The sequence below is a fragment of the Phalacrocorax aristotelis genome, chromosome 3 (genome assembly GCF_949628215.1).
Source record: "Phalacrocorax aristotelis chromosome 3, bGulAri2.1, whole genome shotgun sequence".
Lineage (NCBI taxonomy): Eukaryota > Metazoa > Chordata > Aves > Suliformes > Phalacrocoracidae > Phalacrocorax > Phalacrocorax aristotelis.
Genome location: NC_134278.1, coordinates 112,038,533 through 112,615,248, shown reverse-complemented (window position 1 = coordinate 112,615,248; position 576,716 = coordinate 112,038,533). Strand labels below are relative to the sequence as shown.

Sequence of the window (576,716 nt, the reverse complement as noted above, 5' to 3'; positions counted from 1 at the left end):
GGCAGGAGAAGGAAGAAAATGCCAGATCCTCTCCACACCCACTTGGAGTTTACCAGAAATAGGAAGCGCTGCATTGGGCCTGACCAAGGCTCTACTTAGCTTGTTACCTGTTGGATGCATAGAGGAAGAAGCATAAGAAACCGTGTGTGTGTATGCATATATGTGTGCATATATACACACCCACATCTATGTCAGACTATCCTCAGAGGTGCACAGTGGTAGGAGAGAGGCAACAGTCACAACCTGCAGGCAGAAAAATTCCAATTAGATATTAGGAAAAATTCTTCCCAAAAAGGGTGAGGCAGCATCAAAACAGGTGCCCAGTGAGGCTGTGGGATCTCCACGCCTGGAGGGGCTCAACACTCACCTGGACAAGGGCCCAAGCAATCTGACCTAAATTGGCCTGTCTTTCTGGGGGTTAAATATGATCATCTCCAGAGGTCTTTTCCAGCCTGAATTATTCTAATAAATATGTATGGCTATACATACACATACATATTTTTAAAATATATGAGGAGATATATGTATGTATGTGGCACGGTCCCTTTTCGTATTCTGTATGGAAAAGGGTGACTTAACCTGTTGCACTGTTGGCTAGTCTTTTCAGTGAAAAGAGAGAAGAGCTTTTGGACATGATCTTCCAGGCACGCTTGCTCAGTGGTGTTGCTCATGCAAATTTCAGTGAAGAGACCATTCCTCCTGAACTGAGTAGGGTTCATGGCATAAGCTATTCTCATGAAACTGTTTGCAAAATCTGACTTAGAACTATAATTTAAAGTCAAAGTAGAGAAAGCATGCTACAAAACAGATTTCTGTGACCAGCTAAGCTGCTGGATTTTTCTTTTTTGAGTCTAAGTGCTTGCCAACAGATGAGGATGGTTGTTGTGGAACTGTAAGGTCAGATATTGGGGAAAATTATGACCTTTCTTCTGTAAGGAAAGATAGTGTGAAAAGAGCACTGTGTGTGAGGGCTGTTGTCTCTTAAACTCTGGTTTTAGTTTTTGCTTTAGATGCTATTACCTTTTGCACAGAAACTTAGTTTATTTCTACATTCCCTTCAGCCTGAAGCGATTTATAGCTCTTGTTCTTCCCCTTGTGAGTGGGTGGGAAGCTCTTATTTCAGAATCCTTTAAATAACCAGACTCAATTTCACCCTCATAAATTTGATCTTCAACACACACCCCCTACTAAATAAGCAAATATTTTTCCTAAAACCAGTTTGGCTTATTCCTAGGTTGACCTTTTGTCAACAAAACATGAAGATATTATCGTGATTGGAAACACTTCTCTCAGGCCCATAAACCAGGCAAACAAAAAGGGGAGAGGGGAGGGGGAAAAGGCTGGGGCTTAAAAACCTCATTTTGGAAATGTCAGCTGGGCAACCAACAGCATGAATCATAAAAAAAAACATGAAAGAGGCAGAAAAACAATGTGTGAACGGTTATTGCAGTGAAAGAGCTGGTAATGTATTGTATACATAACAGATCTGTCCATTAAGCTGGAAAACAACATTTCATTTAGTCCCATGACACAACCAGGGGTTTTCCATGCAGCAGGCTGGATTAAGATGGCATGGCCTCCTCAGGTGAGCCAGAGGAAGACACCAGGATGCCTTGCAGAGGTCCTCAGCTCATGCAGCACCCCAAATGGCTTACACTGGCTTTGCCAGGAGGGATGCCAGGGACGCAATGGGCCCCTCCTCTAACCCAGCTGTGGCTGCTAGCCTGGTAGGCAATCTTCACATGCTGCAGGCAAGGGAGCAACCTCTCCAAGGCACTTGTCACCTTTCTTTACCAGTAACATTAAAGGTAAGGGTTGTTTGCTCTTCATTCCCCTGAAAGGAATTATCCTGGCCAGGGATGCCAGTCCTGCTGCCTCCTCCACAAGTTCTCCAGAGGTTCTCCAGACTTCTCCAGCTTCTGCTGGTCCCAGAGGTCTGAGAACATGGGTTTGACCCATGCAGTGGCAGGATGCTCCAAAGCGGCCAAGTACAGTTGGCAGGCACAAGCTGGTCTCTGTTTTATCTCTCCCAGTCCAAACCCAGCCAGGTGTCAAGTGAGGTGAGTGGTTAGGCAGAGTCTGTTCAAACAAGCTGCTTCATAAACCTGAGTAAAGATCTCTCCAGAAGTTGAGAAACACTGTTCCCATGGCAGTTTTAGTGTCAATGAGAGAAAAGGCCTGAGGTAAGAGCAGGAGAAATGGTTCAGTAAATGCCAGAGTGGCAAAATTCCTGCTAGGGAAAGCTTGTTACTTGTCATACTGGTCTTCAGTAGTAGCGGGAAGGGATAACCTATCTCCATGACCTCTTTTGGATGTGCTCTTTCCCAGCTGATTTAAACCCCTCTCATCACATCAGCACTGCTGAGTCAAGAGACAGCATAGACTGCCAAGTAAATGGTGTTGGGGAACCAGGGAGGACATTACCCTCCCAAAAAAGAAGTCCCTTTTCAAGGGAGGCGGTCGGATGCCGATAGAGCTTTTCCTCACCAACTGCTGACACACCAACCTTCTGGATCAACACGCAGCTGTTGATCCCTCCTTTTCCCTATGATACTGACTAGTCTGAGTAAACCAAACAAGAAGGCTTGGTGAAGAGGAGAGTCCAGCCCCGGCTATGACCTCCTGGAGCAGTCTGGGTGTCATATTTGTTCCAGGAACCATCCTCTCCTGACCTTTGCTTGTGACTTGTCCCCTCCCTTCTAGTGGCACGTGCTTGCTCTGAAATACACACACACACAAGGCATCGTCAGCCAGAGCACAGCAAATGAAGGAGAAGAACGTGCTGAAGTCCATTACAGAGTCAGGTTAGGTCTGCTTCACTGGCAGAAGTTGCTCACTTGTAGCAGAGCGTCACAAGGAGTAGGCTGCTGGAGAGCTGCGAGGGCAGGCAGGCTGGTGGCTGTTTGAACTGACCTCTCACACAGCTACCCTGTCCTGTTCCCACCTTTTCTTCCTTGCCTTAGACAAGCTGCATCCTGGTCTAGCCCCTGTGCATCACCACCAGTGCTGCCATCAACTCCAAAATGACATAGGAGAGTTGGTGGAAGAACCAAATGGTGAGTGTACAATGCTGCACTAGAGGGTCAAGATGTCACAGAAAATATACCCAGGATCAGGCACAGGGCAGACAACGGCCATTATCTGCCATGGTCGGTGGAGTGACAGGGGTCTGTCTCTGTTTTGGTGTTTGTGTTACAGCTTGGCATGTTTTTACTGGATGTCTCCCTGCCATTACGGAAGATAGAGAGGAGGGGGAGATGAAAACACAGTTCTTAACAGATTTACAGAAAGGCTGAAGCTGTAAATCAAAATCTTCAATACATTTCATCTCCTTCCCTTTTTGTATTTAGCAAGAAAACAAATGCATACACAGGAAATAAGGAACAGATGCGCAAGCGCATCTTGGGACAAATAAATTAACAGGCAAGTAAGCAGGCAGGCGAGAGCAGCAGTAAAGGGTAATTAGACCACACAGGCACCATCAACATGGGGCTGCATCTCCAAATATTGCCAACAGCCAAGAGGGTCACAGCAAAGTACTTTTCCATTTTTGCCCATGATGGTTCCAGGACAGGACTTTGGCTATGAATACCTGATGTTTTTATGACTGGATGGGTTGTGATGCTCCCCAAGAATAAAAAATCACTGATGAACATGGGAGAGAACATCCCAGTTCCCTCCTTTTGGGGCAAATGCCCTCTTTCCACAGCAACTAAACAAACCAGACAGAACCTAGGGCAGGGGTTGGAAAGCCACCATATCCTGTAGCTGCTCTTGGGTTTGACTGTGGCCAGCACCTTTCGTCTCCCATCCTGTATGCAGAAAGATGGGATGTTTTCTCTACTGCATCTAGTGAGGTTGAGATATTCTTCCCTTATCCCCAGTGCTCCATAAATCCTTACCCAGCAGTGTCCCAAGGCACCAGCCTGCAATGCTGGGCAGAACACAATCCTGCAGTACACACAGAAATGCAGTACAGCCTCGATGAACTCTTCAGAGGACAACAGCAGCCCTTAGGCGCTGTAGGGCCTTAGATGGCAGGAACAGGGTTTGGCTCTGAGCACCTGTATCACCTCAGGACCATATGCCTACCATGCTCCCACCTTGTTCTCCTAGTTTCTCCCTTGTATGCATTAGACCAGCATCTCTGTATGTGTTTTACTCAAAGGTCTGCCCAGCCTTTTCTGAATAAAGTGAAGGCATCACATGGCACAGTCACCACACTGATTTGTGCTTAGGTCCAAGTGAAAATTAAGTTCAGCTTTGAGTGTCTGTTTACTCTTTTTCATTCCCCCCAGTTTTGATTGTGTGCATGAGACTGTGAACACAGGAAGGTTATGGTTTGTATTGTATTTTGCACCATTCACTGAACACCTTCAGGTGCCTTGAGAACTGCATGGACTGCAGGCTGGCAAGTACTGTGCTGCATGAAAGGAGATGACTGCCCTTCCCTAAGGACACCTGAGGTGCTACAGCCGTCAGAAAAAACAGCAACACAAACACAACAGTACTTGCATGGCACTTCTGTGCCCAGCTGTTGGAAAGGCAGCCCTGCTTATCAGGTACTGTGGGAAAGCTGATCCTTTCAGGTCCCATCACAGCTCCCAAGATATCCTCACTGCTCCACTGTAGGGCCATGCCCACCCCTCCATACACAGCCCCACAGCCTTCCAGGCAGCAGCAAGGCAGCTTCCCTCCAGCCACGCTTGAGGACTGAGATGGCATTTCCTTATCCAGGTCCATTTGCAAAGTTTCCTCAAGGTGGTGTTTCACCGGGGCTTTTGCCCAAGGCCTGGGAGGTCCCTGCTTCTGCTCCCCACTGCCCTCCATAGTGCCCCTGGGGATGCAGGGAGGCTGGACAGCAATGGCCTGAGCCCAGTGAATCAGAGAACTGGCAAAAATACTAATGTCATCCCTGTGAGCAGCCCACCTTCCACTGCAGAAAGGGAGGGAGGTATGCTCTTCCTGCCTCCCTTGCTCCAGATAACTGCACTCACTTTTCAGCTAAACCAAAGCATTTGGTTAATATCTAAGTTAATTCCTTTGTTCCCCAGATAGGGCAAAGGTCACGCACTTGGAATAAAAGAGCTGCGCAAGTCCTCTCTTCCAAGTTACAGATGACACAAGCATGCTCTTTCGTTCTTTTACCCCTTCCCTCCAACCACAACACACATTGTTCCTCCTCTGCCTCTTTTATCTGTCATCTATCTCCCCTGGACCTTGCTTTTGAAGTCATAGCTGCATTGTCTTTTCTCCTGATCCCCCCTCCTCTCCTCTTTTGCTGTACATTGCACAGATCACTCAACTGTGCAACTGGCAGGAACTGGGCTTCATTAGGTCTCTTTAGTTATCATACTCTTCCATTAGCTGCCCAGAGACATGCTGGAAGCATGATGCAGGCTGTCCTTCAGTAGTCAAGTGCTTTGGTGGGTGTTGGCATGAAGGTTTTTGCAAGCCACTGTCAACAGTAGTCTGAAAAGTAAGTAGCACCAAATGCTGGCCATCTTAAGCACCGTGTGGAGTGCAGGCAGGAGGGAGGTGGTACTTTCCATTTTCAGAATGGCATTTTGCTCCATGCCCTCCAGCCTTTTGCTGGAGGAAATATTTATTTTTTCCTCCATGTCTTAAGATCAAAAGGAGTATTGCCCCTTCCAGCCAAACTGCCCATCTTAATGCATATGCATGTGGTTTCACAAGTCATTTCCCCCACAAAAACAACTGTTGAAGTTTTTCGCCACAGGGTGGAGGATTCCCTGAGCAACCAGCTCTGTTGAGTTTTGGTCTTTAATCACAGGACAAAGTTAACAGAAGGGACCTGCTGGGCTATATCTAGTCCTTTGCTATCACAGGCAACTAGGTTATAAAATCTGTTGCAGAGACTTGTCCTTAGCTCTGTGGAGCTATTCTGGGGAATGTTTGGTTAGCAAGAGTAATATTTATGTTAAACATGAACCAGAATCAAACCTCAAGCGCAGGTTCATTGATTGGGCTCAGTCCCTGAGCCCAATCCCAATTACATGAAATGTCTAAAACTTCAAGTCTGCATTTCACGCTCTGTCTTCCATGACTCTGTGCCACCAACCAGGTTACCTTGGTATTCTGCAGCATAGAAATAGCACACCTGCATTCAGCTGAAAGACCCTGCCCAGGACTCCCATGTATCACCCACTGAGTGGGTCCCCAAGTACATGGCAGGCTATGGAAATGTTTCTAGAAACCACTTGGGGTCTTGCTGAGAAGCAGCCACCTCTGAACACATTGCAGCACTCACTGAATGGCTTCCAACAATGTGAGAGCTTCATTTCTGAGACTCCTAAGGAAATTGCATCCAGTTGTCATTGCAAAAATTTAAGGCATGCACAATGTAATTATTCCCACTGGGAACCACCAAAAACAACAAGGGTGGCACCCCATTGCTGTGAAGAAAAAAAAAAATTGTAGAGTATCTACTGCTGTGTGTGGCCAGGACTTTGATGTCCCATCTCCTCTGAGCACAGCTCCCCCTCTGCCAGCCTCCCAGGCCCTTCGGGTGCTACAGGACTGTACGGACCAGGCTGGAGGGAGAGGCGAGAAGCAGCCACAAGCTATGTGGCTGCCTGGTGTGGGAGCACAGACTGATAAAGGTTTGGAAGTTCAAAATTTGATTTCCAGCATGCTATCAGCAAATTGCTTAGATCCAGGTAGGCATTTAGGTACTGAATTATCCTCAACTTAGCTGGGAGTTTGATGTCTAAATACTCTGGAGGGTCTGTCTGTAAAATGAGGAGAGTAGCACCTCAAATTTTCACAGAGGTCTTGGGAGGAGACTGAAACACCAGCTGGTGAGGTACGTTTCACTTGCAGACACAGAACGGTATGTTTTAGGGGCATTTCCCTGCTTTTTCAAAAGCTCCCGAGCCAGGACCCCAGCAGCAGGCTCAGTGCCACTATGCTGCTGCTGCCCTGCCACCAGAGGACTTCCTGTCAACATCCACAAGCCACAAGGCTTCCTACTCAGGCAGCTCGCTGTTTTTGCAGAAGTCCTGCCACAATTAGCCAAAAACAGCCATCACTGGGCTGTCAGGCTGGAAAGGCCAGGGAAATCACTCATCTATAACCTGTCCCAGACTTTCCCACCACCCTCTGGACTCTGTAAAACATCTTCTGGTGTCACCAGCATTTGAAAAGACCTGGGAAGCAACATCTGGATCAGATCTAGTCTTCATTAATGTGTAAAATGTCCTTTTTCTCTAACCAAGGTCTTCTCCTCCCAAGGTACAAAGTAAAACATAGCAAAGAACTCTGGGGGAGGTTGGGCCTGGAAGTGGCTCAAAAGACCCTAATCTCATTCTTCTGTGTATGTTTTTGCTTTGTGTAGTCTTTTGTGTATGCTTTTGCTCCAGATGTCAACAGCAGAAGAGAGCAGCTGGGCTGTGGGTGACAGAGCAGTCAGAGAGGCGGTAGGGCTGACCAGGCGGGGTGAGCATCCCATGCAAAGGTGGCATCGCCCTCCCTCTCCCCCATGGCAGTACCTAGGCCTCACTGGCATTTGCAAGGCTATACCCAGTGCTGACTCTGTCAGTATGAAAGGCCACCCGGCCCCCAGCTGTTAAGAGGAGCTACATCTCATCTGATGTCCCATGAGGATGACAGCTCAAGTGAAACCACTGGATGGGTCTGACTGATGGTTGGATCTGGACATCATGGGCATGGCACAGTCTGGCCAGCTGCCAAAGTGCAGGAAGCGTCCCACTGCTTATCAGTTGTACAGTGAAATGGCCAGAGTCCACATTGATTAATCTCCAGCATCAGCTCTAGATTTTAGTAGTTGTTTTGATCTGTGTGTCAAATAATACCAGTGCCTTAAACTGAAAGTACATTTGGAGAAGGTTTAACAGCAATTAAACTCATATGTATCTCTCACATGGGAGCTCAGCTTCAGTGAATATGGTTTCAATATTGAAGTGGTATTTTGTTTACATGCCTTAATTATGGTATTAAAATCTATACACAAACCTCACTGGAGACAATGATCTTTAAATATATAGCAGTCTTTGCAACTGAGAACAGGATGCAAAGGTAAAAGGTGACAAGATGGATGTGGTGTGAGCACCCATAAGATTACCCAACACCACAAGCACAGCTGAGCAGGGTCCCTGGCATCTGGCAAGACACATACAGCTTCCAGCTCTTCAGCTGAAAACTACTAGATGGCTAGCTGAAATCCCTGAAAGATGACTAGCAGGAGACCAGTTTGGGATGCTCTGTCACCCAACAAAGTCACAGCATGGCTGTAAGCATGTAAGCATGTAAGCATGGTTGTAAGCTTCACACAGATAGGGCTCACATTTAGCCTGAAGATGATGCTCCCTCCAAGCAACAGGATGTAGGTTCCCAAAATATAAGCCCTTTAAAATTGCCTAGGGTTGCCAGAAAGGGCTCAGAGTTGCACAGGGGAATTTATCTTGTGGAGTAAAGCTTTTTGTAGAACTAGAGAGAATTTCAGAGGACTGACAAAGACCGTATGATTCAACATCAATTGCCATAAATCAAGCACATGTGGCTCAGTACCAGTTCTGGTTCAAAAGCCTTCAGCACCTCACTTTCTGTCTCTGGATTTGTATATCTCTCACCTCATGGCTGTCTTCTCCACCTGCAGTATGAGCATTTGGAGAAAGAAGCTCTGTCAATACTGAATGCTTGACCCAGAGATTTTGCCTAGCAAGTCATAGCCAGCACCCCAGTGAGTGCATAGCCAGCACATTTTGACTAGGAGATAATCAGTCAGATGTTGTGAAAAGAAGTATCTTGAGATCTTATGTTTTCCTTCAGTTCTGAATGTGGACACCTTGCCCCATTCCAGGGAAAATCAGATCACTAAGGCATGAACAAACTTCTGTTTTTCCATTGGAACTGGTGGAAAGAGTTCAATGCAGGCAAGTAAAGGTGAAAAGAAGTCATATTTTCATACTTTTAATCTCTCCACATGACATCCCATGGTTTTCCCTGCCATGCCTATCGTCACCCAGCCACGCTACAGAAAGGAGTATTGGAGAGTGCCCAGTTGGGGTGTCCTCCTCCAGCCTCAGCCCAGGGGTTTGGTGGGGAAGGTCACTGTACAAGGCCTAAGAGAAGGGTGAAGCTCTGGGCAAATCCACTGCATGGATCCAGGCAGAGACTCCCCCCAGCAGTGCGGGTGCATGTTGTGCCTGCCCATGGGCACCATCACAGCTGGCGCCTGGGCTCATCCTGCCAGGGACACATCAGCCTCACCATGCCAGTCAGCTGGACACCACTGCTCAGGCTCTGGGATGTGTTGCACTACCAGCTGTGCAGGATCCAAATGACTGCTCCTCTCTTTAATATCTGTGGCCACAAAGGAGAGTTAATTTATTTGTCATCTGTTGAATCGATGACTTTCCCCCAAGCAGAGGAGTTGTGGGGAGAGAAACAGTCAGGGGCTGAGATTAAACGGTACTTCCAGTAATAAAAGCAAAGCAGATTTGCCTATACTGAGTTTTCCTTTCTGAGAGCCATGCCTGGATAATCTCAGTTTTTACCTAAGAGATAGCAGAGCTGTCAGGACATACTCCATGTGGCCACACAAGAAAACACAGACATGACCTCTTGGCTCTTAGGAACGACTGTAAGGAGGGGGGAAGCACTAGCAGGGGAAAAGAAAACAACGAAACCCAAATTCATACAGCAAACAAATGTAAAAGCTCCTATTTTTACTCAGTAATTTACATGCCTGGCCCCTTCTCTATTTCTTCTATTTTTAATCAACACCAAATATCGCTGAACTGTGCTGAGACAATAAATCTGGGCCCCTTTGAAGACCTTGGGCAGCAGTGCAACAATACACTTTATAAACTAAACATTTTAGAGATTCATCTTCCCTTTGATCTGCAGCATGGTACCTCCACTGCATACGTATGCACACACCGACGCACATACACATCCTGCTGAACCCAACACGCTGCAGTCAGCCTATTGTTCCCCTTTCACTGGCGATGGACATCAGAGAGGTCATAGCTGGACATAATCTTCACTTGTTAGGATGGCTGATGAGGAGCATGGGAAGTGCCCTCCTCACAGGCTGTGCCTGCCTCTTGCCCCTCTCACTGGTGTCTTCCCCAAAGCCTGCATGGACATGGTTTGGTCCCATGCACCCTCCGTACCCCCTCGCAGAGATATGGTTGAGGCTTTGGCTCTTCCCAGCTCCTTACTGACCCCAGCATTGATAAAGGTGGTTTAACAGCTGGGTAGGAAAGCTACTGCACAATCTGCCCACTCCCAAGACACTTGCACAGTCACATGTTTGCATGTGTGAGATCAAGTTTAATTCTGTTCAGTGTGTTGTACAAAAAGTAACTGTGGAGCTGCTCCCTTTTAACCCCTCTGCTGCTGCCAGGCTGGTGAGTGCACCCTCATTGATATGCTGCTGCCTGTGAGGGGTACAGGCAGCTGCCTGTGTGCAAAGCAGGACTGAGGGCATGGGGGCTGGCAGCAGGTCTGAACCCCAGCACCCGGTGGGGTTGGCACACCCCATCCCTGTGGAATGCTGGGGATGGCAAAGGCCCTTTGCCTTCGGTGAGATGGTGAGTGTTGTTACAGCATGATGGGCAGGATGTCCCTGGTGAGCTGCCATATCCAAATGTGTTGTCCTCACAGCCACCTCTGCAAAGGGGTTGCCTTCACAGTGTCCTGTTGCATGTGGAGGGGACTCCCCGCACTGCCTCCAGTCACCCCGCTAGCTGGAGACAGAGAAGGAGCTGACTTGGAAGCTCTTCTGGTACGTCTTCACCCAGGCCCTGCTCACCTGGGCACATATCTCCTTCCTGCTCCTCAGCCTGAAGCTGGGGCAGAGAGAAGGGGTTAGTGGGACCCCAGCACTGAGTTTCTGAGAGGCTTGGAGAGGATCAGGATTGGACCCACTGCAGCAAGACACGGGGTTTGGCAGGTTCTAGAGGGGTGTCGTGGTTTAGCCCCAGTCCGCAACCAAGCACCACACAGCCACTCGCTCACTCCCTCCTGGTGGGATGGGGGAGAGAATCAGAAGAGTAGAAGTGAGGCAACTCATGGGTTGAGATAAAGACGCAATATACATCCTCACAGAGACTCACATGTGAGCAAAGCCTTTTTAGTAAAAGAACACCATAACAGATTGACCACTTCAAAACTGGTAAACAGTAGAATTTAAGGTCACAGTGGATGAATTAATTGTTCAATAGTAGGGGCAGGAAGTGGTTGTAAGCAATTTTAGGGTTTGTTTATTTTTAAAGCACAGTGAGAGAAAAGGAAAGAAACTTTATTGCATGATATGTTTCTCATATCCCCAGGGACCATCAGCGGGGTCACGTCCATGAGATCTACTATGCAGACTTCAGCCCCTGGACTAGCAGAGTAAGTGAGAGCAATAGCTATTTGTCATCCTTTGTGTAAGACTGCTCTGGACACTGCCTGTGGGTTTCACAGACAATTGTTGACAGTGAAAAGATAATGAGGCATCGATCACTTTGCCACTCTACTAGCTGTACATCTGAGTCCATGTGCCTCCCACAGCCATCGAGCTGAAGGGATGCAAAGAATTTATGAACTGCATGTTACTCACTGGCGCATCACCCACCTGCTTCCCAAATGCAGCTCCCCTGGGCCACCAATATGGCTGTAGATTAGCAAGCAAGCATGACCACTAAGCACAACAATTTGGGGCAATAAATAAAAAAAATCCACAGCTCAAAGAAAAAGAGTGAAATCTGGTGTGAAAGGAATGCGTGGCCCATGCTCAAATGTCCTGGTCATGGTGATGTGAAGTACCCATTTCAATCAGAGCAGTCTCCAGGAGTCAATATTCATAGAGCCCTGCAGCAGTAGGTTAGTGTGATCAATCCCACTGAGCTAGAAGAGAAGACATGTCTGGTGACATTCTGGCCTCTCTTCTGAGGACTTTCAACCAAGAGGTGACCTAGATTGAACCTCCTTCACTTACATGAACTGAGAGGATCACAGTAGGAGCAAGGAGGTCCTTGAGCATACTGCCTAAGCTGCACTTGCTGTGTGATGTGTATGTTGGGGATTGAAGCATGGTGTTAAATCTTGGGGAACAGACAGAAGGTCACTGCCTCTCATTCTTACTCATTTTCTTCATAAACCAGCCTCATGCTACCCTACCATTCTGCAAGCAACAATTCAAACTCCAGAATACCAGCTTCTACTGAAGGTGAAGGGTTCAGCTCTCATGCCCATAGGAAAGAACATGCAAAGTGTGAGATTAGGTTAATTAAAGCAATGTTGTCTTCCTGAGTCTGAAGAGAGCCTGAAACAACAGCTCTGAGAGGTGGAAAAGCCTTTATTCCACTTAAGCTCCTAATTCTGGGACAACAATTGATTTAAGCATCACTGTATGACTTACCAGCATTGTAGCAGAAATATCCAGCTTAGATGGCCATGGCAGGTCTTAAATAATCTCCTACATGTTCCCTGCTGCCGTATCACCTTTTGTTCAACTGCCTGCTCAATTAACTTTTGCTCAGTAACAAGATCTTCAGTTTCTTCCCTGCAATTTTTAATGGAGATACAGTTTGCCAGTGCATCAATCTGGTTGTGTCAAAATATGGACCCAGCCAAACGGATGTAGGGGGCCAGGGAGGACAGAAAGGGAAGGATGCCCCAAACCTTGTTCCAAAACCAGGATGCTTTTTGGGCTCATTCCTGCCACCTGTGCCCAAAATGGCTGGGTTGTCACCAGCAGTTTTCCCCTCACTTACTTGCTGCCTGGGGAAGAGCTGCACCAGGTACATACAGTCATGGGGCCAGAGGAGCAGGGCAATAGCTGCAGCTTATTGAATCAACAGTGTCCTCCAACCCCTGCCCTCCAAAAAGCAAAGAAAGGACAAAACCCAATTGTCTGACACAAATTAATTTCCTGGAAAGACTGCAGAGTGAGTTAAAAGCACATGCAAGTGCACACACGCAGAGCCCAAACCCTGAAACCTGACCCGGTGCAAGCTGTGGCAAATAAGCCTGACACAGGAAGATCTGGAAAGCTCCTGTCCCCACAGGAGATGGATGTAAACCGTGCTGCCCCTTGTTGGTTTGAGTCGGCGAGCAGAGGGAAGTGCGGGTGTTTGGACAGACGCAGGCCTGTATCACAGGCAGAAGGCCTGAGCAAAACGCTGTGTCCCCCACTGCCCATTATGGGTCTCCCCATAATAATTTCCATGCTCCTTTTAGCCTTTTTAAAAGGGCTTGCTCTCCAGCTGCTTCTCAGGTCCCCCTCACGCTAGCCCTGCCCTGGTGTAACACAGTAGATGTCAGTGAGGACACCCCTGATTTGCCATGGCATTAGCAAAAAGTGATTCAGGCCCTAGCTTGCCCTCTGATCCTTTGAAGAGGAGCTATGGACAGAAAAGTCTTAAAGAAATACGTTTCAGATTCTTCCATCTTGCTTTCAGGGCCCAAACACTGAATTTTCCAGCCCAGGTGTGGCCCAGTAGTGAACTACCCCTGAGAAACTGCAGAGAGATTCCAAACTGTGACCTAGGTCTTTTAACCATCAGTACTGTCAAAGCCAAGCTTCAGGCAATTCTCCCAACTAAAATCAGAAGATCTTTCTTAAAATGTGAGAGTTTTTTTATAGGGTTGAATTCTTTGTTTTGCTTTCTTGCTTTGAAGGCTACATGCAAGCTTTCCTCTCCCCTTAGGAGCCCTGTTGTCACTTCTTTTAGGATGTGAGAGATGAGAGCCACATGTAATCACAGCACTCCAAGAGCTGGAGCTTCAAGACTATTCAAAGAGTAAACCCCGAGGCTACGAAAGGGGGGTTTGTCTCTGGTGTCTCAGGTCACATACTGGGGGTGGATGTACAGTGCCCAGGAGTGGCTGGGGATGGCCAGTGTTTTCCCCCAAACAGTTAGTTCTGCTTTCAGACAGTTCATGTGGAGAATAACTATGGGACTAAACACTGGCTACATCCTCTGTGCAGCACAGAATTTATGGGGATGTCACTTTTGACCCTCCCTGCTCAGTTTTTCCCCCAGATGCCACCCTAGGACACTAAGCCGTTGCACAGTGGTGACTGGATGTTGCACAGCAAGGGTGTGAGGCCCATGAGCAAACAGCAGATGTTGAAGTATGGTGAGCTGCTTCCGCCACTGGAGACATTTAAGGGTGTTCCCAGGTCCTGGCTGTCACACTCTCTGTTCAGGATCAGAGGAGCTTAGAAATCAGGACTGGAAAAGACCTCAGGAGGTTGTTCAGTCAAACACCAGTCCCAAGGCAGTATTAGCTACCCCTACACAGCTTCTGACATGTGTTTGTCCAACCTCTTCTTTAAGACACCTCCATTAATGGATTTCCACTACTCCCTTATGGGATACATTAGCAGGGATGACCTAGAACACGCTTGACAGCTTGGGCAGGGAAGACAGAAAGTAAACATTGGAGTGACTTTACTTTCGAGGCTGAGAGAAGAGAAGAAAGTCAAACAGAAGTAAGGAGAAGGATGGGAAAGCTGAGAAGAGCAGCAAAATTCTGCAAATATTTTGATTTGTGTCTCCTTCCAACCACCAAGAGCTACACAAAGCCCACTCCTCCTCTCATCACATATGGAGGCCCAAGAGGCTTCCAGATGGTCTACAAATGAAGAGTCAGAGACATGTCAGCACGCCACGAGGTCACATCACCCCTGGGAGGTGATGCGTGAGCGTGTGACTGTAAAACCCCAGTCTTTGTCACAACCCAGCGCTGACCCCAGGAGTAAAATCGGGTTGAGGAAGACAGTCACTGGCATGTGGCATGGCTCCCTCCCGTTAAAACAGTCTTTTCAGGTTGTCAGATGTTGGTGGTGCCAATGCCAGGGCCTCAATGCCGCAGCAGCTCTCTAGCAGTTGGTTTGTTTCAGTCCAAATTTTCCAAGCAGTTACAACCCTGTAATAGTGGAGCAACTCTGCTCAGTACACTTCAACATTACCACTGCTGTTGATCTTAGCCTATTATTTATCCATCTTCCCAGCCATAAATTTCCTTCCTGGACTCCGTGACTTGCTTTCTAACCGCGCTCTTTGCGCTGAGACTGCAAAGCCCTGGGGATGAGACCTTTGCCTCTGCGCTTTCTATTTAGGGATATGCAGCTTTATGACACTAACAAAGAGTAACTTCCCAGATGACTTTGCAGCCAGCACAGAAGTTTTTCGAAATGCTATTTTTTGGCTACTTAGAAGGTCACTGATAAGAGCAGGGATAAATCTGAAGCCTGAGCTGCTACCTCATGGGTAGGAGGAGATCCTGGTAGCTTGCTTGCAAATACACCTACAACAAACCATGAAGTCTTTCCTGTTCTCCCCAATGGATCAGCATGAAAGTCCACCCCAGAGTCTCATTACTTGGCCTCTGCTCCCCAAGTTTAAAGCCTTGAAGGAGGTGAGTAGCCCCACTGTATTATCACCAGAGGCTCAGCTGCCTGCACAGACATTTGCACCAAGCTTTGGGAGCTCAGGCAAGACAAGGGTTTGCACTGGACGCGTGAACGTCTGTCTCTCAGAGAGGCCCAGACCTCACCAGGCTCCTGCTTCATGCCAATGACCTCAGAAGGCATCTGATGGCAGCACGGGCCAGCATCAGTTGGCTGACGCTCCAGTCCTCCTCCCGAAGTCTCCCTACCAGCCCTCTTGCTCTCGATCTCTGTGAGCAGTCTGCTGTGGGTCTCTTTTCATTGGGGTGAGTAAATTTAAACAATGCTTTCCATCCCTGCCTGCCTTAGCTCAGAGGGGTCCCTTGAGGAGTGTGCCATGAAAGGAGAGACACATCTGGGCTGGATTACAGGGTGGTGCAGTGGCTTTTATAGCTACAGATTCCTGCATATGTTTCTGAGCAGGACGTATATACTCATACATCAAAATGCAGAGAGCCCCCAGGGTTGAGGGCCCTCATTTATATGAGTCGTTCTTGGTTGCCCCCTCTTTGGAGGGCTCAGCTACAGACACGTTGGCAGGCTGGGGTTGGTGGGAGTTGATGCTTTTTGCTGCTGATAACCAGATCTCCCACTGGGCATGGGGAATTGCTTTCTTTTGAGAACAGAGGTCAAAGAGAGGGAGTCATTTGTGCCATTGAGAAGTGGGTGTAACACCATGATTTACTGGCATATTACAGCCACATAGGCACTGACTTCGCATGGATAAGGACAACTGTGAAGAAAACAAGGGAGGAGGCAATGAGACTCAGAGTAAACCCATAGAGATCAATAACATTACATCAGATTTACGCTGGTTAGTAAACCAAAGGTTGTGGTCTGCTTTCCACAATATTGGTTTATCGCAGCTGCAGATTTTACACCACAGTCACTGAAACCAGGATCTGTCCCCTGAGGTTTTAGAAATAAGCTCTTTCTCTCAAAAAATCTCTTCTTTAGCTATCTGTGGGTAGAGAAAAAGAGACAATGATGTGTGGATGGAAAAGCAAGAAAAAAGAACTAAATTAAAATTAAAACACAGCAAGGCTCCAAAGAATTTACAGATGTCTCTCCTCTCTTTCCCCCCCGCTTCTCCGTGGTCAGCTGTAAATATTTATCTGGCAGGCTGCAGTGAAAGGCATGGCCCAAAACACTTAATCACAATTTCAGCATGGCTGCCCTCCAGAGCACCCCAAACTTGGGGGTTTTTCCTGCAGCTTTGTTAGAGGAAGGTACCTTGCTTACACAGGCAAACAAGCACTTTCAAAAGCGATTCATTACATCCCAAACATGTGCTGCTCAATGCTTTTTTTTTCTTCTTTTTAGGATTTTCTTCTTGCTAAACCAGCTGATTTTCTTTTTTAACCCTGAGTGAGGAAGATGAACAAGCCCTGCCACCCCACCAACAGCAGCCTGGTGCTGATCGCCAGACAGAAGTGGTGAAAGGGGAAATGCGAAGTTGGACTGGATCAGTCAGGAGCTTTGGGAAATCTTTCTCAGAAGCAGAGGTGTCATTATATTTCTATAATTCAACCCAAAGTGTTTCACAAGTGTTGATGAGACACAACCCCATCACCCCGGCGAGAGTGGCTGCCTCTGGAGTGGAACCTGGCAGCTCTGATGGGCTGCTTGGCTCCACTTGGCAGAAATCTGGGACAAGTGAAAGCACTGCCAGAGGCTGGCAATTGTAGGGGCTTCGGTTTTGAGGACCCCCAGCAAGAAACACCATTGGCTCAGGGGTTCCTGCACAGCAATAGGCTGCCCATGAAATCAGGAGCAAATCCCATGGGACGAGGGATTTGCAAGCCTCGCTCCTTGATTTTCAGCCCAGCAGTGAGTCTGGCCTTCTGACTCTGATCTCCCCACAAGGCCATTAGGAAGATTTCCCCATCTTCAGTTGCACTGTCCCTGCCCACACACGGCAAACCAATCTTTAGGGCTCTAAACCCTGTATATTTATACTTCTCTGTGCTGCTACTCATGTTTGTTCCGGCTATGACAAAGGACTGCTGCAGAAATTTCCTTTCTGGTTGTTCCCTAGATGGACACCATGTCCTCCCAACCCCTCACACCCCCCAACCACACCACACAGCCAACAGCCAAAGCTGAGGATTACTACACTTAGGGTCATGTTCAGAAACAAAGTCAAAACACTTCCAGCAATTGCACTTAGCGTGGTTCCATTTGCCAAGAGCAGCTGCCTCCTCCTATGGTTGTGGTTAAGGGAATGCATTTTGTGTTTAAAGGGGAAAAAAATGAACAGCTTCCTCTGAACCTCTCTGCAAACACTTGCACGTCTGGGCAGTGGGATGCAACCCAGGCAAAGAAGATGGGGACTAGCTTGGCCACATTCCCCTAGGTGAAAGACCAGCTGGACCTCCCTGGCTGGTGGTGTTTTGAGGCACTGGTGGAGGGTACGGATCATTGCCTTCAGCTAGCACCAACATGACATGCAGGCTGCTCCTATTTCATCCCATCCAAACTATTCCTCCTTTTTTTCTTTTAATTTCTTCCTACTCCTCCCTCTCCATTCAAATCCAGGGTGGTATCTAGGGCCCATAAATACCCAGCAAAACGTGGCTGCTGACTTCCCTCAAAGGAGATGTTGTGCCGAGCCTCTCCAGAGGGCTCACTCTCTGCTTTGATATGAAGGAGCTGGGAGAGAAGAAAGGGAGGACAGGACCATAACACACAAAGCTGTGGCCCCTGTGAGACTACCCTCAAGGCCTCCCCTAGGTTTGCTCCAGTCCCACAGCAGCTCAGAGGCTGGAGTATGTAAAGAGGCAGCCAACGTTCACTTTGTGTCCCAGCTTCCAGCCTCTCCAACCAAAGCATGGCAGAGCCTTCCACGGGAGAGAAACAGATCTCCAACCAACAGCTCTGTTGCTACTTCACCATAATGATTATTGCCTCAGTCTCCAGCTCAAACTTGAATTAATTTTGTTTTTACAGTTCTTTGCAATTTTCTGCAGGGAGTGGCATACTTTGGCAAAGCAGAGCCATGAATGACATCACATTCTCTTATTGGTCTTCATTGCACTGCAATTGCCTTGCTGCTTATTGCCAAGTAGTTGGTTCACCACCTGATTATTTATCAGTCTGCCTTTATGCCTTCCTGGACAATGAGATTCGAGATTTGCTTCTCTTTTTCCCTCTTTGCCAACACTGCCAGTGGAAACAATGCTTTGTTGGCACATCTGCAAGTGTGCAGAGTTCCTTGAAAAGGCAAGTCCACTTTGCAATGAGCTCATTTAGAGCAGGTGACCAGTAACCACACAGGCAAATTAGTCTGAGGCTAATCTATTATCATATCAGTGGCCTCTGCAATTTTTAACAGACTTCCAGGGCCTAGAGAGCTGTTGAAGCCCCCTCCCTGTAAAATGTAAATATATGAGAATCTCAGCTTCCTTCAAAAAATAAACCACCCTGTAACTACCTTCTCTGCAGTAATTATTGTGGCCTTGCAATTGCAATGCAAAGGGAAGCTGAAAATGTGGCCCAGCTGTATTTGAAAGTTTTAAAAACCAAAATAGTGAATAAGTTATCGGACTCCAACCTGCACAGTTTTAATCTCCTACTTTTTAAGCCAGTGCTGTGAGATTTGGGGCCTTACCCAAGAATTTGAAATCTGGGGGGGCTGATAATACTGTAAGAGTTAATCGTGTGCACTGACTGATTACAGCGTAATTACCTGGGGGCTGTAGTAAGCTCCGTGAACAGCATCTCCTCTTAAGGCAGGCTTTTCCAAAAGGCTCTGTTTGCTTTGACCAAAATGGGCTGCTGGCCTTTTATTGCATGTAGGGCACTGTACCTTGAGTGATTTCCAGGCTCTCTAGTTCTGCCACCCTCTGAGTCCACCCCAGTGTCTGCCCAGCATCGCACCCCAAAATCCCTGAAAATGCCAGGCCCACCTTCTCCCCTTGTAATATAATAAATGGCAGCACTCAGGGGCATGCGGGGGAAAGCTGCTTTTATGGCAGGGTGCCCAGTGCCTGGGAAGAGCCAGGGTGAAGGTGAGGGAATGTTTTTCATTATTGTCCCACTGGTACAACTGTGACAGCCTGGGTAGAGTCAGGCACCACCTTTGGAGCAGAGCTGGCACTTTTTGTGCCCTTGCAGCTAGGACCCCACTCACACCCCATGGGGTTAATGTGCTGTTGAGTTTACCCAGCTGTAATTCCCATCATCTGTTCCATAGTCATTCCCCATGTCCCACCAGCAGGCACTCAGGGTAGCTGGCTCATCCATCAGTCCCCAGTCATTCAGGGCAGCCAGTTACTGCTGCCTTCATACCACTGAGGCAGGCCATGGTGGGGATGGGGAGAGCATGGGCAGGGGAGAAATATTTTTTATACTGCGACTGCCACCGAGCTGACAGCAGCCTGCCAGAGCTGGGTTTTCCCACGGTCCCTTCACCTTCCCATCAACGCCAGGGGTGAGGTGCCAGTTTGGCCCCCGGCTGCTGGCCAGCTCTCAAGGGGTGGGGAGGCGGAATGGGCTGCCCAGGCCCAGCTGGAGCTTCTCTGACCCAGACATCAAGCGCAATGTCATTTTGGCGATGCACTTTGTCCTCCTGCTTTGTGAGCCAAGAGTTTATAAACCCACAGGGAGAAGCACCTCCTCTTCCTCCCAGCACCGACAGCCCTGCTTTCAGCTGCAGGCACTACTTTGCTGCGTGCCTCTGAGCTGCAGATGGGTCTCTGCTGCTTGCTCTTCCCTTTTGTCTTATTAAAAAAAGAAAAAAGGAAAAAAGGAAAGGGAAATCAAGAGGTTCTTTGCTGTTTGCTTTTCCTCTCCATTAACTGATTATACAGTGGGAACAGCAGTTTGTCACCCTGGCCAGTGCCACCCTCCTGTCCTTCCTTTTTTGCCCTAGACTTAGCAAAGCGGCTGCTCTAGACAAGTCTCTGAGGAGCAGGAGGCTCATGTCACCTGCAGACATCACAGGACCTGCCTGCCTGGGGGCTGCTCCACATGCTTTGTACACCATCTTCAAGGGACATCCCGGGTTCAAAGCCAAGTCAGCTCAGGCACGTCCCCATCTGCCCAGCATTTGTCTCAGGGTCTTTCTGCCCTTCAGAGACCCAGGGCAAGTCTGCACTGACAGCTGTGGTGGGACTTTTGGACACAGAGAGCATCAAGGCGATGGATGGGACCCGTCCCTCTGTCCCCACTGTGGGCACTGCTGTGTGTCCCCAACAGCCTGGCCCAGCCATGCTCATTATATGAAAGTGTGACTAGAGCTACACCCTTTGTATTTCCAGTCTTGCTCTTCCTGGCCCAAGCCGAGGAAGTCCAGATTATTTACCACATACAGAGGGAGGGAACGGACTGTTTCAAAGATCAAGAGACTTTTCACTTTTTCAGAGGGAATAAATACTATCCTGCTCTTTTGCAGAACATAAACTGTCCGGCTGTGCCAGCACCGAAAGAAAATGCATTGTTCTTTCATGTTATAGAGGAACATCAAGGCCAGGCCAGCAACACGCTCTTCACAGGAGGCAAAGCCATCAGCCAGAGGCAGTGCTGGCATTTGCAAAGCATGATGGGGACTTCCAACCTGTACAAGTCTTAAAAGATTAATTTCTGTTGTCTATTACAAAGGGTTAAAGCTTTGCCAGGCAGCTGCAAGATGCCATAGGAAGGTGAGATGAGGAGCTACCCAGTCTGTGGTACCCAGTCTCTTGCAATTACAAGCAACCACAGAGCAGGTGGCCCCAGCTGAGAAGACCAAAGTCTACGGCACATGGCCAGAGAATTTCCTTGCATCCTGCAATGAGCCCAAGAGCCTTGCTCAGCCTCGCCTCCACAGACCAGCAGCATCACTCATACAGCAAAGGCCTGGTTGTGCAAGAAGCCCTTGACAGCATCCCCAGCTCAGCACCAGGAGGTGCCTTTTGTGGGCCACCCCAAAAGCGCTGGGTCCCCTTGATTAGCCGAGATGAGAGGAGCTGGATGGAGCAGCTCTTGCTCCCACCCGGCCTGTGTTCCCAGGTTTGCTCTCAATCATGAGAGGGACTGGAGGGGTGTGGAGGGACTTTCGTGTCTCACCCTGCACATGCTGAACAGGGCTGCAGTCCATGCTCACATAGCTCAACCAGGTGCTGGCAAAGCCCTCTAAGTGTCCCACCTCCTTGCTCTGCTGAAGAACAGCAATAACACATTTTGCCACATGGCTGAAGCTCCTTGAAGGAGTGATGCAAAGTGTGAAGCCTGTCTAAATATCCTGTTCATGGTCACGCACTCAGCACTGCCTGTGGGCAGAGACAGAGATTGGATTCCCATGACCCATGAATCATAGGGCATGTTTTCCTTTTAACCGGAGCTTCAGATGATCCCAGTTACTTGGGATTACTTTGGGTGGTTCTTCACTCTGTAGTATCCAGGGTAGTGCAGACATTTTGGCCACTCGCTTCCCTTTCCATTTCAGCCACAGCTGTAAAGCCCAAGTTGGTCCTGGGTGGAAACTCAGCCTGAAGAAGTCAGCCTGGGATCTCCCAGGCTTGGCCCCCTGAACCCCACATGCAGCCAGCACCAAGACTCCTCAGAAAAAATTCCTTTCAGACATCAGGAAAAACATCATTTCCTTTCCAGCCGTTCAAGAGCCTCGCTGCCACATGCAGCCCACAGGCAGCCGCAGGCAGCATGGGACAGCATCCTCTGAAGGAAAGCGATGCTCCTGGGGTAGGCAAGTGATGCAAGTCCCACCAAGCACCCGCTGCTGGTGCTCTGCAGGTACCTCATGTCAAGGCATGCGCCCGAGGTTCTCTGCAGCATGGGGAGGAGTGGTGCCTCAGCATTGCCCAGGCAGGGGAGTTGCTTGGTGACAAGCAGGAGATGGCAAGGAAATATAAGACAGAGCCGAGGCTCTGGGCAAAACCCATGCACAGTGTTAGGCAGAGGTTGGCTGACACATTGCTGTGCCTGAGCTGCTGGCCAAGCTGCCCCACAGCCAAGCCTGGACGGTCAGAACCTCCCTATCCCTGGCACCAAGGGAATCTTTGAGTTGGGAAATTTGGTAGCAAATACCTCGTTTACGGACAAGCAACCCTGGGCGTTAAGGAACTGCACCCTGCACCTCAGAGAGAAGATGCTCCTTGCAGTGAGACCATCAAGACAGACTTTGGAGATGCAGGGCAAAGTCTTTGCGCAACCAACAGTTTCTCTGAAGACCTAAATGACTTGCCTACTCTGCTCTGTGTTTCAGCTCCAAAGTGAGGATCTTTCCTCTCTGCAGTACCACTGCAGTTCAAAAAGAGCAGGAAAATTCAGTGGTTTGGTGTGCACAAAAAGTAAAATCCTATTTACCTCAGATATTGCACTGTCTCCCGGAGGCAATCACAAGGCTACGGTTTGCAGAGCACCACAGTAATGAAAGCTGCAGAACTACCACTGGAGATAGAAAGGTTTGGAGATTTAATATGAACCATACATGCTGCTCAGTTTTCTGAGTAATCCAGCTTCTGCATGTCCTCACTGCATTACAGAAATGAGGAATTGTCTCCTCTTTTCTTGGCTTCGCTATGGGGAGTGAATCTCCCCCGAGACTGTAATTGCTTCAAATGCTCTCTGCTCTATTTATATTTGATTTTACCCAGTGGTTTCAAGCAATTCTGATCCTGAATGACTGTTGATCTAGGGCTGTACTCTGGCTCACATCTGCTTTGAAAGAGTTGTGTGCGGGTCTGTTTGAATAACATTACACAGGGCAGAGAGGACTTGGCTCTTCAATTAAAGGCTTTATAATGAGCCAGTCAATAGTGTTTTTCTTCACAGACAGAGCCATGTGACCACAATGGTTTTCATATCTGTGGACACAATTTCAGACTAATGTGTATCTTTCCACTATCTTTGTGTCGGGTCATTGCCTTAACCGCTTTCTGCCTCAGTTTCCCCCTCACAAACTGGCCATAGCTCCCCTGGCTTGGGCCAGGGTGCAGCTGAAACCTTGATAGCCTGCCAAGCCCTACCTAAAAAGGGATCTTTCCTTCCCTGCCTGATGAAAAATACCTGCAGCAGGCATGACTGCTGGCAGCCCTGGCACCCAGAGGTCAGCAGAGAGGGGCAGCATTGCTTGCTGCTTCTGGGCAGAGCAGAGGGGGGAACATTTGTACCTTCCTCTGAGCACATGGAAACCCACTTCTTGGTCAGGTCAAAGCGATGCCTTCTCTCTCTGCTGCTGCAAGGACAGAGACACAGCTTGGTCTGCCTGGTGGTGGTGGGGAGGAGGGGCAGGGAGAGCATGTAAAGCAGACAGATGGCTACACAGCCAGCTCAGTTATTACCGGAATAAATTGGGTAAATCATAGGCTAAGCAGTTGCTCTCCCTGCGGTAGAAGAGGATCTGACACCATGATTGAAAATTAGCAGCATCTCAGAGGCAATCATGGCTGGGAAGCTTGCTGTGCTGGGAAGCTCCATTGCACTTGGACTGTGTTATTACTGCACTTTAAACCACAAGAACAAAATGTTTGGGACATGCTAATGACACCAGGAGAAACCGAAGCATTTTGATTTGGTAGTAATTGTTGTAATTATTTTCTACCAGAGCAGACACGAATATAATATAATGGGTCTGATTATTTATCAGCATTCAACACAAGAAAGAAAACAATGCTGGTAAATAGCAGAGGGTTTATTTTGGGGAACTGTTTAAAGCCAGGAAAGGACAAAACATCTCTCTTCAAAACAGGGCCTGTGGAGGCTCTGCACTGAAGATCTGACAAAGGCTTTCAGGATTCAAAAGAGCTGTATATGATTGAGGTTTTGCCCTGCTGCATTTGGCTTGGCTGCACTGCCTAAGGCCAGGTTTGCTGAGCAGCCTTCCATTGGGCAAGCCCCTTGCCAATGTCTTGCCAAATGTCACCCGCTGGCAATGAAACTGCTCAGCGTGGAAGACTCTGGCTACCCTTTTCAGAAAAATGTGGCAAAGATGCTTCAACCACTTCCAGGAGTGGCACATAATTTTGTCTGCATTAAAACTTCCTTGCTGTTAAGACTGAAGTCTGAAACAAGATGGCCAAGACAGGAAAAGAGGATGAGAAATTTGTGACGGAAAAGAAATCGCACCAAGACCCCAGTGCCAAATCCTCTGGGCTGGCTCAGGGCAGGGCCTCAGAGCAACCTGAAATCTGGAGAGAGGATGAAGAAACAGGGGAGGCCTGGAAAAAGACATGGTCAGGTGGAGGAGAGGCATTCACAGAGGCCAGGGAAAAGAGGAGTAGGTCCAGGAGGACAAACAGGAGAGCTGTGGGCACACAAGGACAGGTCTCATTCCAACAATACAGGGCACCACCATCCCTCAGTGGGGAGCAAACACCTGTGAGACCCACTGGTGTGGCATGCCAGCATGCTTCAAGGCCGTGCTACACCGAGGACAGATGCTGGTTAGCCCATCTTGGGGTGTCTGCAGGACGTGCCAGGGTGAGGAAAGCAGAGCTCCCAGGGGACCCTTTGGTAGAAAGCAACTTTCCTCCTGCTGTGGATGGTGATCACTTTCCTTGTCAAAGGGGCTTTGTTTTCTCCGTTGGTCTCCCTACTCGGCACCCTGCTCTCATGGCACTTTCGGTTCCTCCACTCATCTGACCTTGGAGCTACTATGTTGTGAACGTATCAGATGGGAACATGCAATCAATGCTGGCCAACCCACTAACAGACCGAGCTATTATTACAGCAGGCACTGATGTGAGCAGCCACAAAAAGGAAAACAGATTTTCGGGCTCCTCATGTGTCCAGAGCTATCTGCACATCCTGTCCCGGGTTAACTGAAAACATGTGGTCAAGTCCTGCCAGGCTGGCGTGCAGCTACAGCCAGAGTTAGCTCTCAAAGCATCTACATCTTATATTTCCTCACCCCTTTCCTTGAATAAGCCCACTAAAATCTAGCTCAGGAAATGGTGAGATACCAACATGCTTAAATGTCCTCCTCGCCACTGATGTTACTTTTGCAGAGCCTTGCTGTTTCAGCTGTATCCTCCTTGGCTTGCTCACTCTCATGCGAGGGTTACCAATTGCTGGAGGACACATCTCCTTGCTTTCCTAACTCATTCCTACACCCCAAAAGCATATTACATATATAATATACATATTGCAAGCCTGAGACACTGCTCAAAACAAATCCACTTTGTTCCTGTGGCACACGGACACCGGCCCGCCACCTGATACAGACCCGACCCGCAAAGAAGGGGGTGCTTCAGAAACCTGAGACTGAGCTGGGCCCTTGCAACCAGCCTCTGCACACAGTGACCATGGATGGTTCAGGCTCAGCCTGGCTGTGGTGAGGGACATAACAGATGCCTGGCAGCTCCAGTGACCAGGGGTCCTCCTAGCAGGGCCCCAGGACCTACACACTGAGAGCAAACGGGATCTGTAGGATGCCATTTGCAGTCATGCAGATAGATCAGCGAACAGCCCAGGTTTCAAGCTATTCCCTTGTCACGGTTTAACCCGGCAGGCAGCTAAACACCGCACAGCCATTTGCTCACTCCCCGCCCCTTGCAGTGGGATGGGGGAGAGAATCAGAAAAAAGGTAACACTCGTGCGTTGAGAAAAAGACAACTTAATACGACAGAAAATGAAAGGAAAATAATAATAATGATAAAAGAAAATACAAAACAATTGATGCACAATGCAATTGCTCACCACCCGCTGATCAATGCCCAGCCAGTCCTGAGAAGCGGCCGTCTGCCCCCCCCAGCCAACTTCCCCCAGTTTTTTGTTCAGCATGACATCATATGGTGTGGAATATCCCTTTGGTCAGTTGGGTCAGCTGTCCTGGCTGTGGCCCCTCCCACCTTCCTGCGTACCCCCAGCCTACTCACTGCCAGGGCAGCATGAGAAGCTGAAAAGTCCTTGACTTAGTGTAAGCACTGCTCAGCAGCAACTAAAACATCAGTGTGTTATCAACATTATTCTCATACTAAATCCAAAACACAGCACTGTACCAGCTACTAGGAAGAAAATTAACTCTATCCCAGCCAAAACCAGGACATCCCTGATGCTGGCAGCTCAGTAGATGCACCAGGTCATCCCCAACCTTACCATCAAAGACCTGAGGGCCAAGTCACCACGGAGGCCTTGTATCACCTTCTGGGAAGGCCATGGGGGTTTTGCCCCAAGCTTCCATGGAGTGGGATTAGGCTTTATCCAGGCCATTTGTTATCAACCCATTTTGTCTGAGAAAACAAAATATGGTTAAACTGTTTTTCTTACGAACAAGAAGAGTGCACTGTGTAAGGAATCAGAGTGACTGTGTTTGTCTGGAGCCACTAGCCCGTCTTGAACCCTGGCAGGAGCGGAGTCTGCCCCAGAAGAGGCTGAGACGGGGCTGGCATACAGCAACCTACCCCAGAAAACCCTCCCACTTCACCACCTTCCTCAGCCGGAGGTGGCATTGTGCATGCAGTGTTTCCTGGGGAGTATTTTTCTTCATCTTTCTTTCTTTTCAAGTCTGGAGCCATGTAACTATTGAGCAGCCGCAGCATCCTGTGGCACAAGGTTCCCCAGCGCAACCCTGTGCTCCGTACAGATCTGTCTTCGATAGTTTGCTTTTAACTTGCCACCTGCTACTTTTATTTGATGTCCCTGAAGTTCTTGTCTGAGAAGGAACAGTGTACAATCACTATTTTGTAATGAGGTCACTTTTTTTTTGAGTCACTGTTGTCCAGGTGCCTGCTTCTCTTTAATTCAATGGTGAAAGCTCCCAAGTGCCTCAGGGACATAGATCAGGCATTTGCAATATTTTCTTCACTTTTCCTAAGCATTACTGGCACGATGCATTGCAAAAGCCTGCCAGTTGTTACCACAAATGGCTGAGACTGCAGAAACAGCAAATACTTACCACCCTTGCCTTGGCATATGTAACCTGTTTGTACATCCTCCATGCATCGCTGTCTGCAGACACCTGCAAACACAGCCACATTCATGCCCCTCCCCAGCACAAGCTCTTCTGCCTATGCCCCAGATGTGCATCCACCAGCATCCATCCTGCCAGGCCCATGCTTGCTTGCATGCATGCCCGTTGCCATTACTCTTCCAAGACTTCCTTCCACTTAAAATATAACATGCCATAAATATAAATGCCACAACCATATAAATGCTGCCGTAAATGCACTCTCTGTCTACACGCCCACACTGTATCACCACATACCCCATCCAACCCTAACCTGATACACACCCCTGAATGCGTTCTTCCACCTCATGTCTTGCCACAACATGCTATGCAGCTTCAGAAAGAGCAAGGGAAAGCACTAAGTTGTTTGAAGAAGATGGTCTGTCCGGCTGGAGGTCCTGCTTCTCAGTTGTTTCTGTTTCAGTGGCCTCCATCTAGCCTGGGGCGAGAACCCTGGCCCTAGCAGCGCCACTGAGTTTGCTCATCTTCCTAGTCAATACGGGAGGTAGGCAGATAGGTCAACACTCAGCACACAGTTGGGAACGGGGTGGTAGGTGTGTTTTCTGAGCATCATCGTGCTTTGTAGCACACAGATGCTGAGTGTGCCACAGGTGGCCTTCATATTGAGCCCTGTCAAACAATGGCCTGGGGGGTGCAGGGCACCCCACTTGTGGGTGACTGTAAGAGGACTGAGATTACTGCACAAATGAAACACACAGAGATGTAAATATATATATCATGTGTGTACATGATATATATACATGTACATAAGTAAATGTTTGGACAACACAAGAAGAGCCGATCTTGCGCGCTGGCTGCAAAGGGACTCACTGAGTCTCAGGCTGCACATTTAACAACCCACTTGGCCACTGCTGTGAGCTTGGTTCCCCTCTGTTATTTTTATAAGGCCACAGCACTAACCTAATTAATTTACTTTAATTGGAGAACAGTATTAGCCTAAACCGTCCCACTTAAATCACAGAGAAGCCATAGCCAAGCTCTTCAAACAGCCGCCGGTCCCCATTCACCCTCCCACAGATGGTTAACACAGCTGAGTTCAGCGTGCCTTGGCACAACAGTCCTCCTCTCTTTGTTTTCTGCTCTGAAGGGAAACACCTGCATGTCTCCAAGCGAGACCAGCTCAGAGCAGAGAACCCAAACCTGCTGGGAGGACTCACTCTGGAGCAGGGAGCTCCAGCAAACCAGAGGTCCTGAGGGACCTGCACCAAGCTGACCACGCTTGCAAAGTGCTTCACTCACACCCCAGCCAGTGCCCCTGCCCACTCCAGCAGTGGAGGGAGTGTTTGCACAAGGTGTTTTGCAAGCCACAGAGGTGAACAGCCCCACACTGATGCATGCCAGAGGTAGCAATGGGGCACAGCGGCTACAGCAAGGAGCAGCCTTCAGAAGACCACAGCTTAGCTCCTCTTTCCCTCATTTCTGCTGACAGCTTCCTCAGTGGTCTTTGGCAAACCCTTCCCCCATGCCGAGGTCTGGCATCCAAATGAGGCTGACATCCTCAGCTTCCTTTGTCAGCTGCACTGCTAACTACACCTGGAGAGTACCCCATAAGAGCTTCGCAAATACCACTAATCTGTTTTCTTTTAGCTTCAGAGTTGTTGCCGTATCAAGGCTTATCATCAAATTTAACCACAAAAGCCACGCTGTTTTGTTGCTAACTCGGAGGCCCAGCTTGCAGGGAGAGGTGAGGGGTGGGCACAATTGAACTTAACCCAAACACATGCCAGGGGCCCAGACTGCAGCCCTGGGGGCAGCAGAAGCAGCTCTATGCCCCAGCTTGCCCTGGCCGATTAGCTGACTGCATGCTGCAAAGCTTGATGCCAGCTTTCTGCTGTTCGGCCTGCTGTACTCCAGCTTCAGCGTGACAGGTGTCTGTACCTACAGCCTGGCTGATACAGGGACAGCACGTTTCTCCCTATGCATTTACGTACTTATAAACAAGCCTGCCCTGGCAGAAGCCTACAGATGATCAGGGCTTGCAGAGCCATAGGAGCCACTGTGGTTTTGAACAGCATATAGGGCCCCAAAGGTGGGTGAGCCAAACCACCAGTCTGTTCTGGAAGAAATAGCATAAAGAAAGGCAACTCTGTACAGGAGGTACAAGAGCAAAGGGCTTGGGGGAGCCAGCAAGTCCACCTTACAACCCCTGGAAAACAGGCCAAGGCCAATTAACAATGAGCTGTAGCTGACAGAGAGGGAAGGATTTCAAGATAAGAGATGGCAGGAAGCCTAGAGGAGATTCAGAGCTTGGAAGGGAGAGCAGAAATGGCCTCCTGGGAATGGGTCTAAGTAGGGCTGTTAAGGGAATTTAAGCTGGTATCTCTCAGGGGGCCTTGGAAAAGGGGCAACAGGTAGCCTTATGAGGTGGTGGTTAAGATACAGAGCTAGGATAGTGGGGGATAGACAAGAATTAGCTCAAGGAGATAGCAAGGGGTGTGGAACATACAGTACAAGTCCCTGAGATGGGGCTTTTAGAGCAAGATCCAGAGAATGGAGTGATCTAACATTACACTACTGAGGAGAGTCAAGCATGAGTGCTCTGGATGTAAGTAAAAGGGTTGCTGAAAAACTTGGGATAGATGTGTAAGACTTACTGAGGCTAAAATTATGAGCCAAAGACCAGCTGTGTGGTCACCCACCCTTCTGTTTTGGGGGATGGAGACCTCCAGCCAGGACATGTTCAACCCCCAAGCAAGAGGCAGGTCACTCAAAAGCTAAAGCACCTTCTTGGTGATGGGGAACACCAGTGAGCACCAATATAGCATATCAGACCTAGCCTCAAAAGGAGCAGCTGCAGAGGAAGCTCCTCTTATATGCAAAGAACCTGGCATTCATTTCAGAAAAAGCCCTTGCTAGTTTGTTTTCAAATTCATTCTCTTGCAGACATGGCTTGAGAATTGGGAGTGCTTGGGCCTGGCAGCGTTGTGTCAGATCTCACTCTGCTCCATCCCTTCCTATGCCCCTGCCCACAAATACCCAGAAGCTGACAAATGCGCGAGACGCATCAGAGGTGTGAACAGAGCAGCTGTTACACTTTTTCATTGTTGTTTTTTTTTATTTTTCCTTCTGATTGAAAAAGAAAAGAGAGAAAAGTTACAAAAGTACTAAAAGGCAACGATATTGGCAGGACATCCCTGTTCCCTGCTCCCACCCAGGGGAAGGGAGCCTGCTGTACCCGCAGGCTGGCAGAAACATGTCTGGGGCCAAGCACCTCAGCAGCTCTCGCTGAGCAAAGCCTGGGGGTGTGGGGCCATGTGGGGGCAGCTACCCCAGCCATCTGCACAGGAAATGGGCCTCTTCAGACAGGTACCAGGCTATGGCTGTCCCTTCTCCTGAGCACATGGGTTTGGTCTGAAGGGGTAATGCTTCCCATCCTGCACTGGTCAGCTTGATCTGGTAGCATTTAAAAAAGATGAGGTGTGTACCATTGAGACAAGATTAAGTGGAGTCTCTACAGGGGCGGGAGGAATCAACAGAGGATTTGGTCTCTGTTGGAAGAGGGGACTTTCAGGGAACCACAATGCTGTGCCAGAGGCACCTCACCAGCAAACCCAAGCAATCCCTTGGAGGCAGTGCTGGTGCAGCTGTGACTGTCTGGAGCCAAAGAACAGGCAGAACTGGGGCAGCATCAGGACAGATGTCCCCTCACCACCTTGCCCAGCTGCTGTGCCTGCCTGTGTGAGAAAAGGTTGGGGAAGGAGGAGAGCGGGGTGGGGGATGCAGGTCCCAAGGTGTAGAGAGCCTTTGGGGTTTTCCCAAGGGTCCCAGTGAAGGGTCCAGAAAGCACCAGTGAACACTGGTTCACTGTGTGGCCTCCTACTGGCAACTGGACTAACCCTTGGTCTCATCCAAAGAGTGGCATCAAAGACCTGCACACTGGAGCAGATTTAAAAACAAAAATTATTTTATGTTACTCACAGTTGCTCCTCTTGATCCAGACAAGACATTAACTACTTGCTCCCCCTTGCACCCAGCCAGCTACAGGTTCAAGGCAGGGAGCACCAAGACAAAGAGGTTATTCTCTCCACCGGGTGCAGCAAGGGGAAATGCCTTGCTCCTCTTCCTCACCAAGAGAGGTGAGAGCTTGTCCCATTAGCTGTTGCATTGTAGCACAACACGCACACACATACTTCAAAGCCAGATCCCAGTCAAACTCCAGTGGTAGCAAGGCCTAGCATGGTCCTAACTGTCTTAAAGACTGTCTATGGAAAAATGCCCCACAGTTTCACCCAAACTCCCCTCCTGTTGGTGGAAGAAACAAAACAGAGACCTCTTTCTCCCACTCCATGCTACATCTGGGAATACTTGTTCCACTGGTACAAGGGGATCTACAAGAATTTAATGGCCAGCATAACAGGGGAGAGGAAAGCTGCTGAAGACATTAGATTTGGTTGAGTTTGGTGATGCCAGTTACCTTCAGCATCACATTAGGGCAGCAGGGTACTGGGACAATGCTGTGGAGATATGCTGCGTATCCCAGAACACAGCCTCAGCAGAGAGAAAACCCAACAGCACAGTGTCACACCCCACTCCAAGGTATTCTCTCTGATGATGCTGAGAGGACTGAGGGTGGGCACTGTGTTTCCTTGGACAGCTGAACACAGACACTCTGATTTAGAATTTTATTCTAACCCCTGATCTACAACCCTTTTCAACCCCACTTTAGATATCACTGAGTTGTGGGCAGACCAGCTAGCACATGCAGCTAGATTTGCCAGTTACGGCCTCCCAACTCCCTCTCCTAGGGTCTTCCACTCAAGAGAGCTTGAAGTGAATGCAATTTTAACAGTGTCAGAGAGGGACCTTCTTGCTTTGCAGGCAGCCCTGTATAGCCTCTGTCTCCAATCCTGAGCTCACTTCTGAGTGGAATATGGGTCAGGTAGGTCTATAGCAAAGCATTGTAGACCTAGGTAGCCTTGGGAAACTGACTGGACTTTGTTTCACACCCTGTTCACTTATCCTGGCTGCCATGTAGGCCTTACTAGCCCCTGAACCCTTCAGGGATATCTTCAGCTACCGCCATCCCTGTGTTTAATACTGCCTTGGTGGCTGCCCTTGCAGTTTGTGGACCTGACTTGTTTGTTTTGCCCTGAAAGACAAAAATCTCTCCTTTTTCCACTATTCAGATATGGCATTTGTATGAAAACAGGTACTGCTGCAAAGCTGTACGTTTCCTACTGCCAGAAAGGCTGTACTGCATTGTCATTGTCCCCTTCTTCCCCCACCCATCCCCTTGAGCATTGCCACCTCCCCTTCTCCCTGCCAGTCAGGTGGTTGGTTGATATTTCCTGAGGTTTCTGGAGAAACTCCTTCAGTAGGCACATGACGGTTCTTCCACTGGAGCTATCGGGCTCAGCGGCTTCAAGGTGCTGAGGGAACGGAAGGCAAAGGTGGATGGATCATACACAAAGTGGGGTGGTGGGCGGCCTCCATTGATGCTCTGCAGGGGAATAAAAAGAAGGATGAAGTCAGCGTCATACAAGCTGCCAACAGTGAAGTTCTTGCCTCAAGTGCTTTGTCACATCCCTGCCTGGTACAATTACACCTCCTTGAATGGGTGGTCATGCATGTACTTGCAGCAAATGGCACTAACATAGGCAGTGAAGCGCATTGCTTGCTCCCCTGCTCCTACCCCTCAAGAGAAATGCATGTGCTCCTCCCACACTCCCCAAGACTGAGGTCCCTGGGGTCCACATGACCAGGACCCATGGCACCTGTAGCCACTAAGTGAAACAGGATATCCATGACACAGAGTCCCAGAGTCAGAACAGCATTGCTGCCAGAAGGTATCACATGGAAAAGCTAAATTCAGATTCATTTGGCCTTGAAGGAGGATCAACTACACTTTTAGAGCAGGGAGGTAAACCAGGTCACCCCTGAAGACTCATACTTCAGTCCTGTTTTTCAACAGCTCTCCAGTAAGGATTTATAAATCACCCTTTCTTAATCTATAAAGCTCCAGACACACTGAAACTCTCCTGAGTTTTTGCTCCAGGCTCCACAGTTCAATGAGGAATGGCTGGGAGATGCTTGGAGCAAAGGATCCCATCTGAAGGCCTTACAGCCTAGTTTGTACCACAGCCACCAAAGACTATTCTCGCCCCTTTATGCTCCCAATGTTCAGAGCATGGTCAGAGCAGATTCAGAGTAAAGAGGCCATAAATACCTGTGCACTCCATGCACTGTGTGACAGGACAGAAATGCTCTTCTCCACTAGGCTGTGCTGGGACCAGTGGAACCCAGAGGAATTCCAGTGCCAAAGAAATTATTCCACTCGGTTAAATAGGAAGTGTTTTCCATTCACCTCTCAGGAACTTTGCTTTGTTTCTTTCCTTAAGCAAGCAGAAGCACCAGTGCGGCAGCTGCTCCATAGACACTCTTTGGCCAGGAAAGGAGGTCTCACTGCTCTACGGGCCAGCAGAGTATTTGATCATGCTCCTGCAGAGTTCATTCCATAGGGAGAGGTATGAGCTACCAAGTACCACATGCTAGAGAGTTCAACAGCTCAGAAACTCATGCAGATGTCACCCCCCCTCACCTCACTCCCTTCACTGCTGGGAAGGGCTTTACCATTGTTTTCATGGAGGTTGGAAAGAGCCCAGTGAGAAGACATCTGGCCTGGGCTCTGGTGTTATGTGCCTCCCTGCTGCCCCTCCTAGGCCTTTCCTACCAAGACCCATGGTTTCCCTTGCTCAGTCTGCACTAAGGGACTGTTCTTCAAAGAATTAGGATTTTTAGGAACAATTACCAACTCTGCTGTCTCCTCTATGACAGAGGTTCATTTCAGCACTTCAAAGTGAAGTCTGTCAGACAGACTGTGTGCAACCACACACGAGCATGGCATGCTGATGTTTTGATGCTACCTACCTCTATACTGGCTGGGTTTTAACTTGTCTCCACAGGACAAGCACATGCAACTCTTCTTAAAAAGCTGCTCAAATGGCCAGGCTTATACAAATAGTCACATCAAATTAGAAAGCACTATGGAAGTGTCCAAGCCAGGCCCTGGGTGCTACAGTCATTGCAGCAGGATCTGGAAGCCTCAACCTCCAGGATGTCAGTCACAGCTTGGACCCATGGGGCAGCCTTCATGTCAGAAAGGGCCTCTTTAAAAGCCAGCATGGGCAGCATGTTCCTGCCTAGTTGTACCTCCTCTGCAAATTAAGATGGGCACTTGAAAATGGAAAATGCCAACATGGTGCTTGGCATCAGCTGTACCTGGAGTTTCAGCCAGCAAATCATGCCCTGCTACATCCCCCTGACACCTTGGCCAGCAGCATAAGAAGCAAGAGAGGCAGATTTCAGCGCCTTTACTCAATAGCCACCTGCTGTGGGGTTATATATGGTGTGTGCTCTGGCAAGCCTCGGAGCTGCAGGGTAACATAGCAACCCCTATTCAAATCTAAGGGGCAGAATAAATCAGCACATTTGTCCTTCTCCAGAGTAGAAGAGGTCCCCTGCCAGTGCCAAGAGGGAGCAGGAACAAAGAACCTGGCAGTCCCCTCCATTTTGAAATGCCAGACAGGATTAGGGAAGGCAGCTGAATCAGTTCTCTTCTGGCTGACAGCAGATGGAAAAAAGGCTGTGGAAAGATGGGTCCAGAGGACAGACCAAAGTCATCCACAAAACTCACCAGGCATTGGGTAGGAAGGGACCCCGGGGTTTCTCTCTGGGCTTTCTTCTGGGTCCAATGTGCAGGGCAGAGTGCCCTCCCAGGGCACCACAAGGGAGATGGACACAGAACAAGGGCTGAGGCGAAAGACAGGGATGTGAGGAGACACAGGAAGATAGAGATTCATGGGTGGTCGGGCAGCTGCACATAAGGCTCAAACCACACCCAGTCTGCCTCTTCATCATAACACCTCTCAAGCGGCCACAAGATGATGGCTGGCTTTCAGTAGCACAGCCACCACAACAGCAGGCGAGGGCAGGGTGAGAAGGGTCCTGTGTCCGACAGTAGGCAGAAACAGGAGAGGAAGTAATGCAACTGCCCTCATTCACAGCAACACCCTGACCAATCTGCAGTCATTTATCACCCTGAGCACTATAGGTCTGTCTTGCACCTACTCCATGATTGACAGGGCAGCATCTCTGCCAGGGACCCCGCTGGAGGAAAGAAAGAGCACCAGCACCAAAGCACTCCACTCTCTTCCTGCAGAAAAGCATGTTTTCTTTGGAGCTCATATTCTGCTTTAGGGATGACCAGGCCTGATCTGGCTTAGTCCACAACACCATTTGGGATCACAGCATGTGGTTGTCTGGCTCTGATGAGTAGAACAAGGCAAAGCTCTGTAGATGTGTTCCCAGAAAGAAGACAGATAGGGCCGGCTGCCAGGGAGGGGAACACGTTCTTCCCATCCTATTGCTTGGGCCAGCTGCCTCCCTGTAGTCTGGGCAAGTGTCCTAGCCAGCCTGCCCTTCCCCGTGGGCACCCAGCATGCCCGGGACATCACTTTGACTACAGAAGGCTGTTAGAGTTGCTGCTACTACAGCAGGGCCCCAGAAAACTTGCCACAAACCTTCCTGACAGTCCCTGCTGAGCAACCCCAGGCCAGCTCCTGCAGAGCCTCCTCAGAACACAAACAATCCATGCTTGACATTAAAGGCCAGTGTGTTCACTCTAATGGCATTTGGGCAGCTGGGTAACTCACACAAAATGGAGCCTAATATGGGCCCTGCGCTAATGGCAATCATTAACTACAGCCCTCAATTTATTAAGCAATGTATTTACACAGCTGGAGAACGGCCTGAGATACAAGCACTCGGCTGCAGGCAGGAGGGCACACACTCGGATGCACACTCTGTCACACACCCATGCTCACCTGCACTCACATGCCTCAGATTCTCCTCAGCAAATACGCCCTTCCCTGGTCACTTGTCCATGTCTCCTGACCTCATCCTGACTTGGAAATCACAAGGAGAGCTGTTCCCATTCATACAAATCTTGTCCACTCATGTTGTATCTCAAACCAAGCAGGGCCCAAACTCCACCAGCACCCAAGGGACAGTCCAAGGGAACACAGGTCATCGCTTCCTCATACAAGTGCCCAGAGCACAAGGTAGTTTCAGTACCTCCAGGCACCCATGCTGCCTCATTGCACACCTCATTTGATTTAGATGAACTCGTAAGAGAGTTAGCTTGTGTTAATACATGTTTCAAGCAACTATGCACAGACGGCCTCAGTCACACACGCTTGTCAACATGCACCCACACACTTCTTCCCTCATCTACACATGCTTTCATATACACTCTTGCAAACCTGTACTCTGGTCACCAATTGCACTGTCACCATTAAATACAGGTGGTAAATAAGCAACCAGGCTTGAAACATATCTGAAACACATTAACAAAGAAGCACACCTAAAAACGGTACAGATGGCAACTGGGTCGAGGTGCCTCAAAAACAACCACTGAGATTAAACACCACAGAAGAAATGCAGGATTTCAGTCATATTAGCCCTCAGAAAATAAAAATGGGCAACTGCTCCATAAATCCAACTATAACATATTTGTACATTTCAGCAAGTAAAAAGTACCTAGGAAGAAGATAAACAGGTAAAGGATAAATCTACTAATACAAACCCACACTCCTCCCAGAAACTCATCTCTTACCCCTATGAAGTCTGGGAAAATATCCCAAATGCAGATTGTGAAATAACTTAATATTGAACTCATGATTCCACAGAAGTACTGTTCTCTTTGGACAAAGCAAAGGCAAGGACAGCTCCAAGCATGCTTTCAAGCTGTAGGAATGACAATCCCCACAGGAAGGGGGAAAATGAATTTACTTAACACAACAATGTGTTAGAAGGGAGTGGTGTGCTAAGGGTGATACGAAACTAAGCCCTGCTTAATACTCTTTGGTCCTCTTTCCTAAGAGCTCTACTATCCTGGCGAGACTCAAAATCAGATCAGCCTATGCACTCTGCCAACCCATCCACTATTCAGGGCCAATCCAGCACATGAGTCCCTTCTTTCCTACCCTAGTGGCTGGGAAACACTGCCGAGCTCTATTGAAAGGATGCTGCCTTCCAGCGGTAGATGCCTCTCAGTGGTGGGTGAATGATCCCTTTGCAGTCTGTAGGCTCACTTGTTAAAAGCCCCTTGGGGTGAAAGGCACCATGCAATTGCAAGTTATAAAGTCACATCCAATTCTCACCACTACCCTGCGTGGAAAGGAATAAACTCCCAGAAGGACCTTGGCAAAGACGGACTCCCGCCTCCAATGCTGCCTGTTCATGAGACAGCTGCCTTGCCCAGGGGTGGACAGAGCCAGAGGCAGTACTGATATTCAGGCAGGGCACAGAGACAGTAAAGGCTGTCTGATACCACGGTGGAGCAGTTACAGGTACACTGCTTTTAATTCCACTTTGCCCTTGTTCCTCTCACCCTTGTCACCAGTTCCGTTTCTAACCACCTGGCACTTCAACTTTGATGTGTGGAACCATCAGCTGTGAGCAAGGGAAGGAGACCCCCAGGCCTGTTCCTAGCTATATCTGTAATTCTGGACACAGTCCTGACCAAGCCAGTTCCCATCATCTATGCCTCAGTTTCTCCAGCTGCATGGTGTTTAGTTGCCAAGTGGGGCTGAACCACAACAAATACATAAACCACAGTCAGGCAGCCAGGATGAACTAATTAACATCTAGGTGTTTCGACCTTCTGATGAGAGGTGATTTCCTTTCAATTACAGTCTTGCTTCAGGCAGTTTTCAAGAAATAGTCGCTGACAAGCAGGACCAGCTCCTCCAGTGGAGCAGCAATTCACATTTAACTGCTGCTTCATTAACTCCAGTGGGGCCTCTGACAATTTATTCCAGTCACAGACCTGGAGCAGCTCAAAGAATAACTTTTCAAAGGCAAACCACCTTCCCTCCTGAAAGTTCATATGCAGGTTCATATGCAGTTTAGTTTCAGGGGATAGCTACAAAATACACCATGGTAGAACTTCATTTTAAGACTACTACTTTCCCTTCTTTTCCAAGAAAAAAAAAAAATCAACTCCAAAGACTGTTCTGACAAGGAAGAACAAGACTTTACAGTTGCCCTGTTTTTCTGTGTTCTCCATTACCTTCCGTAACAGGCTGAAAGGCCTGTCTTCCTCCGACAACGTCAGGCTCCCTAACACCTACTTCCTTCTGTGCAACCAAATTGCAAAGACCAGTTCAATGGTTTATGAACACATCACTGTTCCTCTTAGAAAAAAAAATTTAAAAAAAAATCTAGCATTTGCAAATGTGTGTACAGAGCTGTCAGATGGCAACTACCAGACTTAGAGAAGTGCCACCACACAGACAACACTGAACTTTTTTGGAAGGTACTTCAAAAGGCCTAGCAGATGCTTGCTGGTTACTTGCCCAAAAGCAGAAATAGGCCTGTTTCAGACATGGGTCCTTGCTGGCACCAGTGTAATAAGCCTTTCTTCTCCTCTCTCTCACATCTTTGAGAAAGCTGACTGCAAGCTTTGATTTTGCCTGCCTAACAATCTGAAGGAAGGAGGCTCCACAACAAAGAGGGACAGGTGGGTCATTCAGAGGGACAGGTTGTCAGTGCTCCCTGGCCAACTTGGGGAACTCACTGCTCCAGGGTCCCAGTGAAGATCATGCTCTGAAAGCCACACATCTCTTAAAAGTAAATGAACCCACATCCCCCTACTAGTGAGCTGCATCTCATCCCCACTTTCTCTCCCTCTGATACAAAACGGCCTGTGCTTCCCTGCACATAACTGCAGCAGCTCCTGCACACACCCCAGGGTCTGTGTTTGCCTGAGCAGGAGGAGGAACAGGCACGAGAGGAGCTCCAAGCAAGCACAGGCACCGGCAAGGCACAATCTGCCCCTAAATCTCCCATCTACATCCTAGTACAGTCCTCAGCAGTTTTGGGCTGTATACACATGACACTACCTTGTCCTCTCCTTCCTCCCCACCCTCCCCTTTCGAGCCCTCCCCACACGGCAGGAACATCCTCCCTGCCTCCAGATGGATCACAGCTGGCAGTCCTCACAGTTCTCCTCCCTTTGGTAAGGAACCCCAGATACCATGCTTCTCACAGAGCTGGCGCGTGGTGGACACTTGGTCATGTACAGCTTCAAGTTTGCGTGAGAGGCCAGGGCAACCCAATTCCCTCCAGCCAGGCAAGCTGGCACAGAGGAGCACGCTGCTTTCAACTTAAAGGGAACTCAAATTAAAACTGCAAAGTGAGTATTAATTACACTGGCATGAGCAGGCTGCGAACGCATGCTGACGCAGTGCGCTTGCCTCTGGACAAACCGCCCCAGCTGTGGAAGCCAAGTGCTGGAAGTGGGTGTATTATGGGAGAGGTGTGTGGGAACAGAGGATCACAGCTCTGGGGACTCGAAGAGGGAATGGGTGCCACATTCCCACAGCCACACAAAGGGGACCAGGGAACAACTGAGGTGGGCCTGGATGCAGTGGTGAGAGATGTACCTGACCTGCCATCTTGGACTTGAAGCTCTGCCAAAGAACAGTGGCAGAGCTGCTGTGACCCTCTGCCATCCCCTACACCCCTCTGTCTCCCTGCTCCATCATCCAGGTGTGACCCAAAAGTCACCAAATCTGTCCTACTCTGTGGAACATACCTTGCCACTTCCCAGCCCCTTGAACCACAGTACCACCCGCCACAGCCACCACCAACACACAGGGCTGTCCGAGGAGCAGCTGGTCACTGGGCTGCACCTCAAGTCCTAACTTCCTTTCTATCCCTCCTCCTCCCAACCCCCCATTCTTAGACCAGACCCACAACCCATATCAGACCACAAAACAAGGACAGCGCTGAAAATAGGATGTCAGCCTCCTGACTCACCAGCCACTCGCTACTTTCATGCTGCTGTCTGAGTTTACAGAGCTCTTGGTTATTCCACAACACCTATTCTGCAAGCACTTAAATGATATAACAGGTGCAAGGGCATATGTGGCAGGAATTTATGAAAAGCAGACAACAATAAAAATTTTCTTTAAGCAAGCAGAAGAGAAAGACATGACCGTCCCTCTTCTGGCTGCTATGGACAGGCTGAAGGCTGGTTAGCCTTTGCCATGAAATCCAATAAAACGATGCTAAATAAAACAGTGTCTGGAGCCAGGTATTTGGGATAGTTTTTAACAGAGGCATTAGCAATTTGGCTACACTGTATCCCTCCCCACACTGATGAAACTCTGGACAAACTCTTTTGTCAAGAATTATTCAGACTGAGAGCTAGGGTTCTCCAGGACCAGCTATCACTGTACAGACACCTTCAGCAGGCAGCTTGGTGGGTAGGTTGCGAGGAACATGGGAGCAGATGGTTTCCCCAGTAAGCAAACAGATATTCATGCTCTCACTTAACAGAGGACGTCCTGTGTTTTGCTCAGCAGAGATGTGCCCATTAACAGGAGGCAAGAGCCCACCAAGGGAACTGGAGTGCTAAAATCTCCTCTGCCCACCAAGTAACCCAAGGATACAATTGGCCAGGGAGATGAGTCTCTCTTGTTGCTTCTTAAGGGCAGGTTCAGGTTTAGGCACTCAGTCACATACTACAGACAAGCAGGATGGTTTGACAAATTTAGCAGACTGCAGTTTGGGATCTCTGCTGCCTGAGATGTCAGAGCTGTTTAGACTACATGATATGGTACAAATAAGGACACAGCTCAAGGAATGCTATTTGAAGATCAAAGCCCAGATTTCAGTTCTCCTCACACTGCCTCTCTTCAGGCAAGTCACATTCTCTTCAGAGTGAGTTAAACTGAGAAACCAGCAATTGCAATCGTGATATTTATCTGCCTCTGGGATGCTATATTTAGCAATGCTTGCAAAGTACCTTGGGAGTCTGTGATGGAAGGGGCAACATATATGTGTGTGTACATATATATATAGATGTATGTATACACAGAGTCCCCTGATTATTTTTTAGAAATTTTTACTTCTGGCTGTACAGCCAGAACCAGAGGTTTGCACCAATAGTGCTCTGTTGCCTAATATGCCTCGCATTTGTGACTAGCTCAGGCATCTGCCAGGAAGTCTCAAGCCAGCATATCTCTTGCTCAGCTCCAAGCTGAAAAGGTCCCTTGTTTTAAGAGAAGAAAACCTAGCATGTTTCTGTACTGGCCTTTTAGGATGCAGATGCAAGAGATAAGAGACAGGGAAGTCATTCCAGGGATCTGGCCCCTGTCCAAGCAGAAGGCGTTCTCAACATTGATAAGATCAAGGCAACAGCACAAGAGGTTTATGTTCCGATTTAAAATTCTTATTTTATTTTTACATAGCAGAAAACATGTCTCTGATCAGCCAGGTTATCAGATTGGCCTTGAAATCCTCACTCCCTCTCTGCCTGCCCCAACAAATGCTCAAGATACAACTAGCAAGCCCCTACTTCTACCCACCTACCACTGCTGAGATAAACCCAGCTCCACTAATCCCATTCAGAGACTGCATGTAGGAGTTTGTGAACCAGGACTAGATGACAGGCTTGTTACCCTCATTCCAAGAGACTCTGGAGAACTGAAGACTTACAGTATTATAGAAACACTCTGGAAGATGGGTCTCTACATTCAGAGCTGGCTACAGCTGACCAAGCCTGGTCCAGGGCAAAGGCAGCTACAGCCTGCGTGCACACGCTCATACAGTCATCCTCCTTCCAGCCCTAAAGAAGTGTCTCCACACAACACCCAAGTGTACCACACAACATGGTCTGGATGCTCTGGTGCATGCACCCCTCTCACTCACACCTACCACCTTGCTTCCGCCTATAGACATCACACAGGCTGATACTTCAGGGAACCAGTGACCAGGTCTGCACATACACATTGCCCACCTCACTGTGTAACACCCATGTAGGCCCACATTTATCCCTCACCTTGCACTGACATTCGCTACATTACATGTATCTATTATATACAGATCCATACTTCATACACACAGCCACCTCCAGTTTACCTCTGCTCGCCTGCCCACAGCAGCCAATTTTCCTGTTCTGTTATCCTCCACTGGGGGGGATAACAGAAGGGAGGTTTTTTTAAATATTTTTTCTTCACTGACCTCTCAGTGCTGCTATTCCTGAAAACATTTCAAACACGACAAAGCTGCTGCACATTTGGGAAATTTATTAATCTCTCCACCTTAATCTGTCTAGGTTCTTAGACTTGTCACATCACTGCCCCATTATCCTGCTTAAGAAGAACTGCTGAGCAAGTGGAAAGGTTGTAACACCACTTGAGCTGGCCTGCAGGAAGCTAAAGCAGAGTGAACAGTGACAAGGTGACACGTTAATGTTAAAACAGCATGTGGAAAAGCAAAACCAAGCCTAGATCACCTGCTTGATAAAGACTCCCAAGGACCATGAACACTTTCAAGGGTTGAAGCTGTGTTTCATTGCCAGAGGGCAAAGGCACTGCCCCTCCATCTCACCTTCCCATGGAGACACTTCCAGCAGAAGGAGTAAGAGCATAGCTGGGATGATGCATAAGAGCGCATCACCTTGCATCCTGACAAAGCCCCAAGATGTCAATGCAACCAAAATATCAGTCAGGAGGAGAGTATTTTTAAAAGCATGCATTATCTCACAACCACATAAGACATTGTCCTCAGCAAGAACAAGATGAAAATGCTTCACTGATGTTATTAGCAGGTCACTGCCATCATCATCCTCACACAGGAGAGAGTAAGTATAATCCTTCCTCCTTCAAGCTATTCAACAGCAGAAGTGGTAGGAGAAAGCAGGGATCCTTGCTTCAAACTCCTGGCATAAATCATTAGGTAGCCTGCCTGCTCCTCAGATCAGTTCACTCACAGCATCTCCATCCAGCTGTATGCTGCCTGGATGCCACTGCCCACCTCAGTTCAGAAGGAGACTACATGATTTTCACCTATGCTGAAACAGGAGCACTTATGCATAAGGGCTTCTCAGGGCTACAGCAACTCAAGCAAACTGGTTCACATGGTGATGTTTCCTGTTCAGACACACGGACAGTACCCTGGTTCCTCCTGTAACACCTCATCAACCCATTTGCTACGAGAAATCTGTCTTCATTTTTTCCACCCACACGACAAGGGCAAAGTCCCAACACTGAACCTGTGCCACCAGACCCTCAGCAACAGAGAGGTAAGCCTCTCACCTTGCCCCCTGCTATCATCCTTTGTAAAAGGTCACATTCAGCAGGGCTTCAGAATAGTGCTCCCAAGTGAATTAAGGTCCCTGGTGTGCTCTGACTCCATTACTAAGCGCTGGGCAAGAGCCAGAAATCACAGAATGGTTGAGGTTGGCAGGCACCTCTACAGATAGTCTAGCTCAACCCCCCTCAGAGCAGGGTCAAGCAAGAGCACATTGACCAAGGCCATGTCCTGGCATGCTTTGAATACTTCCGTGGATGGAAACTTCAGTTTCTCCAGGCAACCTGAGTTTGCTGCATTTTAACTTGTACCCGTTACCTCCTGTCCTGCTGCTGGGCAACGCTGGGAAGGAAGCCTGTGCCAGGCATGTCTTACTGGCTAGACTGAGGTTTCCTTTTATATGATGAGAGCACAGCATCATCCTTCAGAGGTATCAACTTCTCTCAGCTGCTTCCACAGCTGAGGCACCTCAGCAAGGTATTCTGCCAGAGACCTGCTGCATCCTTTCTAAGCTGAGTACACAAAAGTGGGCACTCACAATCACCTGAAAAATGGAAGTAAAAATGCTCCTGTACTTAACAGCTGTCTCCACAATAGACCAACAAAAGACTCTGAAGTATCATATGCTATTGTCATGGAAACCACACGAGCACCTCCAGTAGAGATGCACTGTCCCAGCTCAGCAAGGCTGGCCAGAGAATCATGGATTCTGTACCATCTGTCAGAAGGGCGTGCCCTCAGTTTCTGCTGTTTATTTTAGTGTGAGCTGACAAGGGCTCAGTAGAGAGTAAAGGGATAATTCTGCCCCTCGGATTCTCCAGGGGCACAAGAGTAAGGCACAATAATGAGCGGAAGATGTCAGGGGAAACCACCCCACCAAGGTGTCACTGAAACCCCAGGGACAAGGGGACTGCCACCAAGCAGCACTGGAAATAGTTGTAGTCCAGGGACACCTGGGGAGGGGAACCACCACAAAACAGTCAAAGCACATGGGGCAGGGATAAAGGAAGGTGATAAACAAGTTACACTAAAACATTGTAGCAGGATTAGACTGTTGGTAGGTCTGAAGGACAGGCACAGTCTGGGGAGAACTCACAGGGCACAGGAGGAGACAGCTCCACTGAAAACAATCCAGGCAGGAGCACAAGCAAAATACATAACAGATCAGGATTAATTGTGCAGTCAGAAGTATCAGGTTATTGTGGCGCTGCTGGAAGACAGGACTGAAGTGCTCTGGCAGAAGGCATACGAGGAGTTGGGAGAAATACCATCCAGCTCTGCATAAGGTTCTAGCTAACTGTACTTGCTCCCCCTCCTTCAGATAAATCACCCAACGGCATGCCCATAAACATTCACACTTCTGGGTACACAAAAGCTTCAGTCCCATTTCCTGCTGGGCAAGGTGTAAACCCTGAAGGATCCTGGCAGGCATACATCCCTCTTACAAGGCATCACTATTGGCTATAATTCATGCAGTGAAAATAGTAGTTTTTTGACATCTGTTTTCTTCACCCTGACTAGGTTTTGCCTCTGTATCGCAAGCATGTGGATAATCATATGGGGCTCAGTGGACTGAGGCACTTGTTTTGGCTGCAAAGGGCAAGGTCACACACACATCCCCCAGAGCACCATACAGCACTGACTGAAAGAAAGCTAAGGTACCTACGAAGGAGACAGGCTGCTCAAGAGTCAGGATGGCGTACTAGCGACAGCCTCAGAGGTGTGGGCAGCACAAACTAGAAGCCCGAGAGTTGAGCAAAGCTAGCCCTGCTAGGCTTGTGTGTGCTCGAGAACAGGAGACGCTCAGACACTGCAGTGTCGTCCCAGCTGCAAAGCCATCCAAGCAATCTAGTTCTCCTCTGCCATCATCCGGTCCCACATCCCATACAGTTCTACACACGTCAGTGCACCATGCAGGTATAGTTCATTTTCTGCAGCTACCTACCAGTACTTCTCAACCCTGCCAAACACCACTTGTTACCTCAGATCAGCACTTCACTTGGCCAAGAAGGATGCAAGTGACAGCCTGTAGGACAGCTATGCACAACTGCATGAGCTCATAGCAGGGGATGTAAACTTTCAGTTCAAGGAAGCTTTGAACCCATAGTCTCCAAAATGGAAAAGCTGATGTATTATTAGCCTCGTCAGCACCTAACCTAAATTACAACTACAGTCTATACTCCAGATTAGCAACTTGTTATGCAGCCACAGGAAACCTCCAGAAATAATCTTCTGGGTGTAGATATTCAAAGAGAATCACCACATTTAGATATGTGGAAAGATGAAGGAACAGCACCAGAAAAGGGCAACTTACACGAATTTTAATAACTCTAGTCTTCGCTCCACAATTCTTCTTGAGCAGCATCTTCTGAAAGAGAAGTAGAATCCAGGGATTAGTAGCAGTAGCATGAGGGAACAGAGAGAGGGAGGTTGTAGGGATTCTCTTTTCATCAACATTTAATTAGCAAACAAGATAGACAGTTAAGTGAGATAGGAAAGACTAAGAATTACCAGAGGTAGTCATCAAGTAACCAACCTAATCTGAGACTGTCTCGCCTAACCTGCACAGAGTCCTTTGGCAGTGGCTGATATCATGGGTTTCGAAAGAAAGTACAAGAAATTCCACAGAGAAAGAGAAAACAACTGACTAAAACAGTTTGTTTCTTCCTATTTTCTGTCAATGAGTGGTTAGACTCTGTCCTGAAGCAGGTAAATTTATCTTTCTTTTATGAAAAAAACCCAGTCTATTTAATGTAAATGTGGATGTTCCCACTATTTACCCGTTATTTTCATTTATAAGTTTATTTATTTAGAATGTTAAAACAAGGTAAAAAGCACCTGCCCACAGTCCTAAATCCCTTTGTCAAATACTGTAAGAGCCATTAAAGTTGTCATAACATATGAACAGCACAATTTAGCAAACAATATACTTAAAACAGCGATTACTCTGTAACTACAGAAATAAACAGGCAAGTTGCAGCTCTCTCCCAGTTCTGAGGCAGCACTTTGAAAGTTGGCAAGTAAATAAAATCATTCTTTCCCCTAAAAATTTTAAAAAACCACTCAGTGACAAAACAAGGCTTAAAGAGAGAACAATTTTTCTGTTAAAAAATACTTCAACTACATTTTTCGTAGTGAAAAACTTGGTTGTGGAAGCATGTCAGGAAGAAACTTCTCTATCAGCTCTTGAAAGAATAGCTTTTCCTGTCTCCTTACTGTTTTCTACCCTTTTCCAGTTGGAAAACTGTGTGAAGTGTGGGAAAACACTCCCCCCTGCTTTAACAAAATAACTGAAGTGTTTTTCAGATTAAATTCTTAACACAGAAGACCTGTGGAAAGACATCCCACCTTTTTACCAATATGGACAGTAAATAGTGAAGACCTTTCTACTTCTTTTGTTTGTAGTTTTCCCACTTTTTTCCAGCAGAAGATAAAAACAAGACGGTTAAGGGAGCCTTGGAAACTCAAAATGCTTAAAAAACCCCTAAAGTATATAAACAGCCCCCAAAACATCAGAAGAAAAAACTCCCAAACTGAAAACAATGCTCAGGTGAAAGTATATATTTTTCCAGTAGAAAGTACTGCTGGGGGCATGGTGGGGAGAAGTCCCACTCCTCTATCACCTTCTATCATTCCACATCCCACAAGCATGTCTCTGCAGTGCCAATCCACACAGCTGCCCAAAGCTTGGAGAGGGGGTTGGAGGCCCACCCACCCACCATTTCTAAGTGCACCAGTCTCTTGGACCTAAAACCCAGCCCTCAGCACACTTACAGCCCACGTACATGCCTGGAAAAGAGACGGGCACTGCAGCAAGTCTTGAAATTTGTACGTGGGTAGTTCCAGGCCTGAGGAAGGTCCATTTCACTGTCCAAGCATGCACGGGGGAGAGGAGAGGTGCTGCAAGGATTTTGAGCTTTTTCTCTTAATCTTTTTGCAGGTGAATCCTAATGCTGCCTTTGTTATTCAAAAGGACTCCACAGGAGCCATGCCTGATGCCTCTGCCCCCAGGTCTGACCTGGCAGCACAGGCTGCTTGTCAGCACAGCACCAAGGTTTCGAGCCTAAAAGGTCTCAAGAGGTTTTTGCACAAAGGTAGAAGCAGACAAAGGAAACAGCTGAGCTGAACCAACCTGAGCCTGTGCTGTCCAACTAAGCAAGTAATTCTTCGGGAATTCCTATAAAACAACGTGGGGCTCTGTTCCCAGCCAGGCTGCAAGGCGGTTATTGTAAGGCTGCTTTTTACTGTGAGGTTACTGCCTTTAAGAGACCACCACCACCACACAGTAAAAAAGACTAAGAAACCCCAGGGGTGCATGGAACGGCAAAGTTGTGAGGTCTTGCAAAGTTTTGGTCTCTCCGTTAGCTTTTCTTCTAGACTGCTGTGAAATGTTGGCTGGTGGGGGTAAGGAAGGGTAAGCTAGATATCCCATCAGTGGGCTTGTGGCTTGAGCTAAAATGTGCTAGACAAAGTAGGGTTGAGCAATGAAAGTGAGAATCAGGACTCCAGATTTTGAGCCCCATCCGTTCAGGGAAGAGCGCTGTCACAGCGGAACATACCCTGCCGCATCCCATTTGACTACAATCTGCGTGACTTTGGGGGAGACTCTCAGCTTCTCCAGGCTGCTATAAAGCTGAGCTTTACAGTGGTACTTGGCTGAACACCCAAAGACAGAGCAAGGCTGTAACACCATGGGATCCTCTGCTGAACGGGAGAAGTATCTTTAAACACAACTCTGTCAGCCAGGGAACAAGTACAATACCTTCCAGTACAGCCCAGCATGTCCAATGCCTAGCAAGGTCCCATCCACAGATCTCCCATGACTCTGTTGGGGTGCAACAGAAGACATTATTTCCCAACTACAAATTAATAGAGGCAGCAAGACCTTAGGTTTACGCATCCTGGCCTTCTATTAAAGCACATAGGGAGGAACAACAGAGACAGCAATTACAAGAAGACAACAAAGACTGACTGAAAAGTTCAAACTAGCTTGTGGGTGGATGGACAACCAGCCAGACTCTACCAAGAGGAATTCAAGTGCTCAGCTGTATCCCAAATCCTACGCTTCTGGCAGAACACAGAGGTGCTTTTAGCAATGCTCTTGTGATAAGCTTTAATCTTATGAGGACCTTACCACTATTTGAACTATTGCTATGGTTCAAAGAGGTTGCATTGTTCAGCAAGAGCAGGATGCTCTACAAAACAGTTTTATTTAGTTAATAGTGATTCCTGATGTGCCTCTTGGTGGACTTAGTAAGCTGAAAACATGATGTCCCCTCATCTGCAGGCTGTGAAACTGAAGTACAAACCTCAGAAGAGGAAGCTCTTTGGAACTGCTGGGTTTTCCTACTTCCACTTAGACTGAAAGTGCAGCAAGACCACTTGTGCTGCACTCTTCCAGCTTCACTGCAAGGATCCAAGATCATCATAAGAAACAAAACAGAGGGAGGGAACGAGAGAACAAGCCAGCCACATGATCCTGCAGCTGAGAATGCATAAATAGAACAACATTTGATAACTGGCCTTCTATTTAATCAAATTGCTTCCACCTCACTTGCAACCACAGGTTCTCTGCACCCAGCACAATTAAGCCATGCTTTACAATAAAAATAAGTCAAGCATCTTTGTGTGGTTTTCCATCCCTCAGTTTTCCTTCTCCTTGCCAAACCTGAGTGCAGACTTTCATACGGAGAAGCTAAAATGCAGTGCTGCCTAGCAACGGCCAGGGACTTTCCACAGCAGCCTCTCCTCATCCTCCCTCTGGAGACCTCCACGTCACAAGCCAGCCACGAGATGCAGCAACGCATTAACTCCTATTTACATAGATACAAGACAGAGCTGAAATAACATTTATTTGGCTACAAGACTCAAAGTAGCCTAAAGCCAGGGGGAGTGGCCTATAAGAAAGGTGACATGTTAAGTTTAGTAACCCCAGGATTATTCCTAACTACTAGCCCAATCTGGAAGTGCAGTTTTATTTCCTTGAGTTATTTTTTGGGAGCTATGACAAGAGCAGAGATTTGCCAAAGGTCATGGAGAACATTAGTAGCAGAGCTGAGAATTAGCCATAGGGTTTGGTTTCTGAGACTCTTCCACCTGCAGAAAAGGAAATAGAAGAAAAAGAGGCAGCATCTGTGCTTAGCCTCCCTATTTCAATTAAAAAGTCCCTCCTGTTGGTCTCTGACAGAACTGTTGGCATCAGAGCTGAAACCTACAGCTTGGGAGTACTATTATTTGCACAAAGGAAAACTTTATCTTATGATCTACTGTGGCTTCTACTTAGGAGGACATGACTAAGGAGATGTGGAAAGTCTTTTTGAAGGCACAAGAGTTACGTCTAACTGTAAAAACAAGGCTGAATTGGAACATTAAAACTCCCAGGTTAAACTCCCAGGAAAGAGCAGAATTAGTTCAGCCTAAGAACCATCCCACCAATTTCACCTTCTGTTATACAAATACTCCCTGTACATAATCCAGTGATTCTCTCCATCCTGGACCTGGATTCACAAGAAAGTTGCAGGGGCTAGAAATGATCAGAAACGATCACTTAAAGGGTTACATATTTACTGAATGACATGCAGTAATGAACCCCTGAACTGGCACACGCAGCTTTGCTGCACATCACTGCCACATTAAAATACCACACTAAGAGCAGAGATGAACCATCACCCCTGCTTCTCTCAGAGCACAGCTCTCTAGTCCAGCCTTGCTTCAGGAGACATCTCCGACTAAACAGTACTGGCTCCAAGTCCTCTAACACAGGCTTGAACAGTTCTGAACTAACCCAGACAGTAAATGGTACACATATGTATTTGCTTATACATACAAGCTACTGTATCCAGAATTATTGTAATCAAACTGCATTGTCCAGACGATTGTAATATATATTAACAAACAAAATATAGGTATTCTTAATGGAGGGTCATTCTAGGAATAGTGAAGTCCTCAAGAAAGATTAATTTATGTCCACTAATGCAGTTGGAAAAATAAGTATTTAACACTCTGGCAATGAACAGTTTAAAGGCAGGCATCACAGCTTAAGTTTCAAATATTTAAGAGTTTGTTCAAACCCTTAAATCAGTGCACAATGCAAAATATCAGCTTGTATATTAACAAACAACTTTCATCTTACATCTGCTTTTTATATGCACATTTGTTTTCAGAATGGTTTCATTTTCACTACCTCCACAGGACAAAGCAACAGCTCTTTTGTCTACTGGTGGTTTTTTTTAAAGTATTATATTATTTATTTTATTTTACTATCTAATTGTAGTTTTAAACTTAAGGGCCTGTCTAGATTTGGCTGCAGTTTAACCACTACCATTGTTTTCAAATCAGTTTAGTCTATTTCATGCAAGACAGCACAGGAACTCTCAGTTCAACTCATCATTTAAGTTACAATAAATCAGCACACTTCATCAAATGCTACATGCTGATATCAATCAGCTTGTTACAACTCAAGAATTTTGCAGGAATTTTCAGTTGTTCAGTGAAAAAGATTACAAAATTTTAAGGCTCTGTATTCAGTAACTGTGCGGTAAATTGACTCAGAGACCAGACTTTTAGAAGACCATCAAGCAGGTCAGAAGTCTGCCTGCCATTAGTTTTGCTGAGGACTCTCGACAGAAGGGCTGGTGCACTTTAACTGAAAGTATGGACATATCTGTCACTTGTTGACATCTTAAAGCTCTTGACAGGATACAAAGCTTTAAGCAGACGTAGTTTTAAGAAAAAGTCTCCTCAGCTCCAAAACTCATTTTCCTTCCATGCTGTTAACTCTACCAGCCAGTTTCCCAGTTGTCCAGAGTTTTCCAGGAACAAGGCAGACCAAGCTTGAAGAGACTTATGATGTTTTGTTTGTTCAGAAAAAAAGAACCAAATGAAGAAACATTACAATGTGAGAAGAAACTGGACTCTAAATCATAGCAGAAGGCTGACGTGAAGGGAGAAACCATGCCCAGTGATGCGATGGCCATAAAGAGAAAAAAATGACAGCAAGGAAGTGAAGAAGCTCCGCGGCCCAATGAAGCAGAGTGGAAGGGGCCTTAACAGGATGCTTCTTGTGACAGGGAGGTGAAGCAGACACCAGTGCAGAAGCAACACCAATGTGTGAGCTCCAGCCCAACACCACTCCTGGTGCATGTACTGAATGGCTGGGGGAACACAGCCCCACAGCTCCTCTGTCCTGGGAAGAGATTTGAGAGCAAGGAGCCTGCCTGACCTCCTTCCCTACAAGCCCCCAGAGCCAGATTTGGGCCAGGAGGAGCAGCCTTCCCCACCAGCCAGCTGCCAAACAAAGCCTGCCCCCTGCCCCACCCTGCTCAGGCAGGGAGAGCCTGCAGAGGGTTAAGGCACAGGGCAGGGGAGCAGCTGCAGCGCAGTGGGCAGATGAGGTCAGGGCACTGCACAAAGTGGCTATTGTGCAGTACGCTGCGGCTGCAGGCTTCTGCTTGACCGAGTCCCACCTCTGTCCCACGGCGTGGCACGGGGCAGACAGCCCAGGGGGCCGCAGGGGCAGGAGGCCCACAGCTGCTGGCCACCAGAGAGCAGGGAGACATGCATTCAGGCAAACCAGCAGCAGCCTCATGTTACCGACCAAGTGGGGGATTTCAGCAGGGCCCTTTTTACAGCACAGGCTGAATTAAAAAGGAAGGGATCAGCTGCCCCCAAAAGCCAGGGATAAAAACCCCACAGGGCCCCAGGCAGTGCTCAGCAGTGAGGCTGAAGCTTTCGGTGCCTCCCCAGCCCAACAGCTCCAGGCTAAAACACAATTGCCCAGTGCCCTCTGCTTTTGCAAACATCTCCCACCCAGGCAAGGGGTGCTCTGTGTCCACGCAGCAGGGCATGGGGTTGATGGGCCATGGCTCCTGTCCTTTCACCAACACAGTGATGGGTACTGTGCAAGGGGCAAAGCCGGGTCCTGCCCTCCTGATGGGTTTAGGAGGTTAACAAGCAAAAAACACCACAAACAAAAACACCACACTTTTAAAGCTATTCTGTAGGTTGATTTTGGACTGGGTTTTTAAATTCCTTGGCACTGAGCAGTGCTGCTAGGGCATGGGCATCACCTTAGTCTGCAGTACAAAAACTGTAAGGAAAAAGAGTAGGTCTCAGTCTCCTCCTCACTGCTGTAAAGCTGAAGCAACTCCAGCTGACCTTATGCCCCCAGCCAGGCTCAGGCTCTCAGGCACACATTACTTTAATCAGCAGAGAAACAAGGGAGCCAGCCCTTCCCAAACACCTGAGACTACTCTGCATTTGCCTTGCTCCACGCCACCCTCAGCCAGGGATGCCCCCACTGTCTGGGGCCAGGGGTGTGAGGCCACTATGTGGCACATCCATGTGCCAGCCACAGATACAGGCTCCCTGAGCACACCCTGCAGCACAGCACCAGAAGGGCTGTATTTCAGTCACAGCCTTAAAAGTCACAATTATCATCTGACACAGTCTGCAGACTGCTCCACCGGAAGTTAAACAGTCTCACAGTACTTTAAAATACAGGCTAATTCAAGTGGTTTGGCTAACAGACCCCTACTACAAAAACAAACCCCAGCATCTGAAGACTGTAAGCTGTGGTGATACTGTGGAATATCCTGAAAAGCCTCTGAACTCTTACAGTGATTTTATTCTATATTCAGTTGAATTCATCGTTAATACTTTTTGTTGTCCTCAATCTGTCTGAAACCCCTGCAAAATACCAACACATTTGGTCTCTCAACACTGTCATAAAAGGTCTCCCATCTCTGTCAGGCAGGGAAGCCCCAGTTTTCCAGGCAGCATCTATGCCAGCAAGAGCCATGAATCCACAGCCTGTTTAATGTGAACACTGACCACTTAGCACCTCTGAACAGGGCAGCAGAGGAAATGCCGATTCCTAAGTGATCACTGAGAATAAATTCAAATTAAGAAACAGACATGGCCTTACAAAAAAGTATACTGCAGGGAATTGCCTGGGATCACACGCTCCAATGGTGGACCATGAAAACCACAACAAAAGTTCTGTGGTCACCAAAATCCCCTCTAACATGTCATTAGTCACCTCATTTTGTGTGCACCTGGGAGAGGCTCAGCTGTCACTGCTGAAGAGAAACAGGTGGGAGCCTACAACAAACAAAATGGCCCTGAACTACAGGTGAGTTACCTGACAGAGTAAGTCAATCCCACAAGTGACTGCTCTCTAAACAAGCACAAGCCAGTTGCATCTCAATCCAGAAGGTGATCACTGCAGAGTGGCACCAGGCTGGTGTGCCTGGCTGATACCTGCTACAACAGTGGGAGCCAGCAAGCATCTGAATTCCCACTACTCTGGAGGCTCAGAGAGCAGACAAAATTATTCAAATTACAGGCTGCTTTTTGAAGTCCTCCCCAGGTATCGCACTAGAGCCACAGCTAATGCAGACACAGCTACCTACTTACACAGTTATGGTCTAAGCAGACTCCCTGCCTCTCTATAGGTGACTGATTTTCTACTGCTCTTCTGTCATCTTTGTCGTCTCCAGATATGCTCTGGACCTGTACAGAAGCCCCAACCCTCTAGGCACAGATGAAACAGACTAGATTTGCCCTGGCACTTTTACCACTAGCCCTTTGATTTGAATTTGGGGATGGAGGAAATGAACACTCTGTAAGGAGCATCTCTGGCTCAGCAGCCACTTCCCCTGCTGGTCTGGCAGAGTCTGAGTCTGCTGATCTGCAGGGTACATCAGATGGTTCATCTATTCACTCCTCGCCAGCCCCAAATCTCTTGCTGAGTTTTCTTTGAGGTCTGGAAAAAATGCAAAGCTCCATTTGCGCAGGAAACAGACCTGACCAAAAACTCCAGCACCTGTGGAGGAACAAAAATATAAAGAAGGGGCAGGATTCATTAATTCCCTATCACTCATCTGCACATGTCAAAGCTACAAAAGTTCAAATGCTGCTCTTGCCCCTCCTGCTCACTAGAGCCTGGGAAGGGAGGAGGGGTGTGAAGGGACAGGGGGGTCTAGTTTCACAGCTGGCAGGCATGGTAGCAGCTCCTGAGAAAAAGCTTACAAGGCTTTTAATTCACGGTTGCCAACGTGACTGTTTCCTCCCTTCATTCCTGGCCTTGGCTCCAAAGCTGTCCACAGGGAACATCCAGTCTAGTCTAACATATCATCTGATATCTCTATAGTTTGTCTCACTTCTGCAGTCCCAGCTTGCAACTGTTAAATGAAGCCTTGGCTTGGACATGACTCCAAAGCCCTCTCTCCCCATGGACTTTTGCCATAGGCAGAGCTAGGGCAGAAGGCACGCTGCCTCCTGCAGCTTTATCCTGTTCCTGTCAGCTCTGCTGCTGCAGCACATGGGAGATGGCAGTGCTGGGGGCTTGAAACAAGCATCCCCAGATGCTTCCACCATTTGCTGTTTAAATGTGGTCCCTAAGCACACCAAGAAGGGGTTAAGATGTTAGCACAAGTCAAGCAATAGAGTTTCCTCTAAGCAGAGAGACAGAGGGCTCTGAAAGTCACACAGCTGTATACCCTGGGAAAGAAGAAAAAACATTAAAATCGGTGAAAGCTACAGACTCTTGTCAGCTGTGATGTTACAGGGACACAGAGGAGAAAATCCACTGATGGCTGCTCCAAACCCAGAGGACACAGGCACTACCAGAGTGTGCGCCAGATTACCTTTACACCATTCTCAGCTAATTAAAAAAAAAACTACAAGAGACTCCCAAAGGCTCTGTGCAAGCCACAGGGCCTCATGTGTACCAGCCAGACAGCAAACAGCCTAGGCATCCGGGATACCAGATTTCCCAAAGAGTACACAGTTGCACAGGTTCATCCCGGCAGAGGAAATGATAGCTGTATGCATGGAAGGCAAAAGAAAAAAGCTCGAAGTTGTTTCAAGTCTAGATTTTAAGTCAGTTTCTTCACATTTTTAGAGCTAACATTAATGTTTTAGATGATGATATCAAGTGTTTAAGGTTAAAGGTATAAATTCTTGGCCCTGAATGCCTGTTTGTCAGCCCAAAAACCTGCCCTAGATACAGTTAGCACAAGGGACTTCTCAGGAGGTCTAAAAACTGTACTGTATCTAATCCACCACAGAATGTGCCCAATGGAGATCAGTGGGCTTGTCTGGGGAGAACCTGAAATCAGCAGATTCTTAGCCAGAGGGTTGGTCTTAGTGGAGCTTCTCAAATGTAGGGCAACATGGGGAATACTCATTGCACTAAATCAGGAAAGGATTTTTCAGTGGCCAGGAAAGCAGGCATGACCTATTCTTCACAATGGAAACCTCAAAAGATGACTCTGAATCACCTCTCACCCTCTCTCCAGCTGAGTGCAAAGGTTGTTACCCCATGGGAACCCTTGCCTTGGGTTCAGCCAGTACCACTGGGAGCACTCACAAAGGCAACTTTAGGCAGAAAACACACAAGATCACATCTTCAGATGAGAACCTGGATTTGTGGACTGTGGAGAAACTTTGAAAATGCCAAATGCAGACTGCGTAAACAGCTCTGGGAAGCCAAAACAAGCCCATCACACACACACAAACAAATATCCAGAGCCATGGGGCTTGCATGGGCTCGAGAGTCTGAACACAGGGCACAGAGCCCTACTCCGTCTCCTCCCAAGACACACACGTACATATCATGTCTGCACAGCCCTGCAGCATATTTCAGCATCATCTCCTTTCACATGACTGTGCCTGTTTGTGAAATCCCATTTGTTTCCATGAGCACATGAAAATAATTTTACATAAACAAGTACTATATTAGAAATTAGTTTTAATCATCTTCTGACCTGTAAAAAGATCATTTTTGTCTTCAAATAGACATCCATGACGTGGGAATAGTAGAACATTAATAACCACAGACAGAAATTATGACATTCAAGGGGAGATCATGCTTGACCAACCTGATAGTGTTCTATGATGGCCTGACTGGCTGGGTCGACGAAGGGAGAGCAGTGGATGTTGTCTGTCTTGACTTCAGTAAGGCATTCAACACTGTCTCCCATAACCTCCTCACAGGCAAGCTAAGGAAGTGTGGGTTGGATGAGTGGACAGTGAGGTGGACAGAGAACTGGCTCAACAACAGAACTCAGAGGGTCATGATCAATGGAGCAGAGTCTGGATGGAGGCCTGTCACTAGTGGTGTTCCCCAGGGGTCTGTGCTGGGTCCAGTCCTGTTCAACATATTCATTGATGACCTGGATGATGGGATAGAGTGTAACCTCAGCAAGTTCACTGATGATACCAAGCTTGGAGGAGAGGCTGATACACCAGAAGGCTGTGCTGCCATCCAACAAGACCTGGACAGGCTGGAGAGCTGGGCCAAGGGGAACCTCATGAAATTCAACAAGAGCAAGTGCAAGGTCCTGCACCTGAGAGGAACAACCCCATGTACCAGTACAGGCTGGGGGCTGAACTACTGGAAACCAGCTCTGTTGAGAAGGACCTGGGAGTGCTGGTGGACAAGTTGACCATGAGCCAGCAATGTGCCCTTGTGGCCAAGGCAGCCAATGGTATCCTGGGGTGCATTAGAAGGAGTGTGGCCAGCAGATCAAGAGAGGTTGTCCTCCCCCTCTACTCTGCCCTGGTGACACCACATTTGGAGTACTGTGTCCAGTTTTGGGCCCCCCAGTTTAAGAAGGACACAGAACTACTCGAGCAAGTCCAGCAGAGAGCTTCCAAGATAATCAGGGACTGGAGCATCTCCCTTACAAGGAAAGACTGAGAGTCTTGGGTTTGTTTAGCCTGGAGAGGAGAAGGCTGAAGGGGACCTCATCATTGCCTATAAATATCTAAAGGGTGGGTGTCAGGATGATGGGACTAGGCTCTTTTCAGTAGTGCCCAATGACAGGACAAGGGGCAATGGGCTCAAACTGGAACACAGGAAGTTCCACCTCAATATGAGAATAAACTTCTTTCCTGTGAGGGTGACAGAGCAGTGGAACAGGCTGCCCAGTGATGTTGTGGAGTCTCCTTCCCTGGAGACATTCAACACCCACCTGGACATGTTCCTGTGCCCCCTGCTCAAGCAGGGGGGTTGGACAAGATTATCTCCAGAGGTCCCTTCCAACCCCTACAATTCTGTGATAACCCAACTGTTCCCACATTCCCCACCCTACCACCTATTTGTCCCCCTGCTCCCCCACTCCGCTGAACTTCACATACATATTAGTGACTAGGAAACATGCTTGAGTGGCTGGCTAGCTAATAGGATAAAAGCCTCTTACTCCAGGGAGCTAATCCATTTACACAGCATGTAACTAGCCACTGTGCTGGGAGGATGTTCTTCCAAGCCCACACGCAGCAGTGCCTGCCCACACCTGCCCCGCGGCACAATGCTACACAGCACATGGGGCCTGGGGCGGTGTTTGTGGGTTGAAGCTCAGAACTTATGATGGGGTTTGACCTACCAACTTTGAAAGGGCTGGCCTAGGCCTGTACCCATGTGAATTGCTTGTGAGGATTTCAGAGCTAGTATCCCCCACCTGGTGCTTTGTCCTTCCTCTTAAGTGGGTATCTGGTTCCCTTCAACACTGGTGGTTAGCACTCGTGATTCTGATACCGTTTTTCATCCCCCTTGTCACATCCTCATGGTTGTGCATGGTGCGAGATGGCACAGAAGCTGGTCCAGGGAAGCCTCCTGGACGTGAGAACAAATACAACCAGTTTGGCAAACAGTGCTTTTCCCTGGACTGAGCAATGCACTGAGCTTCAGCATCTCTACTTGCCCATGGGTGCCACCACAGGACATTACTCCCGCCAACTTTTTGAACTTCCCCTATGCAAGAGCAGTGATGTGCCAGCTCAGAGCCAGAGGCAGGCCACAACCCTTCTAAACAGGTGTCAGCAGGCCATAGCAACCCTTAGAGCTGTGCACATAGAATTAGTTGGAGAACTGCTGACCTCACGTATGCTACTCCGTTATCTGTATCAAGATCCGCTTTCCAACTAGTCAGAAATAAACCTTTAACTCAATAGCTTGTAAGATCATATCAGAGCCTGTATAACACATGCCAGTGCTCATAATACACGCATCAGTTTTAACACAGAAATAATTTGTTTCCTTTTTTCAGTTCAGGATTTTGGCCCATCTCATGCTTACAGAATGGTCACGTCCTAGGATCAAGAGGTGGCTCATTCACCTACCAGACTGGAGAAGGGCAAAAGTTCAGATCATCTCATTAAAAGAAGAAAGAGCAGAGTACAAAGACCTGAAGAATGTCTCAAGGCCAAGTTCATTAAGATCCTCTGTGCAGAGACAGGTTGATAATAAAAGCAAAAATTTATACTACACTTATATAAATAGTTTTGAGGGTGTTTGAGTGATGTGGATGGTTGCATGTGGAAAGCAAATGAACCAGTGTCTCAGCTCAGTACAGTTTTATAGAGTGGACCAAGTAACATAGGCAAGTCACACAGTTGCAGCAGTAGCTACTGCTGCTTTTTACTCTTAACTCCACCAGCAGCTACATACATCATGAGATAGCAACCTGATTTCTTCAGTGTCTGTGGTTTACATTTCACTTATCTCTAGGGTCTTTCCATAGGCTGTTTAGCATAACTGCCCATAGTAAAAGAGTCTGCAAAATTCAGATGGAAAGAATTAGCACATCAAAAATGCCTTTCACACTTCTTGTAGCAGTCATACTTGAAAAGAACATTAGGTATATGATGAAAGAAAAGTACAAGAGTGCTAAAAAGATGTCACACTAGAAGTCTTTCTGCTCAAAAAAACCACTTTCCAAGATCACCACTTCCACTGCTCATTATTACATTCTTTTAACACTTAGAAAGTAACAGAGATGGCCATGTTATTCAGAGGATGACAGGAAATTATATTAAGTTGAAAACAAGTTAAGAGCTTGATTTGATAGCACATCAAATTCAGAACTACAGTGAAAAAACACATATCATGAACTCACTGTGCTCTTTCAATCAGAGCTCTGAACAAAGCATCACAGCTTGTTTCAAGACTTGTGTTAAGGTACACTCATCATACAGTCTTACCTAGCCGGGTACACCACGTTCTTATGTGAGGCTTGTCTTTCCTGCACATATAGAAAACAATAGCAGTAACAGATTTCCCGAACAAACTCAGGGCATTCCTTGACCTATGGTGGCTTCCCCAACTGCAAGCAACATCGCCTGTAACATAACAAGAAATGGGTTTACAGCAGTAACAAAAACAGTCATCTGACTGGCTCCATTTTAAGGATATTTCTACTTATACTAGAAACTGCAGAGATCCACTAGCTTTGCAATTTGGAAAATTATTTGTTAAACTGGTCCTTGTTTCTTAATGGCATTATGCCCACATACCATCACACCAAAGCCTACAGGAGTGTCTGACGAGCCTCTGAAGGGATACGCAAGATGTGGAGACTTTAGGAACTCCCTAGGTAGGCAAAAGACTTATTGTAAGCATGCTCATTTTTGACAGCATAGATAAGACTGCAAAGTAACTTGCAAAGCAATTCAGGGTTTCATCTTTTGTATAACTGCTCAACCAATTTTTTCCATAATCAAATGCATGAAGGTGAAATTATAGCTTGAAAGGATATGCCAGGATTTTAAGACACATGCACATTTAGAATTAAAAATATATTTTGCCCTAGCTTAGACATGACCACAGACTTCTCATTTACATTAGGTTCCTAACACTCTAGAGGATCCTCAGTTTTGCAAATTCATTCCTATGGAAATTGCTTTGCATGAGCAAGCGACATCCAACAGGAGATTGAAAAGATTATTTCCAATGAGGAAAACCAGCAAACTCTGTAGGGTTTCTCTTAAGTATCTTCATTTGTGCTTTTCTTCAATTTACCTGTGGCCCCCAAGCCACCTATGCTTTTGAAACATTTAATTTAGAAAAAAATGTAATTATGTTTTTAGGTTGGAGAAGGAAGGCTCATCTGAATTTTCGGTCATCATCTCCTCAAAACCAATTGCAAACCAACAAGTGTGTATCTAGGAACACAGCTCTAGAGAAGTGCAGGGAGTATTAGAAGTGAATCCACTCTGGTTTAGCTCCATTTCCATGAGAAGTAGATGCCTCTATTGAGTGCCTCCTGTGAGATGAGCTGCGGACTAATGCTCAAAACTCCCACTGACATCAACAGGCTGAAAGAAAGCGCAAGCAGAGCCCAGCAGTGCAGTTCTCATGTAAGCCAACAATGGAGAGGCTATTCAGAGCTAAGGCAGAAAATCAGAGCTAAACCCCAGCCCATATCAAGGACAGCTGAGTTGACAGTCACACTGGTTATTCCACCATACCAAAGCTTGTCTCAAAGACTATTTCCTGGAGTGTTTACCCTAGTCACGGGCTTGGCCTTAAAAGCTCAGCCAGCTTCTGCCCATTGAACAGTAATGGCTGCTGCATTTTTAAGTCTCAGATGAGCTCTGGGACAAGTTGCTTGCTTTCAGTCTGTGGTGGTTAAAACTGGAGCATGAAAGCCCAGCATTAATAGTTAATCTGCACCATCACATGACCTTTGTGTTTCCAAACCCACACTACCACTTCCCTCCTTTCTCACTTACAGGCACTGCCCTGCAGGGAGACCACAGGGTGTAAAGCACACCTGTGTCACCCCTCAAACACAGTCCCAAGCCATGCTGGATGAGGAAGGTGTCCTACTTCAGAGATATGGGGTTATGCAATGCCAGAAGAAAATAAAGGGAAAAACAAGCTCTTGCTTTTCATTCCTTAATACCATTGTGAGGTGCTTCGAACAAGTCTCTTAACATCTCATTTATTAAGCAGTAGTAGTCCCTCTTGTCTTGTGGGTGCTGATTTCTAATAAACTGATTGCTTGTGTTAAGTGCTTAAGCTGGTAATTCAACACTTAGTGGTGCTGGCAGGTAGGAGCAAAAGAAAAAGCCTAACCTCTCTCTTCCACTCATTTCAGTTTCTTAATCTATATAATAAAGTCAGAAAAGCAAGCAGAAAACTGCCACCAATACCACACACTCTGGACTACATGAGGAATAACGACCTTGGTTCCAAAAAGCCATTTACCCTCTCCAGTCTCCTCAAGCTCACCTCACTGATCCTCTAAAATAGTAAACTGTATGAATTTCTGCTTTTCAGGGGTTGCTTCCACAACCAAAAGATGCAACTTTTCATGCCTGAAGAGAGATCCATTCACCCGCAGACCAAATATAACATGGGTAGTGACAGCATATGGTGAAGCTGCCTGCAAACTCCTTTTCTCCCCAGGCAACGATGTGATATTTGTATCACAATGAGCCACATGCTGAGGGAGGAGTTCGAAGGGAGATTTATCTGGCCAACTCAACAACCACATTGGGACCCAACCCAGGCAGCCCTTCTAGCCCAGACACACCAAGGCTGGGGGCAGTTAGGACAATCCAGCCCTATTCCAGAGGACAGCACTGTAGAGAAGGTTCTGCCTTCACTTCCAAGCAACATCTACTAACTGGTCTTGCTGGAAAGTATAAACAGGTTGCAGAAAAACTTATTAATCTGCCAGGCCCTCGAGGCTACTTGGGTTGAATTCAGGGAGTGGGAAAGAGAACTTGCCAGCATTATCCTTCTGCACCATACTGTGTCAAAACAAGGAACAAAACATCCTTTGGAAAACCTTCTTAAAAAAGGACCCGCAACAGCCAACGCACAAGGGACAGAACAGGGATATACCACAGGATGGCTTCTGTCAGGTATCCAGCCCAGCACTCACTCTGTGACTGCCATTCACCCAACTTCAAATCAGATTTTAACCAGTTGCATTGTCACTGCAGTTAGGATCTCTAGGTTTTGCAGAATGATGGTTTTTGTGGCCTGCTGGCAGCCCACCATAAACCACTGCCAGTAGATATGGGAAACTGGGCTTTTCCTACTACTAGTTCAGTAGGAATTATTCTCTATGGTGCTTTGAGAAAAAAATGCTGAAGAGGTCAAGACCCCAACCTTGTCCATTCACATGCAGAGATTCTGCCAGCCACTTCCAGGTGGGAACACCTTTTGGTTTTTGGGTTTTTGTTTTTTTTTTTAAAAAATTTGCTCCCTCTAGGCCTGCCTGCCTACCTACCCACTCCTCAGTCACACCAAGAGTTCAAGCCTCACACAGTATCACCAGCATCACTCAGGACTTCTTCCTAAGGCACATCGCAAGGACACTTGTCAGTGGTGCCCATATGCCCATTTGATCTCCTCTCTCTGGTCTGCAGCCAAAGAATCCGCTTTAGTCTTAATACCTTCTTACCAAGGCTTTAGAGCTTAGAGAAAAAAGACAGACAGCAGGGTTGGGAAGGTAGCCAGCAAGCCTGCCAATCTAAGTGATAAGCCATTGGCTTTAACCTCAGACTCATAATTTACTGCCACTAGTGCCAGGTGCTATTATTGTCCCTTTGGGAATCTTAATACAAGAAAATTACTCTCTCTAGCCCTGTTTCCACCCATTTTTATCCTCCTCTTCCCCTTCCTATTCCACAGATCTTCCCTGCTTTCAACACATACTCTCCCAGACTTTAGCCAAATCTAATTTCCTTCCCTTACCCTCCTTTTCCTTAAACAGGCTCTCTGGTACACTCCAGATCACCCCGACCAACTTTATCTCCACTCTCTCATGAGCCAAAGCAGCACTTCAAGGAACCAAGTTTCAGATTTTTCAGCAAATGTTCTAGCTACTGGCTCACATTTAGAGACAGTCAAGATGGCACTTAGGTCCCATCATAGTCCAAATAGCTATATTCACCCAACATGCAAGCTCCCATCAAGGGATTAAGGGAGAAGAGCAGAAGCGTTTGGCCCCACAAATGTACAAGCCAACACAGTCTGTGCCAGGGCTGACACAATGGTGTAAGAGGTCCAAGGAAAGATGTGTGATTGGGATGGAAGTCCGCTAGCAGGACACCTGAAAGTCAAACATAGTATCAACAGATGTCATGGTGCAGGACAGACGTGCCACACAGAACTAGGAGCAGACTTGCACATGAATTAATTCTGTATTTCAACAACATACAGAAAACATAAAACCTCATAGAGAAGCTGTTTCTGTGTTCGCTGGATGAGTGGACAGCAAGGTGAACTGAAAAACTGGGTGAATGGCTGAGCTCAGAGAGTTGGAATCAATGGCACAAAGTCTAGTTGGATGCCAGTCATTAGTGATGTACCCCAGGGGTCAATACTAGATTCAGTCCTATTCAACATCTTCATTAGTGACCTGGATGATGGGGCAGAGTGTACCCCCAGCAAGTCTGCTGATGAGACAAATATAGGAGGAGTGGCTGATACACCAGAGGGTTGTGCTACTATCTAAGAGACTTTGACAAGCTGGAGAAATGGGCTGACAGGATCATCATGAAGTTCAAGGGGAAGTACAAAGTCCTGTACCTGGGGAGGAACAACCCCTTGCACAAGTACATGCTGGGGGCCACCCAGCTGGAAAGCAGCTTTGCAGAAAAGTATCTGGGGGTCCTGGTGGACACCAGATTGAACATAAGCCAACAACGTGCCATTGCTGTGAAGGTGAATGGTATCCTTGGCTGCATTAGGAGGCATGTTGCAAGTAGGTCAAGGGAGGTGATCCTTCCTCTCTGCTCTGCACTGGTGAGGCCACACCTGGAGTACTATGTCCAGTTCTGGGATCCCCAGTACAAGAGACACATGGAGCTACTGGAGCATGTCCAACAGAGGTCCACAAAGATGATTAAGGCACTGGAACCAGGTGCTTTTCAGTGGTGCCCGGTGCCAGACCAGAGGCAATGGGCACAAACAGACACAGGAGGAGGTTCCCTCTGAACATCAGGAAACACTTCTACTGTGAGGGCGACTGAGCACTGGCACAAGTTACCCAGGAAGGTTGCGGGGTCTCCACCCTTAGAGATGTTAAAAAGCCATCTGGACATGGTCCTAGGCCACTGACTGTAGGTGGTCCTGCTTGAGCAGAGGGGTTGGACAAGCTAGACTCCAGAGGTCCTTTGCAACCTCAGCCATTAGAATGCTCTAACTTCTGTCATGCTGATTGATGCTGAAAGCTTAGGAATAGGACTAGGTTATCCTACCTGCCTGCCTTGCCCTTGGCATTTACAAGCTGGCACCACGGCAGCAGGTGGGCCTTACCACCAGTGAAGTGACAACGTAGTCAACTCACTTGCCTCCTTCAAGAAATAATTCATTAGCCTTTCTAGGAAACAGCTAGGCCAAGTTCCACATGGGTTACTGCTCTTATTCTCTGATTCATCCAGCCTTGGCAGCACACAGGCACTTCCATTACAGCATGTTTTTGCATGGGTTAGATAACCATTCAGGGAACACCTAGGGGACACAGAGAAAGAGACAAATATCTGCTGCCTAGCAGTGTCATAATCATCTCCTCAGGGCAGGGTGGGGTTTCTCATGCCTTCCCTCACTATAGAGGGTCTGTCTCTCTTACCTCTCCCAGACCTAGGTGTTCTCAAAAGGCACCCTTCCTTCCCACCCTCCCTCTCTCTGCCACTGTCAGACTACAAATACCTTAACCAGCAAGCCAGACATCAGCTGGGTAGCACTGAGCCAAAGAGTCTTTGTAACAGAGACCAAACCAGAAGAGAACATCTCCTCAGCTCCTTCAAAGACACAAGGAATGAGACACCTCTACCATGCCCCATTGCCCACTCATGTGGTACATGTCCAGAGAGTCCCAGAGCCTCCTGCCACAGAACCACATCCTTGCAGGCAAGTAGACCAGACAATCTAATCAATCTTTTCAACCCCAGACTTTCTCATGCTAGGATTGCCTTGCAGCAGTCAGGCATAGCATTTTTTTGCTGGCTACTTCAGTGCCAAATGCTGGCAGGGGTGAGATAGACAGGGGCTTCTGTGCTGGAAGAACAGCTGTTGTAGAATGTTTCTGCGGGTGAAAAATAAAAGCAAAATTGCAGGAGGTTACCAGAAGCAAGATTTCTCAGTCTGTAATGGCGCAATTGATTTCTGCAACAGTTTCCTTATATTGCTTCAAGCAGCACTCTGCTGCACCCGGGGACAAAGAACTGCTACAGCCCAATTTTTCACACCTGGGAGAGAAGTTCTGGCACTGGGTCCCTTCAGAAATGGTGTAAGCTGTTACCCTCAGCACAGGCCCCTGAACTCCACTCAGTCACTCTGGAGAGCAAGGCCCAGGGCAGAGACAGCGATGAAATTACCACCAGCAACAGCAGTGGGTTTTCCAGCACCCCCTCAGCAGAGAGGCAAGCTTACACGGGCAAACAGATGATAACAATTTTCAGGAACTGACAGGGCTTGGGTTCAAATGGGAGGCTGAGAGGTGAAAAGACTCACAAGCTCACACGTTCTCTGTCTGGAAGCTATTTGTCAAGTCCCGGAGAGTCAGGCAAGGGCAAAGCCCAGCTGTGCTAAGGAAATGGAAGTCTCACCCTGGAGTCATTAGCAGCCCAAAGCCCAGACCCCAGCATACCAAGGGTCACACACTGGTCCTTGGTCACGTGTGGTAAGCACTGTCCTGGAGCATCTATGCAGCCAGTATCAGCCTGAAGAAAGCATTCAGTGCCAGTCACCCTACCTGGCCCAATCCAACCAAAATGCCAGTATTCAGTTATTCAGCAGAATACTCTCACACAGGATGTGTTTTTTCCTCTTCTGTGCTGGCCTTTTTCATCTGAGGATCTCAAAGCATTTTAAATCGTGCATGAAGCCTCCATAAGACAATGGAAGTTTGATATTATCTACTCATACATGCAGGCAAACCATGGCAGAAGGGTTTCACAACTTGCCGAAAACTACATAGTGACTTCGTAGTCTAACAGGATATACAGCCATGTACACAAACTGTGTCTTGTACTTTAAAGCAATGCTTTCCTTACCAGCCAGCTACCCACATATAAAACAGAGTAATTTGGATTTCTCATGCTGTCAACCAAAAGCTGCTCTCTTCCATGAGAGATCTTTTATGATCTCTCTTCCTGCAAATGCTGCACTCCGACTTGCCAAGCTGCTAAAAGTAGATTTCGAGGGAGCTCTAGCCAGTCCCGCTAAACTGTACCGAGATGAAGTAAGGGGTCCATCCTCCTATCTGTTTTCACAATGTGCCCAGACCAGTTATTCTAATTCCCTGGGAATGAGCTCAGGAGCTCCAAGGAATCTTTGTGACTCGCTTGACTTCCTTACCCCTTAGCCAACCCTTGTGTCCCCTGATGCCTTCACCTCAAGCCAAAAGATGCCCCTGTTCTCCTTGACCTCATGCTCTCAGCATTGCCAAAAAAGTCAGACCTGCTGAGGTTAGCAGGGCAACAGCAGCCTGTCTTTCTAGGACATGCACAGCCTTCATTAAATAGCAAGGGGCTGGCAGCAGGGCCTGCGTGTAATGAGGTTTTTGTCCAAGGACCATGATCAAGGGGCGGCTGGGAGAGGGCATTCACTGCAGCAACACAGGTGTCTGCACGAGCCAGGGTGTTTCTGCCCAATTAGGGGAAAGAAAGGAAGAAGTCTTCTGAGCTAATTTTCTAGTCCTTTGGAGGAGTGAAAAGCACGTATTGAATTCCCCTTGCTCAGCTTCAATAGGGAAGAGGCTGGGTAGCCAGCTGACCAGCCAGCCAGGGTGGGAAATACACCCACTAACTGTCCTAACTCATGGCTGGGGAACAAAAGGGCAGAATCACACTGTCCCATGAAGCTGGAAAGGCATGGTCTGGCACCTAACTAGAACGTGACTTTTTAAACCTGCTCCTGTGCAGCCTTTCCTTGCTGAGGGAGGCTGAACTGAAAAGCCCAGATAACAGAGATTTCCATTTATCCACAGGCCATGGAGCTAGGAGCACAGCAATTCTCTAACCCCTTAAAAGCACTCAGGCTTCCCCCAACCCACTTGCCTCTCCCAGATCTGCTCCCCTTCCTTATCAAAAGGCACCAAATCACTGGAACACGGGAAGGCATTTAGATACCACATGCCACTAATCCATGGCCTTCCTGCAAAAGCTACCTTGTCTGTTCAACCCTCAGAATAACTTAAGCCACCCTTCAACCCTCAGAATAACTTAAGCCACCCTTCAACCCTCAGAATAACTTAAGCCACCCTTCAACCCTCAGAATAACTTAAGCCACCCTTCAACCCTCAGAATAACTTAAGCCACCCCACACCACAACTCTGGACCAATTTGCCATCACCATCCAACATAAACTGGATATGATGCAAACACAAAGCACTTAGCAACTTTTCACCCACCCTTGAGTAACCCATACCACATCATACACCCAAAAGTATCTTCTTGTCTCAGAACACATTTGCTTCTGGCACAAATTAATCTTGCCTGATATTCTTTGTCATCTGTCAGCTTCATAGAGACATAGGAATGGGAAGTAAGGCTCAGGGACAAGAGTGAAAACCACATCTGCTGCTCAGAAAAGCTTCCATCTGATCAAGCTTTTCAGCTGTATTCTCACGGACAAGAACATGATAGTAAGGATAAGAATCGCGAAGCAAGAATAACTTGATGTTCAGAGCCCAGATGAAACCTTAGAGTAGCCAGTTTAATATTACTCCTCATTTGCATTGTTTACCTGACTAAAAACTACATGATGCTAAGTGCTGCCCAGACAGTTAATAAGAGGCATTTTTGTTGGAGAATGAAAACAAATCAAGAAACATCCTGGTCTCATTTTATAGGTGAGGAGTGGAGGTACTGAATGAGACTTGCCCAGCTTCACACAAGGATTTTTTGACAGAGCTCAAAACAAAACCCACATTTTGGATTACTGTTGTAAAAAAATGAGATTGCTGATTTTAGCTAAGCTGCTGGCATTTGGATTCCCATCAGACAACTGGATCTACAACACTATTGTTATTTCTGTCATTATTTTTGTAGCACAAAACAAGTACAGGTAGCAAGCAAAGCCATGCAGTGAACAAGACTTCCTCGATCAAGCAAGAAGTCATCATAAAGCTTCAAGATGCTACTGGTTGAAAATTAACCAATTAAAGCTATAAAAATAATACAAAAGACCAAACAGTGTTACAATATTCAGGCTGCAGGTTTCCCACCCCACAAAGTACACTTTTAAATTAAAACCACTAGATGAATATCCTTTCTTTATAACAGGGAATCCACAACCTAGAAATGTTGATGACATATACACTAAAAGTGTTATTTAAAAAATACATTCTTACCTCCACTCCAGATTTCAACTTTTTTTTGCAAAAATCTTTGCCAAAATTAATGCAGAATTGTAAAAAGCAGACAGACCAGAAAGCAAAACATTCTCACAAGGTTTCCCAGAAAAAAACACAACAGTTTGGAAAGGTTATTTAGATTAGCCTCTAACCTTCATGAACATAGTCCCAACCACACTGCTGAAGGGAACTTAAGCCAGAGCAGGTAGACACTATGCCTGGGATCCAAATAGGAAAAAGCATCTAGGCCAAAAGGAAAATTTCTCCATTTAGTGACATGCACTCTGGAAAAAAAGGCTGGGCACAGGCTTACCAGCTTTTTTTCCCTCCCCTTGTTAGGATGTGAGACTAATTACAGTCTGTCAGTACCAGTGGAAGATTTAGGTGATCTGAAATGCAAGACAGGGCTTTTTGAATGTTCTGTGAACAGAAACTTGGTGAGAAGGGTAAAGAGGGGGTGAGGAAAACTGTACTGAAACCACAAGTCTCTGCATTATGTATTCATGGGACATATGCTGCCAGCAGGACTGAGAACAAACAGCAATGTAATGGGGAAATGGAGGGGTCTCACTTTTATAGATCTTGGAAAATAAATATAGTCCTTTCTTTTAGTCGGTCCATCTTGTAGGCTTAAAGGGGGTGGTTGTTAGTGAGGTTAAAGCTAGTACATCCAACCAGCCAGAGGCACTGAAATTATTCCCTAATGAGAGGAAATTCAGAACTGAAAATAACTGTCTTTAACTTACTGCAATTTACCAGGGTCAGCACATGTCTGCAGATAGTCTTTCAAACTGACACTACACCAGTGCAAGAAGAAAAACAAATAATGAAGAGTGAGCTGAAATACTGACTCTACAGCAATGCCTTCTGAAAGAGCAGCACCGGATGGGCACTGCACAGGGCAGCCCACCCCACCAGTACCAGGCACGCCCCGCGTCCCAACCTCTGTCGAGATGAGGCAAACTCCCAGGATTTAGAGACCTCAATCCCAGGACCCTACAAAAATCCTACAAAATCAAGAGTAACTGCATCTAGAGCAAACAGTAAGCAGTCTGCATTTGTGCAGTGTTAAGAAGATAAAAAGCACTGTTTTACATTGCTGTAAAACTCCTAGGAGGCATAAAGACACCTGGTCCAAGGAGGTCAGCTAGTGTGGAAATACCTATTATCAAGTCTACAACCACTGTCATCACAAAGGTATTTCTTTACATACCCTTAAGCACTTAATTTATTTTGGAGTAAATGGTATGGGTCAGCTCATGGCAGCAGGGGTAACTTGACAAAAGTTAATTCCAGTCATTTTGTTCCTGTATCACACAATGACATGAACAGCATGGGTGCTGCCTTCCTAATAGGCGTAGCAAGAGAATAGCCCAACTGTAGCAAAAGCTACTCCAGTAGCAGCGACTTTACCTCTCAAGAGAGGTATCTACACTTAGGCCTAGTTTATCCTAGACAGACAGCAGAAGTACCAATTTTGCCTCTGCACACATGATCACAAGAAACAACACTGACTTTACTGAACCCTGCCTCAATAACCCTTTTCCATCTTTGCTTCCAACACCATTCCTCAAGTGATGCTGTTTTCCTCATACAAAGTTCTGCCTTACCTGCTGCATTTTTTCCAGGTCAAGGCTGGGCCTGCTGACCTTATCCCCATATCCTTGTCGATGTCTCTTACAAGGCATGACTTGCTCAAGGCCCGTCCCAACACTCGTGAAGATTAGAGGTCTGGAGGCTGGGCTCCGCACCAGGGGCTGGAGTCTCTTGGGAGGGGAGGCACTGAACAGCACAGGGCTTGGGCTGGCATGCAGGCCATCAGCCTGCTCTGCCACAGGGCGGAAGGACATAGCGCACAAGTTCTTCACTTCTTCGTCACTGGAGGAGGTGTTGTTGCTGTCACTGCAGCAGGCAAGCCTGCTGACCTGGGACCACTTTCGCTTCTCAGCGGCAAACTCTCGGTTGATGCGCTCCAGCTCTTCTTCCGAGCTGTGGCGGTCAAGGCTGGCATGGAAGAGGGCCCGAACCTTGCAGCATTGGTTCTCCTGGTTCTGGAGCTGGTTGGTGGCCAGAGGGGTCAGGGTACAGTTCCGTCTTCTCTCTGGTGGGAGGAGGAGATAGAGGAGTGGCAAAGCAGATCTGCATCCTATGCCCTAATAAACTATGCCTGCCTACTCCTGACCTTTTTTTACCTCCTCCAAAGTAAACTTCTAAGCTGTTTTCTGCATGTTTCTTCCCAGAATAAACACTGCCCCTCCCCCCAGATGAATGCTTTGGAAGTTTCCAGAACTTTGTTTAGACCAGACTGCTAGACAACCCCTTGCAAACTGTCACCTGGAAGTCTAGCTGCAGAGCAAGAACACAGACCTGCCATCCACCTTTTCCTCTGAGGGTAGAGGAGACATGATCTTGCAAGTGTGTTGTCAGGCACTTACCTCTAGCTAGAAATGTTAAATTCTAGTGGCCAGTTCTCAAGGCAGAGGAGGTAAGTTAGATTACTCTAAGCAGCACTGCTGTGGCTCAAAAATAGACATCTGGTTTCTGGAGGTAAAAGTCCTCTTTCTATTACAAGGCTTGACATGCAATAAAGCCTGCCTGCAGCCAAAAGCTGGGAACACTACCTGTTCTGCCGAGCTCTTTCCATGTTAAGCATGTGGAGCAGGGATTTGAGTTTTGACAGGACATGTCCTGTGGGTCAGGAATTTAACTTCTGCTTTTGCAAAAGAATCCATTTGGATTTGTCTAAATTACAGTAAAACACAGGGCATACACAAATGGCAGAGACTTAGCATAACTGAAGAGATTCATTTAACTACAGCTTTCACCTACAGCTCTACGCCACTTCATACCGGGGTCCAAAACCAACAGCAGGACACCTGTCTCTCTTCTACGAAAGACCAAGAATAGGGCTGCCCAATACCAACAGTAGTGGAGGAAAGAAGTGAACTAATCAGACAAGTAAGTCCAGGGGAATGAGGAAAGGGATGGTCAAAACTGGAAATGATAGAGGAAGAAACCTAGAACATCAATGATGCAGGTGCACAAGCATAGAATAGAGGATAAGTTTTTAGTCCCAGCTCTGCTTCTGGCCCAATTGCAGACCTTCTCTGATCCATGTCTGCAGCGTTGGGGCCTTAACACATGGTTAACAGTGTCTCTCTCTGCTAAAAAAGAGTGAAAGTGCAGCATCTGATAACACCAGCTTCTCCCTGTGAGGTCCCAAAGACTTCAAGGTGACTGACTTAATGTATCTGGTTATGGTACACTGGGGACAGAGGCACTTCCAAGAACACAAGTGAAAAGCAAAATAAACTTCAACTGTAGCATCCCAGGACACTCCTATCTCATCTCTTTACCTCTGTCGATCTGAGCAAGTTCCTGGTTCTCTCCCTCAGAGTCATCGCTGTCCTCATCACTTGGGGGGTAGGAGATCTAGGGGGCAAGGACAAAGAAAAGGCTTCATTGTGAACACTGAACATTGCCCTGCTGCTGCCCAAGCCACTTCCCTCCCACTCCCATATACAGCAGGCATCCACCCCCAACTAACCACATACCTGGCCATGGCACCTCCTTGTATACACATCCTCATCTCCCAGCCTCAAACTCCCATCATATCCTCTGACTTGTAGCAAGACAAAACACACAGCCTACCACTATTTCCACCTTACTGCACCACTAACTCTTTCCCAAGCACAACGAACATACCCTGCCCTTAGCTCCCCAGACACGCAGCTTATAACCATCATGGCCTACCACATCCACATCACGTGGACAACTGAATCTCCAAAACCCACTGCTGAAATAAAGACACATCCTGTCAACAGCACTATCATCTTGCAAGGCACCCACAAATGGAAGTGGCATGTTAACTTTAGCTGCCCTATGTATGTACCCTCACTTCCCCCTTGAAGGCACACACACAAGCCACCAAAGAACAGACACATCTTGTTCTTCAACAGGACAACTCTGAAGAATGTAACAGAAATAAAAGAAACAGGATTTCACAGAAATGCAAACAATAACATAATGCTGTCCCTGCCAACAGAGTCTTACAGGACCACTGAACACCCTTAAATGCTCCAAGAGTAATGACATTTCACATATTTTGCCTATCAGGAATATTCAGGAACATTTGCTCTGGGTCAGCCAGTGGACTTGACCAAACCACTTGTATACCCAAATACTCACTTACAAAGCATGTTCTAACACTGAACAAACTTGGTAGTTGCCTCTTGAGAAGGGTTGAGAGATCTGAACCCAAGCTTTTGTAGGTCACAGATCCCACTGCTGCTGAGTTTCCTACTTAGAGGAAACCCAGCTACCTTGTTCCAAAAGTGACTTTTGTTCTGCTGCATAAAGCATACCTCGAAGTTATTAGATCAAACCTCTGAGCTATGCAGCTCAGTATGTCTCTCTGATGATGGCCAAAACCAAATGGAATGCTTAAAACCAGACCAAAACAAAAAACCTTTACAATAGATAGTTCTGGAGTAACATCATCTCTGTAAGATGAGTTTTAGTATTCCTTACACATTTTTAATCCAGAACAACAATAAGCATTCCCATCATTCTTGGCCAAGTCTCACAAGTTACTTGCCCACAACAGTATCAGGTGGCAATAGGTTTCAAAAGGCTACATGCTGTGTTTCCATTTTAGGTGTCTAATGTTCCATTTATAGAAGGCGAGGCAGCATGCAACCATTACACTGATATGGACCCATTTAGCCTCCACCACTGTTCCTAGGGAAGCATCGTCCTTGGAGTGTTTCAGCCTCCCAGAGGCCCAAAAGAACAACTACACTTAACTAGGTGCCCATGAAGGCACATACAGCTGATACAGAGACGTAACAGGAATAATGGAGAAATTCTGACTCTGACAGCTATTAAGTCAACCCACTTATTTTGCGACTGTCTTCCGGGGGGGGGGGGGGGGGGGGCGGTGTTCCTCCCCCAAAAGCCTGTTGCCACCTTTCTTCTCTACTTTCTAAAGCTTCCTTTTGCCCTTCTACATTTACATTGCCCTTTAAAGAACTCAAAATTTTCCTTCCTTGCTAGTCTTCAAATTACTTTCCCAACTGTCAAATGATGAATGGGGAAAGTGAAACAGATTTATCCCCATTTCTGATATCCTTGAAGTAATCATAGGGGGTTGTTTTTCCACCACAACTACAGTTTGCTTGTATGCATTCACATGCATGAGTCATTTAATAAAGGCAGCTGGCACTGAGGAACACTGCCAAATTAACAGACTTCTAGTTGTCCCCAGAACAGGTATAATACCTTGTTTGTGCCATGCTAGTTCATAGAGGGGACAGCTGACACTGAGATGCCATTGTGCTTGCTACTGTACAGACAATGGTCCTGTCTTTGTTACAAAAGCTAAGGCTCCAATTCTAACTAACTTGAGAGGTACTGACCTTAGTTTGCAGCTCATTCCCACATTAAAAACCCTTTCTTTGGACATGGCAGGGCTTTCAGCAAGGTTTAACAGCTGTAAGGGAAACCTATCAACTCCAGTTTTTGTACTGTGTAAGTGTCAATACATGACATGGCACTGCTTCCAAAAAAGAGGCAATGACACATAGCACAGGCAGGTCAAAGAGCTACTGCAGTGTCACTGGCTTGAAATGATTAAAATAGGGGTTGGATTTGAGTCAATGATTGACATTTTGAAGGTCTTTGTGTCTGCTGGTCCTGGGCTTCCAGGATATTCACTCCTCCCCATAGAAGTACAATTTTGCTAGCCTCTTGTCTCGTATGGATAACTCCTCCCCTGAGCCCTCCCCAGTCCCACAGGGAGTCCAAGACTAATCCCCTGTGAGTTGCCTTGAACACTTCTCTAGAGGCTTTGTTCAGAGCACCTGCAAGCGAAGAGAAACCTCTTTCAAACAAGAGGATACGGAGTCTGGGATATACTATGGGACCAAATCTACAAAGAAATTAAACTGGTAGGACAATACAAAAGGCTTTATGAAAAAATGGGTCTCTCAGTCTTGCTAATGATGCTTCTGATGACAGCCATGGAAAAGTAAGCATCCACTCTTCTAGAATTAACTATTATTTTTATGAGCAACATATCAAGTGTTTTTCAGAAATAAGGCAATTAGACACCTATTGAGCCACTCCTCCTGACACCCATCTTTTCTTCTGGAAAAACACACCAGTAGCACATTTCTCCCACCATTCAGGCTTGGTTTCTCCCATTACTCGCACTGCTTTATTATATCCTTGTTCTAGATAATACCCTCAGAAATTAGAATATTTCATAACATACATCACAAGCTAACCATAAAAAAAGCTTTAAAATCCAGCAGTTGTGCATTTTATGCATCAATGAATTAAACAGATTATAGGACTCAGAAGTTACATTGCCTCTGATATCCCATGACCTTCGCTGTCTTTCAGAAGTCCTTTCATCTCTGAATTTGTGTGGGTTACATACTCGCATATACCCTCCTGCTTGGTCTTCACATCTTTCAGAGACATTGTTTTCCCCCTATTTGCCATTTAGCAAGGTCTTCTATTTTAGTATTGTTACATTCTCTTTTTATTAGTAAGTCCTTCCACAAATTATATCCTGTTGTGGGAACTGAAGTCTCCCAAGCTCCTATGTATGAGAACCTAGCTCCCTTGTTCCCTAACAGAGCACCATCATTCATAGCAGACTAAACCTTAATCTTGCAGAGTTCAAATTTTCCACATGAAACTCCTTGCCATAATATACCACACAGGCAAAGATTAATGGAAATTTGAAAAAAGGACTATCTGTGTATATGGATAACAAGAATTTCTAGAAACTGTAAAGATACAGAAAATCAAAGACTAATGCTCTTACTAGTTGGAGATAAATACTCTCTCCCTTGACTCTTCTGAGGCTTTAACAGTAACAGTGTCCACTCTTCAAAATAATTCCATTAAACACAGCAGTACTGCATTCAGGCCTCCAGCCTCCCTTGCACAGTCCCTGCCTTATATTAGCCACAGATTTACTTTTTGTCTGAGGAAGCACAGCCTTGTTTGCCTCACAAATTCAGAACTGTGGCACTGAGATAACAGAAAATTCAATCTCCATGTCAAAGATCCCACTAGGTCATGGCTTTATTCACAGCATACGAATCACAGAACTGTTTAGATTAGAAGACACTTCTTTGTATCACCTAGTCCAAGTCCCTGTTCAAACTGAGTCAACTAAAATAGGTTTCCCAGGACTGTGCTCAGTACTCTCTGTACCTTAATGTGCAAAATTAAAGATAATAAAATCTCCAATTCACATATATGTGTGAATGTTTACAAGCCATGGCACAAAACAAGCCAGAAAACAAAAAACGGGTGCCCATCCAACCTCCAGTCTTCAGGAAATGCATGAGGTCTGAATTGCAGACAGCAGCCTCCTGTTCATGAGTATCTCAGTCTTACACCTGGGACCTCCAGCTCTGACACCAGACATGCCTTCTGTCCGGCTAAGGAAGGGCACCCACTGTGCCAGATGGAAACATGGACAAACTTCCCCATGTGCTTGATCTTTGCATCAATCTCCAGTAAGGGAGATGTATTTTTGTTGAATAATCAGATAGTATTTAAGAAGAACAGTGTAAAGCTTGTAACTTTGAGGGAGATTTAACACTAAAGACAAACTAGCAGATATAATAAAAAGCTAGAGACAAAAAAAAGCATTTGTCTTTCTCTTCACACTGCTGCTTGTCAATGGAGTAATGACAACTAGCTGTAGCCAGAATTGACCAGGTCCTAAAAGGGCCAGTCACCCTTAGAGTCTAAAGCCCTGAAATACAGACAACTAAAAAACCACCCTCTTAAAACAAAGTTCCTCTTGCTCTTTGCTTACAGAGGAGAAATTGACCTGCTATCATATGTTCAAAAGTAACTATATTAAGAACTATCTGGGAACTTACGAAAGAGAAGGGAATCTCACATCTAAGGCAGAACAAATCTTTCCCAACAGACTTCACTTAAGAGTTGTATTGTCCAAAAACACTGAAACACCAATGGGGTGGTTTCATGCAGTGGAGGATGTGTGCATGAGAAGCAGACAAGACAAAGAAAACTGACCACAGGCAACCCCTCATTCTCTGCTTGAATCAAGAATCTATGCAGGCTAGAGGGCACCATTCCCAGTATTCCTCTGGCAGATGGAGGGAGTTTACCTCCAGGGAGGTGGCTTCCCCAGCAGAGGCCAATGCTGCCTGCGCTACCACATATATGACTGTTTGTGACACAGGCTCATTCACTTGAGCCCTGGGACTCCAGTAAAGCCCCTTCTATGTGCCCTGGAAAGAGACTTGGCTGAGATGGTCTCACTGGTTCCTGGAACAAAAACAGAAAGGGATGAACAGCTCACCAATGACTACTGATATCTCTGCTATAAGGAACTGATTTCTGTTTCTTCAGACTGAAGAAATGAAACCAGTGCTCACTTACCTCCTCCCTGCCTTGCTGCCTACAGAGCAGCTGCTAGAGACATGGGCATCCTACAGCACAGGGCTCTGCTGCTGGCTCTTATCCTTCCAACTGTTCGGCTTTAGTGAAAACATTTTACTACATTTCCCCACTGTTATTTTTCCAGGTCAACAATTGCTGCAGTTGCTATGGGACACTGCCTGCTCTTGGTTGAGGGAGGTGCCATCCTCCCAGTTATAAGAAACTCTGAATTAGAAAGAATGGGAAAACAAAGGAGATTATGAGACTCTGAACAGCAGTTTTGAGCCATGGAACATGAGGAAGAAGGGAGGAGTGAGTCAAACAGACCTTCAAATTAACATCTAACTCCTCTCCCAAGCTCTCCTTTAAATTCTATTTTAGATATATTCAGCATTACAGGGACAATCGATGCCGGTAAAACAGGCTGTAATGCTTGCTCTCTCCCCAGGAAAAGCAGCAGAGTTAGATATTAGAGGAAAGGTTCAGTTCAGTCTTCAAACACCCACAAGTAAGATACGACTGCCTAGACTAGATCTGGGTTTTACAGCTGCAGTCCTTCAACAGCTAAACTTCCAGCCAGAACAGTCCTAGTTTGGAAAAGCTTTGTAAAGTCTTTTTTCATTGTTGTTAACATTATTATTTTCCTTTTTAATTTTCGTAATAGCTCTGCCTCCAAACTGCTTTCCCCATTTCCTTGCAAATGGCTACAATTCAAACCCAGGGTTCATAACCCTTGAACACTGTCCTGCTTGACAGAGCAGCTGTCTGGCTGAGTCAGTGAAAACTGTGATGGGCCAGTGGGACACAGCACTCCTCAAGGCCCTTGTTTTCCAGGCCTGCCCCGTGCTAAAGATGGCAAAATTCCTTTTTTTTCTTTGTAGGAATGCTGCACATTTAGTCAGACACATCATCTTCTGCATGGGTCTAGAGTCTAGTTAACCATCAGTGGTTTCACAGATTTGAGGAAGGCAGAGAGTCACTCTCAGTAGCTGAGCCCACAATGCTTTAGCAGTACAGACATCATTTTTGTTGAATGCTTACCTTACACCCATACAGACAAACATGGTGACTGGCAACTCTCAGGGTGCAAGTGGTGGGAGTCATTAACCAGAGAATACAGAAACTGAGCTTCTGTTCTGAGGAACAATGACTGAACTTGGTTTCCAGAAGGGTGGGCTTAAGTTGGGTTACCTAGATCTTAAGAGAGGAAAACACTAGGCTTGCACAAAACAGCAAGGGCATTAGCGGTGGGTGGGTGCAAGGAGGCACATGTGTGGTCCTCTTATTGTTTTAAATCCTTTCCCTCATCCTTCTGTAATACCACAAAATATACATTTATGTTTTTAACATACTGTTTGCACAGCAAGATTATGTTTATCTACTCTCTACAGCCCCTGGAAAGAAGTTACTACTGTGGCCAAACTTGACTAGGGCTACAAGGATGACAGGGCACTGCTCTAGGCTTGGGGATCCTCCTTTGCAAGTGGAGTGAACCAGAGGGCTCTACGCAGAGACAAGTGCAGTGGGGCTGGGTTCAGCACTGGCAAGGGACACAGACACTAGTCAAAATATGGTTCATTCCAAACCCTCAGAGCACAACTGGACTCTCTGCACTCTTATCTGCCCCACATCAGTTCTCTTGCAGCAGAGTCTGCATCAAACCTCCTTTTCTAAGTCTCCCCCTGCTCTTCCCAGGTCTGACATGATTTTGTAGGGGAAGGCTAAAGGTAAAAACACTAGGGGCTTTTGTAAAATAAACTGGCAAGTCCCAATGCTTCACCATTGCTCCAGAAGAGTATGTTATACAGTACCAATCAGCCTATGGTGCACGAACACATTGACTCCATAGTCACCAGAAACAGGAGACATCTGATGTTCTCAGGTCACAGGGGACTGAATGCAGCTGATGCCTACAATTGAGCTCCACTGGTTTACATCAGGTAGGGATCAGGTCTTATACACAGGTAACAGGTGAGCCACAGCAATAGCCTTTTCCATTGGCTCCTATCCACCATGAATCTGTTCTCAAAAGCTCTAAGCATATATCATTAGAAGAGCAAAACCAAGATCATCCTTTCAAATTCCACTCAAGATAAACCTCCAAAAGGCAGTACTTGCAAAGAGACTAGAAGAGACTCAGTTCTACCCAGAGACCAATAGCAGAGGCACCCACATATATGCACACGCTCCTCCCACCAGCCATCAAACTTGTGTGACAGAGGACACAAAAAGAATGCTATCAACTAAAAAATTAGACTTTGAAAAGCCTCCTAGGCAGAAAACACCCAGGCTCTGGTCCTTAGCACCCAAAATACTCTTAGAGAACTCCATTCAGTTTAATTATCCTCAGAGCCACTATGAGAACCAGAATATCTTTTTATAAACATAGCTGCAGTCATGCTTGGCAGCATGATTTAACAGGTCCTGATGTTCAAAATTACAGATAGAACAAAGTCACTACAGCCTTCACTCAGCAGGTGGATGGGCTCTGGTAACAAGGGTGTTACCGCTGAAGTAAAACCTTTAATCCTCCAATTTCCACCTTGCCTTCCCAGACCACTATGTTTTAGGAAATAACACTCCTTCTGCCGAACAGAAGCCAGGGGAATGCCACAGCTCCATGCTGTGATACACATCATCCTTTCTGGTAGCAAGATTTTTTACAAAATTCCCAAGCTACTCCTATGTTGTTAGCTTAAGAGACTGGTTAAGGTTTATAGCTCTTACTGTAGCGACAGAAGCCATACACTCCTCCAACTCCACTTCCACCTGCAAGTGAAGCTTCCAGTGTGCCACACCCCAGTCCCCAGCAAACCTCCTACTCTCCTCCCACCACTCAGTTTCTGCTCAGTACAAATACCCTGCACAGCCTGGCCTCAGCCAGCAGTCACAGCATGTGATGGAGCCACGCAAGTTTCTCAACAGCTCTGTTACTCTACTCATAGGTTTGCTGATGTGATAAAGAGTTATGGCTAATTCTTATCCAGGTGTCAAGGATTCCCTTGGAAGACTAGCATTCACCTGTTAACTTTCTTATCCTATGCAGGGAGATAGCACTTTACATACATAGTTCAGAAGGGAATTAGCAAAGCAAAGTGGTAAAGTGTCAGGGAACACCCATGAGAAAGAAGCAGCAACCTACAAAATGGTTGTGCTGCAGAGACCCCTTTGCAAAGGAGATCAACTCCTCTCAGGGCTCCATGCTGTGAGCTGCAGCATTCCCCTGGCTCACACCCTGCAGGAGCAGTGTTACTCAGCACGGCTGACACCACAAAGCACAACAGTCCAGAAAGACAAGGAGGAGCCTGAAGGATTAAAGACCTTCATTACAGGGGGCCTCATCCACCCTGCATTAAAATACAGTGACTTAGCTCCATCTGTAATTTACAGCCCATTTGCTGCTGAACCTCTTTTCATAACACAGTCAGATTAAAAGCAGCACTATTTATCACAGGCTGACAGCCCTCTCAGACATAAGGGGAAGACAGTACAAGGGACACCTAGAACTGGAGGGACACCTATAGCATAGCTAATCTTATCTGTAATGCATGCACTGATAGAGGGGAGGATGGGAGATGGCTGCTCACACCAGTGCCAACTGTTACTGCTTAGGCCACAGGGGTTTAAATACATTCCTCCCAACTCACACCCCCAACCCCAGTGGCCTAGCTCAGTTATTACATTGCTGTGATGAAAAGAGGTCCCTTTGTACAGGCCAGCTTCTCTGACAGTTTACAGCAACTCCCCAGCATTGCACAGGTCCCCTCTACCAGGAAAGTACAGCTGACAGAAGCTGGCATAAACAACGCATCTGGTAACAGTTTTTCCATTCCCTCCTCAAAAGACCCAGAGAGGGCAACTGCCATTGCCCTGAGATACTTCATTAGCTGAGAAGCTGCCTGTGTTGGGAAACCTCACTCAACACTCACCTCTGCTCAGCCATGAAGAACTACATTAGCCAGATTTGCAAACACAAGGAACAATGCCTTACAGTCAGGCTGGAAAATGCATTTGGAGCACATGAGACATTTCAGGCTTCTCCTCCTCTAAACCTTAACCCTTCTGAGTGTAAGCTGACATAAGCTGTTTCATCTTTATGGATTTACACCAACCTTATTCATGCAGCAACACAGTAATATAGGATAATCCTTCAAGAGCAGATCTTTGATCCATCTAGTCAGGCACCTTTAAAGTAAGAGTTAGGACCATGTGAAAACTTGCAATGGCTCTCACTAAACCAGATCCTTCCCTGGTAGGCAGTGTGTGATCCCATGTGGATCCTAGTTGGGAGAATCTAGCCAAAGGAGTGGTCTCTTCACCCCACACATGGAGGGACTAGAGATGAGTGGCACAAAGACAGAATTGGAATGTTTACGCTCTCCTTCAATATATAAGCCAGAAAGCAGGAAATTAAATTAGTAAGATGCAGGTTCTAAACAAACAACAGATGATCCTTCAGCAACACACAGTTAAGGTGTGAAACTTTTGGCCACAGGACATTCTGGATGCAAAGAACCTACACAGATTTGGTGGGGGAAGTGGACAGGTTTAGGTAAAAGTCCACTGTGCTACTAATGCACAGACAGCAGTTCTGTCTCAAGAAGCCTGTGAGACCAAAGTATGTGCTGTTCTTAGTCTTCTCTGGGTGCCCACCTCTGGCACCTGCAGGAGATAGGATACCAAGTGAAACAGACTATAGGTCTAGCACAGGACGAGTGCTCTTAAGCCCCATTCATGGAAGCATACCACAGCACGTGCATTTACTTTCAAAGACAACGCAAGGGAACACACAGAACAAAACCCGACAGTGTTCTTGCAGATCCAGCTCACCTCACTCACCACAGATAGCTACTGACAGAGTGTCCAAGCATCATATACTAAATCAGCACCCCCACATACCACTTGAGGTGAAAGACAGGGGAAAAGTTGCATTGCACTGCAGCCCTCTGCAAAATACCACAGAGAGTTTTCCCAAGAATGGCTTGTTCTGTCCAAGGCAGAATAAAGAGTTTGCTATGAACAAAAATGTATACATTGAAGCTGCTGATTTTTTTAAGGTTCTAGATTATGTCACTTCATATGCTCTACATCAAATACCACTGTTTTCTCCTGTTAATTAGCCTTTGGCCAAAGAACTTTTATTTCTTTGGAATAACCAACTCCTAGGAATTAAGAAAAATTTTAAAAAGAAACCCACACACAGAAACAGCCTGGCTGCAGACAACTGTCTGGAACAACCACTTGGCTTTGTGTGTAATAACTGGGTGACAGGATATGGAAGGATTATTTTATATTTTCCCATCTTACATCCAGCCACACTCTCAGCAAACTGGAGGATCTAGCTGCCTGTCTGGCACCTCTCCTCAAGATGGGAAATTCCCCATTCAACCAAAGGAAATTTTCTTCTCATCTTATGCCCATATAGAGCTTGGCAGATTGTGGCCTCCAATGCTAAGAAGGACATTAGTTAAATAAAACATAGCATGCATCATGGAAACAACGTGACCCCATTAGGGAGGAGAAAGATGAGACAGATTTCTGAATGAGTGTGACAGGATAGGATCTTTATGCCATCAGCAACTTGAATTCTGCGATCTCCTTGAAATAAGTGGCTCAAAATCAGGTTCATAGCCCAGTCAAATCAGTTAATCAGCTACCCAAAGCCAATCAATAGTTTGTTCCCTAGAAGTGTCAGAAATCATGGTCTGTCTACTCTTATTGTGGACCTTAATGAATATTGAGGTATTTAGGAGGACTTTATCTAGATACCTCCTGTCCTTTCATAAATATAAATTCAGATAAGGACCATCTACCCTGCAGTCAGACAAGAAACCCATCCCTGAAATGGGAGACATGACTTAATAAAAAAACCTCTTCAGTCCACTTAGGCTCAGGCACTGTTTTCCTCTTTTCCTCCAAAGATGTTTCCAGCCCTGAACTCTTACGTCTTCTCATATGGGCTGATGCTGGAACAAGGGTTGGAAGGTGATCCCAGGCAAAGCAGTAAAGGGCTTTTCTCAGGTGTGTTTGCTGGTTACAACAAGCCAACCCAGTCATATCAGTCCCACATGATGACAGCTCATTTGAAGAAGGTGATCTGTAGCCTCACAGTCTACCAAGCCTGAGGGACACCTCCACAGGTTTCACCACACCTCCCTGCTGACAACACTCATTTAGAAGGTGCATGCCAGAGGGGCACAAGCATCGACCTCCATTCCCAGCACCACAGCTTAAGCCTTGGGAAGCTGAGGGGGCTCTGCAGCAGGACTTTATTTCTACAGTGAGCCTGGATGCTGGGCTGGGCTGGCTGGCTAAGAGTGCTGGGAGAGGAGAGGGCTAGAAACAGACTGGTCCACACCAGCTACTTGCAAAGCTAACAGTCACTGATCATCACTCACAGAGTCTTCTTTGGGCTTGTAGACCCTGCCACCCCCAAATGATATTCTGCCATGCTAACCCAGAACAACTAAGACAACCCAGGATTTGGATTATTGCACATGCAGTTGTTTGGAAGGTTTGCACCAAAGCTGCCACAAGATACTTTCTTATATCCAGGCCCACCAGGAAGTTTCCATTAGCATCCACAGTATTTCACCCTTCATGAAGTTATCAAGACTGGACTAGAGAGGCAACCATATGAACTCTTCACATGATGCACCCACACAAGGTTACTCTGTTGTAGCATCCCCATGCTTGCTGTCTCAAAGAGAGAACGGCAGAAGTTCACCTGGCCAAGCGCTTGGTGTGCTGCAGTAATAACAGAGGAGGAAGAGAGACTACTCACCATGTAAGATGCGCTCCCTCTGCCTCAGCCAGCTCCCAAGATGTCCCAGCCTCAAAATACCTGTCCTACAACTGAACAATTCAGACTGATGTATATACTCAGGTATGCATGGAGGCCAGGTCAATGTCCAAACAGACCAGCTCACAGCAGGGAGGTGGTTATAATGGGTCTCAAAAGCAAGAAGCACATAGCAAGAGCGGGGAGAAAAATGCCCAGAGGCACCCTGCGCTGTCCATCCCCCAGCAGTGACCAAGCTGGTCCAGAAGAAGCCAGACTTCTTTGAAGTGTATCTCATCTATGCGGTGTGTTCCCACAGCTTGGGCAGGCCTGTGCCCAGATTGGTATGGAGACAGCTCTGCATAGGTCACATTGGGCCATATGTCCTTTACATCAACTTTCAGGCCTGGGTCACAGGAGAGTTCATACTGCACAGGGAATGCTTTCTGTGCAGATAAAGGTCACAACTAATTGGCTTTTCTCTAAATCCTTGCCTGAGTGTTCATGCTGAGCGGTTGTGGGTGGTGCTGGTGCCTATTCAAAAACAGCTTAGCCGGCTGACTCTGCTGGTCAACAGTGGCAAGAGGACAAACAGGGTCTGCCCATGGCCGCATACAACAGTTACTGCTGCAGAACAGCCCTGAGTGCACACATACCTGTGATGCTGGTTGCTAGGAGGAGTTGGGTCACCCAGCAACCCAAATCCCACTGTACAGGAGAACAGGGGCTACAGATAAATGCATGGGAGTAGGAGGGGTTGGCGCTGCCTCATTGTGGGTAGGAGTGTATTTCTCACTGAAAAGGGAATACAGCCTTTGGTTCCCATACTGAGGCATCCCAACAGCACTTCTGTGACCCCAGGCATGCTCCAGGAATAGCCAAAGAAGCTGGCCATGCTGGGACACCACAGCAGAGTGTGCCCAGCCCACCCACCACTCCACAGGGATGTCCTAAGCAGATGTAAGCCTTGCTTTTTACTTTAAATAAAAGGTGAACCCACTGTTTTGCAAGATCCGTAATTAAATAATGACGACCTGGGTCTGCTTTCTATTTTCACTTCTAATATAAGCTATTTTCCTGCTCAGAAAACTTTTAGCATCCCAAACAGTGCAACATAAATTCAAGACCAGTATCATGGTGCATGACACCAAGAAATGAAGTAGAACTGCACTGTCCAGCAAGCAACATGGATTAATCTGCTTTCACTGAAATGCAAAAGTTAAATACATACTATTACATTTTCCAGAATTAAATTTTTCATTCAAATAAAAATACAGAATTGTGAAATACAAGGAAAAGTAACAAGATGTCTTTGTGACACTGGGGGGTGGTTTGTTTGTTGTTTTTTTAAATCTAGCCCATATTTTCATATCAGTCATAAGCAAGGCTAGCTGAGAGGATGTCTCACTGAACTACCCCAACGTCAATGAAGTTCCCGTTATGCTGTATTTGCATACAAATGTCTGAAGTCCCACTCTCTGGAATTAACAAGAGATTATTGGTGCTGGATGACTGCACAGGAAAGATGACAACCCTTGAATATTCAGATCTTAGAAGCCCAGTAGAAAAAATTGCAAACCTATTATTTTACAACACCTCAGGCAGAAATCTCAAAAACTTAAGGTTTCCGAGTGGCTGGAACTGCCTGTCCTATTCTTTGTCTTGGTTAAGTATCTGTCACAGCATTTCTAACCCACTAACATAATTTTAGTCCAAATTACCACAAATCTAGCTTTAGGTGTATTCATAGATACTCCAATAGCCAAAATTGTACTTACAAACTTCCATTTATGCAAGTGCTTGTCCCCCTCCTGAGTAAGATTAAGACAAACCAGAAGCATCTAATGTTATCAGGTGTTAACAGGAAGAAAAGCAAAGCTTCGATGCAAAAAGAGTCCTCCAGTCCTAGAGGAGTGAACCTGTTTGGTGGTATGTGCTGAAAAACCCATGAAGGAGAGAAAACTTTCATACACGACAGGAGACAGACAAAACTAAATTTTCACTGTGCCAAGCTGTCTTTAGCCAGCCAGCCTGAAGACCAGTGGCTGATTGAGCATGTGACAAGCAGTCAACCCAAAGTAAGAAGGAAATTAAGCTGTCTTCATTCATACAAAGCATGAGCTCTTACACAGATCTTTGAAAGCGCACCCACTGTGCATCAGTAATAACGATGCTACTTCACTCATTTTTGGTCTGAGGAGAAAAAGTTTAAATTACACACTCCTGACTCTGCAGGATAACCAGCTACCGCTGGGACAGTGACTCAGAAGTCACTGCCTGTGAGCCTGAGGTTCACGTCACACAGCCAGCTGAACCCCCTTCATATAGGAAGGATCAGACTGATTCCCAGTCACTCATCAGGGCTGGCCAGCCAGACCGGAGTCTCACAGCCCACTCCAGATGCAGGTGCTAGCAGAAAATAACTGACATGACTTGCTGGTCCCCAGCACTGTGAATGCACATGTACAAGCTGCAAGGGTATGTGAAGAGAGCTGACACAGCGGCCTTGCTAGCGCCTAGCAAGCAAAGGCTAAAATTATGTAGCAGAGAAATGCAGTTCTGTCACCAGAACAGATTCACATAGGACTTCATTTTGTTGATCAACATTAAGGAAGTGACAAACATGTCTGAAGTACCTCTGCCCAGGACAAAAGGGAATATGCCAAGTACACAAGTAATTTAACTTCTGTGAATTAGAACATCAATTGCATTGCCTCCAAAGTTGGTTGTATCAACAGCAAAGTTGGAATGGAATTGCTACCCTTAAAGTGCTCAGTTTTCTTCAGCTACATGTTCTAGCCAGTTAAATTTTTAACACACCACAATCCAACTGTTTCATTCTGATAACACCTAGGGCCACTAATTAAGGGCTTAGTTTGACTGGCAATGCACAGACTTGTTCCTACCAGATGCTCCCTGCCCCAAGGAGCTTGCTTGCAAGCAAAACTTAGAAAACAGACACCTACACTTTAGCCACTACACAAATACGCAAGGGCACAAGAGTTGAAGAGGAATTTGGCAGAAGTGCATTTCTGTGAGAAATCCCTACCCCAAGTAGCAGGGATGAACAATTCATTTCATTTGTACAGAGCTCACTGAAGTGGTTGGAGAGTACTTCTAAGGGCTCAGTATCAGTACTCCATCACATAAACCCACATGCAACCCCAGGATATGCATTTTTAAAGCTCCTTGAACAATCTGACTTATCATTCAGGAAGGGCTTTTCAGGACTACCAGTCCAAAACTAAGAAAATAAAGCTGTACTAGACTAATACTGGAAAACCAATGAAAAATTCAGGCCTTGAGTTATAGGCCTCTCTCAATTTCCTTATCTGAAGCATTCCACTACAGCATGGGACAACCCCCTGTTCTCACTTTTCTCTCCTGTCCCAGAAAGTCTGCTCTGGAACAGACCCAATTGCCAGCTGTTATCAAAGATGAGCCCTAACCTGTAAAGTCAGATCTGCTTTTGGCTCTCAATGTCTAACAGCCACCCAAAAACTGGAGGTTTCTGAATCTGGCCTAATCTCTAGCAAATAACACCACACTACTGAAGCAAGAGGTAGAACAACAGGCTGAGGTACAAGGCTCCAATTCACAATCCTTTCTTGGATTTAGCTGCAGCAGCTGAAGGACTCTAAGCCAATGGGCTGGACTATGAACTGCAGCAGCTCAGTAGACACACTACCGCTGAGCCACCCCCACTACAGGGGCATGAGTGGTCCGGTGGAGAGGCAGCAAGGTCAGCACAACTGGTCTTCCAAGGCTAAGGGTTCGAATTTGAACCCCAGCACTTCACAGCCTAGCCACCCTTACCAGAAACCACTGGCAGAGCATGCTAACCAAACGACAGGTGAAATGCCAGTCAACCCCTCTCTCTTCCCATTATGGTGACTTCTGGTGACAGGGCAATAAAGGGACAGTAACTTCCTCAGCAACACCAGCACAAACCAGCAGACCTCTTGAGTCACAGAACTCTGAGCAGTCTCCGCTGTCAACTGCCTAAAGACCAACTTTAGTAGGGGAAAAAAAGAAGTCATTACATCAACACCCAAAGCTTGCATATTTCCTGGTTTCATTTACAGGAAGCAATAGCAGCCTCTCAGCTTCAAGTGGGGAAGACTAGGAAGACCTATCCTATCACAGCCACACCAAAGGAGTTCAGGACATATGGTACCAAAACAAGATCTTTACAGTGGGCAGAAATTTCATCCTGAAAAGATTACCAAAGCTTGGATGCCAATCCAAGGTTGGTCAAATCTCCCAAGCTTACAAAAATGAGCTGACAATTTATCCAAGGAACATTTCCCAGGACCTTGCCTAGTGTCAGTACTGTTGCCCGCCAGAAACACAACAGTGCCTTGCTTTCCCTTGAATTTGGGAACTTCCAACAAAGCCCATCAGGTGCAAAAGCAAGTGGGTAATGAAGGAGAAAAGCAGCTCAGCACACTGTTTTTAAAGCTCAGAAAACTCTTGACTTGGGTGGTAGATGCAGATCAGTTCTTATTCTATCCAAATTAGTTGCTTATTCTCTACTTACACTACTACAACACCTGATGTATTTTTTTTTTGCTCACACCTAACTTTTCACTAGGTTTCAATGACAGTGGACTGGATCTTTTGAACAATGCATGTACCACATATGTCAGAATATGTACAGACCTGCACAGACCAACATGAAGTTGAGAAGGCAGAACTCTGGTCTGTGCCTGGTAACCCCACATCATCTGAGGGCAGGAGAGGGAGATGGTACAGGACACTTGGCCTTGCCACAGGGCCCATGCACAGTGCAGCCATGGGAAGCTCCCTCATAGGTGCTTGTGACACCTATCCTGTGTCCACACCTGCAAGGAGATCTGGCCAGATACCTAAGACAGAGCACTGCATGCTCTGTTAAGCAATTAGGATGCTGGTACGAGGCTCAACCAAGACCCAGCAGCTGCACATGGTCCCCAAAGGCCTACAAAACGTATATAAACCCAGAGTTTGAAAGCCTGGCTTTCTGCCCATACACATGTATACCAGTCATTGTACCACTCCCCACGGCAGGCTGCAGTGCTACCTCTGATGGTCTATGCGTTAGCCTTGCAAGAAACAGTGCAAGTTTAAGTCTCACTTCCCTATTGAGCCTGAAAAAATGCAGACCACCTGTTTGCAGCCCAAAACCTTGGCACTAATATGAACAAAATGGCTGCAGATACCCACTCCTGCGGGTTTTTCTGCGTGCCTCAAAGCATCCCAAAAGCTGTATATACCCCTGAGAGCTCCTTCCAAAGATTCTCACCATTTCACAACCTGAGGCTCCAAGAGACAAACAATAAAGCTAGAGGAGGCAATCACAGCCACAAGGCCCAGAAATAGTGTTCAAAAGAAATCCCCCACTGCCTCTGCAAAGATATTCTGCACTGATTCCGTCCACCACAACCTGAAGCATTGCCCTTATTATATCTCCAGAAATAAAATCTCATTCTCCCTCTCCCAAGAACCACAGAATATGCAGTCCCTGCAGGAAAAAGCACATGGACACAGCAAACTTTGAGGAAACACCAGCACTGTTTCTAACAAAGTTGCCATCAGCGTGTCCAGTGACAGCGCAGAAGTGCAGCCACACAGCAATCCGCCTCTGTGCAACACATACAAAAGACTCCACTAGAGTCTGGTATACGGATCCCCAGCCCCCAACTTGGGCAACAAGGGCTGCTACTTTTCCCACATCTCTTCTTTGATTTGGGGCCAGGTGCTTCACTTCCCACGGTACTGATGCCGATCCAGAGTAACTCTGCTGATTTCAGGGAATATCCCTTGGTTCACAACACTTTCGCCAAACCTGGATCTGGTAATTCTTTTAAGTAACTCATCACAGCTCCATTTTTATTCCACTGCACATGGCTCAAAAATTCCTCCTTGCATTTGGCAGGAAGGGCTTAAAAATTCCTTATCCTGAATCTGTGATGCTCTTTCTTCTTTTGAACGCTAAGAAAGGATGTAAGCAGAGTTCAGAAAGCTATGGGCCAATGCAGCTAGCCTAACTGCAAACTTCAGCTCAGATTCCAGCCTTCAGGACCAGAAAGGAGAGAAATGCAAATAACAAGCTGAAAGGCATTTTAGGCAAATCATGTTTGTACAGTACCTAGCACAGGGGGGTTCTTGTCTGGTGATGACTGGGAAACTATAGACTGCACACATACAAAGGTAACTAGACAAATGCCTACGTAGCTAAATGTGAACCTCATTCAAAGTAAATACTTCTAAAGAACAGATACATCTGCCGTTATCCACCTTTCTATATTGCCTATTCAATTGTGCAGGGTGACTCTGAGAGCAAAGGAACAGGACTTTAGGAACAGAAATACAGACTAGGCCAGCTCCTACTGAGCACTCCGGCTGAGAGGAAATTGGCCCAGCATAATGAACACTGCAAGTTACTAGCTTCTCAAGGCCCTCTTATTAGTTACCTGAAGGGTAAAAAAAAAAACAACAAACCAACCGAGATAAAACCAGCTGCTCTTACCTTTAGCTGGAAAGGCTGAATTTCATTCAAAGTCTGGTTCCTGAGCTTTTTGGTGAGGATCTTCAGCATGGTACAAATCCGAGGAGCCAAGAAAGGGTTAAGCATACACACACGCACACATCTACATCTGCCGAGCTGCTGCAGCTACGCTTGGAGGAGCTCCCCTGAGCTCGCACACAGCACCCCAAGGTACACTGGGGGGGGGGGGGGGGGCAAGGCTCCGGACAGCCCGCTTCCAGCTGTGCCCCTCTCCTCCTCTACCGCATTCTGTCCTACAGGCCCCCGCAGGGGGAAGGCAAGGGAATCCCTTTCTAAAGCCTAACTCAGAAATAAACACCAAACTTCCTTCGTTTTCCAACCCCTCCCCGGTTACGGTTCAGAGTGGAGGGAGGTACCAGCTGGCAGCGTGCTGCGAGGGACAAGAAACATTGGGCGCAGAGCGCTTACTGAAGGACAGCAGAGCTCCCCAGCTGAGGCCCCAGGCTGCGCTCCCGCCGGCGGCCCCGGGCGGGCATGGCGACCCGCAGCACCCCGGGTGCACCCCCGCAGCACCGCCGGGCCCCGCACGCCGCTCCGCACCCGGCCCGCGACGGGAAACTTGTAAGAAACGGCGCGGCAGCCGCGGCGCCCATTGGCCGGGCGGGACGGGGCGGGGCGGGCTGGGGCGGGGCCTCCGCTTAAAGGGGCCTCGCCGGCGTGAGGGCTGGTGCCTGCTCCTCCGCCCCGGAGGGGGCCCCGGGGGAGGACAAGGTGCTGCCGCCGGCCTTTCGTTCCCAGATGGGTTCCCCCCGCCCCGGGCGGACTGTGCTCGACTCGTAGCGGGCTGATAACTGCGTGTGCTGCGCCCCGGCCGCCAGCGGGAGGGCAGCGGGTCGCCGTGACCCGCCGGCGCTGCCCCCCGATTCGGGGCGCGGGTCCGTGGGGAGGGCTTGCGGGGTGCCCCTGGAGCCCCTAGGAGCTTGCACAGGACCTGCAGCGGCGGTAGCAGGGAAACTCTCCACCGCCCTTCCTCACGCGAACGCAGGCGCGGGGCCCGGGTGGCACTGGCTGCCGCGGCCGCCCTCGGCAGGGACAGGGTGCTCCGTTCCCGCGGCCCGTCCTCCGGCGCCTCCCCGGCAGAGCACTGGGGAGCGCCACCGGTACTGACCGGTAGGCTGCCATCCACTTCCATCCCACGGGAAGCCACCGACGCGCTACCAGCAGAGACAACAAAGGGCTCTCGCCCACCGCCAGCCCCGCGCCAGCGATAAACGCCCCGTGTCCGGGTGAAAGGTCCTTTCTGCCCGTTACGGGTCCCTTGGGGCCAGCGGTGCCTTCTGTGCCGGCCGGCCCCCGCGACAAGGTCTAAGCGCTAAGGCGGTCTCCGCTTGTGTGCCAATTCCGGAGGAGCTCGGGCTGGTTAACTTACGGGTCCCCCGTTCTCAGCCAGCACGCCTCTAATGAGATAGGGAAAGAGCACTCGTAAAATGCTGACTGGGAAAAGAAAGAGAGCATCTTCGCTGCAGGGGAAAGGGCCCCAGTTCAGCACCGGTTAGCAAAGAGTTTTTCACGGAGTGCAACAAGCACAGAGCCTGAGCCAGAAAACAACGTTTATGCTTTCCAGACAGTGCCTTCTTAGAAGATGTTTGCAGTAGGAAACTATCTCGTCTGTTAAACCATACTTGCTCTGTGAGTTCTGCATTCACACTGGGGACTTATTTTCACCTGGCTTCCCCCAGAAACCATTTCTGATTTGGTGATTTCATACCAAATTGAAATCACCATCCAATCTTATGACTTTAACTCACCATATGTTGTTCTAGATACTTCTGGTTTCCTTACTGCATGAATACAGGAAAACAGGTGATCGTGCACATTATCAGATCGCTGGTCTAGCATCCTGCCTCCAGCAGGGGAGAGGAAAATGCCAGATGAAAGCAGAAATCCTCCATATAGATATGCAGTAATATATCTAATGTTAAAGATTATTCCCAGTCCCTAACCGATAATCAAGGTACATCCCAAAGCCTGACAACGGAGAGTCTCTTACCCTGGTGAATGTCAGTTAAGATGATTTTTTTCCTGTAAAGCCAAATTCTCCAGGCCTTTATTCATTCCTTATGCTGGTACCGGAGCTGCTGTCTTTCCTCATAATGGTCTTTAAGAAATGACCCATAAACCACAGTCAGCTTAAATGACCGGGTATGATTACTTTCCCATATTTGAGCTGTCTGGATTCAAGCGCTGGGACAACCACATGCCGTGGCCCCATTGTTTATCTCACAACAGATGAAGCTAAAAAAGCTCCCTGAAGCAGAGGAGAGCAGAACCTGCCACTCCACCTGCAGCTGAACTCACGCCGCCCTGCTAAGGCACAAAACAGCAGCAGTGACCAGGGCCTGGTGGTGGGCTTGTGCCAGGCTGCCCAACTACTCCGGGGCAGGGCTAATGACAAGCAGCAAGAGCAAGTGCTGACGAGGCTTTGTCAAGGCACTTGTGATGGGAGAGAGACTGATGATACAATTCCTTGTATGAACTGTACTTCTGCAGCCTTTGCCTACATGTGTTTCAGCAGATACCTGCAGAGCAGCTATAACCAGAACAGCCAGGAACTGTTCTGTGTATCCAACTTTGGATACACCCGGGTCCTTTTGGGGTTGATTTATACACACCTGCTCCCGGTGTTTTCTAAGACTGCGCAGCCATGGGCATGTCTGTTCCAGCAGGCTGGAGCAGAGTTTCTAGAGAAACACTCTCAAGTTCCTCCCCAGCTAACCTTGCGCCTCGCACTGGTAAAGTACCATGGCCTCTCTCTTGCTCCATAACTGCTCCACAATGCCAAAAGCAACTGATTGATAGATGACAAGCTCTCCATTGATCCACAGCATACAGCATACAGCATCTCCTTTGAATGAGGCGCAGTGACACACTGCTGCAACCAGTGACAAGCAATTTAGCAGACACCGGAGGACCTTGCACAAAGCAGAGCTGCAGCTGGCTGCTCCAACTCTTACGTGATCCCTGCCCCGAAGACGAGGCTTGACATGCCAGATGGGTTCCCAGTAGATGTCATGCTGCTGCATCTTATACTGGAAAGAAACCTTCCTGAGAGGTCTGGAGGTGTTGCTCCTCCGCACACATACAGGTTGACGAACACTACCAGGTAACTTCTATCCAAGAAGAGCAAAATATTTTCCAGGAGTAAGTAACAGTATTATTCCCAAAGGAGCAAACTAAGACAGGGGAAGGTTACTTGACTTTCTGAAGGCCACTGAGGAAAGCTGTGGAAGATCCAAGAATAGAAGTGGTAGCTCTGGCTACTAGCTGTATGCTCCCAGACTGTAATCTAGCCTGTTACTAGATCCACTGCTAGAGCTATGCAGAATTCAGTGGTTTCACTTCCCAAGCATCTCATGTGATCACTTTGCTTTGGTTTTGGTTCCTGTGGGTTTCTCACCCCTGGAGTTTTGATCTACCTACTCGGTTCAAACCAAATCCAAATCTCAAACCTAGTCAAAGAGGCCAAGTTTCCTCTGGTCACGTGATAAAAACATGAAAAATCTATTGCATAACATTTATAGTAAGCCCACACGCCTGCTTCAGCATTGCTTGAAGATCTCGTTAAATTCCTCATTGCCAAACTGGGAGCAGAAGAGAGGCAAGTGGCAAAGCTCCCCCTGCAAAACACACAGCATTGCGAAGCCAGGGAGAGGGCATGGGGCTGTGAGCTGAGCCAGGATCCTGGTTCACTTCCACAATACCCACATTCCTGCCTGCTGCTGTCATGGGGAGGACATCTCTGGAGAACCGCCTTAGCTCTTCATGTGCCACATCTTATTTTCCCTCAGAGACTTTCCTCTGTGGGAATCCTCGCCAAACAGCACAATAGGGGAGACAGGCAGGAGGGGTGAAGACAACGCAGCGAGGATTAGTTTAATGCACAGATTCCTTCTAAGCTGTGTTTTCCCTTGTGCCTGGAGGACAATCTAATACCTTCTGCAGCTTATCCTGCCCAGGGTGTACCACGGACACTGCAAGATGAAAGAACAGGAATGTGTGTGGGTACAGAAGGCCCCATTAGGCAGCCCTGGCCGAGCCTTCTCGTAAGGAAAGAGATGCTATTTTCACCCTCTGAAGTCACATGGGGATTTGCTCGGCCCACCTCACACACTGAGCTGCTCTTCTGCTTCCGTATTCTGCACACTGCCCTGTGCCATAGCAGGATCATGCTGTGTCTATGTGGATGCTGGCGTGAACATTCCCGATGTTGAAGGCAAAAAAAAATCTGCCATGGAAGAGGTTCAAGTGCCATCTATTGGGGATCTCTCCTCATTACACCGAGGGAGATGGAAGGATGAGCTGGAAAAAACCCATCGCATGACCCTAAATTGGTGCTGAGAGAGACGCTGGAGCTACAGCCAGTGCCGGGCACAGAAGGAGCATCTGTCTGCCAAGGGCAGTGCTAAAAGCAAGGCAGAAGCAGGATGAAAGCTGAGCCTAGAGCTTTCTTGGAGGGAGATGTGGGCCCAAAGCCAAATGCATCTTAAATGGTGCCACAGAACAGGGCCATCCACCGTCTCAGCCACAGTCCAATGTATGTAGATAAAAGCAGGGGAGAAGGACAGTCCACAAAAACAATAAGAATTGTTCCTAGAATGCTATGACTGATGAGAGGCAAAGGGCACCAAGCTCTATCCCCAAACCAGCCACCAACCACTTACGGCAGGTACCACAGGGCACTTCTCCCAGTGTGTGAATTGCAGAGCCTGTCAGCTCCTCCTACAGAGAGAAGGGATCATCTCTCACTTTGTCTGCCCTAACACAGGCCAACCTAAGCTGAGACCCCACCATACAAATAACAAACACCCCAGGACCCAGCTGCAGGGGTGAAGCTGCAGTGCATACAAGTGCTCTCCAAGCTCTGGCTATGTCGTCTTTATACCAGGAGCGTGCGGCAGACAGTTGGGAAACATCCAACGTGCAGTCACACTTAGCTCTTCGCTAAGGCTATAGGCACCCAGAGGTGGGAGCTGGCTACCACTGGCTACAAATTGTCCCAGGACTGAGCCAGCTGCTGCTATACAAGCACTTTGGACATTCAGGGAGTATCAGGAAGGGCTGGTGAGAGATGGCGGAGACTGACAGCTATCTGTTCTCTTTTAGATACATCTCTTTTAGGCACATCTGAGTGATGAACTACCTAGGATACGTGTTTTTGCAGGTGCAGTTTTCGACTGCCACAAAAAATGGAAAAGAAGCAGAAAAGAAATTGAAGAGAAAGCTGTTCAGAAATTACTGATCCCTGCTATTTGATAGAGAAACAATGACCATGCCAGCACAGGCCATGTGACAGCAGTAAGGAAAAGAGATGATCCTCTTAACAGCACTGCTGGGCAGCCCCATCTCTGGTATAACTCCCTGGCTGACCATTCTTTCCCTGCAAATTGCTAGGGCTGATTGGAAAGTCAGCGTGTGGCTAATACACCGAGAACCAGGGAAAGCACGATTACCTTGGCTGTTTATGCTGTGCTTCTCTAGCTGGTACTGCAGACATTCATTCCCCTGCCAGCAAGCCTGGGAGGGGCCTCACAATGCCCACTGGGTAATGGGCTGCTTGGACAGCACTCACAGAGCCAACAGTTTCCATCGGCCAGCCGGAAGCTCCAGGGTAGCAGCGCAGGATGGCTCCTCAGAAACACAAGCAAATGGAAGTGATGATTTCTGCTTTAGATGGCTTCTTCCCTCTAACCCCTGGAGAAGAGGAATCATCTAATGTGGCTAACGGATCTTGACCTTTTTTCCTTCAAATACAGTCACTGCAACTCACTTACATCTCTTTCTTTTCAAACTCCTTCACGATAACAGTCCTCAGCTGGGATTGCACAGTGATTCTGAGCCCTGCCATTTAGCTAGCCAGAAGCAGTCAGTCCAAAGATGAAAGAAACACTGAGCCTATACATCTTACCCCCAACCAACAACTCATCAGCTGCCTCAGACTTGAGGTTTTTAGGTCGAAGACAAGAAACCTCAAACTGCAGGGCTTAGAAGGGCAGCATTAGAGAGAAAGGGCCTAGGTTCCCGTGAAAGCAGGAAACTTCTGAAGCAAAAGTGCTAGGAAATGAGCACACTCAGTCTCTGCAGAGGAAGGGAGAAAATATTATTGTGGTTGCTAGTCTGATGGAGGGAAATTCCTTTCTGGAACTTCCCGGCTGTCCAGACAGCCTCTGGGCTTATCCCAAGTGTACAAAAAATACAGCTTCCAACATCAAAGAGGTTTCCCAGTTCCTTCTGTTGGGCACACCATCTAGATCTGTATTTGTGAGCAGTTTTAGTGCTTCCAAGGAAAGTGAAAAAGAGCCAGGTTAGTTTTACCGGAGAAAGAAATTCCAGGAGGAATTTCCAGGAGGTGCAAATTTGATCTTGCTGCCTTGCAGCTCATCCCTACTGTGGGCATGGTGCATGGATGAGGAGAGCAACAGCCAGGCTGCACCCATGCTGTACCCTGCTGAGCCAGGCTGGGGGACTCCTGGCCACAGTGCCTTGCTGCGAGCCTGGCCAGGCCTCTCAAACTGCCATCAGATGATCAGAAAACACCAGCCAGGCACTGGTGATGTTTCACAGAACTGCTAGGACTCTCGTCAGCCTACATGTGCCCCGTCTCCAGCTGCTGCCAGGCTCCAGTTCATCAGTGAGAAGGGAAGACAGTGCGTAAACCTGTGCTACTGAGCTGCTTTTAGCACAGCAGGGAAGGCTGGGGAGAGGAGCGCAAGTACTGCCTAAGGCCTCTGCAGGAGTGATAATGCAGCAGAATCCTCAGAGAAAAGCTTGGAGGTAAAATATACATCCCTTAACTGTTGAACTGAAAAGTGCTCTAATGACTGAGGATTTGTGGCCACAAACCAGCCAGAAGCCAACTGAAGGGGTCCAAGCATCCAGTAAAACTGTACTTTGAGGAATAGAACAAGACAACTTGTCTTCACAAGCCTCTGCCTCGAAAGCTCAGATTGCTAGACTGGCCAAGAAGGAGCAAACTTAGGAAATTTTGTAATGAGAATAAATCACAAACATGTCATTTACTCCTTGCTTTCAGAACTTTCTGAATGCACATTGCATCTGTACATCCCCCCAGCTCTTCTAGAGGCCAAGGCCAAATCCTGAAACCTTTATCAGTTTCTTACAAATAAGCACAGTTATTTTCAAGCTATCCACCAGAAATCCCAGTTGGAACAGCCCTCTAGGCAGCAAGGCTGTGTAAACAAGGATGAAAATTGCCTTGGGAGGGAGGAAATGAGTTTGGCATCAGAACCCGTGAGCTCTGCGTGCAAGCACGCTAGTACTAAAAATGGTCAAAAACGGGGGCAAGAGAAGATGGGCTAAGACAAAAGGCAGATAAAGGGTGGGGGGTGGGATATTTAATGGAAAGCTTATCATGCATCACTACCTTATGTCTCTCTGTTTCCAGGGTAAAACCTTTCAGCTAAGAGGTGCTGTCAGAACAGAAACATGATCTGGTTGATCCATGGGGACACAACAGCTGTGGCTTTCTCCTGTCCTACAAACCTTCCCTGTGCAGGGTGCTGGCTAAAAGAAACCTTGTGAAACGCCTTATAGTCTAGCTGACACTTTCTGTTGCCTGTATTATATACAGGCCGTCCCCAGAGGGCACAAGAGACCACCACTTTGCCTCTGCACCAGCTCACCCTTTCCTGCCGAGCACTGCCAGGAGAAGGGCCAGCTGTCTGGAGGGGTTCTTGTTTTCTTCCCAGCTCTGCCTCTGTGTTCTTCCTCAGTGGCTGAGGGCAGAACCGGGATTACCACATGGCAGCAACAAGCTGCTTTATGTCGACAAGCACACGCGCAGCAGGAAGTTGTGCTTTATCAGCCAAAGGTCTGGGTGTCTGACGCAGAGCCGGCCAGGTTGCTGATCCCCAGCTCTGCACGTTCCCGTGTCAGTGCTTAAGGCCAAGGACAGTGCAGAAGGCTGGAGTGAAAGCATCAGGCCTGCCTCCAAATCCCACCTTAGGATGATCTCGCCTTGTCTGAGTGCATGAGAGGTGGACACTAACTACAGTGTGGCACAAGTTCCCACCACCAGTCTCCTGGCCCTCAAAGGAGAGCAAAAGTATGGCCCGCACAACATGACTGTGTTCAGAGGAGCCAATGCAGAAACAAATTCTTTTGGTCTTAGTTTCCACACCACAGCCAGAATTCCTACAGGTATTAATGAGTAATTTTCTGGAATCTGTTTCTGAAAAAAACCTCTTTCTCAACCAGATCTACTCAGCTGTATTCTGGATCCCCTCTAGATGGGTAATGGGCCCAGATACATGACATTACATCCCACAAATTAAGCTGTTCATGCATCATGAAGGAGCATGTGTAGCAGGTGTGTGGGATTACGTAAATGGGAGACCTGCGCAGCTGTGTAGCTAATTGCAAGAAGGATAGGGCAGACAGATTCAGTCTAAAGGATCAGATGTTAATCTCATCACTCCACAGCCTTCCCCTTTTATCCCTTGTAAACCCAAAGGACAACTTCTGAAGATCCAGTCAAATTAGCTGTATATTTGGCAGACACTTATCACGCCAGCAGACAAATGGGCTTTCAATATACTTCTGCCCAGTTTCTTGCTCCTATCATCACCATACTGTATCATCATCCCAGTATCAGAGCTACCCCAACACTTATTTCCATATCAAGCGGTCTGTGTTTAGGATGGTTGGATACTCAAGTCACATATTGCGGAGTAGAGTGGCAGTCCCACCAGATCGACCAGACTTGCACAGGTAAGAAGAGACACTCATCATATCAGTGTTCATCTCAGCCCTGGCCTGTGTATTCTGATGCTAACATGATGGCTGCATTGACAGAAATGAAGCTCAAGTTACCGTAAGAGTGAGGCTAAGAGGATAACGGCCAGAAAGGGTTAGGAGAAAGAGCTATGATTAGACCAGACAGATGGGTCAGGAAAAGTATGTGACTTGGAGCACTGTAATTAGCATCTTGACCGAAGAAGTTTTGTTCCTTCATATCAACGCAGGTTGCTGCTATCAGTCAGACACCTTTCTGTGCCATTCTTCAGAGGACGCAGAAAAGCTAAAAGCTCAAGTACACTCATGTAGTGGAAACATGGTAGCACCATTCCCAAGATATGTTATACCGCAAGGATCAGTGTAACTGAGTATACTTGCAGGGGTCTTCCCTTGCAAAATCCTTGCAAAATTAGTGTGATCTTAAAATCTCCAGGTTTTACCTGAAGGCAAAGGAAGTGTTTTCTACAAAGCCTGATGAAAATTAGCCAGGCTTTGAAAAATTACCATTTCATATGGTTTTATTTTTTCCTTTTATGTTATGTGTGACTTTCTTCCGAAAAATATAAAAAATGTTAATTAAACAGAGTTCAGTGTTGTTATATGCCACTATCACGAAGGCAATGATAATAAAACTGTGTAATTACAACCCACTTTACCTTCCACAGGGTGTCTGCTATTTAGGGAAAACACTAAAGGATCATTAACACCAGAAGGCAAGGCTTTTTAGCTAAGGTGATAGAAGATCTAAAGGATCAAGGCCCATGTCCACAAAAAACACAAGGTCCCATAAAATGGATCTTGGGAGAAATCAAGTATCTAAGTCCAGGCATGCAACCCTTAAAACCCTGCCTAATCCCTTGGGCTCCTAGACTATGTCTATACCAGTAAATTAAACATGCCCAGAACTGTTCTCTGGCATGGAGGGCCCTGGCACAGGATGGCTTGCACCCATAACATTAAACCCTTTTATCCTTCAAGCAAGGCATTTGGATCCAAGTGGTTCTTGGGAATGGCCCCTGGCCCACACTAACTCCCTCAGTCACGCCTGGGAGTTGTTTGGAAGCGTGTTAACTGGCACAGGCCAAAACAATGGCAAGAATAAATTAACAGGAATCAGCTATTAACTTCATAGACAATGGAGTTGTAGTGCCCCAGGACATTGGCTAATACAGACATCACCCTAAAATCATATCATGTGCACATCTAGTATCTATATATACTTTTATACTATCTATATGTATATATTTATGTAGAATATTATGCACTTACACTGTATACTTATAGGTATCAAGTTTGGTCTGCATAGGAAGGATTTCTTGGCAAAAGCGTGGCAGATAGATGTTTGTTGCTGGTTGACTAGCCATCCGCAGTCCTTACTTTCAAGCGTCTTCGTCCCTTCCAGGTTAACCTTGATTTTCTACCTTCTCAGACACTGCAATTTTATTCTGAATACATGGCAACATTTGGGGTAATTTTCACATTCATTTTCACAACTGGATTGTGTATTTGTCCATGCTAAGAGGTGTTTATGTAGAGATTGCCTTTGCTTTTGAGATTGGCTGTGAGTCTCTCAGAGTGTTTCATGCCTATGCTGTACATGATCTGGCAGATCCCAGGAACAGTGTGAAGCCCAGGAGCACCTCATGTCCACCTTGCTGGAAAGGAGCCTGAACCACCAGCTCTCCCAGCTCCTCACAGCAAACAACACTGCAGCTCTTCAGAGCTGGAAGCCATTGCTCTGTCCTGTCTGTCTGACATCAGTCACACAGTATCACTTTGCAGAGGCAAACAGGACACACAGGCATGACAGGATTGAGACAGCAATTGTGGGCCCATTCCTGTAGCATATATAGGACCCTGAATGTGTCCCAAATTACAAAGTCACTTAGATCTCCTCTGGTAGTTATTACTGCTGGTTTTTCCCTAAAACTACTCCAGGCAAGTCATGTGGAGGCATAGGGTATTTATTTACAGGCTTAGCCTTTAGACCTCCCTTGTTTATCTGTGTATAGGATAGCATCCTCTGTCCATCCAGGCATCTTGCTTCAGCACTGGAACATGAGCAGTACTCCTACAGGAAGGAGCCTGAGCTACAGAGTCAAAATCCCATGCTGTAATAGAAGAAACCTTTCATTCATATAAACTTGTCCATATAAGTTGTGTCATGTATGTGTTCATATAAAACAATATACTGTGCATATCAGGTACAGGGGACAGCCTTTAAACAGTCTGGACAATATCTGAGTTTAGGTTATTTTTCACTGTACCAGAGGCGTCTGAATCAGCAGGAGCAAAAAATCTCTGCCTTAAGCCACGATTCTGCTTGGTGTACAAGTGCTGGGACACTTGCAGAAGCCTGTTGCTCTGTGCAGCAGATCTTCCATGCTAGTAGGGCAGTCTGAGCTCAGGCAGCCTGCTTGGCGGGACCCTGAACCTGACTTGCTTGGCCCACAAGCCATGCTGACACCTTTAAATCAGCAGAGGATATATAATGGCCACCAAGAGGGCTGGGGAACTGCATCCTGACAGCTGCAGTTAGTGCCTGATGGGTGCTGAGGGACTCGAAAAACTAAAGCCCAGGGCTTGTCTCCAAGTTGCCCATAGTTCATATGTGAGTGGGAGAGTATGTCTTCACATCTGAAGACCTGAGCCAAAAGCCAGAGCAATATATGCTGTGATTGATGCTACTGAGTCAAAAGGAAATGACCCACTCCTAGATAGCACCGCAGGAACTGCTGCAGGGATAGAGTCATATACATGCACGGTCAGGCAATGCACTCTATAACTGAAAGCATCTGCAAGACCGCTGCGCACCGGGGCCTCGGCCAAGCCATGCCCCGGGAGGGCGGAAGGGAGGCCTCAGGGAGCCGGTGGGTCAGGAAGGGGGGCGCAGCCTGCCCTGGCAGCGCCTCTCTGCCGGCCGTCGGCGGGAGGAGCCCGGCTCACCCCTTAGCCCGGGCACCGAAACGCTTTCTCCCCTCAAAAAGAAAGCCCAAAGCCCTCCAGGACGCCCGTCCCGCTCCTGCCCGGCCCAGGTCCACCAGCCCGCCCGCCCGCACGGCGGGCCCTTTCCCTCAGCCAGCGCCCGCCAGGGGGCAGCAGCGGCGCGCGCACCAACTGCCCGCCGGACCCGCGCAACGGCCCTAACGGCCGGCGGGGCGCGGCCTCCCGCCCCGGCCCCGGCCCGCCGCGGAGCCTGCTGCCTGCCGCCTGGGGCGGGGCTGTGCCCTGAGGCGGCCCGGGCATTATCACCCGGCGGCCCGCAGGGGCCTCCGGAGCCCCCCAGCCCTCACCCCCCCCCGCCCAGCACCCACATCTCCAAAGAGGGCACCTGAGGGAACAGGACCGCTGCCCATTTCAGAGCATGCAGCCACCAAAGCCACCTTAGGTGCCCTTCTCCCTTGGTGGGGAAGGTGTATCTCCAGGTTTCCTGTCACTACAGTAAGGCGGTGGCATTGAGCCTAAGGGCAGGGTGGCCTCTGCCGCCTCCTCACTCTACCCCAAGGTATCAGCCAAACACACCTGTCCCAGGTTCAGGTTTATAGTTGCCCTCATACACCTTTTTCTGAGCTTCCCTCGCTTCGGTGCAATCCCTTCTTGTAACAGTTGGGACATCGAGACCGGCTGCAAGGCTGCGTGCGCGAGTCCCTGCCAAGATTTTCCCATTGTCACAGCTCACTGAGTTCCTTCCCCTTCCTCCACCCACCAAATCCTGCTGGGTTACTGGAAACACCGCAGTCCTAATGTACCAGAGTCTTCAGGCCACCTAAGGCAGAAAGGGATCTTTCCACGAAAAGCACTTAAGACACAGACATTCCCAACTTGCAACTGCTTCTTCTCCCTTACTGAAAAGGGGTGATAACCTATTTTGACACCATAAGCTACTAGAGAGGGAAGAAAGAAAAGGGTGGAAATATAGTTAGGTGAATCTGTGTTCTCCGAGATCCAGGACACAGCTAAGCTGGCCAGCCTGGTCCATATAAAACACACTTCAGATGCTAACTCCATCACTCCTGTGGTGACCAGCCAGAAGGTGTGTGGATTGCCTAGGCAGTGTCTCCTCCTCCATCCAAACCTTAGGAAATTGGTGGGGGAGAGGAGAGAACCGACCGGGGGGGGGGGGGGGGCGGGAAACAACACAAAAACCCTGGGGAAACAATGTTGTCTAAGACTTGGAACAAGGCCATAAGAATAAAAATTTCTGTATTCAGGGTGAACTTACATTTTCCAAATCCTTGGTCACATTTCTTAATCTCTCTGCACCCCATAATTTTCCATACAGCAGCATCCTACCCACCTGTGTGGTCGCTGGAGCATTCTGAAGAAGGTCGCCATGGAGGCAGGCACTTTAATTGTATGTGTTTGAAGTGACAATTGGATCTTTTTATGATCGTGACCTGAAGAAAAATCAGACTGCCGATTACCTAGAGGTGGAGAACACTCCATTAATGAAGGCAATGAAGGCAGTAGGTCAGGACTGTGAGGTTCTTGTTCTCTTTCTTAAGGCCAGATTATTCTGTAGTTCTGCAAAAGCCAATTCGCCTCTAAAAGCCTTGGATCCCCAAACTGCAAAATGGAGGAAAATGCCTATTGCACAGGAACAATGTGAGATTTATTTAAATAAATAACACTGGCAAGGTTCTTGGAAGTTGCCAGATAAAGCAAGTCACATAAAAACAAAGTAAACATAGTCGATAGCTTTATCATGAAGGAAGTAGCAAATATTTTTGTCTTTATGACACTGAGAAATATAAGGAATGAACAGCCTCTTTTTACATTGTACCTTGCATTTGCTTGCTAAACATTTCCTGCTAGATATCTAATTTGCTACTGAACAGAACTCAGAAGGACTCACGTGTTGTTTTCCTAGCCTGTCAGACACAACCTTACAGAGAGCGAAATAGAAACAGAGGAACAACCAGAAGCTTTCGTGTACCATCAAAGATGTAGGAAAAGGAGCGAGGAAAGGTGGCAAACCACAAAGTTTGCCCAACAGAGAGGCCAAAACAGGGGAGAGGATCATCAAAAGCAGCCACAGGCATCTGAGAGGAAAGCACGAGTGAGTGGGAGGAAGACAATGCAATAATACAAAAATAAAGCCCCTGGCCCATTTGGGCATGTTCAGATTAAAGGGCAGGGGCCAGCCAGACTGACAGCTATCTTGGAGCTCTTCCCCAGGGAGCACGGCATTGGGTGTTTTCTGTATATAATAAAAGGCTTCAGGCACTTCTGTTCATGCCAACTCCCTTTATTACTTGTTCCTCAGCGAACTAGTCTTCCCCCTGCGATGGCTTTCCCCAGCAGCCTTATCTGAACCCTTAAGGCAAGTGCTGCTTGCTTCTGCCCACAACAGCAGCAAAAGACAACATCCACCACACACATGCCACCATTGCCTGTGCCACCAGACCTACCAAGACGCAAAATCTGCTGGAGCAGCTCACTAAAGACTTTTTTGGTTTGGCCTTTCTGAGGGCAAAAGTCACAGGGTTTTGGTCACATCTCAGGAACACTCTCTGCCCAGCAGACCCCCGCCCCCTCTGACCTAGTGCATGAGAAGCACTAAGCCACGCTGGCCAGCTGCATTGTACCTTCACAACCATAAGAACATGCAGCAAGCCAGCTCAGTATGGTACTGTAGTGGTGCAACTGGAAAGGCAGCTAGGAAACCTCCCTTCACTCCATAATGCCAGCATAATCCCTGACATGCTTTTTAATGGCTTTCAGTTCTTGCCCTACAATGCAGAGCCCTCTGCATCCCTGTAGCATAGCACACGCAGTGTAACACAGCCCAGCAAAACCTGGGTGTGGTGTAGGTGAACTCAAATCCTCTACCTCCATCTAAAACTTTGCTACAAGAAGTCATTCTTACAGCCCCACATCACCCCTAAGTAAATTCTGCTCCAGGCTTGGTATCCTCTATGCACTGCTGGAACATCAGGACTCTGCCTTGCCTAGGAAGACCTTTGGTTTCCTTAAGAATTTGCACTCACAGTGTAAGAGCAGGCCCTGTAGTTGCCCTTTTCTCCAGTGTATTTGTGAGGTGTGGAGAACTGGACTGGTGGAAGCCCCTGGACACCACACTCTGATGGTTGAGAGAAGTACAGCAACCCAGGAAACATGAGAAAAGCTGATACCACTTCAGGCTTTTTATTGCCTCGAGGTAGTTAGGGTGTGATCCAGCACCATCCTGCTTGAAGAATCTCCAGCCAAAGTGCACACTGATCTTTAATGAGATGCACGAGGCAGAAGGGACACAGCCTGGTGCCCCCTCAAGCTTGGCTCACCAGGTTGATGGCCGAATGCTTTTGCTCTAAAATGATGGGAAGAGTCCAAGTGTCAGACCTGTTGTTTCTCCTGGCTCAAAGATTCTCTAGGGTCCCTTTGCCTTCCTATATCTGAGGAGCTTGGCTTGACTCCATAGAGATTAAAGGTGCTGAACTGGGAGGGAGAGGAGGATCCTGCCTTTAATAAAAGGACCAGTTGCAAGTCTGGGGAAAGACTCTGTTCCATTATTAAGTTATCTCTGTTCCCTCTGGGAAGCCTTTGCCCTGAAGGAGGGGTCTGAATTCCATGTTATTCTTGAGGCAGGTAATTAAGCAGGAGGCTGGCGGAGGAAGCAATCTCTTCAATCTCTCCCTCCTGCTCCTGTCTCTATAGACTTCTTGCACCATGAAACAGAAGTCCTTACCTGTGCACAACCCCTACCTATTGCCAAGTGTTGGGAAAGCAGTGACTTCAGGAAATGTTACGAAAAGGTCACTGAACAGCTAAAATCTGACAGCATCTCCATTGCATCCAAACCACGGCAGCCACTTTGCTCTCTGCACCTCCTTCCATGACTACAATGAAAAGTGGCCAGCCCAGCAGTTAATGCTTGCAACTCATAGTAATTGAAATTGCACAGGGCCCAATTCCAACCCTGCTATTGTGCAAGTCTGGGAAAGGCACCAATTCTCCCTGTGTTCTACCCCCTGCCCCCCGAGTGAAACAAAATACCCATCAAGCAGCAGGCTGCCTTGTCTGAATGAATTAATAGCTGTAAAACCACTTGAGTTCCACACAGGTCCATCAAAGCCATTATCAGGAGTCTGACACTATCACCTGCTCCTTCAGAAGCAAGGGGCAAAAAGAGGCTACATTAGTCAACTTCAGAATGAGCTAGCCTCAGAGAGAGGTTTGACATCATACAGATACCTAACAGTAACATTTATCCATCAGGACTGGCATAAACTAGACTTGAACCAGGCAATCTGGGGTTTCATAGCCACCCTCTTAGCTCCTAAGGCTCAGAGTCTTAAAAGATTTAAGCATCTAAATAACATCATCTCCCTGAAACCTAAATACCTTTGAAGAGCAGGGCCTCAGGATTAGCCTGCTAACCAGAAGAGCCTAACTTCATGCCACTGGGAACACCAGCTCTGATGTCTCACCTGATACTTGCAAGGAGGCAATTGAGGATTGAGAACCCACCTAGTTAATTAAAGCAGCGTAGTATCTTGCTTCTTAATAGGGAGATATAATCAACATTAATCTTTTGGGTGTGCTACTAAATATCCAAAGGGGATGTTTGTTTTGCAATTTCCCTCTTCCTTAATGGCAGTTTTCCCTACCCTGCACAATCAGTCACCCTGCAATTCACAGCTATAAATATTTTGGCTTGCTTGATGGCTGTAGCATTTCACTGTCTTTTACCTCAAGCTTCAGCTCACCCTTTATCCACTGCTCCTTTGTTGCAGAGTTTCTGAGATGATCTCCTCCTGTTAAGCTATGCAGGCTGTGAGCCCTGCGTAGATTTTTCCTTAAGGTCTGGATGCCAAACTGATCCACACCAGGTACCTGAAGGAGTAGTATCAAAGGAGAGCAAGCTCCTGCCTTGGGCAACGCAGAGGAGATGCAAGCTGTTTGCTTGAACCACCAGAGACAGCAGGGATGTCCATCTCTGACTGAAGAAGATGGATTAGACTGGGAGGCAGGGCAGACTGAAGAGGGGAATGGAGAAAGAAAGGGACAGGAGGGATAGTCAGGAGAAGGGCAGGGAGAAACATAAGGCAGAGGAAAGCTCAAGCAACAGGCACTGGGGGAAAGGCAGGATGTCTAGGGAGAAATAGGGTTTGAAATAAAGGAGTGGGGTGACTGACAGATTGGGCCTGGCTTAGAGTCAGAGATGAAGGCTAGCTGAGGAGACAATGTATGTGGAAGTGTAGAGATCACGTGAAATAAGATGAAGACAGTTGTAAAACAATTGTAAAATCTAGTTACGGATACACTTAGGTTCCTTCCTGCCAAGTCATAGCTTTGGAGGCAGTTTTGGAGTTGCTATAGAGTGGGCTTTGCAAGGGCCTAAGAAAATCCAACAGCTTTTTACAATGGGGCTTGAGAAATCTCTGGCATGATGTCTGGAGAGGACACATCTAACATGACTGGAGGGGATGAAACTTTGTAACCTGGAGACTCATTCTACGCATAAGGTTTGGGAGACTTGGGGATAGTTGGTGAGCAAACAGCAGAAGAAGGTGGTGTTAGTATTTCTGGAGGGAGAAGAGCAGAAAGAATATGAACGGATTGAAGAAAAAGCAATGCTGGTACCATTGTTCCTAGCCTCTTGGGCAACCATGTGCAAGTGCCCTAGGTGAAGCTGGCTTTCTGCACGCTTTACATCTAATGCTATTTTAACTTCTAACATGTCACTAACAGAGAAAGATTTAACATGTATTTATTCAACATCACTAAAAATACTCCAAGAGTTGCGGAGGAAGGAGGATAGGGCTGATCGATGGGGGAGGGTGGGGAGGACCTGCACTTTTTTAAGGACTGAAATGTGATGGTTACAAGAGGGATTTGGAAAGGCTCCCTCCCAGGAAACCTTCTCTCAAGTGTCATGTCAAATCAGGGAGACTAGGCAGAGGCTGAGAGAGACCCTTCTCCTAAGTGCAGCCTGATGGACGGAAAGTAATTGCACTGCTATGGCATTGCCTGAACCTGGGAGGTTCTCGCTAGAAAGAAATACTGTTTCCCTGGTAATGAAGGAAAAGTTTGATCTGATTTCACTCTAGGTGAGTATGTTCAGTACAGCAAGTCCCTTTGCCACTGTTAGCATTCACTGTGTTAGCCGTGAGTGGTAAACTGGCAGGTTTTAATCTGTTTCACAAATATCTGCAGAAAGTGTGGGGCAGGACATCAGCTGAGAGCACACCTGAGCGCATCATTCTCTTCCCCCATCTTGGCCATGGTGCAAAGCCAGGCCACTGGCTCCTATCTTCGCTTCTCCCGTGTCTCTGCATGGGGAGGCTTGGATCTGCAGTGAGGGGTGGCAGACGGCCTTCTTGCCCCGGAGCTGCATGCAGCTTTGATGTGCATACTGTACAGGCTGTTCAGATCTGCAGCTACTTCCACATCGTGTGACCTGGAAGGTGGGTGACACACTGGGCAGGGAACCACAGCTCCCTGCACTCCCTTGGTAAACCTGCCCCTGCCTTCCCTGGAATAATGGAAGGAGAATACTTCCTGGGCCAGGAGTGACCGTGTTGTCCTGACTCCTCCAACCCATCTGGGCTTTTGGTCAGTAAATCATGAAGTAACAGGAGGCTTCTCTGCCCACGGTATGCAGCTCTGTCCCTATGCTTACTAATTAGAGATGGGCTGACATAAAATTCTAAAATTCAAGCCTCCATGAGCACCAAGGGAACTTGGATACAGATTAGACAGTGCTTGGATGCTTTGGTGATTGGCATCTTAGAAATTACATAGATAGTGAGAGCACAATGGAAATAGATGGGACTTTGCAGCTTTGGCTCTTCTCTGCTAGTTATAATTATTTAAGATGATGTTTCACATCACATTCAAGCTCCTGTGCAGATAGCAGAGGCAGAGAACAAGAGATCTCAGCCACCTAGGAGAGGATTATGTGGATATGACAATGTTCAAACCCACTGGGCTCTGCCACTCTGCATTATTTAAGCCCAGTAACCAAATTTAGTAACCAGCCCCTGAGGCGCTAAGAGAAAAACACAGTTTTTAGAGCTCCTTCCCTCCAGTCCCATTGGCTTCCTCCCTTAAAGGAGCCACCAGCTTTTCTCTTCCTCTCTGGGCCCCACCAGCCAGGCCTGACTGCTCACGTCGCTCCCATAGGACCAATGAAGTCCATTATTGTGCAGGTGTAACACATGACCCACGTACAAGCCATCTCACACCATGTGAGGCTGCAGGAGGCCAGTGCAGAGTTACCCGCATAGGGAGAATAAGAGCTGTTCCAGCTCCAGGCCTTCAGGCTGCAGGGCACAGAGGTTGCATCTGTGCAGTGAGGTGTGAGCCTAGGTATAACCATGTGTGCTGAGGCTGCTAACGCTCTCCGCTCTGCCTAGACCAGGCTCTCATCTTCCTGGGAGCTTTGCAGCTCCAGCCAAATAAGCGTGAATGTGCCTGCTGGTAAAGTGTGTAGACAGAAGTAATTCTGGACGTACAGACAGGCTTAAAATTGTTCTTGGGTGAAGATCTCTCCTTGCCTCCCATGCCCACCAAGTGCTGCACCTGGTGGGAGGAGGTAGGCCCAGCTCTACCTCCTGCTGGCTTTAGCCTTCCCAAAATGGCAGAGCTTTGTCACTGCTCCACAATGTCACAATGCCAAACAATGGCACTTGTTAACCAATTTCTGAAAGGATTAAGGCAAAGGGAGCCTGGGAAACTTGGCCAGACCGTCTTCACTGGCACCTCAGACTGTTGGTCATCTGGCTTGTGTTCAGTGAGCAGGTGCAATGCCATGCCACAGCAGGCCGTTTTCTCCCCAGTGAGACGGGAGTCCCCAAGTCCATGTGCATGGCCAAGCTCTCTGGAGCAATCTGTGGGAAGGAAAGGTGGAAAAGAGTGAATATTTAACCAGCACTGTGTCAAATGCAAACACATATCCACTGTGACGTTTGTCATCACAGGGCACTGATCTGGTACATACATTTGAGGCAACGCAGCTTAACGCCCCCCGCTGATTCTGACAAAGCTGGCTTGAGAGACCCAGAATTTACCTTGGCATGTGAGGAGGTAATTTCAGTGAAACCTAAACTCAGCCCCAGGGAGCCACAAAATAGTGCTGAGACCTGCTGGTACTGTAGGTGACTCCTGCCACCATGGCTATTAACTGCAAGGCGTGCCCTCTCCATGGCGGCGACCGGACGCCACAGCCTCTTAAAACTGTCTGCCGCCTCTTAGATCCCTCCTTGGCCTTCCGCCCAGAGCCCCAGAGGCAGCGAGTTGGAGACTGGTGTTTACAAATACAGCCTTTTTAAACCATGTGCGGAATGAGAAAAAGGAGCAAGCCCAGGAGGAGCAAATCTCATTGGAGCTCACTGGGACCATCTTCCTGAGCCACCTCTCTTCACCTAGATAAGCCACAGCTGAGCTGCCAGGAGAGGGAATGATGGCAGGCCAGCAGCGATGGGGCTCTTTAGGCAGTCAGGGCTCCTGCCAGATCTGCCTCACAGAAGCTGGGCCTCTCTAGTGGCAACCGTGCCAGGGAGCACATACAGCAGGGCTGATGATAAAGGCCAGTTCTGCAAGGAAAGAAAGACTTTGGGGCTGCACAGACAGTATCAGCTAGTCCACAAGCCATGAAATCTCTGCCATCTTGTGCCATTCCCAGATGCTGAACTGTGTGTATTCAGGATTGATCGGGCTTTTTAACTTCTTTGTTGGTGGTGGTTTTGCAATAGTCAGCCTGACCAAACTCAAAGATGGGTTATTTATCACATACCTCGAATGCCATGACAGATATGGCCTCTTGCACCAGTGCCCCTAAGCTACCCCTACCCCACAGGCATTTTATCTGTAAACCACAGGCTCTTTCCCGGTACTCCTATTGTTCCAGTGACCACCAGAGCTGATACCGGCATTGGCCTCTGGTGGAATGTCCCGGCAAGCAGGAGACACTTAGCATAAACTGAATTCTTCTGTGTCCCTGTGCCCAGTCAGCTCCTCCCTATACCACACAGACCCCCACCAAGGTGCTGTGAGTCTGTGCCAGCAAGCACGGCAGTAGTGGCTGTCATGGGCATCGGTCCTTGGAGAGCTGTCCTCATCCAACACGTTTCTCCCAGGACACGAAACGCCTGTAGGCTGCTGGCTGGCTCCTGCTGTGCAGCGCTGGGTGGGACACCCGAGAGTGGGGTGGTTTTCTGTGAAGGCAATTTACTTGAGTCCTTTCTGAGGTCTTGTCTTGAGGGGGAAATTCTCCAGTGTTGCTGTTGCAGGAGAAGTTACTCTGCAATAACATTTAAAATAGCTGCCCATGGGATCACAGTATGCTGGAAAAACAGTAATTTCATTCCGGTGTGATCACTCCAGTTTGTAAGCCTGGCTGTTTTCCCTCTCTCCCATCCACTGGAAGTTAGCTTGCTCAATTCAGCTGCAAGTTCTTTGCAGGCAAGGATGTGAGGGCCAAAGTTTGGCCTGCAGTAGGACAGCCGCCCAGCTCTACGGGCTGGTGTGCTCTGCTTGCTGCTTTGAAACTAAACGGCGAAGTGTGCAAATGTGCAAAGCTAGCGTTTAGCCCACTCTTGGGAAGGGACGTGACTCCTCAGCCTTCTCGAGGGACCGGCACGGAAACCAAGCTGTGAAAATAAAAATAACGGTCCTGGTGAGGCCACAGCAAAGACTTCCAGCAGCTGTGACTAACATTAAACCACTTGGCAAAGGGCTTCTCGTTCTTGCTCTCTCTGCCTCTCCCACTCTCCGGGAACCTCAGAAAGGGCATAACTGGAATCCCTGTCTGGGGAAGGGGAGGATGAAGAACATGTAGACGCCCAGCCTGGGATTTCCTACAGCTATTGCTTGTCCCAGGCAGACAATGGCCACGTGCAGCAGCTCCGAATTCAACTCACAGGAAGAGAAAGGCACAAGTTGTTTGTGTGAAATATATACACCAGGGCTGGCTGAGGGGCAGCCCAGACCTCTGTTTCCTTGGATGTGGAAGCAAGGCCTGGGGTTTTGCCAGCAGCCTGCCGCCACCCAGCCTGCTCTCTTACACTAGTGGGGGTGCGTCTGCAGCAGCAACCACCCACACAGAGGAGATTTTCAGGATGGGTTGCTTGGCAGGGAGGGAAGAGGCAAGTGGGTGTGGAAGAGGATAAACCTGTAATGTTCCTCAACTGCGGTGCAGAAACAGGCCTCAGATTTCCTCCTAGGGGTCAGACTTACCTCAGCAGAGCTCTTATCGGTGCTCAGCCGCACACTCACGCAGGGAAAGGGCCACTCCTGCCCAGTGCGCTGGGCCCTTCCTGGGACTGCAGGCTCCATTCTTCTTCTGCCCTAGACTGAGGCAGTTACAGCCTTCCTTGGGGTGACCGCTTGCAGCTGAATGCCACAGGAGGCACGTGGGTGCAGCAGAACCAGACAGACATAAGCTGTGCTCTGGCACAGGCGGATGAGGCAGTTGCCTGTGGGGGAGACTGCTTGGGGGCTAGAAATCCGCTGACTGCCTCTACACAGAAGGAGGTTTAGGAGAGAAACCCCTCATAGAGCAGTTGAGCTCTTTCCTGTCTCCTCCACGCCACAAAGCACGTGCCACTGGTGTAGTACCCTTCTCATCAGATGAGTACACCAGCCATGGCCCATCATTAGCTGCTGAAAAGCAGCCTTCCTCCCCAGCCAAACAGTCCTCTCTACAGCGCTAACCTCTCTGAGGAGTGGGGAGCAGGGGAATAGCACTTCTAAAGCAGTCTGCCCCACAAACCGTGGCCCCAATATTATTTGTGCTGAAGCCCAAAAGCAGGAAAAAGATCAGCCTTTTTGCTTTTTTTTTTCCAGGCAGTCATTAAGTAACCTCTGGGACCCGGCTGCTTACGAGATACGGAGAGAAAATTTCTAAAAGACAGCGATAAAGAGGACGTGGGTGCAGGGGGAGGAGGAAGGCGGGGACGGGGAGAGGAGGGATACGTATGTCACAGCTTACCTCAGAGCCAGAATTAGAAGCTGGGTAAAAAAAATAAAATCACAGCAGGAAATAATGTGTGGCTTAAAATAGCAACATCAAATGGGAACGAGAATGGGGAGTGGGTGGCATTTGAGGTTGCTGCTCTGTTCCTCCCTCAATGGCAGGGTGATTAATATGTCTACACTACTTGTGTTTATGTAACAAAGGGCACTAAAGGCCAAAGCTGTATTTTCACTAACACTGCAGGGGAGTCTGTGAATCTTTTCTTCCCCCCATAGTATTAAGTGGGAGGATCTGCACTTGCACTTCCTGCCCCAGAAACAAAAACCAAAAAAATTTTTTAAAATCCATGCTTCAGCACTGCACACGCAGTTACATTTCCACATCTTGGCAGGGCAGCACAGAGACCTTTAAGGCTTTGAAGGCATTCTTCTGTCTTTCATGGCTCCCCACAGAAAAAGCCTGTTCCCAGAGCACACCTGTAAACATGGTCAGGTTGTCTCTGGCTGGAGGCTGCGCTGTAATAGCAGGCAAGGTACCACTGCATGTTACTACACATTTTTGTGCTCATTCTCCGTATTTGCAGTGAATCATAGATCTCTGAGATGGGTCATGCAGTCCATTTCGTTGCCAGCGAAGGATCGTTCCCAGCCATATACATAATCCCTCACGTTTCTCTTGGGAAGATGGTGATTCAGATGGATCAGTCTTTTCTCTACACACCTCGTATCCTGAGAACCGCACTAAAGACTGGCAAGCACTCCTGTGTTTTGGAAGGGAAGGGATATTTCTCTTTGGTGCATCAAGAAATATTCATCCCACCACATCACTGTTCACTGATGATGCTGAAGTTACCTAGCAAAGTGGCCAAGGGAGGTACGGCACTTGTTTTTTAGACTGCTATGATCTCCTCTGGAATAATAAGCAGAACAGGCCTGCTCTGAACTTGCAGAGAACAGTGGGAAAGCATTCTAGGTGAGCCCTAAGGGGTACAGGAAGCTTGCGTCTCGGTTGTTCATACTCAGTACCTCCCACTCATCCGAAAGGCGGTGTGCTGCTACAGCCCACCCCTCCCAGTGTCTGGTCCCCTCAGAGAGCCAAGACAAAAGCAAAGACTTTCCTTCACCTGCACACACAGCATAAGCTGCACCCCTTCTCAGTCATTCCTCCTATCAAAATATGTGTTTGAAAATATCTGTACGTGTAAATAGCATAAGACCAAGTTTGTCTTGTGATAAAAACCTGCTGCACAGGCCTGATTCTGATATATTCTGACATCAGCAAATATCTTTGACATAAGTTGGGCCATGCTGTCAGAGGAAGGAGAATCTGGCTGAGATCTGATGCAAATCTTCCCACAGGCAGGCACAGCAGCACGATTTGTTTAAACATGGCATGCTGGTGGCTGTAGACAGAGATCACTCCCAGCAACTCCATCAACATGTATAATATCCTGCTAGTTAAATCCAGCCGTGGTAAATATCTCCACCATATTACTCCTCCAAGCAAATATAGTACCTGTATGGAAGAAAATCCTCAGAACGTTTCCTGTCTGGAGCTGAAGCTTGCCAGGGACTGAATTTCCTGTGAGGCTACAGTTGGGAATGCAAAGCAAAGAAGCTAACAAGAAAATTAGATGATACATATTTCAACCTGCTTTACACAGATCCTCTTCAGCAAGTGCATATCCCCCCTCCATGTTTAAATAAAAATTAAGCACACAGATTTTCAAGTATCAGCTGGGTTATTTTTCATTAGTAATTCTTATTTTTACCCCACTGCTTCCCTGCCTATTTTTTTCCAGCTGCAATTCTGTGACTTACACATCCTGAAAATGAAAGAGGTTGTTTTTGCCAATAGCAAAGTGCTATGCATCCTTTCAACCATCTGGAAATGGATTTTTTATTCTTCCCCTCTCCCAACCACACACGCACGTGCACACACACAACCAAGTCTTTGTCTCTTGGAATCATTTCCCGCACCAAAGCTGATGGCCATGAAAAGAATTCAATAAAAAAGTTCCACAGGCATTAAGAGGCCGAGACAGAATAAACAGGGCGGCTTCCTGGACACTTGTTCTCATCCAAACTGCCACCTCACGAGGAAGCGATGAACGCAATGGAGCGTACGCTTCAGTGGTTAGAGATTAAGAGAGGCAGTTAAGGCTCCTGTGTGTTTGCCCTGGCTCAGCTACAAATCTTCTTTGTCACTAAAAGCTAGTCACCTACCTGCTTAGTGCCTCAACACCCCCAGCTATAAATAGGGATACAGATACTTTCTAACCTCGTGTGATGATCAATGCCTTTGTGTTTATAATGTGAGCTGATCTCCAGAGATGAAGGAAGTAATCTAGAGTGAAAATTGCCATGACAGCCCTATGCTGAGACTAATAGAGTCAAGCAGTACAGTCTGGGAGCTAAAGACTAGACTTGATCATCTCTTGCCCAGAGGCAAACATTAAGCGAGCTGTGTCACCATGCTATCCAGATGACTGCAGGTCTGCAAGAGGAGACTAAGAAGAGCCAGAGCCACACTGACTGGTACAAACATGCTTACAGTGTCCAGCTGAGAATGAGTAACAGCTGCTTGCTCATCATCCTGATTTCTGTCACTACTAGTGTTTCTGAACGCTGAAGTGTCCCAATGCAGTGACTCAGGGCTGTGAGTCATGGGCTGTATGTCTCTACCACATGGAATCACTCACTTGCTCTCTCCGATGAGATTGCAGAAATCACAGATCATCTTGTGTCTCCTACAGGGGTAAGTCTTAAAAATATAGACAGATATTTACAAACACATCCAGAACAAAGTTGTAATTCTGCCTCCACTGATTCTCTGTTGGGGATTTGTATTAGAGATCAATTTCACGTACACACCCCCACCCAAAATATCTAGAAAAAAAGCAGAAGTCTTTTTTATTCCTTCTGTGGACATTTAATTCCTATATCCTCAAAACTCTATTTAACCTGGACTAAACAGGATGCAGTGCAGGTCGCATTCAACCTTTTGCCTCCCCTGCTTTTACCAGTCACATATTTGGACCTGAAATTCTGCAGCAGGGTGACACGCTTCTTTTTGGCACCAGATCTGCCTCATCCTTGTTCAGGCTTTTCAGCCCTCCTGGTAAGGAATCTTTTGATCTAGTAGCATTCTCCTAACCTCAGTGCTAGGCTGAAATTAGATGCACACAGGGCTGCAGCGGGAGCCCTCTCTGAGCTGGCTGGCAAGACCTCTGAGAAGACACCAGATACTCCCGAGGTATCATCAGGACCTGCATTGATCACAAACGACGCAGCAGAAAATCCTCCCATCTACAGACTGCAACAGCAACCAGCTGCGCGTTCAGGAGCTCACCTCCAGTTTGTATAAATTCTCTGTTGATACAGGTGCAGCTGAAATGACTGTGGCTTCCTCTTGAGATGAGGGAGCAGGGGCTCACCTCAGCACTGAGGTGCAAAGCCCTGAGTGATCTCACCGGCTGGGAACCTCCTGCGCTGCTTGCCTGTACAGCACTTAATCACTGAAGTGGAGGCCCCGCGCTGACAGGAGTGGGATTGCCGATACTCCTCTAGTGGCAGTGCAGTTTGTGTTGGCCAAAGAGTGTTTCTGTTGGCATATGCCTCTTCCCTGAATTGATTACGTCATGCCTGTTTTTGCAAATATCCCTGCAGCGAGGTGTTTTGTTGGTGTAAAGCTGTCCGAATCCTTCCCCAAAATGTGATAAGACTACGACAGCGACCTCTCTGAGCGAGCTTTCTGTGTGCCAAGTCAGGGCAAGTGCACTTACACATCTGAACTAATGCAGACAACCCCCAAGATCTGTACTAGGAGAGGAAACACAATGCTCTGAGCACAGGGACTCCCGAGTGATAGGAAGTGACTTCAGCACACCAATTCCTCTATTCCTGTAACTCTTGTGTGGGTTGGCCAATAATCCTTATCATCCTTGCTGAGAAAGGAGTGCCTTTGCTAACTGATTACATCCTCCTTTCCTTACTGTGGTCAGCCAGTTGCTGCACGCCAGAAACAGCTGGTGTGATTGATAGATAAGCACATGCCTCAATGCATTTTCCTCTGTCTGCTGTAACCACATCCATCCCTACAACCACTAAAACAGCAGTTCTAGAGAGGAGAGAAACAACACAGCACTTTTGTTACCACTACTAGTTTTCTAAAAACACTAATCCAGGAAATCTCAACTTTTCCCATATTTCCATACAAAATACTGCAGATCTCCATGAAGGAAGGCAGGACAGTCACATCCCTCCCCACCACTCCCCAACAACAGCTCAACAACCCCTGCAGACAAGGCAATTCATCTGCCAGACCAAGAAGATGCAGGACTCGAGACCCTGAGGTATCAGGACCCCGAGATACCACCTCTCAGCTAGCATCTGTGCCCTGATCTGAGGCAGGGTTGGGTCTAACAACGCAACCTGAGACTAACCAGGAAATGCGCAAGACCAGGCTCTCTTAGGCCAAGCATAAATGCATTTGGAATTTTACCCCATTTTGATTAAAGTGCTGGGCACCTTGAGTTCGGCATTTTTGGACAGCCTGGAAGCATTCTTCAAATGCAACAGCACAGTTAAGTAATAGAATGCTTCAGGGTCACCTCTACTCCAAGCACATCACCCTCTTTTAAGCAGCACATCATGACAAAAGGCATCTTGAGCCAAATTCCTCTTCAGTTTGAATCACAGGAGTGACATCAGAGATGGAGTTAGCCCAGCTTGTTAAATGACTAGAAGATGGCCAACTTTATTTTGGGGCTTGTTTTTTTTTTCTGTACTGGTTCCTGGTATCTGGTTTGTAGACACAGCCCTTCCCTTGCTGTTAGCTCACACCCTGAGGTGGGCAGGGATGTTCAAATAGCATCTTCTTTGACCTTTCTGGTACTGAGATGATTGTTGTTGCTTTTTTGGAGGCTTCTGAGGAGCTCCCACAAAAAGGAAGCCTCTGTCCCCCCATCTCCTGAACTGCATCTGCAGCATCCAACCACAGTCCCTCCGGAGGGCAGCGTGGCTCTCACAGTGATGACACCACACTCTTAATTTGTTCCAGCCTGTTTCGCACTGACATTTTAGCACTGACGTCATCAGCTGCTGAAATTTCATTGCTGCTGCTAAGAATAACAGCCCGCCTCATCCCCCACCTTACACCAAATAATTATTTATTAATACCATAGGGATCTAGGCTTATCTTTTCTGACACAAATCAGGTTCTGGTGGTTAAAAGAAGAAGCAAGAACAAAGCATCAAAGATGCTTGCGTGTTCTGTCGGCCTGGGATGAGAAAAAAAAAAAAATCAAGAGTCTATTGTTAAGTAGTACGAGTGCTATAAAAAATGTAGAGGAAAAGTTCAGACTGATTTGTTTTAAGGTTTCCTTGTCAGACAGTCTTAGGCACTGTAATTGCTTAAATAGCCTAGGCTGCAGCCTGCCCGAGAAGTCACTTACAAAGCCCCTTCCAAATTCTCCAAGGCTTTGTACCTTTGCTTATACTGGTGCAGTGTGGGTGTAAAATACTGCCAAATCAGAACTCCCCATTGACTTTGGGGCCTGAACCAAATCCCATCGATTTCTGTGGGAGGATTTCTATTAACTTGAATGGGCATTGAATCAAACCTAAATTGGCAGTGCTCTGCACCCATTTGGCATCGCGTAGTTGTCTGCATAAGGTGGAGAATCAGGTCCAAAGACACTGAGAAATGCTCTAATTAAGAGCACTGCTGAGGAGAGCAAGCTTTTCCATCGTTAAGCTGATAAACTGAATTTGTTCTATACTTTTAATAGCAAAGGGTCAGATTTTCAAAGACACTTGGTCTCAATATGAAGCTCCATGCTTAGAGGACTTCCAAGAAATGTTTAAAGGCAAATTGGGCACTGAGGAGCCTTTCAAGTCAACAGGTCCGTTAACTTATTTACCTGCTTCGAAAGCCCTAGGAGGTACTTATTTGCATTTTTGGTAGCCTTATAAATCTATTCATAAGCCACTAGCCCCCAATAACAGTTTGGGGATTTAGTCATTGTACATGTCAGCCAGGTTCCTCGTATCCCAGTAGCACCCGCGGCATTGTTCATTAGGGCTGGAGCCAAGATGACCGTTACCTGCAGCCGGCAGCCAGCTCAACCCGCTGATTCCTGACCAGCGCCTGGGCCCTCAGAAGCACACTGAGCAGCGGCCGAGAGAAAATGGCACCAGGTGTGAGAAGTGCACAAAGTATTGCCTATAGGTACCCGCCCCCTATGCCCCCTCCTCGCAGAAGGAGACCAACACCTCTGGCAGGGGCAGCGACTCATCCGCAGTCCCTCATGGTCAGGGGTGACAAAGGCCTTTAAACACCAGACATACAGAGGTCCTAGAAAAGCTATTTTCAACCGCTGGGGAAGTCAGTGGCTAGCACAGCTTCCGCTCCAGAAGCAGATCTGAACCTAGATGGACTGGCATCCGGTCAAGGAGAAAATTTTCAAAACTTCTTTGTTACCGCTTCCCCATCAACTCTGAGGTCTGCCATCATTTCCTATGCTACTGCTGACCCTCTCGGGCACCTTCCTCCACTGCTCGATATTTAGAAACTGCTGCATTCGTTATCTCCGCATGTGCCTTTACTGCAGGATAAGGGAAGTTTTAGGAGCTGGCCCTTCCGATGGATCCTTTGGTTACTTGGCTGGAGTCTTTTGCCTGGCTGTTATTCTTCATTTGGACTTAAGTGCTTGGCGTAGTCTCCTTCTGGAAAGCACGGGAGATTGATCACAAGACATGAAAGACAGACATGTCTGCTTAAAAATCCTGGAGGCCGCAAGAGAGAGAAGATGAGAGAGGCGTTTTCACACTAAGATGCCTGCCCCTGATGTGCCACAGGAAAAGAGATCCAGAAAAGGTAGAGGCTAGAGAGCAAAGAGAAAGTGAAAGTGTTGTTAAAGCCAAGCCTTGAAAATTAAGTACAGGAGCTAGGAATGTCTCCTCCGACCCCTGACAGCCAAATTCTTGTTCAGCCTGAATTGGCCAGCAAGGTCACATGCCTCTGGGCTGACAGGAGCGTACCTCTGAGCTGATGTGCTTCTCCCAGCAGACGTCAGGACCAGCTCGGCTGGAAGCCCAAGGGATTGCTGTGACCACCTGATTTCCTCAAACCTCCGTGCTAACCTCTTCCTCCCCATGACTAATTTCCCTGCACCTCCTCCCACGCTCGCCCCCAGTTCCTCACCCCAAGCATTTTTATGCACAAAAGCAACTTGCTAGATTACACCACCTGCTCCCGGGATAAGTACCAGGTAAAGAGATAGGAATGTACTGGGGGACAAAACTTCTACAAACCAAGGAAGCAAAATTCCTGCCTGGCACTGACAGGCACAGGAGCAGCTCTCCAACCTGCTCCTTCTGATAAAATCCCTGCTTCTGGGTTGAAGTTTAAAATGTGCTCTAAAAGCCACGTTTAAATTGCTAAGAAAGCTGTACACTACGAACAATAAGACCTCAGATACACTCGTGCCCGTGCTGGGGAGTCAGCGGGCTGGATGATACCAGAACTGGTGCCGTTCCAACGGGGTAAGTCATGACTTGGAGCCACGCGCTGAAAGCAAAGCCGTGCCCAACAGCGCTGCCGGGTGTGAGCGGCAACGGCGCTGCCCCACCGTGTATTTTTCACTTTCTTTTGCTGACATCTACAAAACTGCTCCCAGCTTTGGGCTGCAGCCCTGGTTCTGTCCCCTGCTAATTTTACCCTGGTGCTGCTCCACTGAGGACCAGTTCTGAGCCTCAGCTTCCCCAGGGTGAGCAAGAGGGGGGATGGGCCTACGGTTTTATTTGTTGCTTACACTGAAAAGAATCATCTAATTAAAAATCACTGGAAACCACATGCATTTGCAGAAATGGCTCCACTTCAGAGGAATCTCTCGAGGCAAATAAGTGAGTAATTTTTCAAGGGTTTAGACATTTATGAAAATAGCCTCTATAGTTACACTCGCTAGGATAAAATTACAAGTGTTTTCAATCCTCATACTTCAGGGCATAAGTTGATCCTCAGCTGGGGGCTAGGGAGGAATTTCCTCCCAGAGGATATTATTGTTCTGCAAGGTATCTCGTGGGAGATTCACATCTTCCTCCAGAGTATCTGGCATTAGCCACTGCGGGGAAAAAAAATACTAAAAAAAAAAAAACAACCCACAAAACAAAAAAGAGAGAAAAAGCTACTTCTCAACACGAGCCAGTGCTCTGGTCTCCGCTGCCCAGCCCTGCGTGTCATGTACGTGCTCTCAACGACTTTGGCAGGTGTATTTGCACCCGCTTAACGACTCGCGCAGCCCCAGCGACGGGGAGAGGCCCCGCACCCCAGCCGCCCCGCACGAGGGAGGCGTGCCCGAGCGGGAGAGCGGCAGCCGGGTGTCGGCCGGCTCCGGGGGCCGCACGAAGCCCGGTCCCGCTCCGCCGGCCCCAGCCCCGCGGCGGCGGCACAGGGGCCGTCCCGCCACCCCGGGGGCCGCCCGCGCCGGGAGCGGGGCCGGGACGGGGGCCGCCCCAGTTGCACAAGCTGTCCCGTCCGGTGTTGTAAGGGGCCCCGGGGATCCGGGAAGGGCGGCGGGCAGGGCGCGCGGCGCCCCCGCTCCTTCTGGGAAGCGCCGTGACTCACCGGCCCGGCCCGGGGGGCGCCGCCGGGGCCGCGGCCCCTTCCCGGAGCGCCTCCCGCCCCTCGGGAGCAGCCAATCAGCGGCCTGATATTTGCATACCGCGCCCGGGAGCTTCTGGGTCGGCAGCGGGGACAAAGGCACCCGCTCCCCTCCCGCCGTCGCAGCACCCTCACGGTGCGGGGCGGTCTGCGCCCCGGGAACCGGGGGGAGGGCGCATCCCTCTGGGAAAGCGGCCCTCGCCTTGACCTCAGGGCGGGAAGGCGGTGGCGGTTTATATACCGGCGCGGCGAGCCACGGGAAGTTGCCCGGATGACCCTCAGTGGTCTGGGGTGCAGGCTTCAAACCTGTAGCTGTCTAGCGACAGAGTGGTTCAATTCCACCTTTCGGGCGGCGAGTGCTGTCCTTTTGCCCCTTCTACCGACCGTCCCCGGGGCAAAAGGCGAAGGCCTGCTGCATCCATGTGACGGCGCAGGGAGACATTTTGCTTCCTCTTCACCTTACCCCACTGAACACCTTCTCGGGGGCACAAGAGGTGGTTCCCATCTACCCATAGGACTCCATCAAGCCAGAGGATGCAGTTTGGATGCATCAGCAAAACAAGTGTTTTCCCTTTCGTTGTTTATGACCATCCCCTCAGAGCGCAGCACCGGACCAATGCAACAGCGGTGTGCCAGGCGCAGCCGAAGGAAGGGAAATCTCCCAGGGGTGCCTGGGTGACAATTCAGATTTTAATTGGATTCTGCTAAGCGGATCTTTGTTAAACAGTGTCACACATCTTACAAGAACAGAAAAGAAGTAAATAACAGAAGCCATTCTCTAGATCTGCTCCATATTGATAACCCATCTCCCACCCACGCTACAACAAAGATGCTTCACTTCAGCAGTAAGCACGGGTGCTAATAATGTTGCCCGGCCCCACAAAAAGTAAAGGTTAACATGAAGCTGAGAAACATATTCTTCAAGCAGAAGGCATTTATTTTGTGATATACTATTGCAACAACTCCAGCAGATGATTTGCAGAGCCTCTCGTTATGACAAGACCCCAACCACCCCCACCGCAGGGGAGAGCAAAGATTTGGAGGGCATTTGCTTGTTGCCTCCTGGTCCCATGGGCAGAAAGGGAGATTCTGCCTGGTGAATCCCCCGGAGGAGAGCAGAAATACCAAGTGAATTATCAGGTCTCCAGTGTTCCTGGGTGCTTTTTTGGGAGGGTGCACTGCCATCCGGAGTTAAGTAGGTAAGCACCCCTGAGGATCCAAGCCGGAATGACTGTGCTTCCTTTACACCAAATGACTCACTCCAGCTGAAGGCCTGGGAGGAGAAGGGAAGGGCGCAGAGGGCCCTGACACCACTCCTGCTGGCCGCTGCTGCTGCCAGCCTGCCAAGCGCGAGAGTCAATAGGAGAGGAGCAGCCGTGGTGCCAGCAAGGCCCACCACTCCGGGAATACACTGGCCTGTTATGGGAAATCCTGGGGGGGAAAACCCTCCGCGGCTCACACAGCACATGCCAACTTTTATGGCCTTGCAGGAGATGTGCGTGAGCTCTCCCCAGCGCAGCTGGGAGTGCCCTGAGCCCCAGACAGCTATCTATCTGCTCCGTGCCGCCTCGCTTACCAGCCTGCGTCCTCTGCCCATAATGAGCTTTCTATGTGGAATTTTGCTGTGGCCTCAGAAATTGGTATCTGCACCGCATTTTGGCTGTGGGCTTTTGTTTGCATCACGGGGGGGGGGGCGGGGGGAGCAATGGAAAGCCCTTTGCCCAGTAGTGGGCAGCTGAGAACGTTAACATTTGATGTCAGTTACCAAGTAGAACATAATACAGCTCTTTCATGTGGTGTTTATAACTGAACATGCTGTTTTGTGTCAGCCTGTTTTTTTTTTTTTCTTCCAAGAAGTAGTTTTGGATTAAATTATGACAATTACATTCCTATATTCCCCCCTCCCCCCCGCCAACCCCCACCCTTCCCCTGCGTGCACACAAACACAAATGGGAATTATGTGCTTTGAGTGCGATTTGAACTATACAGCCTGGGATCTGTGCCTGGCATTGAGTTCACTTTTTTATTCCAGAACAAAAAAAGGCCACATCCACTCCGCACTCTTTCATCGCCTTAGGATAATGTAGGATGGTCAGATTGCTGGTGAGGGTGATTTGTCCCTCAGGGAGCTCATGGGGAAAACAGACTCTCAGGCCCATGAGAAAGGAGGCCAGGGAGCTCCAGCCTGGGAGGTTGTGGTAAGCAGTGTGGGGGTCTAGGTTCGTGAAATCCTGTGTGATTCCCCACCCCGAGCTGCTCACACCCCGCACCCCAGCTGGTTTGTGTACCTGGGCAGTGCCTCATCTGGTGGGTAACGCAGGCACACGGCAGGAAGCGATCACATCCCTTGGGGCTGTGCCCTCCAGGGCGGCACCTCTAGCACAAGGCTGAACCCAGAAAAACATGAGAGTTAATTAGGACAGGAGACATAACAAGGCTGCTCTTGCAGCCTTTAGCTGACACAGTAGGTGGGACAAGACCTTAGGAAACAGGCCACTCCGTATTTTGGTGCTATCTTTTAAACACTGGTTGGAGGACAACACCAGTGGGGAGGCCCATGTAGAGGATCTGCTGTAGGAGGGACATTTTGCACAATGCTATCCGTGTCTTGCATGAGTTGGCTTTGTCTGCAGTCACTTATTAGTCAGGCAAAGCTTCCAGTGTTTGAACCTGAATGTCACTTTCTTCCCTGACAAAGGGCCAAACTAAGAGAAGCCAAAGGCTTCACCACTGGTTAGAAGGCAACCCAGGGGTTATTCACAGCTGAGACGCACGAGAGCCTGGCTCCTCAGCCGAATGTAATCTGCCTCCTGTTGTTTTCCCCATGGAGTCACAGAGCGATGAGGGGGATGTGCTGGTGACAGATGGCTGACGCGACTTGCTGAGCGCACGGGTGACTGGGCTGTGACTCAGCAAGTGTTTGGTTACAAGAGATCGGGAGCATGTGCTTTTGCACCGGTAACAGTGGCCCTAGCTGGATCTCCTGGAGGACTAAGCACAGGCTGTTATCTCAAGCCTGTGACTGCCATCTTCCATGGGAGGAAAGCAGGCTCACGTGGCCTGTTAGAGCAGGTACACAAACTTCTAATTACTGTTTACGTCGGTAATGGATAATGTCGGTGTATAAATATATGACCTGCCAGTGGTGCTTAGATGTCCTACTGGCCTTTAGAAAGGAAACCATTCAACATCCTGGCCTAAAATAATTACCATCTTGCTTGGAGGGAGTAGGACACAGAAAATTTCTTTTGCAGTCAAGTCACTAGAGGGGGACAAAGACCTAGTCTGGGTTTGCATCCATCTACCAGCTCCCCCACTGCAGCTGTGGGAAACACCTTGGAGAGGCAGAAGCAGAGATGGCCCTTGTCTTCCTGAAATTTGAAGGTGCCCAAGTGCTGGGACAACTTTCTGAAGGCTGAGCAGGCAGCTGGGGATCAGCAACACGTTGAGGAAATGAAGCCACTCCTTTTCCCCCAGAAGCAAGATGGCGCATGCATGTGCATGTGTAGTTCAGCAGCCTTTATGTTGGCCCTTCCAGCATTTCCCCCAACCTAGGGCCAGCCCATCCACAGCTGGCCAGGGCTTTCAAAGGCTAAATTCCAGCCATTGCCTAGCATGAGACAGCATCACCTGGGCGGAGGATCCAGACAATCGCTTATGTCTACAGGCACATACCATTTTTCTCCTTTCTCCTCTTTTATGAATGGGGGAGAGCTGAATTCTCAGGCCTGGCTAGGTGGCAGGCGTTATTGTTGTCTCTGTGAGTTAAAGACATCACGGAAATATTGGAGGACTTGAACTCAGAGTGCCCCTATGTGCATCCCACACGTGCGCAGAGAGCTGAAGTGGATGTGGCAAGCAGCAAGGCAGTATTTGCAACTCACATATTGACCTGAAGTGCTTAAAAGCCACTACACACACTCCCCTGGCGAAATGTCGGCCGGAATGACTCATGCGAATGGATCGTGATACGCAGCCCTCAGCCCAGCCAGGCTGTGCGATGAACCAAGACACTCCCATTTCTCCCCTCCAGCATACTTCCCTGACCAAATCCAGGACTGAGCCATTTGGCTCTGACTGGAACTGGTCAGAACATGTTTTTCTTTTCTTCTCTTTTCCCCTTCTTCACCCTTTGGAAAATATTGACATTTCAGCAAAGGGCTAAAAACCCAAACCCTGAATATTTTCCATTGGAAAACGCTGGGGGAAAGGGAGGGTAATAATCCCCAAACTGCCAACAATCAAATCTCTTTTGCTTTTAAGGCTTTTGGGTTTGTAAGAGGGGGGCACATTTGGCGGACAGTGAACACTTTCTATGAAAATATCTGTTCTCTCAAAACCCATGTTTTCACTACAAAAGTGTTCCAACTGGCATCCTTTGCACTGGTGATGGTTTGGACGTTCTCTAAATCTAATTTTGGATCGACCTGTAGAAAACGTAATCAACTTTATTGGAATATAAGGCACAAATGACATTCCCACAGCACAACTGATACTCGCTTGGTATTCTCAGTATCGTGAGAATATATCCTGAATATATATATCCTCTCTTTGTCAACAGTGCTGTTCAGAAAAAAATCTCAAGCAAGTTTGGAACCTGACCTATGGAGACACCACAGTCCCAGAGCTCCAGCTGACTTGCCTCAGACCTCACAGCACATTCCTGAAGGGAATCTACCTTTCACAAGATCACATCAAAGGCTGTAAAGGAAGCAATATGTACTGAACGGTGTATTACCGTAACTACCCCTGGAGTAATTGATAGCACAGAAAAACTTACAAAGCATTTTGTGCTGATGTCTTCAGCTGATTTAAATTTCTGTCTGAATTGTAATGTAGACCTGAAACATCTGTTTCATCTTGTCTTTGCATATTATTCTGCTTTCCTGTAAGTTAAAAATAAAAAAGAAAAGGGACAGTGTGAGCATAACAGAACACACATATTTGTAGGAGATGAATTATGCCCTAAAACTTTTACTAAATGTGGCTAATAGCAGGTTAGACTTTAAAAAAGGAAAGATCTTAAAACAGGCATACACTGGTCATAAATAAATTCAGACTGCAGACTAGCAGAAGCTTTCAAAACAACAGCAGAATGGAGTTCAGAATAACCTCCAGAGAGGAACAATGGGACTAAAAAACTTTGCTGTTTGAAGACAGATCTTTATCAGTTGTGGGATATCACGACAGCAGAGAAATGGATTCCATGACCCAGAGGTCCCTTCTAATTCGTTGTGCCCCTTTCCCCATTTGTTCCCCACACTGAAGCTTCCCAGTTACTCTTTACATTGTCTCTGGTATGATTTAGCAATTGCACTGCTGCACTTAGTTCTGATTTAGTACAGATCTGTATCCCTTGTTACCTCTAGGTTTTTCTGAACTACCCACCTGTGTTTGAATTAAGTCACACCAAAGAAAGGGTATATTTGACTCCATCAAATCCCTATTTTTTATTTTCTTTTCAGTTTAGGAACATCTTCCCATCATTGTTAAAACTTACAAAGCAGTGGGTTAAAAAAGATAATGATGCAAAGTCTCAATTTTAGACCTCACCTTTGTCAGCTGGGGACAACTAAATTGCATGTTGATAAAAGGAAGAGGCACTGAATGTCTCTGATACCTTAGTGGTAAAGAACACAGGGCTCCTAAGGACCTGCATTGGTGCTGTGTGTCCTTTGTCATAATTTTTCAAGATAAGTAAGCAATTTTTCACTTATAGAACTGTACTCTTGAGTTAATAAGCTCAAAAGAACAAGAGCTTTAGCCCCTCACCTGGGAAACACAACTGCATGCAAGAAGCCACAGCAGAAACCTGAGAAATAGCCATCCAGAGTTGCAGAGCTGTAACTAGCCATTGGAAACCCATAGACACATAGCTGAGATGTAGCTGTCTGACCTGCCAAAGGCTGAGGTGTCCTTGCTCCCATCAGTACTAAAAGGGCAGATGCAGAAACAAGGAGATCCCAAATAAGAAGATAAATGGACAAATGAATCATCCAGTCACTGTGTGAAATGCAATGTCTGGGAGACCAAACAGATTAAGTCAGGGCTTGTGACTGTTAACATTCATGGAAACATGTTCCACAAATCCAGCTTCCCGAGAAAAATCAGATTCTAGCTTCCTTCTGGTAATTTAAAGAGGCAACAATCTGTTCATACGACCTTCAGATCAGGCTGGCACAGGAACTGAATCTTACAATAAAAACTGAAGAACAGCCCTTCTGGGCGAGAGCAGTGGTCCTTCCTGCCCAGCACTCTGCTCCCAACTGGGACAAGGTGAGAGATGACCCAGGTAGAGCACACAGGCCTGGACATTTCCCTCTCCGTTGGGTTTCCTCAGCATTCACCTCTGTTGGATTGGGATGTTAGATTATACACCTTACCTGTTCACTTTAGTGCCTGTTTATGGACCTGTTGTCTTCAAATTTCTCTAATCCCATTTTGAGCCTGCTGATGGCATCAGCCAATGCAGCCTGCTGGGCCAGCAGCTTCCAGAAGTCCTCTACCTAATGTAATGTAATTTCTTTAATCTGTTTTAATATCGTCTCCTACTAGTTTCACTGAGTGCTCCCTGTTCTGCTGTTGAGGGATTTGGCTACTAATGGCTCTGCATTCACCTCAGCCACCCTGATTTTGTGAACCCAGTCCTTAATCATCAGAAAAATAGCCAAGAATTGCAATATTGGGTTGCTCAGCTCACTTCCGTCCCTGTTGCTTGCTGACCTGCCCATAGTGGTTTTATGCCTGGAGCACTCTGGCTATTACCAAACTCGGAGGAGAGAAAAACGACAGCAAAGCAAATGGAGTTGAACTTCCTTCTATTGCTCTACTACCCGCGCAGCTGTTCACCGGTGACGCAATGGGTCCGTTTTGCGGTTAAGAGCTGGATGCTGACGGCCCTATCCTTCCCTTGGGGATCTGCAGTTCCCTGCCCAGCAGGGGGCTGCAAAGCAGCAAGGAGGATTTAGGGGAGGGTAGGCTGGCAGCCCCGGCGGGGGTGTCAGGGGCATCTTCCAAAGTGGCTTTAATTAATGAGCACATGTGCGGCAAGGAGAGTTACAGCATCCCACTCAAATTGTTGACTTGGAGCCGCTTCTGGAGACAGCCGTATTCTGCTCATTAGGAAAGAGCTTTTTTGCAATGCCCTTGGATTGGACGGCTCTTGGATTGCACCACGAGATCAAGTCCACGTACGGGCTGCCTGCCTTTCGGCTGCCAGCTCCAAGAGGGTTGTTTTTCTTGTCTTCTCATTCTCAAGGAGTGCTCAGCCAGATGGCCTGTTTTTGAATGCACTGTGCGTTGGTTGGATGTGTGTTTGGAGAGTCTGCCAGCTTCATGAGAAGGAAGAAAGAGCAAAAGAAAGGGAAAAAAGCGCCATTTGGTATCTATCTCTGGGACCCAGCCAGAGTTGAGGCTCTGTTTAAAGAAGGGGGGAGTCTTCAGAGAGAAACTCTAGACAAAATTGAAAGCTGGAAAAACTTTCAAGCTTGACAGACTGGGAGACTGAAGTTCTGTACAACACCCATCCACTACCTGGCTCCCTTGCAAATGTGTAGCAGAGTCCCTCAAGAGCAACAGCAAGAGCAAGTACAAGCACCAAGTACCTCACCTGTGGGCAGAGATGCGGAGAGGTGAGCCAGCCAGCCTGCCCACTGAGGCTGGGTAATGCTGCCTGTGGCTTCTGGGATTCTACTCTCAGTTCAAAAAAGCCTGAAATTACAGCATGCAGCCTGGACACATCAGCCCAGGGAACGGAGCCGCAATGGACTAGTATGAAATAACCACCACTGTGGCCCGACTCTCGAAGAAGCTAGCCTTAATTTTACTACAGGCCAATGTCATTTTCTTGCACCCCCTGATGTTTACTTCCCAGAAATGCCTTCTGTAGATTTTGGGCAGCAAGTAAATACAGACCAAACCAGAGCAATGGCTTTTTCCAGCACTCATTGGCAAATAATTTGAACCTGACAAGAAAAATCTGTTGGTGAAGGGAAGGGGGAAGTTTTGAAGTTTGGGTGGATTGTGCTTGGCTTTCTTTTCTGAACTAGATGTCGTGTTGTGGTAACAACACATTGTTCCAAGCAGCAGGAGGAGGTCTTGTTAAGCAGAGCCGGAGAAAGCCACGTTTGTAACCATCCCCGCTGGCTGACACACCACTGTGCTTACAAGCAGACTTCTCTGCTCACTTACTGAAACCATGGCACAAAGAAGATGGTTGCAGGAGCGTGTGTATCTGTGCAGGTGGGTGTGGTAACTGCAAACACCATGTCTCCACTGATTGCATCAAATTATTTTCACTGAAGCGATCAGAATTTGCAGGCCCAGAGCGGACAATGTGTCCATGGCAACACCGGCTGGGCTGTGGGTTGCAGACACTCTGCAGAGAGCTGGGCAAAGCGGGCTCTTCTCACTCCTGCTGTGGGCCACACATCTCAGGCAAAACCTGCCGGTATCTATGGCATGTCATAAGCACTTGTGGCTTCCTGACTTCCCAGGACTTCCTGACTGTCACTATGCCAGGTCCAAGAGGTACACAACGTTCACTTCACAGCAGTAGCAAGGGCAGTGTTTGCAGTCCCCAGCTTGTAAAGAGCAGGACCCTTCCCTGAACGCAGGGAGACATCATCAGTTTTGGCAAAACAGTGCCTCTGACACTGAGACCTCATGGTGCAGACGCCATCCTGGAAGGGAGGGAGGATTAGCCAGTTCAAGACAGTGACTACAACACACACCACACAAATGCATTCTTGTATGGATAGGAAGGCTGCATGATGGTAGGACCCATTCCAATAGGACACAACTTTGGTAAATAACCCTGGCATAAAAAACAGGCTGCAGTACCTACATTCACAGCTAAGATCATTACAGGAGATTTTATTTTCTGTCTGCCAGAAAATAAGGTGGGAAAATCCAACAGTAAGGTCAACCGTTCTCTCCAGGGCTTCAGAGGGCTCATTAAACCATTCAGGCAATGGCCTGATTGTCACTGAGTGCTGTGTCATGGAATTGGTAAAGGAAGGATTTCTGTCTTTAATTGCACAGAAAATTCGGGGGTCCAGGAGTCACAAGGCTGGGCTTTGCTGCAGCCCGATGAACTGCCATAGGCTAGTTACTGCACCTCTTGGCTAATGGAAATAATCATTACCACGACATTCACATGAGTACTGTTGGGAGGAGGTAGCCGCAGTTTTACAGAGGTCCTCACCACACTTCGGGTGGGAGATCAGCTAGAAACAACATCCAGCCATCCACTCACCCAAACTGCACTGGCTGTGTCAGACACCAACACCAACCTCTGTGTTTTTCACATATGGTAGTTTTCACATGCTTTAGCTGTAGTGCTGCCTGACTCCTGGACAAGTGCACCTCCAGCACACTGCCCAACATGGGGCTTCAGACATGAGCTGACAGGTCAGTCTGTCTGAAAAAAACAATTTCCTTTATGTTATCTGGCTGGGTGTCATTACATACCTAACATTGTCCAAGGAGGGGAAGCTAGAAGCATTGCCCGAACATGGGATTTTGGAAGTTCATGTACTGTAAAGAGAGGGGGAGGCTTGTCTTCTAGTACCGGTCCTGGCTGGTGGCAGAGCTGGCTCTGCCACCAGCCTTTTTACGTAATTTTTTTAGCCAGACTCAGTATCTGGACAGGTGATCTCCAACAGATGAGGGACCAGAGGTTCAGAAAGTCTCCCCTCTCCAACTGGGTAGCGGTCAGTACATACCTCATCATGGCATGGATGGTATCGTGTTGTCCATTAGGAACAACAGTCTTGAGTGTGGCTGCACCCGAGTTCAGTAGCACCCATTGAGCTCCTGCCAAGGATGGCTCCAATTTTGCAGAACAGCTCGCTTTTAGGCACCATCCTCCTTGAACAGCTCAAGGCTTTGAAGGGGTGTGAGCTCCCCAGTCCTGCTAAAAAATGGCCACACATCCCGTCTGCCTCCATGCATGGCCTCGCTCTGCACCCAGATGCTCTCAGACCATATTCTTAACTTCATTAGAAAAATAATGTTGCTAGCAAGAAGAGATTATGAGGAGCACACGCAGCTTCTATTTTGCAATTGCAGGGGAAATCTCTCTGTTTTATAATTCCAGACAACAGGAGATGAAACGACAGGCACAGGACAGAGCTGAATATCAGTAGCAGGGATGTGATGATTGAAGCTGGAGATCTGGTTTAAGTTTAAAGCCTAGATATACATAGAGTGTATGGTGCCTGAGATTTATACTGCTTATGTTGACAAGCCTATGCAGGCCAGGCATGGAGCCAATCCTGTTCTCCTGGAGTGCCTCACTCACATACATTCTCTCGGTCCATGAGCTTCCCATGGTTTTGTTGGTGGTCCATATCTCCTGTAGACCATATGTTTGACATTACTGGTGAAGGCAGAGGTTGAAAAGATTAGAACTCCTTTTGACATTAGGGGAAGGAAAAACTTTAGAGAACAACTTACAGCTAGAAGTAGCTCCATCAGCCGAATGCAGAGACACATTTGACTCATGACTGGATTTGGATGTAAGGACAAAGACGGTTGCTTTAAAAAAATCCTGGTCAAAGGTAAAATGGAAAACCATAACATGGAAAACAACAGAGCGCATGTTCAAGAAATTGAACTCTAAGATACAAATTGACTTCAGTGCCATGTTGACTGGCTTTTAGACTGCAACTGCACAGTCGTTCACAACTCTGTTTTCAAAAAGCACATGCACACACACACACACACACACAGAGGTAAATATATGTAGCTGTTATTCATACATGATTTCTTGGCAAGCATTTTACCATGACTTTAGTAAGGCTTGATGCTGTCTACCAAAGTATTCTTATATTCAAGTTAGGATGTTATGGACTGGATGGGTGGACCAGTAGAAGGTAAAAAAAACTGGTTTAGATGGTCAGGCTTGCAGAGGAGAGAATAATATGTCATACTTTACCTGGAAGCTAGTAATAAGTGTGGTACTGGAGGGGTCTGTCCTGGGGCCTGTCCAGTTTAAATGTCTTTAACAGTTGTCCGGATGAGGCAATAATGTGCTTGCTCATCAGATTTGGAGATGACATCAAAGTAGCAGGGGACAGTTGATACACTTGAGTGCAGGGCTGCCATTTAGAGGGCCCTGGACAGGCTGGAGGAATGGGCCGATAGGAACCTTATGAAATTCAGCAAGGACAAATGCAAAGTCCTGCACCTGAGAAGGAAGAGCCCCTACAGCAGTACAGGCTGGGGACTGATGGGCAGGGGAATACCTTTGCAGAAAATGATCTGGGTATCCAGCCAGAGAGCAAGCAGGATATGGGCCAGCAGTGTGCCTTGGCAGCAAAGGCAGCCAAAGGCATTCTGGGCTGTATTAACAGAGTTTGGACCCCCAATGCAAGAAAAACGTTGACACATTGGAGCAAGTTCAGCGGAGACCACCAAGATAGTTGGGGCTAGAGCCCTGTGAGGAGAGGCTGAGGGAACTGGGCTTGTTTGACCTGGAGAAGAAATGGCTTTGTAGGGGACTGTGCTGGTTTTGGCTGGGATAGAGTTGGTTTTCTTCATAGTAGCCAGCATGGGGCTGTGTTTTGTATTTGTGCTCAAAACAGTGTTGATAACACAGGGATGTTTTAGTCACTGCTGAGCAGCGCTTACACAGAGTCAAGGCCTTCTCTGCCTCTCACCCCACCCCACCAGCGAGCAGGCTGGGGGTGCACAAGAAGCTGGGAGGGGACACGGCTGGGACACCTCACCCCAACTGACCCAAGGGATATCCCACATCATATGATGTCATGCTCGGCATATAAAGCTGGGGGAAAAAGGAGGAAGCGGAGGATGTTCAAAGTGATGGCGTTTGTCTTCCCAAGTAATCGTTACGTGTGATGGAGCCCTGCTTTCCTGGAGATGGCTGAACACCTGCCTGCGGAAGGGAAGGAGTGAATTCATTCCTTGTCTTGCTTTGCTTGTGTGTGCAGCTTTTGCTTTACCTATTAAACTGTCTTTATGTCAACAATGAGTTTTCTGTCTTTTACTCTTCTGATTCTCTCCCCCAGCTTGACAGTTCCTACAAGGAGGTTATCAAGAAGATGGAACTAGGCTCTTCACCATAGTGCATGGTGGGAGGACAAGAGACAATGGACTTAAATAAAAGTGAAAGAGGTTCAGCCTGGCTATAAGGAAAAGCATTTTCATCATTAGGACAGTCAACTATTGCCCAAAGAAGCTGTGCAGGCCCCATCCTTGAAGGTTTTCAGGACCCAACTGTGGAAGCCCTGAGCAACCTGTTCTTATCTTATAGCTGACCTCCTTCTCCTTTGAACAGGAAGTTAAACTAGAGACCACCCGAAGTCCCTTCCAACCTGAACAATTCTGTGATTGTATGGTTCTAAAAGGTATTTGGGAGCCTGTGCGTTTTCCACTTAAGGAGCAGACACAATACCATGTGAGTTGATTGGCCAATAACTCTGCACGAGTAGAAACTACTCAAACAAAAGTCAATGTGAATAATTTGCAAAAAGATTTGTATGTGTAAAACAATTCATTGAAAATTTCAGACTAACAAATAGTTGAGTAAAAGTCTGTCTATCTGTTCTTTGCAGCATGAGAAGAAATGAAATTTCAGTGAATTTATTCCCCACTTACACACCAGTTTTCCTTAACGCCTAGTCACCAGTTAGTAGACTGAAAGCTCTGTTCTCTCTCATTGACGGCTGTCATCTATACATGAAAAAGAATGAGAATGCCAAATACCAAAGGCAGCTAGAAATATTTCTTTGATTATTACTATGGCATATTCCAACTGAAAACTCACATTGTTTCACTGCTGTGAATTAATTAGGCCTAGAAACACTTATGCCAGGAAGTTCAATATCATCACCACTTTTTACAGATGGGGGAAAACAAGATACAACGTTCACTCAGGCCACTCAATGAATGAGGGGCAGAACCAGAAATAAAACATGGAAATCCTGGCTCAGAGTCTCCTCTTATAATCTCTAGACAAAGCTTCTTCCCTGTAAAATTCCATCTAAGGTCTTCGTAGAATAATTAGAGCCAATTTATTTCCTCACTCGTTAACAATGAAATCTGACAGGCTTTGTAATCAGGATGCTGAAGCTCAGCTAGGGGACCAAGGCTTTTCTCCATGAGGGGAGGCCTGGAATGTCAGTCTTTAGGTGGCTTAGTAGGGGCATGGTTCCAACTGCCAGGTACTTGAATTCCTGTCCAAATCCCTGTGGCAAAGCTTCAGGAAAGAACTGGAATGTAAATGACAATGTGATCTACCACAAATGTTAGGAAAGGATTTATACAAATAGCAGCTGTTTTTGTAACTATAATGCTTTGCCCTCAGTGGCACTTAAGAAGGTTGAAAGAACATTTACCTGCCTTGGTATTAGGTTGGTTTCTCTCCTCCTTTGATTTCATTTGCCTATGAGCTGTGCAAGCAGTCTTTCAAGCAGCGATCTGACAGAGCTCTGAGACACAGGGAGGTTCATGGCAGTACTTCAGATGTGCCCCTCAATTCTGCCTTCTTCATTTCCTCAGATCCAGAGCACATAAAGTTCCTAAGGGCTTACAGCTCACTAGGGGTGACTTGCACTACCATGGTGTGTGTAGGAAGGTAATGAGTCATGGATTTCTCTACCTTCCCTACCCAGGGCAAATGGCTCACCATCCTCCTGTCATCACTTCCAAGGTTTCCTCAGAGGCCAAGAAACTGACACATGAAGAGCTCCAGAAGTGCTGACCATCCAATATTTTGAAACTAACGACTCCGAAGGTTGCTCAGCACCTCTTAACCACAGGCCATTATGTCTGAAGCTGGAGCATCCCAAACTAGGGGATGCATTTAAAAATGTGACCTACTTGCTCAGCATCACATGAAGCAGGCTCTGGCAAAGGAGGGGCAGACTCAAGGTTTCCACATTAAAAAGCCTTTACTTTTGCTGCTCTAATGTGTTTTCCTTCTGCAAAGCAATACAAGAAAGACTATTCCCACAGAGCTTCTGGGGGAATGCTGCATGCCCTCTGCCTTGCTCTCTTCAGCTTTTGGCTATATGAAAGCTTTCTGCAGAGTAGAGTTGAGGACACTGATCATCAAGTCCAGAGACCAGAAGAGGTGAGGGAGGGACTGTGGAAGCTCATCTTCCCTGGTTCTTCAGTGCCATCTGCCCTGTCTCTACCAAGTCTCCAAGCTCAGGTCCAGTAGGTGGCATGTTTGAATTGACTTTGAACATCTGGAAATAGTTTGCTATTTGCAGTCCCCTCCCTCAAAGCTCCATTTGTGGCTACACGTGGTTAACAAATCGCTTCTTCTTTGGCCCCAGATGTCTGCTAAGGCCCTTCCCTTTCCCTCTCGGGCATTTTTAGCCACCAGGACAGAGTGTGCATCGCCTCCTGCAGTGAGGCAGACTGACAGAAAACAATGGCAGGAAAGCCCTTTGTCTTAACATTTGGGGCCAAATCACCTAGGCGCTGCCTGCCCACTTCCCTTGGTCCAGCATTGTCTTGGTGACCCATGAAGCAGAAGTTCATACACACCTTCTCCCGCAGGGATGATAAGTTTGCAGACTCCCAGCTAAGGTCTGGGGAGTAGGGGAGAGAAAAGGGGGAAGAGAAAGAAGAGGGAAAGCACAGAGAAGAGCATTTGTGTCTGTCAAAGCAAAACTAAAAGGTCTGGGGAACAAAGGAGGCTGGTGCTGGCTTTGGCTTTGGCTCAAGATCAAAGCCTGGAGGTGGCTGTGGCTTTCTGAACTTCTAGCTGAAAGCAGCAGAAAGAGGCTCTTTTTTACCTTACTGATGGCAGTGAGAGCTACTTGCAAGGGTCCAAAACTGCAGACAGAGAGCGAGACCCAAGGATGTGAGCTTTGCCATCACCCTGATTTTCACTTGGAGGGGGAGAAGTTGGTGGGATTCTAGTGTCATGCAGCAGGGAAGAGTTTAGGCTGTACTACCTCTGTGGCTTCAGAGAGACCAAGAGCAAACACAACCACAACTGCCTACCTGGCTGAAGTAGGGACAGGGGAGGCTGCAGGATAGGGAATGGGCTATTTCTTCACCAAGCCATGTGTTCAGTGGAAACATGCACTGGCAAGAAAGGTGAGTTCAGCTGAAGCCTAGAACATGAAATTTACCAAGTGGCTCTCTAATGAAAAGCTAAAGGGGAAGTTCCTGTTTCATTGCAGCAAATGACAACAAAACATAGCAGCCACGGAGAAGGAGTCAGGTTAATTTGTAATTAAGAAGGGTCTTGATACTCTGCTGAGCTAAAATTTGTGTAATTGTTGAATAGACACAGTTTTCTTGTGGGCATCGAGCTCTTTCAAATGTAGATGAGCATGACTGAGGACATTGTCGCAAGAAGATAGCCTTCTATGGTGTTGAATCTTTGCCCAGAGGTCACACCAGCCTTCTGTTGGTTCACAAATACTCCAGTATGTCAATCACTTACCATGGAGCCTGGTAATTAAGCTAAATCGCTGGGATTGATAGGTTAGGAAGCACTAGATACAGTAACTAGCATCAGTTGAAGCAGCCACCTAAGAAGCTTCTTGGGGTGATAAACGTGCCCTTCTTTCAGGAGTTCCCCAGTTCAGGGGGAACTCTCAGAGTATCTCTCAGGACTTCTTGCATACCAAAGGATTCTGGCAATCTGCAGGAAACAAGCAAGAATGGCAGAACTAACCCAAGAGTGGCTGGGCTGGTTTCTATGTCCCTTTCCATCCTGAGACACAGGAACAGTTTTACATGTTAGCCTGTTGGCGTCTCACTGTGGCTCAGCTGGGATCGATGGCAGATGGCATAGTGGCTTGCCCAGAAGAAGGACTAACAACAGAGGAAAATGTCTTCTATGGCCAGTGGAGCTGTAGGAGAAGAGACCTCTGCAGCTGTTCATGTTAACAACTCACAAACAATATAACCAACCAATAGGAAGATTACTGTAAATTCATCAGGCAAATATTATTCAACCATCTGAAGAACGGCTTGACTAATGAAAAGGTTATTTGTGAATAATTCCAGAAGGATGATAACACATTGGAAAAAGTACAAAGAGATACAGGGCTGATTAGAGGACTAGAAAGCATGCCTTACAGTGAAACACTCCAGGAGCTCAATGTGCTTGAACAAAGATCAGGTGAAGGGTTGACTTGGTCACAGTCTCTCAGCACTGATATAAAAACAGAGGTTTGGTAATGGAGGGCTGTTCAAACTGGCAGACAAATAAATAAAAGAATTATAGAGAACTGAAATTGGACAAATCCTGATTAGAAAAAACCCCATGATTTTTTAGAAGTGAGAGTAATTCACCAGTTTATGTAAGGCCTCTGGTAGATTTCTCCATTTGCTAGCAATATGTAAAGAAAAAAAAAATTAGAACAAGCAATCCTGTGATTGATCCTGCAGCCTGCGCTATGCAGGAGCTCAGACTAATGATGCCACTGGCTCTTTCTCACTTTGTAATCTCTGAACCAAGGAGCAAGTTACTCAAAACTGATAGCAGAAGGTAAGGTGCCTAACACACCGATACACCATTTGTGAATGTTATTCAGCAAGGTCTACTTATGATGTTTGCAATGACTGAGGAGATCAATGGGAAGACTCCTAGTGATGACATCACCTTGAGTAAATTACTGTCTACAAGACACGCCTTCACTCCCTTTGTTCTTCAAGGAGCAAAATCCTCTTTGCAGGTGCCTTTTGCCCCTTGCCATGCCTACCTCTCTTTGCCTTCCACTGGTGAAAGGAACTTAGCACTAACTCAGGAAGGATTTGTGATTCTTAACTCACTAGTGATTGTACAGTGTTTTAGGAGCCTCATCTGGGAGATTCAGTCTATGCCTGTGCTATCCCACTCACTTATTCCCTTAGACAAATGGGGGGAGGCACTTGCCTCTTCATATCTGGCAGCTACTGCAATAAGAACTTTAAAAATAGGTTTTGGCAGAGAATATGAAAAATTTAAAGTGTCCCAACTTTAAAGGCTAGAACAGGGATTAGACAAGGCTGCTTGATCTGGTAATTCACAGGGAAATGAAAAGTTCCTTCAGTCATGACTGTGTATCTCTTGTTGAATAAAGAGTATCACTGCCTGAAACATTCCCAGTTCCATGTAGCTAAAAAAAAATATGCCACTCTTCTTGTGGCCAAATGCAAAGCCACTCTTTGATTCATGAGGTAAAGTCATTTGGGTTTGGTCTGATTAATTTCAAGACAAGAGGTTTTCATATCAGTGAACAAGGCAGTTCAGAAAATCAGTTCAGCCTCCACCCCATCAGCAGATTTCACATCTAAAATCATAACAAAAGCTGCTAGGAGGGAAATAGGCCCACTGCCCAGCTGCCTTTCTTTGCATATCTACTTGAAACCAATCTTGCAGAAAGGTCTTAGCCTCCAGACTGAACACTAGTTGGAGCTGAAATAAATAAGAATGAACAATGGTTAGGACACTCAAGAACTGACAGTCAGGTGGTTACGTGGCTGTCCTGGAAGAGAAAAGAGGGACTGGTGAACACAGAAGTCCATGAGTGTGGATTCCTTGGACAGTGGGTTTGCTTTGCTGAAGTATAATAATTCCTTGTATTTCTAGAAAGATTTTTCAAAGACCTCCAACTCTTTTATATATGGGGAGATAAAAATGTCCTTATCTCAGAGCTGCCAAGAGGTAAAGAGAAAATTAGCTGCTTGAGACCACACAGGAAGACTGCCTAATGTAAGGCACTTAACTAAAAGATCTAAACTGTAGTTCTCATGCCAACCTGCAACAAATGGAAAGAGCCATGATTTTGCCTGCTCTCTCGAGTGGTGCATTACCCGTGTTGACTATAGCAGTTGATGAGGCTTTAAGTAGCTACGGTTAGATGGGGTGAGGTTAAGACCTCAGCCCAACCAATTCATGCTTTGTTTTAGCTGAAACTCCCTCCACAAAACCCACTGAAATCAGTGGGAAACCTCTCAAGGATGCCAATAAGCTTAGAAGAAAGCCATGCAGCTGAAGATCCAGCCTTTGGTAGTTACCACTTTGTTTTGGGAATTTTAGTCCAGATTTTCAAAACAGTTCAGCTGCTGGTACCAATCCATTGCCAGGACTGTTCGTTCAGCCTGACTGGGAATGGGTGTCAGGGTGTCATTTCTTGTGGGAGAGTGAGAGGCTGGGGAGATGCAGCATTTTGCCAGTGACAGCTCTGAGCCATGCGTATGGCTCAATCGCACCTGTTTCCAAAGTGGCTGGAGCCCTGGATGCAAATGCAGTGGAAGATGGTCTCTATGTGTGTGCTATTCAGCTGCCCAGAATTTCTGGATAGCCGCAGTCATACTGGAAAATTCATAATTTTGCACAAGAACCTCAGCCACTCCTACTTAATTCCTGTTGATCAGTCAGTGAGTTACAGGCTCCTTCTGGAACAGAGACAATCTTGCAGGAAGCAATGGCAATGAACGCAGCAGAGCAGGCATCTACTCTGTCCTCTCTGTTAACCTGAGATTGCAGCAGAGTTGCAGAACGTTACACACCCTGCCCATTCTGGACTGCATCACCAATTGCAAGCTGTTCCCTTTCTCAAGAAAAAAAATCAGAATCAATCAAACAGCCTTTGCTTATTGTTGTATTTCACACTGTTTGACCTTTCTGCTCAGCAGTTCTAAGAATGAGAAAATGAAGCCAAGATTGGCAACTGGTAGATTAGCTTAGAAAGGTTAAATGATAAATTGCAGCTGACTGAATGAACCCAGGAGGCTTGAAGCAATTCTGTCTCTCTAAATCTTGGGGTTTTATTGAAAGGGGTATAGCTGCATGTGATATGAACATATGCAGTGGGAAGGCACAAATGCCCTATTTCTAAGCTTACTTCTGACTTTCATACTACCAAAGCCCTTGGATACATAATTTATTCTTTCTTCTGCACTGCCACTGCAAAGCAAACATAGCACTCACTTCACATGACGATTTTGGTGCTTATCGTGGAGTAGAGGCAATGTAGATCATCACCCATTCACAGCCGCTGCAAAAGCCTAGTTGCCCTTGCTGTCCATGTAAGCGTACTGTCTGTACAGCCTGGCCCTCAGGAAGCACCACTGACCAACCTGCTGTTGCTCTCTCTTCCACTCACACCTGAGTGTGTTTGACCAAGAGACCATGTAGCTCATTGTAAGCTGAACTCATCACTGCTGTATCTGAGCATCTCCATGCAGGGCCAAAATCAGGGCCTCCGAGGACTCACTGGCAGTAGGGCAGAATTTGGTCACAGCAGCATTTCAGGGGCATGCACCCCGGAGGATTGTCTAGGCTCTTACAGAGAGTCTGACAGCTCATGATGACAGTGATAGCTAACAGCAGGAGGTTTAAGGGGAAGAGGAAAGCAAACTGTAGAGAGACACGAGCAGGCAGTGATTTTTTAACTCTCTCAGTGAAGGAGACCTTTCAGCTCTTTGCTCTGAAAGTCTGTTCTCATATTGCTGGGAGGGACCCACGCGTAGCCCAGTCCCCGGGAAGAGCCTCCCAAGCATTTACAGCAGCTGGAGATGTAAGGTACTATTGTGGCTGAAAAATGGGCTAGGATTCTTGTCAAGGTACTAGTCACTGGTCTCAGTGTGCTGCTCTCTGAAGACAATGCAGTGCTGGGTCCTGACTGCACATAAAAAGAAGGAAAATGAAACCACCAAAAAAAATTCGTCCTTTTTTGGATAAAAATCTGAAACCTATAGACTTTGCTAGGTAAATTACGTGATGATTTTTTTTTAATTAAAAAGATAGTGAAAAAATTTTATTCTTTTCCTCACTTTTCCTTCCTCCCTTTCCACTTTTCTCCTGTGCCATCATTGAAAAAGGGGTAAGAGGAAAATTGACAATAATGCCGGGCTTCTGAAGAGAGTAAAATGTTCTTTGTAGGATAAATCTTTGAACAAAGGGCTATGAGCAGATCCACATCTTGATATTTGACACGTTGAGCTCCCCCCTCCATAGTTTCTGTGTTCTTCAGGAAAATCCATTTGCCCCTGGGGTTAAGTGCTTCAATTATTAATCTAGGTATATAATCAGGGCTGAATACAGTCACTATGTGAAGCATGACTGCTCTTTCATTATATGACTGAGAATATTCACAAAAAGGGTAGATAAGGTGTGACCTCTTCATGTTCCTGTGTAACTCTGCTCCTGATTAAATTCCCTAAAGGCGAGTTGATCAGCATGACACCTCCTGTGGGACAGGTAAGTTGGTACAGAGGGGTTTTAATCTCCCTGCTTTCCAATTATTATTTCATGAAAAATACATCAGTTATAAAACGTCTGGAATGGATCCTGAGCTACATATGGAAGTGGATTGTTTGCCAGAGCCGGATGCTACCGTAACATGTACGTCACCATGCCTTTCTCAGTTGGTGACTAGCAGTTTGCAAAGTCTGGGTGAGCATGGAGTGATTTTACCAGACATGAGTGAGATGCTATGTAAAAGCAGTCGTATGGTGTTTGAGGTTTGTCTTTGTAACTGGCTCCAGCATTCAAATACACCTCCTCCCAAGCTGTTGTTTCCTACTCTGTACATAAATCTTCCATCCACTTAGCCTGATTTTTGGTTTTTGCTATGAAAGACCTTATAGATATGAGACGTGATTGCCTAGTGAGGGCAGGCAGATAATCTCGGTTGTAGAGTTATATTTTTCAGTGTTAGTTTTCTGAGTTTGCCCTTTAAAGATATGACAGCTGTATATAAGTGGAAGTAATTTGGCCCTGGAGGGGTGAAATTCTTTTTTAAGCTCTTCATGTAATCTTAGTTTGTTATTGCAAAAAGATCTCTAACCAGGAGCAACTGGGTCCAATCTGGTGCTGAATTATAAATAACTAGAAATCCTGGGGCAGTCCTTTGCAGTGCCGGAGCGGTTGCCAGATGCAGTTGGCATCAGATGTACATCCAACTCGAAGGCGTTTGCCTGTATTTCACCCACAGGTATCGCAGACAGGAGGGCAGCTGGGGAAGGGCCCTGCCAAGTGCCCTGCCAGTGGAGGCTCACCAGTACCATCACATTGGTGCAGAGGATCAGAGGGGGTGGCACCCTACAGAACTAGCAGCGGTACAAATACAGAGTAGAAGACAGTCCCTGCCTAGGAGAGGTAAAAGGCTGCAACTGGCGACAGGGAAGTGCAGTGGTTGCCTCTGGTTGTTTAGCAGCTCAGAAAACCCTTGGAATTGATTTGGCTCTGCAGACACTTTAAAAACCAGTTTAATCCCTTTCCAGTAAACCATTCTGTATTTCTGTCAGCATGAAATGCTCTGACCACCATTTTATACACAAGCATGAGGTCACTACAGACAGTATGAGATTATGTGCACTCTTCAATGGAATCATCATGATTTCAAAATGATGTAAGAGTATTTCTGTACTGAGGAAGTGGTGAGATCTTCAGTTACCCAGAACTAGGTCATCAGAACCTAGTCCAGGGCAGGACTGGGAATATCAACTCACCAGTCTTCTCCCACTCTGCCTGGAGTATGGACTGGGTCTTGTGAACAGGGGAAATGTTTGGACAGGAATTTATCTGAGGTCAGGTGCTACGGACCAGGTCTGCATCATATTTACGTATCTGATTCTTAGGCAGCTCTGCCCCTTGGACACTTACTGAAGTTAGGCTAGAGAGCAAGGCACTCTTAAAGAGCTGGACTAGAGTTATAGGATTAGTTACCTTTAGCGAGCAACACCTAGTCCCTTACTGATCTTCACACTCGGGAAGAGCAGTTTTTCCTATAATGATGAAGTTAGAGCCCATGTTGTAAGAGTTGGGGAAAAAAAGGAAGGTGAATGGTTTTCTTGGTTCCTTTGGGTAGGATAACTTTTGGCAAAAACATGTGATTTGGTTTAGCTTTGTTTTGTGGGCAGTTCAAGAATATCTTGGTCTATCTAATGATGTCAGGAAATAGCTTGTTCTTTGTCAGACAATAAATATTTCCAGCCAGCCAGCTTGAGCTACCTTTAAATTATTTGACCTAGTAGTCTGACAGCACTGAAGAGTTCAACCTGGGCTAAAAGGTGACTGGAGTGTACATATACCTTCACTGATCAACCAATCCCTTACAACAGGCCACCTGTGAATATTGCTATAGCCCTTAACTTGTTCACTTAATGGACTGCCTCCCCTCTACAGGAGGGAGAATATTTCTTCATATCCGGCAATGCAACAGGGCAAGGCCAGATGGACAGTGCTTATGAAATAGAAAGAGGAAAGACAATGTTTTTGCAAAGGCTATGCAAAGGTCACAGCATACACATTGACGTCATCAGGACTTTCAAATTGCTTGTGTGCTTTTAAGTAAAATGGGTCTGGGGAGCCTACAGCATATGAAAAAAAGTTTAGGGAACTAGCCAGAGACAGTTATGCAAGAGCCTAAGTCTTCAAACAGATTTCTACATATACTCTTGCTGAGCCTCATTTCTAGTACTTGTTCCTTTATGATGATTCCTATTTTTCTAAGTATTCATCCCAGGTCTAGCTCAAACCTGAGCTAAGCAGACAGAAATGAATAGAACACTGCTCTGCTTAATTCTGTTTTCTTTCTATCCCATCAGGTGTAAATGAATGGCTTCAGAAGCACAAATGCATAGAAAAAAGGAGCGATGATGCATTTAGTGCTTGCAGTGGTGAAGCCCTGGGGCCTTCTCAGCCTGGGGTTCTCAGATCAAGCAGCTGTCAAAACCACAACACTGCAATTTTATGTCCCTCTCCTCTTTCTCAGCTCTCCACCCTTCATAAAATCTATCAATATTCCTACTCCAAATTCCCTAGACACACACTGTTACCAGACACAGACAGACAGACAGACATCAGTGAGGTACAGCTCATAAGCAGCTCACTAAAGAGCCTGCTGGGATGAGGGAGGGAACTGCTGTGGGTGTATTGTTCCAGTCCCATCATTTCCCAAAACAACGAATGAAATAATAACTTGTTTATAATGATGCATGACATCAAGGCAATACAACACAGCAGCACTTGAGAAACAGCTTTGAACCCTATGACTTTCCTCCAAGTGAAAAAGTCTTCTGGGAGGCCATGGGATGCAGGAAACCCTATCCTTCTTCTGATTCTCTAGAATTTTTTTTTCCCCAGAATTAAAAAATGGGCAGGACCACATCCACTTGCCACACTTGAACCTGCCTGTTTTCTTTTCCCTTAGATCTGATCACTCTGGCTTAACGCTGAAGACACCTCCCTTGCCAAGAAGCAATGGGAGTGATACACTAATTCATTCCACAGTAGTGTTTTGACATAAGAGGAACCATGTCCAGGCACTTGAGCCATTCTCCAATAAGCTATAGGAGGAAAAAATTCCATTCCCTATCTCTGTCACACCACGTTCACATTACATAATTATTATCTCCTTTTGCCTTTACCTACACTGCTTAAAAGTAGCTGGCCTTACAGGTTCACAGCTTTCTTTTTGATACACTCTTTCTTTGCCACAATACCACAGCTAAATCCCTTTGTGCTACAGGGCCACCAATCCCACCTTCCTTTTATGGTGCACTAGGTGTGCTGTATTGGTTGCATTCCATGTTTCTAAGCAATAGTGTTTCCTGACCAGTTAACCTCTTGTATTTTCCTATTTTACAGTGTAGCAAAAATTAAAGCAATCCAAAGTTTAGAGGGGAAAAAAAAAAGCCAAGACAAATGAGAACTCATCCTCTTCTCCTGAGAGAAGATCTGCTTTAGAGATGTAATCTAATGCACCTTCCATCCCATCCCCCCACCCCACCCCCCACCCCACCCCGTGGGCAGCTGCTTCTTCCAAAGAAAGGAATAATGCCTTCAGTATCAGCATGGGTGACTTATGTCTGGGGGACTAGAAAGACTCAGGACTGAGCCCTGCTGATGAATTAAGTTGCTCTGTGTACAAAACCCCATGCATGGAAGGCAAAAGCCTTGTTTTGTTGCCCCAAAAAGGGAAGAAGATTCAGAAGTTTGCTAAAAACAATCTTCGATCAGCGGTATGCATCTAGACAATGTTGCCTCTGGTGTCCCAGATAGTCCCAGCTGTTGGCATAAGTGATCACAATGACATTCATACCTTTGCATGAGACTCACCATATACATCCCATGCAAGACCAATTTTTCAGCTGCCTGCTGATGGGAAGTGAAACTCACCCAGAGAAAAGCTGTCCTTGAAGCCCACAGGATCCAAAATCCTGTGGAAAAAGTCTCAGTGGGGAGGATTAGTCGTATGATCACTTCCGGCTACTATCCAATTTTGTCTGTGTATCACTGATACCGAACGTCATTCTTTTTATCATGAGAACCCCTCGACAAACAGGACTAAAAATAAAATGCAAGAGTTCGGAGTTGGCACAAACTGTGCTACATGGACTCCAATTTGTATAGCAGGAACTATAATCACTCTGAGACGTGCCCAAGCCCTCGGGCATCCCACGGGATTTCAGTCACTTGTTTACAAGGTGTTTTGATTTGCAGCTGTTTGACTACTGTGGCATTTCAAGAGGGGGCGGTTTGAAAGGATGTTGTTACTTTGGACGTCGGGATTGGGAAATGGGTATTGAAAATTCACAGAAGAAAACAGGCGAGTGCTGTCTTTGTTCTTCTCCCCTTACATGTGAATGACGTCAGTGCTGGGGAAAGGAGCTTCAGGAACGGATCCAGAGGCCAACGCTCTGGAGGGAATAAGCAGGGAACAGGTACAGCCCTGAAAATGGAGCTGTGCCCTAACCTAGCACACCAGAGTGCCCCGTATCTGATCTGTGAGACTAAGCTCTGGAGGTAAGAAGGGAACCGTCCAAGCCCATTGCTTTTCTGGCTTTTCTAACAAGGTTGCCAGCAAACAAATCAGTATTGTGCCATGGACACCCCTAAGAACTGGGCCAAAGGCCGTCACCAGCTCATTTCAAACAGGCCAGCAGCTGAAATGGATTTGGTCACTGGCTCAAAGTATTTAGCAATTTAGACGACCCTTTCCATCATTCCTGCTCTCCTGACCTGGACAGTTCCCCTTTCAGAGCTGCATTAAGCTAATGCCCACTTTCTTCTGGGCCCTCTTGGGATAATGGATTCAGATATGCAGAAAGAATATAAAAATCCATCTTTTATCTGAGATGAGTGCTTTGCACAATAGTGCCTGTGAGTGTTTGTTTAACACTGCGGACAGCAAGAACCCTGCTAAGTTGTAACACGCTGAGAAAGGGAAAGCAAGAAGAGAGGAGAAAATAGCCTGACTCTTTTAAAACTATGTCCACCGAGCTGTGTGCATTTTTTGGCTTAGTTAGCTGTTTGCCTGTTTTTTTGTGGGAAACCAGGAAGGACACGTGGAGCTTTTCCCAGGCTTTAGAGTGTTATTCTCTTGTTTCCAGCATTGAGTTTTTGTATGCGTTGACAGTAACTCATGTGGAAAATATAGTGCCAAGAGGATATTTACCTTGCAAACATTTCATCTGCTGTCCCTCTCTCCTTTCCTGCAACTTTTTCAAGTGATGACTGACTTCAGGAGCCATACGCTCTTGAAGAAGCATCAGCCCCATCAACCTTGGACACAAGCCCCTTGCCTGCCCCGTGTGAGCCAGGAACCTGACCACACTGTCTTGGCAAGGAGCAGCCATCTCCTCACTTCCTGGAGATAAAAGAGGGCTCAGCCTATAATGTAAATAATAAAAATGGAAAGAATCAGTTAGATTATAACATGACAAATTGGTTGGTTTTCTAGCTGAAGAAAAACCCATGCCATGTTTGATTCTGAGTGACATGGGTCCGTTTGGCACCAGCAGCTTCTCCGCTGGAGACATGAGTGACTTTTCCTTAAGCAAGCACCAGAGTTTTCTAGGCTGGCATTACAGTTCATCACACTCCTTGCTTTCTCTAGGCAAACTTGAAGGAAAAATCTGCATTTGCATTGCACATGCCATCAAAGATCTCAAAGTACATGACTTGTCCAGCCCACACAGCAAATGTGTATCAAAGTCAGGGTCAGAAATCCGGACTCTCTCTCCTTTCTTCCAGCCGGGATGCCTTTCCCCCAGGGTTAGCTATGACTGCTTCCATCGGGGACATGCTACACTGTCACCATCTTGCCATATATACTAGTTTTAGACTCCCTGTTTTTCACCCATAGCTATGGAAAACTGTCTGCAGAAGAGGCTGCTAGAAAGGAAGTCGACGACTGCTGAAGTCTATTCTGATCCATGTTGTCTATATTTATGCAGCCCTTGTCACAGCAGAGCAGAGAAAATGTCAGTGGAACAGTTTTATTTTTGCCAGCAGGGAAGAGGTTTAAAGAGGCAGTATAACCTCTATTTGATGATGTGTTTGTACAAATGTTTAACTTGCTATTTCATTTAAAAATCATCTTTAATGTTGATTTATATTCCTGGCAGTGAAGTCAGGAGGTTGGCAATCCCATTCCATTTCAGTCTGTGCTCTGACTGAGGCAATAACACAGATCAAAGAGACGAAGTCTTACAGTACTCACATTTTATCATCCTGAATGTTTTCAAGTTCTCACTCTGATATTCATGGGCAGATTATGTAACTACTAGATTTATACTTCTGAAGGCCAAATAGTAAAGATTGAAACATTGTATCATTAAGAGGAAGTATTTGGAAATAATTGAATCAAAAGGAGGAACAACACATCCAGCGAACACTTGACACAAGCAATGCTGCTTTCCTTGGGACACCACCTTGCGCCACTTTTTTATAGGGTCAGCCATTTGTTTTCATGCCACAGAATATTGAATTAGCTGCAGGCTATCATACAGTCTAAGTCTTGCTTTCCACCTAAATACGTCAAGCCGGCATTTTTACTGCCTTGGTAACTGCTAAGTATTTTAGGACTTGGGATTCCTTCATTACCGATTTACCTAGCTGGCGGGAGAGGGAGGAGCAGTAAGCCACCGGCCTTCTATGAATTCTTCAGAGGGTGATAACTTGCAGCGCATTGCCTGGCTGGTCAGAGGAGCATGGGGGCTTGCCTTGGTGCCCCCCGAGCCCTCCTGCCTGGCTTTTGCAGAGTCACCCCGTCAACACCGACGGGCGCGGCTGTCGAACGCCTCGGGGGCTTTGGCGCCGCGGCGGCACGCTGTTTTTTACACAGAAGGGAGTCGAGGCAGGCGGGAGTGAGCGGAGGGGCCGGAGCTGGGGCCGACCCCAGCAGCTCAGCCTGCCGGAGCCGCCCGCCGCTCCTCGCTCCCTCCCGCTCCTCCCGGCGCCGGCGCCCGCGCCCCGCAACGACCGCCGCGCCCCGCCCGCGCGCCAGCCCCGCCCCTCCGCGCGCGCGGGGCGGGGGCGGGGACGGAGCTGGAGCGCGCCCAGCCGGGAACAGGAAGGCAAACAGCCTCGCCCCCTAACCCGCGCCCCGGAAGCGCTTCTGCCGGGCAGCCCGGAAGCGGCGGTGGCGGCGGGGGAGGGGATCGGCGGGACGGCTTAGTGGGGACTGACGTTATGTTTCTGACGGTGGCGGCTTGTGAGTGGCGCGGGGAGGGGCGAGGCAGGGGGGAGACGGCGGTGGCGGCAGGCGCGGGGGTGGCCTCGGAGGCGGGCGGCGGCGGCGACGACGACGCGACCTGCCCTTCACCTCACCTCGCCTCGTGGCGGGGCTTGCTCCTCCCGGCGTGCCCCGCGCCGCCTCGTGCGGCGGGGCGGCCGTTACGGGGCGCGAAGCCGGGGCTGCTGGTCCGCCCCCCGCCTCCGTCCCGCCCTGAGGAGAGGTAGCCCGCTGAGAGCGGTGCCGGTGAGGGGCGGCGCCCCGCCCCGAGGGGGGCGAGGCGGGGAACCCGAGGGGAGCGGGATGCGGGGACCTTCCTGAGCGTGGTCGAGAACCTTCGGCTCTTGAGTGGGAAAGTGGGAAGTAGCCGGAGAGAGCGGGGGGGGTGAGGTGAGGTGTGGAGCGTGCCCGCCGCCGTGCCTGGGCACGCTGGCGTGTGCCGGGGCGTGTGTGTCACGGGAGGCTGAGCCGGAGCTCACGGTGGCCTAAGCAAGGCTTGCACTGGCGGAACAGAGAGAGCCATTTTTTAAATTTCAGTAGGGCTTTTTTTTTTTTATTTACGCTGTAGATGACAGGACAAGGGGCAATGGGCTCAAGTTGGCACACAGGAAGTTCCACCTAAATGTGAGGAAAAAACTGCTTTATTGTGAGGGTGCCAGAGCAGTGGAACAGGCTGCCCAGGGAGGTTGTGGAGTCTCCTTCCCTGGAGACATTCAAAACCCACCTGGAGGTGTTCCGGTGTTCCTGCTCAAGCAGGGGGGTTGGACAAGATGATCTCCAGAGATTCCTTCCAACCCCCACCATCCTGTGATTCTGTGATTTAGGACTACCTTAAATTCACTGAGCTGACAGAAGAAAATAATTCTGTTTATTTCATGCCATGCGGTGGGTTGGATCGAGGGCCTAAAACCAGCCTTGTGAGACGCAAACCCTTGTGTTGGCACTATGGCAGGAATGGAGCAGGAGTGGGTGTAAATAAGTGGAGGAGAGTGGGGCTGCTCTTTTCACCAGCACTTTTGGCTCATACCTGCCCTAACTGCGCGTTCATCTAGTGAATTCACGTGTAGCATTGAAGTGTTATATTGAAAACATCTGGAGGCTGCAGCAAGTGCTGCCTGTTGTGCTGGGTGCTGTGTTTGCACAGTGGTGTGATGCAAGAAAGAGCAGGCAACTGGGAGCACGTAGTTGGAAAGACAAGTGGCCTTTTTTGTGACAGTAAATCTCTGCACAATCTGTCTGGGGCTATTGCAAAGGCCGGCAGTGGAAAACTTAATCTTTATATGTTGCATATAAAGGAAACAAGATAAAACGATAACTGTTTTTTCTTTTCTTTCTCTTCTTCATGCTGTAAAAATCCAGTGGCCAAGAGCAAATCAAAGTAAGTGATGTTTTCTTCACCAGTTTTTGATACTAGCCTGTATCTTTAAGTGACTTGACAAAACATTAGGCTTCTCTAGAATTTTTTAATACACCTGAGAGAATTGCAATCCTTGTGTCTAGCTGTGTCCTCTCTGTCCCTCTGCATGTGTGTCTTTTCACAGGTTAAGTACAGGATGGTGTGAAACCCCCCCCAGGTTCTAAAAATGCAGCAAAGGCAGGTTTTGTCCTATGGGCTGTTGTTTTGAGCTGAGCTGTAGTATCCAAAGTGCCCTGCGCAGGGAAAGCACACCTCTGTGCTTTATGATTAAAGAGAGGCTATAAATTATCCAGATAATCTTCGTTTTGTTTAGCTTTCATACTTTTTGGCTGAGGAGAGCGGGCTGAGGTACAGCATGGGTCTTTGTGTTGTTCGTGGGCTGGGCCTTGGGCAGGTGCTGTGAACCCTTCTCACAGGCAGGGTGCAGAACGCTTCCCAGTTTTAGCACATTCAAATCTTTATTTGTGAGGAGCGGATGGGGTGCAGTCAGCCCTCTGGGCATCTTGATTTGTGCTGTAGTCCAGCTCAGGAGGGATGGTAGTGGGCTCTGGAAGAAAATTAGTCAGAGTACCTTGACCAGTAAAGAAAGCTGATGTGTTTTAAGGGTTGGAAAGGAAGGAATATGTACTTCCAGCATGCCAGTAGTCTTAAGTGTGGATGCAAGGAGACAGGATCATGTGGAGAGAATGGCTTACATCCAAAATGTTATTTGTAAGAGAATTAACTAAACAAACAGGAGGGGCTAAACTGATACATTTATACGAACACATTCCTGCCTTCTGATTCTCAGAAGTTGCATTCTGTGCAAGTGTGTTACATCTGGTACTTCACAGTCTCGGCAGCTGCAGCCTTTGGTACGTTCTGTGATTTTTATATTTTTTTAAGAATCAGGCCCCAGCAGAGCCAGTACCAACCACTTTCTGGGTTTGAAGAGATTATTCTGTTACAGGATTTCTGCACAATTGTCAGGGTTTGAAATCAAGAAAGCGCTTCCCAAGGATGCGCCTGACAGGGAAGACAGCAGTTTGACATCTCAGCCTGCTACTGTTACCTGCTCGCAGAAACAAACACAGCAAAGCAGGATGTTCCCATGAGGTGAAAAAGCAGGTTTTAAAAAATGGTGTTACTACTGTTAATGTAGTGATTTCCCACCCCCAACCCCCCCCCTTTTTTTTTTTTTTTTTTTTCCCCCTAATGTTCCTCTGTTTTTTGTATAGCCCCATGTATACTTCAGGAGTGTGTTATCTCCTTATATTAGTTACCCTTCTGTGCTACCCTTGGGTTCTCTCCCTGTGTCCTGATTGCTTTCCACTGTTCTTTTCTGCCTCTGCTCCTAGTTACGTTTCTCCATTGGGCAGCAAGTCTTCTGAACAAGGTGTATCGCTCAGAAAGGGCTTGGCCTCAGATATGTGGTGCACAAGAATGCCGAACCCTGGTCATACTGATACCACCCATTCCCCCAGAAAGGGGGAACTGCAGAGAGGCTTTGAGGAAGTAGGCAAGGTGTAGGGGAAGGAGCCTGTGTGGTTACTGGTGCTGCACATCACACCTGCAGTAGCGTACAGGAGAGGACAATAACTGGGGAAGATCCCTAGGCTATGCTTGTTAGCTGGTCTGCAGGAATCCGGTGTTTGGTTTATTTTGAACTCAGTGATAAGTTAGATTGCAAAGCTGAGAAGGGAGAGCTCAAGGAAGCATGCTGGTCAGAGCTGCACAAGTGAGGAAGGATGGATGTCTCTTCAAGGTTAATTTTGACAGACCATTTTGTACTAGAAGCAGGAAAATCCAGGCAAATTAATTGAATGTCCACGTGCAGAGATGTATCCATCTCTTTATTGCAATGGAGGAGAAGGAAGTATTTATGGACTGGTTAAAGGGTTTGACCTTTCTTTTTAACCTTCAGAAGATGCCCTGTGTCTGAGAAGTTGTGCAGGTCTCTGAATAATTCCAGGGTGGGGGCTGTGGTGGTGGCTTTCTCAGTCTCTTGGCTTTCCCTGCTCCCAGGGACACCGCAGTGGCTGCCCATCTGCCCCACAAACCGAGAGCCTTCTGGGGGAAACAGGGTCCCCATGGCTGGGTTAATGTCAAGCCCTGCATCACTAGCAGGATGGATGGTGCCAAGGGGCCCTGGTTCTCCTTTTGCATGCCTCTTGTTCCATCCTATCTGCTCGGGTTCCTCTCTGCATGTGGAAGTGATAGTCTGCAACACGGTGTTATCTACAGCCTGAACATCTTTTAACTACCATCATCCTTCCTTTCTTGCCGTTATCTTTTAAGCCGTAGTGACTCAATTGTAGCTGATTTTTTTCCTGTCTGTCTGTCTGTCTGTCTTTCTCCCCCCTCACTGTTTTCTGGAGGAGCTACTTCTCTCTGGGCTTGTATTCTCTTCAGGAGTCATTTACTTAAACTTGATGCTGGAGCTTTTGGTTTGTAGTGGGCTCTTTGCCTGGGTTACAAGTTCAGCCTATAGTATTGACGCTCCCATCCAGAACATCTGTGAAGGTGAAATGAAGTACCTTACGTGATTGTGCCAAAATGTTTATGCTAAAAGCTTGTCCATTTGGCTGTGCCCTGGCAGACACGCGGTGGGTGGTTGCTGCATGCCGGTGCACTGACACAGGTGTTCCTTATGACTCTAGATATGTTCTGGTGAGGATGAAAAGTGCGGCTGAGACGGGCTACTGTTTCAACATCAGGAGGCTCCGACTGCAGGAAAAACTGGTCCTGCTGAGATATGATCCCATTGGTAAGAGCTGGGGGAAGAAGTCAGCCTGCTTTGGATAAGCTTCTCTGACTGTGTGGGGAAAAAGATTTGAATATAACAGGATTTTTTCCATCTGAGCAGAATATGTCATAACATTTCATACTCAGATGACCGTACAGTTGCTGTTCTTCATGACATTCCAGTGGGAAGTAAATGTTACCCTCATTTTACAGATTGTAGCAGTGAAACAAAGTAATGACTTGCCCGACACATCAGAATCTTTGATGACAGCTGTGCCACATGTCAGTGGCAAAGCAAAGCAACACAGGAGTTCTTTCATTCTGTTTCTTTGTGTGGTTTGCTAGTCTGTGCTACCTCCAACAAGCAGCCACCAAGTCTGCATCAATAGAAATGTTCTATTTGAGCTGCCATGGGCGCCCCAGACAATACATTTTAACCATCACTTACAAAATGGACTTTTAAAGAAATAAACATGAGTTCTTTCTGCTCCACAAATGATACCACTCTCCAGCTGACAGTTTGTGGGTTCTTTTATGCTCCTCTGGTCCTTGCAAATTTTCTCAGTGTAAGAATCTGGTTTGTTGGGGGCTTATAGAACTTGCCAGGCTGCCTTTTGCTCACCAGGCTTTTTGAAAGGTGACTAAGAGCTCAAGTTTCTGTGGGAGGAACTGCTCTGTAGTAAACATTAAAAAACTTAATTTAACGTTAAAAAGCATAATTTGGGGAAACTTAGACTTTAAACTAGAAATAGCATGGGGGAGTTAATGCCAAAAAGGCTTACTTAAATCTATAGAATAAACATATTAAGCAGCTCTTAAGTAGATAACATGCATGGCTGGTATTTATGTGGTTCCAGCTTATTTTTTCTCATTATGTTCTTGTTAGATGACTAACCTTTTCATGCTCCAATGTAGCAGTACAGGAGGTTTATGGCAGGTGAGAGAAACCACCAGAGCAGTGGTATGCTCTTATCAGAGTGCTCCCGCTGACAGAGGTTGTGGCTCTCCTCCTGAATTCCATATAGAAAGGGAATTGGAGGTCACTAGGATTATTTTCTTGAGTAAGAAGTTTAAATTACTGCATCGAAACATTGTGCAAAGTGATCCTCCAGAAGCTGCGCAGCTCGTAGGAAACGTGAAGAGTGTGGAGAGCTTGGGCTAAGTAGGGCTTCTGCCTATACAGAACATGGAGTAGGTTGTTGAAGTATGAAATTGGAAATAATTAAGAAAAAAAGCTCTGATCTTTGTAGCCTGTAGTAGAACACAAGTGAGAAATTGATGTGAGAAAGTGCTGCATGTGTGAAGAGAAGTAAATTTGAGTCTAGCTACCAGCTCACATCAGGAATATGTTAGGAAGCATTTTCACTTGGCATGCATTTTCACCTTATGTTTTGTACTTCTCAGAAACCTGGGACCTCCACAGAATGAAGCTTTTTAGTGAAGTGGTGGCAGTAGTGCCCAAGTTTCACTACCTCCTAACTGCAGCAACAGAATGTGTTACTAAGTTGCAGTATTTCTTAATGCGAAACTTCTATGTGGAAGAAGATTTTTGTTATTGTGTGGATTGCTCTTGCGTAGCTTTCAAAGGAATTCATGTAATGAAGTTGTTTTTCTGGTAACACATTGACTGTGCTTAACCTGTAGCTGAGCTGACTTTGCCGATGTCTGCACCAGGCCTTGGAGGCAGGGGCCGTCGGTGCCTCACTGAGAGATGCGCAGGACTCAGAGTTAACTTTTCAGTCACTCTGTGAGACCGACTGGATCCAGCTCATCATCTGTAGTTGTTTGGGCTCTGAAGCTGAAGAGTAGTAGAAAGCAGTAAGAACCTATTTTTGTCCCTACATTGAGCAGCTGTGACTCAGAACAGTCACACAGAGCAGCTGTTGAATGTTTTCAGCCACTCAAATCCCGATGCTTATTTTCACAGAGGTAAAATGGACCTCTTGGGAACTAAAAATTACATGTGGTAAAGTGAAAGCGCTACTAAACTCCTTCAAGAGTTGGTTAACAGCAGTGCCGTGCCAGTCACTTGCTCCACACTCATTTAGGCAGCGAAGGCAGCCAAAGGGACACAGGCTCATTGAATTGAATTTTAACACTTCGGGCTTCTTAACGGATTCTTTTTTCCCCTATAGCAAAACAACGTGTCCTCTTCACAGAGAAGAGAAAAATCCGCTCTATCTGAACAATGACTGGACTTGATTTATGCATGAGGAGAGGATGGTTTTGGGGGCGGACAGGGCAAACGCTAATTCAGAAATCCAGCAACATGGGCTGAAAAGAGAGGAAATGAACTGGGATCACCGTCTCCTGTGATTTGAAGGCCATTGTGAATAAAACAATGTAGAGAGAGAAAATTCTTCGTGTCTGGACATAGATCATCACAGTAACATTTATTTATCTTTTGAGTTATTTTTACAGTACTCAATTAAAAAAAATCAAATAGCAAATCCCATTGTCTGTGTTTTCCATTGTGAAAGAGGCTGTAATCTTCAAAGGAACTATTGTTTTATAAGGCAATAAAAATTCACATTTTCCACAGCAGGAGTTCAATGGCAGGGTTGCAAGTTTTTCTAACCTACAGGCCACAGATTCAACAGTAGTGACCGCGAGTTGGTGTCATTCCTTGGAGGGGTAGTGTTGCACCAGCTCCTTCCTAGGAAAGGAAGAAGCAATGGAAGCCTGGTGAAATAAGAGGAGCTTTGGGATAAGCTAAGACCACGGCTGGAAGGGCTATGTTATTTTCAGTCAAGTAGGCAGGTGGACTTTTCACTCCTGTATTTTTGTCAAGCATGAAGGAAGCAGATAGCGAATGTAGTTCTCTGGATGGTTTTGGAAGTTTTTCTTCTTTAATTAGCTCAGCTATGTTCAGAGCAATGGGGCTAGAACCATTTTTCAAAGTCTATCTCATTAGCCCTCCTCTCTTTCCAGTTCGAGGGCACTCCCGCAGCCTGGCAGAGCGCCCACCTCTGAGGCAGTTGGCCCAGGGCTGGCTATACAGTGCCTTGTCACCAGCCAGACGCTGGCTGTGGCGCCTGCAGTTGCAATCCCAAAGCTAAGGCTCTGCTTTGTGTCCCGCCATTGCGTGTCAGGAGTTCTGATAAAGTAAAAATGTTGCCAGGAGCCCAATACCCTCAGGTGTTCTGCTGTGAACTTCGCGTGGTTCGGTAGAGGGTGTTGTGTGGGATGGCCGCGAGCCTGACAGGTATGTGTGGGGCCAGGGAGCCCTGCTGTGTGGTGTTTGAAAGGCCCACCACTCCCACCCCATCTTACTGTTTTACAACAGGAACTAAGAGGACTCCCCATATAAGAAGCAAAGAGATTTCCTAGCCTTTCCAGTCAGCAGAGGAGAACCTCAGTGCAGTCAGAATAACAACGCTGTCTGGGATAAGATAAAATCAGTGTCTTGAGCTAGACAATGTCAATTAGAAAAGGTCCTGAGGCAAGTCCTTCCTGTAAGGATATGAAGATTGTGTCCCCGGTGCCTGGACGCTCACTGATGCGACGCAGTTAGACTTCCTGATCATTTCCTCCATGGGTAACTTGGGATAGTAAGCCAGGTAGAAGGCCAGTGCTCCCACAAAACTGTCTCCAGCTCCCTAGAATAAAATAATAAACAAGTTTACGCGTAGTCGTGCAGGGAAACAATTCAGATGCGTTTACTGGAAAGACAAAGGTTGCAGTGCTGATTGCAGGAGCCAGGAAATTGTTCAGGGCTTGAGTTCAATTCACTTTTCCATGCCTAGGAAAATCTGCCATGTTAAACTAATGCCACAATACTATCTTTGCGCCCAGCCGTTGAATCAAGGTGTATGCTATAATATGGCTTGAGCTTCAGGAAAAAGAAAGGCAAGTGTGCTGCAGTTCAGCAAGGTGCTGTTACTGCTTTTGAAACTTCTTGTTGTTGGAGCGTCCAATTTTGATTTCTCAACCCAAATGTTTCATTAAAGCTATTTTTCTCTCATTTAACTTCTGTTTTTCATAAAGGACAGTGGTAGAAGGGTCAGAGAAAAGAGGAAAAAAATAAGCAATGTGGCTTGTGGTGTCTGTAAATTCCTAGTTGCAGAATGATACATTTTGATGCCTCCAGAACTTAGCTGCTGTTCATTAAAAAGGTCCCACTAATGAAGGTCTATGCTGTGTCTATCACATAACCCGCTCCTACTCCTGGGGCACGCTGCTCCACCTGTGCTAAGGTAGCCCACGGGGGTGGAGGACAGTGACACTGGCCCGGAGCTCTGGCAGCCGCAGCTCTCCCAAGCTGCCCCTCCAAAGGCTGTGTCTCCCTGAGAGCTGCCCCAGGCTCTGCCCTCGCTAGCCCTCGGCAAGCAGCGAGTGCGCCTTACCCGCACGGGCACCCGCCCTGCCCCGGCTTGCTCTGACCCTCCAGCCCAGATACCGCTAGTTCTGCTCTGATCAGCAGGGAATGACGACTGTTTGCCTCCTGAGTGCTTTTTTAACAATAACTGTTGTTTTGCAATGTTCAGTGCTCTGTAGTGTCCCCAACAACAGGCAAAATGATTCATTTTAAGCTTGATTTGCTCATCTTCATTCCACAGTGTCCCTTACCCCTCCTCCCCCAGAACTGGCTTGATTTCTAAGGCCAGACTGATAACAATTCTTGGTACATAAAACTGGTTCTAAGGTCCCCTTTTTGTAATCATAGTCTTATATCTGTAAAAGTGTTACACTGGACACACTGGTAATATCCTATTTCATTTGAGAACCAGCATAGGGGCTCTCTCCCCTGAGGGGTTTTGCCTCTGTAGCCGTAATAAATAGGCCCCAAGAGTCATGGGACAAGAGCAAAGGGCCTGGAAAAAGTTAGTTCAGAGAGCTGAGCAAAACTTCTAACTGGAATTAAGGCTAGGAAGTAATTTTCCAGTTTTGAGTTCTAGTGATTTTCAGTGTTAAACTCCTACTTACCCTAAAATCTGCTGCTTGTAATATCATTCCAGCAAAAAAATACCATTTATGCAGAAGTCTGTTTGTAACGTTACAAGCAGCTGACAGGGCAGAGCAGCATGGCAATGGCGAGGGAACCCAAAAGGGGGTGAGCGCAGGATACAGGCGCCCACGCTATGCCTTGTCTCTCCTTGCCCAGCCCTTCCACAGCAGCTGTTTGCATTGGCGTTCCCAGTCAGGAAACTCCCAGCTTAACTCTCGCTTAGCCTGAAGTTTGGATGCTGACTCTTATTGCCTTCACAGCAGGGTACGATGTAAGAGTGTTGCCTGGCAAATTACAAGTTAATAAGCGAAGCTGTACCCCAGCACACGGCTGTAGCAGCACCTGTTTCAACAGCTCTGTATTCCTGAACACACCAGGGGCAGGTGAAGGCTTTTATCAATTTCTGTCTGGGCTTTGTCTCCCTTCTGGTTCCCACAATGGCAGGTGGAGCAGGAGCAGGTGACTGCCAGTTAAGCATTTCCAGTGTCTTTTGTCTGATGCATAATACAAAAATCTCTGGCCCATCTCAGAGTTTATAATCTAATCAGCGCATGATTAATTATTAAAGCTATTTTGGCACTGCTGAAACAGACAGAAGTAGAATTTCAGCAAGCAGATCTGTTATGCTGTAGCTCTAGCAGGAAGAACTCATCATTTTTTACATCCAATATTTCTCATACGGTGATCACTGGGTAATTGAAGTGGCCAAATGTTATTTTAATGAGGAATACTCAGAATATCTGGTGTCAGATAGCATAAACTATTAGCTGGCAGCAGCATGGAGCAGAATACTGTCTTTTTGATTGTTTTTTAATGGAGGTAACTAAATACTGCCCCAAATAATTGCTGCACTGTTCGCTATCGAAGGAAAAAAAGACTAGCCACTCATCACCCAGGTCTTGGTTTGGATGACGGTGAGATGGAGCGTAGCTCTCCCTGCAACGTTACTGTGCCTCTCCACTTGTGGGTGATGCTCTGAGGTTGTGAGACAGATAGCTGTAGATCTCCCTTTTGGCGAGGCTGAACAATGTTAAATGACTACAAAGGTGGAAAAAGGGGATGAACAGCAGACTTCCATGCAGAATGGAAAAAGGCTCCCTAGTATTTTTTTGCAAGAGAAAAGATTATGGGATGACTGGAGAGTATACAGAAGGATTTGATGCCAGTCAGCTCTTGCTGAAATCCTTACTTCCCATACATAGACTGAAGCAGTCAGTGTCTCTAAAGCTCAGCTACTACAGACCCCAAGGGTATCATAAATTCAGTTGTTGGTAAGTAAACGTTTTGCGTGGGGGGTGTTTTCACTATATCGTTATTCACAATACAGGAGCTACTACACTGAGGACAGCAGCATGCATCAGACTGATCATGTAGATACCGTGTTCAGCCTTGCTTCTGGTCTGTGCAGACATGACTGGTGAAACACGACTTAAAGAGCAATAGCAGAACTGATTCAGCTACAAGGTTAACTGCAATAAGAACTATTTTTGGCTTACAGAAACAGGCCTTCCCTCTTTGGTATTGTGGATTAAACTGCACTGGGTTTGGTAGATTCAGAAAAGGTCAGTGCAGAGCAGAAGAAGGAACAGTCTCCGAGTAAAATCAAGATTATCCAAACTCCAGATTAGCAAATATTACCTTTACATTTAGCTGTTTCAAAACCTGCTATATAAAAAAAAATATACATTGCAAAAATAATTAATTTTTAAAATGACCGGTAAGGTGCATTTCTTCTGCCCACTGACAAAATATAAACACAGAATATGTAATATTTTACATTCTTCAGCATTTTTCTTCCAGAAATCCTAATACATTGCAGACTTTGAGATAATCCTCATATCCTTGAGTGCCTGGAGACAATTTATTCCATAACTATAAAAATGTAACTTGTTTAACCTTTCTCTAAAGCAGATGATGATAGTTTGTATGAAATAAAACAAAACTGGATCAAAAAATTTGTCTGATATGGCATGGCTAGTTCTAAAATGCAAATGTTACGGGTTTGACTAAGTTTTATGGTTCTGAAGCAGTTTTAAAACCCTATTTATATTCTGTGCCACTAGTCTGGAAGGTCCTTGTTTTCCTGTGTGTCTGGAAAAGGGCATTTTTGTTTGTTACAAACCAGCACTGATTGAGATTCTGCGCCTCTAGAGAAGAGAAAACCCACGAAAACACTTCTATTTATACCTCAGCTTTTGTTAGTCCTGATTTGTCAGAAGCTGGTTCATAACTTTAGTATAACTATTTTTATACGATGCTGTCCTGCGAAGATTTTTAAGGAAAGTGCTTTGTAAGTGGAAACTATATTGTTCAACAATCTTTCCAGCAAGTAAAGCACTTTTCAATCAGTCATGCGTAGAATAATAGGATGCATTTCACTTTTACAATAAGAAGTCTTGTTCACCAAAGATATTTGGAGGCCAAAGAGGCCAAAACCCTCAGTTCACGGTGTCACAGCAGTTGCGCTGCCTTGTTCCAGGGCAACCTCTTGCTCAGCCTTCGCCCTCCCAGCCTGTCCTCTTGGGCAAGAGTAATGGCAACCACAAAAGAACAGGAGGGGGCTCTGGCTCTTGAAGCCTAATGTCGTTACTGAACCTCAGAAAACCTTCCTCGGGTGATTTTTCAAGACACAGTCCATGTGCGCTCTGTGTATTACATGGATTCATTCCGTTAAATACATTGTAAGAGCATGTTACCAAGTCCTAAAAGGAATGATGTGCTGCATAGCGGTACAAGAGAAACGTTAGGCATGCCAGCAATGAAAAATTCTTCATTTAGTGAATAAATCAAAACATCAATCCAAACGCTGTCAAAAACTGCATTATTATGTAGAATCAACGATATTGCTTGCAATGATGCTTATAGACTTCTAGGAGCGTTCACGGCAGTGCGCAAATGAATGAACCGCAAGGATTACACTGATTTAGTACAGTCTAAATCCATGGCAGCGCAGAAATGCCCAGCTCTGTGGAAGGAACTGGGCCTTGGAGAATTCCTGTTGTATTTACAGCATTCTCCATAACCGTGTGATGCCGGATTATACTAAGGATGTTATTGCTTCGCGTCACATCTGCTCGGTACCCGAACGACAAATTAGCCCTACGTAACACAAAAATATCTGTCAGCGAAGACGCTCGCTACCCGATCTTCATAAGTGGGGAAAGCCTATGTCTCCCTACAAGAACCCCTGGGCTGTGCTTTGATGAAAGGTTACTAGTGGAAACAGAGTAAAAGCTCCAGCCTTCAGGATACATTCAGACACTCTTGTGCCAAGAGGGTCTATGTCTCAGCTAAGAGATAATTTCAGCTGAAATGCTCAGGGAGTAAAATATCCCTTGGTGACAGTGGTTGAATCAGTTGTACAGCTTTTTTTTGGTCTTTATGTTTATGATTTCCTTCTCCCTGAAAGAGCCCATGTTTATCCTCTATGTGATGGAGAATGATTTATTTCTGGAAATGTTACTGGCTGGTTTTTTGACTTTTGCATTTACTTGCCCGTGCAATATTATTATTTTTTTTCATTCTTGGGGTGTTTGATATTCCCTCCGCCCCATTTTCCCTTATGTTTCACTGGAGAGATATTTTGGCAGTTTGATTTAAGGCATTCTTTAAATTACATTAACTCCACTATCTTGAAACTCTCCTGAAATTAAACTAATATGACTATCTTCAAACTACTTCCTAAGGCCAAGGCCTAACAAGGGTGACTACTCCCATGGCGTCTGGGGTTGCTGATCCTCTGTGGAAGGATTGAGGTCTTTGTAGGGCACCCCACAGATACTGGTGGGGCTCTGCACAGCTGTGCTTCTGTGCCTACAGGAGCAGACCTTTGGTCACAAACCTCTAAAACCTGACATATTTGAAAATTACAGCGGGATTTTCCACTATCACAGTTATTCCCACACCTGTGCATGGAGTTTCGAGCCAGAATAAAATGATAAAAAGTCCTTAACATGGAACTACCAAATTTTGCAACAAAAGCCAAATGAACTTCAAACAAATACCAGGCAGGGCTTGCTTTTTTAGATCTCAGTTAGGCTTTTGGTGCAGACTAGAAAGCATGGCAAAGCTAACTTGGGTTGAAGATAAAGGAGAAGTACTAGGAGAGAACACTGTGCCCCAGACTTCTAGGGTCTGGATCCACAACTGCATTACTGTGCTTAATCTGTGCTCTGGTAATTGAGTGTTTCCGCAGTCTTGTCACAAAGACAATCTAGAACATATTACCCTAAGCCAAAGGAAAATATATAGAGAGAATCCACAGTGGCGGTGCTTGCCTGTTCCTTTCTTCTTCCCCCTGCCTTCTCCAAACACACACTGACGCTGTCTGATGTGGTCTGCACACTGCAGACCAAGTCAAGGGAACTGTTCTGCTGCTGCCCCACCATATGCTCCTTCCTCCCAGCCACGTGCAGAATGGGTGTATTCAGCTGGTGTTTAAGAACGGCGGGAGGTGTAAGCTAACACATTTTAATTTGCATTCCCTGTAGGTTGACAGTGCACTCTTAATTCCAGTGATTCAGACTGCAGTTTCATAATAGTCTTAAGCCAATCCATGGTTAAGTTATTGCTCAAAGGTTCAGTCCCCACTCATGTTTTTATCCTTGTCTCATATTCCCACGCTCTCTCCTACATCAGAGCTAGCACTCGTGCAGCCAAGCAGTGAGGCAGATCAGTTCTCTGATCCGTCTGAAGACTAAGCCAGCTAACACTGACCAAGAAACATTAGTTTCCACCCAGATCAGCAAGCTGCTTTATTACCACATGATAGCTAGTCGAATGCAAAGGAGAAAAAGGTTAGAAACATTCCTTTCAGCAGCACCATGATCTTGGACCAGCTTAAGCCAACTGTGAAACCTCACCCTCGGTCAACACCAGGCAATTCATTAACTCAGTTGTGTATCCAACTCCTAATATTCTGGCTCCTCGTTCACACAGGGAAAGCTGCCTTTTCCACTCTTTCCCCTGTACCCTATGGGCTCGGACCAGAGGAACCAGGGAACGATCATGCTTACTTTCTGTATCTTTTCCAGACCCTGTTCTGGGAAGCCGTGGGAAGGAGCAATCCATGACTTTCTTGCATTTATGTTGCATCGTACTTGCATAGCCATGCATAGGGAAAACATCTTGCTCTCTTACTCAAGCTGAACAAGGGCAGCGTGTCATCTGGTCCTTCATATGTCTTCAGAACTTAGAGGTAACTAAATTACACTCACTGTAGACTATCAATTGGGAAACATCAAAACCAAAGCACACCACACAGTGCTTCCATCAGCCGTCAGGAATTTCTACCCACTTCCTGACAGATTTCCTGATGGTTCATTAACAGTGATTAATCAGCCTGACCGTTAACCCCCTGCATTCCTGAGAGATTAATCTCGATACAAGGCCTCCTGCATGCATTTTCATTCCTTTCTGAAACATCCTACTACATTAAGCTATCCACTGTTTCTAAAAAGATCAGCAACGAGCATTACAGATCCACGAATTCCCCTGAAAAGTTATCTGGTTTGTGGCGAATGTTGGAAACAAAATACACAACATTCACAACTCTGCAATTTTTAATTTGTATGTCATCTAAAAAGCACAGCTGAAAGTATCTAGAGATCTGGCAATATCACACAGTCCTGCTTCACATTTCAAAGCCCCTGTGCAACATCTGTTTTGAAGGCAGGTAACAGTGCTCTCATTTCACATGACGGGAAACGAACCCAACTTAAGATCAAGGATGTTAAGAACACCCACTTTGAGACATCTGAGGGCTAAACCCAGAGCTCCTGTTCTTGCATGGATTTTAATGGGAGTCACATGAGCTGCCCATCCTTCAAAAATGAGGCCCAGCTTGGGAACCCCAAAACTGAGGTATCCAAAATTAGTAAGTGGACCTCCATGAGTTGCCCACAGCTCTGCCAGGCTCTCAGTCAGAATCAGAACAGGAGCTTACATCTCGCTCTTTACATGAAAAATACTGCAAGGCATCTGTGAGGTGACGGCTTTCTCTCAGCACACACTGACAAAATCTGGGACGGAGATCTGGAGAGCTTCGTTCTGCCAGGTAATAATATTCCAGTGTGCCAGTCAGCACCAGGAAGAAAGTTATTCTGTGGTATAGAGTAACTCCAGAAAGCCAACAAAGTATTCACCCACAGGGAGCACTCTGTTTTCTGAATCATCGAAACAATTCAGTGTGATGATGCTCATATAAACTCCTTTCAGCTCCAGATAGCATTAACGAGAGGTGACGAATTTATTTCTTTCTTACACAATGGAGTAAGAGCACTGAACCAGGAACTCCACACGCTGTTCTGAAAACAATGGAGCCATGTTGCTGAACCTGTGAGATTCCCACCAACCACACAATTTACCACTACTGTGATTCCTATGCTACCAGAGTGATAGATAATTTGGCAAGAAATATTTCAGTTTAGGATACACTTCTGTGTAAATTTTCAGATTAAGCTTCAGTTAGCTTTTGCCTTGGTACCTGCTTCTTCCCTGGTTTCACACTTAAGCTATGATCTGTGACCTCCTTTCATTTGATCTGAAAGTTCATACCTCACAGAGAAGAATCTCAAACCCAGCAGAGGAAACCCTCCACACTTGTGTTTTTTTTTTTTTTGTTTTTGTTTTTGTTTTTTCCAGACTGCATATAGAAAACTTACAATATAAGAAACGCAGTACTGGAAAACTCTCATTACACTTCAGCTCAATACAAAACTCTCCAGTGGCACTCTTGCAAAGAACAGCACATATGCTGAGATCTGTCCACAACAGGGAAGCATGCAGACACTGCTGCTAACAGAAATAAGATGGACTTTCAGTTGAATATGCTACAGGAGCTGTATCTACCTTTCCCAAAGTGTGAACTTGCACAGAATCAGAGCTGTGGTTGAAGCTCATCCCTAAATATAGCAGCTCCTCAGAAGGTTGATTTGTACTTCTCAAACTGGTTTATCAAGCCTCAACAACATGCAGCTACTCTCCTACTCTAATCAAAAGCTTCACTCATCTCACTTCCTTGAGAAGTACTTCACTCCCTTCATTATTCATGTCACACTCATGCCAACTTGTAATTTCTTTCTAACAAAGCTCACGCTTATGTGTTAATTCACAAATTTCATATAACGAACAAATGGAACTAGAGCGGAAGCCCTGCCCAGAATACATCAGGTTATTCTGATGGTACACTGCAAATACTGGCAGTGGGTTTCCCTTCCATACAGTGAGCTCCCCAACCAGGAGAGAACAGGCCAAATTGTCACCAGCTGTGTCACCTGGTATCACACCAGGGGCTGACATGGCTGCAGGGCCCCATAATCCAACAGCCAAGTCAGAAAGGGGAAATGTCCTTGCTGGGCAATTTCACTAGCCACATGTGGTTTTTTTCTCTCAGACTGAAAATGCCAAAAGACTCTTAGTGATCCCATCTAATCTGACGAGATGCACTCAGAATGACACAACTGCCATCTCGCCTGGAATTGATCAAAAAAACATTCTTTTTTTGCACGAAAGCTCCATATGCTCGAGTGCCTCTTTCAAAACCACAGTATCTAGCCTTTGTTGGCTGGCCACTGCTCCCGCCTACCTCTGAACTACACATCCTGGAGGGAAAAAAACCCACCAAACTTCAGGAGGATTTTTTTGTCTGAGCTCACTCTAGCATTGTCCTCTTGCCAGCTCCCTGCACTCTTTTTCCTACTGAGTTTGTCTAATCTTTTTCATGAGTACTAGAGTTGTAGCTCCTCTCTCTGAGCTCAGCAAGATGTGACCTATGAGCCAGAACTGCTGCTCTGCTCTAGAGTATTGTCCTCTGCTCCCCACGCATTCTGTTGTCCTTAACCTGTGGGGCAGGTGTGCAGAAAACAGGGCTCCCACACCTCGCTCATGGTCTTCAGCAGTAGGTGAGCACCCAGGCACTGCTTCTGACAGGAAGGCATTCTCTGTGGGACTCCCTGTAAAATGGATCTTTCCAATGAACATACTGCCTGGTTAATGATTTCAGTAACAAAATCACAGACACCAGTAACGAGGCACAAGGTTCCAGAGACTTTCCTTACCTCTCCCCTGTATTTCTATATCTGTGCTTTGAAATGAATAAAAACAATACTCAGCTATTTGGGCAGCTGACAAACATTGCTGCCAGAATTTGGGAATCTGCTTTTCTACACGCACAGACACAAAACAAAACCCTGAGAAAAGTGTCAAAATCATTATGCTCAACTGCAAACTGCCCATTAAAGGCATTCCTATAGGTTACTGCCAACAGTTACCAGAAGTTAAGGGTTTACCTTCCTTCCATTTGTCTAGCTGAAGCTGTAAGATATATTCTGTCCATGGGACAGGCTGTGAAAGATTAACTCCTTTATTCTTGATAAGAAATAAAACTTCTGGCATTTTCTGTGGTTAGAATTTGCAAAAGCAAGAAGCCTGATTTCCCCACTATTCTCATTTCTCTGTTCTTGTTCTTTTGAAAATGTAATTATGCAATATCACCGACCCAACGCAAATCTTTCTGGTTTCTGTAGTGACCAAAATTACTTGGCAATGAAAACTCTCTTGGAGGAAATCAGGTCTTAGCTCAATATCAACATTACTGCAATTGGCATTTCTGGGTAACTAAGTAAGCAAGGGGCTTGGGAGCCAGGTTTGCCTTCTTTCTCACCGTAGCCAGAACTGATGTGAACAAACTGAGAATGGGCTACATTCCACAATAGCCAGGGTGATACTTGGTTCTGCAGAGACTAGCTTTAAAGAAGAAAAGGAGGCATATGACATTTGTAAGCTAACCATAAATACAAGAGGTAAAAAATGATGAGGAGTTTGGCCAAGAATATGCTGCACTATTACACATCAGATCACATTTTCAACTTCCTACGGCTCAGGCCAGAAAAAGATACTTGGGAAGGTGACACTCTGGATGTGCCAGAAGCGCCAGCTTCCAGTAGCTATTTTTAACTGCAGGAATTTAATTAGAAAGGATGGCTGCACACAGTTGGTCTTCCTTCCTTTCCATCCTTTGTGCAACTCAGATATCCCAGAGTGCTATGCACCATTGCAACTGTCTTGTGTGCATGCACTGGTGACCCAATACCTGCTCCGTACACAGGGTGAGCTACATACCAGGTCTGAACTTCCTCTTGGAGGAGACGCTGTGCTGGCTTCATCATAAAGACAAGGGGATGAGAGCAAAACAAGAAAAGGGATGTGGCACGTTCTGCTGCCATGATTTTTACTTGGGTTGCAAGCCACAGTTAGCCCAAGAGAAGCAATAAAAGGGTCGTTTCGTACTCTGCTCTCAACCTGTATAAATTATACCATTGTTTCATTTACTAAAGCGTCCCAGGAGTGAGATGGCACAAAGATAGCTTCAAGACATTTCTGAACTCAGCTTCCGTAGACCTCACCAGAATGTAAACTCAGGCCTAGATGTTGGATGCTGTATCCTTCATGTGTTCTGGCCCCGAAACAAAACATTTGAGTTGGCACATAAATGCTGCCAGCATCCCTACATTTTCTGTCCAGACTAATCAAGTGGGTTAACTTTCAAACTGGAATATTTCTCAGTATGACAGTAGTGGAGCCAAAGCACCTGTCCTCATAGCACACTTCCACAAACCCCTCACAGTCTCTTCAAGAAGCATCCAATGCAAAGCAACACTGCACTGCTATGCACTTTCTCATTTACATGGACATCTGCAATGGTGTCCAGTTCTAAAATGAGACAGCTGATATCCTGACAAAATTTTTCCTCCAGTCTTAATTCTCTTTGAAGAGAAGTACAGAGGGGAAGTTATGGTTTTATCAAGGGAAGCAGGTTCACTTGCCACTGACAAGCCAGTCCCTGTGTGCTTTTCTTCCCCATCTGCAAAACAGCGGTAAGAATAATATTGTACCTTGTGTTGTGAGTAAAGAAGTAGTAAATAATGTAAGGTACTTATCAACTGTACGTATATGTATACATGTATACGGAACAAAGTTGTAGGACGCAGTGGGACAAAATGTCATGATCTGATACTGGTGGTGTGTAGCAAAACCAAACAATTCTTGGTATCACGAAAGTAACTGAGACAGAAATTCAGTTTTACTATGAGGTTTTTGTTGCCTGGCACTCTGCAGTCTTAGAAGAGGCTTAGAAAACTAAATATTGGTTTTAATCTTCTTTTTATTCTACATCTTTGTTAAGTACCCCCTTGTAATTTAATGCAATTTGTGGCAAATGCTAATACTGCTTTGGGCCCACTTCTCCCTGTCAGCTGCATCTCTGTTAAATTATGCATTTCCATCTGGAAAGAAACTGTACAGGACTGTAGGCTCCCTTCCACTTAGAGTCAGGAATGGAGAGGGATTTAATTAGATGCTCCGTGGTTGAGAAAAGGACTAGAGCAAAGCCTGGGTGGTCTGTGGAATCTTCCACTGGAAAACAAGGCTGCAAATTATTCTGTACAAGCCTGCTTCTGTTTGCTCACTTGTTTACATTGTTTGTTCTTACAGATTAAAATAGAGAGTTACTAGGCAGATAAACAGCATTTCCTCCATGACAATGTTGTCTAGAAGTTAAGAGAGTAGCATGGGACAATATACGCCTGTGCTTCAGTTTTGGCTACATCACCCCAACTCCGTGTGTAACTTGGAACAGGACATTTTTAGCTAGTGCTTCAGAACACCTAATCACTGACAGTTTTGTTCCATTCTTCCTATCTGTAAAATGGGGATAATATAGCTTTCTGCTCTCAAAGGGGAAAAAGGGCACATCCAGCTTGCTCCAGCTCTTCTCAGCTGACTGCCAATGCACAGGGACACAGCTCTTGCAATTCCTCTTGCCACTGCATACCTGTACACCCTTAAGCCACTGACCAAGCCTTCAAAAACTGAAGTGTCTTTCAAAGGCCTGAATCAGAAGCAGAAACTTGTGATGAGCCAAGCAATTCCCATCTACACTTAACTGTGAGTCAACTCAAATGCAGTGATTTCAGTCATGTGCCCTTTCACAGTTCAGCTGAACTTCAGAACATAATAGATGCAGCTTTAAATAGATTTACAGTGCAGATTCTTGATTGCAGTGTCTGGCAGATTAACTTACTCCTCATGGTTTTTCTGTTCCAAAATTCAATGGATTCCATATTTGTAAAAGAGGGAATGCAGAAGGCTAAGTCAGAAAGTGGGCTATGACTGGAACTAAACTTATTTATTAACCTATTTTGGTTGCATGTTAAAGAAAGGAAGCTATTATGCTGTTGGTTTGCGGGATATTAATGGGAGTTCTGGGCATAATTACTCTGTGTTGGTGTGTGAATAAACCCCACTCATAGATAAGCTGCTTGCCCGATAGTAACTTTTTCTCTGTCCTTGAAAAAGAAAGGGAAGATGAAAAAAAGAAAAATTAAAAGAGAAAGAAGAAAAAGAAGAAAAAGAAGAAAAAGAAAATAAAAATAAAAAAGAAAAAGAAAAATAAGAAGAAAAAGAAAAAGAAAAAGGAAAAGAAAAAAGAAAAAGGAAAAGAAAAAAGAAAAAGAAAAAGAAAAAAGAAAAAGAAAAAGAGAAATGGAAAAGAAAAAAGGAAAAGGAAAAGGAAAAGGAAAAGGAAAAGGAAAAGGAAAAGGAAAAGGAAAAGGAAAAGGAAAAGGAAAAGGAAAAGGAAAAGGAAAAGGAAAAGAAAGAGAAAAAGAAAAAGAAAAGAAGAAAAAGAAAAGAGGAAAAAGAAAAAGAAAAAGAGGAAAAAGAAAAAGAGAAAAAAAGAAAAAGAAAAAGGAAAAGGAAAAGAAAAAGAAAAAGGAAAAGGAAAAGAAAAAGAAAAAGAAAAAGGAAAAGAAAAAGGAAAAGAAAAAGAAAAAAAGAAAAAGGAAAAGGAAAAGGAAAAGGAAAAGAAAAAAACCTTGCCCTCCATGGTCACTTTGCTCCTTCTTGATACAACCGTGGGTAGGAAAAGGTTAAACTCTCAACATTTTTCTCTTCTTAGCAAGTTAGAGAACTGTACATCAGACACATTGTCTGCCAAATGCTTCATTTACTACCAGCTGCATTTTTACTTTGTTGAGAGATAGCTGAAATAAAATCACTGTTCTTTGTGCAAACGGCATGCTAAATAATGTACGGCTACAAGATTATTAAATAGCAAAGGCATCTGATAATATTAGAGTCAACCACAAGTCCCACTTCTGCTGATGCACAGAATTTTGAGTAATTAGTCATTGCACAGAGTGTTGTATTTATATCCCCTTGAGCCTCAGACGTTAGGCCACAAAGTCAGGAGACAAAGAATTGCTGTTATTAGGAGGACTGGTTTGGATTTATTTATATTCTAAGGCTTTATTTCAGTGTCCACTTCACTCCTCTGGCTCAGGCTTCCTCCAAACCAGAAGATACAGCTAAGTCAGAGAATTTTAGTGTAAACCATATTTTTACAGACAAGACCTTTCAACTTCAAGCAGAAGAACTTCAATGAGTTTGCAAAGCCCCCAAAGAAGCACAACTGGCCTGAGGTTATATGACAAGCCTGGGAAAAAGGCCTCCCAGGTTCTGTTCTGATCTGTAACAGACTTCTCATGGTTTATATGCAATACATTAATAGCAGCTCCACTTTATGGATAGATAAATTGGGATACAGAGAAGACAAGTAACTGTCCCAAGGATTTATAGCAACTCCTTTGCAGAGCCTTGGAACTCTTACTCAGTCCTTTGCTCAAATCACTAAACCACCCCGCCCTTTTTAGACCACAATTACTGCACAGACCTGAATACTGTGACATATCTAAAATTATATAGCTATACACTTATATGAGGCTTTCTTAAAATAAAGGTTGTGTGACATCTTCAGAGTTCAGTACGAAGCTGCTCAGTGAGCACTCTACTGCTCAAAGACAGCCTTTTTAATCCTCTCCCATAGTAAAAGAGCCAGATCTAATACATCGTAATAAGAAATCAGAGGGAAACTTAATAGGATTTGAACACAAAACATCTGATGACAAATTCATATTGTAGCAATGAGCCTTCATTTTGCAGAACTGACATGAAAAATAATGGTAACATCTACGATTATGACAAATAGTACATATCATCTGTCTCAGAATGTCGTACAGAGAAGGACTATATAGAATAAATCACACACGTGTGTCAAATTTCAGGCATAACTCAGTAGATTAAATTTTGAATTTTATTATGTCTCATAAATGAGTTTCCTGTTTATAAGCATGGCACCTCAACCTGTGAGGTCCTTAGCTTTCCCCAGCAGGTCGTGCACTCTCTGTATCTGAAAAGCACAGCCAGACAGGTAAAATGCTAGTAATGTAAGAAATTATATGGGAAATTTAATGGCTGTGCTTAGAAATTCTGTGAAGTTAAACATTTAGCCGTGAGATTTAAAAGGGATACCATGGACTTGCTGTGATTACTAGGGCACCATTGTGAAAAGTGATTCCAAATTTCCATCTAAATATTGTGTGCCCAAATGTCTCCATTTGCCTTTACAGAGAATACATCCGTGCCTAAGGTAGATATGCAGACGCTTGATACACTGATCGTGAGTAGTGCTAATGCAGGATTTTTGTTCACACAACACTAGCATGTGTAAACCTAGAGGTCAAGTAGAAGCTGATGAAGAGATCTTAAGCAGAGCAACTGTACTGTGTATTTAAAAGACCAGATGGGATGGAAATTAGAAAGTCACACTAACCAATGCAAGCATGTATGGATGTTGTTCAGCATCCTGATCCAAACTGGGCTCTGGAGCAAACCTGAGGTTACAAAAACTAACCCTAAGTGCTTCCCCCCCTTAAAGTGACTTCCAAGCCGTGACTTGGAAATGAGGGCATAGCAGCTGAGTAGCTCCCATTTTACACTAATGGCCCCACAGAGGAGAGATTCTCTCTGTGCCAACCCTCCGATTCAAAGCATGAATCCTAGATGGGACACCCCACCTTCAACTGCGAGGAGCAACCACAGTAAAAGGCAAAGCCCCAAGCCCCGGGGTGCAGCCCCAGTGCCAGCACACATGTTCCAGCCTGCTGTAGCCACCAACCACCAGACTGCCCCACCTCCAGAGGAGGCCTGGCATGGACAATCCTCTGAAACCCAGACCCTGAGTAACCTGGAGCTCCAGACAGCCCAACCGCCTCCGCAAAGCCCACCTGCACAGACCAAGCCCTAGCAAGGACCCCAGCAGTATCTCAGGGGCTCAACTTAGTCCCCAGCTGCCGCTTGAAGCGCTCGGCTCTATAAGATCCCATAGTGCTTTTTTGCAAAATGGAAGGGAACTAATCTCACTGCTGGCCAAATTCCAGCTTTGAGTAATTACATTCTTCTGACAAATTTTCCTTGGCAGTTTCAATGGAATATAATTAGTAAATGTAAATAGATGTAAATAGTGCTGTAAATTACACTTTGCGTGATTGTTAGAAGCAGAGAGGGAGAGCGAGGGTGAAGGGGCAAAAAGGGCAGAGCTTCGTTCTCCACCATGGACAATGTTGTGGCCTTCTCTGTCATCAGGCTGCATATGTCTCTGCCAGGATGGTGTGTTCAGGGCTACTGCAGCAGCAGATGCCACAATCCAGGATCATTGTGTGGTTCATCACACAGATTATCCACTTCACCTCAAGTACAATTTTGACCTGACGGTGTTTGGTCATGTCCCACAGCTGTGTTCGCAAGCAGCTGCTATGTTCCACCTCAGCTGTGCTTCTGCTTCAGCAGCAGGCGAACTGCTTCACACACACATGCACGCAACTGCAAAATGTGTGTATATGATATTATTGTTTTCTGTGAAATGCTTATCAAATTTGTGAATGGTTTGTGAAACCTTCTGCTACCAACTGAAGAAGTGTCATATAAATGGAATTATATAATTATCCTTCCCAGCTATTTTAATGCAGCTTCATGTACTAGTTTCACCTGAAGTAGAAATAGCTTCTTCCAAAAATAAAGTACATAAATATATTTAACTTCAGGTAGTCAAGTAGATTTAAAAGCAACCATTTAAAGTAAGTAAAATAGATTATAATGTACACCTTTCTTATATTATCTACATATTAGTACTTTTTAATGTGTCAGATGTCTCTTACATATGTCATCTGCCTCAAATACAAATTGATATGGGTAGTGGGCTTAATCAGATCTTTCTTTCATACAGAAAGTTTGAGGATGTTTTTCAATAATTCACTTATTTTTATTTTTATGCAAAATTTGCATATAGAAAATAGCTAGCAGAAACTAGTAAAATGAAGGGAAAGTTTACTTTCCTAACAAAAGCTTGTTGCACTATTTAGCTATAACAGGAGAAACAGATGTTTCAGCTTTACAGTACCATGTCTTGCAAAACTTCCTTCTAAACGACTATTCGTGCTCTACATGTTTTGGACTGTGTATGGAGAGGTCTGCTAACAGTCATGAGAAGCGTTGCATACATTAGTAAATCCCACATTAAGATAATTAGTGCTAAAAAAAAAAATCAACAAGCCTTTTCTCCCCCCCTTTACAGTATTGATTTAGTGTGGGTGAAAAATGCCAGATTTTCAATCTTGAAGATTCATGTTCCACCACAGAGTGGGAGATGGAGCCAGCTTTTCCCGGTGTTCTGCCAATAAACTCTTAGATTAACCATCTCAAGGACTGGGAGGAAGAGCCAGGCTCTACAGTCTATCAACCCTTAGTCTCTCTGATGAACCCATGAACATGGAGAACGGGGAGCACACTACCTGGGACACGGAACTCCAATTATTAATTTCTGTGGCTGTACCTACCCAAGTATTTTCTCATAAAAAAATTTCAAAATTGCTGTGGACAACAGAAATGACCAGGAGGCAGTACTGAAGCTGCGCTACTGCAGAGAGGACTCTGGGCAGTGGTAGCAGTTACGGTAAAATTTCTACAGTGAAAGAGGCCCTTGAAGCTCATTTTGTATCTTACATGCATATCTTTTAAATGGCAAACTCTGTTTTAATACAGACTGTTTTCATAAGGGCTCTGTAACCTTTTGCAAATTCTATGATGGGTTATACACAACGTTTAAGTCTTTGTCTGGCAGTCACTTTACCTTCTGCAGATCCAAACAATGTCAATATGAATAGGGGCACATAACCAGATGTAGCTGGATTATGGCAGCTTAAAAAATTACTGCCTGGCCCCTCAAGGTGCTGAAGGCAGGGCAGTTTAAGGTAGCAACTTTTGTTTAGTATTAAATGGCATGCTATACGCATGCACATGAACAGCTCTGAATACTCTGCAGACAGGTGGCTACTTGCTAAGCCACCTTACAGCTTGAGCTGATTCCCCTGGGGAAGGATGCACTGCAAACATGCATCTGAAGAGAATAACATGTCCTGCTAGAATTTTTAGGATTTCTTTTAGTAATAGAGCTATCCAGGTTAGCTGAGGATAATATTTTGCTTAGTGTTTGGAAGGGTTGTTTTAAAACCACTTGCTTTCAGGCAAAGTGATAATCAGTCTAAGCACTTTAAGACTTCTATAATGGAAGGCCAACACATCTTTTTTCATTCAGTCTGCAAGAGTAAACTGCGCACAGCTGTTTTACTGAAAACAACCCACTGGTATTTAAGTAGATTAACAAAATTAACTGTGAAAATCCTCTGCTATGCGAAAGCCAATAACCTGTTGGCCACAAGGAGGCAGGGCAAGGATTCAGTAAACTCAAAGAAATTGCTTTTATTAAAAAAAAAAAAAGCCTTAAATTAGTTCAGTCATGAAACTCTGAACTGCTAGGCAAGATAAAAAGCACTTTTCAGCCACAGTGTGTGGTTTCAGTATTTGTTATATTCCAAGAGCAGCAAATATCTTAATATATCAAACAATAGCTGATCTGGCAGCAATTTTCTGCTTCTTTTGAAGAAGGAGATCACACATGTTTCTTCTTCATCACTTCTGTGTGACATAGAGAAAAACTCTAACAATAAGCTTTGATAGCAACAGTGGATTTACCGACTTAGAGCAAGAAGCTGTACCGCCAGGTTCACAAGGTGTTGCTCCCGAGCTAATAAATCCTGCTTCTGGCCAGCTTTGGGAGCTCTTCCTTTCACTCCCTTGCCACTTCTAATTCTGAGCTAAAAGCAGGCAGGGGCAGTTAGGTGTCTGTAGTCCCTGACCTAGCACCTTGTGCACAGTACAGTACAGTGATGCCTCCCTTAATCAGAACTTTAGGACATTCCAAAATCAGCACTAACACAAGGTCAAGATACTAAATGACAAAGGGGCAAAAGAGGAAAACAAAGCCAAAGTATCTCTGTTTCAGAGTTAAATTGGAAAGGATTAAATTTAACGTGAAACAAAGCCTTCCACAGTATCAGCACATCACAGTCCAAATCTATGGGTGATATTCTGCTTTACAAGTGACTTTACTCCTAGCTCTGCCACTGCATGCTACTGAGCTAGGTAATTTCAGTCCTGTATGCCTCCTGTTTCCTCATCTTTTAAGCAGTTGCTTTCCTTCTTTGTGAAGCAGTATGAGGTCCATGGATAAAAAACATGCGACAAGAACTAGTTATTATTAATGCAATTCAGATATGGAATGCACCAGATGGTAAAATCTCCAGGATTTTAATGAACTATTGTAACAGAACATATGTAATATGACGTTATTATAACAGGCATTTAAATGTATGGTTAGTACATACAACGTGACCTGCTCTGCTCTCAGTAACTCCACTGGAATTATTTTGGATTTATGTCAGATAATACTAGGAACACAAAATAGCCCCATATGTGCAATGTGGTAAGGTTTTCAGTAATGTTATCTTAACTATTGCCTGTCCTGTTTTTATTTTTGCTGGGGGTATTGTATTTACTGATCTATTCAGGTATGCTTTCTGCATTTAATTCTGAGCAGGAAGTAAAAAAAAAACACAACAAAGCCCTCATGTCAAAGACTAAAATGCCTCTGACCAAGTATCCCTTACCTTATCATCATAGGGTAGTCATCATGAAGCAGCAAGAACTTTTGTGGTTTTTTTCCACTATATTCTGTAAAAGTTATGTCTTTGATGCTCCTTATGCTAGACTTGATAAGCAATTCATGCTTGTGTCAGAAGAGCCAAACATTCACTTTCAGACTGTGAGGACAGTAGTATCTCCTTTCTCCCACAGCATTTGAGTTCTGGACAAGATTAATGATATAACTGGGCAAAGGTCGAAAAACAGGACTGCAGCTCAAGCCACTGGCATCACACATTACAGTCAGAGACAGGTACTGACTTCAGTAAAGGACAAACATAAAGATACTATCAGTATGTATAATAATTCTAGCAATTCTACAATACAGACTATAAAACTCAAGTGAACTAACATTTAATATATGAGAGGCTAGAAGCAAGATATCAATTTCACATCATAAATTAGCCTCTGTGCTAGTGCCCAAAGATTTGGCTGATTACTCACTGCTTTCCCTTAGTGCTTAAGCAGGCTTTTCCAAAGTAAGACAGTTAAACCACAAAAACGTACCGTAGTGTCCACAGCCCTGACCTTCCCAGCAGGAACGTGCTTTGGAATGGGTTCTTCTACTGATATCATCATGCAGCCTTCTGCTCCAAGAGTAACAATTACGAGCTTACACCCTCTTTCTAACAGCATGTGTCCCACCTTTTCAGCATCTTCAAGGTTGCCAACTGGGATGCCCGTTAAAATTTCTGCCTGGAAAATAACCCACGCAAATGAAAATCATAATCTGACAGCATTCATTTTTGGACAACAGTTGCATTTGAAAACAGTATTTAATATCTTTTTAAAATGTGTATTATAGGATGATCATGAAACCACTTCCTACGCTGATATTCAACTATGTCTTGCTCCTCGTTTGAAATCAGTGTGTACTTCAGGCACAGCAGACTAATGGAGAGCAGCTTTGGCAGAGACGAAGGAGGCAAGGGTTCTGTTCCAGCTTCTACGACTTGCCTGGCATGCGACCCTTAGTAAAAACATATTTCTCCCACCTGCCTCCGTTTCTTCATCTGTGAAATGGACACAATGACACAGCCTTGGCAAAAGCATTTTGTGGTCTGATGTGAAAAATGATACATGACAACTCGGTCACTGTTGTCAGGGAATATTTATTACTAAGTGACAGACTTTTTAAATTCTTTTTTAAATTCTCAGTGTTCAGCTAAATAAAAATCACAAGGGAAAAATCTCCTCAAGGAAAAAAATAATTGCTCAACTTTGACCACTCTGTTTACTTTAATATATATTTTTAGATAAGAATACCAAAAAGTTATCTGAAGCCCTCTTTGGGCAAAGGCCCATTACAAGATTATTATATATTTGCATTATGGCCATGTCCATAAGCCTCTGTCAAGACTGAGACTCTTCTGTGTTGCTCTGTACAAACACAGATAAACTCTTCTTCTAACGGATAGTGACCTTAAGTCAACTTTCCCAGCTGGCTCTTAAAATTAATCTCTTCCAGTTCCACACAACTAAGAGCAAAATTGCCCAAAAATCTGCAACAACGACTCCAGAATCAAGCATCCTTTTCACTGCTTCATACATTTTCTTGAGATGACATTGTTAAATGTCATGTACATTTTCTTTTTCTTTTGGCAGGGAAGAGAGCAAGAATGAAACAGGATGAAAGGGAAGAGGAAATACAGTACATTTTATCTGAAAAAGTATAGCAGGCAGTAGTGCTGCATAATACAGTATGCCTTCAGTTGTAAGTAGACAGGCATATTATATTTTGCTTTTGTTGTCTTTACTAAATCTTGTCCTGCTTGCCTGAGAAGAGGGAAGTCCTACTTTATCTTGCACTAAAAGGCTGCTGTTGGATCACAAAAAATGCAGAGTGAAGTATTTTCAGATAACTGCTTAGTAACTGGGCACAGCTTCCACACTCTTTGGGCTTATTTTCAGTGGAAAACTTACTTTCGAACCTATTCACCAGCTACACTTCCTGACTGCTGCATGGGCAGCTCAGCGTCTTGGGTAACAGCGGCTGAAAGATTTCAAACTACCTTCCTCTGCATTACTGAAACTTGAATTCAGTGCACATATTTCTTGACATAATGTACTGTAAACTACAGTGATTAAACAACCACTCCAGGAAGCACAGGCCATGTCTGTAGTAAAGAGAGGGAGGGCAGACAGCTGGGGACAGGAACTACTACAGCCATCCCAAAGTAAACCGCCCCCAGCTGTGAGTCAGCGCCCGCTGCTCGGCACTGTCATTTCCTGTGTTTCAGCCTGACCCAGGCGAGAGAAGCCACCCTTAGGCTCTGAAGGGCCAGATTATGCCAACACACTCCCTCGAGTTTATAGTATCATTAGCAGAGTACTTACTGGTTTTAATTTTCAAACTCACAGGACCAAATTCTGCAGTCCCTACTTAGACAAATGCACAAATGATTTCAAGCATTGATCTGATTGCTACAAGCAGAATCTGGTGCGGCAGGCCTTGGTGGGTAAACTTGTGCACTGCAGGGGCAAGGTGTGGTTAACATGTTCATGCAATTTAAAAGCACTTTTTTTAACCACACTGATCCCAGACAAGAATATAGTAAGCTTTAAATTATGAGAAGGCGACTAAACCTATCCAATTTTCTCTTTGGCATGGCACCATGCTGCTCAAACTTCTCTTGCAGTACTATTTAAGCAAATTAAACCTACTTCAGCTTTTAAAAGGTTATAAAAGTATTTTTAAGTAAGAAAATTTGTTTCAAAAAGTATCTCACAAAGCCTTTTGAATGTATCTTCTTGCAAGGCTTGCAAGGAGTCAATACACCAATACTGTCTTTGGAGAAACAAAGGATAGATAATAAATAGTATTAAAATAAACATATATTCTATTCTAATATTCAAGCATCTAAGGAGTCTGTGTCTCATCATGAATTTTAAGATCTCTGGAGCAGTAACTATGCATTCCTGTATTCAGAACACCTAGCACATCATGTCACACAAATAAAAATGGATTAACACGAATCCTTGAATGAAACTGGCTAACTGAATCTCCTGTGTACTTCATGATGTGCACTAATTCCAAACATTCTATGTTGCAAAGCCTCCAGGGTGAAAGTGGATTTGGTTTTGGTAGAGAAACAGTAAATCTAATTTGGGTTTATTTACCTGGTATTTGCACTTCTGTAAGCTCATGAGCAAGGTAAATGAAGTACTTAAATATAATATTCTTCCTAATGAAAGGCACGTGCTGTCTGCTTAGTTTTAACATTGTACCCCTCTTTGTGATTGCTGTGCCCAAAGTCAACAGGATTTTTTGCTTGGGTAGTGAAAGAATTGTTCCGGGACCGATATGTGAAAGGTTTTGCAGATATCTTTCTTTTCATCTTTACACTGCTTATATCAATAAACAAAATTATTTTGAACAGATAGAGTCTGTATAAAAGCAGATCTTCAACTGCTTGAAACCACTATCATGTAACTCATCTACAGCAGGATGGCAAAACTAAAAAACACTGGGACAAGCTGGAAGAACCATAAAAGCAGCAGAAGCCAGACAGATTCTGTGCCAATAATTAGAGATTGCGGTAAATGTCAACTGATGTTAAATACTGTGGTGAGTTTTTAAGTTCCTCCCTTCAGTAGAATCTTATTTAAAAAACAAACTGTGGTACAATTGAAGGAAATAACTAATGGTTATGTAAAGAAAAAATTAAATAACAATACTAAAAGCCCAATGTGGACATTTGCCATAGTACTGCACAAAAGAGCAGCAAATTAAGAATTTTATTTTTCTGCAGCTAGTCTCATAAAACTCCTCAGTTAAATGGACCTATTAAAGCAAGAGGACATTCCACAAAACTGCTGTCAGAATAAACCTGTGACAGATATTATATAATTAATCTACATACAATTTTCTTAATTTTGTTTACAAAAGTGGAAGAGAAATGTAACTGAAGCTTTTAATTTGACAGATATGAAGGTTCTTGGCCATAATCCTCACTAAACTTAGTTAACTCTCCATGCCTCTTTAGAGTGTGGAGTCTAGTCACAGTAAATTGACACAAACCAGCTCTGCTACAGAAAAAAAATGGTCCTGGTTTTTTCCCTTCTGCTCCTGTCCACATGGCCCATTCTCTAGTGCCAGCACAGCCATTTATGCATCCAGGAAATAAACTGGATTGCAAGGCAGACCTGTGTTAAAACTAACGCCACCCCCAATCCCACACCACCCCCAAAACAATTAACTTCTTTCAACAGCAGTACTAGTTTACACTGACTAAAAGTGAGAATGAAATGTTGATATGAACCTTTGCCAAGTGTTCCTAGCTGTGGTGCATTTGGGGCAGCCTATGGCTTACACAGCCGCTTTCAGAGAGATGTTCTGGATGCTCTACTTAGCAATTGCAAAATCAAGTCTGCAGCACGGTATCCAGTTTTGGGATACCTGGCACAAGACACTGACATACTACAACAAATCCAGCGGAAGGCCACCAACACAGTCAGAGGGCCAGAGACCAGGACATACAAGAGGCTGGGAGAAGTGCATTTGTTCAGCCTTAAGAACATAAACTGACGGGAAGACCCAATTCCTGTCTACAGCAGTTTAATGGGTGGGTATAGAGAAGATGGAGCCAGGCTCTTCTTGAAGGTGTAGAGGGATAGGGGCTAGAAGCAACAGGCACAAGCTGGAACATGGGAAATTCCAGTATTAGGACAAGCTTTTTCACCATGAGGGTGACGAAGCAGTGAAACAGGTGCCCAGAGGTCATGCAATCTCCATCCTCGGAGATTCAAAACTTGACTGGGCAAAGCTGTGAGCAATCTGACCTAACCTGGCCATGCTTTGCCAGGGTGCTGGACTAGAGACCTCCAGCGGTCTGTTCCCAAATTCTACGATCCTATGACCCTCAGCAACTATAAACTGGTAAAATAACAAGAAGTCTTAATTCTTTCGGGAGCAGTGCATCATTTGGACTGTTTTTTGTGCACCTAGCTCAATAACAACTTTGGAAATGCTGCCAGGTACTGCTGGAACAGAATTAATAAATAATAATAGGGAAACTGTGTCACTTTTAAGACTAACCCATCTAAAACTATACACGATAATTTAAAATATTTTTTATTTTAAATATTTAAACACAGTAAGCCAGTTGGCTACAAACTTGGCTTGTACCTTCAGAGATTTCTTTGAGAATGACAGAACAAGTACTCAATCTCATTAATTCTAACACATGTGAACAGTCCCAAAGAAGTAGTGAGACAGATTTGGCACATAAGCAATTGAAAATCAGGCCACAAGCCAAGCCAGTTCCAGTTGTTTCAAATTATAAAATTTTTACATACATACAGGCAGAAATACTTATCGTGCTGGAATAATTAAAAACTGATTGAAATTAATTGGCTTGAAGCTACTCCCTTCCCTCCCAAAAGTAACATCTTTCATTTTAGACTAAATATGGGAAATTTCATAGTTTCCAGCAACTGATAAAACAGGGTTTAGAACCAAGTTGGAATTAAAATATACTGTGAATTGCTGGCAACTTCTATGCAATGGAGCAATAGTAGCTTTCCATTACTTAAAACAGAAAAGGCAAATTCAAGAGATGTTCTGAAATATTTTAATTCTAAAGGACCTATTTTTATTTTGACTACTAGATATATCCATTTTTTTTCTTTAGAAAGACTATCCTTAGTATTAATCTCTCTATATTAATCAGCACTATCTTAAACATCCTAACCCAAGACTCCAAATACAGTTTTATAAACTTGATATTTTCTGAATCTTGTAAAAGTCAATACTGTGTCTTGATTTTGGACATATTAACAAGAATTTAAATTATTAATATTTCTTCTAAAAATTATCTAGCCTCTAGTAATAGACAATAACTCTTCAAAGGAAATATCTTAAATAGGATAGTACCTATTTTTCTGTATTGTTTTTATACATCTTGCAGCTTTATTTAACAAAATTAGCAATTAACTTATATTTAGCTGTACTGCTTTCTACCCCAAAGTATTCTGTCAGCATTAATTAAATCTTTGCTAGGCCTTTCTTATTTAGATCAGAAGTCTGATACCCATTTTACATTAGGGAGAAAGCCGTTCCCAGTTTTGCATTCAAAATAGCTTGACAAACTAAATCATTTGCTGTAACCATTTAGGAGTTTTCCGTCTCCTGAAGGGCTCTTCAGTATTCTTTGAACGGAGAAGCAGCTGTTCTTCAAAATGTTTAGGACTAAATGGAAATCGCTGATGTGCAGTATATTTTGGTTCCTAACCTGCAGGGCTATGTAACTGCATGCACACACTAAATAAGAAAAACAACACATGAACTGTATTGACATTGTGGTTGTGCCTAGAGCCATGTTGCAGCAAGGAATTGCACAAATACGTGGGAAAAAAATGGTAAGTATTCCAACAAGCTCATCTTGTATAGGGTTGTCTCTTTTTCAACATTTATAGATGACTGAAAACAACAACCCTTGGTTTTCACTAAGATGACATTGGATACATTTATTTTTCATTAGAAGAATCAAGGCAATGGAGAACTAGCACATTCCTGCACAAACCTCAGGGATTAGGCTGTGCTACATCTGGGAATTAACAAACTAGTCTCAACAAGTTTGATCTTTCTGGGAAAAGATAAAACTGAACTACAGGCTAAGCAAAGAAAGAACTGATAACCTTGCAAGATTTGTTCTGCTTTTTTTTGTTCACGAACCACATAAAAAGAAAGTAATGTCAGACATAAAAAAAATTTATTATTGCAACAAGCAAGAGTGAAAAGAACAGCTTGTGAAGAGCCTTCTAGACAAACTAATGGTAGATAATTCACTGATAGTATAATTTTGTTTGCTTCTCCCTAGCACATAAATCCATAAGAACAAGCTGTGCTGTTATACCAAATACCGTATGTGATTTCATTAAATCCTAAAGCATTTAATGAAGGATGGAGTATAAAGTGTGATGTCGTATTTGATACGCGCGTGCTTGCGACCCGACATCCCATGGCTGGCTGAAACTGTAGTTGACATTTTTAAACTTTTATTCTGTGACAAAGGCATCGCAGATCAAAACTGCTGACCTTCATGGCGGTAAATAACAGAAACTTCTGACCAGTAATAATTCAGCTAATCACAAGGACTACCACCTTTTTCTCATCTTGAACAACACAACACTCCACATAGCGTATGAGACATCTTAAGCTAAATGGCTAGTTTTCTGTTTTACGGCTAACGTAACCTTCTGTTACGAACATATCATTCACATAATATCCACAAACCACAGGATTTTATCATTTAAAGGTATTTCTTGGTAAAAAAAGAACGATAAGGACTGTTTGGTAAAATCGTGTGAGAAATATTTATAAATTTAAATGACTAAGAAAGCCAAACCAAGCCATAGAAAAAATCATAGAAAAAAATCAATAGAAAAAATCAGTGTAAATTTAATCTTGTCTTAGCATATATGTCTGTGTTAAAAAGAATGTTTTAGAAACAGTTGAACTGGATAGCTCTAAAGAGTTCATCTTTAAACTCAAGATGATTTATTAACTATTTAAAAAACTATTTAAAAGAAATAAGATAAAGCAGAAATACATTGGGTTTTTTTCTGGTAGTACCTAAAAATCCCAAATAAAAAATAAAAGATCCCCAAAAGGAGTAAGGCTGGAACATAAATAGGATTTGGGCTAGAAGGAAGTTATCTGAGACTTAGAAATACCACGTAGGAGGGGCAATGGAGCTGGAACACATCTCAGGGAGGCAGCTGTAAACACCACATTCAGTAAATTTGGCCACAGAGAAAAATAAAAATCCAAAGAACAAGAATGGTCATAGTGGCTCAGACCAGAGGTCCATATTATCCAATTGCTCTTTTTTGACTGTGACTGCTAGTAGATACTGATGGAAATAAAAAAAAGTACAAAATTATATTTTCCCCGGTATATATTCTGGAGTCTTTAGGTACTTCCTGATTTAAGAAGGTAAAGGACATGCAGATGTAGTTGGTTGAATGGATGAAGTTTAAAAAATTAGAATTATCTTTAAGATTTGTACAATGATTTTATTGCTTTTAAGTGCCACACAGAGATGTGACTGGTAACCTTTGTTTGGGTATGTAAACATTTATCTCTACACCAAACTTCTTAAGCGCATACATTACAGGGATCTGAAATTAAAGAGAGTCATGAAAGAAAACAGAAAACAGATGGCATATGAATATATAACAATTACTAAAAAACAACTTTCAAACTTGTGACATAAGAAAAACAAATGCTTCATTTTCCTCTTTTCTCAGCAAAAAGAAAGGAACAATGGCAATAGTTCATCCCTGAAAATCAATTCAGTAACAAATCAGGCACACAGAGGGGATGAAATCAAACATAATTGATTATTACAGTCATGCCAATGTAATTGATTTCATTGTAAAGTATGAAAAGGTTATTGTTAAAAGCAAAGGTATTCATGTGCCGTTCTTGTTCTCAGAATATGCTGTAGGAGTCGCACACTTGGATCCATGCTCGCATGATATGGCTGGCAGGAACTTCCACAGGTCTACCATTTCCATAAATTCAGAAGAGAGAAGCCTCCTCAACAGTAGAGAGCGTATTTCTGTGTCTGTGCATACAGTGATCCCAGCTATCTACCAATGGTAATTGCTTCTTAAAAGAAAATAGCAGAATGAATGCAAACTGTACCCCAGCTCTGCAGGAAAGGTAAATGAATGAGCAGGGATCTATTATAATTATGCACCTGTATTTCTTGTTCTCCAAATAGAATTAATTTTCTTTTCTCCATGTGGTGGTAATAATAATACACCCTGGCTCCAGCAAGCTAAACTTCTCAAAGAATGTCTCTTTCAAGACTGTCCTCTAGCAATAAAGTCTAACAAAGGGAAAACTTTAACATGTGTGTTGCAAAGAGCAATGAGAGAAAAGTCAGGAATAGACAAGTAATGAAAAACAAAGTTTGGTTTCTAACATATGGGGGATAAGTTTTTGCAAGGGAAAAAAAAAGTAACTGGTGACATTATGAAAAAAGCAAACAACGGATGACATTTACTAAATTGGTGGGAGAGTATGGGTGTTCTTAGCCCAAAATGTGCGCCGTTACACCATTTAGCCAATCCAGGGGCATAGTCCAGGCATAAGTGCGTTCTGAAAGCATGAAGAAAACACCATATGGGTGTCCTGCCAGTCCCCTGAACAAGAATAAACACTTTGCCTTAGTATTCTCTTCATCACATATAATTGAATTGTGATAGCTGTTGGACAATGTCTGAGCCACAAATGATATCACTGCCAGTTACACTAGAAACTTTGCCTTCCAGAGACCTGAGGAGATGTGGCATCTCCCACCTTGCTAGTTTGCTAAGTCCTGAATGCTTTGGAGTATCTGAACTTGGCAGACACAGGCGGAAACATCCCAGAATAAAATTCGGATGTCCATTTGGGTTACTTAGACTGACCTTTAAATGCTTGAAGACTTGTGAACTGAGAACTTCTGATATGATTTGTGATGGATTTTAACAGAAATTTCAGAAGAGGGTAACTGAGTCTTGACAGATATTGTCATCAGACAAAAAAATCCTATAAGTAAGCAGGGCCATGCTTTTCTCTTAGCTCTTCCCCCTATTTTCCACCCAAAGGTAACATGTTCATTGCAGAAATCATGTTTGTTGGAGATAACTTCAACTATAATCAAGGCATGGCTTCTACCCACTAGGTTGCTTCTCCCATGTTCCTGTTTATATAAAGAGAGGGTGAAGGGAAGGAACACAACATGCATAATGCTAATAAATAGGAAATTTAAATGAAGGCCTTATGAGATGAGCTTAATTTGTCTCTTGTGATAAAAATAATTTCCTTTGGGAGAAATAACACACTTGAATTAGCAAATAGAGAGAAAGGAGGGAAAAAAAAAAAAGGAAAACATATAGTTGAAGAGCCAGAGAAACAGATTCACCGAAAACAGATCTGACAGGAAGAGGCATTTGAAACTACTATTTACCATCAAGTGCAGCATGTGTGCATCACCTCCTGGCAAGCAAGTTTAAAACTGTCAGAAGACTATGGCTAGCGCATTCCTGCTAATCATATCAAGGGACCACAGAACAAGGACAAAGATATATTTTAATATTTACCACTCAGTGATAATATTTTAAAAGTGTCCTTTTATGGATTTGTTTTACTCATCTACTTGTAAGGAAGGCTGGACACAACTTTCCCACTGCAAACAATTAATTTAATTTTCAGTGTAATCTAAAGGTATCCTAAAATACTCCTCTTTGCTTGTTAGGTCACGGATCAAACATGTCACCTCCAAAAGTCCTATATAAGAGGAGCAGTTTTCCTGCTCCTTATACTGCATTTCTGAGAACAGAAGCTCTCTGAAATTTTACTGCTTAAGACTCCCTCTTTAACATGGCATATGACCATTACCTCAGTTTCATTGCAGCAGAAGATGTCAGAATGGGTATAAAATTGTGGGTCTAGGTCAGCAAGGGCTGGAGCTGGATTAAATAAAGTCTTTACTGAAAAAAAAAAAAAAAGAAAGAAAAAGAAAGTAAGTCTAAATCTCTAGTGTCTTTAAGATTCATAAACCATCACCTGAAACACCCCTGTGATTAATTCAAAGCCCCCAGTGTTTATTATTATCACACAAATGGATCTCAGTTTCTGTGTCCGCATTTTATAGAACTGCTAAAAGTTTTTTTTATTATATTAAAGCTCCCTTCTAATTCATGTGCAGGCACCTGTCGTGATGGGAACAGAATCAACAGAAAAATAACCAAGAAATTATTAAATTTAAAAAAAGGTGGAAAAAGCCTGTAATTTGTTTAACTGATGATGCTTCTTCCACGATTTTACTAAGTTTTACAAGAACTGATTTATTTCTAGCATTTTTTCAGTGTTGTTATCTGCCTTCTGTACATGGAGAAACAGGGGGATGGAGTAATGAAGGGCATGTCCAGACAAGGAGTTAAACGTGCTTCTGAATGTGTTACCTAACTTGTTCAAACTGCCACATTATAAAACTGTAGTGTAGACAAGACACTGTATATTTTTGACGTGCTATCTGGCAGAGCTAGACCTAAACTTAACACGTGGTAGAATATGTTAGTTAACCTAACTTTAAACTGTAGCCTAAGGCCCCGTATAACAGCAGAAAAGGTTTGTCATGAGGACAGTATAAGTGACTTACTCACTGTTAACACAGGAAATCTGCAGACTTGGTTTCTCACTTTGCCAATTTTATGATTAATACTTCTGTGTCTTAACCACAAGGCCATCATTTTTATAAAAGGCAACACACTCTTACTTTAGAAATATTCCCTATAGTAAGTGATCAAATCTTCCAACTTGCATGCCTAAATGTCCAGTCCTAAACACATATTTAGAACCAAAGCTATAGCACATAATATTCAGATACCCTGCACACTTCTGAATCCCAGTTAATGCCCTAAAAGAGAAACATGCACAGAGACTTCTGAACTCTCAGTACCGAGAACTTTAGGAGATGACCATTTTGATTAACAGTCTGAAAGTTTTAGCTTTTGACTGTACAACTTCATCATGCCTCTCTATCTGCCTCATTAAGAAGAGTATTAAAGCAACAAAGACATTTACTCAGAAGTCAGAAAATGCCACGATTAGGATTTCCAATGAAATCTTAATTTGGATCCCTTATATTATTACAATACAGTATGCATTATAATAAACCTTTTAATTATATGATCACGTACCACTGAAAAACAGCATGTGATCATATAATTAAAGACTGCAACATAATACATATGCAGAAAGGAGACAAATTAAGGTTTCACAGGCAACATTAACTCTTGCATTTCCTATTTTCTGAATTGCAGCGCTAATAGTTTTTTTTCAAGACAAATCTTTAAGGTATACTTTCCTAGGTAAAACAAACAAACAGCACATATTGGAAAGCAAACTCTTGTCATGTGGTATCATACCAACATATACATGGGTCAGGAGCTGCACTGGAAGTGTTCCAACTTGGGTTTTAAGTAATACAGACTCATCATTAGCAGGGTGTAGTACTTTACTATTAGTTTGCTCCTATATTTAATATTTGCTGAGCAGGGGGGAGATAGAAGAACCCCAAGATTCTCTTTCAGGCTGTGAAGAAGAGCATGGCTTGTGAACAGGGTAATTGGTTTGGTCCCCCTGAGGAACACCAAATTATTTTCTGCCCAAATTCTTTTTCCTTTGCCAAGATCCATTCTCCTTACCTAGCTGCCATTCTTTATGCCTCCTTGCATAGGCACTATGCAATAGTAACCTTTTTCACTTGACTTTCATCACATTGTTTCTCTTTACGCCACCTCTCCTACACTTTTCCCACTTTCAGTACCCACAGCCTACTCCCTGACACTACCCCCATACTCCAATCTCTGTTCAATAAATCCTATCCTCTGTTCCACTTTCAGTTTCTCTCTTTTTTCTTCCACTGTCACCCCCAAAATCAAGCAAATCCTTCCTAGACTTCCCTTGTCTGAACTCTACTCCCCACCATTCCCAACCACCTTTGTCTCTTCTCTATTCATATCAAGCAAGCTCCTGCTCTGCACTTCCTGGTCCTACAAGAGATCTTTAACAGTATAAAAAAAGTTGCCTAAAACCAAATTCAGGAATTACACTGAAAGTCATGTTGCCCAAATCAACAACTGCTGGTGTGGACAAATTCTCAGGGGAAGCTAGCTGGGAAGCTCTAACAATTTCTCAAGACTATGTGAAAGGTATTTTCCAAAGGCAGATAATACAGCAAAAATCAGGCAGACTTCCACATTGTTGCAAAGGCATATCTTTAAAAGTAAGTCCCTTGCTATCAAGTCTTAAGTACATTTTAAGGTAGCCAGTATCCATACTTTAAAATGGGGCAGGGTGGGAGGCATTTTTCTGTTGCTTGGTTTCTGCAGCCACTATGCTTTGGTGGAAATTTTATAAAGAATTTAACCACAGACAAAAGGCTGTTATGAAAAATTGGAGCCCAAGATTAGAAAATTAGACCTGAAAAATTGACCCTTTACTTGCAAGTGACCAGCAACCTTGACAACTGAGGCTGCTTCCAGCCCTCATTATGATACATTTTCATTCTTCACTGCAATATTAATAGGCTGGACATTATCAGCCATCTTTATAGAATCTGTCATTACAGAAGCCCAAAAACTGCTTTACAGACTTTGATATACAATAACATTTTGCCCATCAATGAAGTGGTCCCACTCCTGGAAACAGCAGCAGCTTTTTAATGGCCAACATGTGGCCATTAAAAACCTAGAATTTTCCAGATTTCCACTAAACTTTATGTCCATTTCATATAATTAGTCATCTTCCTTCCCTCCCTTCCTTTTTTTCTTTCCTTCCTCCCTCCCTCCCTTCCCAAGAGGGACCTTTAATAATCAGTGCCACAAGGAGAGGATGTCAGACCATGAGACATCCCTCTCTAGCTTACAGATCCAGGTGATATTTACTGAACAGAAGCAAAGGGCTCTTGCCTGCGCGTCCACTTTCTTTCTCCATCTTACTGTTTATTTCTTTCAGTAAGAATGAAGAAAAACAGCAAAAAAAAAAAATTGAAACAGAGGTTTGAAGCATCTGGGTATGCATCTGTTTTAAACAAAAATAGTCTAGTGCGCATCCTAACTTGCAGTACTGCATTATACATGAGGGTATTGCAGGCTAAAAGAAGGGAAATTGCATTAACAATTTACAGTTGGCTAAGGATAGATTTTTACGGTGCTACAAACTCAGCTGTTTACTTAGATTTGACTGCACATGACATTTGAACGTGTGTAGCCTACTGCTTTAAATAAGAAGCAACCAAAACTTTCCTGATATGAGAGCTGCACAATGACAGCACGGAACTATAGCTGGCCCAGAGTTAACTGCTGTCTTTTCTTGATATATTGTGCTGTCTACAGTTGCTAAATGCTTGCATGTCTGTTCTGTATATCAGGTTTGGATTTTTAATTGCCTTTACAAAAATCCTACCTTTTCTTCTGTCACAGGCTGGCATCTTGCTGTAAGGGGGTGACAAAAGTGTGAAGCAACTTTACCAAAACTATGCAGAGAGTTAGAATTAGACAAAATAAGTCATGGATATTGACTCATGATTCAACTATAGTCCAGTAACCACTAGATTAAGAAGGCTTTTATCCATTTTCATAAACCATAACGAAAAAATATAGTAAGGTCTGTTTCCCCCCGCACACATATATTTTAAGCATCCCAGGTGCTACTCAGTTAACTGAAGTTTTTGATTTTTATCTAGACACGCACGAGTCCAGTTTTGACATTTCAAACAGAAGTCAAAAAGTAATTTTTCCCCATGTACAGTTCTGTTTATGGAGTTTATGACTATTACCACCACACTTTCAGAGCCCAGCCTGGCATCTAACATAGCTGCTTAAATCAGCACAAAACACATGAACACAATGCATAAGGTTCTGCTACATCTGACATCTTCACGAGTGCCTGCATGCTAGTGATCACAACAGGTGCACAACAGACCTCAGTGCAGGAGGAGGACTGAAGAGTCAACAATCCCAACGCAGTATGATCTACTGGAGCAAGCCTGAGCCCAGCTGCAAGGAACTAGTAGTTCTGATCCCAGTTCCATCCCTGACATGCTGCGTGATTGACCATACTATGAACTGTTCCCTCCCAGTCTTATGTCCCAGATAGATGAGAACATATTTTTGATCTCATACAGATGCCTCACTGGCATCATTATATAGTGTTCAAATACAGTGGTAATTGTGCTTGAATAAATAAAAGCGCTACAGGCACTTAAACAACAAAAACACCATGTCGGTAGTGAAACCCCATCCTGTTCAAGCAAAATGTCAGCTTTTATCTATGTATATACTACACTGAAGGAACAATGGTCTACGTTTAAAAGTACAGTGCAGTAACGATTTACTAATAATATCACAGACCATGACTCTGTCTATTCAATGGCAGCATGCCAAGTCACACTTTAAATATTTTGGTTAAGAAGAAAAAGCTTTTTTTTTTTTTCTTTAAGGATCTTAACTTCTGTATAGAAAACCACAGCCATACCTACTACTATGCTGGGAGAACAAGGGCGTAAATCTGGTTTTGAGGCCATTTCATTCACTTTATTGTTTGTGGAAGTTTACTGAGTTGCATTCATTATGCTTGTTCTGCTCTATAATAATACCAGAGTCAGGCCCACAGTTCCTGACCTAACAACATTATACTGTATTTAGTCACAGCATGAAAATAGGAGGAAAGGCAGCACCAGACTTATACGGGGAGATTATAATGGAATGGGTTGATTTGCCATTCAAGGTAAACACTGCAAAATTTTAAAACTGAATTCAGTTTTCATTAGTGTAGCACAAATTTGTTGGCTATTGTTTCGTTTCTAAATAAAACCAGTGTGACAGAAACCAGAATAGACCACAGGATCTTTATTTAGAAAGCACGATAAAGAATATTTTTCATGCAACACATATGAGGGAGACAGAATGGCTTATGTTAAATTACCTCCACTGGCACGTGCCATTTTCAGAGCTTCAAGAGAAACAGCAGGGGTTATTTCTAGCTGGCAAACAACCACTTTGGCTTTACGGATGACATCAGAAGCCCTCTTCAGGTCTTCAAAACTTAAAAGCAGGTTGGCTCCTGGGACTATTACAATAGCGTTCTGTCCTAGAGAGAAGACATTCTGGTTTTTATATCAATTTTTGCAATAAATTCTGTAAAACAGTTCCTTGCTTTTCTACAATACATTTCAGATGAGGATTTCAATTTTTTTTCCAAAAATCCCCCACTAAAAATGTATGCATTACTGGCATTTTCAAATATACAAAGATTTGAGAAGATAATAAAAAAGATCAACGGACTAACGAATGCTACACTGCACAACAAATGCAATATGTATTTCTTTGGGAAAAGTCATGTATGGGCTTTCCCTAGACTCATCTTGGTGTTTTCTATGAACTCTAAAGAATCACTGTACTAGTCACAGCGGGCATGGGGGGCATACACTGATATTATGCAAATATGGTGATATTTGCATTTTCCTACAATATTCCAGTAGCACTTGGAAGAGAAAAGCATTAATGTGATTATTGAGTTCATATGCCAAAAATGCCATAAAAATTTTAATTTTCCCATCAGCTGGAAACAGAGACTATTTCAGACAGCTATGAAAATTATGCATGCTCTTTAGATTTCAGAGAAGCAGGCTTGCTCCATTTACCTGTGACATTTCAAGTTAGGGCCCCTAACCACCACGAAAACCAGAATCAGCTTGCCACCAAAGCCCAGAAAGCTAATGCCTATGTCTAAGGAAAGCTTTATCATAAGTGAGTAAAGAAGGTGGGTGACAGATTCTTCTGCACTTAAAGCTGGCCACTAGAATGGTCTAAGCAAAGCTATACATGCAGAAGCAAAGCAGTATCTCAAAGCACATCTAAGATCCTTTTCATTCTTGTAGTTTATTTTACAGTTAAGTGAGGAGGTTCATGTATGTAGGTTCCAGATATTTTGTTTTTCTTCAGACATGCAAGTTGCCTTCTTTTACTGCAGTTTCTTTCTTTCGTTCTTTCTTTTTTTAATCTCTGTTACAACACCTAGAGACCTTCAGGCATGGGTGCCTTCAAATTAAAATTTATTATTAATCACTCAGGTATTAAATTCAATAAGTCAGTTGTTCCTTGATTTACAGGCTCAGCCCGCCCCCGCTGAAGATTCCTTTAAGGATTGCCAATCATTACAGGCTACCAATTCTGTAATGAACTGAATTACTCTGTAAATAAATATTTATGTTTTTAAATACATTATTTTGTTGAATGCAACTTCAAAGCCCTTTGAATAAGAAACGTGCAAAGCTTGTCTCCCTAAATATGATCTGAAAAGAAAGCAGGACAATGGAAAGAATAATATAGTGATCTCAGAGGGAGGGGCCCAAGCTTTCCAAAGAAATTCTGCTGTCAATGGTTTGGTACAGAACAGCTGCATATGAAAAGCAAAACCTCAGCATTTAAAGCCAACGCCCTGCTTTTCAACAGACAATGATGGGCATCTCAGATAAAAAAAAAACAAAAACAAAAACCTTCCGCAACAAGTAAATGCTATCAAAGATATCTGAATCCTCTTGAGGAAACATTCAAAGGCAAACTGCACCTATTCTGCCAAGCATATATTTTGAAAGCTTATAGGGTGCAGCAGTGCAAACAGTAAAAGGCAGGAAATCAATCAGTGGAACAAAAAGATATTTAATTTTTGCCTGGACTCTGTGCTGCCTAGAATCTCAGACTCTATCCACATGTCTTGCTGCATTATCTTGCTGAACTATTTAGCTGTACTGACATGTATATTATTATTAGACTTTAGAGCTAGTGGCCCAAGGCGATAAGGAAGGCTGTTTGCTTAAATCCATATGTGCAAATTCAAGGTAGACCACGCTGCACTGGATCACAGTCAGAAGCTTTTCTTTAACTTTCTTTAAAGGTCAGAGACTTAAAGTCTGCTTTCAAACCGGCCAGAGAAATGCAGTACCTACTGCAGTTTAACAGTCCAGGCAGGCTTAACCCAAGCTTTAGAGAAAAAGCCACATTCTGTTCTTAGCTACAAATACCACACTAACTGTGAACGATAGCAGTCACCACAAACGTAGACCAGCGTGCATGAAAGCAGAATCTGGACCCATGCACTCACAGTTAATACCAGAACTTTGTATTACCAGCAACCATTTTGTTGAAAGCAATTATTTCTTGCCAGGGAAATCAGATGGGAAATCAGCACCAGGGACAACAGAGTTAAAGACAGATGGCAAGAGGGGTGGGACTCATCTTGTCCAACATTAACTAATTTTTCAAGTTTTTTTTTTAAAAAACTCTACATTCTAGAAAATTCTGAGAAAACCACTTTCTAAAAATTAGTTTTCTATGTTCCTTCAACAAGGAGGAGACACAAGTATTTTCAGAGGTTTTTTTAATCTTACATATCTTAGATATCTGTTTGAGGCGGAGATAAAACTGTTGTCTGGAAATGCCTATGAATCTCTGCTCACTCTAGGTGAAGCCTAAAGTCGTACACCTAAGTTTGAAACAGCTCAAGTGAGGTAAAGTGTTGCCCACACTAAGAACGAGAAAAATATACTTACTGCATTACAGTTAATTCTAGCATATCATTACTTAGACCAAAAATTCTCATTTTCATTTTTAAGTTTTGCAGACATCAGCTAAAACATGAATGGCCACATTCACAGTTGCTATAAGATAGGACAGCTAAATGAAGATGAAAACTTGTGCACGTTTACACCAGATGGGGATTGGGTCCAATCAATACTTAAAACAGCGTGAATGCTGCATGTATAAATACTGTCCTCAGGTGAGCTTCTAAACCTGCTACTGTCAATTCTTGCAAAGATGGGTAGCTCAGCGTAGATTTTTTACAACTGTCATTTTATAGAACCCACGAGATGAGAACTGCCAGTGGAAAAATCAAAGGCAAACCAGTAAATACCAGAGTGCAATAACCCTCACTTTTTAAAATGGGACAAAGAGCCTAAAAGCCATCAGTAGTGCTTAGAACTCACGAAAAACTCAAACAATGCAATTATACCAATGGTTACAGAGCTTCTGCATAATAATTCATAGGGAAAAAGATTGTATTTGTGACCAGAAAAGAATGTTACAAGAAAAACATTTGCTGCCAAATCACACAGTTCATAAATATGAGGGCAAGTTTTGGGTGTGTCATGGTATCACAATTTCTATGCAATTACTTGTTAGGAGCATTGAATTGTCTTGTACACAAAAACGTTTAAGTTCATGATGAATGTCAATACATAGAAATTCTGTAAAAATTCAGGTGACATTCCTTCATAACCCTGAAGATTCAAAACAAAGACTTTCTCTTTGGAAAGTATAATTCAAACAAGCTGGCGTATAGATTCTAAGTTTGCCTTGCTTATTTAGTTTTATCTAAATATATATTTTGAATGTTTTATACTCGTAGTGCTTTGGTATTGAAGGTGCACTCACTTTCAAAATAATGCCTATTCACTGTTCATGAATGATTAATAACTTTATCATAAAGTCAGCACACAACCTATCTCAAGTGAGGGTTATCTTGCAGTGTTCTATGTAGGTGAGATTTAAGTCCTAACCTGCAATACTCAAGAGTACTTTAATCATGACCTGCCAACCTCTGTTGACCCTCCCCTGAATTTTTGCTGTGAACATGGAAGTTGTCAGACTGGTTCAAACTGCTGTTCCACTCGGGCCAGCTTAATGGCGCCGTCAATGGACAGTACCAGATACAGACAAAGCTGCAATAAACTTCACAGGCAAAAAATTATCCATAAAGACTTTTTTTCTTCCCTACATGTGTATGTAAAAGTACAACACACATCATCACTTTATGGAGTTCTTGCCATTTAATAGCACACTGTTAGCAGAAGATATGCTAAGTGACAGAGCTAGTGGAAAGAAGGCAGGCTGAAAAGGGAAACAAAAGCTGGGGTTCAAAGTGGTGTGATGCACCTCAAAGAAAACGTGTTAAGAACAGCAGCTGGATGTACTAGCTTTTCTCCTTAAGAGAGAAAGTACAGATTTGAAGTGTACATGGTCCTGGTAAACTGAAGCTTGTGTTTAGTCAAAACCTACCTGAAGAGTCAGTCACATAAAAGAGAACAACTGAAAGGAACACAAAGTTCCAGAAAAAGATTTCTACGTAGATTTCTGAGACCAGCCCAGAGGGAACCTTTGCAGCATATCTGGGCTGCACGTTTTCCAGTGCATCACTATAAACTTGTTAAACATCTCTCCACCACTTTGCATTAAAGCAGGGATTTAACCTCTCTATCTTTTATTGAAACTACACTGTATTGTCCCAGATATATAATACAACTTCAAGAATATCAAATGTTCCTGATAATCTTCAAATTTGTAGTACTTTGCCAATTACAATAATGGATGAGTTATAGCTGTGCAATTCAGTAACCAATAAAAATCTTCCCAGAAATTCAGCAGCACCAGCTAGACAGACACAGGTAACATCTGGGAAAATTTACCTCAGAACCTCCTCTGACTCTGCTCTCTACAGCTTTCCTTTCCTGTGCCTTCACTCACTCATCATAGTCCACTCCTTTCACTTCAGTATCTCTCCTACTTCTGCCTGTGATATTACTCAGTTGATTGGAGTGGTATTTTTCCCAAGTATCCGTACTTGTAAAGAATTGGTAAGATGACGTGCAGGTTAGGTGTGTGAAAATACAGCAATTAAGACTTGGTGATTTAAAGAGATGATACCTATGGTTTTTATTTGTCCCCTTTTTTTAACATAAAACACCACCCCTACCCCCAACTTCAAATGCTTCCCTTTTAGGTATAATTTGAACTAGCAGAAACTGCTTTACATCAGTGCATTGAATGCTGTGGTGTTTCAGCTATGCCAGCACGACGACTGTGGTAAAACATGCATGTGTAGACAAGCCCTTTGAAAAGTGCTGTAAAACCTGTTAAGGTCAAATCAGCCAGGTTTCTACAGGAAAAAAAGTGGTGTCTCTTGCAACAGCAAAGCACATAAGTACTGCTATTTTATTGCAATTTACTCAATTCAGGCGCCAGATGGTTTTAGAGAGAAGTAACAACCAGAACCATTACCAATTCTGTGCATCTGTTTGCTTTATAGCCTAGTTCTGACCAGGTTTGCTCTTCTACTAGTTTTTAAATGAAATCTGAGGCCAGTGGTAACTTAATTTAGGATTTTTAGTTTCTGAAAGAAACAAAGTGCATGCATGACATTATGTGTTATTCGTCTCACTACATGAATCACAAGACTATCAGAGACCCTTCACACTGACACTGATACTGTGAACCTCATGGCACTGAACAGTTTCCCTTTCCTGGTGCTTGTAAATGTTTTAGATCCACAAGACAGTTTTGTTCCTTATCCTTCAGAAAAATTTATTGTGTTACAATCTTAACAGGTCATTCTCCCTTCATTCAAGTTTGGACCATATTTATTTTAGTTGGCCATGCGTATGAATTGGGAAGTAATACGACTGCTTGTACTCAACTATTCTGCACAACAAACCTAGTGCAAAACATGGTTACATATACAAACGAGTAAGGCCTGGGAGCGTGCACTGGATTCTCACTGTGCCATTTACAATGGCCAGAGTAGGGACTGTATGTGGCATAAGGAAGAAGTTCTTAAGAGCTGCTGCGGTAATTTATTTGTTGACCCAAACCAAGAGAAGGAGGTGGAAGTAAGAGGCAGGTATCCAGTTTATTCAATGTATTAGAGCTACCTTGTTTCTGAATTAGAGCTGTCATGCAAGGTTTGGATTAATCTTACTTAGAGAAAATTAAACTCACATCTCCAACTAATTTGCCTAATTTTCCTGAATGTTCCTGTGTAGACTTGCCTTTAGTCACAGTTCCTTCCCAGGTTTGCTCCTGGAGTGAATAGTCCTGTTTCCTTTCCCATTTTGAGCTGTAGCCTAATGTACTACCATCAGGTTACATAGGAGCTTTTAAGTTGATGTGTCAGCTAAACTGTGGTAAATGTTCAAATGAAGGCTCATAGATGCACCAGAAGTGAACTAATCCAATCACACTCAATTCGTCATGTTTGCATAAACATTATCAGTCCTGAGCTCTGAATTTTGATCCAGACACATGTACTTCTCCTAAGAGCTCTCAATAGCACAACTTGCTTGAGGAAAAGATAAACAGAAAGTTTTCAGAGGATAATTTAGCAATCTTGAAGAAGAATATGAAAACAAGCCAAATATTCTTTTCTTCTTCCCCTGCAATATCAGAGCAAAGGCACAGGCTAAGGAAAATTGACACAGAAAAAACAAATATGCCATTTCACTGTGCATTCATCACTGCAGATGCAACTTGGGATCAAGAATTGTGGTAATTTTACACGATCAACATAAATATTTCTACTTATGCTAAGGACAATTCCTTTTCCTGATTCAGGGCATAATGACTCAGTGTGCTAAGGAGGCAAACCCTTTCCTCACAGTAAAAGTGCTAAGTAAGTTGTGGTGGAAAAGGAGGTCTTTAACCTTCTGCTACACTGTGTGTTCTGGCCAGTGTAAAATTAGACAGCTGGCTGACTGAATTATGGCTATCACACTGCTAATCTAAGCATCTGATTCTGCTGCTTTTAGGCCCTCACCCTTCAACATTGCCTGTAATAAGAGTGCAACCAAGTGTGAATAAGATTATAAAAAACATGAAAGACGCAGAAAAAATAATTCCACAATTAACAGTGCCAAGCCAAAGGTTTCTTTTATGGCTGTAGAGGCAGAACAAAGAGGACAATTCAGAGTAGAAATATGTACCTTCGCTGTTGACAATTATTGAAGCAGTTCCAGTAGCAGCATCTGTAGTCTGACCTACAAATGCTAAGAAAGGGAAAAGTTACAGCATGCATTAGTTCAATACATTACTTTCAACCAATAGCATGTGATGCAGTTTAATTGAATTAAATCTAAAATGAACCCATAACCTCCAGCAATTTAAAAATGCTAATTACTCTTTCATGTGCAACAATGCCAGAGAAGCTAACAACAACAAAAAGTGTTAATTTACACCCACAAAACAGAAATGCAAGTCCAACATTCTTTAATTTGGCTACATCTCTGCTTTAGAGAAATCATGTTATTTATAAAGCCTTCTCAGGCACTCTACTCCTACATGGAAGTATTTCTTTTATTCATTGAAACAATAGAGTCAAGGCTGGAGAAAACGAAAATATTGAAACAACACAGCATTTAATTCTCTGTAGATTTGCATTTCAGCAATAATGTTAACATGTGCTATGAAGGCAGTGGTGAGACTAGATGTTTCCTCTTTGGATTATTATTCAGATAAATTAACTAGAAGTGAGGCTGGCAGCACTGCCTATTAAAAAGATTGTTCCATATTTGCTACTATAAGAACCTGCTTTCAGCTGTCAGCAAATTTGTGAAATATTAGACAGTGGTCTGAAACTTTCTATGACAGGTAGGGGTTCTTACGTGGAACTGTAGTAGAAAACTGTCAAAAAACTTGAGGGTTTTTTTTCCCCAAGAATTGTATTTGAGAAAAATCTACTATTTTATTTGACACAAATTATGGTGACCTTTTGTTTAAGAAGCTCTAGAGTTCTAACATTCTAGAACATGGACCTGATGCTGGGCAAAGGTTGGCTTCTTCCTCAAGATATGCCTTTTGTGGCAATTTAAAAATCTGCTTAGATTTGAACAAGGCTGAAAAAACACATCACATCACGCTCAGTTGGTTTTGCTAAAGTATTGCAGGTACTTGCCCTGGAGGTACCCTTATCTAGCTCAGTTACAAGGGTCAGAGCATAACTTTCCTTGCAATTATAGTTTCTTTTTACCATGAGCTAGGTCTCCACAATGGAATTGAAAGTAGAGAACTTGTGTCCTCTGTGCTCTGAGTGTTCTTCCTGCATGAAGAATAAGCAGCATGAGCAGCAATCTGCCCGGTTCAAATGTGGGAGGGAGTAACACATTAGTAAAGGTCTAAATGGTTTGGGCAGCATGGGTAGCTGATAGGTTGTGGAAGATAGGAAGACTGGGAAAGGAGAAAATTATAAAACAGATTGGAACTGGAAAGAAAAGGGTAAGGTGATATGTTTGGAAATAGAAGAGCAACATAAGCAAAGAAGACATATGACAACGATCCAGGATATGAAAGTTGGCAGAACTGGTACTATGGCAAGGATTTTCACCCAGTACCCAGTACCCTTATGTATAAAAACAGGGATAGTCTAGATGAGGATTAAACTGAGATGAAAAGCGAGGGACTGAAATAAAACAATCCTAAGCAAAATGGCCCATGCACATTGAATCACCCTTTCCTCCAAATCTTGGAATGCAAGTTGGGATCCCGGACCAGCCTCACCAGCAGTACATCCTGTCTTCCTCCAGGGCTGAAGAATGTAGGGGGTGACAATCTTAACACCATTCTGAGCTATTTTTTAACTCAGTCAACAGAAATTGGTACCTAAATGCTCCAACCCTTCAACTGATCTACCTAGGTATCAATGAAGTGCAAAGCGATGGAATTTCTGAAATTTTTTCCTACACTTTTCCTTTGCTGCTATAAAGACCATTTAAAAATTTATGTTAAGATTGCAAGATCAACCATTTAAATGAGAAAATATGAGACAGACTTACGGTTCCTTGTGAAATATACATTTTCATTAAGTCTCTGCATTATAATAGCTTTATTTACACGATCAAAGACTCTATTCACAAGGTATGCATGCTTTAGAGAGATTACAACTGTACACTAACAGACTGTTTTTGTGGTATCCTTGCCTGGTTTCTTGCATAAGTTGGAAGATATGCAATGAATAAACCTGTATATACATTTGTGAAATACTTACATACTATACTGATATGCAAAATAAAAAAGCCCACAAAATACTGCTATTTCTGTCTTTAAAGTAGGATTTGAATAATGCAGTAAATTAAGCTTGTGGCTGCACATTAAATAGAAAAGATAAACAGAATATTGAATTGCCACTTAGTGACTGCATTTGTCCATCCTTGTCCACCCTGAAGGAGACAAGTCATGTAGGCAAAAATGTGATCAGGTAGTAAAGCAGCACACAATAATACATTTACACAAAAGAGAGGATTAGGGTTACAAAGATAATAGAATATTGTGAATGCTTAATTTTCCCTTTTCCTGAAAGCCTTTTAACATTGATTTTTGTGTATACGTGTGTTAACAAACATTGGCTGCAGTTTCTAAAATGACTGCACGTGTCATTTCACAAAATAGAGGTGAAATGTACTGAGTTGACAAATGCATTTCCACTCTATTCCTCTCCTCCCAACATGAAATTGAGAATGAATAATCAGACTGAATTTTTCAATTTCTCACCAAGCATTACCATCACTAATGCCAGCCCGAATTACTGCATAACAGCAAGTTATCTTCAGGTGACTTGTGCTGATGTAATCACCTGAGATTTAGAGGTAATAGCATGACATTTTATTTTTAGTGGTACAACTGGTTTCCGAAGTCCCCATATTCTCACCTATATTCATTAATTCCTGCCAGCTGTGTCAAAACAGTTATTCATAGCTCTTAATGGTAAAACATATCCAATAAGGCAATAAAATAAGAAATCCTCCACTACCAAGTTTTAAAGCTTAAAAATAATCCAAAAGATTTCTTTAAAGTAAAATTTTACCTGTAGAAATACCGTTCTTCTTCAAGTTTTCAACATAATCATTGCCAAAAGAATCCGTCCCAACCTACAGAAAAGATAAAAGGATAGGTTTTCTCTACAGAAAGGTGAGAGGATAGATAAATCATCTTTAGAAAACAGAATGGTCTAACGTAATTGGAATTAACCACTTTCTGTTTTGTCTTATTAATAAACAAATAATAAACTAATAAAAAATACTAAAAATATATTAATAGTAGGAACAGTGTTCTGTAGTTTTCTCCTTCTATTACAAAACTACCCATTACTGCCATGCCGCTATATTCTTTTAAAACCACTGTGTTCCCTTGTCACTCAAGCTTTCTGGGGATTGTAAAATCTGGAAATGTACTGAATCTTGTACTCCTGGATCATAATTTATCTTTGAATTGAAAGCATTTATAGTGACTCTGGTGTCCTTCTTAATTGCAGTTCATATTTTGAATCTTCTACCTCAAGTTTCCTTGGTGGAAAAATATCAAACTGAGGTTATGGTCTAGAAAGTGACAATAAACATGGCATTGATGATTTCTATAATTGTCGGTATTAAATGTACTGTTTGCAAATTCAACATTTTTTGTTTGTTTTATCCAGCAACAGCAGACCAAGTTGAGTTAGGGCATCAAGCTATGCTCTGTTGTTTTTCTAACAGCAAGTGAAAGAGCTTGTAATTTCAGCTCCACTAGTCCTTTTAGCTGAACAGAATTCTGCTTGCTGTTTATTCAGACTAATAAACATTTATTTTTGTTACATCACACAAGGTGAACAAAGAAGATGAGGTATATGGAGAAAAAAAATAGTATTACTTGCTTAATGTCAAAATAGCTTTTAAAATATATTTTAAAAGCCAATATAGCTTTTAATTCACCAGTTTTAGCCTGTCTTCAGCATAGTGTGTGCTCCTGCTTCCAAGAGCAAGTTGTTTATCTGAGTGGTATCAAAGACTGACCAATACTGCAGCAAGCATTTTTGCAAGACAAAAAAAGCCATCTTTCCGATTAGAAGCCAAATCAAGACCCTGGTCACAGTCTAGACAACGAAGGAATTACATGAGGAGCCCTAACTAATGATCCTTCTTCTCATAAAACAGCACTAAATAGCTATGCCATATTTGAGTTACTGGAAGAACAAAGTAGCTGCCCCTATTGCCTGCTGTTAGAAATTTGTCTATTTATGAGCTCAGTCTTTTAGAAAGCTTGGAGAAGGCCCAAGTACCAGCTAGCGGTCACAATAACCAAACACTGCGATTCAGAATTCTAAAACCTAAAGTGTTACGGATGGATGAGCTTTCCCCCTGCATATTCTATTGCACAGCCATGTTTTGAAACATACTTTCATTTCCTACAACCTCTATAAGGGATTTTTCTAAAGCATTATTAGGGATGGTTCCCATCTTTTACCAAAGGAGGACAGCAATTTAGGTCAAACAGTCTAACCAGACAGAACATTCCTCTAGTACACGGAAAAAAAACCCAACAACATTTACATTGGTCACTGTGTTATTCATTGTTTGCATATTAGAATATTTCTGTATCTTTGACTACTCCCAGTTTGCCAGACAGGGTGGGTTGTCAGAAGCTGCATCTTCCGACTGCTTTAGGCTGGATGACTGCAGCCATCTGCAATTTAAACCTGAGTCGTGCTCACCTCTTCAGCCTAAAAGTTGTACTACCGGAACATGTTCTGTCTGATGGTATCACCTTCTCCCTCCCTTGCTGCTACGAAGCTTCCGCAACAAATCTAAGGATTTGCTCAGTTAATTCAGCAATGAAATATTTCATAACCATTTTCCGAAAGCTCAACTGAAACTTCCTTCAGCTCTGGGTCCTACATAACTGACAGACAGGCATCCCTTATTGTTCAACTGTCATAACAACTGAGATCAGCCATGGTTCTTTTGCTCACAGCGAGACATCTCAGCGCTGGAGGGAAGCCCTTGTAGGGGTCTCCATGGAGGTCCTTTTCCTCTGGAAACTTTTTTCCATGTTAGTTCATCAGCATCCAACCCAGTTAATTCTAGTACGTTTGCAGGGCTCATCTTTCCATTCAGGCTTTACCCTCAGGGAAGACAAAGCATTGGGCATCAGACTCCTTTTATATTAAAGGCATATTTACTGACCATGTCAAATTATATAATACTGTTTTAAATATTTTCTGCTTTTGCACAGACCCTGCTAGATGGACTGTTGGGTAAACAGAAGAATAAATGTCTTAGTCTGCTGACCACAAAACATTGTATGTGCTGAAATAGCATTTCTTCTTTCTTGAGTTCTTAACAACAGCTGTTTGTACAAGCATTATGGTCACGTGGTTTGGATATTAGAATGAGTGTAATTACATCAGTATTTTCAGTCTGGGTTTTCCCTACTTACTATCATGATTTCCATGTGGAGCTAGGGGAGCCGGCTGGCATCACAGCAGCTAAAATTCTGGCAGCTTAGAGAACCAAACTCATCTGTACCTGAAAATTAATTACAACAAACACATGTACCTCTTGACAATTGCTTGTTTAATCTATTCTATATGCCTTTTTTTTTTTTTTTTTTTTTTGAGACTGTTTACTCTTTTTCTTCTTTAGGGAATTAAACAGGTACTAAAGACAAGTATAAGACAGTAATACAAAAGGAAAAAACAATTGAAGATATCCATCATATTCTGGCCTGCATCTGAGATATAACTATGTTCTTACAGTGAAGTGAGCATTCAGGCCTACAGTACTTGAACTTAAATTTGGCTTACAGATCATCTAAAGAGAGACTACACAGCATGGTAATACAGCACTTCCTATTTCTAAGTAGGAATCAAATGCAGCTGGGGCTTAAGCAGAATTTAGTATATGCAATATTGGGCTAGTGACATCAATGTCCAGCAAGGATCATTCCAAATTGTTTGTCAGAATTAAAACAGGACTTTTCAGCACATAAAATGTCTTTCAGACCAACATCCCTCCACCATCTTAATCCAGGATGTGTAATAGATTTCTTTGGTAACAGCCACTACAAATAAGAACAAACCCAAAAGAATAGTTTGGGGAGTCTGGAGTCTCTTAAGACCACTGTGCATTTTTCAGTCCTGCAACAGGGTTATTGTATGAACATAAGCAATTAATTTATTTGCTTAGATCCTTTAGTTCCCTGACAGTAACCCTTTACATTTCTCTGAACAACTGTCGTCTTTGTCTTTTGAAGTGGCAATTATTCCATCAATACATTTTTGTACTGTACTGAGCAAATAGAGGAGGGGAGTTTAAGACTGATACTGTGATGAATAACACAGAGTAACAGCAGCCAGAGACATCCAGCCAGAATGCAGAACACTGCATTTCCACTACTCAAACTCAGTACTTGGATTTGACATTAAAATCCACAGCATTCTGTGGCATCTCTAGTCACAACTGTAAGTCATTCTAAAACTCCCTCCCAAACTCTCACCAGATAGTCACTGACTCTCTTTTGTGTTTTAAAGCTCAGAAGTATGAAGAATGCCTTGTCACTTGATCTGCCTACCTCCACTCTTGTTGAGGACATCCTCTGTCTAAATTACAGTCCTCATAAGAGGATGTCACACTCCAGCAGAATGTCCCTCTAGTATTAATACTGATTCCATTCCCTGAATTTCAGATTGTAGAAGCAATTGTTGTACCTGTATTGCATAAAAAATGTTGGGAATTATGACCAAAACATAAGCATGTACTGAGCACAGAGTGTGTGTGTAAGGGGCAATCTGGCTTTAAGAACCACTGAATACTTAAGACGACTTGTTAAAGTAAAAATAATTGAATTGTAATGATTCATTATTGCCTGACCCTTCTTAGTTTTTTCAGCAAGAAACTTTAAACTTTATACTACATCCCATTGACCTATGCAGACATAGGACCATACTGCTATGAGATGAGACTATTTTGGGAGGCTATAAAGTGCATTTTAATTTCAAAAGTAAATATTAACTTTTAAAATGAAAAAATACAAAATGCTAACATTTATAGATACTACAGTCATTGTCTGCTGTTTCTTTTCTCCAATAAATATACATCAGAAAGAAGGAAGACTAAGTTTTACTGAAATAACATAAACATGATTTTGGAAAGTAATTAGAAATTATAGTAACTGCTGAATTTTATTAGGAATGCGAATGTTTCCAGAAACATGTATGCACTGAGCAAAGGCTAGACCATTAAAAAATAAAACAAAATTCACACTTTCAGTGGAAAAAAAACCTTTAACATTTAGCAGGAAATGTTAGCAGGGAATTCACTGCCAGTTCATCTTGTACTTGAATCTGATCGTTCCTGAATGCAAAGATGATCAACTATACACAATATTATAGAAACACAAATATTGCCAATATAAAAAAAACAAACCTGTAGAACAACTAGTGATCATGACACATAGAAATGCTTACAGGTGTAACTTGGATTTATAGCTACCATTCTTTAGTCTAAATATTGGATTGGGAATCCAGTGAGGAAAGCTTCCTTGAGATGTTTCCAATACTCCTCAAAAAATCCCTGACAGACAGTGATCCAACAAATTGAGCATCCTCCCCAGCTATTGCAATAACAAAGTTGTCCACTCAAGTTGAAGTTTCATCTACAGTTAGCACAGGATAGACAATAGGGCTACAGAGAGAGATATTTTGATCCTACCTTTAGTAATGATCACTTGAAAATGAAAATATTTAATTACAAAAATGAAAGAAAAGCGTTTTAAGAACCTATCATCTACCAAGCTGAATCATCCCAATGGTCTGTGAGCCAGTCTTTAGAACTGCTGTATATCAGATGTTCCAGAAAAGTGGGCAAAAAAAATCCCAAAGCATGCAAAAGTTCTACGATTTGGACAGGAACATCTCATCCTAATCTCAGCTAATGAGATAATGATTTAAGCCTTGAAGCACAAAGTTTTACATTCCTCTCAGATTTGTTACTGGCTTGTCAGTGTCTGATTTTTAATCTCCAGAAAGTAAATTTTAGATTAACTACGGTGCCTGGCACCTGAATGTCATCAGTGAAGCCCTCATCAGTATAACAGTGGGAAAGATATAGAGGAGGGGCTAATCAAGATTACTTGAATTTTGAACATCTCAAATTCTCTCCAATTCTCTTTTCCATGGTACATCAACCTAAGTTTTGCAATCCTTCTTTATATGCAATTTCTGCCAGATTTCTAGCCAACTAGTCTTTTGTTCTGGCAGTGTTCTTAAAACAGCCTACTCCAAGCTTAAATTTATAGCTGAAATAACAAAAAGAAAAGGGAATTAGAGAGGGATTAAAAAAAAAACAAAAACAAAACAACTTTTCTGTAAGTCACCTAAAGGTTTACTGGAATTTGCATGAACTTTTAGTTCAGCTGTAATCCAAGAGCAAGTCAGTGCTTACCTTGCAGATCAGTGAGGTCTTGGCCCCAAGTCGAGCAGACTGGACACACTGGTTGGCTCCTTTCCCACCAAAACCAATGAAAAACTTATGTCCGAGGATGGTTTCTCCAGCTCTTGGCAATCGCGTAGTAAGGCTATTACAATTTAAAGCAATACTTACACACATTAGTGACTGAAAATAACAAGCACCTTCAAACTAAGAGTTACATTCTTATAATGCTAAATGGTCTAACAGCCAGCCAGTAAGACTGAAAGGCTCGAAGGACCTTTTAGTGTCCCTACTCCACATCCCACCAGTTTAAGTTTATTCCTTATATGCCACCCAGCCAAACTTCTCATTTATTACTCAAGAGAGGGATTGCATTTCTTTTGTTCGTGTTTCATGTTTCTACAGGAAAAGAAGCACTTGATCCCTGACTGGGATTCCCCAGTGCTAACTCAATACAGATAAATAGTAAATCTATAGGTCTCACTGCTCATATTGTTTTACTGTAACATTCAGCTCCAGTTTACATATTGTTAATTTAGTTTCATTACACCTAATTATACCTTCTTGAACCACCCTAGAGTAATTTTTCACTTTGTTCATGTTCACACCCCTCAAAATTGTAGATCATTATCAGAACCGTCCTCCCCTTTGCTGTCACTCAGGCGCACTGTACATACTTTTAAAAGTTTTTCTCTTACAAATCAAGCTTTACAACTTTTCAGCATTTTATTCTTTCTTGAACGCACTCCAATTACATTTACATCTTTCTGGGAATGGGTGCCCAGAACCAGATGCACTAATACAAGGGGAGACCCATCAGGAGTATATTCTGGTTTAATTTCCATTTTGGAAAAAACAAAACAAAACCGTAATTTTGTTAACCCCACCAGATGCTTTGCTATCTCCAGCAAAAGTTGAAAGGAAAAAAAGACACCACTGAGACTATGTTGAAGAATTTCTCTGAATGCAAAAGGCAAGCTTACTTTTGCTACTTCTATTAAAATACATAACACTCAAAGCTGTGTTTACAACACCACTCAGATTACCAAAATTTCTGCCTCCTCAAGCCACATATTCTAGGCACAAGTTTTAAAAATGGGATTCCGCCTATCTCTTACACTACAAACAAGTTCACAACATGTATGGAGGGAAGGCCTCCTATGATGTACTAGCTACCCGTTCAGTCAATGACAGTTAGTTCAGACAGGTTTCCAAAAGTCTGCAGGAAAGAAAGGGAGAGTGGGGAAAGGGAGTCTGAAAGAATGCAGAGGAATCTGCCATAATGAGGAACAGGTTAACTTCAGCTCTCTTTGTCAATTCATACCATTATTTTACCAATATATCTTAGAACAGCTTCAAAATTGCCAGCCCTCCAATTCAGGAAAAAGGGGACATGCTTCTGCACTAGCGTATCACTACAAAGTGCTTTTTGAAAAGGTTATGAAGAATAGATGTGTATTACTTTCTGAGTTTATGATGCAACCTGTGGGGCATATTGGTGTTTGCAAAATCTTAAGGACTTACTGACAGAGCACAGCCACAGCCTGATTTACTAAAAATTCTCAGCAAAAAGCAAGCATTTTTTTCCTACCAATTTTCAATTCCAGCATCCATCAGTCCAAAGGTTTAGGATCATTAGGAAATCAAGAAAACCAAAAATTAAACCAGTGAAGCCAAACGAGTCCTGAACTCCCAGAAATTAAGATTTTTGCTTTGAAGGAATTGTTATGGCTCTGTGCTTCATCATCAGTCACAGTTTCCAGAGAGATGCAGGTAGGGATGCGGACTCTGAGTAGGGATGCCTGCTAATAGAGCAGCCCAGATTTTAGTGTGAGGATACTGTACCCAACCAGCAGGTTTATTTTGTGTGGGTGACAACAGAACAACCCCAGAAGGCTCACAAGTACAGCTAATGGTGCTCATTTTGTTTCCAGAGAGGCAGAGCCAGGAACGGCCCATTGGGAAATGTTTAAACTATTTAAAATAAAAATATAACAGCTTTTTAGAAGTATGCTTACAGGTTCCTTATATACACCTATATGGAAAGGGTTGCTAAGTTAAAACTGTTTGTCCACAGCAGCATCTGTCAGGTTGTTTATAACAATGAGTAACTGTAAGGTTTCAGGGAACAAGGTGTAATGAGTATAGATAAATAATGTTTATTAATGGTAACATCTATATTTTATTGCTATTTCATCCTTGGAAGCCAAAGTAGTGGTGATTGTGGACCAGAGAATAAAGGCCACAGAACTCAGCTGAGGAAGCTCCTATTCAGCCAGTGCCAGGGTACTGCACACACACTTCTGAAGTTATGTGCCATTCAGTAAAGAATAGTTGTTTCACCCAGCCATGGTAAGAAATAGTAATAGCAGCTCTTGCAGAATTCCTTTCATCCACAGATCTCACTACACTTCAAAAAGCAGAACAACATTGTTATGCCTGTTTTGTGGGTGTGAAACTTAGGCAAGCTATTTTGCCTTTTTGTGCCTCAGGTCAGCCAAGAAGCCAGTGGCAAAACCAAAAATAGAGATCAGCTCAATTCACTAGCTCATACTGTCTTCTCATTTAAATTCTGCAGTATGAAAATGGTATCAATTCATTCTCCTTCCTTAGGGTGTTTTTCAGATATTATAGCTTATTCCAAACAGAATTTGTTTCCACAAAAAGCTAATATATTTTTAGACAAAGATGTACAATTGTGACATCCCAGCAGACATCTGCGAATAGCGTTGCTCTGAGTTCATATGCATTTTCAAGCAGTATGTTCAACCATACATATTCCTGTTTTAACAGTGACCAGACCATGATTTGATTATTCTCTCAGTTATGTTGGCACCAACATGCAGCTCCAATGGAAGCATCATAATTGCACTGGTGAAAGAACAGGCTTGGTGAGATGAGAATCTGGGCCTCAATGTTTCAAGCAGCATGGCATAACAACTGCCTGTGGGAATCAAACAGCTTGCTGAAGAAGGGGAGATGACCTTTGTGATTGTTTTGATGGAAAGGTACAAGGCAAAGGATTAAGTTGCAACAGTGACTTACAATTAGCCAATTTTAAAAATAGGCTAACAGACTAAGCAAGAACATGCAGCAAGTTCCTGTAGCTCACTGTCAACAAAAACCCCACCTTACTATATTTCAGGCATGATCGCCAACCCTTTCAGACCAATTCTCTACTCCAGAAGCCCATTTTTATTTTCCATATTAAACAAAATCAGAGTACTGATCTATATACAAGCCTAGAGGTTTCACTTCGACTGAAAGAGGTATTCAAGAAATTTTTTTTGCTAATGTAATGCTATTCTCTTGTCATTTAATTCTGCAACTATACTAACTTTTGATCCGCACCAGACAATTTTAATGAGCATTTCAGGCTTCTGTTATGAGCAGGCAATGATGAGTAATCTGTATGATTAAGGAACCCTATAAACTCCTGGTTTACTGACGGTGCCACAAAAAATACTCAAAATAGCCCAAAAGTGATGAAACAGCTAATGCTACTCCAAAACTAGGCTAAGTAAGTTAATTAGAAAAACTGTCACATGGGCTTTCAGAATTGTTACATAAAATGTTTTCTAAAGCCATTTACAACTTTGATGTAATTTGAAAACACTGACCTGAAAAACGTAATTTAAGCTGCTATCCAACAGACTACTCTTTGCCTACGTGACAAATTCTGCTCAGCTTTGAAAGGATAAATGGTACAAAGGATACTGAGCTCTCATGTCTTATGAACAACCAGAAACTAAACTTGAAAACCCCCAACACTTATTAGATGGGAAGTAAAATTACTATATAATGTTTTGTAAATTGTGCACCATACTACTGAATCATATTTATAGAGGAAAGTTCACACTGAATCATGCTGAAATACTTTGGACATTACAAATAAAGGAATATAATCACTCAGAATTTAAACTGAGTTTTTACAATACAACATTTAAATATAAAGCACACAGCAACACTGCCCACATTTGTTCATGGGAAATGAAGAATCTTACATCCGCTTCTGTTTCAGAGGTTTGGGATGAATAAAAGTACACACGTAAGAATTTCATCATTGCAGTAACTTCAACCCTCTCTTCCAATAAGTGCATGCCATGAGTTCCCTTAATGGCTAGAGAGGATTAACATTTGTGTTTTTAGACAGACATCCCTTTGGAAGTACGGCATTGGAAACAGAACAGAACCTTTTACCACTGTGTGAAGCACCAAATCAGAGGTGAAAGCACAACTTACTGAGTCATTAATGCCCCTTTCCCCAGTACTCTGGGTTTTCTTGAAAAGTTCCCATCTAAGCAGTGAATAGATCATATTCAGAGATAGGAAGTCTGAAGAAGGAAGGAGGGGAAAGGCAGATGTATATTAGTGGCATTTGCATAAATTAACCCTGAAATTAATCATGGTTTGCTTCCGATTCTTGACATCTAACCAGTGTCTGTCCATTGTTTTTCAACATACAGAAGTACTATAAAGATGTATTATTCCTGTTGGCTTAAGATGATGTAAAACCATGCTCTCCCCTCAGCAGCATTTTCCCACTGTTTCTCTTGCATTGCTTTTATTGCTCACAGAGCTTCCTAATTCAAAGTATTTTTGTTCCAAGGGTCATTTTAATTTGGATCAGCAAACTGGTGCAACCTACTTTACAGCAGCCCGGGTGGGCCAGAACTGGCAGGACTGAGGAGACAGTGAGCGAGGGTAGAATCAGGAGTGCCCTTTCTGGCAGCAGTACAGCCAGACTGCCCCAAGCCAGTTGAAACATTGACTTGATACTACTTGGTATGTTGAAAACACTGAATGCTATGTAACTACGGCACAGTATACTCAGCTCATTAGACATACTGAAGAAAAACATAAAGTATCAGTATGTTTCTGAGAAATTACATACGCATGAGAAAGGAAAAGAGAAAGGTATATAAACATTTTTCTCTAAAAAGGCAAAAAGAAAACAATATTCTCATTAGGCAACTCAGAGGGAAAGAGAAATTGTATGTTAGATTAGATATCACATTCTAGAAGATGACTGTAATTTACATAGAATCAAAAGAAACATTCAGATGTTATTTCTTCTGAAGAAAGGCAAAGATCATCAGGGGTATCAAAACAGTATCAGAAATACTGCATGTAAAAGTGTCTTAATAAAAAGGAATATAATGTAAAGGCCTACAATTCAGCTTTGATTCTGTTCTCTTTGAATCAGTGAACAAAACCGGCTCTTTCTCCCCTCCTGGGAATTCCCTACAATAGGGAAAATCCCTGTGAGATTAGAGTAGGTGTAACTAGCCATTGTCTAGTACAGACAACTTACTGGGCTTTCATGATTCTCAGAACTGAACAAATACAAAGGAGAGAACAGTTCTTTCCTCTAATTAGGAATATTAGTACAAGATTTTGGTGAAACAGTCTCAGACCTCTTTTGAATCTAGCTTGATGTTTTGGTTTAGCCTTGGTCTCTTTTGTCCAGTTTAAATTTTAAAGATTTGGACATGTGCTATGGCAAAGTATCCATAAAACAGAGACAAAAAGACCACAATTCTTTTCAAAATTAGATGTTCTTGACTAGTTATGCTTTCTTCCATTTTAATAATCCACTAAAACATCTTATTGGAAGGTAGAAAACATTCAGGATTTATAAAGAGCCTACCTCAAGAATTAACTACAGCTTGGTTTAAATATGGGACTATCCAGTTCTGGGTTCTTAGTCTCACTTCAGATCTATAATGGCTGAAAAAAATTGTTAAGAGACAATTAGAAATCATAGAATATCTTTATTTTTTTCTTCTCCTATGTCTCTGAAAATGGCAAGGTTTTCTTTAAAAAAATTAACTTTCTAGACAATTCAAATAATTGGTTATTGCTCGAATGTTTGATGGTCTGGGTTCTTTCTCTAGCCCACAGTAATGAACAGTGTGGAAACACTACCCAAACTTATACCAGGCAAAATAATTGATGCTTAAAGAGTAGTTCCTTTGCAGGACAGTGCTGAAGCACAGTGGCAGAGTGAGATGTAAAACCTTTACCCCATCACCCATTCAGAGTATTTTTTAAACCTGTTTGATTTTACATGATATACAGTTTGTCACAACACAACAAGTGAATGATGAATTGGTACAGAGCAGCAGGGTTTTTTTCAATCAGTTTTGCCATCAGAGAAAATATGTGTTTTATGAAACAAAAATATAGGTTTTTTTTTTAAAAAAAGACAAACTGTTTTGTAGATCTCATTACTGGATGGGTAAACAGCTGAACTGAAACAACTGGCGAAAATCTCTAGTAAGGCAGAAAATTAAGTGAACGTCTGTGACCACAGGTAGGAGGGCCACAAGAGTGATATCTTCTTATATGTGCAATCACAACCTCAATTTAAAAAGACTGAAGTTCATAACACACAGAATAAGAACAGACGTCCACAGCTTTTCAAGAACTTCAACGAACTTTTCTGTTGACCCTTTGTGCAGAAGCAAATTTTACCAAACATCTGTTTTGTATTGAAGAAAGTTTGTGGAAATTTTCAAAATTACTACTCTCTATCTGCCTCCCACATTGTTCTTCGTGGATGTCTCTCAATTACACTATTTTTGGAATTGCAGTTATATAATTATTTTCAAGGCAGTCTGATGGTGATGTTAGAATAGATTGCCTCTGCAGCATGCTGTGCTCACCCCAGACTGAAGAAGGCTGCCTACGGTACCTATGCTGAACAGAACATTATATCATGGTGAAGTACCAGGGCTAAAGCAGAAAAACCAGCCCAAAACAGAACAACCTTTGCAACCCAAGCGAAGAGTGGTCTTTATGTGCCCAAGGACAAACTAAGATAAACAAGACACATGTGAACATTAATCTTTTCTCTATCTCTTAAATAAAGGATTTATCAGACAACGATGAACAAGGTGGAAATAATATGCTTGAGTAGATAGGCCACAGGGTCCTTGCTGCTCTTGTCATGATTTTTTATATACAACGGTAAAACAACAAGGTAATCTGTGCTTCTGCTCTACTATCATGCAGAAAATAGGGCACCTACTGACACCCCCCCCCTCCAAATCTTGTTGTCAGTCTTTTCCAGGTAAAAAAGGATCCCCCTCCTCCCAAAAAAGCATTGGCATTTTGCACACAAGCATATTGTGCTTTATAAACTATGGTATCAAGAGCAACATCATAGATGTGTTCTCACTACATAGTCATCAAGATGAAGTATACTGCAGTCCAAATATTCATAATTTTCTTCATAAGTTGTTGCTCCAAAAGCTCGTACACAGGACAATAATTTTGACAAGTATGATATTTTTAATCAACTTTGTAAGTACAGTGCTTCCTACAGAATCTATATGGGCCACAAACAAGAATCATAACGAAAACAATACTTAGTTGATATATACTTACTCAATGTATCATAGATAATAAAGGTAATCAATATTTTTAAACTTAATATAAGGAGGGGAAAGGGGGAAAGGGGGAAAGAACGAGAAAGAACGAGAACAAGAGAATGAGATTTAGTTCAGCTGGAAGGGACCTACAACTGTGATCTAGTCCAACTCCCTGACCACTTCAGGGCTAAATTTGCAGTGCCTTCAAGTTTTTACATTGAAACTATCTTACCCTTGATTCACTGATAAAAAAGCTTTATCTGAAGTTCAGTCTTCTGTAAAGGCATCTACTAGAATCTTGGATTACAATAACATTAAGGCTTGTGGGGCAAAGATGAGAATGTGCAGGGTGTGGGGGGTGCCTGGGCTTTGCTGGTCAAGGTTGGCTCTTTTGTGACATCTAGGAATCTCCTCTAGGTAAGTACCTTCACCTTTTTCACCATTCAAGCTCTCTTGGAAAAGGCAGATCTCTAAAAATCAGAAAGGTGTAATTCTGTATAATCCTGACTTCTGATGCCTGCTGATGGACAACTCCTGTGTTTCCATTAACACCCAGAATTTAATAAGCAATAGGGAAAGAAAACTGAAGAAAAAATCTGTTCCTTTTTGCTGCCGCTATATGGAGTACTATGAGCTCCAGCAAAATCACCAGGTGCTTTTTCCCAACAGGTCATTTTTCACTTTGTTCTTTCGGGGCGGGGGGGTGGAAGGAAAATAAAAATAACAAAAATTGAGCAATAATAACAGGATATTCCCAATGAATAATACTAACAGGATCAGACAATCAGAAGAAGGAATATTCACTGTCATTACAGCTGAGAACATGGAAAATGCTTGTCTTTCCACATGAGTATTGAACTTAATCTGCCTTTCCTATTCCTCCTCATCCTCTATTTTCAGCTCTGACCAACATGGTTTTTTCTTTTGCTGTTTATGCTATCAAGGTTTATGCATTTTGTATAAACAGGGGTCTGAGAAAGGATAGTAAGTATACCAAGTGATGGATGGAATAAATTAGCAAAAGGAAGTTATGATTCTTTAGAAGCAAGTTATTTTTGAAAGATGAGAGGCAGGGAAAGATCAGTACAGAAAAGAAACGCACTGTAAGAATGTGATGCAGAAAGATAACAAGAAGAGGTGGAGGCAAATAAGGGGAAATCATAGATGGTTCAGGGATGACATGCCATTGATCTGGTACAGGGAAAACGGAGAAAAAATTGGACTAAAGTCAGTAATGGAAAGAAGAAATAATAAAACCCAGAAGAGAGCACACAGCTGATATATTTGGGAACATTACCACCTTCTTATTTTATAATTAGTTGTCACAAAGATCAACATGTTCTAAAAAGCTGCACCTACTTAGGCAACACACTAGTGAAAAATAATTTTGTATTTTCTGCAGGCTCAAAGTATATGATACTAGGCTTGAAAGGAACCAGGGACGTCAGCATCAAATAACTTACTGCAGCTTGATATAGGGGCTAACAACCGGAGCCACATAAAACAAGCAAACAAAAACTTACTGGTAAACTCCTATGGAAAGAACAACTCAGACAGCTCCTAGAGGCAACATCATATATATGCCTGCCCAGAGTGTTTTTACACAAATTTGTTACCATTGACTCTGTACAATTTTTATTGCAGCTTTTGATTTGTGCCAGCAGCTCTTTACTGTCAGGAGTACTAAAATTCACCCAAAGATATTTATGTCTAGAAATGCATCTAGGAAAATGGTTATTTCCATTAACAGTACAGCTAGCAAGTAATTCATTAACAAGACAGAACTATTAATCATATCATTCTGTGGCTCATAAAGGGGGAGAAAATACAATATTCTCAGTGTTGGGTGTTAAAACGTAGTGCCTAACAACTATTTATTGTGACAAATATTTTCAAAGAAGTTCCTTTAGGCAATTTCCCCTTTGACTGTAGTGAATCTTCTATGGCAAACACCTCCAGACTGAAAAGGCAAGCGACATTTCATATTAAACAGTCAAAAAGAATTTCCAATAACAACAGGGACATTAACTGAAAGAATAAAAAACCTATGGGAGTTATATGGTAAAAGAGTATTCATTGGGGCAAGAAAATATAGATACATTAATTACACAACATAATATTCAATCTGTATCACTGGGATACAGCAGAACCCAAGGAATACTCTGAAGTACTGACAATGACAATGCCCAGTGTATCACCGTTTTGCATGCTATTTACTTGGAAATGCACAGATGTCTAAGAGCCTTTACAGAAAGCAAAAGGCAACAGTTGTGCTATCTGGAAAGTGGGAAGTTACGATGTGAAGCAATAGCCATATGCTATAGTGCATTGCTGAGATATAATGACATTTTTCTGTGGCAGAAATGAACACAAACCCATTACTCCTGGCGTCAATATTGGACAATTGGTAAATAAGCTTTTATCCCAACAGCCTCTTCCTGGATTATATTGTTATCACCCCCTGACTTTTCATTTTCTTCAAACAGGTATCACTCTGGGTTTTCCAGGGACAGCTGAAGCCTCAGCAGGAATGCAGAATGATGGCAAAGCTGCACACTCAGGAGGCTGCTGTAACATCACCTGACTGTATGTTCAGTAAATACAGGCTAAGTCTGTTATGGCATTAGTAATCTCAGTCTCCAAAAACTACGTTTGATAATTCTGCCTATCTTTTGTTCCATTCCAGCCTGGTCCCGTTTCCACCAACATCAATGGGAAAAGGAATTTCTTTGTACTGTAGTTACTAACATGGTACTAATTTCAAGGAGAACCTTTTCACATCCTAGACTTTCCGTGAAGCAGGACACATGCAAGTCCTGTATGTAATCAGGGCACACAATTTTGAGATTTTTTTTCTGATGTTCTGACCCAAATTTTTTAAACAGATATTTTATGAGAGTTCAGTTCTGTGGCAAACAGAAAGACTGTGCACAGGTGTAGTGTATTTCTGTAAATAAACGACATTACCAGAAAATGGCTACAAATGTTTTTTCATCTTGCAATACCTAGACTGATTATGTTTTTTCTCTATAAACTTTTATGTAATTTCTTTTCCCTTTCTCTTCATTCTTGTTTAGAAAAGTCTACTTCCTTGGCTTAAAAATTCTTAAGTATTTGAAGGGATGAAATAAATTATGTTGTGAATCCACCACATTCATCTTGCAGTATTAGCAACTGTTCTAAAACTGGACACTACATTTTAAATAAATTTTCTTTTGCCATCACAGTGTTGAAACTGGCATCTGCTATCACCAACCCATAAGAAAGCATGTACATACTTAGGAAGGTTCAACAAAGAGATTCAGCTACTGATAGCTGGCAAATAGGGCACCCATTAAAAAGATGAAAAGACTGATAAGCACATTGTTTTACTTTTGTGGGTAGTATATAATAGCTAACTGACCTCCAAGGGGGAAAAATGCCAATCTAATGAGACTAGAAGACTGTGATACTTTAAGTCAAGCATTTAAGTAGCTCTGAATAACAAAACAATGAGTACCATGGTGTTTCAGACAACTGTTCTTTGCCAGGCGAGAGGACACAAGATAGAGTAGCTGATTTTCTTCTCCTGTTAGGAAAATATACCCCCAAAAACTTATCACCTGCTAGGATCAAAATGTTTCTGGATTCATTTACTCCATTACCCAAGTGAACTCTCTGGAGAATTAAGCAATAGTTTCCCTGCCTCATATAGACTAAACCTAAAAGCTTGGTAAACTCTTGTTTTATCTCACAAACCATAATTTTTAATTGCTAACACACATAGGAAAGGCATAATCCTCCACTGATGATATCATAGTCTACTGCCATGGAAATGACTGCAGTATCATAAACACAGGTTTAACATGACCTCACTTTCATAGGAAAGAGGGAAATTTCACTGGAATGTGAATGACATTGGGAATAAACTCACACAGACACTATACCTTGACAAAACTCTCTTACTAGTCAGTTAAAATATGGAAGATGAAGACTACAGCTAGACATGCAGCTGAATAGAAAAGGGGTTCTCCTAACCAAACACCGCATTACTGCTGAAAAGTCTTTGAACAGAGAGAACCCTCTGAACTCCTGTCAGAGTTCCACTCTGTAAGTTCACTACACCAGACAGGAGTGAAATCTCTGCCCTGACAGGCTTACAGTTTAACCACAAGAACATGAACAAAGTATGGCTATAAGAATATAGTGTAGGATCACAGAACAACATCGTAGCTGGAATGCTTCCTAGAATGAGTAAGTATTTCAGAAGTGGGAGGAAGAGAACTATACAGTCTCTTGAAGCACACAAAATAACATGAAGTCAGATGCAAATGCATAAGTACGATCTCAGTGCGGCAAGTGCTAAGTATTTTGGCATTGGCTCAGGAAAATACATATATTTAACCTTCAGCTCTGAAGTACTCTGAGAGGCGTCAAACAACTCAAGAATTGGAAGCTGAAATTTGTGTGTAAGCTTTGTGCTGCCATGAGCTGGGAATGTTGAGTACTGTGCGGAACCCCAAGTTGAGATGAGACAAGAAGCTTGAGCCCAGAACAGGGAGTGGAGAAATGTAGAAGGTGATAATGATCTCACTTAAGTAGAACCTTTCATCTTGAAGGATCTCAAAGCAATTTACAAACTTAAACAGACCAGACACTGCAGCTGGTAGGAACAGAAGCAGACAGCTGGGAACTCATTCATAGGAAGGAGGTGGCAACATGGGACTTACTGGGTGCCAGATCTTCCCAAATGCTGGTGCTGGAAGAAAATAGCAGGGCTAAACCAGAGCTTTTCCCTGAAGCTTGCCATGCAGCCATGTGAGAAAACTGCAGAAAGCAAACAGGCAGCCAGAGCTGAGAGAAGCAGAAAAAACAGCGGGGCTCTGGATAGTTGAGGAGCTGTCACTCTTAGGAGTGTAGTATCCCTGCCTTCTGCCTCAACCCCAACTCTTCACACTCTCTGCAGTAAAACCTCATGTCTTGCCTATTATTTTTGCCCTTTTTAAGACCTTCCTCGAATTTCTCTTTACCTTTTCCTATCTTTATAAAGCAGACTACCCCCTCTTCCCTCCTCCAACTCCAACATGTTTCCCAAATGCACAGTAGGAGAAGTAGTCCTGCATCTTGGTTATTGGGAAGCCAAAGCAATTCTTCAGCTGTGGCATTCATGTAGTACAGGCCCGACTGTAGTACCACAAGGGCTATTCTTTAGCTCAAAAGCACTACTAAATACATACTATTAAAACTGAACTAGATAAACAAGTCTAAAAAACAAGAGTTGTATTCGTTATTGCTGAAATGGAATTGCTTCTGGAAGGAAGGACAGTGCCTAATTACAGTACAGTAGCTTAGGACACAAAATGAAGACACCAAATAAAAAGGCAGGGAGGTTTCAATTAAATAGAACCCAGAAAGAAACACTTCTGTTTCGCTTAAGTTAAAAGACATTGTGTGACCAGTTTCACATTAATATTTCCAAAGACTTTTAAAACTACCACATTTCCATTTAGGAGGGGGAGAAAAAAGTTTTCATGGAGGAGAGCCAAAGTGTTGAGCAGGTGTTCTAGCACCACCAGTCCTTCTCAGAGAGGTCCCACAGCATCCTCTGTTGCACAAACAGTTTCTTTCAGAAAGTGACAGCTGGGATCAATGGTGCACTGTCTCTCACTTGGGGTTCATTAACTTTGGTTGCAAATGCAGCTCTTGTAATAGGTTAAAAAAATGTCGTTGGTGCCCTTGCCCTAGTTGTTTTCTGTTAATTTAAGAAACACACAACCAGACATTTTCCCTCCTTTTTCCCTCTTCAATATTTTGTCTTTTTGCATTAAAGGAACTTTGTTGGAAGCTTTTCAGGTCTGGAGAATAACACCAGATACTTTTAACACACTAAAACATTAAACTGTGTCTCACCCTGAAATAAACTATCACTCAGATTTTGCAGGGGACATACACGACAATCTCATGACAGTTTACAGCAGCAAATACCTTCTTTTGACATGAATGAGCTTGGATCAGGCCCCACATCAGATAAGCAGTGTCTGGGCCACTACAGATATTCAAAAGCTGTATATGAACAAACACAGTTTTCTTACTGAATTCCATTACTGAGGATTTAATCAACTTGATTTTTGTCCTGTTTTTCTTTTTGGACCCCCAAGATACAGCTTTCTTCCTGCCAGGCAAGAGAAAGGAAAGGGGAGTTTCTCTCAACCATTTAGGTCCTCTAGAATCAGGGCAGAACAACAAAACACTGAGCCTGCGCATCCTGCGTTTACTATACACCCAAACTTTGCTAGGTTGGAGAAGACGACAAGGGAATAGTACAGGCTCTGAAATCAAGCCCAGATTTTTCACTATTACATAAACTAAACAATTCACAGATGACACATTCTCTCATGCCTTGATGCCTTTCGCTGGATCCAAAAGATTAATTTCCTCAACTGGACTAAGCTTGTATTCCTTCACAGTTGTGCTTTCCCATGCTGCTGGCAATGGCAGATTGACTAGAATGAGGAGTGGCTGCTGCAGGGGAAGCATTACAGATAAAAACAAAAACACAAATGAAATGGATTTGAAGGATTCTAGAACACTTTTCTCTCAAAACACTTTTTGCTGCTAGGAGAAGCTGAAGAGCAGAAAAAAAAAAACATTAAACCAAGAAAAAACATTAAAACTTGGTGACTGTGCATGCATGAGAAATGGTGGAAATGAGAACACATGTGAAAGACCTAGGAACAAAGCAAAGAAGAAAAAGAAGTCAAATATGAGATTTTCTCTGCTTGCTCAAAAGAAACATAAGAAAATTCCTTTCTATATGCCCACAAAAAAACCCTCAAATTATTGTCCCAAATATTGCACTTCAAAAAAGAAAGTGCAACAGAACTTAGCTTTGGATCATAGACATTTCCAGTGAGCCATTTACTTCAGCTGACAATAACCACCACTAGAGGCTTAAGAGGAAGACGCAGAATCTCAGTAATGGAGATCCTGTTGCCATTTTGCACAAGCAGAGATTGTGCTCGGTTAGCGAAGATGATTCAGTACACCCATCAGGCTACTCTGAGATGTTGACTCCGGATGTGCATTTGTCACCACTGTCTACTCCAGGCTGGCAACATACTACTTTGTAGCTCAATGCTTTCTCTGCTGTGTCTTTCTTCTCTTGCTGGATGCTTTCAGTCCATCAGTTTACTACTTGTAATAATTATTAACAACGGTTGTTACAACAGGACCAGAAGCTCCATACAGGGAATAAAGCAATGTGAGGGAAGGAAAGGGGTCCACAGAAAACTAAGATTCCAAATTTTGAACATCCTAACAAACACAGTTTTCCAGTATTTGCACTGGGGTCTCATTCTCAAGTTAAAGTGAAACACTGTTGCTGTTGTGTCTATCCAAAGACTGTTTTTCCATCTTACATTTTGTTGTTTGTTTCTGCTGTTTTCAATTGTGATGCCAAAGTTTCTCCTGTTTATTCTAATTGTTTTAGTGTGTCTCTCATTGGTTTATATGTTTAGTCTTGTCCTGATTTAATATGAATTAAAATGCCAATACCACGACCAGTCTGCAAATATGAGTCACAACAGAACTATTTAAATAATACTATGGATGGTACCCGTCTGGTTTGATATCTAGATCATATAGAATAATGCTGGTTTTGTTTTCTACTACTATTGCCTGCTATTGCCAATGAAGTGTTGATTATGACTGTGACCACAAATATGTTTTGTTCCTGGTCCTATTAAGCCAAAAGAGTGTGGTTTACTGCATGTATGTACGTGAGGTTGTTTTGATTATACTAAATTCACTTTAGAAAACCCACACTCTGCCACTGCAGCGCTACAGGACAATGAGAAAAGAATTTCCAATGAGAACAGTGTTTCAAAAGAAAACCACTGGGCCCCTTCCATTTAAAAGAATTTTAAGGCACACTACCCTCTCTTCTGAATTTTATTTTTTCCCCAAATTACATCCGAATACTGTCTTCAACAGAAGGTCCCCATCCTTTTCCTTCTCAGCCATTACATAAGACATAGCAAATTTCAAATTGCACATTTCCATTTCACATAGAGGTTGCACTTCTTTAAATCATTAGTTTACTGTATTCAGTAAAAACATGATGTGCTAACTTTTTTTTAGTGGTGAATCTGGCTACCATATGTCCAATGGTAGCTTGAAGCTTATCTTTCTGATTTTTGGTACCTTGCCTCCACAAACCTGGGAATGTTTACCATATAACGTCTGCCTCTCTGAGCTTCTAGGTTTCCAGACAGAGGGCCAAGATTGTATTCTAAAGGGCCAACGAGGTATTTTATCAGTTTGAGTTATAACCTAGCATTGTCTAGCTCTGGCCGAGTCGTAATCAATATGATTCTCTTCTAGGAAAGATAGACTTTAGTGTTGAGTGATTAATATGTGTATCAAACACAAGGTGTCCAAAAATTTGTCTGACCTCCTTTGTGTGACTCTTGTTCCAAACTTCTTCAGTCTCCTCCAAATGGGTGATAGACAGGCATTTAAAATTATCACTACCATCCATGCCTTTTACAGGGTGAAATATCAGCACAAATGACAAACAAACACCTGATGCTCTTTCATCCCTGCTGAAACGAACCGGAGCTTTAAACCTAGAATATACAGCCCCTCTAAATCCCAGATATAAAGGCAGTCAGGAAATTCCCTCCTGGTGTCAATCCTGATTCTAATCTGGCTGTTTTTACATTTAATAAAGCTTGCTTATTGCTCCCTATTTCATAGCTTTGCTCTCCACCTAGGTGCATTCCAGTCTAGTTTAGTACTTCCCAGTAATTTTACCAAGATTTTTGTAACACAGGATACATTTACTTTACGTCTGCATGGGTACTACATGGAGAGTTCAGTCAGATTAAACTCTTGCAAGCTAAATTTGAACCCACACTCTTTCTTATTTTATTAAATGCCTGAAGTCCTGTGCTAGTAACGGAAAGAATAAGGCTGTCCCTTCTTAGTTGAAGCAAATTACCTTATTGCTAATAAAAAGCCCTTTGCTGCTCCTTAAAGTAGAGGCTAATAATGGTGAGTCAGATACATTCTTGTGATAGCGTTTGTACAATGTAAGAAACCCTCTCAGCTGACTGAAAAGTGAAATGACTTTTCTTCAACCACTTAATCTCAGTGTAACAGCATCCATGGCTACAACCCATGGTTTAATCTCTGGTTACAATATGGCCAGTTAATACAGCTTCAACTAAATTACTGAATTTTTATCATATCAAACTTGCAGCCAAAAAAATGGGAGTTTTCTTTTTTGTTTGTTTAAGTGTCAAGAAAAAGTCCAAAGCTGTGGCTGTCAGCAGTGCTTAAACTGGTAGACAATTTTTTGGTGACTTTGTTTTCCCACATTTTAGCGAGACAGAAAAAGGAACGTCTCAAGGTTAGAGCACCATGTTTTATATTTCAGTATAACGTCACAAGCATCTGATAGCTCATTCACACATAACGTCAAGATCAGTTCTACAAGATCTTACTCTGACTTACAACTATTCGTCTTGGAAAGCTGCCAGTGTGTTCTGCAGATTACATAAAGCATTAAATCTTTCTGACACAGGTTCTATTATTTAAGGGTTTTCATCGTTTCTGCAACACATGTCTATGCCTAAACTGTACTTGCTCCTCAGCATATTCTTCTAATCATGTATTCTACACTTTCTTGACCCACAGGCTTTGATATAGTTGTCTCCTGATTCAGATTGAAGAAATGTGTTCTTTACTGCAGAATTCCCAGCAGGACAACAAGCTGATGCAGTCCAGATAAATATACTTTGAAATCCTATTTTAACCAAGTCTGCATATATAGTTTAAAAACAGATGTGTTTAAAATAGTGCAAATCAAAGACCGATTTGCAAGCTTACTGGGGCTGACAAGGTCAGACAGTTTAGGTTACTATTTGCATCGTCGCCAACTCTTGCAATTTTACTTGAATTCTTCTGATATTTAGTATTCACTATAAAACCCAGGCTGCTAGAACCAAGAGCTTTCATGAAGTTTTGTACTTTAACTTTTAAAAGAAGTTTCCCAACCTCACCTATGTACAAAACCCCAAAATGACAAGACTCAAATACCTCATTCTAAAAACAAAATGCCCAGCAAATGAATAAAAAGAAATTAAGGTATTCTTTTTAAAAAAGTATTTCCTAATTTAAAAAACAGCTTTAGGGTGCAAAGGTGCTAAATTTTTGAGGGTTTTGTACTTCCACTTCTTGATCTGTTTGGATATGAACAGCTTTGGAGGCCTGTTCTCTCTCTCTTCTTCCAAAGTGTCACGCAAACTGTTGTCTGCAAGTAATCAACATATCACCTACTTTTTCATGGAACTAACTTCAGTTGCTTTACAATATTAAGTTTTCTTTCTCACTTTTCTAGTGGAAACAAGTGCTTTGAACTGAAAACGTGTTACAGTTGACCAGCTTTATTTACCCTCATAAAATCGTTTCAAACTCCTCTGCTGATAAAGAGTATCAGAGTTCACGTTTTCCCACGCAGGTTACTATGAAATGCTCCTTTTCTGGCAAGGCTAACGCCGAGCCACCTAACACAGCTGTAAACACAAAGCCAAGTCTCTCTTCTCCCTAAAGTTACAGACAACTGATCAAAGCTCCAGCAGACAACACGTTCGAACTTCTCCCCGTTCCTACAGTCTTCTTTCTAAGTATTCTTTGCAGGGCTAACGTCACCCGGGCCCAGCCGCCCCCACCGGCGGCCCTGCTCCTCGCCTCGGTTCCCTCTGCCCAGGGCCGACAGCTCCGCGCCGGGCGCCAACCCTGCTTCTCCGCTCCCAGCCCGGGGACAGGCGACACCCGCTTTCCTCGGCCCAGGCCGCGAGGGGCGGGGTGCACCCGGCCCAGCCGGCCCCTGGGAGCCGCGAGCGGCCCCTGCCCCGCCCCGGGCACCATGGCGGCCTCCGCTCCCCTCACCTCGGGGCCCCTCCGCCCAGCGAGGGCAGGGAACCGGCCCCGCGGCGGGGCCTGCGGGAGTCCCCCCGGTACTAACCTGACCAGGTCGGTCATACAGGATCCCACAACCACCACCTCAGCGGCCATGGCACCACGGGACGGGGCGGACCCAAGTCCCACAACCCGGCCAAGGCGCTGCCCCGGGCCTTGGACCGCGGACCCGGCCTTTGCGCCAGGCCCCGCCGCCGCCGCCGCGGCTTCGCCCGTTGCCACAGGCGACGGAGGGGGAAGGCGGCGGCGGCTGCCGGCCCGCAGGGGCCTTAGGCCGCAAGGGGTGCCCCTAGCGAACGCCTGCCGGCACGGCCGCCCCCTCCCCGCCGCCCCTTCGCCCCCGCCCCGCTCCGGCCGCGGCCAAGCCGCAGCCCCACGCCCGAGCGGCGAGACGACCCGTCCAGGCACTGCGGCGGCCGCCAATGTCAAGGCCGGTGAAGACCCCTCCGGCCCGGGGAGCAGCGGCGGCGGCTGTGGTGGCGGGGGGGCGGAGGCGCGCACGCCGCGCGGCGGGAGCTGGGGCGCGCACGCCGGGCGCGGGTGGACGGGACGGGCGCGTGGCCGCGGCCGTTGCTAAGCGGGTGTTCCGGCCGCCGTAGGTATGGCGGGGCCCGGGACGGGCCGGGAGGGCCGGGCGGGAGCAGCGCCCCTGCCGGCCCCGGGGTTGCGGTGCGGCAGGCGGGCGGGCTGGCTGGCTGGCTGGCTTGTGCCCCGGCCCCTGCCCTCCCCTCCGCTAGCCCCAGGGCGCCCGGGGCGAGGGGGGACCCGGCGGCGGAGGCCGCAGGCCCGGCTCGGGAGGAGCTGGCCAGGAGGTGGCGCGGGGACCGATGCGGCCCAGGGCTACGGCACCGCCCGGCCCGCTCCCGGCCGCCGCGGCGGATCGGGGCGGGGCGGCAGGGCAGGCAGCGCCCCGGGTGGCGCCGGCACGTCCCCCGTCCCGGGGAGCCGGGCCGAGGCGGGGAGCCGTGAGCTGGCAGCCGGGGCCCGGCTGGGCGGGGAGCGCGGCCTCCCGTGGCAATGCTGAGGGAACGTGGGGGTTACCGGGGCGTCGCGGGCCGCCGTGCCCGGGGCGGGGTGGCAGGCGGGGGGCGTCTTCGGGCACAGTGGGCGGGAGGCGGCGGTGGTCGTGGGTCCCCCCTTTTCCCCACCCAAAGACACACACCTGTCACCGCCACCCTCACAGTGGAAACCACCAAACCAGGCTGCGTATAGCCGAGCCGGAGGGTTGGACAGGAGAGGTTCCCTCGCACCTGGAGGCTTCCATCGCCACATTCCCCTTTGTCCTCTCGCAGCCTCACTTACTGTCCATAATGCTGTGGCCGGGGGTAGAGGAGCAGAGCGCCTGGCCTTCCCGACGCTCGCTGGTGCCCCAAGCGCTGCCCGGAGTTTTACGGTTACTGTGAAGCGTATGTTACGCTTGCCTGAAGCCATAATGATAGGCTGCTGAATCTAAAAGGATTCAGCTATTAGTTTGTTTACTTCTCTCAAATGTTTTTTTTTCTGGAGGGAAACAGGCTAGGGAGTTTTGTTTTTGTTAATTCCCTTGAGTTTGTTTGTGTTCTGTTTCCAGTACTGTGGGAAAATTTAAGCTGGGGGAAAAAATATGTACATGAAAACTGAAACTTATGAAAATGATATTGTGTTATAGTTTGTGAAGACCTTTGTTTACAAAATAAATCAGTGAGTTTAATTGATAATGACCCTTTAAGTATTGTGTAACTGGCTTCTTACGTAGAAGGTACTGTGGAACTTAAAGAAGTGATGCAATAAAACCAGGAAAAATGCCTGACAGTAATTTACATCTTGTTTTGACAAGATCTGCATATTTTATGAACAAAAAGATAAGGAATCTCATCCTGCAGGTCATTTTGGAAGGTGCATCTGTTCAGCTTTGATCACCACCATGTATCTTTTATGGCTCACAATTCTACCCTCGTAGCACAGTCCCCTTAAAATATGTCATTATCAGAACCAATTTTGAGATCTTTGTGTATACCTCTGAGATTGCTAGAAGGATAGCTTGGGTTTCAACATGTTTTTCATGGTTTAAGAAGTTCTTACCTTCATCAGTCCAGCTGCCCCTCTGCTTGAAATTACTCTTCCCTTCAGCAGAGCTGGCAGACTGAAACTCGTGCCCTGTTTTAGCCATTCTTGTGCAAAGTATCATTTTGTTTAATTTTTATTAGCCGTTCAATCTAAGCTGTTGGACTTTGCATTTAACTAGACAAGTATGGGCTTGCATTCACATCTCTCGGGTCCTCTGAGGAAGAATAAATTTGAGTAGGCAGTAATTTTTGGTAACATACAGGAGGTAGCGTCTTCAGTTGCTGTAGGTGTTTGCTAAGGAAACTTAAGTTGTTGCCCATTGTCAGTTATGGCAAATCATATGTGTAAAGAGAATATGTTATATGTTAGGACACAGATATTTAGTCTTCAGCTTCTTTGCTGCCATAAAATGTAAGAACCAGGATATTAAAGATAATTACTGTTTTTAGGAAGTCTTACTTTATTGTCTTTTTGTTTGCCTTGAAGTGCCTGGTCTTTGCTTTATTCAGATATGTTCTGAATAGGTAAGATAAATACTCTCTTCTTGAACATTGCTTCATACTATTTTGGTATGAATGACTTTTCCAAGAGCAAAGTGTGTAACTTCAACGTCACTACCAGTTACAGGGAATTATCAGTTTCTACAATATCCGTTAGTTACCAACTAATGCTTCTTAACTGAGTGTTAGAAACAACAGGAAAATTGTAACTCTTGCCTTGTGGTGTTCACACTCTTTATAGAACGCTCGTTAATAGAGCAGTTCATATAGTGTTTTGTAAGGAGGTGAATACAGTAGATATTGGTGGTTTTCAATTAAATGGATGTTTTAAAAAAATATTTTCTAATGGTCAGAGTTTAAGTATGAGCTCTTCTGCTCTGCTTGTCAGTGGCACGTTTATGTTACCTTGAGTCATTTATGGCTTTGTTTTCTAAAACTGAAGTACTGTTAATTTTCAGATAGAAATCCATGCCTAAGAATATGATCAAATATGATAAGTTAGCATTTTAATAGGTTACGTGCCCTTCTTTTCTCCCACTTCTCCTACCACAGTCTGTTGTTGTCCGCATTCTTCAGCCTTTCTGTGGTGCAGTGCGTTAAAATGTGTGCATGCTCAGTTTCTGCATTTCAGCTAACAAGCAGCATGTTCTTGAAGTGTGCTAACTTAGCGGCCTAAATGATTTAGCATAAGGTCGCGCAATTGCAAGCACTTCTGAGAAAGCTGGGCTTAAAATGTGTGTACATCAGCTTCCTGATCTGTTTTGTGAATGAAGATGCCCTTCAAAACTTACGGTGAAAGAAAAGCAGTGTTAGCCTTTAAAAGGCATTGTGCAATGCTGTAAATAGCTACCTAATGAAGTAAGGTAAGAGTAATACTAATTATGGTTACACTAGTGGTATTAGAAATTACAAATGAGAATACAGAGAGAGAATCAAACCCTTGGTTCCATCGCAATCAGTAATGTAAGTCCCATTGATTTCAGTGGAAGCAGAACAAATGTGGCTTGTCAATTATAGACTCCTAATGGAAATGCTCACAAGAAGGGCTAGGCTGTGAAGTGTCAGAATGGCCCACAATTTTATTTCTCTTTCTCATAGGGATAGGATCTTAATTAAAAGAGCCTAGTATATAAGTCTGGTTTTATGTTGACATGGAATAAACAGGCTTCACTGAATGTTGCAGAGCTAGGAGAAGAAAGATTACCTGTGTTTAGTTTTTCTTTATAAACCTGCACATACTTCAGTTACTCTACATTCCTGTCGTTTGCATGCTTAGCTTTTTTCCGTTAATGTTTGCAGAGTGCATGTGAATTTACCTCAAATAAGTAGGATTTTTTTTTATTCCTCCCCCCATCCCTGTGCAGCTCAAGACAAAAGGAAAGAGGAACATACTAAAATGTCACCTGAAGTTGCCTTGAACAGAATTTCTCCAGCACTCTCACCCTTCATTTCCAGTGTGGTCAGAAATGGAAAAGTAGGACTGGATGCTACTAATTGTTTACGGATTACAGACTTGAAATCTGGGTAAGTGAGTTCCTCAACCAAAAAGAATACTCAACCCCTCACAATTACGATGTCTTTTCAGGACCAGATTTTAGTAGGCTTGTGTGTATTTAAGCTTTTCCAATATATCTGGAGCTGACATACTAGCTAGATTATTTTTTGTTTTACTACCATTTTTTAGTTTGGGAGACTTAATTTGTCATATTGTTGGCAATAATAATCTCGTTAAAACACTTTTATCGCTGCCACTTGATAGTGCTGTTTTTCAGCAGTGAGATAGTTATAAACACATTTTCCTGTTGTTTATCACTTGCTTACTGGATCTTTTCTGTAAATTAAAAACTTGGAGATAAATTGGTGTGACCTTACCTGTAGTCATGAATATGCTAAATAAGAAAAAAAAATATTAACCTTTATCAAGGAAATCCCTCAAGATAAGTACATCAAGTGGCTGCAGGGCCAAATGTTTGAAATTGGCCAGCCTACTCCTTTTATTTTTAATTCCAGAAGGGTTCATGATGGTTTTCACATAGTAATAAAGTTTGGGATCTGCATGTACTCAAGGGACTCTGGTGTGTAACCTCTGTGAATAATACATGGGGGAAGTGAAATGCTAAAAGTAGCGTTTATTTTAGGCATTGTGCAGAGAGGGGAGACTCCCAAGGTGGCCGATAAAAGAATACTTAAGATGAGACATGTCAGAAATGCCTTTATTCTTTTTAGAGTTGGGCATCTAAAGGCATCCCCAATTCAGGTATTTGATACTGGAGTTGAGCGCCTGAAATTACTTTAGCTTAAGGTGTCTAAATCACTGCTTTTGTGCTTTGTGTGTAATTTTGAATGATAGCATAAGCCAATAGATCTTGAGAACCACCATAAACCATTGTTGTTTAAAATTTAGTTCTGCTGAAAACTGTTTTTAATATGCTTCTGTAGGCTACTTTATTACGGTTTATGGAGAGTTTGGGAGGTACTCTTCTGGTAATTACAATGCCTTCTCAAGGGGGTGGTGTGAATTCTAGGGTTAGTTTGAAAGGAACCATTCTGTCCCATTCCTGCTGTGACAGACTACAGGCTTACTTGGAGGTCTGAGGAGCTGTCACTTTGTTATTAGTGTTGTCTGGCTTCGCATTTAGGCTTGCAAATTATGTGAGACAGGCTGAACAGTTATGTATCTGCTGCCATCATTTCACGCTAGACCTTGCTTTCTCTTGAGCTAGTTTTCTAGGAAGGCTGAGGTGGGAGCTATCTTACATTTCTCCTGTTGAATCTGTGAGAAGGAAATACACAAAAAGGTAGAGAGAAAACACAAGGTGTAGTCTGGTGGTGAAGGTATCAGCTTGCCTGGAGGTAGATGAGGATTTTGCTTTCTGCCCACTGAATTCTTATGCTGCCTGCCTTTAAAATAAAGATTAAAATAATACAAAATTATGTTTTCTGGCTGACCCTTTCCAGAGGTATTTTTAATAAGTGTCTAAAGTTTTCGGCCAGTGATCTTACCGAGAAGATCTTGAATTTGCTTTGATAAATCCTGAAACTTTTCCAAGAGTTTATTCTTGAAAATAATAAAAGCTGCCCCCAATATCCCCTGTCACCCAAACCCAGCGATTCAAATTGTATAGTAACTGTGCTGAACATGGAGTCTACCACACAAGTACAGCCCCTGACAGAGGTTGTCCTGCATGCAAGTGCTAGCAATATTTTTTTTTGTTCTTGTTCTGGAACATAGAAAAGAACCTAATTCTTTGCACTGAGGCTTTTTTTATGGCTTGAGCTTATTAGGAGCTGGAGTTGGGATAATTTTGAGAATTAGATTGAAAGTTATTTTTAAGTTTTTGGTTTTTTTTTTTACAAATAAGTTTCTTAAAACCATTATTCCAAACAGGATTTATTAGCAGCTGCTTGGAATTTTTTTGAAATGTAAATGTCACATATGTGGGTTTTTTGGAAAGATTTTTGTTGTTTTACACAGCAGTGTGGAAATACAAAGTTCCCTGTGATGTAGTGCTTTATGATGTTGCTGAACAGGTAAACAGTGTAAAATTACTTAAGGTAAGATGGGTGCATCACAGAATTACAGAGAAGTCCCTTCCATAACTCAAGATCTAGTTCAGTGGCCTTTCACCTTTGATATAGGAGCCTTTGGGACTCTACAGACTGTTTTTGAGAGGCCCATGTCAGTTGATCAATAACGAAATCCCTAACCCACCATATTGTCAGTAGATTTAAAATGTTGCTGGATACTGCCTCTGAAGGAAGACTTTGTAGGGCTTGAATCCTAAAATGGATTGAAAACCATTGGTCTGCTCTCCTCCCCTATCCCCACATCATGAGATTATTCAAACCTCTGTGTACTTGCACTTTCATTAAGCTTTTTTAAAGAGAGAAATGATGATGCAGAGGAAATACTGGGCAGAGGCAAATGTAGGTGATACCCGCATGAAGAAATAGAACTATAAGGACATAGCGGTTGGACATAAACAGGAGGAAAATGAGGAGGAGGGTTGTTGAAGTAATGGGGATGAGGATTAGGACATAAGTTGCAAAGCTCCCTTTGCTTTCAGTGGGGCTGAATCAGGCTTTAAACTTAGAAAGTGAAACAGGGAGGTGAGGAAGAGGTGCTAGATTAAATGTTTGAAGTTAAATAAAAAAGCAGTTCTTGATCTCAAATGAATATGACCATTTATAAGTACTATCAGTTCAGAAACTTTGCTTTTGAATAGTGATTGTACGTTTATTGATGCAGGAAAGGTGTCCAGCTTGAGTTTATTACAGAACGCGCGCATATTATGCTTTAACTGGTGTGTTGTATGGAAGATTTTTAAGAATTAAAAAAAAGCGCAATTTTAAGATAACCTTTAACATGTTAAAATACTTAAGGTTATCATCTCAATAGCTATTACTAACTTTGAAAACAAGCATCTGGAAGCTTCTGGGTCAAGGAGAGGAGCTGCACAGCTGCTCCACTGTCACGTACCACACTGTTACTCTGATAGAAAATTAGGGGTTACTGTAGTTGCTTTGTTTCCCCGACAAAGCAGTGCTTTACAATGTTTAACAAAACAAAATGTACAAACTGAAGATCCATCCATTCTCCTTTCTTAGATTTTAGAAACTGGATCTGTGGTTAACAGGAAACAATGGTAACATATTGAATGCAGGAATGTCTCCAAGTCCTTGCTTATTCAGAACCTTGGTTTTGCCATTTTCAACTCAAAAGCGGAAGAACTTTCCCTCTTATTTCACCAGTGTGAGATCAAGTTCCAGGTTTATAGCCTCTCATGTCAGCCAATTTTGATTTGTAAATGGCAAGCATATTAAGCCTTCAGTTGTTTGAAAAGTCAATCCATATGCCGGATGGATTTAGTAAGGAACTTATTGTGCACTTGTTCTAACTTATTGCTAAGATTGACTACTTAGTTTTGTTGTGTTTTAAATGCTGTATTGAAGAGCTGATGTTAGGTTAAAAGCATGAAGTATGCTGATATGTTAATTTACTTTGCTTGCAAGTGTGGGAGGGAAATATGTCATAGTAAGGAAATCCTATTGTTTTGCAGTCTTTGAGTATGTAAATGTTTTATAATGATATGTTGCAGTTCCATAATGACTGTGTGTTTTACAAACTTATTACACAGTACAGGTCTCATCAGAGACTTACATACATTTACATCTATGAGTAGGACCTTCAGGATCAAATCCTATTAATAGGAATTATATGGCCACGGCTGATGCAGAGTGAGCAATGAAATGTGAGTACCCCTGAACTGAGGTCAGTAACGGGGCATGACAAGAAAGAAGGAAACTCTTCAGTAGAAATAGTAATAAAAAAAGTTAGATGGCCCAGCCTGTAGAGCTGTTATCTTCTTTCTTGTAAAACGGACTCTACAGTGAATAAAAATAGAACCTGAGTGTTAGGTCACATCTGAAATGTAGCACCTTTAGCAGCCTTGATCCTGGTGATAAGAAAACCCCGGCAAGCATCTCTGTTGCATTAATAAAAGATGTTCTTTTTGATGACAGAGTGGATCAAAGCATTTTAACTCTTGCGTAGGGTATTACCATGTTCTAGACCTGAAGAAAATACTGCTGCCAATTGAGTCAATGCCATATGTTGTATCATTCAGTTAATCTCCAGTGGTGTCTCTTTGAAATAATGACCCATCTTAATGAGATATTAAAATCTACTCATAATCAGCTGAATTGTGGCTAAGGCATTTTTCTTAGCTTTTATACGTATAAACATGGGAAAGATGTTGAATAGGGAAAAGTTATTATTAGGTAGATTTAGAAATACAGGACCTTTTCCAATGGGAAGGGTGTTTAATTATTGTGTAACGTAGAATCCAATTATTTAAGAGGGTGCTTCTTTTCCTATTGTGTGTTACAATAGTGAAAAAACATATCTGTGGTGGTCATTGCCTTTGAGAACTCTTTTTTTTTTTTTCCCCCTACAGCTGTTCATGAGGACCTATGCATGCTTGAGTTTCAAATTATGCTGCAAGCCTATTCTTACTCAACAAATTTTATTTTGTTTTTTAAATGACTTTGTTGTGTTGCACCAGGCAGAATTTCAAAATGAATACAGGGATTTAAAGGTGCATATATTAAGATTTTGTTTTTCTTAGATATCCACTCGTAACAAAATTTTAAATTTCGTACTTGTTTGGATATACTATACCATATTTATGAGGAGATGAATTGTGGAATTTTTATGTGACTGGTTTGTAGTATGCCGTATTACTATGTTGTTCTTTGCACCTGTTTGATTCGCTATTGATTTCTGCCTCTTTGCTTGATATTGAGCTATGTTTACAATTAGTTATGTTCCTGAAAGAAGTCTATATGAAGAGTGGTCAAAAGAATGTAGTGCTCTCTGGAGTAGATTTTAACATACAAATTTACTATCAAGCTGTAACAAGACATTTATAACTTTACTGCCCTGCTTCCTAGTGAGCAGTGATGATTTACTTTTTTGTGTTATCAAGTAGACTGCAATATGCTTTGGTATTTCCTTTTCTCTTGGGCATTTCCCTTTTTAAAGTAAATATGCATTTTGTGTGAGTATTTAATGAAATAATGTTTTTTAACTGAAATACAATTAAAATACTGTAGCGGTTATTTAAAGCTTTTGCTTGATCTTTTGCTTTTGATTAATTTAAATTGAAAGATTCTACTTCAGTTATGTGAGGAAAGTTCAAATTCCATCATTCACATTGATATTTATGGGTAGGTTTTATAACATGCATTTTGTTTATGTATGAAGCTTAATGAGTCTGACTCTTCTGAACACAATTACTAGGAAGAGGTGTTTTAAAAAATAGTTATGTGCTGAGTAAAATGTATACTTGAAAGTATGTGGCAGTTTCCAGGAGAGGTATGGTCTTACGAGTCCTTTTCTGTTATGGTGGATAAGTCTTAAACTATTACTTTTGTGCAGAGTAGGTCATTTCATTCCAGTTACTTATAACAAATACGTTTCTTCACTACAAAAAATCTTATTTCTAGTAGCTTGTTGTCACTCAAGCAAAATTTAACAGGCTGAAGCTCTGATGGAACAATGCGAGAAAGTTGTCGCTTTGGAGCAGCAACTGGAACTTCAAACAGCAATTTTTCTTGCTGGTCCAAGACGACTGACTGTCTCCAAGATTGCTCTCTCCTGCATTTGTTTCTGAATGTTGAAAAAACAAAGGCAAAATGTCCGCCTGATAAAGGTCTAACTGTAGTGCATACATTGGTAATGGTTTTGTAAATATTCTCCACAAAGTTTGGCATACGTTCTACACCAATTTTAAACAAGGTGCTTGAAGTTGTTCAGAAAAAAAAGTATGTGTTTGTCAGTTTCAAGTGCTATGAGTAAAGAAAGGGTTTTTAAAAAGGAAGGGTAGCATTAGATAACTGTGGTATCTTGGGTTCTAGTTTGAAAGACTATGTTCTCCCAAGATGCGTTCAATTTAAATACTGCACAGTATGTCTCTGGTATTTTTAGACAGGGATAGTGAGTGACTTCCTCTTGTCTGACCTTGAAAAAACTGAATATAATATCTACCAGTTTTATGCTTTAATAAAAATGAGAAGAAACTATTTGATAAGGTGTCAGCTGTTTCTTTTCTGATTTGTTTAAAGAGAGCATCACGTGATGTAGTACTAATATATATGCCAAATGCTGTTGGAAAGATGTACCTTAGCAAGGTATTTAAATCTATGTTTTGGCTATTACCTTAGCAACTCACTGAACACTTCTTGAAAGCCAGGGTTTACGTTAATATATTGTAGGTCTCTGTCCAGGACTTCCTGCTATTGTAGTAGATGTCTATCTTATTTCTTTGCATTGTGCATTACCGCAGGAGAAAAAAATTCCTGAGACTTTATTTTTTTGTGTAAAGATAGCTAAAAATCTAGTAATTGGGTGTCTGGTCCAATTTATCCTCCTTTTCCAAACCCTTGCATTACACAGATGCACCATTTGTTTAATGTAAGCTGGACAGATCTCTCTCATACCATGGATCTTGGATGCATATTATATTTCACCAGAAGCTGAGAACAACTGGCTGTTAATTTTTTATTATTCTGCTGAGTAGAGGACAATATGTTGCTGGGTATCTGGTTGGTACTTCCAGCCTTAAGTATGCAATTACACTTCATATATGCCTGACTCTCTCATATGCATATACACATACATGGTATAACATTAAATAGCTGATGTACATGTGTAATGTAGCCGAAGCAAAAGACTATGCATTTGTGTTTTAGCCTGTTTGTTGCAGTCATTGTCTGATTAGTTTAGGGGCTTTAACAGCGTAGGAGGTGATCAGAGGCTTGATCTTGATAGACTAGTATGCAACAGTGTTGAAGATCAGATTTGGCCATGATATATCACAGCCAACAGAAATCAGCGGGAATATTTCTGTAAACTACTTCACAGAATCACGGAATGGCAGGGGTTGGAAGGGGCCTCTGGAGATCATCTTGTCCAATCCCCCTGTTTGAGCAGGGACACATAGAGCAGGGGGCACAGGAACGTGTCCAGGTGGGTGTTGAATGTCTCCAGGGAAGGAGACTCCACAACCTCCCTGGGCAGCCTGTTCCACTGCTCTGTCACCCTCACAGGAAAGAAGTTTATTCTCATATTGAGGTGGAACTTCCTGTGTTCCAGCTTGAGCCCATTGCCCCTTGTCCTGTCACTGGGCACTACTGAAAAGAGCCCAGTCCCACCATCCTGACACCCACCCTTTAGATATTTATAGGTATTTATGAAATCCCCCCTCAGTCTCCTCTTCTCCAGGCTGAACAAACCCAAGTCTCTCATCCTTTCCTCATAAGGGAGATGCTCCAGCTCCCTGATCATCTTGGTAGCTCTCCGCTGGACTTGCTCGAGCAGTTCTGTGTCCTTCTTAAAGTGGGGGGCCCAAAACTGGACACAGTGCTCCAAATGTGGTCTTACCAGGGCAGAGTAGAGGGGGAGGATAACCTCTCTCAATCTGCTGGCCACACTCCTTTTAATGCATCCCAGGATACCACTGGCCTTCTTGGCCACAAGGGCACATTGTTGGTTCATGGTCACCTTGCTGTCCACCAGCACTCTCAGGTCCTTCTCAACAGAGCTGGTTTCCAGTAGTTCAGCCCCCAGCCTGTACTGGTGCATGGGGTTGTTTCTCCTCAGGTGCAGGACCTTGCACTTGCATTACTTCTGTGCGTCAGTAATAATAAAGGAAGCAAACCGCTCATTTTTGAAAACAGAATTGGTAAACTATTTTCTAACTGCACGGTCATTCTCTAACAGTGTGGGAGTCCAAAAGCTGTACAGGCCTTTTCTTATAATGTATTGATCACTATGTAAGCCTGTGTAAAAATTTTCAAAGGGAAGTTTCATTGTCATAAGAGTCTCTTGTTGGCATTTAGGATGACATCTCCATATTGCTGCCCTTTTAAATGCACCCTTATAAATGCTTTGGGATTTCTTGAACCATCAGTCATGCTGCTCTTTCTTCTGACTGATGGAGAAATGAATTTTTCTGACTGCTCGGATAACTTGAAGCAACTGTTATCAAACTAGAAGTGAGCATCCGAAAAAAATACTTAAGAGCTGTATGTATAAGTGAACTGAGTTTTGTTTGCTCTTGAAACTGGTATTTTTATTGAAGATACTGAATTCAGTCCTTGAGGTAAAGGTAAACCTCCTAAGTAATCCACAGAAAAGTAAAAGTTGATAAAAGGGAACACATTTATTTTACCTTTCCTGAGAGAAGGGAATTGGTATGTCTGAGGCAAACCACTCTGCAGTGTAGGCCACAGGTTCCTTTCTTTGTAACCTGTGGTATATGGCTGAAAGAATAAAATTAGACCACTAGGTCTGAGTATTTTTATTATTGTAAGATAAAAGAATCCCAAATGAAATTGAGTTAATCAAAGGAAATTACAGAATTCCATTATGGAAAAGAGGTAAAAACCACCCAATATAAAAACCTCTCAAGTTATGTTTTTGTAAAAACCCCCAGGTTCCTATGCATCACTGAAATAATATTTTTAAACCAAAAATGTGTTGCTCTGTTTTGGATGGTCAGTTCTTTGTTCACTAGAAAAATTTGTTTGGCTTTTGAAAGAAATGTCTCCCACTTTACATTATTTCTTCCTCTGTTTTCTACCTCCTCCTCTTCTAGAATGTTGTTTTCAATCTTTTGAGTAAAAGTTGGTTTACAGATTGTGCACTTGAGCCATGAATTTTTTGTTGTTTTGGAGGGGGGGGAACAATACAATGTTTCATGTTCTTTGTTAAGTATTCTTTTGTAATGAGAATTTTTTGAACTAGTAGATGGTTGACTATCTGTCCTGTTTTTCAGACATCTATAAATCTTAGTCATAAGCCTTAATTTAAACTCTGGAGAAGTGATACAATTTCAGGCCAACTTCAAACCATTTACAGGCAATGAAGATACTTGAGTCACTTCCTTGGAGATTTTGAGTGGTATTATATCTTTCATGTGACTTTTGATGTTTTAGTTTTAACCTGTTGCACCTAGGCAAAATTCAGTTTTATTAGATAGATGCAGGAGAGGTGTGGCATTGGCACTGGCATTAAGACAGGTCAAGGCATTTGCAGTGGGTTGGAGACACAAAGTTGTAGGAACTTCGGGTAGACTGGGCTCTCTTTTCCCTGGGATCAAAAGGTGTCTCTGCTCATGAGCAGCCTTGTCCTTGTGGGAGGTCCTACCTGTTCTTCTGTGCCTGTGAGGCTGCTAAGTGATGAGCCAGGTCTAGCTCCTACTGTGATGCTGGGAGAAAGCAGTGAACTGGATTGTGAGGGCAAGGACAAATATTTCCAGGGGAGATTTTTTAACTGTCACCAAGAGGAGGGTACATGGAACTGCTTTCTTTAGGTATAGTTAGATGTGACCATGGAGAAAGCGATGACTAATCTTATGCTTTATGATGTAGCCTTGAAAATAGTATTAGCACAATTGAGGTGGCTGTGAACTGTGGGAATTAATGTGAGAATGAGAAGTTGGAGAAAAACAGGGAAAGGTGAGAGGTTCTTTAGCCAGACTTCCTGGAGAAGATGTAACATGCAGCTGTGTGGGTCTTGTTTTCTGCAGGTGTGGTTCCACAGGGTGATCGGTTGTAATTTTGTATATGATTTTAGGATTTTCCTGTCTTTTTAGTCTGTTGCATATCTTTAATGTTGTAATTAATCTAAAATAATGCTAGAAATAGGAGAATTATTATAATAATAAATGATGTTTTCAGTTGGGTGTCATCCTTTCATAGGCTTTCTACTGTGTCTCCAGTTCTGCAGTATTTTATATGAACATACGCGGTTTGATGTTACCTTTCTGAATCTATGTGCAACTGAAAGCTATGGAGTTAATGTTCAAAATGTGGTGATCTTTGCTTGGTCTAACTTTCTTACCCAAAGAACTGAATTTGTGGTTGTCATATTAACATTAATTTCTTCTGAGAGTTTAGAAAATCAAATCATTAGAGATCCGTGACCAGAAAGCTCTAAAAATCTGCAATTAGGAGAAAACTTTAAAAGTAATGTGAACGACATACGATCACTGGACTCCTCCTAATATTGTTTAGTTGGTTTGTTAAAGGAGGAAAATACATAAACATGGGCTATGCTTTTAGTCCTTTTGTTTTTCCCGATCGCAACTCATTGCATTTTCCAATAAACTAAACAGTTCTGTGGTTTGAAACAAATTACTTATTCCAAAGTCGGAAAATAAGTTGGAAGTCTTTATGGCTACTACAGGTGGTGTTGGGAGCAATGCTAAATGTCTTATTAAAACTTACGTTTATAGTACCTTAGCTTTTGTGACTTTTTGTATAAATACGTTCTTTCTGTGAACACCGAAAGGATCTGAAACTCCAGGTGGTAGACTGTAATTTCATACTTGGTGAAGAATAGTTCTCTTTTAGAGTAATGTAAAAGCAAAAATGTTCCTTGTCTGACTTTTTTTTCCTTTCTTCAGAAATTGAATTCACATTAGTGAACAGTAGAAGTAGAACATGAGAGATTATTAGGTTCTAACTCATTACAAAGTAACATATAATCAAATGGAAGTTGTGAAAATATGAAACAGGACTTTGAATCTGACAGGAGGGGAAGGAGGTGAAGTAAATCCAAAGGATGCACCTGCCACTCCCTCATACTCCTTTCTAAAACTTTGCTAATGAATTCCAAGATTGGGGCTATAGCTGGTCTTAAAGTACACTGAAGTAGTGCCTTTTCCTTGCCTGAATGTGTGACAGAAAGGTAGTTCATGATACTGTGAATTCAGTAGTTTATTTAGCAAAACATAGTCTACTGGAGCATGCATTGTGAGTGTTATCCTACTGCAGTTTTCCTGTTTCTGTCCATTTTTCAATCCTTCATTAAAATTTCCATTTTCCATTTTTTGTTTCTATTTTTTTATTTTGAGGATTATTTCCACTATGTGTAGTTTTTAAGGTGAGCTACAGGCAATTAGCTCTATAAAAGATCTTGCTTAAAAAGGTAATCAGTTTGATTATAAAAGATGTCTCTAAAGCATATTTGTAAAGCATGTTTTGTTGAAAACTTCCCTTTGTTAGTTGTTAATTATTTTTCTTAATTTGTATCATAATTAGCTCCTTGAGACCCAATAATAATGAGCTCCCACCCTAAACTGCAGGGATTTTACAAATGGAAACTTTTGAGATAGTCTATTCTTCTGAGCTATTTTTTTCAAATATGCTTGTAAGTATATTAGATGTGGTGCTGGTTATCAGCTCTGTGTTGATATGCCTTTTTGTGGTGACCCTTTCCAGCCCATCCTACTATTGTGACTGGAAAAGAGCTGTCCTAAAATCAGCCTTCCTAGGCTAAATGAACAGGGGGAAAAAAAAGAAAATCAGTCATGTGGGGTTTGTATGTACTTCATTTGATGTAGAAGTTCTCTGAGATGTTTGGAAATATATAAGTGTGCTTCCTCTGTTTCCCCCATAGAGGCTGGGCTGAATGTCTGCCTCCAGCAGAGTCACTGTACTTTAGGAGATTAGAGGAGACCTGCCGCAAGATCAGGGGAGATGTGCAAGAGATTTGCAGTTCTAGAAGTAGGCCCAGAGCACTCCCCACCTCACATTAAGTAAAGCTACATTTTCTGTTAAGATACAGCTGCTATGTTTGTTTTACTAATAACTGTAGTAATTAGATGCTTTTGTGTAGTGTTCCTAGTGAAAGCAGGTTGCTGGCAGCTGATTTAATTTTAAATAGTTATTTGAACTTCACTTTTTAAAAATGCAAATCTGCCGGTGGGTGCAGACGGAAAGTGAGGGGTTGTTTTCATAGGGTATGTGTTCTGCCTAGCATCCCACTCCTTTCTAAAAGTTCCAATTAGTACGATGAAATTCATACAAGAAAACGTAGATGTGTACGTATAGGAAAATCAGCTCTTAAATGAAGGTTTTGTTGGGAATATAGTTGACACAGCTGGAGACACCTTGGAATTTTCCAGTTGATAACTATGGTTTGAAATGCTGTTGCTATTATGGAATATCGTTCATACTAACAGGATTCAAAAACATCATCATCATCTGTATTGCAATACCAAAAGTATTCGGAAGGCTACTTTGAAAGTAGTTGGAAGAAACCAGCTAGGATACAAATGAGTTTTATGAAAGCAGTGGGTTTTATCTAATGGAAAGTTCTTAGGAATAATTATGAATCAGTTTTCAGATTTTAATATTTTAATTAAAATATATATGTAAGATGCAATCACTCTAAATGTAACTGGATTTTTATTTCCCAAAAGCAGTGCTGTGCGTCTTTATTTTTTTTAAGTGCAAGTCCATCTCTCGCATATGTATAATACATATATTTGTCTAAAGAAGGGGAACTGAAAATTGGTCAGCTAGACTCTCTCCCATTTCAACTTTTGCCTGATTGACAGAATTTTGGTTGGATCTGTTGGTTTTCAGTGGCAGCTGCTTGGTACTCCTCTTGTGTATTTGCAGGCCTCTGGGAGCCTGTAAAGCTTTGTGCGCCGCTGCAGGGAGCTGCAGTATGATACAGGTTTTCATCATAAGTGTCAGCTCTCGAAAATGTGATTTTCACCATTTTTCTTTTCCCTGATGTTTGCAAAAACGTGTCACCTGCTGGCCTTCCTTGCACTCTCCTCCTCCTCCATCCACTTTAAATATTCTTAATGCCTCTGTAGATGACTTACCCATCTGTTCTAAATTCTGCAATTAATTCTTAATTAAATGGGAAGGAATACTGTGTCTTCAAGGAACACTGGAGCAGATTTCCATCTACAAAAATGGGAGGAAAGGAGAATCTAAAGGTATCGACAAAGGCTGTTCTATTTGAGTTAAACATTTAAGGTGTTTTTCTTAGCAAATGCTGAAGAGTTTTAGGTGGAGTTTTGAGTTTGCTGCCTCTTTTTAGTAACAAGGGATTTACCGGGCTTTGTCTCTGAAATATATTTGACTCTTGCTGACAAAACCTCCAGCCCCTAAACCCCTGATTGAATTGTGTCTTGTCGTCACTAAAATAATACTAATTTTCTTCTTTAGCCTCTTGTATTATGAAAGGAACTTGACCTCCTTTTTCCCTAACAGTGTCTTTATATGACACATACAGGAGCAATTAGGAACATATACTAGGTATATTAGAGCTGGGAAGAATTGGGAATACAGCCAGTATCAGAAGTTCCTTTGTGGTGTTGCTCTTTTTATTTATGTGTGTGTTGTTTTTAGCAGCGTTCTCCATCAGGGTATCTCTAGTTCTGTGTGAAGCTTTCTTGCCTTTTACATCAACAGCCTGGTGAATGAAAAAAGTTGTCTGTTACCTGAAAAGTAGGGATCCTCAAGAAGAGCAAGTGTAGCAGCCTAAGCATCATGAGATTAAAGACGCTTTTACATCTCTGGCTGTTTAGGTTAGGCAGTCTCAATATTAAATTCCTGAAATGATAGTGACTAAAATTCTTAGTCTAATATTTCTTTGTTATTGTACAGTAAAATTCACTGAGAATTTGTCTTCAGACAGAGAAGGTGGTAAAGTTTCTGTATGATCTAAGAAAGACTTGAATGACTAAACACATTGCATACCTTTTTTAATAAAGAAATTTGATAGCGATTAAATTTACCTGACATGAATATTGGGGCATACACCCTTACCACCAACTGAAGAAGAAGAAATAAAAAGGAGATCGTATATTTTCAGTAGAGCTATTGTACTTCTGTTGGCATTTCTGGATGTTTGATATGGACTCATATGGTTCTAAGCAGCAGATTTTTAGGAGCGGTGTGAAAAAAATGAGCCTCAAACTGGAATTTTGGGGTATAAAGAGGTGGTTTTGGGGGGCGGTGCTAGTGGTGGTGTGGTTTTTTCCGTCGTTTGGGTTTTTTTTGTGTGGGTGGTTTGTGTTTTTTTTAATTCTTTGGATAGAATAACCACTTATCTCCAGACTTTAAGGATTAAGGTGGTAAAGAGTTGAGCTCCTTTTTCATCATGACCCCTTCAGCTGGCATAGAACTTGGTTTTGGATAAGTTTTTACCGGAGCCCAAATACTTTAAAACTTTTTCTTGGGAATACTGTGAAGTGCTGGTTGTAGAAGACTAGTTGATAGGAAGACCATGTTGAAACCTAGGACTATCACAGTCCTCATTATCATCATGGCTTCAATCCTGTAAAATATAACAGTGGCTCAGAAGGAAGGGGAAAAATTTTTTTAAACTTAAACAAAACAGAAGAAGTTATAAATACAGTCAATTAGAAATACTTTGGTGTAAGAGAAAACCTGAATGTTCAGCTCAACTAGAACTGCCTTTCTAGATGCTTTTAGAATGTTCTGGGAGGTATTAATTTTGCAGAAAAATACCTTCTACTATACCTATCATTATAGGCTGATGCCTTGATCCAAGCAGCAGAACTGAGTGACTTTTCCGATTTATTTATTTATTTTTATATTCCCCCCACCTTCTTTTTTGTCTTCGGTAATCTTTCTTGTTTCCTTTTTGTGGCTGGTAAAGAATTCTGAGCACCTCTAACTAAGCATCTGGTGCTGACAGTAACTTTTTCTTTTAATAAGAACTGGTTTAGTTTATGCATGTTTTATTTACTGTGAAAGAAACCTTTTCTCAACAGGTCACAGACAATCCCAACTGCAAGATCCATCAAACACTCAACAAAGGAATGTTCTACTTTTCTCCTCCTTGGAACACATATTTTATAATGATGTAATGTATCTCAGCTCAAGTGAGCTAATAGCTGAATACAAACTCTTCTCTTTCTCAGCAGATACGGTTTCTTGTATATTTGATCCCATCTACCAGATTCCAACTATAGGGCTCCTTTGAATAGGGCAGCATGGTTTTTAAGCGATACATTCAAGCATATTCCTTTGTCACTGAAACTTATCAAGTTCTTTGATATTTTAGTAGGGAAACCATTGTAGAAGATCTTGTGGTATAGCATTAATCATTTTACAAAGACTAATTCATATCACTGCTCTGAGCATCAGAGTATTAATTATTGCTTCCATGGCTTTCCTATGAAAAATATTAACTATTTAGGGGAAGATATGCAAACCAGTGTAATATTTTTCCATCAATAAAAAGGGAGAAAACACATCTATTCATCATGACGTGGAGTCAGCTTCTGAAATTAGTTCTAAACACCAGATATTACTGTCCTATCTGTCAATTCCCTGTGAAGATAGGACAACAAATAACCTTTAAAAGACGTTGTTACAAGTCATTCCTTTTCAGCGTGACTTTTGTGTGGACCACGTTAAGTAAAAGGATCAGCAAATGTAAAATCTTCCATTTTGGAGAGGATAGAGGCCAAGCTTTTAGGTGTGGCACATTTGTAATTATGAGTGCTTCTATGTGTTAAGGAAATTCAAGCAAGAGATGATGTCCATAGCCGGGCCATTATCTGTGGCTTTCTGTTGAAATAACGTCACACATAGACTGCTAGTTTTTCCAAAGTTTTGTTCTTTTACTGTTTATACTAAAAAGTAACTGCCTCCTTTCAAATGGACGTATTTAAGATTTTTGCTTGGTTGCTCAGCCTGTTGTGGTTATTGAAGTTTTTTGCACAGCCTAGCCAGAGTAATCTGGGGGTAAAAAAAGTAAATATTGTCACTTTCCATCACTTCTAGACCAATAAAATTAAAAATATCTCTAGTGGAGTATAATAATCTAGAAAATATACTTACTATTGCTTTTAGGGATCTTTACCATTAAATTGAGCATTTATTTTAATAGTAAAGAATTTTGTACTTTCCCTAAGTATTTCCAAGTAGCCTATTGTGCTACAAGAAAAGATTGTAGGGTATTTGCAGGATCAGAAATTTTTGTGTCTATTGAAAAGCTAACAACAATGTTATTTTGATGGTATTTGAAAAATGTGCCTCAGACTGTGATCTGTGATACTTTGAAAGAAACTTCCATTAAATATTAACCGCTATTGCAGAGATATTTTGAAAGTTGCAAAGGACTTCTTTTTTGTATTGCTTTATTTTAATGCTTCTTAGAATTTGCCTTATGTGATGTAAGCTTTGGAAATGGCTTGAAAGTAGAAAATAATACTGTGATACCTATAGCTGCTAAATTCATCCATACCCTAACAACGGGTACTCCTGTTTTGCTTTTCTCACCTACTAGAAAACCCGCATCTTTGGACAAATTATATTCCCTTGTTTCTGTTGCACTGGAGCTCCAATCTTTCATATTCTCAACCTGATTTTACTCCAGCGAGGGTGGTGATGCTTACTCTTCTTGCTAAGCCCTGCCTAGATGTAATTCAAAAAGTAGTAGTCCAGACCGTTAAATCAAACCATTTTTTCAGCTCTGGTCTTGGCGTTCAGCATGCTGTGTTCACTTTCATGTTGCCATCATTGGCAGGTTTAATAAACATCATCTCTTTTCCATCATCAGTCTTTCAATGAAATGCAAAGTACTATTCTACCAGAAGAAAACCCAGTCAGCGTGTTCTTCCTGGATGAAGCAAGATGAGAAGTAATCTTTTCTGAAACTTGCTTTCCAGTCAGTTCTGCACACATCTGATAGTAGTTGTATCTAAATTATGTTTCTATAGATTGTTCTGTGTGGTGCTCTCACAAGACATTGCAACAACCTTTCTAAAGTAAAGATAGGACTTGTGTCGCTTCCCTTTTATTTGCAAGGGCAGTTATCTAATTTATGTAATGAGAACTGGAAAAAATGTAGTGTGTTCTTGTTGAATCAATGTAGGCTGTTAATTGTATCTGTGTTAGATTCTAGGATCTCACAAATGGTTTGCTTATGTTTTCTAGTATTTTTGTGGAAACTTCATTTAAGTTAATTGACCTGTAGTTCTGTGGCTGCTTCTTTTTGATGAAGCTACGTGTGGGCACAAATTTGATTAAATAGTAAATGTAGCTTACTGAATAAAAGCAATCTGAAGCTAGTGCACATGGTTTCCATAACTTGCAGGTGTAAAGAGAAAAGAGACTGTAGAGCCAGCATCTGAGAGAAATGGCTCTCTGAAGCATTTTGAGTATGTTAGTGAGAATTAACATTGGCCTTTTTGCCCTGATGTCTCTTCTGCAGCAAGACAGAGCTGCAGGAGTTAGCGTTGTATCTGATAAGGTAGGATCAGAATTTTTTTACTTTCTGGCCTACCCATCTTTTTGCTTTTGGCTCTGTGTATTATATACATAATATTATTACACAATATATTTAACATAACATTATACTGTCAGACGTTTGTTTTAGAGCTCTACCAGTGATCTGATAAGTGAGCTTGGGCAAGTTGTTTTACCTCTGTCTGCCTTCTTTCACTGTTTGTTTTGTGTAGAGTTAGGCAGTCTTTAGGTTTGAGCTATAAGTGGCTTGCAACAAGTGTAGCGCTCATGCTGTGGGAAAAAACCAATTCTCAGTGATACTAGGCTGGCAGAAAGACTTCTGGATTATCAGGATCCCTAGATATGGAAAGCAACGACCTGCTGAGGACTTCCAGTATTTTTGCCCACCAGTCATATGCCCACCAGTGCACAGTGGCCAGACCTCCAGGGACCATTCCTGCCAGTGAAATAATGTGTGTCACTGTTTCTCCTTTTGCAGCTGAGATACTTGATTCTTTGTTATGCAAAGGTTTTGGTATGTGACTGAAAAGGTGTGAAAAAGTTGATCATCTCTGGCCTAGACACTAAACAGTTTTTCAGTGACTTTTGTGTTCATAAAATGCTCACTCATCACCGTGAGACCCAACTGCTGTTGCAGTGTTCCAGATAAACAGGAGATATGAAATTGTCACAGGTCATGAAATTACATGCTCAGTTGTCATAGCATCAAATACCTGATTCTGAAGCTTTCTCACCTGGAGGCTTGGTGTGAGACTTTTCCACAAGGGAAAAATTAAATTTTAGTATAGGTAAAAATGACTGAATGTTGATGTATTAAAACTGAGACTCATCTCAAGTATCTGGATGGCAGGGATAGGGAGCATGTAACCATGTTACTGCGGCATAGGTAGAGAGTTGTGACGTGCAAAATTGTATACAAAATAGAGAATTTGCTGACTTTGACTAATTGGTGTTATTCTAATAACTGTCAAACCAGGGCATTTTATATGTGTATTTTCTGTGTTAAAATGGGAAGAAGATTGTTGGCACAGATCCTAAAGTTTCTCATGCTGTTGTGAGAACTCCTGATCAAAAGAGAATGGGTCTCCTGCATCTTTCTAACATCTTCCCGTTTCCCAGAAGTATAAGGATGAGTATTTCTCATATTCACATCATCTTTACTATGTCAGTTATTTGTACCCTGTAGAATAATATTAGCATCTGCTACCATCTGTAACTGCTTAGCATTTTCTTCTCTTATTTTCATTTTTAGCTGTACATCCTTGACCCCTGGACCTAGCTGTGATCGATTTAAACTACATATCCCTTATGCTGGAGAAACACTCAAATGTAAGTTAAAAACTATTGCTATTGCATCTTGGCCTCTCTTTCAGTAATGGTGGTGTACATCGTGTTAACTTTTGCAATGCGTCTAACCAATTTTATGAGTTTTGAGGTACTGTGTTTATTATTTTTTCTTAAAGCTTCAGCCCTAAGAACACACAATTGTAAGAATATATAATTTTTAAGATAAGTTTACAGCCTTCGTTGATATTACAAATTTGAAAACATTAGTCCTAAAAGCTGAAAGTCACAAATCCCCTCCCAATATTTCTAATAAAATGTTACAACTAAGACAATCTCATGACCATTTTTAGAATCACGATTTGTATATGCTTTACCTTGTTTCTTTCTTTATCTCTTAGGAAAAATTCTTTATAAAGCTCCAATAAAAGAAGTCGGTCTGTTATTTTATTAGGTATCTCTAAATAGTAGCTAGGATAATTGACCAGATTAGAGAAATGTGACTTTGGTTTTGCTGATTTAGTTTGTGGTTAAATCCTCCTTACTCTTGGAAGATCCGTAGACAGGTGGCTCATTTGCCCACCCTTCAATGAGTCTGTTTTTTTGTTCAAAGGATTAGGATAAAATTTGCTTTTGTATGTTTTTAGAAGGTAAAAAGCAGTTTTCTAAACACTTGAGTTGCTGATAATCTGTGTATGAAAAATGGTATAAAGTGTTGGTTTTTATCTCTAACAATAAAATATAAGGGGGATGAAGAATTTCAGACAAAATAATGTTTAAAGCTTGGCGATTCACCAAGGCAGTACTGGTGAAACCACATTTAGAGTACTGTGTCCAGTACTGGTCTCCCTAGTACCAATAAGGCATGGACATATTGAAATGAATCCAGCAGAACACCACAAAGACAACTGAGGGACAGGAGTGTCTGCTGTACAAGGAGAGGCCAAGAGATCTGGGGCTTCTTGGGAAGAGAAGGCTCAGGGCAAGTGATACCAACGTGTATAAATACATGATGGGGGGGGGATGAAGATGAGGGAGCCAAGCTCTTCTCAGTGGTGGTCACTGAAGGGAAATGGTCACAAATTGAAATACAGAAAATTTCATTTAAATGTAATAAAAAAACTTTTTTTGCAAGGATGGTCAAACAGTGGAACAGGTTGCTCTCAGAGCTTGTGTATCTTGTATATCTCTATCTTTGGAGATACTCAAAACCCAACTGGACATGACCCTTAGCCATCTGCTGTTGTTGACCCTGCTCTGAGCTGAGGGATTGGACTAGGCAGTGTCCAGAGGTGCTGTCCAACCTCAGCTATCCTGTGAGTCTGTGAAATTATGCTGTCTGGTGGAGCAAGTACTTAGTGTGAACAGAAATGTTAAACGTTCAAAACACTTACTGCTTTGATAATATCCATTTAGGCTGCATCATACACATGCTATAGTTCTCCAAGACATTTTAAATATCAAGAATGTTGTTGTATTCCTTCTGTAGTAGTTTTTCTTGTCATTATGTAGTGCACTGGAAGCCCTTCTTGTTTATGAACAGTAATCAACACAATTAAACTTTTTGTCATTAGAAGTACTTTAAAGCTTCCATTTGGCACTTATAAGGAAGTCGTATCAGTCTACTACAACTATTTTATCTGTTCTAGAAGTATGAAATCATGTCTCAAAAGGCTTACTAATTGTTCTTTTCCAAAAGATGAAAATGGAATGTTAAGTCCTAGCTCACAGTTATTTTAAGAAAAAAAGATGTGGCTATGCATTTATTCAGAATTTTCAGGAAGTAATAGCCATATTATATGAAGCCAGCTACCCTACTAGGTAGATTTTTATTTTTTTGTCCTCATCTAAACTTTTTTTTTTAAATGCGATGTTGTGTAGCAGACTCAACCTGTTGAGTCTTGATGTGTCCGTCAATGTATAATAGATTCTACTTGAGACGTGTCTGATGACTACGATCAAGATGCAGTGAAAAGAAGCTTAATTGGATGACATTGCTCTGGAGAATGGTTTTGTATTTTCTACGGGACTGTAGTAACTCATCACCATACAGCACTCTGTCATGACATTTGGAGAGCTTTCAGTCTTTAGTTTTTTTTAAATAGAGGCTAGAATTTTTCCTGATTCGTAAAGGAAAATTAGTAGATTAAAATGCCTATATGTGAGGACATAGGCATACAGACTACACTAATATACTAAATGACTATAGTCTAGTTAAAGTACCTAGAAATATGGTTATGGACTATGCATTAAACTTCGATATTGAGAAATCAGCTTTTTCTTTTTGTTTTCCCTCCCAGTTTCTGAAATAGCAATTAAACAAAACAACTATAATTTAGTGTTATAGCATCTCCATCTTCACAAAACCCAAACCACAGAATTTAAAGATTCTCTATATTTTAACATGACCAACTGAAAGTGGTATAAATGAGTGTATATTTCCCAGAAGTGCCTAATAATAGCAGTGAATTGAAGTAATAACAATCCTCCGCATTTCAGCTTTACATGTCTGAAAATGCTGTGCATCATTCAGTCTCACGGCATGTGGAATAAATAGCGATGTGAGCAGATTCAAGACAACTCTAATAATTCTGTGTTTAGATCTATAATGATGTCAGGGGAAGACGGCCATGGTGTGCAACCAGAGATTCGTAGATACTTTGTTGTAGGTTGTTGCTAGATATGTTATCTTTCAAGGGCAGAATATTTCTGCAAAGGAAAGTTGCGAAATCTGCCAGAATAAAAAGATTGGCTGAAAATGTTCAGGATCACCAGTGTATGGCCTCCATTATGTGGTACCCAATACAGGCTGAAGTGTGTAGTTCCTTTGTGGTTTGTGTTACATCCTCTTTGCAACAGATCAGATCTTTGCGTATCATCAATCATAACCGCTGCCGCTGTACAAATACCCTAGTTTGAATCCTAGTGTGTCGAAAACTGTTGGTATTCTACTTTAGAGAAGTATAACTGCATAGTCACAGTCCTGTTTTCCAAAAGACCAGGAAGTTCACTGTTTTTTGAAAAAGGGGAAAATGTGCTTGCAGGCAAGGCAGTGGCTGACTACCTGCAGTGTAAAATGATTGTGTTGTTAGCTTTAGTAATTTTAATACATTTTCTTGATATCCAGTTAGCTATTTAATAATTTTTTTTCAGATGTCATGTTCACCTTAATCTTGCATGTATTCTGAGCTGCTGGAATGTTACACTGTTAGTCAGGTGCAGCCAGGAACCTTGGAGATATCCACAATTTCATACTGGAGAAAATATTATGTTGGTGTTGGAGATAAATTAGTTTGTCATACTAATTGTCTTCCGTCACACTTCAGAAATTTTTTAATTTTTCCATCACGCTTTTACTTTATTTTCTTCTGTAAGGGAAATAATAAATTCTGTGTTTTCATGGCCAGAATGGTTTGAAAACTTGAGCTTACTTTTGCTAGACTGTCAATTAAAATCTGAGACAGCTGTATTCTTTTATTAGTTCATCCAGCACTCAATGCTGCCATGTTAAACACAGTGTTTTTCTTTATATGTGAATTTTTCAAAGCTCTTAATAAGATTTGTAACTCTGTGTTCCAAGGACAGAACTTTATTCTAAGAGGTATGCAGAGCTGTCCTTTATTGCTAACTGGACAGCCATATCTGCTGAGTAATGTCCATTATCCTTTCTGGGAGAAGTATTTGTGTATTTTGAGATGAAGTTTTTTGTAACACTTGCAGACATATTGGTCTTCCTTGCTAAAACATCAAGGCAGATGCCGTAGTAGAAATTGTCAGGATAAGCAGAGTTATAGACTGTAATAGTCTTAACTGATTAATATTAATAACTAAAATACAACGTTAAGAATCAGTTTCCTCATCATTGCAATTTTGTTTGAGCAGACCCTGGAATCTCTTGGTTTTGGTTTTCCATTTTCACTCAAGCTTTCACTGCTGCTTGTTACTAAGGGAGTGTGACTCTTATTTTTTTTGCCTGTGCTCTTCACATTTTCTTTTTCAGGCACTGATGGCTCCCTCCGTCTCTGTCCTTGAGTGCTGTCATCCGGAATTTCACGGTGATTAAACAATGTGTTGCCCTTGCGATACTACTGTTCTCTGTGGCCTCTTGAACTCTAGTATTTTCATCTTCTGTCTGATTTTCACTATTTTTATGTGAGTGGATTACAGCTCTGGGTTCTACTGCTGCCACTTTGCTTTCCTTGATCCGAAAGAACGTTTCTTTTGTCTTGTTTAAAGCTTAGTTTTTCTTTCTTTGCTTCTAATTTCTGTTTCTTAGTTTCTTACTCATTGTAGTTAAGGGCCTTAGAGGAGGAAATCACAGTTTTGCTGCCTAACTAGTCTAAGAATATTGTCCATAATATACTGTACAGAACTTCATCTGCTTTTATTCCTGTGATGGAACTCTTTCAGTAAGCTTATCTAGTCTTCCTGTGGCTTTCTACTTTAAGGAAGTAATTAGAAACAAACAAAATGATAAATATGGAGAAGAGCCTGACTTCCTTGTTGCCCTTTTAAAAGCTGCGTTGGAAATTAGTTTGCTAAACACTTGTTTATTGTGTCAATAAACAATTGTAAAAATGATTTTACAAGTCATTGTAAGATGCAAGGTTCTCATAACTAGGTTGCTGCAATGCATGTATCGGTCTTCTGTGCACCATTAGGTTATTTTTCACAGGTTGTGGTTTAGTTGAGGCTCTTATAGGAAGGACTTTTTGTTTGATGTAATTCAGATTATAGTTCATAATAACACTACCTGTATGGTAAGTGTCTATTTGCTGGGTCATGCAAAGTACCAAAGATTTTTCTGGGTAATATGTTTTCTGGAGTTTTGTTGTATCTTGCTTCATGTGACAGGAGTAATGAATCATCTTCCTTTGGTAACCTCTTCGTTAGCTAATGAATGTGCCTAATGGGAAACATTAGGAGAGCGCCTTGTCTTTTTACTACAGTTATTTCTTCTTAGAATACAAAGTTTGCAACAATATTTTCCCCTTTTAAATAATCACTTTCCTCTCACTTTTGTTGTTGGGGTTGTGGGTTGTGTTTTGGGTTTTTGTGTCAAAAAAAACCCAAACAAACAAACAATTTTCCTTACCTTCTGGTCTTCCCTTGAGCAAGTAAATGACAAGTTTTTGTAAGTATAAGTCCTAAATGGTATATTTCTGCATCAAGAGAAGTGACCTTACAAGTATCTACATACAAGTATGGACTTGGAGACATTTAAAAGATTTTAGCTTAGGCCTCCACACTGGTATTACCATAGTGTCTTCCTACTTTGCTCTTCCTCCTTTTTCCTCCTGTTTGGGCTGCAGTTTCTAGTGATGGTCTACAGTCCATTTGTTTGAGTGTATTTGGCCTTCACTTTTGCTTTCCCTTTTCTCACTTACCCAGTGTCTCTTTGTTCTAACTTCTCCAGTGTTGCCTGTCTTAAGTTTCTACCAGTATCTTACCCTCTCTTGTATTATCTGTTGTTCTCATCTTTGTCCTCTTCAACTCCACTACTAAGATTTCTGAGAAAGCACTTGCCCGCTACAGAAGTAATTAGGATTGTCCTGTTGCCTTCTTGCTTAGCTTGGGATCCAGCTCATTTACTTTTACTCTGTTTTTGCAGATCTGCCCACTTTAGAACAGAACATAATTTCTCTTTTTGTACGGAGTCTTACACTGTTGTTCCCTCCCCCCCCCCCCCCCCCCCCCAGCAGCATTTATCAGTTGAAGTTAAGAAAGAACCCCACACCTGCAACCCTTTGCTCAGGAACCAAATAACCATCCTGCAAATCCTTCCTGTATCTTTTTTTCTTTTATTGGAAAAGTGGGACTTGATTCACTTGCCTAAATATAGCTGTCTAATTCTGAGGTTCCCTAGGGTATCTTGCTTGGCCTTTTCAGCTGCTGACCCAAAGGGCACTGATCTCTCTGAAAAACCTTGTGTCATAGCTGCCATAAATGTGCCCTAAGGCTTCTCAAATGACACTAAACACTTGCTTAAACAACTGAACCAAGCTCATTGAGACTGGGTCCTTTGCACCTTTCATGCAGTAGAGTAGCTAGGATTTCTTCTGGAGTGTCACAGAAGTACAGAGAAGAGGTTTTTTTAATGCAATCAAATACCTTTTTTTTCAAATTCTCTTTCTATGAAGAGGTGTCTTTGAGTTTTTAATTCTGACTTTTCTGCCTTGCCTCTTCTGATACCTTGAATCACGTGTGAAGTCAGAAATGAAGCTCAAAAGCATCCTGGCCTCTTGCTACCAGATACTGTCTCTAACCTTCAGGAATACTTCTGACTTCCACTAAACAACCTGTAAAAATTTGAAGCTACACTTGGTTTACTGTAATGGGATTATTGTTTATGGTCAGGTGACCAAAGGTCCCACAGTATTCCCAGACACCATCTGAGGGTAGTTGTCCTCCTGTGTGGGCAGAATTCCTGTTTCAACAGATTGTTTTAGGAGGAGATTCTGAGGTTTAATTATCCTTCCCTGCTTAAGAGAAGAATAGTCTGGCAGCAGCAACACCACAGCAAAAACAGAATTACTCCTGTATCTTCTTCCAGTAGTAGTTTTGTATTTACCAATGTTGTATTGTCATTTCAGGAACTGCATCTTTCTTGCCAACCAATTAATAAGGGACTCTATAGGTAGTGTATTACTACATTTGACTTAAAGCCTGTAGAGCAAGAATCTTTAGGGTGGAATCCAGTGACAAGTCAGCAGGTCTGCATTTAGTTCATTTAAATCCTTTCGTACCGCTGACTGTGCTGACTTAGTATCTTCATTGCAGATCATAATGAATAACTGATTCTTTTTGTACCTGTAAAGACAGTTAACAATGCCTGTTTTAGATAAGAATTTTTTTATAGAGTGGACTGGTCAGTGGTTTTTTGTCTGCAATTTATGTGGCTACTAGAAGAGATAGGATAGCATTCTGAACAGATTAATAAGATAATTCTACTTACTATCTTTTTCTTTTTAATATTCAACAAGAGCAGTTTCTTTATTTTTCCAAAACTGATTCTGCACATAGGATTGGTCACTTGCATCAGCAGCGTCTCCTATTATCTGTGAATGCATTACATGATCAAGTTGCATTTGGATTTTTTGTTTGTTTCTTAAAAGCCAAATGGGTTACCTCTTTCATACGATGAATTCCATTCAGATTGGTCTTATTCCAGGTTGCAGTGGACAAACATGTATATTCTACATACTTATTGCTGACTTAGGCATTCTTGGGGTCAGAAAAAGCTGAAGAATGTAGATATCCTTTCAAAAGTAGAGTTTAGGAAGTTAACTGATATGTTGCTTCTTCATTTTGCCGTCTTTCAGTAATCAGGGATGTTAATGCTGTGGCACTCCCAGTATATTGTCTTTCAGTACTGCCCAATTTACAGTATGGTTAAAAAAAGAAAGGAAAATACCCCAAAAATGAAGTTATCAGGAGAGGAAAAACTGTACATAGGATAGCCCAATGGGAATCAACTGTAAGAATTTAAGAAATTTCTCAGTTTGAGTTACACCTGTCTTGCTTGTAGTCTTACTGCTTTTGCTTTGTTAGACTTGCTTGTGCATTTCAATAGATGAGAAGAGAACAGTCTGTGTTTAAAGACGTTCTAGATTTAAGTATTAATATTTCTATCTTTTTGCCTGTTGGGAGCATATTAACTTTTCCTTTCAAATCTTGTAAAGTAAAATATTTCAAAATGTAATGCTGTTTGCCCGAGGAGGCAAAAGCAAGATAAAATAATATATTTGGATAATGAAAAGCAAGAGATGTATAATACATCCTTTTTCTTCTAAATTTATCTTTGACTCCGTGGCTTTAACTTTATTGAAGCAATTTTAAATTCTGTAGTAGTATTTTATTGGATATGTAATTCCACTGAAGTAATTATTGGCTAGTGTGTCTACAGAAATGAGGTAAATAAGGTCTGAGAGTGAAGGTTTTGCTTGCATTGTGCTTCCACTGGAATGGTCATGGTCAATAGCTCTCTGGAATGCCACATGGTTTGCCTTCTGTCAAGGGAATAAGGGCAAACAGAGTTGAAACATATGAGTAACCACATACTCAAGTGCTGGAGATGCAAGGAAAACGGTATTTGTTTCATTTAGGTGGCAAGGGGAGAGAATACAGAGCTATATTGATTTAAATTTTTTTTTGGTGGTGGTGGATTTGCTTTCAAAATTAAAATGGTAACCATTCTCAAACTCTAAGCACAATAATTTTGCAAATGGCCTTATTGGAAAATTGTATGTTTTTACCCCAGCACAATTATATTTGAAGAGGGTAAGTCACAGGTAATATCATGTAAGTATTAAAGTAGCTGTTACAAAAATGTGTATTTCTGCTACGTCAGGACAAACTGGTAGCTGGTGATTCAAAATATTTAACAGCTTTTACTTTGTAAGCTCACTGCAGAGACTAGTATTAATATTTACGTGAAATAAAACCAGATTTGCTGTTGTGTTCGCCATTGTGATTATTGAAATACCTTTTATTTGAGTGTAAAGAAGTGGTTTTTATTTATGCATCATAGCCCTGCCGAGCAAACTGTTAAATGCAGTTTTAATTTCTCTGGTTTCTGGTATTCAACAAGAACAAAACTCAGATTTAGGATTGATTCCCTTAATCTTCAGTCTGATTTGTAATGGAATATTTTTGTTGAGAATATATAATGTATGAAAATAGCTCATGCTCATAGTTGGGAATAGGGCAAACTCATTCCTTGGTACCTAAGCTTTCTAGAGTCAAAGGTGTTACTTTTTTCAGTCCTGGTATGGTAAATTAAGCAAGGCATAAGACAAACTATATGGAAGGGGAGATGATGGAGCAGAAAACTTGCAGAGGGCAGGGGTCACATGAGTGAATTTCTATTATAGTTAAAAAAAAATGTTCTTTTTTTCTTTCCTTTTAGTGACTAGATGAATGTCTTTGGATTCTTGGCAGAAGTGAGACTTACTAGAATAAGATTAACTGAGGGGATGATTTTTTCCTTTTGAAATACATGAAAAAATTGTTCTAAGGACAGATCTTATCTTCAGTAGTAAGATGCTGAATTTAACTGATAGACTGAAAACCACTGCTGACAGGGAAGCACTGCTTTTTTCTAATTGTTTACAGTGAAGTGGAAACACTGTTTTGTTCTGAACTTTTTTGTCTTTATTGCCACTCAGTGTGTGTAACGTTTGTAGTAGAATAAATTAGGGTTTACATTTGGTTAAAAAAAAGTATGGTACTGTAGGGGAGAGTGTTATTGTTTCGTTAAATGATATGTTTTTGGTTCAGTTAGAAAGTAAGGACAGCAGGATGATTTTGTAGGTTCTATGGGGTTTTAAGATGTTTTGAGTACAGTCTCAGCACTAGTGCTTTGTGATTGTATGGATAACAGGCACTGAAATAATAGTTGTGGTGTTTTTTTTAAGCCTGGAGAACCCTTCAGACAGGTATAGCCTTTTGGAAAATAACGATATTACAGAGAAAAATAATCTTGTGATACACATTGGCTTTAATGCTGATATATTGGGTCTCAGAATGACTTTTACTAAAGGGACTTGGGAGTATGAGCTTGAGGCATGTTTACCCTGGGCAAGCAGAAGCAATTAAAGCAATTGTAAGTAATAGTAACAGAAAATCAAATATCGCTATGTTCATTTTGACTCTGGATTCTGTCCCTTGTATGTAATAGTTCTTTGATACCAGTAGGTCATGAAAACTTCTTCAACCAAAATATCTGCATAGTTGGTCACTCACTGTGGATAAGGAGTGATATGCCACTAATATTCAGTGGAAGAAGGGGTGTGACAAAAGGTAGTAAATAAGAACTATGAGCATGTGAGAGAAGTAATAGATTGGTTTGGCCAGCTGCAACTGTGATGTGCCTGACCTCAGTGTGGCCACACATCACACCTGGGTGGTTGAAGAGGTTACCGTCCCCAGCTGTTGGCGCTGGTCCCACAGCAGGAGTCACTGCACTGGGATATGCAGCTGACCTGAACCCCAGATTGTAAAAGTTTACCACCTAGCATGTTAGACTAATAATGCCAATTTTAATTTACTGTCATACTTGAGCACTGCATATGGTGATGTTCTGGGAGCTGCTGTGAGTTCTTTTCACTTCATGTTGCTGTAGAGCTGAAAACACTGGGGGGAGAAAAAAGTTTGTACTGGCTTGAACCTTCACATTGCACCTACTGTCACAGCTTTTCTGAGGCTCACCCATAAATGTGGAGCTCGCAGAGGTGAATATGGTTTATTGCCAATCTTGCTAATCTAGGCAGACTTTTGGAGTCACCTCGTGATGTAAGGTTCTGTAAGTGTTTTTCACTAATCAGATATGGAGGTATAATACAAAAATATGCAGTTGTTTTGATGCTTTTATTCTAAGCACCCTTTTGTAGTATCTATGGAGCTGGAGTGCAGCTCTTAGCGGGCTGAGTTGTAGCTATGCGTACTGTTGTTTCCTCAGTTCTGTTAAAGCAGGAATGCAGAGAATGAAAAGCATGCGATTGCAATATGAAAGTGTGTGTTAAATGTGTTAATTAGCACCACATGAGAACATGGCAAAAACACAGATACAGTTCTTTCCTTCAGAGTAGCATTGGGCTACCTAAGCCACAGGCCAAGCTTTTTCACTGTGCTATGTTCTGAGTTATAAATAACGTGCCTCTTTATCTATGAAGCGAAGGTCAGTCAAAGAATGTATTAAGGTGCTATTTCCTTCAACATATAACCTCAAGAGTTGCTCTTAAGTGGAAATTGGTGAGGGTGTTGTAAGGAGCCATAAATGACTTCTTAATTATAGTAAATATGAAGAAAAGGATTGAGTTATGGTAGCATAGGAACTATCCAGTTTAGTGAACATGAGCTTTTCTGAATTATTAATCGCTGTATTACAATTTAGGCAGTCTAGTAATTATTTTCTTTTACTTAATATAGGTGCCTTTCCTGTTGCAATTTTATGGAGTTTCCTGTATCTTCTTTTAAATGAAATAAAAGACTGATTTTATGTTGGCTGTGTTGGGTATTTTAACTGGCAAACCTCTACTCTTTCCTGTACTCCATACTTACATGAGCTCCTGACATTTGTGAAAGGAAGGTAGGAGTGCAGCAGGAAAAACCCACACTGTGCTCTACTGAGTCGCATGATCACTGAGTTCGTGATCTGGAGCGATACTGCAAGGCATACCTATCCCAGACTGGCCATTGGCTTCTTGGTCATGAGCCCTCATCCTCTGCAAATTAATCTTTACAGCATCCTTGTTTCCAGCTAAAGCCAAGGTCAGTTTACAGAATATTAGCAATTAAAACTGTCACATTGAATGTCTTGAAATGGTGGCATCACTGAGCCAGCGATGTGGCTTTGTAAGATTTGTTCAGCTAATGCTTTTCTGATTCTGCATTCTTAATTTTTTAAAAAATAAAAATTATTTAACTTTCTCTGAAGAGAATTGTTTATAGGGCTTACCACACTCGTTTTACTTTGCTGTGTAGATTTTAAACAAGTGATAACACATAGTAGGTACTGACTTCTTTCTTCTAATACCTGCTGCCTCACAAATCTGCTTTATGCAAAAGCTTGGAGTTATTCTTTCACATCTTCATAGAGAGGAAAGAGTGATTGGGAGGTAGAAAAGTAATGCTAGATACATTTTTGTTTTGTTTTGTTTTCCCCTTGAATTGTGGGTGTTTTTTTTAAGAGCTCATGCAGATGACCGGCCTCTTGACCTGTATGAACTCTGAAGTATGTTTACTAGTGAGATAATACAACCCAAATTTCTTTGAACTATCATGGCAGTAATTGTATATCTTGTGACACTGGCAATATGAGAACTCAGTGCCAAGCTGTGATGAAGTTTTATATTTTTAGTTAATTTTAGTCTCTCCATTTAAATGTGTAATACTGCATTTCTCTTGGCCAGAGTTTGAATAGTTGGAATGGTTCCTATTGAACTGCGTATTTTTCCTTCTAAGAGTTGCGAGTGGCAAGGAGAAGAGGGATTTAAGTGCTACTAAGTTTTTAAAAGCTCCAATATTTTGAAAATCCTGAGCTTAGTAGTTTACATTTGACTTTGACTTAATATGCAAAACGCAGCAATCTAAATGTGGTACTTCTAAAAAACAAGATCACTTTTCTAACTCGGTGTTTTGAGGCAACCCTCAATAGTGTTTAAATTGCCATTTGAGATACGAAGCAATAATGTATTTCACGTTTCATTGCTTGCAGAGGAGGAAGAAGTTGTGCCTCAGGAATTTGACTTCATCCCCCAAAACATCTGATGCTTATCTTGCATGTGAATTTTTGTAAAAATTATGTGGATATATACATGAATATATTTAATGTACCTATCAAATTTTATATTAAAATGTGTATCATGTGTACAACACTTTATCTATAAGCACATACGTAGAAGTACAAACAATGTTTTTATGTATTACTTTTCAGGGGATATAATTTTTAATGCTCACTATCCTGACCTGCCACCAGATTTTATCTTTGGAGAGGATGCTGAATTTTTGCCAGATCCTTCTGCCTTGCATGTAAGTACTTCACTGCTTGAGAACCTTGTACCATGCAAAGAGACTTGGCTTTGTAAGAATAGCTTCAGCAATAACAATTTGCTAACAGTGCAGAATAAAGAAAAGAAAAAACCTTTTATCTCACTGTTACGTGAGTATAAACACTTTGTGTCCTAATGTGATTTAAAGTTGAATCCATAAATGTAGGGGTTTTAAAATATTTTAATCGAGACAAGATGACATTTACAATAAGTATTCAGAGTATCTTCAGAAAGATGTCGTTTTAATATCTGACCATGTTAAAAGATCTGTTTCATCAAAAAGGATTTAGTTCCAGAAAAAGTAGCATAATGTTGTGTAGTGATGTTGATTTTTTTATTTCCCATGAGGAGGGATAAAACCATGTTGTATGTTGTTGAAACCACTGTGTCAAAGGAAGATACCTGCTCATATGTGGTTATGTTACCGTAAAGACAAAGAAAAGCCCTTTTTAAAAGATGGGAGGGTCAAAAATTAATGAGAGAATATTTTTACACAGTCTTATTACTATGGAAGAAGAAACACCACAACCTGAAAACAAGCATTTTGTTTACTATTCAAAATTAGCCTCAAGTGGCAAAGCCTTGCTTGCACAAGCTAACAATGGTTATTCTTTTTAGATACTTCTTCCTCTCAGAAGCTGCTAGTAGTTGTGGAAGCCATATAAAGGTATTTTGAAACCCAGAGTGGTTTTCTCTTTCACTGTCCCCCTTTGCAGACCTGCAGCCTTTTTTCTGGGTTGACAATATCACTTGTTGATAGGGTTTGGACATATTTTTTCCAATAAGTGTCCAGTGCCTGTGGTTATGGTGCAGAGTTTAGTGGCTGTGTCAGAATAGTATGCCTTTGCCAGAGATCTCTACTGTAATTCCTGCTCAGTCACCCACACAGTAGGTCATGATCTAATTTCTTTTTTCCTCAAAATTTTCCATTTTTTATTAGATAGTTGACCAAAAAGCAATTGACGCTTTAAATAAATTGTATTGTATAGGCTACCTGTAAGGGTATATGGGAATCACTGGCACAAACAGCCACCTGGGAAATGTCTTTTAATTGAACTTCTGGAGTAGAGCCTTGCTAGGGGAGAGGCTCTTTGTATAGTCATCTCCTGCAGCCTCTCTTGTGCTTTTTCTGCACGTCTGCAGTGCAGCTGGGTGATTTCATCAGGTATGGGAACTCCCCAAAGTCAGTCAGAGGCTGTAGTGCTGTACTGTTCAGTTCTGGGGTACAGGGGTTATAGGGAAGATCGTGAGGCAGTGGTCACAGAATTAAATGTGCCCTTCACATGTAACATGACAGATGTATTGTTTTTTGGTTTTAGCTTTATTCACATCATGTTGTTATATTGAGAAACTATACAATCTTAAAAGAATTGGTTTTAATAATTATTTGTAGCATACCTAACAGAATATTTAAAAGGTGAATGTTGTATTTCTTTGCTTCCCCCTTTCCTATTAAGCTCACAAACTCCTTTGGGAAGGAGGCATGGTGCTGCTGAATACCTATTTTGTTAGGCTCATTTATAGAAAAGGTTTTACTTTATATGACAATTCTAGAATTGTTTACACATCCTTTTATTTACCAGTTGTCACATTTTCCCCTTTTTCTGTTTTGTTGTATTACAATCTTACAACCTCCTTAGTAGTAGTCTCACTAGCAACCAGTTTCTGCAGTTGATGTTAAAGGAAGAGGAGTACTTTTTAATGTGCCGTAAAGCTGAACTTAATAACATAGCAAATTAAATATTAAAGATAATGTGGGGCATCTTGCAGGAATGCTGTGCAGGTGGAATGTGATACGGTGCCATATTTCTCATGTGAAAAGAAGTCAGTCGCACTGGTGGTCCACTGGGAAACCTGCAAGGATAAAAACATCCTTGGTTTTCTTTCTTTCTTACATTGTTCAGTAATGATACTTCTTTTGGGAGCATTGTTTTTCTGCCTAAGCACAGAACAAACTTCCCATCCTCTTCATTAGAAAGCAGCTTAAAGAGCCATTTGCTCCTTGATGCATAAGGAGATATTAACCAGCCTATTTTAAAATTGATTAAAAACAAACCAAAAAAGAAGTTTGTAAGCCAACAGCTCTCCTTTGGTCATTATGCCTTGCTATAGTATTCACTGTGTAAATGTAACCTTTTTTGATAAGGCCCTTGGTCATTCTCCTGTAGTCCATCCTGATGTTATTAGAGCGTGTTATCTCTACCTTGCAGCTATGGCCTGTATGGTGTATTTTTGCTTTCTTCTATTCACCTTTTAATGTTCAACATGGTTTGCAGACTTTTTTCTTCAGAACGTTACATTAACTCTAACTTGATTATTATGCTAAGTATTTGAATAACTCCTTTTTTTCCACAGATCTCAGAACTGTTTAATGAAGATAATTTTAATTTAATTCTAAGATATTGGCACAATTTTTTAATGTGATAATGTATCTTTCTACTGACTATAAGTAAAAACAGATTAGCACACTGAGCGTAATTTAATGCTCTTAATCTTGAGCAATCTTCAGATACTTTTGATGCAATGGTTCCTGGCAATCAAAACGGACTCCACCATTCACAAAACCATGTAGATGATATTAAATGAGGAGTGTAGTCTCCAAGTAAGTAATATGTGGCACCAGATCTGTGGGAATTCTGAGACTGAGCCTTCCTGTGCTACTCTCATCTGCCTGAGTGTCTTGTTTTCCAAGCAGAAATCACCACGTGCTGTTACATGGCTTGAGTTGGGCATTATGCTTAGCTTGAAATGAGAACCAGGTACTCCAGATTCCTCAAGCTCATGTGGCTGTAATAGAGGCTGTCAGTAGACCTCCCTGAAGACACTTGAGTGGCTGTGCTGCAGATCGCTTCAGTCACTCCTTCAGTTTCCATGGCCGTGGGCAGACCTTCAAGTTAGGTTTTGATCTAAGCGTGGTAACAGGTGTTCAGTTAAGCAGCTGTTAGCAGGAAGATGAAACAAGATTCCAGAAATACTGCATTTTAAAAAGTAGTTGCTGTAGGTGAAAACTTCATACTGTTTTTTTTCCAAAGAATTCCTAAATGGGTTGGGCCTGTGTTTTGGCAGTGGGGTGATCTATTGAGCACTCTTGTTGTTATAAGCAGAGCTAATCATCTGCTTTGTTAAACTAGTATTGCAGTTGTAGAATCAAGTTGAAAACGCTTGATGAAACTCAGCTGTGCTTTGGTGTCTTGCACAAATATTAAAGTCCGTTCTGTTTGAAACTCAGGTTGAGTCTCAAGTTCAGCACTGCAAAATATATGCTTCATTGCATGCTTACAAGTAGTTGTTACTCTGTGGGTGCAGGGTCCAATTCTGTGTATTCTGATCTTCTAGAATAATGTAGAGAATGAGGAGCAACTCAACAGAGGGGCAACTGTTCCTTTTATTTTGGTTTGTCATACAGTTTTAATTACAGAGGGCTAAATTCTTCAGGCTGGTGATGCTATTCATGATCAAAGCATTATTAGAAATAAACATTTATTTTCATTGAAAATGTCCTCACCTACAGTATGCATTTGATACTTGGGTGTATAGTATGCATAAATAAAATCAGCTTCTCAGAATGTAAATAGAAAAGTTCTTCCCTGTTCTAGTGTTTATTCATTTTGGATGACAAGTATTAGAAATGTATTTTAAAAACAACCTATGATTCACTTCGTTCTGATTAAAAATTCAGTTGGCACAAAACAACATTAGTGATTGTGTACGGATGAGATTAATTTGGAGCTCATTTACAATGACGCCAGTTTGAGTAACAAGAATTTTTATGTTAGCCTAGTTGATTGTTAATGTGAGCCAGGTAATAACTGAAGTGCTTATGCAAAATGTTAACCCCATTTTTCCAGTGATTTTGAAGTATATTCTGTTTGACAAAGAGAAGACAATAGCAGTACATGCAAGCTAACCGTCAGTTTAGGATTCGGGGTTTTTAGCATCCTACTTCAGGTTTCCAGCTAGTATTCCCAGAATTATTCTGCCCGCCCATTGATATTGAAAAGTCTCCCTTAGCCTTAGTGGGGCTGGAGGCAAGAGGACATTAGCATTTCCTGATATCCAGTAAGTGTTCAATGTGTCCTTGTGGGCTAGCTTATATGGGAGTACTTGGAGCTGCATTTGCATGAGAGGAGGGCTTTGCCATCACAGAACTTCAGAGCATGGCCCGCTGCAGTTCTCATGCCAGTACCTAGCGTTGGGAAGATTGGTTTCCCTTGTCTAATTGTTAATACTAAGTACAGATTTCAGTCATTGTGGAGTTGACTCAGCTAATTGTGCTACTCGAGTATATTGGCTGTCATGCTCTAGATCTTTTGTAGAGCAATGTTTATTTTAAGTTCTTTTATTTGTAGTTATTAGACTCCATATTCATCATTTGGCTATATGATTGTCACGAAGGCTGTATTGTTTTCTGTGGCTGTGCCCAAAATCTTAATCGTTATTACTGTTGACTTGCTGAGTTAGCTTTCAACGGGTAGTGAAGAGATCCTTTAAATATTTCCTTCTTTGTAATTGTTCTTCATTTACTATTGGGTGCATGAGACAAATATTTAACAGCATCATCAATTGTTCCTATGCTCACAGTAGCTACAAAAAAACCCGGACGCCCCATACATTAGCTAACGCCATTTGAACTATTTTGTTCTAAAAAGTCTGGCTGTTATATTGTTGGCAAAGATGCAGGTGTTATGTATTCTAGTATGAAAGCCCCTATGTAAGGGCAATGAGCACGATGGCTTTCAGAGTATGACTTTAAAGTTGTGGCGGTGGGTTCTTTTCGTGTGGGAAATGTGTGGGTAAGTTCAAACTGTTTTAGCATTACTATCTCTTCTGCTTGCTTTTGTACTGAAAGCCTTAAATTACTTTGGTTTCAGTCGAACATGGGGAATTTAAGTGAAACAGAATGCAGAATTGGATCCTGCATTTTATTAGAAGTTTTTTTCCTTATTTTTGTGTTCACTTTACAGTCACGTCTTGACTTGATATGTCAAAATGTGTTTTGATTATTTATAATCCAGTGCTTTTTACTGTTTAATTTTCTAAAACAAACATAAATTCTGAAAACTGCTTATTCCTGTCCTCCTATATTGATCCTACTCATTTGTATATAGGGGGAATGTATGTAGGTGTGCATATGTATACACATATATGATAACCTATATATAAGGTTAGGTTCTTTACAACCGTATGGTCACTGAAGCCTTGCTGAGGTTTGTCAGGTATGGATGGGTGGTGGTCACAAAGTCACATTTTATACCATCAGAAGAGTAACTTATTTCAGGAACTTTCCCAGCAGAAGGACCTTCTGGCTGGTATTGTTGGCATTTATGGTCTGCATTTTTGTCCATGTTTTCAAATGATAGAGCTGTGCCAGTACAACATTCCTCTTTAGGCCAGACCAGAAAGAATATAATTTTGAATGTATTTTGGTCTGGTTTTGGTGTCTGAGGTCCACACAGTTCTCGCAGAGAATCCTCATTTGTTTCCTTGACCCAGGTAGCAAGGGGTGTCACAAACCAGGCACAGGTTTCCTGCCATTTATTTTTGCTGTGCTTGTATTGTGTTTAAAATGAGAAATCCCCAAAAGAGGATTGTGGCTGGGAATCCTCTCCTGGGGTAGGCTGGCCAGGTTGACTACAGCCCGTGTGAGGCCAGCATTCAGGAGGTCCTTCTGAGAAGTTATCCTGTGTCGAGAGTGTGTGTTAGGATTGTCCGTGTAGCCATGTGGTAAAGTTGGAGGCTATACAAACAGTTCAGCAGAAAGAATTCAAGAGAGATGACAGAAAACAAGTTTTTCCTGTCAGCTTTCCATGTCTTCTTCCTTCAAGGCCTTTCTACACTGGGAAATTTTTCCTATTCCTCCTTGTTTTAGTCTTCTAAATTTCTCCTCTAGCCTTTCCCTTTTATTTTTCCTCTGTCCAGAATTGCTGATATTTATAGGGCTGAGAGGGAGTTAGCTACCTTGCATTAGCATGTCATTTTCTATTTGTGTAAATATATACAATGATTTTACCTCGCTTTCTTTTTCCAAAATTTCAGCATTTCCTAGCACAGGTTACAAAACTTGGCTTTCTATCTCAAAGTGTAAGCAGAAGAGAATATGCTGAGGTCAGAAGTTCTGCTTTAGTTAATCACAACATTTTGGCCAGACATTTTGCCTAGAGAATCCAGAAATTGAGAAGATTTCTACAGTTTGATACTATTTTTTAATTTTGAGGGAAGAAAATATCTGATAAGCCAGGTCATTTTGCCTTTCTTGCTTAAATCTTGCTAGTCTAGAAAGGAAAATTAATTCCATCGGTTCTCTGAAGAGCTTGGTGGGGAAACATTTCCTTTCATTTTCTGGCACAAGCTTCTCTGATAATGCGATTTCTCCCTACAATATGGAAAATCTATAATATTAGCTCTTAACATATACTCTTTCAGTCCAGGAAATACTAGTTTTAGGAGAATATTAGGAATGTGGATGGATTATTTGACTGAAGGATGGCAAAGTGGGAGAAAAATGTTTTTCTGCTGTACTAAGGTGCATGTGATGAGAAACTTAATCATTGTGCACTAGCAAAATAAGGGAAAAACATTTAATGGCTTTCCATTCATAATGTTGTATTAGGAAAAAATAATTTTCATTTGTCACATGAGTTTGACCATCTTCTTCATGGTCATACAGTTAGATGGTCCAGAAGATTGGACTAGAATAACAGGATGCTTAAATATTAATGTAAAGGCTGAAAAAGATGTTTAAGGTTATGTTTCTTTCAATCTATGTCTGTTCGGCTTATACCTGAGCCCAGAGCCTGGGCCTCCTGAATTTCTGGATCTTCTCTTGAATTAATCTTGATTTCTCAATGAATTCACTAATTTCTTAGGTGGGCAACAGTTGCAACTGGGCTTGAGAAAGTCTGCTGTCTCTCTCTAGAATCAAACTGTGTGTCTGAATGAATATTCTTTCTTTTGCTCCTCTAGTGTAAAATGAAGTAGCATATCCTGAAGTTCTGGTAAGTGCAGAAGGAGCACTTACATAGCTAGGTATTAGTCATATTGGTCTTAGCTGAGAGCTGTACTATGAACCATAGCAAAATCATCACTCATCTCTTAATTACCAGCGTTCTTGTATGGCACAAGGGATCACGGACTCACCTTTGCAGCCTCACTCTTCTCTGACCCTGTGGTCCCTAGGACAAGCTTGCGTCCAATCCTGGGTGTGAGAAATAGCTGAGCAGGCTGTCAGTGAGCCAGTACACAAACCAAAGCTTAGGCTGTGCCTAAACCTATACTCCCTACATAGTCAAAGCTCTGTTAGGTAGCTTTGCCAATATACTTTTTTTAAATGCTGTTCAGCCAGAGACCCTTGCACGATTGAAATCTGAACGCATCTCAGAGTTGTTTTGTTTCTTAACCCCCTTTATTTAATTTAGTGCTTTATTTAATTTGCTGGTCCAGTTAGATACTCTGTGTTTCCATCTTCTTGATGTTCCTTCCAGCTCTCCAGGATGTTTCTCTGAGTTAATGTGCAAATTCCTGAACTTTAATAGTGCCAGGCAATTGATTTCATTATGGCACTCACTGCAAATGTTTCAAGATTTCTCCTGGAAGCCCATTTCAACATCTGATGGTCTTCCAGTCCACTTATTCTGTAGGCCAGGAGAATATCCCATCAGAGATACAGTTAGTCTACATTAGTACCCTGTACTAATACATCTTGCCTTAAGGATAAGTGAGGTCTACCAACATGAACGAGAGAAGAATCTAAGTTGTGAACTGTGTGGTTATGTTAGATAACAAACTGGGGCAGGGAAGGAGGGAGGGCTTTCAAATATTCTTTAAGGGATAGTTGGAGTCACTGAATCTGCAGTTACTCTTGTAGGCAGTGACTGTTGGGTCTGTGACTTGCTCCCTACCAACATCAGTTGTTCATGTTGCTGGGTGTGTTTTCACAAGGGCAACTCACAGTCCATGAAGACAAAACAAAAGCTGCTGCTTTGCCTCATCTTTTCAATCAGTTTTCAGAGACTTTGACCACTTTCAGAGACTTTTCACCACTTCTCATTTAAGCAGCTGTGCCTGGCAACTCTCCCATTACCTGTTTCAGAGACATTTGCACCTAGTGCTATCACCTCTATGATCAGGGTGTATTACTGTTATTCCTTTTCTGTACGAATTCTTAAAGGGATTTCTAGACTTTGTGAGGATAGTTTTAGAAAGCGCTTGGAGGAGACCGTGGAACTTTCTCAGATTTTCTCAATATATTACACTGCTATTAACACCGTGAATGCCTCTCTCTGTCAGCAGTGCTTTTTTTGTGGCCAGTCAGGTTGATCTAGCATTGCCCTAGTTAGTTTCCTTCACTGTCTCTTCCCAATATATTCGATAGGCATCAGTTTTCCCTCGAAGAAGCTCAACTTTCTCTGTTATCACTAATGGTTGCCTGAGGAAGCAACAGGATTGAGCAAACTAAAGACTCTTCAGGTGGATGGTGTCATGTTGAAGGGACAATACATGCTGTGGCATAACTTCAGATTGCCAGTTACCAGACACTAATGCCTAAATGTGTTCATGTATTTATATGTATATATAATATACCTGCTTTGCAGGGAATAAAGACCTTGCTAGTTGTAATGGTGGTATAGTGAATGCCAGCATTTTTTTCCTGTTTTATTGACTTTCAAGTCCTCATTAGTTTAAACCAAAAATATGAAGTTGGATATCCCAAGCCAGACATATGAATGTAGAGTGTCTTTTAGTTGGAAGTCTGGGAGTGCAGTAATAATGTTGGTATTGATAATTCTTTAATATGAACCAGCAAACTGATATTTTTTATTCAGTTAATTAAAATATAATCATACTTTACTTGAGCAATGTTTTATTAAAAATTGGAAAAAGTTATTATTAGAGAAACTGACAGAAAATCAAAGGATTCTGGCCCTGGTGTGTAATGGTACTGGCACAATGCCTTCTACTTCCTCACAAGAACTCTAGAACATTAAGAAATGGTTTGGCTTGAAGGCAACAGCTTGTTAACTCTCTAGAAACACATTTACCAGATTTTCTTTCTCTCTTTCCTCCATTCTTTTTGGTGGGTTTATTTTTAAGAGAGAAGATCAAATCTAGCGCAGTCTTCCTGAGTTGAGAATGTATTTAAATTCAATGTGATATGCCCATTGAATTCAAGTTGTTGAGCCATGATAATTCATTTTTTTTCTGTAGAGAAAGCTGGTCATTGCTTATGAATGTGCAATCAGAACAGACTTTTAAATTAGCTGATTACAGAAGGTCAGTTAGAAATAATCATTCTGTCTGATAATGCAGTTTCATATTTGATTAAATTCTGGACTGTGAATTCTGTTGTAATTTATAATTGTGCTTTTCTCCAGTGGGATTAGTTTAAGTCTATGACCCTGTAAGTTCTTTCCTTCAGCAGATATTGTTGCAGCAGAGAAATGTCTTTGCACTCAGGGTAATTTTCAAAGGGTCTATTCATTTCCCCAAACAGATGAGGATGCAAATATATTTTCTTTTCCTTTTACTGGTCTAAGTTTCCACCTTTATTTGTTTCAAAACCTCTCTTCGTTTTACTCATTCTTTACATGCTTTTTATGACTGCGTTACCTCACTGTCTTCCATCCCCAGGCATATCTGCTCTTTTTTAAAGATAGGTATAGAAATATAGTTAATTTAGTCAACCTCTTGTGTCTTCTGTTTGCAGTATTATTGTTCATACTGTTTTACATTAATTTGGCCATATACCTGTCTTCCCAGAGGTTTTACTTGCATAAAGGAACCAAACGACTTATTTTCTTATATGGCTTTTTTTGAGAAGTATAGTAGGGAGATAATTTTGATTTCCAATGTTTTATGATATACACAATGGTATTTTGTAAATGTTTTCTTTAGGGACTGTATTTTCAAGGCTCTCTAAACTCCTTTGTAGTACAAATGTGAAAATAAAGATGAAAATACTGCTTGGCCAGTGAGATCCACCATGTGATGTATTGATTTTAATTTATGGGATTTCAGGAGATTAAAAAATGGTGAGAAGAAAACAGTTCTGCGTGTGCCACCCCACATTAAATGTTCAAGGGATGTTAGTGAATGCTGTCCAAAACATTAGCTGTGAGGGTCCTGCCTCTTTGCTGTAGCTAAAATTACTTGTTTTGACAGGAAATGAAAAACCCCAAGAACTGATAAGACTTGCTATTTAAAAAGGGACTCTTGAGGTAAATCATTAACATTGAGACAGTGGTCTGTTCTCTGGTCCACTGAGGGTCTGAGGAGTTGGGGCCTGTTCACACTACCATCAGTGCATGATGAATAAGTCTTTAGGTAATAGATGCATGTTTGTATGTCTTGTGTTGAAATTAGTCTTGTCTTCATGCTTTGTTCCTTTTACTTGCCGTGTCTAGTTAAATATGTACGCCTCTGGTAACAGACTCACAAGGGGAAAAGCACTGTGTAATCATGTGGATTAACTAATGATTAGTGCACTGGATTCCCTATCCTGGGAATTAAGAAATTCCTTCTCCGAGCAGGTAAAAGAACCATCTGCTTTCTGAGAGAGGTGTGCTGGGAGGTCTGGAAAGGAATAAAACTTGCTCTAATCCCTTAGCAAAGTAGGACAAAAAATACTTATGCATGCCAAGTCTTTAGGAGATTAATTGGATAGTATTGTGTTCTCTCTCTTTTGATAGTAGGCAATTGTAGCTTTTAAGGGTCTGATTATCTTGTAAGAGACCTCTGTGGGAGAAACAGGCTGACTTTTTCAGGAAGAGTGCACAACTTGAAAATGCTCTTCTAGGCTCAGCTTCAGTTTCTGCATCTCCAGAGCACCATTAATGTGCAAAGATCAGCTATCTCTTAACTGCTCCTGCAGCAGGGCATAGGAGTAATTTGTAGTAATCTTTGGAAGTTAACTCCTTTTTTGGGTGAATGGTACTTGAGAGACAGTGGTACATTTGTTCTAGGTGAATACAGAAGAGTATTCATGTGTCAGGTTTGCTGGGGTTTATTTTAGAGTTGCCTTAGGTATGGGGTTATTAGGCAAGAATCACAGTGTGTGGCCAGTGGAAGAAAAGGGGGAAGATAATTTTATACAAAATGTAAGGTGCTTTTCTGAAAGCAGAATTCATTTCTTAGTATTTTGTTTTCCTGCTCTGTATTTTCACGCTAACTCCAGGCCTTCAGGTATAATAAAATAAATACTGACTATCCCAAGATTTGCTTTATGCAGGCTTTTTATTTGTTATACACAGTAGCTAGTAGAGCGCACAAGGTCTGTAAGTTCTTTGGTTGTATTTGCCATGACAAAAAGTGCTCCTGAGTTGAACTGTTTTTATGAAATGTTAAGTTTTGATGTCTGCTTATGCCCAAAAATGATCATTTCAAGCAGATCACTCCAGAAAGTTGTTCCAGTGGTGGTTTGGGGAGGGGGTTATGAAGAACCTGTGAAAGTAAGATGACAAGTAGATGGCATGTAGGTTTGCAGTGATTGATTTGAAACTGCAGCCTGTAGGATGTTTAAGTGCTGGCTGCTAAGAAACTGAAGCCTTTGAAGTTGTTATAACACTCCAGCCCTGCAAATACTGTGAAAAATATCTGTTGATAGAAAGATGTGAGCATATGGCAGATAATTATCCTGTGCTTTTTTCTGTGAGCAATTTCCCTGTGGTGGCCCATGAAGACTATAGCAAAGCAGGGGCTGAAACCAGATATCCCAGTTTCTAGACAAATGCTGTAACCACTGGACCGGTGTCTCCTCTGTATTGATATGGAGCATAAGTGCTGATATCACAGTGTGATATTTCTTATTTCAGGTAAAAGCTTCCATTGGTACTGATTTTAAGCCACTGTAGGATGCAAGTTCTGTGTATGCGGTGTGCAGAGATATAAACAAAATGCAAATCTGTACTTACAGTATTCTTTATGGTAATTCTGGATGAAAGATGCTGTAGAAATGCATTACCACTGTTATGGGCTTGGGAGGTTTTGTTTACTGACATTTTCTCGTGAAAGTTAATTTCTTACTTAGAAATATAAAAGTACACTAACTTAAAATAAGATCTTGCTGTTGTTTCCTGTAGTATAGCCAGGAAAAACAGTTACAATCTGTCTTCTTTAAAATCATATTCCTGGAAGATATTCTGGCAACCTGGATATTTAAACACATTTCAAAGAAAAACAACTTCAGATCAATTAGAAATTGTTATCATATTTTCTTTCTGATAGCGTAGAATTATAGTTTGCTGCAGACATTGCCTGGAGTGATGAAATAAGCAATAACCTGTGAAGGAGGCTATGAATTAGCTGCTGATGGAATATGAGGTGCATTATGTTCTGAAAAAAGGGGGAATAGGTAATCACGGACACCGAGTAGTTTGCATAAGTTCTTGATTAGCTTTTTGGAAGAATAAAAGAAAGACTGCAAAGCACAAAACATTCCAGAGCAAAACTTAAATGTGGTTTCTTTGCCAAAGGTTGAATAGCATGGCTACTTGGGAAAGCTACATTCTGCATGTCTTTGCTAGTAGGGCTGAGAAGCTATTTTGTGGGGGTTTTTCACTTGCCTCACCTCTAAGAAGATCTCATTAAAACTGATACTGTCTGGCTACAAATTTCCTTTTCTCTGTTTGAAATCCAGTTGGTGTCATTGCTATTCATTTAAATGAGTTTCTGTTGAAATGGCTTGAATTGCAATCTCTGTGGGTGGCCTTATGATGTCTTCACTCTGCCTCTCTATACACACTTTAAGTGAAGCCATTTTCTCAACACAATGGTCATGTCTGATGGTCCAGAAACCTTTCCCTGTCAAACTGCTGTCTTACTATGCAGCCAACTCCTGTCAGGGGACAGGATCAGGCCAGGGAATTCAGAGGTTGACTTTGCATCCCAACAGAATCTGTGGGGTTATACTTCTTAGTGAAAATTATGCTCTTCGGTGAGCTTGTTTAAAGTAATACCTGGCAGATCTTCAGAACAGATCTCCTGAATCACTTCAGATTTCTCCAGTGTAGACATAGTTTAATGGACACCTATGGTCTGCTAGTCTATGTATAATAAATGAATATAATTTTTCTATTTATATTGACTCATGCATGAGGTGGAAGGCAAAGTTAGTGGATGTACAGGCTTTTGCTTGATTACTCTAAGGTCTAGATAACTATTTTCTCAAAGACCTTTTCCTGAAACTTAGTCCAATAATGAAAAAAGTTAGAAATTGCAAGGGAAGCTTCTGCCACAAAAGAATATTCAGCTTCCTTATGTTGAGTTGCTTACATACAGATAGGTAAATAGTTATTGGCCGCCATCTGTATGACAGTAGCTACAACTGTGTGGGCAATGATGCTTCTGGAGTCTGGTCTTTATCATATGGAAGTTCTCGTTCCATTGCTTTTCCAATAGACCATTTTGAATTCATTCCTTAATTGGAAAAATGGGGATTAGCCAGTCATCACAGATGATGTTACTAGGCTTTTGTGTCCACAAGAAAATACAGTCGTCTTCTGGTGCCAGTAAACCTGCTACTAAAATAAACTGCTTAAGATGAGATTTATGTTTTTATAAAATAAAAGTTACACAAGTTATGGTATGGCCAAGCCAAAAGCCAATTAAAAGGCTGAAATTAAGATCTGAAGTGTGAAGTTGCTCCTAGTTTTAGTGGAGAATATGGAGAGACATGTGAGCAGTGTCTAGACGGAAGAGAATTGTTTAATTGAGCCTACATGTGCTCAGAAATGACAGTTAAGTTCTTCCACTATATGCTGAAAAAATAACATTATAAATGGTCACAATCTGCAATGTACATTTAAGCCTTCATATGAGAGGAACATGAATACAGACCTAGTTGCAGATGCACAGTTTGAGTTAATTCATACTGTGTGTTGTTGTACAGTGGGCCACTTTCAGTCTAGCTGGCTAACTTTTGAGTGACTTAGGGAGTTTGCACCACACAGTTCACTTAAAGATGTCTGTTGGCAAACAAGACAAGGAACTGGATCCAAGTCTGGATTTATTTATTTTTAGATGCATTAGTGATTGCTCTGTAAAATTTTATTAATGCTCTAGAAAGTCTTCAGAAATCTCATTTCTAAATAGAAAATATTTAAGTGAAATATGTAACTTAGTCTCTCAGTACGCCATTATATAAAATTAATTTAAATTACAACTTTACAGCAATTTCAGGTAAAAACCTCTCTTTTCAGCATGCATGCGATTTTGGTAAAATGATGTGAGTGTACAAATTTTGTCAGGGACAAAATTGAAGGTCCTGCTGAGCAGAGCAGAGGAGATTTTCACAGAAGCCACAGAAAGGAACAAGTCTTTTGCTGAATACATATTTGCTAGTTGTTTCTTTAACTGTTTGTTTCATACCTGCCAGACTTTTAACAATCTGGCTGTAGAAAATAAGGTTATGTGTGTTTTCACGTTTCTAGGGTTTTTCTGCAGCCGTAACAACTAAAACTAATGATTTTGAAGTTGCATTCAGAGCATAATTCTTACACAAGGTCTGAGTTTTGTGGTGAAACTTGGAGCCATTGAACACAGAAATGCTGGAAGCTCGCTCTGTTCTTCTAATGTTTGAAATATTTTAAAATACTGTTTCTTAAAAAGCTGTATTGGCTAGGGTTGGAATACAGCCTTCAGGCAAACAATCACAGAATGAAGCACACAGGCTGCTGCTCCTTCTTTTTGCTCCAAAGCCTTTAGTTTAATATTTTGCTTATTAAAACAACTTCCAAAGTCTAATTGTGTATATAATACTTCATTGCTAAATAAAATTTTATTTAGAAGATCCATTATCTCTAAAGAATAGGAGGTCAATTTACTGTTGCAGGGACGCTACTCTCATTTGCTAAAGTGACAAATCCTTGCACATTCTCAGAAGAATCATTATAATGCTGAAATTGTAGCGATTAAGACACTCTACAAGGAATCAACTGATAAACATAAAATTCTGCTTTAGTTAGGTTTGAAAAATGTATGTTACAGGTAGTTGCTTACTTTGTCTTTGATTTCAAAAATGGGAGATTAAAGAAGGTACTGTTTGAAACTGAGAGAACAATGTGCACGTATTTTGACATACTGTTGAAATTGGATCACTATAAAATAGTTTAAAAGTATTTTCAGATGAATGAACCTAGTGCTTAGGGCAAAAAAGCAACACTTAAAGGTATGTAAAAAGAAATTTCATACATAAATATGCCATTGTTTTCAGAAGCATTTGTGTTAAAATTTATACATTTAGATGATCTGAAAAGAAAAGCACCTCTGCAAAGTTAACAAAATGGCTAGAAATGTAATGGCCGATTGCCAAATAACAAGCACTACAATAATATAATTTCAAAGTTAAAAATTAATGTTTATTTAAATCAAAACCTGCGTTACAGAAAGTTTGTGTAACCATTGTATATTTACTCTTTCACCAGTGAGACTCTGTTGTAATTGATGTATGTACTGGGTGGGTAGCTGAATTTTTCTCCAGGTGATTTGTTTTTATTGCCACTTCATATTTTGTTTAAATCTTTAGTTACTGAATGAAAGGTATTTAGTAAGGATCCTACAGCCAAACCATTCATTTTAATTCCTGTAGCTTTAAGGCAATACAGCATAAACACTTTTTATGCAGTGTTCTTGAATTCTTTAAGAAGAGAGCGATACTCTAGCTCCATGCTGGACAAATGACAATGGATTTCCTCTTGCTCTGTTTTTGTTCAGTAGTGTAATGTTATTTAAAAAACAAAAGGTTCAGTTGCATTTAGGTCAGTTATTAAAATATTGTTGGTCATTTCCTTTGACAGAACATTTCTATTGTGTTATACCAATGTCATTAGGAGGAAAGGTTATTCCCACTTGTCTGGCTGATATCAGTACATGCTGGCATATTACACCGTCTGGCTTTCTGGAAATGCTTTATTTGAGCAGCAGCTTGGGAACAGGAAATTTAAGGTTATACACAGTCTGGTTCAAGCCTGCATGATACAAAATGGGTTTCCTAGAAGATGCTGTCTACCTGACAAATTTTCTCTAGTATTTTGTAGAATTGGATAAGCTTGAATGGGTTCAAGTTGGGAACAAATTTTTACCAGCTGTAGATGGCAGACAAGGTAGAACAATGCTTTCAGTCACTCTGTAGTATGTATTTGAGGAACTTCTATGAACCACATTAGTATCTCACCCATTGACCAATTAACTCTAGAATGTAGTTTACCTTTTAAGATACGGCAATGATAACATTCCCATTTTATAGGTGTTCTTACTGTCTAGGAGGAAAAAAAAAAAACAGAGTACTTCAAGTCATCATCAAATGAGAATCTGTGACACTGTGGTAGCTTCTAAAGGCTAGCATCTAGGATGCATCTTAGCCATGCTGAGCAGCCCTTTCTACCAGAATCAGAGTGAGCAGGAGAATAGGAGTACCGTTTAGTCCTGTAACTGTTAATGGAACTATTCATTCATCCCTGTAAAACAAAGCAAATTGTGGTCAGCAGTTATGTCCTGTTGTGTTTCTTAAGCTGAGCCTGTCAGTCTTGGGTGAATCTGTAAATTATGTAAACATCAGGTGTTTTTCAAATCTGTACTCTAGGGGTAAGTGTTCCCCTAAGTGCTCCATCCACATGTTTTTATAAGTTTTTCTGTTTTTATCAAAACAAGAGCAGCATCTGTGTTTCTGAAGAATGAGCACCACCTTCCAAACCTCCTTCCCCCAGCCATTTTCATGTGACAGGAATGTATGTTTTTCATCCCAATCACAGGAATGAGTGAAACACAGAAGTTAATGCAGCATTAATCATGTTGCTGAAAGTCATGACAGTGGTCTAAATCACATGTTCATGAGACAGAAAAAGGATTGTATTTCTAAATTCTATTTCACTTGGTTTTGTCTTCTTCTGTATGTAGGTAGTGCATACACAGATTTCTTTGCCTCTCTGGTAGGTGTTAAATGAGAAGGGGTGGAGGGGATGGGTAGAATGTAGCTGAGATTCTCTTAAAATTGAGCCCCTCCAGGACTGGGGACTTCAGGAAAAACAACATGTAGCAAGATTTGAGATAAAATTGCTATAGTAAACACTAATAATTTTTTTTCCCCTCTCCAAAACCCCAAGATTTTCAAGGAAGCAATACATATTTCTGGTTGCTTTCACTGACAAATTAGACTTGTATGTTTTAAGTGATGATGCTGAAAATGAGAAATTCATTTTGATAGCATCTTATATATATGACTTCAGAGGAAAGCAAATATAAAGTTGTGGAAAGAGAAATGCTTGAAGTATTAAGCCATCATATACATGTACTGAATTCTGTATAAAACCATTTCAAAGGGGGATATATCATGAACTACAGTCATCAGAGATAATAAAAAATTATAAGCCCTTTTAACGGTAATAGCCACATAGTTAGAGATTAGGCTACAAGTAGATTTCATTGTAGAGCTGAAGGTATGGTGCCTGGTGAATAACTGATCAAGCTTCGTATCTACCTTTCCAGATTTATCAGAAGATAAAATTTGTACACAACTCATTAATTTCTCTTCAGGTCAGAAATATGGAGTCTCACCTCAATAAATCCTCTGTTTCAGTTTGAGTTTTTTGTAAACCTCTTCATAGAATCAAAAAATAGCGGAGGTTGGAAAGAGCCTTTAGAGATCATTTAGTCCAGCCCCACTGCCTGGGCAGGGTCAGATAGAGCAGGCTGTCCAGGACCTCGTCCAGTCGGGTTTTGAGTACCTCCAAGGACAGAGACTCGACAACCTCTCTGTGCAACCTGTTCGCTTGTATTTATTAGTTTTGCTGTTACACAAAATATGAATAGCTTGTATATTTTAGGGGACATGTTTTTTATCCAGCTTCATTCATTTACTTAACCTAGGTTAAGAAACATAATTTTTTAAGTGTTTGAATACAAGATAGTCTTAAGATAGCTACTTCAAAGTACAGAAATATTTTCTGTCCTTTCATTGTAGAAAATGCTGCATACCAAAGCAGTTTTTCCACTGAAGAGGTAAAAAGGGGCTAATGCTTTTTTTTGTCCTTGCCAAAGAATGTAAATTATGCATATAATTTGTTTATGAAATGTCTGCAATGTTCAGGACAAAAGCAACCATGCCATCTGTAACTACTTTGAGTTCAGATACTGATAAGCAATTTTATTTTAAGATACTATATTTTATCTTCACTTAGTTGTAAAAGCAGGCATCTCTGCCAGTTCTAAGGATCTTAATGTTAACTGTACAATCCATGTAATTTAAAATGCTGTTGCAGCTAGTTTATTGTCATATGTTTATGTGATATTCAGAAATACAGATTAATTTTGCTTACACTCAAAGCTGATCAAAAGCCACATGACTATGTTAACATGTCCTGAGCTTGTATCAAGAAGACCTGTTGAGGACCTAAGTACTTTTGCATCAGAACGGTCTCATGTCCTATCAGCACGGAGTACAGGGTGAGCCCTCATCTGCCCTTAACGCAGATCCATTCTAGGTCAAGCAGATGTAGGCATGCAACATTGATCATGTTAGGTATAGTTTGTAACACAGAAAACCTCTCTGAATAAAACTTTGAATGGAAGACTGGTCTAAGCCAATGTTAGAGGAGTTAAACTGAGACGTAACATCGCTACTGTGCTACTGGCACAGTTATCTTCATTGTATTAACATTTTTATTTTTGTTAACTGTATTTCTTGATATACAGTCAACTTCTAATAAAAACTTCCGCCAGGCACATTGAAGAGACTTGTGTGTGGATGGCATTTGTGTTAATGGGATGAGTCAAGGTAACTCTAGTGAAGAGATAGTGACGGTGAAGTAAAGCACAAGGTTGAGGCAACAGGAGAGAATCCATTTGCTCCGTCACTGTCAATACTATATTCACTCTCTGAATAATTGAGCAGAGTACTTTCGGTTGTTGGTGTTAATTTGGCCTATTCACTTGGCTGATTGCTTTTTGAGTCAGATACTGTGCAGGGTTGTACTTACCTGATCCCTATATGTTTCATATCAGGTTTGTGGTTTTTTTTTAATTCGATCTCTTCAAGTTCTCACATGCAACAGTATAATTTCAGGGAAGAATAGAAAGATAATTTGGGTGTATCTATGCCTGGTAGTAGACCTGGTATCAGTTTTCTGGTAGGTCCGTATGTGGACTCTTATTTGACATTAAGGCTTGCTTTTTCTGTTTGACCTAGTTTTCTTCCAAAGCATGATACAACCTTTGCATTTAATATTATGATTTAGCTTTGTCACAAAGCTTCCACAGGCACATGTGCCTCTGGTATCAGTATGGAAGGGGGAGTGCTGGTCTTTCTATTGCTGTAAACAATTTTGGTCTCTGTTCTTTTCTAATTCAACAGAATTTAGCTTCTTGGAATCCTTCAAACCCTGAATGCCTCCTGCTTGTTGTGAAAGAGCTTGTGCAGCAGTATCACCAATTTCAATGCAGCCGATTACGTGAGAGCTCTCGTCTCATGTTTGAATATCAGACTTTACTTGAAGAACCCCAGTATGGAGAAAACATGGAAATCTATGCTGGCAAAAAAAACAACTGGGTAAGCAATTAAGAATATTTCTGCTAAAATGGTTTTAGTGATCCTTTCATTTTAATAAATAGCTCTTGCCTTGGAAAACTCAAGTTGTTTCTGTAGATCTCCATGCATTATGTTTCCAATGGAGAAAACCTCTATTTGATTCCAGTTCACTTTCTGTACTCCCTGTTTTGTACATTGTTGTCATTCCACTACCTTGGTTGAACCAGATTTCCAGGTGAGTGACTGTTTTTCAAGCTGATGTTAGTTCATCTGATTTATAGATGAAAACTTTGAAAACTGTTGAAAAGCCTGGCAGTGTTTGAGTTAGCTCTGAAGATTTAAGAGGCAGAATAACAGTGTTGGTATGACACCCTGCCCAGGCAAATCAGGCTGATTAGGGGTAGGATGTATTAGGGTGTGGCTCCATATTACAATTGAGTTGATTTAATTGGTAGCTGCAGCTGCTTATATCTTGTCTAAGCTGAGTTGAGTTGTTTCAGGAACCTAAACTGGAGAGGTGACAAAAACCCAACTAATGTTCAGCAGAAGGACAGGAGGAGGTGTGATGGACTAGAGCAGTTACTTTGCAGAGCCATGTCTTCATACAACAGTCAGACATTAAACTGGCTTATGCGTTTCCTGAAGGTGTATCCTTTGGCTAGGAAATGTGCCATGCTGTGTAGAAACACTTCTGTATACCATCTCAGCCTTCTAAAATGAGTCTATTGGCAATGTAGACATTTTGGTTAGTGTGTGATTTGAATTTCTTTTTCCTTTTACACCAATCTCTGCCATGGAGTAAGCTTTTCAAAAGTAATGTTTTTTTCTGCTGGCAATATATTTATCATGGGAAGTTTGGAGTAAGATATATCAGGAAATATCTAATTGTCTTTATGTTGAACATGTCCCCCTCTTGCTTTCAGCAACAGCGTACTCTTAAGATAGGCTGGCCTTCAGAAGCAGTATCTTCTGAAATAGATGCAGTCTGAAAATCAGTCAAAATTCAGCATTCCTGTTATCAGGGCCTAGAATTCAGCTTTATATCACTTTAATCATCCTTAAGTTACAGGTGATGCAAGGATGTTTACTTTACAACTCACACTACTTACATTCATCTGTTTTTCATTTTTAGATAAGTCATGTAGGCTTTTTTAATTTAAATCAGGTAAAACTTTCTTTATCAGAGGATTTCAGATCTCTTTTTTTATGTTTATAGATCAGAATATTTCACTGAAATGAATTTGTTCTTAAATGTTATTCTCTGTTCCCTATAGCTCATATCACAACCAACTTGCCACATCTGTAAATATCATCAGACTGGTTTATTGAAATGCAGAAGGCTTCTGACCTCTACTGAGATTTTATCATCATTTTTGGCAGCTGCCAAAATTCTACAAAGACTGTAGAAAAGTAGGGGTTTTTTTCCTTTTTTTTTTAAATAGGAAAGCCATATCTACTCAAGGCTTTTGAATCTTTTCTCAGTCTTTGGTGACTGATTAAAGAACTTTTTTTTGCATTTGAAATGCTGTCTTAGTTAAAAATATTCCAGTAAAATAGATCTTAAATATTTTTTGAGGCAAATCCTTTCAATCACTGCAGAGCTATTGAGGTTTCTGTAGCATGTGCTTTGTTTTCAACATTTATATTCTCTAAGAAGAAAATCCTGAGTCTCTCGTTTGGAGGTTCTGTGAACCTGGTATCTATGTAACAAAGGCGTGTTGATGAGTGTCCTAAAACTCAAAACTATGAAGCTAACTTGTATAGTTCTCCTTCCTGTATTTACAACTGTCATGTTAGTCTCGATGATCAGCACAATATGAGTGTTTATCTGAAAAGCAAGAGGTAAACTGCATGTTATCTCCTCTGCCTGGAAGTCATTGAAATTCATGTTATTGCTGTCTCTCAGGAATTGATAGCAGCTGAGCAGACTTCTGAAATAAACATCTATGAATGAACCTTGCAGAGTGCTATGAAAGCAATCATCTTAAGTGTATGAGTTTAAAAAGTTTGAAGAGGAGACCTGAATTCAGTGCTGTGTCCCAAAATGGAACAGAAATTTGCTTCTGTACCTTTGTTTGAGTATCTAGTTTAGTAGCTTCATGTTGGCAGAGTATCAGCTGATACAGATGCCCATTAACTATTTAATTGCTCGCTGCAGTGGCCAGAAACTGATTTGATTCGACCTGATACCTGTGACCAGCTGGTTGGGGTTGGGTAGGCGAGCACCATGGACAGGGCCTGCTCCCTGCCCCTCCAGAACACTTTGGGAAGTAATACACTGTAAAGTAATCTTGACTGAATGCAAGTCCTAATTTACTTTCACATCTTGGAGCAGCTGACATTTTGATCAGAGGCCATTCATCTGTTCAGTGGCCATCCCAGTTCATCAGACTGTGTGTTTTACCAGAAATAATTTTCTGGATTATAAAGCAAATGTTGCATGGCATCTTTTTGGAAGTCAAGTCCAGACAAGAAGCACTGTCTATAATATCCATTTCACTCTGAATAAAAAGCAAGTGCCCTGACTGTCATCAAAGCAGTCTTCATGTTACACACTCACAAAAAGTGAGTGATTTTTCTGCGTACATCAGAAATACAGCATCAGAAAGTTGAAATTTGTCCTCATGAGTAGTGTCATCAGGAAAGTTTCAGAGCCTGGCTTTAATGTAATATATACTCACTTTTTGTTGCGTAGTGTTTCTATGTGCAATTGCTTTGCCTCTATTGTGTGATTACCAGGGACAAATTTTAAGGGCAATTCTGAGCTAGCTGGCAGTAGGGTGGATTACAATTTAACATCACGGAAACCTTTTTGACAAATTATATAACTGGCAAGGTACCATTGGAAAGATTTTGGTTGCATTCACGATCTTGTTTTTTCTTGTTTAGTGACTGGGAGGTAGAATGGGTTTATCTCTAGTTCATGCCCAATACATAGACCGAGAAACAAACTGGCACTGATATTAGCATTCTTATTGTACATCTGCCTCATACAGCATCTTTGCCTATGTGTGCATAGTAGCTTGGGATGCAATTTTTGTTTACTTTAGGCATAAAATTAATTGAAGGAATAGAGTTCTATAGAATTTTTTTCCTTTTCAATTTTATTTCATGTCAGTAACACAGGAAAACGTGCTTAGCAAGCAGTTATTTGTATTCCTCAGCTGCCGTGCTTGGCATCTTACCATTCATTTTGGAAAGCCAGTTTCCATTGACTTTGACCTCCAGAATATTCTCAGAAAGGCGTGTGCATTTGCAAGCTCGTTTCCGTCAGAATTTTTTTTCAGCCAGTTCCTTTCTGAATCCATATGCGTAGCAATCGGTGTGGTCCATTACTATAGAGGCTTGTGGTCCAGTGGTATACGGCCAGTGACAACCGTAATGTTTTCTCTTATGCTGAACTCAAAGCCATTTATGGATTAGCACAGCTAATTGAGAGGGGAGGCCAATGTACTGACTATTTTGCAAAGGCATATAGCAATCTTTCCGTGTCAGTGTAGGTATTAAAAGACTTTGAACACATTCCACCTGAAGAATTGTCATAGCCTTTGACAAGCTGTTTCCATAGCTGTGTGGAGTTCTTGTGATAACATCTACTAAATGTAGTCAAAGGGATGCCTTTTGGGCACTGCTTTACGTCTGTGGGGGTTATAAGCCCTTGAATATTGAGGGCGACTGAACACTGGCACGGGTTGCCCAGAATGATTCTGGGTTCTCCATCCTTGGAGATATTCAGAAGCCATCTGGATGTAGTCCAGCAACCTGTTTGCTGTCAAGATCTTCTGCATCTCTTCCATGGGTCACTGCTGCATTTTACAGGAAGGATGCTTCTATTATTTCAGGCATGTTGTAGACTTTTGCTTACCACAGATACAGCTGTATACACAATAAAGACGTGTAAATGTGTTTGCACATTTAAGTGTGTTTAAATCTAGTGTGGTATTTACATTTACCCTTTTAATGAGAATTATAATACACGCATTCACCATAGATGGATGTGCACTTTGTTAAAATTTGTATATTGTACATTTCTTTTTTAAAAGTATTTTTCTTCTCGCTTTGGCTGGCTATGCAAAACATTTAAAATAGTAAAATGAAAAAAGGTACAGATAACTATGTCCAGGGAATAGTGAAGTAGTGCATATGTGTTACTGTTGGAGAATGAATGCTGCATATTCACACAGCTTTGATTTGTCCCTTTGCCTGTTAAAATGAAGTACAGTTTTCAAAAAATTGTATGTCATCAGCTAACCAAGTAGTGTATGTATGCAAAGATAGGGAAGTGTTAGAACTGTTTTGCTACCTCGTCTCAAGAGATCATGATTTTTTTTGTACTTAACTGATAAAATTAATGTTTAATGCTTTTTGTACTGCTAGTTCAACATTACAAATATACCTGCTGTATGGCTACTTTATTGAATTAAAAATAGGGGTAACAAAACATTAATATGGAGGAAATCAGGCAAACATTTGTTTTTCAAAAAGAGCCAACTTCATTGCTTCATAACCAGGTGGACAAAGTCTGGCTTTGAGGAAGTGTATGAAACAGAAAGGAAATCCTTTCCATTTCCTTTGTATACCCTTCATGTGGAAAAAAAAAAAAAAAAAAAAAAGCAATGTGTAGGGGACGCTTGGCAAACTTTCAGTAAACGGTTGTCTAGGTGTTAAGATTCACTTAATTCTGAAAACAAAGTATATAAAACCTTCTGCTTTAGTTCTTCTCTGTTTATGCAGAGGACACTTTTGATACGGTCTCACCTTACTCAGTGCAAATTCTCTTATGTTATTCCTGCAGTGTTTGTGAAGATGCCTCTATTTTATCTATATGCTCTTACAATTCTGTCAAGTTTTTAGCTTTGCTTTCAGACCATTTGCAGGTCTCGCCAGACCTTTGTCCGGAAGTGAGTACAGCCAAGATACATCTATATTTAGGGCCTAACAAAGTATAGTCTGATTTTTGTCGTGCACATTGTTGTATTCTGACTACTTTTTGCTGTTGGCTTACTGGCAATGATGTTTATGGCTTTTAAGGTGTTTTCTTATATAATATCTTTGAAATGTGTAAATTATTTTTTTCCTCTTCAGTAATTCCACTGAGAAATGGTGTTTTAAATCTCAACCATTCTGTTCAGTATGAGCTCTTATGCATTTTTCTGGTTAATATTTCATCCTCAGAACATTCAATTTGTGGTTCTGTTTAGACACCAGGTCTCATTAGTGTTAATGTTTTTCCACAGACTGGTGAATTCTCAGCTCGCTTCCTCTTGAAGTTGCCTGTAGATTTCAGCAATATTCCTACATACCTTCTCAAGGTAAAATGAACGTCTAGTTGACAGTATTTGTGAGATAGTATGAGTTATTGAAATGTTCTTAGTAACTATTTTGACTTTCCTGCCCTCCTCCTCTCCAAGAGTTTGAAAGTCCACCATTTCTAAACCTGATTGGATTGTGTTTTGGAAAGGTGATGTTAGGCATACTGTTGCTTTGCATGCCATTTCACCAGGTAGTAAATATACACCTATCACTCTAAAGGACCCTGCAGGATTTGGGTTGTTATAGAAGATGGCATGCAATGCAGATATTCTGGGTTTCTAAACAATATGGTAAGTAGCAAACTCTTGACCATATTCAAGGTATTATCTTGGGGAAGAAATTTAAATATTTCCAGATAAACACTCTAATATGAGTCTATGGAATTTCATGCTGTGTAAGTGTTGGGTTTTTTAATGAACAGTCCAGTTGTAGTAGTAGTCTTGATAGTAGAAGCAGAAAAACCAAAATATACCATTTCTTAACAGGGAATGAAAGCAAATACTGATGACACAAACTGAAGGTTTCAATGATTACTTTGCTTCGTTATTTACAGTGAACAATAATTTGACAAGATACTTTAGAAAGTAGGACTATAGAGTATTGATGTGAGCTGGAAAAAAGTATTTATGTGTTTGCTAAGACATAAAAACAAAACAAAACAAAAAACCTTCTGATAAGCTACCAACATGAAATAATTTGAAATGAGTGGTTTTCACAGCAGGACAACATAGTTACTTTTCTAGGCAGTTATTGTGGAAGTCCATCATACAGTCAATGTTAGACTGGGTTCTCTCTGTCTATCGTTACTGACAGAATGAAGTGCCAGAACTTCTACTACAGACAAGGTTTGAGTCAGCTGATGTTACCAACACCCATCTTTCATTTAAACTGCATGTCTGCTTTCTTACTGAGCTTTTTACTTTAAATATTTGGAAAGAACTGCAGCTACTTAATGTTTAGCAACTAATGTGTTGAAATGAAAATGTCAGTGTAGGTCCCATTACATCCTCTTCATCTTATTGTTAGAACTGTCTTCAACTATTGTTAAAACACAATTATAAGTGTGAATCTTCAGTGTTTCTCCAAATCAGATGTCTCAAGCAAAGAACTGTGAAAATAAAGGCAGGCACAACTACAATCTGACTGAAATTTTTGGTTGTAATCTGAGATTGGTGTCGTGTGATCTCTTTACCTTCTGTAGACTGCTGTTTGAGTAATGACCCGCTCCTAACTTTCTCAAAAGCATCTAGATATTTTCAGTTTGTTCCCGTGTTTATGATAGCAGCCAGCTATCCCAGCAGCCAGTCTCCCAGCTGCTGTCTTTCATCAGGGCCTTGTCTTCTCACTTGATGGGAATGTTTCCAGTCAGCTGTAAGGGGGTTGGCCAAGCCATTTTCAGGAAGGATGGTGTTGAGAAGCAGGGTGCAGCAACAGTTCACCTGGCCTGCAGTAAAGCTGTGATTTGCTTCTGAAAGACTCTGTGGAAAAAAGGAGACCGAGAATGTCTAACGTGAACTATGCTGTCTGCTGCTGCCAGAACTGCAAGTGTCTATTTTACAGGAAAAGTTTTAAATTGCTCAGGATTTTCAGGACAAATACATACCCAGTATGTTCAACAGATTTTAGTCACAGGGCTGTCTTACACCTCTGTTCAGCCTCTGGGGAAACTGCAGGACTTCGAGGTTGGAAGGTGGTTTATGACTTCTGTAAGTAACTGTCATCAGGTAGGAACCCTGTGATAGACAAAGATTCTGCTTTTGTTTCTACAGAATAATGTTTTAATGCATGACAGCATACTCCTCCTTACAGTAATTCCCTATCATATTCACTAAACATCTTCCATCTTCTCTATAGAAGGTTGGCATACTGTGGATAAATCATCAGTGCTCCACAGCTGCTTCCTGGAGCATTGTTCACCATGAGTACTGAATCATAATTAGTCTGAACATGTATTTACTTTGCGCGCATATATAGGTTGTATGATGTGAAGAGGCACACACAGAAGGTAGCAGGGTCAAAGTTTCCCACTCTGCCTTTATTTTGACATTGCTAAAATCTTAATGCCTTAGCTTTGGGGTTTTAAAATGAATGTATTTTTTATGTAATAGCCTGGATTTTTACAACAGCAGATACTTCTTGATGGTGAAATTCTTAGCTTTCTTCTGCAGGCTTCTGCTATACAAAGTGACAGGTTAACTGTCTGTTGTAGGAAGGTGATAAGTAGTCTGGATGAGTAGCCACAGGACAATAAATATTCGTTTATTCCAGTAGTGTTTGTTGACGACAGAAGAATGATTTGACTCAAGCTCCAGCACGGATGATGACAGAGTGTGCTCTGTAGCAGGCACGGGTCTTTTACCCCTGCTGCCTCCTTGTAATCTGACATTATGAGCAATATGAATGTAATCTCATATGACAACAATATAAAGGCAGGTAGAATTGGAGCTACTTTGTTGTGGTTGAAATAATTATGCTCTATTACAAATTTATAAGGTGATTTTTAAAAATTCAGACATTTTTTTAAGCTGTCCAGGTCTTATTTCTTTTTTTTTTTTTTTAAATGAGACTTTTAACATAAATAAATCTTTGATTTGTTGCAATAAAATAGGGGTTTATTTTCTACCATGCCAGTTCATTGCCTTCTGTGCTATCTGCTGGATTATGGTACATGATAGAGCATCTATTGAAGCAGTGGAAATAATTGTTAATATATTACCCTGGAAGGTGGAAGAGCAGTCAGTAATTGAAGGCTGTTAGCGTATTAACAGCTTAATGTTTAACTGCAGAATTTAATGTGTTTGAATTATGTTCTTGTCTGTAGCTGGCCTTATAGTGTACAGTAGCCTCTCTGTAATGATTTGCAAAGTTTAAACCTGTGTTATACTTGCTCTGCCATCTTCTTTTTTGATGTTTAATTAATACTACTTGTATTACAATCTGGTGAAATATTTAAAGACCAGTATTTTTGCCTCATCAATCACTCCTAGTATCCCAATGATTTGTAATGCTCTTCTGAAATTTTTATTGATGTCAGTAGGTAATCACACTACAGGAGTGACTGTAAAGCTTTGTGTAGTAAGACAATATTCAGGTTTGAGGTTGTAAGCTGTGAGGACAGTCTGTAATGTCACAAAATCTTTGGAGTTGTTGAGAATACACTCCTGAATCTACGATCTTACTCTCTCAACTTTATACTGATCATGATGAAAGCATTATCCTTTCCCTATAAAGAATAAAAATTTGAAGGCGTAGCATAAGTTGGGTTGTTATGGACTGGAGAGGTGGATTTACCAGGTTATTCAGGGCATGGTTTAGGAGACATGGTAGTGTTGGGTTGACGGTTGGACTTGATCCTAGAGGTCTTTTCCAACCTTAATGATTCTATGGTTCTATGATTTTAAAGGTATTCACTGCACTAAATTAAAAATTCAGTTCAAGTGTGTGTGTGTTTTAAGAAAAATAGTTAAGTATGTGAAGAAGAACAAGAAAGATTAAAAGAGCAGTGCAGAGTACATGTATCTACCTTTGAATTTTTAAATTCTAGTAAAAGTTCTTCCATTATTGTTTATTTAGAAAAACAATAGCAGATAAATCTTTTCTCAAAAGTTTTCTTGGCATATTCCTTCACATTTGAGAGAAAAAGTATCATTCATTATTGTCCAAACTAAGGAACTGTTCAAAAAGAAATGTCGGTTTACACTGAAAAAACACATTTAGGAAAAGACACCTTTTCATTATTTTTTCCTGTACAAAGTTATACTTTAATACAAAGGATTTGAATTGAATGTGAACCTTCGTATTCACGTTTACATTGTTTTCTTATGCAAACCCATTTGACATAAATAAAAATTTTAATTATGGAGACAACTGCAGAATCAAGCTGGTGGCTCAAACCACTGCAAGGTTCATTACTGATAAGCCTTCCATTAAGGTTCTCTTATTTGACAAGAATGTGGCGTTGGCTCAGGAAAATCCTTACATCTGTATCTGTTTACTATTATACTTTCCCTTACCCTTCTTTTACAGTTGGGCTTTTAATCAGCATATTCATTTTGGCTTAAATTCTTTTCTATTGGTTGAAACATTTTTAATTTCACCACAGTATTTTATAAATAGAAGTATTCACTGTACATAGTACTTTTGAGAGCCAGTCTTTAGTTCACTTTTGAGCTTCTTTACAGGTGCCATGTATACCACAGTAATAATGAAGGCAATAGACTTAGCATCTAAAATACCTCATCCAAGTTTTGTATCATTCTTTGTAGTTCTGGTCAGCTACAGGGACGTGCATTATCACAATGATAATACATAAAATATCTTCAGCTCAGTAATTTACAAATTGTACTGGATTATGTGACTCTAGTATGATTGCACAGTATGAGTGTACTTCAGAGTATGTTGCCAGTGATGCTGTTGAAAACAAGACATTTAGGTATTTTTCTTTTATTTCCATTTTTTTTTTTAGGTTTTGGCTAAGTAAGGTGTGCCCTGATTACCACCACCTTCTTGTATGTAATTTTTAAAGTGTTCATTTCCTATTCATATATACCTGCTTGTTGTGCCCTGGTGAATAGCTAATATCTGTACCAATTTAGCCTGTGATGCTGTGACCAGCAGCCTTACAATAATTTATTACTATTCAGTATAAAGGAAATATGCAAAGCAGACCTAATTTATTTTTGTAGAAGATTTAAAAAATCTTTAAACCTGTTTTTTCTGAATAACTTTTTTGTAATGACCATTGTATTTAGTACATTATCTTTCAGAACTGAAACAAATAACAGACATTGTCTAGACACATTGCCAGGGGCCAAACAGTTGTTTGTAAGACTGTCAATGGAAAAAGTTTATCCTCAAGTTCAAATTGAAAGATAAGAACGTATTTGTGTTTTTCGTTGTTGTGATTTCATCATTTGGAAGTCTGTTAGACTTCAGTGCAACTTTTGTTTACGACGTAGACCAAATTCCAAGTACTGTGAAAAGACTGCAATACTTGGGTACGTTTGAGTAATCAACTAATAGTAGAGAACAAACAAAAGTTAAGTATAATATGCAGGGTCAAATGAGATTTTCCAGTCTAGTTTCTTTACTAGTGTGTTTTAGCAGCTTGATTTATTTGACAGCATTTAAGGTTTATGTTAAATTATTGCAAATACCAAAACACAAATAAACTTGTATAAAAAGTAGTACTTCTGCTGTTTAACTCAAAAATTTGAGCTAAATGTTCTGAAAAAGTATAATATTTTTCTTTTTGTTTGGTGATGCGTAGTGTCTGTGTGTAAGTCAGAAAGTCAATGGCGGGAAGGAATTAGAGCCCAGACCTGACTTGATCTTTTTACGCTAGGCTTTTTACACAGTGCTGGGCAGCTGTCTCTGAAAAGAGCATAGAGCGTTATGCAGTATATACTATTTGACTATGTTGCCGTAATGTATATATGTCCTCTGTATTGGGTAGAATAATAGACCTGTACATCACACGAAGCTTGACATGGCTATGGTGCCAGCTGTCATTTCACCTCTTTTACAAATAGGAAAACTGGCAGTTTATAAAACTTGTAGGTAATCCTGAAAAAATATTGTGAATTATGAGAACTACATATTTTGACCATGCTTTCCAAAGGGATCTTCTAAGCCAACACATAGATTGCTATTAATCTTATCCTACTTAGATTTTGTGACAGAGGCATAAAGTTAACTGTCTGAATTGTATTCCATAATGTATTCCTTATCTTGAGATGTATGTTTACATACATACAGAGCAAATAGTTTAAATTTTAAAAGTAGGTATGAATATGATATTTGCTAGAGTGCTTATTGTACCAGCATTAAATTACTTAAACAGAATATCAAATCGTCAAAGATTGTCTACGTTTCTTCTGTTAATAGTTTAAAGGCAAACTTTGTAACATGCAATTATAATGAGCCATTGAGATTTTAGATTAGAAGTGAGTCTGTGCAAGTCAGTACTGGCAATGCTGGAAACAGAATAGTTTGTAGTAGCTGCAGCAGTAGATTGTACGATCTAGAGGCCATGAAAATAAATCTAACCTGTGTGCGCGGAAGACATTTATGAAAAAGAGATGTCATTGATACTTGTCTCTAAGAATTTTTCATTCTTCTGTGCCCAAAAATCTGTGGTTTACTTTTGCTGTCCGCTTTTATCATCAAAAAGTACTAAATGAAGTACCATCAAGGAAGTATTCCTTTTCCTCAGTATGCTGGCCAGTGTCAGAGTAGCAGCCTCTTGCCAGAAGCATGCAAACTCCAAGCAGGGGACCTTGCATAAGCACTGAGGCCAAAAATAAATAAATTTTTAAAAAGTGTTCATGTCGTGAAAAGTTTCTGGCAGTTTAGGAAGTTGTGGAGTCAGGAAAACAGTGACTTTTTTGGTGAGAAAATATTGTAAAGTATGTAGTTTTTCCTAATAGCTTAAAAAACATAAGATCTGTCAGCTGTAAGGTTTGGGGGTTTTGTTTTGCCTTTTTTTTTTTTCCATTTAGCAGAATATTTCTGTTGGCACTGTAGGTAAAAGTGTAAGGTCTTACTTATTCTACTATATAGAAGCACTGTGCTTCTTAGCTAGTCTTACTGCTGCAGTCTCATTATTAACCTTACAGAGTTTTGCAGGATAGGTCAGCCTTATGCTTTGCCACAGAATCTACAGATCCTGGCACTGGAGAGTTGAGTGTGAACTGTTACTGCTATAATTCAGTGAAGCTTCAGAAATACTTAAGAAAGTATTACTTAATTAGTCATCCTTTCATGATCTTATTCTAATATCTTCTGTCCACAAACCAAGGAAAGCGAAGCCCTATGAAGTATACTTTATAATCAGAGCATGTTATATTTGAATTTTGTAAACTGATCAGTTCCCTTCATTCTCACTTTTATTAGTACAACTTTTCCACAACATGATTTGTTTGTAGTAACTAGTCACTACAACCACGTAAAACATATTAGTGTCAGGAGCACCTTAATCTCCATATGCTGAAAGCCAAAAGCAATTTTTTTAATCAGCTTTTTCTGTAATTTATTGGAAGATTTTGTTAATAAGATCTGTCAACTGGAACAGCTCATTCTGCACAGCTGATGATTTTTATAGGTTATGATCTTAATATGAATCACATTCTCCAATCAACTGTATTTCTGATAATAGTTATCTTATATTTAAACATTTTATTTTTATAATGCAATAGTAAAGGAAAGGACTGCCTCGTCTGCTGGTAAATTAAATCGTATGATATTCATCTCAATTTCTTTGAATTTTTCTCTAATTTGATAGAACTACTAATTTGCTATCCTGAGATGAGTAGAAATAGGGTTTTTTTTCAGTATTTTTCTTTAAAAAGAATAAAAACAAGTTAAAAAGAACAGCTTCTGAAATTTAAAAGCCTTTTTTGCATGTGGTGGGAAAGTTTATAGACACGTTATGTTGCGTGACTTGGTTCAGATTTACTGCCTTGTTAGGGCTTGTAATTTGTACTACTGCTTTACATTTGCATTCTATGTATTGCATAGGAAGAATGGAATTCAATAGCCATAAAAATAATTGCAGGTTATTACATAATGATGGTGCTTGTTTTATCTGTCACGGTCTACCCATAGTATGCAGAACAACCAATGTACAGTGGTCTTAAACTGGGAAGAGGATCTTGGATGTATTTTTTAACTTTTTTTTTTAGTTCCCCATTGCCATTTCTTCATGAAAGGAAAAATATTTGAGAAGTTGTTGAGCACAGAATATGAGCAATAGCAATAACCAGCAAATCTGCTTTGCAAATATAGAAGTACATAAAGCATGACAGTAGGGTGCTAAGAAGGATCTTTCAGTGCTGAGCCCACAGCCTCTTTCTACTATTAGTTTTCTTCCCTAGGCTTCAGATTAGGGCTTAAGCTCTACAGCAGCTCATACTTTGGAGTTTTAAAGTCAATTTTATATACAAATGTACCTGTTCCTTACTGTTGCAGTGACTGGATTAGTTTAGTGTTTGGGGTTTGTTTTGTGGTTTGTTTTTTTTCTGGCTTTCAGACTTTCAGATGATGTCTGTCGTCTTAAAGAATAGTACTAACATGAATGTACATCTGTATGATGATTTCATATGATTCTTAATCATTCTTGTTTTGGATTCTGTGTTTTGCGCTGGTAATTTTTTCTTTTAAATACACAAAATCCTTTGGCTGTTGCTCTAAAAATGGGGTTTGGGTTGTTTTTTTCTTAATATGTGTCTGAAAAATAACTTTTGGTTTCATAGGTTTAAAGGTTTAAGCCAAAAGTATTAAAAAATAAAAAAAATAAAAAATTTAAAGCTTTACTGTTGAATCAGTTACTCTCAGCAGCAAACATTCTGAGGTTGGATGATCCATGATATTATTTTTGTCTAATTGATACTGACAGTGTCATTGATCATAATATCATGAAACATAAAGTAAAGAAAGAAAAAAAAAAAAAAGAAAAACCCCAACATCTAGGATGTTCTGCCATTTTGCTTCTATGTTACCAAAAGAATGCATTGCATTTTCTCCACTAATTGCTAATGAATAATGTGCAGTGTTTCTACCAAGCTTTGCATTTCTGTAGTAACTTCTATTTAGGAAAATATACATAAGGTATTTCGGTAGTTTCTCTTTTAGAAGGAGACTTTAGATGGAGAACACTAAAGGAAAGACTGCCTTGTCCAGCAGCATCTCAGTGAGACAGTGAAAGAAAGATAAATAAAACTTAGACCTGTTGACTGTCTATTTCTGTTTTAATGATTTGAGTGTTCACGCTAGAACTTGTATGTCTTTTATGTGCTGGGACCTGTAATCATTGCAAACAGCACGTCCATGGGAGAGATGGGGCAGTGGGGAGGAGCATTAATTTGGCTTCATTGGATGCAATTAGGTGCACTCCTTAGGTCTTAACAGGTTACCAGTACATCAGAATTTGGGCAAAAAGATGTCCATGAATTAAATGTTGGGTTTCAGTTACATAATGAACTGTCTGGAGTGCACATACAATATTTAAGTATGCACACATAATATAGAGAGGAAGTACTTCTGCTGAACGTAAATAATGAAATAGAGTTAATCTAGTAATGCTCGTCGAACTCTTGCCATTCTTTGTCATTTTAATGATTTCCTTATTGGAGTTAGCTTCAGTAATGAACTGCTGAAATATGTACCTTTTTAAATTTATCTAAACATGTTTATATGTTTGGAGATACCAGATATTCTGTGTTTTACTGTAACATATTTTCTGGTCTAAAATGTTAGACAAATGTGACTGATGTCTTGACTAAAACTGATGACTGATGGATGGTATGTAAATAACCAGCTACTCATTTGCAAGAACCCTAAGGACAATGTGTTGGTTAATTTGGAACGAGCATGTTTATTATTTGTTATTATTTTCATTGTTTAGCATTTATAGTGTGTCCTAGATAAAATAATTAATTTTATCTCATTTCACATAGACGCATGACTTTTTATAAGTAATAAATCTTACTTAATTTTCATCTTACGATTGTTAAATTATTTCATTAGCTCTTGAAACACAGCTCAAAATAAATGCAGGTTACCGTTGTGACATACATATAGGTATTGTCTCTTTTTATCTACATAGGCTACATGAAAATAGTAACAGAGCATCTCACAAGTTCTTATTTAATATATTATTCACAGTAGTTGTGACATGTGGAAAAACCCCTCAGTTTTTTAGACAGGACTTGAAGCATGGGGGAACTAGGTGTATACAAAATCACAGTGGAATCCTGAGCCATGAGTAGAGAGCTTTTCTGAGGCTTTAACCAGAATGGTGTTCTACCTCTCCCCTCTCTTTCTATAACTTCTGCAATTGATCACAATTACAATGAGCAGTCATTCAGGTCCACTACATTTAGGCATATTTTTCTTGAAGGAAAAGCAAGCTACTTCTGTCAGCAGAAGAATTGTATGACACCAGAGTTGTCGGAGATTTTTCTCATAGGCCCTTTTTCCACTGTTATGGATTTTTGTTGTCCCTCCTTAAAATTCTTTACTGTTCTTGAGTGTCTTAAGTACCTGTTGATTTTAGTTATCATGGACACCTCTTAACATTTGGACAATATCTTACAAGATGTTATAGTGACTCACAAAAGTCAGCTTTTCCATTGGAAAATTGTATGCTGTTTTTTTCCCTTCACCAAACTCTATAGTTCAACAACAACAACAGAACTCCCCCTAGCATTAAAAAGACTGAGGTTCAGAGTTCCAGCTATTGGTCCAAGCAATAAAAAGCATTTGGTTTCCATTTCTGAAAGGAATGAGATGCACCCTGCATGCCACTGACTTCAGCGGGGATGAACTCATTGCAAATACATAATATTTCTCAGGATCAGGCTCTCGTTAATATGTTGCAGAGCTTAATGACATGGAGTGTATCTCTGACAAGGCTTAGAACTTCTGTGATACCTTCCTTCCAAAGTTCACAGAGCCCAGCTGTGTTCTGCATGAAAGAAAAGCAATGTAACTGTTTCACTGATGAAAAAAAAAATAATTGAAAAGCAAATAAATGACAGAGCGAGGAGTAAAGTACATGAAATTGGCTTGCTGACTGCCTGATAGCCCTCTCTGGGTGAGAAATATCTACACTAAGATACAATTTTAATTTTATATTCTTGACACCTTGTTTCATCTTTTTTTACAAATGGAACACTTAACTTTCTAGGTAGAATAGTAGTTCTTTGTGTATCCATTTTGTTTTATGCACATCATGTATTTTGACAGTGTATGTAAAATGCTCTTAAAATGGCAGTAATTTCTAGGCCTTGTTCTGTGTAATTAACCTGACTGCACAAGAACTACTGAACAGAAGAGCTGTTTATCTTGCATTAAAAATTAATTTTGACATGGCAACACAAGCTGCTTTTGCAAGTTTGTTTTGGGGTTTGTTTGTTTTTTTTCTTAAATTTAAAATCAGAAACCCTTGTTGAGACTTTACTTCAAGATATGGAAATTAATAGACTGATACTGGGTAATAAAACAGACTTACTTAGAGCAGGCAGTGTATTTGGAATAAAGACTGGTGACCAGGATTTATGCAACTCATTTGGTAGAAATAAATGACTGTAGTGCTAATAATATGACACTTTAGGACTTCATGCTTTATGAGTTATCTTAAAACAAAAGAAATGTTGGAACGAAACTACCAGAGGGATTCATCTGGTTGCAATAGCAAATGTTTCATGAGAAGCTGTGCAACTGAATTTGTAATAAACAACACTGGCATTTTATGCTTGTGTTCTTGCAACATCAGTTTTACTGTATGGCAGCAACTTAATAACTAAAATATTGCCTTTTTTAAAATAATTTTTTTATTTACCACATGTTGCCAGTTCCTTCTTGAAAAGATGTGTGATGAAACGGCAGCCCAGTTTACAGGCCTTCAGGCAATGATAGTATCAGATTTAGAAGACTATACCTGTTAAAACAACTTGGAGGCATATATTATCTCTCTGACTCATGTGAGGCAGAATTGCAGTATGCAAAATTAATTTTCCTTGGCTGCTTTATTTATAAATTTTGTGAATATAACTGGATAAATTTACCCCTCCTAGAAAAATGGTGCAGATAACATTATAGTATCACTGTTATCAAAAGGTGACTGTGTATGAATAAACAGTATATTAGTATAATGCTTCAATACTAAATAAAAAAGAAGGAATAGCACTAAAAAGGTGATTTAAGAAAAGAAGTGAGAATCATTGGAAGCCTAGTAAAAACTGAAGATCTATATAAGATTGAAAAAATTGCCATCTAGTAGGTTTGGAGAGATGCATTCCCAGGAAACTTGGAAAATTGTACTAGTAAGCTGTGTAAATAGGATGTTTAAAGAAAAAATAAATTTCCACGCAGTTCAGCAAGACAAAAGGTGAGTGAGTGCTTAGTATGACTACTCTTATGGAGCAAGGTGATACGCGTGCAGTTTTCTGGCACACACAGATGTAGATTTTAAGTGAAACAACCAGATTTGTGAGCAGTAGAAGTAGTGAAGCTTCATTTCATACAGGTTTAATCCCTTGTCTACACCATACCATTATGGTTTTCCCATGCAGCAATTTATTAAGTGAGAAGATGGGAAGTGTTTTCACTGGTTGGCCCCCCAGTTGCTACTGTTCTTAGCAAGCTGAATTTAGCTGCCGCAATATTTGGTGGGGTAGTTGGTTGTCTGTCTCCTTTACGTAACTGCTGATCTTCATATAGCTTCTATGAACTTAATTATCTTTGAGACCAAAAACAAGTTGGGGAAAGGAGGGAAGAGGGTGGGGAGGCATCTGACGGTGTGCTCACATATGCACTGAATCTGAAACCAAATTAAAAGGGGGTGTGTGTGTGTGTGTGTGTGTGAGGGAAATCGTTACAATGTGTGCACATTAGAATAAAAAACTTGCTGACACTGAAAAGTTTCTCGTAATCCAAAAAGTTTTAGAACACTTTTGCTCAAGTGGGATGAATGCCCAAGTAGAATATTCACACTGGGTTAGCACTCAGATGTTTGGTTGAATTTGTTTGTAAACTCCTTCCTGCAACCTAATCCTCTATCACTGTTGTTTAAATCAATTTGAGAATGCCCATCTAAGGGATTATACAGTTTAAAAATAAATCTCTGGTCAAGTGATGAGTGCAAGAACACTTGTGGTAGGTCAGAGTGCAGTTGGTTTTCTCCTTCCTCCATGAGTTGTTCATCGCTGTTACTGTGAAAGAAATCTCTCCCTTTATGTGAGCTAAGAGAATCAATAGTAAGTTTTCAATATGAAGACAGCTTAACAGCTCATTTAATATGCAAAAGCTATGTTGGGGTCTCACCAAAAAAGCAAGAGGCTGAATCTGCAGAGAAGGATGAATAATCTCTGCATTACCATATTAAGGCAATTTTGGAAGGTAGTATCAATTAAGATATTTCAAGCTATACAAAACACATTAGAGTGTGCCTTTTCAATCACAGAGAAAGAGTGAAAACGAGTCTTATCTGTTCATCTTTGTGTTCTAATTTTGGGTTCTTTGAAAAATACAATTAAAAAGATTCTTACTGAGATTAATATTTTGGAAGCTTACTGCATGTAAACTTTTTAAAACACTAGTTTGAAACTTTCACAGTATTGTCTCCAGCTATTTACTTGTTTCTGCTGTGCACGAGTGCATTCAGATCCTTGCAATACTATTGCATGAAGACCAAAGCATTTGAAAATGCTTGGTTTATCATTTTTAAGTAAACAAATAGTTCGGGACTATTTACTTTCCTGAGCAGCGATTAATTGCAAACCAGCTTCTAACACACTGAAAGCTAGACAACTATACAGCAAAGCATTTATCAATGCTGACTGAGAAAGGAATATTGAAAAATTGTCAAAAATACCTTGACAGTGTCCTGTTAAGTAACCATCTGCAAATATACTAATTCCATTATTTTAATGGACTCCTTTCTTGATTAATCAATGACCTTATTCTCTTAAGCACATCTGTCAGGACATGTCTTCCAAACAAATCTATTTAGCCTGGAGCATGTAAGGCATCATCCTCATCTTCAAACTGTGTTAAGTCAAGCAAATGTTGTGGTAATGTGGGCATCACTTGTCCAAGGACATTAAGAACCTTGGTCAGGAGCTTTTTAACCATAAAAGGATTTGTGTTATGCTTTCTTGTTTGGTGTGAGTTGGAAGGGAGTGAAAAAAAATACAGAAGGAATTTTTATTACAGAGAAGTATTTCCCTCCAAATAGTACATGAAGGAATACCGTGTCTGAAAAAAATTTTGTTGGCAGGGGAAGAAGTAGTCTGAACTACATATTGTTGCTGATAAATGTTTTAGCTGTAGATGAATAATTCATTTAAAATTCAAAATTTGCTAACAGAAAGCATAAAGCAGAAACATTAAAAGTTAGTTTTTAGACACCTACTTATTTTTTTATCTCTGTGTGTAAATCTTTCTCTGGGTGTTAGGGCTGATTTTTTTGGTGTGTTTTTTTTTTTTTACCCCTGTACCTAGAGACTGTTACCAATTGCAGGTGTTCAGAAGCTTACCTGTAAAATGAAGAAAAAGTAAATTAACTTGGCAAAGTGTGTTTCCAGGAATTTGCATATGAAGAGTTTTTCAGAGCAGTTCCATCCTGGTGGTGTACAAACGTAACTGTTAGCAAAATGTTTATTTATTGCTCTTCAATATGTTTTGTATTTCTTTTGAGAATGGTGAAAAATTCCTGGTCATTGATATTACTTATGGTGAGAAATGTTTTGTTTCCATGGGTGATGCACAGATTGATATATTACACGTAAGTATGCAACACGTCATTAACAATAAAGACTTTGAATGTTTCTGAGATTCTGTTAAAAAACCCAAAAAAACCCAAAGCATAGTAATGTCTTCAAAGCCTCTGTTGCAGAGTGAGTGTCAGCACCTTCTCTTTCTGTATCACATGGTGATGAAATTGCATCTCAATATGAAGGACCAAGAAGCACAAATTTTATATTTTGTTTTGATTTCCACGGAGGTTCTTAAAGAGATTCAATGTGATGCTGAGAGGACAAGTCACATCATCTCTTGTTTTTCATACATAAAGTACGGGGGGGGGGGGGGGGGGGGTTGAACTGTAAAACCTCTTAGTGACATAAAATTTCACATGGATATAATGTTTCTTTATTGCAGTCTTAAATTTCTTTCTATAACAAATTATTGGTTGTACAGCTATTCCAGTGGTTTGGAAGCATTTACATGCTGAAAAGGCAGGTAGACAACTTTTCAATAAGCATGCGTGTGCCTAATATGTGCTTGTAATTTCAGAGCAGTAAAAGGATTCCTAAGAGTGCTTGTCTTATTTTTTTTATTTTCTGTAAGAGACTGGGGGAATGAGAGTAAAGTTTACTTATTTCTGCTGTAGTTTTCCTACAGTGTGTTTTGTAGAAAGTTAGATGTGTTGCAAATATGAGATTTAAAATGTAGACTTCAATCAATAAAGTGATACCTACAAAGCAACGTATATAGAGAGAAGTACACAGCATGGAATGTGTATTGCCTCTAACTTCTTGGAATGATCGTATGGCTTCACTGAATCTTCCTTCTCAGGTTTTCTTACACAAATACTGAAAATAATAGTACAGTTAATCAGTTATCCAGTAATAAGAATCAAGTCACTTGCATTTGGAAACAGGGAATCCCTGGTATACTCAACTGTCATAAAAGTAGTTGATTTTTAGCTTTAAACCAGTGTTTTGTCTGGAGTGAAGACCATCATGGTTGGTAGGTTTCCTTCCTTATTTTGCAAAGAAATACTCATTACGCTTCATGTTGTGGGAAAGAACTAGCTAGTAGATTAATTTCCTTGTGTTTGTGTTAGAATAAAAGAAGAGGTTTATGACCCTGGAAAGTGATCAAGGCAAGAAGTATTATGACTACTGTTATGAAACAAGCTGCATGCGATTTTTTAAAAACAAATATTTCAGATGCCTTTATGGAAAGGCTGGTCTAATGGCCCAGTTGGTGGAGTTTGGGCCAGCCAAGAGAAAACTGAGTTTTTTATACCATGAGGTGTATCCTGCCCTCAATGAAGACAACAGGAACATGATCAGAGAACTATATGCATAAACAGATATTTTCAAACCATCTGAAATACGAAGGGTAATTACATGGCATTATATAAAAAGGCTTCTGTGTGTTACATGCTTGTTCTGTGTTTCAGAGGGATAAATATATACAAGAATTGTGGGTGTGTCAAAGCAGCAAAACTGGTTCAGGCAGGTAAAAGCATTTGAAGTGGTGTCTTTTGCACCATTAATAGTTTTGAGTTTGTCTCAATATTTCTGCATCAATATTATGAATCCTGTTTTCAGGGATTTATTACTCCTATACAAGCATCAGGCTGAAATTTGGCTCATCAGGTGAATTACTCTTTCATTCTTTTTCTATTAAAATAATTTTATGCTGTCAGTGATAGCTGTTTGATACTGGAAACGCTTCTGCAACTTGAAATTTCTTCTTGCTCATGAAGCAGTTGGTGTAGTTAAAGGAATTAGGATTAATAGGCTTCCTTTCTGCTGTGTTGATGGAGAACTTTACAGTTGGCATCTAAAGGTTAGAAATACTTAAGACCTGTAACATCACTGATAAGATGTATTAATCTCCACATTTTAGAACTGGGGAACTAGTTTATGAGGTTTTGCTAGGGTCCTGTAGTGACAGAACAGAAATAGTTTCTGATAGTTGTGATTTTTAAGCCATGGAGTATTAAAGACAATAATTACTTTATCTGCTAATTTAGTTGTGGCTGTCAACCTAAATTTAGTATGATATTTATTAATAGGTGAGTACAAGCTTTCCGTATGCTAATTTTTGTCCATTTGAGTATTTGTTTATCATGGTTGAACTTTACACAATTTAAGGAGCTGTCATTCAGTAGATGTTTTTAAATCTTCAAGTAATATTCTTTGATACAGCGATGTTAGAGGCAGAGAGGAAATGAGCAATTTTATTAATTTCAAGCAAACTGAAAAAGCTTGAAATAATTGTTTTAAACATTAGGTTTTGCTTTAGACATAGGATATCTCTTAAATACTGTTTTCATCCATTGTAAGTATAGTTTAAATTGCTACCAGCAGCTTAAAATGTGTGTATGTATGAATTTAGAGTTACAAGTGTTTTGCATGATAAGTACTTTGCAAATGCTTTTGGGCTGCTTTATTTAAAAAATTATTTAATGTCAGTTCAATATGTCAAAATGAAGCAGAAGACAGTGGAAATTATAATCTGTCCGTGTGAGCAAAGGCATGCATCAAATTCACTTAACATTAAGTAGACTTTCATTGGTGAGACTTGTGTCGTTCTCTTCTTGCCTTCACTGGCAAGTAAGCATTCAGGCCTTTAGATGTAAATGGCAACTCAAGCTGTTGTGGTGTCAGGTTGATCAAACCGAACCTGAATTTAGGAATGGCCTCAGTTCTTTCCATCCTCCTTGACCTACCCTATGCATGATCCAGCAGTCTATGAAAGACACTTATTTATGAAGTTTTATTATGATACCAACTCTGCAATACATAAGCTTTGGTATTCCCTGTGCGGTGTTGCCTGTGCCTGGATGGCTGATAGCTTCACTAGCAGCTCTGGCAAGGTTGTAAAACCTGTCATGAGTACTTCTGCATTAGCCAGGTTTTCTCAACCCAGAGCTCAGTCCTTAGCACCAGAGGTCTGACTGGTTAGTGCCACAGTATTTCTTGCTTTTCTGAAGACAGTGGCTTTCATCTTCTTCCTTACCTGCTCTGAACCTCCTGTTCTGTTCTGGAACCAGCTAAGCCCCCACTACGTCAATGAAAGCAAGATCTTCCCTATATGAAGTTTGTTTACTTAATCTGTTTGAGTGGAAAGCATAATGAATAAGGCATCTTGGCTTTCAGAAGTAGTATTGGAGGGTATGTTGATCATACCTACAGTATTCTTTGCAGTATCCTTAGAGTTTCTGTATGCCTGGAGAGTTCTACATTGTCCAAGACCTGTTTTATCTTCCGATTGTAGACTTAGAACTAAATGAAGTGCTATCTTTCAGACAGAACAACACTGTGGGTCCCAAGGCAGGTCAGGCTTACTCGTGCCTTCTTTATCAGAGGTAGTGGTGTCAGAAGTTCGTTATCTTTCTTGTTGAGTGGGGTTTTTTTCTTAAATAATTAGTGAGGATAACTTAGTTTTCTCAATAACACAGCTGGGTACCCTCAGACCACATATCATTAAGTGCTGAAATATGAAAGATACTTAAGTTTCCTGATTAAAAAAAAAGCTAGGTCTTGTTAATATATTATGGCAGACAGAAGTTTTTCACTGATTAAAAATATATGAAGTGGTAACATTTATAACATAAGTGAAACTGAAGATCAGTGTTCACTTTTTTGGCAATACCCACTAACAAGGCATTTTGCCAAAGCTGGAAAATATCTACTAAACTTCTTTGTTAGAATAATACTGCATCTCAGTTCTGATGAGGATTGTAACTTCCTAAGTTTGTTTAATTAAATTCAACTTTGTTAAGCGGGAATTGATGTGAAGATACATATTCACAAACTGCCTAAGGCTCATGAAAAGTGAGCAGACACCAGGTAACTACAACATTGTTTAAGGTTGCTCTGGTTACTGCAACTAAGTTTGTGCCAGCACCTGTTTAAAGCTCAAGTTTTTGGTTCTCCTACATAAGTTCCCTGGAGAATTACAGCCAAGAAAAAGAATCCCCTATTGGACTTTGCAATAACCATAATTTTACTATATTAGATTAAAGAACAGTGTTTAGGTCACAGGTAATGTACATATTCTTCTAAGATTAAACCTTTTTTTAGCTGAAAGAATTGATCATGAGCATCACAGAATCTGTGAAAAACATTTGTAAGAGCCGGTGCATTATGTCACTTATCTACCATGTCACAACAGTAAGTTGTGGTGCCATTCGCTGTCTTGGATAACACATTCTACTTACAATTTATTTAATGAAAATATAACAGAACAAGAATTACATCACTTCATATATCATAGGAAATTAATGGAAAATTCATGGACTATACTTAGAAATGAACTTCTGTTGCATGAAGACACAACAGAGTATTTCCTCTTATTTGCCCGTTTCAAAATCTACAATGGTATAGTATCTGTGATCTTCAAAGGAAACGCATGATGAGGCACTGGAACAGGTTGCCCAGAGAAGTTGTGGATGCCCCATCCCTGGAAGTGTCAACGGCCGTTCTTCAATTCCATGATGCTATGTGTTTCTGTGTTCCCGCCAGTTAGTCCACCAGTGGTTTTTGAGTAGTCAAGTTAGCAGGTCATGAAATATGGGCATTTAGAGAAAAGTCTTCACGTAAGAATAGTGAAACTGAAATGTTTTTCAGAATTGAAGATAGGATTATATTATTCATGTTAACAGACAATGCACTGAAATATTTTATTTGAACTGAAACAAAGAAGAAACAGTTGTTTACTCTATGAAAGATTATAGCACCTTTGCTTCAGTCTGGTAGTGAATGTTCTAAGTGGGTGGGTGTTCACCAACATAAATAGGTATGAAATTAAGTTTTCAGTAGCATCATCTTAGTTTTCTTCAACAAGCAGTAAGAGAAGACCTCACTTGCGTTGTTCAAGGAGTTACATTATAGCCTGATGGAAGTTGGAAATGTCTGTGCCCACTCTGTCTTTCTAATTTCTCTTTCACCTAGTAGCTGTCCAGTTTTTCTGTTTCCAAAAGTAATTTTAATCAAAGAAGAATAATCTCAATTATGATCTCTCCCACATGGAGAGCAGCTTTTACAGACTTTGAACCTTTACAATTCAAACTTACCTCCTGTTTTATTTCTAATCTTCCTATAAATCAAGGCAATGTTTTCTCTTAAACAGTTTTCTCAAAGTGAATGGATTACTTTTTCTGAGGAGCTAAACAAACAACAGTCATTTCACTATCAGTCTTGAGCCTCTACTTCCTAAACTTGCCATGGATTTGCTGCAATTACCCATCATAGTCATTTCAGCCATCTCTCTGCCTGTACAACAACATTTCTTCTCAGGAATGGCTTTTCAATTGGAAATAACAGACTCTAGAAGGAATGGAGTAGTGCCAACATCCTCTGAACACAGTTCCACAAAGCAATTCTTCATACATTTTTACGTCAAAGTTTTACCTACCATATTTCAGAATTTCAGATAAACCACATTGTTTATTTAGCTGTAATTTTAGCTTGGTTTCCTAAGGAAGCGAGGCATCAATGATTATATTGTCTGAGTGTGTCTGTTCTGTTCTCCCCTTTCTCAAATAACTACTTTGCATATCAGTATGTTCCAGAGTGAAACTGAACTATGGCAAAGAATGCCCTTCAGTTAGTTCCTCTTCTTGTTCTAAGATAATTTGTTGTGAGAGCTATAAAAAATATTTATTTACAATACAAAGCAAACAAACATTAAGAAAAAAATTGGGATGTTTAGTTTTGTCTCTGGACTTTCCTGGTATCTTTATACATCTGCCTTCCAGATAGTAAAGACTTATAAAAGAGACTGCTCCTCTTTTAACAATAGAGCATCAAACACGTGGTTGCCACAAAACCAGTTATTACAGTGCAACTAATAATTATAGTAATCTTGTGAAGATTAAAGTTTTAATGTAAAGCATCTTGGAAACCAATTTCATAGATAGGAAAATACCTGCAAAGAATATTTCTTAATGTGGGAACACTCTATCCTTGGTTAATGGAGTGGGGTTTAAACTGCTCTCAGAGTGAATGAAATAAAGGTTTTGGGGGAAGAAAATGGATAAACATCTGTAGGTGTTGACTAGTCCTAGTGGAAAAGGATATCTGTTCTATATTTATTAAAAACAAACAAACAACCACTTAGCATAAGCACATCTGTTTGAACAGAGGGTAGCCTTAAGACAGCTGGGGTCAAGTAAGTCCAGTCGTTCTGAGTAAAAACCAAGACAGATGTGTTTAAGTAACCAGGTTGTATTTCATGCTGAAGGGACTCAAGCAATTGAAGCTTCTGTTCCCAGAAAGATCATATATGTCATGGAAACAAAATAAAAAGTATATTAAAAAAAAAACACAAAGAAAACAAAAAATGTTTATGAAATCCTTCAGTTAGTTTAGGATAGCGAGGAACTGAATGTGGAGGAAGACAAAAGGAAAGGGTATAATTTCTTTAGAGAGGAAAAGGGAAATATTGAAGGGAGTTTTTTATGTAAGTATAAGTATTGCCATTAATAGAGTTGGGGGAGTGTTAAAGCCCAGCTGAAAAGCAGTTTCAGAAGTAGACCTGTTGGAAAACTGGAAGACTCTGGAAGTTTTCATATTGATTGACTTAAAGCATAGGGGCTAAAAAGCATGTGCTTGCAGGGAGCCAGGACAGTGGTTATTTCCAAATAATATTTAACAATTTCTGTGTAATATTACTGAAAGAATCTGGGGACCTATCAAGAGAAATGAAGCCTTGATCTAGACAGAGCTTTCTGGACATTGCTGTAGTGCCATAGTGCCAAGTATAAGTAGAGGGAGGAGTAGCTTGTGTGGCAGACCAAGCAGTTAACGATGCTGTATGGAGAGGGAAAAGTCTTGAGTTTCATAGTTAATGGGAAATTGTGTTTATGATGTGAGTAACTGGGCTGAAAGGTCAGAAGTTGGCAAGATTGTGGTGTGGATCCCAAATGAAGCAGAAAAAAAAGGAGAGGCTAGAAGGATCTTTGCTTTTGTTTCATTTAAGCTAATTACTGCATTGACCATCTGGTAACAAGAGGGTAACTTTTAAAAGAACCTGTATACATACATATATGTATGTATACCTGCATATGCCTTGGGTGTGTCTAAGGAGCTTATTATCATTACGATAACAGTGTGCAATGGAAGGTGAATATTAATAAATTGGCATATCTTCTCTTTAAATATTATCTTTTAACATACTCAGCTGTGGGGCACTTTACCATGGGTTGCAGTTAGTTCTATTTCTTGAACTGTTTGAAACTCATCTGAGCATAATACTATAAATTTTACTGTAGCAAATAGCTACACCTTTGAAAGAAGTACCCAGCAGAACTAAAACTGAGGATCCATTCCCAGTATATGTAATTCTGTGGAGTTTAGGATAGCTCCTAAATTTTCTGTTGAAATACATAGCCCATTTCTGTTACTAGGTTCACAGTTTTACTTGGTAAGTTTTCATATTCCCTAATAATTTACAAGACCTTAGACTAGAACTGTTCCTGGGTTTTCCTATGTAATGTTGTTTCATTGTATGCTGCTTCAGTTATGACTCTACAAAGAGTCAGAGTCTCCTGTTAGATCTTAAAAAGAATATATTGCCCCTAGTTAGTGGTTTTGTTTAATGTGTTCAGTCTTTATTAGATTGAGCTTTTAGACAGCTTTATCTCATGGCTAAAACTTGACCTATGTTTATGGTTAAAGCAGTGTTTCTCAATTTTTTTATTTGAAGCTAGATATGATATCTAGCTTAAAATATTTTAATCGGTCCTTCTCATTCCATACTATTTCTTTCTATTTCCAAAGAAGTAGAAATTGATGTATTGGGTGGTTGTGGGGATTGGGACAGAACTTGCATGTAGATGGTTTTCTTTGGTGACTGCCATGGAGGTGCATACCAAGTGGCCAAAATTTCAATTAGTCTTAATATTCAGAAAAGAGCAAGGTAGGATAGGCTTCTAACATTATGTTTGGACCCCAGAAGTAAAAGATGAGAAATATTTTATTTCTAGATAAACACCATAAAGTTTGAAAAAAAAAAAACAGGAAATTTTGCACATGAGATAAGAAGTCAGTAGAAGCAATTTTACATAGGCTTGAAAAAATCAAGTTACTGACGATGGAAAGATGAATTAGAAGAATTGACCTGAATTTGGCAATTTTAGAGAATTCCCAGAATGCATGTGACTTGAATCTTCCCTCTCCCTTGATCCTTAAAATGCTATTGACTACAATTTTGTCACTGATTAAACACAACTGTTCTGTAAGTAGCTTCTTAGTAGAAAAGGCTTGAGAGTTTCGGACTTGCAGCTTGTTAATGTACATGGATTTTAAATATTGTTATTTACCATCACTGGTTTTAATCTGGGTTTGGTTTTTTTTTTACGATTACATCTTAAGTATTGGGTCCTCATTTATTTTCTGGCAGTTACTTTGGTTTTCTTATGCTGGTTTTTTTTTTTTTTCAAGTGATTTTCAAATCAACACTTTTATTAAGCTTTTTTAAACTCTATATTTTGTCCTCAAGGATGTGTCATAGTTGGTCCCACTACAGGTGTAGCTATGCCACACAAACGAAGGACTACATTCTTTTGAAACTGCTGCCTGTAGGGGAACCAAGGTTCATGAAGAAGTGGGAAGGAGAATAGTAACTGTCATCTGTCAGTCCACTATTAACTGTTTCTAACAGTAGGGTGGAACCCAGTGAAGAACCATCAGCAAATCCCATCAGTTGTGAAGTTTGACCATCAAACTTGCATTGTTTCAGGAAACTGCTGAAAATATTTTAGTCTTTAATTTCTTAAGTTTGCTGTTTCAAAGAAAAAAAAGGACAAAATAAAGGAAAATAAAATTGTCTAATGCTCTCTCAGGGTAAGAAACTTCCAGTTCAAACTCTGTTGTCACAATCCAAGTCTTGCTTGTGCGTGATGACATCATCCTTCTTGCCAAAGAACATAATGCTCAGTTCTATGGACAGAAAGCTGAATATCTGACCAAGAGGGTGATCTGCTGTGTTGATTTGTGCATGCCAGGATCCTGTCCTGAAGCTTTTGAGCATGTGCGAGTAATTTCAGGCCTTGTGAGAGCATTAAAAGTTGAATTAGATTTACAGAAAATTATCCCTTGAACCTTTGAACATGTGACACGAGAGAGAAGGTGTCAGGAGAAACTTTGCGAAGTCAAGGGCTTTATGAATATTAGTAGCCTTTGAATCTGCGTCTTTTTCATTAAAACACAGCTCCAGATGCTATAAGAGTTAACAATACTTCTGCAAATTCTTTATCCCAAGTTTGTGATGGATGCACTAATGGAACAGATAAGGGAAAAGATCTGGTGATCTTTTCTGAGTCAGTAATCAGGGAAATCTCAGTGATGGAACCAGTCTTTCATTTGGAAATACGTGATGTATTGTTCTAGCAACTACCACTGTAATTCATTGGTACCACATCTAAGCTGGACACCCCGTGTTTCAGGCTCTGTCTGGGGCAAGGTAAGCAACAACAGATGAGTCAACCTTAACCTGAGCAGTATGCTAAGAACAAGAGTTACTGTCTCACACTATAGGGTTCCAGAGACCTCTCTTGACAGGCAATGTCACAGAATGTGACTTTTTAAATTATATATAGAACAGACACTATCCCTGTGAATTATACCCCACATTATGCACCTGATTTATGTTCCAGTATAGCTGTGAACTCTGAAAAACCAATGTCATAATGATTTTTGACTAATACAGCTTTTATCCCTCATTCCAGCATCCCACTTAACATCTGTAGCAGGATCTACTTTCATACAAATGTGAGAAAAAAAGCTGTGTTTCTCTTCTTACTGGAAGAACTTTTTTTTTTTACAGTAACGAGTTCTTACTCTTCATGACATCTGCACACATATACACTTGTGTGCATGATTACACAGAGCATGTTGTTTGTTGGAATCATGAATGTTTGTAAATAGGGCTCAAGAGGACAGGACGCTCCAACTTGCATGTTCTTTGTACAAAGCAGAAAATGCCCCACACAGACACACAGTCCTCTAAGATCCTGTAGACGTAATTGTAATAATAGGACAAAGGGGTAATAGAATTCTTTCAAAAAGAAATAGAAATACTTTACACTTGAAATGGGAATGCATAATGAACAGTTTATGAATCAAAAGTGCTGTGGACTCAATAAGAAACATTCCTATTACTGACTAAACAGCAATTGACTAAACAACTTGTAGCAAGTAATGATTTTAATATTTGCACCTTCTTTTAAAAGAAAATATTTAGTATTTTTAAAATCAGGTCAGCAATACTAGTTGCAATGGTGAAAGAGCACAGAGCAAGTGTAACTTTACTTGTTTTTACTTTACACTTTGATTATTCACTTTTTCATCTGTGAAATCTTGTTGGTACTTCCTGGTTCACTGAAGATCTGTCTCAGAATATGGCTTTACTCTGGCATTCTTATTGTGACCCATGTAATCTATAGTATTTCTGATTCTGTAGAGATATTCATTGAACCAGGAACATAGAAGAATATGTGGAAAGCGGGGAAAAAAAATCTTTTACTAAAAAGTTGGATTGATTCAAAAAATAAATGCTTATGCCAACTTCCAACCACAACACAATTACTGAAACACTTATTGTAGATGTCTCTCTTTCACTGTATTTTAATTTTTACTCTTTTTTTTCTTGCAAGATTAATTGTATCAATGAGCCATTCATTATCTTTAAAAAAAATACTCTTGTTATTGTCGTGCTGTCCTTCTAAGACTTAGCTCAATGCCTAAGATCCTTACTTGCACAAATATATTAGTCTTCCTAAATATAATTGTTACCTCTGAATCTTCTTTCAATCATGAACCCTATATACTAATCGATTATGTTTGTTTTGTTGATTTACATATATAAAATTTAAATATCCATGTATAGAAAAACTGTATTTGGAAAGTCGGCTTGGCAGAAAAATTATTTTATTTTGAACTGTATTAATGATCAGTTTGTACTCTAGCTGAGTACTCGGGCATTTATTAGCAGCTCTTGTTTTCCACTGGACATGAGATGACTGGTTTTTGGCCTCTGCAATGACATTACTATTTTTAAAGAGATGGGAAATCAGTAAAATGTGGGAGAAGAATGCAAACATTGCTTTCTGAATAAATTATAGTCCAGTCATTTGAAGAGGTAGCTGGAGAGATTCAAGTTGCAATGAAATCATTGTGAAAGATTTGAATTCCAAGTTGCACATGTGCCCAAATCTTTATTTGGAGAAGCAAACTGAAAAACATAGGGCTTACATTAAAAAAATTGATCATAACTACATCTTGAGGAAGCAGCTTGATAGCTTTGGGAGATTTATAAAGAAAGAAGCTACATGGAGGTGACCTGTCATAAGTCATCTAAATAGAAAGTATTTTGTGTTTTCTTTTTATTTCTATTTGTCTGTTGCTGAGAGTACTGAAAGTGTATTTTTACATTTGGAAATATTGCAAATCCACTTTATATTGTTTCAGGTAATTTCGACTATATATATACACAGAGAGAAAGGCTATCTATATAGCTAAAGTTGTTTTATCTCATTGGCTTCAAACATGAGGACCCTTTGAAGGGTGGGTATTGATCTACATTTTTAGTTCCTAGTGCAGTTCTTAGTATTCAAAGTGTGAAAAGTAGATGTCATTGCAGAGATGAGTGTGAAAGATATGTCTTCTGGTGACTGTTGTTAGCGAGGAGATATCTTGGCACATGGCAAGGTAATGCAGAAGGTGCCTGAACCCTGGCAGTCCGAGAAATAATTATGTCACTAGATAAATCTTGAATCTCCATTATTGATCATCTCATATGACAATTCTGAATGAGAACATCTAAAACACTGGTGAAAATGAGTCCTCCATGCACTACAGACACACAAAAACGTAAATACATAGAACTAAATGTAGTGTTTGACCAGAACCAGCATATCTGTCACTAACATGCAAAACCCATATGAACTAAGTGAAGCTGCCCCCTCCTTCACATTCTCTGCCTTGCTGTCCCCAAATGATCCCTGATTTAGGATGCTGGTGTTATTAGTCCAAGTGTTAATTTTAATACTGCATGTCCATTGCTTGCTGTTTACCCACAACTTTCTAACATGACATTTTAAGGCACTCAGAATGTGTTTACCATACATACAACCTTTTTTACAAAAAGTCAATCATTGTTTACAACCAAGCTTTAAACAGGCATTTATCTAGGATATGTGCTTGTAAGGAAACATCTAGATTTTCAGTCTTATGATTTCAGCTGGATTCTCACACTGTTGCCCAGGTTGTGCTGTCCTTTATTCCGCCAGTAGAAGAACTTATGCCAGCAAAGTTCCTTGTAACAATATTTGTTGGTAGTAGAAGTAAGATCTGGATTTTTGAGAAATGTTTTTGTGGTGCTCTTGATTTAAAGACAAAAAGTTTTTTGCCAAGACATGGCAATATTGACTTGATCTGAGTGGATGCAACTGCTGCTCACTGTTTAAGAGCAGATGTGGTGACCTATAAAAACTAAACTTTGAAGTCTCTGAAAATTTTATGTGTCCTGTTATCAGCTGGTGATGGTGATGATCCTGTCTTGCAAATGTACTTCGTATCTCTTGTTCTACATACTCATTTTATATACATTTTGGCTCACTTGCAATCAGTTCAGAAATATTAATTTTAGACTGCACCCAATATTAGACTGTGCCACACCCAGATTATTTCTTTCAAATTTGAGTTCCAAACTTACCAAAACAGCATAGTTTTGACTTTTGAAGAGATCTGCCTTGTTTTCTAAGATTGTATTTTTCAGACCTAAGCAAACAGTATTGTTTTGGTGCAAGTGTCACCACAACTTCTTCTGCTGTCAAAATAAATTAACTTTTATCCACTTAAATGACATTAATCTTGAAAGTTGTGAATCTAACATGTATTTTCATGGACAAGAATGTTATTCTTTCTTTTTAACTGTTTGTTTTTTCTTATGCTTTTCCTAACAGCATTGTTTACCTAATGCTGACAGTCACTTATATTGTGAAAAGTAGTGGTAAATTACCATGACAGTAGTAAAAGAAAATGGCATAGGCAAAACAGATCTCAAGTTTTTGTCTTAAAGAAGCACAATATATTTATACGTGAAAGTCTGAAAACAAAACAAAACCCTGGGATGTTACTCACCTCACACTTAAAGAAAATACTGTTTGTTTTCATATTCAATTATTGATGCCCAATGGAATATCTGAAGGTCTTGCTGATACTTTATTAGTGTTTAGTAGATACTTACTTGACTTTTGTTTTAATGAAGAAAACTCAGTATCTTGTCCTGTAGGCAAGCTCTTCAGATTCTGCAAAGATTTTTCCCAGACTACAATTTCTATGTAACTTTTAAAATAGGAATTATGCTGGGCTCAGATGTGCTCTTTGCCCAGACTGAGCCGAGTGTTTTGCTGCGTTACCCTGGGAAGAGGGACTGTGCTTGGAACCCTGCGAAGCCATGGGCAGTGCACATAAGGTAACAGCCTTTGTTTTCATTAAAGATCCTATTTAAAGGATCAGCACTCCTTGATCAGACCTGGTGGGTTTCCTGGAAGACAGGAGAAAGAATTTCCTGGAATAATTATACATTCTCCCCAGAGTGAAGCAGATTTCTCAGTCTCATTGGCACTTCACATTCCTGAGCCTGCCTTCCCCTAGTTTTGTTATTTTTTAAAAAACATTAGATGTAGAAAAAGGTTGGGAGAACATGTAACTGTTTGTATCAAAGCTGGCTAGTGAAACTGCTACTCAGTAAGGGTATGAGTGGCTTATGCTTTATTTGACAGTTGTTTTTCATGTTATTGCATGCTGCCATTTGGAGAGGAAAGGCCAAACTTTGCTAACTGTTGTGATGCAAGTAGCCCCTTAGTACTAATGAAATAGTGTTGTGTATTCTTCTCTTCTGCAATCACATTTCAGTTTTAAAACCAAATTCTGTTGTTCACATCTCTGATCAGTTGTTAGTAGGTATGGTTCCTTTACAGGAACATATGCAAAATTACATGGGTTAAGTTTGACCGTAAGATAAATTACCTTTCTGAATGCATGTTATTCTCATGCATTTTTCCTCTGGAGACTTTTTTCTCCAGAAAGGATCCTGAAATATAAATTTCACACTCAACTTCTGTGAAACTGACTGACTTGGTAGGGCTGAGAGGTACCACAGTCAAGTGTCTGTTAAAAGACTTCCACTTGTCGTAAGCTGGCTGCAGATGCTAAGATCAGTGCTGACTCAGCCCTCCATGTTCTCATCCATATTCTGCCCTCCTATTCCACCTTCCCCCCACCCTCCATCACATCACACAAGTTGTAAATTGGGTTTATCCTTTGCTTATGTTATTTTAAGCGATCCCTTCCCCTACCCATTTGCTCAAGGTTTCCCTCCCCTCAATTACAGTCATACCACAGAGACAATTATTGAGCAGTTGTGAGAGCCGAGAGGTCAGAAACCTCCAGGAAGAGGTAGGAATAACTGGCTGGGGCTGGGAACCTGCGGCAGCAGATTTGGCCTGACATACAGTTTGGAGGCTTCTGCAACGTCAGTCATCTGCATGGCACCTCCTTACCCAAAAGACCATCTCATAGTTGAAGCAGTCTGTGTGCTCCTCCTTACCTCACTTTTATCCCCAAACCAATTGCAGTTTGTACTTATGGTTTAAACTTAGCCCTACCAGAAGCCCTGTTCCCTTGCCTCATTGCCTACCATCCCCCAGGCCAGAAGCTGCTTGTCCTCCCCAAAGCATGTCAATACTCCTCCCGTGCATCTTTTCCCATCCTTTCTACCAAATTCTTACTTTCTTTTCCTCTCATTCTTGCTAATCCCAGGTCCTCAATTTATACATCAGCCCACTGCGGGGCCTTTTCCCCCAGTCTCATGCCTCCTTCCTCTCAAGCCTTCCATTGAAAGGCAGGTCCTGCCATAGCCTGGGATAACCAGCAGTTGCTTACTGCTTTATGCATTGCTCCTTGGTGCAGCGAGTATCGCTTGCATGCCAAATAGAGAAATACCTGCTCTTGTAAGAATACTGTAATCAGAGGTTGCAGGGTGATTCTTTGTTGATAACTAAGGAAAGGTAATAGCTGGTTTTCCAGAGTCTGCATCTTTAAGGAAAAGGAACTGTAATGTACAACTTGGTTGGACTCCAGGCACAAGAGGAAATGGGTTATAGCAGTTGTGACTGTGAGGAGCAGATGTTTTGGTTGGACTGGCTATCAACCATCTGACTCATAATAAATTGTCAGTTCCAGTAAATTCCCAGTTTTCAATTACAGTAGGTAGGATACGAGAAAACAATGCCGTTTGAATGGTGTATTTAAAGTGGTTTTGATGATAATTTTCATAAATAACTCATACTAACTTTGAAAAGAGATTAAGTATTTTGCAAAGGGAGCCACTGTAAACATTGAAGCATTCATTTGCATGTAAATTTAAACTGATACAAGTGAAAACTAACAAATGGTTGTTTAGACAGTGTAGATACAATTAGAAGTAGGGTTTTAGGTTTTACTTTGGAGTCTTGTGATACATGAAGTCTTTTCCTCAAGTTTTTTTGGGGAAAAAAATTTCAAAATGCCTTCAAACTTCTGTTTTCATCTGTTCTGTGCTGCATTTTTATTTTCACATGGCCTCTTGTTCTTGAGTTTCAGAAATACATACTTAATGAACCTTTCAGCTGCACTGGCTAAGTAGGCAGAGGGTAAATTAGAATAAAATACCATGAGCTTTCTCTTTATGCTTTTCTATGTGAAAAGTTTTATTTATTCTTGTATGTTGTTGCTAGAAGGTCTCTGCAATATAAAAAGACCAATGGTTTGAAAATCTTTAGGGTGTTTTTTTTATTTTGTTCCTTTCTCACCGCATTGCTTTACTATGTATATTTTGTATTTCCACAGCACTTTGGAGGTTTAGTCAAGGATCAGTCCACACTGTGCAAAGTCTTTTGTAAACATAGGAAACCCCTTGCAGTTCTTGAGAAAGAAAACTATTTTCAGTGTTAATTGCTGTATCCAATTTTTTTTCCTGTTTGATTTGAACTGGCATTTTCTGAAATGAGGAAAATATTATTTTTTTAAAAAAAGAAATATGTGATAGCGAGATGGCAGAAAGACACCATGAAAATCTATGTTGGCTCTTTCACATTGCAGTGCACTACAGGTTTGGGGTTTTTTTTTATTATCAAGCATGAGACTGTTGTGGAGAAACTAATAGGTGTGCATTATCACATTTAACTAATGATTTTAAGTATTTTTACAAACATTCTGTTTTTAAACCTCAAAATTCCTGTGGCCCAGGATGTGCCTCCGTTCAGTGGAAGTTCATTTTAATAATGCCTTCTGGAGAGTCTTGTGGAAGAAGTTCTGTGAATATAAAATGGTACTTTAATGTTGGCATCAAACCTTGGATGCTAACATTTATAGAAAATTACCATTCTTAATTTTTACAAAATCAGTTTTTCTTAAATATAAATTTAATTTCTTAAATAAAATTTTCTAGCATTGTGTTGTGAGTTAAATAGAAATTATGAGAATGAACATGGCTACTTAAATGTTAAAAAATGTGTTGTGACTTCAGTTCAACAGCCTCTTTTTTTCCTAAAAGGGAATAATATTGCCAAAGCAATTGGATGTCACTCTCTCTTTTGAAGCCAACTGAAAAATAAAAATAGAGGTGATTTTTGCTTTGCTGCTCTGTTTAAATCTGGCCTGTTCTTTGGGAGAAATACACATGCAGAAATGGGAAAGGGGAAGACACTGGCTGGGCAGAGTTTGATGAGAAGCATTAAAACAAGCTTTGCCTTTGGACGCTTTGGTGTAATAGAAGGATCTCAGCCCTTGTTCTGGGGAAATGTCATTGCCTGGTAATATAAGGATCCATCATCTCACCTAGTCACTGACAGGTTTGTAGAGATGACCAGGAGAGGGATCACTGAAGGGGTTAAGTTGTGACTGGCACAGACAATGACAAAAAGTTGAAAAGCTTTCCACAGTTTATCTGTAAGACATGTGGTTTTGGTTTAGTTTTATAAACGGCAGTTGTAACAGACATACTAGGGGTGGATGCAGTTCCACCAAGCAGATTCTTGCATAAATAAAAGTAACAAAGTCTGAAAGGAATAAACAGTACAGTATTGGATGCAAAGGGACTTCCTCATGTGTCTGTGACCACCTGAGCAATAAGGCTGAGCAACTTCATGATGTTGCTGCATTACATCTTTTTAAAACCTGCAGGAATGCTGATTTTTTGATCTCTTTTTTAAGTTACAATTTTCATTTCTCAGGTGTGGGGGCCAAAAATATGCATCCATTTGAAAAGTAGTAGCTACCGAAGAATGCCAATTTCTGTACTCAGACTTGCGTTGGGTAGTAGCTGTATGAATGTAATGCAGTGCTGTGCTGGCAACAGTAGTTGCAGTAGTGTTTTTTGTGTGTTAGTTTTGTAAATGAAAAACATCACATGTCTCAGTTTATTGCTCTTACTGCACACATCAGCTTATTGCAACTTTACATGCAAAGATACCATGATGATTTATGTTGTGTGGGTTTTTTTCCTTGGCATGAGTCTTCATATTAAAGAAGCCACTGGTGCGTGTAGAAAATATAATGTAATATTACTGTATGGGGGTGGTGTGTGTATTAATGAATTCTGTAGTGGCGTGCATCTAATCTGTTTTGGGGTTGGTTGGGGTTTTTTTCCCTTGTTTTGATTGTCTTGGATCAGTAAGCACCTGGATTGTATTCTAGAAACTGGGTGATGCATGGTGTCAATCTGTGCATGAACTCAACTTAAGCACTAATACTAAATGCAAGATTAAATATATTTGGTTTTGTCCACGTAGCTTGTAAAATGCATATGGGTTCTATTCTGTAAAAACGAATTATTTGAGAAGAATTACAAAGGAAAGAATATGGTCTTGGAAGAACTGTATACATACGTAAGTGAACATATTATCTGTACTTGTTATCTCTTGAAGAATGCCCGTTAAAATCTTTTTAATCATTAGCGTTACTACTTAATCTGTCTCAATAGTTCCATTCGTTTGATTGACAATTACCAAATTAATGGGAAAAAGCCAGTTAATGCCATACTCAGCTTCAGGAGTAAAAGCTGTTCCTCATTTAAAATTTTTCCTTAATGATGGAAATATGTTAAATACTGGGGAAGAGATTGCAGGGGGATTGCAGTCTTTGATATTTTTTGTTGTTCTTGTCTCATTGAAAAAGGTTTTGTCATCTCTGCTGGTGGTTCTTCTGCAGATGATAGTACCCCTTGGAAACTTGGAAACACTGAAGGGAACATTGTGGGTCACCAGGGCCTGTCCACTGCGGTTGCAGGCAACCATGTCATATAATCCTGTCCATAAACTAATTCTACCAAAACAGGACAGCAGTTAGCTTTTGTCCTCAGCACTCTTATGAAGTGCTGTCCTGCAACTTCAGGTTAAAACCATGTTCCGATTTTCAGCCTAAGTGTGCTTGTGACCATTTCATAGGCATTTCGAAGAGTACTTTTCTTTCAGCTGTCAGAAGTGAGCTGCACACCAAGGCAGATTTTAAGAAAACACTGTCAGCTCTGGCTCATTTTTCATCTAAGACAATTAGGCTTTTTAAGACCCATTCTTCCCTGCAGCTTATCACTAAGTTTCTTGGCATGGTGTGTTCTGCACGTAATAGCTGGTATGCAGCTAGTCTCTCTGGACATTAAGAGTTTCAGTCCTGCCAAAGCTTCAAATGGCATGAGATTGTCTTCCCGAAACCACTCAGCAGTCACTTTTTCTTTTTTTCCCCACATAGGGCAGGGTCTTCTAACAATGTTTAAGTGGTTTGCGTGTTCCTTCCTCACAGCTGCTTGTGGGACAGAGCATACCAGGGCACACTGCACCACGCTGATCCTGCTTTAAGCACGTATCGGCTGGGTTATCTATTTCCTCTTCTGTTTTTCCAAAATGGATAAAAACAAATGCATTTTCGCAAGTTGCTATGTACGTATGCAGAAACATGTTAAAGGACTTCTTTATGAGCAGCAAGTGGCTCCATGTTACTTGCTGTCGATGAAGGTGACTGCACTGCCAAGTCATTGCTTTCTAACTAGAGGTCAAGAGCTTAAATGAAGTTGTGTATAGCAGAAATACACTTGTTCGTACTGTATGTGAGTTATGAATTGGAGAGATGTGAGGTCCTAACCAGAAACAATTTGTTCTACCTGATCCCAAAACTATAGATGGTTGTTCTGATACGAAGAAAGCTTAAACTGTGAATGCGTTGAGATTGACTGTCCTGGCATTTAGCATGGATTTTAGTTTTCCTTACAGTAGTTTTTACAGAGTATGCAGTCTTTGCTGAAAGTAATGCATGGATTTAATTTGAAGGAAGCTTGGGGACAATGACTTCTAGATACAGATTTCTGATTGCAAAAATATTTTTCATCTCCAAAAGGAGTTGAGTACAGCAGAAATTTTGGACCATATACTAATACACACATATACATATATAAAAATATAAAATCTGTGGTCATAACTCAGTGATATTATAACATTTTTTAAAATTCTTTGTCATTTGTGTCTGATATTAGTGTTAATCCAAGGTTTCTTAAAAACAAAATCTGCATCTTTAGTGAAATATGTAGTTCACCTAATTGAGGAAGAGCTACACTACTGTATGCTTGCTAACACAGTAATTTTATTTTGATACTTTAAAGGAAATTAAGAACAGCAAAATATCTTTTAAGTACAAATTAGTAAGAAAGAATAAATTTGCAACCTATTTTTCAATGGATGCACTTTAGATTTCTGACTTAAGTGTCTCCTAAATAAATTGGTATTTATTAGTTGTTATCTCTAAGCTTATAATACTCAGTTTGTTATTTGCCATTTTATATTTATTATTTTTTATGTACAGGATGTGAATGAAGATCCTGGAGAAGATGTTGCACTTCTCTCCGTTAGTTTTGAGGACGCAGAAGCTACTCAAGTTTTTCCTAAACTGTATCTCTCCCCACGTATTGAACAGTGAGTGAGACAGTTTTTTTTCTGGAGCATTCATTCTATTTCATCTCTGAACTTTTCTGCTTCTTCCTGATACATGTGAGAAATGTTAGCTAGGCAATAGCATTCTATTGCTTTAAGTTGCTTAAAGTCATAATGATTACTGCAAGTGTGTGTGTAGTAGAGAAATGATAGATCTTTCAGCTATTTCCATATCTATGTCTGGATCATCACATATCGATGAACAAAAGTCATCACTGGTTACATGTGATATTCTTGTGGCATCATAATCTGTGAAAACTATGCTATGTTTTCCTGTAGCAGTATATTTTGAGTGCCTCCTGTGGTACAGGATACTGGTAGCTTTTTTTGTGGGAGAAGCTTTAATTTCTTTTTTATTTTGTGAAGGTAAGTTCTCTGTATAAGTGTAATAGATTTGAATAAGGTATTGTTGTAGAAGCTAAAGGGCTTTATTAACTGTGTTTTAGGAATTTGCAGCTTCATTTTTTTCAGGAGAATATCTGAATATTTCATTTTAAGATTGTTAAATCTCACTGATCTATTTACCCATTGGCAGAGAGATTTGTTAAGAAACAGATATCTACTCCTAAAATGAAAGGGTGAGGATTAGAAATCAGTCTGCTTTCATTAAATTTCTCTTCTTCCATTTCTGGAATTAATGTCTTAATGCTCCTCCTTCCCTTTGGTATCTAAGTCTTGTGATGTCTGCGTGAAAAAAGTCTCTTATGTTAGACTGTTTAGGTATACAACAGGTAGCTGGCCTAGCATTGTTTCAGTGATGCTTTGTTTTTCTGGTTAACACTGCAGTGACTTTCCTGTGAACTGGTGATGACTCTTCAGGGTATAGAAGAAAAAGTGGGAAATACTGACTACCATGGTATTATAACTACGCAGTGATAAAGTTTGTGTGAGTGAGGGAACACGGTATCTTGACATTTTGCTTAACAGGGCCTTGGTCTGGCCAAACTGCTGGATGCAGCTTAAAAAACAAAACCCAAGATTTGATTTAGATAAAGGCATAAGACTTCGCAGATATTTTATTTAAGAAAATGTAGGTTACACACGCACGTGCAAACACACACAATATATTTAGCAGCTTTTACATTTTCATATTTTTATCAATTCACTACTTTTTGTCAACGTTAGTTGACGGAATAATTATAGGCAAACGTGTAATTATCCTCCCGTGTTCCAAAGGATTCTTCTGCTCAGCTGCTGTTAAAAGCAAATGGGCTGTCACTAGTTTCCATTGTATTTTCAGCTCTAGTCACATGTTGACTCTTAAGTGTATTTCAGGCCACCCAGGTATGTCTGTCTAAATGACCCATGTGCTAATGAATACATTGCTTATTTCCCCACTTTCAGTAGTATCTTTAGAAAGATGTTAGCATCTTGATACCAAGTGGAATAGCAATACAAAAGAACACTTTGTCTTCCTAAAAGTATATGCACTTTCTGTAAGTGCCCTAAAAAATATCTGATTTTAGATGTGTGATGTAGAGAAATACAGCAGAAAGATATTTGGGTGGTGTTAGTACATATCTGACATGTCTGACATTTTTATGGTTTTGTCATTTATAGCTTATGTAGTCATGTTAAAATCATGCCAGTAAACCCTGGAGTTCCGCGCCACACCTTGTCGCGTTATCTGCGTATCAAAGTTGAGATACTTCACTCATCTAACTCTGTCTGTCCCCATGCATTTGTAAGGTATTCATCACAGTATACTGGTAACCCATAATACCAGAGCTGTTGCACCTTCCTTTTTTCTACTGGCTACTTTTGACATGCCATGAAAAAATGTATGGGTATGTTTTCAATGTTTGTTCAATTGTGCTTTAATCACAAAGATATATTTGTCTCTTGTTCTTTCCCAAAACCAATCTCTGCTCTGTTTAGCAGAGGCTGACAGTCTAGATATTTAACTTTCCAGTGTTTGGGAACTGATGCAACAATGCATACTTCTTCATACTTTTTGCCAAAAGTACAAAAAGCCTCAAGAAGCCCTGAGGATTAGTTTAATGACTTGAGGCCATGGCATGTAACATTTGAATTGTGTTCTGCTTATAAAAGTTCTTTCCTGCTGCTAAAAGTAATTGCATCTACAAAAGCCGTGTAAGCAAATTACCAGTGTATTTTTTTTATGCAGCAGATTTTGAGGTGGACTAAGTAGTAGTTGACAGTTCCCAACATAACATTCCCAAGTACTCCACAAAACAGGAAAAATACCAGATTCCCACAATTATTTTGCTAATACTAAACTCTCTTCACCTTAGGAAGAACGACCAAACAGGAATAGCATTTTACTGACATATAAAAAAACATTTTCAGATAGAAATGTTTCAGCTTTGTAGAGAAAAAAGAGAGAAAGGCCTGTTTGTGTAATGTGAGTTATCTCCTGCTTTCCCAAGAGGTTTCATTGCTTTTCTGTTCTACCATATAAACATGCATTCCCACATTGCATTTTCTAAAAATGATACATACCCACAGATCTTGTCAGCAAATTTGAGCCCTAGCAATATGAATTTAGTGTGTTTGCTTTGAAGCTTATGGTAAAGCACATTTGCTCTATTTTTAGGTGGATGGTAAACATAATACTCGTAAGACTTTGACTGTTCTTTGTCATAGACTCAGGAATAGAGATTTGCAAAATGAGGGAAATCTCCACTTTTTGTGCTTTGGGGCTAAGATCGGTTGGCTTGAAAAAGCTCACATATTAAAGCAGAGGGTAAAAATGCAGTAGAGAAGTATTGTGGCTCATTTGAGTCAGTATTGGTGTTCCATTGACTTTTGTGGTGGGGTGTCTGGCTGCAAGAGTGTCAAGTTCAGTTCTTGCAGTAAAAAAACCAACCCTGCACTTAGGGATGGGAAGTACTCGTGTTAGTTTATAAACATCTCAGCAATAATTATTCATAACTGTACCTGGTTTAATTCTTTCGTTAAAACTTGCTAATTTAAAAACATTACTTTAAATACTAATTGTTCAAAACACATTGACAGCAATTTCTAGTTAATGTTTCCTTAATTTGAAATCCATCACTTAAAAAAAGCTTTCATTTTGTAATTTTAAGAATTTTTCTTATTCTTCATTGCACTGCAGATATCTGCAATAAGAAGATAGATGCCAATAACAGTCACTTTTAATAATTTCAAAAATTAGATTAAGTTAAAATGAAACGTGGAGTATTTATGATACGCGTGTTGTTTAAAAACTACCATCATAACTCTAGTATCATAAAAACAAGTTTCTGCACACTTCTGGAGGAAGTGGTAAGCTGGGCAACCCCACAGACTGACCACCCAGCTTGAGAGGATGGTGCTTGCCAGCATCCGTGTGTGTCCCCAGCTCGTCCTGCTCCTCCGCCCACCGCAGGGCATGGGACTGGCCTCAGGATGCTCTTCACCCCCCACTGACAGCTGCTGTGCTTTGGGGAGAGGGTCAGAGAGCTGAGCCGTGTCAGTACCTGAGGCCCCTCGCTCGCTCATCCACCTGACCCCCTCCTGCTAGGTAGGCACAGATGTATTCTGAGGCTGCTTCTGCACGATGAGGAGCTGCTGGGATAGTTACCCCTGTCTCTCTGTCATGTTATTCATAATGTTTCTAAACCTGTTGGTAGAAAGCGTCTTGCTCAAAATTATCTTTCCAGTGAAAGTATACTAGATACTCATATGGAAAGGAAATTTTTAATAAAAATGTCCATCATATCTTTGGTTTCTGTTTATTAAAAGTCACTAGACTCTAAATCCAAGGAATCAGTGTGAGACTGAACAGCTGATTTCTATATTGATTCTTAAAATATGTGTCAGTGTACTACATATGAATGTAGATCAGAAGGTTTTGGTTGTTTTTTTTTTTTTAAATTTAATGTATGTAATTTTTTCCTTCATGAGTCATCCATGCTAAAGGAAATAAAAATGGGTTTGTCTTGGTTCACGTTTTAAGAAAAAAAGATATAAGGGTGGAAGCACTGTTGCTCGGTGAATGCTGTGTTCCCTGGATTCACAGAAATAATCCTGCAATAAACAGTGTTGTCCTGGAGGGCTTTTCTCTGATAAATACGCGGACGTGAATATGCTAAGAAAACCAGCTGTCTGTAGAACTTGTTTTGCTTAAATGGATCAGGCTCCATGCTTTGGGGACTGAAATGGCCATTTTTTACTGGTCTGGGAGCTGTGCCAGAGGGTTATTCGTGACTGAGGGTGGTATGCAGTGTTCAGTGACTGCGTTTAACCTTCTCATATGGGCAGGGGAGAATAACAAGAACCTGGTCTGAACTCTTAGGCTTTGAATGTTTCTGTATGTTTTTCACTGATGGAAGGAAAAAAAAAAAAAGAAGAGAAAATTAAACACATGTACTTGATTTAAGGTGTTTCCTGTCTTCGACCTGTCCTTTCTGCTGGGAGTTGGAGGAGGAAAACTGTAGAATATTACCCATTTACTGCCAGGTACTGCCTCTCACTACGTTTGAGATGCAGGGGTGCTGTGAAGGGCTTCACCTTTAAAGTTGGCATGCCGTATGGCTAAGTGCACGTCAGTGGTTGAAGCCTGCTGTTTCAGAATTATTATGAGTACGCAGTCTCTAAATGCGTGGTCATGTTTAGGCCATTTTATATGTCTTTGTGGAAGACAGAAGCAAGAAGGTCTTCTGTTTGGTGTATTAAAATGTACTTATTCATCTGAGTCGATGATTTCAGTAGAATTGTTAGTAGACAGCCAAGACAGTCCATGACTACTTCAAATTCCAGAGCATCTCTGCAGGCATGGGAAGCAGGAATGACGGTTGCTTTGCAGGGCTTTCTCTTCTATGAGCCTAGTTTGGTCATGCGCCTATGCAATGCATGGCCAGTGAGTCAGTGATACCTTCTGCCTGCTGTATGTGCCATGTCCCCATCATTCAAATCTTCTGAAGCTGTAGCCAGTACCATAACCTGATTACAGTCTAGCTCTGCTTTTCAACTCTTCCTGTGTCCTAAAAATCATCTGTTTTGCTGCAGCCACCTTTTGATAGCCTCTTGACACCTTCAGAAGAGATCAGGGTAGACTAGGAATGACAGTCAAAACAGATTGACTTGTACTTCTATCCTGGTTGTTCAACTGTACCAGCTGTTCCTTTTTTTTCTGAAGCTGATACAGAGCAATTAGTGAAAATAGTTGTAGAAGAGCTAAGATTATGTGTCCATCATCTAAATGGTGCTTTAATGCTTGGATATGTTAATGCTGTCCTTAAATGGTTCGGTTAGTGAGATTTTTAAGATGGTTTTCTTTCAGGTAAGAGGCTAAGCAATTAGACCTAATCATTGAGGTATGAAATACTCAAGGTAGTTCGCTGGCACTGATTTTGTTGCTAGGTGATGAGGTACCAGTTTCTCTGTATAGGAGATAAGGGGCATTTTTTGGTCTGACATATGCTTTGTGGCAATCCAGACCTCAGCGTTGCCTCAAGCCTCAGAGCAGGCAAGCTTTGTGTCTTCCTGGAGGTTTTGTCAGGTTTCTCTGAGTGTCAGCCTGTATGCATAAGGTTCTGTAACTTAATGGTAGAGGGAGTATTTTTACATGATATATCAAGTAGTTTATCCCTTAAAGGATTTTCTTGTATAGTAGAAAAAATATGTATAGAAAATTGAATTAATAAGAAATTACAAAAGAAAATGGTAACGTGATTCAAGACAGCCCTCTCTGACTCCCTTCCTCTGCATAATTCTGACTAGAGTGGAATGGTCCACAGAAATTTCAGTCGTTTTAAACACATTTGTTTCCTTAAGATAGAAATCTTTCCATTAAGGTGTTGCATTATTTCACTTGCGTACCTATAGTTTATTTCACACTGCCCTAATTAAACATGCAGTTCTGTTTCATGTTATGTTGTCATATGCTGTGAGTATACCAAGTTTCACTGTAATAATCCCTGTTTCGACACAGGCATTTCTAAGTACTCCTGTAAAGCTGTATTCTTCTAAAATACCCTGTGGTATCGCTGCTTCTAGGTGTGTTTACCCTCCTGCAGAGAGTGATAATGGAGGAAAAAGGGAACCAAGTGATTTTTCTTTAGGACATCAGACAGTATTCTTCATAAAGGTGTTCTTGGTTCTTTACTGTTGCCCAAATGTTTAGACTTGTATCTTTGTACAGTGATATTGTCAGAAGCACTTTTAATTAGTCAAAACCAATTCTGGCAATGACATTGAAAATTACTGTCATCTCAGTTACTAGCTAGGCCAGTACTTAGTACTTTTGAAATTTTGTTCTGTATTTGCAATAGGGATTTTTTTAAAAATTATTTTCTTAGATGGTCTTTACTTTGCTGCTGAAATTCAATTTAGTTTTACCAGATCTCTTACTTTTCTTTTGATACATCAAATGTTTTTGTCTTTCCTATTGCCTGCGTTGTTCTTATGGTTTGGGGGTTTGGAGGGTATTTTTATTGGCATTCTGACGTCCCTGGTGCAGTACTGAAGTACCTTTCTCAGGTATTTCCCCAAGGTATTAGAGCACACACAGCAGATCTCATCTTCCCTTCCTGAAATGTTTTTGTAGGAGAAAGGAAGCCTGCTGAACAGAATCAATCCATGTTAGTACTGAACTGTCTGTCACAGGTGGCAGCATTTTTTTCATGCCCAAGAATTAATAGGAATCTTTTGGGGTTTTTATGTAGGACCTTTTGTTCTAAAGAACTGTGTGGGACGACTGTAGGGCCAGCTTGAACTCCTTGAAACGTTTTCCATAAAATTAGTTAGGCTGACCAGAGAAATTTGAAACTGAAACAAGTGTCTTTTTAAAATTTTTTAAATTCTATGGCTTGTGGTATGACAGTAATAGACCAAGCAGGAGGGTCTGGTAACTGGGGTTAAATGTTAACCTAAAAAATTCCTAACTAGGTGTTTCTTGAAAATGCAATGAAAAAATCAGGTCCTACATGAATTGTAACATTTCTACATAGGGAAACTTAACTTAGAGTTTGTCTAGGGCTAAGTTAATTGTGGTTTGATGCACAATGTGCTGTCAAATATTTCTTTAAAAAACAACAGCAATTAAATATAGCATTGCTGGGAAATCACAACTGAAGCAGTAGTTTCTCTGTTGTTAAACATGCTTAATTCCACAGACTGTCTCTTTGGAATGAAATAGCTCTTGTATAAGAAAAGTGCTTCAGAGTTACTGACTGCATCAAATTTAAAGATTATCTGACAAGTCTGAGACTTCTGCCAACTATCCTTAAATGTAATCACATGAGCAGGTCATGGAGGGTTTTTCTTTAAGCTCAAAGCTGAACTTTAGCTGTTCAACTGTATCTATTCTAACTGGGTATTAATTACCAAAACTGACAAACAGTATTTACAATGAATTAATTAGAATTTGTATTGGCAGCAAACGCAGTGAGTATAGAAAGGCACGTTTACTCGACAGTTATGAAACCTCAAATTTCCTAGAGTACACTTTGAACCCGCTTTTCTTGCCGCATGGGTATTTTTCCCAGTTCTTGATGTAAATCCAAACCCACCGCTACAGAACACGATATCATCTTTTAACAGAGTACACTCTACTGAAGCTGATTTTTGCATATTTGGGATATGTGGCTTGCTTTCTGAATATGGTGACTAAGTCATTTTTTTTCGGAGAACTTCACTCTAATTGTGATCTGCACATTATAGTGGTCTGTCTTCAGACTTTTCCTATTTTATTATTTAAAACAGTTAACAAAAAGTCAGCTATTGTTTAATGCTTGCTTTCCAGGTGGTCATGTTCAATAGGTAGAAATCTCTGACCACTTGGAAGTGAAGAGTTAAGGATTTTCAAACAAAACCTCTAAAAAATGTGAAACTCAGAATTAAGTTATATGTGAAAGACCTGTTTTGATCGTCTGCTACCACCAATTGGGGAGAGCGGGCAGTACCAACTAAGAGCCGCGTCCCTGTTGCTGGCATTTTGTCAGGGAACGCGGTGGCATGGGGAGCGTGGATTGAGAAGGATGGCAGAGGAGCAGCCCTGCAGGGAACCCGATGGGCAGGAGGGAGACTGTAATTGGAGGGATCTTGGCCCTGTTGCCTGTGGGATCAAAAGAAAGGATTGAAGCGTGTCCTTTGGCATTACCAGAGGGCTCATTCCCCTGCCGTCCTGCCTTTTTCCCATAAGCTTCTCAACCCCACAGTAGTACTAGGTACCATCTCTCAGTTTTCTTCTCTTTCTGCCTTCTACTTTCCTGCCAATAATCAATGGAATTTTAAACTTAATGCCTTCTTGAGAGGAGCTTAAATACCTCCCTAATTATGCATTGTAGGAAGATGCCATTTTCCCAAAATAAATCGTGGCTGATTTTTGCAACATGACTGCTGGGTTTCTGGGGGTTTCCTTTTCCCTAATTATTGTCAAGCATGTGATTCATTGTATTGCTGATTTCATTTAAGGCATACAAGGCAGCCACAGTCTGTCCCGCTACTTAACTACACGAGCTACTCAGCTCATGCAAACATTAGCTGAAAACCCGTTTCCTTTCAGCACTTGCACATTGGACCTAACTGGAGAGTATGTATAAAAGACATATTCCCAAATGTGAGACTTTTGGTTGAATAATCTTTTCCTAGGTAACAGGTTCCCCTTGAGAAATATTGAGAACTTCTTTCCTAGGAACTTCCCTCTGGAGAATCCCCTTAACAAATCACAAGGATTTGTTGAACTGTAAACCCAACACAGGCATCCTGTAACTATTCTGAACTTCAGCTTTCTTTAAATGAAAATGCAGATTGTAGGCAACTTAGAAAAGTCATTCTTTAAAGGGGATGGAGTTGCTGTATTTTGTAGATTTGCTTTTTGAAAAACACGTAAGCTGATCTCTGTAGAAAGCAGAAACAGCCATAAACATAATTGTGCAGACCAGGGCTTCATGTGAGTCCCGTACATATTGTGTCTTTCATTCCTCTATAATCAGCACTTCTTGAGGACTAGCAGGACCTGATTAATCTGAAACCTGGAAGAAACACACAGAGGTAATTAAGAGTTGGTATGGGCCACCTTACATCCAAGGAGTTGCATATTCCTTTTATGTTTAAAGTGCCTTTTTTTTTTTTCCCCAGTCAAGAATATTCTTGTACCTGTAGTCCTTTTTTGTACCTCAAATAAGTATTGCTGCTCCCTCCTCTCTTTCATCACAAATCTGCTGTCTTCAAGCTGTGACAGGTTACAGCTAATCTATGGGACCCACCTCTGAGGTTTGCATCCTGGTCAAATTCAAAACTGCTGTCAGACGACTTGGATGTTCAACATCCCACTTCCCACCCTGGTTTTCACTGGAAGAAACCCTGAGCGCTTGGATGGAGAGGAACTTGTGTGGTCCAACAGGTCTTTGATCTGGATGATTTAGAGCCAGAACTCTGGTGTACACTGTGAGGCACACCTGCCTTGCATCATTTTTGTTTGTTTGTTTGTTTGTTTGTGGGACTTTTTTTGGTGCAGTCATTGATATATCAAGCTAAGAAAATTTGGAAATGCTTATTTAAGACATTTATCAAACATGACATGAGGTAGCAGTGTTTTGAAATCCTTTCATTTCAGTGGGTTTATAAACCATTCCTGTCTCTCATGTTTTCTACAAATTAAATGGCCAATGCGTTAACGGGGAAAAAAAATCAGCACTTTTTTATGTATAGTTCGGAAAACATACATGTGTTTTGACAAAGAATATTGTAGAATTTAAGTCACAGATCTCACATATGATGTTTAATATGTGCATGCAGTATGTGTCAAACATCCCACAGAGGAAGATTAATTAAATTTGGCAGGAACTGAAACTTTAGAATATGAAAATGTAGATTCTTTCTAGCTGGATTTTAAAGCTAAATTCTTTGAGCGGTTTCTGGTCAGGGGCCACTGAAAATACACGAGGAGGAAACTTCAGCTATTTAACAGTTTCAGTGGACAAAACTCTGTACGTACCAAAGTTGCAGACACCAGAGTGCAAATAGAGCGAAACAATTCTGCTTGCAGATATTTGCTGTTGAAGCCAATAAAAGGGCTGTGCTCTTCTGTGTGGTTTAGTGATGTCAAGCACTACTTGCTGGAGGCAGCTGTGCTACTGCAATGCTTTCCTGACCTTAAATAGCCTATATGCTGGGTAATGCAAGCATTCAAATATAAATACAGGGCACATAAGGACAGAAGGAAGCCAGAAAAGCCATCTAGGCCCCTTCCCTCCCCTGAATTAGTCGGTGTCTTCCTCAGTATTCTCCTCTGGTATTTGTCCAGGATATTTACAAAACCGTTTAGACTAATTGTTCCCTTGTGTTGCCTCAGTACTGTTTATTCCATATGTTAAGTACTGCGTGCAAAGCAGTTCTGCTCTTCAGTGTGGCTGCTGCTTGCTTTCCTTTCCTTTTCCTTTTTTCATGGTTGCCTTTGATAGTAACCCAAACAGCTGTGCAACCTCTGTCTGTTCTGGGCAGTTGTGTGTACCTCAGCAGCAGCAGCCCGCTGCTCTTCCCTGGCCCTCCTCTCTAGGGCAAGTAGGACTTTATAGGACATTCTGTGGAGGGAATTCCTTCAGGTCATGTTTTTGGTCAGCTTCCCAGATATTTTTTGGTCTTTTTTCCTTCTACTCTGTAATGGTAAGATGGTTAGATGGCATGTATGTGTAATTACATAGTGATCCTCTTAATTTGTTCCATTGCTCAAAGTTTGTCTGTGTTTCTGTTGTAGCTGTAATGAAGAATGTGTGGCTCACTTCCTACCATCCCAAATCCTGTTTTTTAGTTGGTACTCTTGTTATTGTTCACTTACCTACCACTTCAGTTTCTCTTACTGCCTTCTTTTTTTTTCTTTAAGTTCCATCTCTCTTTTCTGGTTTCTGGTTTGGCTGTCTGTTTTTAGCTCTGAACACATCTCTGAAAAAGTTTCATTTTCAAGAAGTGAGCCTCTGGTTTTTTGCACGTCAGGTAGCAGTTTTTCCTGCAGCTGGCACAGAAACTGCGAGGAGAGTTCAATGATGAACGTACATCATGTCAAAGGAAGTCTTGTTGAAAGTTTAGGCATTGTTTAGGCACATCCAGAACAGTCATTTAGCATTGTCTGTGATTTCAGTGCCTTTGTTCTCTTTATTTTAAAACATTTTAACATTAATGGATTTTTATAACACTCAAAAATGTTTATTATATATTTCTTTTAACATTATGTGTCTTTACAATTAATTGCTTCCATTTAAAAAAGGAGCAAAAACTTCAGGATTTTTATGCAACAGTGAAAGCAAAAAAATTCCATTATACTCTATTTGTCAAAACCTAGATTGCATATAATTGAACAACCTTTTTTCCCCTCCATGACACTATTCTATTTAGAGTATGTGTCTCACCAGTAACAGGGATTGTATTTCTCAGTACTATGAATTTCTTTACTGATTTTGTTCTTCTAGTATTATGTTAAAATTGTAGAGGTCATGTCAATTTATAAAATATATCAATTTCCTTAACCTATGATAGCTACAGTGGTTTTGTAGAAAATTCCTTTGCAGAAAACAAGTGGCAGAATTCACATCAGATTCACAGAGCTCTTAGTTGGAAAGGAACTCTGAATCATCCAGCCCAGCTTCCTGCTTGGCACGGAGACTACCACCAGCACTGGGTCAGGTTTTGTGTAGCGGGGCCTTTGGCCACATCTTGAATGCTTCCCACAGTGGAGATCTTACCAGCCTCCCACAGGAACCTGTAGCTGCTGTGCTACCCTCCTTAGGGGAGGAGTTCCTCCAGAAGTCCCGTCTGAGCATCCCAAGGCCTCAGTTGTCTCAGGGCTTGAGATGATAAAGGTTCCTCTGGATTGAAGGTGTGCAGTTTGTTGTAGCAGTATTTTACGATGTCATTAACGATATGCCATTTATCATGGTGGTACGGAAGCAAGGTACTCTTCACCCTTGAGCTACCGTTCCATTTCAATTCTGAATCAATAACAGAAGCTATGTTAACACCGTTTGCAATCCCCATAAATTAGGCTTTTTTTAGTTAATCTCATTATGCTTCTCCAGCAACACAGAAGGGTGATGTCTTAAAGATACATTGCTAGCTAGGATTTGCTCTGGCTGGAGGTCACGATGAGCTTGTATAAAGTTAAATTAAGTTCCCATCTCACTGCAGACACAGGAAAGGGTTGGCATGGGGAGCGAGGGTATGAGTTTGCTGCATTCTGACAAGCATCACCAATACATGGTCCTTTGGGATTAGCTGGTACATGGCATAATTTAGAGCAGTGTAGGGCAGTATGGAGCCAAAAATCAAAGAATTTGCGTCAGTCTTACGGGTGGTGGTGTGCCTTGCCACACCAAGGCACATAAGACAGGGAAATCTCGTTTGCTTCATCTTTTTAACTCTGTATACTGAAGGCTTCTGGTCGCTTTTCAATACGCAAATACTGATTTGTATTTTCCTTTCTTAAATTTCATATACTATAGCAAAATTTTTAAAAAATACCCTGAAATAGAACCACTAGTCACTAGCAGTGGATGATCTTGGCAATGCAACTGGCACTGCTGAGTACTTTCTACGTAAAACGGAGCACGCTTAAAATGCTAGAAAAAGGATAGATTTACCCTGGGTTTGTTTGTTATGCTAATGCTATGAAAGTCAAGCGTTCTATTTTTGTTCATCTACCAATCTGTTCAGCATATTTTAATAGTTTAATGGTAGAGTCTATATGCAACCACCCATGTTACATCAGACTCTGTGCAACTGGAATGTTGTTTACTTTTCACCAAGGCAACTCCCCGGTTTTTGTTAATTAGTATCTAACAAGGTCTTACAGCTGACTCCCTTTAAAGTCAAGAATATAGGGTTGTTCAGGATTTATAGGCACACTGTGCTGAAGCCTTGTAGCAGCAGTGTGTTTTGTGCAACTAGCCTATTAAAGGAGACAGTTTGGGGTGGGTTTTTTTCATTTTTATATGTACGTATTTTCTTTTATTCTTCCTCCGTTAACTTGAGCAGGTTATGTTTGTACTGCACGTGCACAGTTCCTTAATACCTGGTGCCATGAAGTTATTTTCTTAAGCAACAGAATGAAACCAAGAAGATTTGTGGGAAAGTCTTCTCCAGCGTAACCCCCAAGTTCTTTTGGGGACTAAAGAAGAACTCACATTTCTGAGGGGGTTAAATTGGCAGCTGTGGCTTGTGTTTAAAACACAAACTTTGTTGTTGTTGTTGTTGTTTTTGACAACCGTATGACCAACAGGTGGTCCCTCAAATCTCTCAGTTACAACCATACCAGCAGGGATTTTTTTGTTAAATCTTTACGCGTTTTGTCTAGGTTTGATTTGAAATGGTGCAAAGAATAGAGTATACACAATTTTCTTAGTGCCATTCCACTGATAAAATGTTTTACTGAATCTGAATATCTGTCTTAATCTGAATATCTGTAAGTTTTTCACAAACTTTAACATGTTTATCTTCTTGGTACCCTTCTGGGATAAGTTAGTACCAAATAATGTCAGATGTGTGGATGTATCCTTGTGTGACAGAAAGATTTCATGATTAGGAAACTAGAACCAAATAGAAGCTCAAGGTGATAATCTCAGTCTGTACCAGATAAATGCTGCTAAGCTTAGAAATGTGGTCTCTTTTATAGTCAAATTTTGTACCTAAAATGTCTTCCCACGTAGTGATCCTCCTTAATCACTGCCCTGCGTAAGCTATATAGGCTGTCTTGAGGCTATACTCATTTGGGTGCACTGACATGTGATACAGGTTCCTCTAGCATCTCCACTGATGTCATCTGAGCAGTGTGCTCTGAAGAAAATGGAATTAAAAATACCGTATGTGCAGAAGTACATTTCTTTCCACCATGAAAAAGATATTTTTAATAGCTCAGTGTATTTTTGAGCCTTGACCCTGGCAGAACATCCCAGTAACATAGAGATAAATAGATATTGTAATTGGCAAGCTGATTATAATTGTATGTTAAGGCAAGCAGAAAAGGTCTTTTCATTTAATTCAGTCCTAAAAAACCTGTAAAAATACCGGATTCTATTTTAAGAACAAATAGTAGGTAAATAGTGTTCCACCCAAAATCTGCCAATTACTGATTGTGTTTGTGTTCTCTTGATTTTTTTTTTTTCTTAAAGTTCCTTTGTTGTAGGAGGACATCTTGGCAGAGCTTCACATATGTGGTTAACTGCTTGCTGAGCCACAAGCAAATAATACTATACAGTTAAGCATTTCTTCCTGCATCACCAATTTCTATTCTCTTGGGCAACAGGAGTTCAAATCTGGGCAAAGATGACAGGCATAAACCTGTCTGATTGGATTAATAACATAGAAACTGTTGCTAGCCACCATAGTAATCTTTTAAAGTTGGTCTTGTGGCAAGTTTCTCAACCCAGATTTTAATTTTATTATACCAGCAAATAGATAGATGAATAACTCCTGAATTCCAAAGGACAAAAGGAGAATCTGTTTCCCATTTTCAGGCTTGGCTGATCAGGATTCTGCTAAAGGAGGTTGGAAAGGGTATCTGAAATGCTGATGGGCAATGGTGATTCAGAGACGGCTTCCAGTATATTGACTGGGGGATTTCTTTTTAAACACTCTATTGTTTTTGCTTGTGTGGCATTTTCAGTCTCCCAGACTACTTTTCTTGGAAATAAGAAGTAGTTAATTTGAGTCGGCATAACTTTTCCAGTCAATGTGTTCGTTCACACCTGGAATAGAGCTGTGAAGTAGAACTGGTTCACTTATCAGTTGGATATTATAATAAAGACAAATGTTTTTTCATAAATTTATTTAATAATAAAATCAGTGCTGCACAGGGAAAGTCATGTTTGTTGTTGTGTGTTGCTAGAGGGTATAACCTCAAATTGTCCCTTTATCATAACCTTGCAAAAAGCTCAAGTAGCATAGTTTTGGTAGTAGGATCTATATTTTGGGTTGCACCATTAAACTGAATGCATGGGAAAAACCTATCTGTAACCTAAATTTACTTTTCTGTTCCTTTGTAGTTGTGTTGGAATTACAATAATAGCTAACACATGGGAGGGTGAAGTTGTGTTACAGGAACGCATAGGGAGCTCTTGGGAAAGAGTAATTCTGAAATTAAGATTATGATGTTCAAGGTCTTGGCTTATTGTAATTTCTTACACCTACGACATGGCATGAATTCTACTTTAGTTCTTTTCAGAATGCTGCAGTAGCCCTTTATAAGCTCAACTTATAATTTTGTGCACGCAATGTGAGACCTAAATCCTTAGGAAGGAAAAAGACAAGCATCTTTTGGAAATTAATTCGGTCTTTTGGAATTACTCCAGTGTCTGGGCAGTCTTGATATGGTACCCACTGAAGACGCTTTCACCTTGATTAGGATAGCAGTCCCCCAAACTGATTTTTGAAACCTCAGAACTGTGGCTATTTTAAACTCTGTTTCATGTTGAAAGTATCCAAAAGATTTGTTAAAGTATAGTACTTATTTGAATTAACTGTTGGAGTAGAAATATCTGTTTCATTTGGATAGCTCTTAGTACCATATGAAAGGTAGGGGGGGTGGAGTATAGGAGTAACAGAAGGGGTTGTTGTGGGTTTTGGTTGTTTTGTGGTTTTTTAGGGTTGTTTTTGGTTTTTAGTTTTGGGTGTTTTTTTTTTAACAGAACTGTAAGTAAAGTTATAAATTGAAAAAAACCCAAATGATAAACTATATCTTATGAGTGTATTTTTAATATTCAAGTGCTTCCCTAATTTCTCCAGTGTCTCCGGTGACCTTTCCCTTCCTTCCTTCACCTCCTTCCTTTTCCACCCTTTCACCCCCCAAATTCTCAAAGTTGCTGCTCTGGGGACATTCCTGGATCTCTGTCTTCTCTGTCACTTGGTTGAAGTGGCATACTCCTCTTGTCTCGCCAGGCCCAGAAGTCTCTTCCTTGTTCTTATAATTAACAGAAATACATTTTTTTAAACATAGTTCTTTTTTTCCCAACTAGTAGCTTTTGCTCTTTTATTCTTCCTCTCCTCCTTCCTTTGAAGTTGTCTGTTTTATGTCCCCTTTAATGTAGATTTACATTGAAAGAAAGATGAAAATGTCTGGCCCTGAAGATCATTCAATAGAACTGAGCAATTCTGGGGATTCCCTGGTAGACAGATGGTAGACTGCCGGATTTTCAAGGCAAAGTATGACATTTTAAATTAAAAGAATTTTTGTATCTTTGGGATCTTGAAGCATCTACCCTGAGTTTTTGAATTGAGAAACAATAGTTTGTAGTCAGCTGTTCTCCAGACTCCCCTTGCTTTTACACGTACCGCATTTCTATTTCTTCTTGCAAAGTTGGAAAAATCACACCATGTATTGGACATAAATTCCAACCTTTCCCAGCATTTGGCTAGATGAGCTACAATTAGTTATTTTTAGTCCTGACCAAGTTTGCATAAATGTTCTTCAGGTTGACACTAATTAGACACTGAATAAATACATGGTTCCTTGAAAGGATAGATAGCTTTTCCAAGTGCTGACTACAGCTTCAGATAGGTCGCTTTCCAAAGTAGGTCTCCAAAGAAAAAGGAATTTGGAGCAGGTGTTACACAAATCACAGGAGTGCAAGTCTGACATGTAAAGACCTGTGTGTCGTCCTTTTTTCCAGAACTAATACATGGAATTTGAAGTCACTAACTGGGCCATAAATCTGCATTTTAGATACTATTTTTCATGTATTGACAAGTTAAAAGATGAAAATTAGACTTTCCCCCAACCAGTTTTGTCTTTCATGCTCTGAAAATATTTAGGATATCAATCATATTAGAAACTTACAGATATTCTAAATCAATTGGTAACAGTTGCATGTGACTGGTTTGGCATACTTGGAGAAAAGGAAGTGGTGAGTTAGTTACAAGGAATAATCTGGATATGAGTATGCGGTACCTGAAAAATTTGTGATATATATAACCGTAAGCTCCAGTCTCTTCAGTAATACTATTGGAATCACTAATTTTTAACAAAAAGCTACTCTACTGGGACAGTCAGAACAGAGATGCAAATCATTTATGTTTCCTTTGTGTTTCAGAAGTGTGTCTTGCCTGTATAGCTCAGGTGCTGCAAATAGGCAACACAATTTTTCAGGAAACTTGCCTCTCATAAAAAAATGAGATAGTTCTATTCTTCTCGACTGCTTCTGCTTTTGGCTCTTTGAACCTTTCAGCATGGGATTTCATGGTAAGTGCAAATCTAAAGTGTCTCACATGGTGATCCCCCTTGCCTCTGAGATATGTGATTCAAGAATATGAACCTTCAGATGTTTTCTTTATTATAAGCTTAAGTGCCTTTTTTTTTTCCCTTTCGTATTATTTTTTTCTGAAGTTGTTTGTTCTTAAATATACAACCTATTTTCTTCCACAGTAGGAAATTTCTGATAACTTACTGCTGGGGCTTTTGCCATGTCTTACAAGATAGCATCAGTGCCCTGTCCTTTTACACTGTTTAGGGATGGCAGCAAGTTAGTGAGAAAGGGAAGGCTAGGAAATCTATTAATGATTGATTTTCATCTGATGTTAATGTAGCAAAGAAACTGAATGGCAACTGGGAAGTGAGTTGGTTGTCTTCTAATTCCTCATAGATCTTTGGTCTGATAGTCTCTTCCATGCTATAATTCTAACAAATGTTGTCTGAACTCCCAGTGAGATAGTCAAGGACTGACTTTGACCATAGCTACTGAATTTACCTCCCATGTTTAAAGGGGATTCCTGTGGGCTTTTATCCTGAGTTTGGAGGGGTCATATGGAGGTGCTTTTATTGTTACTGCCCTATGGATAACTGTTTCATGGACTGTGGATTTCAATATTGAGGTGTGCTGATGTATCTAGTTGTACTTGCTAATATTTTTACTTCAAGTTCCCATTAATAAAAATACCTCAAGTATCAATGCAAGTTTGCATTATGCCTCTCCCAAAGAGCAAACAAAGGAGAAGAACATTGCATCAAGTTAAAATGTTTGTAGTTGTCTTCCATACCTCTCCCCCCACCTCCCAAAAAAGGTTAAACAGAGCTAGCTGTATCTCTCATCACCCACATCTCTACTATACACTGCAGTGGCTTGAAAACAAAGAGCATACAAATAGAATCAGGCAGCAGCATTGGCTAATTAAAAAATTTGTTCATGTAAGAGGACTTAGCAGCAATGTTTGAGATTGCTATAAGACCTTTAATCACAGCTCCAGCATTGCCTGTAAGTGGATCTTCACTAGTGCATAAGTGCATCCCTAAATCACCACCATGTCTGGGGGTTGTGATTTGCTTGCCCTCCTCTCTCAGGATCTTGCAGCCAGCTGTACCTGTCTGCAGCAATATCACTGTGCACGGGAATTTGCTGGTGATGTCTTTAGTTCTATTGTGTCCTTATTTGACTCCACCTACTCTGAGAAGTTTGACATACTTTGTTTCCCAAAGTAAATAGTGTTTGGGGTTTGGCTGTTATGTTCGTGCTGTTTGATCCCCACGGAGGAATGAATAGAGCCATTTTGTAACCTTCATTCTCGGTTTACTTCCTTCATTCTCCTCTTAAACCTCATCACAGTGTTAGTATTTCAAATTCTCTTTCAAAAAAGCACATGCCATCCAAATTGTGGTAGTATGTGAAATGTAATGTTAGGCAACTGTTGATATTGTCAGAGGGATTGTACCTTAAGCTGGGGTGGGGAAGCTAGCACAGTACATTTTGCAGAGCTGTGCATTTTTAAAAACATCATCATGATCCTTGGCATATCACTTGTACTTGCAGAAGAGGGCAGGGTCCTACACCTTCAGACTGGGTGCTTTTCCAGATGTTCCACCCACCCTGAGTTCATGTCAGACAGGTCAGGTCATTGCTGCAGAGCTATTGAGGTATGCAAAGGAAGGTCTTTATTTATTTCAGTGTTTCATTCTTTTTATCAAATCTAAAGATCTTTGAAGGTATACCACCTTTCATTTTGCTGATCACAAAATCAGTTACTTTAAAACCTTCTCTAGGGGAGAAGAAAATACAACAGTTCGAAAGTTACAGAATCACAGAATGGTAGGGGTTGGAAGGGACCTCTGGAGATCATCTTGTCCAACCCGCCTGTTTGAGCAGGGACACCTAGAGCAGGGGGCACAGGACTGCATCCAGGTGGGTGTTGAATGTCTCCAGGGAAGGAGACTCCACAACCTCCCTGGGCAGCCTGTTCCACTGCTCTGTCACCCTCACAGGAAAGAAGTTTTTTCTCATATTGAGGTGGAACTTCCTGTGTTCCAGCTTGAGCCCATTGCCCCTTGTCCTGTCACTGGGCACTATTGAAAAGAGCCCAGTCCCACCATCCTGACACCCACCCTTTAGATATTTATAGGTATTTATGAAATCCCCCCTCAGTCTTCTCTTCTCCAGGCTGAACAAACCCAAGTCTCTCATCCTTTCCTCATAAGGGAGATGCTCCAGTTCCCTGATCATCTTGGTAGCTCTCCGCTGGACTTGCTCGAGCAGTTCTGTGTCCTTCTTAAAGTGGGGGGCCCAAAACTGGACACAGTGCTCCAAATGTGGTCTTACCAGGGCAGAGTAGAGGGGGAGGAAGTTCTGCCTTTCCCCCCCCACATCAGTTCAGGTTACACTTATTGCTACTTTCATTGCATTGTTAAGCAAACCCCATCATTTAAACAATTAGTATCTAATCATATAATACTGTCACAATCCTTTTAATTTTTTATTTAAATAGAGATATGTAGATAGGTGTTTGTGATTAAAATTTATCACTGTAAACTACTTTACAGTAGTATCTAAATGTTGCCCAACTAGAAAATCACATGCACACGCAGAATCATAGCAAAGTTCATAGAAACAGGGCTAGCGCATCTGAAATTTTGCCCAGTAGTTCTCCAGCCCTAAGCCATGGGCTCAGGGACTTGATTCAGTAATCCTGAATGAATTTCTCTTCCATGGACTTGTCTAGCCTACCCTTTGAACATATTGCAACAGGGAATTTCACAGCTCCACTACATCTTGCATGAAGATCTACCTCCTTTTGGTTTTGAACCTACCTCCTGTTAGCTTGGTGTAATGCTGACGGCTACACTTGTGTTGGGAGAGACAGCAACTAGTCAATGCTTGCTCACATTTTCCACATCACTCATCTTGTTATGGTTCTCAGTCATGCTCCTGCCCTCATGTTCTGCTTTCCAGACTGAGTCGTCCTACAGATGACTTTCTACTTCTTTCCTCATAATCCCATACTTACTTTTATTTTGGTTTTTTATTTGGTGCTGAGCTGACATTTTAACTGAACTGTCAGTCATAACCCTGAGATCAGCTGAATGGTGTTCAGCTTGGTGTCGATAATTTTGTATTTTTTTATATGATTGTTTCTTCCACATGCATCACTTCATATTCGTCTGTGTTAAATCTCCTATTTCTTGCTGTCATCCAGTTCTGCTTCAAAGCCCATTTATTACTCTTCATGTTTGGTACTTGTGTTGATTATCCTGAATGACATATCATCACTGGGCTGCCACCTGGCAGCTCACATGTTTGCCATGTTGTTTATAAACATTTTGAAAGACACAAGTCACTACTGAACGTCCCTGATGACCTAACTTCTCTGTTAGAGCTAATTATTTACTCATACTTCTTAGTGACTCTCTCAAAGAGATGCAGTAGGTGTGTGGGACAGGACTACCCCTAACTAGGAAGGAATCAGTATAGCTTTTACATAGTGCCTATGCACGCATATGTGCTGGGATGGATATTCTGAAATAAGGACATTATGCATTTGTCTAAAACTTAGGGAAGGCCTTGCAGGAACAAAGCCCATCTTTCATCATGTATTTGTCACTTCCATGGCCACCTCCTTTAACGTGGTTTTCTCTGAGTGGAAAACCTTATCTTTGCTGTGCTTAAAAACACTGGTGGCGATTCTCCGGATGCAGGTAGCTCTTAGGATACTGTTTGTTAATGTTAAGTTTCCAGTGAGTTTTCCCTTGAGGTGCCTGTCATCAGTGCAACAGAGAGCACAGTGCTTGAGATGACCTGCACTGACTCCAATAAGGGATGACCAGTCTTTGAGCATCCTTATGAGACACTAAAGGAAAGTTTAAAAAAAACATTAGTAGAACTACATTCATGAGTATCCTGTGCGCTCACCTAAATGGGAACAGTTTAAGGTCCAGACAGTTGTTGTAACAGTTCTAATACATGTGAACAGCAACATTTCTGCTTTGTGCTGGAGGGGATTTGTCCTGCAAGAGCTAACTAGCCTTGCATAACAGGCAAATGTTTTACAGTAAATCAGTAGCAAATCAAATGGTGAGTAGCTTTTACTAGAAAGTCTTGCTAGACAGAACTCTCTGAGAGGTGGTCCCTGATTATTTTCCTTTTCTCTTTAGTGTATCAGAACAGAAAAATCTGTTCAGTTTTCTCAAAAGTCAAGTGGTAGAAAAAACAACAGCAGCAAGGACATCTACCAGTAGCTCTTTGTGTGTACAATGTTTTTTAGATAGCATCGGGGTTGGAAAATACATGAGGAGAACTGGTTTCTGGAAACACGGGACTTTCCCTGACACTTGCATTGTGTATTATTTTTTTAAATTCAAACTGGAGGAGATGAGCAGTGTACAAAAACCTTTTCCAACTTAAGAAACGGTGGTAAAACTATCATATTTTCTGCTGTACCCAGTCAACATAGGCAAGTTTTCAGCACCCTCTGGTATTTTGACCGTGGTTTTCCCTGTGTTGATTCATTCACCTTCTTTTCCCACCTGCTGAGCAAGATCAGTAATCTTACTGTGAAACTACCAGAAATCCCCAGTGCTTTTTCTTTAATGCAAGCTCCCAGCTCAAAAAAAACCAGGTAAAACTGACTGATGGACACTTTTAAATTTTACTGTGTTAGGTACTGCCCAGGAAGAGATTAATAAATGCATAACCTATCCAAAACTGAGCTCCAAAGACTAATAGATTTCTGCTCTGGGGAAAAAAAAGGTCATATCTCTAAACTTAGACTAAAAGGGATTTGTCAGGCATTTTCAGTGGTATTAAGTAATTCCTGCTTTCCAGTAAAGCTGGAAGCTGGGAGAACTAAGAACCTTTGAAATTTGCTGCAGTTGGAAATTGCCTCATGTTTTCCGTTATAAATATTTTTCTTTTGTTTCTTTTATTTAGAAATTTTTCAGTTGTGGACTGAGGCTTTCCATATGAGATAACGGCTTCAAATGAATACTGTTTTGAAGCTTCCTTAGGACTAGCATATTTGTCTTACTGATTCAGATTTCCCTTCCTCAGAAGCATCAATATTTTTTTCTGTGACAGTGTGGAGTTATACCCTCCGTTGGCACCTCAGGCTTACAGAACTACGTATGAATTTATTCTTTTGAGCCTGCACCTGGGTGCCCTAATAGTAAGGAAAGTAGATTACTAGTATTATATTAACAGTTCAGGGGTTGTGGTTAAGAAGGCATTTGTAGAAGCTCTTGCAACAGTGGTTTTGACAAATGATTTACCTAATGGGATGAAGTTTCCTATGCTTGTTCGTATTCAGGAAGCATCTGAAGAAAAACTGTTCATCTTTCTGAATTACATGTGCAATGTGCATTTAATCAGTAGTTTTTCAATTTTTTAATTTAAGCTTTCAAGTTAATCAATGGGGTTGCTTTTGTGCAGTGGTTTATGTGGAACTGCTGTAGTTTAGTGCATAGGCTGAGGGTGAGGTCTTGGCTCCGTTCCCACTGGTAAGCTCTGCCAAGGACCTCAACGGAATCATAATTCCTCATTAGATACTTTGTGCAGTGGGAAACCGTGATTATTTTTTAATCTTCCTAAGAAAATAAATTTTCTTTCCTATAAAATTAGTATGATCGTGTTGTGTGTGCATACAGGTATCTGTCATTTCTGCCCGACAAACTTCTTTTGAGCCTACTGGCCAATTTCAAAAAAATTTGGCAAGAGGGTAGAAGTCTTGAAAATACAAAGTTCCTATAGTTTAGTGAGTATAACCACTTAGATTCTGTTACTGCCACCTGAAGGAAAGGCTGAAGGCCCTGCGTAACTATATTCTGTGAACAGAGATTCAATATGGGAGAAATAAATTACGAATATTCTGATCCTAGGAAGTGCTTCAGTCAGAATTCATGCCGTATTAAACAACAGAAAAAAAAAACCCTCTTCAGTCAAGGTTTGTATCCTGAATGTATTCTCTGATGTCTTACAAGGCATGAACACCATTTGAAGCTTTTCCTTTGGCAAAGGCATTTAGGACATTTTTCCTGGGTGGCTTCTCTGACGTTTAATAAGGAGTGAACTCATACTGTGCTGTGGCACTTTAATACAACTCAGCTAAAAAGTTAATCTAATGCGATGTAGAAACCCATTGGAACCCAAACTTTGTTGCTGTGGCACCCATGAACTTCCCTGTTATTTGTGCTGTGAATAGTCCCAATATAAGCAAATGCAGATAGGTAAACAGGGACTGGCAGGTATTCAGAAATAAACGCAATACAGAGATTACAGCCTTGGAATATTATAGCTGATGTTTACACACATAAAACTCGCGCAATATAAAGAAGTAATTCATCCACCTTTAGTAAGTCGTGTCCGTATATTGGTATGGCATTAACATTGGTAACATTGTGTTGTTATAGCACATGTGCAAGAGAGGACGAAATTACTATTGATGCAGGAACTAAAACTTTGAAATTGTTATTCTTTTGGGGTTTTGGAAAAAGAAGAAAATGTCTTATTTGACTTACAGTTATGCATTTTGTATATGAACATGTGTATGAGGTTCACACAGATGCAGGTGCTTCTATGGGTAAAGGCAATATCTCATTTTATCACCAAATCCAAATAGGCAATCGGATAAGGATCTATGCGTTCAAGGTTATAATAACTGAAATATGTATATAGTACATTGTATCCAGTATATACAAATGCCAAGTTTGAACCCATGTATTTAAAGAAAAAGGATAATATAAGAGCAGTTCTTAAATTTGCTATCCTTCCTGAAGTCAGATAAGTTTTTTTAAAGACCCCATTGCACTATTGCTTTCATTTTCAGCATGAAAACAATATATTAGGTACAGTAGATCCAAATGCTATGGTTCTAAGCACATTTATTTTTTTAATCAAGATGGATAAGAATTTACTTAAGTAAGAGAAGGTCAAATATATCATTCCCTCATTTGCATTACAAAAGATCTGCTTTTTAAAAAATCCCTATGGCTGATTCTTAATCTGAAGTGAAATTGGCCATGTATATTATCCTGGAATTGCATTATCACCCTGAGATCTTAGTGAAAGGTGGCAAATCTGAAAGGCAGGGATGAGTAAGTTTTCTCCAGTGTCAGTGTAGCCTCTGCAATTTTTAAGGCAAATTAAAATTGATCAGTAGCCAAAGAAACACTAACTATAGTAGTAGTTATTAAAGCCAAGGCCTCCAGGCATTCGGAAGAAGGAAAGCAAATGAACAGAGGCTATATACAGGAAGGTTTAGATTTAAATTCAGAACTGTGGGTTTGTTTTTTTTTTTTTTTTATAGGATCAGTTTGTTATTTTCTTTTTTAATCCAACTTTGCAACAGACCAGAAATCTTCATAAGCTAACACATTCATTATAATTCACTTGAAAACATCCAATGATGGCCTGTATGTTGAAGACAGGAAACAAGAAAAAGCAAAGAGCACATTATTTCCAAGAACTTCAGTCTTCACAACAAAAAAATAACCTAAGCATACAGAAGCCCCAAATCAGCTATTCCTGCCGCAGGGTTGGCAGGTAAACTAGAATTCTAAAATACTATTTATAGATTTAAATAATACTGAAGGTTTCATTTTTTACATTCTGTAGTCAATTCAAAAATAACTTTTGTGAGTGACAAATCTTCACAATAAAAAGAAGCTTGCAAAGTTGTCTAGGTCTGATATCATGTGCTCTGTAATTACAGATAGATGGTATAGAGAGTGTGCAACATCTTTACATTTTGTAAAGTGAGAAAATAGGTAACCTGCCTTAGCAGCTAATATTCAAGGGATGTTGACACTGTGACATTATTAGTGGATGGAAGAAAGAATTTTGGATAAACTGAAATGACTCAATAGTAAACTTCATCTTGAAAGATGCTGAGGACCTCCTTGAGAAATTCTGGTTATACTCAGCTTCCGAAGTAGCCGTGAGCTCTACTTCACTTTTATTAGCATGTAATAGTATTCATTCCTGACATAAATTGTATGGTGGATTGTGTATCAATGGATTTGAAGCAGTCTCTGCACTATGCACAACTTGTATTATATGTTGTTAAAATGCTTTGTATCCTTAGGGTGAAAGGTATTTTAACAAGACAGGTAGTACTATTACAGTGCTTTTCTTTTTAAATAATGTTCTGATACTCCGTGGCTTTTTTCTGTCACTCTTAGCCATGTCTCTTTTCTGGCTTAAAGAAGAATGTCAGATTTGCACTGGATTATCCCAATTAAATAGCAAACATTGATTGTGCGTTATATCATGAAGAGATGAAGCCTGCTGAGTTAAACTGAAAGTATGGGGTGCTTCCATTTGTAAGGCATTTTTCATTTTGCATGTGCTTTGCAGAGGTCAGGTGTTTGGGTTTTTTTTATCGCATGACCTCTGTAAGTATAAATCTTCTATGTATTTCTCTAGTCTGCAAAGACTTGGAAAGAACGGCAGAGGCTGTTCCCTCTTAATTTACCCCAGAAACTATTGGCAGAATTGGGTTAAAACACAGAATTTGTGGCTTCCAGTGCAGTATAGTGACTTGGCATGAAAGTGGAAAGTCATAAACTTTAAGCATACCTATGTGAAGAGGAGATCTTGAAGAGGGAAACAATCCATTTTAGTTTGTACAATTTAAATATATTACTACAGCTTGTTTTGTATTTATGGTGATTTATCAATAGGCAGTAGCACAACTTTTTCAAAGTTCATCATGGAAGCTGGAGGTTGCCAGTCGTCATGTCATTCCGTGACAGGGATAGAGGTGGTGAGGAAAATCAAACTTTTTGGTAGCTTTAAAACTTTAAAGCTTTTAAAAGCTTTCTTTAGAGACTTTAAATAAATCAAACTTTAAAGAACTTAAAAGAAATGAAAGCACAGGATATCCAAATCTATGCATAGATAACACAGAAGACTCCAACACTGTGCAAATGTTTACTGCTGGTAGAAACATCCAAACGCAATTAGAATATAACCATTCTCAGCCAAAAATGTCAATATTTTCACTTTGGGCATTTTTTTTTTTCTGTAACTCGTTGATAGGTTAAGTTAGTTTAAGTATTAAAACCACATTCTGTTATTTAGCCATACAAGATAATCATAACAGCTTCCTAATTATGGGCACACATAGGACAGTGTTAGCAACCACTTCAGTTACGATTTAATAAATAAAAAACTTTGTCCTAGGTATTGTGTAATGGGTAAAAAGCTGCTAAATCATTGAAGTGATTTGAATGAAGGAATAGTTCTGTTAGAGTTCATTAAGTCAAGTCAATTAAAAATCTGATATTTTTAGAAGATCATTGCATACAATACAGAATTTTAAAAATAAAAGGTGGGGAGAGAAACTGTGTTCCTTTACAGAATAACTTTTTAAAAGAACACATCAAATACTGGCAAGACATCGTAATGTTCATCAAATTGAATGATTATCAGCCTGTAATCTAGAAGTCTCAATATTAGTAATAATAATATTAATATTAATAAAATAGGTGTCAGGAAGTTGGACCAAACAAAGCATGAATATAATGGGATTTGTTACACAAGTAATGTTGGTAAATTATCTCTGTTGACCAGTGGTAGATCTTTGACTTGGAAATAAGCCGCCATTGACAGAAAGGTTTCTTTGAAGTAGTTCTCATCTCTTGTGAATTTTCATTTTACTTCATTCAATTACTTATTTTACCTGTTTTAGTTATCGTTTTAGAGCATATTCATAGCAGTATTGGTTTTACACTGGCATTTGGTACAAGATACAAAAATCAGTTGGTGCTTTTGATTTTTGAAGGGATAGAGGGAATAACTAGTTGGCAAAGAAAGAGATAAATTGTTTTCTAATATTTTAAGAGTGGGAGAGCAGGAAAGCAATGTTCATGCTATTTCTTATTTTAATCCATTCCTTCGTTATTCTTATTGAAAATTTCTCTGATGAGTGCTTGAGGCAGTGTAACTTTTTTTTTTACATATCTGTAGGACTCAAGAGCCTTAATATAATTTCCAAAAAGTCTTAATTTAAGAAGCTATTCTAGGTGTTGAATCCTAATATCTTCAGTCTTATTAAAAGACAGAATGTAAATTATTTAAACACTGACAAGCTTTCTGAAAATTTCATTCTTCAACGAAGAAGGCTAATTTGTGAAAGCATCTGATATTTATTTGTAAATACTTGCAGATACCGTTTAGGCCGCTCCATTATCTAAGCACTCAACTTGCAAATGCACTTAAGCCCTTAAACATTAAATAACATTAATCAAACCCTTAAAAGGTGATAAGGTATACTAATGGAAAGTTGGAACTTTTGTCTTTCAGTGGCCATGTATGTATTTGCAGTTTCTAAGGGAAAGAGGGCCTGCGTTAAAGGAAGCTTATGGGATACAAGTGTGTACATTTGGCTCAAGCCTGACCGATGTCTGTATGTGCGCTATATGCATTCATAACCTGTTCTGGCAAAAAGGGGAATCTTTGTGAAAAGGATTTTCACTCCAGTCGTCGTCTTTCAGTGTGCGCTGTAATGAAACTGCTCCATGAACGGAATCCAGGCATCGGTAAAAATGAAATCCTAGGAATGCCCGTATTCACTTTTTGACCAGCTAAGCACTGCTCTAAGTTGCAAGCTGTGAAAATTCAAGTTTTCATAGTTTTCAATGTGATGCATAGCTCTGCTTCCCTCTGTTTTGAAGAGAATATATTAGGATGAATATTGAATTATTTATGTTCATAGGAACAAAACACACTTACCCAAATGCCTGTGGTAAAGATTCTGAAAGGGACTGTAAAAACCATCCCAGCAGACTCATACCATCTTGTTAAACGAGTAGGGGTTTAACATGGTTCTTATTAGCTTGTCAAACCACAGTGGCTGTGTTTACATGAAAAACTTATGCTCTCTTGCCTTGCATCCACATGTGAACATATTTGGCTTACATAAAACCTGAGCTCACTAGACCTCTTGGAGCATTTAGCAGGAGCACCAGACCAGACTTGTAGCATTCCACATCGTTTGTGAACATAAGATAAAGCCAATTTCAAGATCTGAGCAAGAATGCCCCTTAATCATGCTGCATACACCAGGAAATCAATGTCAGAAGCCAGATGTATGAAAGAAAAACGTTTTTCTCCTCTAACTTTCTGCCTCCCTCAGGCAGTCTTATCAATGACCCAAATGCTCAACTTCATATCCAGAAGTTTTCCAGCATGTTGCTCTCATTTAATTTCTGAAATTTTTCTGCAAGATTTCTTATCCTTTCAGTACTTTGCATTTCTCGTTCTTCATGTAAGCTAATCAAATGCAATGCTTGTGATGCAGGGGACAGGACGTTTCTTACACAAAATGTTTCTACAGATAGAAGAGATCCACAAATGAGGATTACTGTCTGGCCTGAGGAGAGCGGAAAAAAATTCGTTATGTGGGAGAAGTCTACAACACAGCAGTATGTTAGCACAGAGGCAAAAAAATAGTGTGCTTACAAAATGACTGTGTCACTGGTAGTGTTAGGCATTAAGCAGTGTCAAGAAAAGATTAACAATAAGAGATAATCACTATAATTCGACTAGTTGATTAGGGAACATAAATAAAATAAGGAACAATATAAGCAAGTGCAGTCATAAAATGTAAAAGGCTCCAATTTATAAGAAAAGACTGCTGTTCTGAAAAAAGGTGAGAAAAATAGGCAAGGAAGGCAATGGAGTCATACAGTTTTTTGAGACTAATTTTTCTGCTTCATGGTGAAGATACTGCTGGTTAGCTGGGCTTAGTACAAGTACTAGAAAATTATCTGCCATGTGAACCATGGCATAATATAGTAAGGTGGATGTTACTGAATGCATGTTGGAAGATTGATAAGAAATTAGAGGTATATAGGGCATATGTTTGTAAATATAACTGATACCATCTTAGAACGGTTATTCATTTATGTTATCAATTTTGGATATGGATAGTAAGAGAAGATTCACACAGATTTGTGATAAATATTCTGTTCAGTGGGATTGTTTGTGAGGTCTCCATCACTGAAGCACAGGGGATTATAAAAGACCACATAAGTATCTTAAAAGACAACGAACACTATGTAACATACCACTCGGGCTTCAGTGCAGAGGAATTTCCAGTGATCCTCACCATAAATATAGCCTCAATTCTTTCATTAATTTATTGAGTCCTACTGTTTCAGAGAAGAATAATGCTCACAGTGTACCAGTGCTCTAGTTTTCTTTTTTGTGCTTCTGCAAAAGTTTATAATTCCCAGCTCCTATCTTCATGCTATGTGTAAGCCATTTTTAGTTCTTTTGAGAAAGCACTTCAAGTCAATGCATTTTTCCCTTGAAGCAAAAGAGCCAACGTCCAGTATTTTTTTACTTGCTACTTCAAAGTCCCTCAATATAGTCACAGTTAAGGTGGTTACAAATGTATCTGCAAAACAAGTAATGCCATTAAAAGTACATTTCTGAAGAACAGGAAATTGAAAAGTAAAATTTCAGCTGACAGACTCAACTTTTCATTCTTCACAGTCCATGTGAGGGAGAAATGGAAATAGCGCACCATTTTAAACAAGTTCCCAGTCTTGTGTTGGCATCTCAAATACATGCGGGATAAAAAAGTGTTGTAACTAGGTTACAATTCAATCTTTCTTCAGCCAAAATCTTGTTCTGCCTTGGTTGTGTCAATTCTCCAGCGTCTTTCACACTTGCTCTTTTTCCTGAGATCCATACAGAAGATAATTGCAATAGGTTAGGCTACACAGTCTTTCTCCTGGCATCTTGAATCATTTCTTTAATCTTCACATACTGCTTTTTTAACTTCTTTGGAAGTAAAAACAAAACAGGACTGCATAATGTTCTCTTTTTTTTCTTATCTGCCCATGTCTCTTATCTTATCAGTACTTTTTTTTTGTTCAGTGATGTTTGCTGCTGTTCCATTTGGCTGGGTTTCTTTCCTACAACTTTTGCTGGTCATTTGTTGGTTTTGAGTTGGGGTTTTTTTGGTATTTCCTCATTGCATTTAATTCTCTGTGAAACTCTTCTTTGACTTTTCTTCACTTCTCATTCGTATTTCTCTTAATTTGCTACCAAGATTCCTTTAAGAAATAAGCAAAATGCTTTCAAATCTATATTTCTCCATGGTAAGCATTTAAAGCCTTAAATCTTCTTGCTGCAGTCCATGCTCTTCCTTCCCTGTCATTCAATCCCTGCTTTTCAGTTTCTCACTGTGTGGTTTTGGGGAGTGTGAAATACTGGATGGTGCAAGTTCTTCGGGACCAGAACCGTGCCTTCCTGTTTAAACTGTGAGGCATCTAGCAACTTGTTCAGGTCTTCTTATAACTATTTTCCTTAAATAATACTGTGCTGATGGACAATTAATATTAGTAACTAATACATGGAGGGGGGAGATATCTACTTTTCTGAGACAATAAAAAGTGTCTTTAAGTTAAGTTTTTATGTCATTCGTTATGGATTTCTCACTATTATTTGCAACCTTTCCAAAACCAAACTGCCTTGAATGACTGAGCATGTGCAATTTGCAATACACCTTGCTATTACTTTTTTCTGGTGGAAGAATTAAGGGGGGCGTAAACATGGTAAGTTGCAATGCAAAAGCAACCTTTGTCAGAATTTTTGAGCCTTATAAGAGAAAATCACGCTCTATAGCCTGTGGAACTTTTCCGTATTATCTTTTTGAACCTGTTTGTACTGTATTATGAAAAATAATTCTATCTATTAAGCATGAAGTTTGAATCAGTTTGAAATATATTGCTTTTATACGTGTCACTTTGATTTTATATTGTCAGAGTGAATAAGTGGTCAAAATCTGTGCACTGTGCAGTGTTATAGAGTGATATGGTTGGCACCAGTTAAGTTAACCTGTGTTTTAAACTGCTGCACACATTGAAGCCTTGCTGATAACTTCTGTTGTACTCACTTGAACCTCTCCTGAAGCTTGTGCCTTGAGGTATGATGCAGTTTCCAGAGGGCAATTGATTCTGCTGGACTGCCTGCATGCCCAGGGTGTCTGTTGTAAGCTTCGGATTAATTTATAAAAAGTCCCCTTACCCAGAGAAGAAAGCAGTGTGATGGCTGTTGTAGGCAGGGTGCTTGTATACCGCGTGCTACCAGTGTGTGAAATTAAGTGTCCGATCAGCTGCATAATAAATGTTATGCTTGCATGGTTTTGTTTCTTCAGAGAACGCAAGGCCTAAGGATGGTGGAGAGGTCCCTTTTCCATCACTGGCAGCCCAGGTTTTCACTCATCCAACACGTCAGTGGAAACTGTTTAGTCCTCTTTATGCAGAACCTTTCTGCATATAAAGGCCCATTAAGCAAAGGAAAAAACCCTTCAGTCCTAATTTATCCAATACAGAGGGAACACTAGAGTTTTCAGACTTTTGTACTATCAAGTAGCAGTAAGAAAAGCTTTATACTGCAAGAGCATCTGTTCGTTCTCCTTCTGTCTCTGAGTCTGGCCAGGCAAGGGAAGAAAAGAAACATATTCTGATTTAATTATAGGGTTAGCTATCTGTCTCTCTCATGCATCTTGGGGAGAAGTAGAATACTGGGGGCAGAGCTCCTGTACCCGTAAATCTTTCAGTATTGGATCATCTGAGCTATGGTTTGTATGTAAGTCTCTTAGGTTAGAGTCTGCTAGAACCCACAATCTGTACAGTTAGCGTAAATCTTTCCTTGGTATAGCCACATAGTCTAAAATGGGAAGTGTGTTACAGAAAACTGTCTTTTTTTTCCTCTCTCTCGTTTTTTTTTGTGGACAATTTTACCTGCAGCAGAATACAGGACTTGGAATAACCCAAACAAAGCAGTATTCATTAGCACTTATGGATGACTTCATCCCACAGCTTTTATACTATTCTGTGAATGTTATTAAACTTCAGTATAAGCATCTGGACATTGTAGGTGGGCAGAGAAGGAGACTGGTTGCAATAACTTGCTAGACATATGAAGTTAGCAGAAGAGCTACAAATAAAGTTCAGTAAGTCTGACTTGCAGTTTTGTGCACAGTCTGTGAAACTAAAATACATTTTGGTTTTAGTATTTGCTTTTCACAGTGATTATTTACTATTTTTTTTCCAGTCACTAGTCAGGAGGAGCTCAGATGTATTTACCCTGAACCCCTAGTAGGTTAAGGAAAAAATGATGGTATTATCCTTTCAGCTCTGATGGCCAGATTTTCAGTCTGAGTTTGACTAGGATTCTTTCTCCAGAAAAGTAGATTTGGCATAGTTTTCTCTCTAGGTCTATTTGTGATTGGTTTTTTTTTCTGTACACTCAACAATGTAGATACCTCAGATTATATCTGTTAGCTGAAAACATACATTTCTATTTTACTACTGTTGAAGTAGAACTAATTATAAGTCAAAACTGTTTCTTTAAAAAGAGAGTGGGAACTTTTTTTTTGGACACTCTTTACCTTGTTGTAGATTTGAGTGGACAAGCAATATGTTAATCACTTTTGCTTTAAATGGAGTATTGCTAGGAAGGGGAGAAAACACAGCCACAAACCTAGACTGACTGATTTTTCAGTAACAAGAGTAATGTTCTGTTATTTTACTGTTAAGCTCTGTGTTGCTGATTGAAACACTATCTCAAGATTTCTGCCAAGCACCACGTTGTTCGTGTGATAGGGAGGATTTGGTTATAGTTGAGCAAGTCTGAAAAATGGTAAACTGACAGCAAACCTGGGATCACGGTTGGTAAAGCAGCTTTTGTGGTCACGTGCTTCTTTGATGTGGTTACTCATGTCTCTTGTGCCAAATGGTGTAATGTACTAAAGTGATGAAACTGCAAAAGAAAAAAAAAGTAAACTATTTACTTCAGCAACAAAGGAGAAGGAGAACGGGGAAGGAGATCAAAGCCCATAACATAAGTCTCAAAATAGGAAAAAAGAGCAAAAAGAAGGGAATATCTTTCCACATGCTCCAGGCTCCTCTTGCTCGTAGCCATCATGAGTAATAAGCCCTTCAAATGCTTGCGTAGGTCTGCAGCGTGCTTCAGTTTCAAAATAAGGCAGGTAAAAACTTACAGAGAGTTAAGAAGGGTGTATCCTGGTAAAAGCAAGGACTACAGTCTATAAAGGCTAAAGTCTACTTTCCATCACTAGTACATAGATTTGAACATGTTTTAACAGTGGCCATGCTGAGTGAAAAGCTCTTAGTTATTTTAAACAGGTATAAAAAGTCTTTCCATGCAGAGGCAAGTTTTTGTTTATTTACATTTTCCGAGCTAGACAAATCTTCAACTGTATTGTTCATGATCACTGAAATTGTCATTGCCCTATTTTATGTGGGTTTTGCAGAAAGATTACATTGGCTTAGGAACATTGTTGAGTGCAATCAGTATTATATACCACTTTCTTTTGGTATAAAGCTCTTTAATGCTATGTTCACACTGTATTCAGGGATAAGCATGGTTCTTCTTACAGTGCTGGACCTCCTTCCCAAATACATGTTTTTTACTCTTTCCTCCCTTGGAGCAAAAATAACTGCCATTGTGCAAGGTACCTTATTTTAAGAGCATGAAACTTTTCCATAGGTGTTCTTTTCTTTGTGACACTTCTTTCAAAGAAAAGCTTAGGCAATTTTGGGAGATGGGGAATGGTAACATGTAAAAGCAAAATATATAGAGAGACAGCAAAATATATGGACAGTATTACATGTGTACAGGTGCTTAACTGTAGTTCCGTAACCTGTGTTATCTCATAACTTTATAAACTGTGATATTTTTATTCTTGCGAGACCCTCCAAGATGTAGGGGGTGGTCTGAAATAATCCTCATTTTTCAGACTCAGCTCAAAAGTTTCCCAGCAATGTAGAGAAACCTGCATTTTTCTGCTCAGACAAAGGGGGAAGCAAAATGGATTGCAGGGAAGAGGTGGGTTAAATGAAAGATGTTCAGGGGAACTAGACGGACCTAAGAGAGCATGGCGAGAGTTGTAAGGAAGGGCGTAGGGTAGGAATGGGAGTAAATGCCTCTATATCTACTTTGTCAAACCACCCAGTCTTATGAGCTTGGGACTTGGGATCACCCTTCTTATTCTTCCTCAGTGAAGTGATGCTTTTAAGGAAGTGGAAATAACTGGTTCTTTACACATAAATACTCATGAACAAAAACAAACACTTCTGTAAACCTGTGAATTAATGCTATGACTTTTTTTTTTTAAAGGATCATTTCTTAAGAAAGGCATTTTAATGCAATTATAAGCTATCAAGAAATGGGAATTAATTTTGCATTTTTTGTGCAGGCCTGATTACATAGATCCATTGAGAAACAGACAGAGCAAGTCACTTAGAATGCACCAGTCAACAGCAGAAACAGAAACATACTCCAGCTACTCTCTCTGCACTTGTATTTCGGCATGTCACAGAACAAAAGTGCTATTAATGCAGGCTGACTGCTGCTGTTGTTGAATTGAGTAGTGAGTTCCTCACAAAATCCAGTTTAATTTGCAGACTGTGGATCAGAATCACATTGTGTCTGACATTCTGGAACCTGGGAAGGCAGGAGCTTGCTGCAAAGGAGTCTGATCTGTCTTAAAATGAGTTGTATGAAGTTGCTTTGCAGACTGAGTAGATTTAGAGTAACAGCAAGTGAATAAAATGCTGAGGCCAACAGATCTTTGTCTCTGTGTTCCAACATGTTCATGCAACCTTATCTCATAGATAGGTAGATTTACCACGTATTTATCTTCATCCGGTACCAGTCCTAATGAAATAGCATCCACTAAGACTGTTGTTTCATGAATTATGATAATTATAGAAAGACACTATAGAAATCTGTTAGAATCTTAGTCTTTAAAAAGTAGCAGCTTACTGGAAAAAATTTGTCTTAAACTCAAACACAGTTCAGTTGCTTGTGCTGAAACTAGGCTTACTCTGGCAGATGTAGGGGAGCAATATTACTTAGTTTGCCTGTGTTTAAAAGCAAAATAGCTTCCTCACCATATCATGGTTTTTTGTTTGGTTTCTTTTTTGTCATCTTGATAAAATGAACATCACCAAACGTGAGAGTGTGATGTTATAGTTGGTTTTATTCCTGGGTATAAAAATGTGTTTTATTTGAGGGGCGTATAACAGTGATACCAAGAAGGAAAGCTTAATCACAAACAGAGGTATGTAAGATCTGTGCCCCAAGAGGCTCAGCTCTCTGGAAAGCAGGTCTGACGTGCGGGAGTCTTTAGCTTGTGCTGGTGAAATCTCTTGGCAAATACAATGTCCTTGACTATAAAAGGCTTCTTAAGGAGTTTTTTGTCTTACACATTTTATTTTGATTGGGCTTTGAGGGACCTCAACAAGCAGCATTAGATGCTGAGCTGCATGCTGAAATTCCCTTGCCTGATATTCTCCATTTTACATGGTCCTTGCACCTTTTACAGGTCCTTCTTATTTGATATAGAGTAAGTAACTTCTTTCTTCAGCTGCAGGTTTATTATAGGGTCAAAGGAATTATTATAGCCTCTTGCCCTGTCTTATGATTGTGAGGTACTGCAAATACATTCCTTTGGCATGACAGACATAGTACAGCATCGTAAAATCAAACTGAGTAAGAGCTTCCTTACATGTTTAAAAATAAAAGATAAATATCAGTTTCTTAAGGCAGATGAACCTTAATTGCTGAATGTTTATAGAAAGTTTTGAGATGGTCAGAGGCAAGGTCCTGTGCAAGTGCAGTATTTTATTAAAATATTTAATAAGCAGATTCTCTGACCCAGTAGAGGGAACAAAGATGCTTGTCTGCTCTTAATTTTCCCTACCCATAATTATTTCTACAGAACATAAATTACATATTGTACAGCTTTATTCTGTTTTCACAGGATAATTATACTAGAAATTCCAGCCTTCTTTCTGTGGAGGGACCTCTTTCTCAGAAACCACACCTTGTAGTGGTCTGTTTTTCATTTGAGAAGGGTTGGATTCCCATTTAAGTCAACAAGTTTTTATGGATTGACTCCTTTCAAAAGATGGATACAGGTAAAATTGGAAGCCCTTATTCACAAATTATAATTCAGTCTGTAAGATGTATTGGAAGCTGATGGTATAGGAGTGGAAGCTTTTTTGTGTGTGAAATCTGTTGGAGATTACGCCTAATTTCATGCCTGCTATTGTAACCAAGAGAGGAGCCTGTAATTCCTGTTGCATAGTCATCTGAGTGTCTCCAGTGGTAGCCCCATGCTGAGGGGGAACTTAGACTTGGTTGCAAATGAGGCAAGGCAGGATGCAAAACTGACAGTACCATTTTTTCCTGTGTATGAGATTGGAGGCTTTTGTGGCTATATTTACATAAGCATTTAAGGAGTTTAATAAACTGAAAGCCAGGGTCGTAAAGTAAGGTTCACAACCCACTTGTAACATACCAGGAGGGACAAGTTTTTTATTCTCCAGCATTAACAACTGATGGACCCAGTATACGTTCCATTTCCAAAGAGCAAACTACTGTTTCAGAAAAGTTCCAACTTAGAAATAATCTAATAGTCAGGCTTTACTATTTTTAACATCCACAAGTAGTAAAATTATATTCCCATGTGAGTAATTTTAGTAAAGGGGTAGCAACAAGGAAACTGGATTCTTACTTCTGCTGGAAAAGTTTGTTTGTTTTTTTTTATGTAGCTGTGGTGTACTCAAGGCTTTTTTTGTTATCGTTGCATATGCAAAATCCAGACCTGCAGAACTGTTCCATGTGGTGAACAGTCTGCTGAACCCAGACTGTTTTGCCTGAGTAGCAGATTTCCATATACCTCATTATGAGTTTGGGTTTTTTTGATTTATGTAGGCTCTGTTCCTTCAAAGGGATGTACGACTGTAGACCTTTATACCTACCAAAGTGGTGTCTTATCAAGTACTGAGGAAAATACAAGGGCAGATCCTATTGGAGAATCAGAGCCTTATTTTGCAGAGAAGAACTTTCTTTCCAGCCAGTGTAATCTTTCATGGAAACGGCATGTAAACAGGAGACCACAATCTAACTTAGGTTTTGAAGCTTTTTGCTGTACCCAACAAGGTTCTGGATGTTTAGTGAATGATGTAAGCCACAGTGTGTAATGCAAATTCATACCCCTTTTGATTGGTAAAAGGCTATAAGATAGATTTAGGTCAGCACTGCTAAAAGAAAGTAGCACGGACTTTAGCTGGTTGTTGCCTTATGCAACCTGATCTAAATAAAAAGTGCTAGATCTTTCCACACCAGGGAAGCCATTATCTTCGGCAGTAGCAGACATGCTTCAGTCTTCTGTCCTATGATAAAGGCAATCGATTAAGGTTCCTAAATCGATTTTTGAAGTTATCTTATTTCTGTGGGTTCCTACCATTCAGATTTCCAGTCTGTGCATGGATAGAGTTAATATTTGTTTGTATTATTTCCTTCTGGGGATGAACCAAATCATAGAATCAGGGAATACGATCATAAAAAAATGTAGACTGCAGAGAACCTCTGGAGGTTATCTGGCCAAGCCCCTCCTCGGAGCAGGGCCAGCTTAGATCAGCATGCTCGTGGCAGTTTTTCAGCTGAGCTGTGAGCACCTCCGAGGATGGAGAATCCCTAGCCCCCATGGGTCTGTCTTCCAGTATTTGATTACTCTTATTGTGAAAATGTTTTTTCCTCATAGCTAACCAAAACACTCTTTGTTGCAATATGTCTGCATTGCCTTTCATCCTGTCCCTGTGCACTTCGGAGAAGACTCTGGCTCCATCTTCTCTATATTTTTCCATTAGATAATCGAAGACATCACTGTGCCTTCAACAACAATAAGCTTTCAATTCCCCTCTTCAATATCCCCCCTCCCCAGTGTTCTCTTAAGACTCAACAAACCCATTTTTTTCAACATCCCCCTTTACATGGTGTACCTAATAATCTTTCTGGCCCAGTGCCCCCTTGACCTAGTAGGTTAACATCTGTGTTGTACCGGGAGGCCCGAAACTGGAGTAGATGGCATGAGTGACATTTGCATCTGGCCATCTGTTATTCCTCAGTCCAAATTATTTTGCTAATTCATAGCTGGTTTGACTGAAGGTGGCTTTTTGAATAATTCAAGACTCAGTACTCTCCTCCCACAATAACAAGATATCTTAACTGCAGTGCTCCACATTGTATTGACGAGGGCTAAGAAGCAGAACTATTTACAACGTAAAAGCTATTTCCTGGGAGAATGCTTTGCATTAGCGATACTCTTGATTAAAGCAGTTTAATTACAGAGGGTCATGGTATAACCTGGTTTTATAGATGGTATCACTCAATACTTTTTATATCGCCCCAGAATAAAATACATTCCTCATCATAGCCCTCTTGATTTTAAGCATAGAGAAAGAGGACAGTGTAGAAATCACTTTCAAATCCTAGGGACTGTACGTGTAATGTACTGTTAAATTAACTTCTGTTTCTAGTGCGCTTGGAGGATCATCTGCCCTTCACATCCCAGCCTTTCCTGGTGGAGGTTGTCTTATCGACTATGTACCCCAAGTATGCCAGCTGCTAACAAACAAGGTAAGTTAGTAAAGAACTCAGTTTTCCTTTCCCTTATGTGCTGTGCTGTATTGCAATAACACACTGTAGCATTTCCATAGGCATAGTTTTTCTTCTGCCAGGTAGTCCGAGCTGGTCATACTGAAGGTGAATTACACAAGGAATACCTTCCTGATTAAGAGCTGAGCACCTACTCAAGGCATTGAATACAATGACTTAAGATAAAATGTTTTTATATTGTTAGCATTTGTTACCTTACAAATGTTAGCAGTTTGTAAAATGCTAACCATTTAGGATAAAATGTTATTGTGTCATACAAGACTGCAATGTAGCATATTATTTGGCTCCTAAATACAGATATATAGTTTGTATATTATTTTTCCAGTTGGAAGACATCTCAGTTTTCATACCATAGTCGTCATTGTAGGTTTTGAGTACTTTCAGTGATTTTCTTCTCAGGTGTTTCATCCAAATGAACTGAATCAGCAGTCCACTTGGATGTTTATACAATAATAGCTACTTAAGGTTGCTGAAAAGGTTGTGTTCCAGTTAGCTTACTTTTTAAACAAAAAAAAGAGTGAGTATAGTAGTTTGAAAGCTTCTCCATTATTGGAAGTGTAATTTTCAAAAGAAAGCCTAGGGGCCAACATTTGGAGTCTGCCTATTACAGACCTCCTATTTGTATATTATTTTTACCTTCATTTGTCCAAATGAGGAAAATAATTTTCTCTTTTAAAAAAAGTTCTTTAAAATGTGTTTCCATAATTATATAGGAACCTATCTTTAGAGTTGTTTTTGTTGTGGTTTTCTGTTAAAATTACTTTCTGTTTTTAAAATCTGCAAGTACACAGGACTTTTTTTATCCTTTCTTAAACTAAGTCCCTTAAGCAAACTTATCGTATGTTTTCCTTTTTCCAAAATAACATTTCAGATCCCACACAAAGCCTTCAAAATAATCATAGTTTTTTATAAAATAAAATAAGTCTCTATTTATAAATAGAATTTAAGGGGTGCAAGATAGCTCTCAGCAATGATCATATCAAGGCTGTTTCAAAAAATTTAGGAAAGCATTTGTTAGTCAAGGAATTCTAATACTACTGTAGCCAAGAAAAATATTCTTCCTGTTCTTTTCGTGTTCAGTGGGGAAAAAAGGTTTTTAAAATGTTAGTTTTAACTCTGGAAGGCGAAGGGATTTACATAGGGAATCACATATGGAACCATACTGTACATACTTGAAGTTACCAGTTGTAAACCAGATGCTCTTGCAGCCTGACAACACATGCATTGTTTCTGTTATGGGTCAAACCCTGTTCACACACTGTTCTGCTAAGTAATCCCTTTCAAGTCAATAAGAAAACTTACATGGTGAGAGGAGAATTTTGCCTTAAGTCTTCCAAGTTTAGCATTGTTGGATTTTTTCTGTGCCAGGATGGAAGTCTTTCAAAACCCAGAATGCCTCAGAAATTGATGCTCACAGTTGAGTAGGTGGCTCCCTGAGTCAGCACGAAACCACTGAGAGAGCTTAGTGTTAGGAAGATTTTGTTGGAGGTGCTGTCTTCAGAAAACTCCCAAGATCAGTTGTGAAATATATTTTTTCTTTCTTTTATAACCAGAATGATATTTTGACACTTAACCAACTGTCAGTTCAGGTAATTATGATTTGCCTCTCATGGCTTCCTGCTCAAACTTCAGCAAGGCAAAATCGCGCATTTCTTTGCTTCACTCTTTATCTTCCGTAGTTAAACAGCACTTCAATATATTGTGAAATACTAAGATTCTTTTAGAAGTGAGTGAAGAGATTTCCTTACAAGATTTTCTGTGTGTGAGATCCACTGTTTGTTTTAAAGGTGTTTTAGGGTTCTTTAGGGAAATCATGCAAGCTGAATGTAGGATTCAGAACTACTATCATGTCAAACATAAATCTTCCTTAACACGGAATATACGACAAATTGGGAGCATTGGCTTTTTTCTTTCTATAGCTTTGGCTTTGTTTCTTTCTTTTTTAAGGTACAATATGTTATTCAGGGATACCATAAGAGAAGAGAGTATATTGCAGCTTTCCTGAGTCACTTTGGAACGTAAGTTTTCTTTTGATGCATTATTTTCTGTAGCATGGGGGAAAGTGTTGTTTCCTGCACATGGTCTGTGGTTGTGTGACTGCTCTCCGCTGGATGAGATGGAATCTGGTCACTTTTCACAGAAGAATGTATATAGATTGTCTCTCTGTAGCAGTACTAGAATGAAATTCAGCATTACTTCACTTCTGTGCCAGTTGTCGATCTGATTTTGCTTGGAAATAGCTGATTATGGAAAAGGACAGTTGGGATTTTCTCCTCATGCAAAAGAAATGTGCTCATTTCTGAATAAATGGCTGGAGGAGTCTTAAAGTAATAGGCAGTGGCTGAGGTGGGAACACAGGGAAGAGGGTACGGTTCCAAGCCTTGCAGGAGCAGAAACCACTGCTCAGCGTAAAGGCAGGTCTGGGAGACCAGCTGCTCCCACCGCCAAACGGTATCTTGTCTCTCTTGGGAGAAAGGGCTGTCGGGTTGTGTTGAGTTCCTGGAGTTCAAAGGTCTGTGGCCTGGCTTGATGACACATTAGCTTCACAAATCAACTAAACAATACTGACAGGGCTGCCTTGGCACTGTGAAGGGGGGGCACTTTCATTTCCCACCTAAATCCTGATGAGCGAGAGTCCAGGAGCTGATGCGACAGCAATTGCCTGACCAGTAGTGCTTTACCTCGTTGTGAGGAGAGGGTTTCTGCTTCTGAATAGTGGTGCCAAATGACATGGATATTCAGGAGCCCTTCAAATCTCCGGTCTCTCAAGTGAGGGTAGGAAGACAGGTGGCTTCTAGCATGCACACAAATTTTATACAACTGTAGATGGATAACAATGACTTGAACTGGACATCTGAGTAGATAGTCAATGGAAGTTCAATCCTTACGAAAATAAGATTTTTCTTTTTTTCTTCTGAGAAGGCTACAGTATAGAAATGGCCCGGGTGTGCCTGTAATTTTAATTCACTTGCGAAGTGGTTCATGAGTCCTGATACTGCTTGAGACTTTTAGAGAATACCTACTTCTGATTGCTGAAATTTTTAATCTGTCTACTGAACAAGTCTTCTATATTTAATTTCTTGTATGCTCTCATGCTTTGCGTTTTTATATATGTTCTTTTGAATTTTCAAATTTAAATTCTTCTCAGCCTGTGCATTTTCAATTTTACCCTGTCGCTTACTCCAGAGTTAACAAATTATCTTAATCTGAGTAACATACAGGGAATTTGTGTGTGGACAGTTTTTATCAATTTAGTACTGCAGGTCTCCTTTCTTTCTAAATTGTATTTGTATAAACTGAATATGGCCTTTCTTTGGGTAAGAAACTCCAATACCACAGAATAAATAAGATGATTATTAAGATTAAAAGTTTAATCTAATTTTCATTTAGCTAGAAAATTGTAGCTAATAATAAATAAAAGCAAATACTGGAAGTTTCTGAACAAACAAACAAAAAAACTGTTCCCTGTATACAGAATTTATATATTTATTGTTCAGCATTAGAATGAATGGTAAGTAAAAATTGTATTAATTTATTTGTATTTTTTGTTGGTAGTGGTGTGGTGGAATATGATGCAGAAGGCTTCACAAAGCTTACTCTGTTGCTGATGTGGAAAGATTTTTGCTTCCTTGTTCACAGTGAGTAACACTTTGCCTCAGGCATAAATGTCTATTCTCTTGAAGATACAAGTTCAAAAGGGAAAAAATACAATTACAGGAAACAATTTAAAAGTTTTAGCTATTTTTATCCAGTGCTTAATGTATTTTTGATGTGACCATGACACTTTTGTAAACACAAAATCCTGATTGTATTTGAAAAAAGGGATATAGTGTATTGCCTGCTTTACAGGACACCAAAAGCATTGTGGGAAGGTTTTCTGGTAATTTGACTCAAGATTTCTTAAGTTCACAGTTGTAACTCGTCCTTTCAAAAGTGTCAATAGCAAGGACCAATACTATACACAACCTGGGAATACCTAAAGTCTTCCGTAATTGTCAGGGATTAATGCACTGATAGTGATAGTAAAGACACTTTAGTGCAGGGAAAATATATTAAATAAGAAATAACACTATACTGTCGTTAGGAGCCAAAAGTTATTCCTAGACTGAAACTGTGTAGGCAAAACTGTCTAACAGTTTGCTACAGTATGTAGCTAGATTTGCTGTCATTTGAAATTTTTAGATCAAGATTGTATTACTTTCAAAAAGACATTCAGGGATTACTTAATCTAGAAATGAGTAAGCATGGCTTTGTTATTGCCTTATACACTTTACCTTAAGTAGCAATTATTATCTTTCCCTAGATAAGGTGAAATTCACAGATATCAAATATATTTTGGTCTGGGAAAATTCAGTCATGTTACCATTTATTTTTGATTGTTACACTTCTCAACTTTGTTTAAAATAATTACAGTGCAATCTGGGCAGCTGCAACATTGGTGTTTGTTAACACTCTAGCACTGGAAAATTTCAGATTATGTTGGTGTTGATTGTGGGCTAGCTTTTCATGTGGAAAACTAATGCTGTCTTAATGACATCATACAAATTTTTCCCAGAGTTTTTAAAGCAAGAAGTGGGAATTGCCATTTTTCAGAGAAGTCCTTCACCCTGTGTTGTACTGGAGATCATAAAAAACAGTCTCACTGATCCCTTTCTTTTTATCACCTAAGATTTCCAGACAGTGATGACCATAAGAGGTCTAGAAAACTCAAACCTGAAATTAAAAAACTTCCATCATATTAGTATGATTTATGGTGTGGAAAAAAAAAAGAAATAAAAGTGATATTTTTTGAAAAATTGTCCTCATTATGTCTTTACTTAATCTTCAACTGCAATCAAGAATTGGTCACTGGGTCTTCATAGAAATGATGCTTTTTTATGTACAACCTTTTTGAAGTTTTTCTATCTTTCTCCCCAGTATGTTTGGCTTAATTTCATCAGTGTTAAAATTCCTGTAGATTTTATTTTTGCTGTGGGATAATGTAACTTATTAGATGTCGAATCAGTTAGATTTCAAGGGAATCAAAATTCAAATTTCTGTTAAATAACAGAGTAGGTTTTAACTGTGTAATATTCAAGAGTGCTCAATTTAACTGGCATGACAGCTACAATTATAACTGAATAGTTTATCACTATGTATTAACCCTGTGGCCTTAGAAATCATACAGTGGCTTAGCTGTGTAAGCCATTGCATCACCCGCCTGTCGAACAATCCACTGCAAAATCTTTTACGTTCTGTACACTGAAGGATATTGTAATGAAAGGACCGAAACCTGCACTTCATTTCCTGAGTGAAGTAATGTAGGCTTTCATCTCTTAACCACTGACATAACTATGTATATTACAGTTGAATATTTAGCAAGCATCTAATAAGACGTCTGGAAGAGATAGCTGTAAGTTGAAAACTGTTCTACGTCAGATACATATTTACTATAGTATGTAGAGAAAGTATTCAGAGAATAAATAGGTCAGCATACAGCAGGCACCATGACAAATCAAATGAAAGGAACCATAGTAAATTTTACTGGCATCTTAATTTTGGTTAAAATTTTGGGTTTAATTGAGATTGTGAGTTATATAAACTCTAATGTGAGTTGTATTTCCTTTAAAAGATGCATTCAGAGATTTCAAAAATAACTTTGGGGTTTTTTTTTTTGCAACTATTTGCATTCAAAGTTACAAACTTGTTTGGAAACTAGGAAGCAAAACACATTAGAAGTAAAGTGAAATTGCTTGGAATAGTTTTATTGAGTAAACTGAGTTAAAGATGAGAGAAATGAGAAGGTAGTTCTGGATTGCCAAAGCCCAATAACCTCAGAACAATTTCACTTGCTAAAAAAAACTATTTGTGATGTAGTTACAGAATGAAGAGCAAATCTACCTACTCTACCTTAAAACATAGAAGAGCTACCTAATTGCAAACTTAATCATTAGGTTAATGTAGTTGCTGAAGTAGTTATATCAGATGTAAAAGCAGCCAAAGGAACTCTTGCTTTAGTGGTTTAGTGTTAGGAATTAATCGAGTGCTTTCAAATACATGACAGAAGAAATAAACATTAAGAAGTTCATGCATCCACATGGAAGAGGAAATCGTTAATCAGGCTTAGTGCTTTTGATATTGATACTCTTTATGAGTAAGTCTCAGGATGAAGCTTCGTAAGTAAACTTTGATATACTGCTGATTTCTTTCTCTTCTTGTTTATAAATAAGCTATGATTAGTTTTTGGAGATATTTCTTCATATTCTTGTTACTGCATACATTCTGCATATTTATACCGTATATAAATATAAACACAGGTTATATTATCTGTGCATAATTAAGAATTAAGTAGCCTTTATTGGTATGGACACAAGAATAGGACTCCAAAGCAACCTGTATATAGGCCTTTCAAAGATAAAAATTAATCCTACAAGATTTTTAGGTTATCAGAACAAAGTAGATTGGCAGAAGTTGGACTGGGTGCAATAGCAAATGAAACACTGCTTGTGATAGTGGTTATTTGTTCAAGACATCTTGAAAAGGACAGATACTAAACTAAAAAGTTTCTGTTTCATTGAACAGTATTTTGAGGGATGGAGAATGTTGGAAGGTGACCGCATTTGTATGCTAAGTTTGTATGGGATCTCAGACTTAGGTGAAGTTGGCAGGAACACTTGCTGCCACAGACTTTGGTTAACTTGGTAGTAGATTTCAGGTTCTGTGTTGGGTAATACCAGTGACCCAGGAGGTCCAAAGTGCTGGTCATGTAAAAGCTGAAGTTTAATTAACGAGCTTTCTTGCTATGGGAGTGCCAACTGAAGCAGCTTTTTGTCCACCCTCTCACTTGTGTCTGCAGTTATGTGGGTACCTCTGTCAGAGAACAGATCAGAAGTAGGCAGCATCTCAGCAAGAAGGAGATTTTTACACAGGGGAGAGAGGAAAGTAAGGGGCCTAGAGCATTAATTGGGTTATAGGAGGTTATAAGTATATCAGGCTTTGGGTGGACACCCACTTCTGGATTCAGGGTTTTTTTGGTGGAAGTCACCAGTGCCAGTTTCTGATGCATTCCTGTTTGGCTATTGCTTTCTGCACGTTTGTCAGCAGAACAGTTTGTGACGATGCAGTCAACTTATGTGGACTGAATTGATGGCTTGAGCTCAACAATTAGGGTTCACTCACATAAACCTCTTTTGGATCTGGATTAGCACATCTGTCTACACCCTCAAAAAGCAGCTTGGAAAATAAGGACACAAACAAATTTTGGTAGCCATGTTTATCAGATGAGGCTTGGGAGGAGGGGAGAAAAGAAATAAGACATTTTGAGAAAGGGCATTAGTAGCTGGGAAGACAAGTTTACACTACTGTGCAAAGGAAGTGCAGTTTATTCCAGTAGTGTTCAGAGAAAGAGGAATGTATGCCCACTCACTGTAAATAAACAAAATTGCATTGAAGAAGCAGTTCCTTCTATTGGTTCCCTTTTCAAGCAGAAATAACTCATTGAGCTTCAGATATTGCTTTAATCATTCAGTAGAGTAGCAATAACCCTTGTATTTAGGTAAATGTTAATTTTTCAGGCACCTGGTGTAGTTTAAGATGTTACCTGCCCTTTAAAGAGCATCGCTGCACCTCTGGAAAGTCAACAGAACAGAGCTAATGAGCATTCATTAGCATTCTTCCAGCAGCTGTTTAAATAAACAAGTTAGACTTTGTACAAGGAAGTTTAATCATCGAATCATAGAATCGTTAAGGTTGGAAAAGACCCTTAAGATCATCGAGTCCAACCACTAGCCTATCACTGCCAAGTCCACCACTAAACCATATCCTCAAGCACCCCATCTACCCTTCTTTTAAATACCTCCAGGGATGGAGACTCCACCACCTCCCTGGGCAGCCTGTTCCAGTGTTCGACAACCCTTCCAATGACGAAGTTTTTCCTAATATCCAACCTAAGCTTCCCCTGGTGCAGCTTGAGGCCATTTCCTCTCATCTTATCGCTTGTTACTAGGGAGAAGAGGCCAATCCCCACCTTGCTACAGCCTCCTTTCAGGTAGTTGTAGAGAGCGATAAGGTCTCCCCTCAGCCTCCTCTTCTCCAGACTAAACAACCCCAGCTCCCTCAGCCGCTCCTCATAAGACTTGTTCTCCAGACCCTTCACTAGCGTCGTTGCCCTTCTCTGGACACGCTCCAGCACCTCGATGTCCTTTGTGTAGTGAGGGGCCCAAAACTGCACACAGTACTCGAGGTGCAGCCTCACCAGTGCCGAGTACAGGGGCACGATCACCTCCCTGCTCCTGCTGGCCACACTATTCCTGATACAAGCCAGGATGCCGTTGGCCTTCTTGGCCTCCTGAGCACACTGCCGGGTCATGTTTAGCCAGCTGTCAACCAACACCCCCAGATCCTTTTCCTCCAGGCAGCTCTCCAGCCACTCCTCCCCAAGCCTGTAGCGTTGCATGGGGCTGTTGTGACAAAAGTGCAGGACCCAGCACTCGGCCTTGTTGAATCTCATACCATTGGCTCCGGCCCAACGATCCAGCCTGTCTAGTTTGGTAAAGTCTTAAATAGAAGATTTTTCCTAGATGAATGTGTGTCTGATTGCTTAGTGTTTGCTATATGGTTTTAGGAGAGCTTATGTGAGAAGGCAGAAGTATTTCATCTAAGGTTGTATATATTGTTCTTTTTAAAATTGCTTCTGCAGATTCCTATTTAAAAAATCACATGCCTACCACACTACCTCCAGAGTCACTGACATAATAAACAAATTATTTCTTAAACTTTTTTATCTGAGCTATTTGGAGCCCAGAACATGAGACTGTTTTGTAAACGTTCCTGTAAATATTTTGGTAAACCTTCATCTGCCTGTAGTTTTGGCCGTAGATCCCTCTCTGTTATATAGGACCTATAGATCTTGTTAAATGTAGACATGAGAAGTAGCTAGTGCTTGTTGTTTTGATATAGTATTTAATGTAGTTGGAATATGCTTAATGACTCCTGTGTGCTACTGGAGTATGAATAACCATTTGAGGGGGTTGGTAGTTTTAGAGATATATTTTCTTCAGTGTTCTGTCATGTAAAACTTGCTCACATACTGTTTGGAAGCAGAAAAGAAGATAGCCTTCAAGAGTTGCTCTTCTTTATCAATATCAGTGCCTGGCAGTCATCACAATTAACACTTAAAATTCCAGGGAAAGAGTATTTGGAGGAAATTAAGGTTGCATTGGCTCTACTTCTTCATGGAAGTTAGTCTGAATATGAAAGAGAAGTCTCTTCAAGAAAAGGTGTGGAAAAATAAACTGTTGTCTGGCCGAGTCGTTTCCTAAAAAAGGGTCAGGTGTTGAGTGGAATATTTACATGAGATCACTTCTGTGAGCTTTTATCTAATGAGATATTTTGGCTTCCTTTCATAATGCTTTTATTTTTTGTTGTTTCTTAAATTAAGATGGAAATTTATGACTTAGTGAAAATGAAGGGAGAAGGAAAAAGAGAACATGACAGTGTCAGTAAGAAGGTATAGGAGAATGGAGTGATGTCTGGTAGTGTCAGGAAGGCATGATAGTTCAGCAGAAATATCAAGCATAAAATAAATGTTTCAGGAGTCTAGTATGAGAAGTTCAATGCAGGTCAAAAAAGTCTGCAAAGATTGTATCAGGATGTCATTTTGTTCTTAAATGAGAAACTGGAGATTAACAAAGCCCCAGTGATGTAAAATTGGCTGGCAGAAGTCAAAAGCCATTTGAATCTTATGCTTGGGTGTAATTTTTTAACTGTTCTGCAAGCAGGTAAGCATCTCTCATGAGGCGGTCTTTTCCTTTGACTCTCTCAGTACTTCTGGTTGGTACCATGTTTGAATCTGGTCTTGAAAATTCCTGAGCACGTGTTGTTCTGCCTATAGCAAAACATAACCCGAGTGGAGGGGGTCTCTTCAGAACTTTGTACATTGTTTTAATCACCACAAAACAATGCGTTTTTGACATTTTCTGTGCAGTGAGGTGCATCTCGCTTTACTGAAGTCAGTGAAAGCTGCGGATACGCTGCAGTACTGTGAATCAGGCAGCATGGTGGAAAAGTAGCCTGAGTCACAGGCACACAGTTCTGCACTTAGGCAGGGGATAATCCCAGGACTGAATTGCAGCATTTGGAAAATTAATTAGCCTTTTGCTGATCATTTTTCTCTGTTGCATATTTATCTCCTTTAAGGGACACTGCCAACTAGATTTCGTTTGAAATTTGTACTGAAAGCTGGTAATTTAATTTTTGTCATTAAGAGTACATTAAACAACGTGTTCCTTTGATTCCATCCTGGGTATTTACATGCACGTGAGCTGAATGAGATTTTCCATGTTTAGGTATTCATAATGGATGCAAGTGAACCTGAGAACAGAGGTTTTCTTTTCCTCTTTTCCTGTTTCTGTGTTCACTTTGTAAACATGTCACTCAGTATAAACTAGCTTAGGTTCGCATTTACAGTTCTGCTAATAAAGGGAGAATGGACATAAGGCGATTCATAAAGCTTGGTATGAACAGCAATGAACAGGAAACAACTGTTGTGATAGGAATGTGGTTTTACAAATATTTTTTGGTCTGGTGTGGGTGGACTGGCAAAGTATTTTTAAGTGTCAGTTTGCTATGGATGTTACCTTTTTAATTTCTCGGAAACATATATTTGCCATACTTTTAAAACTGTAGTATATTGCTGTAGACATTAACTGATGTTCTTCCAGGAACTATGAGCACTTTAACAAATGGACTGAAAGGTTTTGTAATAAATTCTTCTAAAACTGCAGTTTTCAGAAAAATGAACTGTTGGGCTTTTTCTTATGTAATAGATATATCTAAGCTATTACTACTATGTGATCAACTATTTGTCAGATAACTAATAAATTCTCAGAAAAGATGCCTGAGATAGGGAAGTGGTATAATCCTATTTTATCCCCTCAATTTTTGAAAAAAAGTAATTAGGTCACGAAAAGGTCACTGACAGAGTTCGGACTTGAGTACAGATTGTGGTACTTTTTCTTCTTACTCTAGTCTTGTGTCTACACATTTTGACATTGTCTCACATGGCATTCACAGATAGTTTTTCTCTGAGGTGAGAACTATGTTAAAGGTGTGAGATACAACAAGTTGAAAATTGCCCATAGTAGCAAGTACAAAGCAAATATTTTCAGTTTCACATGGATCAGACCTGGGGTCAATACCAGGCAGTGCTTTCAGAAAAGAATAGGATTATACAAAAAAACACAGGATTATTAGAGAGATGAACTTTCTAGAAGTAAAAGCTGTTTCAGGAAAAGAAAGATTTTCTGAATCCTTCTTCGCTATCTTTCTTTCTACCCAATGACAACTACTTTTCACCAAAGTAATCTTATTTCTAAGAATCCATACATGACACAGCAATGGCACACAAAGGGAACTAGTTGCTGCATGCCTTTTATGAAATAGATGCATATCATTTACTTTTGAATAATAAGAAATACACCTTTGTTTAGAGATTGAACAGGTCACAAAGATGCTTAAATGTCTAAATGGGGGAAGGAGGGAGTGCTTAAGCTGCTTTTCCATCTCCTTTGTCACCAGTTCCCCTGCCCCATTCAGCTGCAGTCCCACATCTTCCATAGTCTTCCTTTTGCTATTGCTGTTCCTGTAGCAGCCCATCTAGTCTCTTAACTCCCATTGCCAGATTCAACTCCAGGTGAGCTTTGACATTCCCAACCTGGTCCCTGCATGCTCAGAGAGTGTCCGCATCTCATGTGCTTCCTTTGAGTTTTGTAGGGAGCTCCTTGTTCATCCATATAGGCCTTCTGCTACTATTGCTTGACTTTCTGCTCATTAGGATCCTCTTGAGCTTGGAGGAGGTGATCATGGACTCCTCTCCAGGACTATTATCCCATAGGATTCTTCCATGGGAGGATAAAGATCGTGAACAGCCCAAAGCCTGCTCCCTGAAGCTTAGGGTTGTGATCCTGCTATTTGTCCTTCATCCTCAAATGGAGTATTCACAAGAGAGCACCAAAATTGACTGGTAGTCTAGAAAGTGTGGCTTAGAAGAGTATGTTCCACAAACTAGTTCTTTAGGTTATGAAAAGGCAATAGAAGGATAAGCCTTTAGAACTGTGAAAGCTGTGGATTCAAGGGCAAAAGTGATAAATTGTAACGTTCAGAAGTGGAAAGAAGCAATGGTCCTGTATTGCAATAAAGTAGTTTTCAGTTTAGCTTTAAAAATATCTGGAGTGGCTTAGTTGGCTAGTTGAGTTAGGCAAGATTACACTGCGTTGTTATCTGAAAGCTGTAAGCCTGCATGGAGCAGAGCTTGAAAGAACAGGATAGCATGTGTGTCAGCAAAGGGTCTTCTTGACCTGCAGGATAATGTCACACTGATCACAGATGAGAGTGAAACAAATCAGTTTCCTTTCAAATCCCAGGCAGTGTTTAAAACAGGAGAAGTAACCTATTTGCAAGCTTCATAAGCTTAATAAAGTGTCCGTGAGAGAAGGCAATATTTTTGCACTTTTGCCTTTCAGGTGAAAACATGCTTTCGAAATCTTCCTGTCCTGCTGGAAAGTAATGTAAAACTTTTCGACATTTAGCAGTGTGTCCCTGTACTGGGAAAGCACAGGAAAAGTTTTCACCTTCTCTGCACCAGTTGCACATGATGGTCACCAGCCTGTGCCAAGAAAGGGCACAGCTTGCTTTTTACGCCCATAACAACTGGAACTGTATTTAAAGTATAAGCTTTCAGCAATTCAGATGGAGAAGAGGCAGCTTTTAGTAGCATCAATCTCATCAGCACTTAGAGAAGTTACTATAGAAACTGTTACAGCAGAAACAATAAAAGGAAATAAAAACGGAAGGGGGAGGGAATGAAGATTTTTGAGAATTAGAAGTAAAAACAGAATAGATGTCACTAGCTGAAGCTAGTGAAGTAAAAATAAAAAGCCTTTCTTTTAATTAAAATAATCATGGTTACAGGAATTAGAAAACGAAGGGAGGACATTATGCAATTTCTTCGAGCTCGCTATAGGATTATGGGATATTTTTAAGAAGTAGTCCAGTCTTGCTGTCAAAGTCCAAAAGAGTATGGCATACTTGAGGTGGGTAATGACACTCCAAAGCGAGAAGACATTATAAAGCAGTTTTGGGGTGAAGTTACATCACTTTTCCATGGTCACTACATCAGCCAGTTCCCTCAGGACTCAGGGATGCATCTCATCAGGTCCCATAGACTTATGTATATCCAGGTTCCTCAGGTGATCATGAACCTGATCTTCCCTTACAGTGGGAGGGACTTTATCCCCCGGTCTCCATCCTGCGGTCCCTTGGCTTGGGAGGGGTGAGGAGAGAGGTTACCAGTGAAGACTGAGGCAAAAAAGTTGTTGAGTACCTCAGCCTTCTCCTTGTCTATTGATACTAGGCCACCATTCTTGTTCATTGGGGGGGTACACTTTCTTTGACTTTCCTTTTCTGGTTGACGTACCTGTAGAAGCCTTTCTTGTTATTCTTTGCATCCCTTGCCAAATTCAGCTCCAGCCGCGCCTTGGCTCTCCTGACCCCATCTCTACACATTTTTTCTTTTCAAAAAAAGAAGAGCCAATTCTTACTTCAGACCTAGCCTGGGCTGAGAATACCTGAAAGTTATCCCTGCCCAATTGAAAAAAGAAGAGGGGAAAAATAAGGAAAACTAGATTCCTTCAAGCATTCCTTAATGTCACAATGAACATCACTAAAGTTACTGCAAACTGGGCATTTGTCAGCACTTTCAATAACCATTTCCAGCAGCCTTGCGTTGTGGAGGTAATTCGTTAAACCTGTACTAAAGAAAAGGTTCCTCAGCAGTTTTCCTCCTTTCTTATCCCAGGTGAATTCTTCCTAATGACCTTCTAATAACCTTATATTCTAAACATCTCCATGGGCTCACTTTCCATTCTTGAATATTATAGTTGCTGACAAAGATCAAAAAGATCTCGTGTTATGAGGATCAAGCATTATACCAATGGAGTTACAGAGCTGGCTCCTTAGTCAGTTATTCTGTTGCCAGACCCACTTCCAGGGAACAAAACAAGAACTGTGAATGTCATATATTCATATAAATTGTCATAATCCCAAATATTGTCATTTTTCCATTATTACAATCACTTTTCAATGTTTATCTTCTGTTGATTGATATTGTACATTCAGTTGATACATAACTGATGCAGTTAAGAAAAAAAGTAGTTGTCTTTTTCCTTGTACTTACTTGTATTTTCCTAGCATTTATTTGGAAGTATTTTTTATATAAGTCATCTTATTAATTTACTCTACAAGTGTTGACTTTGCCGATGGGGTGGGTATTTCCCATAGCAAGGGCAGGCATAATTATTTCGAAATGAGCTGTGATTACCAACACTCCCAAAGCGCCAGCTAGAATTCCATAAACAGCTTTTCATTTCACATTTGAAATTTTGAAATGTTGATTTCAAAATAGCATCTTCCTGCAAAGAACCTGTTTTTCTCCAGAAGGGCTGTTAGCCCTAATAATATTTAACAAATTCAAATTCCTATGACTATTCTTTGTTAACCTAAAGTCCCACACTAATACCATTGATATGTTATTTGTCATCCTTGCTCTCTCATTCTTGCAGGTCTACATCATCATGCACCAAAGCAGAATATCTGTGGCATTTAGTAATTCTATGTGTTTTGAGCCAAACTCAGCCTTTCATTTTTTGCCAGCAGAATGTAGACTAAAGGCCTTCAGCACACAAGAGTCAAGGAAAGATTTGGTAGGCAAAATAGCCTGAAATCCTGCCGTGCAGAGATTTCTGCTAGCCATTACATTCCCCAGAATGCCAGTGGCTCAATCTGTTCAGGTTTCTCAGTAGGTACAGTGACGGGTATTATTCCTGAAAGGCCTTTTGTACTGGAATTTCTGTGTAAAAACTGAAGATAGCTGTTTTCCCTTGAAGTTAGGTGAAGATTTTTCACCCATCATACAGGCTGGCTGGAACAGCTTTCCTATAGGAGAAGTCATGCCAGAAAACCTACTAGAAATTTTCTGTTAAAAATAGAGCTTGATAGATATATAAGGAGCATTATATAATATGGTAACTGTGTTACCACCGAGTTGCATTGTAAATTCACATGGGTCTCGTCCACACTAACACATCATGAAAACAGAAGAGCTCTGAGTTCAAGGAACTTTTCAGTTTGAGGCAGAGAATGGAAATCCACAAGTTGCTTTTCCCAGCAGCGTGACCTCAGTTGCAAGTAAAGGGAGAGAGAATGTGAAATTCACTGAACCAAAAAAAGAACAAGCGAAAAGTTGATGAATATATACTAATAAGAGACAGTTCTGGAGCCTGGAATATGTGTTTCCTGTTTCCATTACTTACTTCATCAGAAGTATTTGAATGCAGAGGCAGTTTCTGGCCAAAGTTGGATGAGAAGTAAGGAGTGAGTCAGGGAATTTCGGGAAGAGAACGGATAGTATCAGGCTAAGAGTGTTCAGTGTTCTCTGGAGATTTGGGTTTGGCACATCTTTCCTGTACCCTTCTTGTTTTTCTGGTGAAATAATTTCAACAAAAACTTTTCACATGTCCAGTAATCATTGACTCTGAAGTACCTACTATGGCAGTCAGTGTTGGAAGGAGTGGTGTTTGCCTGTGTAAAGTATTATCTACTATTAAATCTCAGAAGAATTGGGTCCCACAGGCTGGCACTCAACATCAGTAGACAGGTTGACTGTCCTTTCCTTCTTCCTTCATTCCTGGTCTGGGATCCCTAAATAACATCTCAACTCATGAAGGTGCTGTGAAACAATTTTTAAAATATTTTATGTAGCTATCATCATCTCTTCTGATGATTAGAATCATCACATTGAAAAGCTCACACAGAAATGAATACATATTTAATCAGAGCAAGGTCACAATGTTGTGCAGTAAATAAATGCAGAGGGGCAGAGTCTGTCAGATGGGGCAAACCGTAACAGTGTCTCCTTTGGCGGGCTCTGTTCAGCCTGGGTACTGAAATGGAAAGAATACTGTTACCTTGTGTTCAAAGGCTGCTCCATAAAGCAAGTAGAGATTGAATTAAGGTTGTGCAGGCCATGAAATCTTGTAGAAGTAGAAACCTCAGCAGTAAAATATCCAGATCATCCAGTGTTTATGAGTGCAAAACAAATCACAGGTGCAATAAACTGCAGCAGATTCAAGCATCCCGAAGGTTAATAAGGTAACCAGTATAGTATCATCCAAGCATTAAAACTATGTGTAACATTCCATGAGTAAATGTTGGCTTCTGTGAAAACAAATACCTAGATTTATCCAGTGCTGTACAAAGGATTAATAGAACAGGGGAACAGTATATAGAAAATTTTCTAAATACTACCATCTAAGTGCTTTGAAATATTTGTATGGTCAGCATGCATTTCAAGCATGGTTTTGTTTTCCCTTCTTTTCGCTCCAGTACTTAAAGGCGGGGAGGGGAGCACTGTGGTAAACCTGCCTGTTTGCTTCTGAGCATTTTTCCTTCAGAAACCCTATAGCAGCACTGGCATATGCTTTTGCCAAGGTAGCCCTTCCACATTTTATACCCTGTTTAAAAAGGTATAAAATCAGATTATAAAGATACTATTTTTTAGTTAATAAGGCTGTAGAAATCAACTCTGTAGTTGTAAGCGTAGCTTAACAAACTAGGTAACCTGTTCCAGATCTCAGATGGTTGTTCTTTGGGAAAATGAACAATTAAACCTTACTGATTCATTGCAGTTTCTTAGTTAATAATGAATCAGGAGTTTGGCTTTAAGATAGCTGTGTTTTGAGTATATGTGTTAAGTCAAGAGAAGCAAATTTGTGTGTTACTCTCGATAGTTTCTTATGTTTCAAAAAGAGAGCAACTTCAACTATTTATAAACTGTAATTAAGTTTCTTTGCAACATGACTCATTCTCAACAAGCAAGTCCTTTTTCTTTTGCTTTCTTATGAACTGTGTGGGAAAATTAGGGTTCAGTCACTGAAGAATTTACTCAATGCTTAATTACCCAAAACAGGCCTCCAAGTTCTGCTCATGTAGAGCTTTCACAAAGAAGTAATTTTCCCTGCACTATGGTTTTCTAAAACTTGACTTTTAAAAAATTATCTGTATTTTAGTATGGTATTGGCTTCGTTCTCCAGTCTGCTGCTTTGAGCTCCCCTTGTATTAACAGTGTGATGCTTAGGAAAGCCAAAGTAAGAAATCATCAAGATTAAATTACTTTGAGCATGGAACTGAATTAGAAAGCTTTACTTTCCTGAATGAGCTAATTGTTTAAACTTTCCAGAGGAAATGTTTCTATTTCTGTGAGAGAAGGGGTAAATGGGACTTCCTCTGACATAATTTTCGTTTTAAATCTGAGTTTGACAGCAAGATTTTTACCTTCATAACCAAATATTACTGCTTAACTGCATGACTTGTATAAGCTTGCTAGTTGAAGTGACTCACGTAGATGAAGTTATTTTTAGGGAGATAATTTGCACTGTTTAGAAGAGAGGAAGAAAGGGAGAGAGAGTCCTACTAAGAGTTAGATCCCTCATTATAGTTTACAGAGCTTGTGAACCCAGCATCCAAGCAAAAGATGACTAAGCAAGGGGTCTATTGGTACTTTCAGGAATTTACAGACATGAGTCATCTGCTTATTTTCTGCAGACATTATCACCAGGGTACTTTGTGAGTCAGCTGTTATTTGGAAATAGTACTTGTATTCAACATGAATAAGTTTTTGTAATTCTTGGGTAACTAGCATGCCAAACCAAAGAAAGCAGGCTTTTATAGTTTGCCTAGTTCAGGTGTTGACTTACAGAAGTGGTGCGTTGTTTTTAACTGTGATGCATTTTTTCATGGCAAAGTGCAAATGTTGTCTGGGATGTAATTATGATAACGCTTACCTTTGCCACCTTACATATCACATGAGGGCAGATCTGATTTTATATTAATGCACAGGTTGCCTATACAACTTGGTAAAAAGAAAAATTTTCTGTAGCAACTTGTGCAAGTATGAGCAGAATTTGACCTTTTACATTCAAAACGCCTCACTAGTGTTGATTGCCAATGGTATTTACTTATTTTTCGTGTACGATAAAATGCTTCACCCCTAATCCAAGCATTCTGTGCAGTCACAATGTCAATGAACAGGCATCTACTGCTGCGGAAGAGAGTTCTTGCCTTCCCTTCCTACTGCTGAAATAATAGCTGGCTACCTTGAGATATGTATAACACTTTACAACTCAAGGCTATTTCCTGTTTACTGGTCTTTTAGGCGTGGTTCTGTTCCAGAATTAGGGACAGGTTTTTTTACTTGGCCTGGACTCATCTCACACCTTGTATTGAGGAAACACGTCGGTTAGAAAAATGGGAGTTTGGCGATTTTAGGTGAAGGGTAGTGTAGAAATCACAGGCAGGTCAAATTTTTCAAAACTCTACTTGCCATTCGGGGTGATACTGCTGTTGGCCAGATGTGGGATGCACAATTTTAAATCTAATTTGATTATCTGATTTAGCAGTTTATAGTGTAAGTAATTCTTGAAAATTCCCATACAGGTTTTCTGTTAATAAAAGAAGAAAATGTTTTCTGTTGATACTTTGGTGATACTGGTGTTGGAAGAATATTTTTATAAACAAAAGGCTTCTTGTAATGAATGGAAGCGTCTTTTGTAGTGATAGCAATGTCTTGATTATCCATTTAAACAGCGTTGCGTTCCTAGTGCTAGATACTTTCTCTGAAGTGCAAACCTTTAGTTTTAGGTAACAGAAAGAAAACTGCTGCTGCATGCCCCCATTATGTAGACAGAGGTTTTCAAAGGAAAGTTAATGAAAGTTAGAAATTCTCAAGTAAAAGGTTAAGTATAAGGGCTGAACTATTACTCGAGTGTTTTGCTGAAGTTCGTTATTCCTTCACCTTTCACACAGTGATAAAAAACACAAGCATACAGAGTAGTTCTCCTTTAAGGAGTCGGTACTTAAGAAGGAAGAAGATGCGCTAGAGGAACAGAGTTTAATCACTCAGAGCTGAAGAAGTATATTTATAATGTTAAAACGGAGAGCCTGTCTCCTTGCTTCATACTCTTTTCCATGGTGAAGTCCTTCAGAGGCCGCGGCACACACATACCATCGGGGGCGGGGAGACAGCTTGCTTCCTGATAAATGGCCTCGATACACCAATAGTTTTTCAGAGTTGTTATTTAATAATCATTTTATAAAGAGGAATTTGACAGAGTAATCTTTGAATCTAACCTTTGTTACAGCAGTGATCTGCCCTCAAATTAGCAGAACTCTGCCCATGTCATTACCACTTAAATATCTGCTGGAAGCTGCTGTATGAGCTGAGTCACCAGGACTTGGGGAGTTATCACGTGTAGCTCAGACACTGGGTCATGAACTGAGCAAACACTGTCGTCCACAGTGATTTGTTGTATTTTGAGACTACAGCTGGAATATCACATTCAGTTTTGTGTACTTCATGGCTATAAACAGTTTTACTCCTAGAGCTTGGAGGGTAATTCAGGGAAAAGGGAGCTATGGTTTGGCAGTTGCACATCCAAGTATTCAGACACGATTAGAAAAACTGAAAAATGAAGGGACTAGCAGGACGATAGCATGATGTTTAGAAAAATAAAATCTGTCTTACACTGATATCTCAGCCTATGAGCAGAGATTTCAAAGACAATGCTCCATGAAATATTTAAAAGTAGAAAATATAATGCATTACCAAGTCTACCAGAGGGGAGATCCTGTTCCGCCTGAACCAAGATGGGTTCAGTCCTGTAATTCTCTTTCTTAAAACTCTGTTTGTAGTGATTTTGCCACCTGCTTGGTTTCTACTTCAGCTGTTTATTAAATTAGGAGTCTTTCCTTCTCTTTAAAAGGGACTGTGAAGTCACAAAGAAAGAATACTGAGAACCCAGGCTCATATGAATGAATTATAATCTTATTAATTTATTTCACTCACTGCTATACCAATAGGAAAATTATTTAAGATTTACAGGGATTTACTGTTCCATTGCAGTGGTCTTTCATTGTGCAGAATTAAAGAATTGTGATTTGGAGCATAACAAAAAGTACAGTTGTAGGTGCTTTATAAATGAAGTCTACACGTTTAAAAGAAATGCACAACCTTCTCTCAATTTTGGTATTAGGTTAGACATTTAATGGAAATAATTCAAGTCTGTTGTCATAACTCAGTTTAACTACAGATTTATGAAGCCTCCTGAAATTAAAAGTAGACCAAGAAAATTTTAAGTATAAATCTAGCAATGAAAAAGATAAGCTAAAAACCAGTTTCTGATCATATTATTAACTGTTGTAGGCTAATTTATTGTTCTGCCAGACCTAGCTGATCATGAGACAGTGATAAGCAAAGGGAACTAAGAGGTTCTGATTTTTATTTTTAGTAGGATATTTTGGGTATTAATGACTTTGCAGTGTGTTTTTGGTTTTGTGGGGGTTTTTTGTCTAACAGATGACGGCAATTTGAGATCTTTTCCAACTCATGTGACTGAATCTTTCTACATCCTTTATCAAATCATTTAACCGCTTTAAGTCTTGGGCAGCTGTAAAATGAGAACGATAATGCTTTTGATGTCCATAGGGGGCACTACAATGAATTGGCTAAAGCAGATAGGGAGAAATTTGTTTCTTGAATGCAAAGCGTAAACAGAATATATTTTGTGAATTTTTGAAAGGGAAAATTTTGCTATAAAGGAAAATACTGGGTTATTTTTTCTATAACAAAATAATCATGGTGTAAATGTTACGATTAGCATAGAAGGTGTAAATGTTACGATTAGCATAGAAGTACACTAGCTAAACATTTTTTTAATTATGTAATTTACAAAAATGTTTTGATAAAGCAAACTGTCCCATACAGTAATATGTTGGAATCATTACTTATAAGGAATGCAGAAGTATATTTTAGAAGTAACTACCAATTTCTCCTGTCACCTTTAAATCAATAGAAAGGAATGATATATTCCCAGTTTAAAAAAAAAACAAAAACACAATGTTGTATTTCTTCCTTTTTTTTTTTTAATTTCAGTTGACCTACCCCTCTACTTTCCTCGAGACCAACCAACCCTAACATTTCAGTCCGTCTACCACTTCACTAACAGTGGCCAGCTGTACTCCCAGGCCCAGAAGAATTACCCTTACAGCCCCCGCTGGGATGGCAATGAAATGGCCAAGAGAGCAAAGTAAGTCAGATTGCTGTTTCCTACTAAGTATTCCATTTGTTACACGGTTATTTGTTGGTAGAAATTTCATTGATTTAACTGTACATTTCCAGTGTTACAGAAGCTGAACCTGGTTTTGTTCCCATATAGTCCCAGCATTTCCCGTATGAGTATAGACAGATATTTTATTAATTATGCTTATTATATTAGTACCAGGGGCCTGATCAAAAGAAGACACTTTCTGCTAGGCGTTGTACAGGCAGAGAGTGGTGACAATCTCTGTGCCAAAGAGCTTCCAATCTAAGTAGACAAGGTAGCCCCCAGCAGGAGTAATCTGCATGATAGCTGTCAGTCAAGGCATCTCCATGGTTTTGTGTTGGCATTGGGGGAACCCTGAGGGGGAAGCATGTGAGATGGGGAAAGCAAGGAAGAAAAACCTGAAGGATGTGGAATAAGGCTGCAGCAGAAAGACACGAAGAGCAGGAGGAGGTAGGCCAAACCACCAATCCGTTGTAGGAGGCAATCCTATCAGAACTTGAGAATGTTTGCTGAAAATCTGAACATCTCTTCATTGCTTTTTCTGTTGGCTAGAAACACAGAATCTCTGAGGGTTTCCTCTGCAGTTTTTCTGCAAGCCCTTGTTTCAGGCCGGGGAGACACCACTTCAGTCCGAGTATCCCCTTTAGTTAAAGATGACAGGACAGCCTTCCCAGAGTGGTTCTGTTGCCAGGCCAAGCTGCCGTGGGCAGTGGTACCCCTTTTGTATACTAGATATTATCCCTGTCCTCTAGTGAAGCAAAACAGATTTTACCTGAATGGAGCAATACGGATAACGGCCTTGGTGCAGTATGTCGATTTTGCAAAGTGTGAGAGATTTAAGTGGGCTGATTTTCAGTTGCTCAGCACATAAAGGCGTCAAACTGCTTAAATAACAAAGGCATATTGGGGTGAATGTTTCGAATGACAATCAGAAGATTAAATTAAATTAGCAAAGATGCATAAATAAGAGTTGAATGAAAATAGTTCAAGCTGAGTAAATCAAATGAATGGCATGGTCAGAGACTGATTGTAATTTGGAAGTGATTGAAATAAACAACAATTGACTGAAGCATTTGCAGTTTTTATACGAATTTAAATTTTATGGAGAACATCAAGTAAGATTTGATTTTGGATTCTGATGCACTGCAATAGAAATTTTTTTGCTAGTATTTGGGTTTGCTACCGTACTGTCTAGGAGAGCCATTTCTTGATCAAATATGATTTTTTTTTTCCATGGACTTGTTTCTTTTCTCTAGCAGAATATTATCAGTATTTTGTTTAAAAAATAATAAAAAAAGAAACAATAACTGGAAGCATTACTGTGGCTTTTTTAATGACCATACTACAAAATGCATTTCTTTTGCAGCTGGAAGCTTACAAGTACTGATGTGCTGTCTGCTAAGTGCATTCATTTATGAGTGGGTGTACACAAATGGACTCCTCTGCCCTGCACTTGAAATTTAGAAGTATTATAACAGTTCTTCTAAAAAGCACTAAATGTGTACACTTACTATCACATGTACGTTTTGTGAGGTTATTCAGTCTTATGTTTGAGCCTTTGCATTTTAAGTTTTACACTGGATACGTAATATGAGAAAGATGATGAGAAGCGGGGGAAGAAAGTATGCTGCAATGTCTGAAATAACTGTCATTGAGCTCCAAAGAGACAGAGAAGCTGCTCTAGTTAAAAGCGCTTTGCTTGCAGGAACAACTAGTGATTCCTCAGTAGGTACCATAAATAAATCTGTATCAAGAAAAGTATGATGTTATGATATACATGTTAGCATATTTTGAGAAAGATTTTAGCACAATTGAGCACCTTATGTAAACAGTGTTTAAAATATTTGCTAGGGCTTCTTAGAATAGGTTAGCATGTTTCAACACAACTAAGTAATTTTTCATTCTACTTTGTTTTGACCCTAGCCACGTTATGGACCAAGAATATGAGAATATATGTAGATATATAGGAAAACATTCTAATTAAATATATTATTTCAGTCACCACATCAAAACTTCCCAAATAAAAACAGAAGAGAAGAATGCATGATTTAGCCTCTAGAAGCAATGTGATTCTACTCAGCTGAAGTAAACTTAGCCTTGGATAAATCAGAGACAATTTGTTTGTGTTTCTAAATACTGTCTATTAGGTTTTGCTTATATGTAGTCTTTTTCTCCCTTAGCCAGATGGTCTTCCAAGTGCTTGGTGTCCTTCGAGACAAAACGGCTCGGTTTATCTTTCTGGGCCTACTGTTCTAGGGCCATAGGATCTCCCACTTGATGTTCTGGTATCTGACCAAATTCTCCGCCCTTATTCTCAGACACTTGAGGGATCAGTTTTACATCACCTTCCTCACTGTAGCTTAAGACACTATCAAGGATGGATTTTACTTGCTCTTGAACCAACTGGGTGCGTTAGCTGTCCAGTCATTTGTTGAATGAAGCATGTATACTGCATTGCTTTATAGGATGTAGAAGCACCACCAAGTTTGAAATACCGTCCCTCAGAGATTTCCTCATCCTCAATTTTGGCAAGCTCTGCCTGTGTTTTCAGCAACTCAACAGAGCCTGCTGATTCATGGGCAGAGCTGTCGTAAGTTCATGCCAAAGGGACTTTGATTCTGCGCCCAGCCTTCTCCCAGGGGTGTTTTTGGGGTGGTTTTTTTTTTCCAAATAGGTGAGTCCATCCAGTTCCTTCAACTCAGGGGCTAAACTTGAAAGTCTTGATATCCTTGCTTATCTTTGTGGCCCCCAGCAGAGGCAGGCATCCCTTTTGAAGTTAGGACTTAACCCTTTGCTGTAGCCTTGAGACAATGAGTAGTAATTATAAGTAGGAGCAAAATTATTCCCCTAAAATATATACATATAGAAGTAGATTGTATGCATTCACACTTAGACATATATCACCTCAATCTAAAAGGCAAATCCTCAAATCAGAGTATCAGTTTAGCAGGATCTTTTTCATTCACAGAGAAAACCTGCTTATGTTCTTGCTGAAGTAATTGGACCAATTTATGCCTGTCTGATAAAGTCCACAAAATTTAGTTTCTCTTCTTCTGTGTCCTGTTAAGCAGTTTTTTAAAACACCTGGCTCCCTTTGAGGCCACTGACTTAAATTCCTCACTGAGAGATAGCATCTGGTAACTGAAGCTTGCTATTGTCTTAGCCCAGGGATTGCCCTCTGGCTTGATTTAATTCTAAGGGAGGAATCAAGTCCTGATTAAATAATGTGATTCCAAATGCCTCCAGATTGCTTGTTTCTCAACTAAATGCAAAATTTTAACCTGTTCCTCCACCCAGAAACAGGGAAAACAAAAATATTAAAATTTTCTTACAAGCTGCCGAGATGCCATTTCCTCTCAGATCACATCTCAGGCTTTGCCTCTCTTACGTCATTTATTTATGTGTGTGGCCTCCTGTGTAAGCAGCTTCTCAAAAAAATTTGCTCCTAAAATACAATAGCAAGCCCAAGAAAATACAGTAAATGATGGAAAGTTAGCAGCCTTGTTTGTGGTGTACGCGTGAAGTAAAACATCTCTGTGTGGTTTCCATGGGAAAGCTCTCTTGTTTTTTGCTTAAATAGGCATTCAAGTGTACATAAACGAAGTCTTTAAAGAACATACAGACTCTAAGCCTGGGATTTTATGAAGCAATACTGTAAATAGAGCTTGTTTGTTTATACAAATTAAGTTCAGTTCTTAGATGCACTCTGGCCCAATTTCTGTCCGACCCAGTGCTGCTCTGTAGACTTAGGTTATACTTCAGGGAGAGCAAGTCAGGACTCAGTTTACTCTTTTATCCTACATAAATCCACCTACTTGTCATTAAAAATAGGAGGAGGATGGAAAACTGATATCACAATAAAAAGTTCTGAGGCTTCATATTCTTTTTTCAAGGTGGCTGATAAAACTGGTTTCTGAATAATGTTGCTGTCCCTGGCCATGCTCTGGTGTTTGCTGAATGTGGTGTTAATTTTACGTATCCCTCAGGGCTCTGTAAGGGTGAAAGCTTAAAAGGGCTCAAGTGCTCTCAACTGTATATTGGCTGTTGCTCTGCCATAAGGTCAAGTGCAGCTTAAGATTCTATTCAGACACATCTTGTGCGAGCTACATATGTATCACCAACGTGGCTGCAGCTACAGTTCGTGCTCAGCGCAAGCGTGCTGTCATTAGAAAGTGTCGGGCTGGTGCACTGGGCCGTAGCATTTTCAACTTCATCAATACCTTTTCTTTGAATGTGTTAAAATTAGATGTGCATCATGTGAAGATGCTAGTTGCTATTTGGCTGAAATGGTTGCTTTAAGCTTTAATGGTCCCTGGTAAGGAAAGGAAACATATCTTTTGGTCCAATAAAAAGATATTTGAAAAAAGGAGACAATTTTTGTGTTGCTGTTTAGACAAAACTCAGATGTAATATGGCAAAGACTTGCTGATGTATTCAGTATATTTTGAGTGCTCTAGTGATTTTTTTATATTACCTTTAAATCAGTATTTCAGCTCATTTTTTTATTATCAAGTCGGAATTCTTTAATATTCCAGGCAGAATGTCCATTACTACATTTTGCATTCTTTTAAAGTAACAAGTTTCTCTGCTTCCTTGAAACTTTTGATTTCTACCTATGCTACCTTGAATCTCACTATAAAGTTTATGTGTAAACACTGCATCTGTTTTATAACCTCCTCTCCTTGATAGGTATAATTAAGGTAATAAATCATTTGTTATTATTTGGTTTGTATTTTAGTATTTTTCCTGCTTCTTTGTAAAAGTAGCAAATTGTATTTTCATGTATTACGTGGTTCTTATGCATGTTAGGCATCTTCAGAGAGTAGATTTCCAAAACCAGACTTGTTTGCATTCACACATACTCTCCTCAGAAAGCTTTTTTCTTGGCTGACTCTCTCTGGCTCTACTGCGTGTTACCTTAAACTTAAAAAGAAATCTAGAAAAATGAGACTAGGGAACAGAAGCACAAAACGTAGGGACATCACCCTTCCCTATATGTTTGTGTCTTTGTCTCTGACCATTTGCAAGGCTCAGATGATTATTTTCGGAGAAGAGCAGCGGGATAGTACAAACTAAGGGATGAGGTGCTGAGCTGGGTCGCTTGTTTAACTCTTTGTTTTTTGGTACTCTCACACTGGAAACTGAACAAAAGTGATTTCCTTGCCTGAAACCAAGAAAGGCTGACATTTTATTGCCGCTGGTGGGCTCTTTTTCAGGACACAAAAGGGCCAATATGCTGTGACAGCCATAGCGAGAAGACGTGTGGTGACCCAGCTGTGTGAAGCTTAGAAAGAAGTTAATTTGTTTTTATAGACCATTAAATCAAAACTCTGATTTTCTGTGGGGGTGACAGCTTATCAGAATTACATGTGAAAAGTAGAAAGGCAAGTAGAAAAGACTATGTTTTGTTAAAGTACTTAATGATTTCATTTGTCCTTTTAGTATGTTCTGCAGTTGATTTACAGCAAAGCTTAGTAACAAAATTATTTTGATTATAAGATAGAATAGGATACCGCTTTTATTTAGAATTTACCCAGGATAGTGTGTTGGTTGTTTTTTTTTTCACATTGTTCCTCTGCATACACTATAGAGTACAGTGCTTACACATGATAGTCACACTTCTTGAGTCATATTTTTAATGTACTTTTCTTTAAATGTCTCCTTGGATAATTAAGTCTGACTCTTAAGTTATGGTATGTTAGCTTCTGACAGGTGCCTGCCAGGGATCTTCAGTGCTGTCATGCATTATGTGGATTTCAGCCAAGACAGAAAGGCCTGGGTATTTGTTTCTGGTCACTTCTCATTAAAGCTTTGACTGTGGGAAAAGAAAAACAACTATTGAAAGATGAGGTGTATAGGTGTTATAGGAAGTGCATAGAAATAAAATCTGTTAGGCAACTAGGTTTTTTGTGTTTTTATATAGACGTTATGTGTACGTGTCAATTGTACATATGTGCATTTTGATATATAGTAAATATTCTTTCTACAAAAAAGGATTCTCCCATATATTGACAAGAGAAATGCACAGAAGAGATTGGAGGATTTGGCTTGCTAGAAGTGGAATATAATAGCACTTTGCTGGAAGAAAACCGCTTTGTAGGAGTTAAAGGCTAGAATTTAAGGTAGGTGATTCTTAGATAACCAGGGTTAGGTGTTGTTCTAGAAATACTGCGATAAACTGTCTGATTTGGCTTCATCGGAGAACTCCATTATGTATTTATCAAAGCTGCTAGATCTATATTAGAGCATGGAATTGTAGTTAGGACCTGATGAAAAAAAAAAAGTCCTCCCTTGCTTAAGAGAAAAGGGTATAGAGATATACGTGGGTTTGGAAGGAGCTGAGGTTTAATAGCCCAGGTAAATACTGTCACTTGATCAATTACAAAATAAATAGCTAAGTAAAAACAGTAGGTAATCTCCAGGGTGTTGTCTTTTGGGTAATATTTGTAATTGCTCTGTTAAACACAAAGAATGGTCATACTAGGTCAAACTCAACATTCATTTAGCCCAGTATTGTGTCTCTATCAATATGCCTGTGGAAGAGCATGGCAGAGCATGTAATCATATTTTCCTGGCATGTTCTACCATCTGCAAGGATTTCTGTATCCAGAATTGGTACGTTTCTGTTCACCTAGCTTTCCTTATGTTTGATTGCCTTTTGAACCCACATCATAACATCACAAAATTCTGCGGCAAGGGATAGCACAGATAACGCGTGGTATGAAGAGCAGGCTTTGTCAGCTTTTTGCTTTCCTACCTTCTGCTAGCTCCAGTTGTTACCCCCTAGCTCTTGCCTGAAGAGGCAGCAAATAATTAATCCACTGATCCCCTCCATAACCTTTATGATTTTATGAACCTCTTCATGTCTCTTCTGTCACCTCTTCTCCTGCTCTGCTCGCTCCTTTCTTCCACAGAACCTTTCCATGTTTCTGACCGCCGTTGTCCCGCTGCTTTATCCCTTTACTATTTCTGTCATGTTCTTTCTGAGACAGGGAACTGCATGTTACTCATGATACATTCACCATGCATTTATATGGTGACATAGTGATATTGTCTGGTTTAGTATTTGTTCTGGTTCTAACAACGTCTGATTTGGTTTTCTGCGTACAACTGACAGTTACGCTGACATTTTAGCACCAAGACCTCCTTACTATGTTTTTCAGAGCTTGTGGTTTTTGTGTATATAAAATTAAGCCTTCTTCCTCACATATCTCTCTTTCATGTTTGTCAATATTGACTTTTCACCTGGTACTTTATCTCCCAGTCTCCCAGTGCTGTAAGAACCATCTGCAGTTGCTCATAATTGTACCTCATTTTTCCTTTCCTGACTAAATTGTTAGTGTTAGCAAACTTTGCCATCTTCTATGGCTCACTTTCACAGATCATGTAGGAATATGTTGAACAGCACAAGTAAAAACACCCATTTCTGTGCAGTTCTCGGGTGACTTCACCCTAACAGGAGTCATCATTCATTCTTATCTTTTTTTTTTTTCTTATCTTGACGTGCTATTTATCCACTTGTGGGTCTTTTCTCCTACTGTGGTAACTCAGTTTCTTAAAAGCCTTTGAAGAAACCTTGCCAAATGCCTGTAGGAAAGTCAAGCAGTGTGTATCACTTAAATCTTTCTTGTCCACGTGGATTTGGTACCATAAGAAAATAAGAGATTTATGAAGCATAAGTTTGTCTCCTACCCAATATATTGTCTTTACTCAAGTCCACTAATTCCCAGCTTTTTATAAATTTATTATTTCTTATAATCATCTCAACCAATTTGTAAGGTCGGACGTGAGAATTACTGGTCCACAGTTCCCTCTGTCCTCCCAGACCTTTTTTTAATTGACATCATGCTTCTCTCATACCAAGCTGTTTTAAACAGGAGGTTACAAGCTATCTAAGAGTTTAACTTTTTCACACTTGAGTTTCTCTAGAACTCGGGTGTGAATATCATCTGGGCCTGGTGAGTTTCTTGTGTGTGTTTTGTTGATTTGTTCGTGACCTTTTTGGCTGACATTTTTGCAGGAGTCAGATCTTTTGGTATATCCCTTGTAAGGCAGGGTTCTGGTGTGGCAGCCTCTTGAAGTACCTCCACAGTGGACTTCAATGCAAAAATCGTTTCCTTTATGCTATGTGACTTGATTTCTTCTGAGGGTTCTTTTTACTTTTTGACCAGCATTTGTACTGTCAAGTTTTTATTTGGAGGGCCACAGTTAATTTCTTCCTCAATTTCACTTTTGATCTGCATTACATATCTGCTTTTACATATAAGTTTTAGGAGTTTATTCCTGTCTGTTTTCCCCATTTGGAGAGGTCTCTGACAATTTGAGAATTTACTCTTGCTTCGAGTAGCAAGCCTATATCTTTTAAATAGCAAAGAGAAATAACTTCTTTAATATGTTTCTTATAATCACAGATGTATGGCATCTCATCCCTTTCCTTCTGACTGGTTCGTCCTAATGAATACCCAAGGAGGTTTCTTTTATGTTTTGGTATGTTGCCTTTGGCCCTGGTTGATAAGTGATCTGGCAAAGCAAAGCGGATAGCATGATGAAATCAGTACTTTCACCTGCAAGCAAACTTTGTTTTCAAGGATGCTGGTTGTCAGACTCATTATGGATGCATCTGTGGTGTAACCCTTCATTTCTGCCTCCGAAGTACAATTAAGGGATTCAATAATCTCTCAAAGATCGTTCAAATTCTAATATTATTTCTGTGATCTTCTCTCTTCTTGAATCCCTACACTTGTCTTTCCTTACAAGCCTCACCTGAATGTGTTTTTGCCCAGTCTTTTCTGCTTTCTCCTACTTCTTATATTGTCCCTACTTCCCCTCCCCCTCCCCCGCCCCTTTATTTCATTACATTCTTCACCCTGCCTTTTATACTTAGAAGAGGTTCCTAGTTGCGTCTTGTCTGGCATTGTCTCTGTCCTTCAGATCTACTAAATAATTTGCTAAATAATTGCTCTCCAGCAACAGAGTTCAGTGTGCACTTATGTAGCCTAGATAGGAGGAAATAGTAAGTGTCTTGAATAAACAGTATCTCTTTAAGAAGTTAACCTTTACCTGGAGTGGAAAAATATGGCTATGGCACTTCATCAAATAGGAAAAATAGAGCAGGCTTGTCACCCCTGGAAATTTCCTGCATATTAGCACTGTATTTAAAAAGACTGTATGAAGATTGAATTTTTCCGTGATGGCCTTGGAATATCATTCTCATAATCCACTGGCAAGGAAGTGGAGGGACGGTGCTGTGACAGAGATATTCCAGTGCCCCTTTCACAGACACCCGCTGCCCCGGCACTGAGTAATCCCCAAGGGGAAAATGGAAGTTAAGAAAGCAGAAGCAAAATTTGCTATGATCTAACACCACAAGCCTTCATCTGACTGAAGCAAGTCTATTTATGTACATTGTGGAGAAGGTGAAGGAAGTGAAGTGTTTATCTCTTGAACTGGCAGGCAGAAGGCATTGATAAAACAGTTTCAAAACGAGAGGATCGTTTTGCTATGTATGCTTTGGGACACTTAGAGCCACTGTGTCTGTGCAATACACCTTTGTAAATTCCCAAATATCTATATAAGAAACCTGTGAGAGAATAAATCCCAGAATCCTGATTTCTAGATGATTCAAAAAAGTTGCTTGCATAGTTACTGGCCTTGATCTATATGCACTGATTATGTCCAGTAGCTGTAATTTCTATCTGTAGTTGTCAGTGCTTTTGGGAGCACATATATTCTTGGAACCAAAGTTATCATCTTTTGCAAAGTGTTGACCCTACTTATGCTGTTTCTTTAAAATAAACATTAATTGCCAGCCTACATAATGATCTACAGTCCTGGCTCCACAGCAGTTCCCTAGAACTCCCTTCCTTTGCATTTTGCCTTTAGTCAGGTTGTTATATTTATGGTTGTTTCGTGATTTGAACAGATTGTCAAGATTCATTTTGCTTTATGGTAAGTTGGGCAGCAAAGTCATCTTAATTTTTACAGCAGAGCTATGTTGAATTCTTGACTTTATTTATAAAATCAATTTATATCATAGGTTTTTGGAACAGATGCACAAATGTATAACCAAATGAAAATTTAATTTTTATTTCTGTTTCCGTCATATGGAGTGAAGCCACCTGTTATTTCTGCACTCACCAAACCATTGAAAAACATTTCTAAATGTAACCATTTCTTGTACCTTTCACTGTAACTTGAATCAGAAATGGTAGTAACTCCAGTAAGAACTTCTGGAGGAAAAAGGCATTGTTAGTAAAATACAGAAAATAGCTTTTGGACATGAGTGAATTTTAGTGTTTAAACCTCAGATATGTACTTAGCTTCACTAGTTCTACTACTTCAGTTTCCTGTTATGGTTTTGGTAGCACATGTTTTGGTTTGTTTGTAATTTTGGAGATGATTTTCTGACGTGTCATATTGTGACTGAGCTGAGGGCAACAGTATTTCTTAAAAACTTGCACTTTGATGGCTGACCATTGCAGATCTTCAGCTCTCTTGATTCATGAATACCATCCTGTCCATCAGCCTGGCTGCACAGCCAGTGCCTTGTGTAGGCTGGCAGGAAGAAGTGGGTATAGGAAGTTTACTAAACTCCTTGTAGGTAAACCACAAAGGGAGGTAGAGAAGTAGAAATATTAGAAAATAGATTATGTGATTAATTTGTTTGATACCCAGGGAAAAAAAATTGCTAGCAGCATGATGGCATTGTGCACTGATTCCTTTGTACCTTTGTGTGTTTAGTCAGTTACAGTAGCAGTAATTTAAGAACTTTTGTCTTGCTGTTGTATAAACACTTCAGATGTTTGCTTGTCATCACCAGTTTTGGAGATGTATAAAATGGAGAACTGTGTAGACATTGTGTTTCGCATAAAAGCAAAATATTTGCTATAGATAAAGCTGCCTAGTAAGGAAATTACAAACCACATCCCAGAGAGCATACCATCAAGAAGCTTAGTTAAGAAACATGAATACGTGCCAAGTATCGTTATGTATATTTGAAGCAATAAAGAAATCCTGGAAGGTACCTTTATCATTCTGCCTCTGTGATTGGATAAGTTTTAGTGATGTTCAGATTCGAAGGGTGGTTTAGAAATGCTGCTGCCTCCCGAATGCCTAGCGTATGCCATAATAGTCCTGATTTTCATTAGCTCCTGAGCCTTTGCCACTTGGCACCTGGCCATGTTGCGGGCCTGCCTGCTCCAGCCTGATTCCAGCTACGCAACCAGAAGTTAGAGTGCTGAGAACTATATGTGGCTTCAGTCGTTGTAATATCTTGGACCTGGAGAGAATGATAATTTATTTTAGCTATCATTTTCTCCTAATAGAGGTGTCGTAAAATGTCTAGTGTAGAATTAATCTCCTGTTACCCCATAGTTATCCCAAAGCAGGAGACTGGGTTATTCTGCTCTGCCATGAGTGTTCACATATCTTTAGCCCAGTGAAGGATGCTGTGGAAATGCTTGTGAAGAGACAAACAACATTTCACCCAACAGAAATATATTTTTAATGGGTTATATATATCGTAAAAAGAGTAAAGAGGTTTCAATGTCTCATGTCTGAGTTTACAAGGAAAAAACTATGCCTTGAACGTTGGCATGAGGCCTACTAAAAGAATGGGCTTTCAGTAGGTTTCCACACTTTTGCATTCAGCCCTTGTTAAATGCAAGGCACAGAGATGCAGGAGGGTATAACCACCTGTTAAGGACCTAATGAGCACTCATATAGAGTATGAACTAAACACATACCCACTGTTGGAATTAATGCAAGAATTTATTATTTTAATTTCCTTTTGTTAATTAGAACTAATTGTGTTGAATCAGATAGCTCCTGACAAATGGAATTTAAAAATAAAACAATTATATCAAAAAAAGAAAGGTTGGCATCTTTGATTTTGTTCTATTATAAACAAACAGCAAATCCTAGAGAGTTTGGAGAGTTATAGTAAATATCTCCTACACAGGAAATGAATTATTAGGGGTTCCATGAAACAAACCAGCTGGCTGTGCCTGTGTAGTCGCGGGGAGGACAAATACTCTTGTCTGGCACCCAAAAGGGATTGTTGTAGGTGTTTAATATTTTCAAAACAAGTTTTCATTGTGTCAAAACAAGTTGCAACAGGAACATAAAAATACAAAGACATGCTACATAGGTATGTATGCTCCGTGCAAAAATACTTTGTACTTCAAAAAGTGAATAATCAGGTGATGTTGATAAAGCTTGAAGAAACTCTTTTATAATTCTAATGTGGCTATGCTGTTGAAATAGGTTATATAACAAGATTTTATTGCAAAGTGTCATCATAATAATACTAGTCTGGGAGGAATAGGTCAAAGCCTTAAGAAACCTCAGGCTCTCCTTTACTCTGACCTATGCCCTTCTTAGTTCCTGTTTTCACTTAATATAATTGGAAGAAGGGAGAGCATTGCTGTTCTAGCTAATTTATGAACATCAGTCATCTCTGGACTGGACTTTTTTTTGTCAGGATTTTGTGGATTTGAAGACACTTGTAGATGTCTTGCAGCAGTTCCTTTAGGGTATTGAAGGAAAGAAGTATGGGGTGCAAAATGATGCAAACTGTAGAGTTGCAGATCCTCTAAAAAAAATGGACAGCAGCTGAGGCAAATGCCTGGGATTCTCAGCTGTATCTAATACAGCTGAAAGCAGTGCAACTCAGTCCTCACCTCAGTCCTCGGGTAAGTAAGTGTTTGCAGGATATTCCAACGTAAACTGATGTTAAACTTACTGGACAATTCAGACAACAGCTGACTGCTGAGAAGGGTGTTCAAGCTACAGACCCTACTCCAGAAGACTTGGAAGGGTTAGATAGAACTATTCAGAGATCCCCATGACTATAAGTGTGCCTGGCCCAGCAGATAAATTAGCTTGAAAAGGTTGAGGAAAAGAACCCCACAATTTTCCTGTATGGCTTGTCTAGGCTAGGAGAAGGAGGATGTATTTTTATATATATAATACAAATATGCTAGCTACTATGATTTTGAATACACTGAGTTTGTTCTATAATTAGAACCTAATATTTTCAGAATTAAACCATAGTCACAGTAGATACTAAAATATTTTACAAGAATTAATTAGAATATTTAAATAATGGGTAGTATTTAAGAATAAAGTTTGCTTTCAAGCCAATATAGGAAAAATCCAAGTACAATAACCTAGGTCTGTCTTCTAAGGAGAAGGAATGCAATACATTTGATACAGTGAGAAAAAGTAATGTCAGTCCATTTCTTTGTGAAAAGATCAGGATTTGGGCTCAAGGGCTTTCATTTCCCAGTAAAGAATGTGCAAGGGCAGAATACACTGTGTTGGTAGTAGACATGTTGCTATACAGCTAAGTCTGTATTTGGTGTGGACCATCAGGATTACTTCATCCCCTCCTTTTTCCTTAAATCATCTCTTGATTGAAAAGGCACTTGGAACTCCCACATCTTGAGCTGAAACACATAAAATAGGTGAGTGCAAATAGGGCTAGCATGGATGAATTTGAGATCAGCGTGCTGACAAGCTCGGCACTCTTCAACCAAGGAGTTTAAGGGGAATCTAGTTTGTGAATGTCTTAGGAAGATGATTCATCACCCCATGATCAATGTCCTTGTCCCAGACACAAAAAGCAGAAATCTCTTTGGTATGGCATTTTGTATGCTTTTTTCCTTGCAGAGTTCGAATCTCTGTGTTCTGCTCCAAATTTCCCACATGAAGATTTTAAGAGAAATAGAAACACTTGGACAACTCTTCTAACTTTATTACACACCGAGCAGTAACTACAGCACCACTGTATAGTTGGCTATAGCACCAGTGAAGCAAAAGCAATAGCAGAAAACAAGCCTGTAAGAGTTTTAGAATGCTTTCACCGTAACTGTATGAGAAGTGTTTGATGGGAGACGCAGCTACATAATTTAAAATCTTTGCAGTTTTTCAGCATAGGAACCTGCAGGCAAAGATGTTATCAAATGGTCAATGCAGATTTTCTACCATCTACATTTTTAAAGTGCAGCACTAAGTTAAACTGGAGAAAACATTACAATTAGAATGAAATTTCACAGAACCATGCGATTTCTGAGTCAAGTATGTTTTAACCACTGCAAACCCACACCCTAGGATTTAGACATGTATGAGCTTCTGGAGACCTTGTACCACAGTCAATTTTTTTATATCACTAGAAAACATGTAAACAATGAGTGCTCCAATTTTACCTTCTTTTAGATACTTACCATTTCCAATAGCAAGACTTTATTTCCACTGGATAATAAGGAGAAGGAAAGATAAGTGCTTTACTCTCAGCAGATGTCCTTGAGCGTAGCACCTGAAATTCAATGTACTGTATCAAGTGTATATAGTGGTTAACTACAGCAAAATGTGTTGCCTTCTGGAGTGCTGAAGAAAAAATTTCCATAGAAACCCCATAACTTGCTACCTTGAACTTGGAAAATGACCATTTGAGGGAACAAAACAAATAGACAAAAAACAATAGATTCTTACAGTAAGACACTCAAGAAAGTGTTAGACATGTGCCTGTATGCGTATGAAGATTGGCACCTACTCTAAGCTGAAAAGAAAGCAACTCTTTAAACACTGTTTAAGCTAAGATCTAAACCATTACAAGAGGGATGCAGAGCCATTGCACTCAACGCTCACATAAAGAATATCTGTGGACTCTGTACAAACCAGTTTCTCTGTACTTGAAGGAGCTTTTTATGTGATTCTTCTGAGCTTGGTGTAAGGTCAGTGTGACACAGACCCACTGAGAATATGGTAGAGTAAAGCAGGAAAAAGGAGGAACTCTGTGTTTCCCAGAAAGGAGAAAAAGCATTGATCAAAAAGTGATTTCTGCCGTATGACACAGCCTAGCGAAACCATAGATCAGGTTAGCTTTCTGCACGTCAGTGTAATTCAGCAGGTAGCCAAATTACTGATTATTTTTTTAATAACAGTTTTCTATAGCTGAAAAGCCTATCTAGTGGATGTAAAAATAGTAATTTCAAAACACTTCTGAGATACTTGAAAGTATCATGTGGCAAAGTGTCTGAAACAAAAAATTGAGAAATTTTTATGTGAATTCCTGTGGTGTAGCACAGATCAAAGTTACTGAGGGTGTAAATTTGTGTGAGTGGTTTATGTGAATAAGGCATGAGAAATTAATCTTTTTCCAAAGTTCGTGTTTATATTCACAGCTTCTCTGTGCCTTTTTGTGGAGGATGTTGGAGAATGAGTGTTTCTATCAATTTAAAACCTTTCTAAAAGAAATAGTATTCCATGTGAAAGAGGCCCTTACTATTCAGTCTGTAGCAGAGTATTGTCCTTCAGAAAATTTTGTTTTTCATTTGAAGTTATTTCATGTAATCCATTGTGACATAATACATCCATGTCATGGTTCTATTTGTGCGGAAACGTGTACACTTTGACCTCAGTGCCAATTGGTCGATAGATGAAACTTACTCATTTGGCCAGTAATTGGTGCTTGTTCTTTTCCTCCTTACTGGTAATCTCTGCAGTGGAGAGAAAAGTCAGAATTTCTGTTTCACAGGAAATTCAAATATTTTAACATACGGTTTTGTCCCAAATTTCAAGTGAAAAGTTCTGGAAAAAATTGTGGTTGGAACAAGTGAAAAAAATGCAGTTAATGTGACACTATAATGCATCTGCTAGCAGTAGCACAATTTCTCCTCGAAGCAGAAATGTTAATTATTTATCCCATCATTCCTCATGGACTGGGTCCCTTGAAGAGACTACTTCTGTTATATTCATACTTACAGCTCCTGTGACCCACCAGGGCCTTGTCTGTGTGACTAGATACATCATCTCTGAGATGCTGGACTGCAGATGAGCAGGTTAATATCAAACTCGTCGTTTAGGCTCAGTTCTACAAACCAAAACATCTCTTCTCAGTTCAATACAAACCAAGTACATCATTCTTTTTCCTCTTTTCCTGATGAAAGCTCAGTAGCATTTCCACAGAAATGCATGCAACTCAGTGATAATGTAATTTTCCATTCAAAAAAGTAATGTGATTTTAAAAAAAAGAAATTCCAACAAGTTCTAATAATGAGTAATGTCTTTGCTGCCTGTTCTACTCCTTTATATATACTGAAAATAAGTCTTGTTACTTTTATACACTAACACTTGCCTTTCCCTCCCTATATGCAGTGTTCATTAATATTGAAGCAGTTTAACCTCCCTTCTCCTACTTCCCCATCTTTCCTTTTCAGTCTATTAAACGTGCTGTAGCTGATACAGTCCAATCAAGTATATTGTGCTTTTGGACCTCTTTGCAGGGTCTTTTCTGTTTTGGTTTGGGGTGAAGGGGAGGGGCAATTTATTTTGTGTTTGTGTGCGATGATCCATAATTATCCAAACGTTTTTTCCAAAATTTCTTTAATCTCAGATCCTAGGGTGTGTGGGAGAGGGAGAGAAATTGAGGAACATATCCTGGGTAAACATTTGGTACTGCATTTGCTTCAGTCTGGACAAGACCAGAAATGATAAGGGCAAACTTAAGCATGTGCTTCAAAGTATGGAAGGAAAAAAGTAGGCATTTACAAATTATGAAGTACTAATGGAATTTTTGTAGTGTATGGAACATCTCCAAGAGGTTCATATGAACTAGCAGTGAAATAACATCCTCTTTGAAATAGTACATCTGATCAGAATGTAGGGAGGTGTTAGATTTAGTTTTGCAGCAAAGGATACAAGCTCTACTGCAGGAATCAGTGAAAAGAAAGGATGCTGCTGTAGATAAAGATGGTGTGGGAGGGTGTATGTGGTATCAGAAGCATTCGTTCTGGAATTTACCTAACAGAAAAGTCATTGAAGTAAGTGTGGTTTTAGTACAAAGCACAGAAATGCTATAAAGGAGGTGTTTCAGAAACAAAATAAAATGTAGTAAAACACTTCTGCTTATATCCCATTTAATGATAAAGAATTTTTACAATTTAGCAAGAGGGAAGTTTTAGGTAACATTATCAAGTGAGTAAGAAGAGCATGTGCATGGAAGAAGAGTCTGCAGAGAAGCTATCAAAAGGGAAGGAAGAAGCTACTTAAAATAAGCAAGGAAAGGAAATATAATTAAACATTAGGACAGATAATGCAAGGAGAAATAAAAGGATGATAGTTCCTAGCATTGGCAACGTGCAAGTGTTATTCCTTGAGCTAGCAAAATGATGTAGAGCTGACCGGGACATACGCAGGCTACAATTTCAAATGTATGCTATAAACACACAAATACAGAAATGGCATTCAACTGTTAAGATCAGACGACAGGCATACCTTCTCAGCTGGTTTATGTCTCTGTGTGTGCCAGGATGAACACTTTTGTGGGCATAATTATGAGGGCTGCTTTCTGAACTATGATTCAATAAATCGGAGCATGTTCTGTAAATACACAGCACAATCTGTGTGCAGTAAAATGTGGGTGCAGGTTTTGCTGCTTTTCTTTTTCATTTCTGGGCTCAGCTCCTCAGTCCAGAAATGCTTTTACTTTCTATTGCTCTGTTAACCTTTTGAGCAGTATCTCGTGTGTGTTTATTACAGCTTTTGTACAAAAACTGAGTGCAGCTATCTGTTAATATGCCGGGCAAAACCTCTCAAAGACAGGAGAGCGTTCTCTTTTGTGATCTTGCAACATTTTTAGATGTGAAGAGGTATGATTGGTGTTCAGTGATTGCCAAAACTTCCACCCGAATTATGCAATACGTATCATGATTGTGAAAATGGTCAGCATATGTTTGCTTCAGGAGGTATACCAACAGAGAGATCAGTAACGTCATGAACAAAATTGCAGCTATTCTCACATTGGATTTCTGGGTTTGGGTTTTTTTTTTGGTGGGGAGAACAGGAGGAGGTTCTCCCTTGCATAGAAATTCATAAAGACCAGTGATATGAATGGAAAACAAATTTTTTTTTTTAAATGTGAAAGTTCAGTGCAGAAAGTATTCAGAACAATGAAGCAGCTTCTAATATAACTTGCAAATAAAGGGTGTCATTGGGACACAAAATATATTTAGTACATGGTTGAGTATTTCAGTGCAATAAACTTAAAGGTACAGTTCAAACTCAATTTTGGGTACTTGGATTCAGCTCATTTTATGGATTTATGAGTCACTCGATTCTTTGTGAAGAAGATAGACTAAGATCCAAAATGTACGAAGTACATCTTAATTTATAGAATAATGTTCTGACTTTCAGAGTCTAAGAAAAGGAATTACAGTTCATCCAAATTGTTAGTATTTATTCATTAGGTCTTACGTAAACTTCTGCCATCAACAGTGACTGTATTGCGTCAAGGTTTCTGTAAGGAGACAGATAAAGAGCTTATCTCCTGCACGTATTCTGACTTCACAGTTTTCCTGCTCCATTGACTTGTCAGTCTTTGGGCCTTTGGTACCATATGTGAAGCTTTCTTCAACATAGGGGGGAAAAAACCCAACTTTTTATCCCAGAAACATGGTAAACATCAACTGCATCAAAAAGTCCCAGTTACAAAATGCTGCAGGCAGTGGCATAGCCACACTTGTGGCTCATCTAAGTGTTTCTCACTTTTACAGCTATTCAAAGGTTTGTTTTCCAGTCCATAATACAGTTTATCTCTGGATAAGCTCTTCTGACAGTGTCAGGTTATTGATGTTGACCACGTTAAGAGGTTATTGGTGAGGACACTGAATAAAGAAGTACTGCTGGGTCTAGAAAGCTGAAGTGTATGGATCTGCTGCATACTAAAAACTTGTAAGAAAAACACTACCCATTTATGAGATCTAATAATGGATTGAGCATGGTAATGTTACGCTTCTCTGTTAAAACCCTGGCTACATACATGCACACACCATCTTCTAAGTTTACTCCTTCCTAACCATGCATTTTCCTTTTTTCACCAGGGCATATTTCAAAACATTTGTCCCGCAGTTCCAGGAGGCAGCATTTGCTAATGGGAAGCTGTAGCAGCCTCGGGCACAGGGATGATACTGGACAGATCCTTCAGTCAGCACGTGTCAGCCCACAAGAAGGGTGCCTGGAAATGCGTTGGACTGTCTTGATAGGTGCTTTCTTGCCTCTGAAATGGTTTTGGTAGCTTCAGTTTTTGCCAGATTTCTGAAAGAAAAACCTCACTAGCATGCTTAAAACTGAACATTTGGTGTTTGTCCTGTCCCTTTGCCTCTGCCACCACCATTCCTTCATGTATCCACTGGATTAAATTTAAAAGGGTGTGTTTTGATGTGATAAGGTTTTCTTGTGCCAACAATGTCCCCTTGTTTCCTTTTCTTCAGATGGTGTCAATTGGATTTTTTTTTTGTTCCCCACAGAAATACTATGTAATTTGTACATTTAGTTCACTTTATCCTAAGAAAATATAAAACTGCCGTATGTACCAGGAATGCCTAATGGACTGTACAGTGCCATATTCTGCCTCGGAGGTTTGCATCTCGCTGTGGTTGTTATTCTCACGGGTATGGATGTGAGTTGCACAGTTCAATTCTCAGTGCCTTTCAAGTTGGTCTGATATTAATATGGCAGGGTGTTGGAGAGTTTTTTAAATATTTCAGTTGAAAGCTCATCTTATATGAAATGCTGTGCTTTTATGCTTCATTTTTATTTCCAGTTGTACAATTTTGGTGTTTTTCTAATGAACTCCTCTTGCCATTACGAAAAAGTTCTACTTCTTTAGCACTAACGCACACGGAACTAGTTGTATAAATCAGTATAACAAAATAAAACTCTTTCATAGACCAGTAATTTTTCCAAGTAAGATAAATACTGCTAAGAAGCAAATTTTAAACAAAGGAGTGAATGATGTCTTGGAAGGTAACTGATGAAATAATGTAGGGCTCTAGGTATTTAGCTTAAGGCTTAAGTTCAACATGTTTTCTCAGAAATAATTTTAAGTGTACATAACTGGAAACATTACCTCCCCTAAGTCAGAAATGCCAAGTGCAAAATCCCACCTATTCATCCTTTCTTCCTTGCTTGCGTCAGGCGCACCAGTTGGGGCTAACTGTCACGATGTCACTTCCCAAATTGATTTGTAAATAGACCAGGGTACTTTCCAGTAAGGAATAAAATTAACAGTGTACGTTCCTTATAAACAGCATATGGAAAATGTGCCCTACTTCTGCTAAATACAAGGAACTAAATTAATAGTATGCAGATGATACAGTGGCACTGGAAAACATTTAATTTGAAATTATTCACTGTAGCACCACTATCTGCTTATGCAATGAAATCCCATCAAATTACTTGATGGTAGCATTCTCCTACCCTTTCTAAAACTTGTTACTTTACATTAAAAATAGTGCTTTCTAGGGAAGTGTCCACCCAGGAAATGTAAATGGATTTTGAGCAGTGAAGCTTAATAATTAAGAAATACGCAAATAATTCAGCTCTAGAAACAACAGGTATTTTTGACTAGTTTATAGGCAAAATTTTAGTTCACGTTTAATACTGAAGTTCTTGGCTGGAAACAAAATCAGAAGCCTTATTGCAGATCTACAGAGGAAGGGGCCTATTCTGTCCTGTGACCCTCCCTGTTGTGACTCTGGCTGCATTATCTGAGGGCTGTAAAGAGCTCCAAAGGTCTGAGCCTGAATTCCCTCGGTGGAGGCATTGCATTAGGCTTTTGCATGCAAACCAAGACTTACAGCAGATGTGGAGGGTAGTGGTTTCATGTGAATAGGAAAACCATAACTGAACAACCTTAAATGACTGAAGGCAGGCATTGTTTGGTATACTGGGATGATCTCACATCTGCATTTCTTCAGGTTAAAGTCAAAGCCAGGCAGACATATTCAAAAATAAGTTAATTCTTGTGAATGGGGTGGGAGGAGGAGAGTGGCGAATGAAAAACATTTGTTCTCATAGTGTTCAAAATCTGATAGAAACAAGCTCTAGCATCTTCAAAAGGTAAAAACCAAACCCTCCAGTTGCATCAGTAGATTGCCGGAATCTTATATTTTGTAACCTTGTGTTTGGTTCAGCGTTGTAGTGATTGCCCCATGAACACAGCGTTTGCTTTATATACCTGGTTGTCCAAGTGTCACTAGTAATTTTTTTTATCTTTTCAGAAGTTACCATGATTCAAAGGCTAGCAACTGCAAAACATTTCAAAAGGAGGTCCACTCTTCGGAATTAGTACTCATTTTCAACCAAAAATACATCCTTCACCTCAGTCCTAGTAATTTTGGACACAGGACTGCTTTATTATTAAAGGACTAAGAGTTTTAGAAGCCATGTAAGAAAAGACTTGGAGGATATAAAAAGCCTAAACCAGCAATTCCGTCTGTTGAATTCAGTAGTTTCAACAACTTTTCACTGGCATATATGGAAACAAACCGATGGTTTCAGTCTAATTTTACATCATGCTACATCTGGTAGTATTTAAAAAGAAAGAAATAGGTAGAAAAGTTTAGATACTTAACTGTGTTTAAGGTAAAGTCTGCAGGCCTATCAGTTTTCAGATTAGAAGAAAAGGCATTTTTCTTACATTTAATGAACATTTTCTTTATTGCAAAGCTACTCTGCACTCTTTGACCTGCACAGTATTTTATGGAGCCCTTCCTGATAGTTCTCAAAAGAATGCATCAGGGGTGTTAGCACTACAAATGGGAGGAAAAACATGGAAATCAGTGACCTCTTCTCACCAGAAGGAGGATTACCATATAAATACTACATCAGAAAAGAGAGTTAGTTTGAGTAATTTTCTGTTGAATCAAGTATGTGTTGAAGGCATTTAAGTTAGCCACAAAAGTTGTAATCTAAAAAGTTGGAGTTATTTCTGTAATATCCTGTTTTATGACAATACCTGTGGTGGCCAGTTTAATGGCAATGAGACTTCCAGCGCTTTCTTTCCTATTATGTGATGTATGCAATTAAAATGAGCAGTCAGACTTAGGCTAGTTTCTTTGGTTTATGAGAACCACAAAACACAGGAGAAGAATAGTGCTGTTTACGAACATAGTGAAAGCCTAAATTCTACTCTGTCACCATTTTGATAGAAACAATGCAGGAAGTTTCTAGTTACTAAGCCCCATAAATACATGATTTTCCAATGGTCATTAAAGTGCAAACTTAGAGTCAGGCCTTTATTTATCTGCATATGTAATCCACTGTGCTAGACTTAATACCAAATCTTTTGGATTCGAAGTTCAACTTTTTGAGAACTTGCTGGAAAGACTGGACAAACAGCTGGGAGAATAAATAAAAGTTAACTAGTTTGGCCTTCATTGATCTTTCTGTTGTGCTGGTCATCACTTTGTTGATCAGCACATTTCATTTGCTGAATCAGCAATGTTTTCAATATCATCTGTGTCCTTGAACATCCTCCCATTCATATATGAAGTAGACTTGACTCAGTTTTTGAGACTAAATCATTGGTAGAATTAGCACGGATCTCCTACGCATTGTTAGGCCCATACTAGGCATGGTTCTATGTGTGTTTCCTTCCTCACATCCTGTCTGGCACTTGAGGCAATAAGCATCTTTGGTGAATCAGTTGGGAGACAAGATTTAGCAATGAAGTGCAGTACCTTAAGTCTTACTTCAGCTGGTTTTACACAAAGAGACTTCTTAGCTAGGAAAAAGGGGAATAGGTTTGGTTAGTCTCTGTCAAGCAGTGCCTCCTAACACGAGGATGGGGGTGTAGCAAAGGTCAAAAACCTGTTTAAGTGGTGAGTAGGGACTGCTGCTTGGAGATCCTCCTACTCCTGTGTGAGCACCCTTACCACCCATGAAGCAGCAGACAGAAACCCATAACAGCGAGTGAGGGTCACCCCTGCAGGTCTGAAATACATTTCTAATACAACATCTACGCGACAGCCATACATGGAGATGAAGGGGTAGTGTCCTCTGTCAGTGGAGAAGGGGAGTTTCTCACCTTTCCAGCTTTGTGAGAAAGGCATGCTACGAGAAGGTAACAAGCTTTGGACACGGCTTCTGACCATGACTCTTAATTACAGGGTGCCGTCACTGCCCTGTGAAGCAAATGAAGCCTGGGACCAAACTTGACTGCTAGTGAATGCCTTCCCTTAAATTACTTATGTCTCTGTAATTGATGTATTGTAACGCTCATTAAACCTGAGGATTACACTGTTCCTTACTTCTTAAACATTTCTGAAAATCCCTTAAGTCATCTCCTTTTCAGTTTTTTTTTTTTTTTCAGGTGTCTGTAATGTTCTGGGACAATTTTGTTTCATCCTTACTAGTTCCTGCTATTTTTAGCAACGTTGAGGTTTATGTTTTAACAAGGCAACCAGTAGTTGTTCCAAGTGTGTGCCAGCATGGTATGGACCTACATTAAATACAGAATGGTTTCATATAAAAATAATCAGTCTTACTGTAGAAACTGTTTTTATTTCTTAAGTATTGTATTCTCCACAACAGAATAATTCTGAAAAAACACTCTGTTGTTACCCAGAACAGAGAGGATAATGGCATTTTTGCACCAAATCTTAGTCTAATTTGCATCTTAGTGTCAGCAGGGGGAAAGTGTATTCTCCTTTTCTGAAGGAAGCCTGCACCTAAATAAACCATTGATCAGGCTATATCTTTTCCTGTTTGTACATTGAAACAATAGGGTTTGTCCCTATGGGCAAAGCCAGTAAAAGTCTGAACAATGTCCGTCAACAGTAAGGTGTTTGTAATTTTTTGTTTTAACTCATTTCTGTAGATTTAGAGAATAATTTCAAACTTTGCACGTGGGAAGGCAAACAACACAAATACCAGAAACAAACAAGTCATTTTAGCTAGGTAAGAAAAAAGACTAGCTGTCTAATATTCTACAAGAACTCAAGGGTTCTGCCATATATTTCTAAGCACGTGGCTTGAAAAGCCATGGCGTGTAGACGATTTTAGTGCTGCTTTTCCTATTCTATTCCCTGTCTTACATTTAAAAGCTCAATTCTTAGTTCCAAGGCACTGCACAAACACCATTTTGTTAAAATGGTAGTTACCAAGCAAAAAGGCAGGGGGGAAACTGGGATCAGCTGCTGAAAATAGGTCTTAAATCATCAAGAAAGCAACAAAGGAAGCAAGGTTTGGCGGCTGCCCTGCCACTTGCTGAGTCTACAATATGGGCCTTCAAACGTGTCCCTAGTGCAAATTAAAAAAAATACAGGAGGTTTTTTCTTGCAGTGCTAAAGAATAAATACAGTTTTAAACAACAGGAAGTAAAGCAAGCATTTAATTGCAGGCATGAAAAGCTAAATACACACTAGAAGTCTAACATTATTTGTGCCTACAGCTCCCCGCGTTTCTCCTGTCACCAGAGAGGGTGAAGAATTAATGCCTCATGCTGCAGCTGCCTGTGGTGAAAATTGATCTTTGGGGTGCTCCATGTTTTCATCAAACTCTGTTTAAACCCTAATGATGCTTTTTCTATCCCTGAGGATGGCAATGCAGTACCAGGGAAAAGCAAATCGTACGCTATCAGGGGTTTCTGTTCCACTGTTGCTCCATTTCAAGCCCTTGATTTGGGTGGGGCGAGTACTTTTGTAAGCCATCAAGCCTGCCGGCAAGCAGGGTACATTTTATTTCCTCAGTGTTTATTTGAAATTATTCAAGTCGATTATAATTTGGCTTCTTGTTTCCTTTATTCCACTGTCCCTTTCAGCAAAAGTTTTTTAGTACTTGTATAAAAATCAGAGCCATCGAGGTTATTTGTGTCTTTCGAAGGGGATGCAGCACCGGTGTGAGGAGGGTAGCAGCTCGAGGTTGGAGCTGTGCATTTCTCCTCTGAACTGCACAGTCAGCAGCAGCCAAAGCATCGCACACCCCTCCCAGCAAACCTCACTTGAACTCAGTTTGACAGGATGACAGACAGGAGTGACAAAAACTCTGTTTGCTTTTCCTCAGAGGGCTAGCGGAACGGCCTCCGCTGGCTCAGTTGCTCTGTGTAACCTCCTCCACTACCCAGGTCCCCGTTGCTCCCTCTCCGTGAGGTCCCGGCTGCAGGAGGTAACGGGCTTTGGTCACTTACCGCCTGTGGCTAGGTTCATTTTTGTACTCAACACAGGAGTATGCCAGAGGGGAATGGCACCCTGCTGCTGCTGAAGCCGGGCATTTCCTCTTAACGCCTTGATAGGAAAAGGCAGCTGCAAAATCCAGCTTTAACTCAAGTACAGCCCTGCCAGCTAAGGGGGATTTCTTGTGTGTTTTGACCAACCAAGCCTGCTCCCTACTCAGCTGCCTCTATTCTACCAGAGAGCGGACACTGCAGAAAATTTTCTCTTTGCATCGCCTGCCCTAGAGGCACATAAAAAGTTCAGGGGCCATCAGCAACCAGCTTCCCATCTGAACCTTACTCTCTTCGTTATGAGAAGAGGAAGCAAAATGTCCAAATAAAAACTGTATTATAGAAACAGCTTGTTTCTTGCATTTCTTCAGTTCCACGGCTTGTTTCAATGGTTGTTTTATCATCACTCTCTGGTGAAGAAGATACTGTAGCATGCTGCGCTTCCTAGACTTTCTGCACTCATCTCCCTGTCCCTTGTATCCAGGAGTTGCTGTGTCTCCACATCTCTGTATCTGGAGCATAGGTGTGCTCTCAGGCAGCCTACAGGTGAACCGGGAAAGAGGACAGCATCTTCTGGTTTCAGCAAGAAAGAGGTGAGTTTGGGTGAGCTGTGCCATGAGAACTGGGCTCATCTTCTTCAGAGCACCCACAGCACTTGTAGCAAAGAAGAAATAACAGCGTTTGTCTAAGGGGGTCAGATAGCTAAATGGACTGGTTTCCGCACGGTGGTGGCTGCTATAATTATACGCTGGGCCATGGAGTGTCTGGTCCTAATAGCACCCAGGACTCTTGTGACTCAGCCGCTGCTTGAGGCTAATTATGGGCAGGTTGTATGAAAAATCCCCACAACTTGATCCTGCCTTCCTCTGTTCCAGTGGATGGGTGTTCAGCGCCGGCACGGGTTTCTCATGCAAAGCTGGGCAAATGCTTGCTCATGAGCAAAAGGCTTTTCAAAGCAAGGCAGCAAACAACGCTCAGAGGCACCTGGTTTGAAGAGGAGGTAGTGTCTGTCAGGATGTTGCTCGGTCAAATCTGATTCCCTGTCTCTGGCATTAGCCAGCGCTGGGGTACGTTATAAGAGAGATTCCAAAATAATCTAATCACTTGGTTTGTCGTGCTTGTTACGGATGACAGGAGTATTTCTTCTGTGTTTGTAATGGCCATTTTGTTGAATTTGGCATTATTTTTATTACAGTGTTTTCGAAATGGATCATGGGATTATTTGGCCCTTTTGAATGTTGAAATGCATTTGTGGGGAATGGCATGACTCCATCCTTCAGGCTCTATCAGATTACACTTACAAGGAAGACTTTTATCAAAAATCCTTCCTCCAGAAACAACGCCATCAAAAGCACAAATCTCCAGGATACCAAGCCCAGGGCAGAGAGCATTTCCACCAGGACGACACAGTCCAGCAATAGAGGAGGTGCCCCTGGAGGCTGGGGCATCTCTCTGGAGATTTATGAGACATGAGTAGGCAAAGTTGTGGTGGTCATGGTCTAGCAACTGGCGATAGTCCTGTTTCAAGCAAAAAGTTGGGCTAAATGACCTGCAGACATACCTCTTGGGCAACTTGGACATGGTTTTATTAAACTTTTTAAAATCCATCATACAGATCTAAGCACAATCAAGCACAACCTGATATTATATACCTTTTAAAATTGTTCAGAGGCAATAGCAGGTGGAAGCAAAATGAAGAGCAGAAGTGGTGAGGTTTCAGAAGTTCACTGTTTCTAACCATTTTCAGATCTTAGAAGTGCAAAAACATAAATTCAGTGCTTTGTCAGTCACTCGCTTCTGCTAGGAGGGACGGCTACAAAAATGCGGCTGATGTCTATACAACATAGTGCTCTTCAGTAACTAACTAAGCTAATTCTGAGCAGAGCAGCTTGAGTACTTGAAGCACTATAGACATATTGCATCATCCCGTCGTTTTTCTGAAAGGTACCTTGATGTTGCCTTGAAGAAAATCCATGTTTGGATTTGAAAGCAAGCTGGGCATCTGGAGCCAATGCTCCCTGTATACAAACAAGATGCTTCTTCAGGGAGGAGCTAGGGCTGGAAACGTGCATTGAATTCTAGCTCTTTGGAGTTGTTTAGACTATTTGAAGAGCAGTTCACAATCAAGAACGAGTTAAAACCAAGTGAAATGAGCGGCTTCATGGACGGCCATATCAGGGCAGACTGGAAACTGTAGCAAGAAGCCTTGTGCATACCAGCCTGAGGGGTCCGTTTGCGGGGAAGTTAGCTTTTACATCCTGACATCTTGCTATAGAAAAACAAAAATTGTTTTGAGGTTTGTCTTTGCGCCTAGTCCTGCCACTCAAGATTAAATCTCGCAGACAAAACAAGCTGTTTGGGAGGAGGACCAAGAATGCCTTTACAGTGAAGAAAAATATAAACACTCAGCCAACTGTGATTAACTATTGAAGGCAAAACACTCCCTGGCTTTTGTTTATTTGTAGACTGTAAAGAAAGCTCCCAAACACTGCCATGCTTTCAGTGTGAAAACACTTCAGCCTCTGCAACCCACTGTTGCTGGGGGAAGGAAAGGGTTTTGTCTAAGACGGTTTTTGGGGGGCTTTTTTTTTTCTAATGTCTTGTTTATTTGGTTTTGCAAAGGCGATGTGCCCAGTGTCATCCTCTCATTGTGTGTATTCCTGCCTCCAGCTGCTCACACCTGAGCTGGACTTAGGCTCCTTCCCCTCTCGCTCTGCTGGGCAGGATGGGCTAAGAGCCACCAGCTCAGCCACAGCGCTGCCAGGCGCACTGCCATGCACAGATGAGCACAGGGAGAAGTTGTCATTAAAAACAAAACAAAAGAGACCAAAAAAGTGCTTGTGAGCAATTGCTTATTGCTCGCAGGCAGCTCTGGGCATCCCCAAGCTTTGAGGCAGCTGCTGGAATGACAGCGTACAAAGAGGCCAAGCCCTTTGCAGTGTGCTTCATGTGTGTATTTACCTGTTTGTGTTAGCAAAATAATAACGTTCCAGTTTACAGCCAGTTCTAGATTTCAAGGAAGGGAGAGAAAGTGGGTGCTGGCAGCCAGAGGAGGAAGGAACAGGGGCTCATCACCACCGTGCTGCTGTCGGTCTGGAATGACACTGCTGAGTGCAGTGAAATTGTCCTATCCTGGGAGGACTGACTGCACAGTACGTCTTGTAAATGTTTGTATGGTGTTTTATTCTAGTTTTATAACACAATTTAAACCAAGTATGATGCTGCTTGAGCCATGCACGATCTGGTTGCTGCATTTGTGCTGTAAGGGCTAAAGGTGGAGGCAAGTACATGGAATTGTGCAGGATCACTTTTCAAGGTCAAGGAAATGCAGAAAGTAAACAGTGTTAATTGGGAAAGAGAAGTAGGATTATTAAGACTCCTTTGGCTCTGGTTTTCTAAATTACAGGAGTCAACGCATTTGTATTTTGTCATTAACTTATTAGTGCATCTTTAGATGCAGCACTGGACAGGCCTGTTGGGAATTTTAATGTTTAAAGCTGCACTTTCATCCCTCCGCTGTGCACATACATCATTGAGCCCTCTAAGAGAAGGGCCGTACAGCACAGCTTCCTCCTGTTTGAACATTAGTTATCAAATGAGTGTAAGTCAAAGCACGGGCTCTGCAGTTGTGTCTGCTGGCATGACAGCAGCGTGCATTTCATGATGAAGGCAGAATCAGGGCTTCTCTGTCCAAACTCCCCAGGCTGCATCTTTACCACCGCTTAGGTGGTAAAACTGCAAAGGGGACAGACTTAACGGCAGATTAGACAAAAATCGTCAATGAGATTTGGCCCAAACAGGCTCTCATTTAGGAGCCAGTTGACTTCTATGAAAAATGTAGCCCATACACAATCATTCAAATGCAGGATTAAGTGCGCCTATAGTACGGCTTTTTCCTCAAGCGTGGGCTAGAAGGCCTACGGTAAATATAAAGTCACTTTTGGCTGCTCCCTGAAGTTACAGGGAACAGACTCCCAAATTAACTCTTCCCTCACTTTACTATGTTACTCTTCAAAAACAATACAGGATCCAAACCGTACTTGCAGCAGTTTCTGTACGTGTAAACAGCAAAACTGATAACATCTAATCAGCCTCTTTGCCAAGGCAAGACAGCAAGAACTTCTTGCTTTATAGCATTAAAAATGCTTTGTAGTTATGTAGGACTTTTCATGCGAGGACATCAAAGTGCATTACAGGTATTAATTAATTAGGTTTCACAACACCCTTGTGAAGTATTTATGTCCATTTTACAAACAAGGGACTGAGGCAAAAAGCAGGGATGTGACTCCTCCAGGGTGGCACGACCGCTCCGAGGTGGGACGGGGGCCGGGCACAGCCGTGTTGCAGCCAGCACCACTGCTCCCACCCTTGCTGGGGTGTGGGGAAGCCGTACCCAGCCTCGGTGTGAGGCTGGGAGATGGCTCTACCCTTGGCCCAGGTCTCTCCTGCCGCATCCCACCTGCATTGCCGAGGAGCGGCCATGCCAGGAAGGGCAGTGCGGAGGCTCCCCGGCTGCCCTTGCTCTGCCCCAGCAGCCGCCTGGCCTGTGCCTGAGCTGGCACATCCTGTTCTGCAGCCAAGCAGCAGGACAGACGTGGTGGGGTGGCGTAGGAGTGGTGTGAGGCCGAAGGCTGTGATCCTTTCCATGCGGGCTTGGGGCTCTTCACCCCACTCCATCATGTGGCATAGCCGTGCCCGGAGTCACCAGGTGCAAGACTTCAGTCCTTTAGACTATTTCCTAAAGCTGGAACTCTCTTGACGCTGTTGGGAATAGGCAGAGTTTCCCCAGGAGCCCGCCAGCCCGCTGTCAGCCATGCTGCCCACCTCGGCTCACGCCAGAGCTCAGGGACAGGCTGCTCCTCCGACAGCCCAGCTCTTCGGAGGCTCTGGCCAACACCGGGCGTGCTCAGCTCCTGTCTCCTTGTCGCCTACAGTCCCTGCCAGTCCTATCAAAAAAAAAAAGGCCAAGAAGCCACTGCCACTGCCCTCTCGTTCAGCAGCTGCGTGGCTGAGAGGAGCCACTGTGCAGGCAGAGCTGAGGATTTCCCCTCAACGTTGAGCAAGGCACCCAAATCCACTGGGAAAAGGGATGGCGCCTTGTGTCTCTACCTCCTGGTGGGGCAAAACCTCCCGGTGGGGCAGTGTGAGCAGGCCCAGGAGAGACGGATTTGGGCAAGGGAAGTGCACAGGTCTGGGGCTGAGCATGAGCAGCCGGCTTAGGAGGCAGCCGGGCTGGAAGCCACTTTCCCAACAGGAGGAATGTGGGGGAACATTTGCATGCCACTGCTCTGCCTTCCTGCTCCAGCGGCAAGGTATGCCTGCCTCTCAGGAAACTGCCCCAGAGCCCTTTGATCAGCAGAGAGAATAATGGAAAAAAATTGATTTAATAGAGGTCAAATTAACATAGATTCCATTGGCTAAATGGGGAATATCTTAAAATAGAAGATGTTCCTTAAGAAAAAAAAAAAAATCAGATTAAGACCAGATGAGCCTTGTCCAACTAAGAAGCATAAAATGTTCTTCCCAGCACGTTGTGGTTATTTTGTAATAACCATGCATTACACTGATATGCCTATGTAATTGCATACAGGGAGAACAGGAGCAGCGTGTAGTATAAAATTGCCAGACAACATCAGCTACCATGAAGTACCTATTCGTAGTGGTCCACATTTTTCCTTTAGCTTATACATCAGTAATTCCCTTCCTTGTGTCGTTTTACCTAAGATCTTTTTTTTTCCACCCAAGATTTGACCCCATAAGTTTAGGGAGAGGGAAGCGTCCTAGAAGACTGTCTCATTGTTTCATTCACTCTCCTTGCATTTTTAATGCTTAATCTACTACAGACTGTAAATGAAAGATGCCAGAAGATACCATAGTATCTGCTTTCAGTTCTCCTTGATCTCACCCAAGTTTTTGATGTCTTAACTGAATTGAAACATGGAAATTCCTCTAAAAGCTGCATAACTGTTAAAAAAAAAAAAAGACAACAAATCCAGTTGGCCAAGGCACAGTCTTCAGGCCCTGGTTCAAACACAGCGTTTAAGCACTTGCTTAACCTAATAATTGAAGTCAATGGGATTTCAAGCACTTTGCTGAAATGGGAGATTTTGTGGACAATGTTTGTGCCAGTACATTTGTAATACAGAAACAAAGTCATGCCAGGTTTATTTTGGCTCCAGCTTTCTTTGTGGTGGTGATTGACAAATCCACAGAATTGGACTAATCCCAGAGAGGTGATGACTACAAGAGATGCGATGACAAGAAATAATAAATTTTCAACTGGCAAACTCTTTAACTTGAGCAGACTGAAAACCTCTACGTAAGGGAACAAAGAGGTCTGGTTATGCTGATAAATGCACTCTTTTCAGGAAGACCTCCAGTTAATCAGCAACTAATGTGCTGGGACAGCTAAAAATTTTGGAGCAAATCCTTTTGTAAGTAGTGTAACTACACCAAAGCTTTTGGAAACGTGCAGGTTTACATCACTCGATAGCCTAGTCACATAATCTTATAATCACTTTGAAAAAGATTCATTTCCTGGAGAAAAAATTTCATGCCTTTGCATTGCAGGCAATAGGACAGAGCTCAGCATAGTAATGGATTTCGTGTCTGTTGCTGGAGGTTGTCCAAACCCACCCCACTAGCCAATAAATCACTACCTAATAGAAAAGATGCACAGAAACAGATTACAACATCGAGGACGGAACCAGTACGGTAGGAATTAGACTGACAATGTCCATACGTAGGGTGTGGTGTCAAAAGATGATTTTACAGCCTGCCCCCACTTGCCCTTCTCCCTCTTCTTCCTCCTCCCGCCGCTCCTCGCTGCTTGATCACTCCCTTCATCCTCTGTGCCGGCTCCAGTACCTACCTGGTCACATGGAGAGTGAGGTTGACTCACTAACCCAGCAAGAAAAACCCCCAACATTTTTTGGTTGGGTTCATTTTTTCCTATTTTAATGAGTTGACTCATTACAGCACCATCAGCCAATGCAAGCGGGGAGAGCGTGGCCAGGGGGAACCTCGGTCCTACTGAGGACATGGGCAGTTATTCCAGCTTTGACCACCTCATCATACCATACCTTGACTGTGCCGTGGCAATTTCCACTTTACTGACACAGGGTAACATGGGCAAGTTATTGCCGGTACATCAAAGAGCTGGAAAAAATTAATCAACAGCACCTCCGAGCTATTAGGCATAGGCTGTAGTTAGATAAAATCATAAATAATGAAATCCCGTAAGGATATTGCACAACAAGTATTGAAGCAAAGCTCAGAAGGCTCTTCTTCACTGAATTTGGGCATTTTCCTTCCACAGAAGACATAATTTTCTAAAAGCAATTTTTTTTTTTCTTTTTGCACAGCAAACTCACGCTGGGCAGAGGCGGGAAGGGCCCCAGCCATGTGATGTCAGGATAAATATGTGGGAAGCCAATGCAGCAGAAAATCCAGCCAGAGGAATGTCTGGAGCAGAGCGAGTGGCGCAGGAGCGGGCTGGCTGCCTCTCCCACCGTCCAGGGCACCCGCGAGGTGCAAGCGAGTGCTCAGGCTCTGGCCAGGGCCGAGGTCTGGGTGGGACAGCAGCCTACCTGCGTAGCCTCAGCCTGAGGTTTGTCTCCAGCTCACCCACCTCTGAGGGGATGCCGTCCCAAAACATGTGTTCCCCTCCCAAGGGCATGCTGAGGGCAGTGAAATGGATGAGCCTGTCTATCTGATGCAGCAGCAATTAGCCTGACCTTTAATGAAGGATTTTAGCACCTGAGTGTAGGAAACCTTAACAGAAGACCTTTGTATTAGACACTGCAAGTTTGTTGTAAGCAACAAGTAACAAGAGCAGATTTAGAGATAAAGATAATAAAAAGCACTGCATTCCCTTGCCCCAAAGCCTATAAATCAAGACTTTGGCTCTTCACTGCAGAAATGCTCTCAGATGTAATTGGAAGCAGGCAGCACCGATCTGAAACACTTCGTCGAGCTCAGTTGGCGACGGCTTGGGTGAGGAGGTTTCCAGCACTCCTTGAGAAGAGGCTCCCCCTTCCTAATTAACTGGTCAGTAACTTGAAACCTTGTACCACCACCCTGCCTGTCCATTTTATCTGAAGCTGCCCAGGGGTTCAGCAGCAGTGAAACATGCCTCGAGGCACATGGATGAGAAGGTCCCTGTGGGCTCACCACCATCTGCATGCTGGATGGGCAAGGTGAGGCATGGGGCAAAGGCACCTGGGTTAGTGAAGCCACAGGGCAAATGGCCCTGTGTGCAGAGGAAGAGGAAGGACTCCTCTGAGCCTGCTGATCCTTGCCACTGTGTGCCTGGAGTAGGGAACGAGTGGTGCCACCACCATACAAACAGCGTTTCCTCCCCATGCACAGCATACCCAAATCAGCTGCCCTTCTGGGAGACCACCCCTGGCTTTGCTCCACTGGGGGAGGAGTTCCTGTCACCTCAGTCCAGTCATGATGCTGGAGGATCCTCTATGACAAAGAAGAGTCACCTACTCAGTTTCTTCACTCTGGATAGCATCCATCCCTCAGAGCCCCATCTATGATGGCTTAGGTGTCAAGCATGGTTTGAACTCAGAGCCCAAACAGCTCTCTGAAAGATATTTGTGCAGGAAAGTTATGCTGGCATAAGAAAAATCATCAGTTTAACCCCATAATACACATCATATGGATATTCTTCAGTTTAGCTGTTGCTTTGGAAAGTGCTTAATTCAAACCGAAAAGGCCTTAATACTATAGTTATATATCAGTAATAAACAGTGAAGCTTGCCATGGAGAAAGGAATGAGCAGAGCAAGTAGTTCTGCAAAGCACCAGTGCCAAGCCAGATCAAGCCATTAGAATTTATTGCTGCTATTATCTGTGTGAAGTATATTTATGACTCCCCTCCCCATTGCTCTGGTATCTTCGAATCTCACAATATTTGTATATTCATTCCCACAACATTCCTGTAGGTAAGGAATTTGCAAACAAGAAGCCCAATATTGGACCTTCTCCATGCAACATGGAGCAGGATTTGGAAGGTGAGGAAACTTCAGAGACCTTCAGCAGTTATAGGTACATCCATGAAAATTAACTAAGTAATGTGATGTAAGTAGTTGGGCTATCCGCAAGGTAAATAACTAAATTCCTCTGGGTTGGGCTGCACAAGAGTTCAGAATAGATGATGACAGTGAGTCTTTATCACTTTAAATATACCTCCGCTTGCAACCTAAGCAACCCTGATCTGAGACTCCTTGACACAGGATAGTTGGAGGCATTGGAAAATGAAAGTCCTCCAAGCCCTGAGAATCATAATAGTAAGGGGAAATAATAAGCAAATTTGTATAAATGAAGGTTTGATAATTTTGGGTTTAAAATAGTCCTTAAATTCTGTCCCTAATTCCTCAACGCCTCATTTACTATCCATTACTTTCTGAAACTACTAATCTCATCTAAAACAGTCAAAGGGACTAACACAAAACCCAGGATAAACGAAATGGCGTTCCTTTTCTGTTTTTCAGAAAGCTTTCACACTGATATGGGGCATTTAAATTTTCATGTCATTTTTGCCTAAAAGTTTTACAGTGACATCGATTGCATTGTATGCCAAAATGAAAATAACATTTTTTTTCCTGTCCTTTGAACATGTGATCTTCTAGTGGAGGACACCCTTGAGCGGAGCACTGCAGACTCGGACAGTTTGCAGGCTGAGGCTGTTATCTGCAGGAGGGTTTGCAGTCTGTCGATGGCCGCTGGGAACTGCTCCTCTTCCATGCCAGTCCCTGGGACCTGACAGATGCCCCTGGGCAAGTTTGGCCTCAGTTCTCCACACTGTTCAATGATGATAATTATTAATACTTACCTTCGTGAGCTTAATTAATACTTGTAAAGCACTTTGAGATCCTTGGATGAAAGACTGTCAACAGACAAAATATTTTTACAGTGACTGTCAAATTAAGGTCCTCTGAGCTTCCTCAGCAATTGAAGGGTTAATTAGCTCATGCCAGGAGCTGCCAGCCCCACCAGACAGAGTGCTGGTGATGAAGGTGCCCATCCCTGGCCTCTCCTCACTGCAGCATCTTTGTTGAAGGGAACTCCTTCCCTATTCACACCTTGGCTTTAGGAGATAATGTCCTTAGTCCTTACAATCCACACACACACACACAGAGACATGCACGCATCTTCCACCTGGTTGTGTCGTAACCATTTCCCTCTCCCTGGCGTGCATCCCCCCTCCCGGCTGGTGGGAAGGCAGGTATCGAGCTCCTGCTGCAGGAGCTGGGGCACGTAACTTTCCCTCCGTGCATGAGGGTTGTGAGCACTGCTCATCCCTTTGGCAAGCCCTTTTCATCCACAGATGAGAACCTTCCTGGAAAAGCCCAAGAGGACGGCGCTGGAGCAATAGGCAGGTGAACGTGCTCTTCAGCTAGCGAGGCACTACCCAGCTCGCTGCAGGAAACCAGCTGTGTTTCCTGGGCAGGTCACAGTGTGGTACTGCACACAGGACGAAGGCACCCATGGGTAAACCCTGCATTCATGAGGCATAACGCAGTGTCTTTATATAAAAATAAGGGAAACCTGCTCCTCCCTTGGGGACCCCATCCTTGGGCACCACACGGGAAATCAGAAATGATGATTTTAGCAAAAATTTTAGCTCCCTTGGTCATGGTTTTTGTCAGACACCACAGTTGTACTCTTAAAGCTGAGGCGAGCAAAAGGCCACGGCACAGTTTGCCTTTGCACCCTTTGCCCTTCTTGGCATCGTCACGGTGGGCAGCTCTCAGGAGTGGTGCCTGCAGACCCCGCTCACTGGGGCTTACGCAAGGCTGAAACAGCTCATGAAAAGCACATCAGCTGCTACACAGGCAAAACATCCTGCCCCAAGGATTCACAGCATCGTGCTTGTAATTGTTCAGCTTGGCACAGGTCTGCAGAGGGGGAAAGTTGTTAAGACCTGGAGGTGGCTTGTGAGAAAATAAGGGGTGTCCTTGCCAGCAAAACCAGGGAGAGGACCAAACCTGGGGCAGACGGTGGCAGCTGAGCTCCCCAAAGCTGTGGTGCATTTCTGCACTGCCAGCAGCCTGGCCAGGCAGCCCTGCACCATTCCCCACTGCTTATGTGAAGGAGACGAGAATGGCTGCGTTTCCACTGGTGATGGTATTTGTTTATCTTCTGTGTATTGTTTTTTTAAGCTGGAATGGGGAGATCTGGTTTGTTGGTTTCCTTTCTCAGCTCTTTCTCTGAGTGTGCACTAACACAGCCCCACACTGCCTGTGGCCGGCACAACCGAGTTTGCCCGCCTCTTGTTCACAGCTTTCCTGTTGCACAGAGGATGCCCAGCTTTTGCTGGGCTGGTGTTTGCCTTGGCAGAGCACGGTGCACTGCTGGGTGAGCCCAGCCCTGGTGCACCCCTTCCCTGCACGGACCACAGTCATCCCCAGCAGTGGCTCCCCAGGGACTGTCTTCCAGCTGAGCATCATGGCTCTGGCACTGAAAGAGGCACGCAGGATGTTTCACCCCTTCCGCTCTCCAGAAGTATTTAATGTCAGAAAGCATGAATCAGGTACTCGAAGCTCTGCTTTCTGGTCAGCCTTTGCCTGGGAAAAATCCCCAACCATAATCAATTGCTCCTTTGCCCGGGTAGGAAACACTGAAATTTGACGCATGGGATTTTAGACCGCACTTGGTATGCGTATATTTACCAAAAGGTAGCATCTTATGCCCCAGGTAATTGCCCTTTGAAGCAGCCTGAGGAAGGAGCATGAAGGTTTCTTAGAACATTAAAAGTAGTAGTGAAAGTCACAGGGCCTTTTTCCTTTGTACACTCGAAGCCGAATTTGAGCAATAACCCTTCTGATGTCTCGGGGGGGAGGAGATGTGACGTCTTGAGGTAAACCACACATCCCGTAACTACCACTGTGCCGTTCGTGAGCACTGCCTCACTACAGAAAGTGGCAGAACTGCTTTTCAGCAAAAGTCACCACGTTTTTCAGAGGGGAACGATTCCAGTCAGAGAAAGACCGGGTGGCAGGGAGGAAGAAAACCCGACCGCAGTAAAGCAGCCATTGAATCTGAAAGGAAAAAGACGTCAGCATCTCCGGCAGGGGCTCTCCTATTTTCCTGGTATCTTTGCGAACCATAATTATGTGGAAAGAAGTCGTGGGTGGGACTGGCTTACTTACTGACAAGCTGAACTTTATAACCTAATGCCGTGACGTTGCAAGGGTTTGGCTCGCCTGCCTAATGGGACCTGCAAACTTGAGGAGGTGGTTCAGGGGTGGGCACCCACCTTCATTAACCTTCACCCAGGTGATGGGGTTGAGGCAGTGCTGGAGCGAGGGTGCTGGCTTCCGATCGGGCCAAGGCTCCCCGACTGGGAGGCAGCCAGGTGATCGTGGAAATTCAGGTGCAGATGGTCAGGGAGAGCAGAGGAAAGGTCTAGCTCCTGCAGGAGCTGAGCTCCATCCCATCTACTTTTCCAAGACAGGCCTAAACAAGGATGGAAAGCCCAGGGAAAGGATAATTTGGAGCTCCTGACCTCCTTGGTGAGTCAGAGGTGTGCAGGGATTCATGGAGGAGAGCTCAAGGGAAAGCTGATACCAAGAGTTGCAGGTGAAGACCAGGGTCTCTTGCGGTAGAATTTGTACCCGGTAGAGTCTGAGGTGAATGGTGCAGCTTGTCAAAACTCTAAATCCCTCTGAGGTGGCCCCACTGGGACCCATGGAAAGGAAACTGGAACCAGCAGAAGGGACTTGAAGGACCTTGAGCACCTTGAGGTGGAGCCTGGAGGCAGATGCAGTGCCACCCTTGACCTCCCAGGTTAAAACGTTGCAGCGAGATGGCTGACAAGAGCCCAGCTGAGGGACGGATGTTAGGAGAGCTTCCCAATCCCTTGCTAGGTCATGTTCCACCCCTCATCCATTTAAATAAACATTAGCAGAACAGTGAGGTGGACAAGGAATGATGACTATAGGCAAGGTTTGAGTTGTATACCTGGTCTCTCTCCAAGTCTATGACTGAAATAGAAGTCTAAATATATCTGTAGTTGAGGACTGAGGTGTCCTGTCCAAATTAAATAAGGATATACAGCCCCGGTTTGGCGTGGAGAGCTATGGGTTAGGTCTGTGCTGAGGAAAAGCTTACCATCATTGGCTACACTAGAGGTTGCTTTTTGGCTCTTTAAGAGCAGCATTTTGCTAATCACTTCTTCTAATCTGCAACTTTTGGTCCCTTGCTGTCCCTTCCCATCACTGTTCTTCAAACAAGCTGGGTGGGGGGAAATGTGACCATCATCTCATTGATACATATCCAGTTCTTGTTGGTACCTCTGGCGGGGCAGCAGGTGGATCACCACTTGCCTGGCTCTAAAATCTGGGATAACTCTATTTCTAATGTCACAAGACTGAATGGTTTTTCCTGACATCTACTGTCTGCACCTCTTTCCTGCCCGCAATAACTGAGTGCTGCAAGGATAGGGGATCCTGGGTCAGCACAACACAGCACCTGTGCCAGGAGGGAGACACCGGCGGCGCTGCCGGGCGTTTTTGCTCCCTCTCATCCCATGGCCGCCCAGCCACCTGGCAGTGGGGTTGCCTGCACTGCTGGCAAAGGCGCCGGTGGTGTCTGATATGTTGATGCCCAAGTTTATAGGCTCCCCCGAGCACAGGGATGTTTAGGTGGCTGAACCTCCTCCTGTTGTTTTAAGGGTTCTGGTGAACAGTCAAGAACAAAAGCTAAGACAGCCAGTTCCCGTTTGTGGGCACGTCCCTACATTTCAATGTGGCAAATCTGGTGATGTAGCAAGTGAGAGCCTTCTGCCCCAGGGCTGCTAAAAGCTTTTTTTTTTTTTTTTTTAAAAAAAAAAGGAAAAAATAAAAAAGAAGAAAACCAAACTGTCAAGACTTCGAAGAAAATAAGAAAAATGCCAGCATAGATGGGCTCTGGGACTGGGACTGGGCTTCTGACTACGCCTGCACATAGGAGAACCTGCAGGCTGAGATCCGGGCCCTTTGAAAGCTACTAGGGGCTTTTCATTTGGTCATTTGACAAACTCGTACTTAAGGAGAAAGGAAGAAAATGCCAGTGGCTTTTGCTGCCATCATGAATAATTTTTTTGCTCTGATACCATTTTATACTTTTCTCCCCAAAAGTGAGTACCCCACTAGCTGAAGTGGAAGATGTTGGCTCATAGGACAGTGTTTATCAGTGGAAAAGGACAAATTTAGTCAATCTAGTCTAATACTTTCCGCTACTGTAGGCTGTGGCCGTGGCTAGTGGGAACCTGAGCCTGACAGGCTGCGCACCCTCACCGGGGCCAGCCCCTGGCATTGACAGAGCAGGTTCTCACATGCCAGGTCCCCATGGGCTCACAGGTATGCATGTGTTCAGGCATGTGGGCATACACGCGTGTGCCCTCCCTAGAAGTGCCAGAGGGTGTTTGTGCTGAGGCAGATCCACTCTCGGGCTTGCTCTGGGGTCCCAGAGCTGCACCAGGGCGGCAAAGGTCAGCCATGGGGACCCTGACAGTGCCTGCGCAGCGTCCCACACTGCCTCAGGGACCCAGCCATCAGCTGGCGGGCTCCGGGATGGGGCCAAACCTCCATGGTTGCTGCAGTTGCCAGCATAAGGTCACAAGCCCAAAGGCAACATGCACAAGTTGCCTCATATCATGGGTGGTGGCACCCTTGCATGGCAAGAGAGCAAGCTGCCACTTCTTTGGGGTACTGAATGCAGCAGAGGTGTGACTGTTGGCAGTCTTGAGCCCCTGACCCTCGTGATGTGGTGGTTAGCTGTTCTTGGTGGGACCCTGGTGGCATTCTCACCCACCTGGACAGTCTGCCTGTCCTCTTCCTCCAGCTGATGGGTCCTCCTACTCCCTCCTCCCAGCCCCAGCCTCAGGCTTCGCAGCTTGTCACAGCCTGCGCCAGCACTGCCGGCAGTGGAAGGGCAGCAGTGAGAGAGCGGAAGGGACTGGGCTACTTGCGTATGTCTTCTTGCTTCTTGTCTGTTTATTTATGTGCAGCCAGCAGTGGGGCCAGCTCTGCTGGTGAAGTAGAGTCTGCCCCTGAGTACCTGGCTGTGCGTGTCAAACCAGGCACCTTAAATGAGAAGCCATTAAAAAAAAAAAATAAGGCAGATAGATAGCCTCCTTGAATCCACACACAATAGTGTCAGTGGGAGAGATCTGTGGCATGCACCCAGCTGCAGAGCTGATATGCAGAAAGCCAGCAAGCAATCTTCCTCTTTGTTTTACAAATAGGTATTGCCTTTGGAAGCAGGATCAGTTGTAACATACTTATTGCGAGAATGAAAGACAAAAAAGCAGAAGTCTTTGCCAAGAGCAAGTGAAATGGGCATGCTTTTTAAAGAACTACCACAGGACCGATTACCTTTCCAAGTAATTAAACATTGTGAAAGGTTATTAACATGCTGATAATAGACAGCTTTGCAAACTGCCAGCACAGCATGATCTGACAGAGGATGGCAGGATGGCAGAGAGCAGGACTCCTCCACCTTCGGGGCTTTGTTGGATGCACCCGTAGGGACCAGCTCACACCCAGCCAGCCCAGGAGTTCAAGGGTCTCAAAACTTCATCTGCCCCTGAATGGCTGCAGGATTCACTCTCGCTGGCAGAGGGGCTGCGAGACTGTAGCTGCCCGCGCTGGATCGGCCCTCCTGTGGCACGCCCTGGCCCGGGGCAAGGCAGCAGGTGTCCGCCAGCAGCCCAGGGCCTGTCCCCACTTGCAGCCCGATGCAGGTTAACGAGTATTATTTCTCTTTAAACTGACTTGCGTTCGCAAACAACAGCTCTTATTCTGGACCCGCTGGTATTTTAATGCGTGTTGGTTGTTAAATGCGCTGTGGAAGCAGGCTTACCGAGAGATGGGATGCATTTCCCTGCAGCCACGTGGACATGGGTGCTGCCAAAACTGAGCCTGCTGAGCACTCCCACCACTGTCCCACACCCCTTTGCCAGCTCCCGAGGGTGGTCCAGCATGTTTACCCAGGCTCTGCCATCTCACTTTGGGAGCGCTCTTCCTACGCATCACGTCCCCATCTAAACAGTCGCCTGCAGCCAGGGGCTACACTCGCTGATCCCAGCTTCCGGGGAGCTCCAGCATTTGCGTCATGGCCCTGATGATCAAACCCTAGGATCACATCCTAACCAGTGGGACAGTAGGTGGGCAAATGCTTGTCCAGAGCAACTGCCTTCTGGTCCTTCCTTGAGACCCCAGGTGGAAAAGCTCTACTTTCTCCTTGTCTTTCCAGCAGCAAGGGGAAGAAGATGGAAGAAAGAAAAGTGCAGGTTGTGGTGGAAAGACTCAGTAATATCCTGGGCAAGAGCATCCTCGTAACCCTCCAAAAGCTTGCCCAGCATTATAAACACTTGATACCTTTTCCTGGACTCAGTGTTTCTGTTGGCATAATATCATGCATGGCTTTAAAGGAACTTTACATATAGATTATGTGTAACCTGAGCTTCTAGGTCATCCTGCTGCTTTCAAAAACCCCATTCTATATTCCTGAGCAAACAAGGAGTTTATTATGGGAGGTGTTTGGACTGGGGCATTTAAGAAATACTGCATAATAGCAGTCTCCACCTCACCTTCCAGAGCATTTGGCTGGTATTGCTGGTACTTAAGTGTCATCAGGATAAATACAGAACTAAAACAAATTGGGGTAGTTCACATTTTCCTGCTGTGACTCTTTTGGGCTTTCCATGGGCTTGGGCAAAGAGCATGGTACTGCCTTACACATGGATCGGGCTCCCTGTAAGCACAAAAGGCTAGGAGCATGATTTCAAAATGTGCTGCCATGAAACAAATGGCCTTGGTTATAGACTTCAGGCAGCCACTCTTTGCAGCATAAGCAATGTTTCAGCTTCATGGTACCACCAACAAGGTGTCTGGGGAAGCAAGAAGCTGAGTCCCAGCTACTCCATGCTACATAATGGCTTATAATGCTGCAGCCAGCCGTGAATGGCCAGGCCCACTGAGACCCGTGCCCGTGGGTCCACAGGGGACAGGAACCTCAGCCTGGTGGGAATGCCACCATGCTGCATCCCTGAGTGAGGCTGCACAGGTGTGGGTTTGGTTTCATGCACTGGCACAGCCCTGTGCCACCCTTTACGCTGGATCACTGGGGCAGAGCCTGTCCTGGATGGCAAGAGAGGAAAAACCCTCTCCTAAATACTCAGATGGATCCTTGATCCATTTTTTTCTCCTAATTGCACAAAATCTCAGAAAGCATCAGTGCTCCAAACAGATGTTTCTTTACCAGATTTCCTGGTTTTGGCTGGGATAAAATTAATTTTCTTCCTAGTACCTGGTATAGTGCTCTGTTTCTGATTTCGAATGACAATAATGTTGATAACACGCTCATGTTTTAGTTGCTGCTGAGCAGTGCTTACACTAAGTCAAGGACTTTTCGTTTCTCATGCTGCCCTCCCAGCGAGAAGGCTGGGAATGCATAGGAAGGTGGGAGGGGGCACAGCCAGCTGACCCCAGCTGGTGAAAGGGATATTCCACACCTTATTACATCATGCTGAACACAAAACTGGGGGGAGTTGGCTGAGGCAGGGCACAGCCACTGCTCAGAAACTGACTGGGCATTGGTCAGCAGATGGTGAGCAATTGCACTGTGCATCACTTGTTTTGTATATCCTTTTATCATCATTATTATTACTTTCCCTCCCTTTTCTGTCCTATTAAATTGTCTTTATCTCAACCCATGAGTTTTACCTTTTTTCTGATTCTCTGTCCCATCCCAGTGGGATGGGGGGTGTGGGGCAAACGGCTGTGCAGTGTTCAGCTGCCCGCCAGATTAAACCACAATACCAGTGATGCCAATGGACAAAGGGGCCCAGGAAAATGGGAAGAGGTGCTCGATTACAAGGACACCCACCCACCACCAGTCCACACAGGGACAGCAGCTAGCTCCCAGTGGTGCTGCCCAGTCTGCAAAGCCTCTCCCTCCCTCCAAGGCTTTCAGCAGTGCACGGGTCACTACAGTAGGCAGGAGACAGAAAGGACACTTTACAGGTTCAGTCAACAAATTATTCTACCTTTGCGTCTCAGCTGTCTGTTCTGCTCGCTCGCCGAGTAAGCTGTGCTGAAATCCCACCACCGCCTCGAGCCACGTCCGCAGGCGCTGTGCTAATCAATATTACTTGCTGGAGAAAGTAAGTCTCACTTATTGGCCACACATTCCCCTGAGTGCTTGTGTCAAACTCTTTCATGTCAGCTGAAGGGAGGCTTACCAGCAGAAAGGTCAAACTGCCTCAACTAGATCCGAGCTCAGCCATTAACTTGAGTGTGTTTATCTGCCTCCCACTACCAGGAGGACTATTTGTGTGCACCACACGCCTCCCTCCTCCTCCTCACTGCTGTGCTGCCAGGGAGTGCTTTGGAGGGGCTGAAACACTCAAGGAGGAACAATGAGCTGTCTGATAAGCTCAGCTGGGTGATCCACTTGGCCAGCACAGAGTGCTTCAGAGAATAACATCCAAAACCATGCATTACAAGGTTACGGGCTGGTCCCGGCTCCTGCCAGCCTAGGCTGCAGTGGCACCATAGCAGCACGGCCGTGGGCCTGATCCTGATTGTGCCTCAGCACAGATATTCAGGCTAGATGCTGCCCTTGGCCTCTGTTCAGCTGAGCCACAGGGGTGCTGACAGCAGTGGGTTTTACTGCTCCTGAGGTAGGTTTTCGGTCCTTTCCACTGCTCTGAAACAAGAAAATGTGTTTGTGGAGGCCCTGCTCGCAAAATACAGCAAGAAAATATTCAAGTCCCTTACTGGACTGGGTAATGAGGAAAGAGGAAAAAGCTCCACAGGGTAAGGCTCCCATCCCCTACAATGCTGCCTGTGGCAGCGTCTGTCTGTGCTGCCCTGGCAGTGCTGCCCGGGATCTCATGGGGAAGCCCCTGGGCTGCGGTGTGGATGAGCCTCAGTGGGCCCTTTGGCTGCTGGGACCGGAGGTGGCGTCTCTACAAGAGATGGGAGCAGGGCAAGGCAAGCTCTTGTGTTGCTGAGACAGGTTTGGAGCTGGGCAAGCACAGGTATCAAGATAAGACCGTTCATCTCGTGCCAAGAGGTGTCTAGAGCTCAACTCCTGGGATCTCTATTCCCATCTCTCACATCCTGCGTACTCTGGGGCTAGGAGAGAGCTTGCTTGTCCCTAGGCTGGTATCTCCTGAAGCTGTTTTCTGCTTCCCTACACCAGCAAAATGCCATAAACTGTGCGTTGTGGTCACTTTTAATAAGCCCTTGATCCCAATCCATTCCTTGCACCTGCTGCTCAGTGGGTTGGGAGGATCTTTGTTCTGGAGTGCTTTAAGAGGGCTGAAGCTGTTTCTGCTTTGAAGTAGCGTTTGGCTTTGTTGGCGTCTGGGATCTCTGCAGAGCTGACCCTGCGTGGATCCAGCAGGCCCACTGGCTATGGCACCACACCACGGCTGTGCCACGAGCCTGCCTGAGCAGTGCCAGAGGGGTTTGGTGCTGATACTGCCACAGGACCGCTCTGCTGCTGCCCTGCCTGCATCCCAGGCCCTTGGCATCACCCAACCCCGGTTCCAAAGAGGGACGAGCATCACAGCATCTGGTTTTACCCTGGGCTTTTATTAGCATCAGGATTGGTAAAGAGTTAAACGATGTCACCTTGTCACCAGGCTGTGGTAAGAGTGGCAGGAGGATGCGTATCATTACCTTGAACAGGATGCATGACAGCGCTCACCCCACCAGGAGCCAAGAACGTGGGGCCAAGCCAGCAGCACACTTGAACACAGGGACCATCTCACTGCAGTCGCCTGAGATCAACTGAGGGGAGTGACTCCCTGCCCTAAAGATATGGTGTGGTGCTGGAGTGGGGCCCTATGGCCACTGTGCATCCTCCTGAAAACAACGGGATTATCGGCAGGAGAGGGGGGCTCCGTGGTCCAATAGTACACGAGTAGGAAAAGCATTCTGCTTGGCAAAAGGTGTTTGCCGAACCACGTCCAGAAACCCTTTGAAGCAGAAAACCTCCCTTCTCCCTTGGATACACTGGAGTACTTAATAAATAACTGTAATTAAGTGTGAGGTGGTAGCTTAAGAGCTCGTTCCCAGAAGTTAACATCAAAACGCTTGCTCTTAGCACTTAGGGAGACAATATGAAAGCAGACTTCATGCACAGATGAAAGTACAGATGTCAGGAAGGACTGGAGAGCACTGGAAATGCATACGCTGCTTCTTCAGAGAGCTCAAGGAAAAGGTCTCAGGAAGCAACAGAGCTGTCACTTGTGTAATAGAAGTCCTTTTTAATGAACAGTGACCAAGCCAGCGCCAATTTGGGGGAGCTGGGAGTGAGTTTTAAAACAGGAGATGAGGAATCATGTGGGGAGAAGAGGTGCGTGTCCTTTCCTGGGCTGTCCCGCAGCTCCCCACACCACGGCCAGTGCTGAGCGGCCACAGTCCTGCCACCCACCTCTGGAGCTGCCCCCCAGCCCAGGGGATGCCCTGCCCTGCAGCGGGGACAGCCACAGTAGGTCTCAGCTGTCCTTCACAGGTGACAGTGCACATTTAGGGGGAAATGATTACTGCAGGCTTCTTCACAGGAGATATCTAAAGGGTTGTTAAAAAAAAAAAGGGGTGAGGAGAAAGAGGAACATGGTTGCAATTCTACCCCTTGATCACAAATCAGTGATTTTGCCCTTAGGCAGGTGGCACAACTACATGGCTGGTGCAGCCCAGCACCGCAGTGGAGGCTGGAGAAGGAGGTCCTAACTGCAGGCTCTGCCACGCGCTTGCCAAGGGCCAAGTCTAAGCTGCTGCCGAGCACCCTTACCCTCCGCTCCTGTAAAAACATGGTGAAAAGCATTCCCAGGTCTGGGTTTCAGTCTCCTAATTGCTCCCAAAATCCAGAAGCACAAGGAGCCAAGGTCTCATTTGCTTTACAATGATCCTCTCCTGCCCTGGAACCTGGGCTGGTCTTAATTTGTCTATGGTTCAGGCAAGAATGGACTAGGCAGGCGTACATGTTATCTCTTGTTTTTTTGGAAGCTGGAACCTATTGCACAACGAAGCTCGGTCTGGATGCAGATTGAAAATGCATGTGTCTGGGGCACCACGAGCCAGGCTAGTCTGAGCTACTTTGATCCAAAAAAAAAAAAAAGAAATTATTATGAAGGGCTGATAGGGAATGAGGAGTGTCCATGGGGCTGATTATTTTTGCCTCATGGGACATACCGAGCACTTCCGTGCGCATGAGCCTGTCTTAGCCAGAAGGGAGTTTGCACTCCCAGGCCAGAAGAAACTCTAGAGGAGTCAACGTAAATACACGGTAAAACTTCAGCATCGCATCTGGGAGCTGTGGGTCAGGCACTTGCGGAGGGCAAGGTGGTGCCCATCCAGCCGTGGAGGAAGTTCACTGCCTGACAGTAGCTGAGGGTTTGGCCTCAGGTGCGCTTCCAGCTTCCTACACCTCTTGCAGGGCTTTTAACTTGAGGATTTACAAGTGTCAACTAATTGCATCCACATTAACTGCAGCCGAATATTAAAACAGCACTTGAATGTCATTTCAAATGAGCTGTTCCCAGGCCAGGTCTCATGAAAATTCAGCAGGATGGGGGTGCAGATGTGCCAAAATCACATTGGAATAATGTATGAAAACAATGCTTGAAACGTTTGCACTTCACCAGAAACGTGAGAAGAGCAGGCATTTTAGATTTAACGATCTGCTGAAGAAAAATTATAGAAACAATTCCAGGAGGGGGGTTGAGAAACCCCCTCTCTCTTCCTCTCACAAAATGCCTCAACACTAATGCTCGAGCACACCCGTCTCTGCCCCTGCACCCCATTTCTGGCCGTCTCTTGCTCCCTGCACCAAATACTTTTGCATTCCTCACTACACAGTAGCATAGTTTCTACAAGCCCACCAGCCTGATTTAAAACATGACCAAAGCTGGGGCTGGAGGCCCCAGATGACAGTAGTGGTTCCCAATGCCTGGTAAACCCCAGGGGCCAGCAGCAGCCTCCACCTGAGGAGAGCTGGAGGCAGAGCCAAGGGAGGTGACCAGTCAAAACCCAACCCCTTTTGTTAAGTTTCTCTATAACAATGCCTGTTTTCCCCCTCTTTCTTCATCTCTTAACAACTGCAGCCCAATTCCTCTCACATCTTGAACTAATTCTCTTTCCAGCAGAAAGAAGCACGTGCAGATCATCTGCCTGACGTACAACCCAAGGGGAAAACCACGTCACAGCCTCACGTGCCTGATAAAGCACCTCTCCCCCTCCCCAGCCCCTTGCTCCTAACACAATGCAAGTTAGAAGCACGGGTTTAGTTTTACAGCCCTGTCCCTGCCTCCCCCAAAGTCAGATGCTGCGGCTAATTCAGAGGGAGAATTTCAATTGCCTGGAAAATTAAGGTGCTGAAAACCAAACGGCATCAGCAGGAGTTTTAGTCCCAAATGCCTGGCTCAGTGCTAAAAAAGAGTCGGGTGCTGAAGGCACATCACTGATGGGCTGCTTCTTTTCAGAGTTCCCCGAAGGCTCTGGGATGGGGATGGGTGCTGTCCCTCCCTTCCCAAGGAGGACAGTGCAAATGGAGGAAAGCCTCAGATGAGCTCCTGTGGGAGAATACTTTGCCCGTGAGACAACTTAAATGGGATTCTATAGCTTGAACTTAGATGACTTCTCCTTCCCTACCACCAAAAAGGACATGCTCAGGGCCGGGTGAGTCCTCTAGGGGGATGAAAATGAGACATTTCGGGTCTAAAAGCAGCATTTTAGCAATCTGTAACCTAGCATCGTTGCTGTATTCACTGCGGGTCACCCAAGAGCGCACGTTCTCTGTGCGGATGGCTCTGCTCTATCTGCTTCCACCACCTTCCAGCCCGTGCCAGCCAGTGACATGGTAATGCCACAGCCACCTGAGGCGGGCTCTTACAGACCTTGCCCCAGGAGTTTCTACTGCAGGGAAGGCTAGGGCTGTTACCTGCTGTTCCCATGACTTACTCTGGCTTGGAGGCCTGGATTTGGCCCTGCAGCCAGCTCCCAGGAGGATGGAGGGGGTCTGTTGAAAAAATAAGTTTAAAAATGAAACTAAAAATTAAGGAAAAAAAAAAAAAGAAAAATAAGAGTAAATATAAAAAATAAAATTAAGAATAAAAATAAAATTAAAATAATAAAAATTTTTAAAATAAAAATAAATAAGAAAAGAAAAATAAAAGAGGAAAATAAAATTTAAGAGAAATGAAAGAAAAATAGAATTAAAATTTAATTTAAAATATAATAAAAATTAATGAAATAAAAAGAAGTTGAAAATATTTTTTAAAAGTAAAAAATAAAAATAGGTTAGCTATTGTTTAGTTATAAAATCTAGCCGAGCCTAACACTTGTTTTGTCGATGCTGTGCAGAAACGCAGCAAGCACCGGGTCCCATCCGCCTCCCTGCAGGGCGGGGGGCTGGATAGCTCCCCTCGTATCAACCCCTCGCCGAGCCACCGCGGCGGGGAAAACCCCATCCGAGGCGCGAAATTTGCTCCCCGTTCCCCCAAAACCTCACCCCCCCGCCCCGCGCCGCGCCTCACCTTCCCAGGGTGCGCCTGTCCCTTTAAATCCCGGCGGCGGAGCCAGGGAATCCCTCTGGTAGCGCGTCATCCGCAGCAAGGAAACCCGCTGGCGTCGTGCGACGCAAATGACCATTTTTGGCAACGTGCGACAACGGACGGGACCAAACGGGGCGGGGGGAGGCGGGGTCTGACGGGAACACGCCGCCGCGACGCCCACGCCCACCCACCCGCCCCGCCCGGACCCGCGTTCCACGCGGGTCCGGGCGGGGCGGGTGGGTGGGCGTGGGCGTCGGGGCGTGGGCGTCGGGGGCGGGCGCCGTCCCCATCTCCCCGTCCCGCCCCCCCGCGGCGAGAGCAGGTGGGAGGCTCCGTTCTGGCAAAGGTGGGGCCGGTGCTCCGCGGGTTTGACGTGTGCGGGTGCACATGGTGCGGGCGGATAATAAGCGAGTGGGACCGGGGCGATGCCATTGCTCTGAGTCACCGCGGGTGCGCGGAGCTCCCGCTCGTCCTACCGGGGAGCCGCGGGGTGTAAGACCCGGTTGAGTCACCCCAGCGCCGGGAAAAGGGGCGGCCGGTGGTGGTGGAGGAGGAGGTGGTTGGTGGTGGTGTTGGAGGGGGGGTAGAGGAAGAGGAGGGGGGGGGCGGAGGGCAACCGCTCCGCCTGCAGCCCCCGGGGCCGGGGCCGCTCCGCCGGCGGGACGAGTCTCGCCGGGCAGCGCGGAGAGAGGACATCGCCTGCGCCCGCCGCTCCGCTCCCGTCCCGTCCCGTCCCGCCGGGGCTCCGCTGCCGCCCGACCCTCTTTTATCTTTTTTTTTTTTCTTCCTCCCCATTTTTCTTTTTTGCTTTTCACCTTCCCCCCCCCCCCCCGCCTTCTCCCTCCTCCCAAGCCTTTTGGGTTTTTTGGTTTGCTTTGTTTTTTGTTTTTCCCTCGCCTCTCCGCGGCGAGCGTTGGGAGGCGAAAGGCGAGAGCCGAAGAGGTCGGGAGGGAGAAGGGGGCGGGGAGACGGCGAGGGAGCGGCGGGTGTCGGTGCGGGAAGGCGGGGACGCGGCTCCCCCAGTCCGACCTCGGACCATGTACCAGGACTACCCCGGGAACTTCGACACCTCCTCCAGAGGCAGCAGCGGCTCCCCAGGACATCCCGAGACCTACTCCAGCGGCGCAGCCCAGCAGGTAGGGCCGGGCTCTGCCCCTCTCCACCGGTCCCTTCCCGGGGGGGTTGCTGCCAGCGCTCCCGGCACGGGAGTTTCGCCGCCACGCCCGGGGAGCGGCGCTTCCTCCGCGGTGAAGGCGCGGGCGCCCGGCGGGGAGGCGCCGTCGGTTCCCGGGCGCGGGCTGTGCCCGCAGCAGCCGCTCTCCCTCCCTTCCCTCCCTCCCTCCCTTCCCGACCCGGAGCGAGCGCCGCGACCCTTCCCCGCGGGACGCGGAGCGGAGTTCCTCTCCGGTGGGCTCCCGGCGGTGCCCACCCGGGTCCGGGGGTGTCGCGGGAGGCAGCGGCCTGCCCGGGGCGGGGAGGGAGGAAGCCGCCTCGCCGCCCCGGCCGCAGGTGGAGCGGGGCCCGCGGGTGTCGGTGGGGACCCGCCGCCGAGGCGGGCCGGGACCGGCTCGGAAATCCAAGGGGGTCCCTCCGGGGACCCCTGCTCCGAGGCCGGTAACGCGAATACGGGGGCGCATCTGACTCTTCCTCCTTCCTGCTTTTGTTCTCCTCGGGAGCGCCTCTGTCCCCGCGTTCGCCGCCCCGTCCCGGGCACCGGGGGCCGGCCGGGGCTCGCTGGCACCGGTTCGGGCGTCTTCCCTGGGACTTCGGGAGGCGCCGCCTGAGCCACTTCCCAAGCGCTGTTGCAGCCACCGTAAAACACGCAGGGCACGGCGCGCAGCGGGCTCTAGCTTTGTCAAGACTCTAAAGCGGTCGCCCCGCTTGTCACACTCACCCCCCCACCCCCCCCCACCCAAACTTTGGCTCCGTGGCGGTGACGTTCTCTCTGCCTCTCCCACCGCTGAGAGCCGGTGGCCGGCGGCGTGCCGCCCGCCCCTGCCCGCTGCCCTCCCGCTCCTTGGCTGTACCGGCAGCTACAGCCTTGGCGAGGGCTCCTGCCCCGGCGGAGCTTCCCGGGGAGCCGCCGGAGCCCTCCCTGGCCACCGGCCGCCTTCCCCCGCAAACTCCGGCTGCCGGGCGGCACTTGAAGAATGGGAGATATTTCCTGTGGAAGCGGCGTGAACTCACGGACCTAAAAGTCTAGCCGGGTGGTTTGAGGCTTTGGTGGTTGCTTCCCCCCCCCCCTTTTTCATTTTCCTAAGAAAACATCTCGGAGTGGCTTATATGCCTACATCGACTAAATCCACCACTTCTGGGGAAGGCATTACACAATCGGGCCAGTTATACAAACCTGGGTTATTTCATAACTTGTTTACATCAGCTGGTCCAGCCTCACTTTTTTTTTCTCCTTCGCTTTTTCAGAGTTAGTCTCCCCCCCCCGCCCCCCAATATTATTATTTCTTGTGTGGCTTGTATGAGCGAACTGGCAGCGTGAGCCCATTGCTGTCTTCGCATCGAAAAGTCATAGGATCGTTTAAAAAAAAGAAAAGAAAAAAAAAAAAAGTCCAGTCTTAAACTTTGCCAACCGTACCAGCCCGTGACATTCCTCACATTAAAGAAGTTTTACCAGAAATGACTCGCCGCCGCTCCCCGCCTGCTCCAAACGCATCTCGCTGGTGCCCTCTGCGGGCTGCGAGGTTTCCAGGGATTGTTGCTCGGCTCCGGCTTATTCCCGGTCTTACAGTAAATACCAGGACAAGGTGGGGGAGCGGGAAGGGGGGCTGAGAAGCTGGACGCGCCCGGCAGGCAGCAAATCCTTCGCTCTCCCTTTCCTCCTCCGGCCCAGCAGCTGCGCTCGATTCAAGCAATTGCTGCGGGAGGTTGTGAAACTCCGGCGCTTAATACTTGAGCTGTCGAGGTCCGACCGATATCTGGGTTTTCCCCTTTTTATTTTCTGGGGCTGCGCACCTTCCCCAGGCAGCCGGCGTGCGTGGCGCTCGGTACGGGGGCCAGAGCCCAGTCTCTAGGGTTGCTATCTTAAACGGGGCTTTGAGCAGGACGCTGGCTTAGCAAGAACAGAAATGTTTTCTTTGAGAACCTGGGAGATTTCTCAGGGCCTTGTGCGTCGTCTTTCGCTTGATCCTTACAGATGTTGTAGATTAGGATCAAATGTAAGTGTTGCCTTTACCCTAGCAGTCGGGCTGTTCTGATTCTGGTCCATGGAGATCTGCAGAGTTTTACTGCTACAGAAAATATGCATTGTAGAAATTTTTTCTTCAGTGAGTTGTTTTTTCTTTTTTCCCCAAAGCACGAAAAGATGCATCGGTCACATGTTTAAGTGGAAACTGTGTCTCTGAGCCAAAACTTTGATGCTTTTTAATTATTTTTCCCATACAACACAGCACTGGAACATTTTTCTTTTAAGTTGCGTGTCATGCTATTTTCCTAATCACTGACTTGCCATGTGGTAAACATAGACTTAATGGGAAGAGTTTCTGTACTTTTTCAGACCGACTTTCCCCTCAAATATCCCAGCACTGTGTCCAGTTTTCCTTCAAGGAGATGCTCAACATGGGAGAGCCATCGGGGCTGTACGTTTATTAGAGGACATAACCTATACACCCTATATTTGATAACTGAGTCGTTGTTAAAGATTCTCTGCGTGGCTTTTTGGTGGTTTTGTTGTTGGGTTTGTTTTTTTCCACGACCATTGTAACCATTTCTAGACTGGTTTCTGGTGCTGCTCAGCACTTGCAGGTATGGATTTAACTGAAGATCGCAAGGGGAGCAGAGATACAATGGAGTGTGGTATAGAAACTCCTCGTTAAGATGGAGAAGGGGACCAGGGAGCCAAAGCCTAAATGTTCCTGTGCTTCTAGGTTGTGACCTGCTAATGTAGCCTGTCCCTGCCTGTGGCAGGACTCGCTGGAGACTCCCTTGACTATGGATCAGGGAGGCTGCTTTCCAACCCTGTATTTTTAAGGCAGAGCAGAGACTGACCTTGGTCCTTGGCACTCTTAATAATAGGACTCTTTTTGTTTGCTGTTTAGCTGTTGGGTTTTTTTAATGATACCTTCCTCTCCATGTTGCTTGGGTCAGGAGGCAAGTGGCGGCTTCGTGGTTGAGCGTGCGTAGCTCTGCAATCTGGCTATCGCCACATCTTTTCTCTAGCACTGTGTGAATTCCTTGTAGGTAAGGAGAACTGAGAGCTGGCAGAGTTGCCTCCAGGAGCCTCTCCTGGGTCGGGAGAGGAGAGCTGCTAGTGTCCTGGTCAAGGAAATGGCAGGAGGGGGTCTGGAAGAAGGAGAAATGGGGGGTGGGTGAGGGCAGGCGGTGCTGCCAGACTGGCAGCAGGATTGAAGCTCTCTGAGGGGAGGGAGGAATGAAGAGAGCAAACCTAGGGCTGCAGTTTGAGGAAAGGTCTGGAGCTCCAAACTGAGGAGGCCAGTGCCCGAAGGGGCTGTGCTGGAGAGGTGGCAGGGCATTTGGGGGCCTGCCACTGAAACCAACAGTGTCCCAGAGGTCAGAGCTGGCTGCCATCTGGGGGCATGCAGGGTTTTGGCACGGCAAAGCCGATCCAGTGCAACGTCCTAGCACGGTAAGTGAGGTATGTGGGGAAAGCCTGGCCAGACAGGAAGCAATGCCTGTAAAACCCAGCAGTAGGCTGAGCACCCTGTACCTGAAGACTCAGCCTGTCACAGCAGTGTCTCTCTTAATTAGTTACCTGGGAAAGATACTGCCTTTGGAAAATACAGAATACAGGTTTGGGGTAATTTTTTAAGGTAGTTTGAGGGATTAGAAAGGAAGCTGGTGACAGAGGTGGAGCATGGCACAGACTGGGACTGCAGTCCAGCTGGTCTCCTCCCTGGTTCTGCAAGCAAGCACCGTGGAGCTGCAGAGGGATGGGGCTGAACTGAGCAGCTCCCTCTTGCTGTCCAGGAGATCTCCACTAGTGATACAGAAGGGTCCTAGGTCAAATGCAAGAGTGACTGCGAGTGGAGTAGTCACTTTATTAATAACTCAGAGCCGGATCCTTGTGTCAGACACTTGTATCTTAGGTGGCTGATTTGTTGGTGGATCTGACTCTACTTCTGATGGGAATTTTTAGCAGGTCGTTGGGTGGCACTGCTGCAAAGGTCATTTTGTCTGGAATGCAAATGGTGTCTTTCAATAGCAAAGCACCAAAATAGCTCTAAACAGCCATAGCTTTTTAGTGTCCCCGCAAAAAAGACAGGACTCTTCTCTGCTTTTTGGGTACAGGAGGGATAGTGGCACAGGTGGGCAAAGATCATGGTAGAAGCCACTTGTGGAGCTGGAAGCGGAACTTGTGTCCCCTGAGCACCTGTGGCTTAACTAGTCTTGACCTTCCTCCCTTCTGCAAGGTTACGATCCCTTTGTTATGGTGTTATGGTTGTGGAGGCACCAAGGCATCCTCTCCTGTGCCATCTGGTCACAGCCTACACTGGGCAGAGCAGAGGAGGGGCTTTGCTCTTGTAAATTCCTCTGCAGTGTTTGCAGCTCTGGCCCTCTAGTTAACCGGGAGAGGTCACAAAGACAGCATGCACTCTGAAATGTGGGGTATGCTGAGGCTGTGCTGGACTTGAGCTCCAGGTAAATCTCAGGTTCTGGTGCGGCTTTTGCCAAGGTCTCAGTGCAGGTGTCATCCTGGATGTGTAACTCCCCCACCCGCATAACTCGATTCTCTTTCCTTCTCTCATCCTTTCTTGCTAGATTTTGAGCTGTCCAAGCTGTACGTTGACATTTGTCGGTATTCAGACTGGATCTTCTGGTCTCCAGGCATTGGCAGCTTAACTTATCATGGCTAATATGGACCCAAAATGCTGTAGCTATCAGAATGTGAAGCACTGTTTGCAGCAGCCTTGGTTTAACAAAGCACTTAAGGTGCTTGATTAGACACACCCTGAAAAGGAAATCTGTGTTGAAGTGGTGTCCCTTACCTGGGATGCTGAGCTGAGCTGAGGTCGGGTTGATGCAAGGGCTCTTGCTTCTCTGGAAAGCTAGTTTGTTGACCCAAGAACGTACATGTTTCATGGGATCATTTCATGGCTTACGAATGGGTGGTAGTGGCGGCTACTGGTTCTACAAGACCTGTCCCTTGCATGGGGGTTGCTGAAGCAAAGCGTGTTTGTCTGTAAAACAGAGTCTCACCATTGAAAGCCTCCTCAAGGAGCTCAGCATAGACAAAAGCATTCTTTCTCTCCTGCTTCCCCCTCCGGGGACAAGCAATTGTTTTCCTTGCAGTTTAGTGCCAGCATATTATCCAGATGGATTTACCTCTGTCTGAAACAAGGTGTACATGTATTTTGGAGATCATTACCTGCTGCCTTGGTTTTAATGCTGCCTTGTTTTGTCTAGACAGTGCAGAGAGCTGCAGGGAACTTGTCCGATCTGAATCCTAAGACCTATTTTATAGGCTGCTATTAAAATACATATCCTTGCACGTAACCGTCCTGGGGCCGGATTGCTCGCCCTGTGTGTGCGGCGAGCGCAGAACCACTGAACAAGAAGCAAGCTGCTGTTCTTGCCCTACCAAACCCTATATGGGCCAAGCCCAAATTTCAGGGGAATCCTTTGGTAGAAGAAGGCTTTGCTCTGCTTGGTAACGGCAATTCAGAACTGAAGTTTCTCTTCCTTTTCTTTGGACTGGCAGAGAAGTGTTTTTCTAGAAACTCCTTAATTCCCCTTTTGCTCCACACCGGAAGGAACGGTGGGCACGGGACGCTGCCCAGGAAGGGAGGCTGGCGTAGGGGATGCTGGGGACATGTGGGGGGAATGAGGAAGGGGGCTAGGAGAGAGCAGGGCTGACCCAGAAGGGAAGCGTCTGAGCCCAGTGACTTCCTTGGGGCACTGTGGCGGGTGGGGGCAGCCTAGGATGCTGCAGAAGCATAGGCAGCTGGTGCCTTTGCTTCAGGTGCTGCTTTGATCCTCACTGGTCCCGCTTCTGAGGGCCTAGCTGGCTTCTGAGTAACCACTTATGTTCTGCTTTCATTGATGGTTTCTTCTCTCCCCCTTTTCTCCCCGTCTTTCCTCCTAGAAATTTCGAGTAGATATGCCAGGATCAGGCAGTGCTTTTATCCCTACGATCAACGCCATCACAACTAGCCAAGACCTGCAGTGGATGGTCCAACCCACCGTCATCACCTCCATGTCAAGCCCTTACTCTCGCTCACACCCCTACAGCCATCCGCTGCCCCCGCTGTCTTCAGTGGCCGGACACACAGCCCTTCAGCGACCTGGTGTGATCAAAACCATTGGGACCACAGTGGGCCGGAGACGAAGAGATGAGCAGGTAACCATGGTGGTGAGAGTGGCTTGGGGTGCCTCAGAAACAGGCATACAGAGATCCATTCCCACCCCCCATCTGCCTTCTCTTGGGATCTCCTGACCCCATGGGGAAGCGTTGAGGTCTGTCCCCTGCACTGTACAGGTGCTGGGGTTTCTCGGGGTGATGTAGGGTGTAAGCTGGAGGGTGATTTTACTGCTGCTTCCTCATTGTACAGCAATTCTTACCCAATCTCCATCAAACGCTTCACACTACTGGGCCGCATTGTGGCTCGGTTTCAAAAGCAGGTGAAACTCTGAAGTTGAGTCTTGGGTTTCAGTTTGAGTGTCTCTGCAGCTCCAGGCAGAAGGAAACCTCTGCGCAAGCAGAGGAGCTTTTACATAGGTCCTTTACAAAACTCACATCCAAATTACATCAGCTGGTGCTTATGTGCTCTGTGGCAGCTAGTGCTGCTTCTGTCTCACTTTTGGGTGATACCACCAGTACCAGTTAGCATCATGCAGGGAGGAGCAGCTTCCCTAGAGCACCGCAGCTCTAGTAGCAAGAGCCTTCTGGATGCCTGGGGTCTAAATCCATTTTCCCACTACAAACATGCAGTCTCTTGATGGCTTTATAGCAGTGAGGTTGGGATCCCATAAGCAGGGATTTTTCTGCTCCCAACCCAGTGGCATTTTCGTAGCCAGGATGGGGTGGCTTGTGCCACTGCTGCCCCATGCTCAGCCTCCTGATGGGATTAGTGAGCCAGGACCCTGGATCATGTGCTGGGGCAGGTCAGTGGACTTAGATGCAGGTGCCTCATTTTCTAGAAATCCTTTCAGCCCTGTGAATCTCTTCTCAGTAAGAAGCAGCATTTTCCAGGGCTGGCTGGTGAATAGCTATCCACAGTGCTAGGCTGATTTCTTTAAAAAAAAAAAAAAAAAAGAAAAAGAAAAAAGGAAATCTGAATAATCTAGATCTCCCCGAATTGTTCCCAAGCAGCAGTTGTGTGGGTTGCTGCAGAGCAGTGTAACGAGACACTGCGCACCCTCAGTACACCAGCACATGCTATTACATGAGGTCTGTTTCTAATAAGACTCACCAGCCCTACTTTTACTTCCACGTCATCTGTTTTGATTCACAGGCTAGTTATTTTATGTGGAGTCGCTCTCTGGTTTAGACCAGAGAAGCAGGGAAGGGGTTAAAGTCACTTTTCCAGAGTGAGCTGCACCTCTGTGCAGGCAGCCAGTGAGGGTGCGCTGAGGACCCGCTTTTGGGAGGAAGGATGGGGCAGCCATGGTGGTTCGGGTATGTGCCAGCCCTTTCCACCAGCCAGAGTTACCTACTGGTTCCCCACATGCAGGGCTGGTGTCCAAAACCAGGAAACCTCTCACGAGAACTGGGGGAATAATTAGCAACAACTAATTTGTTTGACAAATGCTGCCTCTGTGTTCACAAATTGGCCGTGAAGAGATCACCATATTCTCCGCTTTATTTGTTGTTCGGAGTTATTTGCTGAAGGATTCCTGCCAAGCAATTCCTGGCCTGTGGCTTGTTTGCAAGCCGTTCATTGTGGGTCATTCAAAGCCAAGTCCTTTTGATTAGACACGTGCTAAGGCAGTACCCGGGTGCTTTACCGTGGCACTTTGGCTCAGGTTTCCGCTGTTGGTGCTTTGAACACCGCATCGGAGTGCCTTTTTGGAAAACACTGTGTAACGCGTTATGAAAAGAGCCTGTTTTCATGAACGCTTCTGCCAGCAAATGCACGTATTGGGCTTGGACAGGCTACAGATAACACGTACAGCAGGGGCACGAAGAGTGCCAAATCCAACTGCTTTCAAACAAATCCAGCAACTGCTGACAGAATATTCCTTTTTAGACCTGTATAATGTTACATGTGTCCAGATTAGGGGCTTCAGCCCTGTCTATGAGATTTTTGCAAAGCATAGTCTCTGAGACAGATAATTTTAAAATGATGGAGGGCTCTTGGAGGAGAAATTTCAGTCCCAACATGTTTCAGTAAGGTCTGTGCTTCTAAAGCATGAAAGGACTCCTGAAAACTGCATGCAGAGGCCCCAAATCAGCATAGAATTTGTGTGCATGCTTAATGCTTTGCCATACTGCAGATACTTGTGTGCAAATACATTCTTACCCTGCACACATATGGGCTGGAAAGTCAGCTGTAGTGGGGAGAGCAGTGCCTGCAGGGGCTTCTTACTGGGGGGGGTGTGCCAAAATCCTACCAGCTGCTGCCCAGCAGGGTGGAGGTACCCTTCACACCAAGATGGAGCGCTGTGATCTGCTGATGGAAAAGCTTTCAGGCCCAAAACCTGTGTCCTGAACTCCCAGAAGTGCTTGTGTTGCTGGATGTGCATCCGGGAGCTCATGCTGCATGCAGGTGAAATTGCAAGCATGGACTGGATGCCCCCCCAAAAAAAGCAGAACTGAGTGAGGGGAATGCCCAGTGGCTGAAGTAAACTCCCCGAAACTGCAAAGATCAAAATTAAGGAAATAAAGCAAACCAAAACAAACCAGAATGAGGTTAGACTAAAACTAACACTAAAAAGAAAAGACAGTAAAAGGGTGGATGTCTCGTTTGTGATTTTGACAGCCCCTGAAGATATTAAAACTGAAAGCTTTTTATAAAAACGTTTTTCTTTCCATTCTCTGCTGGCACTACGTGAGAACTGACACGTGCTTTGCAGGGTGTTCCTTTCACTTTTGTTTGCAGTCGCTGGGCCAAAGGCCCCACAGCACATGCCAGCCCAGCGAGGCTGAAATGCAGGGCATGAGGTTGGTCCGCAGCAGAGGGTGCCTGGCCAAGTGCGTGCTGTGAATCCCCATGGCCATCTATTTGCAGCAGCTCCTGCATGCCATGTGCTGCAGCTGTAAGCCAGGCCATGCTGGACCTCTCCATGTGCTGCTGTACCGGCTCTCTGGCCATGGCAGTGGTGCGAGACTATCTGCCACTGCTGGGATTTGTAAAATCTCTTCTCAAACCCCAAAAGTTAGGCCTGACTTGACCAGATCTTGTGGGCTCCTGCTCACTTCCTCTGGTTTTGCAAGAGTGTTGTTTGATGGGTTTCTATGGAATGGCTCCTGATTTACATCAGTAGGGATGTCAGCTGGCCTCAGGAAGCCCTTCATATCACTGGAGCCTTGCCTGCTGATGCAAGAAGCGCAGTGTGTTATCTCACTGAGTGCTCGAAAATGTGAGGTCAGATTTTTGGGTGGTATAAATCATTGTTGCTTCACGGACTTCATGGGAGCTCTGCTGATCTCCCTGTCTCCCCATCCCTGACCTTCAAGCTAACAACTATTTTTGTGTGGGAAGGAGCAGATAGTTTCTTTCAAGAAAAAGGCACTTACAACATCGTGCTCTGGTTTTGCTTAATGTACCACCCAAGTTGTGAAACAATCAGAGCATCTTTTATCTGTTTGGCCTTGGTGCAGATTCACTGTCCTCTTACACAATCTTCCCCCTGCTCCCTGCTCAGTCTTCTCCTCACCCTTCTGCTAAGACCTGGTGCAGGCAGAGATACTGTGCACTTTCATCTTCTGCTGACATCAGTGAAGAGGGGGAGTGCTCAGCATCCTGCTGGATCAGGCCTTTTTTCTTTGCGTTGCGGTTAAATCCTCACAAACTTCAAGGAATGTCTTGCTCAGATCTGATTGTGGGTTTTCTTGGCACTTGCCCACAGCTGTCGCCTGAGGAAGAAGAGAAGCGAAGGATCCGGAGAGAGAGGAACAAGCTGGCAGCTGCTAAGTGTCGTAACAGGCGTCGAGAGCTAACAGAGAAACTCCAGGCGGTACGTGCTCTGCATACATTTCTCCTTCCGTGTTGCCCACCCTTTGGACCAGTTTGAAGGGCATTGCTCTCCCTCCACTAGCGTGTTTGAGGAAGATGCTACAAAATGCATGCTGCTTTCCACTTCCAAGGGTGCCTGGTGGCTTTGCTCCTACATCAGTGGTGGTGAGGGCTCAGGCCTGGAGCTCAGGAGCCTAAATTTCCCTTACTGACTGCCCAAAATGTCCTAGGAGCTCTCCTCCCTTCTAGCTTCCCAACCAGCACCAGTCTCTCTACCACTGGTCTCCCTCTGTAAGCGGAAATAAAGATGCTGTGCACCTCAGAGGCAGGCTTTAAGGATAAAAACACTGAAGATGGTAGGATCATCCAAAAGCAGTAGAAAATGAGGCAGATGTTATAGGTACTTATCAAAGCCACATCCTTTAGGCTAACCTCTCTTTGGCAGGGGTAACTGATTTCTTGCACAAAGAAAGCACTGCAGACACATGGTCTGGTGCCACGGGGCAAATAACTAGTGAAGCTGGAGAAGGTAGCGATGAGTGCAAGGACTGTGGGGTGGGCTGGCTGAAGAGGAGATAAGGATGAGTTGTGTTGAAAGAGGCTGGAGAGAAGGCTTCAGCACTTCTGCTCAAGAACCAGCCTGGGGCTGGTCATATTCCATGATCTTATTAACAAGTGCAGCAGTGAAAGCACACCAGTGAAATGTACTGCTGACTCAATTTCGGGAGGCATTCTCAGTGTAGGGGAGGCAGGACATCCTATAGGAAGAATTTAAGGATTGTCATGACTAAAGTAATAGAACTGAAAGGAGTGCAAAGTGGGAGGTCATATCCTGAAGGACTGAGGGTGAGTACTTCTGTGAAATGGTGAGCTCCTCATGTAGGAGGGTACTAATTGCTCACAGATTGGCTATGACCCATCAGTGTGATGTGACCCTGGGAAAGGTAAATTTATTAATCCAAGGATTCATCACGGGATGATCCAGTGGAGAAGAAAGTGTTAGTCCTTGCTGTATACTACCTCTGTCTAAGAAGTGAAAAGAACATGACTTACCTGACACAAAAAGTGATGGGGAGGAGATCTGAGTCTCTGCCAAAGTGTCAGGCAGACAGCAAGGGAGAAGTTATTTAACTCACAGGTCAAGACAGAGTGGTAGAAGCTGGCAGTAAGAAAATTAAGCTGAGCTCATGAGAAGGTCGTTTATAACCCTTACGTTGGTGAAGTTTCGGAATAGCCTGCTGGTAGACACATGAAACACAAGATGCTCAGCTGTCAATGACCTGGTGCCTGCTTGGCTCATGAAGAGCCTGGGGTATATCTGCCCATACCTGATGGGAACTGGACTTAATGGCCATGTTCCAGGTGAGGAGCAGTGCCAGAACCTCTGATACTTACTTATTTTGTCCTTTTTGTCTGCAGGAAACTGAAGTGCTGGAGGAGGAGAAGTCAGTGCTGCAAAAGGAGATTGCTGAGCTCCAGAAGGAGAAAGAGAAGCTGGAGTTTATGCTGGTGGCTCACAGCCCTGTGTGTAAAATCAGCCCTGAGGAACGTCGGAGCCCACCATCCAGCAGCCTCCAGAGCGTTCGGACTGGAGCAAGCGGAGCGGTGGTGGTGAAGCAAGAGCCTGTGGAGGAGGAGATCCCATCTTCCTCTTTGGTCCTTGACAAAGCCCAGAGGTCTGTCATTAAGCCTATCAGCATTGCTGGAGGTTTTTATGGGGAGGAGGCACTCAACACTCCCATCGTGGTGACCTCAACACCAGCCATCACTCCAGGCTCCTCCAACTTGGTGTTCACCTACCCCAACGTGTTGGATCAGGAGTCTCCTCTCTCCCCATCCGAGTCTTGCTCCAAAGCTCACCGGAGGAGCAGCAGCAGCGGTGACCAGTCCTCGGATTCCTTGAACTCTCCTACTTTGCTGGCGTTGTAATCCCCCTGCGGGCCCCCATTTTGCCAGTGTGTTACATCCCGCCCCCAGCACCATGGGGGGACCCCCCTCCATGGGATTAGAGACAGGCACAGGATCGTTCAAGCACAAGGGCAGCAAGAACAAGGATGGGGAAGTGATGCAGCTCCAGGAATGAGAGTGAGGACCAATGCCAGCTCCCTGGAGGCAGGAAACTGCAAGGGTGGAACTGACGCGCTGGGACTGTTTGGACAGGGTGATGTCCCCACTGTAGGGACTGCCTATGGAAACCTCTCCACGGCTGTAGTGGACTTGGGGAGCACTCCTGGCCAGGACTGAAGGCGAGCTGCAGACAGTTGCTAGTCGTCCCTTTGTGAATTGATCTGATCAGTTGTGCTCTGTGCTTAGATCATTCTGGTTAGCTGATCTTACAACTTCTCTCTTCCATGCCCCACCCCCCCACCCCCCCTGCTTATCATTTCCAATGTTGTCATCCCATGACATTTCATCCAGTTGCTCTGAACTCTAAAGGCTTGTTAGGATCTTTCCTCTCGGGACAGGCTGTGGGAAACATGGTAGGGTTGCCGAGGCAGGAGGGCGATGGCTGGGAGGTCTGGCGAGGGGGTCAGGACCAAGAGGAGCCTGAAGGCTCAGCAGCAAGAGCAGAGCTCATAACTCTGTCCTAGGGCACAGACACAGCAGAGACAGCAGGAGGCTCATGCGGAAACCTTTCTTTTTTTAAAATGTAGATATATTTATCACCTTGGGCTCCTCAAAAAAAAAAAGTTAGCATCTCAGGGCCAAAGTAGCATCGGAAGAGCTGCTGGTCTGGTGCTTAGCAGTGTCTTTGGCAGGGTTTTACCCCAGTTCAGAGGATATAAAATCTGCTGCTTGTTGTTTACTTTTCCTGGGCTGCCTGCTGTCTAGGGAGTATTGCATCTTCTTCCCCATCAGGTTGCCTGACTCAGAGGCTGATCTCTTCCTGTTAATAAATCCTCCCCTCCCCTTGGCAATATTTGCAGAACATGCTACCAAAAAAGAGGTGGCACCACGTGCCTATAAATCTAGGATGGAGATTGGCAGCAGATAAGAGGGTGAAACTAGCTGGCTGTACCCTTGCTGACTTTTTCATGTTGGGAAACAAAGCAGCATGCATCCACCAGTTGATATTAGCAGGTGATTGCTCAGAGATTCCCGATTTCTGATGTTGGAGGGAAGACAGCGGTCCAACCTCCAGCATGGCACAGGCCACAGGGCACTCCTGACCAGGCAGGAATGGCATGGTTGAAGTTGTGACCTGTTTGATAACCAGAGATAATCAGAAGCTCTGTTCTAGTTCAATCACCGTTATTTGTACCTTGGTCTTTGGCCTCTGTTTTTTTTTTTGCATTGTGATAGATCTGGTTTTGTTGGGGTTGATTGGCCTGAAGACAAAAAACAAATCAGGGGGCTCTTCCCCCAGCCCTGGGTCCTCGTCTTCTCCAACCTCTGGGCTTGGCTGCTACTACTAAGTGCTCACAGAGGGCACAAGCTCTCCAGCACTGATGTTCACTACTGAAAACAGTAATGTGCGTAATCTAGTCCTGCTTGGAGCCAAGCTCAATTCCTTTTGATGTCAAGTCACTGACAAACCCTGACCATGTGCACATAGGATTGCCCAGCTTGCCAGCTAAGCTGCTTAGGGGCTAGCTCTTTGGTCCTGCCTGTTGAAGCTGTGGTGGCAGCTATTTATTTTGGTGTGAGATTTTCTTGTTCTTTTATAATATATATTTTTTTAATCAACTAAAACCAGGGTATTTCTTGGTCAGGCTGGACCTGGAGAAATGCAATATGCAATTATAGGGCCAGCCCTGTGAGATGCTAAACTGCATCCCCACCAACTCCGCTGGGAATTAATAGGGTTCAGTCTTGTGGAATCAGACCTTTACTCAGTAGGGCTGGCTTCCCTCAAACCCTGGCCACTGCCCATTCCTTGAATCATTTCAAAGGGACACTACTTTGGCTCTAAAGGTAGGCTTTGCTTTTTTATTACTACTATTATTTTTAAACCCAGGTATTTACCAAACCTGCCAGAAATAGAAATATATGAGTGACCTTTCTGCTTTGTAAAGCTGATTGCAATTCAGACTTTATTGCTTAAACACTTCCATTGTTATACTGGTGCTAGAGTTATCAAAACAACAAAGCTTCCTTTTTAGTAAAATAGACCTTAAAGTTCCCATAGTTAGCACAGAGGATCCTGTTTTCATAGGGCTTTATGTAGATGACATCACTTCAGGTGAAACTGCTGCTTCTCTAACTGTCTCCATTTGCCAGATACTTGTTTGGGCGAGTCTGGATTGAGAATCTAAAACTGTTCAATAAAATGTCTCTGCATGTCATTTCCACCCATTTTTGGGCAGAATGCAACATTGACAAGTGGCGAATCCTAAAGTGATGCAGCTACTTTTGAGGCCAGCTGACCAGGATCGCTGTCTCCCAGATTAGGAGCATTTCTGCTAGGAGTTTCAGGAAGTCAGATGCCTCCTCAAACCTGAGTAAGCCTAACTCCAAGTGGAACAACAGAAAACCACCTTTGCTTTTGCCCATTGAATTGTTGCCAAAAGGAGCTACATCTGGCCCTTGCCCAGTGCCTGCTGCCTCGTCATTGACCTTCTCAGAGACAGGAGAGGATGGTCCCTTTCCTGTCCTGTGGTACTGACGGGAGCGATGTGAAACTGTCCAGAAAAGAGGGTTATTTTCTACTATCGGGAAAAATCCCCGAATACCTTGTGCCTGCCCATTTTTGTCCCTCAAACCTCTCAGAGGATGTCTGTGTTGGGATCACTGGTCTCTTGCCTTCTGTATTTTGTGGATCAGCCTTACTTTTGTTTAGTTTCTGGCAGACAGGTACAACAGCTCTGCTGCTGTTTTGGTCTGGCCCTGCATTCTTCTTTTCAGACTTACTGGTGTGCTTTTTGGGAGTTGACTGTCTTCCCCATCCCCAAAACGGTGTTTTCCACTAATACCTTCCCTGCCAATTCCTAAATATAGTGTCTCCATGTAATGGGGATGCAGGAGCCGTTCCAACTAGTGTCTGACCAAGAGTTGTGAAAGTCAATAGAAAAAGGCCCAGGGAATTTCAGCTGGTCAACCCCCTAGTGACTGGCCCAACAAAGCCTCTAATAATACCTTAAATTAATCAATGCCCAACTGGGAGGAGCACTGGCAGCTGCATTGAAGGAAACATTCAGCTTCTAGGTGATGTTTGCCATTCCAGTTTTGCCTTGTTCCTCCTTTCCCCTTCCCAGTTGTGGCATTGCCTTCATCCATTCCTTTCTTGTAGATGTGGAGACTGGGTAAGTCTCGAACTGCTTGTGGTGTGATGGGATTTGGGACCAACATGCTGGGGACAGTAGCTCTCTGTTGTGTTTTTATAATTATTATTTAAGTGATCTATTTAGTTCATCTGAACCTTTAATTTTGCTGCTTACTGTATGTAGGATCCACCTGGCCTTCATCCTAAATGAAAAGAAAAAACAAAATTAAAACAAACCTACGACACACCCCCCTTCCTCCCTGGTATCTTATTATTTATTGGCAGGCAGACGCCTTGTGCCTGCTCCAGCAGATCTGCCCGCCATTAATTTAACATTCTCCCAAATCACATTCCTGGTGTTTGGTGGTTGCTTCTTTTTTTTTCTTTTGGGGTTTTTTTTTCTTTGTAAAACAGACTTCTGAAATGTAAGAAACCTTATTATGACACTCACAAGTTCATTTTCATTAGGAAGGCCAAGTCAAGCATTTTAAGAGGTGGGGGGAACAATCTACATTTTATTTCTTATTTATTTATCATGTTTACATCTTTTTTTTCCTGTTCAAGACTTGGATATAATAAAGAAAGCATTAAAAATACTCCAATCTTCTTCTTTTTTTTAGGTTAATAATTTTTTTTCTTCTTTAAGTAAAAGTTTCTGGGTTTTGTTGTTGTCTGTATAAAATGTAAAAAGAGATATGTTTCTAAAGATGCATTATCATTCCTCTGTGAACAGTAGGTGGAGTTGAGGACAATTCTCAGAATACAAGATAATAATAAAATCCCATCCTGTTTTACTTAATTGTTCCCCTCCTATCCTGTATGATTAAAGGGTTATTCCACTTTCTTGTTTGTGGTTACTTGATATTAAAACCATATTAAAATGTGTAGAAAATAGGTATTCAATTGTTTTTGCTCAGTGAGAGGATAAACTGTTGTATATATCTTGATATACTGTGTAGTTCGAAGTAACATCAATAAGGGATAGTGCATCTTTATTAGAGCGATAAGTTACTAGTGTCACTAAATTCTACTTTAAGAACCTCAGATACAGAAGGGGCCTGATTCTGATTCTACTCTCCTGGGGGTAAATTGAAAACATCAGTAGCATTTTACTGCTGCAAAACAGGTGTTGGAGGTGGAATGAAGCCTCAGTGAGTAATAGGCAACCATGAGGATTATTGAAGGTTTGGGGGCACCATTATCTTTTTTTTTCCCCTCAAAAGTTTTAGATCATGGTTTTTCTTCTTTTTGTCTGCTGTGAAATAGTTTCTGCCAAGGAGGCTCTTAAAGGTGGCTGCTGAATTGGGACCCTTCTTTGCTTGTCATGATCTTGATATCGTTCTTGCAGTCCTGGAGAATCTCAGCTCTGAGGCATTCTCTCTGGTGTTGTCTCTTCTGTTCTTGTTATTTTACTGTAATACAGGCCTACAGTATTTGCACTAAAACAAAAAGCTTGTTAGAGAAAGCTTGCTGCTATGAAAGAAAGAACGTATTAAAATGGTTTTGCTTTTACAATTTTAACTGAGTAGCATTTTGTAGAATAAAATCAATTTAGACTGAAAAGAAAAAAATGACTTTTCTTTTTTCCTCTGCACCTCCCCTCCTCCTTTCTTTTTCTCCCATTCCTCAGTGGTGTGATGTTCCCCCCTTCTTTGGTGCTCAGTTGTAATGATTGGCTGTATCGTTGACTATGCTGCTGAGAGTTATGACACTTGTAAATCTTGTTTTAATGACATTGTGGACACTCTTTTGTATAGCAAGAGCTAACTGGAGTTCTCTCTCTGTTAACTGAAGTAATTAAAAAGCTCCCTTTGCCATGAACAATTAAAAGCTCGAATGTTCCTTCAATATGAACAAATGGGTACAGCATTGCCAGGTGCCCGGTTGTAGCACATTTCAGGGCTTCTTTCATTAGAGCAGCTGCAATCTAGACAGCTGTTAGCTGCAACAATGGTAAATGGGGCAGAGGCTAGCAGAGCAGACCACCTGGGCTAAAAGGCAAATAATGCATTAATCCTTTCATCTTGGCTTCAAAAAGACAGGGATAGAGCTAGAAAATATGTGCTGAGGTGACTTTTTTTTTTTTTTAATCCACCTCTACAGCCAGAAGGACTCAAATCTTCTGCTCTGAAAATGTGTGATGGAGAGCATGGCCGCTTCACTGGCAGTAAAGAGTAGGGTAAGAAGTGATTCCCTTGCTCATCTGTGAACAGCTGCAGTCTCCAGAGTGGAAGGAACCCAGATATACCAGGTTAGGAGTAGAGGATGTAATATTAAAGTTAAAAAAGAAATGGTGGTGGGGAGATGTTAGGTGAGTCATGGTTAGCCAAGCTGGCACCAGGCCAAGCTGTTCCTTACTCATGGGTTCCCTTAGAAGTAATGTCTGCTTTGGCTTCCTGCTGGTCCCTGTCCCTCCTTTCCCCCCCTACTTTTATTTTTAACCCCTGTGTTCTTACAGTGCCATGAGGAAGGAGATGAGAGATGTCATAGTAAGTTATGTGGCTGATGTATGAAAATATTGTGAAGTCATGGGCGATGCTGAAGGTATCAGTCACCAGGATGGGAAATACATGCATATGCCCGTGTGAAGTGAGCTCACCGGTCAGGAATCCATTTTGTGGGAAAGCTGACATGAAGTCGACATCGAACTGTTGGGGTTACAGAGCTAGAGTCAGCCTTAGGGTGCCCCACGGGGTCAAGGATGGCTCAGGGAGTGAGGGAGAGCCTTTGGGAGGCACTCATCCTGGTGGGGCTAAAGGAAAAAGTAGTTATTCTGACGGGGGCACGGCAATTATAAGCAAACATGCTGAAGGACCCAAGAGCATCATCTCTTAATATCTATCTCCATGGGGCCTTGGGCATGGGGGAGTCCCCATTTGATGTCCTACTGCACACAAGCTTTCTCTAAGAGGAGTGCCTTCAGGATTTCCTGCCTCATGAAGGGCTTTCCCATTACGCTGGTGCACAGAGGCATCCAGCTTCAGTTTTGTCAAACTGGCTCCTTTGGCAGCGTATCCCCCTCCGCTCCCTCCCAAAAAAAGGCTAGCAGGAGGATACGTTCTTGCTTGCCTCTTGCCAACCTGAAGTGCTCCCTAAGCTCCTGCTTGCTGACAGCGTCCTTCGAAAGGGCTTAATGTTGCTTGTCTGCAAATGCTGGTTGTGAGGCTAGGCCTCCCACCTGATTTCCTCCCAGCACTGGCTGGTTGTGACTGCCTTTTATCATTGTTAGCTCGCAGACACTGGAATGTCCACACCAGTTACTATAATTTGGTTTTGAAAGATGAAATTACACAGCAGAGCAAACTCTTTTCCACCAGTCTTGTAGATGTGGGAGGCCAAATTCTACCACATTGACATGGAAATTTTTTTTTTTTTTTCTCCCTGACATCCTTATCTGGTTTTAGATCTTCACTTCATTTAAGGAATTTCCCCTCCTTCTGAAACAGGCTTACCCCCCCCTCCACCCTGTGATGACCAGACCTTGTTGTGTGAGGGGTCTGTGTGTTACCACAGAGTGGGTGTTTTTCCCCAAGCAGAGTCATGCTGGAAGAGAGATCGCCCATTCCTTTTGCAAAGAAAGGGTGTGAGCAGCATCTGGACAAACAATTTTTCCATCAGGATCAGTATATGTCCCAATGATGTCTTTATTGTGTATGAGAATTGAGAGGCTCCTGTCCTTTTTTGCTTGTCCCCTCCCATGATGTGAGACTCATCTCTACAGACTTTCCTTATGGTCACATTGCTTAGTGAAGTACCAAAAACTGGCTCATCTCTCTAGGGAGCATGTAGCAGGTCTAGGCAGCAGGTAGCCCGGTCTTCTTACAAATTCAGTGGAGGAGAGACCCTACCTGGGGCAGAGCTTTTGTGACAAGCACAAGCTCAGAAGAGCGGCCTGAATATATCATGCCAGAGATGGCAAGTTGTCAGTTGAAGACTTTTGGTGACTTTTTTTTGTTTGTTTTAAAATTTGGTCTACAATCTGCAGGAGCAGCTACAGGAACACTATAAATTCTGCAGCCAATGGAAAGAATAAGCATGTGCTAAACCTGAAGAAAGCTTAATGGCAAGAAGAGCTGGAGTGGGAGTGTGGGGGAAAGGAGAGCATCCAGAATGCTGGTTTGAAGTGATGTTTCCACTGTCATGTGGGAAGGATGTGACAGAAGAAAACTGTGACATGGTTATTGCATCAAATACCCCAAAGTGGAACAAGTGATGCATTTGAAAAAAAAACAAACAACCACCACCTTAAGGTCCTACTCCTACTGATGTCTATGACCTGATCCCCCTGAAGTTTCATGTCACCACAACAAGCTCTTGGATTCAGTTGCACGAGTCCAGTTTTTCTGCTCTGTTTCACGTGGCACAAGTGAGGCCCCTTTTCAGCAGTGCTTGGCCACTGTCAGCACAAGGAGCAATACAGATAGATCATCAACCTGGGTGGAAGTTGCTGACACACTCTAATAAGGCTGAGGTTTAAAAGAAGATTTTTCATGTGTATTCCAGTGTAGTGAGATCCAAGACACGTTGGGAAGATTTTCTTTGATGAAGACAGGGCAAGGCTGGGAAGAGAGGCCAAAAGAGATGGAATTCTTTGGCTTTGAGAAGAGAAGGCTCAGGGAGGATCTTACCAAAGTGTGTAAATACCTGAAGGGGGTAGGGAGTAAAGGAGATACGGTCGGATTCTTCCCAGTAGTACCAAGTGACAGGATAAGAGGCAATGGTCACAATTTACACTAGAGGACATGAAAAGAACTTTTTCACTGTGAAGGAGATCAAACACTGGCATAGGTTGCCCGGGGAGGTGTGTAGAGTCTCCATCCTTGGAGACACTAAAAACCTGACTGGATATGGCTCTGAGCAATCTGCTCTAACTGACCCTGCTTGAGCAGAGGTGTGGACTAGACAGTCTCCAGTGGTGCCTACCAACCTCAACCATTCTGCATTTCTGCTTTTGATTCCACATAGTCCAGAAGGAGTATATTGCAAGCATATTTCTTTCCCCTTTCCAGTGCTATCTCATTTGAACTCCATAATTCCTCTGTACTAAATATCAGCCTTTTTTGATGCTGGCTATATGAGGTCAAACAGATAAGGACTAAGCTGGGAGGAGGATATCATGGCAGACAAGAATGTAAACTGTTCAGCCTGCCCCACAGCGTGAGTCTCAGATTTCCCTTTTTATTTTGCAGACTAGCATGGAGGAAGAGAGGGAGACAGACCTTACATGGCTGTAATCTAGAGCCTGCGTCCCACAAATGACTGTACAAGTTTGCCAGTTCACAGGCAGTGCCAGGAACTGTTGCCTCCTTGCCTTTCACAGGCTCTCCTACCATTTTTCCTCTCTCAGGCCGAAGTTGTTTTTCAAGTTCTCTGGAAAGGTAAATACGGATCTATAGCCAGTGATCCTAGGTAGACTCTTGGGTCAGGCACAATCCATCAACTGAGCACAGATGCTCCCCCTGGTCCCCCACCCCCTTTCTGTAACCCTAATTGAGCTTCCAGACTCAGGCAAATTCATCAGTGGTTCCCAATGATGACACACACTCATGCTGGTGATTACTGATGTAAGCACCACAGCAGGAGATGATGCTGGTTTTGGGCAAAGGGAAGAAATAGGTCAGTTCTTTTCTTTTGGGTAGCTTGAGTTATTCAAGCACTGGATGCTCTAATTCGCCTAATTCCTATTTCAGTTGCTTACATCATATTACTATGAAATGCACTTAACTTAGTTTTGAAACTGTTTATCTCATGTTAATGAGGGTTAGAGCAGCAGACGCCAGCCTGTGGGCTTAAAAGAAAAGTTACATGGCAGAGGCCCATGAAAGTCTCCAGTAATCTAGGGGGAAAAGTGAGCTCATGATCCCTCCGCATCTAAGATCGCCCTATGGTCTAGCCAGGCACAGCCCCGCTCTGACCCCTCAAAGCCAGGGCTTAGGGCAGGCTGTCAGCACCAGCAGTGAGCAGCACCAGAGCCTCACGCAGCAGGAGTCAGCTGCAGTAGCCTTCATTCCAGGCTGATGCTGACTTAGAGGGCTGCAACCCTCCACTCCTCCCTGGCTGCTACAGGTCACAGGGGTGATGGGAGATGTTAGCTGCTTTTTTGTGGCTTCCAGCCGAACATTGTGTTTACAAGCCACAAGGACTGTGATTAAATCTCTACTCTGAGCAATGTTCTGAGGCCATATTGGTATCTAATTACCTTCTCCACTTCTGGCAGCTGAGGAAATGAAGGTCTGCCTGTGACACTGTCTGTGGTGAAAGGGAGGGAATAGGAAAGAAGAGTGACACCTTCAAAACATTGGCTTCAGGTGCTTCCCTTGACCCTGTGTGTGCTCTTCTGCTGGCACCTGCAGCTGGGCTGGGTGCTCACCTGGAGTGATATTCTTCCTCCCCACTGTTCCTGTGTCCCTGGTGGAGGTTTGCTGGAGCCACAGTCATCCCTGGCCAGGCCTTCCCCAGGCAACTGTGCAGAGCAAGGTTGTACTGTGGTGGCACAGAGCAGAAAGAGCTATACAGTGAAGGTCTTGGCAACCCACAGTCCCCCAGGGGGCACCTCGAATGTAGGAGGTCCTTGATGGCATGGACATGCCTGTCCTAAGAGGCTGGAAGGAAAGACCCTCCCAGGGAATCGCTCTTAAGGGTATGGTCAGCTGACTTGGTGGGGTAGGTCTGTCCTCCACCCATGGTGAATGTCTGGTCCCTATTTTGTTTTTCTTTTTTTCACTTGGCTCCAACTCTTGATTTCCCTATGCAGCTGCTGCCATTGCTCTATCCCCCAGGACCAGTGGCTCCTCCACAGGCACATTTCTGGTAGCAGGGAAGGAGGAAGACTGTTTCTACCATGGAGCTGTATGAAGGGTTGAATCCTGTGACCCGGCACCATGGGGAAGCCGTTACTAATCCCTACTGTACAGCAGCTCTGCCTGCCCAGCAGGATCAATGGCGCCATCTCAGCCCCATTATGTTGACTCTGAATCAGCAAGGAACGCCAAGGAGCTGGGAGGAGAGGGCTCCTCCCTATATGGGGTACTGCTGCCTGCCTGGGACAGTCAGGTCCTCCTTTTCTGCTCCATGGTTTTGGAAGAGGTGGTGAATTCAGCGCTCAGTGGCACTTAATGCTCACAGGCTAGCCCAGACCCTAGAGGAGGACAGGCAGAGACCCTGCCGGGGCACGTGCCAGGCTCACCAGCCCCAGGAGCACAGCGCAAACACGGGTGCCGTGCACCCTCCCTGCTGAGGCTAACCAGTTCTGCTGGCAGGTAGAGGCAGGGGTGGATCTTGGAGCCAGTTCCAGGGAACAGGCTTGCACTGGGGGAAGCAGGGAGGCTGCAGCTCCTTCCTTGCCCCCATGATCACACAAGGTTGGGGGTCCAGCATTTAGAAAAGGGTCCCATTAAGAACTCGTCCATACATCCCTGTGCTGCTCCCAAAGACGAAAGGAGATGGCTTTTCAGACTATACCATTTAAGGAGTTCCTCAGCTTAGTGAACCTCAGCTGACCTCAGGGTATACTGAGTTTCCAGCTCAGCAGAGCAGTGTTTCAGTTGAAAGCGCACCACCCAAAACTTCCCTCCTTGCGTCTGGGGGAAAGGGGGGCTGTGGGAGGTGGGCAGCAAATGGCAACTCATAGAAATAAAGGTGATGTCAGGTTAATGACTCTTGGATATAGCCAGGTCCCTTCCTGGGAAAGGATGTTGCAGACCGACAGGACCAGCTTGAATGTGAAGCAGCTTCAGCAGCTTTTGGCAGGCTCTGGGGCAAGGGGGATGGGAGGGCGCCAGGCTCGTAGCACTGCTGGGTGCTGCAAGTCGGGACGCGGGAGCGTCGCCCCAGTGATACAGTGTTTACAAAGGTGAAAAACATTAATAACACACACTATGCTCCTCCTGTTGTTTCAACAAGATCGAGGTGTGTACAGGGGAGTGCGTGTGTATATACATGTGCACACACACGCACTCACTATGGCTGGCGCGGGATACCGCTCGGCGCAGGATTTTTCTAGCCAGGCTGCAGTCAATACTGACAAATACAGTATACGTCCTGTCTTGCCCACAGCAGCGAAGGAGCTGCAGCAGGCTCGACGCTTTCCTCCCTCTTGTGAAAGACCCGGGTGTTTTCAGCAGTGCGGGGACCTCGTGTCCCAACTGCCCCAGGTCCCAGTGGTGCATGGCCTTGCTGCTGCACCAAGCCAGTCAGGGGGAGTGACGCCAAGCCAGGTGCCTTCCTCATTGCTAGTTCAGCCCTCCATGCTCTGCCCACTCAGCGTGCTGCACAGGACATAGGTTCAGTGTATGAAGAAAAAAAAAAAACAGAAGAGGAAAAAAAGTAGTATGTGAGATCATATAATTAAAGATGGTATCAGAATGTCTAATTAGGATGACTGAGAGAACTTGGCTGGGAGACGCAGCCAAGAGCTGAGTTAGTGTGTTTGCCAGTCCAAAGCTCCTTAACAGTAATTAATCCTTAAATGTCCAATTGTTCAGAGTTCAAGGAAACACCTCCTACTACTGTACTTTGTGTTCCTGTTAAGCAAGGAGACACAGCAGGGCGTGTGCCCTTATTCTGTAAGAGCGACACGCCTAGGGGTGTTGTTAGGAACTAGACCGAAGGTTGAGTATAATTATTAACTACCTAAGAGTTCCCAGCATTGCACAATTACCCAGGCCGCCTTGCAGCTCTGCGCTCGCCCAGTTTGTTGTTTTGCGTTTTGTTTTGGTTTTTTTTGATTTTTTTTTTCCTAATAGGAATGCTGAGCTTTAGTGGTGCATAGGTACAAATGATACCCGAGTGTCATCTGGTTCCCTTCCAGTGTCGTTCATGCCACTGAACTGGGATGCATTAGCTGCTGAGGGGAGCGTATGTACATATATACATACTGTATGAAAGTCAGTGCTCTTCACTGAAACTCAATAGGCTTATTTACATCAGTTGCAAATTTGACCCAGAGATTTTTCCTTTGTTTTGATGCTGTCAGCGACTCTCGTATTAACATAAAAGCCTTGGCTGTTTACTTTTGTGGGGTTTTTAATTCTGTTTGCATTTTTGAGGTGGGTTGTGTTGGTTTTTTTCCTTTGTTGATATTAATAAGGGGAAAAACCCAAAAGAAAGAAACATAGGTTTGACATGGTCGTTGAATTGAACTGTTTGTCCTGCTATGGGTCCTCTGCCATCCTCGGACCCTGCTCCAGGCAGTCACGGGGACAGAGGGACAGTGGGAAGGGGTGCTCAGGTGTGGGCAGCTTGTGCTGCCTGCTGCAGGCGGCAGAGTTTGAAGAGCAGAGCCGCTGCTCTTTGGTGCCTTCAGGAAAGCCCAGCTCAGCAGCAGCATTACATATCATTCGCAGACAGGAGGGAGTTATATGTCATTTCCTCAGATGCAGCATCATCTTTTAAGTTGTGTTTCTGCGTTTTTATCCTCTCCCATCTTTTCCTAATTGACACTTTCTGGCGGGTGTGGCAAGGGCCCGGCTGGGAGCCTGCTGGCCAAAGTTGCTTCTGCAGGGGATCATTAACTCGGGCGTCAGCCAAGGCCCTTTAGTGTTTATAAAACTCAGACAATTAAGCACAGTCGCAGCCCTGAAATGCTATAATTGGAAAGCAGCCTGTGACGATGTCCACCGGGAGGGACCAGATCCCTGGCACCGAGGCGGGACGGGTGGCAGGACTGGGCGGGCAGGGCTGTGCTGTCCCACCAGCCCGGCCGTGCCTGGCCGCGGCCACACCGTGCAAACGCCCAGCCGGGATGGTCCTTGGCCTGCTGAGCCTACATGCTACAGACATGAAAACAAAGGCTAGGGAGGGAAACAGTGGAGAAACGGGTCTTGCCTGGGGCACCCAACAGCCAGGGTCCATGGTGGGTGGGCCCCACATCAGCCTGAAGCTGGCTCTGACGTTGCTCCTACAGGCATTTATCAGGGCATGAAGACTCTTCCCCGCCAGGCTGCCATTTTGGGAGGGGGAAGGGACTGGCCTGCTCCCATGGCTGCTGCCTGGGGATTTGGAAATGGCCATTAACCAGGCCCTGGGCCCCAGGCAGGCTTTGGGGTTGCAGCCAATGGGGAGAGGGGGAAGGGGGTGCTTGGGACTCTTCCCGGTTTATATAGCACTCCTGCAACCTAGCCTCCGCTCTTAGCCAGTTCTGGGTACTGCAGTACCAAATGCCCTTGACACTTGTTCCCCGCCAGTGACTGAACGACCATTGGGAGCTGCATCAGGCAGCTGTTGAGCTTGCTCTCCAAGCAGATCTATGTCTTCTGTAAAGTCTGGCGAGTGGGGAAGATGCTGAATACCAGACTGGGATCACCACAGCCCCACTCCAAGCTCTGCAACTGACTCACTGTTTCACCATGAGCACATCACTTCACCTTTTTGTGACTCAGAATTTTCATCTATCAATTAGGGATTTATGAGGTTTAATTAAGGTCTGTGAAGCCCTTTGAGATCCTTGCTTGAAAGATGCTGTGCAGGCATAAAGTGGTATAAGCAATGAAGAAAACAAGAGAAATTAAACACTCCAGACAAGAGAGAAAAGAGGGCAGGTTTCCCACTGCTTGGTCTCCCAATTACATGCTCCGTATTTGGATGGCAACCTCACTTTAACCTGTGGACAAACGAACTTGTTCACCCCTTCTTGCAGCAGACAGGCGATGACGTGCAGCAGCGTCTTACTCATTAGTTAGCCTTCAGTCATCTTTCCAGAAGTATGAACAAAGAGGGAAGGGGGAAGGGAGCGAGGGCGGGTGAGGAGTATGAATTCCAGAGAAAAGGGAAGTATCACAAAGCAAGCTAGGATGTGCAAGGGCCTTTATCGCTGCTGCTGAGAGCTAGCTCTGCATAGTAACAAACAGGAATAGATCTCATCTGTCCCTAGAGATACGTGCCCCGGAGCAGGGAAGAGCTGATGAGTTACAGCAGGGAGGAAGCAAGAGAGTCTTCTTATGCAAGGCATCTATTTCAGTGTCAGAGAGGTGGTAGACTTGACTTGAAGGACTTTGAGGAAAGTATTTGAACACAGCTAGAGTGAAAAGTTGTTTTATCTATGTTTTTTAAGGTTAAGGCCTTGTTTGCAGAAGTCATTGAACACACACTGTTTGAAGCTCATGCTTAAATTTAAGCATGTGCTTAAGGCCTTCACTGAATGGGGACATGCCCACATTTGTTTAGGTTCTTGGTGGAAACCAGGTCTGAGGAGCAGGATTCTAACAGCAGCTGTGAGACTAGCCAGACCATGAAGGTCCCCAGGAGCCGCAGAAAGCAGTAATATATGAATAGCCTTGCCATGCTATTCATAAGGTCAGGTTGACCTGGGGGAGGAATGGGCGAAAAGGAAGCTCCATCTCCAATCTTTATTTTTCCCTTTGCTTGCTGTACAAACAACCCTGTGGAAGCTGGCTCCAGTAGGTGTGGTCTGTGTATGCACTTCTGGGTGTGCCACTTTGTTGTGTTAAAAGGACCATTCCTCACCTGAAAGCAAGTTTCCAGGTTGTCACTGACAGTCACATCAAAACTTGTGACCCCCTCCCATCCCCCACCTGCATGCCTTCCCTCTTACCTAAGAAAAAGAGAGATGCCTGTTGAGATGAAACCCAAACTAGCCCTGGGTTTGGTGTCTGTCTTTGTCCCACACTGATCTGGGACCCCTCTGCATATCTGTCTTCTGAGCTGCCAGGGTAAACAGGTGCATGATAATTGCTGCTGGCTAGAACAGCCCCCTGCGTTTGGGGCGACAGCCCTCACTCTCGTTCTCTTTCCTGGAAAAAGCTCCCCCAGTCCATCCAGCTTTCCTCAGGGTTTCTTAAGCTTCCTGTTGGGCTAACTGGTCTGCTTTAAACTCCAGCTTTCTGAAAGCGCTGGTGCCCCAAATTTGGCAAAAGGTTTAGCATCGGTGAGCACTCTTTTGGGATAAAGCACAATAATGACCTTCTGTGACATACTTATGACACTGCATTAACATATCTCAAAAGAAATGTTTGTTTTTATTGCAACAGCAGCATACCGTTGACTCATTATTTGATCCACTCTAATTCCTCCAGATCCTTCTGTGCAGTACTGCCGCTTAACCAATTATTCCAAGTCGTTCATTTGTGCACTTAATTTCTCCTTCCCAATCACAGTACTTTGCTCTGTTTTTATTGAATTTTATCCAGTTGATTCTGAGCAGCTTTTGCAATTTATTGAGATCACTTGAAATAATAATGTGCAGATTAATTGTTCAGAAAATCCTATGCACAGGCCCATGCCTGCACCCATGGCTGGTTCCAGAGCCCAGCCTTTCTGTCTTAAAAACAAAGGCCTCTAGCACTTGATGGCATTCTTGCAATATTCAGCTGAAATGTCAGACTGAAGCCTGGCAAAGCTGTGAATTTTGGAAAGCTTTTTCAATGGAAATATGGAATAAGAGCATCTGTTCAGCTGGCAGTGGCTTTTGGTCTCCGATCATCTAGCGTTGGTTTGAATCACTGATATTTTCCATATTATTACGGGCCTTCAAAGCGTGCAGTTGCTGAAAATGTGCAACCTTCAAATCAGCTTCTGACTGTGAGAGAGAAGACAGGGCTACTGTTGTGCAGTTGTACACCTGGACAACCACAGGTCTCATCAAGGGTCCCCTGGCCTGGGCTTCCCCTCCTAAGGGCTGGAGCGACAGCTCCACGGCCATTACATTTTTCCCCGCTGCCAGCCAAAGGGTTCGGATACACGGTGTGTTCAGGAGTGCTAATGTAGGAATTTGGTGTCCTCTAGTGGCAACTACGAGAGTTACAGTTGGCAAAAGCAAGCCTGACCCTCCAAACGCAAATCGTCACTCAGGCCAACTGGCCCTGTGCTCCAGGCAGAGCAGTGATATTCCTTGCCGCCCTGCGCTGTAAATATTTCTAGTCCAGTCTGGTTTCTATAGTTTCTGTATGCTAACCCCTCCTATTTATTTTATGCCTGGTTAGCCGCTCCCCTTTCTGGAGTGCTGAGGTGTGTGTGACTTTGGGTTTAAAATTGACTTGCTGGTGTTTGCTTGTTGTTCCCCTGTGATTTCTTTGCCTCACGAAAGGAAATTTAGCTTCTGTAGGCACATTTCACAGTTAGTGAAGGCTTTAGCTGCTTGCTCTTGCATGATCCCTTAGTAAAATAAGTGTGACTGTGGCCAAAGGCCTTTTAACCCACTTCTCTAAGCTCTGAATCTATAACCCTAAGGCTTGCCCCAATGTGGTTCCACTCACCAGGTGAAAGAACTGGTGAGCAAGAAGGCACGGAGCACCTGGACAGCCCATGGTTGGCTCTTTTAGCCACAGAACAGGTGAGAGCAGCTCAGAGCATTGCATAGATGGTGAACGGTATGGTGGGAGAACGTGTTTGCCACAATTTGTGGTGTGTAAAATATGTAAAGGGAGCATGCTGAGCTATAAGTTCCTGGCTCCAGGTGCTTCTGCTGGATATGGACGAAAAGTGATCAACCTCAAGGACCTTGGAGTGTAAAGTCTGCAAATGTTTGGTGCAACTGCAGCCAAAAGAGTCAAATGGCCCCATCCCTTATGAGGAGAAGCATCCTTACCCCCTCTCATCTTCTATGCTACCACTTGGTAGTCTTCTCTTTTTCAAGGGCAGCACAAGTATTAATGATGTAAAAGATATATAGCACAGCTGGCGCTGGCTCATTGAGGGCAAAGGGATACGTTTTCTGACATGTAGAGGCAGGCTGAGAAAAAAACTTCTGCGGGGGAGTCAGGTAAACAGAGGGTTTTTGGCATGTGCGTAGATGGACTAGCAAGTCTGGGACACTGCGGCACCTAGACAGGCCAACCCCGTGGCATCTGTGTGTTATACCTTCATGTGGGAAGAGCTTCAGAGAGCACAGGAGAGACAGGAGCTTCCCACATGGTTGCTGCAATTACAGCGCTGGCTGAAAACAGAGCCCCTTTGTGGTGTGTATACAAACAGCAAAAAGCCAGCAATGCTTTGGGAATTTATAACTTAATAGAAAAGAATGGGATAAAGGGAATACTAGTGTTTCCATTTTACAGAGAAACACAGCACTTTGAGACTTAGGCTTCAATTCACAGAGGTATTTATTTAGGTGCCTGATTTCCATGCAAATCTTTGAGAATTAGGTACTTTGCATGTGAGCATCAGTGAACTCACCCACAACAGACCACTCACCACAGTCTCACCAGAGACTCACAGGAAGAGATCATACATTTTCTGGTCCCTGCTCTAAAATGCCATCACTGTCTATCAGAGGCAGACAGACTGCTTCCCTTTGCTATCTGCCTTCCTGCCAGTGTTGCTCTCTCAAGGCTGTGGTAGTGCTGGTGGACTCTCCCAAGATTGTGGCTGTAAACAGAGCTCTCCAGAAATGAGCATTATCTCCTGATCTGATCAGTGAGGGGCCAGCTGAAGATGAGGCCATGGGAAGTATCTGGGCCCCAGCTTCTTGCTGCCTACAGACTCAAATCCTCATGCTACAGAAAAGTCAGTAAAGAATGTTTAGCCGAAGATCTTTAAATCTTAACTTCTGCTTTTCTCTGGGCGTTCAGAGCCCTCAGTTGGCTTGCAGCCATCATCAGGCTTCAGCTGGCCTGCAGAAGGGCAATGACTAGCAGGAGGAGCACTCCCCGCCTGCGCTCCCAGCCTTTCCTACAGTCCTGGGCATCATTTGCAGCTCACCTGTATCAAAGGCTCAGAAACTGCTAGAAAAGGTAATGAGGAGCAGTTCTAGATTTTGCTGTGAGGGTACACTGTATATTTGCGACAGGTGATGGGGCATGAGAGACCTGTGTGTGAGGTTGTGCCCTCCTGCAGGCACAAGCAAGAAATTTTGAGTTTCATTCACTTATTATTACGTTGGATCTGAGGTTTCAATGTAATATTGCTGCCTTCAGCTACTTCTGGGTGTTTGCTGCTTCATAGCTTATCCAAAATGGGGGTATAAGTTCAGCGGTGACCTTGCTTATTTACTTATTTATCGCCACAGCTCAGGTCTCTCTAGCAGCTCTGCCAATCCCAAATATCCAAGTGAGGAGGTCTGTGCTCCAGTCATGTGCTGACCTTAGAAAAATCTTTGAAGAAGTGTGTTTGAGGCTTCGTGTTTGCATTTGTTTTTACAGTTATTTCGTTTTGAAAGTAATTTTAGGAACAATTTAGATCCTCCTTGTCTGCAACTCCAGAAGGTTGGGTTTTTTTAAAGAGAGCACCACATATTACAAGGTCTTTTGCTCACTTTCAGTAACCTGACCGTACTCAGAGCTGTGCTTTCCAACTCATGCCCGAAACGGCTAAATTAATGTTTGGTTTCTTCTTTTCCTTTGAGTATTTGCATTCTCGCCAGCAGGCGGAAGCAGTCTCCTTTGAGCTGTGCAGCTGTCCTGCCTGCTGCTGCAGAACTGCTGCCTTGTGATTCCTGTCCCTGGGTGCCCTTGGCCTCACTTCATCTCCTCACCCTCTGCTGCATGCCTAACTCTCCTGTGGAGTAAGATCTGCTGTTTAGGGCCAGAGCATGCACTAAATTTACCAGCAACTTGAAGCTTAGCAACAGGACATGATGGCACAACATCATGAGGAAATGTGAACTGTCTCACTGTTGTATATCATAGAATGTCCTGAGCTGGAAGGGACCCACAAGGATCATCGAGTCCAACCTCTGTACCTGCATAGGACAACCCCGAAATTCACACCATGTGTCTGAGGGCAGTAAATATGACTTACTCCTAACACTGTCATGTTCTACCTGTTACAGATGGGGGTCTCGTAGATGGAATGACTCAGGGAAGTGCTTCCTAAACATAAAATTCAGGATCTAAGGCCTTGTCTAGGCAGTAGGATTAGCTGAAGCACTGACAAGGCAGACAGGATATATCTTCAAATGAAATGGAGAATCAGTCTGCTTTGTATTTCCACATGTCCTCTGCTATGCTGGTGTAATGTGATAGTTCTGTGGATGCAATTATATTATTCTCTGATGTATGGTCTCTGATTGTCAACAGCTGAGTGAGCTACTTCCCTAACTTACTCAGTAAAATGTTGTGCTCATGGTGACAAACATCTTTGGTTTAATTATGAATGGTTGAATGTTATGGCTTTTGTGTCGGTGCTTTTTTGTTTGTTTTTGTTTTTTTTTTATTTTAATGTGCAGCCATATATTCATTATTTGTATTTTAAAACACTGGTCCTATAGGTGAGGACCTAGATAGGTTGCCAGAGTTTCTGGTTTTCAATATTCTGTATAAGTAAAAGGAATGCAGGAAAGAGCTCTGTTTAAGTGAGCAGATAAGGAAAAACTTAAAGCCAAGGTAGAAAAATCCCTTGGCTTTCCCAGCTATAGTTCCCATACCAGGTATGACAGGTGAAGGTCTAGGTATATTATAAGCCACCTAAAAATGTAGCAATGGGCCAAGAAGTTTGGCTAATATGTTTTAGTGCCTATGTTTCAGTATCTATTTGGGTGTTGTTTACTTAAAGTTGTAACTGGGATCTAACTTTTGTTTTTGTGGTGTTTTGCACTGTTGGGCCTAGACAGGTAAAACAGGTCCCTTTGCTTGAGAACATACCACGGCACAAAACTTATGCTCTTTACTGCCACCTCCCATGCAAAGCTCTTCTGTGCCAGTTGTGTTATGAGCCTTCTCCATCCGTAGCAAGTAACAAGAAGGCTCACACAATTCAGGAAGGGTTAGCCACAAGATTCAGCTAGCTCCTCGTCCTACCTGAGCAGCAGCAGGCACTTTAGGGAAGACACAAGATGTTCGGTGTTGATTCGGTGTAATTAACTACATGGCTGCAGTTCCCTAGGGTATTTCTAAATACCATCAGCTGAGGGTTGGCTCATGGTCTGGAGCTCTCCATGCCTTCTGTAGCTGTATCTAGCTTTGCCCTTGCAGTAATGCAAAAGCTTTTTTTTGTCTCTGACACCTTCTACATCTAAGAGAAAATTCTTTCTTCTCCCTTTTGCAAACTTCTTTGATCTTTGCTGCCACTTGTTATTTGCTATTCAATCTAGGAGCTATTTTGATACTTGCGTGGTGGGAAGGAGTGTTTACAGAAGACTAACAAGCCTTGCAGTTAGCACTGTTTCCCTTCTGGAGCATGTCACAGTGTCTAAAGGCTAAAATCTTACTCTTGGAGCTGTTTTTTATGACAAATGTATGAATTAATGCTATATTCTTTTCTGTGTTTTGCTTGGCGTACAATAAGGAAGAGGCTTTCTGGGATTTTAAACAATTTCACCTCATTAAGAAGTCTGTTTCTCAGACTTGTTGATAACGAGAGTTTTCTGTTGAGGAGTGAAGTAGCCACAAACACCTGTATGTAATGACAAAACCCACCAAAGGTAACTCCTATCCATGCTGAGACTGTGCCATGCCACCTGACTGACAGGTGATAATGGTCCTGACCAGCCTCACCTGGGATCTCCCTTATCCTGTCTATGTGCTTGGGAGTTCCATTTTCAGCTCAGGCAGGGGAGCTGCTGGCTGGCGTGATGTCCTGACAGTGAGTAAGCTTCTAATTTTTCATTACCTTACTGGTCAAAAGAGCCTGGGTGTCAATCTGTGTTTCAGGTTGTAAGACCCCAAGTGGAGTGAGCTCATCCTTCTCAGACTTGAACATACTACTGCATCTGAGGTGAGTAGCCCCTTGCACTGGTGAGGTCTGTGGTATGTTTGTGCTGAGATGAGGTTGGAGACTCAGGGGGTGGAGGAACATTTTCCCCATTTATGCAGATTCCTCCTTGCATGTCACTCTGAACAATAGCTGTTTGTGCTCATTCCCATTTTTTTGAAAAATGAAGTGGGCATAAGGTCTACCTCCAACAGGTTCTTTCAGAGAATGTCAAATTTCAGTCATGAAACAACAGAAAGCCAGAACAAAAAGCCCTTTAGAGGGTGGGTTAGACTGCCTGAGGTGGGTGTGTCAGTGACATAGTTAAGCATTTAAAGCTATGTACTTAAACAACCTCCCATTATTCATGTAGGAGCTTTATCTGGGTGTCAATGGGCTTGGAAGAGACCAGAGGGCACTCCGGTGTTTTGTGCGAGGACTGCAGGCTGCTCTTCAGAGTTTTGATCCTGACACTAGAATTGAGGCATAGCAGAGTCTCACTGGGGAGTGTAGTATTGCAGTCTAACTGGCATTTTTGCATGCTCTTTGAATCTGCAGAAGTGACTGGCTTACTGCCGTGGTGTTGTAGCAAGGGTTTTGCAGACCTGGGCAGAATGAGGGGAGAGTTACTGATCCTGCTTGTCCACCAGTGAAGTCTTGGCAAATACCGATGAGGCATACCCCAGTGAAGGAAAATCCTCCAGAAGGAGAACTGCTTACATTCCATGGGCTGAAGCTGTAGAGGTGGTCTTTAACATGCCTGCTGCCAGGAGTGGTGATACTCAAGGATTTGTGTTACTTCCTTTAATGCCTCTCTGCTTCTTCTCTCGCGATCAAGGAACTTGATGGTCTCAGGTGACATAGGAGAGGTGACACGTCCATATGCTGTCTCACTTTAGGATGGGCTTTCAAAGCACAAGGCAGAGCTGCATTGCCCTATACCATGGCTTGCTGTTGTCTGGGGTTGAGGCTTGCTCTCTTGGCTGGGATCATGACCCTCCCATGCTCTTCTGTGCTGTGTCTGATGTTCTTCACACCCCTCTGGCAGCCAGTTAAACTTAGGGTTTTGGAGTTTCAGTGGGTCAAATCAGCTTGGGAAAGGAGCTTGGAGGTTCTGGGACTAGTGACAGACACACCATGATGCTGGTTGAAGACAGGGGAGGAGACAAGAGGAAGAGCACAACCTTCATCTTCAGGTGGATGTGGGCTGTTGCATAGGGCTCAGTTGCCCATGTTGCCTCAGGAACAGAGGCTTCTTCCCTGCCTGGTCGAACAGGCTAATGCCAAATTAATGTGTTATGTATTGCTTGGGGAAGAACCTTGACCCTGCTGGAAGCTGACCCACGTGATCTAGATCCTCAGATTTGCTGAAAGCCCCCCTGAAAAGTGGCAAGCTGTCTCTGAAGAAGTGAGAGAAGCTGTGCTGCTTCTGTACTCCTTTGACCCTTGCATGGGGCAATTTATAAACTGGAGTTGCACATGTCTTTGAAATAAGATACCATTGTCGCTTTGCTTTCCAAAGGTAAAGAGGCTAATAAATTTTATGGCTGCTGAGTTATCAACTTTTTAAAATATAAAGGAGGAAAAAGAAGATAATTTCTTTCTTCACAGCCTTAACGTCTAACAGACAGCACTCCAGGATTATCAGTTCATAGAGGCACTTATCATGAAGCTATTATTAGGTCTGTTCCTTTGGTTGATCTCCTCAGAAGGTAAGTTTTGAAAGGCCCTTTGAAAATTCCAGTTACACAGTATTTAGGAACCTATATTTTTAGTTGTTGCAAGGTGGGTGTATAGCAGGAGTCTTAGAAGCAGGATTAAGAAAATTTGTGAGTAAAACTGTGATCTTGCATGTAATTTTGGGTATCTTTGATAATTTTTGGTAAAGATACGTGCATTGGTTTGCACTGTTCTGGGGATGAACTGTGTCTTAGGCAGGCACTAAGGCTTTCTAATGAGAAAAACATCATCAAATAATTAGTCTGAGAATGAGATTTGTCCCAAAATGGTGCAGAAATTCAAGCAAGGGACAGAGGTTTTCTCTGAATTCATATCTATGATCATCTTTTTCAGTGATTGAAGATTGTGTGCGTTAGGCAGCATCCTGGCACTCAGGGCATTATTGTTCAGATTTCTGCAAATTTCAGGGTAGGGGGAAGACTTTTTTCCCTCTACTGGGTCTGTAAGGTCCACATTTGGTGCCAGATCCCAGTTTCGTAGGTGCTTTAGGACTAAAAATAATGTGTATGTTTTGGCCTTATTGGGTCTGTGCTTCAGCTCTCTGCCTGTAAGAAAGTAATGATAGATAGCAATAGTGCGATAGCTTACCAGTAGGCTGTAAGGATAAGTATCTTCAGAGGATTATAAGGTGCTCTGATAAATAACTAACTGTTAGGAGGCTATTTTAGGAATGAAAACCAGAAGAAATTATAACATTTGAGCTTTTTAATTTAGGGGAAAAGATGCATAGTGACTGCAGTTCCTGTGAAAATTTGATTCCAGAAAAAATGTTGCTTGATAGCAGCCTGTAAGAATTATTAGCTGAAAAAGGTTAACTATAAGAGCAAGGGAGGAAGGAATAGAATCTTTCTCCCAAATTTTGGGAAAATTGTCAGAAAAAATACTTTTTTTTTTGTGATGTTGAGAAAATAAGAAATATAAACTAGAATTGTTAAATGGTAGAGTAAGGGAGTAACTATAATATTGGGAGCAGCAGGAGTTAAAAAAAAATCATCCTATGGAAAGCATAAATCTAAAGCAAACTAAGAAAACTAATGAGATTAAAATTTAATCAGCCAAGCCAAAATTGAATCCTTGGGAAAACAATGAATCATTGTTGAAGGAATGAAAACTAATAAATCCTTTTTCAAATACATCTGAAACGGGGAGCCCATAGGGCTGACAGATGTATGAAAGAAAGCCAAAGCCCAACAGAAAAACTAAATTAATTAATTTTTTCTCTCGTGTCCTCTTCACAAGAGCTTAAAAAAGGCCTTGCACTTGGAGCCTTTCAGCATAGAGGACGAGTCGAGGAACAGTCAAATCCTTGAACAAATTGATAACAAATAGTAAAAGAACTGCCAGGATTAGGTGAGATCCACCCAAGGGAGTGAGCCAACCAGAAATATGAAGGTGCCCGTTGTGTTAACTGTGGTGCAAAGTATTTATTGATTCAGCATTGGTGTCGGGAATGGAAGATGGCAAATGTGAAACCAGTTTTTATAATGGGCTCCATTTCAGGAAGATTGAGGGAACTGCAGTGGTAGTTGTACAAAAGCAGTAAGGTTGTCTTCCTCACTAGGCAAACTGGGGATAGCAGAGTGAACTGAATTGGGGTAAATATAATATAACAGGGGAGCTTACCTGTGGAATTGATGAAGAAAACCTATGACAATTGGCACATGCTCATGGATTAATTATTCAGCTGGGGCATATTTGGATTTCCACAAATATTTTGAGCAAGAGTGTTAAGGAAGCTGTCACAGTATAACAGTGAGGGAGGGCACCTTTGTGGGCCCCTGATTAAAAGCCAGGGACTGAAGAATCAGATTGCAAATTTTCAGATTGTGAGAAGGGGGGACAGTGACTCTGCAGAGGCTCATATTGATCTGCACTGGGATGTGGGCTCTCCGTGTATTCAGAAGTGATCTGGATAAGGGGGCAGGCTAGCTTGCTGATGCAAAACTATTCAGGGTGCTCAGACTGAGAACTTAGAAGAATATATGCGGGGAAAACTCACTCTAGCTATATGGACACTATGGTGAACTCCAGATTAGATACTGCTTGGTCACAGAATATAGCTGTCTGAAGACATCAGCTCAGAGTTAGCATCAGTCAGAGAGACAAACAATTTCAGGAGTCAGGGAGAGAACAGCACAGAAAACATATTGCTGCTGCTGTGTATAGGTCCATAGTTCACCCACACCTTGACAGTTGCCTGGACTTTTAATCTCAAAAAAGATGTGGAAAATCCTAGGAGGAAGATAAAGGGGAAGAGTGCTCAGATTTATGAAACAACTTCCACATGATATCAAATAGACTGACTCTTCAGCCTGGAAGAAGGATAAAGACATACAGACACATGCAAAATGGTAAATTTTGTGAAAACGGGAATGACTACTCTTTACAAGAATAACAAGGAAACAGGTTCAAGTTATTAATGAATGAGAAAGTAGTTTTTTTTAACATGTAATTAAATGATGAAGCACCTTTGCCATAGGACTTGGGAGGAAGCCAAAAGTGTGAGAGAGTTAGAAAAACAAATAGGCAAATTCATGGAAAAAAGGTCTTGAGTTCTTCAACATTAAGTAATTGCTTGCTGAGGGAGACCAATAGCACAGACAGTTGGGAAGATAGAGCACAGAAATATAATTGTATTTTCCTTGTTCTTTCCCTAAGTATCTGCATTTTGAATGTTGTCAGAGGCAGAACCCCAGATTAGATGAATCTTCACTCTGACACAGTACAGCTGTTCTTAAATCTTTGAAATATTGAGAGATTGTTTCCTGCCCCCCAGACTCCCCCAGTCCTGGCAACTGGGATTGGACCCTCTTTCACCCTCAGTGTAACCTGTGGATCCATTCTCAAGTATCGTTGAAATCAGTGTTAAAATTATCAAAGATACTGAGTTTCTGCAATGTATTTGTGTGATGCAGATGAGCCCCTCGTTGTTTGAGATACTGGAGGCACATGCAACGGAGTTGGAGTTCTGATTATTGTCTTGAGTAAAGCATCATCTAAAACAATGGGTTGAACAAGCACGAATTTTAAATAAAATGTCACGCAACAGCCAGGCAGCAACAGTTCACTTCCTACCAAGTACAGTAAAAATAATACAAATTTTCAAACAGCTCAAGGCTGAAACGTAAGTGGGGGTGAAAGCCTAAACATATGGAAGTTGCTGAGAGTTACTGAAGATGGCCATGTAGCGCGACTCATGAGACTGGCTGAGGAGGTCATAGGCAGCAGTAGTGGCTTCCTGCCACCATGCTGACCTCCGCGCATGCTGGTACCCATGTCCGCAGGAGCTGCCTGGAGTCCCCTGCTTGCGCTGGGCATGTCACCTCCTTACAGTGTGACCAGTGCTGGCTGCCCTGTGCTCAAGTGTATCTCACCTGCTGGCCTGAGCTGGGTCTGCATTCTCTGTCTTTGGCATGTAAAGAAAGGTGTACAAGCACAAGTATGCAGGACTGAATAGTCCAGAAGTAGCTCCTGAATGTTGAAGAACAATTATTCTAAACACAGCAAGACTTGTTATGAGACTTGCTGGACGCTGATGGCTTCAGTGTGGCAAGCAGGGACAGCTATGATCATGTTTTGAAGTTCAGCAGAGGATCCAGACCCAGGCTTTGTGGCTACCTTTGTGGAGACTTTAGGATAAACCAAAATCTATGTGTATAAATGCAATTGTATACTCAAGGAAAGACAATGTTTACTGAAGTAACTATAGGCCTGACTTCTGGCTCCACAGGTTGTTTCACTTGTCAATGCTCTCTACTAAGAGAAGAAATTGCAGCTGTTTCTGTATCACTATGGCAAACTCACATCAGTGTGGTGTTGCGCTCTGACTGTAGAAGGTGTAGATTAATGTGAATTGTGCTTTTCTAAAGAGTTCTGCCTTGTACATGTTCAAATTACTCTAAATTTGGACAGAATGAGACTACAGCAATATATGAAATGTGCTGAAGAGGAAAACAGGTAGAAAAGGCCTGTAGAGGATGAAGTTGGTTGGAGATCCACAAGCAGTCGATCGCCTGTGTGTATGACTTCATTGTATTTCACTAATTTTAGCAGATCTCACCTGCTTATAATAACTAAAAGCTTATTCTAGTATAGCAAAAACTAAGAAAATACATTTGGTTGTTGGGATGAGCCTCACCTTTGGAAAGTAGGTCAGAGGAGAAAGGTTGCTCCTCTCAGGGTTTTGTGGGTTTAGGTATAGTACGTTGTCTTAAGTGTTTTTCTAAGGTAAAAAAAAGTACAATTCATTCTTTTCATGTTTTTAAGGTAATGCAGATCATCTGGAAGAACAGGGGAAATTAAAGGTAGAGTACAGCTTTATCTTTTTTCCTTTTTTCAATACCTATCATCCCCTCTCTGGCTATTTTTATCTCTGAGGCACGCAGAAGAGGAAAAAAATACGGCTTGGTGCTCTAAACTGTTCGATTCTGCAAAAAAAAAGAAAGCAAAGTAAATGACTCAGCAATGTGATGTTGCAGCTGCAAGATTACAGCACCTAATCAGGAAATAAAGGTTTCTCTGACCAACATTTGTTGTTAGGTTGCATATCCTGTACGTAGATCGAATGTGGTTAGCATTTGTTCCTAGATGCCCTGTTGCTCTTTTAGAAACATAAGATTAAACTCTTCCTTACGCTATAATGGTGCAGAGCATACGCACCATTAAAGCCTTCCAACTGGGGACTAGGGGGCGAGTGGGGACTGTGGTGGTCCTTGTCGCAATATAGATTTCAGCCTTTCATAGTAGTGATGATGGCCAACCAAACATGGTCATAGTGATGATGGAAGCTCTAGCCAAGTCACCCCAGGGGAGTTGTCTTTCATCTGTTTAAAGTAGCAGATGCTGGACCATACCTACAGTCAGGATGTAGGAGGGCACTATTTAGTGTTCCTAGTGGTACTGAGCTGTCTCATGCGGAGTGTATAAAATCACTGCCATCCTTGCCCCAGATGCAACCCTTTCCATCCCCCCTGCCCCTTTAGTGCTTTCTGTGATGATCTGGGAATTTTGCTAGTTGCCAAGGGCCCAGAACTGGTTCATTCTGCCTTTCCTGTTGCATATTGGAAATGTAGCTTTTTGTGTCTTTTGGGAGCCCCTTGGCATGTGAAGATGTGTGCAGTAGCTGTCCTTACAGCCTCTTCCAGAAAAAGCACTCACTGTAGCAATGGATGTAACAGGTTGTGTTCAGCACATTTCATTGTTCACTTAGGCCCAGTTCTGCAGCAATCAGTAAGAAAACTGAGCAAAAAATGTCAAGTTTTGAAAGAGTGGATTTGAAAACGCAGCTGTCCAGATCTGCGTTCCTATGTATTCCTAGCAGAGGTGTAATTGTTCTTTAAAATTGCTGTTACGTGAGTAAGAGCTTGGTATTGTGTGAGAATGGAGCCCGTAGGACCCCTCCTTCCACAAATGTCCTTGTTAGAGCTAAACAATCAACCATATTTATTTCTTTGTGTCAAAGGCTCTAAGAAGTTTCCAGTTTTCATGTGAGCAGGTGATGTTATCTGAGACACCTTCATCTTCAGGTTTGTGTTTGATATTATCCTTGTAGAGGCTTTTCCCTCCCAAAATTATTTGAGAATGGGCTGGGGGAGAAATCAGCTGTTTGAGGGGATGCATATGTGTGGGATGTGACTCAAATTGAGGTAGGGTCTACAAGCTCCTTAGTTTTTTGTTCAATTCATAATTACTTTTCTACCTTAGTTTCTTCAGCTGCTAACTGAGGATGCCACTATTATTAAATCATTCACAGCAGTGTTTTGTGATCTTTCTTTGCTGTGATGTTTGAGCATTTCAGTGCATCTAAGCACCCAAAGTATTTACTGAACACCTGAGTAAAGTTTCTCATCCTCTCTGACTGATTTAAAGCTGTCAGTCGAAACAATCAGTAGAGATTTCTTATGTTTTAATCAATCTTGTTATGTTTTAGTATACTGGTGAATGAAACTTTCTTTCGAGGTTACTGTTCTTCTTTAACCTGGGTTCTTTCACTTTCCTGCAGTTCATGCTCTGAGGCCAGCTGACATTAAAATAGTCACTGCAATAGGAAGTTTGGAAAGAGTAAGTACAAGCAGGAAGTGTGCTGAATGTCATCCATTTCCTCGGTTGTGATGATGAAGTGAGCTGATGATGTAGTTTGGGGTCCCAGTTAGGGCGTTCAGGACTTGAATTTTTCCGCAAGCATCAAAGGCTTCTGGTGAAAAATGACTGGAAATACCTGCTGTTCAGTGTTCCGGTCTAAAAATAGCCAGCTGACTTTGTGCAGGAGGAAATGTGATCACAGTACTCTTGCAGAGAACCATGATATTTGATTAGAGTGCCCGGATTTTCCTAACAATGACAATAACAGATCGAATAACTGGAAGAAGCAGCTGGGAAAATTCAAACTGGAAAAAAGTACAATTCTAGTGATCATTATTAGGACAAATTATTGAGAAATGCAGTAGACTTTCCATCCTGTTGAAGTGTTTTCTGTGGAGCCTGGTTTCCTATCTAGAAGGCAGAAGGTCTAGAAGAATCACTAAGACATATTCTGATGTATAAATAATCACTGGGTAAAGTTCTCTGGCCTGTTCCAATACAGTCAGATTTGGATGATCTTTACTTAATAGCTGGAAATGAATATATGAAATAGATTTGAGGCCCAAATAAAAACATTTAAAAACAGATCTCAAGATTTGAGGAACTGTAGAAATGGATGTTGGGCAAAAATTGGTAGCCATTGCAGGGGCTACAACTGTGAAGAAATGGGGGAGATTCTCCCTCATCACAAAACAACTTTCAAATTTGAGGTGGTATTCATCAAGATATCATCCTTTTCTTTGGGATGAAAGCTTTCCATTAGAAAACCAATACTCCTGAACTCCTTGTGAGTGCCTCCTTCTTTGGAAGAAAATAATTGTCCTAAATGCAAAGGTCCTTCACCTATATCAGATGCATGGCTGTTTAGAGCAATTCTTTTGTGTGCTAATGTCTTTGATGCTTGTGGATGGTGCCATACAAAAACATATAACTGATCTTCTTTTAAGGAATGTCTGCTTTCCTAGAGCAAACATCTCCATTGCTGCCTCCTCCTTAGACTCCATGAAATCAATTAAGTTCCTTTGTTTATGTTAAGGGTTTTTTTAACAGACACCATACTGGCTGAGTGCCATCCATGTAAATTATCTAAATGACTTCAGGTCATGTCCCTTGTTGAAAAGGAGGAGATCCAGAGAAATTTGGTTTAGAATAGCATCTCATTTGGCTGAATTTGAGTTCAACTAGTCAAATTTTATTTTAAGCCGTATGTAATAAATTTATTAATGAAAGGGGTAACTAAGAAAGGATTACCAGACTATGAAAATACACTGTAATAAGGATTATAGTGTAAGGAAGCTCTGGAAAATAATTTAAATCTGTAGCTGCTACACAATGGAGAATGGTATGTAGAAAACAATGCTATCTATAACAGGAATAGAATATGGTAGAGGAACAGCATATGTAGAGATAGTTTACCCCTTGCTTAATGGTATTCTTAATGCTTGCTTGTTCACAGACACCAGGATGTGGTATACATCACAAGGATTTACTCCAAAGGTAAGAATGAATTGTTAGCATTTATGTGTCATGATACTAACTTATATAGTATCACGATACAGGAATTAGGCCCAAGCAATTCTCATTATTGTCTTCTAGGGAGGATGAGAAAGCCTATGTAAAATATAAAGGATTTTGAGACACTGGTTCCTTCCCAATCCTTAGTTAACAGAAATTCTTTATACTTAACGCAAGATATAGAACGACCTTACGGTTGGAGTAACCTTGATTAAGAATCACTGCTATATGATGAATCCTGGGTAGCAAATATTGTCATCCACTAGTTTGAGACCAGAAAGCAGGGATTTATCAAAGCAAAGAACCCAGGAGTCCTCATACCCTGTTCTCTGCTTCAATGATTCCCAGTGCTTTGGGATAAGCCTTACCCTGTTCTTTTCTTTCATGCCCCCTTAGCAGATCTAAGTCAGTGGGTGAACATATGGCTAAACCTTGTAGATGCAATTCTATGTAGCTCTTTTGAGTCATAGCATTCCAAATGAGGATTTGGCCCTGCACAGACAAAATTTTAAAAACTAGTTTTTTAAAATGGTTGCACAAACATCCATGTCCATTTGTATGTGGAGAGAGTCCCTGCATTATTTGTACATTTGTATAAGCACAATTAATGCAACATGCAGTGTACAGAGACACAAAAAAATTGAGATCTAAGACTGTTCTTACTCAGCAGTAGCTGATGACATGATGTTTTGGGGGAAAGAAAGGCCCCATTCTTAATTTCAGCAGCTGCCATGAATACGCGCTCTGAGCTGTAGCATGGCTAATAAGAAATTGAGGCTGTGCTGTAATATAACTTTTCTTTGAGAAATGGAATAACAACAACTTCCTGTTTTCTCTTCCCCTCCGACAGCACAAGAAAGAGCCTCCCTGAAGTAAGCGTGGAAACTTTAGCAGGTGCGTCTTGCTGTTAGGCTGAAACTCAAGCAAATTTATTGAACAGCATGTTGGCAGGAGCTCCGGGGCTTTGCTGGGCTACAGAGCAGGTGCAGCACAAGCACACTGCAGGGGTGTAAGGGAAGCCTGAGGAAAGTGTACTTGGGAGGACATGAGTACAGCCAGCCTGGGTTATGTATGCTGGCTTTAAAGAGACTGTCTGGGTAGACAAATATTAGTGAAGAAGGGGTGCTGCAGGCTGCCGCAAGTGTCTTACATGCCCAACAGGATTTTTTTTGGTTTCTACTACTACCCACACCACTGTCCCTGCTGGTGTGTTCTTGCTGCCCATGCTAGCCCAGTGAAATCTTGTGTGGCTTTGCCTGTCCAGTACTCTTTCTGCTGCCATGTGTTCAGGTTTTACACTGGGGCTGCCATAGATGCACCACATGTGTGAGTTCATCATTTATCAGCTGGTTCCAGCTGGCTCTGAAGGCAATCTTGACTTGCTTGATTGATGGGTGTTGCAAGTAAAACCTTCAGGTCCACTGAAATGCTGAGTTGAGTAGTGGGATAGCTTCAGGGTCTTCACCTCCAAATCTTCTTAATGTCACCTCCATTTCTCTGTGAAAGGGGTGTAAAACCTAGAAACTCGTCAGTGCTTCAGGAAGGTCTCTCTGGGTGGGCCTTCCCAGTAGCTTCATTTCTACAGCTGCCTGTATTTAAATCCACCTACAGTACTTCTGCCTGACATGAGAGATGGGAATGGAGGTTTCTGACCCGAGTCTGGAGGCAAACTCGGGCATCATACCTCCACTTCAGAAGGTGAGGAGCAAAACTAGAAACAACAGCTGCAGAGGGGCTCAGGTGTACTGTTCATGCCTGTCAAGAGATCCTCAGACTTCACATTCTGTTTCATTTCTCTTGTTGTTATAGTGAAATGGCAGAGTAGCAGTCCCTTGTATGCAGAAATAGCCTAACCAGTGTATGTCATTCAGCTCTCATTAGCAGTTTTAATCCCTCGGTCCTACAACAGTCTCCTCCACCTGGCACAAAGGGAGAGACATCAGACAGTCAATCCACGTAAGTCTGAGGGGATTTTGGCTGGAGAGTTGATTTATAGCTGGCAAGGTGGAGGATGGAAGCCTTTGATGCTGGAGTAATTCACTGGACACAGAACATATTCAGTACTGTCAGAGGATGCACAGACACTCCAGGGACAGACCCTGCTGCTGTGGCTCAATTGTTGCTTCTCAGAAGCAGGAGGAAAAGAGGCCACTATATGCTTTGGGGTCTGGTTCACCTGACTTAATACCAGGTCTCCCACTTTATAGCTGCAAAACAAATTTTTTTGCCTGACAGAATTAGAGGTGTGCCTACCAAGATGTGTCTGCTGTTTTCATCTAAGTGCACATGTCTGAAAGTCAGATGCTTGAATATGAGCTAATCACCCCAGGCTCTCTGTGTAGCACAGACAAGTGTCTAATCTTAACACATTTAGGAGAGAAAAGATTAATTCCACCTGAAGTCTCAAATGTTGTTTGATTTAATGGTAAAAATCAGCCAAAGCTTTACCCTTACTGGTGCCTTCATATTTTCTCTTTTCCTTTCTGCTTTTCAGAGACCTCCTGCATCAAGCGGAAGAGATAGTGAAGCTTATGGAAGAAAATCAGGTTTGTTTAATGCACAGGACAATTCAGACAGCTTGGTGTTGAAGCAAAAAAAAAAAGGGAGAAATGTGATTAAATACTTTAAACAGGTCTCAAAAATCTCTCCAAAATGAAAAATGTAATTTCTCGAGGTTAATGGACTTTGGTGTTTCTGTTGTAAATAAGAATCAATTCTGTACGTTGCAAGTACAGTTTGGTCTTGAAAATATCCCACCTGGTTTACATTTGTCAGAATGACTGAAGAGCTTGGTAGGTAAGCCAGTATGTTTGTTTTATCTTGGTTAAGGATGTAAGCACCCTCCTAGTTACACTCCATAACTGTGCCACTGTTTCTGGAAGTCAACCCAAAATAATAATTCTCAGTATTTGTCTCTTCAGTTTCTTCTTGGTATTTCAGGATCATATTTTCAGAAAGGACAGTAAAGACCTAGGTATGCTTTGGCTGACGTCAGCAGTTGATGTTGGTGAGAAGTTGAATCAACTCATGGCTGGGTGCTTTGTAAATCCCATCCTGGAGTTTTACACATTCATTTTTCTTCTATTCTGAACCCCGAGGCATGTTATTTCATGAAATGGTCTTGGTACAAAGGGGAAAATGTAATTGCCAATGTGATCCTGCTGTTGCCTCTTTGCTCTACAGGGACCCTGTTAGACTGTTTGTAGCACATGTTTTTGTGGAACTGACTGGTTCTAACCAGTGCTTTTCAGGATCAGTGACAACTGCCTAATAAATGTAGTACAGCTGAGCTCTAGCTCTCAGGTTTTTTGCTCCAGTATTCATCCCACTAGTGTGACCCAATCTCAGCAGTTCAGGAACACTAACTCCATCAGCAAGCTGCAACAGTGATGGAAAGAAGCAGCAATAAGTGCTATGCTAAGCTGTGCATGCCCTTCTTCTCCAATAGACTCTCCAATGGCAGCAGCAATTTCTGGCTCTAACTTGAGCTTTTTATAGGTGTGCGTTCAGCTTTAATTGCAGAATTTGCTGCCTATCCATCCATTTGCTGTCTCCTGTTGCTGGATGGTTTGTCAAATAGAAATGATCAGGGTGGCCAGGTCATGGACTACTGCTTGGTGTTGCTAACTTAAAGCCATGGCAAATCTTGTGTGAGAAAGAACAATAGCAAATAGGTTCCTTATCATCCTATTCCTTTCAATTATTTTTTTTTCCCAGATGATGGACTTCCAAAATGACTGGAAACTGATCACAATTTTTTTTAGTGCTGAAAACCCATGGTCTTCCTGTGCCTCCACCCAACAGGTAAGCTTTTCATGGGGTGGTTTAGCAGTCAAGGCAGGTGGTTAAGACACTTTTCCGAGCTCTGCTCTCTGCCATAGTGAATCAAGGCAGTAGCTGGTTCTGAGGTGTTGACTCTCTAGAATAGAGTAGAATGAATAGAATAGAGTAGAATAGAATAGAATAGAATGACTCTATCCAGTGATGTAAGCACCTGGCACACATTTTATTTATTTATTTATGTGTACTTAATTTGTGATCCCAAGTCTGAGATGCCTTAGTAGAACAGCTCTTTTCCATCTTCAATTCTAAAGATACTTTTCTTACCCACCTGTGTTGGGTTTTTTATATATAAATGTGTTAATCTGTCTAATTATAGGCAGATAACTACAAGACTAGTTCCATGTTTTTTCCTTCTCGGTGCTGGTGAAGGGTGAATCCAGAACATAGTGGTTGTTGGTAACATTTCAGTACACAGCTCAATACACAGGGTTTGTGACTTTTGGCAAATTGTTAACTTTGTTTTTTCAACTAGTTTTGATGGCATTTCTCATCTCATTTACAGAAGAACTGCATATTGGACAACCTGGAAAAGCTTAGACCTGTCTTGGATTTTTTGTATAAAAACGTAAGACTTATTCATCAGTCCTGAATACTTGAATCCTTTGATTTTTCCAGTCTCCCTCACTGCACTAGGGCTTGTACCACTGTTCGGGTTACTAAGAACACCATCCTTATTGACTTCAGACCACTGGCTTCATTCATTGCCAATAAGTGTTTTACTCATGCTTCTAGAAACTGACATGTGCAAACAGAAAGGATGGATGGCAACTGCTTCGTTTTGCAACACAAGCTGATGTGCCACTCAGTCTTTGGTTTTTTTAAGTGACTTCTATTAAAAATGGAGTACATCTGTCTAGGTCTGAAAGTCATTCATGTTTAGCAGAGCTGTTTGTGAAAATAACTGATATCTAATTACTGGATTTGTAGAGATACCTAGGCAATGTTTAGGCTGCTACTACCTGGTGGTGACTTCTACAGACCAGGGAAAACACCTATTAAAAATATGTATAATGAATATTTTTTCCTATTATCTGTTGATTTTAAGATCTCAGCATTTCTAAAGGTTTTCTAGCTGGCTGAGCTAAGAATTATCCACTTATCTAGAATGGTTTCTGGCAGATGCTCTGCACTGAGTCTTAGTCCACTCATGAATAGTAAACTAGATGCAGATATATCTCTACAGAAGCAGACTATTAACTGTTTATCTGAAATATTTCAATAGCATCTTCCAATAATTTTGTTTTGCTGGATTGAAGGCCTAAAGGGTATTCTAAACCTGCTACAGTTCAGTTGCATCAGGCCACAACCACTCATTTTTCTCAGACTGACTTCAACAAATGTTGTGTACAGGTGAAGTTCCACCCACGCATTCTCTTCAGATTCTCTCCACTATTATTTCCACAATCTGTTTATGTGCGCTTGTGAAAGTGAAATATCATTATGTAAATGGAAAGATGTTTTCTGCTTGGGGGAGAGGTGAGGTGAGATGCATGGGTGCTTTTATGCTATTATACAGGACGTTTCGTCTCCAATTTGCATTGGTATGTTGCCATGAAAATGGTAGTTCCTAGTTCATGTGAGTCCAATTTAGTTGGCTGGTGGCCACTTCGGTTATGTAAAACGAGTTTTTGGGAGTCAGTCAAGAAGTCATGGTCACGAGTACTTCATGAATGATAATCAATGCTATTCTAGAGGACAGGTATAGGAAGGAGTAGGGTTCTGGACAGAACTGGCAAAGACTTAGATCATTGATTTTATGCGGGCAGAATCCCATGCCAGAGGTAACACGTGAGACACTGTAGATGTAATTTAACATTATTGCTGCTTGCTGATCTTTAATTGCAGATGTAATGTGGTTAATTTTTACTTTATCACTATAGGTTCCCAAGGCCTTTGTAAATCTGGTGGATTCCACTGAGCTCACAACTTTCTCTCTTGCGTGCCAAGATTACAATAATGCCAGGTAACAGAGGTTTCTTTAAATTCTTGATGCTGCTTTGCTAGCGGTCAGACACATATGTATGTGTTGACTTTGTAACTGAGGTATAGTCTTCTGAACAGTTTTTCTGCCCTTAATATAAAAGTATGTAAAAGATTTTAGGTCTCCACTTTGTTTCTGATAAGCTCTCTCTACACATTTTTACCAGGAAGAGTAGGTGTTTTTAATCCTGCCAACTAGTATAGAATATGTTTAAATATTACACACTGTGATTGTGGTGCATTGACCCTGGCCAGCAGCCACAGCCTCTCAGTCACTTCCCCCTTTACCACCTCCAAATAGGGCATGGCACAGACTAGGAACAACAACAGCAAGAAAACTCATGGGTTGAGATAAAGGCAGTTTAATAGATGAAAGAAAGAGGAAGGGGGAAAATAAGTTACACAGAGGCAACCGCTCACTACCTCGCACGAGTGGAGCGATGTCCAGCCGGTCTCCAAACAACAGCGACCTTGAAAGCCAAAATGCCCCTGCTCTTCTTCCTCTACCTCTGGGAATTTATTACTCAGCACGACATTAGATGGTATGGAATATCCCCTCAGCCAGTTCAGGTCAGATGTCCCAGCTGTGTGTCCTCACAATCTCTTGCCCACCCCCAGACTACACACTGGGTGGGTCAGAGTGGGGGAAAAGAGAAAGACTTAATGCTGTAAAGCAGTGTTCAGCAACTGCCAAAGCATTGGTGTGTTATCAACAGTTTTAGACACAAATCCAAAACACAGCATTGTATGGGCTGCTATGAAGAAAGTCAACTCCATCCCAGCCAGAACCAGTATTGTGACTGCAGTCACAAGACTGCAGAGTCTTCCTATCCCCAGCTCTTTAGTCAGTGCTACTTCTGCCCTGCAACTCTCCAGCCAAAAACTCTGAAGGCTTGTTGAAAGTTTAAGTTTCTAGGTATCAATGTTCACAAAAGGAATAACTGGTCTTAAAGTGGCACATTGTTAGGGTATGTGAAAGCTACTATTCAGGCTTAGGGTATGGTAAGATGGAGAACATCCAGCTTGTCAGTTCCTTATGGTAACTGTGTGCCTAGATGCTTTCATCCATTTTCCTTTCTCAGTACCTTGTAACAAAAGTGTGAGTAGCTATGTCCCAATTTAGTATGGAGTAGGAGTGTGCACATGGACAGTTGTGATGAAGCAGTTTACAGCTAATGAGATTACACTCAATCTTTCTCCACAGTAATTTTTTTCCTGTGCCCATGGCATAAGATACCATATGTACTAACATAGTCATCCCGAAGTGTTTCACAACCTTTGCATGTATACAACCCGGGAGACCTTCCATCAGTCAAGGAAGGGGTCTGGCTCCTGTATAACCACATGCTTAACAACAAGTATAAGCAGAGAAGAAGCTTTCTTTGTCAAAATGAGAATGCTCCATGCATTTGCTTTATTTCTCCTGCACAGGCACTGAAGGGAAAAATGTGAGACAGGTAGATGAGAGGTGGAAAAGGTGGATTTAGGAATATGGGCCTTGACATACATTGAAAGCCTTAAAAATAAAATGAAATAGATATAAATTTTTCCTCTGAGGAATCTTTATATTTCCTTTTCAACTTCAAGGCAATTTGCTTTCTCATTATCAGCATGCTTATGTAGATGTGTTTATCTGGTTGAACAGTTCTATCAGTTTGCAAGCCTTGTACTTCTATGTTTGGTAAAATCCTGGGTTCATCTCAGCCTCAAGCCCAGACCGTGTCCCAGACAAGGGCATTTGGCTACCAAGTACCTGTTTTGAAGTGCGCTTTGAGAGAAAAACATAAGCCTATACCAAAAGATGAGATTTCAAGTGTCTAAGAGGAGAATAGTGGCTGACGCTCCCAGTCCTATGTCAGTACCTAACTTTAGGCATTAAATTTTTGGGACATAATAGGGATTTGAAGTTCCTTCCTTTATTAGTTTCTTACTTAACTATAAGTGTTGTCTGAGCTAAAAGTAGTCTGTGAACCATGTTTTTAGGCATCTAGCTCTCTTCAGGTATTGTATGAGATTATTCTGTTAGGCTGGGATGAGATTCTGGTCCCGAGTTCGTACTTCTTTCACTCACTAACAGTGATAAAAGCACTTTAACAGAAAACTCACATTTTATAAGTTTAGCTAGAGTTCTGTGAAAAGGACAGTCTGATCCTGACAGGTACTTACTGCTTACGTCTACAAACCCCACAAAAAAGTTTCTCAAAATCTAGTCCATCCAGGCATTTTCAGATGAGTATATCTTTGCTGGAACCAGACTAATCCTAAACATATCTTATATTGTTCTTGTCTACAGCCTTGGGAGAAAGTCTGAGTTCTCCAGTTAGCTGCAGACGTATGCAGTATGCAGATCTCACCTTGCAGGTCAGAAGTTTGGCTGAGATCGGTTAGCTGCTTGACAGTGCCTGGCCATCCCTTAGCATATATAAGTTTTGCAGAATTGATCTTCCATCGACATTTCTAGAAGGAGGTCTCATTGCCAAATACTAAGGCAGAAGTTCCTGTGGAAGTATTGTGTGTTCAATTTTCCTATGTGACCATACAGAGGGAAATGTTCGAAAACTAGTGCAGCGTGAGCATGCTGCTAGCTTGTGAGACCCTGTTCTAATCCAGGTCTGGCATATTTGTTATCTGAACAGGCTTTCAAATCAAACAGCAATCCAAAGCTCTGGATATGGAAATATATATCATTCTATGTTTATATCAAAAACCAGGATGTCCCATGTAGCTTTCTCAATATATGCAACAATTTAGTCTTCAATGCATGTTTGTCAGTGGCTTAAGAGAGTTCATGCTCTGTCTTGTTTATTGAAAGTTCATAATGTCTTTCATGTTTTTCATTCTTTTCTGCAGCAATGCAGGCAGGGATCAGTGCAATTGTGTTGATGAATTCTCCACATTAGATGATAACATACTGAGGTGGTCCTATCAGGTACAGCATCTTCTGTGTTGCTTGGCTCTTAAATTGCTAGACATGCCTATTCATTTTACAGATTGGACTGAAGTGAGGAGTTAAGGGAGGAATAGCAGTGAGGAAGTTGAGTAACAGCCTTTTTACCACATGTCCACAGCAATCTTGACCCCATTTATTACACCATTTATTACATCAAGAACATTGGAGATAAGTTCTGCCTATACCTGAGTGATCTTAGTCTCTCTTGAAGTTTCTAATGACTATATAGCTTTTGGCAATCCAGGATTTGTCATATCCTACCAGAGGAATGAGTCATCTTGACGCATGATTTAGAAGTGGGAAACTTTCTGTTAAGACAAAGACAGTTGTGCTGGAATTCCTTTTAAAAATGACAGGGAGGCAATGAGCATGACATTTCATTGCCTTGCTAAGTTTACTGCTCTTTCAAAGAAAATTATGGTAAATAGGTGTAGCTTTATCATAGCTACAAGGAGTTTCCAATTATTGTATAAGAAGATTTCATTAAATTACTGTTTTTGCTCTTTATGAAATTCCATTTTTGTGGTTTATTAGGGATGGGGATAATCTTAGTTCACTTTAAGCCCTGATGAATTGCACATATAGTACACTCTCTTTCTGATAATACTCATCTGATTAAATGGTTATCTATTCAGGATGTTTGGGAAAAATTGCTGGAGTCTGAGAGGTACATTCAAAAGGATGACTTCACTGTTGTTCTTCAGCCTTCTCTCCAAGAAAGAAATCTGCTGCTCAGACTGGTGAGTAAACCCAAGTTTCTCCATTCTTTCTGGACTGTACCTGCTGAGAATGAGTGCAATATTCAGCTGGCTTTTTCCTGTCTAGGCTGTGTGCAATGCCAGAAGAGAAGGGTAGTCAGGCACCTGTAGAACACATCTCAATCAGACACAGAGTTCCTGAGAGTGGAACTTGCTTCAAACAGCGTCAGTCAGAGATCCTGTGGTTTTTGGGTGCTATGTTCCTTGGAGAGTCATGGCACCTCTGTAGATTAGGTCACGAGTGTCTGGAAGCTGTCAGTGCTGCTAATTTTTCCATATTTTGGCAGTCACCAGCTCATTCATCCCTGATTATGCTCATGTGTATTTGGAAACGATGGCAAAAAGAGGATAAGAAGCAGCGTTTAAAAATGGGTAGGAAGAAAAAGATAAAGGTTTTGTAAACTCTGTCAGAATGTAGAGTTACCTCCCTGCAATGAGAATAATGCAGTCTGGGAACCTGGGAATGAATTTTGTCCAGATTTTGTATTTGATATAGCCCGTGGGGAATGAATATAGGTAGGGTTGCCTGAGATATCAGACATGACTTTGCCACAGGTGATCTATAAAGGGAAGTTCAAAGATCAGGTTGTCTGAGACCTGGCAATGAAGAGGGGAAAATATTGCCTGCTAGATAATGGCTCAGTCACAGCAAGGGAGCAAAATCTAACACATAAAATCAAGTAGTTACTTGTAAAAGAAGTTGGTGGTAAGTCATGGTCTTGTTCCTAGGCATCATAACAGCTCCGTTAATTTGTGGTAATTCTATTGCTTCCCTCAGCAAAGTATCAAAATAAAATGTACTGGGAGAAGAAATGTGTCTTCCAGGAAGTTTGGGGTCTGCTGTATTGCAAAATTCTCCTTTGCTGCTGGGTTTTCTTATGCCAGGCTTGCTTTGTGGACAGTTGGCCCATGTGCAAATGGCAGACTTCTAACTTTCATGGCATTACTTTTTCTCTTAGTAAATTGCTCTGTTATTGCCTTAAATGCCATCTTATATCATAGGTGGATTCTTTGTCTTCTGATTTGTGGTACACCTGCAGGCCACCATGTGCAATCTTCCAAACTCTTCCAATACTCACTTTAAAAACAAATCTCTTAAGACAAATCCTGCACACTTCCACTTTTTAAATGCATGTAACTGTTAGCTAGAAGTGTTGGTTATTCCAAATCATTCATGTGATCACATCTGCATGTCTCCCTGATGTCCTATATGTCACTATTGTGATTGTGCTTTGCTGTTGCTCTTGCCCTGTTGATGTGCAATCCCTTCACTGCAACTTTACAGCAGTAGGTACAGCAATCATTTAGAACAGCATCTGTTCTGTCTTGACACACCAGCAGTAACTGAAATCAGCAATGAGTGGCTTAATGAGAGTACCAGAGATTGATGTTCTTGCAGATATGAATATTATTTTATAGAATGAGATCTTTTGTGGCTGAATGTCTCATCTTTCTATATTCGTGTTTTCTCATGCTCAAAATGCTTTCTCTTTCAGGGCAGGGATGGTTTTGTTACCACATCAAAAACACAAGTGGAAACTCTGGAAGATTATACTTCCATGGCTGTGGGCCTCTGGAACAACATGGTGAGCAGTACCACAGACACTGTTGCTTAGTGGACTTAGTACAGATGCCTGGTAGCAACTCCACGCTGGCCAGAGTTTGAGCAGCAGGAGGGACGGGAAGGAAGAATATAGGAAAGAAACATCCCATGTCTGCTATCCTCAGCTATGCAGAGAGACTGCTCTCTAATAATGCTAAACACCCTACACTCCCAAGACAAATCTCTTGCTGTTCTGTAGCTGCTACTTACTATCAAGAGCATTTTAGAAAGGTTTCCAAAGCAGCCCTTTGGGAAGTCCTTTGGGAAGTCTCAGGGAGTAAATGAGCCATGACAGACCCTTCTTTTGCTAGTCTCACCTCTGTGACAGAGCAGCGCAGTGACAACTGAGGCTCGTCCTAACCTGAGATTATAGCAGTTATACTCTTCTGTCTCCTCTGTTCTGTATCCATCCCCCTCTTTACTAATGAGTCTTATTGTCTCCTCCTTAACCATCATCCTGCTGCTGCTCATACTAAAAATGTGATAGACAGCCTTGAAGAGCAACTACTACTTCCTCAAGAGCTGGATATCCTACCCAGCTGAGGAAAGCCAACATATGGTGCCTTCTCACGGGAGGGAGAGGGTGTCTGAGAGAAGTACAGACTGTCCAACCCAGTTGAGCTTGGATGCAATGATCAGTTCTGTAGAAGCCTGTTTCCTTCCACAGGCCTGAGCTGCCAACACACAGCATTTGTGTATGTGACCGAGTGGATGCCCGTACAGCTGGAAGGGTTTGCATTTTAAAATTGATGATGGGGGCAAGTGAAGAAACAGGACTTGCTTTTTAATATGAATGAGACTGAAAAAGGAGGCACATTATTTTGGACATACCAGAGCAAAGCAGGGTGCTACTACTTAGTGCATGTTATGTTTGAACATGCCCTGATATCAGTGGTTTTGAGCAAGATGTTGATTTTACTTTTCCTTCTGACTTAGAAACTTCCAGAACTTTCTGCTTTTTTCCCTAATAACCTTCTTAAAACATACAATCTTTTTTTAATTAAAAAGAATCTGCAATGGCCAATTAAATTAAAGATAAAAGATTTACTTTTTTCTTGTTTTGTAGTCCACACGTTGTTAAGGTTTTCATCTAAGAGCACCTGCTATTCCTGTGTCTGTCCAAATTACCCTAAGCATAAAGGAAAAAAAGTCTATACTGCAACTGCCTTCTAGTAAACCACATTTAAAAATAAATCCGTGCAGATTGGCATGTTCTTGTTTCCTTTTATGCTAATTTTGGCAGTAGTAATGTTGTTGTAGCCATGATCATTTAAAGAAGCAGGATTTGCAGGAAGAGGCTTTTATTTGACCAGATGATACAGCTAGAAAAATCCTACAGTCACTCTGATAAAAGATGTTATCTTTTAGTTAAAGTTAGTAGGGCTTTAGTTAGCGAGTAGGAACCAAAGAATTAAAAATTGATCAGCTGTTGAAGCTCTAACCTTGGAACCAACATGCTGCATCCGGTTTTCTCCTTTATCTGTGATATTCCTCATGATAATGTCAAAGTTGCTACCTCAGTTCTTTTATCATAAAATAGATGATAAGATGCATGTTTTCTTTTTTTATTGTAGTTTTGCCTTGGCCTCACTAGGCAATTAGTTTCATTAGTCAAATGAGCAAAGCAGACACTGAAAGTCAGATCCCTGAAGTGTGAATTAAACCTTCTCTCTGTTTCTGGCTGTTCTCTGTTAAGAAACTGAGTGAGTTACTTTAACTGCCCATGTCTTGGTGTCCCCATAAGTGTTGGAGATATTAACCTAGATTACACAATTACCATTACTTAAACATGATCTTGTAAGACACTATAAAGTGGGGCATATCCTCCTCAGATACTAAACACTACAAATATTGAAGCTAGTCAGGAGCAAGCCACACAAAGTATGAATATCCTTTGCTGTGAAAAGTGGCCCTTTACATCTGCTCAGTGCGGTTTTTCAATCAGCAAATTTTTGAAATGAAATGCTGAATATTCTGTCAGCTAGTACAGAAAATGAATGCTTTGGACTGGAGAGGGGCCACAGTACCACCAGTTTGCCAGCTCATTTTGTGCCACTCCAGCAATAATTTTTTGGGTCCAACCAAACCAAACTTCTCAGAATCTGAGATCCATTTAACTGTGGTAATAGATCAGTTTGAACTAATATGTTTTCTAGGGCTTATCATGTGAAAACTGACCTCCAGCTTTGAGTAATGTCCTTCTTTATCAGATTCTGCAATTAGCAGAGTTAATGTGCTTCTAACGGGCCTCACTTTCATTTTGTTCAAAGTCTAGACTATGGCTCTCCTTTTTCTTTCTCTTCCCCCACCCCTCAATCCCCCCCACCCTGGCTTGTTATTGTCTGGCTTTTTAGATTTCACTTTATGCAGAATGCCAATACTACAGCAGAAGAGCCTTCCTCTTTCCCTCTGCTTCATTTTTCTGTCCATGTTTCCCCCTTTTCTGCACAGACTTTATTTTGCTTCCTGGTGTCTGTCCTTGAGCACCCCATTCTTTGGTGTGTTACTCTAGTCTTGTCACTTTAACTGTTAGGAGCATTTTGTGGAAACAGAAGTGAAAAACTATAAGCAAAATGAAGTGGTACTTTTAATGACGGCTGTGTCAGGGCCAGTTATCTGATCTCAGGCAGCGAGTGTGCTGGGGAGCCACTAGAACCAGAGAATTGTCGTAAAGGAGACAAATACCAACTCTGTTTTATTTCAGTGTTTTTCCTCAGTGTGAGGTGGTTCTTACAGCCACCATTGGACAGCCTAGGTGACCTGGGGGAAGAGCAAGATGTGGCCAAACCACATCTTGCTACTGGTTTTAAGTGACACTACAGAAATGGTAGTATTCCGTTCGCAACTCCTTTTCCCCTCTGTTTTCCTGCCTCCTCTTTGATTTAGTGAATTTTCTTATTATAGCTGGCAATCACAAGAAAAGCACCTCCCTGGGTGGGTTCCTTGTCTGCCTGTGATGGTACTCTGCCATGATGTAAAAGCAGATGACATGAAAGATGCTTTTGGCGTAAAAAGCGCTGGCAGCTGTTCTCATCTGGTAAAGGTCGCTCTAGTTCTACTGGGAAGTCAAGCTAATAGTTTATGCTGACTGATTTAAAAACAACCAAACCCAACCCACAGTGCAGTATTGGGAACTGATAAGAAATCAGGATCATGACTTGTCAAGCAGCAAACACAGCAGAATCAGGAGGTGCCTGAGAACTGCATTCAGAGAATTTCATGGAACTGTAGAATAGTTTGGGTTGGAAGGGACCTTTAAAGGTCATCCAGTCCAACTGTCCTGAAGTGAGCAGGGACATCTGCAACTAAATCAGGTTGCTCAGAGCCCTGTCCAACCTGATCTTGAATGTTTCCAGGGATGGGGCATCTACCACCTCTGTTCCAGTGTTTCACCACCCTCATTGTAAAAAATTTCTTCCTTATATCTAGTCTAAATCTACCCTCTTTTAGTTTAAAACCATTCCCCCTTGTCCTGTTGCAATAGGGCCTGCTAAAAAGTTTGTCCCTGTCTTTCTTATAAGGCCTTGTTAAGCACTGAAAGGCTGCAATAAGGTCTCCCCAGAGCCTTCTCTCCTCCTGACTGAATAACCCCAACTCTCAGCCTTTCTTCATAGGAGAGGTGCTCCAGCCCTCTGATCAGTTTTGTGGCTCTCCTGTACTTGTTCCACCTGCTCTCTGGCAGGCTGCCCTTACCTTGTTTTGAGGTACCAATCTCTGGTTGGTACCAGCCTCTTTCTTGGAATGATTTCCTGCTTATTGGCCAAAGGGCAAAACCTTGAAGATCTAGTGGCAGTTGGTAGTTGGACTGCACCTCCATCTGGATGAGAAGAAGCTGAGCTAGCACACGCTAAGCCATGGCTGGGTATTTTACCAAAATGTTTCTAGCTATCTAGGAGCAGTGATTCATACACTAAGTATGTCAAACAACAGTCAGCAAAATGACATTGGGTAGCTAGGAAAAGCTGAGAAAGGTGGTTGTTTACTTGGACAGCTTTGACGTCAGAAAGCCTGATTAATTAATTTTGGCAAATGCCTACAAATTTACCTCTGGAAATATATTTGGGGGCAAAGCTCCTTTCATGTGTGTAAAGAACTTAGACAAGAAGCCCTTGGTCTTGTGTTTGGCATTTTGTGTAAAAGAAAAGACCACAGAAAAAGCCTATCCTGCAACCAAGAGAGAAATTGAAACCAGGCAACAACCCAAATGGGAACAGCGCCCCAGGAGGCTGCCCGTGCCTCTCTTCTGCGTTCAGGATTTGATACTGACTTTGAAACTGCTGTAGTGCCAGAGCAGACCTGCACACTAACCAGCCCGTGTGACAGATATGCTAGAATTCAGGGGAGGTTTTTGCTGACCACAATGGAGACTTGGTGCCCAATTTCATGACCAGGACCTTGCAGCTCTGCTGTGTGGGAGCTGTCAGTCTTTGCTGGGAGAACAGTGTCTCTGAGCCATCTAGAATGAATTGCCTTATAGAGAAGTTCATTCTCATCACCCGAGTCCCAACAGCATACAAGTGTTTAATGCTTGTTTGAAATTCATTCCTAGCCAAGAAATACCACCGTTGTCCCATGTTCTGTGGGACCATTCTGTGCTAGAATAATATTTTCTTTTAAGAATGTTATTTAATAACTACTTTGTTTTGTCCTAGGGGGATGGGAAAGTACCAGTTCCCAATGTATCTTTTCTGTGAGCTTCATTATTTTGCATGTTTCAGGGGCATTCCTTTTATTCCTCTCTCTGTCTCAAATATTTATCTGAATTTTCCCATTATTTTCGTTGATGGAACAACCAAAGCAGAATATAACATTCCTGCCCAGAATGTATCAGTGATGTCAAGTCTGTTATTGCTGTATTTTTCAGTGCCTTCAACCCTGCATCTCTGTAGTCTGCTGCCTCTGGCAGCTGCTGCTGCTGGTACAAACCGAGCAGACATTCACTGAGGATTCTAAAACAGTGGCCAACTCCATTGGGTGCAATTGCAATTTAATTTGCACCCAGCAAGGTGCCTGAACAAATGAAGTGAATCTTTGTGGTATTTACCACTTTGTGCTGTCAGTATTGAGTTTTGAATCATTCCATAATTTTTCATTAGCAACAATCCCCTCTCCATCTTGTTAGAAGGTGGCCAACAAATGTAAATATTATCAAGCCTCTGTGCACAGTTGGAGAGCACCTTTTCATGTTGTCTAACGTATAAAAATGTAGATAAGGAAACAAGTTTTTAGTTGCATGGGCTTACAGCCACCAGAGGATTGGGGTGTGACCTTAATGTGTTTTATTCCATGTTTCTGACTTTGCTGCAAAATGAATTTGCAGCAGAGTACATATAGTGCTCATAAGACAGAAGGAAAAAGTTAATGCAACATAGAAGTATCATCAAATGGAAGATTTTTAGCTTTCCATTTATATTAGGATTTTTGTACCTTCTGCTTCTGAGATAAAGTGATGTGGGCTTACCAAAGCCTTCAGTGTATAATCTGAGTCAAAACTGCATTTTCCAAAGAGTTTCAGTAGTACCATTTTTACTTTGAAGTTTCAATCTACTCAGTTTCTTTTCCTCCCAGATGAGTCTTTAGTTTCTTTATATTTTATATGAAAACTCTAAACTGTAGAAAGCCGAAGAAAGGTCTCCCAAGTGTGTCTTTTTCTCAAATGTTTGTAAGCATGTTTTCACAGCCTGGGAGAAGACAAAAAACCACGTGGCAGGTGAGGCCTGGGAGGATGGACAGACCGCTGCAAAGAGTTGTCACCTAGCAGCACAGCTGTGGCAACCCGCCTTTTGCTTTTCATACTCAGTCCAGCTGGGAAGTAAAACTGGCTTGCAAATCTCAGCAAAGTTTAAACTGCATACCATAAGGGGGGAAAATGGATCATGAGGGTGGTTTAAGCTAAGGTCTTCTAGAGCATCTCCACATTTACTATGGCGGAGCTGATAAATAGCAACTTGATTGCAAGCAGTTGAATACTGTGGTAAGAGATCAGTGCCCTGTGGCAAAAGCACTTAGAGGGTCAGCGTTCCCAAGTACAGAGTTAATGTGTGGATGCTTGCTTTAAGGATGATGGGATGACAGTCTGATCATGTGAGAGGCCTTGTTTTCAGTTCCTTGCTTTTGTAGGTATACAGGTGGTATGTTACACATAGATAAATATTTATCATAAGCAAAACAAGTGTTTAGATATACATATGGACCTGATGGAAAATGCCAGGCACTAGAGCTTTTGTGTTGTTGCCAGTCTCCCTTCCCTCCCCCACACAGCATGTGTACAACTTCTCTGTTCTCCCCCTTTCCAGATGGAGCCAGTTGGATGGAAGCAGCCTTATGATTTCACAGAAATGCTTCAGGTCCGGTGCCCATCTCAGGTAAAAGGGTTTCCTTATTACTGTTAGATTTTATTTACTCTTTGCAGAATTTCCAAGTTTTCAAATACTGTTGTCGGCTTCCGAAGTTCTTGGGAATGTGCAGTTACCCAAGATACCACACTGTTAGAAATTCAGCATTCTCATAATTTGTTGGCACAGACTCTTTATTTTATAAAGATGAAACTCCAAAACCAAGAACTTTTGTCAAAATTTGATTAAATCATCTTACTGTGTCAGATATATTTTGAATAAGAAGTAACTAGCTAATCTGAATGCATTAATTGCAGGTATCAGGGGTCTATTATCAGCATTAAAATCTGCATCAGCAATAAAATTGAATCTGTGCATTTTATATAATTTAGCTTTTCTGCAATTTAACTCTGTCTGCTGTCAGGTTTATCTACTTCAGTCCCTGGAGCTGTCAATAGCCCGTTAGTATCTTCAGGGTCTGAACATCTCTGGTTCAGAGAACAGGTTCTTGAATGTTTTGCATTTAAGCTCTGACTTCAATAATTTGATTGTGAGAAAATATTACTGGCATCCAAGAGCTCACTGAACCACAATTAAAACATCAAAGAAATTGAATTATGTGTTTTGTTTGATGTTGGTTTAAGGCAAGAGGCGGTGCTGTCCCTAGAGCATACCAGGGCTTAATTTTCAGGTCTGACCTGGTTTACTTCACTAGTGCAATGTTAATTCAAAAATTAATACTGTAAAGATTTTTCTTCTCCTGGAAAACCTAGCCAGAAGACTTTAACATCAGCTGACTCTGTTTCCACTGGCATTGGTAAACATACTCTCTTCTCTCTGCAGGAAAATCCGTATTTGTTCACATATAGAAATAGTAACTACTCGTCTTCCCTGGAGACATCAAACACCAAACAAACATCTCAGGTATAGTAGGACTGTTTGCATCATAGGGACTGAGTGTATTCCAGGGAGTGGGGCAGGTGGGTGAGTTGTTGTAGCCTAATTAACCAATGCTACCTGGGAAAACTGAATACAAGGCTCTGGCTCTTTATTTCCATGCTTGACTAATTAGTCAGACACTTAATAGCACATTTTCTCCTTGGTGGATTTTGTAAAGTGTGATTTGAGGCAGATGTGTTCAGCCAGCCTAAATTAAGTCTTGCCTTCGCTGTTAAGAATCTTTTTTTTAAACATCTGGATAACAATGCTAATTTCCCTGGCATAACAGCATAGTGAAATTTGGGCCATTTAGCCCTACCATGGGGGAAACTACATCACATCAGCATAGCACCAGTGTGTGGGTCTGATTTCATCTTGTTTGTGCCATAGCAAAACTGAAGAACAATGGAATTTTCTTTTTTTTTTTTTTGGAGGGTGAGGTAGTTGCAGATTAGATGTGCAGAGACAAACAGCTGTGCTCTTGTTTTTTTTAAGGTGTGGGTGATTCTGAGCAGAACTTGGTATTCCCAAGCAGCTACAGAGAGAAGTGATAATGCTCATTTTCATGCCCCCGAACACAGGGTCTAGACCACATCTACACTCTAAATGACTTATACTCATTGGAATCATAAGACGCTTTTTCCCCTCATTTTAATATAATGCCATCTGTTTTCTTAGTTATTCATGGTGTACAGAATTCTGCATGGGGCAGTGGTACCTATGACTCTGATTTTGGTGGTAGTTATGGTGTAGGAGACAAGAAGCAACACTGTGTTATGTTTGTGTGGTAGTCTTGTTTGGTTGTTTTTTTAAATTAAAAAAAATGGAGCAATGGGACAAGACACACAAGTATTTCTTCCTTAGGCAAGTTAGCCTACTTAAGGAGTTCTGAGGAGAGATTTGGAGTGAACACACATCCTTGGGTCTTGTGTGATAGTCTGCTCTGGTGTACTGACAGTCAGCCTTCACTAATTGTAGACCTTGGGGGTGCTTCTGTCAGTAGCTGCAACCTGGAAGAGCCAGGATGGCAAATTTCTGGCTGCATGTAGAGGGCTGCACATGGAAAAGGCAGGCTTATGACATGTTGACAAAGATATGGTTTCATGCTCAGGTATTCCAGGGATGTTCAAACAATTTCTTGCAAAAAGATGTGAGCTCACGTAGCTCAGAGTATGGGTGCACAAAATGTTGCATAGCTGAACGTAGTATGGCACAGAGTCTGAAATAACTGGCCCCAGTCTTAGGCAAGAGCCATGCTGCACTAATATGGCCATGTGACTTTTGGGCAGACTGAGCTTGTGTCAGCCTTCAAAGGGCAGTCGTGGGCATGGCCTGAGGAAAGGCTGGGTTGGGTAGATGTATACAAAGTATGTGGGAAATTTGTTAATCTAATACTCTGAGACACAAATGTTTTATCATGATCAGAGTATAGTGAGTCTGATGTGAAGTCTTGCCCTGTCTTTGCAGGAGAGGATTTATGGAACAAATATTCCCTGTTTTGACCGGAGTCCCTCTGATACAGTTCCAGTTTCAGGTACAGTCCTATGCAATTTTATTGCAGAGCTTCTTCATTTGATGATAGAAGGCGAACAGGAACAGGGTCTAGCTAGGAAAGGTATGCTTTTCTTTGAAGCAGTGCACTCTATTGGCTGTGGCTTTTAAGATCCTTTTTGGAACAACATAAGTAGTTGTATAGCAAGATGCAAGTTCCCCTTCAAGGATGGTGAAAGCTTATGCAACTGCATCTTTCATGTACAAACAAAGACATGACAGTGGAAAAGACAGGAGGTAGTTGGGTACTTCAGTTGTAGGGGTGGTAAAGGTGTGTATATATGGAATACGGGCTCTTGTCAGTGCAGTCTGGGGTGCAAAAAGCCACATGGAATCCTGTTGCTGGGTGGATTTTGCCTTCCATCAGAAGCTGCAATGGTCCCAAAATTTCTACCCAGTGCTGGCACCAGAGCTGTGCCTGCTTTTCAGTCATATCCACTGGTTAAAAAGAATCTCAGTAAGCACAGATACAAGACTGAAATTTTACTGCCTCCCTTGCTGCCATAGGTAATTCCCAGTTATAATATCAAGAATAACTTCTGATTTGATATCTGTTGTTCTGAGCTGGTGCTGTCATGAATATTAAAATACTGTCTTTGCAATGCTTTATGCTTATTCTAAGGAAAATTTCTGATAACCACCTCAATTTGAAGTTTTCTTTTTCCTCTTTCCCTTACACTACCTTTATTTTTTATTTATTAGTTCATAATCTGAAACCGGCGGATATTCGGGTGATTGCTGCCCTGGGAGATTCACTCACAGTAAGTAAAGATCACTAGATAACCATCGTTGAAGTAATGAAAAAGCATTTCTGAATTTTTATCCTGAGAAATAGAATACATACAGTTATGCCCTATTGAGCCAAACGCATTTTTCACATATGCTTTTTCATACTCCACCTTGACTGACTGGTGATCAGATCGTGAGTCTAATCTGAGTGCAGAGTTCCCACTTAAAGTCCACGAGAGGGCCACAAAAGGAAGAGCTGCAAGATCAGATTGCACAGCAGCAAAACCAGCCTGCTAGAGTGGACACAACAGTTGCTTTTCTTTATTGATTCTAGGCAGTTCCCAAGGCATTGGCTTTCAAAGCTATTAGTAAGCAGCACAAACAGAAAGAACAAATTCTGCAGCTAATTGTGTGTATGTGTGTACATATATGATATATGTATATTATAATACCAATGTCTATAAAGCCATGTCCATTTATACTAACTAAATATTTGAATAAAACTACAATAGATGATCAGGTGTGTCAAGTGTAACTTATATTGAGTTTTGTGGTTTGGGGGTTTGTTTTTTGTGTGTGTGTGTGTGTGTGTTGGTGGTTTTTCGTTGTTTTGTTTTTAACAGTATTCCTGGAACTATGTAAACTCATTACCCCAGGACTGGCTGTGATTCTCCAATCAGTGATGACTGCTTCACTGCTCATATCATAATTCATGTTTCTTATGTGTTCTGTCTAATTACCACACTAAATTCTTGTAGTCTCCTTTCTCGGGGAAACTGGGGGAGGGAAGACACAAAATCACTGTACCACCACTTTTTAATGTGAGGAACATTATAATAAATTATTTATTTGGGACCATTGCTATCTTATTTATTCCTTATGTAAATTTAGAATTAATATTTTGAACATTTTAAACCAATTTTTCCCCACTTGATCTAATCAATAAGTTGATCGAAAAGGGTCATTCACTGGAGCAGAGTTAAAATATCTTCAGTCCTTGATCCCCTTGAGGCCAGGGATCTGTTATATTTTGGGAAGATGATGTAGCTTGCTTCATTAACATCCTCTTTAATTGTTTTCACTAGGATCAGTCAGAGAACTAGTTACTGTAGCAATTCTTATTTTCTGAAGGTGAACTCCTCTTATTTTGTGCTTCCAGGCAGGTAATGGGGCAGCATCCAAACCCCATGATATTCTGGATGTCCTGACTCAATACCGTGGTATTTCTTGGAGGTGAGTTCCAATAATTCCCTCCCAATGGGAGGGAACATATTTTCTTGGGTTTTCTTATGTATAGTTCATTCTTTGTAACAAATGGAGGCTTGTGGAGAGTGAATTTGACTTTGTTTTGCATGGAGCACATGATTTTACTTCCAGTCATGACAAAATATTCAAAGTAGTGGCTATCTAGAGTACGATGTAGCATGGCTGGAATAGGCCTGGATACATGGATGAAATGGCGTCTTTGTTAAGAAGGTCCCTTTTTCCTCTCATGGTTGTAGCTGTTGCAAAGGGGACTTCTAGACCCCAGTGGCATTGCACCACTTGCTCATTCTGCGTTTCTGTCCCTGCTCTTCTCCACTGTGGCCCACATCACCCATTAGTCTCGTTTAAAATCAGTGGTCTAAAAAAAAAAGTCACCTTGGGATCTTTTTTGCTGCTGGTGTTTCATACACAGTATCTGCGTCCTTGATCCCTTCCCAGTATTTCTTACATCATGCAGAACAGTGTATCAATTACAGGACAGTCTTTTACATATGCAGCATTTTATTAGACAGGTCAAAAAGCCACTCTGAAGAAAGGCAATCCTGTTCACTTATTATTCTGCGACTCTATTATTTAACAGAAAACCTGTCAGGATGATTTTCTGTTCATCATTTGTTATCCATCTGAAATACTGCAGTTCTGTAACAGGTTTAAACAGATACTAAAGCACTTCAAAATACCCTGTTCCAAATTAGGGATGCTATACAGGTGTTGTACGTCCAACTTTTTGTATTTTGATCTTTGATAATATTCTGCTGACATTTGCAGGGAAAAGTATGCTAGCATTCTCTACAGCATGACGGAGGGTAAAGAACACACAGGCATGTGGTGAATTTTACCAGTCTGGTAGTATTTGTGCAGTCCAGTGAAATGGAGGGGAAAGGTATTGAGTATACTTATTACTGTCAAACATATGCTTTTAGAACTTGTTGTTATGGATACAAAGGATATGTTAAAAAAAATTTGGTAATTTATAGTAGTGTGTATATAGAGGATTATATATACTATATATAGAAGTAATAAATATTTTAACAGGGACAACAACAGCAAAGATGACAGCTTTTAAAAATTCTAATTTCTTTCAGCTAGGTTTGAACTTATGTTAAAACACGTGAGAGAATTGAAAGGGCAGCTAGGGTACAGGGCTTTTAATATAATTATTATGATTATGACAGTCTCTGATTTTGTGACCCCATTGGTATGCACACAAAGAGCTTGCTTTGACTTAATTCAATCACCGAAGAACATGCTGTGTACATGTGTAGAAACCCCATAAGGGGGAGCTGCCTTACCAAGTCCATCATATCTCGGAACATTTCTTTTTCTTCTTTCTTTTTAACAGTGTTGGAGGAAATGAAAACATAAGTACAGTCACAACACTAGCAAGTAAGTACCTTTTTCTGTAAACTTGATAAATATCTGGAGCTATTTATTAAAACAGCTGTTATTACAAAAAAAGACATGAAGAAAGATTTACAACTGGTAGCATAACAGAATCAATCCCTTTGTATTCAATGTCCAGTGCTGAGTAAAAGTTGCACAACAACCAGGCTGTAATTTGCTGTGCATGACTCAACTATGTATTTTGTAATTCCTAAAGGCTTGGTTGTTTCAGTATTCTTCTGTTGGTTATAGTTCTGCCCCAAATGTGTTGGGGATACATGAATGAAAGATCTTAGATCCCAGCCTAAAGAAACTATGGCAACTGTATGGGAAAGTTGTTTTAGGCAGGAGCAGAATCGTATTAAGAGATCAGATTTTATATGCTTTTTAGAGGTCACGGAATTTTAGATCTGGGGTGATTGTAAGGTTGGTTTGTTAACCTAGGATCTAGAAGAGAATCCTAAGGTCTTTGGGGTTAATACATCTGAGGAAATCAGGTTAAAGGATTTGATTCTAACCTATCTGCAGTTACAGTATGATTGCACAAGTGTCTCCTGCCTTGAGCACAGGGTTACTCAGCCTCACCAGGCAAAATGACTTTGCTAGCCAAGATGATCACATTAGGTCATGAGATATCTGAATTCATGAAATTCAGAAACGTTGAAGGGAAGGAAATAGTTATATGGTGACAAATCTCCATGTTTATTGTACTTAAGGGTTAATTCTTGATAGGTGTCTCTTAAAGCTTTTTAATCGTCTTTGACTGAGGTTTAATCTTGATAAACTTATCTGTTATCTGCTGAAGTAAGCAACATTTCAGGGTGCTGTCTTTTTCTGCAGATATTCTTCGTGAGTTCAACCCATCCCTGATAGGGTATTCTATTGGTACTGGAAAGGAGACTACAGATAATGCTGCACTTAACCAAGCTGTGGCAGGGGATCATGCAGAGTAAGACGAAAACTTTTTTAATTTTAACAGGAAAGTTGATTTTTCTTTAAAATTCAGTTCTAGCTAAAAAAGGCCCAAACCCTGGACTTTGGCAGGAGTGCAATAAGGCTGATAGGCAAGCCCAAATAAATTTCTTTAGCTCATCTCTAGTGTGAAGGCCAAGAAAAGTGATGAGGACTTTGCAATGTTTCTAATCTATGTCAAATAAATTAGCAGCAAAGGCAATGTTTTCTCTAACGTTTTCAAAGCACAAAGCACTTTATGAGCAGTACTTGTATTGTGAGGCAAAGAAAAAATATCCCCGTTTTATAGGAGGTATATTCAAACTCTTGTCAGTAGCACTGAGAGTTTGTGTAGAGAAACTAGGACAGAGAAACATGTGGATTGCTTATGGTCAGTCTGTGGCAGAGCTGGGAATTACCTGGAGACCACTATGCCCAGTCTTCAGTGAAATTCATATTGTACCTTTATCTCTTGGGAGCACTTCTTATGAGACATGCATCAGTGGCTTGAGGCCATGTAATAACATTGATACACATATCACTGAGGCATCCATGCATGTATCAATGACATCTGTCTGATGTTGGGAAGGAGAAAAATGCATTTGTTTTGTGGTAGCACAGTGTATTTTCTATGTAGTTTGTAAAAGTGTAACCACACAGCATTTGTGTGTTTTCACAACACACAGCATTGTGACCACAGCAAAGTGGTCAAGTGCCTGTTGGATGCTAATTGTTTTCTCTTTTTTTTTTCCCCTCCATCACTGTTTCAAAATACAGCCTTTTTTAGGTATCGTACTTCTCACTCAATGAAAACTGGACTTTCACATGTTTTTTAGCCATTATGTGAGGGATGCCCTTTCATCAGCTTTCCTCTGTGCCTTGCTGTCTATGCAGGTTTCCTTTTTAATTTTCATTATTTTACTTCTATTTCTTTTTTTATTATTTTTAGGGATGTTCCTGCGCAGGTTAGAAGACTAGTGGACCGAATGAAAAATGATACTGTGAGTTTGATATGTCAGTAATATCTTTAGAAAGATGAAGCTATGTGGCAGTATTCGTTTCTAACAGACCAACAGCAGGTGCCAAACATTAAAGCTATGGGTACAGGAGTGTACCATGTAATATTCCCTGGCACAGAGTGTCAGTCGGTACAAAATAATCTATAGCTTTGTCTTAAATTATTCTTTACCAACATGCGATAGTTACTATCAAACCCAGATAATTGTAATTTCCTTATCATTTTTAGCACAAGTGGTGGGTGAATTCAGTGCTGTTGCTTCCCCTCCCAACCTATGTCACTTTGTAAGATGGCAGAGCTGCTTCTCTGCCAGGATTTTGCTGTAGTACTAGTAATTGTCTTGTAAGTACATGGTTTTGCCAGCAGTAATGATACGTGCTAGGATATTGAGGGCAAGTTTTCAAGTGGCGAATCATGTGGAGTGAACATGTGAAGTGAGGAAAGGACTTGTTTTCTTTAAAAACAATTTAGTCCCTTTCACTGTTGTTTGACTTACATGTTTGTTGTTAAGAATTACTTGATTAATGATCTGTAAAACACATATTAGGCAGAGGATTGCTTGCGTATTTTTCACCTCAGCTACTGCTTTGAATGTTTTCTATTTGTAATTTGACAAATGTGCTATGCAATCAGTGACCTATGTTACACAATATTATTTTGGTTTTCCAATTGTGCATTTGGAAAGCAGCCAAAAAGCCTTCAAGATAACTGTGTGTGTATGTCTAGTATAAATACTCTGCTGAATACATATTGACAAAAATATTTGCAGTACCTTTCTTTTTGGTTCGCTTTTTCATAAACAAGTTTTCATTCTGGCTGTATCTGAAATGAGATTAAAAGGGATAGCAGCTAACAATGAAGTGGTTGGATGGTTTCCATTCCAACCATTCAAGGCTTCTAAGTATTCCCCTCATATTTATCAGTTTGGAAACATCACACAACAGAAATGAATGCAAATAAATACCTTTTATGTAACTGAAACTGTTTAAATTTAACTAATAAACTCCATCCTAACTAAAAAGAAGTTCATATATCATACAGGTCATATATCTTTGATTTAAGAGTTCCTTTTTTCTCTCTTTTTAAAACACAGTTTTATTGCAGGAGGAAAATGTTCCCCTCTCTTAATTTGGATAAGTACTTTTTGAGGTCAAACTATTGAACAGTATGTTTACCAGTTGGGATATGTTGCCTTCTACCTTTGCAGACAGATGTTTTTAAACCACTTAAAGATGATATACTATTGCTCTTTTCTTAGTGGTGTTTTGCATGGAAATTCAAGTGTTAAGATATTCAATACAACGTCAGCTACATGGTACTAAGCATATCTGAACCTTTCCTCAAAGCTAAAAAAGTGTGTGTTTACTGAAGCATAATTACCTTGCATTAGCTAACCCCTTGCAAAATGCTTCCAGAGGAGAAAGCGTTATAATTTTTTACCGATATTGTTAGATAGTTAATATTGCCCCTCTGTTCTTTGCCGTTTGTCTCGCAGCAAGACCAAAATATATTGTCCTCCGGGGTCTTCCGGCAGGATAGCTGCATTATTTATGATACAGTAATACATATACCATCATTTTTGCAATGAAGATGTATTCCTAAAACTGCAAGAGTCATCACTCAGTGTATACACAAGATATTACTAAGAAAAGCACACAGATGGATTTTGAGCAATATTTTTCTGAAGCACATAATTTTGCGTGGTACTACTGATATTGTGAACCTCATTTAGATCTTACTAGTTTCTTCATCTTCACTCATGTCTACAAATTCATTTTTGTTGTGGATGCTTAGAGAACTATAGCCAGGTACCCTGAGAAATGTTAAATTTGTGTTTAGTATGTTGCCTTCCCCCCCCCCCCTTTATTTTTTAATAAATAACTTATTTCGTCTCCTTCTGCATGCAGAGGATAAATTTGCAGACTGACTGGAAGCTGATAACACTTTTAATAGGAGGAAATGACCTATGCAAATTCTGCAACAATCCAGTAAGTCCCCTGCTGCCTGCAGTGTGAACTGGGCCAACCTGGGCATAGGTCCTTTATGCATTGCAGAGGGTGAGAGGGCAGAACTCAGTGGGTGAGACCAAAATAAGGTAGGTCTTATTTGTGTAGCTCTGGAGTGTAATTGTACTGAGACCTTCAGGTTGTTCAACCTGATGTTATAGTAAATAAAGTTATATCTTCAGAACACTTGTAAATTACATAATTGTGTCTACTTTGTTTTGCCATTAACTAAGATAACTTTCTGTTATCTAGCCACTTTACCATCTGTAGATAAAAGGTCAAGGGTTTTTGCTGTCCTTTGCCTTGTGCACAGTCACACTCCTAAGTCTCACTTGGTTCTTTATTACCAGTTTCAGTGCCATGGGAATGGTTCTACCCACAGCTTATGCTGATGCAATTATATATAATATAGTATATAGTGTGTGTGTATATATGTACTCACACATACCAACGGCTATATATAGTATGTATAGAGGAGGTGAAAGGCTGTGGCAGACTCCTCACATAGTGATGAGTCTTACCTACTTACAAGCAGCAGAGCAGATACTTTTAATTCTGCATGTTTAATTTCAGATCAGGAAAAAACCACAAAGCAGCACAATAAGATGGTTATAAAACAAGGAAAGAGCAAATTAACCACTCCTACCTTTTGCTTCAGACCTAGACACAAAATGGTAGTCCCTTCTGAGTGTGGGTGGCAAGGAGATAGCATGTCTGCATCCAAAGATCACAATGATACTTCCTGTATGTTGAACAGCTACAAATAGTGCCAGCTACAATGCTCTTGGTGAGCTGTGATTTAGGAAATGAATAAGGGAACTGAGCTGTCTCGTTTTGCAGAGTAGGCCAGTGGGGGTCTCAGTGAACTTCTGCTTGAAATTAAAGAGAATTAAGGCTGAAAATAAGACAGACATTTCTCATAGGGAAGTTTATTTGACTGTCAAATAGTTCCACAAGTGAAGAAATATAAATTGGATTACTTGAGACAATTAAATTAGAGGTTTTAAACCACTCAAACGGAACTGGGAAATTTCACCGCTGAGAGGCAAGTATGTAAAATGATTTCATTCCCAGATAAATGCCTGAGATTTCCCAGTTATCTGTGGCAAGTAAAAAGCATGCGACAGGCAGGTTGCTAATATTCCATACAGCAGAAACAAACTTAATTTTACACAAACTGATCTCTCCCAAAGACAGTCCCTGTTAGTGAGGTGTTAGCCACGCTTTTAACACTGGCCTGAGCAAGCCTGGGGCTGGAGGATGTTGTGATGTCTGATAATGCCCCCAAGTTTGTCCCTTCACTGTTATCCAGTGGCTGCTAGATCTTGTGAGTGAGACAGCTGTGATGGGAAGGAAGAAAAGCAGAGACAGTTTTGCTTAAGACTCTCTTACTCTTGACCTAAGAGTTAGAAACATGAATGCTGCTGTTTGACGCTCCAGCTAGTCACTGTTCTGCCTGCTTGAGTAAACTGGTTGACAAAAGAATTCAACCCTCTTGCTTCAACAGGTACAGTATTCTCCTGAAAACTACACCTACAATCTACAAAGAGCTTTGGACATACTTCACAGAGAGGTAAAACAAATTTTCTAGTATGTGGGAGTGGAGATTGTGTCCTGTTTGTAAAGCAGTCACTGATTATTGACTGGGAATTTAGTTCCTTGCTTTCATCTGCGGAGCACTGCTATATGCAGAGGTGCTTGCTTGCAGGCAAATCTTTGTGAGAGGCAGAAATGGCTGGAGAACTATTTTACTGAAGGAATACGGATGTGCTTGGCTCTAGCTGATGTGCTGAGGACAGGTAACATAAAAAGTATTGTAACAAATTTGAACAAACATATGGTATTCAATGGCTAGAAAATGCTCATTCACTATGCGGCAAATAAGTACATTTTTGTGGTCATTGAGAGAAAGATTTTGATATTCCAGGTGAGGGTGATAAGAGCACTCAAAGAATTATCAGGTGTCTGAGCCATGCTGAGACCTTTTGAAGTCATTTTCAAATTACAAGCCACCAGCATTTAAAATAGAACTAGGCAGTGCAGGCAGGGGCTGTAATTTAATATTATATGTGTGTGTGATTAATTATTGAGAAAGTACTTTGAACACCTCTGTTACAAATAATGTAAGGTGCCTGAATCAGCAGACTGCCACCTGAGGTCTGCTGTGGCTGTGTAGGGTGCAAAGATGGCACTCTACTCCGGGCATTGGCTATGGGTTTGCTTATTCTCTTGGCAGGTTCCACGGGCATTTGTCAACCTGGTGACAGTGCTTTTCACACCAGGCCTTCGGGAGCTGCATGCATCACAAAACAATACCTGCCCAAGGAGGATTATGAGGTTTGAAGATTATCTGTGTTACAGATCTGTTGCTGACAGAAGGCTGCATGGTCTTCTCAGAAAACTTCTCTTAAAAGGAAAAGGTTCTAGTATTTCAGAGCATCAAGCACCTTCCCCTGCGTATGCACATGTACCCACATGTTGATTTCAACCCAGCATTTAGAAATACCTGTCTGTCTGTCACTGTATCTGTATCTCAGCCCTGCTGTTACCACTTTTTGTGGAGGTGCTGTTTTAATGACTCATCACTAATGCTGCAAGGGACCTTGAGCCAGAGTAGAAAGAGCTCAGCTGTGAACTCTTCGGGCAAAGACAGAGGAGAGATTAAGACACAAGGTTTTCTTAGTTGATCACTTTCAATATAGCTTTATTTACAGATTTACCTTTCTGCAGTCTTAAAACTTTCCCTCTTCTGTAGTTTCCAATCTCTGTAATCATATTGTTGTTTATTAGTGGTTAATCTCTCAAGTAAGATGGCTGGGATGCTTAATTGTGCTACCTATTGCCCTGTCGCTCAATGATCCTCTCAGGTCAGTGTGAATCCACCACTGAGTGGCAGGTCTGTGTCTCAGGTAGGGTCCAACATGCCCCCCAGACCTGCTCCTGGCAGCACTTGCTTGGTTGCAGAAAAGCAAATCTCTGCTTTTCTGGACAGACAGGCAGAATAACCTTGTCCTGGGAATGTAGGCAGCCATTTCTCCTCCTACTGCTTGCATCAAGGAGCTGGTACTGGATACCATCAACATGGATGACTCCTGAGAGTACCAAATAACCTAAAAAGAGATTGTGTCTCCACTAATTTTGCCTTGCTTATGTTATTGAAACGCTTCTGAAAATACAAGTTAGGTTTGTATTGACTTTCATATAGATGTACTGCAGAAGTAAAATCTTGTGTTGTTCGTTGCTCTACATTAAGAGAAGTTTGGAGGTGGAGGTCTGTATATACTTCATACGTATCAACTGCATCTCTGTTGGAGGTATTTCTGGAAGAGATCTCTCAGGGATGCTTTATTATGATCACATGACTAGATTTTTAAAAGGAGTCCTTTTCCTCATTTGGATTTCTCAAGTGATGATGAGGTGTGCCCAGGAAGGGGGAGCACCAGAAGAAAAAATGTCATGTGCTTGGAAGGATCAAAATTTCAGGGAGGGGTATAAAGGTGACCAGCACAAATTCACAGAAACTTAAAATAGCTCATGGTGCAATGGCTCGCTAAGAATGGAGATTCCAGCATCAATCTTGGCCTCTGTTTTGGTGCTCTACCATCCTCCATGTGAAATGTCCTGCGGCATTTGACCCTCTCAGTTGATTAGAACAAATTTGTGGTTACTCTGTCTTGAAGGATACTTGCATAGTTCTGCTAAAGCAAATCATGTTGCACAGGCATACTTATGAAGTGTTTGTGGTGGGTTGGCCCCAGCCAAGCACCCATGCGGCTTCTTATTCAACCCACCCCAGCAGCATGGGGAAGAAAAGATGATGAATGTGAGGAGGAAAAACTCATGAGTCAAAATAAAGACAGGAAAATCACTTACTGAGTACCATTGCATGCAAAACACACTTGACTTGGGAAACTTAGCTGAATTTGTCCACTAGCCTAAATATTTAGTTATGGATTCAGGTATTGGGAAACAAAGTTAAACACTTAAGGCACCTATCCTCCCTCATTCCCAGGCTCAACTTTACTCCAAGCACCTCTCCTTCCTGCCTTGTTACTGCCACAGGACACCTTCAGTGCCTTCAGTGAGACATGGGTGGTGCAGGGGGTTGGGGTCTGGACATAGCCGCATCTCTCTGCTACTCCTTTCTTCTCACTCTTGTCCTGTGCTCTGGCATGAGTTCTTCAGATGTGTGCCTCCTCCTGTGTGGGCTCATGCACAGGCTGCAGTCCCTGCAGGGGATGTCTGTTCTGCCATGGAGTACCTCCTCCTCATTCCCACTGTTGTTCTCTCCTCCTCTACCTCTCTGGTGTTTTGTGCCCTTTCTTAAACAGGCACCACCATCTTGGCTGAGAGGCTCAGCTGTGCTCTGCGGTGGGTCCATTGAAGCTGTCTGGAACCAGCGGTGTCTGGCACAGACAGCCCTGGACTCTCCTCACAGAGGTCATTCCTGCTGCTAAAACCTTGCCGTGGACACCCAGTATGGTTTTTTTCTTGCATGGAGCCTTCTCCTCACTTAATGTTCATGAATTTATCACTAATAAATGTGTTTCTGCTCAAGAATCAGGGCTGTGCAGAAACTCAGAGAGGAGAGCGTTTCAGAGAAATCCCTCTCAGAGAAGCTTTAACCATGTAGCTTGTTAGCTTGGGAATGGGGGGGTAAAAGAGGAGAGGATCTCAGTGCCATGCTCTCATCCCACAGGATCCTGTGTCCTTGTGTCGTAAACCCTGAGGACAATTCCAACGCGTTCAAGAAGTTGGTCTACTTTAACAGAAGGTATCAGGTAAGGCACGTGGCATTTGTTACAGGTTTAATGTCATCCTCCTGTTGATCAAAGGACCACAGAGGGTCTAATATTTGGAGATTGGGGGACAGATTCCACCCATTTTAATTACATATTTGTAGTTCTGATTTTTAAAAAAAAAAAAGGTGAGGGGTAGATGAGAGTAGAGTCAAGATCTTTACACATCTTTACAACGCTGATTCATTAAAAGAACAAAACAGACGAAGAAAAAAATTGTTAGAGCCGTAGAAAGTAGTGTACGTCAGAGACCCAGCAGTTTCTTGATCACTTATCTCGTTGGAGATCAGATTAAGTCAAACATGATAACTCAGGAACAAACTTCAGGCATGGCTGTCAGCCAGACCAAAAACACTTTGATGGTTCTGGAAGAACGACTTTTTGACAGAAAATCTAATTGCTGAGCAGGTTGCTTGCCCATGTCAGCCGGGCAGCTGTCCCAAGGCCACCTCTCTGCAAAGCAGCCCGGGACGCATGTCTCAAAGATGTCTATGTTGGCTACCTGGTGCAAGCTGGAAACCATGGCCATGCCTGGGTTTCTGCATAGGGAGGGGGAACCCCTGGGTGAGATGTAGGTGAACAGAGGGAGTCAATGAGCTGAATGTAAAAGGAACGGTGACTACTTTTGACTCTTTAGGAGAGGACCCGCCAGTTAGTGGAGAGTGGAAGGTATGATACTACGGACAATTTCACAGTGGTTATGCAGCCATTTTTGATGAATGTGAACATGCCAAAAACACAGGTAAATAACAAAAAAAAAAACAAACCCCAAACCACCCATACATTAAATGCTGGTGCAATTCCACTGACTTTTCAAAATTGTCTTGGCTGTAAACGTGACCAGCAGTTTTCTGGCCTAACATTTATGATGTTCAGTTCAGTTAAACATTTTGTGCAATTTTGGATGTTATGGAATAACTGGGAGATAATGGGAAACAGGAATACAGACCCTGAAGATATGATTTTGGTCACTGAGTCAACTCTCCAGCAATCATACAACAATGCAGTAGGTAACTTAGTTCAAAGTCTTCACCAGGGAGCGCTTGCCCTATATCGCCTATGCATCACAAAGTCCCTTCTGGTACTTTGGTAAATGACTTTTAGTATGAAACCCCATGTGCTTCAAAAGGCTATAGTGTGAATCTCAGGGGAAATAAAGAATACAATTGATATCTGTGCCCGAGTATTCTGTACCCAGAGTCACAGTGGTCTGTATTCCTTATTATTTTGGAAATTCTACATTAAAAAGCTTTAAAAGGCTTCTTAGTTCTGACTTATTAGTGTTCTCTGGCCCAGTTTAATTCTTTTGGCCTCAGAGGCCTTTGCAGCTACTTTGCTTTGAAGTCAGCTGCAATATCTCATTGGAAGAAAGCGGGGATAAGGCACAGCTTGTTGCACGTTTACTGCCTCTGTGACAGCATCTGTCTTTTTCTCTAGGAAGGGTTGCCAGACAGTTCATATTTTGCCCCGGACTGTTTCCACTTCAGCCAGAAGTCTCATTCCCAGGCTGCACGTGCTTTGTGGAACAATATGGTAATATTTTTTTAAAGGTTTCATTGGCCACTCCTCATCCCCTCCATCCTGCAAAAAAAACAAACCTCAGGGAGCTACTATGCAGCTAGCCCTATCTCTTCTGGACCAATAAATGTGTTTACAAAGGAAAAAAGTGATAATGTGAAGAAAGGTCACCTTAACGGTTAAACCAGTGATATCAAAGAAGTAAATCTCAGAGTATGTTAAGGCTGGGGGTGTTGGACTTGTTTCAGGGGGGTGATCCTACCTGTTACATTGATCATCACACTACATTTGTGGTGTATGGGAATTAACCTCTTCAGCATGCAAAGCAGCTGGAGACAGCTGCCAGCATGGGTGCAGTGCACTGCAGTTGTCTTGCTGTGCTGCAGAGGTGGCTTTCAGCATTACCCATTGGGCTCTGATACTTAATCACTTCTCTTCTGTGCTGCCCCCTTTTTCCCACAGCTGGAACCCTTAGGGGAGAAGACAGATAATCAGCAAATGGAAGATGAGATTCTTCTCAGATGTCCAAGTGAGGTAAGTTACAAGATGCTGGGGGTGGCTGGGAGTCTGTGTGAGCCTGGAGTGCTGTCTCTGTGAGGGGGCTCTGACTCTTGCCTACATCGTTTGTGCCACTGCCACCTGTAGCAGTACGAGCACCCTGCCATGAGATGGGGGGGGTAAGCTCACCCTAGGAGTAAGCTTCCTCACAGCCACGCATTATGGTTGGTCAAAACACAAGAGAATGGTTGTTTGGCCTACCTAGTGCAGACCATCGAGTGTCCACACTGAATGACAGAGCTTTAGTGGGGGAAACAGAGCAACAATGGCACCAGTCAGCATAAATCTACAGAGATCATGAGGATTACCTTGCAGTGGGACCACAAGCTTCTTGTTAATCACACACAGCGGGGTCCCAAGCATATTCTGTAAGTTCTGGCTGTGTGAAAATAGTGCCCCAGGTTTACCCTGTTGCTGCATGGATTTTAAAAGTGCTATTTCTTTCTTGATTTATTTATTTATGTTTAATCCCTGGGATTCATCTGCATCCAGTTGCTAATAGTCTATAGACTTCTGAGAATTGAAGCTTGGGGAATGGAGATCTCTGTGTATTCTTCTGATCCTTTGCATTGACTCAGATTGGCTTGTTTTGTAGGCTGAGCCATTCCTGAGGACGTATAAGAACAGTAATTACACATACCCTAGCCAAACTTCAGTAAGTATCATCATCACCATCCCACTACTACTCTGCTGCATTTGCTCCTGTATGGTAACCAGATGAGTCATGCTCTGCACCACAGGTGAAATCAGTCTTTGGCCAAAGGGGTTTGGGAGGCTGAGTGCGTGCAGGGAACAGGAAAGCATTCCCTGAGTTAGGCAAAATGCATCCAGAAACACCTGTAACAACATGCTCAGACAGCATGGTTATCAGTACAAGATGCTACTCTACTCTGGGCAAAACTGAATATGACTATTGAATTGAGTAACCAAGACCTGTCTGGTTAATTACATGCTAAACAGGCTTTTGTTTATCCACCTAGCCTCTAGGAGGAAGATCCTAGTCACTACTGACTGTATTTCCTTAGCCAAATGGTATTCAGCTTTCTTTTTCTCTTTAGAATTATGGAACCCAGCTGCTATGTGCGGACAGGACTCCATCCTCCCCGCCTGCAACTTCAGGTAGTCTTGCCTGTTTTGTGTTAAGAGGCTGAATTACTTTTAACTGTCCTTCAAGATGAGTTTTTATTTTTGCTGAAATGACTGCTGGACTGTGAAAAACACTGCTCAGAAAAGATGTCGTGTTTTCCAGCAGCTGCTTAATAGATATAATGCCATACTGCCACTCAAGGTAACATTCTGACTAAGTAACTCCACTTAACTCACTGGCAGTGAGTTATTTAATGTATCTAATATCTCATTATAAAATCCAAATTTGTGTGCTGACATAGCCTGTAAGTGATACCACCTAAATCTTGGGGAAGGAAACTGGAAATTCAGCTTCATGCATTCAGTTTTTCAGATAACTTCATATTGCCTTCTCCTTAGTCCTTCTCTGCCTTCTTAAAGCTTTAATATGCCATTCCTGCTTTCTCATACTGCATTGTTTTACCTTCATCTTGGTGCTGGATATTGTTTGCAACTTACGGTTATTTGCTCCTTGGTCTTCTGTCTTTTTGCTAGCAATGTTAACCATTGAGATGCTGAATAATATACATATGCTGCTGCTGCTACAACTACATGAGATGAGCTGGAGAGACCTCCTGTTTTATCACCTGGCTATTGCAAAAACAATGTGTCTGGGCATCAGAATGCACAATGACATGTTTCATATATACAATGGTGAAAATGAATAGCTACTTCCTATCCAAGCTCAGCTGCACCTCTTTCCTTTGCAGTGCATTCCCTAAAGCCAGCTGATGTGAAAATTATAGCAGCCCTGGGGGATTCTTTGACGGTGAGAAGATAGTGTTTTTACTGTTCTCTTGGTAAAACTACAAACATCTGCCTGCTCCAGTGGAGGGGAAATAGCTGTTGTACCTAGAAGCAAAGATCCGTTCATTCATGGATGATAATAGATCTAGCAGCTAGAACAAGAAAGAAGGTGTCAGTTCTCCAGCGCTCTGGTCTCCCCACGTACATATTCACATGCTTTTGAACTAGGGCAAAAACACAGACAAATCCTTTGAAGAGGTGCTAAAATAGTTTGCTGAATTGGTGACAGAAGAGATTAGATGCTGCTGAAATTAATGGGAAATAGCACAAGCCTTAGGTTACTGTGTTTTTTCAAAGTTTCTCTGAATAAGATCAGACTGGTGAACCTGTTCTTTTGCCTTGGTTCTTTCAGGAACAGAGTGTGACTAAGGGATGCTGAATAATAACATTTTATTCAGTTTAGCATTAATGAGATAAGGCTGTGCAGGGGTGAGCGCCCTCTGACTTTATCCATTTCAGAAGATATTTGGTCGTCTTTTTTTCTTGTGCCTGTTTTAACTCATAACTAATTTCTTCATCAAGATGTAGTTCTTGCTGAAGATGATTCTTTTGTAGCCTAGAAGGAATATGTCTCAAGATCCAGATGTCCTATATTCCAGTTATGTCTTTCTGCTTAATGTTTTCATGCTGGTCAAAGGCTGAAGCTCTACAGCCAGCTCAAAGGAAACACTGGACAGAAAGATGCAACTGGAACACAGGTTTCTCTGAATCTGAGCCTTAACAACAAACACGTTTGTGTACAAACCACAAAGCCTTTACAACTCTCTGGCAGGCATGTTGCTAAAGTTCCTACACACAGGAGACTGCTGAAATAAATAGAAGCATTTGAATGCAAACCTGCAATATTGAAAAATGAAAGATATTCTGTATATAGCTGTGGTTGCTGTATTATAATATCCAGGACCCTGCAGGTGTTTCTGCTTCTAAGTATAGTCTGTAGAAACTGAGAATAAAATCTGCTTTCAGAGAAAGTGCAGTGGTGCATTGCCGTCTCAGAGCTGCATTTGGCCTGTGCATAGTTATTCTGAACACCACTCTTCCATTAACTCACTAAAGCTAATACACAGAAGAAAACACAGTGTTGTGGTTTAATCTGAAGTAGCAGCAAGTAGTCTGCCTGGTCTTGTGCTGTGCTGAAGTACTACCCCATACCCAAATTTAGCAAGAAACTATAGTATCACAGCTGACATGCACTCTGCTTCCAAATTCTGGTGTTGTTTTAGGAGAGATGTAGTTGCTAGCTTGCCTCTTTCTTCGGGGTAAGTGTAGAGAGTTCTTTCTTCCTTGCTCTAGTACTAGTATAAGTCTCTCCAATTAGCATGATACTTTTCAAATCAGCGTAAAGGTATTATGGTGCTTCTTTCTCAGATACGTTTTTCTCTGAGTTCATATAGTGTTTCTTATCATTAGTCAAAGAGCTTTATGTGTGTGTTTGAGACCTTTTTCATAATTCTTGAGTAATGCAACTGTAAATGAGCTATTCAGCTCATCTAGAACCTTGAGAAGAAAGCCTTGTTTGTGGCCACCGGAGGAACCTGAACATACACAAGTCTACAGGACCTGACAAGGTGCATCCCAGAGTCCTGAGGGAACTGGCTGGTGTAGTTGCTAAGCCACTGTCCGTGATGTTGAAAGGTCATGGCAGTCAGGTGAAGTCCCTGGGAACTGGAAAAAGGGAAACATTGCACCCAATATCAAAAGGGTACAAAGGAGGACCCAGGGAATTACTGATCTGTCAGCCTCACCTCTGTGCCTGGGAAGATCATGGAACAGATCCTCCTAGAACCTATACTAAGGCACATGGAGGACAGGGAGGAGATTTGAGACAGCCAGCATGGCTTCACCAAGCAAAAGTCCTGCCTGACCAACTTAATGGCCTTCTATGGTGGAGTGACTACATCAGTAGACAAGGGAAGAGCTACGGATGTCATCTATCTGGATTTCTGTAAGGCCTTTGACATGGTCCCCCACAACATCCTTCTCTCTAAGTTGAAGAGAAATGGATCTGATGGACTGCTCGGTGGCTGAGGAATTGGTTGGATGGTTGCATCCAGAGGGTAGTGGTCAATGGCTCAATGTCCAATGGAGATTCGTGACAAGTGGTGTCCCTCAGGGGTCTGTACTGGGACCAGTACTGTTTAATGTCTTCATCAATGACATAGAAAGTGGGATCGAGTGCACCCTCAGCAAGTTTGCAGATGACACCAAGCTGTGTGGTGCTGGTGACACACCTGAGGGATGGGATGCCATCCAGAGGGACCTAGACAAGCTCAAGAAGTGGGCCCGTGTGAACCTTATGAGATTCAACAAGGCCGAGTGCAGAAGGACTTGGGGTTACTGCTGGATGAAAAGCTGGACATGTGCTGGCAATGTGCGCTTGCAGCCCAGATGGCCAGCTGTATCCTCAGCTGCATCAAAAGAAGTGTGGCCAGCAGGTTGAGGGAGATGATTCTGCCCCTCTACTCTGCTCTGGTGAGACCCCACCTGGAGTACTGTGTCCAGCTCTGTATTCCTCAGCACAGGAAAGACATGGACCTGTCGGAGCAGGTCCAGAGGAGGGCCACAAAAATGATTGGAGGATGGACCACTTCTATGAAGAAAGGCTGAGAGAGTTGGTGTTATTCAGCCTGGAGAAGAGAAGGCTTCAGGAGGACCTTATTGCAGCCTTTCAGTGCTTAACAAGGCCTTATAAGAAAGATGGGGACAAACTTTTCAGCAGGCCCTATTGCAACAGGACAAGGGGGAATGGTTTTAAACTAAAAGAGGGTAGATATAGGCTAGATATAAGGAAGAAATTTTTTACGGTGAGGGTGGTAAAACATTGGAACAGGTTATCCAGAGAGGTGGTAGATACCCCATCCCTGGAAACATGATGGATAGGGCTCTGAGCAACCTGGTTTAGTTGAACATGTCCCTGCTCATTGCAGGAGGGTTGGACTAGACCTGTAAAGGTCCCTTCCAACCCAGACTATCCTATGATTCTATATATTTTGTGCATCATATACAATTTGATGCTTATAAATAATTACAAAGGTATTGATGCATTCTTCAGGAGGAAGGTTGGGGAGAAGCCAGATGCCTTCTAATGCTTTTGAAGAAATGCACTCAAAGTAAATAAAATTACTATGTATGAATGACTACTGTATTAATAATTGTGCTTTAATTTCATGTGGTTAATGAAAAATAATATCCAGGCTGGTACAGGAATTGCCTCAGATAATCTCCTGGATTTGGACACTGAATACCGGGGACTGTCTTGGAGGTAAGTCTTCAGCCAAGATGATGAGGAGATATGTATTCTTTCCTGGAAAGAACGTTATTTTCTTCCACGTGGTTTGGGACTTTCAGCTGCCAGTTGATTAAAAAAAAAAAAGTTGCTAGCACTTCTTGTGAAGATGTATCAAGATCCAGGGTTTGTCATAAAGGTGGCTTTGCAGAAAATGTTTTCAGCAATTGATTTTAAGCTAGCCTTTTGACTTCTCTCATGCTTTTATCTTTGGCTGCTTGTGACACTTTGTATTTTATTGGTGGGATGGCAAGTTGGAAATCTACAAAATTGGAGAAAAATCCCTGGAACAAACAAGTCAAACCTGGGTGCTTTTGGGATGACTTCTCAAAGTTTTCTATTTCTGAACTTTTTGTAGCGCCGTGGAAAACGCTTTAACTGCAGAACTCTTATCACATGCAGCTCACAGTTGTAAAGACTAGGGTTTTTATTTTTTTGGTATGATGATGTTGCTCAGTTGATGCTGACTGAAGCAATTATGTGCTGTCTTAACAATTCTCCGTAAGCCCGAGGGTGGCCCAAGTGTGTCCCACCAATTGAAAAGCTGGAGAGAACATACCCTGTGCAGGGGGCAGGAAAAGAGACTGAGGAGCTGCTGCTGCAGATCTCTTGTCACCCAGGGGCAGGCTGGCTGGTGCTGCCTTAGAATGGCTTCATGAGGCTGGAACTGGCCTCAAAGTTGACCTTCTAATCTGCAGTACTTTAGGCCTCGAGTATTCAAGTATGTAGCTGCCGCAGGCATTTTTCTGCCATTTCATAATGATTGACTATACCCCGATACAGCTGCAAAATCACTGAATCCTCCTGACAAGCATCTTTACCACTGAAACCTCATCCATTCTCCCTAGTAGCACTTCCACTTCTGTCCTCTCCATGTAATCTGATAGATGGATAGTTACCAAATTAATCACCCTTCGTTTTTTCTCATGATGTGGTAGGCTTTCACTTTGCTTATTGTCTGTGTCCAGCTAAGAGATGAATGACTAGCATTTTTCTTTCTCATTTTAGTATTGGAGGAGATGCATCATTAGAGAATGTGACAACTCTACCTAGTAAGTAAAAGCTTTGCTAGATCTAATTGGCAAGGTTGGAGAGAGGGAATGGACTCATTTCTGATATGTTTACAGAGAGCTCTTAAGTATCTCAAAGTTGGTTTAGGGTAATTAACAAGAACTACCTTTGAAAGAAACAATATCCTAGGACTAATGAATAAAAAGTTGGCTTCATGAGTGAAGCTGAGAAGCAGTTAGAAATTCCCTTTGTTTCTTTTCCCTCTCCCTTCTCAACTCCTTGGTGAGTGTTATTTGAATTTCTAAATGAATTTGCTATGTCCATGCTTGTTATACAATTAACATTTTCTTTTAATAAATATTGCACCACAGCTTTTTCCAAAAAGACATGTTCGCATAGAGTCGACCTTTTTGGTAAATAAAGCTGACTACTTGTACATGTGACCTGAAGGAAATTATTTTAACTTTCTCCTCACTGAAACATGTAACTTCTTGTAGCTCAGTTTATTGTTAATGTAAAGCTACTGGAGTTTAAGTTTGGATCAGCTGTAATGATAAACTTCCATTTAAAGAGGGCCAATAAACTGTCCTTCTGTGCGTTGCCCATTTATTACAGGCAGAATGTAACAAGAATATAATTAGGATAAGCAGTTAATCGATTCACTGGATGCTATTACATTTGACAAAGCTTGCATTAAAATGTGGTTGAATTCAGTCTTTGAGATTAAGGTAGCTTTTATAGTTTACAGTGTGATCATTTTCACTATCAGCTGCAAATTACTCTAACAACTTCCTTTTGGACGCTACTACAGAGGTAATGGAGAGTATGGTGGGATTTCATTAGAGCCATGAATCTGAGGTTTTCTTCAGTGGTCAGTAGTATGAGATATTGCACAGCTGTGATGTAGACCCAGATCCTCTAGCTGAAAACAAGGTCCTGCTGGGCTGAAGCCCCCTTCGGGTTTGCTTCACAAAGTCACCGTCATGTGACCGAGGATTTTATTTTAGGCTTTAACCACTACAACATGAGAGAACTGCACAGAGTAGTCCTCAATTCTGCTCATCTTATCCGCCAGTGATGGTGCAGGGCACAGCAAGAATGCTGCTGCCTGAGTTGCTGCCAGCTGGTGGTCCCTGTCGCCACGGCTTGGTGGATGCAACTAGTTGAGTGGAGGCTGCAGCAACTGTGCTGTACTATGACAGCAAAACTGTGGCAGTGCTGGTGGTGCTAGTCCCTGTAGGCAGACAGTGGATGTAGGCATTTTCCTTTCATTGCCATCTTTCTTTTTTCAGACATCTTTCGAGAGTTTAATGTTACAATCATGGGCTATTCGACTGGCACCGGGAGTGAGAATGATTCCAATTCATTCCTTAACCAGGCAGTTCCTGGAGCACAGGCTGAGTATGTAGCTTTTTGTTTTACATTTGCAGGTGATGCATGCTTCATGTAATTCCCTTTCAACTGTCTCATGTGCTGTCACAACTTGCTCTGAACAGCAAGAAAAACCAGTCTAGTTAGGATTGAAAATTGGCTCAAAACCTGTTAAATGTATCAGCTTATTTCATAGCTGAACTTAGAAATGAAGCTGACAGTCCTGGTTATGAAATCCACAAACAAGAAACTGTTTGGTAGTGGTGGTTTCTATTCTTCCTCTTCAACATTTATTCATTTAACTATTTATCTGTCAAAAAAATCTCTGAGAGCATGGATGTTTTCAGAATAATGAGTGTGTAGTGAATTGGTAAGGTAAAGAGATACTGAGAAAAACTACATGAAATCTTCCATAATTCTGCCCTCAGGCTTCTGGATAAGCAAGCAAGAGTGCTTGAGAGTTAAAAAGCAGCCACAGTCTGGAATCTGAAGAAAGAATAATTTCTGATGGTCATATATGGATTTTGGTGCATTGCAGACCTAGGGATTGTAATGTCTTGGAATCATCTGAATTTGGCTCGTTGCTTTTAGTCACACCTGGGAGGTTGCATGAGTTGAGCTTTGCAATGCTGCTTATCCTAGAAATCCCTGGCTTCTTATTGAAAAAGCCAGTGCTGTTTAATTAACAAAACAGATGGCTGCTGGAATTCAGTCATAGTTTGGGCACAGGTTCTGGCAGACCATGCCTAGACTTGACATTGTTAGTTAATATTACCCAGACCTTTGTTTGTTTGTTAAAGAAAAATTCCTCTTACTCCCCAAAGAGGTCTTGGAAGTGAAGTTCAGAAGCCAAGTGAGGTGCTTGAGTTTGCTGTATCTAAGCAAAGATTGCTAGGATTTATTAGGTATATTTTTATTGGTCTCCTGTGGGCCTTGAGTAACTTCTGATTCATACTAGCAATCTAGTATAGAAAGAAATAGTCTGCTAGGTCCCCTGATACATCCTACAGCCCCCCATACCTGAGAGAAGGGATTTTGTTTCCTAGTGATGGCTGAATATGTCTGTGTATGTGTAGTGAAACATGTGCAAGGATTATGGCTCTGATTCAGCCATTAATGAGAATTTATTACACACTTTTATATGCAGCATATAGATTAGCTTCAGCATTTGCTTGTTATAGGAAAGAATGAGATAGGTGCCTGTCTCGTATTTTGTATCAATTAAATCCTAAATAGGCTTTTTGGAGTGGTAGGAGGACTTGAAACAGGATACACAACCTCTTAAGTCACCAATGTCACTTAAAGCTGTTTATATCAGTAGCAACTGAGGCATTACTATTAAGTAGTTATTTGTTAGCTGTATGAAATGGGTTGATAGACGTTAGTCTAATGAAAAATTGTTTCCTTCATCTATACCAGTTAGTCTTCTCTCTTCTCATGCAAGCAACTGGACTGGATAAACATGATGAAGTGGAGCTCTCTATGTTCTGCAACCATGTTTTATAAATATTCAGCAAGGAGATGCAGACAGCCATTGTCCCAGATTTCTGCTAGTCTTCTGTTGTTTCTCTGCCTCGTTACTCTCTGTAGAAAGGTGCACAACAGTAAAGTCCTGTAAACTACTACACTAATATCCCTGAGATACTTCTTTTGGGGTTCTGTTCTGTCACATTCTGGCTTTTGATGCATCTGAGAAGATGAACATATCCTAGTTGAATATTGAAATGTATTGCAACCTAAGAAAGCGTTTCTCATGCTTTAGGTATTTGTATTTGGCCCTGGAATGATGATGCAATTATACAGCATTTATTCTTCATCCGCCAAAACCATCCATTTTTTCCATGATTCAGAGGGCAAAAAGAGTCCATCAGCTAATGCTGGTATTTCAGAATCACTTCCTGGCCTGTCTCACTTTTGGGTGCTAATCTGGAAACTGCTTTCCAGAGGTCCTGGGACCTTTCTGAAATCAGGTTGTTCAGCACCCTTACCAGCTTTGGAAACCAGGTGTAAGGGTTTCTTGAAATGAAATCAGTGGCTGCTTTGAAGAGCTCTTTAGTGAACCTGATGGCAGTGTAGCAATGCAGGCCTCATTCAGCAAAACGTTCCTAAGCTTATCTGCATTCATTGCCAAAGTGCTTACTTACGTGCTGGAATTAAGGATAGGTCTGAAGCAAAACCTGGCTGACATCTCTGATTTCACCTGAAAAAATGGAGGTTAAGAATTTAAGGCTTAGAGGAGAGAACAGGTCACAGGAACTGTGAATATCTGTGTTTCCTATTAACAAACTGTTTCTGTTAATCAAGATCTAAATTTGGTGGAGATTGCAGCTCAAGGATGGGTGATTTCTGGCACTGCTTCATTCAAGATGATGTTAGAACTTACTGACTGCATTGGCTCAGGATGCATCAGCACTTCAGTGACTGCATGAGAAATCAAAGGTGTTGCAGACTATCAGTTCAATAAGTAGTGTTTTCTTCTGGATCAATATTGAGGTCGATGCCCTATCTTAGGGGTTTCCAAAGTAAGAACAAGAAATTGTGACCACTTGTGGCTTGTGATAGCTTTGGGACGTAAATAAGTAGGTTATGACATTGGACAAGGGTAACAGTGAACAGAACTATTACGTGCATACAGTGTCTGTGTCACAAGTAGATGTATGACAAGGCTCATTCCTCAGTAAATACTCTTATGTTAGTGATAAATCGGTAATCAGTTGGAATAGGGTGGTGAGAGATATCGCCTGTTCCTACAAGTAGACTCAGCATTGCAAAGGAGAGCTAAGCTTGGGTTGCTATACAAAACAAGTGTCATGCTTATTAATGTCAGCTGATATGCTTCTAGAAATGATAGACAGTCAGCAAAGTGCTTCTAACAAGAGCCTGGAGGGAGAGACAGCTCATACCATACCACAGATACGCCTGGAAGGCCAAAGCTTTCCAACCACATCCTCAAATATGCATAGAAAAGAGAACCAACGTGTCAGGGCAGTCAAACAAGGTTGAAGTGTTCAGCCTAGGTAACTTAAAATTGATAGCCGTTCATATATGTGCATACATGTATACACACACATATACATCATACACATATGTGTATATACAGAAAAGAGAGAGTGCTTACCTGGCTATTGGAAAACAGAGAGGCTGTTATCTTAACTTCTCTGAGTAATCCTGAAAGTTTCTTGGGTTTTTAATTACCCTGGAAAGGTAGAGTGCACAGAGCTGCTTTACATAATTGAAAATTAAGTATTGACTCTGGGCGCAAGCTACAGAAATGGTGGAGGAGTGCACAGTGAACTCTGAAACACTTCAGGTTTGCAGGGGGATGAGCTGTGGCTTATGCACAAACGTTGCTCAAGAGGCCAGTTCAATACTGGGACTTGGGATTCCCTTGTTTTAGTCCATGAGGAATAGATTGATAGCAGTCTAGTTCTAAACAGGCCATCTGCTTACAAACATGTTGCTGTCTCTCGCTTTTCAGCTGTTTTAGGTGTTAAGTACTGTAATAAAAGCTAAACTTATGGTTCCAGATTAATTACTGAATTTGAGTAAAATCAGTATTCAAGTTCAACTTGAGGTTGACTTTCTGCAAAGATGTGAACATGTAATTTGGTCACAGCAACGTGAGGATTGTACTGTCTCCACATGCAACCCTTCTGATATCTGACAACTTGATTTAAGGTGTGTGAAGAGCATTAATGTTGATGTCTCCATAAGGGTGTTTCTTTTTACTCACTAGTTGTCCTTCTTCACAGGCACTTACCAGCCCAAGCAAGGAATCTCCTGAGACTAATGAAAACTGATCCTGTAAGTTGTTTGGGACTCCTTTAATCTTACGGCACAAAAAGAAACAGGTGTTGCTTCACATGATAGACCCACCTGCAATAATACCATCTGTGTATCACAAAGTCAAAGAAATTCAGGCTTGTTATTTTCTTTTCTATTGCACAGAGAATTGACTTCAGTGCTGACTGGAAGCTCATAACGGTGCATATTGGAGGCAATGATCTGTGCAACTATTGCAAAGATCCTGTGAGTAGTAAAACTGGTTAACTGAAACTGAGTTGGGACTGTGATGTCAGTGTAGAAACACGTCAAGGGAAATCCATGGACCTTTAGAGCCTTCACAGAGATAGCATGAGTTATACGTGCTGCTTTATGTTTGATGGTGGTTGCTGCTGGTAGTGCCCTGATATAAAAACACAAGTGGCAGAGTAGGATGGTTGTGTTCTCTCTGGCTTACTCCAGGGTAAGAACCATTTCTCTTTGCGCTGTTTTGACTATGAGCAAAAAGTGGAAAATAAGAAAAGTTTCACTCTGCTGCTCATGGCCTCTTTAGGTATCCAAAAAAAGAATTACACTGCTTTGAATTACCACTAGTCCAATCCTACAATTGCCATCACCCCATAACTCACAGTGTAGGGAGGTGCTAGGAACAAGTGAGGTATATACGAGGGACGTTGCTACAGTGCTCAATATAATTTGAATTTTATGCTTCTCTGGATTGTGGAGAAGCCTTTAGGGCTGCCATAAGGAGATCATGGGAGTTGAGTGGGCAGGTGGCAGGGAGAGGCCACCTTTCTCTGCCAGCTCTTACTCTCTTTCCTTTAATATGCTAACTTCTTGTGAGCATTTTCAATTCTCCTGCAACCCCCTGTGCTTAAGAAATTTGCTTCTTCTGCAGAAGCCTCGCTAGGCATCTTTGCTGCTGCCAAGTTTTATTGCTTTATTTATAGTTATGACCTTGACTAGCAATGATTTCACCTAGCTTTATGAGAGCTTATCAGCTGGCTTTGAGCACGTCTATGGCTGCTTAGTTTATGCTGTTCAGCATGCATTCACATGGGGTTCCTTCCTGCGTCTTTACATGAGGGACCCAGTGGATTTGGGTTAAATATACTGCTACTCAACAAGGTTTATTTTAAATCCAAAATTTCGCCGAGTCTTTCTACATTTTAGATTAATTGATATGCTTAAAATCCCTAGCCTCCAGAAAGAAGAAAGAACATTCTACTGACCACAATGTTGTATGGCAGAAAAGGAAGTGAATGAATGTGATTCTCCAGCCTCCCAAGCAAAATGCCTTGTGTCGCTGTTTAGCAGTAATCTCTTCTCTTCTGTTTTTCTCAGGATCATTACTCAGCTGTGAATTTTGTCAGAAGGATTCAAGAAACTCTTGACATTCTGCACAAGCAGGCAAGTGCTGTGAAATTGTCCTAGCATGCTAGCTCATATTGGTAATGACTGATTGGTGCTAGTTCTCCTATTTGTTTGATTTTGGGCTTTTTTTTTTTTTTTTTTCATTCTGGTACCAAACATATTCCACTGACTTCTACAAAAGCTTTTGGTTGGTTTTTTTTTTTGGTCTTGTTACCTGAGAGTAGTGAGACGCAGTCTGATGCAGTCTGAAATGACAGACTAACATTGGACCATGGTGTTGGAAAAGAATCAAAAGCTGAGTTGGAGAGTTTGGTGGGGGGTTTGTTGCCCCCCCCCCCCCAAACAATGAAGAAGAAGGGCTGTCAAATGGCTGGACTTTGGGGTAAAATAAATGCACTGTGGACTGCATAAACCGTTCCTTCTAAGCCAGAGTCTGACTTACCTTTCAGGTTCCGAAAGCTCTAGTGAGTCTGGTTCAAGTGATGGACCTCCTTCCTCTGAGACAGTTGTTTGTGGATACTCAAGTTTATTGCCCTACTTACATGGCAGAGTAAGGCTTGTTTGACTTCCTTTTGTACCTGAGCTTACTATCCATGATGATAAAGCATGTTCTTATTCCATGCTGCTCCCACCACTTGAAGTGATGTTCAAAGGTAGCACTACAGTCCTATGTATACCCCATGCAGTGCTGACATCACCCTGCCTGATGGCGTTGCCTTCTCTTGGCTTTGACATAAGTGTTGTCAGAGGACCTGTGTGTTGTCCATGTCTAGAACTGTAAGGTTTCTTGTGATATATAATGTATACCTCAATGAACTTGGATTAGAGTTATTGATACAGGGTTCCTCAAGGTGGGGTTGAAGTCTACAAGCATTGGGATTTTCAAGCCTTTTGAGAGCATGTGAAGTATTTGCAGAGTAGAGAGATTTCTCCTCTTTCAGAGGCTTTATTGCAATGGGTAATTAGCATTGTTTGCTGACCCTCCAGACACGGACAAGTTCTGTTTTGGGATTGCAAAAGGAATTGTTGATTGGAAAGGTATCAGCTCAGAGGTAATGCAGCCTTTGGATGCCAGGGTGTAATGAATGGGACAAACCATCACAGTACAGTGTACATCACTTTGATATACCTGGGGGTAAAACCAAACTGATTTAGGGTAGTGTTATTCATGTGAGGCAGAAAATAAGACTAAGGGTTGAAATGATGGACGATGGCAAGGACAATAAGATGTCTTTGCAGAAACACAACTGTACAGGTTTCCTTGTTCCTCCCATGTCATTAGGGTGTTGGGTGGCAAAGCGTGAATTCTGCATTCTCAGATCTCTAACTCTTTCTATTCCTGCTTTCTCCTCTAACCTCTCCCACAGTTATCTGTGTAGTTGTGTTCTCACAGGAGAAGAAAACTCACCAAATTTAACGATGGTGAGGGAAGCCACCAGAGCTTACCAGGTATGTTTATCAAGAGTGGTGCAGTTACTTTATTTCCAGTTGAGGTGAGCTCTTGGTTACTAAGCAACATAACATATATAAATATTTTACCCAAATGGGCCCTATGAACTAAGCAGGGGGTAATCTGATGCTATCCAAAACACCATATGACTAAAACCAGCAGCAAAGCTCTTCAGAAAAATTTTGTTTTCAAGTACAGATGAATAGGTGGGAGTTTAGCCACCAAAATCCTGTCCCCCACAGACGGTTGTAGTGCTGTGTTTCAGCCTTCTCAGCCACTTTGCAAGGCTCACCTTTTGCCAACATCTGTGGCTATTTCAGCGAAGAAGTAAAATCTCCCTTCTGATTCTCAGGCTCTCAAAATAAAATAAAATAAAAACCAGACAACCCAACTAGTTATGATACAGACACGTTGATGGATTACTGGTGGTTGTGGGTTTTTTTTCTTGCAGCTTGGCATTCAGAGACTAGTGGAGTCTGGCAGATACGATACTCATGAAAATTTTACAGTGATCATCCAGCCTTTCCTCCAAAATCCCAAGATTCCTCTTGGTCAGGTATGGTCCAAAGAGACTTCTACATGCAAAGGACTAAGAGTGGGTATCTAACTTTTAGAGACTACATGCGAAATAGTTTCAGCTTGTTCTGTGCTTTTCTTATTAGAAGTTGTTCCTTTTTGGTACAGTACATCAGATTTCTTCATCTAGTTTGCAGTTTTATTTTACATACCATGCTGTCAGTATAAGTTCCTGTTTTGGAAAATGAATCAAAACCTGAATGCAGAGGTTTGTGTATTTTCTCAAGGGTACATAAATATTTTTCTTTCTGAAAATATAACACGATTAATAAAAGACAGATTAAGTTACAGTTCTTAAAGCAACATGTCTGCGTTGCTCACTGGAGACTACAGCATCACATCCTCTTTATGTCCCGTAACTCATTCTTCTATGTCTGACAGAAAGAGAAGTTTACATATGACCTGGTAGAAGTAGTAGTTTTATGTAGTGAGCCCTTTTTCCTGTTATTGGCAATTATATTTTAGTACCTTGAATGGTAAACTATAAATCTAGGAAATGATCCAAACCTCTTTGGAAATGCAACTAATTTTCACATGCATCTGCACTTCCTCATCTCACCTGGAACTAAGAGCAGATGGGGCAGAATATTGAGCAGGGATTGCTCCGGTATAATTGAACTGGAGTTTCCCGAAAACACTGGCAGTAGCTAGTGATAAGTTTGAAAAGTTCAGATGCTGCTACAGACAAATTTGGAAAACTGACTGAAAGCTTCTCAGGAAAAACAGGCATTAATTTTGGGTGGGGTTTTTGTTTTGATATGTTTTTTTTGAGGGGGAGAGTAGGGGGGTGGGAATTTATGTAAGGTTTTGCTTGCTTGTTGTGCTGTGAAGCTGGTTTCTGTGAAAAGTTATCACTAGAGGTTTTGGTACTGAGGTAGGGAACACAGAAATAAAAACAGAAGCAGCAAAATATTTGTGAACTTTTTTATAGTCTCACAAGGATTAGTTCAGATCTTAAGAAAGCTCAGGATGTTGCTTTTCATTCTTATCTTGCATAACATTCAGATGTTCTTGAACTGAAAACTCTGCCTCTGAATTTGCAGAAGATCAGATACAGATGCAAATTTTGGTAGTAGTCCTCTAATAAGTTATCCCAAACACACTGAATCAAAACCTGCTCAAGTTTGAGGAAGGACTGCTCTGACAAAAAAATGTTCAGTTATCTGTGACCTAAATTTTCTCTCATCTCAATACTCATATGAAAGCCAAGATATTTAAATTTCCAAACTCCATTTCCTTCAGAAGTACCAGTGTCTGTATTAAAGTACAGCTTTGCTCAGAAAGGGGACTGTACTGGTGTACTCGGTCAGCCTGGCTGCCTTCACTCAAACACTTGCTTCTTGCTCCTTTCAAACTTGCAGAACTGACACAGCTGTGAAAAAGCAGATGAGCTCTCTTCCTTCTGGTGAAGCATCCATAACATGCTTGTTACCATGTAAGGTACTGCAGAGCATAGTGGTGCCTGTGGTACGGTGATGCGCCGAGGAGAGGAACCCATCTTGATTGCAGAACCCAAAGAGAGACTAGACACGTAATGGAAAATTGTAGTTTTCCTACTTCTGGGTGGATCTACCCTTGAATGTACATAAGCATCTCAAGTGTTTCTGGTAGCTCATGATCCTGCTGAAGTACACTTTGTATCACCAGGTGATCATGAGACTTTCTACACTGGAGCAGCAAGAACAAGTAGCATGAACCTCATTACTGGCTCTGATTAGGCCTCAGCAACCCCAAGTTGGAGCTGTGTGAATTCTTCTGCACTCAGATGTCCTTTATGCTTTCCTCTGTAGGATGGGCACCCAGATACCTCCTACTTTTCACCTGACTGCTTCCATCCAAGCCAGAAAGGCCATTCTCAGCTTGCCAAGGCTCTCTGGAATGCTGTGGTAAGGTGACAGGCTCTGCATATAATGTTGCCTTTACCTAGACCCGACTACCATTAAAATAATCTCCATAACAAACTTTGCAATGAAGGCCTGCATAATGCTGGACCTTGTGTGTGTTTCTTCTTTACTAGTCAGATACCCTCAAATTTCTGGTGCAGCTCTCAGCCTAGAATCTTTTGCTTCTAAAAGTGTGTGGGGAGGAGAGGGGTGCTGCAAGTGCATGAACCTGATCATTCATGATTTCAGCTGAGCAACTTCAAGTCTACTTCACCCATTGTCATGAAAGGCAGAACAGTATTCAATATGGATGATGTTTCTATGAGCTGATGTGGGAAGCCTCCAAATAAAGAACTGTAACTGTATATGGCAATTTAAAATGGTTTACTTAGAAGTTTGTTTTAAATCCATGTGTTGTGAATATTTCATTAGGAATTAAAGTGGCTTTAATTCAGTTTAGTTTTACTACCTTTGGAAATGAGTGAAGCTCAATAAAACAGCGTCATTAAAGATTGCTTAAGCAAAGCCATTTTACTTAGCATTGCAGTGCAGTAGGATTACGCATGCAGTCAGAGGTGGTATCTCAGATCCTGGATGGTAACTTCTTTATGCTTCGGGGTAATGTCTTAACAGCTGACATGATTGCTTGCAATCATCAAGCAGTGCCTCTAATTATATTTGGTATAATCTTCTTTGTATAAACAGCCTTTTGTTGGAGATGCCATCATGCAGCTTAGCTATAAAAATTGAGGGACTCTTAGTGTCTTGTCTTTTATGCAAGAAAAGAGAGTTTACGACCTTGCCTTCTGGCAAAATTCCAAGGTACTTCATGTGCCTGCCAAAATCCTCCAGGAGTTTAAACTGATCCAGTGTATCTTTCCACTTCCCAATTTAAGCTTCTTTCTAGAGTTGCTGTTTTGTTACGCAGTTGCCATGTTTTTTCAGAAATAGATGCATTTCAGCTGTGGGTAAATCAAGGTCTGTAAATACAGGCAGCTTTATATAAATTTGAAAGGTATGTTTAGATTCTTTTGGATTAGAATTGTTATACAAATGTAAGATGAGCTAACATGGTTACAAAATAGGGGGTTTTGTCTTCCTTTCTAGTTACAGCCTGTAGGCCAGAAAGCTGACTCATTTAATTTCATGGATGACATCGTCCTTGACTGTCCAACTCAGGTAAATATACCAATGTTGTGGAAGCTGGGTATCAGGAGGCTGTAGGTGCTTGTGCTTGGTACAGAGAGCAGGGGTTCAGTATGTCTGGAACAAGTTTCCTGATAACTTTTGTTCTCTGCTTACCTCTGAATGAGTAAGTGCTCTCATATACTGGCTCTGTGTCCCTTGGCCTTCTGCTGTGCCATGAATACTGATTGATAACATGCTGATTTGTGTGTTTTCAGTTGTACCGGAGGTTGTGTTTTCTTATGTTTGTGAAGTACAGAGGCAGCTCAAGCAGCAAACAGCAGAATAAGCTGTGTTAACTCTCCCATTAGAATCAATGGGGTTTGGGCACTATAGCAGCTCTGAAAAGCCCAGTATCTGTTACCTCTTGAATTAGTGGCAGGTTGGTTTTCCCGGCGTGATCCATAACAGGGATACTTCGGACTCTTTGGAAGCTGCTTCTACTGTTATAAAACAAACTGCTGAACTTGCAGTACAGTTGCTAGGTATCAGCACGTAGAAATGACTGCTGCAGTCAGCAATAACTGGGTTCCTTTCTTCAGCAGTTTCAATGAAGAGGCCAAAGAACTGAACACATCAGGGAGCTAAGTTGTTCTCTCAGGTCTAGAGACAGACAGTCAAGTCATACAGGATGATTTTGTCAATATCATGTCCATCCTGTCAGAAAAGGAAGATCTGCTCAGTTGTTTATCAGCATGTTTCAAACTTTCTCAGATTCACTTATTTCTAGGTAAAATGAAGTAGGATCAATTTCTTTCTAAGAGGCTTAAATTAACTACTTCACCAGTGGCAAATAACATGGATTTTGTACTTCTTTCCCTTCATTTACTCCTATTCAAAGATGTTGCTTTTCAGAAGTAGGCATAGAAAAGTTTTATATCCCTTGCAAGTAATATATGGCCATTGTTTTCAGAAATGGTAAGCCCACAGTGCTTTAAAAAGTCATTGATAGAAGTGCCAGTAGCTTTCCCTGCTCAGAAAGCTCTGAGCTAAAGATTATGAACCAGTGTTACAAAGAAATAGACTGTTTCCAGGGGATTTCACCTTCTGTCTTACTAAAGGGAATAGCAAATCATTTCAGGCTCTGACACCCACAGATTCCATTTATTGTTCCCACAATTTCTAACTACAGTTTTAAAATCCTACTTCAGGTAGCCACGTCCATGAAAATAGCATGTGTGCCAGACTGTAAGGGCCCAACAAGCCAAGGAAAATTATTTATATTGAGATAACACAAAGTAGGATAAAACCTTGCAAATAAGAGAACAGTGGGTCTTCTAATCAATTAAATATGCCTTCTGATTTTAGTGCTTAATAAAACCTCCTCATGCAGATACTGAAATTGCTGTTAATTGAGATAAGTGGGCATCCCAGTGAAATTTTTTTAGTTTATGCAATGTGCATGTCTTCCTGAATGCATGCTGCATTAGTAGGGAACAAAAATAACCGTGCAGTATTATATAGCCTCTCTTGTGGGGAAGAGTGATCCTTTCAGTAATGAATCTTTCATGTCCCCTTGGTTGACGCAGGAAGATCTGCCCAGGTTTCTCTGGGCTATTTACATGTCTTTTGAAAGGACTAAATCTCTAATAAAGTCTAAGTAATTTGTGGAAGGTTAGGAGAAGAAAATGTTAAAGTGCAGTTGGGATCTGGCATATGTAATTTTTGCCATAAGGTGCTAAACACAAATCTTACTTCTGAATTTTAAGGCGCGAGCATGGTTTCAAAATCCAGATCGCCATTTTGCAGATTAGGCAATTACTTTCTTGGCGATATGATGTCTTGACAAAACTTGCTATGGTCTGTGCGATGTGTTTGTTGCCTAATTTCTTACTTTTGTATTCCTCCTTCTCCAGAACAAGCCATTCCTGGGAACATACAAGAATACCAACTACACACATCCACCTGTGGAGCCCACTAATGAGCCAACAGAGGTAATTGTTGCATCTTTTGCTGCATTTTAGGCAAACTATGCAAAGCGGTATCTGGTGACTCTTCACACATGATCCTGAATTTATAGATGAGAGAAACTATTACCAGTTTTCATAAGGGGAAGCCTACCTTGTATGGTAGTTTCTCCTGTGTAAACAAACGTTAAACTCTTCTTAAAAGCCAAAGAAAATTAATTGTATTAATTGGTGCTATTGTATCAAAACTATGCTCAACAGTAAGTCACCTGGGATGCGTCATTAATTCAGATAGCAAGTTCCTCACAACAGGGAGAAGATAACTTAGAACTCTGAGCCCCCGAATGATCTGGGGAAGGTTTACATGTTCTCTTCTTGAGCCGCTATACTTCCATGCACTTCAGTAAGTTTAACCTGTAGAGGGCAGTCGCCTTTACATACTGCATATGCACCCACGTGCAAAGAATGGGATTCACTTTCCACAATGACTGAACAACTGCCACAAGGTAGATTAAACAAACTGCAGAAACAAATTTGGTGTAGGACTCACAGAAATGAGGCAGTAACTTGCTCTTGTCAAATGGCTGCAGGCGTGAAGACTTCCTGCACAGGGCACACTGTTTTGGTGATACAGATGTGGCTGGAGATAGCAGTCAAAATGAGCTGGGCTAGCTTGGCATGCTGGGGTGGGCCTCATGCCTAGTCAAATTATGAAAATCTCTGTGTGCCTTGAGGGTTTACAAAGAGCAACAGCTGATATTGTTTCAACAAACCATAGTTTGCAATACTGAAATGGGATTTCTATCTGTAGAGCTAGAGTTATACTTTTAATGAGTAATTCTTGCACTTCCACTGAATCTCAACAGCAATAGCTTTTGAAATTATAGGGTAAAGGAAAGAAACAGTAGAGAGAGTATAGGAACAGTTTCCTCTCTGATCTAAAAATAAGCCCAGCTGCCCTTTCTAGCCTCTGCAACTAGCTTTTAACTAGCTGGCTGATAGTAGAGCCTATTACACCACTTTTTTACAAGAACAGATGAACTTGTCTTGATGTTTTTCAGCACTAACCATGTTTTCTGAACACTGCTTATCCATGCAGTTTTTCTCTGGATGGTGGAATTGTGCAATTCTAGAATAATTTGTGTTGGAAGGTACCTCAGCACATCCCTAGTCCAATGTTCCACTCCAAGCAGGACTAGCTCTTAGATCAGCTTAAGGAGATGCCTTTGCTCTTACAGGGACTGCCCATTACAACAGCTGCAATTTTTCCCTCACTACCTTCTCAGCCAATGTTGTTGCTGACTACCCAAGAACATGGGTGACACCTTCATCAGCTGCTTCTGCTGGTGAACCAAGATATTCTGTGATGTGTGTTTGACTCAATTTCCTCAACTGGTGGAATAAGCATAATAGCTACGATATCCTCTTCAAATATATGGTAATCTAATGATTTAGAGCCTGACAGCTCTCTTTACTGAAACTTTTGAAGCTTCAAAAATTTTTTAAAATATTATATTCAGAGAAAGCAAACCTTTTTTTGAAAGTTTCTACGAAAAGAATAGGTTTCTAGTGAGGTACATGGGAAATCAAAATAATATTAGAACTTTGCAGAGGCTTTTGTTGTAGATTTTTGGTTTGTTTGCTTTTACATCTGATGCCTCTTGAGACAGAGCTGGACTTCAAAGCTGAAGACTCCACCTTCTAGATCATGGACATAATGTCCAGGATGGAGAAGAAGAGAAAAAATTATCCCCCTTATGGAACTTTGTCATACAAGCAATATTTCTAGATTAAATATTTTGCCATTGGAAGAATGTTATGTTTTGGCTGGAAAATGTCACCAAAACGAATTGATGCTTGGACAGCATTCCACATAGAGGAAGAAAGGACTGTTGAGCTATATAGGCGCCAACCTAGGATATATGTCTTAACTTGGCTTTGCCTTTCTCTGTACAATTAAACCATATACATAACCATAAGGTGACCCAATTTTGTAACCTGCTGTTTCAGAATTGGGGCAGTGACCTGTCATGTTCTGAACAGACTCCATCCAGTCATGTCCCAACATCAGGTGAGAAACAACTCGTAAGCTAAAATCACAAATAGGAAAGATTTCTCCTTTTGTTTTTAAAAATAAGACTTTGAAATTGCAAATCCTAGGTGGAAAGGAAACAAAAGCTGACAAACAAAAACAGGACAAGGGGTAATGGTTTTAAACTAAAGGTTGGTAGATTTAGACTGGATATTAGGAAAAATTTTTTTACTATGAGACTTTACACTGGAACACCTTGCCCAGAGAGGTGGTAAATGCCCCATCCCTGGAAACATTCAAGGTCAGGTTGGATGGGGCTCTGAGCAACCTGATCTAGTCGAAGATGTCCCTGCTCACTGCAGGGGGGTTGGACTAGATGGCCTTTAAAGGACCCTTCCAATCTAAACCATTCTATGATATATTTAGCAGCAAAGGAAGAAATTCTGTCTTGCCATAAGCAGCAAGTTCTGCAACACAGCAGGTGTGTACTCTGTGGATAAATATGATCATGTTTATAATGTATAATATATCATATACAGTGACATGGCAGATTAAAATTGTCTAGGTAGGTTAGTGGCTTAGCAAGTTTGACCTACCTGGTGAGACTGCTCTGATAAGCAGCATAGTAGGAGCACTGTGTGTAGTTGCAAGGCTTTATGGGGAGATTGCTAATGGGAAGTATTGATCTGTGACCCAAACCTGAAAATCAGTTGAAAGAGATTGAACGTATGCATCCCTAAACATATCTAATCTATTTTCATTCTTTTTCCTAAGCTGTTTTAAGGTCCATTTATTTCATTGTTAGTTGAGTACACTGTTGCAAGCACAGGCAAGAAGTTACACCTTTTGCCTAGCTGACACACAGGACTTAAGGCTCATTCTCACTAAAAGTCTGTAAAAACACCATCAGGTTGGAACCGAAGACTTGCATCTTTATTCTGTTAAACAGTATTTTGTGTTAGTTATCAATAATTCTGCTTTTTTTTCTCCTACTGCTTTTTAGTACATGAGCTACAACCTGTTGATATCAAAGTCATAGGAGCACTGGGTGATTCCCTGACTGTGAGTACTGCTGCGTTCCCACATTTAGAATGAGAAGAGCAGTTGTTGATTTCTACCTAGATGTGGTCACGTCAGGCATCATCAGAGAGAAAGCAAATTGCTTTAGCTTGGCAAAGTAAAACTCATCTACCTATGTCCATTTGCAAAGAAATAGCCTGAAGGGATATGAGTGACACTGGCAATTATGTAATCCAGTAATGAATAATTCAGGCCAGGACAGAAATGGGATTACATTCTCTATTGCACACAGTTTGTTTAAGTGTTTTTGAAAAAGAAAATATCTGCCTTATAAGAATAGTCTTTTCTGACAAAAAAATAAGAACAAGGAATTAGCATTTTCATTGCAATGAGAAATCTTGATAAAAATTCCTATGGAAATAATTGACTGCAGAACAAAGTGCTTCTCACTTGAGATAATTCTGATACTTCTGTATTTCAGAATTTTGCTTTCAGATGTTGCTTCCTGGTTTAGGCGTATTCCAGTTAAAATTCTGATGTATTTTGCGTACCAAGAAATACAAACTGAAAAGAGTAGGCACAGAATAGAAAGGCCCCAGAAAAGTATAGCAGGGAATGCTGCAGGTCTGCACTGAAGTTTTCTGAGGGAACAGTTCCAGAATTACACAACACTACAGAATTGTTCTGGCATGGGATGAAAGCAAACATTCGTGTCAACAGTTCCCATGAATTTTAACTCCTGAGCTGAACCAGTGCTCATTCTAGCAGCTTCAGCTCCTGTAGAGTTCAGAGGGAGTTGAAGGGGCTGAAGCCCTTAAATGCTCAGGCTTATCTATAGGCAGGTGTGCATGTCTTCACCTCCTCATTAGCTCTGAAACTGATTTTGCTTGACCTGAAGTCATCTTGGCTTTTTCCCCCTGCTGAGCTTTGAGCTTTTCTTAGAAGACCTCAGGAACAACCCTGCAAGTCTCCCTCCTGTCCATTGCGATAACTCTTAAAATTGCTTTGTTTCCTCCCTCACATCTAGTGCTAGACGTGTGCACTAGCACACCTCTCCTCTTTTTTAGATTTTAACTCTTTTAATACATAAAATGTCTCAGAGAGCCCTAGTCAGAAGGGCCAAACTCTGATGCTTGAGGTCCCTGTCTCAAGAGCTGAGCAAGACGGTTTTCATACTGCCATTATTCATGCAGTTCCTATTAGTTGCCATTGCCACAGCAAGATGACTGGGGTTTTCATTAGGGGATTTATTGCAAGGGGGGGAATGACAAAGTGTTTCTCATGTGTGTGTACGCAGACGCCCTCACTAGCGCGCGCGCACACACACACACACACACAAAGTGCAGTACAGGCAGCAGCAGTGCACACTTTGTGCACTAACCATCCCTGGCACAGAGGGACTGCAACAACAAAGACCTGCCTTGGTCCACTAAGGCACTGGTTTTCCTCCTAGTATTTCCCACAAGAGCCCTGAATGCAGTCAGCATTTATGGCTGAATTGACACCATGGCTTTTTGAAGAATACTAGATTAAGTGAAACCACTAAGAAACTATAAAGATGCAGAAGAACCCATTTTCATGATTGCGGGTCAGGGTGCTGACCTTGCTAGAGGCCTGTCCCAGTCCTGTGAGCTACTTAAATTCTTCACAAATGTCTCTGTTCCGATGGCTTTATTTATTTTAAAAAGCTATTAAAGTTCACACTGGAGGCAGGCTGTTCTCAGTCTAGATGCAGTTGGAGATTAATGAAAGATTGAGCAATTTAGTCATGTCACTGGCTAGAATGTATCTGTCTGACTTCTTAGCACCAGTGCCCAGTGAAAGTGATAGATACGCCAACATGCTTATCTGTATTGGCAAAAAAAGAAACACCTGCCTAAACCTCATCAGGTCTGTGTGTTAGACTAGCAGACTGGGTCCAGCAGAGGATAAGTGGATTTTTCACCAATGATTTGTTTTCTTGGCAGATTAAAAAGCATCCTCTACTGATTTATTTACAGCTAAAACTGGCTGGGAATTCTTCATCAGTGGTTTTTGGGTCTTTTGGTGTGTTTTTTTCCCTCTAGATTAAGCCTCTAATAATCAGCTTTCTCCAGGAAATGCCAGGCTGAAGCATTTTCCACCAGAAAAATCCAAACAAATACAATGCTGTTGATGTTAATCTGGGTCTGCTGATGTTAATCTGGGTCTTATTGGGTTGCTTGCTAAAACAATTATTAGCGTAGTAGTTCTAAAGCCTTATGTCTTTACCCTTACAGTCTGATGCCCTCTGGCTGGACTCTATCTCCTCTGTTCCATGGTCTACTGTCTAGATGAGCTGCTTTTGTATATGAGGAGAAGCCCATGAATTTGAAGCATGAGAGATAAAGGGCTGCCCAGATGCCAATGTGTGGTGGTGAATAAAGGCATGGACCATTTATGCTAAAACTGGGATATTGCAAATGCTTAGCTGGATGCAGAGCAAAGTTACCAAAACGCTTCAGTACTTTCAAATCATGATGTCTGTCTTATCTAAACTTGTAGCACTTTTTTCTTCTAGTATTTTATAAATTATCTTTTCCGTCCTTTCCAGACTGCAGTAGGAGCCAAAGCAACTGACCTACAAACAGACTGGAGGGGGCTTTCCTGGAGGTGAAAGTGCTCAATTTTCTTTCTCTATTTTTGTCCACAGACACAGTTAAAAGTATGGGTCACGGGGTTGTGTAGCTACTTAAGTATGTAAATGCAGGGGTAGGATGCTGAAAGCAAGTATTGCTGGGTAAGGATTGGAGGAGTTGGGACTGGGAGAGAAAGGGAGTGATTCTTGGGGGGGCAGGGTGTTTGATTTTTGTGGAGGCTTTGTTGCTTTTTTTTTTTTAAACCAGACCAGCCTGCTACAAGTGTGATCCTGTGTGTTCAACTGTCCTGGATTATTAATATGAGTGAATTCTTTCAGTCTCCCGCTAGTCTCTCTGGAGTTTATTCAAAATATTGCTGTTGCTGTGATTATCTAATCCAGTGTCTAATGCTAGAGAGCCTGAGTGAGTGTGGATTGGTATGAACATGGTGAGGACATTGCATGCATATTGAATGAAGATGTCCCAAACATCTTTGATATTGCAAAGTGGACAAAGACAATGCATGTCAGAGTGGGTGTGAATCTCAATATCCATGCTAGAGTGGAAGGAAACTGCCTGCTTTATGTGGGCGGAATTATGGTTGATAAGCGTGTGTGCATGTATGTGTTCTTTTCTTCATCCTTTCTTCCCCCCTTGTAGGTAGGTATCTGCAGGCATAGATGTATTCAGGGGGGCTGACAGAAGTTGTATAACACCGTATTGGCTATGTGCATAGAAAAGTTTTGAATGGTAGAGGCAGAGGCTACTTTCACAATCAACATTGCAGAATCCCAGATAGGTGGTTAATGGCCATTTAATGCAGTCTCTTGTCTGTGCATAACTGCACGCAACTGTAGTTTCAGCAAGGTCACATGGTGGAACTTCGGTGAGGAAAGATGCCTTTCTGTGATGGGCATCCCAGCGTGTCTACATGAAAAATCACTTCTCCCAGTGTGCTCTATTCCCAGTCTGGAGGCATAGCTTCTATCTTAGCTGATGCCCTGCTTGATTTAATGTGAAATCTCCTTTCAGTACTTTCCCTGAATTCTTGTGGTTTACCTCCTTAGCACTGTTTTGAGGTTAGTCTTTGGTTGGTTGGTTTGGTGGGGTTTTTTGGTTGGTTTTTTGTTTGGTTTGGTTTTTTGGGGGTTTTGTGGTTTATTTTATTCCTGGGCTGCTACAGCAACATATGGTGACAATAAGACAGATGGTTGCAGGATTAACTCTATTTGGTGATTTTGTTCATTCCCTTTATAGTATTGGAGGTGATGGGACCCTGGAGACCCAGACTACTTTACCCAGTGAGTATCCTGGAAAATGAATTGAGAAAAGCAAAAGGTTTCTGAAAGTAGTCTAAGTGGATGCTAGGAAACATCTGGAAATGGCCATGCTTTCCTCGTGAATAGTGGGGGATGCCAATCTGTTGTGCATATGAGCAGTTCATGTGAGTCACAGCTGAAATCCAAGCTGACCTGACTAACTGTAAAGTTGATTCAGCCCTTCCACATCACAGGACCTGCATGTGATTGTATTGTCCTTTTGACAGAAATGATTAGGAGTAAATGTGCTGAAAGTGACAGAAGTTCATGGCAGAACTGCTCCTCCCTTGTTTCATGTTGTGCTTTCCAGTGACTGACTGTAATGGCTGTGGGCAAATAAAGGGTTACAGAACAGCTAGCACTCCGTCTAGAGAGGGTTGTTGACAAGATTACGGTCCCTCCTGATGATTTCAAGTTGCTACATTGCACTGAAAAAAATTCTAAAAATACTATAAATCTCTTGTCCTAATGTTCTGTGTAATCAGTTCCTGCAGTTGCCATAGAAACCATTAAGTGGTCAGTGTGACCATAAATTGGAGAGGACTTGGTTCACAATGGTTAATCTATTTGTGCATGATCCATGCTGTGGAGCAGTTTGACAATACCTGACATTGTTGGTAACAAAATTTGATATGTGTTTTCTTGTAACACGCACATTGCTGCATTTGAAAAAAATATAGAAGATGCATTTCATTTGTGTTATAAATGAGACTCTATAAAGAGGTTTCAGATGGCACTACAGACACAGTAAAAATAATAGTTTTCAGACATCACGCTTCCCCACTGAAGGCATTGGTGAAATCCAGATACATGAAAAAAATTCACTTATCTGCAATAAATATTATTAGATTGATATGTAGCTGGAGGAGTGGGAGGTAGAGGGCCGTATTCAGAGCATCTGCTCCTGGTACATGAAGGAAAGTAACCATGATTACTCTGGCACTCAAATTCGAGTTGCCTGGGACCTGTGTGTCCCCTGGGCTGTCAGACCCTGGCTCCTCAAGGCCATGGAGAGAAGTAGTTGCAGTGCTGAAGTCTGGACAGTAACTGGAGTCTCCAAGGCAGATGTGTCTATAGCTTCTGTGAACACGGGGAAAACCCAGGTCCGTAGTCTCACCACTCAATTAGCTTGCGCTTCTGTGGGAGGCAACACTGCCCGTTGTACTGTGGATGGTTAAACATTGTGTTTTCTCTTTTTAAGATATCTTGAAAAAATTCAGTCCGAACCTCTTTGGCTTCTCCACTGGCAGCTCCAAGGAAACAGCTGGATTCAATGTTGCGGAGAGAGGCGCCACCGCACGGTAAGCACAGTCGCAACCAAGGAAGGGCAAAGGGGTGTTTACTGATGGACCGGCAGATTATCTTTGAACCGCATGTCAAGGTTGAGTTAATACTGATGACATGTTTGTACTGAGCATGTTTCTGTCATCTGATGTTTTTAGTTGTGGGGTTTTAAAATTTTTTTTAACATTCAATATTTGAGGATTTATTTGTAACTTTTTCTAAATTAGGGACAGAGAGAAATTTCCTTACTTGATTTGAGCTCTGCCCAGAATTTTGCCCAGAGCCAATGCCTTAGTTACGCACCTTATTTTACCAGTATCTTTTTCTGCCCAGCCTTCAGTATGCAGGTCTCTGATTCACCGTCAGGCCATATCTGTAATGAGAAAAAATTCAAAACCATCTCTCACTTATTCCTTGATTTCTGGAAAACATGCCTTAAACTAACAAATAGAAGCCCACGGCTGCCCTAATGACATTAAAAACCATCCATGTTTGCAGTGCAAAGAAAAAGAACAGAATGAGCAGCTGGGAATTAATTCCTTTCTACTCCCAGAGAAAAACTCTACTAGTCTGTTAAGAACCAAAATGTGTAAGAGTTTGTATTGCACATGCTATGCCCGCTCTACGGTTACTCATGGAATCTGCTTCCAAGACTTCCTGTGACACCTTTAACAGTCATTAAATTTAAAGCAAAAGAGTTTCACAATAGCTAGCAAAGCCCTTGTAGCTACTAAATACTTCACGGGTGCCCTGAGCAAACACTCTGGGCGATCAGTATGGCTGTGGGAGGGCAAATAATGTAAGCACATTTGTGTAGGTGCTGAAGAGATGCAGGGCGTATTAGCTCAAGCACAGTCTCATGCTAGTATATCAGGAGCTCGAGTTTCCAGCTGGTGTCTCAGCATGGTTTGTGTTTCACTCTGTGGTCGTTGCGTCCTGCCCAGGGCTGGGCCAGGACTCTCCAGCCTGGCAGTTCCACAATGTAAGCAATACTTTCCAGCCATAAGACAACCTGTAGGAATTTAAGGCCAGATCAGGAAGGCTGGTTAGGTGCCCAGCTTCTGTGTAAGCACCAAACTCCTCCGCTAAATTTCAAAGGGAGTTATGCAACTAAATGTCTCTGTGCATCTGGGCATTAGTGGTTTTCTCCAAACAAAATGCACTTAAGCCAACTCTGAGATAGGAAGAATTCATCCCAGTTGCCTGCCGCTTGGCAACCATCCTAGCTGAAGCCCTTTCAGATCAGATTATTCACTTGTGCAGCTGCTGCTGATCTTGGTCCTTCGATGTTTGCTTGTCCTTTTGAGGCATCACTTGTACTGATTTCTGCTGTGATCTGAAGATGCCTTGAAACGAGGAGTGGGAGGTCAAGAAGATTATGTGCTTTAACAGCATGCATCTAAAATGCTTGTTCTCTCTCTACAGTAATATGTCAGCCCAAGCACGCGAATTGGTGGAGCTAATGAGAAGCAGCTCGGTAAGTGGAACGTGGGCCACCCCTCAGTGCTCCTGTGGTCTCTGGGAGATGACTTTAATGGGATGTTTGAATAGTGAAGAGTCCTTTACTGATGGAAGAAAAGTCAGTGTCCTTGTCTCTGGCGTGCTTTCCAAGATTTAATGTGCCAAGCATTAGTCTTTAGTAGATGATAATTTACCTATACAAATCCATGCAGGTAAGGTGCAAACGCACAAGGCAGAGACTAATGTAGGGTGCAGTGTGGCCATGAGTTGTAATGATGGTAGTGAGGAAGAGCAGAGATTTGAAGGCTCTGGGGAGATCACAAGACTGCTTAGTTGAACAGCAGCATTCAAAGTGAAGGTTATAAAGGCTGAGTGTAAAAATCACTTGAGCAGGCACCTGGTGACCAACGTGAATCACAAAGTTGACTCTTAGGTCTGGGAAATGGCAGTACTGGGAGGGGGGACAACTGAAGTCTTCCCAGGAGATTAGGCCCTCTGAAACTCTGGTTCTGAACAGGTAAGTGATTGATCAGCGGTCAAAAACCTCAGGGTTGAGTGAATCCCTGTCATGCCACAAACTTTTAGAGAATTAGTAGGGGATCTAGTGTTGTGGACCAGCTCCACTGAGGGCTACAAAGGGCACCAAAAGGGTGACTTGCATTTAATTCAGTGGCTGCTGCTGCAGTTTGCAGTGGGGGATGAAATCTGGGAGAAAACCAAGGCTGCCCTGCTTCAAGTGTTGACTGAATTTGAGTGGATGACTGTCTGGGTGTGAGCTGTTGGTACAGGACGAGCACACTGTAAGGGAATGGGAGTGCCTGGTGCTCCTTGGCTCAGGCTGAATGTGAGAGGAAGGTACTGAATAAGCAGAATTTGTCAAAGCGTGTGTCCTTCTGTGCCAGTGCTCTTGAAGGATGCTGCATGCTAGTCCCACTGTCAGTTACTCTGCATTACCAATTGTTTGGCAGAGTGAAGGGAGCTGGCATGGCTCTTCAATAAAATAGTACATAGCTCTATAAAAAGCTCTGCTTTTTATGTGTCTTTAAAAAGGGCGGGGGGGGGGGAGGGGCAGGGGAAGTCCCTGCCACACTTTGCTTCTTCACGAAAGGCCTTCCGAGCAAAGTGCTGGGTAAGGAGAAGAATTCAGACCTGTGGGTGATTCCCAGGCCCTTCATGTATTTGTGGGATCCTTTTGCTTGTTATGTAAATGCACCACACTAAAAATAGTTGCCTTTGATTCCTTTCTTTGTACTGAACGTTACAAAATGTTTTGATGAGATCCAGCTCTTAGCAGGGCCTATTGTTAGCTTGCAGTGACGTGGATGCTGCAGCTGCCCTTATATGAGCTCAGTGAAATCACCAGCCTCCTGGACTCTTCTATTTTAATCCAGCTGTCTGTTCCCTAGGGCACCCCTTGCCCCTCCTGGCCCTGGGGCAATACATGCCCAGATGGCAGGGATCCCCAGCAGCTCCAGTTCCAAAACTCCATGAGTCACTCCAGCACCCACTCCCACATCTCTTCATCCCCATGTTGCCTGCAGTGTTCAGTCAGAGCTGGCAAATCTCTCCTGTCCATCCCTGTCCTGAAGCTAACATTGATTTAGGCACACTTGCTGCCACAGACACGTTCCTATGCTCAGCTACCCTGACAGATCTTGTCTGCTTTGGCAGACAGGGGATTCATAAGGGGATTTCCTTACGAAAGCCAAGGTGAATTGCAGCTAGACTAGCATTTTCCCCCTGGGCAGATGTTTTTCTTCTTCTGCCTTAACTCAGCATGCCTTCTTTCTCTGTTCTGCCATGTTATCTGTACTACATTTAGCCCCATTTGCTAGTGTTACCTCTGCATGCCTAAGAAATGGATGCTGCAATCTGTTTATTTTATGTGCCACTAGAAAATTAATTTCAAGGAAGATTGGAAGCTGATCACTGTCCTTGTTGGAGGCAACGACCTATGCCAGTACTGTTTGGACAAGGTTTGTATCTCTGAATTAGGCATGTTCATGCAGGCACTTGGCAAGCGACTAGCCTGGAAACTTAACCTTTCTCTCTCTCAGTGAGTCAAAGCACCTTTTTGTTTAAAAAGCACTTAGAAGTCCTGTTCCCTTCATCTGTATTGTATCAGAAACAAGTGCACAGCTTTTAATATTGGGGTATTGTGACTCTGGAGTAATGCATTATTTAAGAACCAGCAACCTGCCCCACACTGAACATAACACTAAGGATAAACTGAAGAGCTCTTCTATCTTAACTGGACAAAGCAATCAAGACAGTGTGGTGTCTTAGGCATGTTATGGGACACAAGTGAGGTTTTATTCTGGAAAGCATCTTCACACAATAATTACTGAGGATGCCTGATTCTTGCTTCAGAATGACAAAAGAAATAACATCAGTTTATAGTGGAAAAAGATGCATTTTATCTAGCTATCAGTGATCATCCCCTCTGAAAAGGTACTTGTGGCACACACTGGGGGTGTGGACCCTAGCTGATTGAAATGACCGAGGACCGTTCTCTGTTTTGCTGCTGCCTGGAGCCTTTGCCTCCACAGCTACACCTCTATAACTTCAGTCACAAAGTCATTTTGCCTTCGGGTTTTGTGGGGCCTGGCTGCCTCCATATCAATGTTCCCTGATTGGCAGTTAAAAAAAAAAAGTATCGCTCTGTTCATAAGGCAAACTAGTCTGTTCTGGGTCCCATAAAAGACAACATGAAATGCAAAGATGTGATTTATGTAGTCATTCATAAGGCAAAGACTCTGCCAAGGGCTATTATATACCTCAGGATTTTCTACAGAGATTAAGAGGCTGTATTAGTGATGTAGAAACACAAGCATTATACAACCTGCGTGCATGTGGCAATAAACCTCTTGATCTGAAAATGTATCTGCCAACAAAGGCAAAAGGGAGCATCTCTGCTCATGGACCACCTTGCAACTAGAGAGTCTGTGGACTCCTTTGCTCAGGCAAAACAGTTAAACTTCTTGGTTCCTGAAAGACGACAGATTCATATTTTCTCTTTTCTTTTTTGTTTTTTTTTTTTTAATTTTAAATTACATAGGAAGCCTATTCAGTGCAAAAGTATGTAACGCACCTTCAGGACGCTCTGGATATTTTCTATGAGGAGGTAAGCTTTTAAGATACCCTAGCAAGCTATGTTCCTGGCAAGCACGCTGATGTTTTTCTCACCTCTGATAGACTGTCAGTGATTATGTTTCATACAAGGCCATCTTCTAAATAGCTGGAGTCAGACTGCTCCTCAGCGCTGCATTTCAACAACTGTATCGGATAATGCCCTGGGAAAGTGGGCTATAGTTTCAGGAAAACTGTGTTTCGCGGTATTTTTGTTGTGGACCAAATGTAGCATGATCCTACTGTCAGTTTTGATGGCTAAACCAACTGGGCAAAGTTTCATTTACCCTGGAGAAAATGGAAACACCTCCCGGAGTGAAGCAGTATTTCAGCTAGCTTGTACTAGCTGCTGGGAATTTTTCGGCTGACATCCACTGTATGTCTCCCTCCCTCTCCCTTTATACATAATCCCTGCACATGCCATTGGTTGCAGCCAGTGCAGTTTGTGCTGACTCCCTGACCCACGGATGGCACTTCTTTCTCACTTTGTAGTGGTATCATGTTCTGTGATTTGGTATGTCTGGTTATTATAATCCCTGCAGCTCCCAAGAGTCTTTGTTAACGTGGTGGAGATACTAGAGATTTCTGGACTGCGTCAGATAGCAGCAAGCTCTTCAGGGTGCGCTTTGACAGCAAAGTAAGTGAGCAAAACAGGTCTTTGCCTTTAAAGTGCTACTTTTTTGGATCAATCTAAATTGCTTCTACAATAGGATATCCACGCTGAGCTTTCCAAGCTACTTTCATTGCTGCCTTTACTTGATGCACTAGTTTCCTGCCAACTTTCTACTGCTTCTTCCAATACTTGAGCTAAAGGCATGCACCCGTAGATAGCAGAGTTGTCACTTCTCTTCTCAGCTCTAAGGCAGCATGTCACAGCACAAGTCACCATATAATTGCTGTACCACTGAACTTCAAAGCCTTTTTTTGCCCAGCCACTCACTGCTCAGCAGCACAGGCTGACACCCCTGACGCCTCTCCTTGTATTCAGTGCTGCATCACCTATGGTACAGGCTGGGCTGCATATAGCAGAGTGCACAACCAGGAACTGCTTTTCACACCTAATGGAAAAGACCAAAGTCCTAACTCAAAGAAGACTGAGGAACTTGTTTTAGAAAGCAACAGTGCCTTTACAGGAGTCAGCATGGATGGGAAAAGGCTCTTTAGTCTAGTAGAGAAAGGTATAACAAAGACCAGTGGTTGGGAGCTGATGCCCAATGAATTCAAATGAAGCTGGTCACAGATTTTTAATAATAGAAGCAATTAACTACTGGAATGCACTAGAAGGGAAAAGAGTGAATTGACTGTATTGCTTGATCTCTTCATATTCATTCTAGACACATTCTTAGAGGATGCATTTCAGTGAAGCACAAGTTACTATCTCTTGATATGGGAGTAACAGAATAAAACACAATGGTCTGAGGAGTCAGACTACATGACAAATTTGTCTTTAAGCCCCCAGATTTCTGAAACTCTGCTGTAAGCCTGTGTATAGGGTTTTTAAAATTCGTAATTGCTGTGAAAACGCACAAGTTACTTCCTGCTAATGTGTGGCATACTAAACACTTCTGTGTCTGACTCAGAGTTGTGGATCCTGCAGCTCTTACTGGCTGTGACAGGTATTCACTTTGAAAACTAAGTCAATAGCGATTTTTTTCTGAAGTATCTGTCCACCTCTAAGACAAGGAGGTGGGCCTCCTTCTGCATGTGAGCTGTGAGCACCTATCCTGAGCTTCTTGAAGCAGACAGACATTGCTGAAGAATTGCGTAGGTTATTCCAGGTTGGCTTTTAATTCTAGTATTTCTTTTGTTGAAGGAATGTTTGCCCATGTTTCTTAAACCCCGAGGAAAACTCTCCTGAACTACAAGAAATTAAGAGAGTTAACCGAGATTTTCAGGTAATGCCTTGATTCTGTAACTGATCATCTTCACTTGTCTCTTTTTCTATTACTTCTCTTCCTCTCGTGTATACCCTCAGCAGGACAGAGAGGGATGACTGGGAAACAGCTTGCCTGCAGTCTAACTAAACCCAGCAGTGTGCAAGTCTTTCCACACTGCCTTATAATTTGACCTCAGTTCTGAGCTGGAGGCAGATTGAACTGGTTCTTTTTCCAGTTGTTTCAACAGCTGAAAAGGAGTTACTGGTGATGGCTGTTTTGTTGATATTCGTTGGATTCATAGTGGACAAACACATAGCTCAGTGAATTAACATGTCGCTGCAAGGGTGACAAATTACCTTGCATCAGCTGTTCTGTGGCAACTCTCAGCAGAGAAAATGAACTAAACCGAATTGATATTCTTTTCTTTTGTTATGGGCTGAGAGCATGCACACAGATGGATTACCACTGGTCAGCTTGCTATCTGGGAGTAACTTTTCATAGCCTCAGGCATAAGATTGAATGAAATTTAACAAAGGCTATAAATAACTCCTGGAGCAGGTTTTTCCATCATTATTCCTATGAATATAGGAATCACTGTATCAGTTCACATTATGTTCTCCTGTCCTCCATTCTGGCTCTGGCAGTGGATGTTGTCTGACAATGCTCAAAATATTAATCTTGGAAAACACTTGTATAAACCTCTCCAGGGAGTGTTTTCCCTAACGAAGGAAGTGGGATTGGGAATGTTTTGAGATAAGACCAGGAGCTTTAGGACTTATAAGATGGCAAGTAACAATGAGATGTTTTTATTATCTGTATGAATGTCTATTGCCATAGTTTTCAAAAGTGGCAGGTGATTTTTTTCAACGCTTAAGTTTTATTTTACTTCAAGCACACGTTTCTGAAAAATCAAGTGTACTTTGGTCTCAGATTGGCCTTCTGGACTCATCTGTCACCTCTAAAAATTTTGGCCTTATGCCTTTTTTAATTCTCTGTAAATTTGAATCTCATTGCAATTGTGCAGCACTGATTTCTAAAAGTAAGGTATGAACTACTTGTTTGGTTGTTGTGGGGTTTTTTTGGGGGGTGGGGTGTTACCAATTAAGCAACTTTTACATTTCACATTATCCTAGCTTCTGTGCATTTTCCTCATGAAAATTTCTTCATGAATCAAATTATTTTCTTAGCTGTTCTCTGGACTGCTTTAAACTATTCAGATGGATTTGTAGTAATAATCTATGGCTTCCTACATTGAAAGAAGCGTAATATGCATGTCTTGATAGCTGACAAATGCTAGGTGAACCTTGTAAGTAATTTTTCTATTTCCAACCATGTAACTCCATACAGGCTGAAGCCTTACAGCTGATCAACAGTGGTCGGTACGAGGAGCGTGAGGACTTCGCAGTTGTCATGCAGCCGTTTTTCCGAAACACCTTGCTGCCCACAGATATTGTGAGTACTATTTTTCTTCTCCATTACGCAAGGATGACTGTCTTGTTTTCCCTAAGTCAGTAAGATCCATGCCACATAGACTGTGCTTCCTTCTCTTTGCAGTCTAGTGGTACAGGGTGGAACCTGCAATAAGAATGACAGAAGACAGGAAAGACTCTGCTGCCTGTGATGAATCAAAATGGCTTTAGAAAACATTCGTAGTGTGCACAGATTAACCCTAAGCATCCTCTGGCTTCGTCTAAACTGCGTGTTGCTTCCCCTGTTGGGGACTTTGTTGGCATTCACCACAATTTTTTTCTGACCTGGGCTATGGAATATGTTCAGGTTTCCTTCAGACAGAAACTAGCACTTGCATGCCTGGCTCTTCCCAGCCTGGAAACAGGAAGCAGCCTTTGAAGCCAAACACTGATTCTCCTTCTTTTCTCCATCCTTAGCATCATGTATGCTGTGTAGCTAGGGATAGAAATATTTAGCATGAATCCTGGTCAAAACCACCCAATTTTGCACAATGCTGATCCTTTTGATATATCATCCCCGTTTTGTTTTGGCAGCCTTCAAGTCCAAAAAATGGTCACCGTACAGGTAGTGACGAGACAAATTCTTCCTCAGTCAGACATTTGCCACAGCTGGACAAGCCCACAATTTTTAACATTGCCTGAAATTCAGCACAAATGTCAGCACCTGAAAGGTTGTAAGCCTTGAGTTATGGAAGTTTAACAAGCAAGAATAAACAGTTTTCTATCAGATTTGTACAAGGTGGGGCATGGGTCACTGGCAGTGTCCATGTAAGAGCTGTGACCGTTGGCTTACTGATAAGTTTAGGTTTGTTATGAAAATTGTTGTGTGAAGTCGAGCAGGCTACATTACACAGAAGGTCTAACTGTGGGCTTGATTACTGCATCTTGAGGAGTACCCAAGTTTATCTGAAGTGCCAAAACACAAGCATGTTGCCTTTAGGAAGATACCAGAATTGTGAAGTGGGTATGCCAAGTACAGTGCACTATTAGATATAATATGTCAGATCTCAAATGTTGAAATGTGCTGATAAATACGTTTTTGCTTTTATCACAGAACGGCAAGCCAGATCTGAGTTTCTTTGCTGCAGACTGCTTTCACTTCAGTGTAAGAGGTTACGCTGAGATGGCCATGGCTCTCTGGAATAATATGGTAAGAGGTTACAACCTGGATCTCTATGTGTTTGTGGTAGCAGTCCCTACAAAAGATAATGAGACAATGTTTTGTCTGAAACAAAACAGTAAGCAAGAAACAAAATTGAAATCCTAACAAGAGGGGGGCTGCTCAACTCTGAGACCTTTCTCAGTCTGCATTGCTTAGGAACACAATTCAAAGCGATCGTGTTGCATAAAGCAGTGTTAAGTCCTTGCTTGTTCGAAATGAGAAATCCTGAGAGTTTTTATGTAATAAAAAATTCCCTTCTCATTTGGTAAATAACTTGCATTAGAGCAAAAATCAGCCTAGTTAAACTTTCAGTCCTGTATGTTTCCTGAAAATGTCTGTTGAACGAGCTTGCCCCTTCTTCAGTGAATTCTGTTAGATTTATTAGGAGAACATACATGTAATTGAATTGCTGCCATTAATGGTGTGGACATGTTGTACACCGCACTTCAGTATCTGAAGCAGTTCTAGTAGTGTCACTGAAACTAATGGGGGACTGAAATCACACCTACGATGCCTCCGCTTGCAGTCACGTTCCTTCTGCCCTTTTGGGGGAAATTATAGCTTTTGAATAGTGCTGGAAGAGTGTGTAAGAGGCACATGCTGGACTTGATAACTCCAAGGTCACAGTTGTTTTCAGAACTGTGATGTTTTCCATGGTGGAAGGAAGAATATGGCATTTTTATGCCACAGTGACATTTCATTCTCTTGTCTCATAAAGACCAGTACCCAAACACATTGTGGTAGCAGAAGTCCTGTATCCTGGTATGTATAAGAAACAAGCATAAACAGAGGGGAATTTCTTTTCAGTTTAAGTAGAAGTTTGAGCAAGATAAGAAACTTACAGGGTACTCCAGAATGAACTTGAGTAGAAGGACTGGGAAATGCAGGGCAGAAATCTGTGCAGTTGCCCAGGGTAGCATATGAGCTGTATGTTCAGGGTTATAGAAAGCAGTAGACATACAGTGCATGCACACGCTCAGAGAAATTGATTTGTGCATGCACAGCGAATCTGCCTGTTTTCTGTTAGGCTTTCCTATCTGAGACTCCAGATGACAGCAGTCTGGTAGACTTCGTTGTGTGGTAGCTTGAATGGGGCTGATGGTGACCCAGAAACCCCAGGCAAACGTAGAAAATATTCAAACTGAGTATGGCTGAAGGTTTCAACAAGAAAAAGAGACCGTACCTGCACATATGGTAGCCTTAAATCAGGTTTCTGTTGCCATGTGGTGTTCCTATTGGCCATTGCTTGTTCCTGAATCACCATCAGTCGTTTCTGTATGCCACTGGAGTTTTATTCTGTCCAGACTGTCACTCATTTCCTACACATGTAAGGATATTAACACAAAACCTTCTACCAGGGTGATGGAGATCAGGTTCTTACTGAAGTGAAGCACAGCTATTCCCTTCTGTAGGGATCTGTTGGTCTACGACTACTGAAGATTTTACTGTTTACTATTTAAATATAGTTCTTGTAACACATGCCTGCTTTTTCACTCTCAGTCCATGTACGGCAAAGCTGTGCAAGCTTCCTGTAAGGCCGTATTGTTTCCCTGTTCCCTGAAAAGCTCAGCAGGCTGCAGGCTTATGGCCAAATGACATGAATTCTTGTCAGTACACATAAAGGGCCAGACTGTGCCTGGCCACTGCGTGGGTATGCGGGGATGGAGATGGCTTAAGGAGCCTCTCCCTCACCATGACTTTCTTTGGGTTTTTTGCTGCCTGCAAAGCAAAGCATGCTCCTGCTCTCTGAAGTCAGAGGACTCTGTACTCTTTAGGGGGCCCCACTGGTCCCAAATCCACCTCGTCAGTCCCCTGGACCAGAAGAAGAGCACACAGACAGTGTATTTAGTTTGTTTTTCTTCTATGCTTGCCACATGCTCTAGAGAAGCTGTGTGTTTCTTCCAGAAGTTGCCCTGTACACCCATGGATATGGGGATACTGTCATCTTCAAAGCTCAGAAGCTAACGCTCCTGAGGAACAGATCGCATAGAGGTGAAGCAAGCATGGCTGGCTACAGAATTCTGCACCTTATCATCCTTTGGGCTCTGTGCCAGACCCCTTACCAAGTGCCCTGGCATGGGGAGTATTATAGTTACCTACAAATAACCAGTCATATTCAGACAGAAGGCTACAGGGTATGAGGCACCCATCTTACAAATAACCACATCAGAATTTGAGCTGTTCCCTTTAAGATGCAACAAAACTACCAAATTCAGTCTTCACAACATTAGCTGGTGGCCAGGCCAGGTGATTAGGACTCTTATGAGTCTAGCAGGATCCCACAACAATCAGCAGAACTTGGCATTCTGTTTTGCTTCTCATCTTCTCTCTACTTATTAGCTTTCTTCCGTTCCCTAGTCACATTTTGCTATGGTTCATCTGTTTTTTTCATTTTTCAGTTCTCTATTTCTTTTTCTTTTTCTCTCTTTTTTTTTTTTTTTAACTGAATATGAGAAAGTATTCCCAGTGTTTCCATATGGGAATCTTATGAACGGAATTTGTTTTTTCCCCTGTTGCGTTGGGCTTGTTGTGGTATTGTTTCTCCCAGTACACTGCTGACACGTTAATCATTTGAGGACAGTAAATGTGTATATAGACAATAGCAGAAGCACCAGCACTCCTTTTTGCTGTATTCCCAAAAGTGCTGGATGACAACTCTGTGGTTCTCTATGGGCCAATCCTGAAGTCATTACTTCAGGCATGTCCATACACAGTTGTAAACACTTCAGTTAACATGACTGAACAAGCCTCTGCTTGTTAGCTTAACTATGGTAACCGATGGTATGTGCACTCCTAGCCAACCACGAATGCTATGCCATTAGCCTGGACATATTTTGAGTTGGAAATGGACTCAGGGTGAGCCTATAGTCAGCTATTGCATCTTAGGTGACAACTGATAGTGCAAGAAGCTCTATTTAACTCACTACTTGCAATCTTGTGAACTTAGCCTCAGCTAAAACTCCCAGGGAATATCTTGTCTGAGTGAAGACTGAAAAGGATGGTACCATCTCATCCTATCTCTGTAACTCTACATCATTTCTGAAGTCAGTTCTATCACCGTGACACCTAAGCATCTTTCTTTCAGTACTGTGCTAAGTAACATGACTAGCATCTGTTGTGTGTGTGTGTGGTTTTTTTTTTTCCTTTGTGGTTTATACTGTCATTTGAGATGTGTATGTGGGAGAACTGGGTGTATAGTGAACCACTTTGTTTTAGCAGAATATTTAAAGTATGTGTTATTCAGAGTTATTTTCTCCTCCACTGAGTTGCAAAAGGAGGAAAGGCTTCTCCTGTTCCTTGCTTCCTGAAGGAGTTGTTCTGTAGCCAGTACATCAGATTCTCAATGTCTTCAATTCATGAGTGTTAAAATGTTTGGAAACTTTCCTGCGATGTACCTTCTACCACATTTCTTCATTGCTCAAGCACCAAAAGATTGGATAAAAAGTTGTAACCACCCAAGTCAGGAGAGTCTGAGGAGGAAAAAAATATCATCATTATGTTTCCTATTGCTTTTTTCTTCTTCAGTTGGAGCCAGCTGGTGAAAAGCAGACTTACAACAACTTTACCCATGACAGATCAAAACTCAAGTGTCCAAACCCTGTAAGTAAAGGCCAGGATGTCCGTATTCCCTGTTAACCACTTTTATTTTTCTCGTTTCTTCTTATTGGTAAAATTCTTTAAAAGAGTATCTTTGTGAAGGCTTTAAATAGATAAATTATACTCCTGTTTTGTTACACAGAGGAAGATCTATTAAAACTTAATGCAAAAAAAAAAATTATCCTCACTGCAGTAGAAAGCCTCTCATTTAAGCCAGTTTTAATGAATTTACATATTTCTATTTGGTTGTCTGCAGCAAACAAATTCAAAAATGATGCCATCACTCTCTGAGATGGCTCCTTTTTATGTTATAGGAACTTTCAGGCAATAGGGCAGGAAAGAGCTTGACCTCTGCCTAAAGGTTGACAGTTCCTCTCTGGGAAGGGGTGATGGCATATTGTCTGAATGCTGCATGTTGAGTGGTCTGTGGTCAGTAAAACCTTTGCTCTCCCTTTGTAGGAGAAACCCTTTCTTGCCACACTGAGAAACAGTGGATTCAGAAATTCAGATCTCAGCTTGGAGAAAACTGAACCTTCAGTCCCCTACTGGGCTGTCATTGTGGCTGCAGTAGCTGGAGTCTTGGCGGGTTCTTTACTTATCTGGCTTTTGTCAGGAAGACAAGCCAGGAGGCACCAACATGAGACCAACACAGAAAGGAAGATTAAAATGACATCTCTGTAAAGCAAGTGGAACAAACCTCTGTCTGCTGAGGCTGCTCTCTGGTGTGATGCAGAGAGCAGCAGAATAAAAAAAAAACCCAAACAAAAAAAACCCACCACACACCACCAAACAAAAAAGCCCTGGTGGATATAAATTAAGCTTCTTGGTTAGCCAGAGATTTTTTTGCCAAATAATCTTGCTCAGAAATGTGCTGCAGAGTTAGCTTCTGCAGATAAGTCAGTGGAGGATGAAGTTCAAAGTGTTAAAGCTTTTTTCATTCTGGGATGCAGTTCTCTGTTTTCATGAATATTACTCAGAATGTCACTTGCTTGCACGAAGTGAGAGAACCTGTTCATGCCTCTTGGCACCTTAATTATGCATCTGCCCTTTTTCTTATAAAACTGTATACAAAGTGTTAGCTACAAGATTGTGTCCTGGTATTCCCCAATAGCAAGCAAAGTGAGATGAAAAAGAAAAGCTGCAATTTCACGTGTTAGATTCCAGCAAGACCATTGAGTTGAAGATGCTATGGTCATTCTACACAGGCAAGTGCAATGCCATGGAAACACCTCCCAGCTAACTTCTGAGCAACCCAGACCATCCATGTGGCACCCCCTGCGCAGTACTGGGCAGCACAGCTAGAATAACTGCACCTTCTCCACTGCCTTGGACTCCAGGCTTCATACATCTGGGACCACCTGCATCACCTCTTCTCCAGCGCTAAATAGCAGAGGGCAGTCCCATACCCTCATTCCCATCACTGTACAGCAGCTGGTTCCAGAATGACTTCCTGTGAAGAAGGAATTTCTTCACTAGCATGCAGTAGGGGGTCTAAACAAAAATAAGGTATCTAATTGGCAAACTAGCCTCGCTTAACCCCCAATATTTTCCTTATTTCCTGTGTCAAATACTTTATATTTTTATTTTACTGAAGCCAAAGTGTGGTTTGCACTGGTGTAGTTTTTTCTGAGGTGCACTACATTTCTACTCCAGAAACGCAAATGAGCAGAAAATTAAAATATTTCAGAGAAGAAAGTGTTCTGGGTTTCCTAAATCTACTCGTTATGCACACAGAAGGTATTCAGACTCCTCCTTTTTCCATTTCAGTCCTACCATTGTCCTCGCTAAGATAAAAAGAGGTGGGTAAAATATGAGTTGTATAGTTGGGTTTCAGGGGCTGTAGCTCCATTCACCTCTCCTTTGATCTGCACTCAAAGGTCGAGCTGTTACTAGTAGGACTTTTATTTGCCTAAATCTTATCCACACATGTGTGTCTGGGAGCCCTACATGCAGCTTCAAGTGGGGATATATTTGGAAAGCAAAACAGAAGCAACTGCATCTTGTTTCAATGCAGCACAGGCATCTCTGCTGCTCTTCCTGTCCCTGTCTTCACTGTGGGTCGTTAAATGCTGGTATTTGTTTAGCTCAATAAATGGAAGTAAACACAGCCTCAAACCTGCAGTGCAGAAGACAAGATTTACTGTATTGTAGTCTATCCCTTCACCTCAGACACATTGGAAAATATAAGCTTCACAAGTGAGGAACTGTAGCAAATATCCAAGCAAATCATGAAGGCCACAATCTTCTTTCATCCTATTGTTCCTGAGAGTCCTCTTGCCCCCTGGGAGTTTGCGTAGCCACTGTTCATACAGCCCTTGGCTTGGGAAGGAAAAAAAAGTAGTAGTTCTCTGCAGAACCTTTCATCAGTACTAGGTATTTCAAAGGAAACTCAAAACAGTAGTTCAGTGCTGATTCATCTTTCTAAATTATGTGTGCATGCAGGAAGTGGGCTGGGGGTCCTAGAGCATGAGTTAGAGGTACAAAATGCTGCAGTTTCTCACATCAGGTTTGTCCTGCCTGGAGGTGGGTACAAGTGCATCTTAAGTTTCACGCTGGTGCTCCCTGCTAGGATAGCTAGAGTTTCCCTTTCCTCACTTAGAAAAGATTTGTTCTGAGCTTCTGAAAGTCAAAAGAAAAGAGGTGCAGCCAGTTGGGAAGTGAGGAGAAAGATGGCTCTTAGTTCCTTTAGCATCCTGAAGGATGCTAGTGTGTAAATAATTCTTGCGCAGGAGCCAGGATGACTCCACTTTGGACTGCATATTCCCAGTTACCTGTGGCATTCAGCTTTGTAAGCAATACTGCCTTTACTTATACTTTTGGGAACTGAGAAGCCATTGAGCTTAAATTATATTGGCCCTGGGCTGCTCCTCTAGCAGGAGACTCTTCCCCTCATTTCTGTAGCTGTGGTGTAGCTCTACTGCACTACTAGGGCAGGAGCACTTAGAGCTGGAGCATGAACTGCTGAGCTCCTTATTTAGTCTATGGAAATTTCTTCTGGCATCTTTCTTGGCTAGACTGAAGTATGTGATGAACTGCACTGACATTTAAAAAACCATCAGGAATCATACAGTTTGCAGCTGTTCCACAAGCAAAATTATTTCCTTGAAGCTATTACTGCTGCACATTCCCTCTGTGCTCATTAAGTGGAGGTAATGTTAAGCTGGAGTGAATGACAAATTATTAGGTCTGGATCTTAGTCTGACTGCATTCAGTGTCACATTAAATCAGATAGTAATCTGTACATCCTGTCTGTCAGTTGTCCATTCTCCCTTTTTTCTTTAATAATGTGTCCTTGGTTTCAAATATCCTCATGGCATTTTTCCTCACTGGACGGCTGACTAGGCCAGATTGCCTACTGGTGCACAAAAGAAGAGAGGTTTAGGAGGAATTTCAAATTTGTATGGAAAAATGCATGAAATGGATGCTGTCTTAGCCCAGGACTTTTCTTTGGCCAAAGGTGATCTTGCCCACCACTGAAAACTACTACTTTTGTGTAAAGTGATTTCTTAACGTCCTGAGAAAACCGGCTTTGTGGATTCTTCCTCTTGAGATGAGCTACCACTCAGCCCACACGAGCAGTCACTGTCCAAAGGACCTTTGTGGGTACTGGTCTTACTGCCCAGCTCAGGTTGTTGTGAAGGGCATTGGGGGTGTTACGCTGTTGCCTGGTCTTGAGAAGTAATCTGTTCTTCAAACAGGGAAGTGATGGAGCCTGGCTAGTGTTGGCAAATCATTTGCTGCTTAGGCAGCAGTTGAGTTCAAGCTCTGGCCTCCTTTGTTGCTGCTGACAGACCCCCCTCTCATCATGGTACAGTCTTTGTGTTTTGCTTTGGAAGGTCAAATGGCACAAAAGAGTTTCATCTAGGGTCAGTTTGCACCAAAGTCCAGTTTAGGTGTTCAGTGAACTTAGGGAAGAGAGGGAAAAGTCAGAAAAAAATCTGCACAGAAGAATTTTGTGTGGCTTTGGAGATTGCTAAATGTTTCCTCCCACCAGCTTCTGCATGGTGAGACACAGGTACTGATTACAAATGATGCCCTTTTAACGGCTGGTCAGTATGTTATAGATTGGGATATCGGGGCAAGAATTTGTTATTTTGAGGGGTATTTAGCTAAAACGTTGAGACAAAACAACGTCACCCTAAAGAGAGGGGTATGAGAAAGCCAGGGATTTTTACAATTCTGCATTTGCATGTTTCACATCCCTCAGGTATTTAAAGAATTTGCTATTGGAGGACAACAGTTTTGCAATGCTTGCTCTTTTTTACCCTTTTTTTTAGAAGGAAGGTATCTGGGATTTTGGGAAAAGCAAGACAAAATCTATCCATGAAGCAGCTCACAAATGACTTAAACAAAACAAGTTTTCTGGGTATCATAGATCTCTGAGCGTGACAGGGAAGGGTGCTCCTGAGAACTATCATGTTAAAACTATTTCTGTCCTAAGCTCATTGTTTGCTCATCCAGGGACCTGAGGAGTATTTCTAGTCGCACGAGTCGGTATCCAAAAAAGGGGGTGGTGAAAGAGGGGAAAGAGGCTGGCACATGTTAATTCAGTATATGCTGATTATCTTCCATTTAACTGTCAGCAACCATCCTCGCCACCACTTAGCTTTTTTGGACACCAGATGTTACACCATCTTTCACCTATTGAATTCCTTTCTGGGTTCAGTAGATTTCTCTTAAGCATTTTGAAACCCAACACTAACAACACACACCCAATGGGCGGGAGGGAAGCTTATTAACTTTAGCTGCTTTTGATGAACCTCAAAGTGCAAAGAAAAAATTGTTCTGTTTTGATCATCAGAGAGAACAGTTGCCCAAGGGAAAAGATAGAGAACCCATGGCTTGAGCAATTTTAGAAAGAAATCCAACAAAACATAGGAGAGCTTATTTAAGGGGTGGTTGGAACTACTCACTGGCTAGAACTCCTCTTGTGTCTTTCCATTTCTGTGACCTATGTAATTGTCACTCATAACACAGTCATAACTAGATTAAGTTATGTGGATTTTACTGAGGAAGCCTCATTCACTGAATTGCGTGGATTTTCCCTAATTGCAGTCCTTCAGCAGGATTTGTAGAAGTCAGGTATAGAAACATGCTTATGTCCTCTGCCAGACAGAGTATTAGATCCATGAACGTGTTTCAGTGGTAGGGTGCTTGTACCCTCCAGGCCTCTTCCTTCCTTACAAGGAGGAGCTAATAGCCCTTTTGGAGTAGTGGTGCTGCAGGTACATGGTTCAGTGAGAGGCAGTCAGGAATTTCTGCCACTGATCCACGGCCTGGCCCTGGAGTGAGTTATTTCAGCTGGAGAAACCAGCTGCTTCCTAAGATCTAACAGCGCTTTCTTGTCGGGGTAAAATGATTATGGTTGTGAAGAAGGAAAGTGACCTCATACCTTTAAAGTGTCTGTATCATAACCATCATGGATTTTTAAAAATTCCTTTTAGCGTTAAAAACTAAAACTAGCCATGAAGGAAAACCCTTTAGGTACCATTTGTGTTGCTTAGGTGACTGGAGCACCACCCGAGGGCCCCAGTGGGCTTAGGTTGTGATAGGAGATAATCCCCAAAGTAAAACAGCAGCCAGGGCTACTGTTCAGTTTAACAACAGCAGGGGAGCTGGGCCTTGGGCATTTCAGAAAAATATGTGTAACGGCTTCACAGTGGGTGGATGAGGCAGAAAGTACTTTCTGTGTTCTTGCGCCAAGCCAGTTTTGCAGTCGGTACCTCCTGTTAAAGTCACAGGAACTGGTCAGTTCAGCAGTTGTCCACCCACCAGGGATTCACCTGCACTTGCCAGGCTGCCCACAGGTATCCTCTGAATCAGCTTTCAGATGACAGTAAAACACAGGAGTTAGGAATAAGTGGGGAGGACAGAGCTGGGGTAGATTAGACAACCGAAATCAAGTGTGCATCTTCTGAAAGTTTTGATCTCATTTTCTGAAAGTTCTGAAAGACTTGCTCTCTGCTTAGCTCTCTCAGCAACCACCTTGTATTACTTCAGTGCAGGCACTGAGACCATCAGAAAGCTCACCTGTCTGCAAATACAGCCTCTAGGACAAGGAGTGCAGCAGCTCCTTAACATCCCACAGCAAAATGGAATGATTATATGATTCATGTATCCCTGAGTATTTCTCCCAGACCCCTGGGGGATCTGAAGTGCTGACACACCTAGGCTGTGCATCCCAGACAGCCTCAGGTGGAGGACAGACAGCGAGATGCTCAGTGTAGGCAAGGTAATACCTCTGGGAAGGTGCAGAAGCAGAACTTCAGGTATCTAAATGCTTTTTAAGTCTGAAAACAGAGTTGATCATGTATTCTGAAGAAACTGCATGGGACATTGTGGATGATACTTAACAGGATTAGACATCCATATTCCATCACTGTAAGTGTCATCTACATAAGCTTTTTGTGCATCTGGGCTGAAAATTATGCAAATGCCGCTCAGCCTTTGGCATAACATTTATCTATCACGTACTTATTCTGGCATGGGCTGACCTTTTCCTGCTGCACTAGTCAAACAGCCTCTTCACCCTTTCCCCTACCTGAGACATCTTTTTGGTACTACTGCCAGAAGTCTCTGGTGCAAGGTAAGTAAATAAGCCAGCCTGGCAATTAGGACATTCCCCTGGCTGTTTTTTATTCAACAACGAAATACTCAGGGCCTTTGTTGAAGCATCATCTCAAGCATTTTACAAATACTTTTGAGGGTAATTTGTGTGTCCTAACATTCCTGTGAGATAGCCCTATTACCTCCCAACTAAAGATGATGAAATTTATGTGCACAGAGGTGAAGTGGTGTGCCTAGGGCTGCGTGATGAGTCAGTGACTGAGCAGGAAATTAAACCGAGAAGTCCTGGTTCTACAGACACAGCCCAGTTGTGAAACCACTATACAACTTATCACTCAATTGCTAACATAGCTACATTGGTAGCTGTGCCAATTTTACGCCTGTTTTTCCCCATAGCTTGAATGCAAATACAGCAAAACATTGGTAGTGTGCGAGTGGGGAGAGAGCAGTGGGGAGCAGCAAGCTCTGGGGCGTGCAGGTCACTGAGGATCAGGTCTGCCCTGATGCTCCATAACCATACAGGGGCACTGGCAGCGCTTTGGCAGAGACCCAGGCTGTGATTATTGCAGGGTGGGGAATGGAGAGGAGAGAGAAATTCACTGCTCTCCCATCGTGCTCCCACTTGCATTACACACACCCAGTAATTAGCTCACCAGGTTCCACCTCCAGCCCGTCAGATGCAAGGCTGCAGATTGCACCCTTTCCTTGCCTAGCTCTGAAAGGATCCTTGCGCGTTGCTTAGAGTAGGAAGGGTCAGGTATTTTGTGGATCTGATCTCAGATCTGTTTATGTGGTTAAGGTATGTCTTTTAGAATATTAAAAAAAAAATCCTATTGAGCAGAAATTGTGTTGCTGAAATGGAAACCTTTTTCTTGCATCATTGGTCTGTTTGTTGTTCATTTTATACTTTGTGGAAGAGAAATGATGGGGGAAAAGTAGACCTAAAGTGAAATCTTTTATTTCAGAATGTTATTTCAAAGACTATTTAGCTATTCCAAAGACTATTTAGTTTCAGAATATTTAGACATGCAGGATGTCTACATTTTGACTTATTTTCCAGCTGAAAGCATATAGTTGAAAAATATTACTGATTTGGAACCTTTTAACTTTTTTTTATATTGCCACCCTCATTTTTGAAATGGGAACTAAGTTTAAACCATCAGCATGTCGGGGAGAAAGAAAAGTTGTTTCTTCTGAATAGTTCCAGTGAATTCAGAGTTGTTATTTCATAGAATCACTTAGGTTGGAATAGACCTATAAGATCATCAAGTCCAACAGTAAAACCTAACACTGCCAAGTCCACCACTAAACCACGCCCCTAAGTGCCACATCTACATGTCTTTTAAATACATCCAGGGATGGTGACTCAACCGTTTCCCTGGGCAGCCTGTTCCAGTGCTTGACAACCCTTGCAGTGAAGAAATTATTCTTAATATCCAGTCTAAACCTCCCCTGGAACCTCTCCTGTCTCTTGTTACCCAGGAGAAGAGACTGACACGCACATCACCAGTTCAGTGCTTGAGAGGCAGCTTCACTGCAGAGCACACTCCTGTGTTGATCAACGTGAGCTGTTTGTACCAGTAACCAATGCCAGCTGAGAGTGACAACAGACTAAAACCACTGTCATGCACAGTCGTCACCCATGCTGCTTGACAGTAGAAGTCTGTAGCTCTAAAACCAAATTATCAGTAACCATCTTCAGTAAGAAACCCTGCAATGTAATTATTGTGGCAGCTGCAGCATGTGTGTGACCATATTGATTGGATAAGCTTTTCCCACTGACGCCAACAGCAGCCCAGAACTTAAAAAGAAAGGGGGAAAAATAAAGAAGGAGGAAAAAAGGTATTTTTCCACAGAAGGCTGCCTCCCAGCAGCCAGCTTCTCCTCCAGAATTTTCCCAGCTCACAGCTCACACCTTCAACAAACTGCTCTCCTTGACCTAATCCACAGTGTCACTGCCGGAAGGGGACAAGATGTGATGGAAAGGGGGACAGTGCGGCACTCCCTGTGCTGCTCCATCCCAGGGAAGGGAGATCTGCTTTAGTAGGAAAGGCCCTGCTTATCCTCTAACCTGCAAACAATACCACAGAGTCAGGGAACTGCTTCTGGGCTTCATCCTGTCTTCCCATCAGACCATTTTTAGCAGAAACCTGTAGCTTACTCACACAGATTTTTTTGGGTTTTGAACCGTTGTGACTTCATATGAAAGCAGTTGTGAGCTGAAATGAATCCACTTGATGGGAAACAGGGTTGCTTCTGCAAATTACCAGATCTCAGGATTATGTTATTTACCAGTGTGCTCTCCTTCAGTCCTCCTTGGAGCTGCCCCAGCTGACTGTTTGCTATGACAATCTAATTATAACTTAGTTTGGCCGTGAGCACCAGCTGCCTTTGGTTTCTTTTATCTCATTGAACTGGGCAAGCAAAAGTTAGGTGCTTCAGAGCCTGCTCCCTGTGTGAAACCAAAGGAATTCAGAACTGTATTAGAAAGGCATTAGCTTCTCCTTTTCTCTTTTTTTTTTTTTCCACTGGAGCCCATCCAGATGGAGCACAAACAAGGAGAGGATAAATGCAAAGTGCTCTGCCACCCTGAAAGCACGCGCTGACGTCAGCTTTCATGAACTGGCATTTTAATCATCGCATGGGGAATGTTTCTCTCTCTCTGCAGCCTCCCTTTGAATTTCTCAGTGCACCAACATTAGCATTTATGGCAAGGAAGATTTATTTTCTTTGCTGGTTAAAAGAGTAGTAAATTTGGAATGCTTTTACAAGATGCTAGACAGAGAGCCCTGGAGATCCAAAATCCTGTAGGCTCAGACTTGGTGTGTCAAGGGCAGCAAAAGGGCAAGCTTCTTCCTATATGTATTTCCACTTGTATTAACAGCTAAGCTGAAAAGCAAGGGGCTAGCCCAGCCAGCATACACAGAGAAGTTGTTAGCGTCTCCAAGCCAAACTGCACAAAATATACTGGGGGGAAAAAAGGATCGGGTACCAGACATGAGGGGCAGATGGATTAGGGACCTCCAAAGGCCTTTTTGAGCCATGTAAGCAAAATTTTTTCAGAATTAAGCACTGAAAATTAGCAGACTTGTTTTCTGTTCATGTATCAGGCCTCAGACAAGCACCTTGCTCTCTTCCTCTACCCCAGTCTTCCTGGCTGGACAACAGGTAAATGGTCTTCCGTCCCTTCTCACAAGAGCCAGGAGTGATTAATTCACTAAAGTGTGTACGAGCACTTTGAGCTCTGTGAAGAAGAGCTCACTGTAAATGCCTTGCATTTGTTACTGTCTAACTTTCTGCTGGGATTGAGCCTAGTCTACTCCTCTGCATCTACTACTGCCGAGTTGTATTTTCTGTATTTCCTGTGCGTCCTTCATGCATGGGGGAGTGTGTATGAAGCAAAGGTAGGATGCACCCGCCTTCCCTTGGCTGTTTGACATAGGTGTGCCCAGAGGTGAAACTCTCCCTCCTGGCATAGTGGCCACCATAATGCATGAGTCTGGGTACATCTCAGTGGAGCAATTTAAAGAAAGATTTCAGTGTTTATGGTACAGGGAGATTACCTGACTCTAAACATTCAGAGATGTGCCAGAGAGGGGAGAAAAAAAAGATGACAGATACTAATGATGCTAGCAGGCTACTGTCAATGTAGATACAGTCAGCTGGTCCCATCAGCTGCTTTCATTAGACTGCCTGCTTCACAATAAAGCGGTTTCCTAATTATAGCCTTCACTTCTCCCTCTGTACTGTACAGTCCTACATCATCAGGTGCTGCTGCTTCCTTTGTGCTTGCTGGAGCACACTGCAGCATGGAGCTGTCTCAGCGTTAAGGCCTCACTGGCCCGTGTAATTAAAGGAGGATTAGAGATGGATTTGTGGCAGCTGCATTCTTACTTTGTAACTCTTGTGTGTTGTGGCTGTTGCTTCTTACAAGGCCTTAGGTGGCTAAGGGCTTGCAGGCATTTAAAACACACACGTACATATACGTGTATATATAGACACACGTATATGTGTCTACAGATCCCAGTTAGTGGTGCATGTCCCAGGGATTTGAAAACTTCTGTAGATAGGGAGCAAGTGCAAAGATTGTCATTAAAGATTTAGCTAGGATATGTTTTTAGTCTTTCTCCTAGCTCCATCTCTCAGACACAACAGAACACATGAAAACTACAGCTATTCCTTCGAACCAACCCCAGAGCCACCATATTTTACTCCCTTATCTTTTAAAAACAGATACTCCCTCTTAGTTGCCTCTCCCTCAAGAAAACCAAATTTTCACTAGTTGAGCAGCCAGCAGCTATCAGCTCGATTCAGACCATCACGCATTATGAGCTGTCTGCTGGAAAACTCTGCAAGTTTGGTGGGGTTTAATAATTAGTTTGATGTGCCTTTTTATTTACTTTTTCATTTGGAGCGCTTGGTTCATGTTTTTTAACTTTCAAGGCTGGAAACATTTTTAAAACGAGAATAGCAATTTTCGTGTAATTACAGAGTTGCAGGAGCAAAGGCTGTAGAAAACAGCACCAAATATTGTGAAATTCATGATATAATCATCACAGGGTTCCTGACGTCAGTTGACAATTTGCCTTGCTAATATTGGAACCCTGTTTTTGTTTTCCTGGTCTCTCTCAACTTCCTGCTTGCCCAGCCATTTTAAAATACAAAGTTGCTCAAAATGACCACTCTGCCCCTAAGCTAGTGTTTTGCTATGGTCCACTGCCCACTACAAGAGATGTGGTGGTATAGCTCTTCCTCCCGTTGTTCTAACACACGCTCCAACAGTGCCCACCAACATTCTGCTACTCTCCCACAATAGCTGCTGGGTGAAATAAACTACATTTAGTGACCTCATTCTTTTGTCACTACAAATACATTTTTGCTGATATAATGCGTTATAATTTTTCAGCACACCCTTATCAGATATTGCTACACTGATTAGAATTGGACAGAAAAATAATAACCAATTACTGTCACTGAAGGCCAGTAAAAAAATACAGTTCCACAGAAATACACGCTTTGCAAATCTTGGATGGTGGTGAAGTGTCCTGCTTTCACTTTTGGAGGCTTTTTGCAATAAAGTATTTTCTTTTTCTATGAGAAATGTTTCTTTTCATAACAACAGTAAATCTCCACAGGCAGATTAAGAAAAAATTCTTCTGCATTATGATCAATCCTAAACAAGTTATTTTTTGGGATTTGGCAACATTCGGATTTTATTCCAGTGAGAAAAGGAGACAACATTCCAAACTCACCACTCACACACGAGAGGTCTTAGACTCTAGTTAGCCCTGTTGGTGGCAAATATTCCTGATGAACCGGTACCATTTTGCTCAGAGCTGGTAGTGGCAAAAGTACTGGGTACAATAATACCACTCGGATGATGGTGGAACACCTGATACAATTGAGATTTTTGCAGTGTTACGACTCTCCCCCAATATTCAAGCTGTTTAGATCAAAGGTTCCCAAAATGTGGGCTGCTAGCACCCAAAGCAGCTCCTACTGCCACGCTGAGCCCTTGTCACCTCCATGGGGTTTGTGGCACCCTGTGGTGCCCAGGCCATAGTTTAGGGAGCTCAGGTGGTTTCATGTTCTATTTTTCTGCAGTACTAAGTAACCTCAGAAACACTTAATGACTCCATTATAGCAAGCTGTTACTGTATAAACAGTTATTTAAAATACTGTGTCCTGAAATACCCACCTCATGCTCCAGGGAAATAGTCATATATTATTGCTCTGTGACACCATATAATCGAGGAAACTGTCTGACAGGTGACAACCATGGTGCCTTCTGGAGTCACATGGATCTAAATAGCCATCACTGGAAAGCAGTGCAGAAGTGAGCTGTGAGAAGTGGACAGTCAGCATTTCTGACCCTTACTGACTCCTGCTGGGTAGCTGATCCTCCAAGATGATCTCATGCAGTCATTCTAAGTCTACTGTGCCCACTTTATTGGTATTTATAAGCTGGCAACTTTTATTTCCAAGAGCTACAGCAGCTATTCAACCGGAGCCGCAGACTAGCTGATGACTCACCCTGCTGAAGCTGGATTCAGATCTCTCCTAACCCGTTCCCAGAAAGGAATGTCTGAAACCTTTGCATCCACCCTGCTGTCTGCCTCATTTGTGTTTTGTGCCTTAGGAGAGCAATCTTTGTTCCCTTCTCCTTTAGTTGACTCTGTTTTTCTGGATGAAAGAACTCAAGGAAGAGCGAGACCAAGCAGAAGTCGTCACACATGCTGTCCATGCAGCTGTCTGCATACCCCTGCACCTGTTTGCCCTCCCTATTTTGGCCCTACAAAATCCTAGGAATTCTTCATCAAAGGTTTTTTTATCAGCTACCTCCTGACAGCAGCCAAGATGGCCATCTGTCCATCCAGAGGAAGAAGAAAGCTGGGAACAGTGTTTTCCTTTGGACTGGGGGCCTCTTACTGTTCCCTGATCTGTGGCCAGAGCTCTTTTTAAAGGTGGCCCCAGTTTCTTTGATCTGGGCCACTGCATGCAGGTTGCTGCTCACGTTCTGCTCTGTGTCTTTCCACATGACACAGTGACCTACATACCTGTCCTTGCCAGTAGTGGGTCATATCCTGGCTTATCTGGCCCTCCCTTTTCCAAGGGTGATAATAAAGGAGAGACCTTTAATTATCTGGTGGTCTCCACCCACCAGTCCCGAAGTTAAATGTGCTGATATCCTCCATTCTTGTTTGTGTGTTTTTGAATAGGAACTAACTAACCTAAAGGATTTCCATCCAGGCATCTCTATGGAGTCTTAGATCTTAATCTGTCCACAATCTTAACTAATTGGATTTGTTTGTAGAAGAAAGCTGCCTGTGGTTTGACTTTCTGCAGAACAGTTAACACAAAAAAAAGGGGGAGTGGGGGAAGAAGATAGAACCTAATTAAAGTAATGAATTACTGATGAGGAACAAACGGCATCACAACTTACCCTGTTGCACTATAGGTACAGACATTGCTTAAAAAATTTGCAGTGGAGGTTTTACATGCATAAGCAAATCAGGGGACTACATGATGCTTAATATTCTCCTGCCCTTGTAGGTTAATTATGCGGGCAATAAGCACCAGCATTCCTGCAACAAGTCACACTAACTTATGCCTCATTTCTGCTTCTAGCACCATTGCTTTAGTAAAATTCAGAATGTAAAATGCTTCTTCTCTTCATAATGGCTTGTAAGTACCACCTTACTTTTTTGCAAGCATCACTGATGAATTGGTAAATGCAAATAAAAACATAGGTAGCCAGGGAAATCCAGACTCGAGAGGTTAAATAACTCATTTTAGACTTAAGAGACAAAATCTGGATAACTACCTATATCCACTGATTACTGAGGAAGTGTGCCTATCACACAGTTAGTATACCAGTACTGCCTGCTGCTATCCCTATGTCCTAGGCTATGGGACATCTGCTATGGCTGCATAAACGATGTTCAGATGACCAAAAAAGCAAGCATTTGCCCAAGAAACTGCACTCCTGCAAACACTCTAATGCTGCCTAAAATGCCACCACATCAGGAATGAAAAATGCTGCCTGTGGCTCATTTAGCAAGGTCTGTAGTTCACATATGTTTTCTGTTTGATGCCTCAGACTTCCTCCTGGCTGGAGGCGAGTGAAGGGAGATCAGCTGTGCCCAGTCATGGTCAGAGACACATGGAGGTTAGTGTTTAAAATCGGTGCAAGAGGTCAATTATTCACTTTGGCTTGGAGATGGGCTTGTTTCTTTGTGTTCTGTTTTTTTTTTTTTTTTTACCAGTTCCGCATGTTTTGGGGGCTTATTCTACACTAGCTCTGTACTGATGTCCATCCACTGAACTTTGATTTATGAAGGTAAGGGTACCATGAGGCCTGCTCACTGTAACAAAAAGATCAATCTGAGCTTCCTTCCTATTGCCTGTGTCCATCTCTGTGATAGATACCAGTGGCTGGCACTGAGTGTAAACCAAGCCCTGTTGAGCATCAGAGACCTATGTGAATCCGTGAGATTTAGGTGAGGGCTATAATGATTTAATTTTTCTGAGCTGTTTTTTAGGAGCCTGGAAGAACACTGGTCTTTAAGTGAATCTTGATTTAATGCATCTAGGACCTGTGTGATTGATGGTGTCTATAAATACCATTTAAGTGCACAATAGAATAGTTAACATACCATTTTCAGCAGGCTGCAAGCTAGGCTTGCTGCCTTGCTCCTGCTACAGCTTCCCCTGGCTGTGAGGGGGACCCTCTGGGTGGTATATCCTTGGCACTGGGGACACATGGTTGGGGGGCTCCCTCAACACCACCCCCCCTTTTCATATTGGCAAAGATGTTATTCAAGGCGCATGCTGGGCAACTGGTGGTCTCAGGGGCACTGGGGAGGGTACCAGGGGATTTCTGTGGTCAGGTCCCCAAGCTGTGGGTCAGCATGGGGCAATGCTTGTTTCCTCACAGGAAGAGGAGGAAATAACCCAGAGGACAGCACAGGCAAATGGAGCAAGTGGCTCCAAGCAAATAGTTATGGGAAGCACAAAACATGAGGGGAGATGGAGAAAAACAAAATTAAAAGGCAATTCTTCCCCCCAATCCTCCCACATCTATTTCTCAGAGATATCTGTGGTCTTATTTATAATATTAATGCTTTTTTGGGGAGGAGGTTGGAAAAAGTCTTGTATAGGAAACAGATATGTGTTTCTATATTTAAGAAGGGAAGGTTTTTTTGATGTTAAAGTAGAAGAAAATAGTGGTTTACTGTATTGAAATTTGCAAATACTTAGCGTAATGTAACAATTAAAGCAATCTTTTACTGGTATGCTTGTAAATCATAAATTCCCACTGCAGAATGGCTCCTGTGGCATTTTGCCAATTAAGCTTTGTACGCTTTGATCTCGCTTTGATTCTAGAAGTTCAGGCTGCTCCCTAGCTTGTTTATTGTTGTTGGTAGCAAAACACTTGCCGTTTGAAAAACGCAGTGCTTAGTATACGTGCTTCAGGTCCCTGAGCACGTGCAATATTGATGTCTTGTGGATCATAGAAAAAGCCTGAGTCATTAGTGAAGAGATATTAAATAAACATCCTCAACGAAAGCAAACAAACTTGGCCATTACGAAGATGATTTTTCAGCCTGAACTGCACTAGCAGAGGCATAGGAAATACGAGTTTAGTGAACTGATGAGGCAAGAGGAATTGTGTTGTAGTCACATGGAGCCAAGCTATGTATCCTGTGCCTGCCTTGCAGACTGGCACAGCAGACAGCAGTGGGGCTCAGCTGGGAAGAGCAAGGACCTGCTCTGCCTCCTGCCCTGCCTTTCCTGGGGGCTGGGAGCGGAGCTGTTGGCGAGATGGTAAGGATGGAGCTTGCAGGGAATATTCCTGTCCAGAGCCTGGCAAGGAGCAGCTAGCAAGCACAGCCTTCCTGCAAAGCACTGCAACCACAATGTGTGTGCATGAGTCTATCCTCATTGCTCCTGCATTCTTGTCCAAGATCTTCCTTTGGCTTACCCCCTCTCTTGTCTCCACGTTTAAGAGTATAATATTTACCTTTCTCCTTCCGTCCCATAGGTAGTCCAGCACTCAAGGGCTGAAAACATTGGTTGAGACCAAACATACTTTAAGATATAAAGCTTATCACGAGCATTGAGTATTCCTAAATAGGTTGGATATATATTTTGCAAGCCATGTGACATTTATTATTTATAACTAATGAATATGAGACAGCTGAGAAATATGAAAGAGAATTTGCTCTCTACATTCAGGGTCTCTCAGTTCACATGAGTCAGTCTCAGAGTCTGAAGCCTAAAAAATGTCACTTTGCAATCTATAAGGAGCTTTAAAGCCTTCACGGGCCTTAAAGCATCAGGCTTAGCTAGTGGAAAAAAACATCCCGGAACAAGGTAGCTCTGCCATCAGAAACCTGGAAAATGGAGAGAGCTGCTAAGTCTGCCATCTCCTGCTCTTTATGCAGGTAGAGAAAGAAGAGCAGGTTTTCCAGAGGCTGAGCATATGTCTGATTCATCACAGCTTCAGTAGTAATTCTCACATTTATCTATTCCAGACTTGTCTCCAAATGACCAAATGTAAAACTTGACATTGCCTTATGGCCGCATGAAACAATGGAACTGGTGAGTAGTCCTGCCTCCACAGAACCTGGTATTCCCTTGTATTGTCTCCTGCTTTTCTTTGTCGTTGCAGCCTACATATCCCACCACTCAGTCAGCAGCACCAGTAGTCTGCTGCTTCTCATTAGACCCACATCAGCCAAAATGCAAAAGACTAAGCACATTTCTTTAAATTCAGGTTTTCTTTCCATCCAAACCTCCAGTACCCACCCATGAGGGAAGGTGAGAGCCTAGGTGTCTCCCATCTCACAGACAATTACAGAAACATGCTGTCTCTCAACACACAGCTGACTCCCCTCCCCTTCCCCATACTGAAACTCCCAAGTGTTGTCCTTTCATAAAGAAGGCACCTGAACCCTCCCCAAGACAAGTTGGCCTATGGAGGATATGGAGAGATGCCCCTTTGTAAACAGCTATGGCAGTGAAAAAAGGTTACTGCCCCTCTTGACCTGCCCGCAGGAGCACCTCTCAACCTGCTTGCGTCAGAACAGGCTGGATTTATATGGAAAGGTTCCCCTTATTCCACTTTGGCTGAAGCAGGAGTGTTTGCATGCGCTGCTCAGCTGGAAGATGAGACCCCAGGCTGGGGTAGGGATAAACTGCAAGCCACAGGTGCAAGGCTTGGAGGCAGGTCAGTCTCCTTGGATCAGCACAGTTGAATCTGTGGGTAAGCAGCTGGTCCCTGCTTATTTGGCATAACCACTTTTGCTCATCCGCCTCCTACCAGTTAGCTTTCCCTCAAGTGGAGTTTCCCTCCATGCTGCCTTACACATATGAGAAGATCTGGGACAAAACCCCACCTTGCTACCTCCCTCCTGACTTCCTGTCCTTCCTTTAAATGCCTCGCCAGGTTGTGAAGCTGGTGCCAGCTGTCAGCCTTGGATTGTGGCTGATATTCAGTTTTTTGTACAATAGTACGTTTGGTTTCTTATTACCTACCTTCAGCCTTTCTGCTATTTTCCTCTCTCCCTATCTTTGCATTTATTTTGTGCATCCATTGCAAGTAGTTAACTCTTAGAAATAGGGATTGCAAGTCTGGTTTCCTCAGGAAATGAGGCTTAAGTGATCATGCTCTGTATGTCCTCAGATAAATCAACCTGTGTATTCAACAGTTAACCTGGCTGATGGAGAGCAGGCTCAAAGCTAATTGAATTCCTACAAGTTTTGTGCAAGAAAGCAGCTAGCTGGAGCAGAGAGGAACCCTGAAGTCATGTGCCAGAGAGAAAGGTAGCAGGTAAATTTGCATCTTAGTAGATACCAAACAATTCATAAGGGAGATACACTAATAAGTGCCAAAAAGCACCTCAGTTTGTACCCGCAAATGACCACAAGATATAAACCCATAAGAAACCTGGACTCTTCCAGTGCTTGTTAAATTACTTGCTTTTTTTATGTTGTTTGCACTGTGATTGGGAGAATAGCTCTACATCCCTGGGAAGGATTTTTAGTGTGCTACTACAGACTGTGAAAAAATAATAGCAATAAAGGCAGAATGTATTAATGAATGTTTCCCATCCCCGAAGCTATTTTCAGGGCAGCACCCTTCTGTAATCCTGCTGGCTTTGGCACTTCTCCATAGCTTTCTCTGCTACAGCCTTGTAAAAGTCTTTTTCAGTCTTTATATGCTAATTTTGCGTCTGCTTAATTTCAAATGGTGGCACAGAAGGGCTCAGAAGGACATTTGGGCTTTCTTAATAGTTCCTGCTAGGAACAAAAGGCAACTCTGGTGCTGTATTACCAGGGTCTACCAAAGTGAGGTAGTGCAGTTGGGTTTAAGCCATCTTCTCAGGCTGCCCACCCTCCTGGTCTGTGAATCTCAGGAGATCTAATCACCAAAGGTTCATCTGACAACTGCAGGCCACAAAAATCTCACTCCACCATTTTGGGGTGTTTTGCCAGCAGCAGACCCTGTTGCCCTTCCAGGGACAACCTTTAAAGTAGCCAGATAACATGTAGGAAGAAATCAACTGCAAGAAATCAACTGGCCTGCAAATGGCAGGAGACAGATCTAAACCTGGCTCAAGGTTTCCAGCTCCTGACTGCTTACACAGCAAAGGTGATAAGTGCAGTACTAAAACTCAGTGTGAGGTTTTCCATGGTGACACATGCCTGCCCAGAAGTGGACAAAAGGGAGGCCTTAACCACAGACCAATTATATTTTTTCTGCAAAATAAAGTGCTTTTCCACTGTAAAGCAATTCCAAAAAATAAAAATAGAAACAAAAAGGCTTGTGCAGCAGTTTAGCTGCCATGTTTCAGGCAAGTAGTGCATGTTACAGAGACAAACATCAGTGCTTAGCTTACAGATTGTCTCAACACCTGGAATTCTGTTATAGAGACAGGTTTAATAATTAATTGCTATTTCCCTGAGACAATGCACCCTGGATCTCTTAAGGAGCATACTGCACACCAGGTAACAGAAGGAGTAGGCAAAAGCATTAGAAAGGATAAAAAGCCTGAGATCAAATAACATTATTCCTCTTGTCATGCTGGAAATGGGGCTATACTCGCTTGATCCTGTGAGGAGGTTGCCTGGAGATGGCTCAAAGTACTTGAGGTCAAAATACTTGTATTCCAAAGTTGCTTTTAAGTAAATTACTGTCATATGGCTGGTGGCAGGAAAGATAGAAGCAGAAAAATTCCTTGATGTTACTGTGTTGGGCTTATGTCATGGCACCCTGCACAGACAGGGATACAGAGGGGTTTTATAATCAGGAAAATATGGTACCTGGAAGTGATGCTGAACTGTTCCTATAGGAAATGTTTTCTGTATGTACTATACATTTTTTCCATCTACATTTAGCACTATGTTTTTCTATGAAAGCTATAAACCTAATTAAATTAATTGCCACAATGAAGTGTGTAATAAGAAACAGTATTATTCTGCTGGGCTCCTTAGCGACCATGACCCAAAACATGAATGTGGGCCATATTCTGGCAGCAGAGGAGCACTAGCATCTATTTCTGTCTGTGTCTCAGGCACCTTCCTGTGAGAGTTGCTGTCACTTACCACCTTACTGGGGGCCTGTGTGTTATGATAAGGGTACAAAGAAGAATGATAATGTCTGTGTGCACACATGTATTGGGGGTGAAGGTAGAAGGCCCAGTGAAGGAGGTGGCAGGCAGGTGGGGAAAGTGCTCGGGGAGGGGAGGCCAGGCGAGGCCTGGGGTATGCAAAAACATAAGCATATGTGACAGGTAAAAGCAGACTTGTGTTGGGGTGGGCAAATGGTGTGCTTCAAGGTGCAGTGGAAAAAAGCATCAGGTGTGTGTGTAGGGAAGGAAAGACTTCCAACAGATCAGCTGCACCTTTCTGCAACCAATGCTTATGTTTTTTAAATCACTGCAAACACATAAGGGATTTCAGCCATAGGGATATTAATGATGCAGAGTCCTAATTCAAACTAGAGCGCAGGTGCAAGCACCATTAGCAAAGGTTATCTGGTAAAATGGATCAGTAGGTATGTAGCAGCTGATGGCTGCAGAGCTGCACATTGTGGTAGCAGTGCAAACTTCAGTGCAGTGTCAGAAAAGATGATTTGACCAAATGTTCAAATTTGTTTACTGATGTGAATAGTGTGATCTTAACAGAATCAATGAAATGAGCAGAATTATGAACACATTTAAGATATCTACAAGGGCAAGACTAACTGCTGGTACCTGCTGTGCTGTAAGTTTAGGCTTCTGGTGATCAGTGTGTGTTTCATCATTGAGCAAAGCCCACTGATGTCCTGGGCGAGATGCAAAGGTTATTTTTTCCATGGTTTTTATTGCTGAAGAGGATCTTGATTTCAGCGAGTCAGATAGCGTTCTTTGGTAAACGTGTCAGCTCAGATGGCTTTGAAAAATATGTTCCTTATGAAATGTAGGTGGGTCTCAAGCTTGATAAGCACAGTGCACAAATTGAAATACCAGTCATAGATCTTGATAGTTAAATTAATTTTACAGATGGGTCTGACCCTGTTGGGCACATCTTCCCAGTGCTGCTGTAAAAGGAAGGAACTCTTGAGCTGGAAGAGGGATTTAATAGACGAAATTACTTGGGATTGCACTGGCTTCTGTAAGATGGACAGTAGCTGAGGAAGAGCTCCGTTGGCAAGCTTCCTTTTAATTTATGGCCAGGTCCTCAAAGTCATCCTAAGCCAACTGAAGTTACTTTTACACTACCTGAGTTTCCTACCCTGTACTTAATAATCACTTTGGTAGCTTTCATCTGTTAATCTGCCGAGGAAAACCAGCCTAGGCTGAACCATAGCATTTATCTACTAAGTCTGTAAATCTCTCCTCCGTAAGACATGTGAACTAATTCATTGTCTCTGGCATAGAGATTTTTAAATGCATAATGGCAAGTTGTATGTGAAGAACCAGTAGGAGCAACAGAGAGATGTGTTTGTGGAGATGAAGGAGTTGCTCCCTTCATTGTGAAAAGCAGAAAATAGCTTGTGCGATTCCACCATGTCTGGGTTCTTAAGCAAGTGCTGGAATGTGCAATTGTGATACCATAAATGCCTTGTAAAGATTGAACCTATTTCAATTTTGGTTCCATCTCTGATGAAACAGCTTTTTCCTATCTCTTCCTTAGCAAGAGTGCCAGCACTTATAGCTCTTCAGCACTGGTGATAACATTCAGCACTTGTGAAGTACTTCACTTCCAGTGTTGGAAATACATTAGCTCATGAAATCTTCCAGTATTTCTGTAGTAAGAGCAGTCATTAGAATTGTCTTCACTTTACAGGCAGGAATTAGGGAGAATGGAGAGTTTAAGTGACCTAACAATAGCAAATTAGTGGCAAAGTTAGGATGGTGCTATTGATTTCTGCATATCTTCTAAAGACTCCTGAAAACTGTGTCCCTTGTTCACTCAGCTGAATAGCCTTTGGCTTTCTCTTATAGCACTGGTGTGGACTTGGATCTAATAAGTAGTGGGATTTCAAATTTCTGGCAGTGATTTTGTTTTTCTTTTTTTTTTTTTCTTCAAAACTCTCTGACACTAACCATGAGGCACTGGAAAATTTTAAGGCTGTTGAGTTTTCTTGTCTCACTTTCTTCACTCTTGAAATAGTAAAATCCATATGAGAAAGAGTTATGGGGCTTTGGACATCAATCAGTGTTTGTGAAGTACATCATTCGCTGATGGAGTGATGGGAGAAGCTGCTTGGTGGTGTCGCTGCTTCCCCGTTGAGCCACACAGTGTGTGTGCCGCACCAAGCACGGGAAGGGGAGTACAGGCCTCCCACGCCCTGGCAAATCTATCCCTCTACACCAAGCTTCCTGGGTGGGAGGGCTTAGGACAAACCACTCTAGCATTCATTCATGGGTCTGCCCACAAGCCTAAGACTCTTCATAATCTTTTGTGCTTTTACCTGATTCCTTACAATAGCTGTGGTGGTGGAGGGATGCCCTGAGTTTGCAGGGCAACTGCATGCTCTGATTTTTGGAGAGTTCTCCCCATATTCCATACAAGATCATGGCTTGGTATCATACTCTTCCTTGGGAGCTGGCTTTTTAATGTGTGCTGAACTCAAAGCAAATGGTGGATTGGATTTTCTGCACTGTCACTCATGTGACAGCAGTCATTAGCATGCAACTGTGCATCTCCCTTATTTGGATCACAGCTGCCCTGGGTAGACTCCTCCTGGCATCCTGGAACAACTGCAAACTACATTAAAACAAAAACTACTTAAAAGTAAGGGGGTGCTTCTGAATCAATACAACCTTTTCCAACTGCTCATCTTGATGTCTTCTGTGAAACATGAATCTTTAAAGTTTGATTGCCACTCCAAGGTCATTTGTATTTTGCATCAAGGCCTGTGCAATGATTCACTTTTTACTCCATTTGCCACTGATCAGAGTGGATCATCTTTAGAATGTGATTTCCCCTGCAGAGTTTTATAGGAGTTGGGGGTTGGGTGATTAATTTTATTGCGACAATAAATTATAAAGGAAGGACTATGTCATTCTTCTTCAACAATGCTTCTTCCTGAGATGACAGCATAATAAATTACAGGCGTACAGCAAATTCCTAAATGCAATCAGTTGACTCATTATGCTAGGTGGGTGGAATAAGAGCAGTGTCGATGGGTTCGGTCACTGAAGTCACATGGAAGCTTTGCTACTGCCTTAAGTCAGCACTGGGCGATCTATTTTTGACAGACAGTTGAGCCCTAAAAGCTCACACTGAAAAAAATTTCTTTTGACAAGGTCAGCTACTCTATGCATCGCTGACAAACATCTGTCCTAATGTATCATATTTTAAAAAGTAGGGTTGGCCTTGCTGGATTGAACCATTAGTCTCTTAAGATTTCTGTCTGAACCTCATCTAATGGTGAATGTCTGAGACTTCAAAGCAAAAAAAAAAAGGTTAAAAAAAACCGCAAAAAGTCCCAAATGTCTGCTACTCACATAATTATTGTATAGGGACAGGAAATGTCTGTTTTCACCCTCTTGATTTTCAGCTTCCATCTTGAAAATTTGCTTATCCTTTCATTTGTGTCCAATAGGCAGATATTTTTGAATTGTAAAGTTACGTAGACCCTGTTGTTGCCTTTCAGTGCCCCATACCCAAGCAGCAATGTATCAATGGCGTATTCTGTTAGGGATGCAACGTCGGCTGTAAACCACTACACGCTGGGAGCTGTTTCACAGGATGTTTTGAGAAGAGGTGGGCAGGAGCTGGAATCAGTAATCACACGAGCTGTCCCACTGCATTTACCCCCTCTCAGGAATTAATTCATGGATATCAAGTCCAGTAGGGACTGTTGTGATTATCTGCACTGAACTCCTGCTTACATTTGTATAATTTAACTGGTAATTCCCGTGTAGGGCTGAACAACTTGTGATTGAAGAAGAATGTATTTCTAGAAACACCATTAATCCTGATTTAATCATTTCACATCATTCTCAGAAAAAAGCCTTGGAAAGCCATCCAACTGATTTTCCTAAATGTAACCAGGAGGTAACTAGTCTGCTCAGGGCGATGCTAGGCATTGCAAGCTAAGGTCAGGGAACAGAACTGGGTGAGTGAGCTCGCAGCCTGTGCTGTCAACATAAGAAATCCTTCCACTCGAACATCCACAGGATGTTCTCGATCAAAGTGAAATACCCAACTTGTCTTTCTAAAACCATCAGCTGTTAGTTTCATTAAGTGCCCCTGTACATGATACCCTGCTGTGCAGTCTCTTACTATTTTGGACTATGTTCTAAGGTGAAAAGATGCTCTTCAGAAAACTGACAGCCAGTGTAAGACTAGGGCTTAGAGACACTTAACTATATTTTCTTCCCGTCTGTATGGCTGAATAATTAAAAAGCTTCAGTAACAGGAGGCAGGAGACAGCTGCTGGCTTCTAGGCATGACCCCTAAATTGTACTGTTCATACTTTTGCCAGAATTAACCAACATGAAGTGTGTTGAATGCAGGACAGCTACTGGTCAGAAAAACAAGAAATCTGTTGGTTCTTTTGCTATTTTTCAGGCAAATTTCCACTGATTCTTATGCAAAGGCATCATAATTTAGCTGATCAGCTCTGCTTTTTAAAGAAACCCATAAGCACATGCACACATGACACTCCTCTCTGTCATTTTAGGGACCATAATGTGTTCTTAAGGATTTGGGCCACATGTTTTGAAGGGAAAATCTGCTTAACAGCCCAGATATTTATAAAGGTGCTAGCAAATATAAGGAGAGAGATGGCACAACAGATGTGCAGATGCAGTAAGGAGGAATTGTTACAGGCATGAGAATCGTTCATTGCTGACGTGTGTTCCCCTGCTTACTTGACCCACTGGCAGTGCACCCTTTGTAGGATATTTGCTGTTGGGTGGTTTTGTTTTTCTGGAAATGTCCTACTTCAAGAGTGTTGTCATTGTGGAGGGAATGAATCCTGTTCCCTTGGGGCTCATGGGGGCTGGATGCATTTTATTCTGAAGTCCAAGGTAATAAGCTTTATGGGCTTGAGGTCTTTGATACCAAGGCCAATAAGAAAAGGAACTGGGAAGGAAAGTAAGAAGGGCTATCAAAGTCCTCATATACCTACTATATTCTTAGCTTGAGAACTACTGAGCTGGAGCCTTCCCTAACACCTGCTGGTGAGGTTTCCTTGGCAGAGCTACAGAAACAGCCAATGTTACAGTTGTGGGCAGTTGCCTTCCCTGAGATTCAGGCAATTTCAGTTTCTAAAGGTGTGTAAGGCATTTTAGTACTGATTGGGGGGGAGGGTATTTTTCTAATTTAATAGTTGATTAAATATTTTTGTCCAAAACACCGGCTCAGGGACTCGTTATTCACTGCAACCTCAAATCTTTTTCAGACTCATAGGTTTGAGGCTAGACTAGCCCACCACCTTGTAAATATATGGGTAAGGTTCTTTGTTGCATTTTTGTAACATCGCTGTTCACCACACTGAAATACATATTGTTTCTTTATGCCAACTTCATTTTCAGACCAATAATCCTGGCATAGTCTCTTAACAGTCTTTGAGCGTTTGCTGGAGAAAAACATATTTTGAGCCATTCTTCCTCCTTCTTTGCTTCTTTATGGTTACTTATTAGGTTAAATCAGGAGAGAAAAACCTTTTCCTCGCTGAAAGTCAAATGTGCTTTGAGTCATAAACTGAAACGCAGCTAATGCTTTCAACATACTCGGGATGAGCACTCATGTGGGCAAAGGACTGAGGGCCACAAGCTTCCTTTGCCTAGATTAATACTGATAGTAATATAATGATCACTATTCAAAAAGTAAATATTCTTAGAAGTGAGCCATCATGCAGAATCCATATATTCCTCTAAAATAACACTAACTCAGTCACATCAGGTTCTATAAAATGGTTTTTTTTTTTCAGAGACAGCTTCCAGAGAAAGTAAAGAATTCACTATTTCTGTGATCACAATTCTCTCTAGGAGCAAGCGCTTTATTATATTGCGTATCTGGCCCCATAACAGCAGTGGAAACCTGTGCTTAGCAGAATGCAGCTTTCTAAAGGACTAAAAAGCTGAGCTGGCATGCTAGTTCTGATAAGGGCAGAGTATTAGTCCTTTGGAATTAGATCAAATGATCAAATTTTGTCATTGTTTCATAAGAACAAGTAAAATGTGGCACAAAGATTGTGAAGCAAGTATGTTTCAAAATTTAATGAACTACAAATATATTGCAGGGTTTGATCCAAAGCCCATGGAAGTCCATGGTGAGGAATGCTTTCTCAAACACAATGTGAATGAGAGAGAGGGAGAAGGAAAAACAGTGGAGATTTTCAGGAAAAGAGCAAATGAAAAACCAGAATAAAGTGACAGGCTTATCAGAATCATATCACAGCTCTCCCTCCTTAATCCCCATCTATGTTCCCCACTACTTCTGTTATTTTTTCACTTATTCTTTATGGTAAGGCCACAGCTAGGACCCTGTTTCTGGAAGAGAAGCTCCCTGGATGAGGCGTTTGGCCAGCTGGCTGTAAGGCTCTTCTGTTCACACCAAACATTGAAAGAAATAGCTGCTCTTCTTCCACCTCAGACCTCCCCTGACAGGCAACTGGAGATGCCTTCACTTCTCCTGGGACCTGCCCCTCTCTCAGCCCCCTCGGAGAACTGTAGGCTCTTCACTCCTGTGCTGTTGTGCCGCAAAATCCCTCTTTTGTCCTCCTCATTACGGATTCAGTCGTGGCTCAGAAACAGAGACAGCCAACCACAACAACTTTCTCCATGGGCTCAGAACTAATCTTAACACAATCAGTTGGCACCAAAGAAATTAACTTCTTTTGAATGAGACTGGATAAAAAATTAATGCAAATGCTTATCTGTTAAAGTAGCTTTTCTTAGTTTATGGAATTATTCTTCAAGCCTATGCATGTTTTCGATTTGCCTTTCTTCCAAGCTGAAATTCAGCCCAGGCAAAATTTACTTTCCCCTGCATTATCATCATCAAACTTTTCCTTGAGTCATTTTCCTTGAAGCAAAAGTCAGTTTTGTGTTTCATCCAACTTTATTCGCAGCTCGAGTCAAAAGCACCATGTCTTCTTAAAGTACCCAAAGCATATATTTGGTCCACTGTGAAGCCAGAGTTGCTAATAAGCATGGAATTTCTCATTGTCAAGATGGGTGTTTGCAAGAGAAAAAGCTACTTGGAAAAGTTGCATGTTTCTTGAGTAAAACCCCCATCAGGAGTCCAGGCTGCTAAGCTACTGAGAAAGTAGGGTAGTCAGCAACAGAGGAACTTTTGGGAGGCTAAGTGTGGTCAGTCAGATTATTTGACATAGATCAATAGGTCCCTGTACCTCTCCCCCAAAGAAATATTTCTTTGCTGGAAAAATACCATGTAAATGATGAGAAACTGCTAACTACTGTGGCTAGGAGGAGATGTTTTGGTTTTTTGTCTAGGCAGGTGAAGAGATGTGTGGCACCACATTAATATGAAATAGTAATGGCAGTTGCAGAGATGAAAAAGGGATGCTGAATCATCTTGATTAAGGACAGCAAAAGGCAGACGTGGTGCCGTTTACTGTGCTGACTTGTGCTGTTCAGGTCGATCACAGTGCAGACCATGAGCCAGCCTTGAGCTGTGGGACACATCAGGTCTCTGTTGTCACTCCACATTCTCCGTGGGGAGATGCAATTCCTCCATTTGCCCAGGCTCTTCCCCCAGCTTGTCTTTGGGTGCCCTACAGCACTGAAAACACCCCCGCGCCTCTGCCAGCATGCGTGCTTCAGAGGTGTGCCGCAAGCAGGGAGTTTGGCTGGCAGCCCCGGTGACGTGGGTTTCACGTCCCCTCCTCTCACCCACACTGGAGCAGACCTGAACCACTGGAGCATAATAACCACTCCAGGGAAACACGGAGTTTTATTCATGTTTGGAGAAGTTTGGGTTTTTTTAATCTATTGTTCAGACATTCAAGGAACATTTGTAAAGCCCATACTCTCCAAATTATTTATTATTACTTCTAATTAATTGTAGTAACCCCTGTTGCTTTGTCATATGGGAAGTAAACAACTGCTTTGACTAACTAAATACTCATATCAGGTTGGACAAGGTTTTAATTAGTTAATTTCATTAATCATGAAGTCTGTTCGTTGCTGTTCATGTGCCATGGAGCAGGTGAAATGGCTGTTGTTTTGCAAGAAGTCTCCAACCGTGCTTCTCCCTTTGAGACAGTTAAAAAAGGTGTTTTGTCCATGTCTTTTGATATGGAACGAAAGGTGTACTTTTTCCTTAGGTTTTTGTCTTAGAGTTTAATACAATTAGCATTCAGTATACCATTTGTTGGGGAAACATACCTTACACTAGCAAGAGAAAAAATTGTGTGAATTATAGTTTGCAGTGAAATGGGAATTCTGTGAATACTGCAGGATGTCCTGCTCATATCTACCAAAAGTTGAGAAGGACAAAAATATCAGAATTTGAGACTGGATTAACAAATGCATGCACTGAAAAAAAGAGAAAAAACCTCCACCTTTAGAAGTACTTTTCCAGCAAAAAATGCCATAAAGCGCTCTAAAAAATCTAAACCTATGTGCTGTAAAATTAATGCGGAAGTTTGATATCTGGTATAGTAACAGTGGAAAAAATCCAATGCAATTCATTTGAGAAGTGCATTTTGTAACTTTAAAAGATGGGACAATTAGTCTACAGCAGCCATATTTGAAAAATATAGGTAGTGCTCATAAAAATCTTCAGGCTGGCATCAATGTATATAAACCCTTTGGGGCTGACTCCTCTGCAACATAAGTGATGGTAATTACTCTGAAATCAATGACCCAAACTCTGACAATTTGGACTGGCTGCAGGTCTGCAGCTCATGTTTCATATGATAGGTACAGAATGGGCAACAGTGAGGCTAGCTTCCCATGCAGGGCCATTGCTCTTCCATTCCAATCAAAAGGGATTATTCCCAGATCAGAGTTGAAAGAGTTGATTAACCTGGGTACATTGTTCAGTCCTGGGTCTTTGTTTTGTGGTCAGCAGTTTGTGAAAAACCTGAGTGGGAAGCACCACCACCTCTTCTCCCCTTGGCTGCCAGGTAGGAACAACCTTCAGTCACTACTAACCTCGTCTAGACTCATGCAGTAGCCTGGACATAAAACATATGTAACTGCTAATGAATACTTTGAATTGCCTAGTTCCCACTTCTTCACCTAAATTATATTTTTTAAGGCTATTTACCAAAATTACACGCTATTCCTTGAAGAAGAAAGTTTCTGCTTTTCACAGGCATCATTCTTTATGTCCTCTCTTGGAAAATTGCAGGTGCATTATATCACTGCTGTGGGTGTTATTTATTATTATCTTTACCGGGAAATCAGTTGGTGCTACAGAGGATAACAACAAACACTTAGAGCAAAGAGGAGATTATATTCTCCTGTGGTGATGTTGATGACACTAATAGATGGTAAATAGATGGTCAGAGGAAACCCTACTGTTAGCCTGGTAGGATTGACCTTAAACAGCTATGTAGGCCTATATATATTCTGATTTCAACCTGCCACCAAAGCAAAAGCAATGGGTGCAGTACACATGTAGGCTGAGTGCCAGCATTAGAATTGCATTTGCATTGCTTTTGTTCACTTTTAGAAAAATGCTTTTGGGTCTGTTTGCTTCAGTAGTGAAGCAAGAATTTCATTATTTTCATATGAGGCTCTATGGCCTGAAGTGGAACAGTAGCCACTAGTCCTTTACTGTTCTTGCAGTCAAAAAACAATACTGAAATATGTCAAAATGTCTGACCTCTCCTGGTTCTCTGAAAACCTCAGACACTGCATCTACCATGTATCCCACGATCGAAAGCACATTCCAAGGCTCTGCTGCACATTGGGTCCCTGGTTTGGCCTATATTTGTCCTTTTTGCGGTTTTCCACGGAGGTGGAGGTGATCACTCAGAGGATTATTTTCATGTAAAGTTCTACAGAGGCCACAGTAACACGACAGGCTCTTTGCCAGGCACTGTACAAACACATAACAAGCGACAGTACCTACCTGGGATGAGGCACAAACCACACCTCTACAAGTAGGACATATAGGAAAATACCTGATATTTCCTGTAATAAATATATAATGCCCTAATTCAATTTCAGTTTGGGTAATTATATTGTCTAGTCACATTTGCCAGTGGTATCACCAGGATGTAGTGTTCTGCATTTACTGCTTTGGCTGTTGCTAACAAACTATCCAGCTATCACACTCGTAGCTAGTAGTGAAGGCATGATGATGGACATTCTCAAAATCTGTAAAATAAGCAGAGCTGATTGAACAGGTCCACATCACACTGCAGAATTAGTTGCAACTCAGAGAGAAATGAGGTTTCTCCTTGATTTAGTATATGCCTAAAGCTACTGCCTCTGAATTCAGTAACAAACTGTGACTGATCCCAGGGAAAATCTGGTTCTAGTCCTTCCCTAGCAGATGGACTTTGGATTCCCAGCAGGTGAAACTCAGACTGTACATTTAAGATAGCATTGTTTTTCTACGTGAATAAGTAACTTTCTGTGACTTCTTTAAGTCCTGGCCTTGCCAATTTTAAAAACTTGTGTCATTGTTTTCTGAAGGGCAGCATTTGCATTTTTCAGGAAACCTAGCAACACTCATGTGAACGAAAAATAATTAAAATGCTGTAGACTATTAGAAACGCAAGACTGAATTACAGACTGCCGGGGAAAAATAATTTAAGTGTGGCTAATGACATCCTTTATAAAGTGATACCCACCTAAGAAGATATATTAATGTCATTTGTATTGATAATCTATGTTAATAATTGCAAATATTTTAATTTAAAAGATTAAAAAAAACTTAGGGCGTCTATATTAAAAGATCAAGTGGAATATCCATCAAAGCGACACATTTTTTTCTCATTGGTATCTTAGATATGTTTACAGCTCATGGTATCAAAAAAATGGAAAATGAATATGAAAATCCTAAAAGGAAAAATTACTCTTAATACACTTAATTGAGATGAAAACCAAAGTAATGTATGTCAGAAGAAATACGTAGGTAAAGCTAGTGAAAAATAAGTTGAAATAAAGAAAATGTCACCCTGGCCCTATTAATCTGTGATATAGTTTAAGGCACATTGTATGGTCCCTGTTCAACCACAACTATGCAAAAATCAAATTAGATTATACCACAACGGATACACACTTAGTTAATATGATGATGAATGGGATTTAACTTTGCTGACTATTCAGTTGTGGCCGGCACGTTCTAAAAAAATTACCTTGATTTTCCATAACTGTATTGCAGCACAGTAACGTCTGGCTGGGTAAACAAGGTTTAAGATTTTGGTTTACACTTGAGGGCTTTGCGTTGTGTAGGGTGATTTTTATGACATAACTACTTCAACAAAAGCCCTAGCACACAGTTATACTGGGGGGGTGGCGGGGGTGAGGAGCAGGGGGGAAGTGGTTTTGATGTTATGGCTTACAATGCTTGCCAAACTAGAATGCATTTTAC

At 42.4% G+C, this 576,716-nt stretch overlaps 6 protein-coding genes, 2 long non-coding RNA genes and 1 other non-coding gene across 16 annotated transcripts; 6 read left to right on the top strand and 3 right to left on the bottom strand.

The window, feature by feature from the left end:
- Positions 1-30,337: 30,337 nt before the first annotated feature.
- Positions 30,338-91,026, bottom strand: LOC142055321 (uncharacterized). Of its 3 annotated transcripts, none has more exons than XM_075089121.1 (5): positions 90,274-91,026; positions 71,902-71,977; positions 70,156-70,646; positions 45,757-45,810; positions 30,338-32,781 (listed from the first exon to the last, which is right to left on the bottom strand). In XM_075089121.1, exons 1-5 carry the CDS (start codon positions 90,376-90,378, stop codon positions 32,653-32,655), a joined length of 855 nt encoding a protein of 284 aa, XP_074945222.1. In that variant the 5' UTR covers positions 90,379-91,026; the 3' UTR covers positions 30,338-32,652. The 3 variants fall into 3 exon arrangements, with proteins under 3 accessions (XP_074945222.1, XP_074945220.1, XP_074945223.1); XM_075089119.1 differs by having other exon boundaries at positions 45,757-45,807; positions 90,274-90,949; XM_075089122.1 differs by lacking the exon at positions 45,757-45,810 and having other exon boundaries at positions 90,274-90,950.
- Positions 91,027-121,916: 30,890 nt separating this feature from the next.
- On the top strand, positions 121,917-122,003 carry TRNASTOP-UCA (transfer RNA opal suppressor (anticodon UCA)). Its single transcript has one exon. It is a non-coding gene; the product is annotated as a tRNA-Sec (tRNA).
- A 26,937-nt stretch (positions 122,004-148,940) lies between these two features.
- On the top strand, positions 148,941-155,688 carry MRPL33 (mitochondrial ribosomal protein L33). Its single transcript, XM_075089118.1, has 4 exons — positions 148,941-149,076; positions 150,457-150,475; positions 153,154-153,260; positions 155,374-155,688. The coding sequence occupies exons 1-4, from the start codon at positions 149,055-149,057 to the stop codon at positions 155,421-155,423; spliced, it is 198 nt and encodes a 65-aa protein (XP_074945219.1). The 5' UTR covers positions 148,941-149,054; the 3' UTR covers positions 155,424-155,688.
- On the bottom strand, positions 155,605-226,406 carry RBKS (ribokinase). Of its 4 annotated transcripts, none has more exons than XM_075089114.1 (9): positions 225,077-225,292; positions 206,705-206,837; positions 203,700-203,788; positions 201,313-201,376; positions 198,440-198,502; positions 191,611-191,775; positions 186,517-186,608; positions 176,628-176,816; positions 155,605-156,837 (listed from the first exon to the last, which is right to left on the bottom strand). In XM_075089114.1, the coding sequence occupies exons 3-9, from the start codon at positions 203,712-203,714 to the stop codon at positions 156,664-156,666; spliced, it is 762 nt and encodes a 253-aa protein (XP_074945215.1). In that variant the 5' UTR covers positions 203,715-203,788; positions 206,705-206,837; positions 225,077-225,292; the 3' UTR covers positions 155,605-156,663. The 4 variants fall into 4 exon arrangements, with proteins under 4 accessions (XP_074945215.1, XP_074945216.1, XP_074945218.1 ...); XM_075089115.1 differs by lacking the exon at positions 225,077-225,292 and adding an exon at positions 212,343-212,417; XM_075089117.1 differs by lacking the exons at positions 203,700-203,788; positions 225,077-225,292 and adding an exon at positions 226,193-226,406.
- Positions 224,966-399,243, top strand: BABAM2 (BRISC and BRCA1 A complex member 2). Of its 3 annotated transcripts, none has more exons than XM_075089111.1 (12): positions 224,966-225,084; positions 228,941-229,100; positions 247,423-247,499; positions 259,891-259,985; positions 279,345-279,539; positions 284,756-284,830; positions 318,974-319,083; positions 357,620-357,719; positions 359,706-359,776; positions 361,314-361,396; positions 378,781-378,934; positions 397,834-399,243. In XM_075089111.1, the coding sequence occupies exons 2-12, from the start codon at positions 228,973-228,975 to the stop codon at positions 397,895-397,897; spliced, it is 1,152 nt and encodes a 383-aa protein (XP_074945212.1). In that variant the 5' UTR covers positions 224,966-225,084; positions 228,941-228,972; the 3' UTR covers positions 397,898-399,243. The 3 variants fall into 3 exon arrangements, with proteins under 3 accessions (XP_074945212.1, XP_074945213.1, XP_074945210.1); XM_075089112.1 differs by lacking the exon at positions 224,966-225,084 and adding an exon at positions 225,476-225,629 and having other exon boundaries at positions 228,936-229,100; XM_075089109.1 differs by lacking the exon at positions 224,966-225,084 and adding an exon at positions 225,486-225,629.
- Positions 399,244-423,546: 24,303 nt separating this feature from the next.
- LOC142055821 (uncharacterized) lies at positions 423,547-427,593 on the bottom strand. The gene is made up of 3 exons (XR_012660073.1): positions 427,506-427,593; positions 426,911-426,988; positions 423,547-424,539 (listed from the first exon to the last, which is right to left on the bottom strand). It is a non-coding gene; the product is annotated as an uncharacterized LOC142055821 (long non-coding RNA).
- A 600-nt stretch (positions 427,594-428,193) lies between these two features.
- FOSL2 (FOS like 2, AP-1 transcription factor subunit) lies at positions 428,194-444,655 on the top strand. Its single transcript, XM_075089107.1, has 4 exons — positions 428,194-428,659; positions 434,578-434,832; positions 438,504-438,611; positions 440,030-444,655. Exons 1-4 carry the CDS (start codon positions 428,561-428,563, stop codon positions 440,537-440,539), a joined length of 972 nt encoding a protein of 323 aa, XP_074945208.1. The 5' UTR covers positions 428,194-428,560; the 3' UTR covers positions 440,540-444,655.
- A 22,744-nt stretch (positions 444,656-467,399) lies between these two features.
- LOC142055320 (uncharacterized) lies at positions 467,400-469,196 on the top strand. The gene is made up of 3 exons (XR_012659899.1): positions 467,400-467,440; positions 468,598-468,661; positions 469,138-469,196. It is a non-coding gene; the product is annotated as an uncharacterized LOC142055320 (long non-coding RNA).
- A 4,061-nt stretch (positions 469,197-473,257) lies between these two features.
- Positions 473,258-547,319, top strand: PLB1 (phospholipase B1). Its single transcript, XM_075089108.1, has 51 exons — positions 473,258-473,278; positions 474,450-474,536; positions 475,078-475,140; positions 476,456-476,538; positions 479,406-479,484; positions 480,141-480,245; positions 481,760-481,849; positions 488,163-488,231; positions 489,045-489,125; positions 490,608-490,674; positions 491,394-491,452; positions 492,580-492,653; positions 494,029-494,072; positions 494,910-495,018; positions 495,970-496,021; positions 497,946-498,026; positions 499,552-499,617; positions 500,281-500,381; positions 502,744-502,825; positions 503,481-503,585; positions 504,281-504,376; positions 504,824-504,895; positions 505,515-505,574; positions 505,978-506,038; positions 506,755-506,813; positions 510,046-510,113; positions 511,146-511,189; positions 512,441-512,549; positions 516,272-516,323; positions 516,468-516,548; positions 517,647-517,712; positions 518,126-518,226; positions 519,044-519,125; positions 519,578-519,682; positions 521,493-521,588; positions 522,693-522,764; positions 524,627-524,704; positions 526,688-526,748; positions 527,713-527,771; positions 530,302-530,360; positions 531,584-531,627; positions 532,847-532,946; positions 534,355-534,406; positions 536,286-536,366; positions 537,449-537,514; positions 538,062-538,156; positions 539,333-539,414; positions 540,744-540,848; positions 541,920-542,015; positions 545,553-545,627; positions 546,084-547,319. Exons 1-51 carry the CDS (start codon positions 473,264-473,266, stop codon positions 546,303-546,305), a joined length of 4,011 nt encoding a protein of 1,336 aa, XP_074945209.1. The 5' UTR covers positions 473,258-473,263; the 3' UTR covers positions 546,306-547,319.
- Positions 547,320-576,716: the final 29,397 nt, after the last annotated feature.

Bases quoted from the DNA above. Each gene is read 5' to 3' on its own strand.
- LOC142055321 (XM_075089121.1), bottom strand. From the start codon at position 90,378: ATGCTTAACCCTTTCTTGGCTCCTCGGATTTGTACCATGCTGAAGATC. The intron at 45,811-70,155 runs GTAAGGCAGAAC...CTTCTCTTTCAG, and splicing joins ACCTGGAAAAAATGCAGCAG to AAGATGCTGCTCAAGAAGAA. The intron at 32,782-45,756 runs GTAAGTTGCCCT...ATTCCCCTGCAG, and splicing joins CTAGAGTTATTAAAATTCGT to AGCATCAATGGAGGCCGCCC.
- MRPL33 (XM_075089118.1), top strand. From the start codon at position 149,055: ATGTTTCTGACGGTGGCGGCTT. The intron at 153,261-155,373 runs GTAAGAGCTGGG...TTTCCCCTATAG, and splicing joins GCTGAGATATGATCCCATTG to CAAAACAACGTGTCCTCTTC.
- RBKS (XM_075089117.1), bottom strand. From the start codon at position 226,302: ATGTGGCGATGGAAGCCTCCAGGTGCGAGGGAACCTCTCCTGTCCAAC. The intron at 191,776-198,439 runs GTACATATTTCT...TCTTCTCTCTAG, and splicing joins AATAATTGTCAACAGCGAAG to GACAGAACGCTATTGTAATA. The intron at 176,817-186,516 runs GTAATGGTCATA...GTTATTTTCCAG, and splicing joins TCTGCTGCAATGAAACTGAG to GCAGAAATTTTAACGGGCAT.
- BABAM2 (XM_075089111.1), top strand. From the start codon at position 228,973: ATGTCACCTGAAGTTGCCTTGAACAGAATTTCTCCAGCACTCTCACCC. The intron at 247,500-259,890 runs GTAAGTTAAAAA...ATTACTTTTCAG, and splicing joins TGCTGGAGAAACACTCAAAT to GGGATATAATTTTTAATGCT. The intron at 284,831-318,973 runs GTAAAATGAACG...TTTTATGTACAG, and splicing joins TTCCTACATACCTTCTCAAG to GATGTGAATGAAGATCCTGG.
- FOSL2 (XM_075089107.1), top strand. From the start codon at position 428,561: ATGTACCAGGACTACCCCGGGAACTTCGACACCTCCTCCAGAGGCAGC. The intron at 434,833-438,503 runs GTAACCATGGTG...ACTTGCCCACAG, and splicing joins GGAGACGAAGAGATGAGCAG to CTGTCGCCTGAGGAAGAAGA. The intron at 438,612-440,029 runs GTACGTGCTCTG...TTTTGTCTGCAG, and splicing joins TAACAGAGAAACTCCAGGCG to GAAACTGAAGTGCTGGAGGA.
- PLB1 (XM_075089108.1), top strand. The intron at 492,654-494,028 runs GTGAGTTCCAAT...TCTTTTTAACAG, and splicing joins TACCGTGGTATTTCTTGGAG to TGTTGGAGGAAATGAAAACA. The intron at 511,190-512,440 runs GTAAGTAAAAGC...TTCTTTTTTCAG, and splicing joins GAATGTGACAACTCTACCTA to ACATCTTTCGAGAGTTTAAT.